At 47.0% G+C, this 576,716-nt stretch overlaps 7 protein-coding genes, 1 long non-coding RNA gene and 2 pseudogenes across 9 annotated transcripts; 5 read left to right on the forward strand and 5 right to left on the reverse strand.

Annotated features, from left to right (window-relative positions):
• Positions 1 to 68,252: 68,252 nt before the first annotated feature.
• Positions 68,253 to 229,599, reverse strand: LOC144104677 (aldehyde dehydrogenase family 16 member A1-like). Its single transcript, XM_077637816.1, is given in 15 exon segments — positions 68,253 to 68,463; positions 68,466 to 68,561; positions 68,564 to 68,696; positions 72,380 to 72,568; positions 78,161 to 78,365; positions 92,242 to 92,412; positions 97,640 to 97,779; positions 140,272 to 140,502; positions 144,272 to 144,373; positions 155,772 to 155,972; positions 175,789 to 176,053; positions 185,807 to 185,966; positions 207,805 to 207,980; positions 220,085 to 220,320; positions 229,441 to 229,599. Coding segments are annotated over 15 exon segments (2,484 nt in total). The 5' UTR covers positions 229,552 to 229,599; the 3' UTR covers positions 68,253 to 68,395.
• On the reverse strand, positions 117,236 to 118,466 carry LOC144105042 (uncharacterized; annotated as a pseudogene).
• Positions 122,085 to 122,703, forward strand: LOC144105043 (uncharacterized). The gene has a single exon (XM_077638256.1). The coding sequence runs from the start codon at positions 122,085 to 122,087 to the stop codon at positions 122,628 to 122,630; it is 546 nt and encodes a 181-aa protein (XP_077494382.1). The 3' UTR covers positions 122,631 to 122,703.
• On the forward strand, positions 201,988 to 203,243 carry LOC144105044 (uncharacterized). The gene has a single exon (XM_077638257.1). The coding sequence runs from the start codon at positions 202,449 to 202,451 to the stop codon at positions 203,241 to 203,243; it is 795 nt and encodes a 264-aa protein (XP_077494383.1). The 5' UTR covers positions 201,988 to 202,448.
• Positions 229,600 to 229,721: 122 nt separating the features above from the next.
• LOC144104679 (PIH1 domain-containing protein 1-like) lies at positions 229,722 to 418,888 on the forward strand. The gene is made up of 8 exons (XM_077637817.1): positions 229,722 to 229,918; positions 236,866 to 237,024; positions 253,774 to 253,891; positions 272,277 to 272,420; positions 285,956 to 286,052; positions 395,859 to 396,030; positions 407,801 to 407,944; positions 418,734 to 418,888. Exons 1-8 carry the CDS (start codon positions 229,850 to 229,852, stop codon positions 418,773 to 418,775), a joined length of 945 nt encoding a protein of 314 aa, XP_077493943.1. The 5' UTR covers positions 229,722 to 229,849; the 3' UTR covers positions 418,776 to 418,888.
• LOC144105045 (uncharacterized) lies at positions 273,881 to 282,094 on the forward strand. Its single transcript, XM_077638258.1, has 2 exons — positions 273,881 to 273,885; positions 280,868 to 282,094. Exons 1-2 carry the CDS (start codon positions 273,881 to 273,883, stop codon positions 282,072 to 282,074), a joined length of 1,212 nt encoding a protein of 403 aa, XP_077494384.1. The 3' UTR covers positions 282,075 to 282,094.
• LOC144104680 (uncharacterized) lies at positions 313,626 to 345,009 on the reverse strand. 2 transcript variants are annotated; one of them, XM_077637819.1, is made up of 4 exons: positions 344,662 to 345,009; positions 322,327 to 322,620; positions 318,279 to 318,582; positions 313,626 to 315,383 (listed from the first exon to the last, which is right to left on the reverse strand). In XM_077637819.1, exons 2-4 carry the CDS (start codon positions 322,605 to 322,607, stop codon positions 315,198 to 315,200), a joined length of 771 nt encoding a protein of 256 aa, XP_077493945.1. In that variant the 5' UTR covers positions 322,608 to 322,620; positions 344,662 to 345,009; the 3' UTR covers positions 313,626 to 315,197. The 2 variants fall into 2 exon arrangements, with proteins under 2 accessions (XP_077493945.1, XP_077493944.1); XM_077637818.1 differs by having other exon boundaries at positions 322,327 to 322,646; positions 344,662 to 344,862.
• LOC144105047 (uncharacterized) lies at positions 386,511 to 391,477 on the forward strand (annotated as a pseudogene).
• Positions 418,889 to 496,648: 77,760 nt separating the features above from the next.
• On the reverse strand, positions 496,649 to 501,423 carry LOC144104358 (uncharacterized). The gene is made up of 2 exons (XR_013308510.1): positions 501,007 to 501,423; positions 496,649 to 498,334 (listed from the first exon to the last, which is right to left on the reverse strand). It is a non-coding gene; the product is annotated as an uncharacterized LOC144104358 (long non-coding RNA).
• Positions 501,424 to 506,430: 5,007 nt separating this feature from the next.
• Positions 506,431 to 512,620, reverse strand: LOC144105168 (uncharacterized). The gene is made up of 4 exons (XM_077638326.1): positions 510,732 to 512,620; positions 510,163 to 510,281; positions 508,367 to 508,579; positions 506,431 to 506,575 (listed from the first exon to the last, which is right to left on the reverse strand). The coding sequence occupies exons 1-4, from the start codon at positions 512,592 to 512,594 to the stop codon at positions 506,431 to 506,433; spliced, it is 2,340 nt and encodes a 779-aa protein (XP_077494452.1). The 5' UTR covers positions 512,595 to 512,620.
• Between the last annotated feature and the right edge of the window lie 64,096 nt (positions 512,621 to 576,716).

Below are 576,716 nucleotides of genomic sequence, written 5' to 3' on the forward strand. Positions count from 1 at the left end.
GAAACAAGCTGTTTTAGACCGAAACGAGCTAAATCACAACACATTGGTATAACAAGTGTTCCACGTGATACTCGTCAAAACGTTTTCTCTTATAACTGCGCGAAAAGCATGTATTCGTGCTTAATACAACGAAACAAGCTGTTTTAGACCGAAACGAGCTAAATCTGAACACTTCGGTTTTACAAGTATCCACGTGATACTCGTCAAAACTTTTTCTCTTATAACTGCGCGAAAAGCATGTATTCTTGCTTAATACAACGAAACAAGCTGTTTTAGACCGAAACGAGCTAAATCACAACACATCGGTTTTAGAAGTGTCTCTCTGATACGCGTCAAAACTTTTTCTTCTATAACTGCGCGTAAAGCATGTATTCTTGCTTAATACAACGAAACAAGCTGTTTTAGACCGAAACGAGCCAAATCACAACACATCGGTATTACAAGTGTTCCACGTGATACTCGTCAAAACTTTTTCTCTTATAACTGCGCGAAAAGCATGTATTCGTGCTTAATACAAAGAAACAAGCTGTTTTAGACCGAAACGAGCTAAATCTGAACACATCGGTTTTACAAGTGTCCCTGTGACACGCGTCAAAACTTTTTCTCTTATAACTGCGCGAAAAGCATGTATTCTTGCTTAATACAACGAAACAAGCTGTTTTAGACCGAAATGAGCTAAATCTCAACACATCGGTTTTACAAGTGTTCCTCCGATACGCGTCAAAACTTTTACTCTTATAACTGCGCGAAAAGCATGTATTCTTGCTTAATACAACGAAACAAGCTGTTTTAGACCGAAACGAGCCAAATCACAACACATCGGTATTACAAGTGTTCCACGTGATACTCGTCAAAACTTTTTCTCTTATGACTGCGCGAAAAGCATGTATTCGTGCTTAATACAACGAAACAAGCTGTTTTAGACCGAAACGAGCTAAATCTGAACACATCGGTTTTTACAAGTGTCCCTGTGACACGCGTCAAAACTTTTTCTCTTATAACTGCGCGAAAAGCATGTATTCTTGCTTAATACAACGAAACAAGCTGTTTTAGACCGAAATGAGCTAAATCTCAACACATCGGTTTTACAAGTGTTCCTCCGATACGCGTCAAAACTTTTACTCTTATAACTGCGCGAAAAGCATGTATTCTTGCTTAATACAACGAAACAAGCTGTTTTAGACCGAAACGAGCCAAATCACAACACATCGGTTTTACAAGTGTTCCTCTGATACGCGTCAAAACTTTTTCTCTTATAACTGCGCGAAAAGCATGTATTCTTGCTTAATACAGCGAATCAAGCTGTTTTAGACCGAAACGAGCTAAATCACAACACATCGGTATTACAAGTGTTCCACGTGATACTCGTCAAAACTTTTTCTCTTATAACTGCGCGAAAAGCATGTATTTCTGCTTAATACAGCGAAACAAGCTGTTTTAGACCGAAACGAGCTAAATCACAACACATTGGTTTTACAATTGTTCCTCTGATACGCGTCTAAACTTTTTCTCTTATAACTGCGCGAAAAGCATGTATTTGTGCTTAATACAGCGAAACAAGCTGTTTTAGACCGAAACGAGCTAAATCTGAACACATCGGTTTTACAAGTATCCACGTGATACTCGTCAAAACTTTTTCTCTTATAACTGCGCGAAAAGCATGTATTCTTGCTTAATACAACGAAACAAGCTGTTTTAGACCGAAACGAGCTAAATCACTACACATCGGTTTTACAAGTGTCTCTCTAATACGCGTCAAAACTTTTTCTCTTATAACTGCGCGAAAAGCATGTGTTCTTGCTTAATACAACGAAACAAGCTGTTTTAGACCGAAACGAGATAAATCTGAACACATCGGTTTTACAAGTATCCACGTGATACTCGTCAAAACTTTTTCTCTTATAACTGCGCGAAAAGCATGTATTCGTGCTTTATACAACGAACAAGCTGTTTTTGACCGAAACGAGCTAAATCTGAACACATCGGTTTTACAAGTATCCACGTGATACTCGTCAAAACTTTTTCTCTTATAACTGCGCGAAAAGCATGTATTCTTGCTTAATACAACGAAACAAGCTGTTTTAGACCGAAACGAGCTAAATCACAACACATCGGTTTTACAAGTGTCTCTCTAATACGCGTCAAAACTTTTTCTCTTATAACTGCGCGAAAAGCATGTATTCTTGCTTAATACAGCGAAACAAGCTGTTTTAGACCGAAATGAGCTAAATCACAACACATCGGTATTACAAGTGTTCCACGTGATACTCGTCAAAACTTTTTCTCTTATAACTGCGCGAAAAGCATGTATTCGTGCTTAATACAAAGAAACAAGCTGTTTTAGACCGAAACGAGCTAAATCTGAACACATCGGTTTTACAAGTGTCCCTGTGACACGCGTCAAAACTTTTTCTCTTATAACTGCGCGAAAAGCATGTATTCCTGCTTAATACAACGAAACAAGCTGTTTTAGACCGAAATGAGCTAAATCTCAACACATCGGTTTTACAAGTGTTCCTCCGATACGCGTCAAAACTTTTACTCTTATAACTGCGCGAAAAGCATGTATTCTTGCTTAATACAACGAAACAAGCTGTTTTAGACCGAAACGAGCCAAATCACAACACATCGGTATTACAAGTGTTCCACGTGATACTCGTCAAAACTTTTTCTCTTATAACTGCGCGAAAAGCATGTATTCGTGCTTAATACAACGAAACAAGCTGTTTTAGACCGAAACGAGCTAAATCTGAACACATCGGTTTTTACAAGTGTCCCTGTGACACGCGTCAAAACTTTTTCTCTTATAACTGCGCGAAAAGCATGTATTCTTGCTTAATACAACGAAACAAGCTGTTTTAGACCGAAATGAGCTAAATCACAACACATCGGTTTTACAAGTGTTCCTCTGATACGCGTCAAAACTTTTTCTCTTATAACTGCGCGAAAAGCATGTATTCTTGCTTAATACAGCGAAACAAGCTGTTTTAGACCGAAACGAGCTAAATCACAACACATTGGTATAACAAGTGTTCCACGTGATACTCGTCAAAACGTTTTCTCTTATAACTGCGCGAAAAGCATGTATTCGTGCTTAATACAACGAAACAAGCTGTTTTAGACCGAAACGAGCTAAATCTGAACACTTCGGTTTTACAAGTATCCACGTGATACTCGTCAAAACTTTTTCTCTTATAACTGCGCGAAAAGCATGTATTCTTGCTTAATACAACGAAACAAGCTGTTTTAGACCGAAACGAGCTAAATCACAACACATCGGTTTTAGAAGTGTCTCTCTGATACGCGTCAAAACTTTTTCTTCTATAACTGCGCGTAAAGCATGTATTCTTGCTTAATACAACGAAACAAGCTGTTTTAGACCGAAACGAGCCAAATCACAACACATCGGTATTACAAGTGTTCCACGTGATACTCGTCAAAACTTTTTCTCTTATAACTGCGCGAAAAGCATGTATTCGTGCTTAATACAAAGAAACAAGCTGTTTTAGACCGAAACGAGCTAAATCTGAACACATCGGTTTTACAAGTGTCCCTGTGACACGCGTCAAAACTTTTTCTCTTATAACTGCGCGAAAAGCATGTATTCTTGCTTAATACAACGAAACAAGCTGTTTTAGACCGAAATGAGCTAAATCTCAACACATCGGTTTTACAAGTTTTCCTCCGATACGCGTCAAAACTTTTACTCTTATAACTGCGCGAAAAGCATGTATTCTTGCTTAATACAACGAAACAAGCTGTTTTAGACCGAAACGAGCCAAATCACAACACATCGGTATTACAAGTGTTCCACGTGATACTCGTCAAAACTTTTTCTCTTATGACTGCGCGAAAAGCATGTATTCGTGCTTAATACAACGAAACAAGCTGTTTTAGACCGAAACGAGCTAAATCTGAACACATCGGTTTTTACAAGTGTCCCTGTGACACGCGTCAAAACTTTTTCTCTTATAACTGCGCGAAAAGCATGTATTCTTGCTTAATACAACGAAACAAGCTGTTTTAGACCGAAATGAGCTAAATCACAACACATCGGTTTTACAAGTGTTCCTCTGATACGCGTCAAAACTTTTTCTCTTATAACTGCGCGAAAAGCATGTATTCTTGCTTAATACAGCGAAACAAGCTGTTTTAGACCGAAACGAGCTAAATCACAACACATTGGTATAACAAGTGTTCCACGTGATACTCGTCAAAACGTTTTCTCTTATAACTGCGCGAAAAGCATGTATTCGTGCTTAATACAACGAAACAAGCTGTTTTAGACCGAAACGAGCTAAATCTGAACACTTCGGTTTTACAAGTATCCACGTGATACTCGTCAAAACTTTTTCTCTTATAACTGCGCGAAAAGCATGTATTCTTGCTTAATACAACGAAACAAGCTGTTTTAGACCGAAACGAGCTAAATCACAACACATCGGTTTTACAAGTGTCTCTCTGATACGCGTCAAAACTTTTTCTTCTATAACTGCGCGTAAAGCATGTATTCTTGCTTAATACAACGAAACAAGCTGTTTTAGACCGAAACGAGCTAAATCTGAACACATCGGTTTTACAAGTATCCACGTGATACTCGTCAAAACTTTCTCTCTTATAACTGCGCGAAAAGCATGTATTCTTGCTTAATACAACGAAACAAGCTGTTTTAGACCGAAACGAGCTAAATCATAACACATCGGTTTTACAAGTGTCTCTCTAATAGGCGTCAAAACTTTTTCTTTTATAACTGCGCGTAAAGCATGTATTCCTGGTTAATACAACGAAACAAGTTGTTTTAGACCGAAACGAGCTAAATCTGAACACATCGGTTTTACAAGTGTCCCTGTGACACGCGTCAAAACTTTTTCTCTCATAACTGCGCGAAAAGCATGTATTCTTGCTTAATACAGCGAAACAAGCTGTTTTAGACCGAAACGAGCTAAATCACAACACAAAGGTTTTACAAGTGTTCCTCTAATACACGTCAAAACTTTTTCTCTTATAACTGCGCGAAAAGCATGTATTCTTGCTTAATACAGCGAAACAAGCTGTTTTAGACCGAAACGAGCTAAATCACAACACATCGGTTTTACAAGTGTTCCTCTGATACGCGTCAAAACTTTTTCTCTTATAACTGCGCGAAAAGCATGTATTCTTGCTTAATACAGCGAAACAAGCTGTTTTAGACCGAAATGAGCTAAATCACAGCACATCGGTTTTACAAGTGTTCCTCTGATACGCGTCAAAACTTTTTCTCTTATAACGGCGCGAAAAGCATGTATTCTTGCTTAATACAGCGAAACAAGCTGTTTTAGACCGAAACGAGCTAAATCACAACACATCGGTATTACAAGTGTTCCACGTGATACTCGTCAAAACTTTTTCTCTTTTAACTGCGCGAAAAGCATGTATTCGTGCTTAATACAACGAAACAAGCTGTTTTAGACCGAAACGAGCTAAATCTGAACACATCGGTTTTACAAGTATCCACGTGATACTCGTCAAAGCTTTTTCTCTTATAACTGCGCGAAAAGCATGTATTCTTGCTTAATACAACGAAACAAGCTGTTTTAGACCGAAACGAGCTAAATCACAACACATCGGTTTTACAAGTGTCTCTGATACGCGTCAAAACTTTTTCTTCTATAACTGCGCGTAAAGCATGTATTCATGCTTAATGCAACGAAACAAGCTGTTTTAGACCGAAACGAGCTAAATATGAACACATCGGTTTTACAAGTGTTCCTCTGATACGCGTCAAAACTTTTTCTCTTATAACTGCGCGAAAAGCATGTATTCTTGCTTAATACAGCGAAACAAGCTGTTTTAGACCGAAACGAGCTAAATCACAACACATCGGTTTTACAAGTGTTCCTCTGATACGCGTCAAAACTTTTTCTCTTATAACTGCGCGAAAAGCATGTATTCTTGCTTAATACAGCGAAACAAGCTGTTTTAGACCGAAACGAGCTAAATCACAACACATCGGTTTTACAAGTGTTCCTCTGATACGCGTCAAAACTTTTTCTCTTATAACTGCGCGAAAAGCATGTATTCTTGCTTAATACAGCGAAACAAGCTGTTTTAGACCGAAATGAGCTAAATCACAACGCATCGGTTTTACAAGTGTTCCTCTGATACGCGTCAAAACTTTTTCTCTTATAACGGCGCGAAAAGCATGTATTCCTTGCTTAATACAGCGAAACAAGCTGTTTTAGACCGAAACGAGCTAAATCACAACACATCGGTATTACAAGTGTTCCACGCGATACTCGTCAAAACTTTTTCTCTTTTAACTGCGCGAAAAGCATGTATTCGTGCTTAATACAACGAAACAAGCTGTTTTAGACCGAAACGAGCTAAATGTGAACACATCGGTTTTACAAGTATCCACGTGATACTCGTCAAAACTTTTTCTCTTATAACTGCGCGAAAAGCATGTATTCTTGCTTAATACAACGAAACAAGCTGTTTTAGACCGAAACGAGCTAAATCACTACACATCGGTTTTACAAGTGTCTCTCTAATACGCGTCAAAACTTTTTCTCTTATAACTGCGCGAAAAGCATGTATTCTTGCTTAATACAGCGAAACAAGCTGTTTTAGACCGAAATGAGCTAAATCACAACACATCGGTTTTGCAAGTGTTCCTCTGATACGCGTCAAAACTTTTTCTGTTATAACTGCGCGAAAAGCATGTATTCTTGCTTAATACAGCGAAACAAGCTGTTTTAGACCGAAATGAGCTAAATCACAACACATCGGTTTTACAAGTGTTCCTCTGATACGCGTCAAAGCTTTTTCTTTTATAACTGCGCGAAAAGCATGTATTCTTGCTTAAAACAGCGAATCAAGTTGTTTTAGACCGAAACGAGCTAAATCACAACACATCGGTATTACAAGTGTTCCACGTGATAGTCGTCAAAACATTTTCTCTTATAACTGCGCGAAAAGCATGTATTCTTGCTTAATACAGCGAAACAAGCTGTTTTAGACCGAAACGAGCTAAATCACAACACATCGGTATTACAAGTGTTCCACGTGATACTCGTCAAAACTTTTTCTCTTTTAACTGCACGAAAAGCATGTATTCGTGCTTAATACAACGAAACAAGCTGTTTTTGACCGAAACGAGCTAAATCTGAATACATCGGTTTTACAAGTATCCACGTGATACTCGTCAAAACTTTTTCTCTTATTACTGCGCGAAAAGCATGTATTCTTGCTTAATACAACGCAACAAACTGTTTTAGACCGAAACGAGCTAAATCACAACACATCGGTTTTACAAGTGTCTCTCTAATACGCGTCAAAACTTTTTCTCTTATAACTGCGCGAAAAGCATGTATTCTTGCTTAATACAACGAAACAAGCTGTTTTAGACCGAAACGAGCTAAATCTGAACACATCGGTTTTACAAGTATCCACGTGATACTCGTCAAAACTTTTTCTCCTATAACTGCGCGAAAAGCATGTATTCTTGCCTAATACAGCGAAACAAGCTGTTTTAGACCGAAATGAGCTAAATCACAACACATCGGTTTTACAAGTGTTCCTCTGATACGCGTCAAAACTTTTTCTTTTATAACTGCGCGAAAAACATGTATTCTTGCTTAATACAGCGAATCAAGCTGTTTTAGACCGAAACGAGCGAAATCACAACACATCGGTATTACAAGTGTTCCACGTGATACTCGTCAAAACTTTTTCTCTTATAACTGCGCGAAAAGCATGTATTCGTGCTTAATACAACGAAACAAGCTGTTTTAGACCGAAACGAGCTAAATCTGAACACATCGGTTTTACAAGTATCCACGTGATACTCGTCAAAACTTTTTCTCTTATAACTGCGCGAAAAGCATGTATTTCTGCTTAATACAGCGAAACAAGCTGTTTTAGACCGAAACGAGCTAAATCACAACACATCGGTTTTACAATTGTTCCTCTGATACGCGTCTAAACTTTTTCTCTTATAACTGCGCGAAAAGCATGTATTTGTGCTTAATACAGCGAAACAAGCTGTTTTAGACCGAAACGAGCTAAATCACAACACATCGGTTTTCCAAGTGTCCATGTGATACGCGTCAAAACTTTTTCCCTTATAACTGCTGCGAAAAGCATGTATTCGTGCTTAATACATCGAAACAAGCTGTTTTAGTCCGAAAAGAGTGAAATCTGAACACATCGGTTTTACAAGTGTTCCTCTGATACGCGTCAAAACTTTTTCTCTTATAACTGCGCGAAAAGCATGTATTCTTGCTTAATACAACGAAACAAGCTGTTTTAGACCGAAACGAGCCAAATCACAACACATCGGTATTACAAGTGTTCCACGTGATACTCGTCAAAACTTTTTCTCTTATAACTGCGCGAAAAGCATGTATTCGTGCTTAATGCAACGAAACAAGCTGTTTTAGACCGTAACGAGCTAAATCTGAACACATCGGTTTTACAAGTATCCACGTGATACTCGTCAAAACTTTTTCTCTTATAACTGCGCGAAAAGCATGTATTCTTGCTTAATACAACGAAACAAGCTGTTTTAGACCGAAACGAGCTAAATCACAACACATCGGTTTTACAAGTGTTCCTCTGATACGCGTCAACTCTTTTTTCTCTTATAGCTGCGCGAAAAGCATGTATTCGTGCTTAGTCCAACGAAACAAGCTGTTTTAGACCGAAACGAGGTAAATCTGAACACATCGGTTTTACAAGTGTCCCTGTGACACGCCTCTAAAGCTTTTTCTCTTATCACTGCGCGAAAAGCATGTATTTCTGCTTAATACAGCGAAACAAGCTGTTTTAGACCGAAACGAGCTAAATCACAACACATCGGTTTTACAATTGTTCCTCTGATACGCGTCTAAACTTTTTCTCTTATAACTACGCGAAAAGCATGTATTCGTGCTTAATACAGCGAAACAAGCTGTTTTAGACCGAAACGAGCTAAATCACAACACATCGGTTTTACAAGTGTTCCTCTGATACGCGTCAAAACTTTTTCTCTTATAACTGCGCGAAAAGCATGTATTCGTGCTTAATACAACGAAACAAACTGTTTTAGACCAAAACGAGCTAAATCTGAACACATCGGTTTTCCAAGTGTCCATGTGATACGCGTCAAAACTTTTTCCCTTATAACTGCGCGAAAAGCATGTATTCGTGCTTAATACAACGAAACAAGCTGTTTTAGTCCGAAAAGAGTTAAATCTGAACACATCGGTTTTACAAGTGTTCCTCCGATACGCGTCAAAACTTTTTCTCTTATAACTGCGCGAAAAGCATGTATTCTTGCTTAATACAACGAAACAAGCTGTTTTAGACCGAAACGAGCCAAATCACAACACATCGGTATTACAAGTGTTCCACGTGATACTCGTCAAAACTTTTTCTCTTATAACTGCGCGAAAAGCATGAATTCGTGCTTAATACAACGAAACAAGCTGTTTTAGACCGAAACGAGCTAAATCTGAACACATCGGTTTTACAAGTGTCCCTGTGACACGCGTCAAAACGTTTTCTCTTATAACTGCGCGAAAAGCATGTATTCTTGCTTAATACAACGAAACAAGCTGTTTTAGACCGAAATGAGCTAAATCACAACACATCGGTTTTACAAGTGTTCCTCTGATACGCGTCAAAACTTTTTCTCTTATAACTGCGCGAAAAAGCATGTATTCGTGCTTAATACAACGAAAAGGGCTGTTTTAGACCAAAACGAGCTAAATCTGAACACATCGGTTTTCCAAGTGTCCATGTGATACGCGTCAAAACTTTTTCCCTTATAACTGCTGCGAAAAGCATGTATTCGTGCTTAATACATCGAAACAAGCTGTTTTAGTCCGAAAAGAGTGAAATCTGAACACATCGGTTTTACAAGTGTTCCTCTGATACGCGTCAAAACTTTTTCTCTTATAACTGCGCGAAAAGCATGTATTCTTGCTTAATACAGCGAAACAAGCTGTTTTAGACCGAAACGAGCTAAATCACAACACAAAGGTTTTACAAGTGTTCCTCTAATACGCGTCAAAACTTTTTCTCTTATAACTGCGCGAAAAGCATGTATTCTTGCTTAATACTACGAAACAAGCTGTTTTACACCGAAACGAGCTAAATCACAACACATCGGTTTTACAAGTGTTCCTCTGATACGCGTCTAAACTTTTTCTCTGATAACTGCGCGAAAAGCATGTATTCGTGCTTAATACAACGAAACAAGCTGTTTTAGACCGAAACGAGCTAAATCTGAACACATCGGTTTTACAAGTGTCCCTGTGACACGCGTCAAAACTTTTTCTCTTATAACTGCGCGAAAAGCATGTATTCTTGCTTAATACAACGAAACAAGCTGTTTTAGACCGAAATGAGCTAAATCACAACACATCGGTTTTACAAGTGTTCCTCTGATACGCGTCAAAACTTTTTCTCTTATATCTGCGCGAAAAGCATGTATTCTTGCTTAATACAGCGAAACAAGCTGTTTTAGACCGAAACGAGCTAAATCACAACACATCGGTATTACAAGTGTTCCACGTGATACTCGTCAAAACTTTTTCTCTTTTAACTGCACGAAAAGCATGTATTCGTGCTTAATACAACGAAACAAGCTGTTTTTGACCGAAACGAGCTAAATCTGAACACATCGGTTTTACAAGTATCCACGTGATACTCGTCAAAACTTTTTCTCTTATTACTGCGCGAAAAGCATGTATTCTTGCTTAATACAACGCAACAAACTGTTTTAGACCGAAACGAGCTAAATCACAACACATCGGTTTTACAAGTGTCTCTCTAATACGCGTCAAAACTTTTTCTCTTATAACTGCGCGAAAAGCATGTATTCTTGCTTAATACAACGAAACAAGCTGTTTTAGACCGAAACGAGCTAAATCTGAACACATCGGTTTTACAAGTATCCACGTGATACTCGTCAAAACTTTTTCTCCTATAACTGCGCGAAAAGCATGTATTCTTGCCTAATACAGCGAAACAAGCTGTTTTAGACCGAAATGAGCTAAATCACAACACATCGGTTTTACAAGTGTTCCTCTGATACGCGTCAAAACTTTTTCTTTTATAACTGCGCGAAAAACATGTATTCTTGCTTAATACAGCGAATCAAGCTGTTTTAGACCGAAACGAGCGAAATCACAACACATCGGTATTACAAGTGTTCCACGTGATACTCGTCAAAACTTTTTCTCTTATAACTGCGAGAAAAGCATGTATTCGTGCTTAATACAACGAAACAAGCTGTTTTAGACCGAAACGAGCTAAATCTGAACACATCGGTTTTACAAGTATCCACGTGATACTCGTCAAAACTTTTTCTCTTATAACTGCGCGAAAAGCATGTATTTCTGCTTAATACAGCGAAACAAGCTGTTTTAGACCGAAACGAGCTAAATCACAACACATCGGTTTTACAATTGTTCCTCTGATACGCGTCTAAACTTTTTCTCTTATAACTGCGCGAAAAGCATGTATTTGTGCTTAATACAGCGAAACAAGCTGTTTTAGACCGAAACGAGCTAAATCACAACACATCGGTTTTCCAAGTGTCCATGTGATACGCGTCAAAACTTTTTCCCTTATAACTGCTGCGAAAAGCATGTATTCGTGCTTAATACATCGAAACAAGCTGTTTTAGTCCGAAAAGAGTGAAATCTGAACACATCGGTTTTACAAGTGTTCCTCTGATACGCGTCAAAACTTTTTCTCTTATAACTGCGCGAAAAGCATGTATTCTTGCTTAATACAACGAAACAAGCTGTTTTAGACCGAAACGAGCCAAATCACAACACATCGGTATTACAAGTGTTCCACGTGATACTCGTCAAAACTTTTTCTCTTATAACTGCGCGAAAAGCATGTATTCGTGCTTAATGCAACGAAACAAGCTGTTTTAGACCGTAACGAGCTAAATCTGAACACATCGGTTTTACAAGTATCCACGTGATACTCGTCAAAACTTTTTCTCTTATAACTGCGCGAAAAGCATGTATTCTTGCTTAATACAACGAAACAAGCTGTTTTAGACCGAAACGAGCTAAATCACAACACATCGGTTTTACAAGTGTTCCTCTGATACGCGTCAACTCTTTTTTCTCTTATAGCTGCGCGAAAAGCATGTATTCGTGCTTAGTCCAACGAAACAAGCTGTTTTAGACCGAAACGAGGTAAATCTGAACACATCGGTTTTACAAGTGTCCCTGTGACACGCCTCTAAAGCTTTTTCTCTTATCACTGCGCGAAAAGCATGTATTTCTGCTTAATACAGCGAAACAAGCTGTTTTAGACCGAAACGAGCTAAATCACAACACATCGGTTTTACAATTGTTCCTCTGATACGCGTCTAAACTTTTTCTCTTATAACTACGCGAAAAGCATGTATTCGTGCTTAATACAGCGAAACAAGCTGTTTTAGACCGAAACGAGCTAAATCACAACACATCGGTTTTACAAGTGTTCCTCTGATACGCGTCAAAACTTTTTCTCTTATAACTGCGCGAAAAGCATGTATTCGTGCTTAATACAACGAAACAAACTGTTTTAGACCAAAACGAGCTAAATCTGAACACATCGGTTTTCCAAGTGTCCATGTGATACGCGTCAAAACTTTTTCCCTTATAACTGCGCGAAAAGCATGTATTCGTGCTTAATACAACGAAACAAGCTGTTTTAGTCCGAAAAGAGTTAAATCTGAACACATCGGTTTTACAAGTGTTCCTCCGATACGCGTCAAAACTTTTTCTCTTATAACTGCGCGAAAAGCATGTATTCTTGCTTAATACAACGAAACAAGCTGTTTTAGACCGAAACGAGCCAAATCACAACACATCGGTATTACAAGTGTTCCACGTGATACTCGTCAAAACTTTTTCTCTTATAACTGCGCGAAAAGCATGAATTCGTGCTTAATACAACGAAACAAGCTGTTTTAGACCGAAACGAGCTAAATCTGAACACATCGGTTTTACAAGTGTCCCTGTGACACGCGTCAAAACTTTTTCTCTTATAACTGCGCGAAAAGCATGTATTCTTGCTTAATACAACGAAACAAGCTGTTTTAGACCGAAATGAGCTAAATCACAACACATCGGTTTTACAAGTGTTCCTCTGATACGCGTCAAAACTTTTTCTCTTATAACTGCGCGAAAAGCATGTATTCGTGCTTAATACAACGAAAAGGGCTGTTTTAGACCAAAACGAGCTAAATCTGAACACATCGGTTTTCCAAGTGTCCATGTGATACGCGTCAAAACTTTTTCCCTTATAACTGCTGCGAAAAGCATGTATTCGTGCTTAATTCATCGAAACAAGCTGTTTTAGTCCGAAAAGAGTGAAATCTGAACACATCGGTTTTACAAGTGTTCCTCTGATACGCGTCAAAACTTTTTCTCTTATAACTGCGCGAAAAGCATGTATTCTTGCTTAATACAGCGAAACAAGCTGTTTTAGACCGAAACGAGCTAAATCACAACACAAAGGTTTTACAAGTGTTCCTCTAATACGCGTCAAAACTTTTTCTCTTATAACTGCGCGAAAAGCATGTATTCTTGCTTAATACTACGAAACAAGCTGTTTTACACCGAAACGAGCTAAATCACAACACATCGGTTTTACAAGTGTTCCTCTGATACGCGTCTAAACTTTTTCTCTGATAACTGCGCGAAAAGCATGTATTCGTGCTTAATACAACGAAACAAGCTGTTTTAGACCGAAACGAGCTAAATCTGAACACATCGGTTTTACAAGTGTCCCTGTGACACGCGTCAAAACTTTTTCTCTTATAACTGCGCGAAAAGCATGTATTCTTGCTTAATACAACGAAACAAGCTGTTTTAGACCGAAATGAGCTAAATCACAACACATCGGTTTTACAAGTGTTCCTCTGATACGCGTCAAAACTTTTTCTCTTATATCTGCGCGAAAAGCATGTATTCTTGCTTAATACAGCGAAACAAGCTGTTTTAGACCGAAACGAGCTAAATCACAACACATCGGTATAACAAGTGTTCCACGTGATACTCGTCAAAACGTTTTCTCTTATAACTGCGCGAAAAGCATGTATTCGTGCTTAATACAACGAAACAAGCTGTTTTAGACCGAAACGAGCTAAATCTGAACATTTCGGTTTTACAAGTATCCACGTGATACTCGTCAAAACTTTTTCTCATAACTGCGCGAAAAGCATGTATTCTTGCTTAATACGCCGAAACAAGCTGTTTTAGACCGAAACGAGCTAAATCTGAACACATCGGTTTTACAAGTATCCACGTGATACTCGTCAAAACTTTCTCTCTTATAACTGCGCGAAAAGCATGTATTCTTGCTTAATACAACGAAACAAGCTGTTTTAGACCGAAACGAGCTAAATCATAACACATCGGTTTTACAAGTGTCTCTCTAATAGGCGTCAAAACTTTTTCTTCTATAACTGCGCGTAAAGCATGTATTCTTGCTTAATACTACGAAACAAGCTGTTTTACACCGAAACGAGCTAAATCACAACACATCGGTTTTACAAATGTTCCTCTGATACGCGTCTAAACTTTTTCTCTGATAACTGCGCGAAAAGCATGTATTCGTGCTTAATACAGCGAAACAAGCTGTTTTAGACCGAAACGAGCTAAATCACAACACATCGGTTTTACAAGTGTTCCTCTGATACGCGTCAAAACTTTTTCTCTTATAACTGCGCGAAAAGCATGTATTCTTGCTTAATACAGCGAAACAAGCTGTTTTAGACCGAAACGAGCTAAATCACAACACATCGGTTTTACAAGTGTTCCTCTGATACGCGTCAAAACTTTTTCTCTTATAACTGCGCGAAAAGCATGTATTCTTGCTTAATACAGCGAAACAAGCTGTTTTAGACCGAAACGAGCTAAATCACAACACATCGGTATAACAAGTGTTCCACGTGATACTCGTCAAAACGTTTTCTCTTATAACTGCGCGAAAAGCATGTATTCGTGCTTAATACAACGAAACAAGCTGTTTTAGACGGAAACGAGCTAAATCTGAACACTTCGGTTTTACAAGTATCCACGTGATACTCGTCAAAACTTTTTCTCATAACTGCGCGAAAAGCATGTATTCTTGCTTAATACAACGAAACAAGCTGTTTTAGACCGAAACGAGCTAAATCTGAACACATCGGTTTTACAAGTATCCACGTGATACTCGTCAAAACTTTCTCTCTTATAACTGCGCGAAAAGCATGTATTCTTGCTTAATACAACGAAACAAGCTGTTTTAGACCGAAACGAGCTAAATCATAACACATCGGTTTTACAAGTGTCTCTCTAATAGGCGTCAAAACTTTTTCTTCTATAACTGCGCGTAAAGCATGTATTCGTGCTTAATACAACGAAACAAGTTGTTTTAGACCGAAACGAGCTAAATCTGAACACATCGGTTTTACAAGTGTCCCTGTGACACGCGTCAAAACTTTTTCTCTTATAACTGCGCGAAAAGCATGTATTCTTGCTTAATACAGCGAAACAAGCTGTTTTAGACCGAAACGAGCTAAATCACAACACAAAGGTTTTACAAGTGTTCCTCTAATACGCGTCAAAACTTTTTCTCTTATAACTGCGCGAAAAGCATGTATTCTTGCTTAATACTACGAAACAAGCTGTTTTACACCGAAACGAGCTAAATCACAACACATCGGTTTTACAAGTGTTCCTCTGATACGCGTCTAAACTTTTTCTCTGATAACTGCGCGAAAAGCATGTATTCGTGCTTAATACAACGAAACAAGCTGTTTTAGACCGAAACGAGCTAAATCTGAACACATCGGTTTTACAAGTGTCCCTGTGACACGCGTCAAAACTTTTTCTCTTATAACTGCGCGAAAAGCATGTATTCTTGCTTAATACAACGAAACAAGCTGTTTTAGACCGAAATGAGCTAAATCACAACACATCGGTTTTACAAGTGTTCCTCTGATACGCGTCAAAACTTTTTCTCTTATATCTGCGCGAAAAGCATGTATTCTTGCTTAATACAGCGAAACAAGCTGTTTTAGACCGAAACGAGCTAAATCACAACACATCGGTATAACAAGTGTTCCACGTGATACTCGTCAAAACGTTTTCTCTTATAACTGCGCGAAAAGCATGTATTCGTGCTTAATACAACGAAACAAGCTGTTTTAGACCGAAACGAGCTAAATCTGAACATTTCGGTTTTACAAGTATCCACGTGATACTCGTCAAAACTTTTTCTCATAACTGCGCGAAAAGCATGTATTCTTGCTTAATACGCCGAAACAAGCTGTTTTAGACCGAAACGAGCTAAATCTGAACACATCGGTTTTACAAGTATCCACGTGATACTCGTCAAAACTTTCTCTCTTATAACTGCGCGAAAAGCATGTATTCTTGCTTAATACAACGAAACAAGCTGTTTTACACCGAAACGAGCTAAATCATAACACATCGGTTTTACAAGTGTCTCTCTAATAGGCGTCAAAACTTTTTCTTCTATAACTGCGCGTAAAGCATGTATTCGTGCTTAATACAACGAAACAAGTTGTTTTAGACCGAAATGAGCTAAATCTGAACACATCGGTTTTACAAGTGTCCCTGTGACACGCGTCAAAACTTTTTCTCTTATAACTGCGCGAAAAGCATGTATTCTTGCTTAATACAGCGAAACAAGCTGTTTTAGACCGAAACGAGCTAAATCACAACACATCGGTTTTACAAGTGTTCCTCTGATACGCGTCAAAACTTTTTCTCTTATAACTGCGCGAAAAGCATGTATTCTTGCTTAATACAGCGAAACAAGCTGTTTTAGACCGAAACGAGCTAAATCACAACACATCGGTTTTACAAGTGTTCCTCTGATACGCGTCAAAACTTTTTCTCTTATAACTGCGCGAAAAGCATGTATTCTTGCTTAATACAGCGAAACAAGCTGTTTTAGACCGAAACGAGCTAAATCACAACACATCGGTTTTACAAGTGTTCCTCTGATACGCGTCAAAACGTTTTCTCTTATAACTGCGCGAAAAGCATGTATTCTTGCTTAATACAGCGAAACAAGCTGTTTTAGACCGAAACGAGCTAAATCACAACACATCGGTATAACAAGTGTTCCACGTGATACTCGTCAAAACGTTTTCTCTTATAACTGCGCGAAAAGCATGTATTCGTGCTTAATACAACGAAACAAGCTGTTTTAGACCGAAACGAGCTAAATCTGAACACTTCGGTTTTACAAGTATTCACGTGATACTCGTCAAAACTTTTTCTCATAACTGCGCGAAAAGCATGTATTCTTGCTTAATACAACGAAACAAGCTGTTTTAGACCGAAACGAGCTAAATCTGAACACATCGGTTTTACAAGTATCCACGTGATACTCGTCAAAACTTTCTCTCTTATAACTGCGCGAAAAGCATGTATTCTTGCTTAATATAACGAAACAAGCTGTTTTAGACCGAAACGAGCTAAATCATAACACATCGGTTTTACAAGTGTCTCTCTAATAGGCGTCAAAACTTTTTCTTCTATAACTGCGCGTAAAGCATGTATTCGTGCTTAATACAACGAAACAAGTTGTTTTAGACCGAAACGAGCTAAATCTGAACACATCGGTTTTACAAGTGTCCCTGTGACACGCGTCAAAACTTTTTCTCTTATAACTGCGCGAAAAGCATGTATTCTTGCTTAATACAGCGAAACAAGCTGTTTTAGACCGAAACGAGCTAAATCACAACACAAAGGTTTTACAAGTGTTCCTCTAATACGCGTCAAAACTTTTTCTCTTATAACTGCGCGAAAAGCATGTATTCTTGCTTAATACTACGAAACAAGCTGTTTTACACCGAAACGAGCTAAATCACAACACATCGGTTTTACAAGTGTTCCTCTGATACGCGTCTAAACTTTTTCTCTGATAACTGCGCGAAAAGCATGTATTCGTGCTTAATACAACGAAACAAGCTGTTTTAGACCGAAACGAGCTAAATCTGAACACATCGGTTTTACAAGTGTCCCTGTGACACGCGTCAAAACTTTTTCTCTTATAACTGCGCGAAAAGCATGTATTCTTGCTTAATACAACGAAACAAGCTGTTTTAGACCGAAATGAGCTAAATCACAACACATCGGTTTTACAAGTGTTCCTCTGATACGCGTCAAAACTTTTTCTCTTATATCTGCGCGAAAAGCATGTATTCTTGCTTAATACAGAGAAACAAGCTGTTTTAGACCGAAACGAGCTAAATCACAACACATCGGTATCACAAGTGTTCCACGTGATACTCGTCAAAACGTTTTCTCTTATAACTGCGCGAAAAGCATGTATTCGTGCTTAATACAACGAAACAAGCTGTTTTAGACCGAAACGAGCTAAATCTGAACATTTCGGTTTTACAAGTATCCACGTGATACTCGTCAAAACTTTTTCTCATAACTGCGCGAAAAGCATGTATTCTTGCTTAATACGCCGAAACAAGCTGTTTTAGACCGAAACGAGCTAAATCTGAACACATCGGTTTTACAAGTATCCACGTGATACTCGTCAAAACTTTCTCTCTTATAACTGCGCGAAAAGCATGTATTCTTGCTTAATACAACGAAACAAGCTGTTTTAGACCGAAACGAGCTAAATCATAACACATCGGTTTTACAAGTGTCTCTCTAATAGGCGTCAAAACTTTTTCTTCTATAACTGCGCGTAAAGCATGTATTCGTGCTTAATACAACGAAACAAGTTGTTTTAGACCGAAACGAGCTAAATCTGAACACATCGGTTTTACAAGTGTCCCTGTGACACGCGTCAAAACTTTTTCTCTTATAACTGCGCGAAAAGCATGTATTCTTGCTTAATACAGCGAAACAAGCTGTTTTAGACCGAAACGAGCTAAATCACAACACATCGGTTTTACAAGTGTTCCTCTGATACGCGTCAAAACTTTTTCTCTTATAACTGCGCGAAAAGCATGTATTCTTGCTTAATACAGCGAAACAAGCTGTTTTAGACCGAAACGAGCTAAATCACAACACATCGGTTTTACAAGTGTTCCTCTGATACGCGTCAAAACTTTTTCTCTTATAACTGCGCGAAAAGCATGTATTCTTGCTTAATACAGCGAAACAAGCTGTTTTAGACCGAAACGAGCCAAATCACAACACATCGGTTTTACAAGTGTTCCTCTGATACGCGTCAAAACTTTTTCTCTTATAACTGCGCGAAAAGCATGTATTCTTGCTTAATACAGCGAATCAAGCTGTTTTAGACCGAAACGAGCTAAATCTGAACACATCGGTTTTACAAGTATCCACGTGATACTCGTCAAAACTTTCTCTCTTATAACTGCGCGAAAAGCATGTATTCTTGCTTAATACAACGAAACAAGCTGTTTTAGACCGAAACGAGCTAAATCATAACACATCGGTTTTACAAGTGTCTCTCTAATAGGCGTCAAAACTTTTTCTTCTATAACTGCGCGTAAAGCATGTATTCGTGCTTAATACAACGAAACAAGTTGTTTTAGACCGAAACGAGCTAAATCTGAACACATCGGTTTTACAAGTGTCCCTGTGACACGCGTCAAAACTTTTTCTCTTATAACTGCGCGAAAAGCATGTATTCTTGCTTAATACAGCGAAACAAGCTGTTTTAGACCGAAACGAGCTAAATCACAACACAAAGGTTTTACAAGTGTTCCTCTAATACGCGTCAAAACTTTTTCTCTTATAACTGCGCGAAAAGCATGTATTCTTGCTTAATACTACGAAACAAGCTGTTTTACACCGAAACGAGCTAAATCACAACACATCGGTTTTACAAGTGTTCCTCTGATACGCGTCTAAACTTTTTCTCTGATAACTGCGCGAAAAGCATGTATTCGTGCTTAATACAACGAAACAAGCTGTTTAATACCCCTGTCACACGGGCACTTTCGATCCTCATTGAGTCAATGCTCATCGAACTCAATGCAGATCGACGGTTGTCACACGGCCACTTTCAAGCGCAATCGAGCTCGATCCTGCTTGACTCGATGCCGATTCCTCAAGAGTGCTTGAGGTTCCAAGCACAATCGAGAACTCTCGCTCTCATGAAGCTATAAAAATAAACACAAGTTAACAAAACCAAACCACAATTGTTGTTGTTGTGATCGATTAAAATGTAATACAGAACATTTTTCAGGTACTACGCCTGCTTATATGCAAACATTTGAAAGTAATCTCGACACCACGCTCCACGCTTCGCCGTCAGTGTAAACAAAGATGGCGTCCTCCTGCTCGTCGGAGCGGAAAGTGTGGAGCGAGCGCGAGACAGCCGCTCTCATCGACTGCTGACAGTACCGCCTAAATGATTTGCGGCGCCAGAAGAGAAACGCCGCAGTCTATGCAGAAATCGCGGAGGCGTTGCGGGCCCTTGGGTTGCATCGCACAGCAGCAGAGGTGCGCCACAAAAACCTGGCGCAGATACGCAATGTACAGATTTGGCTACGGATTTGGCTGCCGCTGCCCCCGACTGCACAGTGTTGCCGGACATCGCCATGTTATGGCTGTCGGCGGAACATTTGGCGCCACCTAACACACATGAGGGAAACTTCTCAATGAGCATTGAAAATGCCCGTGTAGCAACGGATGTTTCGAGCGTGCTCGAAAATCTCGATGCAGATCGAGCTCAATGAGGATCGAAAGTGCCCGTGTGACAGGGGTATAAAGAAAAGAAGTTTACTGAACTCATGGCTATTCTCAACAGCCACTTCAGCCCCGCTCCATCGGAAATAGCCGAAAGTTATCGCTTCCACACCAGAGTACAGCTCGAGAATGAAAGCGTCGCGGTGTTCGTCGCCGAGCTCCGGCAAATGGCGGAACACTGAAACTTCGGTACGGCGCTGAACCGCATGCTGAGAGACAGACTTGTGTGTGGAATTCGTGACAGAGCCGTGCAGCAACGGTTGTTAGTTGAGAAGAGCCTCACCCTAAGCTAAAGCGCTGGAGATTGCTAGAACGGCAGAGGCGGCGGAACTCAACGCAAACGAGCTGCGAAAGGGCCACGCGGACATACCGACTTCCCCGGTTCAAGAAGGCTCAGCGAATTATGTCAAGCACAAGAAAAAGCAGTACCTGCAAGGGCTCGGTGGCCAAAAAGGGCAAGACCCGAAGCCTAAAGGCAAAATCAAAACCGGACGCCAAGAGAAGTCCAGGCCGTGTGTACGCTGCGGATCCCGTGATCACAGGCCCCCGGAATGCAAGCACATCAACACAAGGTGTTACAAGTGCGACAAAGTAGGTCACCTGGCGAACTACTGTTTGTCTGGTGCTGAGAAAGGGAAGAAGTTGAGCGCAACTGCAGTGAATGCAGTACAGTCGACCGAGAAGCCACCTGAGTACTACCTGCATTCTTTGCGTGCACAGTCACCCCTGAAGCCAATCACAGTGACATTCATAGTCAATAGAGTGCCACTGGAAATGGAGTTGGATTCAGGTTCTCCCGTTTCGTTAATCTCAAAAGATACTTACCGGCAGCACCAAGGTGTTTTGCCGCAGCTTTCACGGACAGACATCAAGCTGAACTGCATACGTGGAACAATACCGGTGCAGGGAACGCTGGTGGTTGACGTATGTCTTGGCAAGACTACATGTCAGCAGACACTGCTTGTAGTAGCCTGCAAGAGCCCTAACCTGTGCGGCAGGGATTGGCTTACAGCATTTGACCTGCTACCACGCCAAGTAAATGCGACACAGCTCGAAAGCACCACTGAAGGGAAAGTGAAAGAAATGCTGCAGGAGTTTGAAGAGATCTTCAGACCAGGCTGCGGGACACTGAAAGGACCACAGGTGCATATCAACGTTCGACCGGATGCACAGCCACGATACTTCAGACCTCGCACGGTACCCTACGCACTTCGGGCCAAGGTTGAAAATGAACTTCAGCGTCTAGAACGTGAAAACATCATCACACCAGTGGACCATTCTGAGTGGGCTTCACCGATTGTACCAGTACTCAAAGCAGATGGCCAAAGTGTCAGGATTTGTGGAGACTATAAGATCGGTGTGAATCCAGCAGTGGTAACGACACAGTACCCATTGCCAAAAGTTGAAGACATATTCGCATCCTTGCAAGGCGGAGTCAAGTTTTCCAAGTTGGATTTCCGCGAAGCTTACAATCAGGTGCCTGTTGATGAAGAAACCAGTAAGCTACTGGTCATCAACACACACAAAGGTCTCTTTGCTTACAACCGTCTGGCATTTGGTGTTTCATCAGCACCTGCCCTCTTCCAGAGAAGAATGGAAGAAACCCTTCGTGACATCCCAGGCACATCAGTCTACTTAGACGATGTTTTGGTGACAGGAAGAACTGACGCAGAGCACCTTCAGAATCTGCGCAAAGTTCTGCAACGAGTCAAAGAGTCAGGGTTGAAGCTCAAACAGGAAAAGTGTGAGTTTTTCAAACCATCCCTCATTTACTTGGGCCACGAGATCAATGCCACTGGTCTTCAACCATCAAAGAAAAACACAGAAGCCATCATTGAAGCGCCCGAGCCCAAGGACGTTGGTGAGCTGAGATCCTTCATTGGACTCCTGTCATACTACGGAAAGTTTCTGCCGAACCTGTCCACACTACTAGCACCGTTGTATGCACTGCTTCACAAGAACAGTCACTGGAGGTGGACAGATGAAGATCGAAAAGCTTTTGTCAAAAGCAAGGAAGCCATCATGGAGGCAAAAGTGTTGGCACACTATGACCCATCTAAGGAGCTCGTGCTAGCCTGTGACGCTTCGCCGTATGGTGTAGGTGCGGTGCTTCCACATCGTGATAAAGGGGTTGAATTCCCACTAGCATTCGCATCTCGAACTCTCACACCTGCGGAGCGGAACTACTCACATCTGGAAAAGGAGGCACTAGCCATTATATTTGGTGTCACACGCTTCAGAGACTACTTGCTATGTCGCAGCTTTATCCTCATCACTGATCACAAGCCACTGGTCGGCATCTTCCGTGAAGATAAAGCAATTCCAGCCATGACTGCTTCACGTATCCAGCGTTGGGCACTCACACTTGGTGCCTACACGTATACTATTGAGCACCGACCTGGACGTCTCAATGGAAATGCAGATGCCATGAGCAGGCTACCACTGGCAGTGCTCTTTGCTGATCCACCTGAACCACCAGAGCTGGTGAATTCAGTCTCAAGCATGGAAAAACTGACAGTGTCAGTGAAGCAGCTTCAGCACTACACGAGTTGTGATCAAGCCCTAAGCCAAGTACTGCGGTGGGTCAAGGACGGATGGCCACAAAGCACCCCGGACAAAGCCCTACAGCCATTCTGGCAAAGACGTGATGAGCTGAACATGTACAGAAATCTCTTGTACTGGGGTAACCGAATCGTGGTGCCTACTCCTGCCCAGAAGCATATCTTGGAACTGCTACATGAAACGCACCAGGGAGTGGTTGTCATGAAAGGCATGGCAAGGTCTTTGTTTTGGTGGCCTGGTATGGATGCTGAAATCGAAAAGTGCGCTCGACAGTGTACACAGTGTCTGCAGAATTCTCCACTGCCAGCAAAGTCTGAACCAGTGCCATGGCCTGAGCCGGGTGCATGCTGGGAACGTGTGCACCTGGACTATGCCGGACCATTTGAAGGTAAAATGCTCCTTGTACTTGTAGACGCCAAGTCAAAGTGGCTTGAAGTTATCATCGTGCCAAGTGCAACAGCGGAAAACACTGTAGAGCATTTGAGGGATATTTTTGCACGGTTTGGGCTGGCAAGGTGCATTGTAACAGACAATGGAACCCCATTTACTGGCCAAGCTTTCCAGGCATTCCTTTCGGAAAATGGCATTAAGCACCTACGGACAGCTCCTTTCCATCCAGCATCAAATGGTTTGGCTGAGAGAGCAGTTCGAACTGTAAAGGACGGCCTCAAGAAAACCACGGGTGGAGATCTCAAGCTCCGGCTAGCGAGATGGCTGCTTATGTACCGTAGAGCACCCCGCCCAAATGGAACGTCACCATCTGAGCTGATGTTGGCATACCCAATGAAAGCGAAGCTGGATCTTTGCATTCCTAGAAGGGAGAATGAGAGTGCACCCGAGCAGTTGCTGACAGAATCCAAGAGGCATTGCGGAGAGACGAAAAAGGGACCCAAATACAAGAAAGGTGACAAGGTTGCAGTTCGCAATTTCGGCAGAGGAGCTAAATGGTGGTTGGGCGAAGTTGATGAAACGAACGGAACTTCGATGGTAACGGTTTCAACCCCTCAAGGGAAAGTTCGCCGTCACAACAACCAAGTGAAAAAGCACTTGGCCACTCCAGCACCAAGTACAGCGGGTACACCTGCAAGCACCGAGGAAGACGTAGCCAGCACCGCAAGCACCTGGGAGGCTGCGGCGATGCCATCTGTGAGACGTTCAACTAGAACTGTTCGCAAGCCCCTACGTTACCAATAACCTTCCTAAGGAAGGAGGAGTGCTGTGTATGTGTATTGAGTGTGTGGCAAGAGATGGCGCCACCATCCCAGCACCTGTGTGTGCGTGTATGAGTGCGTGGCACGAGACGGCGCCACCGCCGCAGAGCGCCCCCAGCAAGTGCTGTGTGTGTGTACGGCCAGCGCCGGCCCTGTGTAACGTGTAACCCAGGAGAATAAAGATTGCTGTTACGTTATCCCAAAATACAACATTACCCATGCCTAGTTTCCTCTTCACTGTTTTTAGGCTACCCCCGTTCTTTATAGCATGCTCGATTCTCTCCATATTAAACTTCCTTAAGTCGGCTATCTTGCGCTTATTTATTAACTTTGATAGCTCCGTTAGTTCTATTCTATCGGTAGGGTTAGATGCCCTCATGTTTTGGCACTTCTTAATCAGATCTTTCGTCACCTGAGATAGCTTCCCGGTATCTTTACAAACTGTCCTACCGCCTACTTCTACTGCGCACTCCGTAATTATTGATGTCAGATTATCGTGCATTGAATGAACATCAAGATCATCTTCCTCAGTTAAAGCCGAATATCTGTTTTGCAGCGCTATCCTAAACTCCTGTGCTTTCCCTCTTACGGCTAACTCGTTAATGGTCTTCTTCACTAGCTTCTTCCGTTCCCTCTTCAAGTCTAAGCTAATTCTAGACCTTACCATTCTGTGGTTGCTAAAACGCACCTTTCCGAGGACGGCCACATCCTGAATGATGCCAGGTTTAGCGCATAGTATGAAGTCGATTTCATTTTTAATCTCACCATTGGGGCTCTTCCAGGTCCACTTCCTGTTTTCTCGTTTGCGGAAGAAGGTATTCATGACCCGTAAATTATTTCTATCCGTGAATTCGACTAATAACTCTCCCCTGCTATTTCTAGAGCCTATCCCATAGTCACCTACCGCGGGGTCATCAGCCTGCTTCTTGCCCACCTTCGCATTGAAGTCGCCCATCAGTACAGTGTACTGCGATTTTACTTTATTCATTGCCGATTCTACGTCCTCATAGAAACTTTCAACGGTCTGGTCATCATGGCTTAATACAACGAGACAAGCTGTTTTAGACCGAAACGAGCTAATCAGAACACATCGGTTTTACAAGTGTCGGTGTGATACGTGACGAAACATTTTCTCCCATAACTGTGCGAAAAGGATGTATTCGAGCTTATTAGAACGAGACAAGCTGTTTTAGATCGAAAAAGCTAGATCTGAACACATCGGTTTTACAAGTGTTTGTGTGATACCCATCAGAACTTTTCTCTCAGAACTGCGCGAAATGCATGTATTCGTGCTTAATATGAGTCACGCTGTTTAAGAGCGAAATGCGCTAGATCTGAACACATCGGTTTTACAAGTGTTAGTGTGATGCGCTTCAAAACTTTTATCTCAGAACTACGCGAAGAGCATGCATTCGTGCTTAATACAATGATAGAAGTTGCTTTAGAGCGAAACAGGCTAGATCTGAACACATCGGGTTTACAAGTGTCCGTGTGATACGCGTCAAAACTTTTTCTCTCATAACTACACGAAAAAGATGTATTCGTGCTTAATACAACGAGACAAGCTGCTTTACACCGAAACGAGCTAGATCTGAACACATCGGTTTTAGAAGTTTCTATGTGATACGCGACGAAACATTTTCTCTCAGAACTGCGCGAAAAGCATGTATTCGTACTTAATACAACGAGAAAAGCTGTTTTAGACCGAAACGGGCTAGCACTGAAAACATCGGTTTTACAAGTGTCCGTGATACGCGTCAAAACTTTTTCTCTGATAACTGCGCGAAAAGGATGTATTCGAGCTTAATACAACGAGACAAGCTGTTTTAGACCGAAACGAGCTAGATCTGAACACATCGGTTTTACAAGTGTCCGTGTGATATCCGTCAAAACTTTTCTCTCATAACTGCGCGAAAAGGATGTACGTATTCGTCCTTATTACAACGAGACAAGCTGTTTTAGACCAAAACGAGCTAGATCTGAACACATCCGTTTTTCCAGTGTCGGTGTGATACGCGACGAAACATTTACTCTCAGAACTGCGCGAAAAGCATGTATTCGTGCTTAATACAACGCCACAAGCTGTATTAACTGAAACGAGCTAGATCTGAACACATCTGTTTTACAAATGCCCGTGTGATACGTGTCAAAACTTTTTCTCTCATAACTGCGCGAAAAGCATGTATTCGTGCTTAAATAAAACGAGACAAGCTGTTTTAGAACGAAACGAGCTAAATCTGAACACATCGGTTTAACAAGTGTCCGTGTGATACGCGTCAAAACTTTTTCTGTCAGTACTGCGCGAAAAGCATGTATTCGCGCTTAATACAACGAGGGAAGCTGTTTTAGACCAAAACGAGCTAGATCTGCGCACATCGGTTTTACAAGTGCCCGTGTGATACGCGTCAAAACTTTTTCTCTCAGTACTGCGCGAAAAGCATGTATTTGTGCTTAACACAACGAGAAAAGCTGTTTTAGACAGAAACAAGCTAGATCTGAAGACATCGGTTTTTCAAGTGTCCGTGTGATACGCGTCAAAACTTTTCTCTGATAACTGCGTGAAAAGCATGAATTCGTGCTTAAAACAAGACGAGCTGTTTTAGACCGAAACGAGCTAGATCTGAACACATCGGTTTTACAAGTGTCCGTGTGATACGCGTCAAAACTTTTTCTCTCAGTACTGTGCGAAAAGCATGTATTCGTGCTTAATACGACACAAGCTGTTTTAGAGCGAAACGAGCAAGATCTGAACACATCGGTTTCACATGTGTCCGTGTGATACGCGTCAATACTTTTGCTCACATAACTGCACGAAAAGCATGTATTCATGCTTAATACAACGAGACAAGCTGTTTTAGAGCGAAACGAGCTATGTCTGAACACATCGGTTTTACAAGTGCCCGTGTGATACGCGTCAAAACGTTTTCTCTCATAAGTGCGCGAAAAGCATGTATTCGTGCTTAATAGAACGCGACAAGATGATTTAGGCCGAAACGAGCTAGATCTGAACACATCGGTTTTACTAGTGCCCCTGTGATACGCGTCAAAACTTTTTCTCTCATAACTGCGCGAAAGGCATGTATTCGTGCTTAAAACAATGATACAAGGTGTTTTAGAGCGAAACGAGCTAAATCTGAACACATCGGTCTTACAAGGGTCCGTGTGATACACGTCAAAACTTTTTCTCTCGTAACCTCCCGAAAAGCATGTATTCGTGCTTAATACAACGCCACAAGCTGTTTTAACCGAAACGAGCTAGATCTGAACACATCGGTTTTACAAGTGCCCGTGTGATACGTGTCAAAACTTTTTCTCTCATAACTGCGCGAAAAGCATGTATTCGTGCTTAAATAAAACGAGAGAAGCTGTTTTAGAGCGAAACGAGCTAAATCTGAACATATCGGTCTTACAAGGGTCCGTGTGATACGCGTGAAAACTTTTTCTCTCACTACTGAGCGAAAAGCATGTATTCGTGCTTAATACGAGACAAGCTGTTTTAGATCAAAACGAGCTAGATCTGAACACATCGGTTTTACAAGTGTCCGTGTGATACGCGTCAAAACTTTTCTCTCATAACTGCGTGAAAAGCATGAATTCGTGCTTAAAACGAGACAAGCTGTTTTCGACTGAAATGAGCTAGATCTGAACACATCGGTTTTACAAGTGTCCGTGTGATATGTGTCAAAACTTTTCTCTCATAACTGCGCGAAAAGGATGTACGTATTCGTGCTTAATACAACGAGACAAGCTGTTTTAGACCGAAACGAGCTAGATCTGGTTTTACAACTGTCCGTGTGATACGCGTCAAAACGTTTTCTCTCATAACTGGGCGAAAAGCATGTATTCGTGCTTAATACAACGCCACAAGCTGTTTTAACCGAAACGAGCTAGATCTGAACACATCGGTTTTACAAGTGCCCGTGTGATGCGTGTCAAAACTTTTTCTCTCATAACTGCGCGAAAAGCATGTATTCGTGCTTAAATAAAACGAGACAAGCTGTTTTAGAACGAAATGAGCTAAATCTGAACACATCGGTTTAACAAGTGTCCGTGTGATACGCGTCAAATCTTTTTCTGTCAGTACTGCGCGAAAAGCATGTATTCGCGCTTAATACAACGAGGCAAGCTGTTTTAGACCAAAACGAGCTAGATCTGCGCACATCGGCTTTACAAGTGCCCGTGTGATACGCGTAAAAACTTTTTCTCTCATAAGTGTGCGAAAAGCATGTATTCGTGCTTAATACAACGCGACAAGATGATTTAGGCCGAAACGAGCTAGATCTGAACACATCGGTTTTACTAGTGCCCCTGTGATACGCATCAAAACTTTTTCTCTCATAACTGGGCGAAAAGCATGTATTCGTGCTTAATACAACGCCACAAGCTGTTTTAACCGAAACGAGCTAGATCTGAACACATCGGTTTTACAAGTGCCCGTGTGATGCGTGTCAAAACTTTTTCTCTCATAACTGCGCGAAAAGCATGTATTCGTGCTTAAATAAAACGAGACAAGCTGTTTTACAACGAAACGAGCTAAATCTGAACACATCGGTTTAACAAGTGTCCGTGTGATACGCGTCAAAACTTTTTCTGTCAGTACTGCGCGAAAAGCCTGTATTCGCGCTTAATACAACGAGGCAAGCTGTTTTAGACCAAAACGAGCTAGATCTGCGCACATCGGTTTTACAAGTGCCCGTGTGATACGCGTCTAAACATTTTCTCTCAGAACTGCGCGAAAAGCATGTATTCGTACTTAATACAATGAGAAAAGCTGTTTTAGACCGAAACGAGCTAGATCTGGTTTTACAACTGTCCGTGTGATACGCGTCAAAACGTTTTCTCTCATAACTGGGCGAAAAGCATGTATTCGTGCTCAATACAACGCCACAAGTTGTTTTAACCGAAACGAGCTAGATCTGAACACATCGGTTTTACAAGTGCCCGTGTGATGCGTGTCAAAACTTTTTCTCTCATAACTGCGCGAAAAGCATGTATTCGTGCTTAAATAAAACGAGACAAGCTGTTTTAGAACAAAACGAGCTAAATCTGAACACATCGGTTTAACAAGCGTCCGTGTGATATGCGTCAAAACTTTTTCAGTCAGTACTGCGCGAAAAGCATGTATTCGCGCTTAATACAACGAGTCAAGCTGTTTTAGACCAAAACGAGCTAGATCTGGTTTTACAACTGTCCGTGTGATACGCGTCAGAACGTTTTCTCTCATAACTGGGCGAAAAGCATGTATTCGTGCTTAATACAACGCCACAAGCTGTTTTAACCGAAACGAGCTAGATCTGAACACTTCGGTTTTACAAGTGCCCGTGTGATGCGTGTCAAAACTTTTTCTCTCATAGCTGCACGAAAAGCATGTATTTGTGCTTAAATAAAACGAGACAAGCTGTTTTAGACCAAAACGAGCTAGATCTGTGCACATCGGTTTTACAAGTGCCCGTGTGATACGCGTCAAAACTTTTTCTCTCAGTACTGTGCGAAAAGCATGTATTTGAGCTTAACACAACGAGAAAAGCTGTTTTAGACAGAAACAAGCTAGATCTGAAGACATCGGTTTTTCAAGTGTCCGTGTGATACGCGTCAAAACTTTTCTCTGATAACTGCGTGAAAAGCATGAATTCGTGCTTAAAACAAGACAAGCTGTTTTAGACCGAAACGAGCTAGATCTGAACACATCGGTTTTACAAGTGTCCGTGTGATACGCGTCAAAACTTTTTCTCTCAGTACTGTGCGAAAAGCATGTATTCGTGCTTAATACAACGACACAAGCTGTTTTAGAGCGAAACGAGCAAGATCTGAACACATCGGTTTCACATGTGTCCGTGTGATACGCGTCAATACTTTTGCTCACATAACTGCGCGAAAAGCATGTATTCATGCTTAATACAACGAGACAAGCTGTTTTAGAGCGAAACGAGCTATGTCTGAAAACATCGGTTTTACAAGTGCCCGTGTGATACGCGTCAAAACGTTTTCTCTCATAAGTGCGCGAAAAGCATGTATTCGTGCTTAATACAACGCGAGAAGATGATTTAGGCCGAAACGAGCTAGATCTGAACACATCGGTTTTACTAGTGCCCCTGTGATACGCGTCTAAACATTTTCTCTCAGAACTGCGCGAAAAGCATGTATTCGTACTTAATACAATGAGAAAAGCTGTTTTAGACCGAAACGAGCTAGATCTGAACACATCGGTTTTACAAGTGCCCGTGTAATACGCGTCGAAACTTTTTCTCTCATAACTGCGCGAAAAGGATGTAGTCGAGCTTAATACAACGAGACAAGCTGTTTTAGACCGAAACGAGCTAGATCTGAACACATCGGTTGTACAAGTTTCCGTGTGATACGCGTCAAAACTTTTTCTCTCATCATCATCATCAGCCTTACTACACCCACTCCAGGGCAAAGGCTTCTCCCCTGTCTCTCCAATTAACCCTATCCTTTGCCAGCTGCATACACCGTTTGCCTGCAAACTTCTTAATCTCATCCGCCCACCTAACCTTCTGCCGCCCCCTGCTACGCTTACTTTCTCTTGGAATCCACTCCGTTACCCTTAAGGACCAGCGGTTATGTTGCCTTCGCATTACATGCTTTGCCCAAGCCCATTTCTTTCTCTTGATTTCGACTAGGATGTCATTAACCCGTGTTTGTTCCCTCACCCACTCTGCCCGCTTCCGATCTCTTAACGTTACACCTATCATTTTTCTTTCCATGGCTGGCTGCGTTGTCCTTAACTTAAGCTGAACTCTTTTCGTTAGCCTTCACGTTTCTGCCCCGTAGGTGAGTAGCGGTAAGATTATGCTGTTGTACACTGTCCTCTTGAGGGAAATTGGTAAACTGCCACTCATGATCTGCGATAATTAGCCATATGCGCTCCACCCCATTCTTATCATTCTAGTTATCTCCTTCTCATGATCCGGATCAGCTGTCACTACCTGCCCTAAGTAGACGTACTCCGTCACATTTTCTAGGCTCTCGCTGCCAATTGTGAACTGTTGTTCCCTTGCTAGGCTGCTGAACGTTACCTTGGTTTTCTGCATGTTAATTTTTAGACCCATCGATCTGCTCTGCCTATCTAACTCATTGATCATGATTTGCAGTTGACCTCCCGAGTGACTCAGCAAGGCAATGTCATCAGGAAATTGCAAATTATTTAGGTATTCTCCATTTATTCATATTCCCAACTGTTCCCAATTCAGGCCTCGAAATACCTCCTGTAAACATGCGCTGAACAGCATTGGCGAGATAGTGTCTCCTTGACTGATGCCCTTCCTTATTGGAATTTTATTGCTGAATTTATGGAGGACTATAGTAGCTGCGCAGTTGCTATGTATATCTTCCAGTATTTTGACATAAGGCTCCTCTACCCCGATTACGCAATGCCTGTATGACTGCTGAGGCTTCCACTGAGTCGAATGCTTTCTCGTAATCAATGAAAGCTATATATAGAGGTTGGTTATATTCTGCGCATTTTTCTATCACCTGATTGATAGTGTGAATATGATCTATTGTGGAATATCCTTTACGAAAGCCTGCCTGATCATTTGGTTGATTAAAGTCTAACGTTGCCCTGACTCTATTAGCGATTACCTTAGTAAATACTTTGTAGGCAACAGATAGTAAACTGATCGGCCTGTAATTTTTCAAGTCCTTGGCGTCTCACTTCTTATGAATTAAGATAATGTTTGCATTCTTCCAAGCTTCTGGTACAGTCGAGGTCATAAGGTATTGCGTATACAGGGTGGCTGGTTTTTCTAGCATGACGTCCCCTCCATCCTTCAACAGATCTGCTGTTATCTGATCCTTCCCAGCTGCTTTTCTAATTTTCATTGCTTCTAAGGCTTTCTTTACTTCATCTTTCGTTACTGGCGGGATGACGCATTGCTGTGCACTGCTGTCTTTCTCATTACCGCTCCGATTACATTGGCTACTGTACAGGTCTGTGTAGAACTCTTCGGCTACGTTAACTATCTTATCCATATTGCTAATGACATTGCCCTGCTTGTCTCTTAATGCATACATCTGGTTTTTACCCATGCCTAGTTTCCTCTTCACTGTTTTTAGGCTACCCCCGTTCTATATAGCATGCTCGATTCTCTCCATATTAAACTTCCTTAAGTCGGCTATCTTGCGCTTATTTATTAACTTTGATAGCTCCGTTAGTTCTATTCTATCGGTAGGGTTAGATGCCCTCATGTTTTGGCACTTCTTAATCAGATCTTTCGTCACCTGAGATAGCTTCCCGGTATCTTTACAAACTGTCCTACCGCCTACTTCTACTGCGCACTCTGTAATTATTGATGTCAGATTATCGTGCATTGAATGAACATCAAGATCATCTTCCTCAGTTAAAGCCGAATATCTGTTTTGCAGCGCTATCCTAAACTCCTGTGCTTTCCCTCTTACGGCTAACTCGTTAATGGTCTTCTTCACTAGCTTCTTTCGTTCCCTCTTCAAGTCTAAGCTAATTCTAGACCTTACCATTCTGTGGTTGCTAAAACGCACCTTTCCGAGGACGGCCACATCCTGAATGATGCCAGGTTTAGCGCATAGTATGAAGTCGATTTCATTTTTAATCTCACCATTGGGGCTCTTCCAGGTCCACTTCCTGTTTTCTCGTTTGCGGAAGAAGGTATTCATGACCCGTAAATTATTTCTATCCGTGAATTCGACTAATAACTCTCCCCTGCTATTTCTAGAGCCTATCCCATAGTCACCTACCGCGGGGTCATCAGCCTGCTTCTTGCCCACCTTCGCATTGAAGTCGCCCATCAGTACAGTGTACTGCGATTTTACTTTATTCATTGCCGATTCTACGTCCTCATAGAAACTTTCAACGGTCTGGTCATCATGGCTTAATACAACGAGACAAGCTGTTTTAGACCGAAACGAGCTAATCTGAACACATCGGTTTTACAAGTGTCGGTGTGATACGTGACGAAACATTTTCTCCCATAACTGTGCGAAAAGGATGTATTCGAGCTTAATAGAACGAGACAAGCTGTTTTAGATCGAAAAAGCTAGATCTGAACACATCGGTTTTACAAGTGTTTGTGTAATACCCATCAGAACTTTTCTCTCAGAACTGCGCGAAATGCATGTATTCGTGCTTAATATGAGTCAAGCTGTTTAAGAGCGAAATGCGCTAGATCTGAACACATCGGTTTTACAAGTGTTAGTGTGATGCGCTTCAAAACTTTTTTCTCAGAACTACGCGAAGAGCATGCATTCGTGCTTAATACAATGATAGAAGCTGCTTTAGAGCGAAACAGGCTAGATCTGAACACATCGGTTTTACAAGTGTCCGTGTGATACGCGTCAAAACTTTTTCTCTCATAACTACGCGAAAAAGATGTATTCGTGCTTAATACAATGAGACAAGCTGCTTTACACCGAAACGAGCTAGATCTGAACACATCGGTTTTACAAGTTTCTATGTGATACGCGACGAAACATTTTCTCTCAGAACGGCGCGAAAAGCATGTATTCGTACTTAATACAACAAGAAAAGCTGTTTTAGACCGAAACGAGCTAGATCTGAACACATCGGTTTTACAAGTGCACGTGTGATACGCGTCAAAACTTTTTCTCTGATAACTGCGCGAAAAGGATGTATTCGAGCTTAATACGAGACAAGCTGTTTTAGACCGAAACGAGCTAGATCTGAACACATCGGTTTTACAAGTGTCCGTGTGATATGCGTCAAAACTTTTCTCTCATAACTGCGCGAAAAGGATGTACGTATTCGTCCTTAATGCAACGAGACAAGCTGTTTTAGACCGAAACGAGCTAGATCTGAACACGTCGGTTTTACAAGTGTCGGTGTGATACGCGACGAAACATTTACTCTCAGAACTGCACGAAAAGCATGTATTCGTACTTATTACAACGAGAAAAGCTGTTTAAGACCGAAACGGGCTAGATCTGAACACATCGGTTTTACAAGTGCCCGTGTGATACGCGTCAAAACGTTTTCTCTCATAAGTGCGCGAAAAGCATGTATTCGTGCTTAATAGAACGCGACAAGATGATTTAGGCCGAAACGAGCTAGATCTGAACACATCGGTTTTACTAGTGCCCCTGTGATACGCGTCAAAACTTTTTCTCTCATAACTGCGCGAAAGGCATGTATTCGTGCTTAAAACAATGATACAAGGTGTTTTAGAGCGAAACGAGCTAAATCTGAACACATCGGTCTTACAAGGGTCCGTGTGATACACGTCAAAACTTTTTCTCTCGTAACCTCCCGAAAAGCATGTATTTGTGCTTAATACAACGAGACAAGCTGTTCTAGACCGAAACATGCTAGATCTGAAGACATCGGTTTTTCAAGTGTCCGTGTGATACGCGTCAAAACTTTTCTCTCATAACTGCGTGAAAAGCATGAATTCGTGCTTAAAACGAGACAAGCTGTTTTAGACTGAAACAAGCTAGATCTGAACACATCGGTTTTACAAGTGTTCGTGTGATATGTGTCAAAACTTTTCTGTCATAACTGCGCGAAAAGGATGTACGTATTCGTGCTTAATACAACGAGACAAGCTGTTTTAGACCGAAACGAGCTAGATCTGGTTTTACAACTGTCCGTGTGATACGCGTCAAAACGTTTTCTCTCATAACTGGGCGAAAAGCATGTATTCGTGCTTAATACAACGCCACAAGCTGTTTTAACCGAAACGAGCTAGATCTGAACACATTGGTTTTACAAGTGCCCGTGTGATACGTGTCAAAACTTTTTCTCTCATAACTGCGCGAAAAGCATGTATTCGTGCTTAAATAAAATGAGACAAGCTGTTTTAGAGCGAAACGAGCTAAATCTGAACATATCGGTCTTACAAGGGTCCGTGTGATACGCGTCAAAACTTTTTCTCTCACTACTGCGCGAAAAGCATGTATTCGTGCTTAATACGAGACAAGCTGTTTTAGATCAAAACGAGCTAGATCTGAACACATCGGTTTTACAAGTGTCCGTGTGATTCGCGTCAAAACTTTTCTCTCATAACAGCGTGAAAAGCATGAATTCGTGCTTAAAACGAGACAAGCTGTTTTCGACTGAAATGAGCTAGATCTGAACACATCGGTTTTACAAGTGTCCGTGTGATATGTGTCAAAACTTTTCTCTCATAACTGCGCGAAAAGGATGTACGTATTCGTGCTTAATACGAGACAAGCTGTTTTAGACCGAAACGAGCTAGATCTGGTTTTACAACTGTCCGTGTGATACGAGTCAAAACGTTTTCTCTCATAACTGGGCGAAAAGCATGTATTCGTGCTTAATACAACGCCACAAGCTGTTTTAACCGAAACGAGCTAGATCTGAACACATCGGTTTTACAAGTGCCCGTGTGATGCGTGTCAAAACTTTTTCTCTCATAACTGCGCGAAAAGCATGTATTCGTGCTTAAATAAAACGAGACAAGCTGTTTTAGAACGAAACGAGCTAAATCTGAACACATCGGTTTAACAAGTGTCCGTGTGATACGCGTCAAATCTTTTTCTGTCAGTACTGCGCGAAAAGCATGTATTCGCGCTTAATACAACGAGGCAAGCTGTTTTAGACCAAAACGAGCTAGATCTGCGCACATCGGTTTTACAAGTGTCCGTGTGATACGCGTCAAAACTTTTCTCTCATAACTGCGTGAAAAGCATGAATTCGTGCTTAAAACGAGACAAGCTGTTTTAGACCGAAACGAGCTAAATCTGAACATATCGGTCTTACAAGGGTCCGTGTGATACGCGTCAAAACTTTTTCTCTCACTACTGCGCGAAAAGCATGTATTCGTGCTTAATACGAGACAAGCTGTTTTAGATCAAAACGAGCTAGATCTGAACACATCGGTTTTACAAGTGCACGTGTGATACGCGTCAAAACTTTTTCTCTGATAACTGCGCGAAAAGGATGTATTCGAGCTTAATACGAGACAAGCTGTTTTAGACCGAAACGAGCTAGATCTGAACACATCGGTTTTACAAGTGTCCGTGTGATATGCGTCAAAACTTTTCTCACATAACTGCGCGAAAAGGATGTACGTATTCGTCCTTAATGCAACGAGACAAGCTGTTTTAGACCGAAACGAGCTAGATCTGAACACGTCGGTTTTACAAGTGTCGGTGTGATACGCGACGAAACATTTACTCTCAGAACTGCACGAAAAGCATGTATTCGTACTTATTACAACGAGAAAAGCTGTTTAAGACCGAAACGGGCTAGATCTGAACACATCGGTTTTACAAGTGCCCGTGTGATACGCGTCAAAACGTTTTCTCTCATAAGTGCGCGAAAAGCATGTATTCGTGCTTAATAGAACGCGACAAGATGATTTAGGCCGAAACGAGCTAGATCTGAACACATCGGTTTTACTAGTGCCCCTGTGATACGCGTCAAAACTTTTTCTCTCATAACTGCGCGAAAGGCATGTATTCGTGCTTAAAACAATGATACAAGGTGTTTTAGAGCGAAACGAGCTAAATCTGAACACATCGGTCTTACAAGGGTCCGTGTGATACACGTCAAAACTTTTTCTCTCGTAACCTCCCGAAAAGCATGTATTTGTGCTTAATACAACGAGACAAGCTGTTCTAGACCGAAACATGCTAGATCTGAAGACATCGGTTTTTCAAGTGTCCGTGTGATACGCGTCAAAACTTTTCTCTCATAACTGCGTGAAAAGCATGAATTCGTGCTTAAAACGAGACAAGCTGTTTTAGACTGAAACAAGCTAGATCTGAACACATCGGTTTTACAAGTGTTCGTGTGATATGTGTCAAAACTTTTCTGTCATAACTGCGCGAAAAGGATGTACGTATTCGTGCTTAATACAACGAGACAAGCTGTTTTAGACCGAAACGAGCTAGATCTGGTTTTACAACTGTCCGTGTGATACGCGTCAAAACGTTTTCTCTCATAACTGGGCGAAAAGCATGTATTCGTGCTTAATACAACGCCACAAGCTGTTTTAACCGAAACGAGCTAGATCTGAACACATTGGTTTTACAAGTGCCCGTGTGATACGTGTCAAAACGTTTTCTCTCATAACTGCGCGAAAAGCATGTATTCGTGCTTAAATAAAATGAGACAAGCTGTTTTAGAGCGAAACGAGCTAAATCTGAACATATCGGTCTTACAAGGGTCCGTGTGATACGCGTCAAAACTTTTTCTCTCACTACTGCGCGAAAAGCATGTATTCGTGCTTAATACGAGACAAGCTGTTTTAGATCAAAACGAGCTAGATCTGAACACATCGGTTTTACAAGTGTCCGTGTGATTCGCGTCAAAACTTTTCTCTCATAACAGCGTGAAAAGCATGAATTCGTGCTTAAAACGAGACAAGCTGTTTTCGACTGAAATGAGCTAGATCTGAACACATCGGTTTTACAAGTGTCCGTGTGATATGTGTCAAAACTTTTCTCTCATAACTGCGCGAAAAGGATGTACGTATTCGTGCTTAATACGAGACAAGCTGTTTTAGACCGAAACGAGCTAGATCTGGTTTTACAACTGTCCGTGTGATACGAGTCAAAACGTTTTCTCTCATAACTGGGCGAAAAGCATGTATTCGTGCTTAATACAACGCCACAAGCTGTTTTAACCGAAACGAGCTAGATCTGAACACATCGGTTTTACAAGTGCCCGTGTGATGCGTGTCAAAACTTTTTCTCTCATAACTGCGCGAAAAGCATGTATTCGTGCTTAAATAAAACGAGACAAGCTGTTTTAGAACGAAACGAGCTAAATCTGAACACATCGGTTTAACAAGTGTCCGTGTGATACGCGTCAAATCTTTTTCTGTCAGTACTGCGCGAAAAGCATGTATTCGCGCTTAATACAACGAGGCAAGCTGTTTTAGACCAAAACGAGCTAGATCTGCGCACATCGGTTTTACAAGTGTCCGTGTGATACGCGTCAAAACTTTTCTCTCATAACTGCGTGAAAAGCATGAATTCGTGCTTAAAACGAGACAAGCTGTTTTAGACCGAAACGAGCTAAATCTGAACATATCGGTCTTACAAGGGTCCGTGTGATACGCGTCAAAACTTTTTCTCTCACTACTGCGCGAAAAGCATGTATTCGTGCTTAATACGAGACAAGCTGTTTTAGATCAAAACGAGCTAGATCTGAACACATCGGTTTTACAAGTGTCTGTGTGATACGCGTCAAAACTTTTCTCTCATAACAGCGTGAAAAGCATGAATTCGTGCTTAAAACGAGACAAGCTGTTTTCGACTGAAATGAGCTAGATCTGAACACATCGGTTTTACAAGTGTCCGTGTGATATGTGTCAAAACTTTTCTCTCATAACTGTGCGAAAAGGATGTACGTATTCGTGCTTAATACAACGAGACAAGCTGTTTTAGACCGAAACGAGCTAGATCTGGTTTTACAACTGTCCGTGTGATACGCGTCAAAACGTTTTCTCTCATAACTGGGCGAAAAGCATGTATTCGTGCTTAATACAACGCCACAAGCTGTTTTAACCGAAACGAGCTAGATCTGAACACATCGGTTTTACAAGTGCCCGTGTGATGCGTGTCAAAACTTTTTCTCTCATAACTGCGCGAGAAGCATGTATTCGTGCTTAAATAAAACGAGACAAGCTGTTTTAGAACGAAACGAGCTAAATCTGAACACATCGGTTTAACAAGTGTCCGTGTGATACGCGTCAAATCTTTATCTGTCAGTACTGCGCGAAAAGCATGTATTCGCGCTTAATACAACGAGGCAAGCTGTTTTAGACCAAAACGAGCTAGATCTGCGCACATCGGTTTTACAAGTGTCCGTGTGATACGCGTCAAAACTTTTCTCTCATAACTGCGTGAAAAGCATGAATTCGTGCTTAAAACGAGACAAGCTGTTTTAGACCGAAACGAGCTAGATCTGAACACATCGGTTTTACAAGTGTCCGTGTGATATGTGTCAAAACTTTTCTCTCATAACTGCGCGAAAAGGATGTACGTATTCGTGCTTAATACAACGAGACAAGCTGTTTTAGACCGAAACGAGCTAGATCTGGTTTTACAACTGTCCGTGTGATACGCGTCAAAACGTTTTCTCTCATAACTGGGCGAAAAGCATGTATTCGTGCTTAATACAACGCCACAAGCTGTTTTAACCGAAACGAGCTAGATCTGAACACATCGGTTTTACAAGTGCCCGTGTGATGCGTGTCAAAACTTTTTCTCTCATAACTGCGTGAAAAGCATGTATTCGTGCTTAAATAAAACGAGACAAGCTGTTTTAGAACGAAACGAGCTAAATCTGAACACATCGGTTTAACAAGTGTCCGTGTGATACGCTTCAAAACTTTTTCTGTCAGTACTGCGCGAAAAGCCTGTATTCGCGCTTAATACAACGAGGCAAGCTGTTTTAGACCAAAACGAGCTAGATCTGCGCACATCGGTTTTACAAGTGCCCGTGTGATACGCGTCAAAACTTTTTCTCTCAGTACTGCGCGAAAAGCATGTATTTGCGCTTAACACAACGAGAAAAGCTGTTTTAGACAGAAACAAGCTAGATCTGGAGACATCGGTTTTTCAAGTGTCCGTGTGATACGCGTCAAAACTTTTCTCTGATAACTGCGTGAAAAGCATGAATTCGTGCTTAAAATAAGACGAGCTGTTTTAGATCGAAACGAGCTAGATCTGAACACATCGGTTTTACAAGTGTCCGTGTGATACGCGTCAAAACTTTTTCTCTCAGTACTGTGCGAAAAGCATGTATTCGTGCTTAATACGACACAAGCTGTTTTAGAGCGAAACGAGCAAGATCTGACCACATCGGTTTCACATGTGTCCGTGTGATACGCGTCAATACTTTTGCTCACATAACTGCGCGAAAAGCATGTATTCATGCTTAATACAACGAGACAAGCTGTTTTAGAGCGAAACGAGCTATGTCTGAACACATCGGTTTTACAAGTGCCCGTGTGATACGCGTCAAAACGTTTTCTCTCATAAGTGCGCGAAAAGCATGTATTCGTGCTTAATAGAACGCGACAAGATGATTTAGGCCGAAACGAGCTAGATCTGAACACATCGGTTTTACTAGTGCCCCTGTGATACGCGTCAAAACTTTTTCTCTCATAACTGCGCGAAAGGCATGTATTCGTGCTTAAAACAATGATACAAGGTGTTTTAGAGCGAAACGAGCTAAATCTGAACACATCGGTCTTACAAGGGTCCATGTGATACACGTCAAAACTTTTTCTCTCGTAACCTCCCGAAAAGCATGTATTTGTGCTTAATACAACGAGACAAGCTGTTCTAGACCGAAACATGCTAGATCTGAAGACATCGGTTTTTCAAGTGTCCGTGTGATACGCGTCAAAACTTTTCTCTCATAACTGCGTGAAAAGCATGAATTCGTTCTTAAAACGAGACAAGCTGTTTTAGACTGAAACAAGCTAGATCTGAACACATCGGTTTTACAAGTGTCCGTGTGATATGTGTCAAAACTTTTCTGTCATAACTGCGCGAAAAGGATGTACGTATTCGTGCTTAATACAATGAGACAAGCTGTTTTAGACCGAAACGAGCTAGATCTGGTTTTACAACTGTCCGTGTGATACGCGTCAAAACGTTTTCTCTCATAACTGGGCGAAAAGCATGTATTCGTGCTTAATACAACGCCACAAGATGTTTTAACCGAAACGAGCTAGATCTGAACACATCGGTTTTACAAGTGCCCGTGTGATACGTGTCAAAACTTTTTCTCTCATAACTGCGCGAAAAGCATGTATTCGTGCTTAAATAAAACGAGACAAGCTGTTTTAGAGCGAAACGAGCTAAATCTGAACATATCGGTCTTACAAGGGTCCGTGTGATACGCGTCAAAACTTTTTCTCTCACTACTGCGCGAAAAGCATGTATTCGTGCTTAATACGAGACAAGCTGTTTTAGATCAAAACGAGCTAGATCTGAACACATCGGTTTTACAAGTGTCCGTGTGATACGCGTCAAAACTTTTCTCTCATAACTGCGTGAAAAGCATGAATTCGTGCTTAAAACGAGACAAGCTGTTTTCGACTGAAATGAGCTAGATCTGAACACATCGGTTTTACAAGTGTCCGTGTGATATGTGTCAAAACTTTTCTCTCATAACTGCGCGAAAAGGATGTACGTATTCGTGCTTAATACAACGAGACAAGCTGTTTAGACCGAAACGAGCTAGATCTGGTTTTACAACTGTCCGTGTGATACGCGTCAAAACGTTTTCTCTCATAACTGGGCGAAAAGCATGTATTCGTGCTTAATACAACGCCACGAGCTGTTTTAACCGAAACGAGCTAGATCTGAACACATCGGTTTTACAAGTGCCCGTGTGATGCGTGTCAAAACTTTTTCTCTCATAACTGCGCGAAAAGCATGTATTCGTGCTTAAATAAAACGAGACAAGCTGTTTTAGAACGAAACGAGCTAAATCTGAACACATCGGTTTAACAAGTGTCCGTGTGATACGCGTCAAATCTTTTTCTGTCAGTACTGCGCGAAAAGCATGTATTCGCGCTTAATACAACGAGGCAAGCTGTTTTAGACCAAAACGAGCTAGATCTGCGCACATCGGTTTTACAAGTGTCCGTGTGATACGCGTCAAAACTTTTCTCTCATGACTGCGTGAAAAGCATGAATTCGTGCTTAAAACGAGACAAGCTGTTTTAGACCGAAACGAGCTAGATCTGAACACATCGGTTTTACAAGTGTCCGTGTGATATGTGTCAAAACTTTTCTCTCATAACTGCGCGAAAAGGATGTACGTATTCGTGCTTAAAACAACGAGACAAGCTGTTTTAGACCGAAACGGTCTAGATCTGGTTTTACAACTGTCCGTGTGATACGCGTCAAAACGTTTTCTCTCATAACTGGGCGAAAAGCATGTATTCGTGCTTAATACAACGCCACAAGCTGTTTTAACCGAAACGAGCTAGATCTGAACACATCGGTTTTACAAGTGCCCGTGTGATGCGTGTCAAAACTTTTTCTCTCATAACTGCGCGAAAAGCATGTATTCGTGCTTAAATAAAACGAGACAAGCTGTTTTAGAACGAAACGAGCTAAATCTGAACACATCGGTTTAACAAGTGTCCATGTGATACGCGTCAAATCTTTTTCTGTCAGTACTGCGCGAAAAGCATGTATTCGCGCTTAATACAACGAGGCAAGCTGTTTTAGACCAAAACGAGCTAGATCTGCGCACTTCGGTTTTACAAGTGCCCGTGTGATACGCGTAAAAACTTTTTCTCTCATAAGTGTGCGAAAAGCATGTATTCGTGCTTAATACAATGCGACAAGATGATTTAGGCCGAAACGAGCTAGATCTGAACACATCGGTTTTACTAGTGCCCCTGTGATACGCATCAAAACTTTTTCTCTCATAACGGGGCGAAAAGCATGTATTCGTGCTTAAATAAAACGAGACAAGCTGTTTTAGAACGAAACGAGCTAAATCTGAACACATCGGTTTAACAAGTGTCCGTGTGATACGCGTCAAAACTTTTTCTGTCAGTACTGCGCGAAAAGCCTGTATTCGCGCTTAATACAACGAGGCAAGCTGTTTTAGACCAAAACGAGCTAGATCTGCGCACATCGGTTTTACAAGTGCCCGTGTGATACGCGTCAAAACTTTTTCTCTCAGTACTGCGCGAAAAGCATGTATTTGTGCTTAACACAACGAGAAAAGCTGTTTTAGACAGAAACAAGCTAGATCTGGAGACATCGGTTTTTCAAGTGTCCGTGTGATACGCGTCAAAACTTTTCTCTGATAACTGCGTGAAAAGCATGAATTCGTGCTTAAAACAAGACCAGCTGTTTTAGATCGAAACGAGCTAGATCTGAACACATCGGTTTTACAAGTGTCCGTGTGATACGCGTCAAAACTTTTGCTCACATAACTGCGCGAAAAGCATGTATTCATGCTTAATACAACGAGACAAGCTGTTTTAGAGCGAAACGAGCTATGTCTGAACACATCGGTTTTACAAGTGCCCGTGTGATACGCGTCAAAACGTTTTCTCTCATAAGTGCGCGAAAAGCATGTATTCGTGCTTAATAGAACGCGACAAGATGATTTAGGCCGAAACGAGCTAGATCTGAACACATCGGTTTTACTAGTGCCCCTGTGATACGCGTCAAAACTTTTTCTCTCATAACTGCGCGAAAGGCATGTATTCGTGCTTAAAACGAGACAAGCTGTTTTAGACTGAAACAAGCTAGATCTGAACACATCGGTTTTACAAGTGTCCGTGTGATATGTGTCAAAACTTTTCTGTCATAACTGCGCGAAAAGGATGTACGTATTCGTGCTTAATACAACGAGACAAGCTGTTTTAGACCGAAACGAGCTAGATCTGGTTTTACAACTGTCCGTGTGATACGCGTCAAAACGTTTTCTCTCATAACTGGGCGAAAAGCATGTATTCGTGCTTAATACAACGCCACAAGATGTTTTAACCGAAACGAGCTAGATCTGAACACATCGGTTTTACAAGTGCCCGTGTGATACGTGTCAAAACTTTTTCTCTCATAACTGCGCGAAAAGCATGTATTCGTGCTTAAATAAAACGAGACAAGCTGTTTTAGAGCGAAACGAGCTAAATCTGAACATATCGGTCTTACAAGGGTCCGTGTGATACGCGTCAAAACTTTTTCTCTCACTACTGCGCGAAAAGCATGTATTCGTGCTTAATACGAGACAAGCTGTTTTAGATCAAAACGAGCTAGATCTGAACACATCGGTTTTACAAGTGTCCGTGTGATACGCGTCAAAACTTTTCTCTCATAACTGCGTGAAAAGCATGAATTCGTGCTTAAAACGAGACAAGCTGTTTTCGACTGAAATGAGCTAGATCTGAACACATCGGTTTTACAAGTGTCCGTGTGATATGTGTCAAAACTTTTCTCTCATAACTGCGCGAAAAGGATGTACGTATTCGTGCTTAATACAACGAGACAAGCTGTTTTAGACCGAAACGAGCTAGATCTTGTTTTACAACTGTCCGTGTGATACGCGTCAAAACGTTTTCTCTCATAACTGGGCGAAAAGCATGTATTCGTGCTTAATACAACGCCACGAGCTGTTTTAACCGAAACGAGCTAGATCTGAACACATCGGTTTTACAAGTGCCCGTGTGATGCGTGTCAAAACTTTTTCTCTCATAACTGCGCGAAAAGCATGTATTCGTGCTTAAATAAAACGAGACAAGCTGTTTTAGAACGAAACGAGCTAAATCTGAACACATCGGTTTAACAAGTGTCCGTGTGATACGCGTCAAATCTTTTTCTGTCAGTACTGCGCGAAAAGCATGTATTCGCGCTTAATACAACGAGGCAAGCTGTTTTAGACCAAAACGAGCTAGATCTGCGCACATCGGTTTTACAAGTGTCCGTGTGATACGCGTCAAAACTTTTCTCTCATGACTGCGTGAAAAGCATGAATTCGTGCTTAAAACGAGACAAGCTGTTTTAGACCGAAACGAGCTAGATCTGAACACATCGGTTTTACAAGTGTCCGTGTGATATGTGTCAAAACTTTTCTCTCATAACTGCGCGAAAAGGATGTACGTATTCGTGCTTAATACAACGAGACAAGCTGTTTTAGACCGAAACGGTCTAGATCTGGTTTTACAACTGTCCGTGTGATACGCGTCAAAACGTTTTCTCTCATAACTGGGCGAAAAGCATGTATTCGTGCTTAATACAACGCCACAAGCTGTTTTAACCGAAACGAGCTAGATCTGAACACATCGGTTTTACAAGTGCCCGTGTGATGCGTGTCAAAACTTTTTCTCTCATAACTGCGCGAAAAGCATGTATTCGTGCTTAAATAAAACGAGACAAGCTGTTTTAGAACGAAACGAGCTAAATCTGAACACATCGGTTTAACAAGTGTCCATGTGATACGCGTCAAATCTTTTTCTGTCAGTACTGCGCGAAAAGCATGTATTCGCGCTTAATACAACGAGGCAAGCTGTTTTAGACCAAAACGAGCTAGATCTGCGCACTTCGGTTTTACAAGTGCCCGTGTGATACGCGTAAAAACTTTTTCTCTCATAAGTGTGCGAAAAGCATGTATTCGTGCTTAATACAATGCGACAAGATGATTTAGGCCGAAACGAGCTAGATCTGAACACATCGGTTTTACTAGTGCCCCTGTGATACGCATCAAAACTTTTTCTCTCATAACGGGGCGAAAAGCATGTATTCGTGCTTAAATAAAACGAGACAAGCTGTTTTAGAACGAAACGAGCTAAATCTGAACACATCGGTTTAACAAGTGTCCGTGTGATACGCGTCAAAACTTTTTCTGTCAGTACTGCGCGAAAAGCCTGTATTCGCGCTTAATACAACGAGGCAAGCTGTTTTAGACCAAAACGAGCTAGATCTGCGCACATCGGTTTTACAAGTGCCCGTGTGATACGCGTCAAAACTTTTTCTCTCAGTACTGCGCGAAAAGCATGTATTTGTGCTTAACACAACGAGAAAAGCTGTTTTAGACAGAAACAAGCTAGATCTGAAGACATCGGTTTTTCAAGTGTCCGTGTGATACGCGTCAAAACTTTTCTCTGATAACTGCGTGAAAAGCATGAATTCGTGCTTAAAACAAGACGAGCTGTTTTAGATCGAAACGAGCTAGATCTGAACACATCGGTTTTACAAGTGTCCGTGTGATACGCGTCAAAACTTTTTCTCTCAGTACTGTGCGAAAAGCATGTATTCGTGCTTAATACGACACAAGCTGTTTTAGAGCGAAACGAGCAAGATCTGAACACATCGGTTTCACATGTGTCCGTGTGATACGCGTCAATACTTTTGCTCACATAACTGCGCGAAAAGCATGTATTCATGCTTAATACAACGAGACAAGCTGTTTTAGAGCGAAACGAGCTATGTCTGAACACATCGGTTTTACAAGTGCCCGTGTGATACGCGTCAAAACGTTTTCTCTCATAAGTGCGCGAAAAGCATGTATTCGTGCTTAATAGAACGCGACAAGATGATTTAGGCCGAAACGAGCTAGATCTGAACACATCGGTTTTACTAGTGCCCCTGTGATACGCGTCAAAACTTTTTCTCTCATAACTGCGCGAAAGGCATGTATTCGTGCTTAAAACAATGATACAAGGTGTTTTAGAGCGAAACGAGCTAAATCTGAACACATCGGTCTTACAAGGGTCCGTGTGATACACGTCAAAACTTTTTCTCTCGTAACCTCCCGAAAAGCATGTATTTGTGCTTAATACAACGAGACAAGCTGTTCTAGACCGAAACATGCTAGATCTGAAGACATCGGTTTTTCAAGTGTCCGTGTGATACGCGTCAAAACTTTTCTCTCATAACTGCGTGAAAAGCATGAATTCGTGCTTAAAACGAGACAAGCTGTTTTAGACTGAAACAAGCTAGATCTGAACACATCGGTTTTACAAGTGTCCGTGTGATATGTGTCAAAACTTTTCTGTCATAACTGCGCGAAAAGGATGTACGTATTCGTGCTTAATACAACGAGACAAGCTGTTTTAGACCGAAACGAGCTAGATCTGGTTTTACAACTGTCCGTGTGATACGCGTCAAAACGTTTTCTCTCATAACTGGGCGAAAAGCATGTATTCGTGCTTAATACAACGCCACAAGATGTTTTAACCGAAACGAGCTAGATCTGAACACATCGGTTTTACAAGTGCCCGTGTGATACGTGTCAAAACTTTTTCTCTCATAACTGCGCGAAAAGCATGTATTCGTGCTTAAATAAAACGAGACAAGCTGTTTTAGAGCGAAACGAGCTAAATCTGAACATATCGGTCTTACAAGGGTCCGTGTGATACGCGTCAAAACTTTTTCTCTCACTACTGCGCGAAAAGCATGTATTCGTGCTTAATACGAGACAAGCTGTTTTAGATCAAAACGAGCTAGATCTGAACACATCGGTTTTACAAGTGTCCGTGTGATACGCGTCAAAACTTTTCTCTCATAACTGCGTGAAAAGCATGAATTCGTGCTTAAAACGAGACAAGCTGTTTTCGACTGAAATGAGCTAGATCTGAACACATCGGTTTTACAAGTGTCCGTGTGATATGTGTCAAAACTTTTCTCTCATAACTGCGCGAAAAGGATGTACGTATTCGTGCTTAATACAACGAGACAAGCTGTTTTAGACCGAAACGAGCTAGATCTGGTTTTACAACTGTCCGTGTGATACGCGTCAAAACGTTTTCTCTCATAACTGGGCGAAAAGCATGTATTCGTGCTTAATACAACGCCACGAGCTGTTTTAACCGAAACGAGCTAGATCTGAACACATCGGTTTTACAAGTGCCCGTGTGATGCGTGTCAAAACTTTTTCTCTCATAACTGCGCGAAAAGCATGTATTCGTGCTTAAATAAAACGAGACAAGCTGTTTTAGAACGAAACGAGCTAAATCTGAACACATCGGTTTAACAAGTGTCCGTGTGATACGCGTCAAATCTTTTTCTGTCAGTACTGCGCGAAAAGCATGTATTCGCGCTTAATACAACGAGGCAAGCTGTTTTAGACCAAAACGAGCTAGATCTGCGCACATCGGTTTTACAAGTGTCCGTGTGATACGCGTCAAAACTTTTCTCTCATGACTGCGTGAAAAGCATGAATTCGTGCTTAAAACGAGACAAGCTGTTTTAGACCGAAACGAGCTAGATCTGAACACATCGGTTTTACAAGTGTCCGTGTGATATGTGTCAAAACTTTTCTCTCATAACTGCGCGAAAAGGATGTACGTATTCGTGCTTAAAACAACGAGACAAGCTGTTTTAGACCGAAACGGTCTAGATCTGGTTTTACAACTGTCCGTGTGATACGCGTCAAAACGTTTTCTCTCATAACTGGTCGAAAAGCATGTATTCGTGCTTAATACAACGCCACAAGCTGTTTTAACCGAAACGAGCTAGATCTGAACACATCGGTTTTACAAGTGCCCGTGTGATGCGTGTCAAAACGTTTTCTCTCATAAGTGCGCGAAAAGCATGTATTCGTGCTTAATAGAACGCGACAAGATGATTTAGGCCGAAACGAGCTAGATCTGAACACATCGGTTTTACTAGTGCCCCTGTGATACGCGTCAAAACTTTTTCTCTCATAACTGCGCGAAAGGCATGTATTCGTGCTTAAAACAATGATACAAGGTGTTTTAGAGCGAAACGAGCTAAATCTGAACACATCGGTCTTACAAGGGTCCGTGTGATACACGTCAAAACTTTTTCTCTCGTAACCTCCCGAAAAGCATGTATTTGTGCTTAATACAACGAGACAAGCTGTTCTAGACCGAAACATGCTAGATCTGAAGACATCGGTTTTTCAAGTGTCCGTGTGATACGCGTCAAAACTTTTCTCTCATAACTGCGTGAAAAGCATGAATTCGTGCTTAAAACGAGACAAGCTGTTTTAGACTGAAACAAGCTAGATCTGAACACATCGGTTTTACAAGTGTTCGTGTGATATGTGTCAAAACTTTTCTGTCATAACTGCGCGAAAAGGATGTACGTATTCGTGCTTAATACAACGAGACAAGCTGTTTTAGACCGAAACGAGCTAGATCTGGTTTTACAACTGTCCGTGTGATACGCGTCAAAACGTTTTCTCTCATAACTGGGCGAAAAGCATGTATTCGTGCTTAATACAACGCCACAAGCTGTTTTAACCGAAACGAGCTAGATCTGAACACATTGGTTTTACAAGTGCCCGTGTGATACGTGTCAAAACTTTTTCTCTCATAACTGCGCGAAAAGCATGTATTCGTGCTTAAATAAAATGAGACAAGCTGTTTTAGAGCGAAACGAGCTAAATCTGAACATATCGGTCTTACAAGGGTCCGTGTGATACGCGTCAAAACTTTTTCTCTCACTACTGCGCGAAAAGCATGTATTCGTGCTTAATACGAGACAAGCTGTTTTAGATCAAAACGAGCTAGATCTGAACACATCGGTTTTACAAGTGTCCGTGTGATTCGCGTCAAAACTTTTCTCTCATAACAGCGTGAAAAGCATGAATTCGTGCTTAAAACGAGACAAGCTGTTTTCGACTGAAATGAGCTAGATCTGAACACATCGGTTTTACAAGTGTCCGTGTGATATGTGTCAAAACTTTTCTCTCATAACTGCGCGAAAAGGATGTACGTATTCGTGCTTAATACGAGACAAGCTGTTTTAGACCGAAACGAGCTAGATCTGGTTTTACAACTGTCCGTGTGATACGAGTCAAAACGTTTTCTCTCATAACTGGGCGAAAAGCATGTATTCGTGCTTAATACAACGCCACAAGCTGTTTTAACCGAAACGAGCTAGATCTGAACACATCGGTTTTACAAGTGCCCGTGTGATGCGTGTCAAAACTTTTTCTCTCATAACTGCGCGAAAAGCATGTATTCGTGCTTAAATAAAACGAGACAAGCTGTTTTAGAACGAAACGAGCTAAATCTGAACACATCGGTTTAACAAGTGTCCGTGTGATACGCGTCAAATCTTTTTCTGTCAGTACTGCGCGAAAAGCATGTATTCGCGCTTAATACAACGAGGCAAGCTGTTTTAGACCAAAACGAGCTAGATCTGCGCACATCGGTTTTACAAGTGTCCGTGTGATACGCGTCAAAACTTTTCTCTCATAACTGCGTGAAAAGCATGAATTCGTGCTTAAAACGAGACAAGCTGTTTTAGACCGAAACGAGCTAAATCTGAACATATCGGTCTTACAAGGGTCCGTGTGATACGCGTCAAAACTTTTTCTCTCACTACTGCGCGAAAAGCATGTATTCGTGCTTAATACGAGACAAGCTGTTTTAGATCAAAACGAGCTAGATCTGAACACATCGGTTTTACAAGTGTCCGTGTGATACGCGTCAAAACTTTTCTCTCATAACAGCGTGAAAAGCATGAATTCGTGCTTAAAACGAGACAAGCTGTTTTCGACTGAAATGAGCTAGATCTGAACACATCGGTTTTACAAGTGTCCGTGTGATATGTGTCAAAACTTTTCTCTCATAACTGTGCGAAAAGGATGTACGTATTCGTGCTTAATACAACGAGACAAGCTGTTTTAGACCGAAACGAGCTAGATCTGGTTTTACAACTGTCCGTGTGATACGCGTCAAAACGTTTTCTCTCATAACTGGGCGAAAAGCATGTATTCGTGCTTAATACAACGCCACAAGCTGTTTTAACCGAAACGAGCTAGATCTGAACACATCGGTTTTACAAGTGCCCGTGTGATGCGTGTCAAAACTTTTTCTCTCATAACTGCGCGAGAAGCATGTATTCGTGCTTAAATAAAACGAGACAAGCTGTTTTAGAACGAAACGAGCTAAATCTGAACACATCGGTTTAACAAGTGTCCGTGTGATACGCGTCAAATCTTTATCTGTCAGTACTGCGCGAAAAGCATGTATTCGCGCTTAATACAACGAGGCAAGCTGTTTTAGACCAAAACGAGCTAGATCTGCGCACATCGGTTTTACAAGTGTCCGTGTGATACGCGTCAAAACTTTTCTCTCATAACTGCGTGAAAAGCATGAATTCGTGCTTAAAACGAGACAAGCTGTTTTAGACCGAAACGAGCTAGATCTGAACACATCGGTTTTACAAGTGTCCGTGTGATATGTGTCAAAACTTTTCTCTCATAACTGCGCGAAAAGGATGTACGTATTCGTGCTTAATACAACGAGACAAGCTGTTTTAGACCGAAACGAGCTAGATCTGGTTTTACAACTGTCCGTGTGATACGCGTCAAAACGTTTTCTCTCATAACTGGGCGAAAAGCATGTATTCGTGCTTAATACAACGCCACAAGCTGTTTTAACCGAAACGAGCTAGATCTGAACACATCGGTTTTACAAGTGCCCGTGTGATGCGTGTCAAAACTTTTTCTCTCATAACTGCGCGAAAAGCATGTATTCGTGCTTAAATAAAACGAGACAAGCTGTTTTAGAACGAAACGAGCTAAATCTGAACACATCGGTTTAACAAGTGTCCGTGTGATACGCGTCAAAACTTTTTCTGTCAGTACTGCGCGAAAAGCCTGTATTCGCGCTTAATACAACGAGGCAAGCTGTTTTAGACCAAAACGAGCTAGATCTGCGCACATCGGTTTTACAAGTGCCCGTGTGATACGCGTCAAAACTTTTTCTCTCAGTACTGCGCGAAAAGCATGTATTTGTGCTTAACACAACGAGAAAAGCTGTTTTAGACAGAAACAAGCTAGATCTGGAGACATCGGTTTTTCAAGTGTCCGTGTGATACGCGTCAAAACTTTTCTCTGATAACTGCGTGAAAAGCATGAATTCGTGCTTAAAATAAGACGAGCTGTTTTAGATCGAAACGAGCTAGATCTGAACACATCGGTTTTACAAGTGTCCGTGTGATACGCGTCAAAACTTTTTCTCTCAGTACTGTGCGAAAAGCATGTATTCGTGCTTAATACGACACAAGCTGTTTTAGAGCGAAACGAGCAAGATCTGACCACATCGGTTTCACATGTGTCCGTGTGATACGCGTCAATACTTTTGCTCACATAACTGCGCGAAAAGCATGTATTCATGCTTAATACAACGAGACAAGCTGTTTTAGAGCGAAACGAGCTATGTCTGAACACATCGGTTTTACAAGTGCCCGTGTGATACGCGTCAAAACGTTTTCTCTCATAAGTGCGCGAAAAGCATGTATTCGTGCTTAATAGAACGCGACAAGATGATTTAGGCCGAAACGAGCTAGATCTGAACACATCGGTTTTACTAGTGCCCCTGTGATACGCGTCAAAACTTTTTCTCTCATAACTGCGCGAAAGGCATGTATTCGTGCTTAAAACAATGATACAAGGTGTTTTAGAGCGAAACGAGCTAAATCTGAACACATCGGTCTTACAAGGGTCCATGTGATACACGTCAAAACTTTTTCTCTCGTAACCTCCCGAAAAGCATGTATTTGTGCTTAATACAACGAGACAAGCTGTTCTAGACCGAAACATGCTAGATCTGAAGACATCGGTTTTTCAAGTGTCCGTGTGATACGCGTCAAAACTTTTCTCTCATAACTGCGTGAAAAGCATGAATTCGTTCTTAAAACGAGACAAGCTGTTTTAGACTGAAACAAGCTAGATCTGAACACATCGGTTTTACAAGTGTCCGTGTGATATGTGTCAAAACTTTTCTGTCATAACTGCGCGAAAAGGATGTACGTATTCGTGCTTAATACAATGAGACAAGCTGTTTTAGACCGAAACGAGCTAGATCTGGTTTTACAACTGTCCGTGTGATACGCGTCAAAACGTTTTCTCTCATAACTGGGCGAAAAGCATGTATTCGTGCTTAATACAACGCCACAAGATGTTTTAACCGAAACGAGCTAGATCTGAACACATCGGTTTTACAAGTGCCCGTGTGATACGTGTCAAAACTTTTTCTCTCATAACTGCGCGAAAAGCATGTATTCGTGCTTAAATAAAACGAGACAAGCTGTTTTAGAGCGAAACGAGCTAAATCTGAACATATCGGTCTTACAAGGGTCCGTGTGATACGCGTCAAAACTTTTTCTCTCACTACTGCGCGAAAAGCATGTATTCGTGCTTAATACGAGACAAGCTGTTTTAGATCAAAACGAGCTAGATCTGAACACATCGGTTTTACAAGTGTCCGTGTGATACGCGTCAAAACTTTTCTCTCATAACTGCGTGAAAAGCATGAATTCGTGCTTAAAACGAGACAAGCTGTTTTCGACTGAAATGAGCTAGATCTGAACACATCGGTTTTACAAGTGTCCGTGTGATATGTGTCAAAACTTTTCTCTCATAACTGCGCGAAAAGGATATACGTATTCGTGCTTAATACAACGAGACAAGCTGTTTTAGACCGAAACGAGCTAGATCTGGTTTTACAACTGTCCGTGTGATACGCGTCAAAACGTTTTCTCTCATAACTGGGCGAAAAGCATGTATTCGTGCTTAATACAACGCCACGAGCTGTTTTAACCGAAACGAGCTAGATCTGAACACATCGGTTTTACAAGTGCCCGTGTGATGCGTGTCAAAACTTTTTCTCTCATAACTGCGCGAAAAGCATGTATTCGTGCTTAAATAAAACGAGACAAGCTGTTTTAGAACGAAACGAGCTAAATCTGAACACATCGGTTTAACAAGTGTCCGTGTGATACGCGTCAAATCTTTTTCTGTCAGTACTGCGCGAAAAGCATGTATTCGCGCTTAATACAACGAGGCAAGCTGTTTTAGACCAAAACGAGCTAGATCTGCGCACATCGGTTTTACAAGTGTCCGTGTGATACGCGTCAAAACTTTTCTCTCATGACTGCGTGAAAAGCATGAATTCGTGCTTAAAACGAGACAAGCTGTTTTAGACCGAAACGAGCTAGATCTGAACACATCGGTTTTACAAGTGTCCGTGTGATATGTGTCAAAACTTTTCTCTCATAACTGCGCGAAAAGGATGTACGTATTCGTGCTTAAAACAACGAGACAAGCTGTTTTAGACCGAAACGGTCTAGATCTGGTTTTACAACTGTCCGTGTGATACGCGTCAAAACGTTTTCTCTCATAACTGGGCGAAAAGCATGTATTCGTGCTTAATACAACGCCACAAGCTGTTTTAACCGAAACGAGCTAGATCTGAACACATCGGTTTTACAAGTGCCCGTGTGATGCGTGTCAAAACTTTTTCTCTCATAACTGCGCGAAAAGCATGTATTCGTGCTTAAATAAAACGAGACAAGCTGTTTTAGAACGAAACGAGCTAAATCTGAACACATCGGTTTAACAAGTGTCCATGTGATACGCGTCAAATCTTTTTCTGTCAGTACTGCGCGAAAAGCATGTATTCGCGCTTAATACAACGAGGCAAGCTGTTTTAGACCAAAACGAGCTAGATCTGCGCACTTCGGTTTTACAAGTGCCCGTGTGATACGCGTAAAAACTTTTTCTCTCATAAGTGTGCGAAAAGCATGTATTCGTGCTTAATACAATGCGACAAGATGATTTAGGCTGAAACGAGCTAGATCTGAACACATCGGTTTTACTAGTGCCCCTGTGATACGCATCAAAACTTTTTCTCTCATAACGGGGCGAAAAGCATGTATTCGTGCTTAAATAAAACGAGACAAGCTGTTTTAGAACGAAACGAGCTAAATCTGAACACATCGGTTTAACAAGTGTCCGTGTGATACGCGTCAAAACTTTTTCTGTCAGTACTGCGCGAAAAGCCTGTATTCGCGCTTAATACAACGAGGCAAGCTGTTTTAGACCAAAACGAGCTAGATCTGCGCACATCGGTTTTACAAGTGCCCGTGTGATACGCGTCAAAACTTTTTCTCTCAGTACTGCGCGAAAAGCATGTATTTGTGCTTAACACAACGAGAAAAGCTGTTTTAGACAGAAACAAGCTAGATCTGGAGACATCGGTTTTTCAAGTGTCCGTGTGATACGCGTCAAAACTTTTCTCTGATAACTGCGTGAAAAGCATGAATTCGTGCTTAAAACAAGACCAGCTGTTTTAGATCGAAACGAGCTAGATCTGAACACATCGGTTTTACAAGTGTCCGTGTGATACGCGTCAAAACTTTTTCTCTCAGTACTGTGCGAAAAGCATGTATTCGTGCTTAATACGACACAAGCTGTTTTAGAGCGAAACGAGCAAGATCTGAACACATCGGTTTCACATGTGTCCGTGTGATACGCGTCAATACTTTTGCTCACATAACTGCGCGAAAAGCATGTATTCATGCTTAATACAACGAGACAAGCTGTTTTAGAGCGAAACGAGCTATGTCTGAACACATCGGTTTTACAAGTGCCCGTGTGATACGCGTCAAAACGTTTTCTCTCATAAGTGCGCGAAAAGCATGTATTCGTGCTTAATAGAACGCGACAAGATGATTTAGGCCGAAACGAGCTAGATCTGAACACATCGGTTTTACTAGTGCCCCTGTGATACGCGTCAAAACTTTTTCTCTCATAACTGCGCGAAAGGCATGTATTCGTGCTTAAAACGAGACAAGCTGTTTTAGACTGAAACAAGCTAGATCTGAACACATCGGTTTTACAAGTGTCCGTGTGATATGTGTCAAAACTTTTCTGTCATAACTGCGCGAAAAGGATGTACGTATTCGTGCTTAATACAACGAGACAAGCTGTTTTAGACCGAAACGAGCTAGATCTGGTTTTACAACTGTCCGTGTGATACGCGTCAAAACGTTTTCTCTCATAACTGGGCGAAAAGCATGTATTCGTGCTTAATACAACGCCACAAGATGTTTTAACCGAAACGAGCTAGATCTGAACACATCGGTTTTACAAGTGCCCGTGTGATACGTGTCAAAACTTTTTCTCTCATAACTGCGCGAAAAGCATGTATTCGTGCTTAAATAAAACGAGACAAGCTGTTTTAGAGCGAAACGAGCTAAATCTGAACATATCGGTCTTACAAGGGTCCGTGTGATACGCGTCAAAACTTTTTCTCTCACTACTGCGCGAAAAGCATGTATTCGTGCTTAATACGAGACAAGCTGTTTTAGATCAAAACGAGCTAGATCTGAACACATCGGTTTTACAAGTGTCCGTGTGATACGCGTCAAAACTTTTCTCTCATAACTGCGTGAAAAGCATGAATTCGTGCTTAAAACGAGACAAGCTGTTTTCGACTGAAATGAGCTAGATCTGAACACATCGGTTTTACAAGTGTCCGTGTGATATGTGTCAAAACTTTTCTCTCATAACTGCGCGAAAAGGATGTACGTATTCGTGCTTAATACAACGAGACAAGCTGTTTTAGACCGAAACGAGCTAGATCTGGTTTTACAACTGTCCGTGTGATACGCGTCAAAACGTTTTCTCTCATAACTGGGCGAAAAGCATGTATTCGTGCTTAATACAACGCCACGAGCTGTTTTAACCGAAACGAGCTAGATCTGAACACATCGGTTTTACAAGTGCCCGTGTGATGCGTGTCAAAACTTTTTCTCTCATAACTGCGCGAAAAGCATGTATTCGTGCTTAAATAAAACGAGACAAGCTGTTTTAGAACGAAACGAGCTAAATCTGAACACATCGGTTTAACAAGTGTCCGTGTGATACGCGTCAAATCTTTTTCTGTCAGTACTGCGCGAAAAGCATGTATTCGCGCTTAATACAACGAGGCAAGCTGTTTTAGACCAAAACGAGCTAGATCTGCGCACATCGGTTTTACAAGTGTCCGTGTGATACGCGTCAAAACTTTTCTCTCATGACTGCGTGAAAAGCATGAATTCGTGCTTAAAACGAGACAAGCTGTTTTAGACCGAAACGAGCTAGATCTGAACACATCGGTTTTACAAGTGTCCGTGTGATATGTGTCAAAACTTTTCTCTCATAACTGCGCGAAAAGGATGTACGTATTCGTGCTTAATACAACGAGACAAGCTGTTTTAGACCGAAACGGTCTAGATCTGGTTTTACAACTGTCCGTGTGATACGCGTCAAAACGTTTTCTCTCATAACTGGGCGAAAAGCATGTATTCGTGCTTAATACAACGCCACAAGCTGTTTTAACCGAAACGAGCTAGATCTGAACACATCGGTTTTACAAGTGCCCGTGTGATGCGTGTCAAAACTTTTTCTCTCATAACTGCGCGAAAAGCATGTATTCGTGCTTAAATAAAACGAGACAAGCTGTTTTAGAACGAAACGAGCTAAATCTGAACACATCGGTTTAACAAGTGTCCATGTGATACGCGTCAAATCTTTTTCTGTCAGTACTGCGCGAAAAGCATGTATTCGCGCTTAATACAACGAGGCAAGCTGTTTTAGACCAAAACGAGCTAGATCTGCGCACTTCGGTTTTACAAGTGCCCGTGTGATACGCGTAAAAACTTTTTCTCTCATAAGTGTGCGAAAAGCATGTATTCGTGCTTAATACAATGCGACAAGATGATTTAGGCCGAAACGAGCTAGATCTGAACACATCGGTTTTACTAGTGCCCCTGTGATACGCATCAAAACTTTTTCTCTCATAACGGGGCGAAAAGCATGTATTCGTGCTTAAATAAAACGAGACAAGCTGTTTTAGAACGAAACGAGCTAAATCTGAACACATCGGTTTAACAAGTGTCCGTGTGATACGCGTCAAAACTTTTTCTGTCAGTACTGCGCGAAAAGCCTGTATTCGCGCTTAATACAACGAGGCAAGCTGTTTTAGACCAAAACGAGCTAGATCTGCGCACATCGGTTTTACAAGTGCCCGTGTGATACGCGTCAAAACTTTTTCTCTCAGTACTGCGCGAAAAGCATGTATTTGTGCTTAACACAACGAGAAAAGCTGTTTTAGACAGAAACAAGCTAGATCTGAAGACATCGGTTTTTCAAGTGTCCGTGTGATACGCGTCAAAACTTTTCTCTGATAACTGCGTGAAAAGCATGAATTCGTGCTTAAAACAAGACGAGCTGTTTTAGATCGAAACGAGCTAGATCTGAACACATCGGTTTTACAAGTGTCCGTGTGATACGCGTCAAAACTTTTTCTCTCAGTACTGTGCGAAAAGCATGTATTCGTGCTTAATACGACACAAGCTGTTTTAGAGCGAAACGAGCAAGATCTGAACACATCGGTTTCACATGTGTCCGTGTGATACGCGTCAATACTTTTGCTCACATAACTGCGCGAAAAGCATGTATTCATGCTTAATACAACGAGACAAGCTGTTTTAGAGCGAAACGAGCTATGTCTGAACACATCGGTTTTACAAGTGCCCGTGTGATACGCGTCAAAACGTTTTCTCTCATAAGTGCGCGAAAAGCATGTATTCGTGCTTAATAGAACGCGACAAGATGATTTAGGCCGAAACGAGCTAGATCTGAACACATCGGTTTTACTAGTGCCCCTGTGATACGCGTCAAAACTTTTTCTCTCATAACTGCGCGAAAGGCATGTATTCGTGCTTAAAACAATGATACAAGGTGTTTTAGAGCGAAACGAGCTAAATCTGAACACATCGGTCTTACAAGGGTCCGTGTGATACACGTCAAAACTTTTTCTCTCGTAACCTCCCGAAAAGCATGTATTTGTGCTTAATACAACGAGACAAGCTGTTCTAGACCGAAACATGCTAGATCTGAAGACATCGGTTTTTCAAGTGTCCGTGTGATACGCGTCAAAACTTTTCTCTCATAACTGCGTGAAAAGCATGAATTCGTGCTTAAAACGAGACAAGCTGTTTTAGACTGAAACAAGCTAGATCTGAACACATCGGTTTTACAAGTGTCCGTGTGATATGTGTCAAAACTTTTCTGTCATAACTGCGCGAAAAGGATGTACGTATTCGTGCTTAATACAACGAGACAAGCTGTTTTAGACCGAAACGAGCTAGATCTGGTTTTACAACTGTCCGTGTGATACGCGTCAAAACGTTTTCTCTCATAACTGGGCGAAAAGCATGTATTCGTGCTTAATACAACGCCACAAGATGTTTTAACCGAAACGAGCTAGATCTGAACACATCGGTTTTACAAGTGCCCGTGTGATACGTGTCAAAACTTTTTCTCTCATAACTGCGCGAAAAGCATGTATTCGTGCTTAAATAAAACGAGACAAGCTGTTTTAGAGCGAAACGAGCTAAATCTGAACATATCGGTCTTACAAGGGTCAGTGTGATACGCGTCAAAACTTTTTCTCTCACTACTGCGCGAAAAGCATGTATTCGTGCTTAATACGAGACAAGCTGTTTTAGATCAAAACGAGCTAGATCTGAACACATCGGTTTTACAAGTGTCCGTGTGATACGCGTCAAAACTTTTCTCTCATAACTGCGTGAAAAGCATGAATTCGTGCTTAAAACGAGACAAGCTGTTTTCGACTGAAATGAGCTAGATCTGAACACATCGGTTTTACAAGTGTCCGTGTGATATGTGTCAAAACTTTTCTCTCATAACTGCGCGAAAAGGATGTACGTATTCGTGCTTAATACAACGAGACAAGCTGTTTTAGACCGAAACGAGCTAGATCTGGTTTTACAACTGTCCGTGTGATACGCGTCAAAACGTTTTCTCTCATAACTGGGCGAAAAGCATGTATTCGTGCTTAATACAACGCCACGAGCTGTTTTAACCGAAACGAGCTAGATCTGAACACATCGGTTTTACAAGTGCCCGTGTGATGCGTGTCAAAACTTTTTCTCTCATAACTGCGCGAAAAGCATGTATTCGTGCTTAAATAAAACGAGACAAGCTGTTTTAGAACGAAACGAGCTAAATCTGAACACATCGGTTTAACAAGTGTCCGTGTGATACGCGTCAAATCTTTTTCTGTCAGTACTGCGCGAAAAGCATGTATTCGCGCTTAATACAACGAGGCAAGCTGTTTTAGACCAAAACGAGCTAGATCTGCGCACATCGGTTTTACAAGTGTCCGTGTGATACGCGTCAAAACTTTTCTCTCATGACTGCGTGAAAAGCATGAATTCGTGCTTAAAACGAGACAAGCTGTTTTAGACCGAAACGAGCTAGATCTGAACACATCGGTTTTACAAGTGTCCGTGTGATATGTGTCAAAACTTTTCTCTCATAACTGCGCGAAAAGGATGTACGTATTCGTGCTTAAAACAACGAGACAAGCTGTTTTAGACCGAAACGGTCTAGATCTGGTTTTACAACTGTCCGTGTGATACGCGTCAAAACGTTTTCTCTCATAACTGGGCGAAAAGCATGTATTCGTGCTTAATACAACGCCACAAGCTGTTTTAACCGAAACGAGCTAGATCTGAACACATCGGTTTTACAAGTGCCCGTGTGATGCGTGTCAAAACTTTTTCTCTCATAACTGCGCGAAAAGCATGTATTCGTGCTTAAATAAAACGAGACAAGCTGTTTTAGAACGAAACGAGCTAAATCTGAACACATCGGTTTAACAAGTGTCCATGTGATACGCGTCAAATCTTTTTCTGTCAGTACTGCGCGAAAAGCATGTATTCGCGCTTAATACAAGGAGGCAAGCTGTTTTAGACCAAAACGAGCTAGATCTGCGCACTTCGGTTTTACAAGTGCCCGTGTGATACGCGTAAAAACTTTTTCTCTCATAAGTGTGCGAAAAGCATGTAGTCGTGCTTAATACAACGCGACAAGATGATTTAGGCCGAAACGAGCTAGATCTGAACACATCGGTTTTACAAGTGCCCGTGTGATGCGTGTCAAAACTTTTTTTCTCATAACTGCGCGAAAAGCATGTATTCGTGCTTAAATAAAACGAGACAAGCTGTTTTAGAACGAAACGAGCTAAATCTGAACACATCGGTTTAACAAGTGTCCGTGTGATACGCGTCAAAACTTTTTCTGTCAGTACTGCGCGAAAAGCCTGTATTCGCGCTTAATACAACGAGGCAAGCTGTTTTAGACCAAAACGAGCTAGATCTGCGCACATCGGTTTTACAAGTGCCCGTGTGATACGCGTCTAAACATTTTCTCTCAGAACTGCGCGAAAAGCATGTATTCGTACTTAATACAATGAGAAAAGCTGTTTTAGACCGAAACGAGCTAGATCAGGTTTTACAACTGTCCGTGTGATACGCGTCAAAACGTTTTCTCTCATAACTGGGCGAAAAGCATGTATTCGTGCTCAATACAACGCCACAAGCTGTTTTAACCGAAACGAGCTAGATCTGAACATATCGGTTTTACAAGTGCCCGTGTGATGCGTGTCAAAACTTTTTCTCTCATAACTGCGCGAAAAGCATGTATTCGTGCTTAAATAAAACGAGACAAGCTGTTTTAGAACGAAACGAGCTAAATCTGAACACATCGGTTTAACAAGTGTCCGTGTGATATGCGTCAAAATTTTTTCTGTCAGTACTGCGCGAAAAGCATGTATTCGCGCTTAATACGAGTCAAGCTGTTTTAGACCAAAACGAGCTAGATCTGCGCACATCGGTTTTACAAGTGCCCGTGTGATACGCGTAAAAACTTTTCTCTCATAACTGCGTGAAAAGCATGAATTCGTGCTTAAAACGAGACAAGCTGTTTTAGACCGAAACAAGCTAGATCTGAACACATCGGTTTTACAAGTGTCCGTGTGATATGTGTCAAAACTTTTCTCTCATAACTGCGCGAAAAGGATGTACGTATTCGTGCTTAATACAACGAGACAAGCTGTTTTAGACCGAAACGAGCTAGATCTGGTTTTACAACTGTCCGTGTGATACGCGTCAAAACGTTTTCTCTCATAACTGGGCGAAAAGCATGTATTCGTGGTGAATACAACGCCACAAGCTGTTTTAACCGAAACGAGCTAGATCTGAACACATCGGTTTTACAAGTGCCCGTGTGATGCGTGTCAAAACTTTTTCTCTCATAACTGCACGAAAAGCATGTATTCGTGCTTAAATAAAACGAGACAAGCTGTTTTAGACCAAAACGAGCTAGATCTGCGCACATCGGTTTTACAAGTGCCCGTGTGATACGCGTAAAAACTTTTTCTCTCATAAGTGCGCGAAAAGCATGTATTCGTGCTTAATACAACGCGACAAGATGTTTTAGGCCGAAACGAGCTAGATCAGAACACATCGGTTTTACAAGTGCCCGTGTGATACGCGTCAAAACTTTTTCTCTCATAACTGCGCGAAAGGCATGTATTCGTGCTTAAAACCATGATACAAGCTGTTTTAGAGCGAAACGAGCTAAATCTGAACACATCGGTCTTACAAGGGTCCGTGTGATACGCGTCAGAACTTTTTCTCTCATTACTGCACGAAAAGGATGTATTCGTGCTTAATACAACAAGACAAGCTGTTTTAGAGCGAAACGAGCTAAATCTGAACATATCGGTCTTACAAGTGTTCGTGTGATATGTGTCACTAACGTTCTCTCTCAGAACTTCGCGAAAAGCACGTATTCGTGCTTAATACAACGAGAGAAGCTGTTTTAGGGTGAAACAAGCTAGATCTGGACACATCGGTGCAAGAAAACAGCTGATTCGATGGATAGTTTTATTTTTGTAGCCGCACTAATGTGGTCAAAAACAGTGACTGAGGCCTATTCACTATCATATTCGCAGCGTAGAACCCCTGCGGCTTGTTTGAAGCAGTGCTTCGCGGCTCCCTAATAGCGATGAGTGTGCGATCGACACACCCGACGACGCCGGGGATGCTGCCGCCACGAAAGGTTAAGCGAAGGAAGCCCTTCTTTGCCGCCACCTTCTCGTTGGGTCTCCCCGGAATGCGAACATACCCCTTCTGCGACTCAACGTTGACAATGGTCCTCACAGTCGGTTGGGCTATGCCGACGTTTGCTTCATTTCTTACGGTGGCGAAGAAGTGCAGCGCGAACAGCACCTGCCGCTCCACTGACTGCACACTCACTCACACACCTTCCAGTTCAACAGCGAGTTCTTCGAATAGCCACTCTGCAGTCTCCTTCCTGAGTCGAAGCGTCGAAATAACTTATCCCGCGCATCAAAGTCGTCTTCATGCACCCTCCTACGCCGTTGCTCGCGTGGCCACCCGCATATTAGACGCTGTAAACAGCTGCCATTTTCGCTCACAAGGATTGTGAGCAGTTTTAGAGCTACCTTTTTTGCTCTCAATTTTAAGTCCGCATAATAAGGTGCGCAATGTCATCACTTCAGCAGTGTTCAGTACGTAAATAGCAGCCGCTGGTGACGCAAAAATTGTTGGCCAAGGCCGACCAATAGGAAAGGTGCAATATGGCGGCATTGTGAGCGTTTTAGTCACGTTTTATTATTGAGAGCGGTAAAGAATACGGCCCCTGTACTCCTCATCAAGAGGTGCCGTAGTGGAGGGCTCCAGACTAATTTCGACCACCTGGGGATCTTTAGCCTGCACTGACATCGCATAGCACACGGGCCTCTAGCATTTCGCCTCCATCGGAACGCGGCCACGGCGGCCGGCTTCGAAGCAGGCAACTCCGGATCAGTAGCCGAGTGCCCTAACCACTGAGCCACCGCGGCAGGTCCAGCGGTCGAGCCAAGGTTCGCGTTTTTATCTCATACTCGCCAACGGCGGCACGAAAGATACAGCGGCGCGTGGGTGGTTAGTAGAAGGCTTGCAGTAGCCATCCTGTGCTCACATGCTGTCACAGAGGTGGTGAAAACGGCGACAGCGATTGCTTTGATGTACCGCTTTCCGCACGACACAGCTGTGATGTGGGAAAGCCACCCTAGCTGGCAGCCGACATGCCGCCGTTGCTTGCGCGCTTGTGATACTGTCAGGAGAAGCAAACCTAACTGCCATTCAATTTTTGTGGCGTCCAGAATTGCCACGAGCACCTTCTAAATGTCGCTAAAACCTAGGAGAAGGCCTCTCCGGTGCTCTAGTAAGGACAGTCTGAGTTGCTGTCTCTTCAACGACTAATCTGTGCCTCTATTGCATGTGTTTGTGATGAAACTTTATACAATTGCTCCTCCTTAATATGGACACTTTGGTTCCCAAGCATAATTGTCCATAATGTGAGTTGTTCGTAATAACGAATCATGAAGAGAAAATATTTTAAGAAAACGCTATGTTTAGGGTCTGCTTCTAAGCATAGTAATGATCAATGAAGTAGACACAATTTTGGGAGCCCCTAAGGCTATTATCCTTGACATAGTGTGGCGCAGCTTGACGTGCCAGTAGTGATACGCTTCATGGTGTCTCATGTTTAGATGACACTACTGCTACTATGACAACTCATATCCCACGATGCCATGACTCTGTTGGCTGACAGTTGCTGAATTGGGCTTTTTATGTAGCACAAACTGCCGCAGAGAATGTTGCTTTACAGCCCTTCATGCAATATGGCTCAGTAGCTTTGCACTATAAAGAGTGAAACCCGAAGGGAAGAAGCCATACAGTAAGCCAGTTCAACTTTTTTGCTGCATTCATTTGGTGTCCTGCAATCAAAATTCAGAAAATGAAATGCCTGGTTCAGGCAGTAGAGGTTTTGTTCTTATTAACATAACTGTCCGTAATGACGCGACAAAAATACATGGGCCCCAATGTGCTATGTGCATTTTCACCCTATCTATTGTCCGGACAGCGAGTCTCAATATTAGCGAGTCATAAAACATTGAACAGATTTCGTCCCAAGAAAGACTGTCCTTAATTCGAGTTGTCTAATTTTGAGGGGGCATTACTGTATTATAAATTTTGGCTACATCCAATTATCTTACGATTTTTACCTGTTCGCTATAACCAGGTTTCAGTGTAGTCCCTGGTTTCAGTTAAAAGTTTTCTCTTAAAGCACTGACAACATTCGGAAGTCATTACAACACATTTGCTAGGTAAGTCTTGTTCCAAGAAGCTTCACTAGATGATGCCAGCTGCACCAGTGAAGCAGCTGTGAAGACAGCAGTGTGCCAGGTGCTCCTCTCCGCCCCTGTCAATTGCCAGGAAAAGCTGTTGCTGACTATAGCTTAAGCCCCCCCATCACAACTTTGGAAAAACAGTATCCATAGCCTGATATGAAACGACACCACAATGACACGAGGTATACGCAGCACAAAGGAGCCAGCAGAACAGCACAGAAGAGGCATGAACGAAGAACTAGTTGAGGACTGCGTGCCTCCCCCTTTGATGACCATGAATTATCAAGCATCCATTTGAGCTGTCGGCAGGAAAAGTAAAAAACTGTTCTCCGACAGAAAACAACAAAGGTTTATTCATTTCTTCAAAAATGACAGGTACAGATGACAGACAGGTGTCTGAATTCGTTCCTTTGATATTACAATGCGTTTTGTGCACATAACAAATAACACACGGCTACAGTTGTCCCCATAGACGGCTGTGGCTGTGCATAGGTACAGCTGCTGAGACAACACCTCTCAGAAAACAGTTGCAATACCAGTGGTCATACCAGCTGCGTAACTCCCCATAAGGTTAACAGGCCTCAATACACAGTAGAGAAATAAGGGCTGCTAGGTGGCACTTTGTTTTCTTTTTAATCTGATGGTATGCTCACGAGAGGATTAACATCCCAAAGGAGAGTTCATTCAAGGGCCATTGACCAAGGGTCTGGACATTCTAAACAAACAAGCAGAGTGCATATATGAGGTGTCCAAGATAACCCTTTGCAAAATACTAGAGCCATCGCCGCCCAAAAAGCACTGAAAATTCAATCAAAGTCCGTTCGCTCTTTCCCTCAAGGACCTTCTCATCCTCTACGCTGGGTCATCTTCAAAACCTTCACGAAAGGTATTCCATTGGTGCGTCGTTTTGACTGACGGGCGAAGGGTGGGCACAGATGGTTTTGTCGCGTCGTTTGCGCGTTGCACATACGAGTTCCGTAGCCTTCCATTCTCGCACACGCATACAAGCCCCCCCCCCTTAAAAACAAGCTTTTTAGTTACTCGTTCCAGTTCATGTATGCCCCAGCGTGTTCTGTGCATGTGCCATGCTGTGTGTCACAAAGGCTTCCACTCACTCACACAGTCGACAGCTCTGCACACACACTGCTTCTCGCTCATCCATCTTGTCTACACTGCCACAGTTGTCTACACTGCTACACTGCCACAGTGGTTTTCCTAGGCTCCCATTGAAAGACAGGAACTCAGCAGCGGAGGAAAGACACAAAACACATAGAACACATAAACACACACAGAGAAGTGCGAATGCAAACGTGCATTTCCAAGAAATGCCGGACGGTTACCAGGTCTGTGCTTTGCCGTGCGTTTCGTTTCCAACCAAAGCTACTCCCACCCTCTGGTCGTAAAACGACAAGGAGGCCTTACAAAACAAAACACATGCATGAAAAGGAGGCTCCCTAACTGGGGATGTACTGACAAAAATAAACAGATTATGAAAAAATGCGCTCGTTAAAATGTTCAGGTGGTCGAGTGGATCATGTCTCTCAATCATGCAGTGTGCTGAGAAAATGCAACAGTGTCGCAGGATGTGCACGCAGTGACTGGAGTCAAACCACATTTCAGCACAGATTGCCAGAAGATTATTATTAGAAGATTGAGTCTTGTTTGGCTTCAGCGCATCGGCCTTCCAGAAAGAACGGTCAAGAATGTGGTGGCTTGCAGAAGATGCTCCACTCCGGATGACACGATTGTAAGACGACCTATTTTTAAATTTGAAAATTCGAAGTGGGGGGGGGGGGGGTCGACTTACAATCGAAACAAAAACATCGCACTATGAGTAAAGGCGAGACAAGCGAGATATCGGGCATGCTAAAGCATGGTGGCATTTTTTGCTGCGCGGCTCTATCGCATCGCTCTTGGGGCTGGCTTCGAGCAGCTGCTATGTCAACGCACAAAACTGGCATACCCTCCCAGCGCGCGCGGCGGCCGCCGATGGCAGCTATCGATAAGCAGCAAACTGCCGCCCCACACGTGGCTGCTAACTGCGGTTGCTTGATAAGCGGTGGCAAGCCCGATAACGCAATAGCGTTCTATGGGAAGCTAAGCGTCCAACAAGTTTTCTTTTTACTTTAAAATGCGCGCTCGGCGCTTAAGAAAGCATCATGGTTGATGGAAAGGCCGCTGTTCTAATCGAGGCGGCACCCCCAATCAGAACAGCAGCGGTGCCGGGGAGTGTCAGTAGCCGACGGAAGAGCCGACGCCATTCACCGCTTAGCTTCTTTTGGCTCTAATGCATTTGAGTACTGCCGGTTGCGATTCACAAGTTTTTAATGAAGTGCTTCGTCAGTCATCATTTGTGCTTCAGGTCCGGCAAGTGACCGGCGCTCATTCACGGCTACATCTCACGGCTCCCATTTTTACGCCAAAGAAACGAACAACTACGCGCCGGGTCACAAGTTCGACGTTTCGCACATGGGTGATACAGGTGTGGCAGCTGCAGCTATGCAAAATTTCAGCTGTTCCATGCGATGTCATGATGTGGCTATTTGCGAAGTGCGGGATTTCACTGCACCGACGATGTTAGAATGACGAGCTATAGGACCGCAGCAGCGATCACGACGGTAGCGCTAGTGAGGACGATGGCGCAAGTGTGGACGAGTAGTTCAGTGACTAATACATTTTCGTTTTGGAATGTGCCCACAGGCGCACCCTCGCACGGCAGCGCCCTCGCGTGGCAGCCGATAGCGGCTGGCGATAAATGGCGGCCGCTGGATAATGCTATCGCGTTCAACTATTCAAAGCCAAGCTTTAACAACATCAGAAGTTTTTTTTATTTTCGGAAATGTGATTTGGGGGAGTCGACTTACATTTGAATCAACTTACAATCATGTAAATACAGTACGTCCACGATCCAAGACTACTTCAGGCAATGAAGAGCCTCTTCAGCTGCGGGTGAAGGAGGCTCGGGGAAAAAAAAAAGCTTGTCGGTACACTGCGAGGAGACCCAAGGAGCAAAATAAGAGTGTTGAGAGACCCTGCTTCCCCCCCCCCCCCCCTCATGCAATGTCTCGGGCAGCAAAAAGCAAGAAAAGAATTCTTTTCAAGGCGGAGCCATGACGTAGACATGTGATGTACGCCACCAGACACCACGCCTCCGGCTAACACTGGAGGAGGAAGGGTGAATTTCTATTGTGGAGCCCTACTTGTTTTTGCGGGAAGAGAGAAAATCTCGGGGAAGGAATGGAAGGAGAGCAGCTTGGCAAAGTAGCTTGATTGCGATGCAGTCACTATGTTATTAATGAGTCTTTTCAAAAAATAATTTGCAGGCCGCACCTCGTTGCTAGAGAAGTAGAAAATATTTTCAGACCAGAGGGTGGTCAGTGGTCAACGGCAAAAAGGAAGCCATACCAACCACACCGATTTGCTCACACAGAATGCTACCAATATATTCTAGAAACCAGGGAGGGAAAAGATGCTCCTCATAATTTTGTGCATGTGGCGCCATATGTGTGAAAAGGCTGAGCCAGTGGTCAGGTGGTGCTCTGTCCGCTCCTAGAATCGATGATTTCGTCTGTCCATGCATTGACACACCATCGAGATGCGGTCACTTTCAAAGCAAAGTTTCACAACTGGTATGATCAAAGAGCAAAACTGCTGCTGATCAGTTGCCAAAGGTGTCACCGTAGGGCAGCCAGATGCTCTTGGGCTGGGTAGTGTGCTGACTGACCGCCAGCCCATCCAGTGGTGGTCCTGGTCAGTGCTGTCTTGCACTGGGAACACCCAGGTGCGCTTGTCGCTGTGCGAGGCTGCATACTCTAGGAAGCAGCCGAGCTGTCCACCTGGCCATGGTACCAGATGGCGCTTATGTCATGGTGCTCGGCCAAGGCCCGCAGCAGCACAGGTCGCTCCTTTCCTGACAGGACGTTGACCACACCTGGTGGCACATCAGATGTCTCCAGGATCTGTCAATGAGAGAGTTACTGTATAAGCTTCCTGTGGGTAGTGCAAAGGTCCCGCTACCTTTGTTCTGAGAAAACTATCGTCTCAGCAGTCAATGAGTCAGCAGGCTCCACCAACACCTTTCTCAATTTCTGGAATGCATGCTATAACTGCAGCCCAGTGCTTGAAAACACAACAGTTCTGCGTCCAACACAGCTTAGAAGGGAAATAGTTGAAGGCATCGAAATTGAAAGTGCCGGGATCACGTTTGTCAGAGAACCATCAATATCGCTTGCAGAAAAAGACATCAAGTACCTTAGATATAAGTAAACCACAGTTCACCCAGTTTCATACCTAAGGTGACGAGATAACCAACGCGATATCATAAGCCTTCTAGATGATTTCCTTTTGTTGTTAAGAACGGTCACTGTATAAAAGCAGCATTCTTTCAATAAAAAATTGGAGTTGTTAGTAGCGGTTCAGTCCTGTCCACTTCGTTTCCTTTGTCCTCATCTTTCTGCACTAGAAATAGAAATTCGGCCAAATATGCACCAAACTAGCCTTCTCATACCTACCTTAACAAGTTATCAATGAAAAGCTCCATCTCTTGTAAATGCCATACTTCACCAGCATCCTACCTATGCCATCCCATCTATGCCTAATCACTAAAAACACTTCTAAGTGGTACATAAGAATGGATATGTCTGCCTGTTGCCTCATGTGAACAAGGGAGCCATAGCACTCCCGAAATGGCATCTTTTTTTTTTTTTACCGTGGTGAGTCATCAGAGAAAACTTGATCAATCACCGCAGCCCTTTTTGTTGATGATAAGACAGGGGTCATCATAAAAGTTTGGGATACAAAACCAACTTTTCGGTAAGAATGTGGACACAAAAAAAGCAGACTTCCGGTACCAGTCGAGTGCTGAACAGTGCAAAAAAAGGAAAAACAGCACAGAAACACAGGACGAAGAGAGAATATGACGGCACAACAATGCGTTGACTATCAACTCTTTTTTTATTCCGCCAGAAGCATAATATAGCTGGAAAAACATGTAAACAGCAAAAACACAAAAAATATAAATAACCCCAACACAGAATCACTACAGGTGCTTTGAGCAATTCAAACGGATAGATCACTCATTTTCTTTTCAAGCAGACCAGCAGATGGCTTGCTGACACAACTCTGGCCTCTCCAGAGTGCTTGGAAGATTTCCCTGGCTTTCTTCGGTGTGTATTTCTTAAGGACGCGCGTGCTGTCCACAACAGGGGTGCAGTTTTTTGAAGGGTATTCCTTGCAATGCCTGTGCCGTCCTGTGTTTCTGTACGTTTTTCCTTCTTGAAGATGCCTTAACTCAGTGCAAAAGCTCTGTAATACATGTACAGTAATCCCTTGTTATATAGAAATGCTTTACTCGAAATATCGTTTTATTCGAAATTTCTTCTGGTCCTGACCCAAACGCATGCATTTTAGGCCGCATTACTCGAAGCGCACAAAGAGCTTGACCCGCTTAGAGCGAAGTGGCGAGCGGAGGCATCTCTGCGGTGGCGGTGACCCTTTTGTGCATGCAGTGTCAAATTAATACAGCCGACGAATTAGACTCAGGCAGGCACAGAACAGGCCACAAAAGTACAAAACCTACGACCGATGACCTGCCTAGTAACGAGTAAGCGAGTGCCGAGTGCCCCCAGCTGTTTACAGCGGATGCGAACGTAAGCGCGCCCGAACCGGTCGCAATCGCGTCGCTGGTTTCCCCCATGATAGAATCCAAATGAAAATAAAATTTTCGTGGCGCTTTGCAATGCCAGGAAACCGCGGTCTCTTGGATGTTGAAAAATGGCCAAAAGACCGTGGGCGGACTTGCGACGTAGCATTCTATGGGGTGCACTCGGTGAGCAAAATTTTACCGCTCTAAAGAACATTTCTGGCACTGAAACGTGCCAAAAATCACAAAAGAAGTATCCCTCCGATTACGAGCCCATTCACGCTTGCGAGTAGCGAGCGAGGTGAGCTTTCGGCAATGAACTTAGCTACTCCCTGGCTGTTGTATTCGTTGCTAAGCCTAGCTGTTTCACATCTACCAAAGCAGACGAAACTCTCGAAAGCGCGCGAAAACGTCATTCCCAAGAGTTTTCGCTTCAGACGAGAAGGTGACCCGCAGGTCGCGCTTGCAGGTGTGAACAACGGTGTTGTCGAGCTGCTGCTGCCTGGTCGCAAAGCGACTGCTGGTCGCACACCCTTTGCCGTGTTCGACGCGAGGAGCTACGTTTTAACAAATCGGGAAGACGACTTTGGGGAAGCCAGTCTAGAAATCTACTTGCCGCTCGTCATAATCGGCCTGCATCGCAATAAAAACACCGCCCCTAGCTTGGTTGCACTTTTGACGGTGCAAATAGATTGATAACTTGCCGAAAACACAAAAAAATCCGTGCGTCACCAGCGGCGAGTCAGGCTGTCAACTATGGGGTCACTCTGTGTCCAGCCGGCCGGGAAGGCGAGCTTCTGTGCAAGCTACATGCAGGCGTTATTCAAGTACGCAACACATTTCCCCAACCCGAGGCACAGAGTCGCAGCCACGGCAGGTCCGGACGAAATAGGCAACTGCAGGCACGCTAGGAAATAGTTTATTATCCTAAAACGAGGTAAAGCACACTGCGGAAGAATGTTCTATCCGTAAAATAGATGTTCACTAGCTCACCAGGTCGTTGACGCCGTCTGGCGTTGGTGTTCGGGGGCCTGCGGGCAGCGAAAAGGGTCCGTGGGGCACTTAGGTCAGGTCCGGCAGCGAGTCCCCGCCGCGCGTTCTCCCCTTTTATCCCCTCGGTCATTGCCTCCCTAGCAGCAAATCGTTGCCGTCAAGCTTAGGCATGCTACCCTCTCCGCAGAAGGCAGTGCGCTGCCGTGACGTCACGTCAGTGCTGGGGCAGAAATGAGCAGAGTCGCAGGGGTGCCTTCTCTCCACATTCCTGGTGGCCAGCGCGCCCGTGTAAGTCATGGTCGCCGCTGGCGCGAGGGACGAGGATGGGATACCAGTGTATCCCACACAACATGGCAGGTCAACGCAACCACGGTGTTTCCCCGCCGGTTTTCTCGAGCTGGTCATGCTTGATTCGCGCCATCCGACTAGACAAACGGTCTAAGTGTGTGGTAGGGTCATTGAATTTTGTTTCTAGACATCTGTCAACGGTGCGAACACTGACACTAGAACTGTAGAATTAGCACAATGTCAAGGACAACGATGCACCGAAAAACTCAATTGCAAACTTCACAGCTGTACACATCGGAAAAAAGAAACTGCCCAGTAATCATGCGAAGCCCCTATTGCAAAACCGTTCAGTTTTCACGATCGAGCTGTGTACCTACGATGAGCGGCTAATGCTTTTTTGAGCACAACAAACATAACCTGCCTTTTTTGCACCTGAATAAAGTTTTGCTTCACTGAATACATTGTATTTTGACTTCCTCGCCATTGCGGCGCAATTAAAACTCGACTGCTTTAGATTTTCGCGGGTGGTCGTTTATATCGAATTAGCGCTTATAACAAATTTTTTTGCCGTCCCGCTGACTTCGTTATAACGAGGAATTTTTGTGTGCTTTGGAGCTGCATGACTGTTTCACGAATGCAAAAAAAAAAATGAGCAGCTCTAGAGGCAGAGTCACCCAGCATCCAAAGATGGCTAAGGCCATGGTGCGGACCAGAGCTCACCTGGCAGAAGCGCAGAGCTGGCTGGGGCCACTCTTTGGGGGCAAGCACGACGACAGAGTTTCCGGCTGCGAGGGCTGTGGCCATGGCCGAAACAAAGTTGCTCAGCAGGCAGGAGTCCTCCGCGCAAGCGATGCCAATGACGCCCACTGCTTCATTCACACGCACCACGGTGCCCTTGGTGGCGGTGCTCTGAAAAAGTGACATCTGCTCTGGGCTGACCACAGGGGTGTGCAGCGAGTACTTGAATAGCTTGTGAATAGTATGTTGCACTGCATTGTTCTATGTGCACTGTTTGAACCATTCAGATATTAATGATTCCTGTTCATCTGAGCCAAACACGCACGGCATCCAAACACCACTGGTTCTCGTTAACCAACTCACGCTGCTTGCCTCAGGCAGAACAAGCGCATGCAGCCAATGCACTGATGGAGTTGGGGATGCCAGCCTGTGCAACCACACAGCGCACAAAGGGCTTCAAAGATGCTTGCATGCATAGCCTCAGTGCATGGAATGTAGACGGCGTGGATGTATACCTTTTTCAAACCATATCTGTGCACTCAGCGAGCAGACAACATGCAGACTGCTAGGCATGAACGAACACATTAAACGCGCTCTCTTGATTGGCTGAGGAGGTCTCTGCCTTTGCTAGTGCTGCAAGTTAGTTAAAGGGACAGTGAGGAGAACTCTATCAATTTTTTTTTTGTTAGCAAAATCTGATAGTTCGGCATTTCATGGCTTTGTTGCCGCTTGTCTGGGAGCGAAAGATGCATTTATTTCAAAGAAATTTGGGTAAGAAGTTGAAAAAACTTTTCCTGCCAATCCGATTCAATCTCGGAGCACTCTTATGACGTCATGGCGCCCTCTTATGACGTCATAGAACGGAGTGACATGAAACATGACGTAAACGCAGACTCCGTGATTTCTGGCAGCTAGCTGTGCTGTCTAGAAGCAGCCGAGATGAAAGGTACAGCCGCCGCACGTTGAAGGCATATATCGGGGGTTGCTACCGTCGCTTCGTTTACGTTTGCACCAGTGTCTTGCCAGCGTTACAATGGATCCCGTTCCCGAACACGACGACGAAGTTCTCACAAAAACTCCGGCCTGCATTTCGGCAACATCAGCCCCACAGAGCGTGCGATGCTTCTGAGGGAGCACGGTTAGGTTAGGCACCGGCTGGTCGTTTCTCCCTTGCGCCGTGAGCAGCCGTTGCAAATTAAATATCATAGCCTCATGCGGGGAGTAACGAGGGGCGAGGACAAGGTCGGGGCGTCGCGCCCATCGGAGGCTGGCCGGGGCTTTGGGGCCAATGGATTGTGATTCCTTGAACGGTAATGTTGCATGGCGCAGCAGGAGGCGTCGAGGTCTCCCACGGTTAAAAGGGCCAGGTTATTTATTTATTTTTTTGCCACAAAAAACAGATGGGTGCTCAAAGGCGCTTGCATTTGAAGTTGGCGGCTTGAAAGTAAAGCCGACGCCATGACGCTTCAACGGGTTCCGCGCGTTTCCGGAGGTACGGGGCCCACTGGATCAGGCTCTTTCGCCCCCTTGCATGTACCTTCAGATGTGTACTGTGAATGGATTAAATTAGCTGAGAGCTCGAAAAGAATAGCTCCGCCCAACTGCCGAAGCTAATCAATGGAGCCGCGAATAAATGAGTTGGAGGAGAGTGGAGTCACGGTCTCTCCAGGTTCCAAATCTCTTTTTAAAGCGAACTTGCGATTTTGCCGTGGTGGTGTTCCGAGGAGGCACATAACGTCACAACGCGCGCCTCGCTAAGGAGCCGCACCGGTCTGGCCGGGCCGGCGGCGTACGACGTGACGTCGGCGCGCAGCGCACGTGCCTTAACAGAGCCTGCGCTTAACCGCTAACCGACATATTCGGTGGCGGCACCTAAGGGAGCCACTGAAACCCCATGCACACTCACTGAATAAAAAAAAAAAACCTATGCCGAGGCTCGGAATCTAACCAGGGCCTTTGTCATTTGAGGCGGAGACGCTATTACTCAGCCATGACAGCTCAAGCTTTAACCATGAATAAAGGCGCATCTAGTGAATGCACTCTTCCGATGCAGAAGTCACCGTGCTTTCGCTACGTATATCCTGGCCTAACAGAGCTAGGCCATCAGCAATTTTTCTTAACTGCCTTGGACCTCGTCTCCCGCCCCTAATAAACGATTTCCGTTAAGTAGTCTGAAGTTGACTGGCACAGCCGGGAATGTTTCGCTGGGCGAGCGTACGAAGACCCAAGTGCTCTTTATACTGCTAGCTGCCTTGTATGATCCCCGACCACCGTGCCATGATACTTTTCCTTCAACCGCGGCGATCATCTGGCCAGCCTTAATAGGCACCTTTAAAGGTTAACTAGCACTTGAAGCGGCACTTGGACTTCCTCTGCTGTTTGGCGCATCTAAATCGAGGCGCGTCAAAAACAAAACCACAGGGCACGCAAAGCTCATAGATGCAAAGCACCATAACAAATTGAAACTCTCCTGGCCGCCTGTGGCACCGTAAAGTATTGGTTTTTTTTGCTTCCAACATTCAGGTTGTCTTTTGCCTGTCTTCCTTGTGTGATAAAAGTGCACTATCGGTTTCAAAACAAAACTTACTTCAATATTGAACTGCGCAACCTTCCTTTGTCTGCCTCAGAGACTCGTGGTGTCCATGGAGGAAGGAAAATTCCTCCAAGGTGGCGTCTCTTGTCCTATGATGTCACCACGTTTGTACATGCGAGATTGGCCTGTGTCGGCGATACCTGTATTTTGGTTCTTGCTATTTTCTACCTTACAAGAGCTTTGTTTTCAGTAAGAGTGGCATTTTTGTGATCAGGAGCTGGTATTCTATCGATGCAAGCCAACTTCAATTTCTCCTCAGTGCCCCTTTAAAGGATGCAGTATAATTATGATTCTCTTGTCGTCATGCTACAATTGAAATGCCCACAATGCAGTGGTGGCCACCTGTTAGCTGGCTAGTAGTGTGTTCTGGGCTGAATCCTGCAAGTGGCTTGTTGTGGTGAATCACCAAATTGGAGTTTGTACCAAAACAGGTTTAGTCACTCTCTGGCTCTCGGCAGCGTGACCACTTATGAACGCCCATGTGACATGTTGTCAGCAGTGACAGCATGGCATGAAAATGATTCTAGAAGCAACTGCCCAATCAACTCAGTGCCTAGGCCTAGCTTTGCAGCCATCAAACTAGTTCTTCTCGAACCCTTCAAGCTGGTCCACATAGAAGTCTGGCTTCGAAAATTAAGCTGCAGTCAATGGACTACAAAAAGCTTCTCAAGATCTCCAAGTATGTAAGCCTGTAAGCTTCTTCTTGGGCCTGGATGCTCGCCTACTCCTTGACACGTTTTTGCTCGATGCGGCCTTGTTGGCGCCCTACGACACAGTTGTCAAACGTTTCTCCGAGCACTTTGTGCATCCTGCAAATATAAATCTACGAGTCGTCCAGCAACCTGGTGAGCAGCGTCTACACATCGCACTCCCAACTCAGCAAGTTAGTCAAATGATGCAACGCTTGGTTCGCGACAGGTTCGTTGTCGACGTGCGTGTCTCTTGGAGCAGCTTTGCTGCTCCCTAAGCAAGCCAAGCTAAGCAAGCCAAGCTGAATGCCCTCTGGCTGCACGCTCTGGAATCACCTGCCAAAGCCAAGTTTATGGACGTCACAGTCGACAACTAATCAGCTGAATTCAAAATAGACTCAGGCACTGAGGTCTCTGCTGTCCCAAGTGACTTCCGTGGAGTTCTGACCAAGCTCGACAGTGTTGATGCAGTGTTGGCAGGGCCTGGAGGCCAACCTCTTCATGTGTGAGGCTCGTACCTGGCACGTCTACGTTGGCAAGAGAAGACAAGCTCTCAATGTCTCTACAAGTCCCTCTCTGTACCATTATTTGAAGACAACAAATTACTTGGTGCCGTGAACACTCCTGAGCCAACACTTCCCGCTAAACTGTTACGTGGCCTTGGCACGTTCAGAGATGAGCACACTATTCGCCTAAAGCAAGATACTGTACTGTTCTCACTCAGTGCTCCTTGACGGATTCCAGCCTGCTGCATGAAGTCATTGGTGTCGTATGTTGTATTGATAAACCAACTCCGTGGTGTGCCGGACTTGTGGCGGTGCCTGAGAAGTATGGAAAATGCAAGCCAAGCCAAGTCTAAGCAAGCCAAGCTCAATGCCCTCTGGCTGCACGCTCTGGAATCACCTGCCAAAGCCAAGTTTGTGGACGTCACAGTCATCTGACCTGAGCCGGCTGAACGAGGTGCTTCTTGAGGGAATGCTGAACAAGTTCTTGGTCTCCTCGGTGAGGCTGAATGCGACTGCAAGCTTCCACCAGGTCAAGATGTCTCTCTGGAACTGACAACTTTCATCACCCCTTTTGGTCGCTACTGCTTTTGCTGACTACCCTTCAGCATCACCTCAGCTCTGGTGCATTTTCAAAAACACGTGGCCCGGATCCTCAAAGGTCAGGATGGTGCCGTAAATGTGATTGATGACATCCTTGTCTCCGGACGTACCCAGCAGGAACACGATGCATGACTCAGGCAAGTGTTGACTCGTCTTGCAACTGCAGGCATCACCTTACACCAAGAAAAGCGTTGGCTTGGGGTCTCTGTATCACTGTCTCAGCACAAGGCTTAAAAACAACCATCTAGTGAATGCAGGCCTCAAGGCCTATGACAGCCACAAAACAGAGGTAAAACCAGATGGACAAAGAGGCCTTGGCTGCGGCGCTGGCCATCCAGAGGTTTAACGAGTTCATCAGAGGCATCACCTTCGCTGTGGAAACTGGTCACCTTCCTCATGTCGTTGTTTGGCAAGATGAAACTTGATGTGCTTCCTTCGAGGGTACAACGACTCAGGCTCACGACAACACCCTATAAATTCCAGATGTTGTATGTCCCTGGAAAATTTTCTTGTACCCCTCCCAGGGTGCATTCAGTAGACGGTGTGGAACTTTTTGCTACAGAAGTCATGGCTTCCGCTCCAGAAGTGCTGCCTGCGAACATATAGGACGTCAAGAAAGCCCAAAGTTGTGACGGAGAGTGCAATAAGCTCATCTCTTTTTGACAGCATGGCTTGCCAAAGAAGTAAAACATGCCCCTTTACAAAGTTTGTGTCAATGAAAGGTGAACTTTGTGTTTGTGATAACCGGGAAAGCTTGGAAAATGCTGGTTTTTTTGCTGCATGTTTCCGCAACGAGAATGTTTCCGCATGGTTCTAGAGATTTACTGTTTAAAACGTACATTAGGTCTGTGCTAGAATATGTTTGTATTGTATGGGACCCGCTGACAAAGACCGACAAACAGAAAGTAGAAAGAGTTTGGAACTCAGCGGCCTGCTATTTTTCTGGGAATTATAGCAAGCACATTAGTGTGTCTAGCATAAAACAGGAATTAGAATGGGAACATCTTGAAGTGAGTCTCCTTGCTGTGTGGTGTCCCTCGTTGGCTGCTGTTTTATGTGCATTATTATCAAACTAGCTTAGATTCAGATTATCCTGCTAAGGGTTAAATTTTTTCATAATAGCAATATTACAATGGAATTGCTATTCCTATGAACATTTTCCATCCACATTACAGATTCGAGCCAGTTAATCATACCCACAAAGTTGAGCGAATTCTGGTCAAGAACCAATTTGTTCAAGGATGGAATGCTTTAATGAAGTCTCCTTGTTTTGTACAACCTACCCAACCCCCGCTGTAATGCCACACGTGGCGCTGTGGGTAAGTAAATACCTTGTTTCTTGTGAGCTTGCCCAGTGGTTACAAAGCATACTCACCCTAACTGAGCCGGCATCCTTGTCGCAGGTGGCAGCCCAGTAGAAGAGGCGGCGGATGCAGGCGCTCACTTCTGCCTCGCATGCCGCTTCAGGCTTGTTGTTCATGTTGCGGATAAGAGCCACCATCTCAGCCTTCCGCAACTGCAGGTTCTCTGCCAGGTAGAACAGCACCTGGGCCCGGTTGTGGGCCGACCGGGATGACCACCTGCTCAGGGATGTTGGGTTTAATGGCGCAAAAGCACCTAAGGCTATTATGCATCAAACTCAAGGTATAGAAAAAATTGTTTCCTGTAAAATTTTACAAAATTTTGAATAAACAATGGTAGTGAAAGGGCCTAAAAACTTGGTTCGTATTACCTAGTGATGACTAAGGGCAAAAATTATAGAAAAGAATAATATTAAAAGCATTAAAGAAGGCCGGATAACCTCAGCGACATTCCTTGACTGAGCAAGGATCTTCAGGCTCTCAACAAACCAAATAACGAACTCAGCCTTCATCTCGAGAATGAGAAAGTGGGTCAAGTGTGGTTAAAAGGTCTGGTTTTTGTAATATTGACACGAGGATTGGAAGTAGAAGAAGAGAGAGATCGCAGCCTCTAGAAGTAGACGACGCTGAAGTGTAGGTTCCGTTTCTCTGGTGCCCTCGTTCAGCCGCTGCAGTTCCTTTTCAGTGTAACAACTGTTACAATATATTGACTACAATTTATCAAATCTATAGTTCGTTAAAACATCTGCTGTTTTGAAAACTTAAAAATACATGAGAAGTCAACAAGTGCATCTTCACCCAAGAGCAACATTGGGCGTAAAGGATTGTGTTCAATGTAAAATGGAGCAAAATAATTTTTTCCTTAATGTTTCAAGTTTTGTGCACGAGAATAAAATGTGGCTTACTGTGAGTTCATCTCCATGTTTTTCACATAGGGGTATGTGCGTCCAATGCCAAGACGATGAAACATTCCTGATGCCTGCATGATTTCCATTCTCTCAAGATGAGCTTGACGAAGTGTACTTTGCTGTTTACTTTATTTTCCCAATACGCTTGCCATTTATATCTCAACTCAGTGTGTATAAGCTTCATGCAGTCTTAGGCATAGTAGCAGCGCAAAAAAAACACACACAAAAGAAGAACTAGACACCGAGAGACACGCACAGACACCGAGAGGAACGCATCAGCCTCTGTGCGTGTCTCTCGGTGTCTAGTTCTTCTTTTGTGTTTTTTTTTTTGAGCTGCTACTATGCCTAAGACAAGCAACCAACTCGCCCAAGAGCTCGTTTTCTTAATGCAGTCTCTATGTGCCATATTGACTTTGTGATTACCGCTGCACGCTTGTGAAGCACGTGTCTGCTCTCTCATTTCTCTCTATCCCGACATGGCTTGGCACCCAGCAGAATCTTATCCTATGACCGTGCGTTGTGATTTTTTTAATGTTGTGTATTGTGCTTCTGACTAGAGTTTCAACTGCATTTCTAGAATGGAGTGCATGGAGTAAGTAGGCTGAGTGAATCAGTGTAAATTATGCCATTTCTGATATTGTAATTCATTATTCTGCCCACACCTACACAGATAACATTCAACTGTGAAATTTGATGCACAATTCGGCAGTCTTACTGTTTTTGCCCATTTTCCTTGTATTGCAGCACTCCTGACAAATTATTTTTTTTTGAGCCATCTGTGTAAAATTCTATGTAGTTTGCACATTTTTCATCAAGAGTCAGATATTGCTGCGGTATGTACTCATGTGGCATTTTTTTTTTGCAAAGGTGTGTTAATGTGAAGTCACACACAAAGGGTAGGCTGTACCATGGCAGCAGTGAATTGTGTCTTGGGGCAATTTCATGTAGGGAAATCCTAACTGTTGAACTTTATCTTTGAAGCATAATAACAGGGGTCTTATTGATTAAGGCGTATCACTGAAGAGTGTCTTGACTATGAGATGTTTCTGTAGGGAACTTATTTTGAGCAGGTCGCACATAAGCATTGTTCTCCTATCTGAGAGGGGCACTTCATCTGCTACGACTATTCATGCAGGATGCGCTAGCTGAGAGATGCAAACCTAGGTTTTGCACTTGGTACTGATGGAAGAAATCCAATTGTTGGTTCAATATACCATTCCTCGAGTTCTTCGACCCCTGATTTCTGGTCTGAGAAAAAATTCTGCACAAATTACCTTTCGAAAACAAAAATGTCACAATAATGGAAAATATTAATATCAATATTTCGGACGAGCGTCCCATGCCGAACAATGATTGCATTAGCTGTTTCCGGGCGCTACAGCAGCCTTCTTTGAAGAACGGGAAGCTCAGAGTAAAATACAACACGAAGAACGCCTGAGGAAATTGCATGATAGCAGCTTTCCCAACCAATGGATTGGGCAGGGGGGAGCAACAGCGGGGCCTCCTAGATTTGTCACCACTAGATACGATAAGAACGAAGTTTTCAATACGGAGCCAGCAAACAACAAAGACCTGAAGGAGCGTATTCAACTGAAGGACCGCATTCTACTGTGCATCGCAATGGGTGGTAAGCATTTTGAACACGTGAGGGGAACTGGTTTGTTTTCATCCCAAATACTAGTTCTTTCCTGGAGTGCCCAAGTGGGGCTGCAACCAACTAAATCCATAAATGGTACAAATTTCATTCATTCCTGTTTGTTATACAACTAGAAAGTGCTAAACATCTGGGGACACGGTTTCCTAATTAAGTACTAACACCTTTTAAAGCACGGAACGTGTCTGATGCACCACACAGCAACCATATTGAGCCAGCTGGTACGGAGCACCTAAGTGCCAAAATTGCAATGTTTTCAGTTAGAATCTTTTCATCTACGTAGTCATTCTCATTTATTGTAGCAGTTAAGCCGATACCGCATAAAGGAAATAGACACTTGACAGAAATACTACAATGCATGCCGATATACTGGCACTATTTAACATTAAACAGTAATCTGCACGCTATCAGAGAAGAGTACCTTTATCCTTTTCACGAAGCTAGTGGCTAAAATATAAAAGATTAAAAAACTCTTTCCGGAGTTAACCAGACAAGCAGAGCGCCAGGTGTGCTTACCGGTGTTCCCAAAAGAGACGGCTGCGTAGCAGATGACTACTATAATTTTTCTTACTCTGAGCAACGAAGCAGTCGATAACACCAGCCACGGTCTAAGCTGAGCACCGAGGTTCTCTAGCAAGTAAACTTAGCACACGCATTTCGAATTCATTACGACATGTCACCAGAGGATGCTTCGCTTACGCCATATTTCCGGCGCTCCTCATGCGCTCAGTTTTGGTCGTTGTGCGGGAAAAGCGCTGAAATTCTTTGCGCTGCAGGGCTCTAGAAATTCAGTTTTTCTTCATTTCAAAAACTGATATGACAGTCTTGTTCACGGCATCAAATTTCCCTTTGGGACTAACCACCCAGCTACGATAATTAAAATGTTAATTAGTGGTTTTTAATTATTTAGATAATTAGAAAGGTTTTGCAGCATATTGTTTCTGCCGCGCGGCAGAGAGTGTGATCCTACATTTATTTTTTTTTGCTACACTGCACCGAATATTTTCAGGAATTTTTGCACGCGTTCACTGAATATTGTCACCAACAAACGTAGTATGAAGCTGGAAGCACAGCCGCTTTCTGAGGCGAGGCTCGCTGAACAGCCGCGCTCATTTGAGACAAAGAAAACACTCGGCCACGCGCTAGGAGACAAGGTTTGGCCCCCAGGTGGCACCGGCAGAGCGTCAGCAGTATGGCATTGCCCCTTTCCCTTCCAAGAGGCATCGACTCGATGGCGCACGTGCGGAAAAAAAAAATGTAGGTAAGGCAGCAAGTTAACGGTGCGAGTGTCTTCGGCCCCGGAGGTGGACAGTGGAAAGGGGCTAACAAAAGTAATAGCGACAGGGACTACTTTGGACGTCGGCTGTCAAGAGGACCGGACAGTTCCTTGAGGAAGCACCTCGTAGGTCACCGCGCTATGGCGGCGTAACACCTGTTAAGGGCCTCAGTAATGGCGAAGAAGCTTCTCAAAGCGCCCTCGCAAACAAATCTGGCTCCACAACCTGACTTGGTTGCCGGGCGTGTAAATCCCCTCCCTGTGGCGGAGGTTGTAACGCTCGGCGTCGCGTTTTTGTTGTCGTCGGATTCGCAGTCTAGTAGTGTCCATTCTAGTAAGAAAAACCATTGTCTGCATTTCTTCTACAACAGATTGACAATCATGAGAGGGTCACCTTAAAGGTCAATTTTTTTGGTCAGAGTATTTTGTTATTTGCTGTATACCGAGCACCCAATTCTCACCCCCAATTTATGAATAATTTATGTGAACATATGGCTACTTTTACTCACGACAAAATAATATTGACAGGGGATTTCAACTTGCCCGGCACTAGGTATTCAGAACAAACCACCCCTTGACCGCATGCACAACAGTCATTCTAAGTATATGTTTGACATAATGCTTGCTGAAAACATAATACAAGTAGTCAACGAGCCTACTCGTATTACTGACTCCTCTAGTTCTGTACTGGATCTAGTCTTTGTTAGCCATTCAATTGAAAATATTGATGTGACTGTTGAGCCTGGCATATCTGATCACCAAATAGTGTGTTTTTCGTGTGTTTTCAACGCTTCACGCGACTCCCTGTCCGTACAACCTGAAACTGTGAAAGATTTTTCATGCGCAAGTGATGAAAGTGTGCTGGACTATCTTGATCTTCGACTAAGTGATTTTAATGGGTCTGAACGTCACTGTACTATGGCACCAGTTTAAGAAGATATGCAGTCATTGTCTCGGAAATTTTATCCCAAACAAAATCAGGAAGCGTACAAAACCAACACCTTGGATTACATGATGTATCTTACAAACCAAAAGGAAACTGAAACGTTTGAAACGGAGCGGCGCCTGCCAGCGCATCAATGATCGTACACGGGCCTCACTTACTGAAGCTGTGAGCAGTGCCAAGCGGCACTATTTTCAGGTTACTTTGCCTATCTTTATAAAGAATAAGCCTGATAAATTTTGGAGCCATTTATCCAAAAAGAGAAAGCCCGTAGATCAAATATAGCATGGCGGTGCTATAATTCATGACAAGCAAGTAATCGCGAATCATTTTAAGGAATATTTCAAGAGTGCTTTTTCCATTCCAGTCAGACATGCGCAAAGCAATGTTCTCCAACAACAAAACGACGATGAGGGTGACTTGGTGTCTTTGCCTGGTGTCTGTGCAATGCTTCTGAACTTAATACTACGTTCGTCTCCAGGACCAGATAACATCCCCAATGTTTTCCTTCACTGTTACGCTGAAATGTTATCAAAGTTTTTAGTCATTATTTTCCGAGCGTCGATTTCATCGGCAAACCTTCCTTCTGACTGGAGAGCGGCTCGTATAGTCCCTGTGCTCAAAAAAGGCAACTCCACCCTCCTCCAGAATTATCGCCCCATTTCATGGCTGTAATCATGTTGTAAGATGTTAGAACACATCATTGCCAATTAAGTAACTGAATTTCTAAACAACAAAGGTTTTCTAACTCCACTTCAGCATGGTTTTAGGAAAGGTTACTCAACTGTAACTCAATTAACTTCAGTTGTGCACAGCTTTGCAGAAATCCTCGATAGATCAGGCCAAGTGGATGTAATTTTTTTAGATTTTACGAAAGCGTTTGATCTCGTTTCACATAACAAACTAATTTGTAAACTCAAATTCGCTGGTCTACCTTCTTTTTTAATCAAATGGATTACTGCATACTTCACTGACAGAACCCAATTTGTTTGTGTTGGTGGTCACTCCTCGCGCTCTCTCCCGGTAACATCTGGAGTCCCTAGTGGAAGCGTCCTTAGCCCGTTATTATTTCTTATCTATATAAACGATATTGTTAACGTTATCACAGAACCAGTTCAAATTAGGCTGTTCGCGGATGACTGCATTTTATTCACAGAAATTAAAACTCCGAAGGACCAAGTAGTGCTTAACTCTAACCTCAACAGCATTAACAATTGGTGTTACAGACAGGAGATGAAACTAAATGCCAAAAAAACAGTTTTCATAGAATAACTAACAAAAACCACAGTCTATATTACCAGTACCGCCTATCATCACGGTGCCTATCAGAAGTAACGCAGTACAAGTACCTTGGTGTAACAATAACTAATACCTTAAGTTGGAATGCTCACATTTCTAACATTTGTGCTTCATCCTTCCGTAAACTGTGCTTTCTTAGATATAAATTAAAACGAGCCCCTTCCGCAACTAAGCTTTTACCTTATACATCAATCATTAGACCAAAATTAGAATATGCCTGTACAGTGTGGGATCCTTTCACTAAAACTAATATCCATGAATTAGAAATGATTCAGCGGAAGCAGTTCGTTTTACTTTTTCTAAATTCCGCACTACCGATTCCCCTACAACTTTAATTAATGTCAATGACATAAAGACACTGGAAACTAGAAGAAAGCTTTTGCGGCTAAAATTTCTGTTTTTGTTGAAAAATAACAAGTTATCAATGAGCCCGGACCCTTACTTAAAGCAACTAGTGACGTGATTAATGAGACATCGTCACGCCCAGTCCTTAACCCCTTATTGTGCCAGGACAAACTTGTACAAATATTCTTATTTTCCCCTCACAATAACTGAGTGGAACCAGCTTCCTTTGAGTGGACTAAAAAGCACTGAGATCATTGCCAATTTTTTATAAAGACTTTTGAATGTTGTATGTCCAGTTCTGGTGAAAAAAAAAAAAAATTGTGTTCAAGTTACCTATTTTTTGTTCGAATCACGCATGTGTTGTCTTTGGTTTGTTTATCTTTAATTTGTGTGCTAAATGTTACCATGCCTTGTATCTCTTGTATTGCCCCTCCTGCCCGGGCCTACCAAGGCTGGCAGTATTGAATAAATAAAATAAAAAATAAAGTCAGTGGCAACAGCAATATACTGGTTATTCATGGAGGACGCCGAAAATGGGCCGAGTAAGTCCATGCCAACCTGTTGAAATGGGAGGAGCGGCGGATCGATAGGCTGCTGGAGCCCGGCTGGTTTAGTTGGCGGCATCTTTTGGCACAGACACTCACGGTAGCTTCGTACATATTGTTGGACAACTGCACCAAGCTCGGGCCAGTAGTACTTTTGGCGTATCCGCAACAACATGCGGGAAAACCCGAGGTGGCCTGAAGGAACGTCGTCATGGCACGCACGCAGAACTTTGTCACTTCGTCAGTGTCAGCAGTGTGGCAATATACTATATGGCTGAAAGTGCGACAATAAAGGACACAGTTTGGTTTCGTACGCCTGGTGTGTGCTCGGCTGCGTGAATGCTGCTGCGGGCTGTGCACTGGGCTCGTGGTATGCGACAAACCTAAGAAGTGGCATTTCAAGCGGATGCATTAAGATTATTCCCAAATCTGATGGTAAGAGCGCTGCATGGGACAAGTTCCTCATCGTCGTTGAGTGTACAATGAATTCATCCGTGGGGCATGTACAGTACAGGCTGTTCTTCGCCTATAAGTCTTTTAAAACCGGAATATTGCATCTCCAGAGGCACCGGTGTAAACGTAGCCCAGCCAATGCAAGTACAATAACTTCTTTTCTGAAGCTGCCAAGCTCACAGCTTCCAGCATCTACGAAGGATAATTTAACTGTAGCTTTAGCACATTTCTGTGTGAAAGATATGTACTCATATGACATAGTCATCGGCAGTCGGTTTGCAAAAGTAGCCAAAGAGTTAATCTGCATTGGAGCTCGAAATGGAAATGTTCAGGCTGATGATGTCCCTCCTCATCACACCACTGTTTTGAGAACAGTAGCCGATTTAGCAGTACAAGTTCGGGGAAACTTAATGCCGGATGTTGCCACAGCTATGATCGAGGGGCGCTGTGGGACCACTACGGGCATGTGGACAGATGATTTTCGCAAAGTGGCGTACACGACAGCTACAGCACATTCCATTGACAGTGAGTGGTGCGTGTACTCCCACATTCTTTTTACTTGCAATTTTTTGCAGGACTCGAGAAAACATTCGAAAATAGTTTCAAAACTGTTTTTCTAAACGGGTGATCAGAAGGCTAGGTTCGTGACTGACCAGGGTGCGAACATCATGTCTGCTCTCCAGCCCTACAGCAGAACGAACTGCTGTGCACACCTCCTCAATACTCTTCTTCGGTACACATTCTCTGAAGATTTTCGTCGCCATCATAATAATCATAATCATCAGCCTGACTAGGCCCACTGCAGGGCAAAGGCCTCTCCTATGTCTCTCCAATTAACCCTGCCCTTTGCCAGCTGCGCCCACACTATGCCTGCAAACTTCTTAATCTCATCCGCCCACCTAACCTTCTGCCGACCCCTGCTACGCTTGCCTTCTGTTGGAATCCAGTCCATTACCCCTAAAGGGGTTGAGACATCAAACTTTTAGGCTACAATAAGCTTGTCATGGGCTTCCTCTGCATGTAATGTCACCCACGGTGCAGTATTGGATGCAACAAATGCTTAAATATACTTTAATTCAGCTCCAAAAAGTCCCTAAATGCTCTTTCTCACGATCTAGACATATCGCTAGCGTTATAGTCGGTGACGTAGAACTGTAGAACCATATCAGTGAAAAGCCCACACACAGCCCAGTAACGTGACGTACTAGGAACAGCGATGCACTTCATTGGCGAGGAGCTGCGTCGGCGACTCGGCGGTCAGTGTGCTGATCGGCATACACGTATATGCCGTTGCTGACGCACCAGCAGGCACCATATATTGGCGGCCAAGCAAACGTCGATGAGTATAGTTGATCTTGTTTATACCTTCTCTGTACAACGAATAAGCTAAATGAGCGACTACATTTCATATGTTCACCCTTCGGCTCACCAAGAGCACGAATAGCAATAGCCAGTTCTCTTGGTTCGTATGGTTACGTAGCGGTCAGCCGCAAAAAGAGATGCGATGATCGATGGCAATAAGGTGCTTTTAATGGCCGCTAGCCTAGCGCAAGCGCTCCTGCCTGTGCCATTGCACAGTTCATCGTCTTCTTCGTCACACTACCCGGGGCCACCGAGCAATCGTCCCGATCGGTGACGCGCGAAGTGGTGACGGGTTTAAGAGGATGGTTGGACAGGAACGAGAAAGTGGTGAGGTGCTGGCCGCCACGATGAAAGAGATGGCTGAATGATTCCTGGTCCACGAAGCGTCCGTGCCGCAGGTTGCCAGGAGCTGACGGTCGGGGCCCCAGGACATGCCGAACGGCCTGGGCAGAAGACCGGTGTCTTCAGATGTAAGCGGCATCTCGGGTCGGTAGCTCAGGTCGTTATGTCGTGTTCAGTTTGTCGTGTTAGGTGGTCTCGGCGGGGAATAGGGCAGGGGACTGGGCGGGGGGGAACAATGCAAGGACAGTTCGGGTCTGAAAGGCTGGGGCAAGGCCGAGTGACGCAGGCCAAGAACTCACGGCCGACGCAGGATGCCGAAGCTCCAGGACCAGGCTGCCGATGATACCTCGCATGCTCCATCAAATGTTACGTGGCGGCCAGCCGAAGAAAGAGACGTGACAATCGATGGCAATGAGGCAATGAGGCGATTTAATGGTGGCCGCTAGCCTAGCGCGAGCGCTCCTGCCAGCGCCATTGCACAGTTCGTCACGTGGAACCGGCGTGGAACCGGGGCGACGATGGAAGTGCCACTCACGCATTTTTTGCTGCTTGTGCAGGTTATCACCGATGTGGCTACGAAACAGCATGCCACCCAGCTTAGCATAAACGGAATGTGCACGGCATCGACAGTCTACAGTAAAGCGTCCCAAGGCAATGACACTTGAGTAGGCCCGGCTCATCTCACCCTGAGCCATGTTCTTGGTTTGTGGCCCGGACAGCCCGGCCGTGAACACTCCCTCCTCAGTAGGTGTGTAGCAAGCTAGGGGAGAAAATAAGTGCATGGTTGGAAGCACAGGTAGGTCCCCCCAAAGGAGCTAGGTGATGAGTCGATAGGCTGATGACCTCTATTGGCTGGGTCACACCACACATACTTCCGGTGTCTGAAAAACCGTGAAAAGCACTCGACGGTTAGTAGCTGGCAGGTTGGAAACAAACCCTCAAAGTCGTGGAGGGGCCCGAGGTAGCTGACCCAGGGTTAGGTTCTCCTGTCTCCGGCAGTTGAAGCCCCTAGCGTTTGGTGGGCGGTCAAGAATGCCGTGAGTGGGGCCGCACTATTCGGCAATCTTGACGCCCTCCCTGTCCTGTCCTGGCCAGTCAGGCCAGCAATTCAGTCAAGACATTCGAAGGATCAGCAAAGAACTCACTGTGCCCATTCCCATCCCTATGCCCATAACCCCTTTCCGGTACCATACAACCTATCCATTCCACTCATCCTCTCCGCTACGTCCCAAGGGAGATCAGGGGAGTTTCCCCGGGCCCGCTCCCTCGGCTGCGGGTAGCTATTAAGCTTCCACCCCCCCCCCCCCCCCCTTCATTTTTTGTTCCATTTTCCCCATCTACGGGTGGTAAAATTATACCACTACCCTCGGGCCTTTTTATATTATTTTCAGATTGGATTAAGCCTGTTATATGTCAGTGGTGCAGGCAGGGGCTTATTATTCTTCAATCTTTTTTGGTTTCCCCAACCACCTAATATATGTCCCCCCTATGCACTGAAGCCGACGTATTTGGAGTGGACCGGCTGTTGGCTGAAGGCGTGTTATCACCAGTTCCGAACTCTGAGTGTGCAACACCGGTGGTACCTGTTGTTAAGCGGGATGGTAGGCAGCGATTACGTGGGGATTCCCGTATTACCGTGAATGCTGCGACCGAGACAGAGCAGTACGCACTGCCAAGGGTAGAAGATATTTTCGCAAGTCTCAATGGGGGAGAAGTCTTCATCGTGTTGGACCTTCAGGATGCATATAATTAGCTGCAGTTGGACAAAGATTCCAAGAATCTTACCGGAGTCGACATGCACAAGGGTCTTTACTACTCCAATCGACTTGCTTTCAGCATCTCCTCAGCGACAGAAATTTTTCAATGCCGTATGGAAGCGGTGCTTAATGGCATTTCCGGCGTACAGGTGTACAGGGATGATATTAGTATTGTCGCCGAGAAAGAGGGAGACTACTTGGTGCTGACGCAAGTGCTGCAACAGCTACTGGACACACCCTCCGACTTAATTCGGATGAGTGCAAGTTCCGGGAGGAAAAGGTCCCGTTTCTGGGCCACTGCACTGACAAAAAGGGCCTTTGGCTCAATGAGGACAACAAGGCCACTGTTTTTAATGCACCTAAGCCACCATCGGTGAGTGAACTCAAAGGCTTCTTAGCTCTACTGAGTTATTATGGCATGTTTCAGCACCGAATGTCCACCACATTGGCACCCTTGTACTGGCCAAAGGCATGAAGTGGCAATGGGGAGGGAGGCCAGCAAGAACAAGCCTTTTCGGAAGCGAAGGTTCCTCATACATTTTGATCCAAGTAAGCCGATTCGCCTGGAATGTGGCGCACCATCATTCGGCATGGGAGCAGTGCTCTCCCATAGGATCGGAGGTGTAGACTACCCTATTGGATTGAAATCTCACACGCTGCATAAGGCTGAAAGGAATGACTCGTAACTAGAGAAGGAGGCGCTGGCCTAGGTATATGGCATCACACGGTTTCGGGACTATATGTACAGAAAGCCGTCTGTGCTAGTCATAAACCATGAGCCTTTAAAGGAGCTCTAAAGAGGAATCTGAAATCGTCTTTTTACTGTGGGAACTCGGTCTACACTGTCCGAGCATTCTTAGAAACATCAAATTATTGTCCTGTGCGGCCAATTTCTCTATTAAATCGAATTAAACGACCCGGCTCCCCCCTTTTTTTGAACTCTCCTCTGAAACGAGGAGGAGTCAGCCAATAAGTGGAGTTCCGTTCAGCCAGTCGCGTGGTGGCTTCGCTTCCACTTTTATTTTGTTTTTTAGGTTTCCGTAAATAAATAGTTTTAGTCGCAGACTACATGGCCACAAATTAGGTCCACAGAAATAAAAATATGTGTGGACTATTTGTTTCGCAGATTACTACGTATCACTCCACCAATGACAGAGCGGCAATCCGTCACGTGGCTGGCTGAAAGGCCCTGCATGTGTTGCCGACTCCTCCGCTTTTCGGAGGTGAGTTAAAAAAAAAGAACGGGAACTTGGGCGTTTAATTCGAATTAGTAAGAAAATCGGCCACACAGAACAACAATTCACAGTTTCTAAGACTGCTCGGAGCCCGTAGATCAAGTTCCCGCGGTAAAAAGACGAGCTCAGAATCCTGTTTAGTGCACCTTTAACAGGACTGTTTAGCCCGGATAAAGCAATTCTTCAGATCGCCGCCGCCCGCATCCAGCGATGGGCCCTGCTACTTGGAGACTATAAGTCAAGTATGGCAAAGGCTGTGAGAATGTAAACCGGAAAACGGTCAGAGGGAGTTGCCAGACTATGTTCTCTACATGTTGGTGTTAGAGCATGCGCCTATCAGTGTCCAGGAATTAGCGTCTAGCTCAGAAGGAGTCCTTGTTGCAGCAGGTCAAAAAGTGGACTGTTAAAAGATGGCCCACATATCTGGCAGAAGCGGCTTAGACCGTTGTTCCACAAGCATGATGAGCTGACTAAGTCAAAGTTTGATCTACTGGGGCCACAGCATAGTGGTAGCAAAAGCAGCATAGCAATTTCTTGAAATCTTGCATGAGACTCATCCAGGAACGGCGACAATGAAGAGCTTGGCCAGAAGCATATTTTGGTATCCAGGCATAGACGCAGACATCGAGAACATTGTGTACCATTGTCAAACTTGTTTACAAGCCAGTGTATTGCCCGCAGCCCTACTGCCACTACCCTAGCCAGAACCAAAACGAAAATGGTCTTGGCTGCACCTTGACTATGCAGGGGCTTCTGATGCTTGTGGATACAAAAATTAAGTGGATAGAGGCCATACCTATGAGCAGCGCTACTGCAGAAACAACTGTCGGGCCACTGAGGAAAATTTTTGCCAGGTTCGGTCTACCGCACACACTGCTGTCTGACAATGGACCACAATTCATTTCCGGAAGTTCGTGGCAGTTTGATATGTAGGAGTAGATGACTGTCTCGTGATCCTAAACCTGTCTTCCACTTTTTGTTTGCCCAAATCTGTTAGCAGAATCCTTATTGTTTTTAACTCTCGAGGAAATGGGCTTCACATCAAGCATGAATTGCCTGAAGAAAACCAAATTCAGTTTGCATTTTTTGCCATCGCATGTCTGCTAGACCTACTGTATTTACACGATTGTAAGTCGGCTTATTTTTCAATATTTGAAAATTTTAAGTGGGGGATCGACTTAAAACTAAAATGCATTTTTGCTGAGCTGCTCCGTCGCATCGCTCTTGGTGCTGGCCTTGAGCAGCTGCTATGTCAACGCGCAGAACCGACATCCCCACCCCGCGCGAGGTGGCCGATGGTGGCTGTCAATAAGCAGGAAACTGCAGATTGCGCCGCTGGCCCGATAATGCATTTGAGTTCTACACTTAATAGGCATCGTCCAAGTTTTTTGTAGTGAAAGCTACATTGGCCGCGATCTCGCAGTTTCGCCATGCTCGCATTCCCACCGTGGTCGCACCGCACCACGTGACCAACCACGTAACCAACCGCGTGACTGGCCATGTGACCAACCGCGTGACGAACCACGTGACAACTACCCAGACAACCAGACTAACCTGGACTTGCAATCAAGATTAACCAAGGCTAAACAAGCTATGCCTTAGCTTTTACTATGTATATCCTGGCATAGCCGAGCAAAGCCACTGCCAATTTTTTTGTTTACTTTCAACCATGCACTCTGCACTCAAGGGAGAGTCGATAGTCGATGGGAGGGCCGCTGTTCCAATTGCGGCAGCATCGCCACTTGGGACCGCGGCGGCGTCGGGGAATGTGGGTGCGGGCACTCCCGCGCGCGCAGCCGAGAGCGGCTGGTGATAAGCGAAGGCTGCAGAATAGTGCTATCGCATTCTATTATAAAAGATCAAGTGTAAACGACCTCCAAGTTTTTTTTTTTTTTTTTTTCAAAAATGTGATGGAATATATACTAGGAATATATCAGTGCAGTGCGATAAGTGATGGGCGAAACAGCCTGACTCACGCCTTGAAGCCAGCCAGTGCAGCCTCAACGGCATTCCTGACGTCCTTGCTTCCAGCCTCCGAGAAATAGCCGACCGTCCGCTGGTCGATGGTGGTGGAGCTGTTGGAGACGTTGGACAAGGACCGCTTCTGCTGGCCACCGTAGAACATCTTGTACGTCCCCATGTCACCCCTACAATAGAGAGTTCCTCAATTATTTTCCTTCTTTCTACTACAATGACAAATTGATCGAACAACCAGCAGTGAAATGACACACGAAATGGCTACTCAATGAGTGCAGCAGCCCTGTGCATCACTAGCTGCTTAACTGTCCATTACGCCCTGAAATACAGAGGTTCCTGGAATGTCTCAATCACAGTTCAACCCTGCTATAATACACTTGGATTCAGAAAAGTGAAACTTTGGTCTCATTCCATATTCCATTTTCGTTTAAGTAAATACATTTTTATTAAAGAAATGGTTACAGTACTCGGCATCTCGGCCATGGAAATGTACTTTCCACTCAGTTTCGGATATCTCAGAGCTACAGACTTGGAAGAGCGACGCCAACATTCAGGAGTAAATTGATACCAAAGATGATAAAACAGTGCTCTTTGAGATGGCTCAACCACAATAGCAGTGAAGAGAAGCCAACTTTTCGAAAACCTTGGGGCCGTGAGGCAGGGTGTCAAACCAGAACCGAACCCATATTTTTGGCCGGAACCGGACCAAACTGGAACCATATTTTTTTAACTTTAATTGGAACGATTCCAAGAAACCGTTCCGAACAGGTTTGAGACTTGGTTCAGCTCTACTTTTTTATGCAGCCTGGCACATTTTTCTTTTCATTTTTATACTAAATACGAGATGTGTTAGCGTGTAGAGTTCCCACCGAAAACTGTTTGCATAGGCAGTGCAAAAATGGCACCCTTCTTACAATGCGTCGAAGCTGCCTGCCAACTCGCACGGCTTCGAATTCACGACCAACAGGGCCAAGACGCGCAGCGCTACAACCTACAAAGGCGGCACGTTGATTTCCCCCAGGTGACCTTGTCTGGGGTTGGTCTCTAATAGGACAACGTGGACTGAGTGAAAAGCTCTTGCGTTGCTATTTCAGTCCCTACCGAATTATGTGATGCCTTGGAGCCCTGAATAATGAAGTCATCCCTCATGAGACTCAACAATCCCGATGCCACCACCGGCCCGATAAGGTCCACGTGGTTCACCTGAAGCCCTACTAAGCAAGGACACCCTAACTTTCCTCGAAGCCCCCTGCCTTCGTTTCAGCATTTGGTCGATGCTTTCGGAGGAGGGGGGCTAATGACACCAGCGGTTGTGCAGGAAAATGTGCCAATCAAGAAAACAAAGAAGTGTTGTAGAAGCACTCGCCCAGGTCTACGCCGCTGCCAACTCTCGGCCGCTTAACACCAATGTGACAATATATTCTCACTCTTGTCGATTTTGCCACGCGGTACCCGACGCCGTGGCTCTGCCAAAGATAGATTCAATAACCGTAGCGGAAGGTTTGGTGGAGATGTTTTCACGAATAGGTTTTCCGAGAGAGATCCTCTGTGACCAGGGCTTCTGTTGCACTTCCGAAATGATGAGAGAGCTCAATGATCTCTTGGCGGTGAAACATCTCAGCACGACCTCTTACCATCCAGTGTGCAATGGGATGGTGGATAAATTTAATGGCACACTCAAGCAGATGCTGAGGAAGCTCAGTCAGGAGCAGTCCAAAACATGGGATTATTATATCACTCCGCTTCTGTTCGCATACAGAGAGGTGTCACAGGCGAGTCTGGGGTTTCCTCCGTTTGAGTTGATATTTGTACGACGTGTGCGAGGATCGCTCGCAGTCCTCAGAGAGCTCTAGACCAGGGAAGAGCTGGGAGAAGACACGAAGACGACATATGGTACGTTCTCGATCTAAGAGGGCGTCTCGAGCAAACTGTGAGAGCGACACATCAAAATTTGCTGCGTGCCCAAAAGTCTCAGAAGAAATGCTATGAAAGGAACAGCAAGAAGAGGCACTTAAGGGTTGGAGATCGTGCCCTCATTCTTTTGCCAAGTAGCCACAATAAACTCCTGATGCAGTGGAAAGGTCCATTCGTGGTATCTGGCAAAAAGAACGACGTGGATTATTGGACCGACATGGGCCACACTAAAAAGCTATTCCACATCAATATGCTCAAATGTTAAGAAGAGCGTGCGTCCCAAGAGATTGTGCAGGCATCACCTTTCGTCGTAATCGAAGAAGGTGACTCAGAAGAACAATTGCCCACCCTTAGCACAGACCATGGTAAAGGAATCGAAGCCGTGCAGATCTCCACCAGGCTCGATGACGACAAACAGCAGGTGATTCGGAGCTTACTCGACACATTAGCAGACATCTTTTCTGAGATTCCCGGGAAGACTAGTCTAGTGGAGTGTCAACTCAGGCTCTCGACTTCTGAAGTTGTGAATACCCCGCAATACCCGTAGCCTTTAGCCATGGAGGACATGGTCGAAAATGAGGTAGAAGAGATGACGAAATTAGGGGTCACTGAACGTTCAAAATCTCACTACAATTCCCCTCTGGTTCTGATTAAAAAGAAAGACAACACCTATCAGACTTGCATCGACTTTAGACACATCAATGATGTTCTTGTGTCTGATGCAGAGCCCATTCCAAGAACAGATGGAATATTTACCGAGTTTGGAACCAAAGTGTTCTTTTCAAAATCTGACCTTGCTAAAGGCTACTGGCGAGTACCCTTGGAGGAAGCTTTGAGACCGAGAACAGCGTTCTCTAACCAATCTGGTCACTATCAACTCGTCTATATGACCTTCGACATTAAGACAGCATCGGCTATCTTTACGCGCCTGATGCGCATTCTATTACAAGGCATATACATTGTCGTTCATTACATCGTCTATGTTCTTGTAGCAACCTCTACCTGGAAAGAACATCTTTGGACATTAGACAGGCTATTTAGCAGGGTGCGCGCGGCCGGCCTGACGATCAAGGCACAGAAGAGTGAAATCGGAGAAGGAACCATCCACCCATTGGAAACGGTGGTGGAAAAGCTTGCAAACGTGCCGCTTCTGAAGACCAAGGAGCAAGTACGTTCCTTCTTAGGGCTTGCCGGATACTACCGCGATTTCATCCCTGGCTATGTCGACAAAGTCCAACCGCTCGTGGACAAGACACATAAAAATGAACGCAACCTGGTCTCTTGGACACCACAGCAGCAAGCCACTTTTGACGAGCTCAAGAACGCATTAACCTCCAGGCCCGTATTAAGAGCTCCAATTCTCAGTAAGCAGTTCGTGCCTTGCACAGATGCTTCCGAGGTCAGCATAGGCGTCGTTCTCCTGCAGGAGCATGACGGAATCCTCCACCCGGCATCATATGCGAGTCGACAGTTGTCACCTCGCGAATCATGCTACTCAGCGATTGAATGCGAGTGTTTGGGAATAGTCTGGACAGTTAAAAAATTGCACATATTCTTGTACGGGACGTTCTTCATCATTCAGGCTGACCACCAAGCCTTGCAATAATTAACAAAGGCTAAGCACTTGAACAGCATGGTACTGCGTTAGAGCCTGACATTACAAGAGTATACCTTTCGTGTAGAGTACATCAAGGGCTCCGAAAACGTAGGCGCCGATTGCACGAGTCCTTTATAAATTACCGCAGGGTGATGCCCAATGTACAGTGATACTATCCCGTGTGTTTGCAATGGTTACCTGTGCACATGTAGTCTAGGAGTGTCTAAGAATTGTTTCTTAATTCTATTCGTTTTCCAGTTATGAGTTGTTTAGTGTGTAAAATTTAACCTTTATGGTACAGTCGTGTGCAAAGCATGTGTCTAATGATTTGTAAGGTTTCTATATTTTCTCATGTGCCAAATGTATAATGTTGGCCCCCATGTTCTCTCGGGGTAATAAAAACATAGGGTCACTGACCAAGTCAAAATTTTAAAGAAACGTATCGGGGTGCGCCACTATGTGCCTCCATGTTTCACGGTGTAATGTGCCTTCGGTGACTTCAACGGCGTCTAACTTGTCCGTTTAACACGTGAACATTAGTGTTGTGTGCACCAACAGCAGTTTTTTCTATGTGGAAAAAACTTTTTCGAAGGGGGGGCATAACTGGGGTGCACACAAGATCCTCCGGGGATTTGTGAACGCGGTGTGTCGACAGTGGTGCGTCAGACAGCGGAGCGCTGCAGGTGCCAGCCCATCGTTGCGCGTGTGAAGGGTATGTGCGAGGCGACGACGACAAAGAGCGTGGCAAGCACGAGGAGCGAAGAGCTGACGTGTCAGAAAACCGAGGTGTAAAGGAAGCAAGAGCAGCGGAGATCGGGTCAATCAAGCGTGGAGGTGGCAGCCGTTGGACATTGGGTACGTGCTGCCGTGACCTCCCTTGGATCACCGACTGATCCGACGCAAGCCTATTGCGTTCCTTGCAAGCGTGGAGGTGGCAGCCGATGGATTGGGGGTCTGTGCTGCCTAAAGGCACCCTTGGATAGCCTGCTTTAAGCCTTTGGTATGTTTCGGGACGCAGTCGTCGGGTCTTGGCTACGCTTCTTCTTTCTGCTACTGCCAAGTTCTTCGGGCTGCTGATGGGAGTCCACCGGTGTCTCCCTGTGTTCGTCTCCACTCCTACCAACACCTGGCTCCCTTCCGCCACTTTCTTCCATGCAACGCCAGCGACACTTCGCACTACATCCACCCGCGTTCACCTTGTCTGCAAGGCATCCCCACCTGGGACGCTCAGTGCCTGGTGAACTCTTTCCTTTTATTGCATGTGCATTTCTTATTGGCTCCTTTTCCTTTAAATTATAAATAATACGGCTTCATTTTGTTTTGCTTGATCTCTTTGTTGGAACCTGCACGCGATAGCATTCCCCTTCAGAAAGTCAGGGACGCCCCTACCCTTTTCGTGAAAAACATGTTGTGTTGTTTTACATGGTGAATTATGTGTGCTTTGTTTATTAGTTAGCACTGTTTTCCTTGAAATATTATGTGTTTGTTGTAATACTCATTTATTAATTCTGTATGTAATCTTCTTTTAGTGCTGTATTTGTATTTGCTGCATTTGAATTCCCTAGGTTCAATGTTTGTGTCTTTTGTTCTGAAAAAATGCGCAGTTTCCAAACAATGTAAGGGTTTAGAGACCTAGTCAGGTACACAGCACCTTTTGTCCCTGATCCTTTAGCTTTCTGTACTCAGAAAACTAAGACAAATAAAAATGAAAAATGAAATGAAATTTTCGGTAAACAAACTTGGGCTACACTTAGGCAAAATGGTATTTTGAGAAAAAGTTCCAGGATGTCAACGCCTGTTATAGACTGTTGAGCGCCCTATCCTGTCTTCCTTGTCTTTTACCATGTCATCTCTGTGTGGGCAATAGAGAACTCTGAAAAACACACCCTCGGGAGGTGCTGCTGATGCCGCAGGGCCCAAAGAGCACCGATTCGACCTTGGCACCAAAAGTTTCCAGCTCCATTCTCTCACTGCTGCGTGACAGCTGCACAGGGCTTTCAGCCGGCCGAAGGAATGTCAGAAGCCCCTGCACAAAATGTCTGCTTATTAATGACACGGCTGGCAAGGGACATGTTCTGCTGTTGTGGAACAGAAAGTGAATATCTTTTTGGGTGGAGACCTGAACGTGAACATGCTTATACCTACACCTAACCAAAATGAACTCAGCCTTACTCTTTCTGCATATGGGCTGTCCAATGTTATCACTTATCCAACACGGATTACAGAACAAAGCTCTACTTTATTGGATGTATTTATTACTAATATTAGCACTGACACAATATTCGCTGGAACTACGTATACTAGCATGAGCGACCATCTGGGAATTTTTCTATTGGTAGATAGGCCCTTTCCGATCAAGTGGAATAGAGAGCAAACTACTTATCGCCAAGTAATTAATCCTGCTCGCCTTGAGTCATTCCGGTGCACAGTTGAACAGCAAACATGGAACTCCGTCTACACATGGAGTGATAGTAATACTGCATATTCAAAATTTATAAGCATATTTAAAGATATATACCACCTACATTTTTCGTTAGTGCAAGTGAAGAAACCGAAGAAAGCGCGAAAACCCTGGTTAACGTGAGAGTTGTTGAATATGATTAAGCATAAAAATGCGTTATTTGCCAAATTTGTAAGAACAAAAGACTTAACAATACTTGCACAGTTTAAGACCAATCGAAATAAAGTTACATCTAAACTAAAGCAGGCTAAAGATTCTTTCTTAATAAACATGTTCCGTGATGAATACGCACAACGTCCAGATATTGTATGGCACAATTTGAACTTGTTGCATCCCAGCATTAATGCATCTACATTTGATGCCCTTATGCATGACGGAAAGCTACTCTCCGGTACTTCTTTGGCAGATGCTTTTAACCGTTTCTTTATTCGACAAAGTAGTGTAATTAACCAGAATGTGAGTATCTGCCGAAATTACGCTCAGTACTTACAAGGAAACGATAGTACGTAGTCCCTCTTTTTAGCCCCAACTGATTCAGCCGAAGTTTTCGCTTGCATAAATAACATCAAAAATAGCAAATCACAGGACTCGAATGGTATGCAAATACTGCCTGTCAAGTATGTTCTCGACGTCCTGTGCCCTGTTATTACCTACATATTGAACTTAATTTTATCCACTGGAATTTTCCCTAAGGAAATTCAGATTGCCTGAGTGGTGCCAATATTTAAGCGTGGAGATAAAAATTTACTCAATAACTATCGACCGATTTCCCTACTTCCTGTGCTTTCTAAGGGCATTGAGAAAATAATCCATACCAGAATAACTTCATATTTTGATTACAATCGCTTATTCCTTGACTTTCAGCATGGCTTTAGGAAGCATAGGTCTACTGAAACGGCACTTCTAACACAAAAAGAAATTATAATACAGGCATTTAGAGAAAATAAACTCGCTATTGGTATTTATATCGATTTTACTAAGGCATTTGATCTCATTAATCATGATGTCCTTCTTTTTAAATTAAATAGGTAAGGTGTACGCGGTGTAGCGCTAACTTTATTAGAATCCTACTTATCACACAGAGCTCAGTATGTAGATATAAACACAGCAACTTCTTCTACTCTCCCTATAACATCTGGAGTGCCTCAAGGAAGCATACTTGGGCCATTACTGTTCTTAATTTATATAAATGATATTTGCTACAGCACAAGTAGCGCTCATGTAGTATCATATGCTGATGACACATCTTTCTTTATCACAGGTACTTCCGAAACAGACGTCGAAAAACAAACAAACAATGCACTTATTCAACTCAGTTTATGGGCAGAAGCAAATTATCTGCGAATAAATCCAGTGAAGACTAAAATTATGTTGTTCCGTCCTAAGGGAAAGAAAATACCGCAACCTATCAAAGCCGTATTCAATAGCCAGCCTATAGAGCTCGTTGAGTCCGTAAAAACACTGGGAGTTACCTTTTCAAGCAATTTAACTTGGAATACACATATTGATTACAAACTTTCAAAGGTCGCCTCAGCCCTTGGTATACTTGCGCGGTTTAGGCACATTCTTCCAATAAGGGTAAAGATCATACTTTACAATGCGTTAGTACTTTCTCATTTGCAATATTGTAACATAGTGTGGGGCACAACAGGCATAACAAATCTTAACAAGATACATCTGCTTTAGAAAAAAGCAGTGAGATGTATTGCCAATGTACCACTCTTTTCTCCCCCCAGAAATATTTTTGTAAGGTATGAAATCCTTCCAATATTTGCGTTATATACTTATAGACTACTATCATGTTACAAATCTCACCTAAAACACCCCGACAACCTCATCATTTTGCTTGCACAACTCAGAGAAAACGCCAGCTGCCGTGACACAAGACACAGAGAAATTTGGTTAACCCCAACACCAAGAGCCTATTATGTGAATCAATCCTTATGTTATAACCTTCCAATTCTGCTGAACAGATTAAACGAAGAAAATTTTGACATAACCCGAAAATCAAAACACGAAATTCGGGAATACTGTCGGGAGGATTCTTTTCCTTGAGAATTTCAGATGCAATCTTTCTGATTATTATGCACCATTCTTTGTATGATTATCTACGACCTTTTCATCGCATCGCATTTTATTTTGTCATTTTTGCATGATGTGCATAGGTGGCCTGCGAAGTGTTGATTTATTTACTTTTGCTTTGTATGTATGTATGTTTGTTGTATGTATAGCCGTCGCTTTTCCTCCTGTACTGCCGGGTATGTAAAGGAGCCAGGGCCATTGTCAAGCTGTCGCCACAGCTTTTAGTCCCGGCTCCTCCTTTGTAAGAAAGGAATAAACTTCAACTTCAACCTTCAACTTAGTGCGATAACTTCAACTTGGTAAGAAGGCCCCCCCCCCCCCCCCCCCCCTCCACTTCCCAATGCGTACGTTAAGAGAACAATGGCAAGGCAGAAAAAGACCAGGACAAGCGGATAACACAGAACTATCAACTATATTCAACGGCTGCCAAACAGGACAGCATGCTTCAGGATAAAAAAATTGACCAAGAATGAAAAACGCATGAACAGGGGCACGATCGCAATGACTCAAAACTGGACTACATCCTCATCATCAATGGGCCTGAATACACCTAATGCAGGGAAAAGGCCTCTCCCATGTCTCTCAAATTAACCCTGTCCTTTGCCAACTGCCCCTTCCCTTGGAATCCAGTCTGTCACGATTAAAGTGGTTAAGACATCAAATTATGAGGCTATAGTAAGCTTGTTATGGGCTTCCTCTGTATGTAAGGTCACCCACGGCGAAGTATTAGACGCAACAAGCACTTAAAATATGTATTAATTGAGCGTAATATGAATAAGCGAAACGAGTGACTACATTTCATATGTTCGCCCTTCGGCTCACCTGCAATATGAATAGGCCTAGCGAGTCCGCTGGGTTCGTATGTGCAACGTCGGCGATTGTGGAGAGCGAGTTCACAAGTTTTAGCGGATACATATGGTCATCAAACGTAGTTTGATAGCAGTGACCTTAAATCGAGAATTGTTGACATCTTAGGACGCAAATACAAATACATCAAGCGGGAAGCGCCGCTGGTAGGCGGTCACCCAGTCTGTCGGTCAATGCTGCAGGCGCCCGCGGCGGCAGCTAGCAGTGGTCGGCGTCACTTTAGGGCAACAAATTAAGCTATTTTGTTTATCTCAAATGGGTGCCGAATGTACCTCTAGATAAACCAATTTAAATTCAAGTACTGGACACATCGAAAAAAGCAAAAAAAGCAGTACGAGTCAGAAACGCCGGTCCTATGCGCTGTCAGCAACCTGGCTATGACGCATTCCCCAGGCTGGCGCTCTCATTCTCCGGCGATTCTTGCAAAGTTATCGCACTGCGCAAACAAGTAAACCCGCGACCGGCGCAAAAGAGATGAGCTTGCTTAACCTAAGTGGAATGCAGCTTGCAATTCTTGCCGAACAAACGCGCAATTGCTGCCTGTATACAGATGCAGATATGTAAACAAAAGTAGCGCCGAGACGCAGTCGTCGTCATGGGTGCATCCCTGGAGGAGTTACGTACCCGTGCGGTTAATTCTGAGCCCTGTACAATTGTCTGGAAGCATTCATTTAACGAATACATGGACTGTTTACTAAACTAGCAGCATATACCGTAATCAGCAGCCACTGGACCCTGAGCAGTCTCGCAGCGTGGCTGCGCGAAGTGAAGACAGGGACGGGTATTGGTAGGTAGGATAAGTGAGGCATCGTGTCGCTGTAATGTGACCAGGGTCAGCTATGGGCCACCGACACAGACATCCGCCGAGCATCGGTGTCGGCGTGGCAAAGCGAAATACAATGCAGAAACCGCATTGGCATACACGGTATGGCAACTGAGATCGGCCGAAGCGAGCCGCTTGGTTACCTTGGCTTTTCTCAGCATATCGCAATACCGACCAAGTTGGTTGGCATATGATTTCGAAAGACGCTGCTATGCACAGCATGTGTACGAGAGCAGACGACGCAGCAATACGTGCGTCAACTTTTGGGGGCCATGTGACCAGGGTTGCTGCTCTTCCCTGATCGTGACGTCGCAGCACACCCTGGCGCTCAGAAATGGAAACCAAAATCGCTCAGTATAAATAATGCAATAATAAATTATTCACCGCACTTATATGAATTGCGCAGCGTGTATCATGCGTCCTGGGGCAATACGCAACGTTTTAAATAAAGAACACGCCAAACAAAAATTTAGTGTCTCCACCCCTTTAAGAACCATGGTGAGTGTAGTGCAAAACGGGACAAGGGACAAAGAAAGACGCACACAACGCAGGCGCTAACTTCCGACTGACAGAAACCTAGGCGTTCAAGACGAACGTGACCCGTGAGGACAAAACAGGCGCATGCACCCAGAAAATAAATGGACGACTGAGCAATTGTTTAAGAAGGCCAGCCCTCTTTTGGACAGGGAGATAGATGGCTTACTGACACAATTATCTTTCAAAGTAGTGATTCGCGCTGCTTAAATAATTTCACGTGTTAAATGATCCCGGTGTCTGGACATGATCGAGCACTTATTCAAAATTGGCATACACCCACACTCCTTACAGTGCCAGATTACTGCCAGTAAAACTTTTCAGGTTGTTTTTCTGTTCATGAAGCCTCTCATTCAAGCAACGACTAGATTGACCAACATACTGCTTGCCACAAGAAAGCGGGATGCCATAAAAAATGCCTTCAGTACATTTCACGCAGTACTTATGTGCACAAAACATAAGACGAACCACGTACACGGGAGAAACACAAGGACTGGCGCAACACTAAAAACTATTTTATTCTTCTCAAACCAACGCATATATACATACATTTTTCCACAGTGGGAAAGCATACACGACTCTGGTGGTGCAAGGGACGAAGGTTGTCCCATGCCTGATTTGGCAGCCATGCCTTCCATCACCGCACGTGCGGGAGCACAGCTTCGAAAGCTTGTTTGGCGCAGAAAACACCAGAGGGACTCCATGCTTGTTAGCCACTCGCTTGAGTTCGTGGGAGACCTTATGTTGGTAAGACATCACCACTGGCCTGTAAGTTTCATATTCGGCCGCCCTCTTTTTTGGCGCTCTGGTTTCATGCTTCAAGATAAGGGCCTCAGCCACACAGGGTAACCTGCTGCCAAAAGCCGGCGCACCTGATTATCAAGACTATCGGCGTGCAAATTTTTTTTGGATAGCGCACTTAGTTTTTCAGGGACTGAAAAAAACACACGAACATTCGCTTTCGTCCAAATTTTCTTGAGAGTGTGGGACAGGCAACAAATATAAGGAGCGATGGCAATTTTGCTTCTCTTTCAGTAAGCCTTCAGTGACAGAAACACAGATATCAGCTGGGTAGCCTGCTTCATGGAACCTTGCAAGTTGCTCGTGAAAGCTCTGGCTGATGAGGTGGGGGCATGACTTTTCCAGAGCACTCTTCAAGTATAAATTAATAATGCCCATTTTACAAGTTTGGAATGTGCAAATGTGTAGGGGAGTAGAGGTTTGTTAACGCAAGGTGAATACCTCCACCGCTGCTATTGACTAACGAAACGCCAACTGACAACGAGATCCGTTTTCTTGATATCCGTTTTAAATTCCTGGACAACCACGTGTGTTGGAGCTGTTGTCTCAATGACTGGCTAAGCTAGCACAACAATAATGTCAGAAATTCGTCTGGAAGCAACCTAGCCATTCACTTCAGTAAGTGCCAGAATTGTGCTCCCTTGTTAAATCAGTGCCATATTATCGGACGCAGTCATGAGCAACATACACTAGCATCACTGGGAACCACTTGTGACAGCGCTTCTTCCATTTCATTGTCAGAAAAGAACTCACATTTTTCAGTGTAAGAACATAATGTTGCACATGTTTTCTGGTTTCTGTATATCTCGGCAGCTACACTTTTTCATCACACACGAACAGTCTTCTCCCGTGTCATAGTAGCCTTTGACCACTGTATGAAGCACTTGCGGTTTCATGAAATAAACAGCTGGAAGTAGCGCTCGTCCCTTTCTGTTCCTTCTTTGTCATTATTGTTTTAGCGCTTTCAAAAAACGACAAACGTGCAACAACCAGCCTCTTTTGTTCCGTTTTGAGCTACACTCACTTACCATAAATCACCGTTACCGGCCCTTTCTACCCTTAAGGACCAGAGGTCATCTTGCCTTCGCATCACATGCCCAGCCCAAGCCCATTTCTTCCTCTTGATTTCGACTAGGATGTCATTAACCCACGTTTGTTTCCTCACCCACTCTGCCCGCTTCGGGTCTCTTAACATTACACATATCATTTTTCTTCCCATGGCTTGCTGCGTTGTCCTTAAGCTGAACCCTTTTCGATACCCTCCATGTTTCTGCCCGTAGGTCAGTACCGGTAAGATACAGCTGTTGTACACTTTTCTCTTGAGGGAAATTGGTAAACTGGCATTCATGATCTGAGAGAACCTGCCATATGCGCTCCAGGCCATGCTTACTCTTATAGTTATTTCTCTTTCACGACTCGAATCAGTGCTCACTACCTGCCCTAAGTAGACGCATTCCTTTACCAATAACAGCCCCTTGCTGCCAATTGTGAACTGCTGTTCCCTTGCTAGACTGCAGAACATTACTTTGGTTTCCTGCATGTTAATTTTTAGACCCACCGTTCTGCTCTGCCTGTCTAACTCATTGATCATGATTTGTAGTTCATGTCATGAGTAACTCAGCAAAGCAATGTCATCAGCCAATTACAAATTATTTAGGTATTCTCCATTAACTTTTATCCCCAGCTGTTCCCAGTTCAGGCTTCGGAACAACGGCTGTAAACAGGCGATGAATAGCATTGCCGAGATTGTGTCTCCTTGCCTGATGCCCTTCGTTATTGAAATTTCATTGCGGACTTTATTGAGTGCTATGGTTGCTGTGCAGTTGCTACAGAAATCTTCCAGTATTTTCACATACGCCTGATTTTGCAATGCCTGTATGACTGCTGAGGTTTCCACCGAGTCAAATGCTTTCTCATAATCAATGAAGAATAAATATAGAGGTTGGTTATATTCCGCGCATTTCTCTATCACCTGATTGATAGTGTGAATATGATCTAGTGTGGAACACCCTTTACGAAAGCCTGCCTGATCATTTAGTTGATTAAAGTCTAAGGTTGGCCTGACTGTATTAGTGATTACCTTAGTAAATACCCTGTAGGCAAGGGACCGTAAGCTGATCGGTCTAACTTTTCCAGTCCTTGGCGTCTTCTTTCTTATGAATTAAGATAATGTTTGCATTCTTCCAAGCTTCCTGTACGGTCGAGGTCATAAGGCATTGCGTATACAGGGTGTTATGTCATTTGTGTTAGTTGTGACAGGTTTAAAGATGCGGCGGCACGAAGCCGCGAGTGACAGACTCCACTGAGAGGAACGACTCTGGCGGCCACGACTGGCCTAGCCTTTATTAAAACTGTCGAATGTGTACGGGGTGCCAGAAGATACACAACACGCCCCTTTCTGAGTGACAATTACAACAATAAAACACGCACTTCATAACGTTCAGTTCTGGAATATGGCAGGTGGCCGTATGGCTCTTCCAGCCCTTGTCACGTATGTCGAAGCATGTCTTGCTTCTTCAGGATAGTTGTGAGGTGTAGCATCGTTGGCACTCCTTGGCCCCGATTCGTCCAGGGTGTTGCCTTCTGCTGTTGGAATGGCTTCACGGACCACCTGACTGCGTGGCCTCAGGTGCACACGGTTATGCACATAAAACATAAATTGCTCCACTTGTGGATTGCACTGTATAGCGCCTTGGCTGAGGACCAACCTGTGTGACAACTGCTTTTTTCCAGTCATTTATGTGCCTCACCCATACAGGTTGATGTTTCTTAAGAGGTGCAAGTATGTGAGTGTGGTTGTCTCCATATCTGTGCTGTGCACTCTGTCTGCGTTGCCTCTGCGAGCCTCTGATGTGCATCTGTCCTGTAGTGTGGTTTCAAGTTATGGGGCAAGGTCGGTATGAGCATTCTCAATTTTCTGCCCATTAACAACTCTGCTGGGGAACATGCTCCAATGGAAGGGGTGACGCGGTAGTTGAGGAGAACCAAAGACAGATCTTTGCCACTTGATCAGCATGGACTTAACAGCCTGTACTGTTCTTTCGACCTGCCCATTGGACCTCGGGTAGTGGGGTGATGACGGTTCATGAGCAATATCCCATTCTTGCACGAATGCTCTGAATGCCTGCGAGTCAAACGGTGGTCCCTTATCACAGATAAGCACATTGGGGAGTCCAAAACGTGAAAAGATGTCCTTCAGGACCAAAATCACTGAAGTTGCCGTAGTGGCTTTCATGCATTTGACTTCAACATACTTTGAAAAGTAGTCAACAACAAGGATATATTTATTTATTTATTTATTTCAGTATACTGCAAGCCAGAGTTGGCCCAAGCAGGAGGGGCATACAACTAAAAAAATTTCTAAAAGAGCACCAGCTACAAAACCGCGAGTCAGTAAACAGGACACAAAACCAGAGTCATCAAACAAGATACTGGGAGCCATACAATAAGTTCTTGAGCTCCTTCTCAAAATTCCTAGACTTACATAGACCCGAAGGAAGGCCATTCCACTCCGCGACAGTGTTCGGAAAAAAACTGTTCTTAAACCCACTAGTTCGCGCGAAAATTGGTGCTAATGACTGCTCATGTACATGACGTGTTCTCCTAGTGCTCGCCAGCTTCACACAATCAGGAAGATCTGCCTTCAGATTTCCAGACATGTAATTATGAAGCAGTACTAGACGGGTAACTTTTCTTCTTATTGCCAAGAACTGTAAATTACTCTTTCGAATTAATGCAGTTGGAGAGTCTATCCTTCTATATTTCCCATAAATAAAACGAACTGCTTTTCGCTGAACACGTTCCAGTTGAGCAATGTCTTTCTTGTTATGCGGGTCCCACACTGCTGCCGCATATTCAAGTCGGGACCTAACACAAGCCTTGTATGCAGTGATTCTGGTGCTCACGGGAGAGTTTCTGAGTTTTCTTTTAATAAACCATAATTTCTTTACTGCTGATGAGCAGATGTCAGCGATATGAGTGGACCAAGTAAGGTTGTTCGTGAGGGTTACTCCGAGGTACTTATAGCTTTCAACTTCTAAAATGGGATAATTGTGAAGTATATAACTGTGAAATCTGGGCACTTTTTTCCTTGTGATTCTTAATAGTACGGTTTTGTTTGGGTTATTATCCATGCCCCAGCGCTCACACCAGTCCGCAATTGCTAATACAGTTTTTTGAAGTGACAAGTGGTCAGAATCACCTACTACCTCTTTAAAAACTATACAATCATCGGCAAACAGCCTCACCTCTACATCCTTTTCAACAATATCCACTAGGTCATTTACATAGATTAAAAATAACAGGGGTCCCAAGACACTGCCTTGAGGAACCCCTGAAGTCACATGCAGCATGTTAGAACAAGAGTCCTGGATTGCTACAAATTGCTGCCTATCTGTAAGATAGGCATGCACCCACTGAATTATAAAAGAGGGTAGTCCAATCGATTCAAGTTTAAACAATAATTTTCCGTGAGGCACCTTGTCAAATGCTTTACTAAAGTGAAAAAATAAGACGTCTGTTTGTCCGGAAGCATCCAGCACTCTTGAAAATTCATGCACTACAGATAAAAGTTGGGTAACAGTAGACATACCTCTCCTAAAACCATGTTGGTAAGCTGTTAAAATATTACGGTCCTCTAAAAATTTTACAATATAACAAAAAATAGCATGCTCTAACAACTTACAGCAATTATTCGTCAAAGAAACAGGGCGATAATTGGTAACTAGTTGGCAGTCACCTTTCTTAAGAATAGGGACAACTCGAGCCTTACGCCAATCAGACGGTATAACACCTGTTGTCAAAGACAAGTTAAACATATCAGTTAAGTATTGAGATATTTGTTCCGCGTAGCGTTTAAGAAATGAATTCGGAACACCATCGGGTCCGGAAGATTTTTTTGTGTTAAGTTTAAGTAACATTGCTAAAACTCCTTCGCGACTAATTATCAGTTCGTTACTACAAACAGAAGAATAATCATTACTACAAACGCACTGAGGTTTAAAATCATCTAGCTTCGTGAAAACACTCTGGAAGTAATTGTTAAAATGCGTTGCAATTTCATTAGCGTCTGTTATAGTCACCTCGTCAATTTTTATCTTCGTAATTTCGTTCCTGGAAGGATTCAAATGGCGCCAGAACTTTGATGGGTCCGACCTCATGAACTCTTCAAGCCTGTTTTTGAAAAAGCTATTTCTGGCTTCTCTTACTTTGTCTGCCATCTTGCTTTTTAATGACCCAAACAGTGGAGTTCCTGTCCTGTGCTGTTTCCTAAGTCTTTTAAGGTTCCGTTTAACATGAATTATCTCTCTATTAATCCAAGGATTTTCACTGCGTTTAACGACTTTCTTGAGCGGAACAAATTTGTCAATACAAAACTTAACTGCATTGCAGAATTGTGTCCAACAACCCTCAACATCACTGGTAACAGAGCTAAGGTGACATTCCAAATAATCAAGAATTGCGACATCATCAGCTCTGCTAAAATCTCTGAAGCTGATCACTTTAACGGTTTTGTCGGTCTTATCACCAGTGATTTTCCCGCAAAAGCATATTAATTTGTGGTCGGAGATGCCACGCTCTACGTGAACAGTGCCATTACTGAACGACTCGCTCACAAACAACAGGTCCAAGATCGCTGATCCCCGCGTACAGTCATTCACAATCTGTTCAAGATTGAGCGAGAACATCATATCTAAAATGAAATCATTAGACGAAGAGAGGCCATAGTTCAAGTCATGTATTGCCTTTACAGTGAAAGAAATCAACGGCCAACTTTTCCCATGGTCGAGCTGGCAGATCTCTGTCAAGCAATGGTAGCTGAGGGTTTGCCTTCTGGGTGGATTGGCAGGTGTCACAGCTTGAGACAAGGGTGGCAATGTCCTTGTTGAGTGTGGGCCAATAAACACTCTGGCTTGCTAGTCCTTTACAAGCCGCAATGCCACGATGTGCCTGATGGAGTTTCTCAAGAACATCAGCCTGGAGAACTGCTGGAATGACAAGCCGTTGACAACAGCAAATGAAGCCATTTGTGATATTGCCACGGACCTGGCTCGAGCTACCTGCGCGCTAAGCCGTGACGAGGACGAAGTGGTCGCGTTCGCGTGAGGTGCGCTCGAGCTGGCTCTGTTCTGGGCGATTAAAAACCTCGGCCGTTCTGCGGTCCCCCTCTACGTCTACGACTGTTCTCAGTCTGGCCTGTGACAATATACAGTTCACTCCGTATGTGAAAGTATGGTCTAGCCATAGGACAAACATCACTACAGCGATCAGGCCAACCTTGTTGAATGTACTTCGTTAGTTGCTGCAAGACTGGATCCCGACTTGTTGCTTCTTGGACCTGCTTGAGCTTAGTGAGCGACGCTTGAACCAGACTGGACATCAACAGTCCTGGATCACTGTCTGCAGTTTCCATCTTGGATTCGGGGTTTAAGGATCTCGACAGTGCATCAGCCACAGTCAGCTGTTTCCCCGGTACATACACAAGTTTAGTGCTGTAGCACTGTAGCCGGAGCAAAAGTCTTTGCAGTCTTGGTGACATTTTTGTTAGGTCCTTTGTCTGGAGTCCAACAAGAGGTTTGTGGTCTGTTTCCACTGTTACAGTGCGGCCAAAAGTGTGATAGTGGAACCGCTCACATGCGAACACTACAGCTAAAAGTTGTTTCTCTATTTGTGCATAATGTTGTTGGGGGTGCGTAAGGGCTGCAGAAGCGTATGCGATTGGTCTGCCTTCCTGCAAGAGAACCGATCCCAGGCCGTATGAGCTGGCATCTGTTGAAATTGTGATCGGCTTGGATGGGCCAAAATAACGCAACACAGGTGCTGTTGTGAGCTTCTGTTTGATGAGCTTGAAAGTCTCTGTGTGCTGGCTTGTCCAGTGCCATGCTACATATGCCTTGAGAAGCTCACGCAGAGGACTGGTAGTTGCCAGAAAATTAGGGATGAACTTCGTGAGATATGTCACCATTCCTAAGAATCTTTGCAGTTCTGACTTGTTTGATGGAAGTGACATGGCCTCAATGGATCTGACCTTGTCAGGGTCTGGGGATAGCCAATCTAGGAGAGCTGGTGACCCAGATATTTAATGGCTGAAAGTCCTAACTACAGTTTTGATTTGTTAAGCTTCAGGTTGTTTTGTCTAGCTATGGTTAGAATAGTTCTGAGATGGACTTTGTGTTCTTCCGAAGTCCTTGAGGCAACCAGTATGTCATCAAAATACGGCTTCACAATGGCCTGCCCTCCAAATACCTTGTCAATGGCCTGCTGGAACAGCTCGGGGGCTGTTGCAAGCCCAAACGGAACTCGAATAAAACGGTAACAACCCCATGGCGTTGTGAATGTACAAAGCTGTGAACTTGGTTCATCCAAAGTCAGTCCTCCATGCGCTTCAGCTCTTCTTTCACCTTATCCTCGAGCGCACTTGGTACTCTGCGAGGAGCACGAACTGTCGACACTGCATCTTCGCGCAGCTGGATGCTATAATGTCCCGGAAGCTGGCCAATTCCTTCAAATATGTCAGGGAAATCATTCAGTACCTCCTAAAACTGTTCTTGCAGCACTGTGTCATTTGACTTCGTTGTTGCTTGAAGGGTCTTCACACGGGAAAGCAAGCGCAAGGTTGTGCATGCAGCAGTATTGGCTTGAGTTGCTCCTTCACCAGCAGAAATCTCAGGCAGCACTCCGTGTTCTTCACCACACAAGACAGTTCACATTCACTGTCTATTGGGAGCTGATGGCCACTGTACGTAGTCACTTTAGCTGTGGATGGTTTGGTTGCTGGTCTGCATGGCCACTGCTTGAACATCTGTTCTGGAATTATGTTGACGTCCGAACCGGTGTCTAACTTGAATGTCACCTTGTGTCTATTAACACTGACAGTTTCGTTCCAGTCTGTTGCGTTGGCACTGACACTACACGTAATCAAGCAGCCCAACTACAATTCCTCCTGCGAGTCTTGTTGTGGATGCTTATGAAGCATGTCCGACTTGCAGTCGATGCGCTGCTGTCTGCCGACGTGGCTGCTTGCACAGGTGCACGAAATGGCCAAGCTTGTCGCAGTTGTAACAGTTTTTGCCAAATTCTGGGCACTGTTGTGGCTTTTGTACCATCGAGTTGAACACCGTCGCTGATTGTATGACGTTCTTGTACGGGCAATATAACTCGTCAAACTTGTCAAATATGTATTTCACTGGGTCTGCGTCATCGTTTTCAGCAGCAGGGTGTGGAGGGAACGTCTATGCAATGTGACGAGCATGCGGGCCAAGTACATGAAGCAACAATGCCTTCCGCGCTGATTTAGGCTTAGTGTTGTACTCACAAGCCAGTTCATATATGGTGAATGCTTCCTGCCATTTTTCCCACGCGGTCTGAGGAGTGTCACCAGGTTCGAAGTGAGCCGGAGGCTGGATGAAAACATTGCCCATTCTGTTGATTTCAGGCGTAGGGGGACAATCTGCTTACACTTCTGACACCATGTCTGTCGTTTGTGTCAGTTGCGAAAAGTGTAAAGATGAGGCGGCACGAAGCCGCGAGTGACGGACTCCATTGAGAGGAACGACTCTGGCGGCCACGACTGGCCTAGCCTTTATTAAAACTGTCGAATGTGTAGGGGGTGCCAGAAGATACACAACATAGGGTGGATAGTTTTTCTAGCAGAATGTCCCCTCCGTCCTTCAATAGATCTGCTGTCACCTGATCCTCACCAGCTGCTTTTCCCCGTTGCATTGCTCCTAAGGCTCATCGTATTAAAAACCGCCGCTAAAAAACACAGGCAGAGGACGAGACGAGATACACGGAAGGCGCTTTCGTGTGTCTGGCGCTGGCTTTTAATATGATGGATCACCACCAACTCGCCCAATCCTCAGTTCTTCTACAGTTTTCCTAAGGCTCTCTTTACTTCCTCTTTCGCTACTGGCGGGACGATGCATTGCCGTGCATTACTGGTTCTCTCATTAACGCTCTGATTACATTGGTTGCCGTATAGATTTGTGTAGAACTCCACAGCTAATTTATCTATCTTATCCATATTGCTAATGACATTGCCCTCCTTGTCTCTTAGCCCGTACATCTGGTGTATACCTATACCTAGTTTCCTCTTCACCACATTTAGGCTACCTCCGTTCTTTAGAGCATGCTTGATTCTCTCCATATTGGACTTCCTTATGTTGGCTACCTTGCGCTTATTTATTAACTTCAATAGCTCTGCTAGTTCTATCCTGTCTGAAGGGTTAGACGCTCTCATGATTTGGCGTTTTTTAATCAGATCGTTCGTCTCCTGAGATAGCTTGCCGGTATTCAGTCGAATTGTCCTACCGCCTACTTCTGCTGCACACTCTGTAATGATAGCTGTCAGAATGTCGTTCATTGTATGAATATTAAGATCGTTTTCCTCGTTATTGAAACATTGAATAACTGCGCAAAAAGGGCGGGACAAGAGAGAAGAAACACAGAAACACACGAGACAAGCGCTTTCCTCAGTTAAAGCTGAATACCTGTTCTGCAGCGATATCCAGAATTCTTGTACTTTCCCTCTTACCGCTAACTCATTAATGAAGTCCCTCTTCATGTCTAAGCTAATTCGAGACCTTACCATTCTGTGGTCGCTACAACGCACCTTTCCGAGGCTGTCCATATCCTGAACGATGCCAGGTTGAGCGCATAGTACGAAGTCGATTTCATTTTTTGTCTCACCATTGGAGCTCTTCCAGGTCCACTTGCTGCTCTCTCATTTGCAAAAGAAGGTGTTCATAATCCGTAAGTTATTTCTATCTGCGAACTCTACTAACAGCTCTCCCCTGCTATGCCTAGAACCTATTTCATAGTCGTCTACCGCCTGGTCGCCAGCCTGCTTCTTGCCCACCTTCGCAGAGAAGTCGCCCATCAGTACAGTGTACTGTAATCTTTCTTTGTTCACTGCCGATTCCAAGTCTTCATAGAAGCTTTCAACAGTCCGGCCATCATTACTAGATGTAGGCGCGTAGGCCTGCACCACCTTCAGCGTGTACCTCTTATTTAGCCTAAATACGATAGCTGTCACCCTTTCGTTAATACTGTCACGGCTTGCTTGACGTAGAGGCCGGCGACGAGCACAGCTGATGATAGCCGGAGCACAAGAACACACGAACCAGAACACAGATCCGCCAGCAGCAGCGTCGTCTTCAGCATGCGGCAATCGCACATCAACTTTCTCTTCGCTGCACTACCTCCCCCTATAAAGGAGCATCGTCCCGATGCTAACCCGAGAGCAAAAATCACACGGCGGAAAACCACGCAGGGGCCCAGAAATCTTGCTGGCCGATGTAGAAGGCAGTGGAAAATGCAGGCGATTAGCGCGTGTAATATGGCTTAAGCCGGACAACGTGCACAATTTCAGGGTGGGAGAAATGGCGAGATGATGGCTGCAGTCCTTCGGGCAGCACCTCGCAGTTCAGCTCACCGATGCGGCGAAGAACAGTATACGGGCCAAAGTAGAGCTTCATAAGTTTCTTGGAGAGACCTCGACGCTGTACCGGCGTCCACACCCATACCCTGTCACCAGGGTAAAAATGGACATCACGTCGACGGAGATTGTACTGACGAGCGTCTGTATGCTGTTGGTGCTAGAGGCGGAGTCGAGCGAGTTGTCGAGCTTCCTCCGCGCGCTCGCAGACTAGACGGGTATCATCGACTACGTCGACAGACGGCTCGTGTGGCAACATAGCGTCAAGCATTGTGGTGACCTGTCTACCATGCACCAGCTGGAAAGGGGACATACCTGTTGTCTCCTGGACTGCGGTATTATACGCGAAGGTAACGTAGGGTAGTACCTCGTCCCAACTGCGATGGGCGACGTCCACATACATGGCGATCATGTCAGCCATCGTCTTGTTCAGCCTCTCCGTCAGCCCATTGGTTTGTGGGTAGTACGCTGTAGTTTGGTGGTGGCTGGTGCAGCTGAGACGGAAGAACTTCTGTGTGAGCAGTCAGTGATCAAAACCCCGGTCAGTGATCAAAACGACAGGGGCACCATGACGGAGCACAATGCACTCAATAAAAAACTGGGTGGTTTCAGCAGCCGTCGCAGAAGGAAGTGCTTGGGACTCGGCGTATCGGGTTAGGTAGTCGGTGGCTATGATAATGTACTTGTTACCAGACTTCGACGTTGGAAATGGGCCGAGAAAATCCATTCCGATTGTGTGGAACAGAGCATGCGGTGGTTCTAGCGGCTGGAAAAGACCAGCTGGTCGTGTAGAAGGTCCTTTCCGTCTTTGACACTTTCGACAAGTTTTGACGTAGTGACGGACGTACTTGGGAAGTTGCGGCCAATAATACGTCTCTCGAATACGTACAAGTGTTCGGCTGTAGCCAAGGTGACCAGCAGTAGTATCATCGTGACAAGTTTCAGCCACCTCGTCGCGCAAGTCTTCTGGCACAACAAGGAGCCATGACCTCGGGCTGCTGTCGAAGTTCTGCTTGTACAATACGCCGTGCAGAATCCGGAACGTTGGCAGAATACGCAGGAAAACGCGGGGCACCACGTCTTCGTGGCCTTCCAGGTGTGCAATCAGCTGACGAATCTGAGCATCATTGCGCTGCCGAGCAGCCATACCTGCCGTGTCCAATGCCTCAAGAAAGCCGTCCTCGTCGTCATTATCGGCCCCTGGCGCCGGATTCATGGGGGCTCGAGACAAACAGTCAGCATCATGATGTTTGCGGCCGAATTTGTAGATGATGGTGATGCCGTATTCCTGTAGCCGCAGGCTCCACCGAGCAGGGCGGCCTGCGGGGTCCTTGAGATTGGCGAGCCAGCACAGGGAATGGTGGTCGGTAACGACGCAAAAAGGGCGACTGTACAGGTAGGGCCGGAATTTGGTGATCGCCCAGATGACAACGCGGCACTCTTTTTCAGTTTTCGAGTAATTGCCTTCCGCCTTCGAAAGAGCTCGGCTGGCATAGGCAATAACCCGCTCGGCGCCGTCCTGGATTTGCACAAGCACTGCCCCTGGTCCCTTGTTGCTGGCGTCCGTGAGGAGTTCATTGTCGGCATCTTGATCGAAATGGCCTAGTATAGGAGGCGCTGCAAGGGCGTGCTTTAATTGGCGGAATGCTGATTGCTGCTCCTCGGTCCACTCAAAGGCGACGGTATCCTTTGTAAGACGGTAAAGTGGCACTGCAATCAGGGCGACGTTGCGAACGAAACATCTGAAGTATGCGCAGAGGCCGAGAAAGCTGCGGACAGTCTTCTTGTCGGATGGTGGAGGGAAGGATTCTACGGCAGCCGTTTTCTCTGGATCTGGCTTCACACCCATTTGGCTGACGACATGGCCTAGGAACTTCAGCTCACTGTATGCGAAGCGGCACTTCGAAGGCTTGAGAGTGTGTCCGGCGGTTAGGAGAGCTTGAAGAACCGCTTCAAGGCACACAAGATGGTCAGCGAAAGTGCTGGAGAAGATGACAACGTCATCCAGATACACGAGACAAGTCTGCCACTTCAGTCCGGCGAGCACAGTATCCATGACTCGTTGAAATGTCGCGGGCGCTGTACACAGGCCAAACGGCATGACCTTAAACTCGTAGAGCCCATCCGGTGTTATAAATGCGGCCTTCTCGCGGTCGCGCTCATCCACTTCAATCTGCCAGTATCCACTCTTCAAGTTGATGGACGAAAAATAGCAGGCATGACGGAGACGGTCGAGAGTGTAGTCGATGCGAGGTAGTGGATACACGTCCTTCTTGGTCACATTATTGAGTCGCCTGTAGTCGACACAAAATCGAAGGGTCCCGTCTTTTTTCTTGACCAGTACTACAGGGGCGGCCCACGGACTGTTGGATGGCTGGATGACGTCGTCGTTAATCATTTCGCGCACTTGCTCTTGTATGGTTTCCCTCTCCTTCAAGGAAACGCGGCATGGCGGTTGGCGAATCAGGGGCGTCGCGGTATCGACAATAATTCTATGCTCGGCGACGGGCGTCTGGCGAACTCGGGATGTCATCGTGAAACAGTTGTGGTATCGACGCAAAAGCGAGAGTAGTTCGCGTCTGTGGGAAGGCTCAAGCTTGGGATCGATGTCCAGGGGCAACGTTGTAATGTCACATGACCCGGGCGGGGCCTCCTCCTCAGGCAGCGCAGCAGCTTCGCGAACGTCGCTGATTTGAAGAATCTTGTGACCTAGTTTCATGCTTTTATCATATGTATGGGTTTTATATATTAACGATGATGCAATAAATTTCTTTCAGTTGATAGTCAGCGCCCGTGTGTGTCTTCCTTTTTTGGTCCCGTCTGCTGCGCTGTTTCCATGCAAAGTCGCTAAGTTCGTCCAGTTGGGCTATAACTACCCTTTCGTCAGGTGCTGCGGCTCGTTTCTGAAGTTGGTCACTAAAATGTTGGCACGCCCACGTTGAACATTGGCGATCCCTCGCGCTACCCCAATGCCCCGCGAAAGTAGCATCTGGACACTTCCTTCGAGAACGCCTTCGCCACATGCGGTGGTATCGGCTCGGACCGGCAGGAAAACAGTCGACAACGGCTGCAAGTGAACATGGTCGGCATCAACTTTCATGGCAGCGCAGGGGGGAACTCGAGGAGGTATTGATGACGAGGAACGTGCGCGGAGGGTCAACTTGTTCCGCCCTACGTCGATTACAGCGCCATACTCACGGAGAAAGTCCATGCCAAGAATAACGTCTTTGGAGCAATTCTCCAGGATCATGAATGTGGCTGGGCACATCTCACCTTGAATCTCAACGCGGGCAGTGCACTTGCCAACAGGGTTTACGAGGTGACCTCCCGTGGTACGTATGGGCGTGCCGTCCCACTGGGTGCCACAGAACAGTCGTCGCTTCCAAGGGTGCCATTAGTTGAGCGGGGACATTCCAACGTAGGCGGAGGTTCTTTACTGCGTATAACACCGGCAATGCCACCTCCAGGCGTCGCCGTACTTAGTTTTCCCGATGTGGCGAAAGGCTCTCACGGCGAGATCCGCGAGAAGGGGGTGATGATCGGCGAGGGGGCAGCGACCGGGAGGTGCGAGATGAAGCTGACACTGGCGATTGAGAGCGTCGAAGGTAGTCCTGTATATCACGGGGATGTTCACCGTGGCGGGGGCGCGGATCAGCCCGGTTGAAAAACCTCGAAGGCCGAGTTCGCGGTACGGGCAGTAGCGGTATAAGTGGTCAGGTTCACCGCAGTGAAAACACAGCGGCCTCCAGTCTGCAGTCCTCCAGATGTCGGTTTTTCTGCGGCCCAGTGGTTCCAGGTCCAGGCGTGCATCAGACGGGGGCACAAACTCGTGGCGTCGAGAGCCGGAATCGGCAGCGGCCTGGTACTGACGATGTACGGGAGGTGGACGACGGGCGGCGGCAGCGTAGCTCAGAGATGGTTGGTCGGCTGCAGCTACAATGGATACGTCTTCGGACGCCAGCACGTGTCGCAGTTCGTCCCGAACAGCCGTCGCAATGGAGACTGATGCAGGCTGGTCAGGAGCTGGGAACAGCCTTTTCAGCTCCTCTCAGACGACGTCGCGGATAATTTCGTGAACATCGGCCAGGCCACCACCGCTCAGGCCGGACGAAGCAAGACTTGAGACAACAGGAAGGGCACATAGTCGCCGAAAGTGACTGGTTCTTGTCGCCAACGCGTGCTCGATGTTGGTAGCTTCAGCGACGAATTCGGCTACTGTGGTAGGAGGATTGCGGACGAGGCCTTCAAAGATGTATTCCGGATACCCCTCATCAAGGCCCGCACCTTCTTCTCTTCAGTAGCCCGAGGGTCAGCGCGGGCACTCAGACGCAGTACGTCTTCGACGAAACTTCTCACGCTCTCGGTGGGAGCCTGGATACGAGCGTGGAGCAGATCTTCTTCATGCTGTTGCCGATGCTGGTTTGCAAATGTGCGTACCAGTTCGCTCTTGCATATCTCCCATGATGTTAGCGACGCCTCGTGGTTCTCGAACCAGTATTTCACTGTGGCATCTAAGGAGAAATACAGGTTCTGCAGATATTGGTCGGGTGTCCACCCATTATGTCGAGCTACCCACTCATAGTGCTGGACCCAGTCTTCAACATCATGAAGTCCATCGCCACGGAACGGAGTGACAGATCTTGGGGTGACAAGCACTTAGACGATCCTCGGCGCAATCGCGGGGTCGGTTTGTTGTAACTGGGACGGCATGGTGGCGTTGGTCGTCCTGGATGTCCTCGATCCCGCGGGCAAGAGTCCAAATTCCGGCGCTTGGCCTTGCTGCCGTCGGCTAGTGCGAGTCTCTGTTTCTCCCGAGGGCTCCAGGAAAACCCGACGGATGGGACTTAGTACCGGGCTCGATTTGCGAGGCGGGGTGTGTGGCATGAGATACGTACCCAGCATCTCCACCAAATTTCACGGCTTGCTTGACGTAGAGGCCGGCGGCGAGCCCAGCTGGTGATAGCCGGAGAACAAGAACACACGAACCAGAACACAGGTCCGCCAGCAGCAGCGTCGTCTTCGGCACGCGGCAATCGCACTTCAACTTTCTCTTCGCTACAATACTACAGAAATCCTCTACAGTGAAAGCTCGTTAATTCACAACTCGTTAATTCGAAATTTTGGATAATTCAAAATAGTCATCATGGTCCGGTCCGCAGTGCATAGAAGTCTATGCGCGTAACAGCTCGTTAATGCACTCAAAAATTGGCGCCGCCACCCATAATTCGAACTGCGCGCCGCTGTTGAAAACTATCGTTGGAAGCTTTCACGGCAGAACGATAGATGGCACAACCATCGAGGCACTGCTAGGGTGCTGGAACAAGTACTAACCAGTCTTTCCTGCCGCGACTGCTTCGAGGAACGACGTTTTAGTGTTTTAGCCCTCGTTTTGCACACCGCTTGCTCTGAGCTTGTGTCCGCGAGATATGTTCGCGTGGGAAATACTGCGCCAAGACGGTGAAGGAGAAAGTGGTGATGTTACGCGAGGTGGATGAACGGAAGGCCAGCAAAGTGGAAATCCCGAAAAAGCACGGGATTCCCCCTAGCACGTTGTCGACCTACGTCCGAAATAGGAAGGCCATCGAGGATGCCTACGAAGCCGAAGATTTTGCCAGCAACAGAAAAAGGCTCCGATTAGCCAAGTATCCGGAAATTGAGACCGCTGTGATCACGTGGGTGAAGGAAATGAGAAGCGCAGACATTCCACTGAGCGGCTCAATTATCATGGCGAAGGCGGCCGATTTCGCCCTGCGCATGAATGTGGAAGATTTTGTCGCCTCCGAAGGATGGTTTCACCGCTTTCGAGACAGACATAATCTTGTCTTCCGGGTGTTGTCCGGAGAAGCCAAAGAAGTGGATGCAGAAACTTAAGCCACGTGGCAAAGCGGTGCTCTACAGCAGTACTTGGAAAGCTACTCGGCACAAGATATATTCAATGCTGATGAGACGACTTTGTTTTATAAGCTCCAGCCCGACAGAACAGTAACATTTAAAGGGGACAGCTGCGCTGGCGGCAAACGAAGCAAAGAGCGGATTACTGCTCTGGTCGCCGCTAATACGACCGGGACGGAGGAGGTCCCTCTTTTTGTTGTCAGAAAGGCACAGAAGCCTCGGTGTTTCAAGAACATTAGGACACTGCCGACAGATTACGCCGCCAACAGCAAGGCGTGGATGACGGGCGAATTGTTTAAAAAATGGCTCCTGAAATTCGATCGGAGGATGGAGCTAGGGAAGCGTCAAGTTCTCCTTATTGTAGATAACTGCTCGGCACACAAAGTCGACGCCGAGCTGAAAGCCGCAAGGCTAGTATTTTTGCCCGCCAACACGACTGCGGCCTTGCAGCCAATGGATCAGGGGGTGATCAGAAACATTAAATGTTTCTATAGGCTCCGTGCGCTGCAGTTTGGTGCGTGCGAGTGGCGCCACCTGGTTAACAGCGGTGGCGAAAGGTGGACGCAGCCGACGCAGCTCTCTGGTTCAGTTTGCAGTGAGCGAGGCGAGCGGTGAGGTTTCGTTCGAAGGCGAAAACAAACTTGGATAATTATGGGTGCTCGACCTACTGCTCTGTTTAGCAATGTCACAACAGCTATAAAAACACTGCAGCAAAAGGTACCGAATATATTGTTACGATGAAGTGGCAGTGGAAGACGAAGTGGCCTCTCGCGTGACCCGAACGAAGAAGAGGAGGTTAATGCAGCTCGCGGTTCGTGTTGGTGCTCCCTGCTAGGAACTTTTTATTCTAACCCCCAGCACTTGTAAATAAATGTAAATAGTATTTCCCCGTAACAATATTTTAACAGTTTCTTTGGACATCAGGCATGCTCGCTCACGCACAGAGGGTCTGCTGGAAATGAGTACACTGTGGAATTAAATTGATGAGTGTGAACTGGGAAAGGGTTGACACTGACTAGGGTGTTTTGAACGTGTCATCATTGGTAGGAGTTGCTTTAGGTCTTTATGTAGAGGGAAGGAATTCGCCCAGTCACTCACAGGAAATGGTCTACGATGAAGTTCTTGGAGCTAGCATCTGAAGTTTGAGTCTTCGTTTGTTATGCTCATCTGTGGTTCAGCGAGTCAATTTTGTTTCTAGTTTTTTTTTGTGCTTGTGTGTATGCTGTGGGAGCGACGTCGTACTTCTGAGTATACTTATGTTGTTTTCACATTGTTTCACCTAAGGTTTTGTGTATTTATTTGAATCATTTTATTTCCTACAGTGGTTTAAAATTTTGTATCCTTATTTGTTGCATTTCTGAGATCTCAAATCCTGTTCTGGACGAGGGAAAAGGAAAATAGAGAGCGGTTCAATTTCTGGAATTAATATTTTGATTTTAATGAAGTTTATCGTCCCAATGCAACTCAGACTATAAGAGGCGCAATAGTAGGAGGTTCCAAATTATTTGAACCACTTGGGTTTTTTCAACGTGCACTGACATCGCGGACTACGCGGGCCTCTAGGATTATGCCTTCATCGAAATGCGACCGCCGCAACCAGGATCGAACCCGAGTCATTTAGGTCAGCAGCTGAGCACCATAACCGCTGAGCCACCGCGGCGGCCTTTCTAGAGTTAAGTATTTACCAAAAGAAAAATACGACCGAAATAATTCATGTAATTGGTGCCTTCACGAAATCCCTGAAATGAAATTCCTCTAACTGTGGAAGATACTTAGCAAGAAACCCACCGTATTTTTGTATGCTTAGAGCTATGCTTCTCTGAGGGGAATACACAAAGTAAAGCAGTGACGATCCTGCAGGATGTGGAGCATTATAATCTTATATGCGTAGAAAGTGCGTTTTTCGCAATTCTAGCCGACCATTCACATAGTGGATGTCACAGTGGGTGTAAATTACATAGCTGATTTCATTATCTGAGTCAATCAGAGACTTGTTTCTCAAACTGTAAAGATACTTAATTAATCCCAATAAGGTCAATTGCGCTGCCCGATATTGCAGTGCCGTCGGGACTGCAACACAATCATGGCTGCTCGGCATCGGTGATCAGCACAACCTGAAAGCAATTGAAACTAAACGTAGCAGCGGTGGCGCCAAGGCTTTCAATGCCTTGAAATCAGCAGAGAAGCAGGCGTTGACTTAGAATAGCATCGCGGTCAGTGCTCGTCTGCTATATGCGGCCGGGCTGACGCGAACGCACCGGCATGGAGGAAGACGCAGGCCCACCACGGCCAGCATCGAGGAGAGCGTGGGCTCTCCCCTCGAGAGACCGGCCGTGACTGAGCGTCCGGTTAACGCCGCGAGTGCCGCGAGGCGGCGCTGGCGATGTGATCGCTGCTGGCACCACCATACCAGCGCACGGAGCCCATAGGCGCCACATGATCGAGCGCAAGATTTTGTGCACTGGAAACCAGAAGACCAGCACCATCACATTGCTCATAGCAATGCACATGTTGGTGCGTGCAAGGGAGCAGGTCACGCCGTCCACAATTGCAAACTGCTTCCACCACTGTGGCTTTGCTGCCGGAAGTATGGAAGAAAGTGGCGACGATGGGAGTCCAGAGCCTCTGCCTGCGGCTGTGCGTGCTGTGCTGCAGGACGTTAGTTTTGATGATTACGTTGAAGTAGACAGCGATGCAGCAGTGTGCGGTGCCCGAAGTGATGAGGACATTGTCGCTGAAATTGTTGGGGAGCAATCTGTCACAGAAGAGGCAGAAGACGAGGACGACGAGGAGGAGCAAGAGCCCGTGCGTCCGTCCGCGGCAGAAGTTATGGGAGCGCTGAATGCCGCGTGCCTTTTCTTCAGCTTTGAAGAGGGGGAAGAAGACTCCCTGCGTCGCATTCGCGCGCTAGAAGACCGAGTGACTACGGTAGCCCTCAGAGAGAAGAAGCAGAAGATGATAACAGATTGTTTTGCTAAATAAATGTTTTTCGTGCCCTCCGGGCATCAAACGCGTCCATTTTTGCTCACTTTCATTAGTTCGAATTTTGGTTAATTCGAACTAGCCTGGCGGCCCAGTGGAATTCGAATTAACGAGCTTTTACTGTATATTGTCGCCGACAAACGTAGGGCGGCACGAAAAGGGGCTTTTTTAATCCGAAGGCCAGAAACCCAGCAGCGCGCATTCGAACGGGGACGTCCTCTTCTTCGCTCCCACACGAGCCCAGTAATGCCGCTCGGCCGCATGGCGGCGCTCGCAGAATGTGAGCAGTGTGGCATTGCCCCCCTCCTTTCATGAGGCATCGCCTCGATGCCTCCGGCAAGGGGGATAAAGAGTGTGGAAACACCGAAAGTGCGATGGCGTGTGGTGGCAGCACTGAATGTGAACTCCGGGAGGGGCTAATGGGCGTAATACGGTTTCATGCGGGACACGTGGACGACTTCAGACTTGGGCGGGCGAGAAGACCGGACAACTCCTTGCGGGTACACTTCATAGTTCACATCGCTGAGTTGACGTAGCACCTCGTAGGGGCCGAAGTAGCGCCGCAGAAGCTTTTCAGAGCGACCGCGCACACGTATAGGGCTCCATACCCAGACGTGTTCGCCGGGTTGGTAAATCACCTCCCTGTGGCGGAGGTTGTAACGCCGGGCGTCAGTTGTCTGCTGGTGGCGAATGCGTTGTCGAGCAAGGTGGCGAGCGGCTTCTGCATCGCGAACGAATTGGTCAGCGCCTGGGACAGACGAGGGGGTACAATCCGGGAGCAGCATGGCGTCAAGCATGGTCAGGGCATCTCGGCCATACACCAAACGGAAGGGGGTGAAGCGCGTCGTTTCTTGGAGGGCGGTGTTGTACGCAAACGTGATGTAGGGAAGTATTTCGTCCCAGTTGCGATGGTCAGCGTCGACATACATAGACATCATATCTGTGATGGTCTTGTTCAGCCTCTCAGTAAGTCCATTCGTTTGAGGATGGTAAGCAGTCGTTTTTCTATGACTGGTGCCACTAAGACGGAGGACCTCGTGTGTAAGAGCCGACGTAAACGCAGTTCCCCGGTCAGTTAATACAACCACGGGGGCGCTGTGGCGAAGCACGATGTGGTGAACAAAGAACTGTGCAATTTCAGCCGCGGTGCCACGGGGAAGAGCCTTGGTTTCACAATAGCGGCTTAGGTAGTCCGTGGCAACAACAATATACTGGTTTCCCATGGAGGACACCGGGAATGGGCCCAGTAAGTCCATGCCGACTTGTTGGAATGGGATTTGCGGTGGATCAATTGGCTTCAGAAGGCCGGCCGGTTTTGTCGGTGGTACCTTCCGTCGTTGACACTCACGGCAGGTTCGAACGTAGCGTTGGACGACCGCAGCAAGCCGTGGCCAGTAGTACTTGTGGCGGAGGCGTCCCAATGTTCTGGAAAAACCGAGGTGGCCAGAAGAAAGGTCGTCGTGGCATGCAGCGAGAACTTCCTTACGAAGCACAGTTGGGACAACGAGGAGATACGCAGTGTCGGTCGGACCGTAGTTTTTCTTGTAGAGGACTCCATCTATTAAGCAAAACGACGAAAGTCCGCGCGAGAAGAGTCTGGGCGGAGACGGAGCGATTCCTTCGAGGTACTTGATTAGAGGCAGCAGTTCGCAGTCGGCCCTCTGGTGGTGGGCAAGGTCGGATGTGGTGACAGCGCCGAGGAAAGCAGAATCGTCGTCGGACTCATCTGGTGGGCACGGAAGAGGAGCTCGGGAGAGATAGTCTGCATCGCTATGTTGCCGACCGGACTTATACACGATGGTGACGTCGAACTCTTGCAACCGAAGGCTCCACCGTGCAAGTCACCCCGATGGATCTTTGAGGTTCGCAAGCCAGCACAAGGAGTGATGATCGCTGACGACTCGAAACGGGCGGCCGTACAGGTATGGACGAAATTTTGTGATTGCCCACACAACAGCGAGACACTCCTTTTCCGTTGTGGAATAATTCACTTCGGAACGGGACAAAGTGCGACTTGCGTATGCGATCACGCGTTCCACACCGTCTTGCCACTGCACAATCACCGCACCGAGGCCCACATTGCTGGCATCTGTGTGCAGTTCCGTGTCGGCCTGCTCGTCGAAGTGGGCAAGGATAGGCGTAGATTGGAGGCGGGCCTTAAGCTCTATGAAAGCTTTTTCCTGATCTTGGCCCCAGAAAAAGGGTTCGGAGTCTTTTGTCAGGCGAGTCAGCGGCTCTGCGAGCTTGGAGAAGTTTTGAACGAACCTCCGATAATAGGCGCAAAGCCCCAGGAAACGCCGCAAGCTTCATTTATCTGTTGGCTGGGGAAATGCAGCAACGGCGGCGGTCTTTTCTGGGTCGGGGCTAACGCCCTGAGCGCTCACAATGTGGCCAAGAAACTTGAGCTCCCGAAATGCGAAGTGGCACTTTTCAGGCTTGAGAGACAGACCCTCAGAACGAATTGCTTCGAAGACGGCACGCAAACGTTTCAGGTGCTCCTCGAACGTGTCGGAGAAAATCACGACGTCGTCGAGATAGACAAGGCAGGACTGCCACTTCAGGTCAGTTAGTACGGTGTCCATCATACGTTGGAACGTCGCAGGGGCTGAACACAAGCCGAAAGGAAGCACCTTAAATTCGTACAGTCCGTCAGGAGTAACGAAGGCGGTCTTTTCTCGGTCACGTTCGTCGACCTCGATTTGCCAATAACCGCTACGAAGGTCGAGTGACGAAAAGTAGGTAGCATGGCGGAGGCGGTCTAATGAGTCATCAATGCGTGGCAGTGGATAGACATCTTTTTTGGTAACGTTATTGAGACGTCTATAATCTACACAGAACCGTAGGCTGCCGTCCTTCTTTGCGACGAGAACAACAGGTGACGCCCAGGGGCTCGTCGATGGTTGTATGACGTCGTCGTGGAGCATTTCGGCAACTTGGCGGCGGATAGCATCGTGCTCCTTCGACGAAACACGATAAGGACGCTGACATAGCGGTCTCTGGTCACTGTCGACGATAATACGGTGCTTAGTTATTGGCGACTGGCGAACCTTGGATGTTGATGCAAAACAGTCGCGGAAAGACTGGACTGGACTGTGACAAACTTGCTTGCTCTAGTCGGTATCGTTGTGTGGTCATCAGAGATGCGTAATGGTGCTCTGTGCGGCTCGTGGTCGGTATCAACGGCTCGCTGTGTCGAAAACGATACCAATTGCTCGTGCAGGTTGATGACCGCCCCATACTCTTTAAGGAAGTCCATGCCGAGAATCAGTTCTTTAGAGCACTCTCGTAGCACGGCGAAGGAGCCAGTGAAAGTTGCACCGCGGATCTTTATACGGCTGGTGCAGACGCCAACCGGCGTTACCACATGGCAACCAACTGTGCGTATCTGCGGCCCATGCCAAGGTGTTAGAACCTTTCTGAGGGTTGCGGCTAGGTTACTACTCATGACAGAAAAGTCGGCTCCGGTATCGACGAGTGCAGATACGTCATAGCCATCGGCGGCAACAAGAATTTCGGCGGCGGAAACAATTGTTTGACCATTTGTCGGCGAGGTTTTTGGTGCCGTCGTCGATGGGGTCGTCGCTGAGGTCATCGGTGAGGTCGGCGGTGGGATCGTCTTTAAGGTCAGCGGGTGGGGTCGTCGCATAAAATCGTTGGATGGAGGTTGTTCACTGTCTGCGGCAGCGGCGGTCCTACCCCCAGAGGACACCGTCTTCAGTTTTCCCGGCGGGGAGACGTGCCTCTGAATTGGCCAGATGATGGTGCATGACTGGGTGGAGGAACTCGTCTTGGAGACGGCGACCTAGACTGGCGTCGTGGAGGCGTTGAGGGCAGCACATCATCGGCCAGGTACTGCTCAATGTCTCGCGGTCTCTCAACATAGCGCGGTCGAGGTGCGCTCGGTGGAAATCCTCTTAATCCTATCCGTCGGTAGGGGCAGTTGCGGAGGATATGACCGGGCTCCCCGCAGTGGTAGCATAGTGGCCGGTTGTTGGGTGTGCGCCACACGTCAGCTTTTCGAACAGGGCGCGGGTCACGCAGCTCGGCGGAGGGAAAGTACCCCTGCGTTTGTTCGGCAGCAGGGCGGAACGCATGTGGAACTGGCGCAGGTCTCCGCAGAGCTTCACTGTAGTTCGTGATGTACGACTCCGGCTGTGGTGTCCGTAGGGCTTCGTTGTAGCTGCTGGCGTACGGCTCCGGCTGTGGTGCCGGTGGTGGCTGGACTGCTCGCCGAATTTCCTCGCGGACGGCATCGGCTACTGCTGCAACACTGGCAGGTGGAGCATCTAAGCGGAGGTTGTGCAGTTCTTCGCGAACTACACTCCGCACAAGCTCCCGAAGAGCCTCGTCCCCGGCGACTGGCAGGGACGCACAATAGTTGCTGGCCGCAACACTTCCCGGACGACCGTACTGCGCACTGCGTTCCTGTAAGGAACGTTCCATGCCTGTGGCTTCTTTCGCGAAGTCAGCGACGGTTCTTGGTGGGTCGCGTATGAGGCCAGCGAAGAGCTGCTCCTTCACACCATGCATGAGGTGGCGCACCTTGGTAGCCTCTGGCATGGCAGGGTCAGCCCGATTGAAAAGACGTGCCATGTCTTCAATAAACATAGCGACGCTTTCGTTCGCCTGCTGTGACCTGGTGCGAAGGGCGAGTTCGGCATTTTCCTTGTGTGCGTTTGTGCTGAAGGTAGCCAGCAACTGACGGCGGAACACTTCCCAGTTCGTAAAGGATGCCTCATGGTTCTCGAACCATGTATTCGCAGAGTCTTGGAACGAGAAATAGACGTTTCGTAGTTTTCGGTTGTCCTCCCACTGGTTAAAAGTGGCCACACGGTCAAAGCTGGACAACCAGTACTCGACGTCCTCAAACCGATCGCCGTGAAAGGATGGTGGTGAGCGAGGGGTGAGAACTACAACGGGCGGGACAGTGCCGGAAGGCTGGCCTGTCTGACTGCCTGTAGTAGACGTCATGGTACGCACCGGCCTCGTCAGTGGGTGACACTCAGGTTGCAGGCCTCGCAGGCGGCGGCTCGCTTTGTGGACGGGTGTTGTGTCCAAGCGTCGCTGATCAGCGTCAGAGTTGCCCTCGGGGTGAGCGTTCATGGAACGATACCCAGCACCTCCACCAAAATGTCGCCGACAAACGTAGGGCGGCACGAAAAGGGGCTTTTTTAATCCGAAGGCCAGAAACCCAGCAGCGCGCGTTCGAACGGGGACGTCCTCTTCTTCGCTCCCACACGAGCCCAGTAATGCCGCTCGGCCGCATGGCGGCGCTCGCAGAATGTGAGCAGTGTGGCAATATTCTGATTAATGAGGAATCGCACACCAAGTTCTTCTATATCTGCTAATCCGCGATTTCACATTATGTGCCCGTCCTTTAGTACTGTATATGCCTCACCTGTCCTCCTAACTTCACTAAGCCCTATGACATCTCATTTAATGCCCGCTAGTTCCTCGAACAGCCCTGCTAGGCTAGCCTCACTAGATAAGGTTCTAGCATTAAACGTTGCCAGGTTCAGATTCCAATGGCGGCCTGTCCGGAGCCAGAGATTCTTAGCACCCTCCGCTGCGTCACAGGTTTGACCGCCGCCTTGGTCAGTTGCTCCGCAGCCGCTGGGGACTGAGGGCCGAGAATTAATTGGTTTGTTCATAGAAGATTGTGGCCAAGTACTAGTCTAGGGTGTCTAAATCCTGTTCTGGTGAGGGAGTGCGTTGTCGGTTCTGGTCACCGAGATCAGGCCGCACCCAAGGCCTGCTTATGCAGGCGCATTCCGGCAATGGGAGTGCACACACGCTTGTCGAATAACAACCTGACGGGTGCCGACATTCACGGAAGAATGCCGACATTCACGACATCACACAGCGGAAGGAAGACTCTTATAGAGGAAGGCTATCTCATTTCTCTCCTCGATAAGAGTGTTCCATCCGCTGAGTAATCCTCGATATGTTTGTTTTTCGTTTGTTCTTTTGGTTTAGTGCGTTTTTAACCTTATATATTTTATGTGGTTTTCCAATGAAATTCAGTTGCTAGACAGCGCCCGTGTCGTCTTCTCTTTCCTAGGTCCGTTGGCCGTTTTGCGCTGGTCCACAATATGGATATCCTGGATTGCCTGAGCTAATCCACATTCATTTTTAGGCACGTGGATGACTTTCTTGTTGTTGTCAAATCCCTCGAGCCAGAAGCTGTGCCACATGTTCACGCATGAAGTTCCCCAACACAGCGCACTGCAGTATTTAGACTTGAAGTTCGCCTTTTAAACAAACCGCCTGTGTTGGCAATATTCCCCTCAAAGCGAGAAACCCCTTTTAAACTACAGGTCATGTCGTTTTAAACTTGTGAAAAATGGAACAGTCACTGCTAAGAGAGCAATTACAGAGGCTGGTTGGTGGTTCATCGTGTGGTATCCGTGCTGTACGTAAACAAACAAGACATAGTATAAGGACGACAGACGAAGTGCAAACTTAAAGCTAATTTTATTCCGGATGGGTTACGCTTTTTATGTGAAACAGAGAATGACATGACGATTTTTGTTTACAAAGAAAAAATGAAAACACCACTGGCAAGAACAACCATCATCCTTGCTCATTACTCAGTGTGAAGAACGCAGCCACAAAAATTCGCTGTCTTCAAGAGTTAATGATTTAGCACTCGCACAGTTTTCTGCATTGGCGGTCCTAATCTTGAATGCTTCATTTCCCGTTCTGTTTGTGTTTTTGCGTGGCCTAAGATTGTTGTGTCACCAAAATGTGGCTCACATTTTCTGCAGTCTTTACAATGGTGACAGTGGGAAGCCAGGTTGCCTGGGTGGGTGTTCTGTTGAAACTTGTTGGCATGTTCCATGAGTCTTGAGTTTACGCACCTTCCGGTTTGTCCGATGTATTGTTTCCCACATTTGTTTCCCACGATGTATTGTTTCCCACATACCATGCCTGCTCGCTACCTTTTTTAGGCCATGTGAAATCTTGGGAATGTATGAAATTACGATAGGCCATGTCTTTCTTTCTTGCATAGGTTCATCTTTTTTCATTGTCACCCATTGCAAAGACTGCAGAAAATGCAAGCCACGTTTTGGTGACACAACAATCTTAGGCCACGCAAAAACACAAACAGAATGGGAAATAATCGAAGCATTCAAGATTAGGACCACCAGTGCAGAAAATTGTGTCAGTGCTAAATCATTAACTCTTGAAGATAGCGAATTTTTGTGGCTGGATTCTTCGCACTGAGTAATGAGCACGGGTGATGGTTGTTCTTGCCTGTGGTGCTTACATTTTTTCTCTGTAAACAAAAATCATCATGTCATTCTTTGTTTCACATAAAAAGCGTAACACATCCGGAATAAAATTAGTTGAAAGTTCGCACTTCGTCTGCCGTCCTTATAGTTAATCATGTTTGTTTAAGTACAGTGCAGTTTCCACACGGGATAGTCACTGGCTGCATGAGCACAGCAGTTAAGAAACCTTGTTTTCACAAGATGAGCAATAGCCTCTCAGTCCAGGAACACCGTTGTGGCGAGTCTCGTTTAAAGACCCCGTCCATGTCTCCTGTGCAGGTAAAATCCTCAGGAAATTAAAACCCTCTAAACACGACTCAGAGCATTCCATGAGCCCTGATGAAAGGTGCAAAAAAGTGGCGGTAATGCCATACGTCCATTCCCTCTCACACAGATTGAGGGCCAGATAAGGAATCAGTGTTATGTTCTCAGCTCCTAATAAAGTGGGTAAGGTGGGAGCAGCTGTCCAAAGAGAGAGAGAGAGATGGAATAGGCCGGAAGACCGGATGTAAAATATCCCATGAAAACAAGTTTGTTCCCTGTAAGATTGTGGTTGTGTATCAAATTCCTTTGTCCTGTGGCCGTACATATATATAGTACAGACAGGCCGGTGCATCAAAATAAACCTGTTGGAGCATCTAAATTCCTCGGGAAAAAACTCTATAAACCTGTCAAAGCACCGTTTCGAGTGCCAGTGTATTCCGTTTTTTGTTGACTCTGAAGTCTTGTTTGGTCACACTAGAGAAGTGGCAGAAGCTTTTCATATTTTAAGGAAAGAAACTGGAAGTGGACGTGCCTTGGGTAGCATTTTCACCCAAAAAAATGGGCTTGTTAACCAGGGGTGAACTACAAAAGGAACGGAACTGAACGAGACAACTTTTAGGTGTGACAAGTGCATTTGCCTGTATTTGTTTAAACATATGCATGCGTGCAAGCTTCATGTTTTGCTTGAAAAGCAAGCATGATCTTCCCATTAAAACCAGTTGAAAGTTTTCTTCTCTGTTCTGCGTGCTTAGCTCTGTTTTATGAGTAACGAAGCTCATTTATTGGAATGCCATGGGGCTGACATTGGTTAATTTGGACAAGCAAAAGCAACAAAGGCTATAACGTGCCAAATACAGGGTTAAATTGTCTTGTGTTAAAGGAGATACTGTAGTATGTTTAAAATACTGGCTTCTTTAATAAACTTGAAAATGCTTGAAAAATCAACAAGTGCTTGATCACCTCAAAGCAACATGGGGTGTAATGGGATGTATTCATTGTAGAACATTGTAAAATAGTTTTTTCTTAGTTGTTCAAGTTTTGTACATGAAATTAAAATGTGATTTACTGTGAGTTCACCACCAAAGATTTCACAGAGAGGTTTCTCTTGTTTTGTCAGTAAGAAGTTGTGTGTAAGGTGTGAGTGTACAATGCGTAGACAAAATAATTTCTGTAAAACGCTCCTGATGTCTACATGATTACCATTCTCCTCAAATGGGCTTTGCAGAATGCAGTTTGTTGTTAACCTGCTCTTCCCAAGCAGCCAGCCACTAATTTCTGAATTTACTGAGCATTAACTTCAAACAAGCCCTATCCTGTGCAGTATGTTCACACCTTTTATTTGACCAATTGGTGCCTGTCCAACATGGCTAGGGACCCAGCAAAATTTAATGTTATGTTTTTGTGTCGTGACTTTAACTGCACTATGTATGATGTTTCCTGTTATGGATTCAGCAGCATTTCCAGAGTGCAGTGCTTTGAGCACGCTCAGGGAATCAGTGTAGATGATTCGGTTTCAGATGTTCTCTTTTACTATTTGCTCTACAGCAACAGAGATAGCATAAGAGAGCGGTAAAAACCGATGTGCACTGTGGCAGTCATATTATTTTTCCACTTTTGCCTTGAACCACTGCACTTCCAAAATGCATTTCTACGTTTGAACCGTCAGTATAAAAGTAAGTGTCATACTTTTCTTGCAGTGCAAAGGATTCTTGCAGTACGTGTTCTTGTGGCATTTCCTTTTTGTGTAAATGTGTCAGTGTGAACCCACATACTGCAGGCAGAGTGTACCGTGGCAGCAAATGGTCTTGTCTCGGTGCAATGTTAGGTACAGCATCTGTTGCAGATAACTCGTCGGATTTGTCTTCAAAGCGCAGTATTCAAAGCTGCTCGATCTGCGCCAGAAGAAAGATTGCGCAGAGCGACGGGCGCAACGGACTGACAGAGCCGCCGACTGGACTGTCTACAACCGCCTGGACGCAGCAGCGTGCCGCCACGCCAACAAGCTATACCGCCGACAGTGTGCTTCACTATGCCAAAGGATGTACGAAGATGTCAGCTCATGGAGGCTGTTTGACACCCTGCGGCGCATCACCGAACCACAGGCAAACCGTCAACCGCTGGCCACCCTTGCAATCTCCAGTAGGCTCAGCTTTGAAGAGCTGGCAGAGCGGTTTGCCGACCGGTTCGTGCTGCCCAGCACCGCAAACGCTGCTAACATAGCTGCTCCTGAGAGCCCCAGCAGCGACGACAGTCCCTCTCCCATCGCCTCGGAAGGTCCATGTGATGCCCCATTAACCGCGGCGGAGCTGAACAGTGCGCTGCAGCGCTGCTGCCGCCCCTCGGTGCCTGGACCGGACAGGGTTACATACCAGATGCTGCGAAACCTGGATGTGGAGCAACGACAGATCCTCCTGCAGCAGATCAACCTGGTGTGGGAACGCGGGGAGCCACCGGATGTTTGACGAACCACGGTCGTTTGCCCCAACTGAAAACCAGGGCGCCCACCTACGGAGCTGAGCGGATACCGGCCAGTGGCATTAACATCAGCGGCAGGTAAGCTCATGGAGCATATGGCGTTGCAGCGTCTGAACGAGCGGGCTGCGGAGGCTGATTTGTTTGATGAGCGGCAGATGGGTTTCCGTGGGATGCAGTGCACGGCTGATTCTATATCGGACGTAATTACAGTGCTGGAGCCTGCCAGAGCGGCAGGACAGGTCGCGATGCTGCTGCTACTGGACGTCTCGAGCGCTTTTGACAACGTCCACCGTGCATCAATTCTCGCGGTGCTTGAGGGAGCTGGTGTGAGCGGCCGCCTTTTGCACCATGCGCGTACGAGTAGGGGGAAAATTCTCCGAGCCTCGTCCGGTGGAACTGGGCGTGCTACGGGGCTCTGTCTTATCACCGTTCCTATTTAATGTGGCCATGTCGATGGTGCCGGCCTGCCTCCCCACGAGTGGCCGACACCATGTGTACATGTCCATATACGCGGACGACATAGCTCTGTGGTGCCGGGGGCCACCGGGCGAGGCGCTCCGTGTGCGGGAGTGCCTTCAGGGAGCGCTGCCAGCAACTGACGCCTGCTTGCACGGCCTAGGTCTGTCGCTGAGCGCGGACAATTCGGTGGCCATGGCCTGCATTTCGCGCTCGCGTGTGCACTTTGCGCCACTGTCACTGGACGGGACTTCGATTCCTTGGCGTAAATCGGTGCGGTACCTAGGCCTGGACATCGACTGGTGCCTTTCCTTCCGCCCCGCAGCGACCAAGATCTGCCTGCAGATGACGAGGACCCCCGCCGCCGTGCACAAGCTCACCGCTCAAGGCCACGGCATCTCCCAGCAAGCCGCGCTGCAGCCATACAATGCCTCAGCTTTGGGGGCGGTGCTCTATGCATTGCCGCTCGTCACGATGCACAAGCCATGCTGGAAGGCACCGCAAGTCCCTGCGTGTGTGCCTAGGCCTGCCCAAAAACTCGCAGTGCACCGCAACGTTGGCCAAGGCAGGAGCATAGCCACTTGAGCTCCAAGCAGCGTGCAGGGCACTGAGTCACACCGACCGCCTTCACCGCGCACTGGACGGCGGCTCGCTGCTGCAGTGTATGCGCTCGCACCCGCGCTCACAAATGGGCGCGGCGCTGCTCGAGTATGAGCAATTGACTCAAGGGGCACCCTTCCGACAGCTCCTGAGCACCCTGGCCTGCTGCCTAGGAGGTACAGCGAGAGATCGTCGGCATCGCGAGAAAGCGGAGTACACCCCTCTGTGCTGTGCAGCAGCTGGCCAGAGCAGTCATACACGATGAGCTCCAGGACCATCTCCTCATGTACACCGACGGCTCAGTGGCCCGCGACAGCTGCTCCCTTGCAGCAGTGGCTACCATCCCCGCCCTGCGACTGCACAGCCAGCAACACGCCACCTTCCTGGGCTCCTCCACCACAGCAGAGCTGATGGGGATCCGGCTCGGGCTGGACCTGCTCCTCACCCTCGGCCCTACCCCGCCCAGGAGTGCTCTGCTGTGCGATTCCCGGGCCGCCCTAAGCCGCCTGCAATCCAACGGCCGCGGTGCCCCACTAGTGTGAGACATTCGCTTGCGCATCGAGCGCCTCCCGCAGAGAGGGTGCACCGTGCATGCAGAGTGGGTGCCCGGTCACTGCGGCATCGCCGGCAACGAAGAAGCTGATGACCTCGTGACCGCCGCATATCAACTACCTGCCAGCGATCTGCCCCTTGCGCTTGAGGGCGTGCATGTGGCCATCCATGACCATCTCCGAAAGCAGCACTTCGACCCACGCATCGCAGGAGGTGAGCGCATCGACAGCATCAACGGCTGTCGCGCACTTACGCGGTCGCAAAGTGCAATGATCCTTCGTGTGCGCACTGGCTACGTGTGGCCTGGGGAACGACGGGAGCATCACGGAATCGCGACGAGTAATGTGTGTGACGGATGCAGTGGAGTGGAAACACTAGAGCATTTGCTCCTTCACTATGCCGCGGACGCTGATGCTCGTCGCGATATGCTTGCGGCCCATAAGGCACTGGGCATACTACCAGACTCCCTCAAGACCCTATTATGGCCGCAGGGCAGTGAGCGCACCCGTGAGCGAACCTTGGTGAGCCTCTGTGCATTCCTCAAACACACGGGCTTGATGTACCGTCTGTTCTCCGTCAGGTAGTTACACGCAGTGACCGAGCGCTCCGCGAGTTCTACCTTAGACGATTAACAACTGGAAACCCCACTCCAGTTGTAGCCAACAAAGTGATGTGCGCTCGTGTTTTAATTCCTTCATCATGAACTAATCAAGGCGCACAAGCTGGACACATCTCTATTTGTGTAAAAAGTTTGTGTATATTTCCTCTCCCTCTATCCTCTCTTCCTGTCCCTTCACCTCATTCCTTTCATTTCTCCATTCCGCCTGCTATCCTTTATTTCAGTTGCCCCAGCTCATGTGCCTCAGTATCGATGACAGATGCTGGTGCTAGGAAAAATCTTTTCCTTCCTTTTTATTATTATTTTAATAAAACCACTTACTACTACTAGTGGCCTGATAGATTGTGGTTGGCCATTGAATAACCTTTGTGGAATACACTGGTATCCCTCCTCGTCCCCCGTGCCAGTGGCGATCCCACCGGGAATGTGGAGAGAAGGCACTCCTGCGGCTCTGCTCATTCCCCCAGCCAACACTGATGTGATGTCACGACACGACAGCACGCTGCCTACTTCAGAAAGGGTTGCATGCCCGAGCATGTGAGCAACGTTTTGTTCCTCAGGAGGCAATGCCCGAGGGGATAAAAGGAGGAACTCGCGGCAGGGAATGCTCCCTCTCGCTGCTGGCCCACACTTGACTCCTCCGAGGAACCCTTCATTGCCCGCCGGCCCCTGAACCCAATGCCGGTCAACAACAGCGACTTGATGAGCTGCTGAACATCTACTTTTCAGATAGAACATTCTTCCGCAGTGTGCTATGCCTCACATTAGGATAATAAACTATTTCTTAGCATGCCCTGTCGTTGCCTATTTCGTCCGGACGTGCCGTGGCTGTGACACGGGTTTGGGAAGCGTGACGCGTCTGAGTAATGCCTGCGTGTAGCTGGCACGGAAGCTCGCCTTCCCGGCCGGCTGAACGCAGAGTGACCCCATACTTTTTATATCGGCACTTCATAACAATGGGATGGCAAAGATGTTTCGGGAGAGACCTTTAGGAGAGATCTTTAGGACATGCGTGCATGTCAGAACGATTATTTGATCCTCTAGAGCAAGCTCATTAGCTTCGACGTAAAGGCTGGCTACCGGGGATGTTCTGTATGTTCCAAACGACAGGTGCAGACCAAGATTATGAACAGGGTCTAATCATTTCAAGTAGGATGCTGTTGCTGGACCATATACTATGCACATATAGTCTAGCTTAAAGCGCACCACAGAGCAATAGATTTGCAAAAGGCATGCTCTATCAGACCCCCACCATTTTCCTGACAGCACTAAAGGACATTAAGAGCTTCTTTTAAACAGCGCAAAAGACGCAGACGCAGAAGGAAAACACAGGACTGCGTACCTTCTACGTCCATGTCTTTTGCACTGTTTAAAAGAAGTATGAACCACCAACTAGCCCGCACGTCTACCCTTGTAACCTTCATTAAGAGCTTGTTAAGCTTTATTTTTAATGTTGTCTATATGTGGCAGAAAGGTGAGTTTCTTGTCAAAAGTAATGCCCAAAATTTCATATTCTTGTTTAATTGGTATAGTGTGGTTTGGTTCGAGTATAAATTAGGATTGAACTGCAGGCCCCCTTCGCTGTGAGAACGCAAGAGCTACTGCTTTTTGAGGAGAAAACCTGAATCCATTTATCTATGGCCAAGCAGCCGTTTATTTATGGCCATTTGTATTTGCATGCCATTTGTAGGTCATCAACCTAAACCGAATACATTATGGACATGGTGATTATTTTAGCTAAAGAATTCATTTTTACTATCAAGAGTGTTGTGCTTAGAATATGCCTTTGGGGTATGCCATTCTGCTGGGTAAAAGTTATGGAAAGAGTTGCTCATAGGTGGACTCAGAATGTGTGGTTAGTCATGAAATCCACGTACACCTAGGCCTACTAGGCTGCGGAGGATGCCGAACCTCAACGTGGTATCATAGGCCTTCTCCAGGTCGAAGAAGACCCCGATACAATGCTCGGATCAACGCCTCCCGCATGGTGTTCAGTGGTTGAACATGCCTTTTTAAATCCACACTGATGCATGCCTAACAGGCGACGGGATTCAAGCATGATGGTCAATTTAATGTTGACATTTGCTGTAGTAGGATGGAAAGCTGGGCTACTTGGGTTACGTTCATTTTAAAAGAAAAATACAGTGCGAACAGAGACGATGGACGAAGAAGAGAGATCTCTCCTTCGTCCGTCGTCTCTGTTCGTGTTTTCTTCTAATGCTGACACTTTCGAATGATTTTGCAATACAGCTGGTAAGGGCTATTGGCCTGTTATGGTTAAGGAATTCAGTGCGGCAAAAATGAGGACAAACGAAGAACAGCCAGAACACAAAACACTACACAGAACAGCCAGCGCTGACTTGTTTTTGTAGCGTTGCATTCCTTAACCATGATCACAGACCAACAAGCCGAATCAGCCACTTTATCGGCCTGTAACTGTTAAAGCGTGCTGGTGGTCTTTCCGGGTTTTAGAAAAGAGAATATGACTGCTTTTTTGCACTCTCCAGGTTACCCATATTTTTATTAAAGAATTTCAACAGTGCCTCTATGGCAGCCTCGGCTAGATGGGCAAGCATAGTGCAATTCACACTGTCTGGGCTGTGCATTTCATTAGAGGATAATACACTTTTTAATTCCTGCAGTATGATAAGCTGCCTGTAGTCCTCATGCATGCCAGCTCCAGAGGGAAGTTTTTGTTTTTCTGCTATTGCCTTGTGCTTCTGGAAGGTGCTTGTGTAGTTTGACGAGACTTGAGCAAAATGCACCGCCCAACGTGTTGGCCTATTCTTTTAATGATGTTTGCATGCCGGGTGCTTTCAATAACGGAAATGTGAAAGGAGTATGATCAACAGTGAATTTCCAAACTTGTTCTCACATTTTATTTCAAGGTAATGAACTGTTTACAAAGGACACATATTTCTGCATTTCTTTAGATGCATTGCGCTCTAGCCTTATCGTTCTTAAAGATAAGCAAGTTCTCTGCAGTGGGAAAACGACAAAGCTTTACTTTGCTCTATTTTTGCCAATGTGCATTCTTGTGTCCACCATACTTTTTGTTTCTTCTGTACGAGTCATGCTGTTTGCGGTATAGCTAGTGTTGCAGCTGATATCATGCATGCAGTAAACCTTTCATGAAGCAAAAAAAACAGCGCGAACAAACGGGGACTAGACGAAAAAGCTTAAAGCGCCGACACTGCTGCCGTCTTCACAGAAAGAACAGAAACGGAAAAAGTTCGCAGTCCTTCCCTATGTGCATCGCCTGTCTCATGGTCTTAAAAATGTGGCCCATAGGTATAAAGTTGATGTGGTTTTTTCGGCCCCGAATAAGCTCAGTAAAATTTGTTCAGCAGTAGAAAATAAGTCCCGCAACCCCAAGAAATCTGCAGCGTCCTGTGGTATTAAGCACGCTAAAAGTTTTGTGCCGTGCTCCAAAGGGGTAGTTTATAAAATCCCCCTATCCTGTGGTCAGATATACATTGGGCAAACGGGACGTTGTATTAACACACGACTCGGAGAACATCTCAATTCATTAGAATCTAATCGCTCCACTAATCTAGTTGATCATTGCCGAGAGTGTCAATCATGTTTTCCGTCCTTGCATTTTACTGACATTTTGTACAAACACCCCGACCAGTTGACCAGGGAAATTATCGAGGCATATAACATGACAAAGAAACCAAGATTATGTGTCAGCCAACCATCCCTGCTCCTGCGTGACTGTGAGGTTGCATATCTGGACATCACATAGTAACACATGCGTTCTGATTTTGTGTTTTTTTCGTTTTCTGTTTCCTTTTATAAGTGTGCTTCCTGTGATTAAACTTTAGTTGAGAGTCAGCGCTTGTTCCTGTGTATTCTTCGTCTAGTCCCCGTTTGTTCGCGCTGTTTTTTTTGCATTATGTATCACCAACTCGCCCGCTTATCTATCCTGTTGACTTTCATGAACTTCACCAACAATGAGCCGTTCACAAAATTCTGTTTCCATTTGTTCTAAAAATTGACCAGTCCGCGAGGTGAATTTTCCATCGCCATGGTCTTGTGGGGTAGGTAGGTGTAGAAGATGATAACCTGACGACAGCAGGCAGGTGATCACTTCTCAGGAGGTCATTTAAAACATCCAATCTAAAATCGTTAAAAACAGATGGTGATGTGAAAGCTAGATCAAGGAAGCTCAATTTCTTCTGTAATAAATAAATATTCCGTAATAAATAAACAAATAAATTTTTCATGAGCTTGGGCAGCAATGTGGCCTTTTCGGTATTTAAGAGACATAAATTATTTTTCAAGATAAGATCTTCGATTATTTGGTCGCTAGAGTCATAGCATTCACTTCCCCAAAAAGGGAAGAGGGGGTTAAAATCCCCAACTACCAGATATGGCTCTGGAAGTTTATCGGTCAGGTCTTCTAGATCATGGACTGTTAATATGAGATGTGGAGGAAGAGATAAAGAACAAATTGTCATTGTTTTGCAGCTGTGATGAATGCAACCGCCTCAAGTTTTGTTTTGAGTTTGATTTGTTGAGTAGGGGTGCCGCTTTGAGTTTGAGAGTTGCGACGCTTCCCGAGAGTCTGTTTGCCTGCTCACTATTGCATCTAAAATATTTATAATGTCTTAGGATATTCACATGTCATGGACCAAGACTGGTTTCCTGAAGACATATTGTAACGAATAATACACCAAAAACACTCGGGGACCAAGGAGCTACACAGCCGGTAGAGCGAGCACGAGCAGGAAGAAGATTTTCTTCATCCTCTGCTTCTATCGCCTGAGTTCCCTTCGTCCTCCTCTTCTATCACCTGTGTCATTATAGCTACGGGCAACATTGACCCTAAAATATAAGTTATGTCACTGTAATTCCTCAGCAGTCCTCTACAGTTCCACTGAACTTTTCTAAAAAGTGACATTTATGTCTTGGGGTGGGACTGAAAACGGGTTTACTTCTGTTCTGGGCCCGTTATCAGGGCTCGGCCTTTTTGTCACTCAAGAGCTGTTCCACTGCTGCAAAGCGGGCGAACTGGGAGTTATATCCATCACCTCGCCAGAGGTGATGCGTTTCAGCAGCAAGAAATATAGTCATGCAGTTTTCATTTTAAAAGGAGATAAAAATCGCCCAAGATGCCACTAAATAAATTTAGCTTTCACGCTAAAGGTTTTTGGCATATTGGGGGGAGGCCATTCGATAATTCGATATTTGGATGTTTTTTACACTCCCTTCAGGTCGAAATTAAAGAGGTTTTACTTGGACAGCTTTTAGTGGGTTGGGTAGATGCACAATGAAATCTCGACAAACTGAAGTCACTTGGATCAAAACAAACACTACATAGTAGGCCAGGATCTCTGAGTTAACAGGGAATTAAACTGAAATTATAGGCAGTGGATCAGGCGGACACACTACTCACTCTCTCTCCACAGACGATGCCCAAGCGAGAGCCAAACTCGATGGAGGCATCGCGGAGCCCCTGGCCGTTGACAAAGATGCTCGTCGCCTTGTAGGCGTTGGCCAGTTCCAGGGCTACTGGTAGCCTTTCGGTCCACACGCTCACCTCGGAGTGGTGCAGTGCACTGTTGACCAGTGCCACCGACTCCTTGGCTGTGCGAAACTGGCTCACCAGCACCACTGGCCAGCCCACCTGCCAGCGAAGGAAGCCCAGATTAAAAACCTTGTTTCATTTTCCTTTGCAACTGGTAGAGTCAAATCTGCAACGTCAGTGACTTAAACGGCGTTGTAGCTTAGCCTGTAACTGTCATAATCAAGCATTACTAAGTCTGCTCAGGCATAGGATCAAGAAGTAATTGGCTTTTCAGTAGGGGTGCGAGAATATTGAAATTTTCGAATACGAATCGAATACAAATATGAAGAAAAAATGGCTTCGAAGATCGAATAGCTGTTCAGTACAAAAAAAATTTCAGAAAATGATGAGCAAGCAAACATTGTTGCCATTATTTTTTTCAAAATAGTGTATGGTCTTTGCAACTAAAATAAACAAAACTAGACTGCCTCAGTACCATATAAAAAAACATGATGTGCACAGAAATGTATACTACTTGATTAGACCAGCATAACAGTATTCAAACTATAATGAGGTCATGCAAAACAAAATCCATAAAATGACAAGACTGGCAACAAAAAAATAACATGATGACTATTAACCCTCATTCATTCGGAGTTCAAGGGACCGGAAGAAATGCCCAGTTCATCCGAAAGCCTCTGTTAATAAAATTGCCCGCGCCCCCTCGAAAAAAAAAATGCTGCCGAAAATGCTGAAGATGCAGCAAGGCCTTATGAGGCAGCTCCATTGCGCTAACACCTGTATGCCCGTGACGAGCCACCTTTTTCGGAGTGCTGGAAGAACCACAAATGCAAGCAAGGGGCCAGGAAACACACACTGGCGTCGGAGCGGCGAGGCGGTTTATAAAAAGAAAAAATAAGCCGCGCGGAGCTGGGAATGGACTATCGGCGAATGCGCGGGCCGACATTTGAAGTTGCCGCGGGGCAGCGGTGAACCTCAGAAACCGAAACTACACAGCCAGGCTATTTTTTTGCCCTAGCGACAGAGGCCTTCCAATTATTGCCACGCCTGCAGTTACGCCCGATAAAGAGGTGTGCAGGTTACAATGCACCATGCAATAGGCGAGATTTTAACAGGATCGCTTGCCCTATTGTGACTACTCGACACGCCCCTTCAGGAGTCTCCCGCGGCATTCCTTAAGTAAGCTTTCCCGCATAGTGTGGTTTACAAAACAGGATGGCGGAAGTCACGCTCGGAGAGTTATGAAGGCGACAGGACGCATTCTTCGGATGTGGGCATTAAATATGTAACGTATTACAGAAGCATTAAAAAAAAGTGCGATTTCGCGTTGCGATTGCTCGAAGCGGGCCGTCGACCATCTTGTTCGCAGCACGGGTGATATGTGGAAAAGCCCCCTTGGGGAAATTCTCACGAGATTCACGAGGGGAAATTCTCACGAAATTATCCTGCCTTGCGGCGTCGGCATGCGGTCGGTCCGCGTGATAAACGGCGGAGAAGGAAGCGGATAGGACCTCTGTATTGTTTTCCCGGAATTTTTAACTCGATTATCGGCTAATTTGCCCAGATATTGTGGTTTTGCCACGGTCGAATTTATGAAAGTATGCGCAGTATACGATCGCTGACGAGTATTCGGGAATTTTCGAATATTCGGAAATTCACTGCGCATGATAACTAGCGCTAAAGACAAGGACAGAAAAAAGAAAGACGGACACCACCAACGCTAGCAGTGTTTTTCTGAAAGCCATATGCAAAGCCCCCTCACGGATTATGGCACGCCAGTCTGTGTTTGTGGAGTTTTCACGTCATTGACTTTGAAATCTATACACGTCATTGACTTTGAAATCTATATATTTTTCTAACTTTTTTGACATTTTGCTCGTCTGTGCTGCCAGAATCCTATCGTTATATATGGTGCAAAGGTGTTTATTCGCAGTGCAAGTTGGTGGTCGTAGATCGAAGAACGTCACCCTTCCAGGAGCCACTCAGGATCGCCAACTGCACTCATACAAACAATCATACAACAAAACAAAAAAATGCAAGTGTTGCTATGTGGGTTGATGACTTCCCTATCATGAAGACAGATAGAAGGCTTGCTGATGAAGCACAATCATGGTTTTTTTCTTCATGTGGTAAGCTTCCCTGATCTTCCTTCTTAATCGGCCAGGATGGCTGAACAAAATGTCACTATGATGTAATGAAGGAAAAACAAGGTCAGTTAAATTAGCTGATTCTAATGGATCCTGGTGTTCCTTCAGACGTGTACTAATGCACTGCCCTATCTGTATATCTGTCCACAGGAGCACAGAGGAATCTTATACACTACCCCCGGGAAAAACTTTGTTCTGCGCTTTATCCCACAGCTCACTTGAGGCTGTTTTCCACCATTTCTTCCACAAGTGCACACAACCTGTTCAAGTTATCTTTGTGCAGAAAAAAACACACCCACATCACACCATACCGATTGGCTACATTTTTGAGACCATGTGAAAGGCAGTGTACATAAGGAAGAACTGTCACAGCATTTTTTTCTTTTTTGTGTTGAGTGGACATTGAAGGTGCAGGCCCCTTACTATTGTGTTGCAATCCAAAATGATGACATCATCTATGCATCCTGCACCCCAAAGTCTGCTACCTTGTTTGCAGAAGCTGTGTTCAATTGTACGATGACAGGATTTTGACAAAGCTCAAAACAAAGATGGAATGGCAATTCTGGTTTTTCCAGCCTGGGCGAATACTTCCAACAGGTGTGCTTCGTTTCTACTCTCAAGTCTAAGGACTGTAACAAGTCAAAAACAGCTAGCTCTGCAGTAAACTGCAAACCAATCGTGTTTTATTTGAATACTCTCAGCAGTTCACTCATGCACCTGGAGAAGTGGGTTTTTCAACAAAAATAAAAAAATCAACAAATCGAAAATCTCACACAAGTTGTTTTGGATGCCATGATCAAGAAAGAACAACAGCAAAATGTCACCCAGCACACGTGCCGCTTTGGATCAGAAACGTACGCCTGCTTTTTTTGGGTACATAACCTATTTACATGATTGTAAGTTGACCTATTTTTCAAAAATTTGAAAGTCCGAAGTGGGGGGTCGACTTACAATCGAAACGAAAACACCGCGCCCAACAAGTTTTCTTTTTGCTTTGAAATGCGCGCTCGGCGCTCAAGGGAGCGTTGATGGTTGATGGAAGGGCCGCTGTTCCGCACTATAAGTAAAGGCGAGACGAACGAGATGCATGCTACAGCGTGGTTGCATTTTTGCTACGCAGCTCCATCGCATCGCTCTTGGTGCTAGCCTTGAGCAGTTGCTATGTCAACGCTTAGAACTGGCATACCCTCCTTGTGCGTGTGGGCGGTGGCCGATGGCGGCTATCGATAAACAGCAAACTGGCACCCCACATGTGGCTGCTGATTGCGGTTGGTGATAAGCGACGGCGGCACGATAACGCAATCGCGTTCTACGGGAAACTCAAGCTTACAAGTTTTCTTTTTACTTTCAAATGCGTGCTCGGCGCTCAAGAGAGCATTGATAGTTGATGGAAGGGCCGCTGTTCCGCACTTATAAGTAAAGGCGAGGCAAACAAAATATCGGGCATGCTACAGCATGGTTGCATTGTTGCTGCGTGGCTCCATCGCATCGCTCTTGGTGCTGGCCTTGAGCAGCCTCTATGTCAATGCGCAAAACTGGCATAAGGATAAAGATTTCCCTTACTGCACTTCAGTAAGGGAAATCCTTATCATTGTGAAATCGGTATCAGCAAGATTACATTGCCCATTGCATCCCACTCAGCTCCAGTCCATCCTGCTGAATGCAGCATTTACAAATAAATAAATATGAGCTGCACTGACGAATGAGGCAAAGTGAAGTACCGTGTTGAGCACAACTGGAGATGACGGTGCAACATCCGCAAACAGTGCCGCCCTTGGTGGATGGGGATGCTTCTTCTCATAACCATAAGCACATGACAGGAGCTGAAGAAAAGAAGAAGAGAAAACATGAAGGAGGTTTTCATCATGGCACACTCGTGACTTTTAGGCTAAACCTGAAACACCTTTTTGCAGAATGGTTTTACAAGCAATGTCATCCCAAAACATCTTTCCATGATATTAAGCCCCACACATGAAATTTACTTGGACTGGGACCACTTGCAGAAGGTGTCAGTTTACTAGTGCTCAGAACAAAGAGGCCTACAGTCAGGCAATGCAGTTTATATAGTTGCTATGGCCGTGAAAGGAAGGCTATAGCGGTGGAGGCCGCCTTGCCCTCCGCGCAGCAACTTCATTCCATTGCTACAGCTGTTGGGGCTATCTACTGAAGCAGACGTGACTAGCAAACTTGTCCTGATCAAGAAAACCGCTTTAAAGCATTACCATTAACCATTTGCAGGGCAATGGGACACGTGTGCCCCTCTCGCTTCAGGTGCCCAAAGACAGGAAAAGGTATTGCGTGCTGAATACTGCCAAAATGCTAAAAAACTTAATCAGCATGCTTTTGACTCTCACTGATAGGCCTCCTTGGTGTTGTGTGCTTTTACAAGTGCGAGTGAACAGTTTGACGACATCCATCTTGGTAAGAAAAAAAAGATTTGAAATGAATAATTTAAAATATTTTAAATATCAATACAGCTACTTCAAACTGAAGACAAGTGCTTATTCACAATCATCCGAGATCTGCAGCAATGCACTTACATAAGGGTAGCTCAGATTTGGAGAATGCATCAGACGGCTTCCCTGCATGGTATTGGTACAAGGTAGCAAAGCATCACTAATCCTTTTGAAGGGCAACTGAAGAGATTTTAGAATTCCATCAGTTTAAACAAGCCGAATGTGTGAAATTTGAAGCTAAAGCATTGAAATCTTTTTGAGCTAGTGTTTCAAATGGTGATATAATCATCGAGTAGAGTGGTGTAGGCGTTTAAGCTTCTCTGCAATGCGCAGCAACAGGGAGAGGCCGCAATGATGATGCCATGTAAGGTAGTGCTAAGCTTCCAGCAAAGAAGTTCTTGTTTTAAGGGAAAAAATGAAGGCAGCGGACAACTGACATTTTGGCAACAATGATGTCACCATGACTTTCCCCACACTTCTCTAATGCAATGAGAAGCCAGAAATCGTCACAGTTTTAATCGCTGATTATGCCAACATTTTAAAGGGATTATGCAACGAATAAAAAGTCGCTTGTAAATGCTTTCAATGCTTAGAAATGATGCTAAGAAGCATTCACACTAAGTATGAGTCTTCGGAGCTCAGCCTGCAAATTATGAATTTTTAAAACCATGTTTTTTAAAATTTGCGGGCTGATTGGTGCGCTCGTAGTGACCGATTTTGAAGCTAAAATCGTGAAAAAAGACGTCACTATACCTATGACGTCACCAGGCCACCACATGCTATCATTCGCTGGAGCCACGGCAGCCATGACGTCACGGGCACACTTCCAATAGCCTTGAAAATCGTCTGCTAGTGCTGCCACGCGACCCTCTCGGGCAAGCGCGAGCCAGGGCATTGCCTTCCCGCATATGGTTTCAATTTTCCTCTGCCGCCTCCTTCTGTCTGGGGTTCCAAGCCACTCACAGTGGCTCGCCGAGTCGCTACTGTCATCGCTGGCGTTCAGCTGGTACGACGTGAACGCATAGGGCTCGATGCCCATCGCGGCCGTTAAGAGCGAGCAGTTGCGCCTCGAGGTCCGGGTCCATTACTGCTAACTACAAGAGACGACAAGCAAAGAAACCCGACGTGCGCCGCAATCGCGCCGCCGACGCTGCTGCTGGGGTGCTAGGAGCGACAACCGGAAGCTGCAAAAGGAACGTCAGTTGATGACGTAATCATGGGCGGGGCCCAGTCCCATAGCTGTTTTCTTTATTTTTGTCTGGTGCCCCACGTGTAAGAGTTGAGGGGGGAGAGGAGGAGCATAATTTTTAATCGTCTATATCTTTGTTGTTATTGATGCTAGCTTAAAAATTCTTGAATAATCTCAAATTCTCAAAAAACCATTTCACCTTCACATTAAGATGCTTTGGGTACAAAGCAAACTCACAGCTTCTTCTAAGAGTATGCTGTAAACTCTTCATTCGCCATCACAAGTTTTTTACGCAAAAAAGACGATACATAGACAAGACAATGGATGACAATTCATGCTCATACTTTTGTATTGTTTATGTGTCATCTTTTTTGCGCAAAAAACTTATGACGACTAAAGATTCTGATCAAGTAGACCTACAACAACTCTTGCTAAATGCTGTACATAGCAGCAATTTCTTGTTTCATGGGAATTCAGCACCCTTCATCTTGGAAATAAGTGACCGCAGTAGCATGTTATCAGAAATTCTTATGCGGACAGAATTTGCCACTAGTAATAACACCAATTTTTTCTTCCCAACTCAAAACGTAATGTGCTTCGCCAAAACAGAAATCCATTCGGCGGTCCATCGGATGCTTACGGGTGTTTACTTGACAAGACCTGTATCTCGGAAATAAATGACCGTTGTAGTCGAGGGTTTGACGGCATACCATCTGGTCAGGAACCAAGGTGATGCAGATTGCTGGTCACTGGCCGAAGTGAAAAGATGAAAAGACGTTTCGGGAGCACTACGGCTCCCTTGTTCACTATGAAGCAATCGGCGCACGGATCCGTTCTTTTGTACCAACCAGTAGAGTTTTTAATGATTTAGCATAGATAGGATGTAGAGTTCCGTCGTTACTGTTTAATGAGTTAGACGATGTCTGTATGATAAGGGACTCAAGATTCTGCCGTGCTGATGTGTTCTTTTCTGTTGTCAATATCTTTACTTGATCCCAGTTAATCTCGTGGCCGGATTCTTGCACATGCTCGGCGACGGCGTTCGATGCTGCTTTCTGGTTTCGGACGTCGTTCTGGTGCTCTCTCAGGTGTCTCCTGAAGTCCTTTATTTTACCGATATATATTGATGAGTAATCGGTGCAGTCAATCTCATACACAACACCTGGAAATCTTTCACGAGGGAGATTGTCCTTCACATTCACCAGTTCTGTTCGCACCTTGCCAGCGGGGACGTGCGCGATGTTGACGCCATGCTTGTGGAAAATACGTGCAAGCTCTTCGCTAATTCCCACTACGTATGGGACAGCAGCTCGTTCCTCTTTTGGTCTTTCTTTGCTCTCGCGTTCTTCGGAGGCAGGCTGATTCACTGGCATTATCCTTTCGGTGTTCCTGATGAAGGAAAGAGGGTAGCCGTTTCATCGAAGATCGGACTCTATTCTTTTCATTTCGCTCTTTAGATTGGCATCTTGACTGCAGACCTGTCTGGCACGGTTGATCAGGGAGACAACCACAGACTGTTTGTGAGCGACTGGTGCACAGAACTGAAATGTAAGTATCTTCCAGTGTGCATAGGTTTGCGGTAAACATTAAATACAAGGCCAGTCGGAGTACTGGTTACTGTGGTGTCCAGGAATGGGAGGCAGCCATCGGTTTTCTTCTTCAAAAGTGAACTTGACTCAGGTGGTCCAGAAAAAGGGCCATGTGCTTGCGCACTAGGACATAGAAACAGTCGTCCACGTACCTTAGAAATATTTTTGGTCGCGGCTGGAAAGTGGTTAGGGCTTTGTTTTCGATTACTTCCATCGTGATGTTCGCCGCTGTCACCGAGATTGCTGCTCCCATTGCTGTGCCGAAGGTCTGTTGGTAAAAGGTGCCATTACAAGTAAAATAGGTGTTAGCAAGACAGAAGCGCAATAGCTCGCAAAGCTCTGCTGCGTCGAAAGGGGTCCAATCTTGCCATGAGCCCTCATCGTCGAGACGTTGCCTGCAAGCTTCAACGGCCAGATTGACAGGTACGCTGGTGAACAGTGAGCAGACGTCGAAAGACACAAGCATGTCATTGTCTTCAGGGACAATAGCTTTTACCTTGTCGATGAAATCAGACGAGTTCTTGACGTTTGTTTCTGTCTTTCCAACGAGTGGAGCCAAAACACCGTGAAGGTACTGCGACAGAGAGTGCACAGGAGACCTCCTGAAGTCTACTATTGGGCGTAGAGGGGTGCCTTCTTTATGAACGTGTGGAAGCCCGTATATGGCGGGTGCCGAGCCGTTCGTACAAAGCAGCTGACAGTAGAGGCTGGTGGAAGGTGGATGGATGGTGGAAGGCCCTCGAAGATTTTTGCAAGCATTTTCTGAAGAGACGTCTACACCTTTGACGTGGGGTCTCTTGGTAGTCAGCGATAGGTATTCTCGTCCTGCAGCAAGGCTTCCATTTTTTCTTGGTACGAAGAGCAGTCAAGGATTACCATGACATTGCCTTTATCTGCAGGAAGGATTGCAATTTCATCGTTAGCCTGTAGGCTACAAATTGCCTTGCGTTCGTCTTGAGGCAGGGAGTAGTCTGGTGAAGTCTTCTTCATACGAGACAGCACACCTATCGCCTTCGTCCTTACTTCGTCTTGAACGTCTCGGTCCAGGAGTCGCACCGCTCCTTCGACGGCACAAGCAACCTTTCTTGGATTCGGAACTTTCCCTTGGTAAGTTCAAACCTCGGCTGAGTAGCTTGGCCTCAGCAGGTTTCAGACTGTAGGATGACAGGTTCTTTGTTTCGAAGATCGTTGACCTAGTGCCTGTTTCTTTTTCAGCAAGTAACGCTTGCATCTTCTGTTCTTGTGATTTCGAGTGCTTCTCCACTCTTCTGCGCATTTCCTGGTTGGCGACTAAGTGAACGCTGGCGAGAATTTCCGGAGCGATGAACTCCAGCTGACGTTTTGCGAAGAACAAGTCCGTCTCCAGGCGTTTCTTTGTTAGCTTGCATTCTTCTATCCATGCTTGAAGCAGTTGACGTTCGGCCTTTGCGACGACCTGGAGACCGAAGCGGGTTTTGACGGGTTTCTTCAGACGCAATGATTTCGGTATAACTTGAGAAGACTTCCAATTGAGGTTGAAGTGCAAATGCGTGCAAAATGCAGCGAGGCTGCCGGAGATGCTTACAAAACAACGAATTCCGCTGATGGCCGGTTTAAAACATAGTGACTGGCTAGTTGGTTCTGCATACTGGAAAAATTGCAGCTGCGCTGCAATTTTTCCAGGATGGTTGGTTGTCCAAACTGATGGCGCAGATTGATGTAGTCGAAGGTTTGACGGCATACCGTCTGGTCAGGAATCGACCAGATCAGGCTTTCGACGCAGCAGAGCTTTGCGAGCTATTGCGCTTCTGTCTCGCTAACACCTATTTTACTTATAATGGCACCTTTTACCAACAGGCCTTCGGCAAAGCAATGGGAGCAGCAATCTCGGTGACAGCGGCGAACATCACGATGGAAGTAATCGAAAACAAAGCCCTAACCACTTTCCAGCCGCGACCAAAAATATTTCTAAGGTATGTGAACGACTGTTTTTGTGTCCTAGAGCGCAAGCACATGGCCCTTTTTCTGGACCACCTGAACTCCATTGAACCCTCAATCAAGTTCACTTTTGAGAAAGAAACCGACGGCTGCCTCCCATTCCTGGACACCACGGTAACCCGTACTCCGACTGGCCTTGTATTTAATGTTTAGCGCAAACCTACGCACACTGGAAGATATTTACATTTCAGTTCTGTGCACCCAGTCGCTCACAAACGGTCTGTGGTTGTCTCCCTGATCAACCGTGCCAGACAGGTCTGCAGTCAAGATGCCAATCTAAAGAGCGAAATGAAAAGAATAGAGTCTGATCTTCGAAGAAACGGCTACCCTCTTTCCTTCATCAGGAACACCGAAAGGATAATGCCAGTGAATCAGCCTGCCTCCGAAGAACGCGAGAGCAAAGAAAAACCAAAAGAGGAACGAGCTGCTGTCCCATACGTAGTGGGAATCAGCGAAGTGCTTGCACGTATTTTCAGCAAGCATGGCGTCAACATCGCGCACGTCCCCGCTGGCAAGGTGCGAACAGAACTGGTGAATGTGAAGGACAAGCTCCTTCGTGAAAGATTTCAAGTGTTGTGTACGAGACTGACTGCGCCGATTGCTCACCAATATATATCGGAGAAACAAAGGACTTCAGGAGACGCCTGAGAGAGCACCAGAACGACGTTCGAAACCAGAAAGCAGCATCTAACGCCATCGCCAAGCATGTGCATGAATCCGGCCACGAGATTAACTGGGATCAAGTAAAGATATTGACAAAAGAAAAGAACACATCAGCACGGCAGAATCTTGAGTCCCTTATCATACACGCCTAACACACTAAACAGGAACGACGGAACTCTACATCCTATCTATGCTAAATCATTAAAAACGCTACTGGGTGCTACAAAAGAACGGATCCGTGCGCCGATTGCTTCATAATGAACAAGGGAGCCGTAGTGCTCCCGAAACGTCTTCTCATCTTTTGACTTTGGCCAGTGACCAGCAATCTGCATCACAATAAATGACCGTGGTAGCATGTTGTCAGCGATATTTATGTGGACAGATTTTGCCACCAGTAATATCAACTTTTTCTTCCAAACTTCAAGGGTAATGTGCCTCACCAAAACAAATTCGTTCAGCAGTCCATCGGGTGTTTACATGACAAGACCTGTACCTAGGAAATAAGTGACCGCGGTAGCATGTTGTCAGCAATTTTTAAGTGGACAGATTTCGCCACCAGTAATAAAATTAACTTTTTCTTCCCAACTTCAAGACAGAAACTCGTCCAGCGGTCTATCGGGTGTTTTCTAGACAAGACCTGTCCTTTCGATGTTGCTATTTCCATAAATTACGACACTTTGCACAAAATATTTGTTTTCGATTGAAATGAAAAATGATACCTGAGAGGGTTATAAGAGGCCTTGCGAATATTGCCGTCGATCGACCAACTGAGTTCCCCACCAAGGACAATGCAAATGCGCACTGAATTTTGTGAGCACTATAAAAGGAGCTTTTCAGACCTTGTGCCAACAAGTGCTAATCGAGATTTTTCATGACATAGAAATGTCAATAAATGCCTTAGTACCTCATTCAAGAGTAACACCTTTCAAAATTAGGCAGTTTGAATCACACGTTTTTTTCTTCCTTGAACCTTCAAAACTACAGCAATGAGTTTCACTGTGTGTATCTGAGGAGCAAGGCACTGCTGGCAAAACCCGAGACAGCTCGCAAAAAGAACATGAGAGCAGCAATCTTAGACTGCAACACAACTATCCCTTCCATGCTCGCCCCCTCGCAAACTCTGAAGACGGTTGTGCAATGTCACCCCAACACAGCCCGCTTACCCGCGTGTATCGGAGTGTAAGCGCCGTGAGGCACCCAACAGCTGTCGCAGACCAAAGGGACGAAAAAGAAACCACGACATTGAACACGAGCGCTTTTCTTGTCCTCTGTGGCCTAACATACGCACATTCAAACTGATGAACATCGGGAAGGATCAAAGCGGTCGCTGCGAAACAACGACACCAGCGGCCCCTTTTGCTATCTCCACAAACCATGTCCGAGAACGTAGTGGTCTCAAATGAGAGGACCACTGTCTGTAGCAGTAGCACTTGATGGTCTTCAGTGCATGGCTTTTATTTTATGCGAGGCCTAGGACTGGACTGTCATACGTGTGCTAGAAATTAGTTCTAGAGGAAAGAACAAGCTAATTCGAAGTACAAAGATACTGTGTTGTGTTTGATGGCACAACTAAGGCCATCATGCACCAAGCACAAGGTATATACGAACAGTGTTACGCTGAATTTTATAGTGATGTGAAAAATCATCTGTGGTGTAGAAGGCCTAGGACGTTAGTACTACCTAGTGATCACACAGAAAAGAGATTTTAGAAATTGCCATTAGTAAAACCTTTAAAGAGAGTTGGGTAACCTCAGCAGCTATCCTTCACTAGGTAAGGATGTCGAGGCTCCCAACGAATTAACTAAAGACCTCAGCCTTCTCAGGAATGAGAAAGTGGCTGAGGTCTACCAAAAAAACCAGCAAAGCAGCTGCTCAGGAAGTACTTTGATTTGGGCTAGTTGGTTCATATCTTGAAAGAAGTTAGGACGGCGCTAAAACGACAAAGACAAAGAGGCAAGTTGGCACCCGTCCTGTTGTGTTCGTGCCTCTTTGTCTTTGTCGTTTTAGCGCCGTCCTAACTTCTTTCAACAGCTGCTCAGAACTGACAGTTTTTCGAAAAATCCTGCTTCTATTAAAAAAGTTAAAAACGCAAGACTTCTCAACGATTGCGTTAGTTTCTAAAAGCAGTGTTGGATGAAACGGACTGTATTCGTCATAAAATAGAATAAAGTGTTTTTGGCAGAGTGGGTGAGAGAGCAAACGCAGGTTAACAACATCCTAGTCGAAATCAAGAGGAAGAAATGGGCTCGAGCAGAGCATGTAATGCGAAAGCAAGAAAACCGCTGGTCTTTAAGGGTAACGGAGTGGATTCCAAGAGAAGGCAAGCGTAGCAGGGGGCGGCAAAAGGTTAGGTGGGCGGACGAGATTAAGAAGTTTGCAGGCATACATTGGCCGCAGCTGGCAAAGGACCGGGTTAATTGGAGAGACATGAGAGAGGCCTTTGCCGGCAGTGGGTGCAGTCAGGCTGATGATGATGATCCTTAGTTTTCCACTTTTGTACAAGACAATAAGATGTGGTTAACCCGCATTCTTCGCAAACAGGTTTGCCTTGTTTTGCTAGCAGGAAGTTGAGTGTAAGTTGTGCGTGGCCTATTCGGAGATGGCAGAGAATCACCTTCTTGAAACGTTCCTGGTGCACACACGACTTCCACATTCCTAAAACCGGCTGTAACAAGTGTAGTTTGTTATTTACCTTGTTGTTCCAAGACGACTACTATTTTTTTCTTAATTTACGCGGTACTAATTTCATACAATCCTTAAAAGGTTTATTTACTTTCTTTATTTCCATGCCACGAGCTTCAGCAGCGCACAAAACTGCTCTCTCGTTGCCTTTTATTCCTAGATGACTCGGAACCGAGCAGTTTTATGTTTTGTCCATGAGCTGTGGCTGTTATTTTGTGTATGATGTCACCAAGTATAGCAGTGACTGTGTTTTCAAAGTGCAGAGATGTAAGCACACTTAAGAAGTCTGTGTAAATAATACTGTTCTTGAGGGTACCGTTTACTATTTTACCTACGGCCAGTAAAGATGGATGCGCACTGTGGAAGACGTACTGTTTTCTCTGACTTCCCTCGCACCACAGCACATCCTACGTAAACATCCGATTTTGAACCATCAGTGTTTTTAAAAGTGTGTAAAACTACTATTTTCTTCTTCGAGTGCAAGAAATTCTTGTGTTATATGTTATTAAGGAGTTTGTTTTTTATGAAACTGTGTAAGAGTGAGATCACAGATTGCAGGAAAATTGTGCCATGGCGACAACTGCTTGAGATGCACATTGCGCGATTAGAGACCGCAACATCGGCGATGAGCGGACCGCGGGACGACGACAACTGCTTGAGGTGCGTACTGAGCGATTAGCAACCGTCACGTCGGCGATGAGCGGGCCGCAGCCCGACGACAACTGCTTGAGGTGCGCACCGCGTGATTAGAGACCGCAACGTCGGCGATGAGAGGGTCGCGGAACGACGACAACTGCCTGAAGTGCATACCGCGCGATTAGCGACCGCGACGTCAGCGATGAGTGCGCCGCGGACCACCGCTCATTGCTCACGGTGCGCACCGCGCGACTAGCGACTGCGACATTGGCGATGTGCGGGCCGCGGACCCCCGCTCACTGTTGGCAGCAGTATGTATGGGCAGGGACACTTTCTTTTTCGTTCTTTTTATCAACCCACAGTAATTTTTGTCGGCAGCAGTAGGCGAGCAACAGGATCAAAATGAACAGCCAGAAAGCTATGAACAGAGCTGAAGCAGTTGTGTGGCACAGCTGCGGGGCGGGTGATGTGATGGCAATGGCTGATGGTGGTACGAGCTGGGTTCATGTTTCAAAGGCATCCCAAAATCTCAAATGTCGCCACGGACCTCCATAGACTCGTTAGCAGTTGAGTCGAATGACATTCTTTTTGAAGGCCTGTGTGCATAGAAAACTTCCATCCTTTGCACTACTGAAAACATGTTCTGCACACCTGCACACTTGTCCTCAGCTCGCCTAGGAGGCAGTCTGTGAGTGTCTGGCTGGAAGCCCGTGTAATTTGGCTTCTGGGCGGCAGAGGTGAAATGGTGAGCCAATGTTCTGCACGGGAGATTTCATCCCTTCGCTGATGTTCCACACAATTTTGGTATAAGCTTCATCAGAATGCTTGCAATTTAAGCTGTTCAGCTGGGAGTGGCAGCCTCTGCTGGTGCCACAAGTGGCTGCTCCCCCATGCCACGGGACAGCAGGTTTGCTGTGCTTTCAGTTTTGCTATTTCTCCCACTCTGATCATCTGGACGCAACTTTTATTCAGTCGGAACAATCTGTTAATCAGTATGTAATAAATAATCCTTACATAGTCTGCCAGATAGAAATAGCAAAATATTTTAAATTCCAGAATAGCGACCATGTGATCAATTTTTGATGGTCGTTGCGTATAGTCTCGTGTGCCTTAGCTTCTGTCATGAACCTGCAACACTTGTGCAGCAGTTTTAAAACCAGTGTGACAGTACTTCTAGATGCTAGTGAAGATCGGAAGCGGGCAGAGTGGGTGAGGGAACAAACACGGGTTAATGACATCCTAGTAGAAATCAAGAGAAAGAAATGGGCTTGGGCAGGGCATGTAATGCAAAGGCAAGATAACCGCAGGTCATTAAAGGTAACGGAGTTTATTCCAAGAGAAAGTAAGCGGAGCAGGGGGCGGCAGAAGGTTAGGTGGGCGGATGAGATTAAGAAGTTTGCAGGCAAAGGGTGGATGCAGCTGGCAAAGGATAGGGTTAATTGGAGAGACATGGGAGAGGCCTTTGCCCTGCAGTGGGTGTAGTAAGGCTGATGATGATGATGATGATGATGAATGCACCATCTGTCCAACATTTGTGGACACTTGGAATCAGATGCCAGTGAAAAATTCAGTGCTACAAGGGTTGACAACATGGGTGGCACACACAGGAAGAGGTGGCCTTTTGAGGAAGTCAGCCAGTGACGCTGTCTACAGAATATGCAGTGTCCTGGCCACAGAAAGCTTACAGAAGTGGCTATACCTACTAAGTGCATCGGTTTGTTTTGTGCTTACAGAGAGCAAAAAAAAATATTAATTTCACGAGGCACCTCTTTCCTGCAATGGCTCTGGCACAGCTAGGCTGATGGTTGCTAAAGAGCACTCGCAATCCCATTTAATTTCACATTTTACGAGTACCAAAATACAGTTTTTGTCTAAACAATGGGAGACTATACAGAAAAGACAAATGAGGGTGCTGGGCGTATCACGTGCCAGCATTCAAACTGCGTGTGCCTAAAACCGAAACCACTCCAACCGTCAAGTGGACCCTATGGGAGTATATCTCTCTGCAAGGAAGGAGCAGATTGCCCACCTCAGCGTCGGGCAGCTCTGTGTAGGCGACCTTGGGTGGTGGTGGCGGAGCCTCCAAGTCATGCGGGAAGATGAATGGCATGTCGCTGGTGCGGTCGTTAGCCAAGCCAATCCGCAATCGGTTCAGCTCCTTTCGCAGCAGCCCAATGAACTTACTGTAGATGCTCTCCTGAACGAACACCTGGACTCCGCATGACTCGCCCTGCGGGGCACAAAAAACCCACATTGACTTTGTGGTGAGTCTGCGCCCCCAGAACAGTATTAAGTAACAGATTAACAACCTTAGCCACATTCACATGACCAGCCGAGGGAGTACCCTGGAGAACACTGGCTGCAAACTTCTTAGAGAGACACACACACAAAAAAAACAGGGTGAACGATTTCGCGTGGTTAGGCTAAATGCAAATTTTAGGTGCGCTAGCACTTCGGTTTTGGTTTGAGGCTCATCTTTTCAAGGTGAAGTCGGCTTCAGACATCATCATCATCAGCCTGACTGCACCCACTTCAGGGCAAAGGCCTCACCCATGTTTCTCCAATTAACCCTGTCCTTTGCCAGCTGCGCCCACCCTATTCCTGCAAACTTCCAAACATCATCCGCCTACCTAATCTTCTGCCGCCCCCTACTACACTTGCCTTCTCTTGGAATCCACTCCCATTTTTTCTTGATTTCGACTAGGATGTCATTAACCCGCGTTTGTTCCCTGGCCCACTCTGCCTGTTTCTGGTCTCTTAACGTTACACCTATCATTTTCCTTTCCATGGCACGCTGGGTTGTCCTTAACTTGAGCTCAACCCTTTTCGTTACCTCCACGGTTATGGCCCGTAGTTGAGTACTGGTAAGATACAGCTGTTGTACACTTTTCTCTTGAGGGATATTGCTAACCTGCTATTCATGACCCGAGAGATCATGCCATATGCGCTCCACCCCATTCTTATCCTTCGTTATTTCCCTCTCATGAACCGGATCAGTTGTCACTACCTGCGCTAAATATACGTATTCCTTCACAACTTCCAGGCTCTTGCTGCCAATTGTGAACTGTTGTTCCTTTGCTAGACTGTTGAACATTACCTTGGTTTGCTGCATGTTAATTTTTAGACCCATCGTACTGCTGTGTCTGTCTAACTCTGAACGTAAAAGCGCAAAAAAACACAAGGACACAGACTAAGGCAGACAACACGAGCGCTTACTTCCAACTGATTTTATTTCATGCAAGAAGCGAAATTTATACTCTTGATAAGTGTCTGCACATGCTTACAGGGCAATTACCGCAGAGTTATGACTGATACCAGTTATCATGTAACACATATGAAAGATGTCAGATATGCCATCTGACAGAGATGGCATATCTGACATCTTTCATATGTGTTACATGATAACTGGTATCAGTCATAACTCTGCGGTAATTGCCCTGTAAGCATGTGCAGACACTTATCAAGAGTATAAATTTCGCTTCTTGCATGAAATAAAATCAGTTGGAAGTAAGCGCTCGTGTTGTCTGCCTTAGTCTGTGTCCTTGTGTTTTTTGCGCTTTTACGTTCAGAATGGAAAACCAACTCGCCCAAATGCAGCCATTACTGTCTAACTCATTGATTATGATTTGCAGTTCATCTCCTGATGACTCAGCAAGGCAATGTCATCTGTGAATCGCAGATTATTTTGGTATTCTCCATTTACTCTTATTCCCAACTGTTCCCGAATCATGCCTCGGAATACCTCCTGTAAACAGGCGGTGAATAGCACTGGCCAGATCGTGTCTCCTTATCTGATGCCCTTCCTTATTGGAATTTTATTTCTGACTTTATGGAGGACTATGGTAGCTGTGCAGTTGCTATATATATATATCCTCCAGTATTTGACATAAGGCTCATCTACACACTGATTCTGCAATGCCTGTATGACTGCGAGGGTTTCCACTGAGTCGTATGCTTTCTCGCAATCAATGAAGGCTATATATAGGGGTTGGTTATATTCTGCGTGTTTCTCTATCACCTGGTTGATTGCGTGAATATGATCTATTGTGAAATATCCTTTACTAAAGCCTGCCTGATCATTTATTGATTAAAGTCCAAGGTTGCCATGACTCTACTAGCGATTACCTTAGTAAACACCTTGTAGGCAATGGACAGTAACCTGAAAAGAACGTCTTGCTGGGCAAGTTGGTAACTGTACATCTTTGGTTACAGGCGCGAAAACAGACACCACACAAGGTAGAAAGACGGGATGGAGCGCCACTCACAACTGATTTATTTCAAGGCAACACGGACAAATATATACCATCGTACATGCAAGGAATGCGATCATATTCAAAGTTGATATGATAGCGAACGAGTGAAAAAATTGTTCTCAGCCTTATACAAAGATATGGACGTGTCGCTGATGCACATGCTTCTTTTCTTTAAAAGAAAAAAAAGCTTCGATTAATTCTCTGGCTTTTGTGTCTTTGCTTTTTGATAGAATTTGCGCACCGGAAAAACATGGCTCACAAGAGCGCGATGGGCAGGACCTTATATGCTTAGGCATATTTGGGCCTTCTATATCTTGCTCAAAGTTTCTTCCGTGTTCTTTGATTCGCTCGTTAACGCAGCGCCCAGTTTGCCCTATATAGGAGCGGCTGCAGGAGAGGGGAATTTTGTAGACAACACCTTCGGCGCACTGCACGAACGATCGCCCATGTTTGGTGCCACACCCTCTTTCTTCTTTTCGGTCTCTTTCAATACGAGAGCAAAGGCTTCCGAGCATTTCCAGGGCTGAAAAAAACAAGCCGCACACCATGCCTGCTCGCGACCTTCTTCAAGTTGTGGGCTAGGTTGTGCACATAGGGCACCACCACAGGTCACACCACCTCTTCTCGAGGGGCATCTTCCCCAGCTCTCACAGCCTTTCTCTTCATCTTTTGTAGCAGGCTCTCAGTGACCACCGTTACGAGCGAACCAGGGAACCCAGCTGAAGACAGCCTGGCCCATTGGGTTTTAAAACTTAGTGGCATCTTGTGAGAGCATGATTTTCTGAGGGCAGATTTGAGACAAAGTAAAGCAATCCCCCTTTTTATTAGCTTGGAGTGGGCGGAGTCATATGGCAGAAGCCCCTTTTTTGCGCGCGGAGCATACGCCCAACAAACCTGTTCCTCACAAAACTTAATACCAAGATCTAAACACTGTAAAACATTACCTTCAGGTACTTCACAAGTAAAACTTAAGCCATTTCCATGTTGTCTAAATAAGGACAACACATCGCGCACAGATTCTTCGAAGTTCTAACTTCCGTCTTTAGTAAAAATGATTAAAAAGTCGTCCACATACCTGAACACTTTAAAAACGTTGCTAGCTGTTAAAACCTGGTGCAAAACTTGATCCATTTGGGAAAAAATATTACACAAAACAGGTGCAACACAGGAGCCTATACATATGCAGCTTTCTGCAGAAAACACTGCTCAACAAATGTTACGAAGGTAAATTGTAAATAAAACTTGAAAATGGTTAAAAAAACCTTGATGGATACATCGGCAGTATTCTGAAAAGTAATAGGGTCCTTACTTTCAATGCACACTCTGAATGCAGTGAACAGGGCTTCGTGAGGAACAGAATAAAATAAATCCACAACATCTACCGAAAAGGCGCGTCCAACATCACGATGAGATTCTAGTAATTGACAAACTTCATCAAATTTTTAGGTAAGAAAGGGGTCTTCTACATCAAGCTTACCTAAATTTTCCAACAAGAACCGGCTAAGCGGCCTCTGCCATGACCCCTTTTCAGTAACAATAGTTCTAAAGGGCATTCCTTGATTGTGCGTTTTTACCAAAAAGAACACCTTCAATGCATTATTTTTGCATTTTACAATCTGTTTGCTAAGGCAGACTAGACCTAGCTGCTCACACATTGCAACAGCTCTGTTTTTAACTTTCGTTGTATAAGGCTGAGAACAATTTTTTCACTCGTTTGCTATCATATCAACTTTGAAGATGATAGCATTCCTTGCATGCACGATGGTATATAGTATTTGTCCGTGTTGCCTTCAAATAAATCAGTTGTGAGTGGCGCTCCATCCCGTCTTTCTACCTTGTGTTGTTTGTTTTCACACCTGTAACCAAAGATGGACAGTAAGCTGATCGGTCTGTAATTTTTCAAGTCCTTGGCGTCTCCTTTCTTATGAATTAAGATAATGTTTGCATTCTTCAGAGCTTCCGGTACGGCCAAGGTCATAAGGCACTGCATATACAGGGTGGCTAGATTTTCTAGCAGAATCTCCTCTCCATTTTTGAACAAATCTGCTGTTACCTGATCCTCCCCAGCTGTTTTTCCCCTTCGCATTGCTCCTAAGGCTTTCTTTACTTCATCTTTCGTTACTGGCGGGATGACGCATTGCTGTGCGCTACTGTCTCTATCATTAACGTTCTGATTACACTGGCTACTGTATAGATTTGTGCAGAACTCTTCGGCTACGTTAACTTTCTTATCCATATTGCTAATGACACTGCCCTCCTTGCCTCTGAGCGCATACATCTGGTTTTTACCTATGCCTAGTTTCCTCTTCACCACTTTCAGGCTACCTTCGTTCTTTAGAGCACGCTTGATTCTCTCCATATTGGGCTTCCTTATGTTGGCTACCTTGCGCTTGTTTATTAAAACAACAAGAAAAACAACAAGAGCTAAAAGCGTGTTTAGATTGATAATGATCTTTCCGTTTGGGAAGATAAAAAAATGTACAGCTGGCCGAGAGTCATAGCATCACATGTAATGACAACATGACATCCACAAAATCCAAAAAAACCAAGAAACTTCAAGCTATTTGCTTAGAAAACCATCCACACATAATGGTGATAACAGAAACATGGCTAGATAAGGATGTTGGTAATAATAACTTTCCTGGTTGTAAGCCAGGCCTCCGGCTCCCAAACCGTCGGCGGCTGGAGCTTAAGGCAGAAGACAACGACAAGTGAAAAAACGTTCCGATGCTCGTCCATGTTCCGGACTGACCGCTGCCTCCGGTCTCCCTCCCACCCTAAGTTAAAAAAAAGAAAAACCAACAATTATAAGGTGATTAAGTGTAACAATGGCAGCACTTGAGTTATGGGGAGTAGCACTGTACAGGCCGACGAACCCTGGTGCCCCATCGGGGAGGCGTGGTGACAGGTGTTTGACGAGGGGACGCTGTACCTTCTGCAGCCCTTGGCTGTCTTGGTTCCTCAGTTGATACCCCTGGACAGGAGATTTCAAAACTCTGATCTCTGGATATGTCGGGACTGGGGCCAGGAATGTCACTGTCCGTGACTGTGCTGGACGGTGGGTTATGCTCAACCTGGGGTAGCGGGTTTGCCTGCCGGAGATGATCATGATGGCGCGTCCAACGTCGTCCATCTGCCAGTTTGAGATCCGATGAAAAGGTTCCCTGGGCTGTGACTACAGCCGGCACCCATGCAGGCCCTGGCCGAAAGTTTCTGGCAAATACTGATTCCCAGGCAGTCCCTGAATCCGAGGTTTCGTTCGCTGGTCACCTCTGATCTTCTGCTTGAGCTGTTTTTGCTGTACGGTGGCCTTTAGATCCGGTCGGTGCAGGTCCATTGTAGTCTTCATTTGTCATCCCAGCAGTAGCTCTGCGGGACCGCATCCTGTGACTTCATGTGGTGTCGATCAATAAGTCAGCAAAAACCATGCAATTTGTGCCCGAATGTCCCCACGACCAGCCTTCTGCAACTTTTGCTTTACGGTCTGAACGGCACATTCTGCAGTGCCATTAGACGCTGGATGGTACGGCGGTACCAGCATCCGTCTCACCCCTTCTTCTTCAAGAATGTTACATACAGGTCACAAACGTTGGACCATTGTCGGACACCACAACGTCGGATTACCCCTGATTCGCGAACATGACTCTTAAGCACGCAATGGTGGCTTCTGCAGATGGTGAAGAAACTGGGAACACCTCAATCCATTTAGAAAATGCATCCACTGCAATGAAAAAATAAGTGTTCCGGTATGGCCCAGCATAGTCCACATGAAGTCTTGGCCAGGGTCTGTACGGGAACGGCCAGGGCATGACGGGTACTGGCCGTGATGCTCACTGCTGCTCCTGGCATGTTGGGCACCCCTGGATGGCAGCATTGATATCGTCATCCATTGCAGGCCACCATACATGGCTCTGCGCTACAGCTTTCATCTTGGATATCCCTGGATGGCCCCATGAAGCAGCCTCAGGACATCGCCCTAGAGTGACGCAGGGACCAACACACGGTTGCCCCAGAGCACGCAGTTCGCTTGCACACTCATCTCGGAGAACCGTGTTTCATACGGTTTCCCCTCAGGCCCCATGTCCAGCTGGCGGCCAGTCCACAAGGCTTCCCTCACTCGCGAACCCACTGGATCTTGGGCAGTGGCGCCAGCAACAGCAGCTGACGACAGCATTCGCGGGTATACTCCCGCCAGCATGAAGACGTCAGCAGGGCAGTCCACGGAAAACTCTGTTGTGGGAAGTGGCAGGCGACTAAGTCCATCCGCATGTGCTATGTGGCTACCAGACCTGTAGCTTAGTGTATATCGGTACCCAGACAACAGCACGGCCCATCGTAGCACCCTGGGAGAGCAGGACTCTGGGACACGTCTGTCTGCTGCAAGCAAACCTAGTAGTGGGTTGTGGTCAGTGACGGCTTCGAACGGACGACCCCACAAGCACTGGCTGAACTTTGTGACCTCAAATATGAGCGCTAATGCTTCGTTGTCCAACTGGCTGTAGTTCTTTTCTGCAGCCGCCAGACTTCGAGATGCAGAAGCAATGGGACGCTCTTCCCCCGATGTCTCGCGCTGTGCCAAGACTGCCCCCAGCCCATAAGGTGAGGCATCTGTGATCAGGACAGTCGACCTTGCAGGGTCAAATTGGGCTAAAACTCTAGCGGACGTAAGCAGCTCTTTGCTTTCCCGGAAAGCTTGCTCCTCTTCAGACGTCCAGCACCACCGGGCCCCTGCCCCTAACAAGCGGTTCAAGGGGTGCAACAGGCTAGACAGCTTTGGCATGAACCGTCTATAAAAGTTGATCAGGCCCAAGTAGCTCTGTAGCTTCTTCACATTCCAAGGCACTGGTGCTGCCAGCACGGCTTCGGTCTTGGTTGGGTTCGGTTGAAGACCGGCTGCACTGATGACGTGCCCTAGATACTCCACCTTAGGTACCAGGAACTCGCATTTAGAAAGCTTCAGCCGCAGCCCTGCTCTCCTCAGTCGCTCCGTGACTCGGCACACATTAGCCCAATGGTCGCTGTCGCTGGCACCGGTCACCAGTATATCATCAAAGTATACCGTGACATGGTCAAGACTGTGCAGAAGGTTCTCCATCTTGCGTTGAAATAAAGCTGGGGCTGACGACACCCCAAACGGAAGTCAGGTGAACTGGTACAAGCCCTTCGGGATGTTGATGGTGACAAATTTTTGAGTCTTTGTGCAGCTTAACCAGCTGGTATGCATCTCTCAGGTCGGGCTTCGTAAACTTAGCGCCTCCCCCGTTAGCCTTGCAAACAGCTCCTCGATGCGAGGGATTGGGTATGACTCCAGCACCGTCACTGGGTTGACTGTCATCTTGAAATTGCCGCACAGGCGAACGCGGCCATCCCGCTTTACTACGGGAACGATGGGCACAGCCCATTCGGACGTCTTTACAGGGCGGATGACTCCCTCCCGCTCCATCCTCTGCAACTCCTCGGCAACTCTGTCTCGTAGCGCGAACGGGACGACCCGCGGTTTAGAAAATCTTGGCTTAGCACCCTCTTGCACGGTAATTTGGGCAGTCACGCCGTCAAGGGTGGCCAGTCCCTCTGAGAATACCTCATAAAATTGACTCACTTCTTCCACGGACGTCACCGCATTGAATGTTTCTGGCTTGCCGATTCCGAGCTGAAATTCTTTCATCAAACTCCTTCAGAACAGTGTTGGGCACGGGCCGTTCACGACGAACAAAGGCAGCACACATTCGCTCTCACCGAGCTTCACGGTTGCCACGAACTTGCCTACCACCGGCTTCGTGTCGTCAGAAAATCCTCTGAGCTCCGATGTCTCCAGTCTCGTCTCACCGAGGAAAACAGCTGCGTAAATTTCCTCTCGCTGATAGTTGACACACTGGCGCCAGTGTCAAGCTCCATGTCCAACATCACCCCACTGATGGAAACTTGGCCCGGCTCTGGCCCGGCCGCTTGAAGCGTCCATAGGTCATACGCTCCCTCCTTCTCCGGTCTGTATTCCATCGCCGCCAGCTCGTCGTCCAGGTTGTGCACAGGTTTCGGTCTATTCCGGAACCTCGCTTTCGCAGTCTGTGATGTGCTTTACCGGCATACTCTGGCCAGATGACCTCTCTGCTCGCACTTGAAGCAAACGCTGCTCATGTGACGGCATTGGGGTGCCCGATGATTCCCCCCACAGCGAAAACAAGACCCACTTGGCTGCTGCTTGGTTTTCACAACATTCGCAGACACCTCGGATTGTACTGCCGTCGCTTGGGGTAGCTGAGTACATAATGTACGGGAATCTTTCTGTGCAGCCTCCATGACAATGACGGTATTCTTTGTGGTCTCAAACTCCAAATCTGCTGTTTCCAGCAGCAGAGTCTGCATTGTGACATTATTGATGCCGCTCACGATCTGGTCGCACAGCATCCGCTCTCGAAACGATGCGAACTTGCAGTCATCGGCAAGCTTCTCTAGCGATGCGATGAAGTCGCTAACTGACTCTCCGTCCTGCCGGTGTCGGGAAAAAGCTTGAAACTGGCCACAACCTCCGATACCTTTGGCGAGCGGTGCTTATTCAGGACGTCGAAAATTGCAGCCAAGGTGGTGTCGGCAGGCTTCGTAGGGGCTATCAGGCTCCGCAGCAGCGAGTACGTTTCTGATCCACAGCACGTCAGAAACACAGCAGTCTTCTTCCCTTCAGCGATGTCGTTCGCTGCGAAGTACAGTTCCACCCGTTCACGATACTTGGTCCAATCCGACGTACCCACGTCAAATGGTTCCAGCTTCCCGACAACAGACATGGCCTATACGGGGGGCGGTTAACGCAAACGTGACCGTGGTTTATCGCTCGTTACCAGTTGTGATAATCCGGGCCGGGAACATTTCCCGGCCATGAGTGAAAGACAACACGCCAGTCGAGGGCATACCACGCACTGACTAGCCCAGTCATGCGTGCCTTTTTAATGATCGACGTGGTGGCGCCCTCCAGTGATCAATAACGTCACACTCCAGCTGGGCAGATTTTAAAACCAGCCTCACAGAGGTCTTTGGCCATCCCGCTGCGCATAAGCTTCGTGCCGAGCAACACTGCACAGTCAGGCACAACAAAGCGCGGCGAAAACTTTACAAGCTACACAGGAGAAGTCACCAGCCTATGCAAGTGCATCAACGCTTCCATGAGCGAGGCCGACAAGATCAGAAATATTCTGAAAGGCATTGATGATAATGCCTTCCAGATGCTCGTCGCCAAGAATGCCTTGTCTATGTCTGATGTCATAAGCTACTGCCAAAGCTTCAATGAGCTGCGCAAAGAGCGCCTTTCCACCTGCCATGCTGGCTTTCAAGACGCAACAATTTACAGCTTGGCTCTTCCCAGGGACGGTGCTCCGGGCCACCGATTGCTCCTCCACCACATTCAGCAGTTTGTCCGTGAGGAAGTCGCCCGCCAGCTGTGCTTATCTACCTGCCCATCAACGCCTACACCACCGCTCACACCCAACCTCCAGTATTTCATACACGAGCAGGTCGCCGAGGTAATGCCCCCTCCTCCTCCTCAGCAGTCACTGATCGCTGTTCCTTTAACATACGCTGATGCTGTGGTGCGACCGCAGCCCTCACGTGCTGTTCCAGTCTACAGGCCTTCTCCGCCCTGCTAGAACCCCAGCAGCCTGCAACTCCCGCTTATCGTCGCTTATCTCAGCCGCAGCCTCTCAACCCCTTGCGCACGCAAAACCGGCCTATGTGCTAAGCCTGTGGAGTCGCTAGCCACGTGGCTCATTTGTGCCGCAGTCGCGACCAACGTCAGTACAATTATAGGCGTGAGGCAACGTACGATCTTCCGCCGTCCTCCTCACCTGCGTCACATGAGCTGCCTCCGGATTCCCCTTCTCCTAGTTACCATTTCCGCTCCCACTGTTCGCCGTCTCCTGGCCAATCTTCCCGTTCTCCGATGCTCCGCTGCCAACCCGCCGTGCAAGCAGAAAACTAACGGCCACAGTTCCAGAGGCAAGAACTGCGCCGCCAGCGACTTGCTCAAGACCTGTTTCCGTGATTGCCAACATTACCACTGTGTTCGTTGAGGAAGTAGCTGTCGAAGCACTTGCTGATACTGGCACAGCCATTTCCGTTCTCAGTCACACCCTCTGTTACGGACTCAAAATTTTAAGTGATGATGCCTCTTCCTGCCTTTTCTCCCCACCACCAGCGCTCAGGACATTAGACCATTAGCTGCCTGCACCGCCCGTCTGCTCATCGAGAACGTTCCATACACAATAAAGTTCATCGTCTTCGCCTGCTCATCTCACGACGTCATTTTTTGGTTGGGACTTCCTCTCCACACATCACGCCATTATTGACTGCACGCGTGCTCAGCTTGACTTATTGCCCTTCAGTGACGCTCCCTTGGACGTACCCAGTGCTGCTGCCGCCACTGTGGTCGTCTCAGAGGACACAGACCTTCCGCCTTTTTCTTCAGTGCTGGTGCCTCCTTTTTGTGCTGCTCCCTGACGCAACTGGAATTTATATGCCCTCTTTACGATGCTCTGACCAGAAATCTGTTTTGCTGCCTCATGCCGTGCTGACAATTATTCGTGGCTCAAGCGCTGTGTCCAACCCATCATGGCGGAAATTTGGGCGAGTTGGTAAATGTTGGTAAAGACTGACACAAACAAGCGCTGGCTATCAACTGGTTTTTTATTGAAGTACGAAAGCGTATATATACAGACATTGAACTACTTATCAAGACAACAAAAGTTATCTGGGAGGCACGTGGGAGGTCAGATAACTCAACTCCCTATTGGATAATGCAATGGAAGGGCTGCTGATACACATTGTGGGACAGCAGCCGGCTTTTTCTTCTTTTTGCTTTCTTTCGGCTGAGCCCCATTCTTAAGCTGTCTAAGAAGTTTCTCCGCTGCCGTGGAAATGAGTTGATCAGGGTACCCGTTCACACGTAACCTGCTTGCTTGCGCCAAAATGCTCTCCCCCTCCTTTCATGGCAAGATTTCCTGGGAGCTGATTGCAAGCAATAAATGGCAATGCCCTCCTTTATGAGCTTAGAATGGCCAGACCGGAAGTTTAGCAACGGTTTGGCAGTCCTCAGGCGATACCGCCAGCACAAGTGTTTGTCCTCGTTACACAATGCCAAATCCAAAAATGTAGTTCTCTCTTGCTGGGCACCTCAGTTGTGAACTCTAGCCCATGTCCACATTCCTTAAAAATCTTCAGAACGTCGACCAGACTTGAACAGACAAGCTGCCTGTTCGGGTGAACACCAGGTAGTCGTCGACATACCAAAAAACCCGAATGACTGATTCATCCAATGCCTTTTCAATTGCCCTATCAACCCTGCTTAAAAAGATGTTGGCTAACACAGGTGCCACTCTGGGGCCTATGCAAACCCCCGACACTTGTACAAAAGCCTTTCCCTCCCAATCAACCACTGTTGCAGACAGATAGAAGGACAAAATTTCTAACTGCATCTATCAATAAAAGCACTTTCATCATTGTCCTGTGTTATGCACATCTTTACAGCTTCCATGAGTTCACAATGTGGCAAGGAATAATAAAGGTCCACCACGTCAATGCTGAAAAACATGCAGTTACCGGGGTTATGCGCTTTGAGAAACTCGACTAGCAAGTCCGAATTGGGAAGCACAAATGGGTCTGGCACGCACAAAGAAGCCAGTTACCTCTGCAGATACCCTGAAACGACATGCTGCCAAGTTCCCCTTTCAAAGACGATGGAACGAAAAGGATGGCCTGGCTTGTGCGTCTTAGCGGTGAAGAAGACTTCGAGCTACTGACCCGTCGACTTCTTGGCTGCCTCAGCCAGCTTGTTCAAGCTGTGGCGTCTCAGAAGATTCCCTGCCTGCCCTCTCACCTTCGAAGCCTTGAAGTCAACGCCACAGCTTGAACAAGCTGGCTGAAGCAGCCAACAAGCCTTTCGTTCTTCAATAAAAAAGCAGTTGATAGCCAGCTCTTGTTAGTGTCAGTCTTTCATCTCGTGTCCCGTTCTTGTTGCGCTGTGAGCAAAAAGGAAAATGTTCTCCTGCGCTACCACTTTACTCCATGGCCAATCGCTTGGTAGTGTTGCCTTGCTCGATCCTGCCTCAGCACACCCCCTCATCTACGTTCTTGTCTTGTGGTTTCCATGGTTTGGCGCTAGTTTTTTCTCTAATTCAAGTATACCCCCTTGTCGATAGCATGGCCGGCCTTCACGTCAGCGCTATTACGCCTGTTCCCATTGCCAATCAGTCTTCTCTCGACATTTTTCACCGTTCCATCGACGAAGCCCTGAAGCCCTTCACCTACCCAACGAGCCCAACTTGTCGCCATCCTGCACCGTTTTGAAACTTTGTTTGACTACCAGCAACCTTCCTTGGGCCGCGCAACCACCATTACCCACTGTATTGACACTGGCACCCATGCCGCTTTCCGCCAATGTCCGTACCGCATGTCAGCCGCTGAGCGCAGCATCATTGACGAACAGGTGACCGACATGCTCAAGTGCCCTATGATACAGCTGTCGCACAGCCCGTGGGCACCGCCAGTGGTCCCGGTCAAGAAAAAAGACGGTTCCATTTGGTTCTGCGTCGACTACTGTCATGTGAACAAGATTACACGCAAGGATGCTTACTCTCTCTCGTGTCGATGACGCCCTCTACTGCCTGCAGGGCGCCGAGTTCTTTTCTTCATTGGACTTGTGCGCTCTGGTTACTGGCAGGTGCCAATGGCAGAGGCCGATCGCCTAAAAACTGCGCTCGTCACACCTGACGGGCTCTATGAATTTAATGTCATGCCTTTCGGCCTCTGCAATGCCCCTGCCATATTCGAGCGCATGATGGACAACCTACTCCGAGGGCTCAAATGGCACACATGCCTTTGTTACCTAGACGACGTTGTGATCTTTTCCCCGAATTTTTCCTCTCACCTCCAGCGCCTTGAGACTTTTCTTCACTGCCTGGGCGACACTGGCCTCCAACTGAATTTAAAAAAGTGCCGCTTCGGAGCTCGGCAGCTCACCATTCTCGGACATGTCGTGTCAAAGGATGGAGTTCTCTCTGACCCGGCAAAGTTGCGAGCTGTAGCGGAATTTCCAAAGCTCACTTCCAGAGCTTTGTCGGCCTCTGCTCCTACTTCCACTGCTTTGTCGGCAATTTTGCCACTATCACCGACCCCCTGACCAAGCTCCTTTCCATCCACGAACCTTTTGGCTGGGTCGCCAGACTGCGATGAAGCCTTAACGACACTCCGTTGCCTCCTGACCACTCCGCCAATTCCACGTCATTTCGACCCTCGATCTCCAATGAAACTCCACACCGATGCCAGTGGCGTCGGCCTCGGAGCAGTACTCGCTCAGTGCAAGCCTGGCTTTGATGAATATGTTGTCGTTTATGCCAGCCGGACACTCGCAAAAGCTGAAGCCAACTATTCTATTCTGTCACTGAGAAGGAGTGTTTAGCCATCCTTTTGGCGATCGTCTAATTTCGCCCCTACTTTTACGGGCGCTGTTTCAACGTTGTCGCCGATCACCACGCCCTCTGCTGGTTGTCCTCTTTGAAAGATCCCTCTGGTCGACTGGTGCACCGTGCTCTGCGACTCCAAGAGTACGGCATTCATGTTGTCTATCCCTCCAGCCGTAAACATGCCGATGCTGATGCCCTCTCACGTTCCCCTCTGCCGTCTGAGGAAGTGCCTTGTATATCGCTCTGCATTCCTTGAAATTTGAGTCGCTGATGTGGCTTCTGAGCAACGCAGACACCCATGGATCGCTTGCCTCTTGGATTTCTTATCTGGCCAATCGTCTCGACCTCCTTCCCGTGCTCTCTGTTGTCAGTCCACTATTTCCCCATCAGAGACGAGCTCCTTTGCTGCCGCAACTACCTTCTGGATGGTCGCAAGTGGCTTCTCGTCATTCCAACCCATCTGCGCTCCTTCATTTGCTCTTCCTACCACGATGATCCCCAGTGTGCCCATGCCGGCTTCTTGAAGACCTTCACCCATCTACGACATCGGTACTACTGGCGTGGGATGACATCTGCCATCCCAGCATTCGAGCCACGCAATGCCTCATTACCCGGCGGTACGTCTGGCCGAGTATCAATGCTGATGTTCGCCAGTGGGCCAGCTCATGTCTAGCTTGCCAGACCGCCAAAGTGACCCGCCACACAAAGACTTCCATCTAGTCTTTCCTGTCCCCTGGCTGTCGCTTTGACCATGTCCATCTGGACTCGGTTGGACCGCTTAATCCCTCACGAGTGCTGCTACAATCTGACCACGACTGACTGCTTCACCCATTCCAGACAACACTGCAGAAACCGTTGCCAAAGCATTTGTTTCAACCTGGGTTTCCCGCTTCGGCCGCCCTGACATTGTTACAACGGATCACGGTCGGCAATCTGGCTGTACCCTCTTTACCTCTCTCCACCATCTGCCTGGCACTGCCTTAGCATAGCATACCATCCCTGTGCCAATGGCATGGTTGAGTGGCCGAGAGCACTGGGTCGACCGCCTGCCTATGGTGCTTCTTGGCCTACGTGCTGCCCTTCGTCGTGACCTCAGCTGTTTGGCAGCTGAACTCGTCTTCGGTGCGCTCCTACGGTTTCCAGGACGCTTGTTAGTTCCTTCTGCTCCCTCGCCACCACCTCTGCAGTACCTCCAGCGCTTATAGGACTGCATTCGACACCTGCGCCCAGCCATGCCTCGAATTTCCGATCATCGCATCTTTTTGCACCCAGACCCTGCGTCTTGGATGCATGTTTTTCCGGCGAGACGCTGTAAAAGCGCCTCGTACATCTCTTTAAGATGGTCCATACTGCGTCCTCCACAAGACACCCAAATCCACAACCATTCGCCTGAACAGTCCTGTTGGACCAGCTCAAACCTCTCACGGAGCTCCCCTGTGAAGTGGTTGGCATATATGCCTGTTGCCAAGACAGCCCCATTGTGTACTGCTTGCACACAATATTTCATGCTTAGCAATGCTAAACCGCCAGCCAATTTTTGTTTGTTTGTTTGATGCTTCCACAGTGTTATACCCCTTGCCACACGGGCATTTTGAAGGCCCTCAAACTGATAGACATTTCAAAGCCCACGAACCGATAGTGTATGGACTCAAAGGGAACTGAGCGCTGCTGAACGGCCGGCTCCGAAGGCCATTGCGCCAACAGAACAGAGTGGAACTCTACTGAGATTTCGAGGCCTTTGAGCATTTCCCAAGGTTGCTAGCGTTGCTTCAAGTGGAGCCAACGTGCACTTTCGTGCATGATCTGTTCACGGTGCTACAGCATGAACATAAGTTATTCTCCAAAACGTTAATGCAAGCAGTAAATATTAGCCTGTACAATAATTTAAAAATTGTACCTGTCTGGCTGCACATTAATTTTATACTTTACATAGCAGAAGACTGATACCCAGCAGTATCAGTGTTGCCACATGCCAGAGCGTTGCGAAAATGAGACAGCAAATAGCACAAATGGCAATGTTTTTCAAGACAACACAACTGGCCTTTAATAATAATGTCACTGACAAATGTAGCAGGAAGCGGGAAGTGCAGCCATTTACTGGGGTGAGGATCGCCGAACACCTGCACTCATTTGAGACAAATAAGAAGCTTGGCCATGCACTAGGAGATAAGGTTGCTGCTGCGGATCTGGATGCGGCCGACCAGCATCACTACATGGCCACCAGCAGTGCAGACCATGGGCACAGACCAAGGCGTCAGAACCTTACGGAGAACCGTGGGTAGCTGACTGCTCATCACAGAAAAATCAGCGCCGGTATCGACAAGTGCAGTCACGTAACAATTTCAGCGGCAACCAGTCGTTTGCAGCACACTGGCGAGGTCATCGTCACTCAGACCGTTGCATCAAATCGTCGGGTTGAGGCTGTCGACTCTGTGCAGTAGTGGCAGCCTTGCCCCTGGAGCATGCCGTCTTCAGTTTTCCCGGCGAGGCGACATGCCTCTGAACTGACCAGAGGATGAGGGCCGACTGGGCGAAGCAAAGTGCCTCGAGGATGGTGATAGCAGCTGGCACTGCTGCGAGGTTGGGGGTAGCACGTGAGTGGCCAGGTACTCCTCAATGTTCTGCAGTCTTTAACCACAGCAGGATCGAGGTGCATCCGACGGGAATCCTCTCAAACCCATCCGCCGGTACGGGCAGTTCTGCAGAATATGGCCGGGCTTCCCACAGCGGTAGCAGAGCGGACGATTGTTGAATACGGGCCACACGTGCATTTTGCTGATAGAAGGACACAGGTTTTGCTGCTGCTGCTCGACAGGGTGCAGGTAAAGGGAGGGTGGTTCGGCAATGGGGCGGAACACTTGCGGCACGAGGGCAGGTGAGCGTAGGGCATTGATGTAAGACATGACGTGCAGCCCCAGAAGTGGTGCTGGTGGTGGCTGCACTGCTCGCCAGATTTTGTCATGGACGACGTCCCCTGTAAAAGCTATTCTTGCCGATGGAGCATCCAAGTGGAGGTATTGCAGTTCTCCGTGGACAATGCTCCGCACAAGATCTAACAGTGCCTTGTCCCCGGGTGCTGGCATAGACGCGAAGTAGTGAGTGGCTGCTACACTTGCCTGACAGCCGTATTGGGCACTCCGTTCCTGCAGGGAACGTTCCATGCTCGTAGCTTCCTTGGTGAAGGCGGCGACAGTTCTCGGAGGGTCGCGAATGAGGCCAGCAAAGAGCTGCTCCTTCATCCCACGCATAAGGTGCCGCACCTTTGTAGTCTTGGGCATGGCAGTGACGGCCCGATTGAAGAGACGTGTCGTGTCCTCTAGAAACATGGCCACACTCTCGGTGGACTGCTGTGACCTGGAGCAAAGGGCAATTTCAGCATTTTCTTTTTGCTCGCTTGAGCTGAATGTGGCAAGCAACTCACAGTGGAAAGCTGCCTAGTTGGAGAAGGATGCCTCGTAGTTCTCAAATGACATTTTCACCGAGTCTGGAGGTGCGAAATACACACTCATCAGCTTCCGCTCAATGTCCCATTGGTTGAATGCAGCTATACGGTCAAAACTGGCCAACCAATCTTCTACATCTTCGAACCTTTCACTCCGGAAGGATGGCACCGACCGAGGTGCGAGAAGGACGAACAGCAGGGCATTGCCGGAGTACTGACATGTCTGGGTGCCAGTGGTGGACGTCATAGCTCGCACAGGCATTGTCAGTGGCTCAAACTCAGGTTGCAGGCATAGCAGGCGACGGCTCACTTTGTGGACGGGTGTTGCGTCCGTGTGCTGGGGAGCAATGTCAAGGATATCGTCTGGGTCAGCATACTATCGCGCTCAGTATGAGCTACACCATATGAGCACCCAGGCAGGCGCTAGCGCCAAACAGCAACGCTCATTTGAGACAAAGAAAATGCTTGGCCACATGCTAAGAGATAAACTTCGGCCACGAGGTGGCGCCGGCAGTGTTAGCAGTGTGGCAATAACTAAAAACCTCTTATGACTACAGAAAAGTGCATTTCAACATTTAGTTTCATCATCATCAGCCTGTCTACGTGCACTGTAGGGCAATGACCTCTCCCATGCCCTTCTAATTACCCCGTCCTTTGCCAGCTGCGCCCACCGCTTGCCCGCAAACTTCTTAATCTCATCCGTCTACCTAACTTGCTGCCGCCACCTGCTACACTTGCCTTCTCTTAGAATCCACTCCTTTACCCTTAAAGACCAGCGGTTATCTTGCCTTTGCATTACATGCCCTGCCCCGGCCCATTTCTTCCTCTTGATTTCGACTAGAATGTTATTAACCTGCGTTTGTTCACTCACACACTCTGCCTGCTTGCAGTCTCTTAACGTTAGACCTATCATTTTTCTTTCCATGGCTCGCTGCACTGTCTGTAACTTAAGCTGAACCCTTTTCGTTAGCCTCCATGTTTCTGCCTTGTAGGTGAGTACTGGTAAGATACAGCTGTTGTACACTTTTCTTTTGAGGGATATTGGTAAACTGCCATTCATGATCTGAGAGAACCTGCCATATGTGCTCCACCCCATTCTTATTCTTCTAGTTATTTCCCTTGCATGATCCGGATTAGCGACCACTACTTGCCCTAAGTATTCCTTTGCTACTTCGAGCACCTCGCTGCAAATTGTGAACTGCTGTTCCCTTGCTAGACTGTTGAACATTACTTTGATTTTGTGCATGTTAAGTTTTAGACTTATCACTTCGCTCTCTAACTTATTGATCGCGATTTGGAGTTCATCTCCTGAGTGACTCAGCAAGGCAATGTCATCAGTGAATCACAGCTTATGTAGGTATTCTCCATTAACTTGTGGCAGGTGGTCCACATTTACTGGAGGTCCCGGTAGCCATGGCTGGTGAGCCGGTGGAGCGGGCTGTCGACGTTGCTGGCCAGGCTGGTTGCCGAAAGCGCAACCACTGTTCTGCACAAGCCAGGTCGCACTCCCAACGTCATCTTCTTATCAGCGTTGCTGGCGATACCAGCGCCGCTACAAACTCTTATCCCTTACTGTTCCCAATTCTGGCCTCGGAATACCTTCTGTAAACAGGTGGTGAATAGCATTGGCAAGATCATGTCTCCCTGCCTGATGCCCTTCCTTACTGGAATTAAACAGCGATGGCCTGGAGGTAGAGCATCCACTTTGCATGCATTTTGTTTAGAGTTATAAAAATATTTTGTTATTTATGCCATTGAGATTTGCCATGTACCAGCAACACAACTCCCTCGAGTTCGATAGCGATTGAGAATCTCGAAGGCTCTAGACGCTATGTTGATTGAAACAGGCCGTGTGACAAGTATTAGATACCTGAAGCCCACGACTATGGCGTTCGTTATGTCGCAGTACCAACTCTTAGCGTGAGCTCAGTAACCTCTTTTAGATCATGTGTGAAAAAGCCCACTTGCAATATTTTGCACGAGGCTCCCGAAGGGGCCAGTAGAGGTCCCAATGGGGCCTAAAAAATCCCGCCTATTGCATAGCGCATTGTCACCCCTTCACCTCTGACGTACCTGTAACGGCAGGCATGACGACAACTGGAGAACCCCTGTCACCAAGCCAAAAAATAGCCTAGCCGTGTAGTTTCAATTTCTGACCTTCGCCACTAGCCCGCACTTTTGCTGGTTATCCTAAGCCAGCTGCACGCTGTTTTCGGATGCTCGTTAGCATGTCACTGGTCATTTCCTTTTTCTTTTTAAAAGCAGTCTTGCCATTCCGTCCACCATGCCGACACTGTGCGCACATCACGAGCTTTGCAGTGTGTATGCGACGGAGCTTCTTCATGAGGCTACACTGCATTTTCGTCAGCTTTTTTTTTCAAAGGATGGAGGGGGGGTGAAGGAGGGCAAGGCAGTCTTTAAATTGACCTTCGGATAATTTGTGCGTTTTTTTCTGGCTCCTTCAACTCCAAATTATTTAAATTTTTCTAGCCATCACATTATTTTTAGTTGCCAGTAACGTGTAAATTTCTAAATTTCATTTTGCATGACCACATTACAGGTTGGGTACTGTTATACTGTCTAAGCAAAGAGTATACATTTCTACGCGCATCACACATTTTTTTTAATACGGTGCCGAGTCAGTCTCATTTGGTTTATTTCAGATGCAAAGACCATACACTATTCTGAAAAAAAAAAAAAAGTATAGGCAACCAAATTTGCCTGCTTCATTTTCTTAATTTTTTTTAATACTGAACAGATATCCGATATTCAAACCCATTTTTTTTATTACCTGAGTTCGATCCAAGTTCGAACATTTCCATATTTGCACGCCCCTAAAAAAGAGACAACAGCTTGCTCATAGTGCTTGTGTTGTTCGCGCACACTCGAGTGCCCAACCTCACTTGCCTTGCCACTGCTGTTGGCGAAGCCTTCGCCAATGCCCGCGGCCGCGCCATGCAGGTCAGCCCCCTCCAGCACCACTGCCAGGGGGCGCCCACATCCCGAGTAGCTGGAGAAGGGCACCATGGGTCCAGCCAAGAGGCGGCGAAGCTCCTGGCACCGGCTGTGCTCTGCCACCACGTGCACGTGCGCCACACCCTCCGCCTGGAGGAGCAGCTTCTCCATGCCTTCTGTCGGTGCAGCGAGCACGTTGATCAGCCCTTTGGGAAGCCTGCGTTTCAGTTGGCTGGTCTCTAATAGCGGGCACCCCAAATATTTTTAAAGGGCTTGCAAGTTTCAGAACACAGAAAAATATGTCAATAATTTGCACAATGAAAATACAGCTCGCGACTGCTTATTTCGACTCTAGATACATAACTTAAACATTTGAAAAATCAACGTCACCCAAAAAAAGTCCGTTAGATTGAGAATGCCAGGCTACTGTGATAGCTCCATGCAACTGCATCGCTCTGGACGTTGGGACACATCCTCATTTAGACTAGCTTAGCCTTTGATAGCTGCACTGTTTGGTCCTTCACCAATGGGTGCATGGGATGGGACAAAGCCAAGATGCAAAAGTGAACATGTCACAGCGGGTAAACTTCATAGGGTAAATGTTTCTCCCTGTTGTACAAAGTTGTACAAAGCATGAAGAAATTCCACAAGCTGCCAACCTGTTGCCACGTGTCCGATTTTAAAACCACCGTTCACAACATGAAGGCCACAGCTTCCAACTTCAAGAATACGACGGCAGTAGCTGAATTCACAAAGGTCTTGTTTGATCTCACTGTCACATATAATAAGGAGTCGAAAATAAAATTATGAAGGAAAGAGGTGTGAAGAAGACGACGTAGATTAACCGAAGAATAAAGAAGATGATGGAGAAGCATTTGGTGAGGTGGAGAGAGATGATTGGTGGAGAAGAGAAGGAGAAGACGATGACAAGGCTTACGTGGACTAACGCCAAGGGTGTAAAAGGGCGAGGGAGAGCGAAGCATGGCGGGGAAGAACAGAGAAGCGGAGGCTCCGGCGGGTCAGGGACGCTTCGGCTGGAAGAGAGCGACACCGGCTACTGCTCCGGTAAGCTCACGTTCTATGGCTTCGCATCGTGGACTTCCTGCCGTGCCTGAGCCCGTTCCGGGGAGCCAACGGGGGACACTACCACCTGCTACGGCCAGGGGTGTCTCCAGCGCTGTTGCCACCTATCCGGGTGGTGCCCCCAACACCAACAACACCGGCATCACCTCCACGGGCGCTTGGACCAGGAGCTTATACGACGCAGCCAGCGACGCCAGCCCAAGCACGTCGAAAGCCACCTCGACGCCGGCTACTGGATCCATACAACGCCGCAGCCGCACCGAACCAACCGCGAGCACGAATGCCGACCACTAAAAGTAGAACGCTAGTAGTATACGCTGGTAGCAGTGTTCCCGGGTCGTGTGTATTTATAGCCTTTGTGTGTTGTGTTAGTTCTGTGTGCTAATGTGTGTGTCACGTAGGGTGTATTAAATGTGCGTCTGTGTGGGTACACCTGTCGCCTAGTCCATTCTTTCGGTCCGAGTGTTCTCCGGGGAGATCCGTGACAAAGATAAGTGGCGAGCCTGTGTCAGGATTCATTTCCTTTTTTTCTTTTTGCTTTGTCCCGGATCTTTCCGACTTCTCGACGGCAGAAAAGATGGATTTGGCAAAAACATTAGAACTGGCGCTCAAGCTGAGGTTAAGCGAGGAAGAGGTGATGCGTCTCTATGACGAGGAGGGAAAGAGGCAGAAAGAGGAAAGGGTGCAAGCACGCGCAGACGCTCGCGAAACAGAAGAACAGGAGAAAAGAAGGCTAGAACGGGAGAAGGAGTTTCTTTTGTGGAAACAGGCGCATGTCGCAGAAGTATATGAGGAGATCACGGACAGTGAACAGTGTTCCTTAGCAGTTACAGAATCTCCTAGACCGGCCAGAATTTGTACAAGGAAGCTGATGGCTACCTTCGATGACAAAACAGATGATCTGGACGCATATCTGCAACGATTCGAGCAGATAGCTTTGGGGCAAGGCTGGGAGCGCAGTGAATGGGCCACGGCATTGAGCATGTGTTTAGTCGGAGAGGCACTGAGTGTGTTTGGAAAGATGCCTGCTGCTGATTCCATGGACTGAGAAAGTCAAAAAGGCGCTCCTCCAAAGATTCAGGGTTTTCGTGAGAGATTTCGCATCGCGAAACCTGAGGATTCGGAAACCGCTAAGCAGTTTTCCTGCAGGCTGACATACTATTTTGATAGCTGGCTTGATATGTCAAACACAGAAAAGTTTTGAAGGGGTGCGTTCATTGGAAGAGTTCGCCGACACTGCAGACCAATTCCTCGAGGCTCAAGGGCTAAGAAATTTGAGTAAGGCAAAGGAGGAAGCCCAAAAGATCCTAGAGACAGATGAGGCAAAATCAAGAGCATATGGCGGTGCATCTAAGGTGCCAGTAAGGTGCTTTCTCTGCAGCAAAGTGGGACACCGTGCAGTTGACTGTCGGACTAGTAGCGCTGCCCAAAAAACACAGGTTGTGTGTCAAGGTTGAAAACTAAACATTATGACAGATTTGCCTGTCTGGATGGGTTTGAAGACTTATAATAAACTGCAATCTCCAACCAAAAATTTTAAATTTAACCCAACGTTTCGAAGCCCACTCGGCTCCTTCATCAGGGGTGACTGAGGGCAGTAGCTAGCGTCTTTTAAGTATGGAGGGGAGGGGGCTGGTGAAAAGAACGACAGCTGTGTCGCGAAAGGCGCGGAGGGGGGGGGAGGGGGTTTAGGCTGTTAGTCACGCTGGCGCACTGCAGGGAGGTGCTGAATGGTGACTTTCTTTTTTTCGTTGAGTTGAAGAGCGAAGTCCCTGGGCATATACTGGGGGCAGGTTTCCTCTTGTGCGGTTGATATGGTTCTGGGTGGTTAGGATATGCCAGGATTCCAGAAGGAGTCTTTTGTGGTAATTTCTTTCGGTTTCTTCGAAGTAGATTCTATGGTCGGAGTCCTCGGAATGTTCGGCTACTGGATTGCGCTCTCTTGCGAATTTGCGGACGTCGTTTTTATGTTGTCGAATCCTTTCTTTGAAATTTTTGGTTTCGCCGATGTAGCTTGCATCGCAGTTGGCGCATGGAATTTGGAAGACAATGCCTTGGGCTCTTTCTCTCGGCGGCCGGTCTTTGGGAACAGGTAGGCAAAGCGCAACAGTGTTTGTGGGCTTGTGCGCAACCTGGAGACCAGACTTTTTCAGGATTCGGGCGATGGTTTCGCTGACACCTCCGACATAAGGTAAAACGACGTATTTTGGTGGTGGCGTTGGTCTTTGTGCGTTGATTTCTTGACGAATGTTGTGTTTTTGACGTCGAATGGTTTTTTGAATAAAGTCTTTTGAGTAGCCGTTCATGATGAGTTCTTTGAATATCGTGCGTTGTTCTTTTTTTCTGTCCAGTTCTGTGCTGCAGCGTGTCTCAACTCTTCTGAACAGCGTCTTCACCACTGATGCTTTATGGATTGTCGGGTGGTTCGAAGAGAAGTGGAGATACCGGCCTGAGTGGGTTGGTTTGCGGTATACGGAGAATTGAAGGGTATTGTGGTTTCGGGACACGAGGACGTCCAAAAACGGCAGGGAGTTTTCTTGTTCCACCTTTAGCGTGAACTGAATGTCAGGTTCTACGGAGTTTAAATGAAACTCAAAATATCCTTCATCATTACCCCCCCCCCCGCGCCTTTCGTGACACAGCTGTCGTTCTTTTCACCCCCACCCCCCCCCCCTCCCCTCCATACTTAAAAGACGCTAACTACTGTCCTCAGTAACCCCTGATGAAGGAGCCGAGTGGGCTTCGAAACGTTGGGTTAAAGTTAAAATTTTTGGTTGGAGATTGCAGTTTATTATAATGTGTCAAGGTTGTAAGAGGAGGGGTCATACTCTGGATGAGTGCCGATACAGAACGCAGGGCCGAGCTGCATACGTTGTCGACTTAAGGGTAGAACTTGGCACGCCACCTGAAGTTCCACAGCTGAAAGAAGAGCGAACGCCGCTGGAAAATGAGGCGGTGAGTGGAACACCCAAGTCGAAAGCAGCAATGCCAGTGCTTGGTTGGGCAAATAGGGGACCGTCTTATATTGGTGCTTAGAGACAGCAAAGCCAACATAGTTTTGGTTCGGAGAAGCCTGGTGAAGGACGAGGATCTTACAGGGGAAGCGTCGGCCGTCACTCTTGTAGATACCGCAGTAAGGTAACTTCCTGAAGACAGGATTCTTGTGTCCACGCCATATTATACTAGGCAGGTAGTGGCAAAATGCATAGACCAACCCATCTACGATCTCATCTTGGGAAACATTACGGGTGCAAGGTGTCGAAGACCCTGATCCCGAGTGGAGGATGCCCGACGTTGGATAACATACAAAGGAGGAAAGGCCCGCCACAGCTCAGACGGGTGCAGTCAGTTTCTCGTCGGCAGTGGAGACAAGAGCTCAAGCGACAGCCCGAGCAACGCAGCGTCCGCTCTTTGCTCCTGTTACGATGTGCCTGAGTGTAACACCGGGCGAAATTGCAATTAGGCAAAAAGAAGACCCGAGCTTGAAGGCCTGCTTCGAAAGAGTTGGGGAAAAAGTGAAAAAAAAGAAGAGTCATACGTCATTCGAATATCAATTGGTAAATGGTCTTCTGCACAGGGAATGCATATTTAGTTCAGGAAGGCGGGTCCAACAGCTGGTGTTACCGAGAGATATGCGAGAGACCGTGCTACGCTTAGGACATGACGCCATTATGGCCGGACACCAGGGTGTTAAAAAAACTGTGTCTAGGATCACCGAGGAGTTCTTTTGGCCGGGTGTTCAGAGTGACGTTAAGCGCTTTATTCGCTCATGTGACGTGTGCCAGCGCACAGTTCCAAAGGGAAGAGCTGGTCCCGTAAATTCTGGGTAAGATGCCAGCCATCGACCTACCGTTTCAGCGAGTGGCTATTGACATTGTGGGGCCAATGTCTCCAGTATCCGCCAAAGGCATAGATATGTGCTTAATCTGGTTGACGTGGCCACTCGTTATCCTGACGCTATCCCACTGAGAACTATTGACAGTACCCAAGTGGCGGAGGGTCTTGTGGAAATGTTTTAGCGTTATGGGTTCCCGAGGGAAGTTTTGAGTGACCGGGGCTCGAACTTCACATCGGAACTAATGAAGCAGGTTAACCGCCTTTTGTCAGTAAGGCAGTTACTGACGACGCCTTACTATCCCATGTGTAATGGGCTTGTAGAGCGGTTTAACGGCACCCTCAAAAATATGATCAAGAAAATGTACCAGGAGAGGCCTACTGATTGGGATAGATATCTCCAGCTCTTTTGTTCTCTTACCGCAAAGTACCGCAAACGAGTCTTGGTTTCTCGCCCTTCGAGATGTTGTAAGGGGGAACCGTTAGAAGTCCACTTGCAATACTCAAGGAGCTGTGGGCTAATAAAGAGATTGCATCAGATCTCAAGACAACATAGACGTACGTTCTTGAGTTGCGGGACAAGGTGAAGGAAACATGCAGGCTAGCAAATCAAGGCCTGGAAAAGGCGCATGAACGCCATAAGGGATTATCATGAAAAGAAAGCCATTCACAGGAATCTGAATCCGGGCGACAGGTTTCTTGTCCTGCTACCCACGGATCATAATAAGTTACTGATGCAATGGAAGGGCCCGTACCTTGTGACGTGGAAGAAAAAGGACATGGATTATGAATTATTTATAGGTGACACTAAGAAGGTTTTCCATGTAAATATGTTGAAGAAGTACGAAGAAAGGGGTGCCGTACGGTACGCCCCCAAGGTAGCATGCTCGTTAGTTTCCGAGTAGATAGGTGATGCTGCCGAGGTGCCTGTCACTTTGACCTGTGGAAAGAAGAATGTAGGTCAAAGTGGAAGGTGCTTAAACGAGCACCTTCGTGAACATCGTTACAATGTTAAAGAAAAGAAAGGTGGTTTTTTAGATGCGCACTGCAGAAAATGTGAATCCAAGTGTAAACCTCTTTTTCAAGCATGCACGGTCATTGCCAAAAACGCTTGCAAACTCACGCAAGAAATAATCGAAGCAGAAATGATAGATGGCTTAGGTGATAACTGCATAGCTAAACCCTCTGTTGGGCTATCTTGTAAGAAATTAGATTACCTCAGAAGCCACTAACAATTGACTGTCTGCCGCGCTTGCACAATGTATCGCCATGTCATATATATCTACAGGCTCTCTTCCGCAATAAACTGTTCCAAGTTAGCGCTCGTGTGTGTTCTTTCATGTCCTTGTCTGATGTTACGCTATTTTATACTCCAGATTATCCAAATTCCCTGGGAATTCCCCGTTTTCCCAGTTGGTAGACACCCTAGAGAGTGTCCTCTCTTATTCATTCTTTCTCTGTGAATGCTGGGACAAAATTTGCGGAGAGAAAGAGATGGAAATGTAGCCGTTAAATGCATTCCAGCATTAAAATTAATGGCATGTGAGGAATCATGTTAATTGGTTTGTTCATAGTGGATTCCAATAGAAGGCAAGCATAGCAGGGGGCGGCAGAAAGTTGGGCGGGCAGATGTGATTAAGAAGTTTGCGAGGATAGTGTGGCCGCAGCTGGCAAGGGACAGAGTTAATTGGGGAGAAGGGTTGAAATGCGGGCCAGTTGGTACATTGTAAAATGAAAATAACCGGTCACAAAAGACCAGTCGTTGTCTTTGATGCAAGCTACTGAGCATGCGAAGTATTTGCAGTCGCACGCTACATTAGCTGCTATGAAAATATTCGCATCACTTCGGATTTTTCACACATACAATAGCTCGAATACCATGAACAATGCAAGACCATTTGGTTGGTTTCCCACAGGAATCAATGTGAAAATAAATCCACTTAAAATAGACTGTCTGAGTGTCTTTTGGTTAAGAGTGTTTTTCAATTTCCACGCGATCTATGGATGAATTAAAGGAATCACCATCCAAGTCACCCATCATTAGCGAAGACTTATCAAAGTGCTTCTTCTGCAGGAGAGGGTGCTGGTGCTTTCCTTACTTTTTAACATGTGCACTGCACTGTTGGCAAGGCACTATGTGGGCAGATTTTGTTTCTTTTGTTTGCTTTCTAGCAGTCCACAGTGTATATATATTCTGCTTTTCCTGCAGTAAAACTCTGTTCAAGTCAGCGCTTGCTCCAATGTGTTCTTTTCTGCCATGAATCTATTGAAACTTGCCCCATTGTCTTTGCTAATAGAAATGCAAGTTAGGAAGACCTTGTTACAAACGTAAGTAATATCTGAAGCAAATAATACCAGTTGAATAATGCAACTCAAAACAGTACGTGCAGTATGCGGATTCAAAAACAATTTCAGCCTCACATATATTCCTCGAAAATCCCGTAGAACCTGGAAAGGGTGTCTGTTAACTGTGAGGGGCTTTTCCTTCACTGCCACATTTATGCAATAACTCACATTTTACAGTAAACCAGCATGAGGCCCTCCTCTTCAGATGACAACACGAGATGTCCACACTTCCTCCTTCAGACAGCATAGCAGGCAGACTCAAAGGAAGTTTTCTTGTGGCACACAGAATCACTTTTTATTTATCAACGATGAAGGATTCACACAAGTTCAGCACAGAGAGATCACGGCTCTCAAGAAAGGCCAGGAACTACGACCTCAGTTCAATTTTCTCCACATGATTTACTAGGTCTTGGACACCCATGACTGTTCTCTACCAGGCGCTCAACAACGTTATGAAGCGTCCAATTTCGTCTTTTCGCATAAAAGAGCACAAAGCAAACTGGGGAATATTTTCAAAAACTGCTGAGAATGCCATTTCTACACGAGGCCTTGTCATGAAGACATTTCAGTTGGAGAACACTGGTGTGTGGAATCAGGCACCGGTAGCAGGCCATGCGAGTTTAACGAAAATGAAGGCCTCAGAACATAGCTTGCAGCATCCTCCCAAGGTTCTACAACAAGGTGCTCCTTTGTACTGCACAACACGTACTGTACGCGTTGAGTCGCATATGAACCAAGGCACTCACACGTGGATAATCTAGTCCGGAAAAAATGTTGCTTATTTTGCACGAAACGCGACCACAGAATGAAAAAAGCCAATTCAGCAGCGAGAAGAGGTAATCGATGCGTTGTGGGTGTGAAAAATGAGATCCATACAAGGGGACAGAATGCCGAAAAAAAGTCCAGTCCATAATCAGCGCGGCATTCTTTACGGCTTTCCGCAGCAGCGCTTCGTGGAAAGGCAATGATATGCGATCTCATGTTCCCTTTAACAGTAAACCATACTGTACCAAACCGGTGCAGACCTTCACAAACTTTTTGCCATTTTTTATTGCGGCAGTTCTTCGTTTCTTCGCTCACAATCTGCATCAATCTGTGCAAGCTTTTGTGGAGCTGAAGCCATGTCTATTCGCCATCTTTTTCACATTGTGGGTGATCCTGTGAACACAAAAAACCACTCCTGGTTTCACAGTTTGCTTTCTTTGCTCACGTGGCTTTTGAAACATGGCTCCTTGAATTTTCCACACGAGAGCTTCAACAACAACCAAGCATGCGAACCCTGCCGACATTAACAATTCTACTTGCTCAAAGCTCGCCCGCATGGCATGGTGGCTTGATTTTACAAGAGAAGACTTGAGGCAAAGGCTAGCAAAGGCGTGTTTTACTGTTCTTGATTGAGCCGAGGTATAAGGCAGGAGCTCCTTCTGTGCTCGAGGTGCATACTGCCAACGTACATGATCTTCACCCACGGTAGGTCTAAAAACTGCAAGCACTCCGACAAAAGGAGTTCATGTGTGAAAACCAGCTCTTTCAAGCTGCCTAAAGCAGCGCTCATATTATCTGTGTAGGCGAAGTCATTCCGTTTTTTAAGAACAAAAAAAATCAACATACCTGAACACAATTAGTACTTCCTTCCCTCTATAAACTTAGTTCTAGGATGCAATCAACAAACGCTAAATATATGTCACTAAGCACGGGAGCTACTTAGGATCCGATGCAGATCCCTTCTTTTTAACAATAAAATTCATGCATCCTCATAAAATTACCTACTGGCCCGCCTGAAGAGTTCTGGAACCCTACAGCACCGCTATCTTTATACCAACTGTTACAGAAGCAAAGGAAGCATTATGGGGCACAGAATAAAACAAGTCTACTGATCAATGGAAGCACTTCCCTTGAGAAAGCTAACAGCATCTTCATAGAACTCTTCCTAGAAAAGGATCGTGAACAGGAAGAGAATTAAAGTGCCTCCGCAGGTATTTGCTCAGAACAAGCTGCCATGTACCATCCTCACTGACCGCAGTTCTAAAACGAGGTGATGCGTTAATGACCAGGCAGCTCAACACATGCGGCTGCCAAAAAAAAGTAGAAGGTGCACATCTCTCACAACATTGTACAGAATGCAGTAAGTGTCACTGAGCGACAGAACATTTGTCATGGGAAAAATTCTTGGACTGCAAAAAGCGTGAACCACGGTTTCGGGAGATAGATTCTGGGCTGGAGTAGAGATACCAAGGCCCGCGAGGTTCTGGAAGCTTTTCACATGACAAAGAGAGGAAATGTGGCCCACTTTAAGACCAAGTGGTTTGGTTGATTGTGTATGGCCTTGCTTTCTGCACATGCCTTGGTTTTCCTTATGTTAGCTGGCTTCTCGGTGAGCAAAGTTAGGTTTACGAGAGTTAAATGTCCAGAAGGTGGCTCAGGCTATCAGAGACGCCGTAATGCATAGTTCCGGATAATTTTTACCACCTGGGGTTCCTTAATGTGCACTGACATCACAGGATATATGGGCCTCTAACATTTCACCCCCATCGAAAAGCGACTGCCAGGGCCGAGATTGAACTCGCATCTTTCAGGTCAGCAGACGAGCGGCATAACCACTGTGAACTAAGTTAGATCAAGTGAGCACTGTCCTGCTATTGTTTCCTGGCTCAAGCAATGCCAGATGAGTGTCAACAATGATGAATGCAGACAGAAAGAAGAGTACCCTCCAGAAGCGGCGATCTGGGCAAACTGCATCGGGACCAGGCAGAAGTCGGTCTTGACGACGATAAGCAGGGAGTTGCCTGCAGCCAGCACCTCGCCCACGCGCCACGCCGACACAGGGCAGGTGGCGCTGCTGTCCTCCACCAGCACCAGCACCACACCTGGGTCACACAACCAAAAATAATGGGCAGAGAAGAGAGATAATACGGGCTGGTTGGTACATGCTGACGGAAAAGAAGTTTTTTGAAGATGAGACAGAGAATGAATATGTACCAACTACATATGCATATCTAGAAAATGAATATATACCAACTAGCCCGTCAGAAAGCCTTACTAGAGAACGAGACAAACAGCTGTGCTGATTAGCAATCAAAATGATTTATTCATGGTCACTGATTAAGATAAGCATATTGTTGTGGGAACAATACTATTGACGGGCTACTAATGCATGCATCATTTGTGTTGAAATGAAATGAAATAAAAAGAAATGTGCCTCGAGGTCTCATTTTTATAGTATCTCGAGATGATGGGCACCACCACCCCAACAGTGCTTTTGTGAAAAGGAAAATCAAAATAATAAACTGCCCGCCCTTTCGTCATAGTTTCTTCTTCGTGTTATACCACTGCTGTTGCATAGCTAGGAAATGTGCTGTCTTAACAGCTAGTGGTTCAACAAGCGATGCTGTTGTTATGTGCTTAAGAGGGGATGCTGCTCTTAAAAAACTACATTTTTTAACTTATGGCAGGATTCTTATCAAGATCACTACGTACAGTCCGCATCTGCAATTAAAGTTTGAATAGCACAAATAAGATTTGAGTTATAAGCAATTTCTGTAAGTTCAATCAGGATCCTTGTTACAGGCCACTAGCCAAAAAATATCTTATATGAAATGTTTACAGAACTAAAGCACCCAAGGTGCACTTTAGACGCTGATGCTATTTTTACACTAAAATACAGTGGTAAAAAAACCTATGAATAGAAAGCACAAAAAGTGCAAAACCTGCTGGCGGGTAATTTAGGAAATTAATTAACTAAACTTACTGCACAATGTAAAAGCATGTAAAAAGAGCACCCCCCCCCCCCCCCCGTTGCACAGCTATACTCTCCCCAAATAAATTGATACCAACCTCACTTAAACTGCCAAAGGCAATCCAGAGATAAAGCCCGTAAAACAGGGACTGTACTTGTAAAATCATGAACGGAGATAGCTATGCTTGAAGTTTGTGGGCACTTACTAAGTCGAGAGAAACCGAGAGGTGGGAAAATGCATACAGCTTTGGCAGTGTTGATGTGAGGCCATCTTGAGAAGTGTCAAATGAAAGGGCGTGATACGCAAAAGGCAACGGGACAGATGAACGATGTGCGCAAAACATTCGACGAACCACATACATGGGAGAAACACAAGGAGTGGCACAACACTAACAACTATTTTATTCTTCTCACACCAATGCATAGATATACATTTTTCCACACTTGCGCAATGCGAGATTACTGGCAATGATGCTTAAAATCAGTTGCTGGGCGAGTTGGTACTTCATGCTAACATTCACAGCGCAAGACGAACACGGACACGAGGGGAGACACCACAAAGCGCCGAGAACAAAAACTTCAATTCGGCGGAGTAAAGTGATAAGGAAGTATCGCTAACACATCGTTCAGCCTATTTCTTAATATGGAATGCTTCAAGAGCCAGTCACGCGTGTTCGTTTCTGCTCCTGCCTAGAATCGTCATCTCTCTCGTCCACCCGAGTCCTGACGCTGCCTCTCCTCTTGTGCCTTTGCTTCAGCGCGTCATCCGAGAACAAGTCGCCGAGGCTCTTCCTACCCTGCCTGAAGTTCCTTCGGTCCCTCCTTTGTCGTACGCCAAAGCCGCGGCACGTTATAGCCCCCCCACTCCTGTGGCGGCGCCCTTGACATACGCCGCCGTGGCTGCGTGGCCTCGGCCTGTGGCGTTACCACCCAGTCCGCCTGTCCTGCATCCGGCACCGGTCCCACCATCGGCCCCGCTTCATCCTCCCTCTTCGCCACATTACAACCCTTGGCGCACACTGGACAATCGTCCTATATGCTTTTCGTGCGGTTTCCCCGGCCACGTGGCCTGCCTCTGTTATCGCCGCATGGTCGCCCCTCCAGCGTTTGCGCCTTCTGCTAGTTCACCCCAGCTGCTTCGGGCTGCTCCACCTCCAGAATCATACGCCACCGACCAGCGTCCGTATACGATTCGTCGATCCCCGTCCCCACGTCGCCGCTCACTGTCGCCTATGCGCCGTCGCCCTACATCCGCTGATGAGGGAAACTAAGTTGCGCAGTTCCAGAGGCAAGAACTGCGTGTTCTTCGAACAGTTCAAGGCCTCATCGTTCACTCACGAAGATTCTAGTGGTGTCTGTCGACAGTCTGTCTGTGTCCGCACTTGTCAACAAGGGTGCTGCTGTGTCAGTGATTGATGAGATACTGTGCCGTCGCCTACAGAAAGTGGCGACGTCATTTTCTGGTTTGTCGCTTCGCACAGCAACTGAAGAGAGGATCGCACCTTTGGCCACCTAGGGCCACATGGCCACAGTGATACTTCCTTATCACTTTACTCAGCCGAACTGAAGTTTTTATGCTTACGTCATTGCCAGTAATCTCACTTGACTGGAATTTTTGTTAGCTTGCGCAAGAGTGGAAAATATCTATGCGTTGGTCTGAGCAGAATTGTTAGTGTTGCACCAGTCCTTGTGCTTCTCCCGTGTACGTGGTTCGTGTAATGTTTTGCGCACATGATCATCTGTATTATCACCAAGCTTTTTTTGGTGTCAATATTCGCTTTGCGTGCTTTTGCAAGGAAGGCGTTCCTTTAAAGCTAACAAGCCCTGGACTTGATGGTATTAATCCAACTGATATTGTCACGGGTGGTACAGCTCGGTTGGATACGTCAAAGTAGGTGACTGCAGCGGACGTCAGTAGCAGTCCCAAAAGCGGAGCATTCGCAGCCAGACACTTCGGCTTCTTTTTCTAAGGCCAGCTCGCGCGCGCATTCCGCGCTCTCGTGGTTCTAGTAGAACGACGACGATGAATGGGCGGTGTCATTACTCCCCGGCAAAAAGAAGCATCGTCCCGATGCTGGGAGTGAGTGGAGAGGTCGGAAGGACTGAACGGGGTTAGTGGGCGAGGCTACCGATCGTGATAAGGCTTCAGGCGGACCACGTGAACCACTTCAGGGCACGAGGACCGTCGGGACTTCTGAAATCCATCGGGAATGACCTCGTAGTTGAGGTCGCCCAATGACCTGACCACGCGGTATGGTCCGAAGTAGCGATGGAGGAGTTTTTCGCTCAGTCCTCGTCGCCGAATGGGGAACCACACCCACACACGGTCGCCAGGCGCATAATGGACGTCGTGACGGCGCCGATTGTAGCGATCTGCACCTCGAAGTTGTTGGTTCTGAATTCGAACTTTGGCCAGTTGGCGAGCAGCTTCGGCGCGTTCCAGGAACGTGTAGGTATCAGTGTGAAGGCTAGAGTCGTCCAGATGTGGTAACATTGCGTCGAGCATCGTCGTCACTGCACGGCTGTAGACGAGTTGGAATGGGGACATCTGCGTTGTTTCTTGCATGGCCGTATTGTAGGCGAAGGTGACATAAGGAAGCACTTCGTCCCACGTTTTGTGTTCAATATCGACGTACATGGAAATCATGTCAGAAAGGGTTCGGTTCAGTCTTTCAGTCAACCCGTTCGTTTGAGGGTGGTACGACGTTGTTCTGCGGTGGTCGGTATGACTGTAAACCAAGATATCCTGCAGCAGCTCAGCCATGAACGCAGGGCCTCTGTCAGTGATCAGCACTTCAGGTGCCCCATGGCGGAGTACGATCTGATGCACGAAGAACTTAGCGACTTCTAAAGCGGTGCCGCTGGGTAGAGCTGACGTTTCTGCATAGCGGGTAAGGTAGTCCGTCGCGACAATTATCCATTTGTTGCCAGAGTTCGAACGTGGGAACGGACCCAGCATGTCCATTCCTATTCGTTGGAAGGGCCTTGTGGGTGGTCTAATGGGCATCAAGAACCCAGCTTGTTTGGTTGACGGTACCTTGCGACGCTGACAGGCTCGGCACGTTCTGACGTAGTGAGTGACATCAGCACGGAGACGAGGCCAGTAGTAATTCTCTTGGATTCGGGCTAGCGTACGGGCTATGCCCAAATGTCCAGAAGTGGGTTCGTCATGGGAGGCTTGGAGGATTTCATTAAGCAGGCTAGGCGGTACGATGATTAGGTATTGCGTATTGTTTGGAGCGAAATTTTTCTTGACCAGAAGACCATTGCGGATGCATAAAGATGGCAACACGCGCCAGAAAGCGCGTGGGGCGGTCGTGTTGCTGCCGTTGAGAAATTCCATTACGTCTCGAAGTTAGAGGTCGGCGCATTGTTGGTCAGCGAGGCAGGAGGCGCTGAGAGCAGTCAGTAAGATGTCATCATTACAGGCGTCGGTAGAAGGATCTACTGGGGCGCGGGACAGACAATCGGCGTCAGAGTGTTTGCGACCGGATTTGTACACGACAGTCATGTCGTATTGCTGGAGCCGCAGACTCCATCGGACGAGGCGAGCGGATGGGTCTTTAAGGCTTGCGAGCCAGCATAAGGCATGATGATCGGTCACCACCTTAAAATTTTTGCCGTAAAGGTACGGTCGGAATTTCGAAGTGGCCCATACAATGGCAAGGCATTCTTTCTCGGTAGCGGAATAGTTTGATTCGGCTGGTGACAAACATCGACTTGCGTAAGCGATGACCCGTTCTTGACCTGCTTGGATCTGGACCAGGACAGCACCTAAGCCGATGTTGCTGGCATCAGTATGGAGCTCCGTGTCGGCGTTTACGTTGAAGTGAGCCAGAACGGGAGGCGCCTGCAGGAGGCTTTGAAGGCTGCGGAATGCATTTTCTTGCGCTGCTTCCCATGTGAAAGGTGTGTCCGACCTTGTTAGGCGCGTCAGCGGCTCGGCAATGCGAGCAAAATCTTTCACGAAGCGACGGTAATACCCGCACAATCCAAGAAAACGGCGGACAGCTTTCAGGTCTTGCGGCGGCGGAAAATGGGCAATAGCTGTTGTTTTTTCAGGATCAGGCTGAACACCGGCTTGATTCACAACGTGCCCTAAGAACTTCAGCTCTGTATACGCAAAGTGGCATTTCTCATTTTTGAGCGTGGGTCCAGAAGACCTTATTGCTTGTAGGACCAATTCGAGGCGGTGAAGATGCTCCTGGAAAGTCGGGGCGAAGACGACAACATCGTCAAGATAGACGAGACACGTCTGCCATTTTAAATCGGCAAGGACGGTATCCATGAGGCGTTGGAAAGTTGCCGGTGCAGAGCACAGTCCAAAGGGCATGGCCGTAAATTCATACAGGCCATCTGGAGTAATAAAAGCTGTTTTTTCACGGTCCCGCTCATCGACCTCAATTTGCCAGTAACCTGACTTGAGGTCCATCGAAGAAAAGTATTTAGCGCTACAAAGGCGATCCAGAGCGTCGTCGATCCGGGGGAGAGGATAGACATCCTTTTTGGTGATTTTGTTTAAGCGACGGTAGTCTACACAGAACCGCAATTTTCCATCTTTCTTCTTCACAAGGACGACTGGCGCTGCCCAGGGACTCCGGGAAGGACGAATTACGTCGTCGCGGAGCATTTCCTTGACTTGGCGGCCAATAGCGTCGCATTCAGCGGGAGACACTCGGTAGGGGGACTGTCGGAGAGGGTGCACGTTATCGTCCGTAATAATGCGATGCTTAGCTAGGTGAGTTCGTCCAACACACGATGATACCGAGAAGATGTCGCCGTAGCGCAGAAGAAGATCTTTAACTCGTTGTTGCTGCGTCGGGGAAAGTGCTGGATTGACGTCGAACGTGAAACTAGTGACTGGGCTCTGCTCTTGCGACGACATTGTGGAAATACTGGGTGTGCTGCTGACATGGGCGATGGCATCAACGTGAGCCACAACGGTTCCCACGTTCAGATGTTGGTGTGCACCACCGAAATTGGTTATCAGCACTTCTGTTTCTCCGTCGACGAGATTAACGACTCCTCTGGCGACAGCAAGGCTCCTGGAAAAAAGCAAGATCTGGTTGCCTTCCGCGACGCCTTCGAAATTCCGCACAGTCTTGGCGCCGACAGAAACCATAATACTCGAACGAGGTGGGATGGTGACGTGGTCATCCAGGATGCAAAGTGCAGTCGGATGGTCTGGATCTCTGTGTATTGCGTTCTCTGTGGAGAAACACACGGCCTTTGACTGGAGGTCGATGACCGCTCCATTCTCGGTCAAGAAATCCATCCCGAGAATGACGTCACGTGAACAATGTTCGAGTATAACGAACGTTGCCAGGTAGGTTGCGCCTTGAACTGCTACTCTTGATGTGCAAGTCCCGGTCGGTGTAACTAAGTGACCCCCGGCTGTATGAATCTGTGGGCCCATCCACGGAGTGGTGACCTTTTTCAGAAAGGCGGCGAAATTTCCACTGAGGATAGAGTAATCCGCCCCTGTGTCGACAAGTGCAGTGACGTATGTTCCGTCGAGGGAAATACTCAGGTTTGCTGTCGTAGACGGCGTTTGAGCGGTACGGCGCGGTGTTCGGTCACGGCTGCGGTGCGGCGCGGGTTCATTTCGATACGTCAGGTGGCATTCCCGTCGAGTCGGCGTTTCACGGTGTTGGGCGGCATTCGGTCGTGGCATCGGGTGGCCACCTAGTTGCGGCGTAGGAGGGTCTGTTACATTTCGTCGGTGAGCAACCTCCCCCTCAAAGGTTGCTGCTTTTAGTTTTCCTGGCGGGGGCTTGGCGACCTTCCCCGAGGAAAGTCACCGTAAGACCGACGACGTGGGGATGGCGACCTGCGGGTCCCACCGGCAGATTCGGCCAGATAATCGTTGATTTCTCTGGGTCGCTGCCCAGGCTGCGGACGTGGTGCATCTGCAGGGAACCCCGGCAGGCCCATCTGACAATACCTGCAGTTGCGGTACAGGTGGCCCGGCTCACCGCAGTGATAGCAGAGAGGATGGTAGTTGGGAGTGCGCCAGGTGTCACTTTTACGGGGATACGATGGAGCAGGACGAGCAGGTGGTGGCGGCCGAAAAGAGGCCGGGGTTTCCTGAAGACGAGTCGGCGGCGGTTGTGCGCGACGAGCAACAGCGGCGTATGTCATTTGCGGTGGGGCTGTGGACGGCTGAAAGGGAGCTGGTGTTGTAAGCGCCTGTTGCACCTCTTCCCGAATAACCTCGGATAGAGCAGTAACCGTTGGCGCAGGCGGCGTAGCTGGGAACAGCTTCTGGAGCTCCTCGCGAACGATAGCTCGTACGGTTTCGCGAAGCATGTGGGTGTTACTGATGTCCGTGGTTGCCGCAGTCATGGCCAAAGGTTGACGCTCGTATTGCCGCAACCGCATATCGAGTGTCTTTTCCACGGTGGTTGCCTCCGACAGAAACTCTGCGACCGTGCTTGGTGGATTGCGAACCAGTCCGGCAAAGATTTGCTCCTTGACACCTCGCATAAGGTACCGGAGTTTCTTCTGCTCTGTCATGTCCGGGTCAGCTCGACGAAATAACTTTGCCATCTCTTCGAAGTATACCAGTATGCTTTCATTTGGTAGCTGGGTTCGGGACTGAAGGAGCAGATCGGCCCGTTCTCTTCGAATCACCGTGGTGAAATCCTTCAGGAACTGGTACGTTCCACGTCGTTATGGACGACTCCCGGTTCTCAAACCACGTACGAGCTGCGTCCTCCAGCGAAAAGAACACGTGTTGAAGCTTGGAGTCTTCCGCCCATCTGTGGTACCGGGCCACACGTTCAAATTTCTCCAGCCAGTCTTCCAGGTCTTCGCTTGGAGAACCTTGGAAGATCGGTGGCTCCCGAGGCTGCTGCAGCACAACAGAAGGTGAACTAATCGTCGTCTGCATGCCTATTTCGGGCTGGACGGTCGTCGACGATGGCGCTGAACGAACCGCTTGGGTTCAGCGAGACTCCAGAAGCCCAAACTCGGGTTGAAGGCCTTGGAGCCGGCGGCTGCCGCGGTGTACAGGCGTGACCTCGATGGCAGATGACCCTCGAGGACTTGAATCCCTGCTTGCTGGGGGAGTCCGAGGCATGGAATGCGTTACCCCGCACCTCCACCAGATGTCACGCGTGGTACAGCTCGGTTGGATACGTCAAAGTAGGTGACTGCAGCGGACGTCAGTAGCAGTCCCAAAAGCGGAGCATTCGCAGCCAGACACTTCGGCTTCTTTTTCTAAGGCCAGCTCGCGCGCGCATTCCGCGCTCTCGCGGTTCTAGTAGAACGACGACGATGAATGGGCGGTGTCAATATAAACTAATTGCCCACATTATTTCTCATGCACTTTCTCATACTGTCAACTTAATATATAAAAGTGGCATTTTTACTGAAGAATTAAAATGGGAAACAAAATCCGTTTTCAAGAAAGGCGATCGATCCCTCTTAACAAATTAGCAACCCATCTGCATTCTTCCTTTCTTCAGTAAGGTTACAGAAAAACTAATTGACACCTATTTGACAAAATATACTAACAAATTCAATATCATTTCTTCATGGCAGTTTGGTTTTCACCCAGGGTTTTCCACAGAGCTAGCTAATATTACAGTAACCGTTCAACTAAAGGCTAGCATAGACGAGGTCAAGTTTGCTGGCTCTATTTTTGTCGATTTGTCGAAAGCGTTTGACGCAATTAGTCATGAAATCTTATTTAGTAAATTGCAATAAATAGGTATAACTGGTCTGCCTTTATTACTAATTAAGAGTTATCTAACAGACCACAGATTTTTTTGTTCCTGGTGTTTTTTCTGAAGTTAAGATTTCTAACATAGGTTTGCCACAAGGATTGTGTCTCAGCCCAATATTATTTTTAATTTACGGTATATTAACACTTTACCTAACTGTCGCACATCTTCCGAATGTATACTATATGCTGATGACAGAGCACAGTCCAAAGGGCATGGCCGTAAATTCATACAGGCCATCTGGAGTAATAAAAGCTGTTTTTTCACGGTCCCGCTCATCGACCTCAATTTGCCAGTAACCTGACTTGAGGTCCATCGAAGAAAAGTATTTAGCGCTACAAAGGCGATCCAGAGCGTCGTCGATCCGGGGGAGAGGATAGACATCCTTTTTGGTGATTTTGTTTAAGCGACGGTAGTCTACACAGAACCGCAATTTTCCATCTTTCTTCTTCACAAGGACGACTGGCGCTGCCCAGGGACTCCGGGAAGGACGAATTACGTCGTCGCGGAGCATTTCCTTGACTTGGCGGCCAATAGCGTCGCATTCAGCGGGAGACACTCGGTAGGGGGACTGTCGGAGAGGGTGCACGTTATCGTCCGTAATAATGCGATGCTTAGCTAGGTGAGTTCGTCCAACACACGATGATACCGAGAAGATGTCGCCGTAGCGCAGAAGAAGATCTTTAACTCGTTGTTGCTGCGTCGGGGAAAGTGCTGGATTGACGTCGAACGTGAAACTAGTGACTGGGCTCTGCTCTTGCGACGACATTGTGGAAATACTGGGTGTGCTGCTGACATGGGCGATGGCATCAACGTGAGCCACAACGGTTCCCACGTTCAGATGTTGGTGTGCACCACCGAAATTGGTTATCAGCACTTCTGTTTCTCCGTCGACGAGATTAACGACTCCTCTGGCGACAGCAAGGCTCCTGGAAAAAAGCAAGATCTGGTTGCCTTCCGCGACGCCTTCGAAATTCCGCACAGTCTTGGCGCCGACAGAAACCATAATACTCGAACGAGGTGGGATGGTGACGTGGTCATCCAGGATGCAAAGTGCAGTCGGATGGTCTGGATCTCTGTGTATTGCGTTCTCTGTGGAGAAACACACGGCCTTTGACTGGAGGTCGATGACCGCTCCATTCTCGGTCAAGAAATCCATCCCGAGAATGACGTCACGTGAACAATGTTCGAGTATAACGAACGTTGCCAGGTAGGTTGCGCCTTGAACTGCTACTCTTGATGTGCAAGTCCCGGTCGGTGTAACTAAGTGACCCCCGGCTGTATGAATCTGTGGGCCCATCCACGGAGTGGTGACCTTTTTCAGAAAGGCGGCGAAATTTCCACTGAGGATAGAGTAATCCGCCCCTGTGTCGACAAGTGCAGTGACGTATGTTCCGTCGAGGGAAATACTCAGGTTTGCTGTCGTAGACGGCGTTTGAGCGGTACGGCGCGGTGTTCGGTCACGGCTGCGGTGCGGCGCGGGTTCATTTCGATACGTCAGGTGGCATTCCCGTCGAGTCGGCGTTTCACGGTGTTGGGCGGCATTCGGTCGTGGCATCGGGTGGCCACCTAGTTGCGGCGTAGGAGGGTCTGTTACATTTCGTCGGTGAGCAACCTCCCCCTCAAAGGTTGCTGCTTTTAGTTTTCCTGGCGGGGGCTTGGCGACCTTCCCCGAGGAAAGTCACCGTAAGACCGACGACGTGGGGATGGCGACCTGCGGGTCCCACCGGCAGATTCGGCCAGATAATCGTTGATTTCTCTGGGTCGCTGCCCAGGCTGCGGACGTGGTGCATCTGCAGGGAACCCCGGCAGGCCCATCTGACAATACCTGCAGTTGCGGTACAGGTGGCCCGGCTCACCGCAGTGATAGCAGAGAGGATGGTAGTTGGGAGTGCGCCAGGTGTCACTTTTACGGGGATACGATGGAGCAGGACGAGCAGGTGGTGGCGGCCGAAAAGAGGCCGGGGTTTCCTGAAGACGAGTCGGCGGCGGTTGTGCGCGACGAGCAACAGCGGCGTATGTCATTTGCGGTGGGGCTGTGGACGGCTGAAAGGGAGCTGGTGTTGTAAGTGCCTGTTGCACCTCTTCCCGAATAACCTCGGATAGAGCAGTAACCGTTGGCGCAGGCGGCGTAGCTGGGAACAGCTTCTGGAGCTCCTCGCGAACGATAGCTCGTACGGTTTCGCGAAGCATGTGGGTGTTACTGATGTCCGTGGTTGCCGCAGTCATGGCCAAAGGTTGACGCTCGTATTGCCGCAACCGCATATCGAGTGTCTTTTCCACGGTGGTTGCCTCCGACAGAAACTCTGCGACCGTGCTTGGTGGATTGCGAACCAGTCCGGCAAAGATTTGCTCCTTGACACCTCGCATAAGGTACCGGAGTTTCTTCTGCTCTGTCATGTCCGGGTCAGCTCGACGAAATAACTTTGCCATCTCTTCGAAGTATACCAGTATGCTTTCATTTGGTAGCTGGGTTCGGGACTGAAGGAGCAGATCGGCCCGTTCTCTTCGAATCACCGTGGTGAAATCCTTCAGGAACTGGTACGTTCCACGTCGTTATGGACGACTCCCGGTTCTCAAACCACGTACGAGCTGCGTCCTCCAGCGAAAAGAACACGTGTTGAAGCTTGGAGTCTTCCGCCCATCTGTGGTACCGGGCCACACGTTCAAATTTCTCCAGCCAGTCTTCCAGGTCTTCGCTTGGAGAACCTTGGAAGATCGGTGGCTCCCGAGGCTGCTGCAGCACAACAGAAGGTGAACTAATCGTCGTCTGCATGCCTATTTCGGGCTGGACGGTCGTCGACGATGGCGCTGAACGAACCGCTTGGGTTCAGCGAGACTCCAGAAGCCCAAACTCGGGTTGAAGGCCTTGGAGCCGGCGGCTGCCGCGGTGTACAGGCGTGACCTCGATGGCAGATGACCCTCGAGGACTTGAATCCCTGCTTGCTGGGGGAGTCCGAGGCATGGAATGCGTTACCCCGCACCTCCACCAGATGTCACGCGTGGTACAGCTCGGTTGGATACGTCAAAGTAGGTGACTGCAGCGGACGTCAGTAGCAGTCCCAAAAGCGGAGCATTCGCAGCCAGACACTTCGGCTTCTTTTTCTAAGGCCAGCTCGCGCGCGCATTCCGCGCTCTCGCGGTTCTAGTAGAACGACGACGATGAATGGGCGGTGTCAATATAAACTAATTGCCCACATTATTTCTCATGCACTTTCTCATACTGTCAACTTAATATATAAAAGTGGCATTTTTACTGAAGAATTAAAATGGGAAACAAAATCCGTTTTCAAGAAAGGCGATCGATCCCTCTTAACAAATTAGCAACCCATCTGCATTCTTCCTTTCTTCAGTAAGGTTACAGAAAAACTAATTGACACCTATTTGACAAAATATACTAACAAATTCAATATCATTTCTTCATGGCAGTTTGGTTTTCACCCAGGGTTTTCCACAGAGCTAGCTAATATTACAGTAACCGTTCAACTAAAGGCTAGCATAGACGAGGTCAAGTTTGCTGGCTCTATTTTTGTCGATTTGTCGAAAGCGTTTGACGCAATTAGTCATGAAATCTTATTTAGTAAATTGCAATAAATAGGTATAACTGGTCTGCCTTTATTACTAATTAAGAGTTATCTAACAGACCACAGATTTTTTTGTTCCTGGTGTTTTTTCTGAAGTTAAGATTTCTAACATAGGTTTGCCACAAGGATTGTGTCTCAGCCCAATATTATTTTTAATTTACGGTATATTAACACTTTACCTAACTGTCGCACATCTTCCGAATGTATACTATATGCTGATGACACCATGCTATATAACTCTGATAAAAGCATAACAACCCTACTGTCCAAACTTAATAGCCACTTAGCCAATCTATATACCTGGTGCTCTAAGCACATGTTACAGATCAACACTGATAAAATTAAGTTTGTATTGTTCACTTCTCCCCAAAGCAAATAATATGAGTTCCTTCCATAAAGTTGGACGGCGCAAAGGAACAAGCACAGGAAGACAGAAAGAGCGCCTAATAGCAACTGAGTTTATTGCGGAAAACACCACCAGTACATTATCACCATCAGTACGTTATCGTATCCTGGACAAGCTAACAAAAAAAAATATGTGTGCAGAAAAAGATCATATTTATGCATAAAGCCAGTGAATTGCTACTCACAGAACATGACATGAAAAATATACGAACATGATAAGATAGAATGACATGATTACACACATGACCATCTAAAAAATCCATCGAGCACCGACGCTACTTTATGTGCACTTGGCAGTGGCACAGTCACGTCGCCGCCGTCGGACTTATCACTGTCTGCTGTTCTCACTGCATGTGAGCTCTGCGACGTCTGCTGGGAGCATGCCGCCTCAATTATATCGGCGTCACTCAAGGGCTCCAACGTCTCCATCACGGTGTAAGAATAGAAAGGTGTCTAAACGAGCGCTCGACAGGTGGCGCAGAACCCCTCGCAGTTCTCGGCTCTCTGACAGATGGCGCCACACGGCTGCAGCCCTTTTGAAGTTAGAAACAACAAAGTAAATTGGGCAGGAACACACGTTAGCAAGGAAAGGCTGGAATATTGTGGAAATATACATGGAGAGGCAATGAGAACAACTAGTTTATATACAAAGCTTAGCCAAAACGAGTAAATAACCAAAAAATAAGACGAATATTTTCCGATAATTCTCAGTGTTTACCAGTCGTTCTCGTGACCTTCAGGTCATTTAGCGTGTGCGAAACATTGGGCCAACAATTCGCTCGCCACCAGTCCGATAAAAAGTAGATGATGCCTGTATTGATACGTCGTCCGTATTTCATCAACCCGCCAAACCGAAAAACATTCAGGGAATTTAGTCCAACACGGCGTGCAGAATGAGCATGCATGCAGTGGTGAGCGCGATCTGAGCAGAACCTCATAGCTGCTATTTTCTGTACTACAGACATTAAATGAATGAAACTTGAAATTCTTGGCATAGTGTGAAAATATCGCACGCATGCCAAAAGAACTCAGGCCTGAATGTCAATTAGACCGCACGCTAATGAAACTGCATAATATTGCACTCGATCGTAACCTCATTCAGCATTTATATGCCTAGCTTTATTGTCTAGGAAAGTAAGGCACTCAAAAATCGGTGTCACTCATGAGCAAAAGAGCACATATACGACCTACACGACAAGCAGCACGGAAATTGGACCTCACTTTTCTCGCTAAAACCCCGGCCTTTCCACGCTGCAATCAAGAATATACTTAGGAAAGCTTTGACAGTTTCCTCAGTGTTTGCGTCCTATTACCCATTTCTTTTTTCTTTGCTTTGCAGTACTGAAGCATCCTCATTGACACATAGTAGTGTAAAAGCTGAGCCATAATTGACTCCTTGTGATCAGGGCAGGGGAAGGAAAAATTGTAGCTTTTGTCAGCGCACGACAATGTATCTCCTCCGAAGCAATGTAACTTGCCTTGCCTGGGAGCTACACACAGCTGCTATCGCCACCGATTTCCTGTGGCAGTGAACCTGGGCCACACTACCCAAGGAAAACCGACGTGCACCCACAGAACAGACAGTTCAAGTGGTCAAACATAATTGCGCTTTTAGATTGACGTGGGAGAACACAGGGACGACACAAACACTGGTGCACAAACTATCAAATGAGGTTTATTGCGGTGTGCACACATATATAAGCTTAACATGTCAAAACATAAAAAACACATTTGAACCAGCAATTTTGCTATCGTATCGTCAAGCATCAGAAAGACTTTGTTCCAGCAGATCGGTTTCTGTTTGGTATCTCTTGTCCGAGAATTGCTTTTCCTGTTTGGTAAGCAAAACTGAAGGGTCACTAACACATGTCCCTTCTTTTCACGATTCCAAGCAGTAGGCTTCCCACAGCTCCCTGGTTGTCTTATCTCTGGATTTCAGCAGAACTGTAGTCTGTTGGAAGTGGGGTTTGCAGCTATCACATCTGGCGCAATGTGCCGCCAGATTTCCAGGTGAGTTAATTTGCCGGCAGTTGCGGTTATGCTCTCTGAGGGTTTCATTTAAACATCTGCCCGTCTGGCCCTCATATGCTCGGCCACAAGATAGCGGTATTTGAAAACCACTCCTTCACAGCACTCGACGAACCTGTTTGTGTGCCTGACGCTACAAGGCTCCTCTTTTCGAGGACTGGTTTCTTCATTTACCTTCGCACACACTCCTTTTAGTTTTTTTGGTGCTGAAAAAACTACTTGCACTTCATGCCTTTTGGCAACTTTTTTCAAATTATGAAGTACGGAAAGCTGAGCAAGTTGGTTACTGTTATCCATGGTAAAACAGCGCAGAAAAAACACGAGGACAGAACAAACACGACGACACGAGCACTGTGAGAAATTGTGAGAAAGTGCATAAATGTAAGGTAGAACCACAGGCCTTTTGCTTTCTTGCTTTTTGCCTCGGTCTGTTGCTTTCACAAACCTTTTAAGCACTTTTTCTGCTACTGATGCAAGCAGTGGTTTCGGGTAACCGGCTTTTTCATCTTGTGGCTGCAGGACTTTTTTATGGCCTGCTTGACACAAGACATGGCCATGATTCACTTGATCAGCTATGAGTGGGCCGAGCAATATGGCAGTAGGCCTTTTTCGCTGCGTGTTGCGTACTCCCAGCACAAGTAGGTTTCCAGAGACAAAGCCAGGTTGCCGTTTGTGGGGACTGCCGTTTGTAAGGACTGCAGTTGAGCCTTTTCCCACCACTACAGTAAGCAAACACCGCCTGGATTTACAGAAGCTAACCGGTTTGCTCAAACAAGCGGACCTTAAAGGGGCTGTGAAGGGGACTCTAATAAAGTTGGGGCATGCCTAGGATATTGAAGCACGCCGCTTCACGAAAAGTGTCCAACAAGAATTTTTTAAATGCGCTTTGTAGAAGCTGAGTTATCTGTAGTTAAAATTTGCATTTCAGCGTCTTCGTGCCTTTCCCTCTCCTCTCGTCACTTTTTGCACGCTGGAAGGTAGGCGCTCCTGTGTTTTTGCGGTAATACCTTATGTACATAAGTTATCGCACAACTTGAAAAGGATAGCCGGAAAAGCCGGTGTGCGAATCGTTTTTTCCGCTCCTAATAAATTGCAGCGTCTTTGCAAGGAAGTCAACTGCCGATTGTGAGAAGAATCATGAATTCCATTATGTGCCGTGTCGAAAAAATGTAGTGTACAAAATTGAGCTATCTTGTGGACTATGCTACTTCGGACAAACCGGGAAATGCGTGAATGAACGCTTAAGAGAACATGAACGCTCCTTGGCACCACCCCCCAAAACTAATCTTGCCTTAAACTGGCTTGAGTGCAAATGCACCCCAGCTTTCAGGACGTGAACAATTTCGTGCACGCATAGAGACCAGCACACGCGAGAAATAGTTTAAGCGTTCCTGATTCATGAAAAGCAAGAAAAGTGCGTGAACAAGCCATCTCTTGCACTCACTCAAATAGAAACTGATTATCTTAGCGGCTGAGTGACCAGTGCTCGTTTTACCTCTTTCTTCCTTTCCTCCTGTTTTGTTGACATACTCAATCAGCGATGCAATACCACACATTGATTGTGCTTAGCGTCTCATATTTATTGTGCTATCACAGCAATATAATCATCAGTCTTAAGTCAGCGCCTCCATGCCTGGAAAGAATGCCTTCGAGTCATCGGCACTATATCCGATAAGGCCACTGTAGCATGACTGCGCACCCTAAATGCGCAGATACTCTCGGCGCACGTTCCCGCGTCTATATAATCATATGCTTGAATAAAGCAGTCGTTCTTCTTGTTCTGGCCATCATGCTGTTGCGTCGTCCTTACTAGTTACATGGTGTCAGAAGTGGCCGCCGCCGACCGAAGTCCAGCAGTAACGGCGCGGAATGGACCTACTGAAGGTGCCGGAACCTTTGCGTCTATCGGGCAACCTATCGGAAAATTGGCAGCGCTTCAAGCAAAAGTTTGAGCTGTATCTGCAAGCAACGACAGTAGAGAAGGCCCCGAAAAGTGATGCTTCAAAAGCTGCACACTTGCTGAGCTTCGCAGGAGACGAAGCACTCGACATCTTCAACAATTTCCAGTACGGCCCCGGAGAAAGCAAGGAAAGCTACGGAACTGTGGTGCAGAAGTTCGGCGCTTATTTCTCCGAGGTGAGCAACAAAATTCATGAAAGATATGTATTTTGTACAAGGAGCCAGATGGAGAAGGAACATTTTGAGAAATTTGGGCGCGATTTAAAGAGACAGGCAACCCAGTGCAATTTTGGGGATCAGCACGATTCACTGATTAGAGACCAAATTGTGTTTGGTACAAATAACTCGAAGCTTCGTGAAAGAATGCTCGCCGAGAAAGACCTAACGCTACTAAAAGCTGAAGAATTGTGCAAGGCTGCAGAATTGGCGGCATTAAGGAGCCAAGTTTGGAATAAGTCAGAAGACTGCGTTGACAGTATTTCAAGTCGCACAGTCTCGACGAAAAAACAGCAGCAACGCGATAAAAAGCTGTGTCTCGATAATCAAGAGTACTGCTACAGGAAATGCAACCGTAAACAGAGGCCTAAACAGTGTCCAGCGTTCGGTAAGATATCTCATTCTTCCCGCAAGTTCAACCACTTCGCAAGTTGTTGCCGGAAGTCGACCACCGTCAGTGAAGTCGGTAAAGTCGACGAAAATGACTGAAATTCTTGAAATAACCTCCCAAATGGTCACAGGAAGACTGGACAGTTAAAGCACGTGTAAGTGGCCGTGAAGTTATGTTCAAGGTGGACACTGGTTCGCAGGCAAGCTTGCTACCGTTTTCAATATACCGTAAGCTTCAAACCAAAGAATCATTGCAACCTACCTGCTCAGTGCTGCGAGCATACAACGGGGGTGTAATTTCAAGCTACGGAACAACATCACAGAAAGTGTCCGTGGCAGCCACCGAGATTACCATCAAATTTTTCGTCCTAAAGAATGGGCGTCAAGCCATCCTAGGACTCGATGCTAGTGAGGCGCTCGGGTTGGTTCAACGCTCGGTGCGCACTGTGAATGCCTTCCCTGAGTATGAACTTTTGAAAGATTTTAGGCACGTCTTCCAAGGGTTGGGCTGCTTCAAGATTCCGTACAGCATGGTCCTGGAACCAGGCGCAGTTCCAGTCGTTCAGCCGGCCCGTCAGCCGGCGGGAATCATCGTCAGAGTAAGGGAGCCCACAGACTGGGTAAGCCCTCTGGTCTTAGTAAAGAAAAAAGACGGTGCTTTAAGGGCTTGCATGGACCCCAGAAGAGTAAACATGTACATCAAGAGGCAACACTTCCCCTTACCAAGGCGCGAGGACTTGGAAGCACGACTAACAGGAGCTACCTATTTTAGCTGTCTGGATGCAAACGCTGGATTCCATCAGGTGCCCCTGGACGAGAAAACGTCCAAGATCTGTACGTTCGTGCCACCTTTCGGCAGATACCGCTTCATAAGGCTACCCTTTGGTATCTCGTCAGCTCTTGAGGTGTTTCAGCAGGCGCTTTGTCAGATATTTGATGGTCTACCTGGCGTGCTTATCTATATAGACGATATCCTGGTCTGGGGCTCAACGAAGGAAGAGCACGATAAGCGCCTGGTAGCTGTGTTGAAAGCTGCTGAAACAGCTGGGTTAACGTTTAATCCTCAAAAGTGCAAGTTTGGCTAAGAGAGCTACGTTTTCTGGGTGATATCATAGGCGAGAAAGGCATATCGCCAAACCCAGGCCTCGTTAAAAGTTTGGTTCAAATGTCGGTGCCAACATGCAAGGCCGATGTTCACCGTATGCTTGGTGTGTTGAACTACTTCAGCAAGTTCGTGCCGCAGCTATCTGAAAGAACGGCGCTCTTAAGAGCCCTTATCTAAGCTGGCACGGAGTTTGAGTGGACGGAAAACCACGCCAAAGAGTGGAAAAACGTCACGCAAATTTTGACCACCACGCCCGTGTTAGCGATCTTCGACCCGCGAAGGGAAACAAAGTTATCTTGCGACGCATCGCAGAATGGCGTCGGCGCCGCTCTTTTGCAGTGTCACAACGAGTGGCGGCCCGTAGCTTACACATCCCGAGTCCTTACTGAAGCAGAAAATCGTTATGCTCAGATAGAAAAAGAGGCCCTAGCAATTTGCTTCGGATGCGAAAAATTTCACCAATTCGTCTATGGGCGGAAAGTGACGATCGAAACGGACCACAAGCCACTTTTGGCAATTGCTCAAAAGGAAGTCGGTGACATGCCGCCTCGTCTTCAACGATTCTTTCTGAGATTGCTCAAGTATGATTTTGCCTTGCAGTATATTCCTGGGAAGCACCTTGTGCTTGCTGGCATGCTGTCCCGATCGACTGCAGACAACCAAGACAAGGCTGGTGCCACGGACGACGTCGAAGTTCATGCAGTCCAGCTACTAGGCAGCAGAGTCACAGCAGAAACGCAGAAAGAACTGCAGGAGGCAACTGCTCGTGACTGCAACCAGCAGTCTGTAATCACTAGTTTGTCGTCGGGGCTACCGGTACAAGGTGACCTCAAGCCTTTTGAGCAAGAACTCTCATTTGTCAACGGAATACTTTTAAAGGCATCGAAAATGGTTATCCCGAAAAGCAAGCGTCAAACAATGCTGCAAAGAATTCATGCAGGTCATCTCGGCATGCAAAAATGCAAGGAAAGAGCCAGACGTCTCGTATTTTGGCCAGGGCTCAACGCTGCGATCACTTCTATCGTGCAAATGTGTCCTACATCTCGCAAGTACGCTTACAAACCGCAGGAACCGCTTCAAATGCGACCCATGCCAGATTGTGCATGGTATAGCGTTGGGGCTGACATTTTTTCGTTTGCGGGAGACTCGTACATCGTTGTTTTTGATGCCTTATCAAACTTTCCAGAAGTCCAGAAACTGCCAGACACATTGGCACGATCAACCATTGCAGCCCTCAGTGCTATCTTTGCAAGATTTGGCATGCCAGTTGAAGTATGTACTGATAATGGTCCGCAATTTTCTAGCTATGAATTTGCTGTATTTTCAAGGAAATTTGACTTCACACACATTACATCCAGCCCTCGTTATCCGCAGTCTAACGGGCTGGTCCTGAAGGGTAACAGAGTGAATTCCAAGAGAAGGCAAGCGCAGCAGGAGCAGCAGAAAGTTAGGTGGGAGGATGAGATTAAGAAGTTTGCAGGCATAGGGTGGGCGTAGCTGGCAAAGGAGAGTGTTAATTGGAGAGACATGGGAGAAGCCTTTGCCCTGCAGTGGGTGCAGTCATGCTGATGATGGTGATCTCAGCAGAAAGGGTGGGCGCAGCTGGCAAAGGACAGTGTTAATTGGAGAGACATGGGAGAGGCCTTTGCCCTGCAGAGGGCGTAGCCACGCTGATGAGGGTGATTTCAGAAGAAAGGGTGGGCGCAGCTGGCAAAGGACAGTGTTAATTGGAGAGACATGGGAGAAGCCTTTGCCCTGCAGTGGGCGTAACCACAGTGATGAGGGTGATCTCAGCAGAAAGGGTGGGTGCATCTGGCAAAGGACAGTGTTAATTGGAGAGACATGGGAGAGGCCTTTGCCCTGCAGAGGGCATAGCCACGCTGATGAGGGTGATCTCAGCAGAAAGGGTGGGTGCATCTGGCAAAGGACAGTGTTAATTGGAGAGACATGGGAGAGGCCTTTGCCCTGCAGAGGACATAGCCACGCTGATGAGGGTGATCTCAGTAGAAAGGGTGGGTGCATCTGGTAAAGGACAGTGTTAATTGGAGAGACATGGGAGAGGCCTTTGCCCTGCAGAGGGCATAGCCACGCTGATGAGGGTGATCTCAGTAGAAAGGTTGGGCGCAGCTGGCAAAGGACTGTTAATTGGAGAGACATGAGAGAGGCCTTTGCCCTGCAGAGGGCATAGCCACGCTGATGAGGTTGATCTCAGTAGAAAGGGTGGGCGCAGCTGGCAAAGGACAGTGTTAATTGGAGACATGGGAGAGGCCTTTGCCCTGCAGAGGGCATAGCCACGCTGATGAGGGTGATCTCAGTAGAAAGGGTGGGCGCAGCTGGCAAAGGACAGTGTTAATTGGAGAGACATGGGAGAGGCCTTTGATCTGCAAAGGGCATAGCCACGCTGATGAGGGTGATCTCAGTAGAAAGGGTGGGCGCAGCTGGCTAAGGACAGTGTTAATTGGAGAGACATGGGAGAGGCCTTTGCCCTGCAGTGGGCGTAGCCACGCTGATGAGGGTGATCTCAGCAGAAAGGGTGGGTGCATCTGGCAAAGACCAAGGTTAATTGGAGAGACATGGGAGAGGACTTTGCCCTGCAGATGGCATAGCCACGCTGATGAGGGTGATCTCAGTAGAAAGGGTGGGCGCAGCTGGCAAAGGACAGTGTTAATTGGAGAGACATGGGAGAGGCCTTTGCCCTGCAGAGGGCATAGCCACGCTGATGAGGGTGATCTCAGTAGAAAGGGTGGGTGCAGCTGGCAAAGGACAGTGTTAATTGGAGAGACATGGGAGAGGTCTTTGCCCTGCAGAGGGCTTAGCCACGCTGATGAGGGTGATTTCAGTAGAAAGGGTGGGCGCAGCTGGCAAAGGACAGTGTTAATTGGAGACATGGGAGAGGCCTTTGCTCTGCAGTGGGCGTAGTCACGCTGATGAGGGTGATCTTGGCAGAAAGGGTGGGCGCAGCTGGCAAAGGACAGTGTTAATTAAAGACATGGGAGAGGCCTTTGCCCTGCAGTGGGTGTAGTCACACTGATGATGGTGATCTCAGCAAAAAGGCTGGGTGCAGCTTGCAAAGACCAAGGTTAATTGGAGAGACACGGGAGAGGCCTTTGCCTTGCAGTGGGTGTAGTCATGCTGATGATAATGATCTCAGCAAAAAGTTACATAACACATGATATAAGCGCACAAGGACTTGCGCTACATGAAATTAAATTACATTTTTGGGATCAGCACACAAACTTACATATTCACTGATTTTATCGTAAATGTGACTTCATTAATAAAAATTTTTTCTCTAAGATCAACTTCCCCAGTTAGCAGGGGCCAAACTAATGAGGTTTTACTGTACAAAGAACGAATACATCCACCAGCATTTAAGCTCTGCACAAGCGGTGTGCAGGGACCACCAATTCATCCCGACAATGTTGTCAAATGCCATGCTCAACAAGATTTCAAAGAAAATCATGGAAGTAGCCTTTTGTCTTGCGATTGGCTTAACCTTCCCTGCAGGAATGCTGGACACATGGACAAAAGTTCATACTGGTATGCATGACTTACCCTTGGGCTGGGACGCGGGGAAGCGCTCGCTTAGGGTCATGGCGAAGCCCGCGTAGTGGTAGAGGTAGCGCACCATCTGGGCGGCCTCCAACAGCCCGAAGGGAACAGTCTTTCCTGACTGTAGGCTCTCCATCTCCCCAAAGCTGGTCTGGTGCTTCTGCAGGCTCCGCACCATGCTGGGCACATCAGCGAGAGAGACATTTCCACGAAGCTGGACTTGAATTTCCTTATTTCAGAAACAAAAGTTATGATCTATGGACCACCTTCACCCCGCAACGTCACGAAGATGCGGTGGCACTGACGTTAGCAGCGACTTTCGCATGGTAGGCAAAACAGGTTCCGCTTGCCTGTGCCTGCCGCAGCTGCCGCAGCTACCGGCGGCTGCTTCAAGCCTGTGCACTGCAGAAGCAGCATGTATTGACCAGCTGCGTCACTGCTGGATCCGCGTAGTAGCATAAAAATATTAAATTAGCCTCGATAGGTTTCTCGCGCATAAATGCCGCATTCGGAAACTGGCTAACAGGCATTGGGCCACGGTAGTAAAGCGCGAAGTCTGGGAGTCGATAGGCACTGCCACACAATGCACTTAATAGCATGCAAGTTACTGCGTTCATTCACCTGAACTTCAGGATAGTAGGCTGATAATTGCTCAAGGAAAAAGAAAGACATATGCAGCTGCACACGTACTTATCACCTTGAGCCGGAGTGCACGGGGCGCCGACAGGTTCACTCGGCCCCAAGGAATGCGTTTTTTTGTTAATAGGACACCATGTTTTAATGGCGCGTTTTATGACATTTAATATTTACTTGAAACTGTTTCTTGATATGAAGACGTAATTATTTCATTCGAGTAGTAAGAAGTCTGGTAAGATGTGTCAACCTTGCGCGGTCGCGTTGGTTTGCTTAGAATAGCGTACCTTAAGTGTGCTAAACGCCATATGCTTTTTCATTGCATCATGCATGTGTCATGTTTCATGAGGTTGTACATGATCGCGAAGCTTGTTTGGAAAGAAGCAGCCGCAGTCAAGCTACTAACAGACACGTGGCGAGATTGAGAGGGGACGCGGCAATGAAAAGTGTTTTCGTTATTCATGCATGCGATATGTAAATAAACTTGGTGCAAATATGAAATTCCTGCGCTAGTTTCAGTAATTCCTTTTATTTATAGCTATACCTGGTGCAGTTCTGGGTAATTATAATTAACACCGTCGCCAAGTCCCCCCAAGGTCTCAAATAATTGAGTAGATAGTGCGCAGTTTTTTTTTATGCCAGCATGTACATAAACCCCTGTTCTGTACGATGACGCGATTAGTTCTTTTTCTATATGATCAGTACTTATGCATGCATAGTTACATGAAAACGTTTCTTACAAGAAATAACTAACACAGTACTGCACGTGTAGGGAAAAAAAATCGAGATTTATTACGCTCCTCAACGTCTCAGGAATAGTTTGCGACAAATGGAATCATTTGATTTTCATGCGAATTACGAAGGTGAGTGATCCAGTCGCAGAAAATGTGAGAGGCCACAAAACGAACCTTAAAGTTTATTCCCCCGTTTATGGAATCTTCGCTTTCGCTTTGGTCAAAGAAATGCAGCACTGAAATCAAAGAAATTACCTCACAATTTTTGACGACCACACTTCTAAAAAGCGTAATTTATAAATTTGTATTCAGTATTTTGCTATAATTTTTCGTCACGAAACTAGACTTCAGGGCTAGGAAAGAAAATAATTCTAGAAATCAAAAATTTTCACCAAATCGACCAGCTTAACAAGAGGACAAGTCGGCCTGGCTGGTGCGTGGTCATGCGGCTAAAAACAGCGCTAAGCGAGACAGGAGATCAGGGACACGACGCTGTCCCCGCTTTTCGCACAGCGCGACACGTACGTATGTCAGCAGACGATGAGCGCATGTCTGCTCCGACGAAACAAGGCCAGCACTTCCCCTCACTATTGTCCCGAAGTAAAATCATTCCGGCTAGTGCAGAGTGTCAAAACTTGTTTTATTCAATGCCTAGCACATAAATAAACGGCAGGAACGCTTTCTACATGTTTACTACTAACCATATATACAATACAGTGGCAAACTATTTTTCTTTATAGGCCGCACGTGGCCAACGCGAGCTCGTGTACTTCAACAAATTACTAAATTGGTAGCATCGACCATTGCTATGATTCAAAGAAACTGGAAACGCGCCTAAAAGCCTTGAAAACCCGCGCTCAACACCTATCCGCGACGCCACTCCCCGACCTTTTGCCTACCACGAGCTCGCTAGCGACTGCAGCGCCACCTCGTTTGTTTACAAACATGCAGGAGGTCCATACATTCACAAGACACTGCTAAGACTCTGTCTGTGCAGCACTGAGAGTTCACTTGTAACTTCTAGCAAAAGCCTGATAGGATGATCCCACCTGCTCTGGCAATTACGGTAAGCTTTGATGCCAGCTTGCTTAGCATGATGATGCTGGTTCTTTTTTTGGAGCAAGGACATCTATGACCAAGGAGTTCCATACATAAGGTTTTTGAGACAAGAAACAATAGCACATAAAGTTAGACAAACACAAGTAAGAGATGCAGGACAAGCGCTGCTTCATCTAACCTTATTCGCTGCTAAGCCAGCAAATATAAATAAAATACAAGGCATGCGCAGACAAGACAACAACGCTTGTCTGTGCATGCGTTGTAATTTCTTTATATTTGCTGGCTTGGCAACGAATAAAGTTAGATGAAGTTAGCACTTGTCCTGCATCTGTCTTACTTGTGTTTGTTCACCTTTAGCGCTATTATTTTCCGTCTTAAATAGTATGCACCATCTAGCCCAAATTGATGTTCTTTTAAGGTTTTTGGTCAGCTCAGGCTAAAATATGTGCACATGTTAAAATCAACACAGCGTGCATAGGGCTTTAGAGTAGTGAGTATGTGCACGATTTAGTGTGTCAAGAGGGTGTATAAGTCATGTGGAATAGCATAAAGTGGTGTAGAGCACCTAAAAGTTGTGGTAAGAATATTTTTATATATAAAAGACGAAGCCACGTAGCCTCAACCACAGGCCTCACTTGAGCAAGAGCAAGGCATCTGGCAGCTATGGCTAAGCTCAGCCTTCTCCTCAGCAATGAGGAGGGGCTGAAGTTGCTTGGAATAAAAGATCTGTTGTAAAAAGACTACATGATTTAAAAATTTATCCAATGAAAATATGTGGTCGTCATCTAAATATAAAGAAGGGTGCATTGGTATTTTAAACGTATATTTCTGGGACGTGCTATCGTCTTTCTGTCTCCAATCTCAGGTACATGTTCAATGTGTGCACAACTGAGGTGTAGGCCCTACACCTCGCGCACTGTGGTGCCAGTGTATCCTTGTGAGTGTGTGATGTATGTATGTCATGCCCTCAACCTGCGGAGAGCATATAGTTTACAAGAACTTCTACTTGGGCTAGATGGTACATTGTACTCGACAAAGGAAAACAGTAGCGCAGAAAGAAATCTTATGCGCGATCAACAAAACTGTTCAAGATATGAAATCTCGCCTTTAAAAAGGTTCATATGTATCGCTGACACGCCCTTATCCCCTTTTTCTGATGTGGTACGCCTCTAAAACCTCCCGTGCCTTACTATCGCCGCTCCTGCCCAGAATCTTTTTCTCATCAAGTCGTGGTTCACACTTTTTGCAGTGCTCGCGATTTTTCCCCGCAGTATGTTGCTCGGTGACACACCTTGCCCTCTGCACAGTGTTTAGGGAGATGTGCACCTCCTACTTCTTTGAGCGAGCGGGCGTGCTTTGCTGCGCGGTCATTGATACAACTGCCCGTTTGGCCCACATATGCCTATGATGCTGAAAACTGCTTGCGCTGCTCTAACTTATAGTTTCTCGGACTTCAGGACGAACGCAGCGATAGTTGGGCACAGTCTGAAGCACATATTACCTTCTGCTCCGAACACCAGGACATTACAATTGATAACCAAGACATCGAACAAGCGCATCGACTGGGGCTGTTTCCAAACAGGCAAAACCGCCCAATCATTGTTAAGCTCGCACACTTTAAAAATAAATTAAGAATTCTCGTTGCAGGGCAAAAACTTAAAGAAACCTCATTCTCAGTTCGTGAGGATTATTCAGCGAAAGTTCGACAAGCTAGGAAAAAACTTCTCTTACAGCAAACAAAGCAATGCCTCATTTAAGATCCGCTTCGACAAGTTATTTATCGGCGAAAGCCAGTTCACTTTCAACGCCGGAATGGATTCTGTCATAGAACTAAAACCATAGCGATTAGCCCAGGCGCCATGTGTCCCGTTTTTACTACAGGTCCAACCGTCCAAATGCTTACACCCTACCGTAACTTATCAGAAAGCTTCTGTCCTGATGACAAACGTAGTTACCAGCAAAAAAAAGAAATAGTTGAAGCCATCCTTGAAGATCATAACACTGACATTGCATTATTTACCGAATCTTGGCTAACACCTGATATTCAAGTAGTGGAACTGCTGCACGACAACCAGTCCTTTCATTTCTGCACGCAATAGAATAGGTAGCGGGGGAGGCAGCATTCTTGCTCTTGTCAAATCTAATATTTCATCCACTCTTGTCGTGATTAATAGCCACAGCGAAATACTATGGCTTAAAGTTTGTCTTCCGTCTTGTGCCAACATAGTATTTGCATGCTATCGAGCACCTGAAACAGATCAATCTTTTATTACGGACCTACACTCTCTGCTTCAAGACCTGCACTCTCGACTTCCCCACGCCAATATTATACTTTGTGACGACTTTAACTACTCAGGTATCGAATGGGAAGCTATGACTGCGTCGTCTCACCAACCTAAAAACTTCCTTGAACTGGTTCTTACCTTCAACCTTTTCCAAGCTGTTCATGAGCCAACATGAGGCTCAAACATCCTTGACCTCATTCTTGTCTCCAGTCCAGAATTAATCCAATCTCTTTCATATTCTAGTGAACTCAGTGATCACAGTGTCTTGTTTTTCAACCTAACCATTGAAATCACTGCCCACCAACCATCCGTCAAATATATCCGCGATTATCGTAAAGCTGACTTCGCGAGCCTGAACTTCGACCTCGAACAATTTTTCGCTACCTTTCTCCTATCCATGCCTGCGAGATCGGTCAATGAAAACTAGTGCCATTTTAAACACAAACTCTTATCGCTCACTGATGCTTACGTACCACTTAGGTGCATCTGCGGAGATGCCACTAAGCCATGGTATTCCAATGCATTGTACAAATTATTGCGGAAAAAAAACACCTCTTCCGTAATGCCAAACATCCGGCATCATCTGTGAAATGGTATAAATACTTCGCCAGCCTTCGCGAATACGCTCAGTTATTACAGTCATCTGAAAAGAAAATTCTACAATCATGATCTCGAACACATAATGTGTACTAACTCAAAGAAATTCTGGAATCTGTTAACGCCCAACAAAAACAGTTTGTACACCACATCCTTCAGAAGACATGATGGCACACACGTACCGCTTTCCAAACGCTCTGAGAAAATGAATTCCTACTTCACCTCAGTCTTCGCCCACGAACCACCGGAAAACAGAATTGCCTTACTGCAACTTAATTTTGCTTCAATGCCACCCGTTACCATCAGTTCTGAGGCAATTTCTAAGCTCATCGATAATCTCAAGCCATCTACTTTCCCTGGACCTGACAACAACACTGCCAAAATCCTCAAAGGAACAAAATATTTGTGAACCCAAATCCTACAGCCCATTTTCGACCAGTCTCTCACAACCGGTCAAATTCCGGACGAATGGAAATCAAACAAAGTTGTGCCAGCTTTTAAGACCGGTGACTGCACTGACCCCTCGAATTATCGACTCATTTCATTACCACGCATCTCGTGTAAGCTCTTTGAGCATATAATGTACTCCCAAATTGCAAATCACCACGATCAAAACTCTTTTTTCAAGGCTGGTTTTTCATGTGAAACAATATTTTGAATTCACAAGTGATCTTCATCTAAGTCTAGATTCTTTGTTTCAAACAGACATCATTTACTTAGATTTCTCAAAAGCATTTGATCGCATTATCACCAACGTCTCATCTGTAAACTCGCATGCCTGTCACTCGACCCTCTAGTCTTTTCCTGGATTCGCTGATTTTGACTAATCGCTCACAGTTCTCCGTCATCGCTAGTCACACATCTGAAACTAGTGCAGTTATCTCCGGTGTTCCCCAGGGCTCCGTCCTTGCTCCGCTTCTCTTCCTAATCTTCATCACCTACCTGCCATCTGTCCGCCTTTTTGCAGACGATTGCGCCATTTATCGCCGCATATCTGATAACACTGGCCAGGAATTATTACAGGATGACTTAGATAAAATACAGAAATGTTGCTCCGACTGGCTCATTCAGCTTAATACTTCGAAATGTAAATGCATGCACATATGATGCAAACGTTCATTACTAATTTCCAGTACTCCATGAACGCTGTGGTGCTGTCAATAACGAATTCATACAGGTACCTTGGTGTCGAAATAATGAAGATATTAACATAAACTGACCACATTATCAAACTTTGCACAAGCACTTCCAGAACACTTGGCTTTATCCGAAAATCACTAATGTCCCCTCCGTTCATTAGACAGCAAGCATACGAAACATCCATTTCCGCTAAAATGGAATATGCCTCAGCAATATGGAAGCCTCGCCAGGACTACTTAATACATTTGCTCGAAGCTATCCAGAACCGGGCAGCTCGCTTTGTAACGTCACAGTATTCGTATCAACACAGCGTTACTAAAGTAACACTTGTTGCTGGGCTAGTTGGTGCATAGTTCTATGTACAAATGTTAGCGCAAAATAAGACACATTCACAAGAAAGGTGGACAAGACAACGCACTACTGACAACTGATTTTTATTGAAAGAAACACAATATATAGGCTCACCGTCACAACACCTATCAGCTGCAGCAAACGTCAGAAAGATGAATAGGGCCATAAAAGCGATAAAAGACAAACACTAAAGACATGACTTAGTTAACAACGATAAGATCGGAGAGAGAACAATAAAAGGCATGACACGTGGTGTAAAGGGCCAAAGAAACATGACTGAATGGGATCTGAAAGGATGAAGACAAAACAAAAAGGCATTAAAACCGTAAAAAACCAGAAAAAGCACACAAGACAAGTAAACCATCTAAAAGGCTTAGTGCACTCAACCCTTCAGATTACACTGCAAAGAAAAACCACAGCACCTGTACACGTGCTCGCATCAGGAAAACTTTTCTAAAATGGCTTCTTCGGTTTTGTACAAGAAGATAGAAGCATCGCTAACGGCACTCAGGCCCGTTTTTCTTCTTTTAACTCGCGGGACACTCGATCACCCTCTACCTAAAACTATAGTTCTTTCAAGAATGGGCCCGCAGGTGCTTTGTTCACAGTCCTTACAGTGAAGAGGCAGATTAGAACCTGTTCCCGTCCCCATCAAACGCTCACTGCTCATTGGACAGACGGGGCGTTGCCTAAATGAAAGGTTGAGGGAGCATGAGCGTTCGATGGGGACAGGAACAGGTTCTAATCTTCCTCTTCACTGTAAGGACTATGAACAAAGCACCTGCGGGCCCATTCTTGATAGAACTGTAGTTTTAGGTAGAGGCCGTGATTGGCTGGTGTTAAGATGAAATAGGCCTGAGTACAGCCTGAGTGAAGCGGGCCGTAAATGCAGCTCCACGGTCAGTAATGATAGCTGCAGGAGCGCCATGACGCAGGACGATGTTGTGGACGAAGAAGTCGGCGACTTCAGCAGCAGTACCGTTTGCAAGTGACGTGGTCTCAGCGTATCGGGTCAAATAATCTGTCGCGACCGCAATCCACCGGTTTCCTCTGGTCGACTTCGGAAAAGGGCCGAGGACGTCTATGCCAATTTGCTGAAAAGGGGTATTTGGTGGTGCTATGGGCTGCAGAAAGCCGGCTGGCTTCAGAGGAGGAGATTTGCGCCGTTGGCAATCCCGGCACGTTGTTATGTATCTACGCACGGATGGGAGTAAATTGGGCCAGTAATACTTAAGCCGAATCTTTGCCAGTGTGTGACTAACCCCCAAGTGGCCGGCGGATGGTTCATCATGACAAGCGCTTAAGATTTCGGAGCGTAACTGGGATGGCACAACAAGCAGAAACGTCTCTTTGTTGCTGTCAAAGTTGCGCTTGTAGAGGACTCCACGCCGCAGAATGAAGGTCTGTAGTCCACGGCGAAACACACGAGGTACATGAGAATTCAAACCCTCCAGATACTTAACGAGTGGCGCCAACTCAGAATCTGCTCGTTGAAGCTGCGCCATACGGGAGATGCTAATGGCACAAAGAACAGGGCAATCTTCGGGGATGTCTTGCGTAGCCGGTTCCACGGGCGCTCGTGATAAACAGTCCGCGTCCTGGTGCTGCCGACCCGATTTATAGACGACCGTAACGTCGTACTCCTGTAAACGGAGGCTCCATCTGGCCAACCGGCCTGAAGGGTCTTGAATGCTGGCCAGCCAGCATAGCGAGTGATGATCGCTGACAACACGAAACGGTCGGCCGTAGATGTAAGGTCGAAACTTACTCAGAGCCCAGATGAAGGCAAGGCACTCTTTTTCGGTCGTCGAATAGTTCCGTTCCGATCGAGAAAGTGTGCGGCTCGCGTAGGCGATTACTCGCTCTGCGCCGTCCTGCCACTGTACGAGGATCGCTCCGAGGCCGACATTGCTGGCGTCAGTGTGGACATCAGTCTCTGCATTCTCGTCAAAATGAGCTAGTATTGGTGGACTTTGAAGGCGGCAGCGGAGTTCCTCGAAGGCTGCGTCTTGGGCACTTCCCCATACGAAGGGTGTGTCATCTCGTGTCAAGGCAGTCAATGGCTCAGCTAGGCGAGAAAAATCTTTAACAAAGCGGCGGTAATACGAGCAGAGGCCCAAAAAACGTCGGAGGGCCTTCTTGTCAGTTGGGCGTAGGAAACTGGAGACGGCGGAAGTCTTGTCGGGGTCTGGCAGAACACCTTGTGCGCTGACAACACGTCCTAAGAAACGGAGCTCCTCGAAGGCGAAATGGCCTTTCTCTGGCTTGATCGTTAGTTGTGCAGGCTGAAGAGCTTGAAGGACAATGCGCAATCGCTGCAAGTGTTGTTCGAAGCTAGACGAAAAGATGACCACGTCGTCCAGGTACACAAGGCACGTCTGCCACTTCAAACCAGCTAAAACAGTGTCCATCATGCGTTGAAATGTGGCCGGAGCGGAGCAAAGTCCAAACGGGAGCACCTTAAATTCGTACAGACCGTCGGGTGTCCCGAAAGCCGTTTTCTCGCGGTCTCGCTCGTCAACCTCAATCTGCCAATACCCGCTTTGCAGATCTAAGGAAGAGAAGAACCTGGCGTCCCGGAGTCGGTCAAGGGCATCATCGATCCTCAGGAGTGGGTATACGTCCTTTTTGGTAACATTATTCAGTTTCCTGTAATCAACACAGAATCGCAGTGTTGTCTTTCTTTTTCACCAGGACCACCGGCGACGCCCACGGACTTGTTGACGGCTGTATAACGTCGCCTGCAAGCATTTCATCGACTTGCGTCCTGATAGCTTCGCGCTCTTTAGCGAAACGCGGTATGGACGCTGATAAACTGGTGGCGTGGCCGAATCGGTGACAATGCGATGCTTGGCTACCGGCGTACGTCCGACCTTGGAGCTCGCCGCGAAGCAATCTTTAAAATCAAGTAGCAGCGACGACAGAAGGTTCTTTTGATGAGGTGACAACTCCGGGTTGATTTTAACCTTCTAAAGGGCGTTACTTGGTGCGGCACCGTCGTGAAGATTCACCTGTACGGGGGCACAGATTCGGCAACCTATCCACGTCGTCGAGGAAGGCGACGGCCGTTCCCTTGGCGAGGTGCTGAATTTCGTTCGTGAAATTCGTCAGAAAAACTGTCGCACAGCCGTCATTCAGTTCAACAAGACCGCGCGCAATAGCCACACCCTTCTCGAGCAACAGCGAAGGTTCACTGTCCGCAATACCTTCGTAGTCGTGAAACGAGTCGTTCCTCACTAACACCAGCACACTGGACCGTGGTGGCAGCATTACGTCGTCTTCGACTATACGCAGAGCGTTGACTCCTGGGCCTTCTGTGTTACTGTGCGCCAGGGCTTGCTTCGTCGAAAATGTGACTCGGGCCTCGTGTAGATCGATCACAGCACCGTTTGCCTGTAGAAAGTCGAGGCCCAGGATCAAATCTCTCGAACACTCGCTCAACACGACGAATTCACCCACGTAGACGAAACCGTGGATGCCGACTCGGGCTGTGCACCTTCCGGCCGGGCTAATGAGGTGACCTCCAGCCGTGCGAATGCTAGGGCCCAACTATGGTGTCAAAACTTTGCTCAATTCCTGGGCGAGGGTGTGGCTCATCACGGAACAGTCAGCCCCAGTATCAAGTAAAGCGATGGTGTCAGTTCCGTCAATCGTCACACGCAAATCAGAAGTAGCGCGTCGGATGCTGTTGCTACCCTGCCCCGGTGAGGAATCAGCGTATCGGTATATCGGCGGCGGAGGATCTTCAGTTTTCCCGACAGCAGCGGCCTTGCCTCCGGAGACAGCTGGAATTAGTTTTCCCGGCGTGGACTGGGAGAACGCCGCTCAGGGTAGCCGGCGTCTCGGCGAGGGCTTGGGGAATGGTAACGCAGCGGAGATGACGACCTAGGATCGTAGCGACCGTATGTCCCAGGCCTCTGACGGGCCGACAGATGAGCTTCAATTTCGAATGGTCGTTCGCCAATCCGGAGGCAAGGGTCGTCGGGCGCGAAACCACGCAGACCCACTCGGCGGTACGGGCAGCCCTGTAAAGATGTCCCGCCTCACCACAGTGGTAGCAAAGGGGCCGCCGGTCCGGTGCACGCCACACTTCACACTTCCGTGGCCGCTGATAAGCTGGTCGAGCAGTCACACGGGAAAGACCAGACTGCTGCGCTGCGTGAGTCGCAGAATTCACGTCGTAGCCTGGCGTTGGGGCCCAGTAGAGGACAGATGCATAGGTTGGTCTGACCTCAGTCTGTCTTGGGATCTCAGGCAGTTGTTGCTGCTGTGCTGCTAGGCGCACCTCGTCTTGGACGACTTCAGACAGCGATGTAAGAGACGGCGCGCTGGGAGGCAGCTGGAGGGCTTGTAATTCCTCCCTGACAATCGACCTGATTAGGTCCCGTAAAGCGGCCGCATCACTCCCTAGCGGCATCAAAGAAACAGCGGGCCCAAGCGTGCTTACATCCCGATTGTATTGCCAGGCTCGTTGCAGGAGCGTCGTCTCCATGGTAGTCGCTTCCGTGAGGAATTCGGCAACAGTACGCGGTGGACTGCGCACAAGACCGGCGAAAAGTTCCTGCTTGACCCCGCGCATGAGGTGGCGAAGCTTCGTCTCCTCCGCCATGGATGGGTCAGCACGTTTGAAGAGGCGCGTCATGTCCTCTACATACATGCGGATGCTTTCGTTAGTCCGCTGGTTACGGGAGCGAAGCGCAGCTTCAGCTTTCTCCCGGCGGTCTGCGTTGGGGAATGTAGCTATGAGATTTGGGCGAAATGTCTCCCAGGTGGACAGGTTGCTCTCGTGGTTCTCGTACCATGTCCTAGCGGAGTCCTCGAGCGCAAAATACACATTATGGAGCTTACGGTCGTCGCTCCAGCCGTTGTAGCGGGCGACCCGCTCGAAGGTGTTCAGCCAGTCTTCCGCATCTTCGTACACGTCGCCGTGAAAAGATGGCGGTGTTCGCGGCGTGTGGTAGAGGATGGGCGCCGGGAACCTACTGTCTGTGGCCATTTCCGGTGGGACCGTCGGTCGAGGCTGCGTCTTCCTCGTCGGGTTGTCAAGAGGCCCGAACTCAGGTGTCTCACCGCGGAGGCGGCGGCTTGGGCGCTGATGGACCGGTGTGAGTGCCATCTTTAACTCGTTGGCGTACGCCGGTCGGGAAGCGTACCCGGCACCTCCACCAGATGTGTAACAGTTGTTACACTGAAAAGGAACTGCAGCGGCTTAACGAGGGCACCAGAGAAACGGACCTACACTTCAGCGTCGTCTACTTCTAGAGGCTGCGATCTCTTTCTTCTTCTACTTCCAATCCTCGTGTCAATATAACCAAAATTTGTAATGCAATATTTCACTAAAAACTCATGCAGGAAAAGAGCAATTTAGTCAACAAATGTACAGCAGCTGGAAGATACCTTTCCTAAAGTTTTAGCGCCGTTTCGTACCACAGCGCTGTGAAGAACAGCACAGTCAATGGCACAAGTAGGAAGCAATGCACTCACTTGTACATGTGCATGCAGCGTGCATGGGGGCCCAGCTTTGCCCAGGCTGCCTGTGCGGCCACCGATGACTTGAGGGCGCGATTGAAGAGCTCAACGTCCGCAGGTAGTGCTAGGCCTGCCTCGTCATTGAATGCAGGGCTGTTGACCGAGACCAACTCGACGTCACGCTGTTCCGACCTCTCATATGAACCATCCACAAACCCACGCAACTGGTAGGCCTGGCCCTGCATCCACCTCTGCAAATGCACAGCCACCAGCACTCAAAAAGCAATTTATGCACGCTGCCCTGCCCACTCCGTCAGTTTTGTTTTGGACTTGTCAAAGACATGCAGCGCCATTTTATACCTGTCCCGAAGCACGCTGCACATAAGATATCACATTACATGCCCGTTTCATCATCATATAAGCCCGACTACGCCCACTACAGGGCAAAGGCCTCTCCCATGTCTCGACAATTAACCCTGTCCTTTGCCAGCTGCGTCCACCAAATCCCCGCACTTTCCTAATCTCATCCGCCCACCTAGCTATCACTGCCCCTTGCTGCGCTCAACTTCTCTTGGAATACATTCTATCACCCTTAAGGACCAGTGGTTATCTTTCCCATTTACGACACCTTATTTTTACACCAATAGCTGTGTGGGTGTATACGAGTTCGTGCGCACAGCCACCCCCCTAAACAGCAGTCAATCCGAGTCCCAAGAGCCACCTAAAAGCCTCAACCCCACCACCTGATCCGTTGACTACTTACTGTACATGGTAACCGCACGGGCAGGGACACTTTCTTTTTTGTTCTTTTTATCATCCTAAAATAATTTTTGTACATGGTAACGCAGATACTGTCAACACTAAATTAAAACTCCTTTTTGGACGAGTTGGCGCACAATGATTTAGTAACAAGTTATAGCGCAAGCAGAGAAAAGTGCACACCGACACTAGCAACAGAGACCTTGGCACCGTGTTCATTCAGAAATCAGAACGGCATCTAGCGTGTCATCGCGTACTCGAGTCGGGCATTATCAAAGGCAGAAACAAATTACTCGACAACTGAAAAAGAATGCCTAGCGGTTATTTGGGCAATTACTAAGTTCTGACCGTACTTGTACGGAAGCCCATTTATTGTTGTTACCGACCACCAATTCTAATGTTGGCTCAGCACTCTTAGAGAGACTGCAGGGCAACTTGCATGGTGAGCCGCAAGAGTTCGACGCCACGATAGTGCATAAATCCAGCCGCAGACATACCAACGCCGACTGCCTCTCAAGAGCCTCAGTATATCCTGCACCTACAAGACCAGGACGACGAGAATGAAGATGCCTTTCCAGGAGCACCGAATACGGTAGATATGGCAGAGACTCAACACTGATCTCTGTGAAGTGATCGTCCATTTCAACATGCTCTCTATGCATGTAGATGTTGAGCACAGAACGTGAGACGAAGTTCTGCTGTACATTACTTTTCCTTATAACACCTTCCTTCAAGAGACAACCGCGTTTTTGCCGTTACACCTGGTTCATGGAGAGAAGCAATTACAATGCTTGATGCTATGCTGCCCCATGACCAAGAGGCTTACGCTTACGATGATGCTCAACTCGTTGCCCAGCACGCGGAAGGAGCCCAACAGCTGGCAAGACTACACATCCAAGACTGTCAGCGCATTGATGCGCGCAGGTATAACCTCCGGCGTCGTAAAGTTTATTTCCAACTTGGCGATACAGTGTGAGAGTGGACTCCAGATTTGATGTCGTAGTCTCAACGAGAAGCTCCAGAAACGCTACTTTGGACCGTGCAAGATGGTTCTTTGTACAGGCAATATAAATTACGAGGTGCTACCGATTGTGCAGCAAACATCCTGTTGGCCCCCTCAGTCTGATGTTGTTCACGTGGTGCAACTCAAAGCATACTATGACTGATAATGACACGTCTTTTAACTCTTTTCATTCTGCTTACATTTCATAGTTTCAGTTATGCCTGTATGCCCATCGGGATGATGCGTCTTTAGAAAAGCGTCATGCATGCCACCTGCCCTTCCTGCTGACTGCTCCGGGCAACGAAGTAGAGGATGTGGAGTGAACAAAGTTGCAAGTTGCCCAGCTGCCCCTCTTGCCAAGCCTCTGGTTTATGACGCCCATCTCCTGGTTGCCTTCTTGGGTTGCCGCAACAAGCCGTGGCAATATACTCCGACAGCCGGAACTGATAATATAAAATTTTGCCAAGAATTCTCACAGTGGAAAAAAAGGACAACTGGCAGAGACCTTATGCAAAGTTTTAACACTGTTTCAAAGCCGCCCGGGGCAACTGCGGAGGCTGCAAAAAGCGCCAGCCACTGGATAGGTTGATTTAGCTGCACAGCACCGCCAGCACGCGGTGACCACGGCGGTAGGTTGAAAGCCACCTAAGATAGTTTCCCTGTGCTACAGCAGGGAAACGTCTTGGTGTCCTCGAAACGTCATTTAGTTTTTTGTTGTTGTTTCTGGCTGACATCTACAATTTCATGTTATTACAGTGGTGTCCCCACCTCCATGACAGTTGATGCGAGCACAATGAAACTATTGGAAGTCTACAACCGACAATGCTGCTGGTACCAGGGCACTATTGACATGTGCGAGAGGCACTAACAGATGCCCATCTACCTTGCAGTGAAAAACAGTGCCTACAAGCAACAAAGGAGGGTGAGTAATACTTTTTGGGGGCTAGTGGTGCATGTTTCCAGAAAAGGGTTGTAGCGCCGAAAAAGACAACATATAGCAAGCGAGATGGGAAAGGTGCAAATAATGCCGCTCCCGTCTCTCGCTTGCTATGTGTTGTCTTTTTCGGCGCTACAACCTTTCTTCTGGAAGAGGAGGGTGAGGACACATCATCCCCATCCTCGTGCAAGCGCTGTTTTTCGCTGCAAGATCATGCACCAACCAGCCACACTTCACCTTGCCTAGCTACCAACTGTTCACTCTGTGAAGATCCATAGCGCACAAAGTTCAAGGGACACAACACGAGCGCTAAACTAAACTATCTTTATTTGGCACTGACAGCCTTATAAAGATCCCATATGGCACAGGTATATACTACTCAGAGATGGCACTCACACGATGAAAAGGAATTAAAAAAAGAAAACCTGTTTGAGTCTGCAACTGACTGGTTCGGGTCCTTCCTCCTGACGGCGCTCTGCAATATGATACGATGAGTACGATACTGCTGCCAAAATCCTACTTTTCCCATCCAGGTTTCACCACTGCATAGCACTTTCCTCTGCCTGCCTGAAATGCAACCTACCGATCCAACTTCTTCAAACATACGCACTCTATGCTAAAAAAAATCGGCAGTGGCATAGCTCGGCTATGCCAGAATATACGTAACGAGAGGTAAGCTTCCCTGGCTGAGCTTGTTGTGGTCACTGTATGTTTAGCAATGCGAGACAATGGGCATACACATCTTTTATTTATTTTGCTTGACAGAGACGAAGACTGCCCGATGATCTGCGAAGTGCCATGCAGCGGTTTAAATTTTGTCAATACAGCATTCCGACTTGGTAGAGCCTCTTTAGTATACTAGCTCTTTTGTAGTTCCCCATTGTGTAGTCTGGGCGTCCTGTTTCCTGTTGAAATCACCCAAAGTCACGCACAACTGTGAAACCGTGCCGTAGGCTAGTATACACGTGGCAACCACATCAATCGTCTGCTTGACAGATGTTCCTGGTGCCATGTAGACTCCTTGGATGATAATGCCGCTTTCCAGAAGCCGAACACAGCAGGCTTCACCATTATTCACTGCGATCGAAGGGAGATGTCTGACGGCGGAGATACCTTGTTTCGCGTACACACAGACAACAGCGTTCTTATTTGGTTCAAGCCAACTGCCAGGAGACAACCTCAGGATCGGAACAGTTAATCTTCTCTTGTCTATACTGCCGTTTAGCAGCGGCTGGACTCTCCTTCTCTGCATGCATGTCAAACTTTGTCACACAGATGCCCACTACATATCCGCCTTTTATACGCAATGCTGCGCATGCGACACGGGGTTCGGGTGATAGAGCGGCATGAGGTGAGGCGGCGACAAAGAACGCGGCGCAGCTGTGGGGTCTCCGATTACCATGGTATCAGCACATGCGCACAACTGCTCATCCGCGTGACGTCACACTCGGCTTTGACGGTGGAGCGGGCGCGCGGCTACAGCGGCGGCCAACCGCAAGCCGCACTTTGCTCCTCTTTGGTTGCCGTGGTAACAGCGCATGCTCACAACTGGCCTCTCCCATGTACCGCGAAATGCTCGACTGGTAGCCCAGTGTAGCTCTCACTACAAAAATCGAGTAATTACTTCTTGGTACAGCTCCCGAGCCGACAGTGTTGTGTTGCTATTGCTTCTGAATGTACTCATGTTGTCCGCCTGTTACTAACCTTATCCGGTGATGTAGAAACAAATCCTGGCCCCGCTGACCTAGACACTGTCCTGACCGAATTGCAAAAACTAACCGCAGGCCAAGCACTGCTTGTGGAAGAGATAAAGGACCTGAAAGTACAGCTGACAACAACAGACAAAACAATAAACGACCTTAACAAGCGCATGACTGATCTAGAGGCCCACTATCAGACCCTCATGCCCCTACGGCAAACATAGAAACCCTGCACACGACCTCAACTGAAACAGCTCGCCTTGTTTCAAAGTTAGAGGCTTGCGTTGATGATGCTGAGAACCGGTCACACCGTTGTAATTTGATCTTCTACGGAATCCCTGATGCCACAACTAATGAGACATATGCTCAGTCAGAGGAACTAGTCACCCAGGTTTTTCGTGAAAACTTACAAACTGATATTAGCCCAACAGATATAGAACGGGCGCATGGTTTGGGGAAACACTAAGACGACTGGAATCGCCCAAATATAGTAAAATTCAAGCTCTGAAAAATGAAAGACGCTCTTCTATCAAATGGCCGGATGCTCAAAGGAACAAAATACAGTATTGGCGAAGACTTCACTTGCCCTGTTCAGAAAGCAAGAAAACATCTACTGACCTTCGCTAAATCCAAAGCAGTACCTTATTCTCTGCGAACAAAACCTTGTGCAGCGGCTTAAAACGGTACATTTTTGACGATGTATCTAACTGTGTAACAGAAATTGAATAGCAATCATCTTGCCCTTTAAAAGTAAAGAAAAAACCAAGACCTACTTCCAGATGTGAAGTTCCGTTTTCAGCAATTGACCATTTGCGGAAAAGCGAGCGCCGCCTGTCGTGCAAACAGAGAAGCTCCGCCGGTACCTTTGGTTGGAAAGGGGCTCTCGAGCAAGCATGCGCAAGGCAGCGTTCAGCAGCTCACGTGCACTTGTTTTGTTGTTTTAGTGTTGTTTATTGGCCGGAAACGTGTGTCAGCTAACGAAAGAGTATGATGGAAGAGGAGAACATCCCATTTCCGTTTTTAGAAACAGGGTGTAGCGGATTATTTTCGCGTTGTGGCCTGAAAAACGACCATGTGTGGCAATACCTGCACTCTGCTAACTCAACGGAGCGCCGAATGGCCAAGTGAAAATGTGCGTGAATGTGCGCCTATGCGCGGGCGAGTGTGACAGTATAATATGATGCACTTTCCTAATGCACACAGACGTTTACGTTTGCGCTTCCTTGATAGGGCCGGAGTTTCTGCTAACTTAACACAGCACCTTTTGCCTCAGGGCACACTTAGCTGATTATTAAAGGACCCGTTGTACTATCTCAATCCCGGCTCGTGCTGATACGGCAGAGCGTTGCTTTGCGTGCTAACGGGCCGCGGGAGCGTTAGAATGCGCGGATATCCGCGAGGCTGCGCTCGGCCGTGCTCCCGCTGTTCAGGAAGCACATTGTAGCATTAATGGTGAATGTTCATACTAGCATATATCATTCGGTTTTCCTGCGTCGGTGGCAAAACTCTTCTAGAACGACCGAGCAGTGTGTACTCGGCAGTAAGCGCGAAATAAAGCAGCAACGCCCGTTTCGAAACGTGCTGGATGTGCGCATTACTGGCCCCATCAACGGGTTCGTCTTTTGCGCCTTGTATGTCGTTGCGACCTGTCGTCGCGACAAGTCTCGCTGTTGCAAAACACGTAATTAGCTTAGATAAATCGGGTTGAAGTTACATGTCAGTTACGTGGAAGTTACAGCTCACATCAGTCGTCGCACTACAGCGCAGGAATGCACGGCTGGCTCATGTTTTCCAACCAAAAACCAAACCGCCCAGAGAGGGCGCTGCCTGCGCCTTCACCACGAAGGTTTGGAGGCCAAGCTAGAGGGGAGCGGACTAGGTTTCAACCTATCTTTTTTCAAGCAAGGGGAATTGATTAAACAGACATTACCGGGACTAATATATGCCGATGATATAGTGATAATGGCTGACAACAAGGAAGACCTGCAGAAGTTGTTAGACATATGCAGTACAGAGGGAGATAGATTAGGCTTCAAGTATAGTAAGGAAAAATCTGCAGTCATGACATTTAATGAAGAGGGCGGCGAGCATAGAATACAGGAGTTCGTGCTAAAGGTAGTGAATGAGTACAAGTATCTTGGGGTGTGGATAAATAACAGTGTTGAGTATCTGACAGAGCATGAAAAATATGTAATGAATAAAGCTAGTAGGAATGCAGCTGTCATGAAAAATAGGGCACTGTGGAATTACAATAGGTATGAGGTGGTAAGAGGGATCTGGAAAGGGGTGATGGTCCCTAGCCTGACCTTCGGGAATGCGGTCCTGTGTATGAGGCCAGATGTTCAAGCAAGGCTGGAAATTAGGCAACGGGGAGTAGGGAGGTTAGCTTTGGGAGCACATGGCAATACACCAAATCAGGGGGTACAGGGTGATATGGGATGGGCGTCTTTCGAGAGCAGAGAGGCTAGCAGTAAGATAGCATTTGAGGAACGATTGAGAAGGATGGAGGAAAAGCGGTGGGCTAGGAAAGTTTTCAGATACCTGTATATAAAGAATGTTGACACGAAATGGAGAAAGCGAACTAGAAAATTGACAAGCAAATATCTGGACAGCAGTAAGGGGCCAAATCAGCAATTATCGGTTAAGAAAAAGGTTAAAGGAACAGAGAGAGCTTTGTGGAAAACAGGGATGCTGACGAAATCGGCACTAGAAACATACCGGACCTTTAAACAAGAAATTGTCAAAGAAAATATCTATGATAATTGTAGGGGAAGTTCTTTGTTGTTTGAGGCCAGGACTGGAGTTTTGCGGACTAAGAAGTATAGAGTCAGGTACCAGGAGATAGACACTTTGTGCATTGCGTGCGGAGAGGAGGAGGAAACGGCTGAACACTTGATACTTTTCTGTAAAGGGCTTCACCCTACAGTGGAAGGCAGCGGGGCTGACTTACCCAAGGCATTGGGGTTTAGGGATAGTGAAGGGAAAGTGGATTTTAAGAGGTTAGAAGTAACCAAGCGAAGGTTATCTGATTGGTGGCTAAAAGCAAGACAGGAGTAAAATTTCACAAGACATGGCTAGGTGGCTTGAGCCACCGCCCGATGTAAAGGGTTCAGCCGTATCCATCCATCCATCCATCCATCCATCCATCCATCCATCCACGCATGCGCAGAAACTTCTCCGCAAATGGTCAATTTACACTAACATTCGCAGTTATCTTGCGAAGCAAAGCTCGTGTCTAACATCATGTCATCAACAGGCAGCAACCTGCTCATTTTAACAGAAACTTGGCTACACAAGGACATCACTAAAGATCCCACACATTATCAACACCTAGGAAGTCTGGCAATAAAACTATTTTTTGCTTGCTCTCCACTATGCTGCATTTGCAAAAACAAAGAATGGGGCTCAGCGTTAACAAGAACCAAGGCATGAACTAAGAAATTGAGACACAAGTCCCGCATGAAGGTCTTATCATCTCTTATCAGAGTAATTCAAGCCTGGCCTTCCCCCCCCCCCCTCCAATCCTCTTATCTGAAGTGGGAGTTTTAACAGAATCTGGCACCACATTGGGCACACTGCAAATGCACCCCGATGCTAAAAAACACCAAGGTAATAAATCGGGCCAGAAAAAGGCGGGAACGCGAAATTATGGAAGCTTTCGCTATGCATATTGCTCCAGATAAGCAATGCGTCTGCTCCCCTTTGGTGATGTTAGGGAGAACTGAATTAAACTACCTCAAGAATAGTAATCTTCAGCTGTTGTAAAGGCACATGTTGATCGTTTTTATTTATATATATTCCCTTCATATCGCTCTTGTCAGCGCCGTACACTCTTTCCTCTTCTGTGCATGATTTGACGTTAATATGTGTATATAGTCATGTTTCTTCAGAGAATAAACAGTTGTTAGAATGCGCTTTGTGCTGTGTGTTCATCCCTCTCCGTATTTTGATAGCGCTCACTAATACCTTCAAGTCACCCCAGTTGTAGCTCTTTTGAGCCATGCCTGAATAAATGATGCCATCACTGCACTAAAACATGAAACATTAGGAGACATTAAACTGCCGTTTTATTCCAGTGAAAGGTAAAAATTTCACAAGTGCAAGAGGGTTTAGTGGTGTTATGCGTTACGTCAAAGCCCTAGTCCTGGCAGGCACCAAGATAAAACAGATCCGACACGTGACTTTGTGGGACGACATAGCATTAAAAAGACTTCGTGCTCAGATAGTTCGTTTTTACGTAATGAAAGTATTTTGCAGACGTACTAAACGGTTAAGGACGGCGCTCGTCCAGTCCTTTCATCTATGAGTGGTTTTCGGCTACTCGATAATTACTTCTACTGCAACCAAGTGCGCGCTGACAAGAGAGGCGTCTGCTTGAACAAAATTTTGAGTGATCCGTAAACAGCCGAAACCTTCAGGACACACCACATTTCATACATTTCCAAACATTTTTCACCGGCCAGGAAGATCGAGGTCAAGCGCACGTGACCGATCGGCGAAAACTCACCGAAGCGAGGTTATATAGATATATAGCGCGCTAACCTGCGATACATAATCGATAACCGGCACGAAGAGTTAACCTCGAGCACACATGCGTGGTGTTCAAGGTTTTCGGCAGACAACTGCAGATGCACAGCCAAGATGCTCTCGCAGCTGGCGGTCTTCGTCTTTTGCGCTGGTTTCCTTCTTCAATCATGTACCGACTCGCCCAGCTCTCCACTCTACTAAATCTGTACGGTCAGCAGCGCGAAATATGTACGCCAACATTGTGACATGTTGTAGGCGTTAGCTGTGGCTTTGACTTTGCAACATCAGCCAAGGACTTAGCCGATTCTATGAAATTACAAACGCCACTGCGATTACACGACACACCGCGGCTGATAACACCGCCAACCGGCGGCTCACCGTGCAACCCACTTTACAGCAGAATGGCACGCGTCGATTTCATGCAACGATCACAGAGCTTCATTACCATGCAGTTTGCGTACGAATCCATGACTTCTTCGTAACGCGGATGCTCAAAAACACCTTTCACGGTGACCGGAGGCTGCTTGCGCAAAGAACTCGCAGAGTCGGCGGCCATTTTTTAAATTCTGTGCCTGCGGGTCTGAACGTGAACTTTATAGTAGTTCATAAGGGCTGACATTCAAACCTCAGTGAATCGTATACAAATTTTAATTATTGTTTCATAAACTGCTATTTATCTGCAGTGCTGTTTTTTTTAGTTAAAAAGTTTTGTCGGCTAAATTAGGACCGCAGTAGTTTGTCATGGCGGCCTTCATAAAGTTGTTTTCGGGTGCTGTGTGCGTTTGAAGTCGACAGCCAGCTCCCCCCCTGTTCTCCCGAAGGAGACGGCTCGTGATGCTTTCTGCCGTTTAAAAATGAGCGAGGCAAACTACCTTGAGGTTCCTGAGGACACCGGCGTGCCGTGCGAGTCACTTTTTCGTCAGGTAAAGTGGCGCCTCCGCGTAATTTCCCCATTTTCATTTTTTTTTTTTTCCCAAAGCCGTTCGGTTTCTGTCCGAGGGATTGTGACTGAATACCGTTGTGTTTACTGAGCTCGGGCAACCGTGCCGCGAACGAAAGCTCTTAAGCCAAGAGTGATGGGGTGTCAAGAGTCCACTCCTCTGCTCTAAGAATCGGGAAGGAGAAGCATTACACGTGTGGAATGAAGTGTAATGATCCGTAATGGTCCAGACCAGTAATGATCCGTCAGTCTTAAGAGTGGGCCGGTGGCCTGAACATCGACGGCGTTTTCTCCCTCAGGGGAAAATTTCCAACTGGTTTAAGGAACAATTTCCAATTCCATCTGGAACCCAGATGCAACGGGGGGACCAACTGCGTCCCAGTAACAGACGTCCAAGCACTCGAGCTAGCTCAAATAGGCGAGTGCATGGTCATCACGGGAGCCCAAAACACTGCAGGTGACTTCCGAGTGCGTCAGTGTTTTATGGCGTTTTGCACCTTTTCGCTGAGCATGTTCGTCACGTTTTAGACAGCTGCCGTGGCATCAGTACTCTTCTGCCGAGCCCAACAGGTCAGGGTTGCCGAACAGAACATAATTGTTCATTTTTATAGGCGACAAGAGAACAGTACACAGCAACCACTACAAACAAGCACAGTAGTTTACTTTACCGACGCAAATCTGGGTAACACGGACAATTGAGCTAGTTGGTACATCTTTGAAAACTTTCGAAAGCGCTGCGACAGGGGACACCAAGAGAAAGACACGAAGGACAAGCTTGACATGGTTTACACATGGTTTACAGTACTCTGCTTGCTGTGGCACAAAATGTAAGTCATACCCCTGTCACATGGAATTCCACGAAGGTCTTACCAGCAAAGGCACCTCTTTTCACCAAAGGAGCAGCGATGCAGCTACACGGTGCAGCCCAAAGGTGAAACGGTTGTTGAGGCTTGGCACACGCTGCTGTGCTTGAGGCGGCTGAAATGAGTGTGGAATTCTGTCATTCATTAAGCTCAGACGATTTTTGTTATTCTGGCTGCTTCCTTAAAAAAACTGCAACAGCTGCTATCATCAGCAGCAGCAGGTTTTGTGTGTTGCCTTGGCCACCAGGGGCACTCGGTGTTGCTGCAACACTTTTACTGTCTTGAAATCTGGGCATAAAATATAAACACCCGCTCAAAAAGCAAAGCCAGACACCCCTTTCATATTTTTTAAAGATGTTTCAAACATTAGTAGCTGCATCTTTTTTTTTTTTCATTGCTTTTACTTTTTGATGTGGGACACCACTGTGATCGCAGTTTCTTGAAGGCCACGCCTTTGGGCTCCAAAGGTCTGACAAGCGCGTGCACCGCCAATGCCCTTAACGGCAAAGGCTCAACATTTGTGCTTTGTAGCTGCACTCCTTATGCCGTTGGATTTAAGGACCTGATTCTCAAAGGCCTTTCGGTGCCCATGTGACAGAGTTTAAATAATTTTTTTAATTGTAACATATTATTTTTATCACAGCTGTAATCACTGTGCACAGTTTGCGCTATTATTCATAAAATATGTTACAAACTTCAACCTGATGGTGGCCTAGAGAATGAACCGCGCTATCTGCACTGGTCCGGGGCAGTGGCAACATTTCACGGTCGTCATGGTCTCAGAAATAGAAGTTTGTTTCGGTGGTTGGGCAGTTATAAATAAATATAATGTTACCCTGCCCGAAACGCCTATGTCACAACGGGCTGGCGATAGAAAGAGAGTGGGCTTAATAAAAATTTTAAAAAATATTGCTCCCTGCAGCGCAATGAAACACGCAATGCAGAGTTTTGAGGCAAGCGGTGTTATTTGCCAGGAGAGTGTCTACAGGCATTTTTGCATGCTGCACACACAATGCGATTGGATTGATGTTCATCGATAAGACAGCTCCTATTTAATTTCACAGTACGTTCACTTCTGAGCCTGATGACTAAGATGTGCTGAGCCGCAGCAGCATTTATTTCCTTCTCCACCTCCCTCGAAGCAGTAAAAAAACTTCCCATTTGGTTTTTACCCACGACCAGTTCTACCCAGCCGGCTCTCAGCTGGGAATTTTTGCGTTTCACTTGACCCAAAAATCGAACCAGTTGGACCCCAGTTCCTCCCATTTGGCTGCCGACTGGGAAATGATTTCTCCAAGTTGGTGGCGAACTGGAACCATTTGCCTCCCACTTGGCCCCCAACTGGAACCAGTTGGGTTCTAACTGGGCTTCAAAGTGGAATCAGTTGGCTCCCAACTGGAGCCAGTTACTTGAAGTTGAAACCAGTTGCACCCAGTTCAATTTCCAGTTGAAGATTTTCACCTGGGTGCTCTTCTTTCATGTTTTGACGAGCAGCTGTGATTTCTCAAGCCACTCTTCCATTATTGTTATTTTTTTTTCGTACTGAAGGTCATATTGCAGATCTAAGCAGGAGAGCAACAAGTAAAAAATGGACAACTAAAAGTAAGGATGTAGCATCGCTCTGCTGTCACTGTCTCGACGGATTCCACTGAAGCCCCAAGGAACGGAGACGAGGCTCAACAGCCATTATTTCACGAGGACACACTATTTATACTAACTGTTCACATGACACTTTGTTGCAGGTTACAAAGTACACATCAACAAAGCCGAGGTACAAGGCAATCAACTAAGCTGAAATCAGAACCAAACCGCTTCCTCTTATAGGCAACACATCAGAACAACAGATTGTTGGTGAGTTGGTGCAAGAGAATGGCAGTGCTGCTACAACAGCAACAGAAAGGGGAGGGTGCACTACCAGGTGTTTATTTGACAGAAAGAGGCATATCTGTAACACTGAACTCAGGCCATCGGGGTGGCTCATTGGTTATGGTGCTCGGCTGCTAATCAGAAAGAAGCGGGTTTGATCCTAGCCGCGGTGGTTGCATTTCGATGGAGGCAAAATGTTAGAGGCCTGTGTACTGTGCGATGTGAGTGCAGGTTAAAGAACCCCAGGTGGTTGAAATTAGCTGTATCCCTCTACTATGGTGTCCCTCATAACCCGAGTCTTTTCGGGACATTAAACCCGCATAAACCAAAGCAATAACACTGAACTCAGGCATGTGACCCATTGTACGATCGCTCCAAACATGGCCAGCAACACGAAAGCTTTCAAAGTCATGAATAACCCTTCTTATCTCTTGTGTATAAAGCACTGCTGTCGTTGTCTTAGCGTAAGAGAAAATATTTCTTGACAGTACTTTTGCTTCCAAATATCTTCTCTATCGTTAAGCAGTGCATTATACACAAGGGATAAGAAGGGTTATTCATGGCTTTGAAAGGTTCTGTGTTGCTGGCTGCGTTCAAAGTGATCATGCAATGTGTCACACGCCAGAGTTCAGTGTTATAATAAGTATGCCTCTTTTCTGTAAAATAAATAGTTGGTAGTGCGCCCATGTATCCTTTCCTTTCTGCTGCAGCCGTAGTTGCACACCATCCTCGTGCAAGACATACACAAAACTCACATTAACAGATGATGTAAATAAGTAAGGAGATGGGGAAAGGCAGAGATGGGAACCAGAAAGGCTTCCGGTTGGCTCCCCTGCACTGGGGAAGGGAATGAGGGGATTAAAAAGGGAAGAGAGAAGGACCGGGAAACAGTCGCAATCTGTCAATCAAGGCAGTCCTTTGTAAGAAAACAAAACAGTGCCTTGTAAGCCTTGATGGCAGTTGACTGTTGTGGCCTACGGAGGATCTTCTCTGTGAAAGGGCGAGGAGAAAGCCAGTCCAGAGCACATTGTAGCTTACGCCTTTTTTTCACACAGGAGACGACGGATTGTCTCTTCGCAGACACTTCTTTTTGGATCGGGATGGCTGGCAGCCCTTCTGGTAAAAGCTAATTGATTTGTGAAGGCAACGCCAAGCCATAGATGGCACAGCAATGTTGCTTCGTGACGCGCTATGTCACATGGAAGACAGAGGCGCAGTCCAAATCCACTTTATTTCCAACCTACAAGTTGGGGGTCCCCCAGGCAAAAAGCTGGCTCCAGTGCCCTGAAAACATAATCAGGGTCCAGTGCCCTGAATATGTTTTAATAAACATTGTGGCGAATATCTGAAATCCGGGAATGGAGTCCGTGGTCATTCCGTTGAAAAATAAAAGCTTGCCTGACTTTCTTTGGAAAAGATAGTTTCAGCAGAGCCATGGTGTCTTCTACTGTAGAGCTGCAAGAACTGGATGTAGAGCGTCCAGTACTTGCAATGCGTTGTGTGCCTTTGGCCCAGATCAGTCGTAGGTGTTGCAGATATGGGTGCAGCAACGTACCTGACGCAGTGTTCGCTCTAGGCTTTGGTTTTGATGGCCACGTTGTATCTGAGGCAGCAGGTCGTGTGTCACCAGACGCTGGGCTTTCCTGATTTAGTGAGGTTGTTGGTGGAGGCGAACGAACTGCGGTGCCGCTTGGAGTCTTCTTTTCAAAGGTGATTGCTTTCTGGAACGACCTTCGGCAGCGCGAAAGACATTGTTGCACCTTTGCAGCGGCTCCTCTGTGGATGGAATGGTCTCGCACCATTTGCTTCAGTACCGCCCTCTCAGTCTTTCGGCGAGGGCAGCCCTTCGAGGAAGAGTCGTGAGGGCCACGACAGTTGGCGCACTTCAAGGCAGTCGCACGGCAACTGTCGCCGCTGTGTGGCTCGGAGCATCTTGGGCACAAGATGGAGTTGTGACAGACGCCGCTCATGTGACCAATCCTCATGCATTTTGTGCTCTGTAGCGGCCTAGGTACGAATGGATGAACTAGGGGTCGAAAGTGCCCCACCTTCACGTATGATGGAATGCCCTTGAAGGTCAGCATGTAGACCTTCCAAGGCGCTGAACTTGTATTCTGGAAAAGCTGTTGGTTGCCAGCTTGATTAAGATGGGCAAGTCGGCATTAGAGATGGCGATGTTGTAAATTACGCCAGTCGTGGTTCCGCTGTCTTGGAGAGTAAAAGGGTGTACGCTGATATTGCTTAGTTTGGTGATGGCGGCCAAACTGTCTAGTGCACTTCGCTTCATGACATCAGTGGCAATGATGTTTTTGTGGGGAGTTACTCTGTCTTTAATCCCACTTGGTACGAGGCTTTCAAGATACACGGAGATGTCTTGCCTGTTCAGGCGGTTCAAGCTGTCCGTTGGTTTCGATGGCGCAAACGAAGCTGTATGTGCCTCGGCACTTCGTGCCGTGATAATCGTGTCCGTCCTTGAGGACATCGTTGACGTCGACTCAGCTTGTCTGCACAGTCTGCGCTTGGCCTTCTCACTATCGACGGGTACAAACCCATCGTCGGTCGAAGGGTCATCACTTGGTGCAGAGTACACAACAGTGTCCTGGCTGCTTGAGTCACTCAGGGTGTACAGGTGTTTCCTCTGGGTGGCCGCTGCCGACCCACTGGGTTCCACAGGAGGCGCAGCAGCCTCCACTTCCATCGCCGTGACACAAAGGGAGCGCGGCGCCTCCCTAATTATGACACAACTTATCAAAAAACTGCGGAGACGTGAAGGCAGTGCTCTGACACAGAACAACTTCGTTCTACTCCTTTCATGAACAGATGACATAGATAAGTATATGAGATTCATACAAGGACGCACTCATACCAAAGCACTTGAAAACACATACATGAGATTAACCTTGTCCACACATCTCTATAGAGTGCTCGAGTGGCATGCTCTGTTGTGCATTTATGGCTATCACTGCAGCCTTGCTGGCAAAATATAGCATTTAAAGACATAAGGAGTTAAACACAATCTATGTAGCCGTCGCGGTGGCTGAGTGGTTATGGCGCTCGGCTCCTGACCCGAAAGACGCAGGCTCGATCCCGGCTGCGGCGGTCGAATTTCGATGGAGGCGAAATTCTAGAGGCCCGTGTACTGTGCGATGTCAGTGCACGTTAAAGAACCCCAGGTGGTCGAAATTTCCGGAGCCCTTCACTACGGCTTCCCTCATAGCCTGAGTTGCTTTGGGACGTTAAACCCCCATAAAAAAAAAAAACACAATCTATGTGAAGGTGCATGCACAATAAGGTCTCATTTCAAGCCTTAGGCCACTCATAAATGACGCCAGTACACCGCTCGCGCACTCTAGACAGGTGTGTGAACAGCTGTACACAGTCATTTCACCATCACTGCACAGGAAGTACATACATGCCATACATGCAGCTGAACACACTCAGTTGATCAAAGTGATCAGTCATCAAATCACACCTTGTGGCCAATGAACAAATTGTGCAATGCAGGAGAACATTGAAAAATAATGCGACTGTGCCTCTGCACTCCTCTCGTAGTCGTGTATAGTGCCACAGGTTTCCTTGAGGAATCTCTGCACCTCAAACGAGCAGACACACTCTCCACCGCCCCCATCCCTCTCCACCCCAGGGAATCCCCAGAACAGCCGTGGGATCACCTGCACCTTTTTCGTTCAGGTAGGCATGACTGAGTTTAAATGCCCTGCCGCAAGTGGTGCATCAGTAAGTCGTACTGTGATGGTATACGCGTGCCATCATCCTAAGAACGCACCAAATCTTAGTCGTTGCAAAATTCAGACAACGGAAACGAGGTCAGTTTTGCCAAGACTGGCTCTGCAGAATGGTTTTCTTTAGGACAAGGTGTGGACAAAAACTATGTAAGGTGTCACAAAAGGCATCTGGATTGAGGACTCAGCAACACTTCAGGTTATAGGTCTCAACCAACAAGTGGTAGTTATGAATGAGCTTATAAGTTATCTAATAATGACATGAAAAAAAATGGGCTTGACGGTTCACTCATGATAAGTTGCTGGCCCCTAGACAGTGGCTTAGACATTCAGCAGGAGTGGAAAGTGAAGCAAAGTTTCAAGAGCATCGTAGCTCTGTACTAACATTCACAAAACAGTTGAATCCTGGTAATGATCCAAAATAATTGTAGAGCTTGGACATCTCCTGTTCCCGATTGCAGGCCAATGACGAGTTCAGGAATCTTGTCCAGTCTCTGTCCGACGGGTCTAAGCCGAAGATCAAGACGAAGCCAATCAAGCCCGAGCCAGGGTTCTGCGTCAAGCTCAAGGACACTTCAACATGCACCAAGCTTTTCATCAATGTCTGCCACACACCAGAGGTATTCACACAACCTTGGTAGAGTTTGCTTTGGCACTTGAAAATAGTGTTTGCCGTTTGCTTAAAATGCCCACATGCAGTGTATTTGTTTCCTCAAAGGCCCCAGGTATAGATGGTTTCAATGGCCGCCAGAGTGCTCCAGCAGTTGGAAACAGCTGAACTCCACGAGTGATAAGACTTGTCTAGAACAGAGGTTTATAGCTACAGATCAAGCTATTCGGCTAGAAGTGGATGAGGCAATGGAATATATAGAAACAGTGGGGACAGAAAAATATAAAAACAAATAAATGTTGCATGTACTTTATTACACTAGGATAGACCATTTACTCCAGCGGTTTCGCTTGGATGAAGAGAGTGGGAAGAAGGTTCCCAGTAGCACGTCGACAGTACCGACGGTATTCGAGTTATGTTAATATAAGTCTGGATGTAACGAACCTCCATGTAGCGAATTGCTCGATATAACCAAGTTTTTAATTCCCCAACCTCGCCCCCATTGAATTGCATGTATTTAAGACCTCCATGTAATGAACGTGTTATGGCAGTTGACCTTGATATAACGAACTCGCTAAGCTGACTATCGGTCAGCTTGTGCTGAGGTACGAAATTTGACAGAAGAGTTTCATGACTATAAAGCATGAAATGACATGAGAGGAACGTCAACGATCGCAACGAACGACCGCAATTGAGACAATGCGTTGTGCTCCAGCGCCGTCAGTGCATTTTCGTTGCTTTCACTTCTGGAACACAATACCACATGGTACTACATTTCATGCTCAGAAGGAGCAAAAGTGATAGGGCATAGCAATAAGGAAACGGCACAAGCAGTGTGCGCCCATCGCCACCATGTGGTTGCTCGCGTGCTTCCGGCACAGATAGCATCTCGTGTTTTAGGAGCGGGGACGGCAGAGAGCGCGAGCAATGCACGGCGAACAGTCCGTTTCCTGAAGCAACAGTGGCAGCCAGAGCGAGAGAGGGAACATGCAGGAAGAAGCATGAGCCTCTGCGGCCAGTGGACTACAGCGGCAGAGGCGGCATCCCCACCATGTGCACTCGACCATGGTGCCCCTGCCTCTCCCACTCTCCCCACCCCGGTCGTAGTGGAGTTGCACAAGCCGTGGCAGAGACGGCAGCGGCGGCTGCTGCGGCAGTTGCGCTATCAGCGCGATTGTGGCTTCTAGTAATGGGGCATTCTGTAAACATTTTCACCTACATTTATTTATTTTTGTTTCCTTTTCTGCACTGCCCTTTCGGGCCCTCTCACGAAAACTGCAGTAACGAAAACCTGGATGTAACGAGAATCTCGGACTTTCTTCAGTTTCGTTGTATCTAGGTTTAACTTAAAGAAATTGTAACCAAAATGTAAGAAAACATTAAAAGAAGTAGTGAGGAAAATGGTAATGGTTGGAAAAGCCCCCAGTGGATGGCGAGTAAGCAGGATATATGAGGGAAAGGGGGACAAAGCTGGCATCAAGAACTACCATCCCATAACAGCGACATTAGTGTTTTAAAAGGTGGCGGTGCAAATGATAAAGGACAGACCGCAAGCTTGGGTGGATAACGAGGAGGTGCTAGGGGAGCTACAAAATGGGTTCCGGAAGCGAAGGAGGTTGGAGCACAATGTGTTCTCATTAAGGCAATGTGTCGAAAAAGAGAAAGAAAGAACGGGAAGGCAGGGAGGTTAACTAGGGGAGGCCCAGTATGGTACCCTTTGCATGGGGAAGGGGAATGGAGGGAGAGAAAGGGGCACACAGGGGACACACTGAAAATTCATAACCTTGAACTCAACCCTGAGGGCTTTAAGAACTTCAAAAGCGCCTTCACAGCTGTCCTCTGTGATGCAAGTTTAGTGCAAGGACTCAGAATCTTGGTTTCTTTAAGGAGACGAGGATCCAAACGGCTGAGCGTTGCAGCCAGGAGGACACACTCACGCTCAAACCAAGGGCAGTCGCAAAGAAGGTGCTCAATTGTCTCATCGCACCCATAGTTCTCACACGTAGGAGGCTGCCAGTGCGATCACGTAGGAGTAGGCATTTGAAAATGTCACTCTCAGCCACAGTCGAATAAATTTTACCAGCCGAAAAAAAACGAGGGACAAGAGGAGCACTACACATGACAAGTCTGGGGTGTAGTTCTCCTCTTGTCCCTCGCCTTTTTTCGGCTGGTAAAATTTATTCTTCGACATGTCGTACCAACTGGCCCGCCATTCTTCACTTCACTTCATTTCCTTAAATACCCTCGTGTGAGGGTATTATATAAGGGGTGGGACACATAGATTAACAATAGAAGTACACAAAAAATTGAACAAGTTATACAAAGAAAAATGATTATTGTGATGCACGCATATAAGTTAATAACAGAATAAACACAGAAAAAATTTGGTTAAGAAACAAGTAATTTGGTTAAGAAACATAGTTTGGCATGTGATGGCAGCAAGTTCTTGGGGAAGGCCGTTCCAGTCGCTAGCAGTCCGGGGAAAGAATGATGAAGATAAAGTTGTTGTGCGTGCTCGTGGTCGAGATACCTGCTGCTGATGTCCGGTGCAAACAGAGAAGCGTGGGGGGAGGGCAGATATAGGATTCTTGTGATAGCTCGGAATAAAATAATTTATGAAATAAGCATAAACTAGCAATGTGGCGACGAAGTGCAAGAGTAGGTAGATTGGACTGTGATTTCAGAGCTGATATGCTGATATCAAAAGAGTATGAGGAATGAATGAATCTAGTTGCCCTATTTTGAACTGAATCAAGTGAGTTAGTAGGGTAAACTTGTTTTGGAGACCAGATGGGCGATGCGTATTCTAATTTTGACTGAACTAGTGATTTGTATGCAAGTAGCTTAACATGCTGGGGATGACGAGTGGAGATGACGATTTAAGAAGCCAAGCGTTTTGTTAGCAGATGAAATAATGTTCGCGATATGGCTATTCCACGTGAGGTCATGACTAACATGAACACCGAGATATTTATATGATTGGTCAGGGTCGATAGGAACGTTAGAGATAGTGTAGGGAAACAGGAGAGGATTACTGCGATGGTGGAAAGATATATACTTGCATTACAGCCTTGTCTCAGCCACAGGCAACACAAAAGCGTAGCATCACAGCGGGAGAGGCTGGATGGTAGAATGAGTTGATGTAAGGGCTCAAGGCGGTGCAAATGGCGTGCCGAGATTTCAGGGTAGATTATAAATCACTAAAGTCATGTTTTGGCCAAGCACTCGCATACGTCTTGCTGTGTGAGCTCTTGTTGGCACAAAGTTGGACAAAGTTGGCACTGCCATGGGCTGAGCAACCTGCATCGTCAGCTAAATTATTTCCGACGATATCACTCCGTCCTGGTAGCCACTTGAAGATGATGTCATGACCGTCATCCAGTGCCCGGTATTGTATAGATGTCTTATCGCTGCTACTAGTTGCTCGTGGTCACCATGGCGCAAGGCTGAATTGAGACATTGTAGGGGAGCTTTAGAATCACAGAACACAGCCCATTTATGAGGCGTTTGCGAATCGATATACTGCACAGCCGCATGAAAAGCGGCCAGTTCTGCACTGTGGCACGTTGTCTGATGAAAAATAAATTAGTTAATGCTGGCCTGTCTCGCAGGAATTACCGCGGTGCTACCTGGACTAATAGATGAGACCGAATCATCCGTAAATACAATATTGTGCATCTTTATTGTGAAGACTTCAAAAAAATTTTCTCGCCTCAACCGCTGGCTTGTTAGCGGTAAAACTGTAGTAGAACTTTCTGACGGGCTAGTTGGTACATCTCTATTAAACACCGTGGGCTAACAGGACGTACACAGGAAACTTGGAGACAGAGGAAAGAAGCGCTTCTTTCCTCTGTCTCCAAGTTTCCTGTGTACGTCCTGTTAGCGCACGTTGTTTAATAGAACGGTAAAACTGAGCACAGAACTTGCGTATTGTGGTAACTTTTGTCTCGTAGCAAGTTTTAACATGATACTTACCTGATTCAACCGCGAATGATGCAACTCTCTAATCGTCTGCGCCGAGATCGATAAACTGAAAGCAGCCAGACTGCCGCGAAAGGCGCCAGTGGCACCATCAAAGGATCTGCGCAGCTTGTAATGCTGACCTCAGCGCCCTTCGCGTCGTGGCGCTCTCAAGGCTCTTCGATTTCAAGGCAGACGATTACGTGTTTCCATGATGCACGGCTGAACCAGTTAAGTACCGTTGTCAAACTTACGAGACAAAAGTTACCACAATACCCAAGTTCTGTGCATAGTTTCAGCGTAAAAAAGCCAACGGTTGAGGGGAGAAAATTTTTAATAGTCTTCACGATAAGGATGCACAATACTGTACATGACTGCGGTCCCTATATACGGCATGAAGTAAGGACAGTGTCGACAGCTGAAGGGCCGCCTTCTTCGGTATCCCCTTAATTCTAAGGCGCACATGTCTCCCGCAGACACCACAATGCTGAGTAAGGTCATGCCGCCGATGTAAGCTGCGTTGAGATTCCTTAAAAGGAACACAGGCCCCTATGGCTAGCATTGCTGGATATCAAGCGAGCCTGCAACAGTAATTCATGAGGATTTGCGGGACATACTAGGCACATTGGATGTGGAAGATGGAGTATTAATCTTTTAAAAGATATTGTGACCAAAAGCCGGCAGAAAGGGCAGAAGGGCACGCCAGGTCTAGCCAGGCAGACACACTCGGAGAACGAACGCACGAGCCAGGGAAGACAAGGAAGACCAGCGGGTGCTGTCCCACCGCATGGCGGCGCCAGTAAATAGCTAATACTGTGGCATTGCCCCTTCTCTTGCAAAGGGCATCACCCCGATGCCGCTGAATCACGGAAATCCGGAATAAAGTCTGTGGCGCCGGACTTGGCAGAATAAGTCCTAGTGGTCATGGTAGAACTTCATCCTGGCAACGTGGATGATTTCGGATGCCGGCTTCCGCCTGGAGGAGCGAACAGACTCGCGGGAGCACTTCGTAGTTAACGTCACTAAGTTTGCGCAGTACCTCGTAGGGGCCGAAGTAGCGGCGCAGAAGTTTTTCGGAGCGACCCCGTAGACGGATTGGGGTCCAAGCCCAAACTTGATCGCCAGGGTGGTAAAGCACTGCCCAGTGATGAAGGTTGTAACGTTGAGCGTGGCTTTCCTGCTGGGTACGGGTTCGCTGTCTAGCTAACTGGCGGGTGGCTTCTGCGTGCCGAACAAACTCTTCAGCGCCAGTGACAGACGGACGTGCAACATCTGGCAGTAACGTTGCGTCCAGCATTGTCATGGCTTCGCGACCGTGCACCAAACAGAACGGTGCAAAGCGCATCGTCTCTTGAAAAGCAGTGTTGTATGCGAATGTGACGTAAGGCAAAATCTGGTCTCAGTTCTTATGGTCGGTGTCAACGTACATGGAAAGCATGTCGGCAATGGTCTTATTGAGCCGCTCAGTCAGTCCATTTGTTTGAGGATGGTAGGCAGTGGTTCGACGATGACTGGTGCCACTGAGACTCATAACTTCCTGAGTAAGGGCTGATGTAAAAGCCGTGCCTCTATCAGTTAAAACTACCGCAGGGGCACCTTGACGGAGGACAATGTTAAAAGATGAAAAAGTTCGCTATTTCGGCAGTGGTGCCGCAGGGAAGGGCTTTCGTCTCACAATACCAGGTGAGGTAGTCGGTGGCAACTATAATGTACCTGTTGCCCAATGACGATGTCGGAAATGGTCCCAGCAAGTCCATGCCGACCTGGTGGAAAGGGTTTCGAGGCGGATCAATAAGTTTCAATAGGCCCGCCGGCTTCACAGGTGGTGCCACCTGACGTTGGTACTCGCGGCAAGACTTAACGTAGTGCTGGACAACTGTAGCAAGCCGGGGCCAGTAATACTTGTGCCGTATCCGCGCCAATGTGCGAGAAAAGTCGAGGTGGCTGGAAGAAAGGTCGTCGTGGCATGAGTGCAGAACTTCGTCTCGAAGCACCGTTGGAACCACGAGCAGGTGCGGAGTGTCCATGGGACCGTAGTTTCTCTTGTAGAGGATGCCACCCCGCAAGCAGAACGACGATAGTCCGCGTGTGAAGAAGCAAGGCGGCGACGAGGTGCGGCCTTCGAGGTACTCTATGAGGGGTCGTAGTTTGGCGTCATCTCGCTGTTGTTGAGCAAGGATGGACGTTGTTAAAGCGCCAAGAAAAGCGGGATCATCTTCCGTGTCAGTAGTGGTGTGCGGGAGAGGAGCACGGGACAGGCAGTCTGCGTCGCTGTGTTTGCTGCCAGACTTGCACACAATGGTAACATCGAATGCTTGCAAGCGGAGACTCCAACGCGCTAGCCTCCCCGATGGGTGTTTAAGGTTTGCAAGCCAACAAAGCGAGTGGTGATCGCTCACGACTCGAAATGGGCGACCATACAAGTATAGGCGAAATTTAGTTACCGCCCAAACGACCGCAAGACACTCCTTTTCCGTGGTAGAATAATTCGCTTCAGATCGCGACAGAGTGCGGCTTGCATAAGCAATCACACGCTCAACACCATCTTGCCGCTGAACGAGGACGGCCCCCAGACCAACGTTGCTGGCATCTGTGTGTAGTTCCGTGTCTGCCTCCTCGTGAAAGTGGCCAAGAATGGGTGTAGTTTGGAGGCGGTTCTTGAGGTCGTCGAAGGCCGTCTGCTGTTCTTGGGCCCAGATGAAAGGTTGGTCGTCCTTTGTCAAGCGAGTTAGAGGCTCGGCAAGTCGGGAGAAGTCTCGCACAAAACGTCGGTAATAGACGCAGAGACCCAAAAACAGCGCACAGTACGCTTATCAGTGGGGTCGGAAACGCAGAGACGGCAGCCGTTTTGTCAGGATCAGGGCAAACACCTTCAGCGCTCACGACATGGCCCAGGAACTTCAGCGTTAAAACGCAAAGTGGAATTTCTCCGGTTTGAGCGAGAGGCCATCCGATCATATGGCTTCCAGTACTGTAGCATAGAAGGACTTTGGTGTAAGCCAGTTGGTACGACATCATGAAGAGCAAAACCGCAAAACAGGAGGGGACTGAGGCAGGCGACAACACAGGGCGCTACTGACAACTGAACATTTATTGAAACACACCAGAGCTTATAAGGATCAGTCGCGCGTGTAATCTGGAAAGCAATCATAAATCATAAAAAGAAGATGAAGCATGTAGAAACTGCACTCAAGCGCTTGAGATGCTCGTCGTAGGTGGCAGAAAAAAGGACATCATCAAGGTATACGAGGCAGGACTTCCCTTTGAGGCCAACTAGGACAGCGTCCATCATTCTTTGAAAGGTGGCAGGAGCGGAACACAAGCCGAAGGGGAACACCTTGAACTCGTACAACCCGTCAGGAGTAACGAACGCTGTCTTCTTGCGGTCCCGTTCACCTACCTCAGTCTGCCAGTACCCACTGCAGAGGTAAAGAGAAGAAAAGTAGCGGGCATGACGCAGCCGGTCGAAAGAGTCATCGATTCGCGGTAACAGGTAAATGTCCTTTTTGGTAATTTTGTTAAGTCTTCGATAGTCGACACAAAATCTCAGTGTCCCGTCCTTCTCGGCGACCAGCACAACGGGAAAGCCCATGGGCTTGTTGACGGTTGTATAACATCATCTCGTAGCATTTCGTCCACCTGCAGTCGTATCGCCTCACGTTCTCTCGCTGACACTCAATAGGTCGATAGGGGTGTTGACGAATGGGCCACTCATTGTCATCAACTATTATGCGATGTTTCGTTATGGACGTCTGCCCGTCCATAGAGGTGGTCGCAAAACAGTCATGAAAAGAGTCAAGGATGGTTTGCAAGCGGCGATGCTGATCGGTGTTCAAAGCAGGGTTCACGTCGCAGCCTTAAATGTTCGACTAGGTCCTCCTACAGGGGTGTCCCGGGACGTTGACAACGCGCAGTTGGTGGTGGGCTCGCTGATTTCATCGAAATAGGCGATGGCTATATTTTTCGCCAAGTGGCGGTATTCGGCGCTAAAGTTTGTAACTATAAGCTCAGTTCGCTGGTTCTGCAGGGCAACGACGCCCCGTGCGATGCTGACTTGTTGGCTCAGCAGTTAAGACAAGTTTGCTTCTGCGTTGCCGTTGGACGTGCGGTGGTTGTCGCAGTCCACCGTAACAAATAAGGTGGCACGCGATGGTAGAGTGATGTGGTTGTTGGACACGCAAAAAATAGGTCTGCCTGGCGGAGGATGTCACCATCAGTTTGCGGAGGTCGATGACAGCCCCATTTTCGCAAAGAAAATCGAGACCGAGGATCAGGTCCTTGGAGCACTCAGCAGATCAGCGAAGCAATCAGTGAAGATGATACCGTGAATCTTAATCCTAGCGGTGCAGACGCCGAGCGGCATCACCACATGACCGCCAGCGGTCCGAATTTGTGTTCCGTGCCAAGGTGTCAGCGCTTTTCTCAAGAGGGTAGAAAGACCACGACTCATAACAGAGAAATCTGGGCCGGTATCGACGAGGGCAATCACATGGTGGTTGTCAGCAAGGACCGCTATTTCGGCGGAAACAACCTCATTTTCTGGAGCGCGCGTCGTGGAAGGTTCTGAAGTGGAGGGTCGAGGTGTTCGTAGAAATGGGGCGTCGGAAGGTAGTCGGACCAGGTGGAAGGTCGGGTTGAAGGGTCAAGTTGGCGAGCGGAGGATCTTGTTCGAATTGCCGAGCTGTGGCAGCCCCACCCCCAGAATGCAAAAAAGACGAACTGCGCAACAAGAACATGGACGAAAGGGAGGCAGACACACACTAACGCAGACTTACAACTTTACTAAAGGAAGGAATACAAGGCAAATATATATAGCGATCCCCAATGCACTTCAAATCTGATCAATATGGCACGTGACAATCTGCCCAGGCGATAAACAGACCACACAAGAACCAACCGCTTACAAGATAATCTTATACCGGGCCGGCCCTTTCTATGAAAACAAAAAGCAAAGGAATGCTTAGCGACAGTGCACACTTGAGAATTACGCATTCTGCAAAGTAAGGAAATTCATAACAAAAACCACACCACTGTGGCCATCTGATACCACTGAAGCTCGAACCGCTTACAAGCGCAGGTGCTGACACCAAAACCAAGAGACAAAGCACTCCCCCTTTTGAAAGCAAACAAAACGGGAAACAAAAACAACCACATCGGTCATCGTCAAAAACAAAAAAACAGTGAAAAAAAGGCACCAGGTCAAAAAGTAAAAAAAAACAAAAAACAAAAAAAAAACCATGAATCAGCTCAAGAAGCTACGTCACAAAAACAGTGAAAATAGGCACCGAGTCATTTAAAAAACAAAAAGATGAAAGACGGGACAACAGTTTAAGACAACAACGGTTTTAAAAAAGGGGGGTGAATGAAATCCAAAGCGTAGGAAACATCTCAAACCATGACAGAACCGAAACAAAACTGAGATCGCTAATCAAATGAACAACGAAAGCATCAAACGCAATCAGGAGGCACTGCTCAATCACCAGGGCACAAACAGGCCACTAGGCTACACATGCCCCCGCAAAAACGAAAATTCTTTGGATAATAAGGAAATGGAAGCCTTGCTAACGCAGTTGTCTGTAGTGCCGATGTAAAATGTTTCGACGACGAGACGCTCCCATTTGTCATTCAATCTGGCCAGAAATTCCGTCTTTTCGAACCATGGTACACAGTCCCGTTGCTTCATTTTTGTGCAGTCCGCACAATGCTTAGCCAAAAACCCTCCATCGTTGTTTGCCACGCTCAACCGGTGCTCCCTTGCTCTTTCATTAAAGCATCTGCCGGTTTGGCCTATGTAGACTTTTCTGCAGCTAAGGGGAATGCGGTAAACAACGCCGGAAACGCAATCTTTGAACTTCCTTAGATGTTTGATTTTGCAAGGGGTCTTCTTAGTGTTCTTCATCATCGCGCACACCTTGGACAGTCTGCATGGAGCCGAGAAGACAACGTTGACGCCTCCTTTTCTCGCCACTTTCTTGATGTTGTGCGAGAATTTGTGGATGTATGGAATCACATGGGCCTTCTTTCTTCAGAAGAAACTGCGACAGAACCAACAGGAAAGCTTCGACTAGAGCCAACAAAAACTGCACTTCTGCTGACTACCGCAGGTGACGAAACCATTGAGGTATTTAACACCTTCACCTTCTCCGAAAACGAAAGCAACAGTAACTATGCAACAGTAGTCAAAAAGTTTGATAAGTACTGCAAGGCCCAAAGCAATGAGTTATACGAGCGTTACTTATTCAGGAGGCTAGTGCAGGAACCAGGCGAGCCATTCGAGCACTTCTTGCGGGATTTAAGGACTCAAGCACGGCTGCGTAACTTTGGAGGGTTACTAGGTTCAGTAATCAGGGACCAAATTGTTTTTGGTACAAATGACGACAAAATACGAGAGAAGTTAAGAGATAACAAGCTGACTCTCCAGGCGGCAGAACAGACCTGTAAGGCTGCCGAAGCAACAGCCGCGCATCAAGAAATTTGGGAACGAGACCTCAAGCAAGTAGACCCGGTTCAGAAGATGCGCTCTAGTCCTCGGGAAGAGCAGCAGGCCTGCAACTGTCAAAGGTGCTCACGAACACACGCACCGCGGAGCTATCCTGCATTTAAGCGTACATGTCGCAAATGCCAGCGAAAAAACCACTTTGCCATCTGTTGCAAAGCAAAGCAACAAATCAGCGAGCTCACTGGTGTCGAGGAGGAATTCGATATACTGAACGTGTCTGTGAGGAGCGTGGTCAGGGAATGCGACTGGTTTGTTCAAGCAAACGTTGGCATGCAGTCAGTTCGCCTGAAAGTTGACACCGGTTCCCAAGCCAACATTCTTCCCCTCAGTGTCTTCAACAAGATGCAGCTAAAGGCACCATTGAAGCCCAGCTGCGCGACTTTGCGGTCCTTCAGCGGAAGCAAAATTGATCATTTGGGCACCATTACGTTGGAAGTAGAGCTTAACGGTCACAATGCCACCCTGCGATTCTTTATCGTGAGGAAAGGGCAAGCCATACTAGGACTTGAAGCCTGCGAACGCCTTCGGCTTCTTTCTCGGCAAGTGCACAGCGTGTTGCAAAACTCAACAGAAAGAGTGGTAGATCAATTCCGTCATCTATTCAGCGGCACAGGTTGCGTGAAGCATCACTACCATATGGTTCTCCGCGACGACGCCATGCCGGTCGTACAGCCAGTGCAACGGGTGCCACTAGCCCTTCGCGAGCCGCTGCGGGAAGAGCTACAGCGTATGGAACAGGGCAGAATCATTGCAAAGGTGACCGTGCTGACAGACTGGGTAAGCCCTCTTGTAATTGTGCGCAAAAAGGATGGACGGCTTAAGGTATGCATGGGTCCGAGAAAGATTAATGATTGTATCAAAAGGGAGCACTACCAGATGCCAACGCGAGAAGACATAGAGGCGAAACTGGCAGGAGCAGCAGTTTTCACGCGCCTCGACGGAAACACTGGCTTCCATCAGATACCGTTGGACTAGAGAACCTCAAAAATGTGCACGTTTGCAATGCCTTTTGGGCGGTACCGTTTTTTGAGATTACTACCCTTTGGAATTTCTTCAGCATCCGAAGTTTTTCAAAAAATTCTTAATGAAATCTTTGAGGGTCTCCCTGGCGTGAGAGTGTATGTCGACGACATAATAGTATGGGGCACGTCGACCAAAGAGCACAATGAGCGACTAAAATTAGCGCTAGAGGCGGCGGAACGTGCTGGGTTGACATTCAACGCGGCCAAGTGCACAATTGACGTGAAACAGGTAGAATTCCTAGGCGACATAATCAGTAAGCAGGGTGTAAAACCGTCTTCCTCCCTGATACAATGCGTGATGCAAATGCCAGAGCCGAAGGACAAGCAATCGGTGCAGAGAATGCTCGGAGTAGCGAACTACTTCAGCAAATTTTTGCCATTGTTGGCGCACAGGACAGCATTTCTACGAAGCCTACTAAAGCAGGGCACAATATTTGAATGGACGGCGAATCACGCCAAAGAGTGGAACCAGCTTTGCGAATGCATGAGCAAACAGCCACTACTATCGCTTTTTGACCCTGCGAAAGAAACCAAGATATCATGCGATGCATCACAGAACGGCTTAGGCGCTGCTTTGCTGCAGTGTCACAATAACGAGTGTAAGCCGGTCGCGTATGCGTCTAAAGCTCTCACGGAAGCCCAGCAGTGATATTCGCAAATAGAAAAAGAGGCGCTGGCTATCGTGTATGGCTGTGAAAGATTCAATCATTTCACATATGGACGTAAGGTTATCGTAGAGACTGATCACCGACCTCTGATTGCGATATCCCAGAAAGCAATCGATGACATGCCACCTAGACTGCAACGCTTCTTTCTGCGACTGCTTCGATACGATATCAAATTGGTTTTTGTTCCAGGAAAACTTCTCTTCCTGCCTGACATGCTGTCCCGGGCTTCAGTCAAATCCGTGAAGTTCAACGCCGACAGTGAAGATGCAGAAGTGCACGCCGTGAGTGTGCTCGCGTCTCGCGTGAGCCATAGAACTTTAACGCGACTAGCCGCTGAGACTAGCAAAGACGAATACTTGAGCAGTGTGCCCTCAAGTCTGGGCAGAGGCAAACCAATCGAAGGCCAGTTGAAGCCGTTTACTAGCGAGCTGTTGCAAGTCCAGGGAGTTCTGTTAAAGGGCTGCAAGGTTGTGATTCCCGCCAGCATGAAGTGCGAAATACTGGAAAAAATTTACCAAGGCCACTTGGGTATGAACAAATGCAAATCGAGAGCCCGAGAGGCAGTCTTCTGGCCGGGCATGAATAGCGACATTGAAACCTTCGTTCAGACATGCGCGGTGTGCAGAAAATACTCGTACAGTCAGCCAAGTGAGCCGCTGCAGATGCGCCCAGTGCCTGAGCAACCGTGGCACCGAGTTGGCATCAACATTTTCTACTACGGCGGTAGGCCTTATCTCTCTGTTTACAACGCGCTGTTCAACTTTCCAGAGGTGGAGCTGCTCCAAGATACATCGGCTAGCACGGTAATTCAAGTAACCAGCGCTATATTCACGCAATACTGCATACCTATGGAAGTGTGTTCGGACAACGGACCCCCTTTCTGAAGCAACCAGTTTGCAGCATTTTCAAGGAAATGTGATTTTCTTCATATCACGTCTAGTCCCAGATACCCACAATCGAATGGCTTAGCAGAAAAGGGGGTGCAAGTGGTCAAAAATTAAAGAAAACCGCTGAAACCAATCAAGATTCCTGGCTCGGTTTGCTTGCTTACAGGACAACCCCACTGGAAGGTGCTGCACCACCGGCAACGATCCTTCAGGGCCGAGAGCTACGGACAACGCTGCCAGCTATTCAAGATGGCCCTGGTTTGCATGTTGTCAAGCATCGTCAGACGATGAACAACCGGCAACCATTACCACCTCTTAGCCAAGGTGACGTCGTCTGCGTGAAGAAGATTTTCTGGGACAAAAAAGCAAGGGTCACGCAGCACTCTGCTCAACCCAGGTCCTACAACGTGTTCACAGAAGACGGGAGACTAAGCATTTAATGCCTACGAAAGAAGCATTTCGGCGTGAGCTTGATGACGACAGCGAGGACGCCTCCGGAAACAGTGCATCACCGTAGCAGCAGCAGCGACCAGTGGCGCCTGATGGTGGTGCAGTGCCAAACGCTCCGGTGTTAAGATGATCACAGAGACAACGTGTACCCCCGCGACGTTTGAAATACGGCAGAAACTTTGAGCAAGTCTCTTCAGTTATTGTTTTGTGAATTGAGCTGATGTAATGCTTATAACTTTGCCCTTTGTGCTTTGATTCTTTTCATTCCGAGAGAAGGGAGATGTATCGTATGTGCGACGGGAAGCCTGCGCAGCGCGCCCATAAAATGTATCTGATACGCATGCAAGGACTTCCCCTTGCCCTCTTTTGCTGCTTTCAGTATAAATACGCACTGCTCAATAAAGCTGGGCTTCTTCCCCCGTTTGCTTCGGCGTGCCTGGACTTCGATGCAAAAATAGGATATCTTGCCTCCCACCTGACACAGATGGCATCTTTTCGACTGCTTTTTCAAATATTTGATTGTTGGCTTTCACTGTCCTTCAGTAAACTTCTCTTAACCCCCAGCAGCCTAGCAGTGTATGCACATATTGTAGTCTTTATTGCATCCCAGTTTAGCAAGAACCTATATCAAAGTGTTCCTGTGTTCATAATAAGCTCTGTTTCAATGCAGCTGTAGAGAGGACGACAGGATTCTTGAAAACAGCAAAAGCAAGAAGTTCTTTGGTTCTGTCTTGTGTACACCACATGTAGGTGTATTTCTTCTAATGGCATTATATTTTCTTCCTCAGGCAAGTCGTCCAAACCAGACCATCCTGGTTACATCCCAACCATGTTCCTAGAATGGGCTCAACTCTTTTCCTAAATGATTTTGAGTGTAGCTTTTTGGTTATACTTCCAGGTAAAAAAAAACGGCAGTTGTGTGTGCAGAACATTTAGAAAATCAATTCTATTTATCAGTCAATCAAAATCAATTTAATCAAACATGTACAGCACCCGAATGGCTACTATTGTAGAGGGAAATACAGAAATAACATACTATATTGAGGATGTTATCTGGTCCTGGAGACGAACGTAGTTTTAAGTTCAGAATCATTGCACAGACACCAGGCCCAGACACCAAGTCACACTCATCATTGTTTTGTTGTTGGAGAACATTGCTTTGCGCATGTCTGACTGGAATGGAAAAAACGCTCTGGAAATATTCATTAAAATGATTTGCGATGACTTGCTTGTCATGAATGAAAGCGCCGCCATGCAGTATTTGATCTACGGGCTTCCTTTTTTTGGATAAATGGCTCCAAAATTTATCAGGCTTATTCTTTGTAAAGGTAGGCAAAGTAACCTGAAAATAGTGCTGCTTGGCATCGCTCACAGCTTGAGTAAGTGTGGCTCGTGTACGATCAATGATGCGCTTGCAGGCGCAACTTCGTTTCAAATGCTTCAGTTTCCTTTTTGTTTGTAAGATACATCGTGTAATCCAAGGTATTGGTTTTGTACGCTTCTTGATTTTATTTGGGATAAAACTGTCCAGACAATGATTGCATATCTCCTTAAACTGGTGCCATATTGCAGTGATGTCAGACCCGTGAAAATCACTTAGTTGAAGGTCAATATAGTTTAGCACGCTTTTGTCGCTTGTGCATGAAAAACCTCTCACAATTTCAGGTTGTCGGACTGGAAGTCGCGTGTAGCATTGAAAACACATGAAAAGCACACTATTTGGTGATCAGATATGCCAGGCTCAACAGTCACTGCAAAATTTTCAACTGAGCGGCTGACAACGACTAGATCTAGTACAGAACTAGAAGAGTCAGTAATACAAATAGTCTCGTTGACTACTTGTGTTATGTTTTTAGCAAGCATTATTTCTTGTTACATTATATTTACTTAGAATGACTGCTGTGCATGCTGTCAAGGGGTGGTTTGTCCCAAATAGTGCTAGGAAAGTTGAAATCCCCTGTCAATATTACTTTGTCGTGAGTAAACCTAGCCATATGTTCACACAAATTATTCAAAAATTAAAGGTGAGAATCGGGTGCTCTATATACAGGAATCTACAAAATACTCTGCCCACTAAAATTGACTTTTAAGGTGACGCTGCCTTGATTATTAATCTGTTGTAAAAGAAATGCAGACTATAGTTTTTTTTTTTTTCTAGAACGGCAACTCCATCCCCTCTTGACTCTCGATCGCGGCGAAATACACGAAAAGTACTAGGAAAAATATCATCATCAATATCCTCATGTAACTGTTATTACCACTATATGTGTCCGTTATTACCACTATATGTGGGTTATAGTCCAAGCAAATAGCTTCCAGTTTTTCGTCTTTAAGGTGTTGGTGTGCTGTACTTGAACACAAGGGCTTACAACAAAAAACAGTCTGTCTCGTCTTCCTGTTGTTTGTTGTAAGCCCTTGTGTTTAAGTACAGCGTGCCAACATCTTAAAGGTTAAAACAATAGGCATCCCTGCTGTCAGCTGTATTCATGAGCAAACTGCAATGACATCTGTATTTTTTTGACGAAATTCTCTAAGGGCAGATTGCACTCCCATCGGCATCCATCCAGCAGCTCATAATCCATGGAAAGTGAGAGTAGCGCAAAACGGGACAAAGGGACAGAGAAAGACAGACACAACACAGGCGCTGTGTCGTGTCTGTCTTTCTCTGTCCCTTTGTCCCGTTTTGCGCTACTCTCACTTTCCATGGATCACCGTTACCGACTCGCCCAAATTTCTACCCTTGTGAGCTCATAATTGTCTCAATATTATCAACTTGGCTGCGGGCGCCTCTCCGACTACTCTCCTAGCTGTATTGCTTCGAGAAGAATAGATATTCCTCCATTCATTCAATGTTATTTAGTTTGAATGAAGCTGCAAGAAAAAAATAATTGCATTATCAGCTTCTCGGTAGTGAACAGCTTTTGCTGCTGTACAAACATCTTTAACTGCACGAACAGCCAAATTTTATTGAGAAAGAAAATTCGCTCCTCTCAGTGTCCCTTTAACAAAACTTGATAAGAGATGTGTTAGCACGTGCAAGACACACTGACGTACCTCCGTCTAATCAGTGCAAACTATTAGCCCAAAAGCAAGTTGTTGTTTTTTAGCATGTCAATGAAACGAGAGCTGGACCTTGTTGGTCGACGTTTGATCTAACCAACTAAACACTCAAATGTTGAAAACAATTAAACAAATCACACTCTGAATTTCAAATCCTGTATGTGTTTAGCTCCAGGAGAGGGCACACTATGCAAGAGCCTTTTTGCTGCGCAGCTTCCTGAGCCACTGGACATTGATGACGAAGGACTGATCCACATTTTGGAGTCTGAGGACCCAACGTCATACCGCGTCCCCCTCAGCCTGGGCCTTCCGCACGAGGAGGTGGACAAGAGTGAGTGGGAATCTTCAAGAGCTGACAGAGCTTTGAATTGCTTGCTGCAGACACTGTTCATAGGTCGTGCAATTTCAGGATTCTTGTATTGATTGGTGTTATTTTGCTGCTGCACTTTTATGTTGTTTTGATTGTGTAACCGTAGCTGTGTTCATGATTAACGAGCGCAAAAAAGACGCAGAGACGAAGACAACACGACACAAGCGCTTGTGTCGGGTTGTCTTCTTCTCCTCAGTCTTCGTCTTTTTTCCGGTCATTAGCCTTGAATACGTACCTATTAGCCCAACTTTTCACGTTAACGTTGTCAGCTATGTTGCTGGCTTTCTCATCTGCGTCCTGTGGGGGTTTTCTGACTTTCAGTTACATTGATCTTTTATGTGGCAACCAAGTATTAAATTGGTTGAATAGTTGAATAAACAATAATGACAGTAAACTGGAGGAAACGTGTTAAATTTTAGGAGACGCTCAAAGTGTACAAGGTAGCCTATTGGAGTAGTGTGTTGAGCCGAGAGTGAATGTAATCATGGGAGTTGTGTCACTTTTGCCAGCCCAGTAGCATCCACTGCAAGACAAAGGCCCCTCCCACTCATCCCCTGTTGTACACGGACTAGGGGTACCCTGTCACAGCCACTTTTGTCATAACTCTGCCACAGTGCTGCTTTGTGCGCTGCGTGTCCTGCCAAAGTCACTGTCCTTCTCTTGATTTTACCATCAACCCCCAGCATACTGCTTCTTGCCAAGGTAGGCATATGATCTGGAAATAGCAGGGGAGAAATATTAATAGAGTTCACAGGTCGAGATAATTTACGGATCACAAATGCCCTCCTCTGCATATGGGAGAACAGTGAGTAGACGTGGAAGAGCCCCGGTGCAGAGACTAAAAATGAAATAGACTTTATACTCTGCAATGACCCTGACATCGTGCAAGATGTTGAGGCCCTCAGAAATGTGTGTTGTAGCGACCACAGGATGACAAGACTTGAAGAGGGAATGGAAAAAACTGGTGAGCCTGTTAACGATTTAGCAGTAGAGAAATTTAGGATGTCACTGCAGAACAGATATTCGGCTTTAACAGAGGGTGACAACCACAATGCTTAAGCAGTGAATGATAATCTCACTACAGAGTGCGCAGTACAAGTAGGCTGTGGAGTGGTTTGAAAGGATAACGGCAAACTCTTTCAAGAGACGAAAGATCTGATTAATGATGAAACGACCCTAAAGCATGAAAGCATTTGACCCCACAGACAGATTAGAACTGGCAGAGATATCAAAGTTGATCTATAAGCGGAAGGTAGCTCTCATAAGGAAGTTAAATATGGATAGAATTGAGCATGCTGCAAAGAACGGAGGTAGCTAAAGACTGTGACGAGGAAACTATGCATATGCAGAAACCAGATGTATGCTTTAAGAGACAAAGATGGCAATGTCATTAGCAGTAACCATAAGGTAGGTAAAGTAACCAGAGAGTTCTACAGAGACCTATACAATAGCCAATGTAATGAGGACGTTAATGCAAGAGTTAGCAGTGCACAGCAATGGGACATGCCGCCAGCAATCAACAAAAAGTAAACAGTCTTAGGAGCAGTGCAAAGGGGGAAAGCAGCTGGTAAAGATCAGGTAGCAGCGGATCTGTTGAAGGACGGAGGGGAGATTGTGCTAGAATAACTAGCCACCCTTTATATGCAATGCCTTATGACCTTGAGCATGCCAGAAGCTTGAAAGAACGCTAACACTATCTGAATTCGCAAGGAAGGAGACGCCAAGGGGCATCTCCAGCGCGCAAATGATGGTAAGTTGCAACACCATGAGTTCCTGAGCATCCACAGTGACGTCCCCGCAGGGGGGATGATGGTGTGCAGTGTGTCACCACGAGCTTGAGCACCTGCGCTTAGCCATCAAATCAAATGAAATTGGACAAAAACCCATGCATGAGTTAAGCAAAATCGTTCGAACAGGAAAGCACCAGGCAAAGAAAAAAAAAATCTCAGTGTATGGCATCATTACAGAAACATTTCGCATAGTTCTTTTGGTGATGTACCAGATATGTCAATGTTGGTTTCTTTTAATACGCGATTTAGAAGTGTGGGCAGTAGAAATTTCAGCATTTGATGTGCATAATTGGTTCTGCATTTGGCGACTTACCACGCTTCGGGATGGCAAACATTATAAACAGGGAAGTTTTCCGCTAGCCGTGATAGGCTTGTTATGGCATCATTATTTTTTAGTAAACAGAGTTTATACATACAACATAGCTTGTAGTAATACATTGATGAAACCTGAATTATGTGGTGCTTCTTGAATAAACCTGTAGTGTGAGAGCGATATGGGACTTTACAGGCCAGGTGTAAAGCTCTTTTTTGTAAGACGGAAAGTTTACTAATATTTCCAGCTGTTATTGATCATACAAGAAACGCGTAACTTAATAAAGAAGAAAATAAAGAATTATATCTATCCATCCATCCATCATCAGCCTTACTAAACCCACTGCAGGGCAAAGTACTCTCCCATGTCTCTCTAATAAACCCTGTCCTTTGCCAGCTGCATCCACCCTTTTCCTGCAAAGTTCTTAATCCCATCCGCCCACCTAACCTTCTGCCGCCCCTGCTACGCTTGCCTTCTCTTGGAATCCACTCCGTTACCCTTCAGGACCAGCGGTTATCTTGCCTTCACATTACATGCCCTGCCCAAGCCCATTTCTTCCTCTTAATTTCGACTAGGATGTCATTAAGCCACGTTTGTTCCCTCACCAACTCTGCTCGCTTCCGGTCTCTTAACATTACACCTATCATTTTTCTTTCCATGGCTCGCTACGTTGTTCTTAACTTAAGCTGAACTCTTTTCGTCGGCCTCCATGTTTCTGCCCCGTAGGAAAGTACCGGTAAGATACAGCTGTTGTACACTTTTCTCTTGAGGGATATTGGTAACCTGCTATTCATGATCTGAGAGAACCTGCCATATGCGCTCCACCCCATTCTTATCCTTCTAGTTATTTCCCTCTCGTGATCCAGATCAGCTGTCACTACCTGTCCTAAGTAGACCTTTACCACTTCCAGCCCCTCGGTGCCAATTATGAACTGCTGTTCCCTTGCTAGACTGTTGAACATTACTTTGGTTTTCTGCGTGTTAATTTTTAGACCCAGCATTCTGCTCTGCCTGTCTAACTCATTGATCATGATTTGCAGTTCACCTGCTGAGTGACTCAGCAAGGGAATGTCATCAGTGAATCGCAGTTTAGGTATTCTCCATTTACTCTTATTCCCAACTGTTCCCAATTCAGGCCTCGGAACACCTCCTGTAAACAGGCGGTGAATAGCATTGGCAAGATCGTGTGTCCTTGCCTGACATCCTTCCTTATTGGAATTTTATTGCTGTCTTTATGGAGGACTATGGTAGCTGTACAGTTCCTATATATATCTTCCAGTATTTTGACATATGGCTCATCTACACCCTGATTACGCAATGCCTGTATGACTGCTGAGGTTTCCACTAAGTCGAATGCTTTCTCATAATCAATGAAGGATAAATATAGGGGTTGGTTATATTCTGCGCATTTCTCTATCACCTGATTAATAGTGTGAATATGATCCATTATAGAATATCCTTTGCGAAAACCTTCCTGACAATTTGGTTGATTAAAGTCTAAGGTTGCACTGACTCTATTAGCGATTGCCTTAATAAATACCTTGTAGGCAACGGATAGTAAGCTGATGGGTCTGTAATTTTTGAAGTCCTTGGCTTTGTGTAGAACTCTTCGGCTACATTAACTATCTCATTCATATTGCTAATGACATTGCCCTCTTTGTCTCTTAATGCATACATCTGGTTTTTACCCATGCCTAGTTTCCTCTTCATCGCTTTTAGGCTACCGCCGTTCTTTAGAGCATGCTCGATTCTCTCCATATTAAACTTCCTTATGTCGGCTACCTTGCGCTTATTTATTAACTTCGATAGCTCTGTCAGTTCTATTCTGTCGGCAGGGTTAGACGTCCTCGTGCTTTGGCATTTCTTAATCAGATCTTGCGTCACCTGAGATAGCTTTCCGGTATCCTGTCGAACTGTCCTACTGCCTACTTCTACTGCGCACTCCGTAATCATGGCTGCCAGATTATCGTTGAATGTATGAACAACAAGTTAAAGCCAAATATCTGTTTTTGCAGCGCTATCCTAAATTCCTGTACTTTCCCTCTCATGGCTAACTTGTTAATGGACTTCCTCTTCGCTAGCTTCTTCCGTTCCCTCTTCAAGTCTAAGCTAATTCGAGACCTTAGCATTCTGCGGTCGCTACAACGCACCTTTCTGAGGACCACCACATCCTGCACGACACCAGGTTGAGCACGTAGTGTGAAGTCGATTTCATTTTGAGTCTCACCATTGGGGCTCTTCCAGGTCCACTTCCTGTTTTCTCGTTTTCGGAACAAGGTATTCATGATCCTTAAATTATTTTTATCTGCGAATGCGACTAATAACTCTCCCCTGCTATTCCTAGAACCTGCCCCATTGTTGCCTACCGCGTGGTCGTCAGCCTTCTTCTTGCCCACCTTCGCATTGAAGTCGCCCATCAGTACAGTGTACTGCGATTTTACTTTGTTCATTGCTGATTCTACGTCCTCGTAGAAGCTTTCAACGGTCTGGTAATCATGGCTGGATGTAGGCGCGTAGGCCTGCACCATTTTCAGCTTGTACCTCCTATTCAGCCTAATTACGATAGCTGCTACCCTCTCTTTAATACTATAGAACTCCGATACGTTACCAGCTATATCCTTATTAATGAGGAATCCCACACCTAGTTCTCGTCTATCCTCTAATCCACAATAGCACATTATGTGCCCATCCTTTAGTACTGTATGCGCCTCACCTGTCCTCCTAACTTCGCTAAGCCCTATCACATCCCATTTAATTCCCGCTAGTTCTTCGAACAGCACTGCTAGGCTAGCCTCACTGGGTAAAGTTCTAGCGTTAAACGTTGCCAGGTTCAGATTCCAATAGCGGCCTGTCTGGAGCCAAAAATTCTTAGCACCCTCCACTGCCTCACAGGTCTGACCGCCACCGTGGTCAGTTGCTCCGCAGCCGCTGGGGACTGAGGGCCAAGGGTTAATTGGTTCGTTCATGGAAGGTTGTGGCCAAGTACTGCACTAGGGTGGCCAAATCTTGTTCTGGTAAGGGAGTGTGTTGTCGGTTCTGGTCACTGAGATCAGTGATCTGATCTCAGTGGAGAATTGCGTGGAGATCTGGTGGAGAATTGCGTGGCACCAGGATTTGAATCCCGGTCCTCTTGCACATGAGGCGGACGCTCTGCCTCTACGCCATCGCTGCTACTTATATTATATATGAGTATGCTAACAGACATATGAGCCGCCGCGGTGGCTGAGTAGTTATGGCGCTCGGCTGCTGGCCCGAAAGACGCGGGTTCGATCCCGGCCGCGGCGGTCGAATTTCAATGAAGGCGAAATTCTAGAGGCCCGTGTACTGTGCGATGTCGGCGCACGTTAAAGAACCCCAGGTGGTCGAAATTTCCGGAGCCCTTCACTACGGCGTGTCTCATAGCATGAGTCGCTTTGGGACATTAAACCCCCATAAGCCATAAACCAGCTAACAGACATATAGAAGAAGTAGCAGTGGCGGCGCATAATGCCGGTTGTCCTAGATAGTTTATTAATAACGTAGTTCACGTGATGATCCCATGTCATGTTTTGTGAAAAGTATACGCCCAGTGATTTAAAGTTTTTGTCCAATTCAATTTCAGAGTTACTTAACAAAATAGGAGGCAACTGCACACCTCTATGGCGGCAGTGAAATAAAACAGCCTTCGTTTTAGCCATGCGTGGCTCATCCGTGTCCGGGAAAAGGGGACCTGGTGGTTGAGCCGATGTCTAGCGTTTGGACCTGTTAGGCATCGGCGGAGGCAACACGCCACTTTGGCCCCAGCTTCTGTAGACAGCACTTCCATCCTGATCCGACTGGGAAAAATCGACAGTCGCCTTTTCCTGTCGTCCCGTTAATCTTTCATTTTCCTACCGCTTTCTTACTACTCTCCTGTCTCTTACTCCCTTGGTTTTTTCTTTCTTCCGGGGAGCTGCGGTTAACCTTGTGTGGAGTACCTACCCTGAGTTTCCCCATATTTGGTTATAGTCATGGTGTACACCTGGCATGGGCAGTACTTGCTTGCAAGTTCCTGTCCCATCTCCTCATTAGGCTCCGTGGTGGGTGGCGTGGTGGGTAGCTGGGTGGCGAGAAAAGCTAAAGCAGTGAAGCTTTAATTGCACTGAAACTGCAAGGAAGTCAAAATACAATGTATTAAGTTAAGCAAAACTTTATTCAGGTGCAAAAAAGGCAATGAGCTTTGGCTGTTTTAATTTCTTACTGTGTGTGTGCAACCTCTGCTCTAATCTGACCAAGCATTGCACGAGGCCATGGTTGCCGGCCGTGCATTCAACCTTCGGGGTTTTCGAATGGCGAAGACAGTGGGAGTTTTTTTGGGGGGGTCACAGAAGACCACGAGAGTATCGCGATGAAGAGCGCCGCAAATGCCGTAGCTTGAGTCTGAGGTTGTGTTTGTTGTGCGCAAAAAATGATTATTCACTTATTGTGGGTATGCAGTACAATCGTGAAAACTGAACGATTTTGCAGTAGGGGCTTTGCATGATTACTGGGAAATTTTTTTCTCCAGGTATGCAGGCGTGAAGTTTGCAAAATGAGAGTTTTTCGGCTCACCATTATCGATGGCACTGTGCTGATCTATGATTCGAGTGTCTGTGTTCGCGCAACATCGCGTCCGCGCCGTTGACAAATGTCTAGGAACAAAATTCAATGACCCTACCACGCATTTAGACTGTTTGTCTACTCGGATGGCACGAATCGAGCATGACCGGTTCGAGAAAATCACCGGGGAGGCACCATGGTTGCGTTGACCCGCCATGTTGACAGCCTTACTCGCCGCTGGCGACGCTTGGATTTTTTGTGTTTTCAGCAAGTCATCGGTCAATTTGCACCGTCAAAAGTGCAACGAACCTAGGAGCAGTGCTTTATTGAAGTGCAGGACAATTATGGCGAGTGGCGAGCAAATTCCTAGACTGGCTTTCCCAAATTCATCTTTATGATTTGTTAACGTAGCTCCTCGCGTCATGCATGGCAAGGGGCATGTGACCAGGCAGCAGCTCGACAACACCGTTGTTCACACTTGCAAGCGCGACATGCGGGTCGCCTTCTCGTTTGAAGCAAAAACTCTTGGAATGACGGTGTTCGCTACGCTTACCTGCTACGCTTGCGTTCTCTTTGAATACACTCTGTTACCCTTAAGGACCAGCGGTTATCTTGCCTTTGCATTAAGTGCCCTGCCCAAGCCCATTTCTTATGTCTAGCTTGCTTAACTTTTGTTAACAAATTAATTTTAAGATGGCGAAACTGCTCCGTTTCCGTTTTAGCTTTCTTTCTCAATCGTTTTATTTTGCGCTTACAATGAATTCCTCCCGAGTAATCCATAGTTTTGAATGATATTTGCGAAGTGTTTTTGATGGTATGAAATTGTCAACTCACTATCTGACAGTATCGCGAAACAACTTTATCGCGTTCAACCGAATGCACAGGGCCACAAAGGTAAGTATTGTGGGGTTGACTTGGGGAGATATAAATACGTTCTTCCCACTCAATCGCAGCTGACACGGTTCAAAGCCGCCCGGACCCACCCCATGATCCCGTACTCTATCGAGCGCATGCCGACCACGGCAGGCCTTGCTCTGAGAGAACAAAGGAACGACACATTGGCTGACACAAACAGGCATTTATTGCTACAGCAACAATAACGCCAGCTAGCAACAAGGTACGCTAATGAATCAAGGTCGTCCGACCCACCAGCAAGGTTCCGAGCGAATGTTTGCCCGCGCTAGGGCAAGGGATACTCCGCAGCCTGGACGGGAAGAGATTACGGGAGCGGGTCTCCCCGTTGCTTCCTCGCCCTGCCGGTGAAGAGCGGACGTGTCGCTCGCGCCGACGATCCCCGCCCAAAATCCTCATGCCTCTCTCCCGCGCGCGGGCTTCAAGCAGTCTCACGCGCAGCGACGCTGGCGCCCTCCCCTGATTCTCTCAGATAATGAATGGCAGTTTGCCAATATCCCTCAAGGAAAAAGTGTACAACAGCTGTATCTTACCCCCGCAGGGGGGCGCCTGCAGCTTGCAGGCGTCGCGACGGTGAGTGGCGACACCGCGGGTTCCCGAGCATCTGCAGGGACATCCCCGCAAGGGGATGATGGTGAACTGTGCATCACCACGGACCCGAGCACCCGCGCCTAGCCGTGCGTGGCATTGCCGTGTCCGGGGAAAAGGGGATCCTGGTGGTTGAGCCGATGCCGAGCGTTTGGACCCTTAAGGCCCCTCGGCGGAGGCAACACACCACTTTGGCCCCAGCTTCCTGTAGACGGCACCTCCGGCCTGACCCGACCGGGGGAAATCGGCAGTCGTCTTTTCCTTATCCTCCCCTCCATCTTTTACTTTCCTATCATCTTTCTTACAACTCTCCTGTCTCCTCCTCCTTCCTTGGTTTTTTCCTTTTTCCTGGCGGCTAGGGTTAACCCTGTGTGGCGAACTATCCTGGGTTTCGTCATATTCGGTTATAGCAATGGTGTACAGCTGGCGTGGGCAGGACTTGTTTTCAAGTTCCTGTCCTGTCCCCTAGTTGGGCTCCATGGTGGGCGGCTGGCACCAAGGCCGAAGAACAAAATTTTTTATGGCTTCCTCCCTGCTTAATAATGATCGCCCTCTGAAAAGGGGGCGGACCGATGTCACATCCCAGTTTTTCAACAAAAAGAAGACGACTTTCCCTAAGTACCACATCGTCCACAGTAAAGAAACAGAAAAGCCAGCCAGACAAATATCCCCGTTCCTTGTTTCAAGAGTTCTTACAGAATCCCTGGGCCCTCAGTACAAAGTCACAAAGTTGGCTTGTGGTGACCTCCTCCTCGAACTGCTCGACATAACTCAGATTTCAAAGCTTGCAAACATTGAAACTTTTGGCGATATTCCTGTCTCTGTTACACCGCACAGATCATTGAACACAGTACGTGGTGTCATCTCAGATAATGATTTCCTGCACCTAACAGAGGAAGAGATGCTTGAAGGACTGAACCCTCAGAATGTTACCAACGTCCACAGAATTACAATCCGCAAAGACAACAAAGAGATTCCGACAAAACACCTGGTCCTGACGTTTGCCTCATGCACCCTACCCGAGTCAATCGAGGTAGGCTATGCAAAAATCTCCGTTCGCCCTTATATCCCCAACCCTAGACGCTGTTTCAAATGCCAGAAGTTCGGTCACGGCTCCCAGAGCTGCCGCGGCCGCAACACTTGTGCTAAATGTGCCTCCAATGAGCACCAATCAGACGGCTGCGACGCCGCGCCACGCTGTGCAAACTGCGAAGGCGAGCACGCTGCTTACTCAAGGTCTTGTCCTGCCTGGAAAAAAGAAAAGGAAATCATTACAATAAAGACAAAAGATAATATCACTTTTAAAGAGGCAAGAAAGCGTTATGCGATGTCGCAAGGCACTTTCTCCTTAACACCCCACACAAACTTCGCCGATGTGGTGCGCGGGCGCGGCGCATCACACCGGTCTCAGGCACCTGCCCAGTTCACACCTAGTGAGGCTGAGGCAGGGCCATCCGCGCCCCTGGCAGATGCAGCGAGAGCTGCTATGCCGCCCCCAACAACGGGCCGGCCGTCCTCCAAGTCGGCAGCCCGCAAGGCTTCCCCCGTTCGGGAGAAGTCTACCACCCCCCTGCCCGCGGGTTCCCCGCGGAACTCCAGCGCCTCCATGGAGGCGATGGATACAAGTCAAAGCTCGCCTCGGTCGCAACGGCGACGGGGCTCTCTTGACCGGAAAAAAGATAAAACCACGATAACAGGCCCTCAACAAGGAGGGACCTGAGGTCTCAAAACACTCCTCCTTAAAATAATCATGGCGTTCCTTATCCACTGGAACTGCCGTGGAATTTTAAATAACTACAGCGATGCAACAGATCTCCTACGCTCTATGTCTCCTGTAGCACTGTGCCTTCAGGAGACCAATTTGGGACCTTTACAAAAAAATATTTTTAAGAATTATAAAGTCTTTCGCCGTGACCGTGAGCAGGCAGATAGGCTCTCTGGAGGTGTTGCTGTCGTTGTTAAGAGCGGTGTTGCAACACGTGAAATCCAGCTGCAGACGAATTATGAAGCCATTGCAGTCACCGTCATTAGCTTTAAAACAATTACCTTATGTTCAGTATACCTTCAGCCACACCTCACAGTAACACTTCATGACCTAGAATCACTTTTTAATCAGCTGCCAAAGCCATATCTGGTAGTTGGGGATTTTAATGCACACTCCCCTTTCTGGGGGAGTGAACAGACAGACACTAGGGGCCGTATATTAGAAGATTTTATTCTGTGCAATAATGTTTGCCTACTCAATACAGGCAAACCCACATATTGCTCTCCAGCCTCAGGAAAAATGAGTTGCATAGATTTATCTTTTAGCTCTTCTTCCGTTTTTACCGATTTTAAGTGGGATGTTCTCGATAACCCGTACGGAAGCGATCATCTTCCGGTAGTGATTAACTTTTCATCACCACCATCAGTCATCCCTAGTAAACCACGCCGTTGGAAACTACACCTAGCCGACTGGCAACTATTTAGAGAAAAGGCTAGCCTGGAGAAATTATTTTCAAACAGTCTTAACGTTGACGAACTGAATGAAATTTTTACAAGCTGCATTATTGATGCTGCGTGCCAAGCTATTCCGCAATCGTCAGGAATAGTACGACAAAACAACTAGGTATGGTACACGCAGGAATGCCGGGAAGCAAAAAAGAAGCAAAATAAAGCTTGGGGAGTTTTTCGAAGATACCCAACTCAAGATAACCTCATCAACTTTAAAAAGACGAGAGCAAAAGCTCGGTACATCCGCCGAAATGCCGAAAGAACATCATGGAGAAGCTACGTATCATGCATAAATAGTTCAGTTACGTCCAAAAAAATGTGGGAACAAGTCCACAAGTTTAACAGAAGCTTTTCTCCTTACACAATTCCTTTCTTAACAGCTCCAGGTACACAGACAAATATAGAGGAACAGGCAAACATCTTGGGAGAACATTTCTCAAACATTTCTAGTTCTTCACACTACACAGAAACATTTTTAAAGCATAAACATGCAGTGGAGAAACATAGACTTCCAACAACGGGCTGCACAAAAGAACCGTACAATGGTTTAATAACACTCCAAGAAATAAACGAAGTTCGCTCGGCCGGAAAAAAGACAGCACCTGGCCCTGACAATATACATTACGAAATGCTAGCACATCTTTCCCAGCAATCTGTGGAGGCGCTCTTGAAGTTTTTTAACCAAGTGTGGGTGCTCGGAAGATTGCCGAAAGCCTGGAAGAAAGCAGTTATTGTTCCATTCCTGAAATCTGGAAAACAACCAACATCCCCTACTAGTTACAGGCCGATAGCCCTTACCAGCTGCCTTGCCAAATCATTCGAAAGTGTGCTGAATAAAAGACTAACTTTTCTGATTGAATCTCTTGAGCTTATTGACATCCATCAGTGCGGTTTTAAGAAAGCATGCTCAACAACAGACCACTTAACTCGCCTGGAAAATACTGTCCGAGAGGCTTTTATACACAGACAGCACTGTCTTGCAGTCTTTTTTGACCTCGAGAAAGCATACGACACCACCTGGAGGTTCGGCATCCTTCGTGACTTAGCAGATCTTGGCATCCGTGGCAGGATGTTGAACTGCCTGAAGGACTTTCTTTCCGACCGCTCATTTCAAGTGCGCCTAGGATCAACCGTGTCCAGGGGCTTCGTTCAAGAGAACGGGGTTCCTCAAGGGTGTATTTTGAGCACGACATTGTTTGTTATTAAAGTAAATTCCATAGCCAAAGTAATACCGAAGGCCATTATGTATTCCGTCTATGTTGACGATCTGCAAATAGCCTGCACATCTTCAAACCTGGTAACATGCGAGAGACAAATACAGCTGACAATGGATAAACTGGTGACCTGGGCAGACGAGAACGGTTTCCGGTTTTCCACACAGAAAACCGTGGCCATTCTTTTCTCTATTAAGCGAGGCTTACAGGCTGACCCATTTATACACCTGAACAAAACACAGCTACCGGTGAAAAATGAGCACAAATTCCTAGGTGTAACCTTTGACAAAAAGCTCACTTTCCTGCCTCATATAAATGCACTGAAAAAGAAAGCCTCCCGATCCCTCAACATACTCAAAGTACTGTCACGAAAACATTGGGGTACCGACAGGACATGCCTTCTAAAAATTTACCGCTCTGTAGTACGCTCTACCCTTGATTATGGATGTATAGTGTATGGGTCAGCGAGACCATCATACCTTAAACGACTAGATACAGTGCATAACTTGGGTTTGCGTCTCTCCACTGGTGCTTACAGGACATCACCAATTAACAGTCTTTATGTAGAAACCAACGAACCGTCACTCGAGGACCGAAGAACCATGCTCACGTGCTCGTACGTTTTAAAAATCCGTTCGCTTCCCAAACACCTATGTTACCCCATAGTCACAAAGTGCCCATCAAGAACACTTTTTAACAACAAACCACAAGCTATCAGGCCACTCCTCCTGCGTTTTGAAGAGATGTGTCAAAACCTCGGAGTACTGGACACATTACCTGCCATTGCTCGAAGACGAGCTCCACTGCCTCCATGGCACAATTTTCCGGCAATCTGTGATTTTACCCTTACGCAGTTCCAAAAAAAACAAACTCCAAAACAACATATAGTACAGGAATTCCTTGCACTCGAAGAAAAATACAGTAGTTTTACGGACTTTTACACTGACGGTTCAAAAACGAATGTTTACGTAGGAAGCGCAGTGGTGCGAGGAAATTCGGAGACAGCAATGCGACTTCCACAGTGCGCATCCATCTTCAGCGCAGAATGTTACGCAGTATGTGTGGCAACAAAAAAAATACTAAACGAGAACCTCAAAAACACTATTATTTACACAGACTCTTTAAGTGTACTTACAGCCCTCCACTCTAGAAACGCAACCACTCCCATACTTGGGGACATCATACACAACATTGTAACAGCAACAGCTCGAGGACAGAACATTAAACTCTGCTGGGTCCCGAGCCACGTCGGAATAAAAGGAAATGAGAGAGCAGATTTGTGTGCCGCTCAAGCTCGGGGCAAGGAAATAAAAGAAGTAGATATACCCTTTAATGACTGTATAAAATTAGTTCAACAGAAATTAAGACAAAAATGGCAGTCGCGTTGGAACAGCGAAGTGAATAATAAACTGCACTTTGTAAAACCAGTTTTGGGTGAATTTAAGTCATGTGTGCACCAGGAACGTTTTAAAGAAGTCTTGAACCAACAGCGCGAACAAAGACGAGCACAAAAGACAAGAAAGCGAACGACACGGCGCTTTCTTGTCTTTTGTGCTCGTCTTTGTTCGCGCTGTTTGTTCAAGATGCCTAACCAACTAGCCCGCCAAAACGTGTTAAAGAAGTGGTTTTATGCCGTCTGCGAATTGGCCACACGCATTTCACGCACAACTTCCTGCTAACAAAACAAGATAAACCTGGTTGTGAGGAATGCGGAGAAGAACTTACTGTTAACCACATTTTATTCTCATGTGTGAAACTAGAAAAACTAAGAAAAAAGTACTTCACTCAATTTTATCATGAATACATTCCTTTTCACCCAACATTGCTCTTAGCTGATAATGCCATTGTTAACATACCCTCCGTTTTTAGCTTTTTAAAAGCAGCGGGCGTCCTCGAAAAACTGTAATTTTTGAACCACTGGTTCCCTTTATTACATGATACACCTCAGCCACTTTCTCATTCCTGAGAAGTAGGCTGAGGCTTTTTATTTGATTGGTTGGGAGCCTCAGGATCCTTGCCTAGCCAAGGATAGCCGCTAAGGCTGCCTGACCTTCTTTAACGCTTTTACCATTAGCGATTTCCAAATTTCTTCTCTTCTTTTACTAGGCAGCACAATGTTTTTAGGTCATCTACGCCATCGGCATTTTTTGATATTCGTAAACATTCTACAGAAAGCCAATTCTACACCTTGAGTTTGGCGCATGATGGCCTTAGCTGCCTATGTGCCATAAAACCCAACACCCAACCCAACCAAACCCAGCTGTATCTTACCAGTACTCGCCTACGGGGCAAAAACATGGAGGCTAACGAAAAGGCTTCAGCTTAAGTTAAAGGCAACACAGCGAACTATGAAAAGAAAAATGATAGGTATAACGTTAAGAGCCCGGAAGCGGGCAGTGTGGGTGAGGAAACAAACCCGGGTTAATGTCGTTTTGGTAGAAATCAAGAAGAAGAAATAAGCTTGGGCAGGGCATTTAATTCGAAGGCAAGATAACCGCTGGTCCTTAAGGGTAACAGAGAAGGCAAGCATAGCAGGGGGTGGCAGAAAGTCATTAGTAGGGAGATGAGATTAAGAAGTTTGCGGGCATACGGTTGGTGCAACTGGCAAAGAACAGGGTTAATTGGAGAGACATGGGAAAGGCCTTTGCCCTGGAGTGGGTGTAGTCAGGCTGGTGTTGCTATGTCATATTCGTTGCTGTAGAGCAAATAGTAAAAGAGAACATCAAAAGTAGCATCATCTACACTTATTCCCTGAGTGTGCTCAAAGCACTGCACTCTAGAAATGCTACTGAACCCGCAAATGGAAACATCATACATAGTATAGTTAAAGTCACAACACAAAAACATAACAATAAATTTTGCTGAGTCCCTATCCATGTTGGAATTGTAGGTAATGACAAAGCAGGTGCATGCACAGCACAGGCATAAATTGGTCAAATAAAACGTGAACGTTCTGTACAGGGATTGTTTGAAGTTCATGCATAGTAAACTCGGAAATAAGTGGCAGGCAGCAGAGGAAGAGCAGGTAAACAACAAACTGCATTCTATAAAAGCAATTTTAGGAAGGGTTTTCGGGCAGGCTAGCTGGTGCTTCTCGTTCATGATTAAACTGCGCGAAAGAAGTTTCGTTTTTAGAAAGTGACACTTTAAACCGACCTTTCTAACCCTGCACCTTTACTGTTGTTTCCATCCTTCATAGATTTTAGCCTGATTTTAGCCTTTTTGTTCTCACGTCGCCTTTATCTCTGTTTATTGTTGTCTTCATCTTTCACTCTTGGTGTCACGGTTTTAGCCTCCTTGTTAATCTTGTTTTGTATCATTCGTACGGTTTCGCTTTTATTGCTTTTGTGCTTACTTCTTTTTACTGCTTGCACCTTCATCTTTTACTGTTGTCACTGTTGGTTCAACGTCTCATCCCTTTTGCTGAGCAAGTTTTCGCTCCCAGTACACGGTTCTGTCGTTTCCTCATTCTCTTTGAATTTTTAGTTTCACCGTCAGGCTCTTTACCGTCAGGCTCTTTACCCTCCTCTCTCCTTTTATCTAGGTGTCAAAGGTGTGTAGGCATGCACACACACGTGGGGTTCTTTAGATTTGGCTCTCCAGATTGGCTCAACTGAACTGTTAAACTTATATGCTGTGTTGGATCCTGGCTGTGTCATGTGGTGGTTTGGAGTGTATAAAAAGGAATGCTCGAAGCGTTTTCGAATAAAAGTTGGAAGTCTGCGCTCTGTGTGTGTATGTGTTTCTTGTCCCTGTCCCCGTTCTTTTGCCCAATTTTAGGAGAATGGTAATCATGTTGAAATCAGGAACGTTTTACAGAAGTTATTTTATGTCATCTACACATTGGACACTCACACCTTACACACAACTTCTTATTGACAAAAGAAGACAAACCTCTCTACGAAATATGTGAAAGTGAAATCACAGTAAGCCACTCTTAATTTCGTGTATAAAACTTGAACAGCTAAGAGAAAAGAATTGTACAACGTTCTACTATGAATACATCCTATTACACCCCATGTTGCTTTTAGGTGATCAAGAAGTTGTTGATGTTTCATGTGTTTTGAAATTTCTCAAGGAAGCTAGCTTTTAAACAAACTATAGATATAAAAAATTCACCGTCTACCGACATTCCAACCCTTTGTTTGGTGCACGATAGCCTTATTTGCCGATGCGCCTTTAAACTCCATATAATTAACTAACAGGAGGCATTCAGAGGCCTCGATGGGGAACAGTTGGGATAAGAGTTAATAGTGAATAGCTTAGTAATCCCCCTCCCCCCTAGCGCAGGGCTAATTGGAGAGGTATGGGAGAAGCCTTTACCTTGCAGTGTGCATAGTCGGGCTGATCATGATCATGACCTTAGTAATCTGCCATTCGCTAATGACATTACCTTGCTAAGTCACTCAGGGGATGGGCTGCAAAGCATGGTCTATATTTTAGAGTACAATGGTGTGTCAAAAAATTGTTGCGCAAAAAATCAAAACAATCTTCAACAGTCTCGCAAGGAACAGCATTTTACAATTGGTAGTGAGGCACTAAAAGTGGTAAGGGAATAAGTCTGCTTAGGGCAGGTTGTGACCACTGATCCGGACCATGAGAGGAAAATAACTAGAGGAATAAGAATGCGGTGGAGGGCATATGGCAGTTTCTCTTAGATCATGAATGGCAGTTTACCAATGTCCCTCAAGAAAAAGTATACAACAGCTGTATCTTACCGGTACTTACCTATGGGGCAGAAACAAGGAGGGTAATGAAAAGGGTTAAACTTAAATTGAGGATAACGCAGCATGCTATGAAAAGAAAAATGATAGGTGTAACATTAAGAGACCGGAAGCGGGCAGAATGGGTGAGTTAACAAATGCCTGTTAATGACATCGTGGTCGTAATCAAGAGGAAGAAATGGGCTTCGGTATAGGGCATGTAATGCGAAGGCAAGGTAACCGACGGTCCTTAAGGATAAAAGACTGGATCTCAAGGGAAGGGAAGCATAGCAGGGGGCGGCAGAAAGTTAGGTGGGTGGATGAGATTAATAAGTTTGCGGGGATAGAGGGGCTGCAGCTGGCCCAGGACAGGTTAGGTGGCGAGGTATGGGAGAGTCCTTTATCCTGCAGTAAGCGTAGTCAGGATGATGGCCTTCAACTTTCCTTTCTTTTGCTAAACGATGTTGCTGTTTTGTGTGCATTAACCCTGTGAGGCACTATGTACACAGTTGTGTACATGACATGCTGGCAGCTGTCTCTCAGGGCGTGCTATGGCTAGCAGTGGTTTCATTGTTTCAGGTGTATTTCCCAGCATTCATATCACAGATATGGTGCTGTTTAACGCGAGAGCATTACTCGGCTTATTCTGCAAAAGCCTCGCCATAGCCAGAAAGCCTTGGCAGGCATGTGTGGCAGAAACACACGAGTGGAGTCATCACCATCAATGCGACATTCGCCCTCTGAGAAGGGCAAGTCAACTTGTGCGGTGAATGGAAACAGGTGCCTTTCCTCCTCCCTGGGGCATATGGGGTTGTAATTGAGGAGATAAATACGTTTTCCCCGCTGAACTGTGGCTGACACAGTTCAAACCGCCAGACCTCACCCGTGGCCGCGTACGCTACCGAGCGCACGCCGACCACGCAGGCCTTGCTCTGAGGGACAAAGGAATGACACTCTGGCAGACACAAGCAGGCATTTATTCCTACCACAACAATAACTCCAGCTAGCTACAAACCAACTCACCAGCAAGGTTACGAGCAAATGTTCGCCCACGCTAGGGCAAGGGGAAGCTCCGAAGCTGGACAGGACGCGATACAGGAGCACGTCTCCCCGCCACTTCCTCGCCCCGTTGGCCAAAAGTGGAGCGCGCAGCCGAACAGTCCGTACGCGGTGACGTTCCCCAGCCGCAGAAAATGTCGTCTTCCCCGCACACTCATAGCAGTCACCTCGTCCATGGCGCTCATGGTGCTGCAACGCTGGTGCCCTTCCTTGTTAGTTACGGTAACTAACTAGGGATAGTCACGGAGCGTGCCCCTCCTCGAGGCGAGGCTGCTCCAAGGTGCATCGTGGGAAAGCAAACCAAAGGGGAAGTCAGGGGCAAAGTCCCCACAGGCACTACACAATACCCCGTCGCTCGGATAACAAAGCAGACCAGACTCAAGATGAGAGCAGCTGGACCCGTCTGCCGCATGCACTGGGCGAGATGCCACTGTCCGGTCTGACTTGATGTGTTTCTAACTTTCACCACGATCAAAATACATTCACAGCTGCCAGGATTCGATTTTGTGACCTTGGGATCAGCAGCCAAATGTCAAAGCCACTGAGCTATCGTTGCAGTTTGTCCTCTGTTCCAAGTCTCTCTATTATCCTCTGACTGAGGCTGGTAAAGCACGGTACAGTTTGCTTGTTAAAAGGATTGTGTGGATATCCATTGTTCATGTTGATGTCAAGGATGAGATGGAATGACTATTGTTGCTTTTTTCTTTGTTCTTCCAGGTGGAGCTCGGTGCACTGCTTATGACGTCATCATCAATGAAGCCTTTTTCCGCAAGATCAGCTCTAACGAACTATTCAAGACGTTTCTCATCACGGTCGCGCTCGATGGCATTGAGGACAAGTACGGTGTCCACCCTGACCGAGGTATGGCTTTCAAAGAGCAGTGTGCTGTACTATGGTGAAAACAAGGCAGTCACAATAATGGCATTGATCCCTCGTAATCCCCTTCTACCCTCTTTACACGGGCAGCCCTAACCGTGGTTAAGCTTAACTGCAGCTAAGGCGGTTAACCGCGGTCTGAGTTAACTGCAGTTTGCCGCACTTACACACAGTTTAGCCATCTCGGTTAGTGCGACGAAACAGATCATGTGATACTCGCTGAAGTGAAGTGAAAAAGTCACCTACTGAGGCTACGTTGAAAAGGACACATTAGAGGAAAAACGTTTCTTGTGCTAAGGCCTGCTTAAAAACTTTTTTCTTTGTGCTTGTGGCTGTCGTTAGCCGAAATCTAAAAAGAAGTTTTAAACAATGATCACTCTCAACTTCGTAGCCGACTGCGCGTTCTACTTTGGCTATTTTAGCATCTTTTTTCCCCTGACTGCTCACTGCGACGCATCACTGCTCGCCTGCTCACTGCTTTCGGGGTTTATTTTTCATGGATTTTCTTTCACAGTGAGTGCTTTGCACTGTTAATTTGCTTGTGTAGTTAAAATCCTTCGGACGTATTGTGTGTCAAGCCTATGTTGGCCCTTAACAGTCCTGTCGCGAACGAGGGCGACGCTCAGGTTTGGGCTGCGTTCGTGGCGCAGCAGATGCTGGCGCTGAGCGCTGAAATTGTTATGCCATGAAATTGTCAGAGACATTTTTTTTACAAAATTTGCACTCAAGTGATCATTTCAAAACCCACACTGCCATCTCTTGGCTGTGCAAATATTCAAACGTTGCGAATATTGGAGCAAATCTTTTTTATTTATACATACTATCGGTCCAATACGGACCAAGATGGAAGTGGTTACAAATCTTCAAATTCTGGTAAACGCAGGCCAATACGATAAAGCCGTCAATACAGGTCCTAAAATACGGTTAGTAAGATATGCAATCTAGTATATGCACTACTGCAAGAAAGGTAGCAAAATGCTTCGCAGTTGTGCATTCACAACGTGGTTTGGAAGGCTATTCCAGTTAGATGTAAGACAGGAAAAAAGGAGTAGTATTTCAAACAGTATTTAAAAAAATCTTTCTACCTGGGTGTGTTTATTATGTTTATTACAAGTGACGCATATTTTTGCGTTGGTAATGGGTTGTTCTTTATTCACCTGAACTGAATCATTTATGACACAATAAAACAGAGTTTGTTTTTCTTCTTTGTCTTTGAGAAAGGAGGGGGAAATCTGCTTTGCATAAAGACGAGCCACAGAATTGGGGAAAGAAATAAAGCAAAATGCTTGTACCTGCTCAAGCCTAGAAACAGATGTTTTTGCAGTGTAGATCTCAAGTAGAGGTCATACAAGCATCTTGTACGCTGTCAGTTTTGTTGTTGTGGAAGCCTGCTTTAGGACTCATCTCATTTAGCCTACCCCACAGGGGGCATCTGCTTTTGGCAGATGTGGTGAGTGGCGACACCACGGGTTCCTGAGCATCCGCAGGGACATCCCCGCAGGGGGATGATGGTGAACACTGCATCACCACGGACCCGAGCACTTATGTTTAGCCGTGTGTGGCAGCGTCGTGTCCAAGGAAAAGGGGATCCTGGTGGTTGAGACGATGCTGAGCGTTTGGACCCTTAAAGCCCCTCAGCGGAGGCAACACACCACTTTGGCCCCAGCTTCCTGTAAACGGCACCTCTGGCCTGACCCGACCATGGAAAATCGGCAGTCGCCTTTGCCTATCCTCCCCTTAATCTTTCACTTTCCCATCTTCTTTCTCACAGCTCCTCACTTAATTACTTTTTCCTTCTTTCTGGCAGCGAGGGTTAATCCTGTGTGAGTAACTACCCTGAGTTGCTTCAGATTGGATTATAGCTGTGGTGTACAGCTGGCGGGGGCAGGACTTGCTTCCAACATCCTGTCCTCTCCCCTTGTTGGTCTCCATGGTGGGCAGCTGTCACCGCGGCCGAACAGCAAACACATTTTGTGGCTCTTCCTCATCACAAAATGATCGCCATCCTCAAAAAAAGGGCGGGTCGAAGTGACATCACAATTTCTGAACGAAAAGAAAGAACCTCTTGCCAAATTCTATACATTGCACAGCGAATCAAAAGAAAAAAAACAGCTAGAATGATTTCACCTTTTCTCGTTGAAAAGACATGGAAACTTTGGGCCCTGGCTACAAGGCGACGAAGTTAGTCAGTGGCGACCTGTTACTTGAGATACATGATAAGTCCAACTGCCAAAACTCTCAAACATTACTGCGTTTGGAGAAACCTCTGTCACTGTAACACCTCACAGGTCGCTTAATACTGTGCATGGCGTAATATCAGACAGTGACCTCATCTACCTGACAGAGATAGATGATAGACGTAAGCTACACAAAAGTATCAGTTCGAACATACCTTCCCAACCCCCGCCGCTGGTTCAGGTGCCAACGATTTGGTCATGGCTTGCAGAGCTGCCATGGTCAGGAAAAATGCGCAAAATGCTCCTTGGTCGATCATGTCTCTGGCAAATGCGTTGCTCCACCTCACTGTAGGAACTGTGGCGGGGATCACCCAGCCTACTCACGATCATGCTCACAATGGAAAATAGAAAAGGAAATAATCACTCTCAAAAGAAATTAAAACATCACCTTCAAGGAAGCAAGACAACGCGTCACAGCCAACAAGTTTTTCCTCGCTCCTAACACAAACTTCGCCGATGCAGTGCATTGAGGTGGTGCGCCACACCGGTTTTCAATGCCTGCCCAGGCCTCACCAAGTGGGACCGTGGCAGGGCAATCCGCCCCCCTGGCAAAGGCAACGAAAGCTGCCCCGCCAACTCCGAAAGAGGGCTTGTCGATCTCCGGGTCGGGGACCCACAAGGTCTCTTCCAACAGGGAGAGGCCTACTACTCGTACGCCTGTGCCTTCACGGGATTCCAGTGCCTCCAGGAAGGCGATGGATGCCACCCCCAGCACAGCTGTGTCGGAGGGGTGGCGTAACTCTCATGAAAAAAAAAAAAAAGGGAAAGCACAGAATAATGCCTCCTGAAAACTAACCTTTCCCCCACCACACTAAAAAATGGCATTTCTGGTTCAATGAAACTAAGGAGGGATGATGAGAAAGTACACAGAAATTACAGACATACTTAAATCAATGTCGCCTATAGCTTTCTGCCTTCAGGAGACAAACCTGAGGCGAAAACACACAAATATTGTCACAAAGTGGTGACTGCAGTCCGGAGAGTAGATAGGCTGCGAAAATAATGTCTCAACAAAACTCTTTATTTGGGCTGACTTGCGCCCGCAATGGACTGAATCACTCGGCTGTGGCGTAGCAACAAGCATGCTCGGCGGTTGTCGAACAGAATGCCTGCCACTCGGCCGTGCTCAATGTAAAGCTGATAGCAAACTTCCGACGTAAAGCGTGCAAAGTTACTAAAACATTCTGGAACAACGTAGAATCAGCTCTGCCTGGATGCGGTCAATCGAGATAAATCTGGTCGCGTCTAGCATCCCAAACAAAGTGATAAAGTGACAGGCGGCAGCTTTGAAGAATGAACAAACAAACACTGCAAAGATTTGCAGCATTATCTTGAAAAAATGCCAAATTTTCCGACGAGGCAGACAAGCGAACAGGCTGTCAGGTGGCGTCGCAATTGTAACACAAAGCGCCGTCCCTGCATGGAAAATATTATTAGAAACAAACTTTGAAGCGGTAGCAGTCAGTGTAGTTACACACAAAACGATCACAATATGCTCTGTGTATGTACCATCATACCTCACAGTTACTATCCGCAATTTGGAAAGCCTTTTCCAACAATTGCTTGAACCGTATGTGGTACTAGTTGGGGTTTTTAATGCGCACTTCATCCTTTGGGGCAGCGAGCACGCAGACACCAGAGGCCAAATAATTGAAGATCTTATACTAGCAAATAACATATGCCTAATGAATACAGGACGAACCACATATTGCTGTCCCAGCTTAGGAAAAGTGAGCTGCCTTGATTTAACCCTCGTATCACCATCAGTTTTAATGATTTTGTTTGCTATGTTTTAAATGATCCTCAAGGAAGCGACCATTTACCCACAGTTTTAAAATTATCATCCTCAATTCAAATCATTCTAACACTACGCCAGCACTGGAAACTCCAGCTAGCTGACTGGTCGGTGTTTGCCACAAATGCCACAGTACATAAAGAATTCGATGATATACTTAGCATAGATGAAATAAATGAAAAATTTACCACCTGTGTAATTTCTGCTGCAAAGATAGCGATCCCGGAAACATCAGTAGAAATCAGAATCACAAGGTTTGGTGGACACAGGAGTGCAGACTAGCAAAAAAAGAACAAAACAAAGCATGGGGAATATTACGAAGGTACCCCACAGCAGAGAACCTGTTATTATTTAAAAAGGCCAAGGCCAATGCACATCATATTCGAAGAAATGCCAAAAAAAACGTCCTGGAAGAGATACCTATCTACAATAAATACTTCACTACCGTCCAAGAAATTGTGGGATGAGGTCCGGAAATTCAGTGGCGACTATTCTGCTTACACTTTTCCACTTCTGTCCCCTCCTGGTACACGAACAGGCAAACATATTAGGTGAGCACTTCACTGCTGTTTCCAGTTCTTCGAAATACATACACTGAAGTCGAGAGTTGGACGAAAACTCGTCTGGTCGGGGACAATCATAATAAATCTTAAAAGGAGGACGCCGACCAAAAGTAAAAAACAAAAAAAAACAACAAAATGACGTTTCGGCTCCCGTACGGGAGCCTTGTTCACAGTGAAAAGGATTAGAAAGTGCATCAGGATTATATACGTTTGAAAAGAGGGCGCAGGGAGCGTGCGTATACAGGAGTTAGATTTCCAGTGTTGCGATAGAGGGTACGATTAGTCGTTTGAATGAATGATGATTCGAGGTGAAGGCGACGGTAGAGATTCTTTTCAGTTGCCAGCACGTGTGCCCTACCCCAGTCAATATCGTGGCCAGTTGATACGGAGTGTTCGGCGATAGCATTAGAGTTCACTTTTTTGTTTTTAACATCATTGCAATGTTCTTTTAGGCGTCTATTAAAATCACCAGTCTCGCCGATGTAGACGCTGTCACAATCAGAACACGGGACGCTGTAAACAACGCCAGGGTACTTTTCTTTGGGGAGAACGTCTTTGACTTTAACCAGCGCATGCCGAAGTTTCCTTGTGGGGACATGGGCAACGTGAACTTGGAATGTGCGCAGAATACGCGCCAAGGCTTCGCTTATTCCAGGTGTGTAGGGAACAGCGGCACGTTTCAGAGGGGACAACACTGGATATTCACGTGTCGGGCAAGATAACTGCTTTTCAGCGGATGCCACAAAAGCAGCTGGGTACTCGTTTCGCGCGAGTTCTTGCCGTACAGTACCAAAGTCGACTGCCCGATCTTCAGGAAAACTGCATATGCGTTCTGCGCGTTTGAACAAGGTTGTGGCAACAGATTTCTTTTGATTAGCCGGGTGCACAGATTTGAAGTTAAGGTATCTTCCGGTGTGGGTGGGTTTCCTGTAGACGCTGAATGATAGCTTTCCACTGTTTCGTTTTGCCAATACGTCCAGGAAGGGCAACGCGCCATTAATTTCTTCTTCGACGGTGAAATCAATGGCTTCTTCAATGGAATTTAAATGGGACGAAAAGGCCAGCAAATCATCTTTCCGAATCAGGCAGAAGCAGTCATCTACATATCTAAGAAAAATTCTTGGCGGTGATGGGGATGTTTCAAGGGCACGGCGCTCAACAAATTCCATAGTCAGATTTGCGACAGTTACTGAAGTTGTCGGTAAAAAGAGCCTTGGAAGACGAAACAAGTGTTGTCCAGGCAGAACTGTAAGAGCCTGCGGAGATCTGGAATGTCAATGGGGGTCCTTTGTGGTAAACAATTGTCAGCTTCAAGGGCAGCAGAACGCACTTGTACGGCGAGGTCAATGGGAACGCATGTGAAAATCGACTTTACGTCAAACGAAACCATGTACTCGTCACCGTCCGGTGATACGTCGCTTACCTTCTTGATGAAGTCAGTCGTTGCGTACGTGTGTTGAGACGAGACCGACAAGTGGCCTGAGGATCCGGTGAAGGTAGCTGGATAAACTGTGAAGAGGAGAACGACTGTAGTCTACGATGGGCCGCATCGGCATACCAGGTTTGTGCACCTTTGGAAGCCCGTAGAGAGCGGGGGCGGAACCATTCGTGCACAACAGTTTGAAGTAAAGTGCTTTGTGAGGAGGAGGAACGAATTTGAACACGTCAGAAAGAAGTTTTTGTAAAGCGCGCTGCACCTTTGCGGTCGGGTCCTTGTCGAGATGGGAGTAGGTGGCGTCATCTTGCAGTAGGCTTTGCATTCTGCTTATGTAGTCATTGCGGTCCAGAAGAACTGTCGGGTTTCCTTTGTCTGCTGGAAGTATAACAAGATCCATGTTCTTGCGAAGGCTCCTCACAGCTTCACGCTGCTCAGTGGTCAGTGGGGATGTGTGATGCTGCGGGTGGTACCTGGAGAGGACGCTGACAGCACGAGTCCTTGCTTCATCTCGGCGCGAAGGTTCAACCTGGTTAACCGCGTTTTCCACGGCATTATGGTGTCATTCGACGTGAGGTCCATGTTTACTTGCGTGCCGGTGGACTTCGCAGTAGAGTGTTGCGGGAATGGCCTAAAGATCGACTTGTCTCTGCCAGAACGTACGCCCATAGAGATAGACGACTTGTGCCGACTCTTAAAATTCTGCTTGTCAAACACATACTTTGTGTTCAACAAGACGATGTACAAGCAGATCTTCGGGACAGCAATGGGAGCCTCCATTTCCGTAGTCTGCTCCAGCCTGGCCCTAGAAACGATAGAAAGTTGTGCGCTTGCGTCGTTCAACCCGCCAGCTAGGTTTTTCCTGCAATACTTTGACGACTGTTTCTGCGTCATCCGACGACAGGATGCAGAAAAATTTCTACGGCACCTGAACTCATTTCAAGAGAGCGTTCAGTTCACGATAGAAGAAGAGAGCAATGGGTGCCTCCCTTTCCTCGACGTCCTCATCGAGCGAACAGCAAACGGTACCACGATGAGCGTGTACAGGAAGCCCACCCACACAGGGAAGTACCTGAATTTTCATTCTGCGCACCCAATAGGGCAGAAACGCTCAGTTGCCACGGCGCTTTACAATCGTGCCTTCAAGCTTTGTTCAAGCCCATGCAGAAGAACTCGTGAAGTCCGCCGCATAAGAAAGGAGTTTTCAAAGAACGGATACCCACGTCAAGTGCTACAATCCCAATAACGACACGCTGCGGCCCCTCAAGCTGAAGCAAGAGCAGCCAAAAAGAAAACACGTGCAGCCATCCCATATGCCCCTGGTGTCAGCGAGACGTTATGCCGGATATTGGCTGACTACGATATCCAAGTTGCCCATGTCCCATCCAGCAAGCTCAGAAACCATTTGGTACGAGTAAAGGACCCGCTTGAAAAGACCAGCTACCCTGGTGTAGTTTACAAAATTCCTTGCAAAGAATGCGGTGCAGCCTATATAGGCGAAACAGGGGACTTCAGGAGACGATTCAAAGAACACTAGCGTGACGTCAAAAACAAAAAAGTGACTTCTAACGCTCTCGCCGAACACCTGCAAAACACGGGCCACTTGATTGACTGGGATTCCGCGCGCATACTTGAAAAAGAAAAATCATTATCTACTCGCCTGCTCAAGGAATCCCTTCACATACAAATGACAAGCCAAGCGATTAACAGAACACAGGGCAATCTACCCGAGAAATACATCCGCACGATACGCAACGTTTTCTCTATATAAGCAGAAGCCCGTCTCGTTTTTCATCCCATTGTCAACAAGGCACCCGTAGTGGTGCCGAAACGTCAAATCTCTTACGGTTTTTTTTTCCTTTATGACTTTGGCGAGTGTTCGTTTAAAAAGATATGCTGAATTTCCCTCGCCAGACGGGTTTCCGTCGAACCCTCAATTATCTCTTCAATTAACCCTGTCCTGTGCCAGCTGCGGCCACCCTATCCCCTCCAGTTAGGAAGGGTTAAAGGATTTTTAGGATGAGTAAGGTCATTATTGTGCCCCTAGCGGCGGCAGAGAGCGCCGCTCGAATCGAGTAGACCCTATTGTGTTTTCCGCCAGTGCACAGGTCGTAAGAACGCATGCGCCGCCGCTGCTCAAGTCTGGCTGTGGCCTGCTGTAATTACCATCAGTAATCACACCGTAGTAATCATGCCGTCTTTGGCGCTAGTGTCGCTACGAGGCAGGTGCCCTTCCTTATCATAACTATAAAGGAGGACACCACGACCGCAGAAAAACAAACCCCCAAGAGGGCAGAGTGGGGCAAGTCCCCACAAGTCAAAAAGCACATACACTCTGCGTCCATGCACCTTTTAGTCCGCCTGTGGTAAAGCGCGACACGGAACACATGCACGATTCTGAGGTCTGGCATCTCAGCGCCGCGCAAAGGGGGAGCAAAGGTGTTTGCCTTCACTGTGCAACTGCTTTTCGCCGCTCTACCGTCTGCCTCCTGTTCATCAGTTTTGGCCGCCGCCCCGAAGTTCCTTGAAAAAGGCCTTTTTCATCCACCTGCCCCATCACCGTTGCTGCCCCGTCGCCTACCCTCATCGCCGCCAGAGGACGTCATATTGGTCCATCAGTGGCCAGTCCCATCACCAAGAACATCATCTGATAATTCTATCAGCCATATAAAGCCCTTGCTGTCATCGCCGCCGCTCTGTGGGCTCGGTAGCTGTGCATCAGCGCAGGCTACTAATCCGATACTTTTCACAATGCAGGTTAGTAATAAGTTTTCCCTATTTGCTAAAAAAACCAGTAACTACTTTTTAATGCAGCTGCTGAGCCCTCAGTGCTGCTGTAGTATTGCTGCCGAGTGTTCACGTGTTCTTCGTTTTCTTTTACTATTGTCAGGCGATGTAGAAACTAACCCAGGCCCCGACCGTTACGACAGCATACTTTCCGAGCTCCAGAAACTAACTACCGGACAAGCTACATTAATTTCAGATCTGCAGGACATTAAACACCAACTGAAGACTACCGAAACAACCTTGGCCGACTTAAACAAGCGCATGGAAACTCTAGAATTACACTACGCCACACTTTTTACTCTCCATTCTGAAATCGACGCCCTGAAAACTTTAAACACTGAACTTACCTGCAAGGTCGACAAACTGGAAGCACGTATGGACGATGCAGAAAATCGGTCTCGCCGTAACAATCTCATCTATTACAATATTCCTGACACTAACCCCACTGAAACGTATGCAGACTCGGAAGAAACAATCATTCGCCATTGCTCCACTCAACTAGGTTTTGCCATCGAACCCAATCTAATGGAGCGTGCTCACCGCCTCGGGCGCCGCTCTACTGATCGCACCAGGCCAATCATCGTTAAATTCACGTCATCGAAAACTAAAGAAAGCATCCTTTCCTTAGGCAATAAGCTGAAAGGCACCAACTACAGTATTGGCGAAGACTTCTCCCTTCCCGTCCGTAACGCCCGCAAACATCTTGTTGCCTTCGCCAAATCGGTATCCGATAAGTTCTCGTTGCGCTTCAAAACATTACACATTGGTCCTAAACGCTACATATTCGATGAATCATCACAAAGAGTCAAAGAGGTAATATAGCAACCATCTCAGCTTCTGTCGACAGATCGTTCTAGGCATGTGCACCAAGAAGCCCTTTCATTGTCAGCAGTCTTTACTAACGTGCGAAGTTTCATTTCAAAGCGCGACATTGTTTCCCATATCGTCACTTCATCTGCCAGTAACATACTAGTCTTGACAGAAACGTGGCTTCACAGCGATATTTCCGATAGTGAAGTGCTTGCTGACTTGCCCAATTTCTGTGTTTTTCGCAAAGATCGCCCAGATCGAAGGGGAGGAGGGGTACTGATTGCCACCGCTCGAGACCTATCATGCTCAGCCATTAACCTTTCATCAGATATAGAAATAATATGGGTTTTATGCCACGCTTCACCTAAATCAGTTGTGATCGGCATTTGCTACAGGCCTCCTAACAGCCCAGATTTCCCGCGGAAACTTAATAATGCATTGAATGAAATTAAAGCTAAACACCCTAACACATGCACTCTCCTATTCGGAGACTTCAATTTTCCGAGTATCGATTGGAATAATCTAACCGCTACAGGTAATAAGGATGCTAATGAATTTCTAGACGTTTGCCTTAATTTTAATCTCATTCAAACTGTGTCCGAGCCAACTCGTGTAACCGAAGACTGCGCAAATATTCTAGATCTATTATTAACGGATAACCCTGAATGCGTTCATTCTATCACGTATCTACCAGGCGTCAGCGATCATCACGTCATACATGCTGGCTTCACAATTAAACCATCCTTACGCGCAACAACTAAATGAGCTATCCGATTATACAATAAAGGAAACTGCAGCAATAAATAATGAACTTCACGCTTTTTTGCTAGCATTTCAATTTATCTTTAATCAAAGATCCATTCATGATAACTGGTCCTTGTTTAAGAGGAAAATCGACGATTTGGTCGACAGGTTTGTTCCGAACATAAATATACGAACTAACCCTCAAAACCCATGGTTCACAAATACACTCAGACGCCTTGAAAATAAAAAGAAGCGTCTCTTCTGATCGGCCAAGTTGCTTCCTAGTCAGAACGCTTGGAACAAATATTACGCAGCCGAAAAAATGTACTTATGAAGTATTCGTGAAGCCAAGCGCACCTTTTTCAACTCTGATCTGCCTAAAATGTTGTCAACTAACCCCCGTAGGTTCTGGCAAGTCATTAACCCCCAGCACACACGCACTATTTCCCTCACCGATGGTTCGGGTGAAACTGTATGCGAAACAGAATGCGCCAATATGTTCAACGCAGCCTTTTCTTCCGTGTTTACTAATGAAACAGATCCGACATTTCCCCCAAACGCCCCAGTTATTCAAGATACTATTGTAAGACTGGACAAGGGCTTTAGAATCTACAGAGGCTGGCGCTCAACGAAGAAGACGACGAGAAGCGCCGAACATTGCGAAGCTCGAGCGCCGAACACTCCAAAGCTCGAGCGCCGAACGCTCGGTCACTCGCGCGTGCTCTGGACTGAACGCGGTCTCTGTTCGGTGCCTGGACGGTTCGGCTGGTTGTTCATGATGCTGTGCTTATTACTGTGCTGTGCTCTTATTACTGTGCTGTGCTCTGGTGTGTTGTGTGTGCTGTATTAGTAGTGTGCTGTGTTCTTATTACACTATGCCTTCTCTTACATTTTCTTCAGCAGGAATTTCGTCACTAATTGAAAACATTAAAGTTTCATCCTCTGCAGGATCTGACAATATCAACGCTAAAATACTGATTAATACCAAAGATATATGTTCATCTCTGTTGTGCTTGTTATTCGCTCAGTCACTCTTCACAGGTCAACTGCCCATAGACTGGAAAATTAGGAAGGTCGTTCCAGCCTACAAATCAGGTAACAAGAACTCGCCACTTAATTACCGTCCCATCTCTCTAACTAGTATTCCCTGCAAAATCATGGAACACGTCATCTATACCCATATCATGGCATTCCTTGATTCGAACAACTTTTTTCAACCTGCTCAGCACGGGTTTCGTCGGGGTTATTCCTGCGAGACCCAACTTGCTGCGTTCATTCACGATCTGCATGCTAATCTTGATTGTAATCTACAGACTGACATCGTATTTTTAGATTTTGCAAAAGCCTTTGATAAAGTACTCCATAAACTCCTCCTGATAAAACTTTCCCAATTAAATTTGCACCCCCATATTTTGAAGTGGATTGAAGAGTTTTTAACTAATCGTTCGCAGTTTGTCTCCGTTAACAATAAGAACTCACTCCTAGTAACGTCGGGCGTTCCACAGGGATCTGTGCTTGGCCCACTACTCTTTCTCGTGTACATTAATGATCTGCTTTCAAACATAACATCTAACATATGCATGTTCGCTGACGACTGTGTACTTTATCGTCCTATTCTCACCTCTGCTGACCAGTCTCAATGCTGTTCAGGAGTGGTGTAATAAGTGGCTAATGGAACTTAACCTATGTAAATGTAATCTTTTGTCCATCAGCCGCCGCCGTAATCCTCTAATTTTCTCTTACGAAATATCAGAAGTTCCCGTACAACTAGTTCAGTCATACAAGTACCTAGGCATAACAATTTCTAGCGATCTTTCTTGGAGCTTGCATGTTACTAACATAATATCGTCAGCAAACAAGACGCTAGGTTTCCTCGTGCGCCATCTTCACCATGCTCCAAAACATGTCAAGTTATTAGCTTACAAATCATTCGTCAGGTTCAAACTAAAATATGCATCGCCCATTTGGAATCCTCATCAAGCTTACCTCATCTATGCCCTCGAATCTGTTCAAAATCGCGCTGCTCGCTTCATTCATTCATCGTACTCTTATGACATCAGCGTTTCCTCCTTAAAAACAGCATCCGGATTATCACCCTTATCGCTCCGCCGTCACGTTGCCAGCCTGTCTTTATTTCACAAATTCTTCCACAGCCGTATGCACATCGCACCTTATATTCTTCCCCCAGCACGCATATCTCATCGCACCAGCCATCACCTACAAGTTGCCCGTCCACGCTCACGCACCGTCACTTTTTCTAATTCTTTCTTTCCTCGTGCAGCCGCAGACTGGAACGGCCTTCCAAACAACGTTGCCATCATCACTTGCCCTAGTCTTTTCGCTGAAAATGTAAAAACTTTCCTGTTATTGTGAATCTGTGCTTTTAATTGTTGCCACCCCTTGTGTAGCACCCCTCTTTTGGGGCCTTTAAGGTAATAAAATGAAATGAAATGAAGGTGCCCTGCTTTTTCTGCATCGGCAAGAAAGCTTCGCCGCTATCTTGTCGGGGTGCGTTTTCTTTTGTGCAAAGTTTTTATTTTTTCCTTTCCTCTAAAGTGCCGCGTAGATTCCCCACGAGTGCCGTTGGGCGTGGTACGTCAACGGCGTTCGTGGTCACTGCAAAAGTTTGTCTTAACCAAATCACGCGCGAAATAGTTCATCTTAAGCAGATTTTTTTTTTTTTTTTACATTGAATCCTATGGGGAACCAACCAAATGGTATGAGTTGTTTGTCTTATCTGGAGTCTACTGTATTTTATTGCACATGCTGTTTGCAGCACACATTGGGCTGAAAATGAAGCTTCATTAAAAAAGAAAAAAAAAGCGAGCTCTAATTTGTAGCATATGCCCTTTCCTCTGCCTCAGTCCCGTCCTGTTTTGCGGTTTTGCTCTTCATGATGTCATACCAACTGGCCTACACCAAAGTCCTTCTAATGGGACCCGTGGGGAGTGGCACACGTTATTTGCTTGTTTCTTTTTACACTTAGCTTTCTAAACTGTGTTAATGAGGAAACGAGCTGGTAACAAATTTCTGACTTCAGTGGCATCATAAACAGCGTAGCGATGCAACAACTGGCCTTGTCTTGTTCATATTTATAATCTGCATGATGCCCTTCTGGAGACAAAAGTATGTCGTCTGTATCCTTCCAGAAAACTATGTGGTACTCAAGAACCGGCCCTACATGGGCACCATGCCCGACCACTGCATCCAGGACAGGAAGGGCCCCCTCATCTCAGAACTGCCTACGTGAGCGATTCATTTGTTGTGGTTATTCTCACCTCATGGCTTGTTCCTGTGCAAACCACCTGAGGGCATTACTTATAGTGCATGACTACGTATAGTGCTTTTATAGCACCCCGTTTGCCTCCTGTAGAGCTCTATGTGTACTGTCTTGTGTACAGAAAAGACAGTGCATAGCCATAGAGTTTCTAAATATTACCTAGAGGGAAAGCTGGTGCCACTGTGTATGAGAGTTTCTGAAAGAGCCATGGAGGACCACTTCGTCCACCGTGGGATCGCTGGGAAGACATCAAGGCGCACTTGGCTTGGCCTTAAAACATGACTACGACTGCAGAAATACAGATTTCTGCAAATTATATGTTGCACGAAAGCATTGTTTTGCAATCAGTATGCCCTGTCATAAAATATGGTAACTGTACATTGCAATAAATGAGCAGACAAGCACTGGATTTGCCCATGGCAAGAGAGGGCTTTCTCTCCATGCCTCAGAACATAGCCGATCGTGGAAAATAATTTTTTGCGTTTGACAAGCTTTTTAGAGCGAATACTCTTGCAAAAAAATTGTTCATTCTTAAAATACATTCTTAAAATACTACATTTTAGAAGCTTCTTTTTACGCATTGTGAAAAATGGAAATGTTTCATTGGTGTAGTCTGCTATTGCGGGACGTGCCCTATGTCCGTGCATACGATATGTTCGTGCCGCGAGAAACTTGCCCGATCCTCCGCTTGTCTATGAGGAATTAGTTTGCGCACACTAAGTGCCAGGTCTCTGCATGTCCTGGCACTGCATTTACAAATTTTTCCAAGAAAAACCTCTCCTAACTCAAGTAAGTGACGGTCGTGTCCATGCTGACAAGTGCAACGTGCAGGTATTTGTGTGAATTAGTTCATGCGGTGGAAGTTGTTCGTGCATGCAATGCACGCCATCGCCAGTCTTCGAACACAATCCTCAGCGAGTACGGTTAACATAAGTTGCGCTGGTCGAAGTGCTTAATTTTGCGCATTTAAAGTGTCTCAGAGACTCCTACAAGAAATGTGCAGTGTTCACAGCAGCGGTCTGTTAAGTTCTCAGTTCACAAAAAAAAAAAAAAAAACTTGTTCCCTTCTTTCACATTTCAATGAACAGGTAGCACAGGTTCCCGCTGAGCAAAACCCAGCATGCTGCATAGATCGCTCCCAGTGAGGGGGCAACCGTAATTTAGGCCTAGCAGGCACCAGACACTGGTCAGCTCACTTCGAGTCTATGGAAGTGCCTTTGGATACTTCGGATCTCAAATGAACAATGTGCGTAGCTGCACTACACAACCACAAGGCGCACAAAATATCAGTAAAACCTGCAGTGATAAAAACGAAACTGAACCACCAAAAAAATACAATCTGTAGCACAGTCAACAAGCCACTAGATGTCAATCCAGTTTGTCCCAGCATGGATGGATGGAAAAACTTTATTTTCGTCAGAGAGCATGTGTGGACGATTCCGTGTCAGATGGCCATCAACCCATGGCTGACGGCGACCTGGGTGGCCCACTCCACGGCCCTGGTCTGGACGACCGGGTCTGAGCTGGCCAACACGGCCTCCCACTGCTCGAGGGAAGGATCACGCATAATGTCCGCCGGTGGCGGTGCTATGCTACAGCTCCATAATATGTGGTCATAGGTTGCCAATTCGTGACACCATTTGCACTCCGGCTGAATGTCCGGGTAGATTTTGCTCAATACGTATGGGTTGAAGAAACATCTAGTCTGCAATCGTCGCCAGACGCATTCCTGCGCCTTCACCGATTGCTTGTCCGGGGGTGGATAAATCCTCTGCTCAAGTCTGAAATGATTAGTAATGTCATGAAAGGATACCAGCCCATCTCTCGTGGACCTTCCCGGGACGTCCAGCTCACCTACTCGGCTGACGAAACCTCGAGCATTCATGTGAGCCGTCTCGTTCCCAGGGTTCCCAGAGTGTGCAGGTACCCAGACAATTTCCGTCTCCGTAATCCCTCGCTCCGTGGCCTGATTCAGCAACCGCGCCGCTGCGACAGATATTCTGCCCCTCGCCAAATTTCGGATGGCTGTTTTTGAATCGCTGAAGATCAGGTCAGCATTACTACTAGTCATAGCTAGTGCTATCGCCGCTTCCTCAGCAGTTTCTGGGGGGCGGGTTTTGACTGATCCAGAGGCAATCAAGCGTCCTCGCCCGTCCACCACCGCAATTGCAAATGCATCCTTGTCCTTATACTCGGCGACATCTACATAGACTGCCCCGTTGTACTGCCCGTACTTAGCATGTAAAGCTTTGGCTCTTGCCTTCCTGCGGTCCTCATGATGTATTGGATGCATGTTCTTGGGCAAAGGTTTTATGTACAAGCCCTTGTGCATTTCCCGCCTCATCTGAATTTTCGTGTCACCGGCTGGAACGTCAACTCCAATGCCGATCCTTTCCAATATGTCCCTTCCTGCTTTTGTTTTTGAAAGCCTACCGAGCTGCATCACCAAGTGCACCTCCCATCACCAAGTGCACCTCCCGTAGTTCTTCTAGGGTGTTGTGCACCCCTAATCCCAGCAGCCTTTCGGTAGACGCATTTTGAGGCAACCCAAGGGCCGCTTTATACGCCTGCCTAATCATAGCCTCCACCTTTCCTTTTTCCGCCGCGTCCAACTTCAAATAAGGCGTCGCATACACTATTCTACTGAGCACAAATGCCTGCACTAGCTTACACAAGTCTTTTTCCTTAGCACCTCTCTTACGATTGGCGATTCTCCTGATTAGCCGCACGGTAGCATTGACCGTATTTTTAAGCCTTTGCAAGGACTCGCTATTCTTCCTGTTAGTCTGCAGATACATACCCAGGATCCTGATCATTTGGACCTCAGCGACCGGTACTCCCCCCACTTTCACCTCTAAAGGTGGTGGCAGCGTATAGTGCCTCGCATGTATCCCTCTTGGTTTATCCCTCAGAACAAAAAGCTCGGACTTGGGCTGAGAGCTCCCAGCATGCCTCGGGCACCCATGGTGGATGAAGTGAAAAGCCGCCAGCTTTCTCTCTAGCGTGCAGTAAGAAAATATGTGCGTAGCGGAGCACCTGTAGGAAAGTCAAGGGCTGCTGCTGGCAGTGGTTGGAGCATGTTGGCTGAAAAGAAGAATATGTACAAATATTAGTTTGCTTTCATGCCTTTCAGCTATCTACACATAAAAGCATATTGGCAGGTGTGATAGCAATAGCAACATACCGTATTTACTTGCGTAATTTGCGGGATTTTTTTTTTCAATTAGGTCGTCAAAAACGGGGTGCGCAAATCTCGCAAAAGTTTTGTCAGCACGTCTTTACAAACTCAACAAAGGTCATAACGCGCAGTATATTTCCGCCTACACGTAGACCCGCTTTCGCACCCCTTATGGCCTGCAGATGTTGATTACATAACCGAGAATAGGTTTGGGCATGTTGATGATTCATTCTTCAGCAAGAGGTAATAGCGCACAGAGGACAACCGCTATCCGTTTCCACTCACTCGTCTAGTCTTCCTTTGTGCGCTATTTCTTCTCGCTTAAGAATGACGCATACCCACTACCGCCCCCGCCCCACTCTATGTAGTCCCCCATGGAATGGCATGACAGCACGTGCGCAGCTCAAAGCAATAAACAGGCAACGATTCTGTCGTTTCAGCGACGCCACACAGCCTCTTCCTCGGTGATCGCTCTCCGTGGCACGTGCAATCACAGTGGATAGGAGTGTGAGATACGCGTCAAAAATGAGCATATTCTGTTATCCCATGATATGCGAACATTCAAACTGCAACTACGTATGTTGTTTCTGCCAACGCGTAAAGAGTTCAAGAGGCATTAATTTAGTGCATTCGGCAGGTTGGTAACGCGTTTCAGCTCCATGACCCGTCTGTTCCTAAGCGACGTACTTGGTTGACACCACGACACCGTGTCGTCAATGCATTCCTGTTCGGAGTTTTGTTCATGCGACGAACATAGCGTATTACAGCTGCATGAAAGCAGTGCATTGCCTAAAAACTGAGCTGATGAGAAGTACATTGCTTATATTTTAAGGCGAATGTTTGCAGCAAACAAAGATTTGTCATCAAGCTTCAGTCCATTCTGGTCTAGATTAGGCACGGCTTTCTGGCGACAACGTGATTGCTAAATGGCGATATGAATGGCAAGAACTTCACAATTGTACCTTTATTTCTCGGATATTATGCGCCAAGTGGCTGAATAGCCGCAAACATTTCTTGCCAACTGTCGTCTGCTCACTCAGTCGCAGTGCTTTTCTCCCGCTAGTCAAAAACACATTGATTTCGACTGTAGTGTAAAGCTCTAATGACCCTCTGACTGCCACTTCAGACAACAGTAGACGTTGCCTCTTCTATTACCGCATGTGTGACCAACGTACAATGCAGATGGAGTATAGTCGGATGCAATTCAATCTGCAGTAGAGCTCCGCCGAAACCACCGAACAGAATTCCTCAATGAGAAAATGTAGAGCACTGGTAAAACTTTTATTTTTACCTAAACAAGTAGCTAATCACGAGTCAAAATTGTAGGCTCAAGGATTTTGATGTTTCTGGCTTGCTTGATACAGCCAGACATTAAAAAGTTGATTTTGATCGATGTTTTAATTGGTAAGTGCAGTAGTATAGGACACCACAGACCATGGCCAGAGCTGATTTTTTTTTTCAATCGCATCCTTATAAGATCAGCGTGCAATAAATACACGTACTGTATTTATGTGGGTAAGGGCCGCGCTCGTGTGGGCACGAAAAATAAATAATATCAGACTGGCTGGATCATTAAAGTTGTTCCTTCAGGCACCAGCTGAACACCTGGACGGTTGAATTCGCTTTCGGGTCAGTGCTGAAAATGACTAAAATTGCAAACAAAAAGTGAGGTCCTTACCCGCATATAGACTGCAATCACTGCACAGGAACGCGCCGAAAAAACAAGGAAGTGAAAGCGCGAAATACAGTTAAAAGTGTTTGTCGCACTTTACTGTGCTCAGTTCGCAAGTTCCAATGCCAACAGAGTTTTTGCGGCACTTGTAAACTAACGATTCCATGCTCATATCGATAAAAATTTATTTCAGGCCTGTAATGCAGCCAAACTTAAGCATAGGATCTTATTAATATCAGATAATCACTTACTGCTGCTTGTCTGGACTCCAAATTTCACGCAACTACGGATTCCATGCTTGTATCTATAAAATTTTGTTTCGAGCCTTTAATGCAGCCAAGCTTAAGCATAAGATCTTATTAATAACCTATACTCACTTACTGCTGCTTATCTGGACCCTAAATCTCACGCCAAAGATGCCACAATGTCAAGAAGACGCTTTGCTTCTTACGCACGCTAGGCCACTGGCACCACTACCGCCTTGTACGCCATGTCATACTGCCGCCGCGCCACCTATAGGAGCTGGAATGACCGAATACAATCGAGAAGCCAGCAGTAGGCGATAAAACGACGCCCTAGCTTGCAACCCAGCTGACTAGCGGCAGAGCAAATGGTCCGGTAGTTTCGGATTCGGACGCACGCACAACTGTTTGTCTGGGAAAGCGCATGGTGCACAACTCGGGCTCATGCCACTCGCACCTTTTGCAACCACACTCAGCGATGCCGATCTTCCCAAGTCTGCCTTGCGAGCACCTGAGTAAATTTTTGGACACGAGAGCCCGAGATTTTTTTTTTTTTTTCTTTCAAAAATTCGGGTAAAAAGTTGCGGCTGCGCAAATTATGCGCAGGCTCAAATTATGCAAATCCGGTATAGTACTACACTTGTTTGTCATCAACAGCCTCTGTCTGCTGGAAGGTCTTCTCAGCACAGGTCCCCACACAAGTGGCCCTCGCTCATGCAGGGACCATGGTTGGATGTGATGCGCTTATCACAGCTGCCATGTCAAGGGTATAATATGTACATGATCAATTAAGTTGGTGAATGTTTGCGATGAGAAGTAGCCTATGCCAGCTGTTTTCTCTTTGTGCGGCTTACCGCGTCATGTCAGCATTACGTGGCAACTGCACAAAATCAAAGGCAGGTTGCTTCTTCGCCAGTGGTGCTCAATGAAGTGCTCTTGTTGAAATGTGGGGAATCGTGGTACACTGGGCATCCTCCTCTGGGCAGGACTGTCCTGCGCAAGGTCATGTGATGGCAGCTTTCATTTCCCACTCCAGTTTGTGTCTAATTTCAGGGAGGTGTTTAGCTGGGTACTCATATGGCTCAGTGTTACAGTTTGCGAGCCCGCCCTGTCCTTCCGTTCACTTTTGTGGCGGCCATGGTAGCCAAGGCACCTCTGTTCTTCGGGAACATGCCTGGGCATGGCGGCAACCATTTTGACCTCCCGCGTGTTCCTCTCGCTGGAGGGTCACTCAAGGCCATTCTGCTTCCTCCCAGTATTGTTGTGTGGTTGTGTTGGAAGTGGCCACAGAAGCAATGGTGGCCGCTTCGGGTTGAACGCCAGACTTCGCATGCGCTCCTCGTTAGGATCGGGGCTTTTCTCATGTTCCTTTGCCATTCCTTTGTGCTTTTTTTTTTCTTTCAATATCTGCATCTAGTTTGTGCGCGACGCCAGAAGAGTTTTTTTTTTTGTTTGTTTGCCACGAGGACGTGGTGGCGGCAAAACAACTAGCCGAGCAGGTGGCTTGGAGAAATCTGTGCGTGCGTGAGGTCGGCCAGGGAAGTGGTCGGCAAGCGAGCTTAAGCAGGAGTCTGACGTGTAGAGCGCGATGACGGCAGCACCAAAGACGTGTGTCTTAAGATCACCGGTGTCCTCTACACCACATCGGGCCCGCAGTGAGCATCCGCAGCCCGACACTCCCTGCGAGTGGACCTTACGACTCCGCAGATAAGCCACCATTTCTCCCCACTCTTTCGAACTCTTTTTCTTTGCCTTTTCGCTCACACTAATCTTTTGTATAGTATTTCTTCAATCGCATAGCATTGCTGTATAGTTATTACCCTTGTGTTTCTTTCCTCTTACTAATGCATTTGTTGGAATTGGAGTTGTGTCCTTGTTGATTGTGTCGCGCCTGACCAACTGAAGGTCTTTTGTTAGGCTTGATTCTGTAATATTTTATTTTTGATCTGTCCCAAAGTAAAGTGTTTGTTAAAGAAGTTGTCTATGTCTCATGCCTCCGGATACTGAGACGTAGCCCCTGTCGCCGGTCAGAAGTCCGAATCTGTGCTTTTGCACGTGGCGTGGAAAGGTTCGTCGCTCCGCCCCCTCCAGTCTTACGCAGAGTGCAGCGGTGTGCAGGTTGATTCGATTAATTATAATTTCAGTGCCAACCCATAATCAAGCCGCCCACAATATCTGAACACTCAGTATTTTCCATATCATGCACTTGCATCATCACAAACATTGCTAAATGTGATCTCAGCAATCGGGCCACCTGGTGAACGGGGAATAAGGTCTGAAAAATGACCGCAACAAAACATTGTGGCAGTATTCTAAATGTGCACAGGCATGGTTTTGTGGTCGTAACTGCTTACAAGGGGGGTTATCCCCAGCTCCCATGATCTGTGCTGCAGACAGAGAAGGGCACAGCTGCTCTCATTTTTTGCTCCAGTTCATGGCCCACTTGTTTGAATCAAGATACACAGCTTAGCCTTATTCATGCCCTCAACTGGATTTGAGGAAAGAAAATGCTCACTTGGTGATGCAGATACCCAGACAAGTAACAAGCTGCCTTTTATAAGGTGCAAGCTCTGTAAATGTCTGACATGCATACAAATGGTAAAATTGCACTCAGAATGACTGTAAGAGTTTAATGTCATTTTGCAGCCATTTCAACTACACCATTGTACCAATGAGTTCCTAAAAAGGCCTCCAATGTGTTACAAATCGCCTCAGCCTTTTGGACTTATTAGGCAACTATTTATTTGAAAATTGCTTCAAATAGTAATATGAGGCAATTGACCGATGGGAAAAGCTGAGAAGCTCAATTTTTCAAAAATTCTACCTTCCCGCAAGAGCACCTTGAGTCTCAAGGTGATGGTGCTTGGCACCACCACGGACCCTTAGCCCCCACACCGAAGCTGTCGTCCGCACCATGGCGATAGGTGTTAAGGTGAAGGGTAGAAACCATCAACGGTCGCGATCGGGGCCATGGTCAAGCTCCAGCCGAAGGGCTCCCCATCTGTTTACCAGGTGGGGGGCTCCGGGACCTTCCTGTGAATAAGACAGTAAACCACAGGCGACATTTTAGGAACCGTCAGCATATCAATATCATGTGGGTAATTCTTCTTAAAAACCTGATCGGTCCCTGAAAAGGAACCACACCGATGAAAGTATTGCCAGAACTCGACCAAGCTCTGAACGTTTTCCTCGTTTCCTGATCATCCACTCTCTTGTAGACAATGAATCAATTGCTGCCATGTCTGTTTTTCTCATTCCTAGGACTCTGGATAAAATGATAGGCAAAAACTACAATGCAAAAAAACTGACGTTCTTGTCAAAGTGTCACAGAAAGACCACTCAGACACCCTACTCAACCTACTCAAGCAAAAACTGTTTGCTCACCTCCTGGTAACCATCTCCCCCCACCGCAGCCTAAGCACAGTACAAGGCGTTATATCCGAACGCAACCTTATCCGTGAAACAGACTCGGACCTCCTTGAAGGCTTCCGAGATCAAGGTGTCATTGCCCTTTGTCGCATCACCATAAGGCAGAACGATGAAGAGGTGCTGACACCCCACATCGTCTTGACTTTTGAACGCTCCCGTCTACAAGATGCTGTCAAAGCAGAATTCATCCACTGTAAAGTTCATTCCTATATCCCCAACCAAGGAAGGTGCTTCAACTGCAAAAACTATGGACACAGATGCAAAACATGCCGTGGAAAACTTACATGTGTGAAGTGCGGTGCCCATGAGCACCCAACCGACAACTGCAGTGCCGCTCAAGTGGTCTGTCCAAACTGCCACGTGCCACCTACTCACGAACATGTGAGACATTTCAAAACGAGAAAGAAATAATTCAACTGAAGGTCACCGAAAACATCACATTCTCGGAAGCCCGGAAGAAGCTCTCGCTTCTCTCTAAAAGATCCTACGCTGACGCAGCATGCCAGGGGGCCGGGTGGCGTCTCGTCTCAGAGGGCACGCAATTCAGCTCATGCTTATTCAATAGAAGAGAACCAACACATTTTAACGCAACACGCAGCTCATACACCGCGATAGACCTTGCTATTGGCTCTCCATTGCTCTTGGCAGCTACTGAGTGAGCCGTTATTAATGACCGCTATGGAAGTGACCACTTCCCCATTTCTATAAAATATGTACACTGAAAACATAAATTCAAGGGTAAATAATCCTATGAAGATTAAAGAACAGATTGCTGACTGGAAGTTGTTCCGGGAACTCTCAGCATTGCCCTGTTCATCAATTACTACAAACATAGGTTTAGGTGAATCTCAATCCTTGGTCACATTGCATATTGTGGACGCTGCACAGAAATCCATTCCACAGACATTGGGTAAAATGCAAAACAAACGAAAGCCACGGCGGAATGCACAGTGCAAGAAAGCATGGTCAAAATTCCGCCGTTATCCTGGATATAATAGCCCATTGACATTACAAGAGTTGAAAGTTGCCTTAGCACTTGTGGCAACTCAATAGCAGCAGGCCCTGACAGGGTCACATATGGAGTACTCAGGCACTTGCATGAAGAAACCCTTGAAACTGTCCTGTGCCTGTTTAATAAGATATGGGCTGCTGAACGTCTTCCAAAAGCCTGCAAAGAAGCGATTATTATCCCGGTATTAAATCAAGGCAAAGAAGCCACACTTGCGGCCAGTTATCAGCCAATTGCCCTAACCAGCTGTTTATGTAAACTCTTTGAAAAAATGTTAAATCGTCACCTTGAGCATTTTCTTGAAATCAACGGTCTTCTTGACCAGCACCAAGCTGGATTTAGGGCTAACCGGTCAACCACTGACCAGCTCGTTTCCTTCGAATCTTGCGTAAGGGACGCCTTTGTGCATAAACAGCACTGTTTATCTGTTTTCTTTGATTTAGAGAAAGCTTATGATACCACATGCTGCTGTGGTATTTTCTGTGACCTGTTCATCTTTGGGATCTCGGGGAATAGGCTGACCACCATACAGAGTTATCTGTCTGAACTGAACGGACATTCTAGGTCCGTGTAAGAAACTCCTTACATAAGCAGTTTACGCAAGAGAATGGTGTCCCTCAAGGCGGCGTTCTTAGCTGCATGTTTTTCATAGTCAAAATAAATTGAGTGAAGTGTTGTGCCTAGCTCTATATCCTACTCCGTTTATGTCGACGATGTACAAATAAGTTGCAAGTCATGTAATTTGTCCATCTGTGAGCGGAGAATTCAACTAGGATTAAACAAAGTAGCAAAGTGGGCAGACCAAAACGGATTTACAAAGACTAAGCGTACTCTTCAAAAAAAACGTGGTATTAGGCCTAAACACGACTTCACACTTAACGGGTAGAGTATTGCTGTCTAAAAAGAGCACAAATTCCTTGGCATCGTAGTTGATGAAAAGCTGACATTCATCAAACACATTAAGCAGCTAAGACTTAAATGCATGAAATCAATGAACCTTCTAAAGATCCTGTCCCACCAGTCATGGCGTATAGATCGAGACTGCCTGCTGAGTCTTCTAAATAGTGTAGTTCTATCACGTATAGACTACGGCTCAGTGGTGCACAAGTCAGCACGAAAAAGCACCCTAAAAATACTCTATGCTGGGTCTGTGTACAAGCCCAATTGCCAGTTTGTACGTTGAGGCGGACCGATGATCACTTGAACGGTGACGGAAGTACACAAGTGTAACGTACGCTACTAACGTATTATCATGCAACGCGCTGTTGCGAAACCCAGCCAGTACACTGCTCTTTTCAGACCAACCGTCTGAAACCCCACCTTTACCCATTAGAGTCGCCACATTTGTCCGAGAGATGAACATACCAGTCTCTAACATTCTGGTAACTTCTTCTGAGGACGTAATTGCTCCCTGGGAAGTGTGTCCAGTTGACTGCGGCACATCTTTTCGTGAGGTTGGCAAGAATGTGTGACCAATTGGCATAAAATAAAACAGCATTTCCTGTCCCTACAAGCAAAATATCAGTGCACAGAGTTTTAAACTGATGCCTCAAAGAGAGAGAGAGAGAGAGAAACAACTTTATTGATTCGAGCTCGACGTCTGCTTAGACGCCGTCGATGGGAGTGGTTCCCTCTTCACGGGACCCATATGCTTCCCTAGCCGCCTGGCCCCTGGAGATCAGGACGAGCTGGTCTTCCACGGCGGGGCTGGTTAGCAAGGTCTCCCATCGCTCGGTAAGGGAGGGTGAGGGATGGGTGGGGTAGTGGGGCAGGTAAGAGGTGGGGGGATTTCCTTGTTGAAGTTGCATACTCCAATGACATGTTGGAGTGTGCCTAACTGCGCCTTACAGAAATCACATTCCTTCTCGTACCTTTCCGGGTACATCTTGTTTTGAGGTAAGGGTGCAGGAAGGATCCTGCCTGTATGTGCCTGTAGATTGCTTGCTGTTCTCTGGTAAGCGATTTGTGAGGATCGGTCCGTCTTGTAATAGTTCGTAATGTCCTTATAACTAATAATGGACTGTGGCTCACCTTCCTCTGCCCGGTATTCCATCTCTCGGGCAAACTGGTGGCAAGTTCGTTGCCCTCCAGCCCAGAGTGAGCCGGTGTCCATATCAACTCAACTTTCCTTTCAGGAACGTCGCGTTTACTTTTGAGAATTCCTAGTGCCGCAAGGGACACCCACCCCTTTCTGTAACTGTTATACGCCTTTTGTGAGTCAGTGACAATTCTTCCCACTTCGGGCTGCGCGAGTGCTAGCGCTATCGCGGCCTCTTCTGCCACCTCTGGAAAAGACGTCTCAATAGATGCGCAGGTTACGAGCATATCCCGCGTCGTAACTGCCAGCGTGGCTTTCGATGAAAACTTGGGTAATGAAGCGTCTGTGAAGAGAGTGACGCCCTGTTCTTCTTCTTCTATTTGATCTAATGTCTCCATCAAAGCCGCTATACGAGCCGCTCTGCGGCCGTCGTTACGACCCGGCCTCATGTTTCCAGGCAGCAGTTTGCTGTAGATTTTATGTGCCCACAACGTGGGTAACGGTCCCGTTTCCTTCCGGTCTGCCTCTTGCCAGCCCAACTTGGCAAGAACGCGACGTCCCCGCCGAAGTTTGACTGAGCCGGACTCTTTGATTAGACAGATGAGCTTCTATTAACTCAACATTGTTGTGCTTGGCCATGCCGAGAAGCTTGTCGGTCGAGGAATGCGTCGGTATGCCCAGCGCCATCTTGGTTGTTTTTTGTATAATAACGTTCAACTGGTCCTGGTCTTTCTTGAGTAACTTCAGGTACGGCACCGCGTAAACGATGCGCGACGTCACGAAGGCCTGGACGAGCGTGAGTGCATCGTCCTCCTTGAATCCTCTTTTTCTGTTCGTTACTCTTCTGATCATGTGCGAAATTTGTTCCGTTGAAACCTTGATCTTGCCTATCGACGCCCCCGCCTTGCCGTTGTTCTGGAAGATGACACCCAGAATACGTGCTTGCGTGGTTGGCGTTATGTTCGCCCCATCGATGGTGATGCGGATGTTCTCTTGGTCTCCTTGCTTTCTTCTGGGCTTGATGACGAATAACTCCGACTTCTGGGGCGAGCAACTGAGGCCGCACATTGAGCGAACTCGTGCACGGTCTTTGCCACTCTCTGAAGGGTCTCCTCCATCCAACTCTCCGACCCTGCCCTCGACGTCCACACGGTGATTATCGTCTGCGTAAAGAGCGTGATCTGTGCCCTCTATGTCTTGAAGCAAAGTCGGGAGAGGGAGGAGTGCCAGGTTGAAGAGAAGCGGCGAAAGAACCGACCCTTGCGGGGTGCCTCTGTCTCCCAGGGCTATCGGTTTCGACTTCTCTTCTCCAATTTTGATCGTTGCCGTTCTATTGCTTTAGAAATCCTGCACATACTTGAAGGTGCGCTTCCCGCACCCCGTTTGGCGTAGGTTACAGAGGATACATTCGTGTGTGATGTTATCGAAGGCCCCCTTTAGATCGATCGCCAGGATAGCTCTTGGCACATGAGGCTTCGCTTGCTTGATAACTAGCTCGTGTAGTTGCACCAAGACGTCTTGCGTGCTCAGGTGCCTCCGGAATCCGTACATAGTCGGTGGTAGCTGATCAGTGACATCCAAATGTCTCTGTAGTCTCTTGAAAACCATACGCTCGACCACCTTCCCCACACACGACGTGAGGGAGATGGGGCGCAGGTTGTCGACGTGGGGTGGTTTCCCCGGCTTGGGAATGAAACGCACCTCCGCTTCTTTCCATTCTTTTGGTAACGAACCCTTCTCCCAGGACGCGTTAGCGAGGTTTAGCAGTTCAGCTCGGCTTTTGTCTCTCATATTTTTTTAGCATCTTGTATGTAATGCCGTCAATGCCCGGCGCGCTGCCTTGATTACTTTCATCGATGGCCACAACCAGCTCCAGCTCGGTGAAGGGTTCGTCCATCTCGACGTTGCTTTCCCCTTCATACTCGTGAATCGGGTTACCGCTCTTCTCGGTCTTGAGGTAATTACTTGTGAGTTCACTAATGAGCTTCTCCCCGTCCCCGTCGTAACTGTTGATCGTTCTCGTGAGGTCTCGAGCGCATGCGCTCTTGCTTTTTAACGGATCTAGGAGGTGCCGCAACAGGTTCCAAGTCTTTTTTGTAGACAGTGTGCCTTCCTCAGACATCCTCAGTTTCATGTGCAGTTTGCAGTTGCCAGTTTTCTGAAACGAAAACAATGAATAGTCACACAAGCATATTTAATGCAGAATGCCATGGTATTCTGTTGGCTGTTAGATTCATCCTGGAAAAGAAAGAAGTCCCAAGCTTTGTTATTTACTCAGATTCCTTAAGTGCGATTATGGCCCTGCCTTCTGGGAAACCCTGTAGAAACCCTGTAATGAATTCCCTCTTGAAATGCCTTATGTCTGCACGCACAGTATGCTGGGTACCCGTTCACTGTGGAATAGATGGAAATGAAGAAGCTTGCAGCATCAGGTGCCGAACTGAATAGGATGAATATAAAGCAACTTCCATACCAAGACCTCGGGCCATACGCAAAGAGTAGCTGCAGGATTGGGTTGAACAAACTGCACACAATAAAACCAAGAATTGGGAGGTACGCCGCGAAAAAACAAAACAGATTCAAAGAAGTTGCTCTCTGCAGACTGGGGATAGGACATGCATACATCACACACTCACATCTTTTACAGTATACTCTAGCACCGCAATGTGCGAGATGTGGAGTTTACATCTCAGTTGCCCACACATTAATCATACGCCCCAGACTGGATGCAGAAAGATGACAGCACTTCCCTGAACTTTACACATTTAAAATACCAATGCGCCCTTCATTATTCTTAGGTGATCACCGCATGTTTTCATTGGATAGGGTTTCTAAATTTTTAACTGATGTAGGTTTCTTATGAGAGATTTCATATTCAAAGTAACCTTAGCACCTCCTCATTGCTGCGGAGAGCTTACCCATTGCTGCCAGACGCCTCGCCCCTCTTTTTACTCAAGCAAGGAGTGGGGTTGAGGCTTCCTGGCTTTGTCTTTCATATATAACTCCTCTTAAAACAAGTTTTAGGCGCTGTACATCACTTTAAGCTATTCCACCAGATATTTAGGCACCCTCGTCACACTCCTATAATCTTGCTCATACCCACTACTCTTAGGCCCTATACGTCTGGTGTTGATTTTATCATTTGTATATATTTTAGCCTGAGTCGACCAAAAACCTCGCGTTTGGCGCTCTTTGGCCTTAGGAGCCCTTGCGCCATAAAAACCTAGCATCATCAAAAATTCTTCCTTGCCAAAATGGGTCTTGTAAAACTGTACACCCGTAACAAAATATAAAAACACACTGGATGACTTGTTCGATAGTTCAGTAGTATTTCGAACGCAAAAATATGGTACATAGTTGCATCGTTTCGTGTTTGCTCGCACTTGAAGCAAGTGGGGGGGATGCATGTGTCTCACTGCTGCATAAGTGTTAAGGTTTTTGGTCAGTGCTGGTGCTCTTTTTCGTTATGGTAAAAAGTGTAGGTGTCCACCAACAAGGCGAGCCAGTTATGCCCCCCCCCCCCCCCCCCTTTTTTTTCTCCTCATGTCTAGTGTAGGGTCTAATTTGCTTTGTGCAAGTGTCTGTTGTTTTTTACATGAACAGTGAGCGTTTCTGTGTAGGGTATGGGTGGCTTTATTAGTTTTGGGGCTTTGTGACATTCTGGTACCTGTTTCATAGGGTTGTTCCACAGTATTGAACTGGGAAAGTAATGCTTTAAATAGGCATGCATGGCTGGTTGTGATGTACTGATGCAAATGCTGCAATAAGGTGTAGTTCGATGCATTTGAAAAGCTTGGTCTGAGAGGGGCCTACGACATTGTGGGAGTTGGTGACAATGACCGGTACCTTGACTTTCAATATTTTGTGTGCTTTCAAAGCAAAAGCTCCACTTCTCGCATAAAAACCTTGAAGGTCATGTTATGATGCACATATAACCTTGAAGCGGCTTCAATAAGAAATTGGAGAAAATTCTGCTGTAGGTAGGAATCGAACCCGGGCCTCAGGCATGTGAGACGGGGACGCTTCCACTCCGCCATGACTGTTCGTCTCTTGGTACCGAATGAATGCACAGATGCCTAAGAAACGCATCTTCGAGATATGTGCTAATGTGTGCATGAATAATTTAATTATGAGCATGTAAATTACAAGTATCCAAATTAAGTGAGCCCCGCAGGGGGGCGCCTGCAGCTTGCAGGCGTCGCGACGGTGAGTGGCGACACCGGGGGTTCCCGAGCATCCGCAGGGACATCCCCGCAAGGGGATGATGGTGAACTGTGCATCACCACGGACCCGAGCACCCGCGCCTCGCCGGTGCGTGGCATCGCCATGTCCGGGGAAAAGGGGATCCTGGTGGTTGAGCCGATGCCGAGCGTTTGGACCCTCAAGGCCCCTTGGCGGAGGCAACACACCACTTTGGCCCCAGCTTCCTGCAGACGGCACCTCCGGCTGACCCGACCGGCCTGATCCGACCGGGGGGAATTGGCAGTCGCCTTTTCCTATCCTCCTCTCCATCTTTCACTTTCCTATCTCTGTCTCACAACTCTCCTATATCCTACTCACTTCTTGGTTTTTCCTGTTTTCCTGGCGGTGAGGGTTAACCTTGTGTGACCAACTACCCTGAGTTGAGTCATATTTGGTTATAGTTAAGGTGTACAGCTGGCGTGGGCAGGACTTGCTTTCAAGTTCCTGTCCCGTCCCCTTGTTGGACTCCGTGGTGGGTGGCTGGCACCATGACCGAAAACTAAATTTTTTTATGGCTCCACCCTTATCCAAACCTGATCGCTCTCTAAGAAGAGGGCGGAACGAAGCAGCTGATTTTTTCTCAAAAAAGAGACAAACATTTTCAAAGTTCCACGTAATCACAGTGAAAGTGACGGAATACAGGCAAGAATAATATCCCCATTCCTTGTGTCAAAATGCTTAACCGATACCTTGGCCCTGGCTACAAGGTCTCAAAAATGTCCAGCGGCGACTTACTTCTTGAGCTGCGCGACAGCATCCAGTGTTCAAAACTCTCCAACATTGCGTCTATAGGCGACATCTCTGTCTCAGTAACCCCCCACCGATCTCTAAACACAGTCCGAGGTGTAATCTCGGAATCAGACTTTATCCATATCACAGAAGCTGAAATGCTTGAAGGGCTTACCGACCAGAATGTAATCGACGTTCACCAAATCAAGATCCGCAGGGATAACAAAGAAATAGATACCAAACACATGGTCCTCACATTTAACACCAGTACCTTGCCCGAAACGATCAAAGTTGGATACTTGAAAGTCAACGTCAGACATTATATACCCAATCCCCGCTGATGTTTCAACTGTCAAAAGTTTGGCCACGGCTCACAAAGTTGCCGCGGCCGCAAAACCTGCGCGAAATGCGCTTCGAAAGACCAGCATTCTGAGGAATGTGACGCAGCACTGCGCTGCGCAAACTGCGAAGGAGACCATGCAGCGTACTCCAGGGCATGTCCGTCCTGGAAAAAAGAAAAGGAAATAATTACCATAAAGACAAAAGAAAACATTTCATTCAAAGAAGCAAGGAGGCGTTTTGCGCTTATGAACACATTCTCTTTCACAGCAAAACCCAACTTCGCTGATGTGGTGCGCGGGGGCGTAGCACCACACAGCTCTACTGCACCTGCCGAGGCTGCTTTCACAGAGCCAGTGGCGGGGCCATCCATGCCCCAGGCAGGGACAGCGAAGGCTGCTCTGCCACCCTCAAAGCAGGGAGCGCCGGTCCATGCATCCCGCAGGACCTCCCCCCGTCGGGAGAGGCCTGAAACTAACACAACCGCGGGCCCTCCGCGGTTCTCCAGCACCTCGGTTGAGGTGATGGATACAGCACCCACTCCGCCTCCACTACAGAGGCGGAACAGCTCTCTTGAGCGGAAAAAAGACAGGCCCCTCATAACGGGCCCACCACATAAGTAAATCTCCTTTCATTTTCTCTCAAAAACACAAGCATGGCTTTTTTAATTCAATGGAATTGCAGAGGACTTATGCGGAATTGTAGTGACATAACACATATTTTAGGGTCAATGTTACCCATAGTTTTATGTCTTCAGGAAACCAATTTTGGTCCACAGCATGTACATATCTTGAAACATTATCAAACTTTTAGACGCGATCGCGAGCAGGCAAATCGACTCTCAGGAGGCGTCGCAATTGTCGTCCAAAGCGGCGTCCCTGCTCGAGAAATCAAGCTCAATACAAAACTTGAGGCGGTTGCAGTCAGCATCGTCAGCTATAAAACACTAACAATCTGTTCCGTATACATTCCTCCACATTTTACATTAACAGTCCATGATCTAGAAGAATTGATAGATGAACTTCCAAAGCCATATCTGGTAGTTGGGGATTTTAACGCTCACTCCCCTTTTTGGGGAAGTGAGCGCTGCGACTCTAGGGGGCAAACAAGCAAACAATCGAAGATTTTATCCTCTCAAATAACATCTGTCTTTTAAATACAGGAAAAGCAACTTATTTTTGCCCAAGCTCGGCAAAAATGAGCTTTCTCGATTTAGCTTTCGCATCACCATCGCTTTTTAACGATTTTAAATGGGATGTTTTAAATGACCCTCTGGGAAGTGATCACCTACCTATTATCACCAGCCTCTCATCGTCTACTGCAGTCATCCCCACAAGACCACGGTGCTGGAAACTTCACCTCGCCGACTGGTCACTTTTTACAGCAAGTGCCACACTAGAAAAAGAATTTTGTGAAGATCTCAGCATAGACGAAATTAATGGAAAATTTACTACATGCATAATATCGGCCGCTACACTAGCCATACCACAAACAACAGGACTCATACACAAAAAGCATAAAGTATGGTGGACACAAGAACGCACATTGGCAAAAAACCAACAAAATAAAGCTTGGGGCTCTCTGCGTCGGTATCCCACAGCGGAGAACCTGATTGCCTTTAAGAGGGCCAAGGCCAGAGCGCGATTCGTTCGGAGAAATGCCGAGAAATCCTCGTGGCAGAAATATGTGTCCTCTATAAACAGCTCAATAACCTCAAAAAAAATGTGGGAAAAGGTTCGAAGATTCAGTAGTGACCATACCCCTTTCACACTCCCTCTACTGACTACACCCGGGACACAAACATCATTAGAAGAACAGGCCAACATACTAGGTGAGCATTTTGCTGAAGTTTCCAGTTCGTCCAATTACACAAACACGTTCCAGAAGCACAAAGCAATAACAGAAAAACAAAAACTTCCATTTGCAGCAGGTATGCACGAGGACTACAATCAACCCATCACACTCCAGGAATTGATTAGGGTATTATCTTGTGGTAAAAAGACAGCAACAGGCCCAGATAATGTGCATTACGCTATGCTCGCCCATCTCTCTTAGGCTGCCGTGCAGGCATTGTTGAACTTCTTTAACAAAATATGGACAACTGGGAATATACCTGAGGAGTGGAAGAAAGCAATAATAGTACCTTTTCTGAAACCCGGAAAACAACCAACAAGTCCTAACAATTACAGACCGATAGCCCTCACCAGCTGCATCGCTAAATCTTTCGAAAGCATAATAAACATTAGACTGACCTTCACACTTGAATCTCGTCGACTCTTAGATTTACATCAATGTGGATTTAAGAAAGCATGCTCGACCACTGATCACCTTGTCCGCCTAGAAAACACCATCCGGGAGGCGTTCATCCACAAACAGCACTGTATCGGTGTCTTCTTCGATTTGGAGAAGGCATATGATACCGCTTGGAAGTTCGGCATCCTCCATGACCTAGCAGATCTAGGGATCCGCGGCAGGATGCTGAACTGCTTGAACGACTTCCTGACTAACCGCACATTCAGAGTCCGTCTGGGAGCAACTCTATCAACGACATTCACCCAAGAGAATGGCGTACCCCAGGGATGCATTTTAAGTACGACACTCTTTATAGTAAAAATGAATTCTTTGGCCAAAGTAATACCTAAGTCCGTAATGTATTCAGTTTATGTAGATGACATACAGATAGCATACACTTCTTCCAACATACTGTCCTGCGAGAGACAAATACAAATCACACTAAATAAACTGGCTGCTTGGGCAGAGAAAAATGGATTCAAGTTCTCCCCCCAAAAAACAGTAGCTGTTTTATTCTCATTACGACGAGGCCTACAGGTTGATCCCAATCTGTGCTTGAATCAAACCACACTCCCAGTCAAACAGGAACATAAATTTTTAGGCGTCACTTTTGACAAGAAACTTACATTTCTGTCACACATTAACAACCTGAAAAAGAAAGCATCCCAAGCCCTCAATGTATTAAAGGTACTCTCGCGAAAACGGTGGGGGTCCGATAGAGCATGCCTATTGCAAATATATCGCTCTTTGGTGCGCTCCAAGCTGGACTACGGGTGTGTGGTATATGGTTCGGCAAGAGCATCCTACTTGAAACGACTGGACCCTGTTCATAATCTTGGTTTGCGCCTATCAACTGGAGCATATAGAACATCCCCGGTAAATAGTCTTTACGTTGAAGCTAATGAGCCCACACTAGAGGATAGAAGAGTCGCACTAACATGCACGTACATCCTAAAAACCTGTTCTCTCCCTAAACATCTCTGCTATCCCATTGTTACCAAGTGCCCATCTAGGAGATTATTCAATAATAAACCACATTTTATCAGGCCACTAATAATGCGCTTTGAAGATAAATGTGAGGACTTAGCAGTGCTGGACGCCCTACCTAATATTGCACAAAGACATGAATATCTACCACCATGGTACAGCCTTCCTTCAGTGTGTGACTTGACATTAACACACGTAAACAAAGAGAAAATACCACACGAGCACATACTGCAAGAGTTCTTTGCACTACAAGAAAAATATGACACACTGAATTTTACACTGATGGCTCAAAAACAGAAAGTCATGTCGGAAGTGCAGTAATTCAAGGAATAAATGAAAAAATGATATGATTGCCACAGTATGCATCGGTATTTACTGCGGAGTGTTATGCCATCTTTGTAGCTGTAGAACAAATAGTAAAACAAAACATAAAAAATAGCATCTACACCAATTCACTGAGTATGCTAAAAGCGCTGCATTCTATAAACGCTGCTGAACCCATAATAGGAAAAATCATACATAACATAGTTAAAATTACAAAGCAAAAACATAACATTATATTCTGCTGGGTCCGTAGCCATGTTGGAATTTTAGGTAATGAGAGAGCAGATGCTTGCGCAGCACAAGCTAGAATTGGCCATATAAAACAAGTTAACATACCACAGGGATTTTTCTAAATTACTGCACAGAAAACTCAGGAATAAGTGGCAGATTGCATGGGACGAACAAACAAACAACAAACTACATTCTATAAAACCTGTTTTGGGAGAATGGAGATCATGTACACATCAGGAGCGTTTCATAGAAGTTATTTTGTGTCGACTACGCATTGGACACACACACCTTACTCACAACTTCTTACTGACAAAAAAAGACAAACCTCTCTGCGAAATGTGTGGCGATGAACTCACGGTAAACCACATTTTAATTGTATGCAAAAAACTGGAACAAGTGAGGAAAAAATATTTCACAACATTGTACAATGAATACATCCCACTACACCCCATGTTACTTTTAGGAGATCAAGCACTGGTTGATTTTTCCAGCATTTTTAAATTTCTCAGAGAAGCCAATGTTTTATACAAACTTTAAATATAAAAAGCGTAACCTCTAACAAAAGCTCTAACCGTGTGTTTGGCGCATCATAGCCTCAGTTGCTTTTGCGCCATTAAAATCAATATAACTAACTAACTAACTAACTAACTAACCAAATTAAGTGAGTAGCGAAGTCAGTTTGTGGTGAATATCCTTCATGCATGACGTGCAGTCGTAGCGCCATCACCAACTGAAACCCCAGACGCAATGTACGGCGATGGTAGCAGATGGCGCGTGTCTAGTGAATGCACAGATGTCTTAAAAACATATCTTTGAGTTATGTACTGAGGTGTTCATGAATAATATAATTTTGAGCATGTAAATTGCAAATGTTCCAATTAACCGAGTAGCAAAGTTGTCCGGAACGCACTCAAAGTTACAGACGCCAAGCAGCGTCAGTTGCCCGTTACACCACAGCTTTAGCTCTCTAAGCAGGTTAAACAGTAGTAGCATAGTCCTTCAATGATTTTATGGTCATGAAACTTCTCCGTAACGCTGTGGGAGAGCTTCATATGTTGACCGCACCTTCGACGAGACGGCGCTGGGAGTCCTGTGGGGCAACGACACGGACAAGCAAGCATCTGTAAAGCTGCGAGAATGCAGGCAGAATGCGAGGCCAACCGTGTGGCAGCCACCATTTTCTCTTCCGATTTTGCCTTCATTCACAAACAAGTGCAATGCATGTGATGCACAAACCTGTGATGATGACTGGTTGCTACAAAAGTACATAGGAAAAGACCTCGCTGATCGGTCTTCCGAGCGACGCCGAGCAGTGTAAAACGTGGAAGCGAGCGATACACTACAGGAATGCGGTGGAGTTACCCTTGACTGTGAGAAGCATTTGGCCTCACAAATATAATTCGCCCCGACGTGTTTGTGGTCAATAGAGAAGCAGGGTCGCTGCAGTGCAAGAAGCTGAAACTCAGGCCCATCGCCGTTCCACAGATATTCAAAGGCCTACCAGCGTACTTGAGCAAGAATCTATGATGATGTTGCATTTTAGGCAGCTGTACTCTTTTAGTTACAGTGAAAGCACTACTTCAGAGGCTCAAACCCAACCAAGAACCTTAAGGGTGCAGAAATAAAGTAAATAATGCTGTGACTGGGTTTTGAGCCCGTGGTGGCACAAACAGGTCAGCTTCACTGGCTGCTGCATGAGAGAATCGCCATCAGCCGTGCCACATACGTCATGGACCAACACCACATGAACGTTTAGACCGTGAGTAGGGTCCGTGAGCACTGAGTCAAAAATTTCAAAATTTCTTAGCGCTTGCCAGCTCCTTTGTCTTAAAACGCTGCGTCAACCTATTTTCAGCACCAGTGAGATTGTTATGTCAAGGTAAGCGCCAGCCATAAGCATATGTAACTAGACTTTTGCACTTGGACGAAAACAAGTGCTCAGCGGAGACAGTCGCAACTCAGGCATATGTTATTACGCTACTGGCTGCTAAGCTAGATCTTCCAGAGTGCTATTTCAGTAAAGTGGTAGGGAAAGTAAATGCGCAGGCTGCACCTATATAAAAAACTGTTTTATAAAATGCAACGAGAGAAGGTAAGAGCGTTGTTGGTCAGAAAACAGCCGCTAGCAGGGTTTACTAGCGGCCAGCGTTGATCACACGGGGTTTTTAATGTCTCGATGTTGCAGCCAAGCTTTCAGGCTGTAAAGTAGTGCCCATGCTAAGCCCAAATACCAATCCCCAGAAAGCCTTTTGGCAGGAAAACATTTGCTGTGAACAGGGCTCGCACGGTCATTTGTGTCCCCACTCCAACAGCTGCACCACTAGCGGCACATGCTGTCCCTGTATGAAGCTTTGCCCGGAGTTTTGTGACCAGAAAAAGCATTGAAGGGCTATGACAGTAGTTAAACCACAGCATATGGCCAAATGTTACTGCTTAACAATTCAGCTTGGGCCTAACGAAAGTGAACAGTTGTTTCAGAAGGTGGCACTGTCCATGACATTGTAGACGTCATTGCCACATGCGTCGTGCAAACAGTGTCGGTGGCATTGGCGTTGGTCCCTCGTTGGAGGCTGAGGACGACCAAGTGTGGGTAGGTGCACACTGACTACTGCCCATATTTCACTCGTGACAAGATGTCATCATAAAGTTAATACTTGTCATTATTTTGCTTACTCCTCAGGTTATAACATGAGACAAAGGCATGCACTAACAATAACCCCTTTGAACGCTCGAAATAACTGCTTTAGATATCCTTTTTTTTTCCGAAGACAATTAGTGAATGGAACAAACTTAATAGCGAGACTGTTAATCATAATTCTTTACTGTTGTTTGAAAAGTGCGTGCAAATGTTATGAATTTGAGTGTTTATATGCTTGTATTTTGTTTGTTTTTTTCTCACCCTGCTATGATCTGTACTAGATCGCAGTATCCATAAATAAAATAAATAAGTAAAAATTGATTGCTTGCAATAAAACCAGTAGTAGTGGTTGATCCTGACTGGGCCTGCAGGGCACGAACCCACTGCAGCTGTAAGTGAAGGCTTGACTGGAGCAAAAAATACAGCCGGAAGATAGCCTCCAATTGTGCAGAGCTGTGAACTGCATCTTCCCCAGTATGTAGAGTGCAAGGCATCCACTGTCAGGAGAAGAGCTGCAAAATGTGCAGCTAGCTCGTACTCTATAAATTTTATCCATTGAGTAGCTAATCTCATGTAATGCACAGAGCCTGTGGAAAGGAAGCTCCTTCCTGATGAGGCATGTAGGTTACTTTATTCTATCAGGACAAAAATGCTGGTGCTAGGCTTGGTCTTTGACTCTCATAGCATCTCGTAGTAAAGCGTGAATTTTCAGGATGTTTAAGGCGGGAGTCCCACTTCAGCTGAGCGAATGTTCCATTCTAGGTCACGTTTGCGCTTGTTCCTGTGTATTCTTCGTCTAGTCCCCGTTTGTTTGCGCTGTTTTTTTTGCATTATGTATCACCAACTCGCCCGCTTATCTATCCTGTTTGCACAAGCATTCTGCGCGTTTTTCTTGTTCAAATAGCACAATGTAGGCATCATTTAAAAGCTGAATCGATGCACACCATTTTGGTGTAGCAGAAGCTTGGTTTGTGCTAGTTGGTACAAAGTTCTTGTATACATTGCCTTACTGAAATAAAGTTCAAGTTAGCGCCTGTTCAGTGGATTCTGTGTCGCCCTTGTCTGTCTAGCGCTATGCATACAAGAATTATAGTGTAGCCACATTATCAAGTGCACAGGAGGTGGTATTACAGATGACGAAGTCAGCAGTTTTGTTGATATTGTTACGAAAACGAAGAAGAGGGCAGTGGCGCGGGACGGAGCACTTGCGCTAGGCCCTGAGCCATTAAATCATATTTTCATCTGCCATCATGTCGTCCTGTTCCTTGGCTTGCCACCTCGTATCAATTTGACCTACTTCAGAGAAAAGTTCGGAAGAAACTACTTCACTTAAGACAGTTTCGTTTGGAATAGATGGTTAGAATAGATGTTTATCTAGTATCATATGGTCTCAGAATGTGCATTTGTTGAATTGTATTTGATTGGCAGGCTTTTAAATGCTGTAGAATTCGGTCCATTTTTGGCGTCAATACGTCAGCGTTAATCAAGAATCTTCTTCATATGCCAAAGTAAAGAATGGTGTTCCTCAGGGATCTATTCTCGGACGGCTGTTGTTTTTAATCTATGTAAGTAATCTTTGCAGCGTACCAAACTCTCCGAAAATAATTATGTATGCAGATGACACTAACGTTTTTTTCGTGAGTGATTCACTTAATCAACTTCAATATGATGTTAATTATTACGTGAAACTCCTTTCGGGCTGGCTTGACAAGAATAACTTGCAGCTGAATACCAGCAAGACAAAGTATATGATATTCGCACCCATAAATGAACCAATCATCTCTAATATTGAGCTCAATTTTCATGGTGTCAGTCTAGAGCAGGTTAAGGTTCAAAAATTTTTGGGTGTGTGGTTTCAGGACACCTTGTCATGGAATGTTCACGTGTCGAAACTGGCGGCCGAGTTAGGCAAGGCAGTTGGTTGTCTTTATAAACTAAGCCAATTGGTGCCAGAATGGCTTAGAACCTTGTTATATTATATACGCTTTTCTACTCCAGAATGTCTTATTGCTCGCTAATCTGGGGAACAACCACGCAGGGCAGTTTTCATAAGCTTATTACCCTACAGAAGCGAGTCTTGTGCATATTTGAAAAACTACGACGGCTTCCACAATATTTACCGGCAGATCTGTTATTCAGAAAGTATTCCGGTATAAAGGCTAACCTATTATGCTGTTGTAGGCTCTTACAACATGTCCAGAACCAGAAACTTTATAGCACAGCAAACTGCGCTGTAGAGTATTTCTTCCGCACACATAGTAGAAAAATCCCTATAGTCGGTGCGGAAAAAGTGCGAAAAAAACACACGGACGCAAGAAAGATGACGGACAAGTGCTTGCGTGTTTTTTTTCCGTGTCCGTCTGTTTTTTTCGCGCTTTTCGTCTTACAATGCATTACCAACTAGCTCGCACCCACACCTTACCAAGTCAGAACAAACTACGGCAGGCAATACGTACAGTTCCAAATACCGTCTCCACTAAATCGCACTGAAAAACCACTTGATTTCAGCAAGCCGATTCCCAAAAAGTTCCTTAAGAATGTAATACTGCAAGAAAACATTGAAATAATTGAATTAGTTTTCTTGTGCTTTGTTAGCATTTATGGCCTTTCAGTGTTACTTGTTTTATCCCTTTTGTCCCCTAAAAATCAACTGTTCGCATTTGTGGTTTTATATATTTCTGATGCCAGTCTGTTGAACTGCATATGGAGCAGAGGCCTTTGTCAGGCTTCTTGCCTTTTGCCGTTGCTCCGGTTTTTGTAAATGAAAATGAAACAAACTGAAATGAAAAAAAAAAAAGAATACCTCTTGTGCTTTGTGGTGCACAGCATCAATGTTTTTACCACTTGAGGAGTACAGTATAATAGTGCAATGTGTGAAGTTTAATAGTTCGTTTTTAATCCTTTCACTGCCGAGTTTTTTTCTGACTGCTCCTCACTCCCTGCCAGGGTTTTTTTTGCATGTCCCTGAGGATTGAATTCTTTCTTCTAGCAGAAATTACGCTAGTCAGGTTTCCTCTTCTGCTCAAATTATTAGGCGGCAAGGGCTCTTCGTTGCCGTCTCCACTCGGCAAGCCATTTAGTCGGGTTGCTTCATCGTTGTCACTTTCATCTGAGCCAGAATTCATCAACTGGTCACCAACAGTGTCGTCCTGTGCTCCTGTTCTGTGTCTCCGTCCTTTGCGCTGGTTTTCTTTCTACAATCATGTACCAACTCGCCCAGATCTCCACTCTGCTGAATCGCGAGTTCTTGAAATTATTTGTCTTTCATAGCACGGACGCACGTGGCACGCTGACTCGCCTGCGCTGCTGAGATGACGATGAAGCCACACTATAGAAGTGGTGCGGAGGCCACACAAACACATATTTCTATGTGTTTGCATTTCTATGTGTGAAACACATAGTTCGATGTGTTTGTGTGGCCTCTCCATGAATTGCACGACGACCCGCATTATTTGTTTTTATATGAGCAGCATCGAGAGTGGCAGGGAGTATACTCAGCAACACGAGTATACTCGGCAGTAGCAGGGGGTGTGCTTGTGTGGTCTCCCGAGTTATCGCGGGAGTGGCAGTGAAAGGGATAATTGCCTCTTCAATGTGAAGATTTCCATAATACTTCCTCATGATGTTCAAACCGGAACGGTAATTAAAAATAAACTAGTGAAGATAAGTTCATTAAACTTCGCCCACTGCGCTAGTATAGTGTTCGCCCCAGGTGGTAAAAATATTGATGCTGTGCATCCCAGCACTCAGCAGATACTCATTGCCAAAATACCCAAATTTTGCCATATTTAAAAGGCTGCCAATCAAACACAATTGAACAAACGCACATTCCAAGACCATATGAAAATAGATAAACATCTATTCTATGCACAGGCCAAATGAAACTGTCCTAAGTGGAGGAGTCTCTTCATAATTGCTATCTTAAGTAGGTAATATCAATGAAGCTATCGACTTCATCATCTGCCATGCCATCTTTTGTGCAGCTACACTATAGTGGTGCGCATCGATTGATAGCATGTACATTAGACTTGAGTGCTGCCTGTAATGTGCTGTTCGAACAAGAAAAACTCACAGAATGCTTCGCGAACATAGCCTAGATGCAGCATTCGCTCAGCCGGGGTGGACCTTAAACTGGGTATCCACCAATGCTCGGTAGGTTGTGGAGCGAAAAAAGAGGCAGTACACAGTCTGGATCAAATAACAAGGATGACAGTTTAATTAATTGAGCAGACACTGTTGTAATGCCACTGTGTTGAGCTTGACACACTTGCGTCAATGCAGCACATGATGGAAACAAAGAAAAGGAAAGGAGATCAGGACACTAGGCAGCTGCTGATGCAGCAGATGAGGCAGGCACATTGATTTACGATGATAATTAGTGGCACAAATTTCTGATTACAGTATGCTTAGCTAGTTTGGCACCACATATTCGGATCTTTAATGTCGCTGCTACAATTAACGTCAGCAACATTGTGCTGTAAATAGTACTATGTAAGGAGCTTGAGGATGAGTAGAAGGACAAAAACAGCCTGGAAGAAAAGAGATGTAAGGAGAATGGATGTGCAGTATTGTATTGACAGCTAGCACAGTTTGGAAAAGTGGCTTCATGAAAAAATTGTTTGAGCAGTGGTTGCTCTTTGTTGCCGTCCCAAGGATGTGTAGGAAGTTGTGTGAGCAGTATTTGTGTGCCGTGCTGCCATATTTGAATAACCTATGAAAACTTCCTGTGCTGCAGCTTGAGTTTTCTCTTAAAGGAATTATTCAGTGAAGGTTTGGATAGGAGAATACTTTTTTTTTCTTATTTCTTGCATAATACATACCATTTATTTTTTACATTGAGCCGACTGCAGCAAACTTTTGCAGAGAATATGGCATAGTTGTTGCCTTAGTCTAGTGTTAGGTGCTGAAGGGGCTTGATATGAAGGAAATGAACAGCATGTGTGAAATGAGATACTAGTTAGCTCACTCAGTCCTGGGATTTTGATGCCTATTTTATGACTGGTTGCACTGAAGTACAATGGAAGTAAACATTACTCCGTTTGCAGGAACCACACTGAGTAGGATCATCATTCTTATGGTACGAATTGTGCAATAATTTCATGGCAACAGCATTTGAAACCATGTCCGGAAAAAAAATGTGGCTTTAGTCACAGAGTTGGCTGCAGGAAAGCAACATCAGTCCCATTGCCCACACCATTAAAGCGCATTCAGATCTGCCATGACAACAAAGCTGCTTCAGTTCGTTCCTTGCTTCACAGTCATGCTTTCACACTCAAAAACCAAGGTGGGTGTGGTTACACGCTCTTAATTTTTGTAGTAGTAAAGCAGCAAGTTGGTGTCGGCTTATGATGGAAAGAAAGTCAAGGGCAGTCGCACATGTCCTGTCTTTTATCTGGTTGTTTCAGTAATGTTCTTTGCATCATGCTTGTCTGTATATTTAGCTTATTGAACTCTGTAAAGAGCAGGGTTGCCAACAAAACCAAGCTTGTGATGGAGTAAACTTTGCAGGGTGCAATTCCTGCCACACCAACTGCTGGCCTGAGTGTATGGTAGTACATGTCTCTGTCTTTGTACAGCAGCATCTGGAGGCAGCACTGACTGCTTCAGAAAATGTCAAATTAGTTGTAATGAAAACGAAAATGGAAGATGCACGAAGAACCATTGTCTCTGATGTAGCCTGGCTTGGTTTCTTGCACGCATGCACACACACTTTGTGACATTGATTTCACATTTGCTGTCTGGAAAACATCACTTTGGGAAATCACAAGCAGTCCTTGGAGCAGGTGAAGAAGTTCCTCTGGAACTGCACGGTAGAGTTCAGCACCTCCATCCATTCAACGTTGACGTTGTGGAAGAGGCCATTGGGGAACGGGGGCAGCTTGCAGCTGTCCAGCACAAAAAAGTTGATGCGGTAGTGCTGGAATCCCTTGAGGGCATCGCTCAGCACCTGTGTGTTGGCAAAGGGGAAAGTTTTAATGCCGAGTTTTAATGCCCTCGCGGAAATGTTCAGAACACCAAACACGTCAGGTGTTGGCTTCTCCAGGTCATGCACTGGCTAGGGTAGCTTTCCGACATTTGGGCCGCGTCGGATGGTATGTCCCTCATAATAAATTATTACAGAAACTTTATGCCATCGGAATAAATAGTACACTCATTAAATTTATTTGGGCTTATCTAGAAAACCAGTGTCAATATGTTCAAGTTGACAACTTCTGCTCAGAGACCGTGCGAGTAACTTCAGTTGTGCCACAAGGCTCAATATTGGGGCCAATTCTATTTCTTATTTATGTTAATCATATCGTAAACGCTGTATGCAGTGATGTTAAGATAAAGCTTTTTGCAGATGACTGCGTTCTTTACACCTCTTAAATCTAAAACCGACCAAATTAAGCTCAACAAAAGTCTCGAAAAAATTTCGGACTGGTGCACGAAATAAAGCATGTATTTAAATACTGATAAGTGCTTAGTTCTTTGTATATGCAGGACCAAAACAGTTTTGCTGCATTTTTACTCAGTTAATGGTATTTCATTTAAAGAATCACCGGCAGTAAAATATCTAGGCGTTACTGTTGTGTACGGCATGGTTGGGCGTCGCACGGCCGCTCCATCTGCCATGCCCCCTTCGGGCAGACCGAGGAGGTCATTCACCCCGCTGACCACCTGCGACTCGTTAACGTCCACCTCTCTCTTGCTCATCCCCATCTCCCGCTCCCTCCTCCTTGCTCTTGCAATAAACCAGTCTCTACCCAGCAACCGGTTTGAGAGGTTCCTCACTGACGGGGCTCCCATGCACCGAACATAACAGTTACTATTAAAGATCTACGATGAGATACCCATATTAAAAACATCTGCACCAAAGCCTTTAGGTCTCTCTGGTTTATCTGGCGTAAGCTTTCCAAAGCCCCTGTAAATGTCAAATTAGCAGCATATAAAGCGTCAGTGAGACCATGCTTGGAGTATGCTTCCTGTCTGTGGGACCCCTTCACTGACAAAGACATAACTAGGTTAGAAAATGTCCAAAGGGCCGCGGCTAGATTCACTTGTAATAAATATACTAGATCTGACAGCCCGCCGACAGAAATGCTCAGGTATCTCGGCCTTGATGCACTTAAATCAAGACGTAATGAATGTCGATTAAGGTATCTATATCTAATGTACAATAAACAGATCCTAATGAACACTCACAAATTCATTGCAGCTAACACCTCGCGCGCAAGCTCCCGTTTTGATAATGGCAAAATGATTCAAGAGTATGCCCCTCTGAATACCACATTTAAATTTTCATTTTTCTCTCGAACGATCAACGACTGGAATAATTACCAAAACATATTGTCGATAGCCCCAGTATTGATGCATTCATTGCGAATTTGAGGAAAATGCGTTCATGATGTTCTTGCACTCCTGTGTCCGAATCCATTTGTTTAAGTTCATGTCCTGATGTGATGAAGTTGATGCTTATTGTGTGGTGTGGTGTAACTTTTATTGCATGTAATTTTTTGTGCTCACTCCTGCTCGGAGTCATACTACTCTGCAGTATTGTTAATAAATAAAAAAATAAAAAATGTCAGAGTGAAAGCTCACCACGTCAGCTGTGGCAGCCTACATGATGGTTACTGCGAGGCTACAGCCGTCCGCACCGCTGCTGTTGGCGACAGGTGCAAGAGGCGTGGACGCATACTGACCACCTGGCTACTGACACGCTGTACCTTCCGGGGCAGTGTTTGCGAGTGTGAGTTGAGAACACTAACTACTGTGCGATGAAAATGCGAAATTAGGTGCGAGTGCTCGTGCGGCAAAGTATGCTGCCTGCCATCCAAGTGGGCGCAGGCAGCTTGGCGCGGAAAAGTTCGATATATCCCTCTTATGGCCAACCACATTAAGCATAAATTTCATATGTTATTTACGAAAAGCTCAATGTAGCCAATTTTCGCAATATTCATGTCCGTAACATCAAGACTTCTGTGGCTGTTTGTTACATATTATTTTATTCTTCAATGAAAAGCTCATTTCTTGTAGGCACAGCAGCATTCGTTTTTATTTTCTTACATCTATCATAGTGCAATGAGGTGTTAGGATTTTTGGCGGCAGCACTGGTAAAATTTCCTGTGACAATTTTGCTTTTTCAACATTGTTACTATAGTACCCTAAAGAGGTCACTATCACCATCAGCCATGTGGATTCCACTGCTGCCTCTCTTAGTAATCATTCCTCTCGTCCACGAAGAGATTTCCTAACTTCACCCCTGTTCCCTTCGAATTCATTCTTTTACCCCCACATCCCACTGGTTATCTTCTCTGATTTGCCACACAAATTCATTCTCTACTCTTCACTGCTCTCAGTCAGTTTCTCTTCCAGTTCAAGTCTGTCAGGAGACTTTAAGCTGTTCTCAATTGCTCTGTCGTTCGTGATCAACAAAGGGTGCTACGCACATACAAACAAGGATGAGAAGGGTACACATCAAGTGCAGACTCGCTACTGATCTTCAATCGAAAGCTTCAAACAGTCATATCAATGACTGTTTTTGGACTGCCCATAGTCATTGATATGATGGTATGAGGCTAAAAAAGATGCCTCTTCTTCCGAATTTAAAATCAGTGGCAAGTCTTCACTTGTTGTGTACTCTTCTCATTTTTGTACATATGTGCATAGTACCCTTTGTTGATCATAGTTGTCCGACTCATTCAACAACACACACTCTGTCATTCGTGTTAGCTTGTCTTTTACACAGTGCAAATCAACATCATATATCTGCAATGACAGTGCCTACACCTTGTCTCTCTCATTAGATGGTCCAGAAGTGCCATGGGTAAAAATTTGTGTGTGCCTCAATCAACACCCGTACCTGGTGGTTGCGTATGTTCTTGCACGTAGCCACGGTCTCAACGTCCCCAGGTATCCTGCTGGGTATTTCAATGCACTGGCACGGGTGGATGTCCTCGCGGCGGGGGCAGGCCAAGTCGTCCGATTGGGGCCCTTCCGCCAAGAATGTGGTTAGCGGGCTTCCCTTGGGCCTCGCGGCCGGCGCTGGGGCCAGTGTTGGCGGACGCCTCGTCGTAGTAGTCATCGTGGTCGTTGTTATTGGCACCGGCGGCACGGTCACCGTCTTGGGCCTTGTGACGTGGTTTGGCGGAGACGCATTGGAGAGGCTGTACAAGGAAAAAAAGTACAGAATTATGAAATTGCTTCAGAAAAGTGAGCTGTTCGCTAGCATTGAGTAGGAACACCACTGCACTTGTGCTGAGCCACCCGACGACAGCACACTGTAAGCTGCTTTTCCCCGAGGCTGTGCCAAGGGTTGATTTCAGTTTGAAATGGTAGGGTTGTACACTGTAGTAGAGTAGCAGCGTCATGAATTCAATGGAGTTTTCCAGTTGGTTTTCCTGCTTCCAAATTTGGACTGTCCATTTGGTTCTAACATTCCAGTCGGATCACTGAGCTCGTTCCTGAGGTTCCATTTTGTTTCATCACTCCCATTTCATTTCAGTCGCCCATTTGTTTGCCAGGGTGGAATCATTCTTTAAAGTTCCACACCCCATGGCCAGTTTGGAATGGTTAGTTTGGCCTGCCGTGCTCCAAACTGCAGAGTTCATTTGGAGCAAGTTCTTACAAGCTTGTATTGTAAAGCTGTGTTATTTAGTGCGTGCGTGAACCTGTACACTTAGGCTGCTGACTTCAGGAAAGCAGGTGTGTGCATGTCAAAGATGCCATGCTGGCATTGGCAGAGCTCTTACTCAAGCACACTCAGCTGCTGCTGATCCAACAGCAGTCAACTTCTTATACTATGCATAAGCAAAGACCAGACCGCTCGTGAACTTCTGGAAGCATGCCATATAAGAAAAAGGTGCGATAACTGCATAAGCTATGCTTTGATTTTCTTGCATAGATTGGAATACGACCTTTTCTCTGCCAAAGGATAAGATTAGAGGTGGGCGAATATTGGAAAATTTCTAGTATTGAATTGAATATCCTTCTATTCTTTATTCGAAGGAATCAAATAGTGTGTTTTCAAAGTTATTTGAACGAATTGAATATGTTCTCAACTTCTGGATTAGTTTTCATATAATCAGCAGGAGGTTCGAATAAGGCCCTTTGTATTTTTCTTTGACATGTCTGTTCAAAAAACTGCCCACACCGACTTCGCGCACCATCCTTCTGGGAAAAGTGTGAATGGGATGAAGGATTGAGCGACACAACGCGGTTTATTTGTGTGGTGGCGTTCATAATGCTTGTACATGACCTCTAAGACTTCGCGATGTGGTAGGACTCAGGCAGATTCAGGAAAACCCTGCCTTGAAGCTCGATATCTCGGAGGCCATGGCTCATATGTAGGTGCCACAAGTCTCATTTCCTGCGGTGTGGCTCTAGTGCCGACCACTTTTCTAATGGGGTACATGGTTTCGTTTAGCCTAGTGCTCGGCTCTTATGTCTTGAAATGCTTGGGAAAAGGAACTTTGATCAGGCCAGGCGAATGGTAAATTTCCTACACCTATAACTTCACGGTCTTGGAGCTAATATTGTCGCGTAGTGGTGATGGCAGTCTGGCAGTCAAGAAGACAACGAAAAGGGCATTCAAAATAAACTGTTTATTGGGCGGTCCTGTGCCCACAAAGAATTAAGTGCCTCAGCGGCGACAATAGCAACAAGTGGGCTCAACGGTTGTCGAACAGAATGCCTGCCGTTCTCGGCCACGCTCAATTTAAAGCTGGCAAGGTACCATTGAGTTAAGGCGCCATGACAGCTACTAATCTGCAACTATGTGGAAGCAGTTGCATGTGGATGTGACCATTCCAGATAAGTCTGGTTTTATCTCGCGTCACAAACGAAATCATAAAGCTGAGTGCCGGTGGCTCTGAGCATGGACAAACAGTGCAAACATTTGTGGCAATATAAGGTCTCTTCGATCTGCTGCACGTACTGCACCAGTTCAAGGAGTGCAGCACTTTCGCCTTCGTTTTGTCAGTGTAGCATGCGCCTGCTGCACTGCCGTCTTCATTTTGCAAAAGTGCCAGCCTAATGCAGCACGAGCTCTTGGCTGGCTTGCACTCGGAATTGGAAGTGCAGCTGTAGTGCAGCAATTAGGCGCCCCCATCGGAGAAGATTTAACCGTAGTTTAAATGAAGTGGTTCAGTCCAGAAAGGAGGAGGTTGGTAAGTTTGTGGCATCAGAATTATCAACCTAAGCAGTCAAGTCGAGCGCCATGAGCAGCATTTCAGCGCATATTTGTAAGTCATCTATGCACAACTTTTTTCCAGTAAAATGATGATTTCCTGGGACTGGTTCATGGCAACACTTATTGCAATCTGCTGCTTGAAAATTTTTCACATGGTTCGTGATTTTGGCGGCCATTGACGTTGACAGCGTGCAGCTGGCTGTAATTTGGTGGCGAGCCAAGCCTAGTAGACGACTAGGCCTGCACTCGACTACTCGTTTTGGAAGCATCAAGTGACAAGCTGCACTTGAACTGATGCTGCACGCTCGCAGCACCACCGCGGAACTTGGTGGAACTAGTGCAGCCAAGAAGAGGCCTATAGTGACTTCGTGTTGTGAGCAGTTAATATAGATTAGTGTTGCATCTTTTAGCTGCTATAGCTTTAACTTCACAATTTTAAACTTGTAACACCGTACAGCAGTGCCACCACTGGCGCTTCAGTTTTTGACATATTTGTTCATTTTGCAAGAATATTCACACAAGTAGTGAATATTAGTACTGCGATTCGATTCGGGTTGGAAAGAATCTATTCACACACCCCTTGATATGTCTGGTCCAAGTTTGTCATTGGCACGTACCTTTCTTACTTTCTGTGCTCGCATACGAGACGCAGTCTTTATATTCACCACAGAGTAACCAGGAAAGCAACCAACTTGCCCAATAGCTCTCTGCACTCAACTTCAAAGGCACGCTGGTGTGGTTTTACAAGGCAGCCCCAACTGTCATAGAGCTGTTGTTCTCAGGACAATGTTCTCACCACAATAACATTACAGTAATCCGAAAATGGCCAGTAATTGAATTACTCTGAAATATTGCACTTTTAAGAGAAAGGGCTTCCGTAGCTTACAATCTGTACCTTGGTGATACCAGTGATGAACATTTCAGAAGAAAAAAAAATTGTAGAGCTAAGCTTATTGGATTAGCGCATTATTCAGCAAAAGCTTGTTGAATTAGCGGCATTTCCGGCAGGCAAGGTCGGTCTGGTGTATGCATGCAACGAGGACGGTAGCACTGGCACAAGCACTTTACAGTCATTTTATGTATGCAACAAGCCAACCAGGTGGACAAATATCTACTTGGCCTTGCTTTTCTATTTTGCACACGCTTATTTACTGGGCTTCGCCTCTATTATCAAGCATGTTTAGCTACTTGGCTTTGTCCTGTCCGTTTAATGCACGTTTAGGCTTAGGCTCTCTGTTTCCAACTCGTTTAGCCGCTGGGCTTTGTCGATTTATGAGCCAGCAGCACTGCAAGCGGTGCGGTCTTGCACATTCAGCTCGGACACCAGGACGCTCTCGACATTCCCATTGGAGTGAATAATATCCACTTCCGCCAGCATGGTGAATCTACGAGCATCCCATTGCACACACTTTTCGTGAACATCCATCGTGGACTTGTTTTGTTCGCACCTCGTCAAAGCGGCGTTCAATTCCGCAGCTGCATCTTTTGAGGAAAGGGAAGTGGCCCTAAGAGACGGTAAACACATCATTTCTCAACGATAAACACATCATTTGCTGCTGAACTGAGGTCAATGAATGCATGGAGTTGTTCCTTTTCAGTTGTAAATAATCTACCGTGCATAGCCCAATTCCACGTGGCAATCCTTGTCTATTAATGTTTTGCGCACCATTTCAAAGAAGCAACGCATAACAAACACTGGTCTCCATTCTTCTGCACTCACGTGGGTCTAATGGTGGGCGCGACGGTCTCGTACGACGTGGACGACAATGTGTCAACCTCAGCAGAGGGCAGCTCATACGCACTACCGCCACCAACTGGGCCGTCGTCGTACTCCTCCATCAGCTCGGTGGTGGTAGCCTCATGGTCTGAAATGGGCACTGCCAGTCGTGCCGTGACCTCGCGCACAATGTGGGAGGTAGACCGGGCAGCGGCCGTGCTCGCCAGCGTGACCATCCCAAGAGCGGCTAGGAGAGAAACCAGGAGGAGTTGGCACCAAGCCATGACTCTCGTTGGCCTGCAGGAGCGAAGCAGGAAGTGTCACTGCAGATTGGAGGGCGTGTTCAGCAAACCTTCCATTGAACATACCAAGGTTCCTATCTCGTCAATCGATATAGGTTGATTGCCCTTTATAGATTTTACTTGTGTTTTCCAAGGGTTGGGAGCAAATAATTTTGAAACGCCTGACTTCTGTCACTGACTGCTTCAACTTGATAAGTTCCTTGAAGGTATTGGTGAGCGCTACCAAAATACGGAAAGGGACGAACACACAAGACAAGCGTCCCTTTCCGTATTTTGGTAGCGCTCACCAATACCTTCAAGGATGCATTTCCAACTAGCCCCAGTTGTAGCTCTTTTAATAAGTTCCTGGCAGTATGGTTTTTTGCAAATACAAATCTACAAAGCTCGCACTGCTTGCCCAAAAGGAATTCATTTTAGGAAAATTCTAATGCGGAAATGTGGTACCTGGGCTTGTTCTGGGTTTGTCAAAAGCCTTCAACTTAATTAATCATGAACTTCTGCTACAAAGACTATGGCATTGTGAACAAATTAATTACGTCTTACTTGCAATACCATTCTCTATTGCTCATCATTGAAGGAGAACATCCCACGGTAAAATCCATTAAAGCAGGGTGTTCCGCAGGAAGGCATTCTGGGACTGTTTCTGTTCATCCTTATATCAATGAGATAGTTTGCATTGATGAAACAGCCTATAATATAATTGATGCTGGTGACACGAGTTTGTTCTTTCCAGGTATTCAGAATCATGCAGATTTAGGTAGTCAAGCGAATAGCAAATTAATGCATGGGCTGTAATGAACTGCCTAAAACTAAACAAGGCTCAATAAAACTTGTTGCTGGGCTAGTTGGCAACACATGCTTGAATAAAAAGGTAGCGCAAAGAAGACGACCACCCTAGCGTTCGTGCTTGTGGTGTCTTCCTTCTGCTGAACGGTACGGCGAAACATCGCTGATGGACGGGAGACAGACACCAGCGCATGTGTCTGTCTTCTCTTCCGTCCCGTCCATCAGTGTTGTTTCGTCCTGCCGTTCAACATGAACCAACCAACTCGACTCAGCCCTCCTTGGATTCTTCCTTTTTGCGCTACCTTTTATTCAAGTAGACAAGGCTATTTTATTTCACCCCTGCCACACGCATGTACAGTTGCCCTCATTTTGTTAGATAACTCTGAAATTGAAATAGACATTTAAATCAGTGGGCTTATATGTTTCACAAAACATGAAATGGATCATCATGTGAACTACATTTTAATAAACTATCTAGGGCAACCAACATAATGCGCCGCCACTGCTACATCTTCCCCTACTTGTTTTAACATACTCTTCTTCTTTATTAAATCATGTGTTTTTTGTATGGTCAACATCAGCTGAAAATATTAGTACACTTCCTGTCTTACAAAAAAAGAGCTTTACGCCTAGCCTGCAAAGTCACATATCGCTCTCACACTGCAGGGTTATTCAAGAAGCACCACATATTTCTGGTTTCATCAATGTATGAATACAAGCTATGTTCTATGATTACACTCTGTTTACTAAAAAATAATGATGCCATAACAAGCCTAGCACGGCTAGCGGAAAACTTCCGTCTATAGTGTTGGCCATTCTGAAGTGTGGTATGTCGCCAATGGCGAACCAGTTATGGACATCGAATGTTTCCCTGTTCGAGCGATGTTGCATAACTCATATATGTGTTCGTCATAGTGTATTGCACTTCTATGCTGCCCCCGTGTGCTAGGGGGTCAGGGCTCCTCAATCTGTTCTCACAATTTTACCTATCCTCCTCGTAACTTTTCTGTTGCAGAATAAATTTGATTTGATTTGAATTGATGCCTCATTTTGGAGGCCACAGCCTCGTCTGTTGGGTTATGGCGCTATAGTTAGTTCACTTCCGTGGCCATCAGTAGCAATTTTCCTATTTGTATAACATGGGGCTTTTGTGGACATGCGTGTTTCGCAGATGGAAACGAGGTGCTGGTAGTTGCCACTATGCTCGGCTTTTTTTCTTTGCATTTATTTCACGGTGTTGTAAATCAGCCTATAAATTTGCCATTTTCTTTAAATACATTTTTTAACCATGCACTTGTATCACCTCCCTACTTCTGAGCCTCCAATTTTCCAATCGCTTTTTGCTAACTTCTGTCGCAGATTCATTGATATTGCAAGACAGACAATTGGGGTTTGATGCCCCAGCGGCCAGTGCTGCCGAAGGAGGGAAAGCAGACGGAAGACGAAGCTGACGAAGTTCAGTTTGGCACTCACGAACGCTTCACTACTGAGCTGCAGTGTGCTAACGAAGATTGTGGCCGTCCACATTTATTCCTTGACTTGCATCTTTGTTAGTACACTGCAGCTCAGTACTTAGCAGTTAGCACACCCGCAGCCAAACAACTTCGCCAGCTTCGTCTTCCATCTGGTCGCTGGGGCATCAAGCCCCTATTGTCTGTCTTACAATATGATCATAGTTATCCCTGAACAGGAACCCTAGGGTCTCAGGGAGAGCGACTATGCCTGCATGGACACCTGGATGGATAATCCCACATCTAGTGTAAGATGTCCAACTTTTTCTACTCAACAGCAGACTGTGCCTGTTGGTTTTTCACCCTCAAGTAGCAGCGCAGAACGTAGACGGGGAGCACGAGACGGGAAGGCGACACAAGCAGTACTCGTGTCGCCTTCTCATCTCGTGCTCCTGTCCTGCTATGTAAAACCTCATTAACTCGGAAATTCGGTTAACCCGGACTCGCGGCGCGGCCCCCAGCAAAACTGTGTATAGTTCAATGGTGTTGCATGCTCGTTAGCTCGGAGGAATTTAGTCGTACACCCGTTAACTCGGACAACCCTGGAGAGAGCTATCTCAACTCCCAGCTTTGAGCCGCGCGATACTTGGTGAATTGAAGGTGCACCGCCCTTTGCATAAAAGCCGCATCAGGGAGCGCTGGGAATGTGGTGATGATGATAGTGACGCAAAGGAGCAGTGCTAGTCGGTGCACCAGCCATGACATAGTGGATAGACCGGTTTTTCTTTCGCTTGCACAAAGAGAGTGGGGAAGGACAGAGAAGAAGGTTCCTAGTGGCCACGTCAACGGGACCAGATAGGTATTCTGATTACGGTCATAAAGAAGCTAGGACCAAATTCCAAGCAAACATTACGAGAGGTAGTGAGCAAAATGATAGTGAATGGCATAGCCCCCGATGGATAGCGGTTAAGCAGAATGAACGTGGTATATAAGGGAAAGGGGGACAAAGCTGACATAAACAACTACCGTCCCAGGACATCACTGTCCCATAACAATGATGTCCGTGGCTTACACGGTGGTGATGCAGATTATAAAGGACAGACTCCAGGCTTGGGTGCAGAACGAGGGGGCGCTAGGGGAGCTACAAAATGGGTTCTGGAAACAAAGGAGGTTGGAGCACAATCTGTTTTCATTGACGCAGTGTACAAAGTTTGCTGAAAAGGATTGCGGGCCCTATGGCTAGCATTTCTGGATATTAGGAGAGCCTACGACATCATTATTAAAGAGGATTTGTGGGACATACTGGGCACATAGGATGTGGAAGATGGAGTATATAATCTTTTGAAAGATAGATATAAAGGTAATAGGGTGCTTATAAAATGGGGAAAAAATGTATCAGGGCCCGTAGAGATATAGCGGGGGCTTAGGCAGGTATGTCCTCTGTCTCCTTTGCTGTTCATGTTGTACCTACAAGGGTTAGAGAACAAACTAGAGAGGAGCGGACTTTCTTTTTTCAAGCACGGTGAATGGATTAAACAGTCATTACCGGGACTAATGTATGCGGATCATATAGTGCTAATGAGTGACAACAAGGAAGATTTGCAGAAGTTCGTCGACACCTGCAGTACAGAGGGAGACAGATTAGGTTTCAAGTTCACTAAGAAAAAATCTGCAGTCATGATATTTAATGATGAGGGCAGCGAGCATAGAATACAGGAGTTCACGCTAGAAGTAGTGGATGAGTACAAGTATCTTGGGGTGTGGATAAATAACGGTGCTGAATATCTGACAGGGCATGAAAATTATGTAATGAATAAAGCTAGTAGGAATGCAGCTGTCATGAAAAATAGGGCACTTTGGAACTAGATAGGTATGAAGTGGTAAGGGGATTCTGGAAAGGGGTGATGGTTCCTAGCCTGACTTGACTTTCGGCAATGCAGTCCTGTGCATGAGACCAGATGTTCAAGCAAGGTTAGAAATCAAACAACGTGGCGTAGGGAGGCTAGCTTCGGGAGCACATGGCAATACACCAAATCAGGGGGTACAGGGTGATATGGGATGGGCGTCGTTCGAGAGCAGAGACGCTAGCAGTAAGATATCATTTTAGGAGAGATTGAGAAAAATGAGAGAAAAGCAGTGGGCTAGGAGAGTTTTCAAATGCCTGTACATAAGGAATGTTGACACGAAATGGAGAAAGCGAACCAGAAAATTGACAAGCAAATATCTGGACAGCAGTAGAGGGGCAAATCAGCCTCTATCGGTTAAGAAAAAGGTTAAAGAAACAGAGAGAGCTCTGTGGAAAACAAGAATGCTGACAATATCGGCACTGGGAACATACAGGATCTTTAAGCAGGAAATTGCCAAAGAAAATATCTGCAGTAATGGTAGGGCAAGCTCATTGTTGTTCGAGGCTAGGATAGGAGTTTTGCGGACTAAGAGATATTGAGTTAGGTACCATGAGGTAGACATCGTGTGCATTGCGTGCGGAGATAAGGAGGGAATGGCTGAACACTTATACTTTTCTGTAAAGGGCTTCACCCTACAGTGGAAAGCAGTGGTGCTGATTTATCCAAGGCATTGGGGTTTAAGGACAGTGAAGGGACAGTTTTGTTTTACGCTGCCACCGCTTCTACGCTATGGCTGGTTTTTTGTGTTGTGAAAGTGTGCGTAGCGTGTGCTTCCTTCAACTGTGTTTGTGCGTGCGCTGCACCACTGCTATGCCTACGCTGCGGCTGCTTTCTTTTTGTTTACAGCAGGTGCACATTGCGTTCTTCGACTGGTCTTGTGTGTGTTGCCTTTGCCTTTGCGCTCGATAGTGATGGTGACCGCCACTTCATTGAAGCGACCCCAGCAGCCTGCAAATGACTTGGAAAAAAAGGTGAAGATATTGAAAGAGCTTAATGAAAGCGTTTCTTGGGAAGAGATAATGAAAAGGTATGGCGGGGAGAAGAGCATGTTAAGAGATTATGTCAGAAACCAAAAAGAAATTTTTGAATTGTTTAACAGCGGTAGATTCGCCGGGAAAAGAAAAAGGCTGAGGATGGCAGCGCGTCTGAAACTGAAAGATGCACTGCTGCGATGGATAACAGATATGCGTACGCACAGAAAATGAACATTGAATTTTTCAGTGCGTCTGAAGGATGGTTTGCCTGTGTCAAAGAAAGGCAAGGATTGGTCTTTCGGAACGTGTGTGGCGAGAAGGCAGTGGTGGATGAATGTCGCATTGCTGACTGGAAGGCGACTGAGCTTCCCCAGTACCTGGCTCACTATGAAGCTGCCAAAGTCTTCAATGCCAACAAAACGGCACTCTTTTTCAGAGCCTTGCCGGACAAAACAGTCATGTTTAAGTGTGGCCCGTGCGTTGGAGGGAAAAGGAGCAAAGAAAGGATCACTGTGTTTCTCACGTCAGTTATGTTGTGCGCGGAGCGATTGCCACTACTGGTCATCGGAAACGCAAATCGCCCAAAGTGTTTCAAGAAGGTTCACCGTTTGCCTGTTGAGTATCGAGCCAATAGCAATATCGAGCCAATAGCCTGGATGGCCTCCTATATTCTTCAAGCCTGGCTGCGGCAGCCCGACCGCCGCCTCTCGGCTAAAAAGCTCAAGATTTTACTTGTGCTGGACAACTGCTGCGCACACCAGTGTAACGGGGCTGGAGTGCATCGAGCTTGTATTCCTGCCTCCGAACACGACGATGAACGACAAAGAGATGGATGACGGGCGCTTTTAGTTTCTCCTGCGTAGTGGTGTCCAGCTTGCCGACTACTTTGCAATAGATGATCACCTTGGCGTTGCTGGCCTGCTGACTGATGATGAAATATTATCAGAAGTGCTCGACGGGGGATGAAAGTCATTGTTCCGAAGCACAAAACACGACACAAAATACACAACACAAGGCAGAAAGATGGGACAGAGTGCCACTCACAACTGATTTATTCGAAGGCAACACGCACAAATATACACAGTCTTACATGCAAGGAATACTATCATCTTCAAAGTTGATATGACAGCGAATGGGTGAAAAAATTGTTCTCAGCCGTATACAAAGATATGGACGTGTCGCTGATGCACATGCTTCCTTTCTTTGCAATAAAAAAAGCTTCGATTAATTCCCTGGCTTTTGTATCTGCTTTTTGAGAGAATTCGCACACCAGAAAAACATGGCTAACAAGAGCGTGACGAGCAGGACCTTGTATGGTTAGGCATATTTGGTCCTTCTCCATCTTGCTCAACGTTTCTTTCGTGTTCCCTGATTCGCTCGTTAATGCAGCGCCCAGTTTGCCCTATATAGGAGCGGCCGCACGGGAGGGGATTTTCACAGACAACTCCTTTGGCGCACTTCATGAACGATCACCCATGTTTGGTGCCACACCATTTCTCTTTGCGTCCTCTTTCAATACGAGAGCAAAGGCTGCCGAGCTTTTCAAGGGCTGAAAAAACAAGCGGCACACCATGCCTGCTCGCGACCTTTTTCATAACTTGTGCATGTAGGGTACCACCACGCACCACCTTTTCTCGAGGGACATCCAAAGTTTCCTAGTCATTTTCCACCACTGTGAGTCAACACACCTTCTGTATATGTGCTTAAATACCTTAGGTGCTGCCCGCCTGTTGTCATCCAATTTCCTCGGGCGTTCTTCATATATTTTACTCTGGGCTTCCCGTGCTTCCAACAATACCCAGTTCATGTCGCCCTGTACTCCCTCGTTAGTAGTTTTGCCATGGGCACCTAGTGCACTAACACGAATAGTGGCCATTCCCTGCATTCAGCTGTTGTGTGTTTGTCTAAAGCCTATTCATCTAAAGCTCACCTGCCCACCGGGTGGTGGTAAATCTGCCCATATATGTATGTAATATATTTATTTATTTATTATAGATACCTCAAGGGCCCTTGAGGGCTAACAACCTGGAACACAGGAACAGGAACCAATACATATACCTTTTCTCTGCAAGTAGGGCTGCTGATTAAAAACAATAAAAGTGAGCTTAAGATATTGCTCCAATAAATTCAAAAAATTTTTCACAGACATACCTGCAGCATCCCGGAAGGCCAATTCACCTGTCCGTTCAACGCACGACATAACAGACGCCAGCAGCTCAGCGTGTGGGACGGAATAAAACAAATCCTCTATGTCTACTGAAAAAGCAGACCTAATTTTTGGATGTGTTTTAAAATAATTAACAACCTCCAGCGAGTTCTTAACCCGAAAAGGGTCATCCAGTTTAAGAAGGTTAAGCTTCCTTTACAAGAAACGGCTAACATTATGCTGCCAGGAACCATTCTCGCTCACTATAGTACGGAACGGTATGTCAGGTTTGTGGGTTTTTGCAGTAAAGAAAACTGAAAGAGAGCTCCTTTTACTTTTAACTATGTCATTGGCCAGCTTCGGCAGTTGCAGGTCCCTACAAAAGTTAATGAATTTAGTTTTAACTTTCACAGCCCCCTTTTTAATGGCAATAAAATTCTTGTCAACCGCTTGCAATGCTTTTTCATTGAAAAGGCCCTTTTCCATGACCACAAACCTGCCATCTTTGTCCGACTGTTATCGAACGATGGAATTCTTTACCCGGTGATATACGCTCCCTGGAACCAAACCTATTTTTCAATGTTGTTTCAAATCTGTGATTAGTCTGTTGCATTTCTGTTCTGTATTTTAATGGTGTTCACTTCTGAATATGTTGTCCCTCTCTGCCTTTTTTTTTCTCTCCTCTTCCTCCCACTCCTGCAATAGCCCCATCGGGGCTGCAGTATATGTAAATAAATAAATAAATAAACTCATTCCTTTTAAAAAAGGACGTAACATGACTAACATCACGTTCCAGTCTACTGGTCACAGCAGTCGTAACACACTTTTTTAGGCAGTGGCGGAAAATCTTCAAGCGCCGACCAATCGTTAAAAAAAAAAAGGGATGACATCGAACCCTGGATTTTTTAGGCAGTCCACTCCTTCCAACAAACACCGTTCTTGGTTTTCACCCTTTACTTTCGCAGCAATGTTCCTGTTTGTGGCGAGCAGCTCATGGGCAGGCACAACTGGTTGAATGCCGTACTTTGGTCCTCTCTCAAGCACTTCTAACAACCTATCAGGGACCTTTGCGTTCTCTAACACCACCACACGGCTCATCCTGTTATCCTTTTTCTTGTTAGCATCGCAGAGTAGACCTTTTAGAACCTCCCACCACTTGGCCTCTGTGAGCTGGGCGGCTTGCCGCTTGAAGAAAGCAAAGTTCTTCTCTGCAAGCCACTCTGGAAACACTCGATGGCAGACGACATGCAGCCAGTCGTGAAAAAACCGAACCTTACTCCACAGTTCAGATCTAAGTATCTTGCAGATCCGCTTAATGTGTCCCCAAGAGGGCTTGACTGCACCGAGAAGCACGCTTACATCGTGAGGAATGGTTCCTTTCCGAAGGCAAAACGCGTAGCGTCTTGCTTGGCACATAGCATTCACAATGGAGCACACCAAAAACTGTATCACTGGGAGTAGACACACAGAAAGAAGGGCCCGTAGTACTAGAAATATAGCCCAGTAAGGCATGTTGCTGGGCAAGTTGGTTAAGCATCTTTGAAACTTGGAAAGAATCCACCTTGGCGCAAGTAAAACCACACACACAAAGGAAAGACAAGGAGACAACGGACAGGCGGCAACTTCCAACTGTTTATTACTCAAGAAAACCACACAGATAAATAGTCTCAGGATACGCCCACTTTTTTTCACTCCATGTGCCTATCACAGCCATAACCTATGTGAAATTTTTTTAGCTGCTTTGGACCAGGATCTTGCACAGTTGTTTTTAGGAGGACCTGTTTTTAAAACTTAGATATGTTGACGATTTTCTTATCCTTTTATCCACCGGTTTTGACAATTCTTTTGAAGCTATTGTGTCCAGGATTTTAAGTGTTTTTAACCTCAAAGGTCGCGGTCTAGTTTTTACGCATGAAGTCCCAAGTGAGAAAAAACTGCAATTTTTAGATCTAAGCTTAGCGTTCCAGGAGGACCATTTATGCTGGGGTTACCATTCCCGTACTAGCAAGGAACTCCTGCCCTTCAATACGGCGCATTCAAAAATTGTGAAGCGCGCCATCGCCTCTCTCTGCATTGAGAGTCCTCGCTTTCAAAGTCATGTCCGCACCAAATGCACGATAGCTTAAAAAATCAGATTGGCCGCCTGTTGGCTGGTGGCTTCCCCTCGGTGGTGTTGACTGCCGTCGCTGAAACCCTCCTCCAAAAAAACAAAACGCTGTACCAGGCCAAAGAATCCGGAAGAAAGGAGCCCTGCGGTAAAACCTGAAGTTATTCCTTATGTGCACAAAGTGTCACATAATCTGAAGAAGGTGGCTAACAGACACGAAGTACCGCTAGTATTTTCAGCACCAAACAAGCTAAACAAACTTATACCCCAGATTTGTGGCACTGAGCGCCCTGGATGCAATATAAAACATCAGCGTGTCTTCACCCGTTGTATGGAAGGAGTGGTGTACGAGATACCCCTGACCTGTGGAAAGTCCTATATAGGGCAAACGGGGAGGTGCATCAACAAACGCCTTGGGGAACATTGCAAAAAGGTTGAAAACAATAAAGATAAATATGCCAACTTGGTCAACTATGTTAATATGTGCAAGTGCGAACCTCAACTGGAAAAGGCGAGGATTCTTGGCAGGAGCAAGATTAAACAGGCGAGGCTTTTATTGGAAGCGTTTCACATAAAGAAAAAGGCGGCTTTGTGTGTGACACATCAGTGAATTTGTATGCGGCGGAGTACAATTTTCTGTGCAGAAACTGATAATGCAGGGTGATAGGTTATGGCTGTGATAGGCACATGGAGTGAAAAATGTGGGCGTATCCTGAGACTATTGATCTGTGTGGTTTTCTTGAGTAATAAACAGTTGGAAGTTGGCGCCTGTCCGTTGTCTCCTTGTCTTTCCTTTGTGTGTGTGGTTTTACTTGCGCCAAGGTGGATTCTTTCCAAGTTTCAAAGATGCCTAACCAACTTGCCCAGCAACATGCCTTACTGGTTAGAGATATGGGCCGGTAGTTAGTAGAACCTGGCATTGGAACTGGAACAATCTTACCCACCTTCCAATCATGAGGGACGATGCTGGATGACAGTGACTACTGAAAAATGTGCGACAAAATAACACTGGTGATTTCCTTGGTGCTTTTGAGGACTTTGGCATTGATGCCGTCGACGCCAGCTGATGAAGTCAATTTTAAAGTTTCGATTAATTCAAGATTCCTTGGGGTGAAAATGTGATATCTGGCATGATGGGATGGTTATATGAGGAAACATACGGGAGGTTATCATCTGGTTCTCTTGTAAAAATAGAAGAAAGGGTTAGATTGAGTATTTCCGCTACCTCGTCACTGGGGGCAGGCTGTCCTGCTTGATCCATTAATGAAACTGATTTGTCTTTATCTTTGGGATTAATTGCTTTCCAAAATTGTTTTAGGTTAGTTCGAAGTAAGTTAGGCAGGGTGGTTTCATAACAGGAACGTTTAGATTTAGTAATTTCTGAATTATATAATTTGGACGTGGTGCGGTATTCTGCCACGCCTCTGGACTCTTGATAAATTTGGCTGTACGGAATTGGCGATTTTTCTTGTTTTTAAGACGCTTGAGTGCAGGAATAAACCAACGGGAGGAACTACACTCGCTAATGCTTATGGTTGGAATATAGGTAATAATTAGTTCCTGCATTTTAGACTTGAACATTAACCAGTTTTGCTCGACAGATCGCGTCCAGAAATCAACAGATAGGAATTCCCAAAACCTGGTAAGTTCTTCGTTGAAATCTTGATAATTACCCTTTTCATACAAAGTCAGTTTTTTATTGCTTTTGGCTGCGCGGTTCAATCTGGTGAGGAATGTGCCATGGATTACTTTATGATCGCTAATTTCATCTAGGTATGACAGCAAAGGAATTCTATCGGGGTGGGTTGTAAGCACAAGATCCAGGATGTTAGCTGAATGATGGGTATGCCTAGTTGCTGATTCAACCATCTGGGATAGTGAAAATGTTAGGCATGTGTTAACAAAATTGCTTTCAGTATTATTTTTCGAGAGGGAGAGGGCAAGGTCAGACCAAGTAATATCAGGAAAGTTAAAATCACCGAACATAACAATAGGGGCATGTGGGTACAGAGATCTTAAAGAGTTAAGTGCATCATGGAACTGGGGCACGAATGAGCTGTCGGAATCAGGCGGGCGATAGCATGTGCCTAGGATGATATGGGGGTGTGCAGTTCGACAGCATACGAACACGATTTCTAAAGAAGTATGAATGGATACTCTGTGGCAATTCAAATCAGGATGAGTAGCGATGAGAACACCACCGCCGCGTCTGTTGTTGCGGTCGGCACGAAAAACTTGGAAGTCTGGGTGGGAAGGAAAAATCTCTGAATTATCTATAGATGAATTCAGCCATGTCTCGGTTAACGCGATGACATTACAATCTGAAGAATCGATAAGGTTACCAAGGATGTCGCGTTTGGGTAGCACGCTCCTAATATTAGTGGTAAGGAAAGAGGGATTTCTTTGTACAGTCCTGGTTGGCACGCGCCAATTGCTATGTTGCACGAAGAATAACCTGTTTGCTGACCGGATCATAAACGTATGTGTCCTTTCCTGCTTCTAGTCTGTTGTGGCGAAGAGTGCTGCAAAAGCTTTGTTTCTTTTGAAATTCAATTAGGGCTTTCCGGGCTAAACGAGTGGCTGGAGAAACAGCCGGTCCAACCGAAGCATGACGATGTCATGCAACGCCACGATGCTTCGTCTTTCTCAGCCATCTTCCTAGGCGGCATTGGGCGCAGCCGTCATGGTTCGCTACAGTATATAAATACACACCTAGCAACCTGCCCACCTTGTCAGCTCCTCCCTTGTCACCTTGTCAGATTGAGCGGCAGCTCAGTCATAAGAGGTTGCATCACAACCAAACCTAAGCATTCCAAGTCCGACCGATGGCATCACCTGCCATAGAAGGACTGCTCCACCACTGTGCCAGGAGTGGTAGGGAGACTCCAAGGGATCTATGAATGTAGAGAATGACCAATTCCACATATATGCACATTAACCCATCATCGCCCTCCGAACAACTGCCATCCATGAACACTGGCTCTGAACACGGGAGCCGAGACGAAGACCAAACTGCTAGTGCACCTAATTTGCATTTGGACGAGTGATTCGAAGCAACCATTTCTTTTTCCAAACCGAACCGAATCAAATCGGAATAGTTTAGCTGAAAACTGAAATGAATACTAATCGAATAGTGGGATAACCGAATTGACTACGAATGAATGAATGAACTCATAAGTTTAGAAGAACTTTTTGTTGGGCTAGATGGTGCATACTGTAACAGAAGAACTGTAGCGCAACCAAGACGAACACAAGACAGAGGCACACCGGACTAGCGTTAATAACTCATAAGTGAACCTTAGTTCAGGCGCCGTGCTTGAAAATACTTTCATGATGTCATTCACCACTTGAGGGCTGGCCTCCGTCGGTAGTGCCACAAGATAGTCATCCACATATCTAAGGATGCTCGAAGTACAATCACTGAGTTCTTTTTCCAGTGCCCTGTCTACTGCGCTTAAATATATATTGCTCAGAACAGGTGCTACGCTTGAGCCTATGCATATGCCGGACCACTGGACGTATGTGCCACCTCGCCACGCCACCGACGTACTCTGCAGATACACGCTTAACTAAGGTTCACTTATGAAATGCCTTCTGAAGACCGCCTGCAGTTTTTGGACTTGAACTTCAAATTTCAAAGGAACCATGTTTGTTGGCGCTACGCCCCAAGAACGCAAAAGCTGCTTCTCGATTTTGACTCCAATCATTCCAAGCTGGTCAAGAATGGTATCGCCATGGCGTGCCTGGGAGCGGCTATTAGGAAGTCCTGCTTGCATGAACTTGGTGCAAGCTTTGACACACAGTGGTCTCCTTGCAGAGTGGCAGGTTTTTCCGGAAAGTGTACTACTGTCTGCGTGCAACAGGCTACTCCTGAAAATGAAAGCAAAGAAAGAAGAAATAGGAGCTGAAGATCGCAAATGCAGTAAGAACAAAGGGGCGGTGATCCCATATGTTCATCGCCTATCGCACAAATGGAAGAAGAAAGCAGAGAAGTTTGGTGGCAAGATCCTGTTTTCTGCGCCAAACAAATTGAGCAAGGTTCCAGCGTTAGTGAAACACAAGAAAGAAATTGGTAACACCAAAGAAGGATGTGGAGTTCGTCATTGCACTCAGTTTGTGCAGTGCAGCGTTGGAGTGGTTTAAAGAATTCCGTTCTCGTGCGGCCATTTCTATGTGGGCCAAACAGGCAGGTGCCTTAATGATCGCCTGTTGGAACATGCTAATTCTTTGGGAGGCTCTTGTTAATCAAAGTTGGTTGCACATTGCAAATCCTGCCTGTGCATGCCGTACTTTGACAACACTGCGGTGCTGTATCGTCATAAAGAGCAACTTGTACGAGAAGTAGTAGAGGCGTATCATATCTTCACAGAAGATGACTCGTGTGTGAGCAGCACTTCGGTGGCCTTGTCTAAGCGCGAGATATGGCTCCCTCGTTTTTCCATCAGGAAAAACGTGGGAGCCTGTAGGTGCTTACGTTTCAGCAATTGTTATGTTTTTTTCGGTTTAGGTTGTAGTTTGTGATGATGACATGGGGCTCTGACGCGGCGATTAGAGATTATAAATATGTGGTTTTCCGATTAAAACAGACAGTTGTAAGTCAGCGCGTGTCCGTGTATTCTTCTTTTTCTGGTCCTTCGTGTTAGTTGCGCTGTTTCGTACCTTAAGATGCAATACCAACTCGCCCACTTTGCTGTGTTGGTATTAAGCTTTTGAATAGATCAAGATTAAATGTGAATGTGGCTCCCAATTACCTGAAACTCTGTACCTCATCCAAGGCATTCTTACTGATATTATACTGAAACTTCATAGCTATCTGCTTTCTTGTTACATGTGTGTACGTGAATTTTTTGTAATTTCCATGCCCCATTTCAGGGACCATGAAGACACCTATTTATCTTAATCTGATCTTCCGGGCAACCTACAAAAAATAAGTTAAACAATCGTCGACAAAATATTAACAGACGGTTCAACGATAGCAGTAATATTATTTATATACAACAAGAACAAAAGTGGGCCAGAGCCCTGCAGCACCCCTGAAAGCAATTAGCGCTTTTCTGATATGCTCTTTCCTGTTCTGACAACTTGATAGCGATGTTCTAGATATGCCTGAATCCACAGTGAGATAGCCTTACTAATACCAAGTCTGCGCAGATTAAAAAGAAATTTAGTGTGCGGAACTTTATCAAAAGCCTTCGCAAAGTCTACCAGCTTGCATTCATCTACTGCCTTACAAACGCCATGAACAGCTTCGACCAACTGTGTCACTGTCGAAAGGTTGGGCCGGAAAACATTGTGTAATAGACACAACAGATTGTGTTCCAAAAAATGCACAGTGTGCTTTGATGTATGTTCAAAGACCTGGCAACATATGGAAGTCAGTGAAACCGGTCTATAGTTATTTACAAGTAGTCAATTACTGCGTTTAAAAACCAGAATAACAGTAGCACTGCTCCAGTCATGAAGTAAAAAATGATCACACAAAGACTTGAAATAAAACTTGCAAGTAATATGACATGCATGCCGTTGAAGGAAGTCCGTCGGTATTTCATTGGGTCCAAAGTTAGCAGCTGCTGGAAAACGCCCTCCCTGTTGATGTAGAAACTGTAAAGGTAGAAACTATAAATAATCACTCTCATTGCCCATCTTATCCCTGTTGAATAAGGATTAAACAGGTTCGCAATATCGCTTTTTCCAGTCACTGCTTGTTCCCCATCTTTTCTCTGTTCGATTGTGTCCTTATCTGAAGAATGATTTAGCCTACGCTGCCACTTCCAAACGGTGGCCACTGTTTGTTGCAGACGTCACGAGTTTGGTCCGAGTTGCAAGGAAATTTTGAAGTTCAGTTTTCTCAGCAATAGACGTCAACATGTCAGATATTCCTAATGGATGGAGTTGCCAGTAACAAGGGATATACTTATTGGTTTCGCTTGCTGCGTATTGCGGTGCCGCGCTTGATGCTGAAAGCATTGTTGATGAGAGAGTTGCGCCACGGCTGACACTTTTGTAGGGGATGAAATCGTTGCGATGTTTGGAGAATGCTGTTGGGAAACAATGGTGTCCGTAGTGCTCCACCTTTCAAATCGTGCCCCTCTCGTGGCTCTCGCTGCAGCAGGGGCGGTGTGTGGGGGGCTTCTCGTTGTCGACAAACGCATCCGATGCCAACCTTGAGCGTGGGATGCTGGCTGCAATCCGAGCCACGCCACCCGGTGCCGCAGCAGCGATTGTTTCTCCGAGGCGTGGAGACAAGTTCCAATTTGTGCACGTTTACTTGCGCCGGGGCCTGCTGTAAATTTGACGCTATCGCAGCGCAGGAGGAGAGCCGCAGCGGTAGTGGAGAGAAGGCAATTGAGGGGGCGGAGATAAGGCCTTTGTTCAATGATGGCCTTGTTGTGGTGAAAGCGCTTATCTCAATTTTATATATGTATATCTACAGTACTGCCAACTCCCATTAACGGAGTTGTGGCAGAATGGCATTTAAATCGTAGCACACTCACACACAAAGAAACAACAGTTTCAACAGTTGAAAGTTGTGCAACGCCGTGATGATCCTAAGATTAATATAGTTACAAAACAGATTACAACAAATCACGCCACAATCAGCAACAAATTCCTTAAAGTCATTTAGGAAGGCAACAGCTTCATCGATATCATTTCATTCTACCGCAAAGAAGGAATATTTAAACTCATAGTTCTTGGAATGCAATGGATGTTATTCCTATTTCTAGCGGGGTAACTGGTCGAAAACGCAATATTATTGGATGTGTTGCTCTCTATGCGACCATCTAATATTTAGAAATAACATTCGCATATTGAATGATCGGAATTACAAGACCAAAAGCTTTGTGGTACTGGCAGCGTATCGGAAAGTGAAACTTCTAGCCATGGCATTGTTTGTGCTATTGGGAATGCGTGTTGCGCGATACAAAAGATGAGCAGATGAGCGCTCGTCTGTTCTGTCGCGATCTACAGCATCCGCAATGAACGATTGCTTGTCCAATGGCTGAAAGATAAGCAAGTGTTTTGTTAGCCACTTTTTTGTTTCTTTTTGTAATTGACAGACACCGTTCCAGTAGCCTCCCTTTGAATTAATATAAAATAGAGCCTGATTCTGCATTCCAGTTCATCTGTGATATCATTTATAAACAGTAAAAAATGTAAAGGGCTCTGTGAAACATCGGACGCTACCGACATGTCTGAAGGAAATTCGTTGCAGACCACATGCCGATGCCTTGGTGCTAGATGGGACTGTATCCAATCGCAAAGAAGGCTCTTAAGACCCCAAGTTTTATCACTTAGTGAGCGAGGTGTTACCGAACAATTTGGCGAAGTCGAGGAAAATTGCATCAGTTTGGCTTCGGTCATTAATATATCTATAGGGCGAAATTACGCCGTTTCTGCTAGTTCGGTTGTGGTGCCTGAAGCCATGTTGTGCAGGTGACAGAATTGAGTGGCCGTCTAATAAAAATTTGAGATAGGCTTATTAATCAATTGTTTGTGGCAGCCATGGCATTTGTGCATTCAATGTTCGACTGTGCATTGCGAAAGAGTGCACGCTCACGTCGGCCCTCATCCCACTCGCAGTTACGAGGGCCGCAGAGCTGCGCAGTTTTATGCGATAGCACATACAGCTCGTTCGGTCGAAAAGACGTCGGCGTAGTCAGAAATAATCGGCGACTGCATACAAAGAATCATATCATGCCAACCGACTGCCGCAGAATGTTGCAGATGCATGGTGTCATACAATTCAGCGTTTCGTGCAGCATAAAGTTACTAGTTATAAGGGATTAATTACTCATTTGTATCCAACCAAGCACAGCCATATGGCTACAAAGAAAAGCTGTACAGCTTTCTTGAGTTATTGATCAATTCGGTCTCGCCCTACCATAAGGTTGCCGTCCCGGTTTGCTCAGTTGGTAGAGCGACTACTCCGCTGAAGCAGTGGTCCCGGGTTCAAACCATGGACCAGGACGAATTTTTCTTTCGCCGCGAAGTTTATGAAAAAGCTGTACCGCTTTTCTTTGTAGCCGTATGGCTACGATTGGGTGGATGCCAGTGAGTAATTACTCCCTTATTACAATTCTACTCCACCTTGACGATTCCCCTAAACATTTGACCAAAACGTACTAGTTAAGTTCGAGTCTATACTCCATGCCATAACTAACTTGCAGCACTACCAAAGGCAGAGACCTCCTCAGCCAATCAGGAGAGCGCGCTAAGCGTGTTCATCCGCACCTAGTCTGCGTGTCCTCTCCTCGCGGCGTACACATGTATGGTTAAAAGAAGAGTGTAAATCGACCCTGTCTGTGTACCATAAGCGTAAGCACACTTGCCTATAAACGCTAAACGCAAGCACTTTCCGGGGTGTTACGCCATTTGTCACATTCGCACTTTTTGTTATGAGTATGCTAGCGGTGACGAAACTATACGGACGGATGTATGGATGGATAAGGCTGAATCCTTTAAATCAGGCGCTGGTTCAAGCCACCCAGCCATGACTTATGAAATTTTACTCTTGTCTTGATTTTAGCCACCAATCAGATAACCTTCGCTTGGTTACTTCTACCCTCTTAAAATCTACAGTCCTCAAACCCCAATGCCTTGGATAAATCAGCCCCGCTGCTTTCCACTGTAGGGTGAAGTCCTTTACAGAAAAGTATCAAGTGTTCAGCCGTTTCCTCCTCCTCTCCACAAGCAGCGCACAACGTGTCTGTCTCGTGGTACCTGACTCTATTATGTCTTCCACAAAACTCCCGTCCTGGCCTCAAACAGCAAAGAGCTTCCCCTACAATTATCATAGATATTTTCTTTGGCAATTTCCTCCTTAAAGATCCTGTATGTTCCCAGTGCCGATTTCGTCAGCATCCCTGTTTTCCACTGAGCTCTCTCTGTTTCTTTAACCTTTTTCTTGACCGATAATTGCTTATTTGCACCCCGACTGCTGTCCAGATATTTGCTTGTCATTTTTCTATTTCGGTTTCTTCATTTCGTGTCAACATTCCTTATGTACAGGTATCTGAAAACTTTCTTAGCCCACTGCTTTTCCCCCATTTTTCTCAATCACTCCTCAACAAGTTTGGCCTAGTGGCGCCATCTGTTTGTTAGAATGGCAAGCATTTTTGTCAGCAAATTCGACGCTTCTCTTTAGGACTAGAAATGGCAGAGTCGTCACTCTAAATAAAAAATTAATAGAGCGAATTTATAGCTCATACGCTCTGATATATGCGAAATGAGACGAAGCAAAAGCCCGGTACCCTATTTATGGCCAGTGAACGTACTGAAAATAGCACTAACAACAACGAATTCGCTGCGAGGCGAGGGGTCCTGCTTCGAAGGACGCCGTCATTTTGGAAAAGATGTTTTCGAGCACGCAAACGTCGCGCACGATTAACTCGGGAAATAGCACACGAACCGCGAGCATACGTTAAAGTTCAATGTGGAATGGCGTTCAGTGCATGCGAATTTTAAAGCACGCTGTCCCATATGCCCGTATGCCTATTTTATACTGACACTACATTCCACAGCGCCAGAACGGTGCCTGTGCACTCATCGCAGCTTTGGTAGTGCTGCGAGAAACTACTGGGGAAAAAAGTCAGAAGACGCTGTGTTCCGTCTTTTGACTGGCTTTTTTCCTGAACACGTACCAACTGACCCAGATTTCAACCCCACTGAAACTACTGGGATGGGCTCGCGGCAGGGATTCGAACCGGTGACCTATAATCGGGGGCTGCGTAAAAAAAATCGTATTATGGTAATTAGTGGTTCTAGTGATTTATGGTTGATTGGTGTGTGATACGCCATGACGAGTTACAATGAAGTCATTGTAATTAATTCATTAGTTAAAAAATAAAAAATTGAAAAGGGGGTTCAATGGTGTCAAAATTATCAGAATGAAAAGACAATGCTTGATGATGCTAATTAAGAAAATTTAGAGTGTGTGGTTGATCAGTAAATGATGGAAACTATTAAAGGGGCCATGACATGGTCGTTCTTATTGCAGTTTTGTGCTTCAGTAACTAATACAAGAGCTTATGATTCAGTTTCCGAAATTTGGCTGCCCTGGACGCGCTGTATATTCCAAAAAATGGAGATCGAAATTGAGAACGGGAAACTCCTCCCACCGGCAGCGACCGCCATATTGAATGCTGTCGTGACGTCACTAGGGCCTACACAGAGCAACGTCGTCTGTTCTCGTTACTGCAGTGTGCGCAGCGAGGTCTCTTGTCCCCTGTACTTCCGCGGGCGATCGAAGTAGCAGTCGTCCCCCATATATGGGTGACTGGTGCCACAAAAGCGTTAATAATAGTAACGCAGTTATTCTGCTGTATAGGTGTATATATGGTCCGGTTGCACTAGGCCGATGGGACGGCGATCAGCGGTCGGTCGGTATGCAAATGTCATCGCTGACGCCCTGGGCTGTCAAGCTAGGCCGACGACGACGCCAGCACGACCAACGACCCCGTATCGCAGTAGTGTAATGAGTGAACTTAGTGGGAACTGGCAGAGTATGGTGAGGGACTAGTTGGTATGACATTCTATAAACTTAAGAATTTTAAAACTTATTGTACCTCATGCTAGCCACGGCGACATACGCTATGTGCGCGCACCAGCGAAGATGTGCTTTCAATCGGTGCCTGCGCATAGAACCTATCGGCGAGGCAATTGAGCGACACGGGCAGAAAACGGCGCACGCCGCTGTCACCTGGGCTTGTGCGGCCGAGCGAAAGCTTCACGCCCGGTAAATAGACGGGCCGAAAAACTACGCTTGTGTGCCTTATCTTTATCGAAAAAAGTGAAACGAGCGGCAGCATTTCATATATTCACACTTTCTTTCTAATCAGCGGGGAACGCCTGCCAGATGCTTGAATTTCGGCCGACGGTGGACCGCCGGCCCCTTTCGTGACGAGGCCTATCGAGTACACAGGATTCGTGTGTGCGATTTCGGCGATTGCTGAGAGCAAATATGCAAGTTTTAGCGCCTGAAAATAGCTGTCGAGCGTAGTTTTGGCCACAGTGCCCTTAAAGCGACGACTGCCGACATCGCAGGGCGCGAGTACTATAAGGGGGAAGTGCCATATGTGACCCGGTCTGCACAGCATGAGCTGAAGCCAGCCGGCAACAGCCGTCGGCATCGAATGGAGACAACAAATCTAGTCGTTTTCATTAATTCAAGTAATGCCCGAACGTATTTTTAGCTATGCACTTTAAAATCAACCAGTATCGGACGAAGAGCACCGAGCCGCCAGGCCCAGAGGAGTGGGCCGAAAAGGGCTTTAAAAGCTGCCTAACAAAAGAGGGCAAATTTAGTATGGGTGATTAGGCCTCATTTGTAGCCACAGACAGCAGTATACATATATCCGCCGCTGGTAATCTGCGCCACTACCGCAGGCCAGTTTTCCCGTCTGCCCAAGCATCGCCCCTTCGGCCGCCACTAGGTTAGCATGACAACGTGGTTTCCGCTGGGAGCAAAGCTTGCGTTTTCCCGCAGCCGCGGTTGACGCAGCGGCCTTGAGTGTGTTTCCTCTTGCCGATGCATGTGGTGTTTATTCGCCCTCGAGTGTTGGTACGAATGCTTGCCGAAGCTTTGAAGATATGCTACTGGGATTTAGCTGCAGGTTGATGTCCATCAACTGCAGCGCCCTTCATGATGAGCTGAGTGGAAATGCGTCCAAGAGTAGGCAGGAGGTTGCTTCTTCCGAACGGCAGGGTTTAAGCTCCTAGGCGTTCACGAATATGTAAAATCCGTTTCTATACATGAAGTGACATATGTGTTGAACTGCATTTCATACATGCGCCGACCCATTCGATGCCGAAATGGCGGTGATGTGGACCCACTGCAGGTCTCCCGTTAACCCTGGGCGGTGTGAGCCTCTGCTACGCTTGCCTTCTCTTGGAATCCAGTCCGATGACGACCATCAGTTGTCGTGCCTAAGCATTCCATGGCTTGCCTACTTCTTCATCTTGGATACGTCATTAACCCGCGCTTGTTCCCTGGCTCTTAACATTACACCTATCTTTGTTTTTTTCCTGTCCTCAGTGTATCCGCATTTCTGCCCCATAGGTGAGTACCAGTGAGTACAAGTGTAGGGCTGCGCCAACAAGACAGGACACAAACACCACGGGCGCAGTCCTGCCTTTTACTGTCCTCTTGAGGATTGTTGATGTGTAAACTGCATGCTTTTCATCGAAAAACGCCACGAAGATATGCATGGCTTCTGACCGGGTGGAAAATTCGTTAAAAATGTCCAGCATTGGCTGATCCCGAAAAAAAAAAAGGCACGGCTCTGTTCTAGGGTGGATGGCAGCCGATAAGCCCCGTAGTTCGAGCGGCGCGTTATCGCCGCAGATAATCACTGCGTGCCGACGGGAGATTAAGGCTGGCAGCTGTTTGTTTTCGTCGCTTGCTTGGAACGAACGCGCGAAAGAGGTCTGCGTAATTTGCGCCGCTGTGCTCCCGACACGAGTCCCTGATCGTAAACAACAAACTTATTGGAAAAGGTGAGTCCTCGTCCCATCCTGGCCTCAAATTGCAGCTCTAAGAGGCGCTCATCTCTGACGGCGTGGGGTGCAGCTGTCCTACTTACTGCGCAGGCATCCTTGCTTTTACTACACGTGGTATTAACTAGTCTCGAAATATCGTCAGTGCACTGACGAAACTACAAACTCACCTTCGCGAAGCTTGGCTCTTCCGACCGGCTGCTGGGCGAACACACCCGACGGCGCAGGTGGACGGACTCACCTCTTCCCCGAGAAACCACGGGGGAGGAGGGGGGGGGGGGGGAATGAAACGGGAAGCGCGGTCGTACACGCGCACCACGCTAGCAGCAGCAGCCTTGGCACCCGCTCGGTTGGCTGGTCGCCGCAGCACTGACGTGGGCTGGCCGCTGACGCAGCAGAGAGGGACAAACCGGTGTGCCCTTTCTTCGCCGCCCCTCCTCCCCTGCGTGGCCGGCCGAGATATCTGTGCTGCTGCTGTTAGCTCTGGCTTGCGGCGGGTGAACGCAAGTGCCGACTGCGTTGCGTTCACATTTCAGTGCGCGTTTGCCATTTCCGGAGAACGCATCCCGTATTTTACAGGTCAAGGATGACAAAAAAAAACATCGAGACTCATTCATATTTCAGGAATGGCACTCCAGGAGAGTTTGGGAAGTTATTCAGGCGTATTCCGCTTTCGGTTCATACGCAGGAAAACCCTTACGTGCCATTGTGTGGCTCGAAGTGGAGCCATGGATGGATGGATGGATGGATGCATGCATGCTGAACCCTTTGAATTGTGCGGTGTTCAAGCCACCTAGCCATGACTTCTGAGTAGGAGGATGAAAAACATTTATTGTGCTCTAAATTGATGTAATTTTCGCGGTCTTCTGATGGCGTCTTCCGTCTTCTTCAGACGGGGTTGGTTCCCCTAGTCCAGGGCTCCGCTGAGGACTGCTGTCCAGTGAGCTCGCCGGACCAATCCACGGAGAGCATCCCCTCCTACTGTTCTTCCGCACTCGGGTTTTCTACTCTGGATACCTGATCGTTCTTCTGACAGGCCCATGTTGTGTGCAAGAGTGTTGGCTTATCTCCGCACCATGGGCATGTGTCACCGCACTGCGTGGGGTGACACATGCCCATGGAGGGTGTTTAGTTTGGGGAAGGCCTCTGTTTGCAGTATAGTCTCCGCCCTACTGCTTCTTGTCTGCTTAGTTCTTTGCATGGCGTCGGGTATTTCATTCTCGCCCCCTTATGGTAATTTAGGATTTCTGAGTAGCTCAGGGGGACCGGGTTTGGTTGTTCGAGGTCGAGTGAGTCGGACGCACGGTTAGTGTGCCCTCGAGCTATCCTATCGGCCTCTTGGTTCCCTTGAACCCCAGTATGTCCTGGTACCCATACTGTCTGTTGCGGGTCGCTCGAGCAGAGTATGCGGAGTGTTCTGCGACTGATTCTGCCGTTTGTGTAGTTGCGGCATGCTGCTTGCGAGTCGGTTAATATTTTTAGGGACCTGTTGGTTCGGTAGCCCTCCGCTAGAGCTACGGCTGCCCCCTCGGCCTCGACTACCGTGCAGCCCTCGATTGACGCGCTGGTGATTTCTTAGTGACTCGAGTTGATCACCGCTGCTGTCGCTCTGTTTCCTCCTCCTCTCCGCACAACGTGTCTATCTCGTGGTACCTGACTGTGTATGTCCGCAAAACTCCCGTCCTGGCCTCAAACATCCAGCGCGGCTTAATCGAGTAAGGATACCTTCATATGTGTCTGGTTCTACGCACCCGATTGAGTAAGGCTGGGCAAGTTGGTGATTAGATAAAGAGGACATGATAGCAGCGCTAAGCGACAGGGAGCATGCACTGAACGTGCGTCACTGGAGCTTACGCAAGCATGACAGACGGTGTTGCTTCCTGTGCAAGTTTGCACAATCTGCTAACAGAAGCAGCTGCCGTGACCAACCTTAGAATTTTGGCCACTTGGCGATCTTCGACGTGCACTGATAATGTACTACAGCGCATGGGCGGCTTTTCCTTTTTGCTCCTATCACCAGACACCCATGTTCTGTGCCCATTGAAAATCCCCAGGTCCACCCAGAGGACAGGTGGGCGAGCGGGCGGGCGGGCCGAACCCTTTAAATCGGGCGGTGACTCAAGGCACCTATATGCCATGACTTATGAAATTTTACTCTGTCATGCCATGCGCCCGGGCCTCCGAGCGAACAGGCATCTTGTGGCAGCTAGGGGACTTCATCTGAGAGCGGCGCGGGCCGCTATGTACTCGGCTAATATCTTTCACCGTGGCCTGACTACGGCCTCTCCCGTATCTCACCTTTTGTCAGAAAACAATGTTCAGTTTTGAAATAGCGCCGATAAGCGCAGAATCTCTGGGTGCGTAAATTAGCGGAGCAGTGCCTCAGTGCACGTAACTTAATCAAACTCAATAGCCAGCTATAGGGGCAGCGTACTTTTTTCGGTTGAAACTAAATTTAGAAAACTGAAAACCCCACACTTAGTTATGTCTAGCTAGCTACTGAAGCAAAAATGAGCAAAGTACAGGAACGCGTCAGACTCCCCTTTCTCATTCTGAGCACAGCCGCCGCGGTGGCTGAGTGGTTACGGCGCTCGGCTGCTGGCCAGAAAGACGCGGTGTCGATCCCGACCGCGGCGGTCGAATTTCGACAGAGGCGAAATTTCAGAGGCCCGTGTTTGCTGTGCGATGTCAGTGCACGTTAAATAACTCCAGGTGGTCGAAATTTTTGCGGAGCCCTTCACTAGGGCGTCTCTGATAGCCTGAGCATTGATCTCCGCAGGGAGAACCAGGAAATAGAGCCATTCCCCTCCTACAATGAAGCGACCAGGAAGCCTGAGTCGCTTTGGGACGTTAAAGGGTGTTGCAAATGGGTTGCAAGCCCCAAGGGTAGCGTTGGCCTGGCGGCCTGGGGCACAGCTGGAAACATCCGAAGGTCCCGGCAAAGGATGAGTCGACTGGCAACAGAACAACTTGTTTATTCTGGCATCGCAAAAGAGCAGCCGGTCAGGGCGACCACGTTACTCGAAGGAAGAAATCGAAGTCTCCCTTTGGCGTCCGGGGCAGCTGCTTTTATACCCACGGAGTCGAGGGCAAGAAGGAACGGCTCGGGATGAGTCGCACTAGACGGCGACGCACGGACATGTTGAGACGTGAAGTGACGCGTCCGCCGGGCCGGCGCCGGTCAGACCTCCTCGCCTCCCAGTTGGGGAGCTCCTCTCCCCGGCTGCCGCGCTTTGACAAGCGTGGGCACCAGCATGCACACACACGCACACACGACGACACGTGGCATTGAAACCTGCCTGGACGCGCTTGGCGGGAGGCGTTACGGCAGCACTGAACGGGCCCTAAATGACCGCCACTTTGAACGAAGCCCCGGCTTCCGTTGCATCCGCGCCGGCTATACCGCGCGTCGTAGGCGAAACGTAACAGACCGCCCCGCCGGGAGAAGGAGATCCCGATGGTCAGGGGACTGCATCCGCTGTCCGGAGGGATGTCGCTCGATGATGCTCGTAATCGAAACCGGTCGTCCCTCGACGTTGCTTGAGCGCAGCGCACAGAGAAGGCCTCGTTCTCAAGTTCAGGTTCACACAGGACACTGCAAAGTGACTTCGGGAGAGTTGCCATTTTTGTTCTCGTTCCCAGCAAACGTTAGAACTACGCCGAAACGCAACTGCTCAGTCAGCAAGCACGAGACAACCCTCACTAAGCTCTGCCAGGCTCTTTCCCCTTTTATACTACTGCCTAGTTCCTTACAGTAGTCAAGCAGCACTCAGAACGCGTCCACAAATTGGAAAATTGCACTAGAAAGCACATCATCACTTTGAAACACTAAACAAAAGCAATATGTTAAAAATCTTGCCTCAGGAAGAAAACATCAGTAACAAACAACTTTGAGGCGGATTCCCACGTTAGGGGCCTCGACTTAAGCCATCGGCGTTACCGTTGAGACTCCCCTTTTTGTAACGCACCTCAAAGGAATATCGTTGCAAAGCGAGGCTCCAGCGGAGGAGGCGGCCATTTTTGGGAGAGATGGTCTGCAGCCATTGGAGAGGGCAGTGATCCGTCTCAATGATAAACCTCGAGCCGGCTAGGTAACATGACAATTTCTGAACGGCCCACACGAGACACGCACACTCTTTCTCGGTGGCGCTGTACGTCTGCTCACGACAGGTCAGCTTACGACTAGCATAAAGGACGGGGTGTTCCACTTCTCCATTTTCCCGTTGGCACAGTACAACGCCCATGCCTCGCTCACTAGCATCGCACTGAACAACGAACCCTTTTGTGTAGTCTGGCGATCGTAGCACAGGCTGGCTTGTTAGGGCGCTCTTTAGGGCGCTGAAAGCTCTTTCCTTTGTCTCGCCCCAGACGACTGTTTGGGGCTCTGTTTTTCTTAGAGCATCCGTCAGGGGAGCCGCGATATCGGAGTACCTGGGGATGTACCTCTGTTAGTAGCCGGCGACACCTAAGAACGACCGAATATCGGCCTTCGTGCGCGGTTGCGGGAAGTCTCGCACAGCGGCCACCTTTATTTCAGAGGGGCGGCGACGACCCTGTCCAATCACGTGACCGAGGTAGACAACCTCGGCCTGTGCTAATTGGCACTTGGGAGCCTTGACTGTCAAGCCCGCTTCGCGCAGGCGGGTTAGCACTGCCCGCAAGTGTGCCATATGCTCAGACCAGGTTGCGGAGAATATCGCTACGTCGTCTAAATACGGTAAAGCAAATTCTTCCTGTCCCCGCAACACTTTGTCCATGAGGCTTGAAAAGCAGTATGGCGCGTTCTTCAAACCAAAACTCAAAACTTTAGGACGGAATGTTCCCATTGGTGAAATGAACGCCGCATACCTACTAGCCTCTTGTGTAAGTGGAACCTGCCAGTAACCCCTGACAAGATCTAGGGTGGAAATAAACTGAGCGCTACTAACTTTCTCAAGGCGCTCCTCGATGTTAGGGATCGGATAAATTTGATCCTTAGTGATGGAATTAAGCCTGCGGTAGTCGACGCAAGGACGAGGTTCCTTGCCCGGTATCTCAAGTAAAATCAAAGGGGAGGTATAATCACTCTAACCCGCCTCAATAACACCGAGCTGTAGCATTTTCTTTACCTCAGCCTCCGTAATATCGCGCTGGCGGGGTGACACTCGGTACGCCTTGGATCGTACTGGCTCTGGGGAGGTAAGTTCTATTTCATGAGTAAGGACAGAAGTCCTACCAGGCCTCTCAGAGAACTGACCTTGAAACTCTTGTAAGAGTTGGTGTAGTTCGGTTTTCTGCTCAGGCGACAGCGGTGCTTTACTGAGTAAGTCACTAATGACCTGATCGGTGTCTTCCCTGTTCGTCACTGAGCTTAGTCCCGGAAGCTCGACCGGAAGCTCTTCTAGCTTTCCCGTGTCGGGCATTTCCTCTCCAGTACCTGGTGCCTTCAACGCTACAGGCTCAATTTTATTCAGTTCGGACGTGCTCTGAATATCAGCTTGCTGCGCCTCCGACCCTTTCTCATTGTTCGACAACGTCGGCCCCGCAACTACCGCCTTTGCAGCGAGCTCCCGAACTCTCGATCTGGTTAAGGCCTGAACGCTAGCCTCACCAAACAAAAGCCCCTTCTCGCGCAGGAGGTGATCGGACCTGTTCGAAAATAGGTACGGGTACTGGGGGGGCAGCATAGATGACACTACGGCCTCCGTCTCAAGTGCTCCGAAAGGTCCTTCAATAAGCACTTTTGCTACGGGCAGACACACGCTATGAGCTTCTACGGCTTGCTTGATCCATGCGCACTCGCCCGTGAACATATCGGGTTCTACGTAAGAGGGGTGAACTACATCTATTGTAGCTGCGGAATCACGAAGCACTCGGCACTCTTTCCCGTTCACGAGGAAGTCTCGCATGTAAGGCTCGAGAAGCTTCATGTTCTCGTCAGTGCTACATAATGACAAACACACGACTTTTCTTTTTGTTTCTGGACACTGCGCCGAAAAGTGACCCGGCTTCTGGCACGTATAACACACGCGCGCTTGCCTCCTCTCGAACCGCTTTCTGCGTTCGGCTTCGGCTGCCGCCGTCTCCTTACGTTCGGTCGGACTGCTTTCACTCGCATCCGCACTACGTGTGTCCCCCCTTGCTCTCATGGGTGTGAACTTCGGCCTCTCAGACTTGGAGCCAAGTTCACCCTTTTGACCGTCCTTAGCTCCGCGAGCCCGACGCGTCACAAACTCCTCGGCTAGCTCGGCGGCTTTAGCCACTGTACTAACGTCTGGCCTATCCAAGACCCAGTACCGCACGTTCTCAGGTAACCGACTATAAAACTGTTCCAGCCCGAAACACTGCAGAATTTTCTCGTGGTCACCAAACGCTTTCTCTTCTTGAGCCACTCCTGCATGTTTGACATAAGCCTGTAGGCAAACTCTGTATATGACTCACTTCTGCCTTTTTCATTTTCCCGAAACTTCCGACGGAACGCCTCCGCTGACGGCCTGTACTTTTTAGCAGACTCGATTTCACTTGGTCGAAATCCTCTGCCTCCTCTCCAAGCGAGCGACTACGTCGGCCGCCTCGCCGGGTAACAAAGTGAGCAAGCGCTGTGGCCACGTTTCCCGAGAGAACCCCTGCTTTTCGCACGTTCGCTCAAAGTTAACCAGGAACAAACCAATGTCCTCTCCAAGCTTAAACGGCCGCATCAGGTCAGTCATTTTGAACGATACTCGTTCTCCTGCACCGGGTGCCTGACTTCCATTACGAGCGCGTTCCATCTCTACCTCGAGATGCTTCATTTCCAAAGCGTGTTGACGGTCGCGCTCTTCTTTCTCTTTTATCTTTTTGTTCTTTACGTTCGCGCTCGTCTTTCTCTTTTTGCTCTTTACGTTCCCGCTCGTCTTTCTCTTTTTGCTCTTTACGTTCGCGCTCCTCTTTTTCTTTTTGCTCTTTACGTTCGCGCTCGTCTTTCTCTTTTTGCTCCCTCTCCTCAATGGTCTCAAGGCATTCCGACAGCTCGTCATCCTCAGCCTCCAACTCAAGAATAGCCCTTAGCAGTTCTGGTTTTCTGAGTTTGTCTGAGACATCCAGACCCAACTCTCTTGCAAGCTCCAGCAATTTCGGTTTGCGCAACGACTTCAAATCCATGGCTGCTCCGAATGCTGCTTTCTCTACTGCCTACTATTGTCTTGCCGCAAACTAACCCGGCAGCAACGACAACACAATTACCAGCTCTGTTTCTGACACTAACAAAAGCCTGGCAAAACTCAGAAGAAGAAAGTCCCGCACTCACCAAACCTCGCAGCCAAGAATTCAGCGCAGTCGTTCCGCTGCAGGCAACCAGTCATCACACAGGGCTCGTTGCACTGCTCCCGGATGGTCGTTGTGCTGCTCAGCATACAGTTGACCGCATATCTTCTCTGCTGGCCTCCGTTGTCGCGATCCCACCGCTGGCAACCAGTTGTTGCAAATGGGTTGCAAGCCCCAAGGGTAGCGTTGGCCTGGCGGCCTGGGGCACAGCTGGAAACATCCGAAGGTCCCGGCAAAGGATGAGTCGACTGGCAACAGAACAACTTGTTTATTCTGGCATCGCAAAAGAGCAGCCGGTCAGGGCGACCACGTTACTCGAAGGAAGAAATCGAAGTCTCCCTTTGGCGTCCGGGGCAGCTGCTTTTATACCCACGGAGTCGAGGGCAAGAAGGAACGGCTCGGGATGAGTCGCACTAGACGGCGACGCACGGACATTTTGAGACGTGAAGTGACGCGTCCGCCGTGCCGGCGCCGGTCAGACCTCCTCGCCTCCCAGTTGGGGAGCTCCTCTCCCCGGCTGCCGCGCTTTGACAAGCGTGGGCACCAGCATGCACACACACGACGACACGTGGCATTGAAACCTGCCTGGACGCGCTTGGCGGGAGGCGTTACGGCAGCACTGAACGGGCCCAAAATGACCGCCACTTTGAACGAAGCCCCGGCGTCCGTTGCATCCGCGCCGGCTATACCGCGCGTCGTAGGCGAAACGTAACAAGGGGCTGTGAAGGGGCATCTAATAAAGTTGCGGCATGCCTGGACTATTGCAGCACGCCGCTTCACGAATAGTGTCCAGCAAGGATTTTTTGAATGCGCTTTGTAGAAGCTGAGTTACCTGTAGTTAAAATTTGAATTTCAGCGTCCTCGCGCCTTTCCCTCTCCTCTCGTCACTTTTTGCATGCTGGAAGGTTGGCGCTCCTTCGCCGACCCACCTCTGGGAGCGGAGCTTCCCGACCCGCCGGAGATTAGCGGTTTATTGGCCGCGGCCAAGGTAGCTGCCTGACGTCTGCAAGAATCTAGCCAATGGCCACCTCTCACCTTAATTGTCTGCGCAGATGCGGGGGACGGAGGAGGGTGCGAGCGTGAAAAAGTCACAGGGAAGGGCTCGCCAACTTTGACGCCTGATTGTGGATTGTCTGCTGCATGTAGAAGAGTATTATTTGGCTGTCGTTTTCATGGCAACGCAGTGCAGTGATTAAGTGAGTTAATGCGTCCTCCTCGGAAGGCGTTTCAGAGCCCCTTTAAAGGGAAGAGTTGAGTTTCCCCTTCCGGTGGCGATGAGAGGAAACTACTTGATGATGAAATCGGGGTTTCTTGATGACCCGGTGGTTCTACTCGCAAGCATTCACATTACTCAAGGAAAGGAGAAGGTTAACTATTTATTTACAACATAGGTAAAAAACGATAAGAAACAAAGCAAGGAGAAAACTATTTACATGACTAAATCGTGGATCAGACAAATTCAGCCTCCGCTCAACCCAGAGCGCTTGGTTTTAAACCCTCTGTCTCCGCCCTTAGCGGGGACAGCAACCAATAAGATAACAAACGACCCATCTCGCCAATCAGTGGTTAGGGAAAGGAAAACAAGGTCCGCCCACTGATCAGAGATTGGGGAAAAAGTACTGATTAAACATTTGGGAAAGGAGAGGTTGCAATCAAATAGACAAACAACACAAATGCGACTTCCGTTCCCCACGCCACCCACGGCACCACAGACGCTAGAAACATGTGCCGACGAGGCGATGACTCAGGTTGTTGACAGCAACAAAGAGAACACAGTCGTTAAGGGAAGTAGACAGTCGTTACAGGAATAGTGGGTTTCCGGTCACTCGGCTAATACTCAGCCGTATCTCGTGCGCCCCCAAAACCTCGTCAACCCCTTAACAACCACATGTCGTCAGCTGTACTTGGTTCGCGTTTTTCCCGGCGGGTCATCCCCGTGACGGCGCGGCGTAAACGAGGACGTCCGCTGCACAAAGGGGAGGCAGGGACGGGACGGGCCCCTTTGTTGGGGACTTCCGACCCCGCTGGAGCGGCCTTCCTTGCGAACACAGGACCAACGAGTTCGCGGAAAGGTCAGCGAACTCCACACCTCCCAACCAAGAATGTCACGCGGACACTTGCTGTCAGTGTGACATTAAAGTCCGGCCACAAGGTTCCAAGCAGCACTGCGCACACACATGCACAGCCTCAATTCGTTCCGTGCACACAAGGTTAGGACACCAATCTGCACGTTCCAGAACCACCATGTCAGATCGGTGCACCAAATTGGCAGGATGAGTTCTAGCCACCTACATCTCGAAAAAGAAGATGTTTCCTTTTAGCTTTGTCCATAAGATTGGACCAAAATTCCAATTTATCCGGCACGGCGCCGGTTGTGAAGGCTACCGCCGCTATCGGATCTCCCTTGTCGCTTTTCTCAAAATTAATTGAGCTTACAGACTCCCCACGGGCCACGAAGGCTGCTGTTGGTATGGCGTCTGCATCCGCCCTTACTTTGAATTTTAGAATAGGGTTGGGCCTGTCATCGGCAACTTGACCTACACTTTGACATGCAGTTTCCGGCAGTGCTAGCTGTTTCCAGTGTTGACAGCCGGCGTTCTCCTCAAAGAAAAGCATGTGCTCATTCGTTATCGTTTTACGATCACCTTCGCCGCCTTGCTTCCACAGTTCTGCTAATGGGGCAGGTTGCTCCATGTGGAAACCTACAGGAATGGAGGCATTGCCCGCATCCACCAGTTTCCTATGTGCTGCGAAACTCTTTGCAGCTGCCCCTGTCAGCTCCCAATCTGATGCAGAAACATTTGTAGCTTCCGGATTTGCCTGAAGCTCCACTGAAGCCTCGAGTCTGTCTCGAACAGATTCGTGCGAGATTCTGAAATGCTCATCGAAATCTGAGCTCTGATGTTCTTCATCTGGCTGGTCCCTTTCTGGCTGCTCTAGTAGCGAGTGTGTTTCCGATGTTACCAGCTGCCCTACACCTTCAGCTAGATCTGTCAGCGCGCACAGTGTCAGCACCGGCTGGCAAAACAACTCATCTTTGGCGGCTAGCTTACTATCGACTGCAAAGAGCGTTCTCACAATCAGTTCCGCCTTCTCCCCGTCCTCGACCCTTGATGCTGCGTCAGAGTTAACGCACACTGGCTGGGGCGCGATGCTGAACTCTTGTTCGCGAGCAATACACTGAAGTGTCTCCTGGGTCTGGTCTATATTGGGTTGATCTGACAGCATGTTCGTCACAGGAGTGACTAACACTCCTATGCCGATCTCTTCTGGCACGACACACAACGTTAGGCCCTGCTGTCTAACCGCTGCAGCTGTCAAAGCTGTAGTCATCGGCACACACGTCAGATTAGCGTCCGCTACCTGGGGAACCGCACCTTCCTGTTTTGTTTCTTCAGAGCATTCACCCCTAGAAAGTGACTGAATTTGTTCTCCTGGTAACGTTATTTCAGTCCCTGAATCCACACAGGTTTCAGAACTCTGACCTTCGGTATGCAAGTCTCCGCATGCCAGATCCTCTGTCCCATCTGGTTGACTGACCTTATTAACAGTCATCTCCGACTGGGAATGTAGCTTATCAGGCGCCAGTATCTCTACCTGAGCTACTAGTTTGCACACATCTGTCCTCACCGCGGGAACATCTTGTTTTTGCTTTGAATTCGGGCAGTCAATCATCGAGTGTCCAAATTTCATGCAGGTATAACATTGAACTGCTGCGAATAAGACCTCGCTATCAACTTTCGCCCCCTGCCTTAACTTCAATTGCATCTGTGAGAGTTTTTTTCTTTTCTAGTTCAATTTGGAGTTTCAAATTTTCAATTTCACTCAGCTGTTCAGCCTCCTCCTGCTCAACACGTCGCATCCTGCCCTCCTGATCGTACCGTACGGCAGCCATCTCCGTTTTCCGTGCTATCGTTTCTAGCACTAAACACTACACCGACATGGTGAATTCGGAGAAAGCAGAAAGGTCTCCTACCTTACTGGTTGCTCTCTGCCACGGTGATCTCGTCGTCCTCAGTGAAGACGACAGGCTCCTCGATGCGGACGACTTGAGCTCTGGATCTCTCAGCAGCTCGCTGACTTCTGCCTCGTTTGACTTGCTTGACTTGGTCGCCTGGTTACTTTTCAGCAGCTCGCTGACTCGAACCCGTTCGATGTGGACGCCTCGTTCTTTTCAGCAGCTCGCTGACTCGAACCCTCGATGGCTTGTTGTTGCCCGGCTCCTTCAGCTCCTAGCTGACTTGAGCCTCCGACGTCCTCTCGAACTCGACCCGTGATCCCGAAGCTTTCGACGTCAGTCTTGCGATGCAGCTTCACGTTTTCTGCTTTAGGACAAACAGCTTGTCCACCGACTTGTTCTTCTCACCTTCCGTCCAATGCCTTGAGTAGAAAGAAGTTGCGATCCTGTCTCGACTGCGCCAGTTGAGTTTCCCCTTCCGGTGGCGATGAGAGGAAACTACTTGATGATGAAATCGGGGTTTCTTGATGACCCGGTGGTTCTACTCGCAAGCATTCACATTACTCAAGGAAAGGAGAAGGTTAACTATTTATTTACAACATAGGTAAAAAACGAGAAGAAACAAAGCAAGGAGAAAACTATTTACATGACTAAATCGTGGATCAGACGAATTCAGCCCCCGCTCAACCCAGAGCGCTTGGTTTTAAACCCTCTGTCTCCGCCCTTAGCGGGGACAGCAACCAATAAGATAACAAACGACCCATCTCGCCAATCAGTGGTTAGGGAAAGGAAAATAAGGATTTCCGCCAACTAGTCACAGACTGGGGAAAGAGTGCTGATTAAACATTTGGGAAAGGAGAGGTTGCAATCAAATAGACAAACAGCACAAACGCGACCACCCTCTCCCACGGCACCCACGGCCCAGCCGTTCCCACTTTCCTATCGCACACGCGACCAAACGATCCCTAAAGTGTTTACTGAATACACCGCACGAGACGAACACAGTGGTTACGGGAATAGTGGGTTTCCGGTCACTCGGCTAAAGTGTTTACTGAATACACCGCACGAGACGAACACAGTCGTTACGGGAACAGTGGGTTTCCGGTCACTCGGCTAATACTCAGCCGTATCTCGTGCGCCCCCGAAACCTCGTCAGCCCCTTAACAACCACATGTCGACAGCTGTACTTGGTTAGCGTTTTTCCCGGCGGGTCATCCCCGTGACGGCGCGGCGTAAACGAGGACCTCCGCTGCACGAAGGGGAGGCAGGGACAGGACGGGCCCCTTTGTTGGGGACTTCCGACCCCGCTGGAGCGGCCTTCCTTGCGAACACAAGGCCAACGAGTTCGCAGAAAGGTCAGCGAACTCCACAGGAAGCTGAAGCACTTTTCGAAAAAAAAATGAGTTCCCTGCGGCATTTTATAGTTTTCAGTCTGCTGAAAAAGACTATCTCATTCAAAAAGAGCGGAAGTACACGCAGAAAGCTTTTTTTTTTTTAGAAGAAAACGGGCCCCATCGCCTCAGGGCGCCGAGCCATCGCCGCTGTTGCCCGCGATTGGCCGGGTCCGTCGTGACGTCATCCACGGGGATCTCCGGCCAGCACCGACGGCGTTGCACGTTGGTTCAGCTGACTTAACAACTGCGTTTTGGAAATTATGGATAATTCAAGCCGAGTTGAACAGTTTGGACTTTCACCATACATGTTCGAGCCATCAGCTGCATCAGAAAACGGCGGAAACAACGACGGCGCGGTGTCATGCCGCGACATTTGACGTGTTGGAAATTTCGATTTGTTTTGATTTATGGAGATGAACGTTCCAAAGCGACTCAGGTTATGAGGGACGCCGTAGTGAAGGTCTTCGGAATTTTCGACCACCTGGAGTTCTTTAACGTGCACTGACATCGCGCAGTACACAGGCCTCTAGAATTTCGCCTCCATCGAAATTCGACCTCCACGGCCGGTATCGAACCCGCGTCTTTCGCGTCAGCAGACGAGCGCGATGACCGTTGAGTCACTGCAGCGCTCGACTGGTACGCATGTTTTGCATGGGTGCATGCGCGTGCGTATCTTTCGTGTAGGTGCACGTGCCAATGGCAATAAAGAAAACGGAAATTGCGTCGAAACGTTGTTGTGCACCGCTTCTGCATAAAATCCTGGCCACCAACTTCTTTTAACGCCTGTAAACATGGTCGAATTCAGATCACCGGCATGTTTAATTACACAAGTCACGCAAGGTAAAGCATCTGTTTGTTCATTTATTTGTAATGGCGTGCCTAATTAAACCTGTTGGCCTCTTAGAAATGCAGAAGTATGCCAAACTGGATGAGTTGGAGTGGGCTCACTGCTGTACTGCAGCGCGAAGAGAGGAGACGACGGAGGTTCTCGTGTGGTGCTATTCCTTCTGTCGCGTGTTCGGGCTAGGTTTTTTTTTTTCGCATGCTGAATACGCTTTTGAACAATAATTTTGGCTGCGTTTCGGATCTCGCAGTGCTGCTCATCAAAACTAGTGTGCTGCGGGATAAAGTTGCTGCTGTTGCGTATCGAGATAACCAGCAGAATTACTTGTGGCAGATATATGCGCACCGCGGCTCGACGACTTCGCCTTTCTGACTAGAGGACAGATTTGCATGAATTCTGGCGGCATTGTCGATCGTCAGCCACGACCAAGCGTTCATGTTTGCATTACTCAAGGTTGATACAATCGGTTTTTTGTTCAGTTAGGTGCAGCAGCATGTGTTGCGCCTTGATCAAAAATTAAGAGTGTTGCTTGTGCCGCCAGGGGGTGCAACAAAATCAGGGAAAAAGAAAAGAGGCACGCAGTGCGTAACGAGCTCAAAGGAGTTCGAAACTGGGTGCCTCAGTGGGCAGTGCTGGAAGTGGCTTTAGCTCAGCATGGATGTGAACCAGCTGGAAAAGGCAAAAAGTTCACCAACAGGTACGAAAGTAATATAATGAAAAGAGAAATATGAATGCAAACATTTTGTGCAGGCTGTTTCCGTATGCTGTTCGAAAAAAGTGCCATGCCAAAACTGGTTTATATACAGGCTTCAAGCATTACACGGAACGCCCGAACTAGACAAAGCAAACGGCAGTGGCAGAAGGTTACTTTCATCTGTGGTTCACCAAAGCAAGGGCCGCAGCGGAGCAAGCTAGCACAGCCGGACGAAGAAGTTTATTTTCCACCGATGTACGAGGCCCCCTATACTCCCCGCCCCTGGCACGCAGGCTCGAGGGGCGAGGGCCGGGGACTCCGCGACTAAAGACTGGTGAAGTTACACGTATTCTTCGCGGATTCCGTCGCCAGCGGATGACTTGTTGCTGTTCGACGGGGGACTCGCTTCGCAGCATGGCCTCCCAGGCATCTCTACTTTTAATGTTCTTGCTGACGCCTGGGGAGTCAGGACATTGCCAGATTATACGATCAAGAGCGCCCCTTTCTCCGCAGATTTTACATTTATTATCAGGTCCATCTTCGCGTGAGGAACAACCAGGCGATTTGGGAAATTCCCAGCGTGCAGCCGTCGCCTAGCGACAGCCTCTCTGTTGCTTAAAGTTCGGTCCGGTGGTGGCAGAGACCTTCCAATTCTATTGTGCTCGACGATTTCAGTGTACGTTTGCGCGCGCTCATCCAGTCCCCGACAGTCGGGCGACTCGACGGTTACCCGGAAGTAGAGGGCTCGGGCTAACTCGTGTGCTGCCTCATTGCCTGGGAGTGATTCGTGTGCGGGGATCCAGATTATAGTAATTTAACTGTTCAATTCAGAACTTGCTGAAATTTTGCCTCTTTCGAGACCCTTCCAACGCAAGCGAGCGCTGTTGTAACTTCCCCAGCTGTATCTATGTTTCGGCTTCTAATGGATGCGGCAGCGACTGGTACGTCACGGCCGTTGACCACCGTGGAGACTGCCGCCCCCGACTTTCCATTATAGCCGCGTCTACGTAGGCGACCTCCTCAGTTTTCTAATTTTCCGTGCACTTTCGTAACCGCTTCCGCCATTTTTTGTCTCCGTTCCTTGTTATAGGTCGGGTGCGTGTTTTGGGGGAGAGGGGGCACGCGACATTTTAGGGGAATATCTGTTCTGTCGCTCGAACCCCTGCCTGACTGCAGCCCAACCCAACCCAGGATGGTTCTGCCCGTGTTAGTTCGGCTCAATCTTTCTGGCTGAGCCATATGCACTGCTTCCGCCAATTCAGTCCAATTATTATGCACCCCCATTTCGAGGAGGCGGTCCGTTGAGGTCATAATGGGAAGCCCAGCGCCCTCTTTACGCATCGCCTGATAAGTGCGTCTAATCTGTTTTTTTTTAAAATCTGTCCTAATGTTCAGATGTGGAGTGGCATACCATGTGCGGCTGATAATGTAGGCCTCCATCAGTTTCTGGAGGCTACGCTCTTCTATGCCCCGACGCCTGAGCGAGACTGTTCTGAATATCCCAGTTACCTGTGCGGTGTAAGTGTCTAGCTTCTAATCGTTGTGTCATTATATCCGTCAGCTTGTAGGAAAAGTCCTAGGATTCTAACCTGTTCGATATTTGCCACCGTTTTTCCGTCGACTGCGATGCTAAGATTTATTTCACGCTTGCACCTGAGCGCTTTCGGATTGTATATATAAGGAGTTCAGATTTCTGCGGAGAGCATGAGAGGCCCCTCTCGGCCGCACAGGACCCGACAATGTCTGCTGCTGCCTGCAAGAATTCCTCTATGCTCGCGTCGCTGCCCTGGTTGATCCAGAGATTGACGCCGTCCGCGTACATCCTGTATTTCAAATTTTCCACTTCCCTTGAGGCTGCCGGGAGGTCTCGCATGGCTGCGTTGAAACGGAAGGGGGAAAGCACCGATCCCTGCAGCGTACCCCTGTTTCCCAGTCGGACGGCGGGCAATTCAAGGTCCGGAAATTTCATTTTTATTGTTCTGTCTGATAGAAAGACCTTTATGTAGTAATATGTTTTCTTTCCAACACCACTTTCTTGGGGGCCAGTGAGAATCGCTGCGTGTTTTACATTATCGAAGGTCAGATCTAGGCCTAATTTCACCTTTGCATCTTTGGTTCTAGATTCTATGATGTCATGTTTTAGACGGAGCATCACGTCCTCTGTGCACAGGCCGGGCCGAAACCCAACCATTTCGTGCGGCCCTACGACTCTCCGTGAATGGCGTCACTTCGGCCACTTCTCCCTATGCCGTCCCCCCACCCGGCGCTTCCGGAAGCGACGAGGGCCTGTCGGCGGCGGGTTTTTAAAAAGCGTTTGCAGCTCTTTTCGCGGACAGAATCGAGACAAAAATTTACACACATGATTTTCAAAGTACCGTCTTCACAACCACAGCGTTCCACACGATTTGAAAACCGTTTCGGCTTCCCTTTAAACCGTCATAAACCAAACCTTCTGAGCATCGGCAGCAGACGTCTCTCTCTCTCTCTCTGCGGTGGTTCAGTGAACGGGGTTAATCAGGCTGAATGCTTGCCGAGGCCCTGGTTTTTTTTTTTTACATGCGTGGGGAATGAGACAGAGAGGAGGATAAATCGAGTGATGGCGGTCACCCTGGTTGGGAGCTGCCATTGAAGACGCTTTGACGAAGCCGCACTCTTCCAGCAGGGACGCAGCAGAGACATGTGTTTCTCTTCCCTACTTGCTTCCGCTAGTAGGCGAACAGGTTCTTTGCTGCACTCTGTGGGGGAGGGAATTGTGAGTCACTCGATCCGCCGCCAGAGAGTGGAGCCTTAAATTCCCAATCGCGTAGACTGTGCAGAGACATGCGCCCTTTCGTTCTCCCAATGATCTCATTGAGGCGCCGGTGTGGTCTGATGGATGTATAAGGGCGAACACTTTAAATCGGGCGGTGGCGCAAGCCACCTGGCCATGACTCGTAAAATTTTACTCGTCTTGATTTTAGCCACCAATGAGATAACCTTAGTAGATAACCACTCAGCCACCGCGGCGGCTATGTCACGGGAAGGTGAAAACGCCTTTATTGAACTCGACTGTCCCTAGAATGCGCGTTGCTTATTTGGCGTGCAAGTATTTAGCGTCCGGAATATGGAAGGCTACCCAGCACCTCCATCAGATGTCATGATGTGGTGACTGCAGTCTGACGAGCAGAAAGGCTTCGAAAACGGTGTCTAAACAAAACTCTTTATTTGGGCCTACTTGCGCCCACAATGGACTGAATCACTCGTCGATGGCGTAGCAAAATCGTGCTCGGCGGTCTTCGAACGGAAAGCTCGCCGCTGTCGGCTGGTCTCAATTTAAAGCTGATAGCGAGCTTTCGAAATAAAATGTGCGAAGTTACTATAGAACGTTCTGGAACAACGTAGAATCAGCTCTGCCTGGATGCGATCAATCGAGATAAATCTGGTCGCGTCTTGCATCGCAAACAAAGCGATAAAGCAGCGTGGCGGCAGATTTGAAGAATGAACAGACAATCCAAAGATTCGCGGCAGTATGTAAGCCGTTTATCAAAGCTCCTATGTAAACACGGTATGCGCCCCCACGTACACGACCTGACTTCTGCCACCCCCGTTTTCTCAACTCTCTCTGAAGAGTTACCGTTTTGGATTTAGCGATAGCACAGGCAAACTCACGCCCCCGAAAGAGGCAACTGACACGGTCGATCACGCAAAAATTTTATCCGACTACGTCGGCGAAAATGCACTGTGAACGCTCTGTCCATGCGCAAGACCGAATCTCTTCGAAAGCACATTTATCTTTGTGCGATCGCGTTGCACACTCTCTTCCAGACTACCGCAGCGGTGGGCTAGTGGTTGTGCATCTGCCTCGCATGCGGGAGGTGCGGGTGCGGGGTTCGATCCCCAGTGCCGCCGGGTACCCACCGGTGATGCAATGAGTACAAGCTTCCGCTGGCGTGGTGCTCGTCTTAATCAGGGGGATATGCTTGGTAGATGGGTCTTTGACCCCACCTTGAGCAAACGAAAGATACCTTGTGCCATGGCATTCTTTGGCCGCAGATGCCCTTGCGCCATAAAATTCAATATCATCATCACTTTCATCTAGACCTATTTTGCTGCCCCTTCTCGACACAGGTAGCAGCTTGTTCTCAACTGACAACACAACATACCTTCGATTCGACGTGCTTACTGCTGACTGCTACCAAGAAGTTAGCGGCAACAAACGCGGAAGATAAAAATCGCGACGACCGGAGTCGCCTCCGGCGAGCGCAGCTTTGCCGTCCCGCTGAAATAATGCCAAAGAAGGCAAGGTTATTGTCTGTAGTAATGGACAAGCACGGTGCCAACACGCTTGCGTTTTCACAGACAGCGGCGACACATGATCACTTCGCCACAAAATTGGTCTGATAGCATCTGGTGCCCTCAGAGAATGTCAAAATTAAGTACTTAGCGTCAAAGACGTGATTAGCCCCGCACAAAGCAGCGAGAATTTCGCCACAAGCTAGCAACTCCCTGTTAAGAACGGCGACAGCAAGCTTCCTGCTGGGTTCGTGGCTCCGAGCAACTCGATGATGATCGCTCCCATGGAGGACTGCCGCCCATGACCACGCGGTGTCAGCTGGTTCCGAGCTTTGCCCGGTGGGACCCGAGAGAGCGGATGCTGAAAGTTTGACGCCTTTCGTTGCTCTCCCCAACTTTCCGCTTGCGTCTTCTGTGTCAGCAAAGCTAGTACCGGGCCCAGTTGGTTGATCATTATGCGAACGTATGCGCTAAGAGCGACACAAGAAGACAATACACACACGACACAAGCGCAAACTGACAACTGTTTATTCCTTGCGGAAGGTTGCATTTTGTAAAAATTGACGTTGCGTATATAAACGCATCTTCCGCAAGGAATAAACAGTTGTTAGTTCGCGCTTGTGTCGTGTGTGTATTGTCTCCTTGTGTCGCTCTTAGCGCATACGTTCGCATAATTAGTCTTCTATGTGCCACACATTTTCGGCATGATCGCGTCAACTTAGATAGTGAGAAATTGGCACCCCAAGATACTTGAACATTAACCAAATTGTGACCTGTACGTAAAAGAAATTATATTCCCTTTGGTAGTTATATGGGTAAATGTGGTCTTAGTGACGTTAATTTTCATTTCCCATTTCTCACACCAAAGTGGAAAAGCCTGCAGGTTTTGGCTAATGTTAAACTGATCTCCTTCACATGTGATCGATGCACATATGAGGCAGTCATCCGCAAACAGTTCTAATTTAACAATTTCTAACAGCAGCTACTACGTCCTTGATGTAAACTATAGAAACAGCAGTGGCCCTAGCACAGAACCCTGTGGCACTCCAGACTGTACATCCGAACAGCCAGACTCGCAATTGTCAGCACGTATATTGCCTGTTTGCGATTAGCCAAGTACTCTTCAATCCATTTCAGCACATCTCCCTTGATGCCAGCCCTTTGCAATTTTAGGAGTAATTTACCATGAGGAACGTTATCAAAGGCTTTTTCAAAACCTACACAAATAACATCGATCTGCCCCCGGTCGTCTAAAGCTTAAGAAAGGCCATGCATTGTCTCAGTTAACTGTGTCACTGTTGAAAACCCTCGACGGAACCCACGCTGACGTTCAGAAAGTAGACCATTTGTATCTGAATAAAATGACAATATGTGTCGCAAAAACATGTTCCATAACCTTACAGAAGATTGAAGTGACACAGGCCGACAATGACAATGGCAATGACGGCTATGGCAATGGCAGTCTTGAAGCAGAGAATGAGCTACGAGTGATTTTCGGAATATAATTACCAAGTAGGACATCGTTCAACATATCTTTTCAAAAACCATGTAGGTATTCCATCCGGACCGATAGCTTTCTTTTCGTCGAATTGTGCGAGCGGCCGAAACACGCCACTCTGGGTAAAGCGGATAGTATCGGCAGAAGTTTCACAAGATTGTGCTTCGTCGTGCGTGTCGCTTTGGCTCGTGTTTCTTGCGAGTAACGATTGCAAATATTTATTGAAGTGGCCTGCTATGTCCGATTTATCAGTAACAAGTTGGGCGCCCAGCGTCACCTGCTTTACTGCTTCCTTTCTTTTATCAAGATAGCGCCAAAATTTTTCAGCAGAATTTCTCAGAAAATCACTAAGAGAGTGATGTAAAAAATCTTTCTTTTTTGCGGCGGATAGCAACATTTTCATGTTTTGACGTAATGCATGTATGTCGTTTGAGTCGGCTTTCCTTCTACGCAATCTTTTCCACTTGCATTTCGCGTGAATAATATCTCTGGTGACCCATGGGTTGCACTTATTTGTTTTCTTAAGTCTAGTTGGCACGTATACCGGTCGACATAAGTTTTGTTGACAATTTTAAGACACTGCCATAACCATTCAACTGATGGCAACCAGGGATGACAACTACATTTTTAATTAATGGCCAAGAGTTAGCAAAATGCAAATCCAAAGTGCTCTCCGTACAACAATCTCGTCTTGTGCACTTGGATACGACCTGAGTCAGGTGGTTCGTTGTGCTAAACTCTGTAAAAAAAAATCTGGAGATAAGATAGTCAAATCAGCGAACACAGGTTTTCCATTTTTCCAGGAAATGGCAGGCGTATATAAAGTCTCCCCAGTTATATAGTCCTTATTTATGGTAGTTAAAAAGCTTGATAACTCATTAAAAGATTCTGGATTAGTAGACTCGGAATGATTTAAAGAAGTAGGTAGTTCACTACTCTGAAGGCGTTCATTAATGAGGGTAAAAACTCCACCACAATGTGTGTTTCTGTCGGACCGGTAAACATCATAGCCGCACGGAAAGAGTTGGGTATCAGCAACGGATTCATGAAGCCATGACTCATTTCCTATACCAACATGCGGTCTGACAGAGGAAAGCAAAGCAGCAAATTCGTCTACCTTAGTTTCCAAACAGTTAACTTGCAGAATATTGGGTGAAACGTCGCTAAAAGAGTCACACTTTGCACTGGCACACAACTACTTAGGCTTTAAAGAGAGCTTCTCATCTCTACTTCCGTCACGGTGTCTTCTCCGCTATCGTAGAGAAAAATTTTGTTGCAGTTTGTCGAAACGCAGTTTAGAGAAGTTATAATGGTTTATGCGTATTGAACCAGTTTAGAGCGTGCGCGTCTGATAGCAGGACAGAAATCCTCTCCAATTGCATATTACTTAGCTTATATATCCGCAAGACAGGAGTAGTTCTTTGAACCTACATAAATCTACAATAATCAGCCGTTTCTTTTCCTCACGAAACGATCCGAGGCTATGAGCACGTTCAGTGTCATCTGATTTGATAGTTTTGATCAAGCTCAGCTTTGGAAAACGCGATAACGTTTTTCTCAGTTTTTTCAACCTTTGGCGATCTGTTTTTCCATGCTACTGTGCACACTGGGCAAATCGCAGGTTAGTTTTCGGCGTTACGTGTAAAGACTTGCCATCGAGTGCAATTTGTACGCAAATAAAAAAAATCCCAAGCGCTGTACACGGCGAGCCCATGAACGCAGCCCCTGTACGCACGAGCTCGTGCGTACGGGCGGTTTTTCAGGCGCCACTGTTGAGTGGGGAACTAGTGCGCCTCAAGTGAATCGCCTGAATTGACAGGGTAAAAGTATAACTGGACGCCAAGTTTGTTGTGCGCGTCGAGACATATGCACGGCCATTCAAGGGAAGGCGAACCTCCGGCTCGTCTGGCGATTCGTAGGTGTCGTGTCCGCATAATGTCTCCGCTGCATTTTCCAGGGATTTGCATGTGCCGGGGAAAACGCGGACAGTGGTGGCTCCACTGCATCGAACGCCGTTAGGCCGCTTCCGGCGTCCACCTAGCGGGGCTCGGTCATCGTCCCGTCGAGGGCGGCAGAAGTAGAGGAAATGCCCCGGTGGTGACTCACCGCCGGCACGCTCGACTGGTGTCGCTTCGGGGGCCCGTGCAGAAGAAGAAAGCGACGTGTCGGGCCAGGTGTCGGGCGTGTACCTGCGTCGCTTGCTCTCGAAACACATATGCTCTCTGGGCTCTACTAGTGTTCCCACACGGCTCGCGGATTTCTTTTTTTGGCCACCAGAGCCTCCACTCGCCGATATCTATCCGGTCTCTCCGCGACCTTGAAGAGCTGGATGCCCACCGCCTGACCTTATAACGTCATCACTACCTGCCCACCGTTGGTGTTCAGTTAATGATTGGGTCGCCCCACCAGTGGCAGCAAATGCCACCGCAGGGCGCATCGCTTATAACTGCAGCACTACTGCTCCGGGAGTGGTGCGACGACTCGCAGTGATCCGCGAGTTTGAAAATGCAATTCAAAAATAATAAGTTAAGCTAAGCACTTAGAACAAATTTCTCATTTCGCGGAACCAAACTAAATAGTCTAGGCTTCGTTCGATGCCGCCGTTCCTCCCTTACTGTGGGCTGGAATGTGCCAGAACAATGCAGCCGTCCCGCTAAGCGTAGCGTATCCATAAACTATCCAGAGCCCGTGCCGGTCAGTGCTTGAACGAGGCTCAACCCACCGCCACTAGGTTCTGCCTTTCGCTGATAACAGTGCGCAGGGAAACGCTCAGAATAAGTGCCCCAGTGTGCTTTCAACGCACATTTAAACGCACAGCACTGCTTTGGCTGAGAACCGCCACAAGAGTGCGCTCCTCTCTCACACAGGAAAATGGATCCGTGCTGTATAAGCACCCGCCGCGGTGGCTCAGTGGTTAGGGCGCTCGACTACTAATCCGGAGTTCCCGGGTTCGAACCCGACCGCGGCGGCTGCGTTTTTATGGAGGAAAAACGTTAAGGCGCCCGTGTGCTGTGCGATGTCAGTGCACGTTAAAGATCCCCAGGTGGTCGAAATTATTCCGGAGCCCTCCACTACGGCACCCCCTTCTTCTTTCACTCCCTCCCTTGTCCCTTCCCTTACGGCGCGGTTCAGGTGTCCAACGATATATGAGACAGATACTGCGCCATTTCCTTTCCCCAAAAACCAATTATTATTATTATTATTATTATTATTATTATTATTATTATTATTATTATTATTATTATTATTATTACTGTGTAAGCATAGTACTTGTGACGTTTGTTTTCCTTGGTTTGGACGCAGCTGAAAACCCAACCATTGGCGGAGAACAGTGCTATGATAAGTTGTTTGAAGGGCCGCCTTTTCTAGTACTGTCATTGAGTGGCGATCTTCTATGTTGCGTGACAAAACAAACGCTGCCGTGACGTCACAGATGCACAGATTGTGAGCAATGATTGAACGAAAATCACTGGAGCCGACGGCCGCACCTTGAAAAAAAAAATGGTTTTGAGGAAAGGAAATGACGCAGTGCTATGTCTTGTGTTGGTTTTGAGGAAAGGAAATGACGCAGTGCTATGTCTTGTGTGCGTGTTGTCTGTCTTATAGCGCCTGTACGCTTTTTGCGTGAACCATGTCAGGGGGTAACTGTTTCACACATCTCGGTGAACACCCGATTTACGCCGTAAGGGAAGGGATAAAGGAGGAGTGAAAGAAGAAAGAGGTGCCGTAGTGGAGGCCTCCGGAATAATTTCGACCACCTGGGGATCTTCAACGTGCACTGCCATCGCTCAGCACACGGACGCATTTTGCGTTTCGCTTCCATGGAAACGCGGCCGCCGCGGTCTCCATGGTTCGAAGCTGGGTACTCCGACTCAGTAAGTCTTAACCACTGAGCCACCGCGGCGGGTACGGCCGCACCTTAACTGTTTGTTTGAAGAGTTGCGCACTTTCCTAGCCTGTCTATAGATGAGCGAAGCCCCGTTTTTGCGAGAGCGTCCGCATGCACAGGTGGGTGCTTTCGCCATCACATGGTGTGCGTCGTCTCTCTCGGGGATCGCCCAGAGCACCTTGTCAGGAGTATGAGGACGCAAAACTGTCTAGGCCTGTTTTGTGCGGGCTGTGCTTTGAGAAAGGGCGTCTGTTGTAGCTTCTGGACCATTTCTCGAGCTGTTGTAGGCAGACTGGCAAAAACGTCGGGGTGGTAATAGAGGCCACCCCTTACCTCTATAGTGCACATCACCCTGACGTGGCGTTACCTGCGCGTGTGCATGCACTGTCACTGACGGAGGAGACTTGTGTCGCAGGTCTCTAATGTGTGGTATGCGAATGCCCTCGAGTTGAGCTTTCGGCAGTGCTGCATGACGGGACTGTGCATTATGACCTTTGTATAGTCACGGCCAATTGGCGGCGGGTGGCCTTTCGCTGTTCATTCTTCGCCGTCAATAAGCAGGGCCTCGTTTTCGCCGGTCAGGTGACGGCGACAGGCGCATTCGCTTCGCTGCGTGTCTGGAGCCGTATTCCAGCCGCGTGGCTCATTGTTGCACGCGGTGGCGTCACTCCTCTGCTGCGCGCATTGTTTTCATCGCGGCTGGGACCCTGCGGTGTCCGGTTCATATCCGTGTTGTTTGCGTGTCTTGCAAAATGCGCTCAAGGATGGGCACGAAACGGCGTCTTCGATACACTGAAAAACTTTATTTTCGATGCCGATACAAGGTACATGGATTTTTGATACCTTGATTGAACGCGATAATACTGTGAGTTGCTGAGTTAATTTCTCCACGGTTTCTGGAATCTTTAGAGCCTATCTTATCATCATCATCAGCCTAACTGCGTCCACTGCAGGACAAGGCCTCTCCCATACATTTCCTATTAACCCTGTCCTGTGCATAACCCTCTGCCGCCCCCTGCTACGCTTGCCTTCTCTTGGAATCCACTCCGTTACCCTTAAGGACCAGCGGTTACCTTGACTTCGCAGTACATGCCCTGCCCAAGCCCATTTCTTCCTATTGATTTCGACTAGGATGTCACCAACCCGCGTTTGTTCCCTCAGCCACTCCGGCCTCTTTCTGTCCCTTAATCATTTTTTTTGCATAGCTCCCTTCGTTGTCCTCAATTAATCCTCCACGTTTCTCCCCGTAGGTGAGTACCGGTAAGATACAGCTGTTGTACACTTTTCTCATGAGGAATATTGGTAATCTGCTATTCATGATCTGAGAGAAACGGCCAAATGCGCTGCGCACCATTCTTATACTTCTAACTATTTCTCTCATGATCCGGATCTGTGGTCATATACCTGTCCTAAGTAGACGTATTCCTTTACCACTTTGGTGTTAAGCTAATGTAAACTATTTTTCAAGGGCTTAAACTAGCCCGGCCGCAAGGATTTAATTAAGCTAAAATTTCTTCAAGTTGCACCGTCGGCGCCGCTGATTTCGTTAAAACTTCAGCATTGTGTTGACGCCGTATTTAAATGAGCACACAAGGGAAGGAAAGCGAGGAGCCATATCTATAGTGGAGTAGCAAAATTTGTTTTTGAAGCTGATGTTCTTGCCGCGAAGTTGTCTGTGACCGCTTAGCTACAATTGTATAGGCTTTAAAGTGTTTTTGAGGCTCTTCATTCGTTACATGCAGCCTCTGCCTTTGCCCTGTACTGAAAGGTGCCAGTTCCCGCGTTTGGGAAAGCCCTTCATATATAATCGAAGGAAATGAAAAAAAAAACAGCCAGCCTTTGCGCAGGAACAGATGAGCATTGATGAAGGCGCTTTTTACCGACGAATAATAGTGAGGCGCGTGGTCATATGTCCACACGAGGATCGTGGAGGTAGTTAAGAAACTTGGCGCCTCTTGAGAGCTAAGGTATGTTGTTGCAACGCAAACAATACGTCAGCTGATGCATTTGATCCCGCAGCTGAAGATAAACTGATTGACCCGTGTGTGGAATACTGCGTGACCTTAGTCGAGCTGACCTCCGAAGAGAATAAGTCTGCGTATGCTGGTGTTCACACTCAAAAGGAATGTTAGCGCACAGAAGACACGACGAACAGGAAGACGCGGGCAAGCGCTAACTTGCGACTGGGGATTTATTGCATGAGCATATATATATATATATATATATATATATATATATATATATATATATATATATATATATATATATATATATATATATATATATATATACGTGCTACGTCCGCCGCTATGGTCGAGGGTGGCGCTGGTGAACACTCTCAAGGCTCGCTTACACCCAGTAAACATAAATACCCACGAGAGCAGCAGATTGGACAGCCGTCGCCGTAGCTCAGTTGGTAAGAGCACCGGACGCGATATTCGGAGGTCGTGGGTTCGGATCCCACCGGCGGCATGGTTGTTTTTTCTGCTGCTTTATAAGTAATTTTCTTTAAGCGATTTATTAATCTAAGTATTATTATCCCACTGATAAGCATAACACATTAAAAAAAAAATTAACGTTCCCCTATGCACCTTGGTTTCGGTGACTGTTGGCTCCCTTCATAATATATATATATATATACACATACATACTATCAACTGAAGTTTATTGGAAAAAACACACAAGGTTAAATAGCTCACACAAGCCAGCCAGCAGCGCATGCGCCTGCCCCCTGTCGTTTCGTCATTGGGGGTAGGCGCATGCGCTGCTGGCTGGCTTGTGTGAGCTATTTAACCTTGTGTGTTTTTTCCAATAAACTTCAGTTAATAGCAGCGCTTGTCCTTCGTTTTCTTTCTTTCTCCTGGTGTCCCGTCGCAGCGTTTTTGAAAGTGTTAAAATGATGTACCAACTAGCTCAATTATCCGTGTCACTCCAATTATAACCAAAAATGTAGCATATGGACGGGACGAAAAAGGGCGAAGGCAATCGTCTTCTCCCTTCTTCGTCCCGTCCATTTGCTACCTTTTTTTTTATAATATGTCTGACCAACTGGCCCCTCAGTATACTGTGTTAAAATTCATTGTAACACAGTAATCGTATCGCGGGAAGAACGCAGGACAAAGACGAGACGGGACAAGCGCTATGTCCCGTCTCGTCTTTGTCCTGAGTTCTTCCCGCGCTATGATTACTGTGCTACAGTTATGGCACCCACCGGTTAACCTGCTGTCGACCGCCTCGGTGCTACTGCACTAAATTATACTTTCGTTAAGTCGTTTCCTTCTTCATCCAATGTTATCAAACGTCCCGATCTCCATCTGTGCGACCATTTCGCGATGTATCCTACCATGTTCGGCTTGCAAGGCATCATACCAATTGTCGATTTTAAACTAACGTCTTCTAGCGGAATTGATGATATAAGCGGCAGATTTATGCGTAATGCTAAAGAGTGCAGTTCTATCATCACGAAATGCATATTCTCACAGTCGTATCATCATGGTGTACTACTGAAGACTGGAAGACTGCTGTGCATAAAGTGCATACAGTGCTGTGCATACAGTACATAAAACCGGAGATAAACAGAATTCATATTACCCATATCTTTGAGATCAATAGCATGCAGAATAATGTTACATACATCTACGCAACATGTTAATTTCTGGAGGATAAAAATTTCTTCTCTCGAGCAGAGCATATATCTTCCGGAAGTTTCTCTCTTGTGACATTCAACTAATTTGCTTCACTTACGACTTGCACTTTTATTTGGACGCCGCTTTTTCATCTGACTGAATATTTCTTGACTTTGATAAAGCATTCGATAAAGTTAATAACTCACTGCTGTTACATAAACTTAGTGTGCTTAACATTAACCCTGCGGTTCTTAACTGGTTCCGTGGATTTCCTTCTTCTCGTGTTGTCAGCATTAATAACGCTGATTCCTCTACTCTACCACTTGGTTCTGGGTTTCCTCAATGATCAGTACTTGGCCCCCTTACCTTTTTTTTTATCTTCTATATTGCTGTGAATTGCCGTTCCCCTCTGTAAAGTACTCTGTATGCTGAGAGTAAAATAAATAAATCGAAGCTCAGGGGGGCACTTTGTTGACCTAAATTGCGGTGGGGCGAAAGCCTTTAGCGCGGTGTTGCTGCTTGTGTTACTGATGTGTGGCTAAGATGTTGATCAAGTACACAGTTGTTTGTGAATCTTAAATGCTGAAGACACTGGAGGGCGTTTGGGAGGCATCCGTCTGATTCGACGCCTTTCCGCAAACACTGTCCAGCGTCCTTACGGTAGACAAAAATTAATGTGGGACTATAGAAAGAACGAAAAATAAGGTGTCCCTGCCCGTGCCACTATAAAGAGAGCTACATACGCGTTGGCAGGAAGTAGCGTAGTCGTTAGCACGCTCGGCTGCGGAACGGAAGGATGGTGGTTGAAATCCCGCCGTGCACACAGGATTTTTTTTCTTACCGAGTTAATTTAGTCATCGACCGGTGTGACGACTTGAGACCGGACATGACGTGGGACCGTACAAGGTCATGGCCGCAAGTATGAGCCATTAAAGGCTTTCGCCTTAATATCTCTGGCCAAGGAGCATGCCCGAAGGAGGGGGGGGGGGGGGGATGAAAAAGGGAGAAGGTGCGTTAATGACAGCCTGCGCGAGCACCGCCGTTTTCTCGGATCGGCAACAGGTTGTAACGTTGGTATTCACTGCTCCAATTGCGAAGACTGTTATCCACTGCTTAACTGAACACGCATCTTAAAGAAATATCAGGGCCAGTTCGCACGCGAAATTTGAGAAGCCTTCATCATCTACGTAAAAAAACCAAGCCTGTGTCAGCACTCCATCCCTCACCCTGTTCCCTAAGGAAATTGCATTACTCAACAACCATTCCATTGACACGCGCTAAGCCGCACGGTTCTTGTTGTCGATGTTTACAAACCTTTTTTGTTGTCCCTTCCTGATTTTTTCTCGTTTATGCTCTCGTTGTTGCTCCTTCAACCCCCCGGATCTCGTTAGCAGCCGAGCGGAGCGCGTGCCTTCCCTCTCGCCTTCGTATGAAGAGTTGCGCCAGTCATGATTGTCTTTCTCTATCGCTTTTGTCAGCGTCCAATGCCTATATATTCCTGCCTTCTGAAATGAAAACGTCGTTTGATAGTCAGCGGCCGTCCTGTCGTGTTTCTTATGTCCCGTCCTTCGCGCTGTTTCTCAACATGGCCATCAGAGAGGGTGGCCAAACATACAGCATTGTGCATTTTATCGTGAAGACTTTCAAAAATTTTCCAACTTCAACCGCTGGCTCGTTTGGGGTGAACCTGCACACAGAGCTTGCGTATTATGGTAACTTTTGTATCGTAGCAAGTTGACAACGGTACTGCCGCCCTTCAGCGAAAAAACGGCGTTTGCGGGTTTCGGTTCGCCGATCTCGACGCAGGCAATTATGTTTTTGCATCACGCACCGCTCAACTAAGCAAGTACCGTTGTCGACTTGCTGCGATACAAAAGTTACCACAATACGCAAGCTCTGTGTGCAGTTTCACCGCAAACGAGTCAGCTGTTGAGGCAGGAAAATTTTTGAAAGTTTTCTCGATAAAAATGCACAATACTATAGAACGGCAGTAAGGATAAAACGCAATGGGAAGAATAATAAACATCAGGTTTTTAAGTATGACAGCAGCAATTGGCGGAACTTACATGGATCGCGTTCGATGACAATGCATTCGGGTAATGAATTCCATTCTTCAATGGCAGCAGGCAGAAATGACTCGTTAAATGCGTTAGCGGAGCCGTGCGCACGTAGATTAATGCGCATATGAGGTTGCAGAGACGGCGCGATGTTCTGAGGGGCGGAAGCAGAGTGGTGTCCCGAAGTTAACGAAAGCAGTGGTACATACTTTGCGGAATAATGACAAACGGGCAAATTTCTGCCTGTGCACCAGGGGCTCTATATGGAGAGGTATTATATTTGTAACGCTAGAGTGGGTGTGATAGTCGGATGAAATAAAGCGGGCTGCAAGGTTTTCAATAGCTTCTAGGGTGTCAATTAAGTAAGCTTGATGTGGGCTCCAAATAGGGGAGGCATATTATATAGTTTAGCGCGCACGAAAGTATGGCAGGCTAGTTTTCGGACAGAGGGTGGGGAAGAACCGAGGTGCCGTCTGATAAACCCGAGTGATTTCGAAGCATCAGCTGCCAGCTTCGGAATGTGCTCGGACCACGTGATGTTGTTGGTGATATGAATTCCGACATACCGATATGAAACGACTTGGGAAAGGGTGGCTGAGTTTAATGAATACGCGTAGTTGACTTAATTGCGCTTGCGTGTTACCTATATGTATTTACACTTGGAAACGATTACGCTCATTAGCCATGTGTAACACCACTCTTCAATTCTGATTAAGTCATTATGAAGAATTAGCTGGTCTTTTTTTCGTGGTTTTGCGACGGTATAAGACGCAGTTGTCTGCCAAAAAAACGAATGTTCGATGAAATTCGTGCCGGAAGATCATTTGTGAAGATTAAAAATGGAAGTGACCCGAGCACCGAGCCCTGTGGGACGCCGGACAAAACTTCAGTTGCAGGCGACTGATCATTATCGATAATAGTGTATTGACTACGAACAGTTAGAAAACAACGCACCCATGTTAAACCGGAGGACCGAGGCTTAAGCACGAAAGTTTGGCTAGAAGGCGCTCATGGGGACACGATCAAAAGCGTTCGAGAAGTCCAGGTATATGAAATCAGTCTGAAATGACGAATCTAAATTTAGGTCGAGATCGGTAGCGAGATGAAAAAGTTGGGTTTCGCATGAATAACCCGACCTGAAACCGTGCTTATTGGGGAAAAGGAAGCAGTACCTGTAATGCAGATGAGAGGCCACCTGTGAGAATATATAATGTGCTCTAGTAGCTTGCAGGCAATGCATGTTAAAGAAATCGGCCGGTAGTTAGAAGCATCGGACCGGTTTGCAATACCATTGGCAGTGAGAGTAACAGGCGGCCAACTAAGAAAATGGAAGCCTTTGTAAGGGAGGGATATTTAAGGAAGGTTCATTGGGCAAAAACAGAGGAAAAGTGTGAGTTCATTCATTACCACGCTGCATTGGTCTGATAGAACCTCAGAACCATTACCAGCTATTGAGATTATATACGTGATGACCTGTCACCTGTTGTTAGAAGTTTCCAGAATTTTTGGGGGTTGAAGCGAGACAGATCTCGATGACAAAAATTCTCTTTTCATGGTCGTAGAAGTTTCGCGTATTTGCGAAGACGCGAGAAATACCTTTCATACTGTTATGGACTGCCCGAGTGCTTTGCTACACGGAAGGGGCGTTTCTTTTTCCTTGAAAGTTTTCTGAGTGCATTTGAAAACCACGGTCTGCTTGCGTCGCCTCGAATGCATACAAGGGGTACGTGTATATCGATTAGTGATCATAATTTTCATATGAATAACAGCCAGTTATCATTAACTGATCTTGCTGCGGAGCACATACGGAAATTATTGAGGAAGTTGTCTAACTCTGAGGTAATACTTGCTATGTTGGCCTTGTTATAGTCCCGAATATACTTGACTGATGGTAGACGAGTAGCGACGGGCACAGATAGGTTGAACAGTAGGGTGCAATGATCGCTCAAGCCGGCAATGCATGATACCGGCTGGATAGATTCGGGCTTAGAAGCAAAAACCAGGCCAAGAGTATTGTTGTGCCGAGTTGGTATGTCAACTTTTTGAGTAAGGTGGCAAGCACTCGTGTTAAACGTACCTGACGAAAACGGGAAAAACCTTATTAAGTTATTATTTCGCGCACTCTAAATTGGTGAAAAGGAGTTTAGCAAGACAGTTTGGCGCAGTGTCTTAAGAAATCGTATTCTCATCAGGTAGAGCGTAGCATCAAGAGGCAAATTGATAGGGTAAGGATGAGTGGGTACCCTGATGCGCTAATAACGTATGTGGCTGAAAAGAATCTACAAAAGCTACTGGATAGAAAAATACCGCAGAAAAAGCATGCAGAGCAGGGTGCTGGTGTTGTTGTCATTCCTTATGTAAATAATGTTTCGCACGGCTTGAAGAAATTAGCAGACAGATATGATGTTCCCCTGGTGTTTACCACACCCAGGAAATTAGTGAGCCTTTGTCATGAAATGAATAACTGGAAGAAAAAAATAGCTAACACTTGTGGTATTGCACACCAAAAAAAGTTCGTAGAATGCGCCACAGGTATAGTCTACAAAACTCCCTTGTCATGCGGCATGAGCTGCATAGATCAATCAGGCAGATGTCTAAACACCAGGTTGAAAGAGCACAGTAATAACTTAGGAAAAATAACGAATCCTGGAAACCTCGTACCCCATTGCGCAAATCACAAATGTTCACCGTACTTTGATCAGACAACAATTTTAGCTCGGGCAAAGGAAAAGAAAGAAAGGGAAATAAAAGAAGCCTTTGAGATATTGGAGGCTTGGTGAAGACGAGTGCGTAAGCTCACCCTCGGTGTTGTTATCAAGTGAGGAGGCGCATCTAATCAAGAAACGAAGGAGCGTGCGACACAGCCGTTGGCAATGAATTGATAGTTTCAGCATGTTCGTGAAATGTATTTATGTACCCTCGTGCCAGAATAAATGTTAGTTAGTGCGCGCTTGTCCTGTGTCCTCTGTTCCAGTGGTCGTTTTGTTAGTGTGTAGCGCGTTATTATTCAAACCAAATGTACAACCAACTAGCCCACATTGCTGCCTTGCTCGTCTTTATATCTGGAAATGACCAGCCGACGACCCCATAGAACGGGATTTTCTCACGCTTCCCTGGGTGGGGATCACCTTCCCGTAGAAGGGCGCCCGTTGGGGGGAATAAAGGGACGGATCAAGTGATTGCCCGTTTCCGTCAGCAGGTTCACGAAAAAAGAAGGCTACAGCTGTATTGATCTCCTCGTGTGGAAATTGCAAGCCTTCGCTTTCTCTATCTAAAAGTGGAGTAGGCCATCTGCGCAGGTTCCTCTCTTCTGTTGTGGCCTTGATTTGTTAACTGTTTGTTTTTGTTGGTGCCTTTGCTATCTTTCCGTATTTAAGAGATTGTTTCCTTCCCTATAAACTAGTGAAAATGGTGCCTGTCCTGTGGTCTTCTTTCTGTGTAATCGTAACGTTTCCGCCCTCTTATTCATCATAAACACTGCTGATCGAACAACTTGGAAGGATTAACCCTCCTCTTTTCATTATAAATTTGGTTTCTGTTCACCTCACTTACCGAAAGCAGATTGTCAGCGTAATTACTGATCCTGTGCAAGTCAGGCTGTTTACTGATGATTGTGTACTGTCCAGTGAAATTACCGGTCGCGTTGATCAGGTCACCGTCAACTATAACCATCAAAATATTCTTTCCTTCTGCTGTCAATGGAATATAGAACTGAATTCTAACAAAACAGTGTGTATGAATGTAACTAAGAAATAAAAAAAAATCTATCCTTTCCTCGCACCCTCTGGTCTGAACCATTAACTATATGAGGCGATACAAATAGCCTTGGCGTCATGCTAACAGAAACCTTAAACAGGAACATTCAAGTTACTAACGTATGTAACTCAGCCTTTCGTAGACTCTGTCTTCCATGCCATAATCTAAAACCAGCTCCCTTCGAAACTAAACGTTTAGCCTACGCATCATTAATGAGACAAAACTTGAATACGCGTGCATAGTATGGGACCCTCATACCAAAAGCAACATTTACGCACTAGTATGGAGCAGTCAGGTTTACAACTGATTCCTTGACAGCGCTAATAAAACATGGACGCTGGAAATGAGAATAAATATACAGCGACTAAAATTTCTCTTTCTTCTTAACAATAACCTTCTCTGGTTTCACTCCCGAGCTTTGTCACGCTGACCTTCTATTAATCCAGAACTAACTTTTTTAAATATTCTTGGTTTTTCCCTGTGCACGATAACAGTTTGGAACAATTTATCTCAGTCGCTACTAACTAGTATTGATTCCACTAATTGACATCTCTGTCCTCGTGTGAATTATTATTACCCAGTTTTATTTTTGAGTTACTGCTTTTTTATATCGCTCAAGCTGTATTGATGGTTCAGTGCTACATATATTCTTCCCTTAATTTGTTTTGAGCATTTTTTTTTCATTTCTGGAGCGATTGCTTCTTTTCCTTGTTTTGTTATGTGAACTTTATTAATCTATTTTTTCTTTGTTTTGCTTGCGGCTGCTGTTCTAATTATGCTGTGATGATCTTTGCATGCCCCTCCTGCTTGGACCGCACATGGCCCGCGGTATCGTATAAATCAATGCACAAATCCAACGTCAAAGGGTGCAAAGCAGCTGCAGTGCTCTCGACGAAGGGCCCCTCAGGGTTCGCCATTGCTCCACTTGCGCGCGGTATTAACGAGCCCCCTAATTGGCCCAGAGGTCGGCGCACGTAAAGACATGCTGAGTGCGGCCGTGCGTTAGCATTGTGTGTGCCCCAAAAGGGGTAGTCGTCCATATGGCTTAATTCTGGCGGGCACTTGTGTCGCAGAAGAGGCCGTTCAGTATCTTGACGCCTCAACTGTTGTACAGCAATAGCTGTTAAAAACCTCTTTCCGGTTTTTCGCATCGTAGTGGTCGGCGCCGTAACGGGCAGGTGCGTTGCCATGGTAAGCACTGCCGAGGAAGGAGGAGGGTATAACAGCGGAAGAATATGTAACTGTGGGACAAACGCCTCTCCCATGTCCCCTCATAATTAGCCCTGTCCTGTGCCAGCTGCGGCCACCTTCTTTATCTTATCGCCGCCCTCTGTTACGCTTGCCTTGCCTTGGTATCTTGCATACCTTGCCCCTCGCAATACTTCTCGACTTCGACTAGCATGTCATTCACTGGCGTTTGTTCCCTGATCCACGCTGCCCTCTTCCTGCCTCTAAACCTTGCACCTATCATTTTCCTTTTCGTGGTTCGCTGCGTGGACCCCAACTTATAAGCTGAACCATTTTCGTTAGCCTCCACATTTCTGCCCCGTAGGTGAGTACCGGCATCATACAGCTGTTGTATACTTTTCTCTTGAGGGATGTTGGCAAACTGCCATTCATGATTCGAGAGAACGTGCCAAAACCCGACGCGGTGGCTCACTGGTTAGGGCGCTCGGCTACTGGTCCGGAGTTCCCGGGTTCGAACCCGGCCGCGGCGGCTGCGTTTTTATGGAGGCAAAACGCTAAGGCGCCTGTGTGCTGTGCGATGTCAGTGCACGTTAATGATACCCAGGTGGTCGAAATTATTCCGGAGCCCTCCACTACGGGCACCTCTTTCTTCCTTTCCTCTTTCACTCCCTCCTCTATCCCTTCCCTTACTGCGCGCGCGGTTCGGGTGTCCAACAATATGTGAGACAGATACTGCGCCATTTCCTTTCCCCACAAACCAATTAATAATAATAATAAGAAGAAGAACGTGCCAAATGCGGTCCACCCCATTTCTAATGCTTCTAGTTATGCCACCCTCGTGATCCGGATCTGCGCTCACTATCTGCCCTAAGTAGACGCATTCCCGTACCACATTCCAGCGTCTTGCTACAAATCGTAAACTGCTGTTCCCTTCCGAGTCTTTTGAACATTACTTTGGTTTTCTGCATATTAATTCCGATTTTCCTGTATCATTCACCGTGCTTTAAATTCATCCTATGAGTGACAGCAAGGCAATGTCATTAGCAAATCGCTGATATATTTTTAAACTTGGCACCAGCGTAAGTAAAAGACAAACGCACTGAAGAGGCACACGGATAATTCGATGGTCCCGTGTGCCTCTTCTGTGTCTTTGTCTTTTACTTACGCCGGTGCCAAGTTTCATAATGAACCGCCAACAGGCCGATTTCACAAAGCTCACTGCGCATGCGCGTGTTTACCGGAAGTAGCAAAGCGCCATCTTGGCTGCAGTCCGTGGCGTCATCTGCACGAAAGCCCACTTTATTTGCATCTTGATCGGCATTATATATACCTGGTTGCAGCAGCTATCCGCCGTGTCATTTATTGCGTTGAGCTAAAGGCAACAGAGGCGTCACTAACGGAGTTTCGACGGGTGCAGTGCTAATCGCAGCAGACGCAGCGCTGAGATGGTATTCAGCTGCAGCAGGGAGTAGATCGCTTGTTACTGGGACCCTGTAGTTTAAAAATCTTGCAGATGACGATGTAAACGCGCTTGACCGTCACTTTTGCTCAAGCAGAACACTTCTACGCATAGTGATGCACGCCTTCAGAGAGTGTCTACATTTTTTGCCGCGTCACTTCGCCGTGTTAATAATAATTGGTTTTTTGGGGGGAAAGGAAATGGCGCAGTATTTGTCTCATATATCGTTGGACACCTGAACCGCGCCGTAAGGGAAGGGATAAAGGAGGGAGTGAAAGAAGAAAGGAAGAAGAGGTGCCGTAGTGGAGGGCTCCGTGTTAATTTTCGTTGTATTCGTCTTGGCTTTCACTATAGCCGTTTAACAGCACGTTTCCTGTCTCCTTTTTTTTTTAGCGAAAACTTTACTACTCCCCTCCGTAGCTTCTTCGCCGTGTGCGCGAGTTTGACCTTGAACAGAGCAGAAACCACATGACAGCTATGACATCACTCTGCCTCCACCGCCGAAACCGAGCGCTCGCCTGTTTCTATAGCCCTCCTGCATGTTTGTAAACAAACGAGGTGGCGCTGCAGTCGCTAGCGGGCTCGTGGTAGGCAAAAGGCCAAGGAGTGTCGTCGCGGAAAGATGTTGAGCGCGGGTTTGCAGGCGCGTTTTCAGTTTCTGAGAATCACAGCAATGGTTGATGTTTACAGCTTAGTAATTTCTTGAAGTACACGAGCTCGCGTTGGCCACGTGCGGCGTATTCAGAGAAATAGTTCGCCACTGTGTATTGCATATATGGTTAGTAGTAAACAGAAAGCGTTTCTGCCGTTGATTTCTACGCTAGGCATTGAATAAAATAGGAAGTTTTTGGCACTCTGCTCTAGCCAGAATGATTTTGCTTCGGGACAGTAGTGAGAGGATGTGCTGGCGATCTTTCGGCGGAGCAGACGTGCGCTCACCGTCTGCTGACATACGTAGGTGTTGTGCTGTGCGAAAAGTGGGGACTGCAGGAGGTCCATACCTCCTGCATGTTGCCACTCCCCCACCTTTTGCCTACCACAAGCTCGCTAGCGACTGCAGCGCCATCTCGTTTGTTTACAAACATGCAGGAGGATAGATGTTGAGCGCGGGTTTTCAAGGCTTGTAGGCGCGTTTCCAGTTTCTGCGAATCATAGCAATGGTCGATGCTTCCATCTTAGTAATTTGTCGAAGTACACGAGCTCGCGTTGTCCACGTGCGGCCTATAAAGAGAAATAGTTTGCCACTCGGTATTGTATATATGGTTAGTAGTAAACATGTAGAAAGCGTTCCTGCCGTTTATTTATGCGCTAATCATTGAATAAAACAAGTTTTGACACTCTGCACTAACCGGAATGATTTTACTTCGGGACAGTAGTGAGGGGAAGTGCTGGCGTTGTTTCGTCGGAGCAGACATGCGCTCACCGTCTGCTGACATACGCACGTGTCGCGCTGCGCGAAAAGTGGGGACAGCGTCGTGTCCCCGATCTCCTGTCTCGCTTAGCGCTGTTATTAGCCGCATGACCACGCACCAGCCAGGCCGACTTGTCCTCTTGTTAAGCTGGTCAATTTGATGAAAATTTTTGATTTCTAGAATTATTCTCTTTCCTAGCCCTGAAGTCTAGTTTCGTGACGAAAAATTATAGCAAAGTATTGAGTACAAATTTATAAATGACACTTTTTAGAAGTGTGGTCGTCAAAAATTTTGAGGTAATTTCTTTGATTTCAGTGCCGCATTTCTTTGACCAAAGCGAAAGCGAAGATGCATAAACGAGGGAATAAACTTTAAGGTTCGTTTTCTGACCTCTCGCATTTTCTGCGACTGGATCACTCACCTTCGTAATTCGCATGAAAATCAAATGATTCCATTTGTCGCAAACTATTCCTGAGACGTTGAGGAGCATAATAAATCTCGATTTTTTTCCCTACACGTGCAGTATTGTGTTAGTTATTTTTTGTAAGAAACGTTTTCATGTAACTATGCATGCATAAGTACTGATCATATAGAAAAAGAACTAATCGCGTCATCATACAGAACAGGGCTTTATGCACATGCTGGCATAAAAAAACTGCGCACTATCTACTCAATTATTTGAGACCTAGCTTGGGGGGACTTGACGACGGTGTTAATTATAATTACCCAGAACTCCACCAGGTATAGCTATAAATAAAAGGAATGACTGAAACTAGCGTAGGAATTTCATATTTGCACCAAGTTTAGTTACATATCGCATGCATGAATAACGAAAACACTTTTCATGCCGCGTCCCCTCTCAATCTCGCCACGTGTCTGTTAGTAGCACGCCTGCGGCTGCTTCTTTCCAAACAAGCTTCGCGATCATGTATTACCTCATGAAACATGACACATGCATGATGCAATGAAAAAGCATATGGCGTTTAGCACACTTAAGGTACGCTATTCTAAGCACACCAACGCGACCGCGCAAGATTGACACAACGTACCAGACTTGTTTCTGCTCGAATGAAATAATTACGTCGTCATATCAAGAAACAGTTTCAAGTAAATATTAAATGTCACAAAACGCGCCATTTAAACATGGTGTACTATTAACAAAAAAAACGCATTCCTTGGGGGCGAGTGAACCTGTCCGCGCCCCGTGCACTCCGGCTCAAGGTGATAAGTACGTGTGCAGCTACATGTCTTTTTTTTTTTACTTGAGAAATTATCAGCCTACTATCCTGAAGTTCAGGTGAATGAACGCAGTAACTTGCATGCTATTAAGTGCATTGAGTGGCAGTGCCTATCGACTCCCAGACTTCGCGCTTTACTACCGTGGCCCAATGCCTGTTAGCCAGTTTCCGAATGCGGCATTTGTGCGCGAGAAACCTATCGAGGCTAATTTAATATTTTTATGCTACTACGCGGATCCAGCAGTGACGCAGCTGGTCAATACACGCTGCTTCTGCAGTGCACAGGCTTGAAGCAGCCGCCGGTAACTGCGGCAGCTGCGGTAGGCACTGGCAAGCGGAACCTGTTTTGCCTACCATGCGAAAGTCGCTGCTAACATCAGCGCCACCGCATCTTCGTGACGTCGCGGGGTGAAGGAGGTCCATACACCTCCTTCACACCGCGGCGTCACTAAAATGTGGTGGTGCTGATGTCAGCAGCGACTTTCGCACGGTAGGCAAAACAGGTTCTGCCTGCCCGTGCCTAGCGTAGCGGCAGCAGCTACCGGTGGCTGCATCATGTCTGCGCACTACGGAAGCAGCGTGTATTGACCAGCTGCGTCACAGTTGGACCCGCGTAGTAGCATAAAAGGAAATTTAAATTAGCCTCAATAGGTTTCTCGCAGGTAAATACCGCATTACGAAACTGGTTTCGATTTCTGAGGGTTTAACGTCCCAAAGCGACTTAGGCTATGAGGGACGCCGTAGTAAAGGGCTCCGGAAATTTCGACCACCTGGGGTTATTTAGCGTGCACTGAAGTCGCACTGTACACGGGCCTCTAGAATTTCGCCTCCATCGAAATTCCACCACCGCGGCCGGGATCGAACCCGCGTCTTTCGCATTAATAATGGAGACAGGTTTCGCAGCATGAATAAAACGCACACAGAAGGCAAGGAACAAACAAGACAGGACTGTGCTGCAACTTTTTGTTTGTTCTTTGTCTTCTGTGTGCGTTTTATTCATGCTGCGAAACTTGTCTCTATTATGAATAGCAACCAACTAGCCCAAACCATCGTGTTACTTTCGCATTAAGAAACTGGCTAATAGGGAATGGGCCGCGGTAGTAAAACGCGAAGTCTGGGAGTCGGTCGGTCCTGCCACTCAATGTACTTAATAGCATGTAAGTTACTGCGTTCATTCACCTGAACATCAGCATAGGACGCCTATAACTGCACAAGGAAAAAAAAGCACATATTTAGCATCACACGTCTTCATCACCGTGAGCCGGTGTGCATGGGGTGCCGGCAGGTTCACTCGCCCCCAAGGAATGCATTCTTTTGTTTATAGAACAGCATGTTTTAATGGCGCGTTTTATGGCATATAATATTTTCTTGAAACTGTTTCTTGATATGACCGACGTAAATAGTTAATTCGAGTAGAAAGAAGTTTCGTAAGTTGTGTCAATCTTGCGTGGTCACGTTTGCGTGCTTAGAATAGCGTACCTTAAGTGTGCTAAAAGCCACATCCTCTTTCATCGCATCATGGATATGTCATGTTTCATGAGGTACTACATGATCGCGAAGCTTGTTTGGAAAGAAGCAGACCTGCTACTAACAGACACGTGGCGAGATAGAGAGGGGACGCGGCAATGAAAAGTGTTTTCGTTATTTATGCATGCGATATCTAACTAAATTTGGTGCAAATATGAAACCGCTGTGCTAGTTTCAGTAATACGTTTTATTTTTAGCTATACCTGGTGCAGTTCTTGGGTAATTATAATTAACAGCATCGTCAAGTCGCCCCAAGGTCTTAAATATGAGTATAAAGTGCACAATTTTTTTATGCCAGTATGTTCACAAAGCCCTTTTCTGTATGACGACGCTATTAGTTTTTCAGATGATTAGTACTTATTCATGCATAGTTACATGAAAACGTTTCTTACAAAAATAGCAGTACTGCACGTGCACATGTAGGGAAAAAAATCGACAGATTTATTACACTCTTCAATGTCTCAGGAATCGTTTGCAGCAAGAAGAATCATTCTATTTTCATTCGTTACGAAATTACGGAGAGGGCAGTGATGCCAATCGCAGAAAATGGGAAAGGTCAGAAAACGAACCTTAAAGTTTATTCCCTCGTTTATGGTCTTCGCTTTCGCTTTCGCCAAAGAAATGCGGCGCTAAAATCAAAGAAAACCTAAAAAATTCAAAGAAATTACCTCACAATTTTCGACGACCACACATCTAAAAGCGTGGATTATAAATTTCTACTGAATTTTTCGTCACGAAACAAAAGACTTCAGGGCTAGCAACGAAAATTATTCCATAAGTAAAAAATATTAACCAAATCGTCGTTTTTTTTTTCAAGCGGTGTATTGCCTCAGGGCATAAAGGTTATGAAATGAGAGATGAGCAAGATGCTTAAATAAATGCTTACATTTGATCAAATCGTCCAGTTTCACAAGGGGAGAAGTCGGCCTGGCTGATGCGTAATCTTGCGGCTAAGAACAGCGCTTATGCGAGACAGAGGAGATCGAAGACACTTTTCGCACAGCGCGACATGTGTGCCAACTGAGGTGAGCGCACGTCTGCTCCGCCGAAACAACGCCAGCGCTTCCCCTCACTACTGTACCGAACTGAAATCATTCGGGCAAGTGCAAAGTGTCAAAAACATTAATGATTCGCGAATGCAAAATCAAATGAAGAGCGTTAGCTAAGTTGTTTTCAGCTATATTTTCGTCAAATTCGGATATTAAAGTGTACATCACGAAACGATGATTCGCTTGGTACCACCCGCATCCCTCGGCGACCACTGGTTCGCACGCCACGGCCCTCCGAAGGTCGCCCCCAATACGGTTTCGAGGACCAAAGGTCGTCGGTACAAATCCCTCACACACACCAGGCTTCAACTCGACAAACAACTTTGTGCTCAGAATCATGCCGATTCGTTTGCCACCATTCCGAACCCTCTGCGCCAAACGGATGGGACGCAATTTTGTCACTAATGCCGACCCCAAGTGGCACCAGTTTCGGCACCCACGCACGGTACATATACAGGGTGTGCAGGCTAACTTTCGACAGGGGTAAAAAAAAATAAAATATTTGAGGCCAGGGAAACCACTTACATACACCTACCAACCGGCTTGCGCATCAGAGGCAATTTTTTGATTTGCAATTAATTCGCAATTATGAATTTATGATGGTTTTTTCTAAATGCGGAAATATTGAGTTTAGGCAGGAAATGTGAGTAGCAAAGTTCGAGAGCACCTTCAGAAACACCCATTACATTTATTTGCGATAAAGGAAGCCTCACCTGTATCTTTTTTCCGAGCTCCAAAGAAAGCCCGCGAAATACAAAAAAAAGTCACGCGACTAGTCTATTTGCGCGCCACGATTGTGCTGCTCTCAATGCTGGCTTGAATGAACGAAATCAGCTGCTGGCATGGCGCGACGACCCCATTGCTCCGGCAGGCCGGTATGTCGACGGTGGTTGCGACGCCCGTGCGAGCCATCTGCAAGCGTGATGGTGCAACCACCGTCGATATATCGGCCTGCCTGAGCAATAAGGTCGTCGTGCCATGCCAGCAGCAGATTTCGTTCACTCAAGCCAGGATTGAGAGCAGCACAATCGTGGCGTTCGAATGCGCTAGTCACGTTATTTTTGTATTTCGCGGGCTCTCTTTGGAGCTCCAAAAAAAGACTCACGTGAGTCTTTCTTTATCGCAAATAAATGGAATAGGGGTTTCTTGAAGGTGCTTCCAACTTTGCTATTCACGTTTGCTGTCTTAAGTCAACATTTATGCATTAGAAAAATTATCTTAATTGCTAATTAATTAATGACAAAGCAAAAAATTGCCTATAATGCACAAGCCGGTTGGTAGGTGTATATAAGTGGTTTCCCTGGCCTACCTCAAATATCTTATTTTTTAACACTTGGTTTAAGTTATTAGCCTGGACACCCTGTATAGCGGAACGCCACCAAATGGGGTAAACCGGCCGCCGTGCTGGCCCAACAACTGCGCACGTTCACGTGATAGGGGTCACATTTTGCTGACCTGAGGGGTGGAAAGGATGGGAGGGCACAACCAATTTTAATGGCCGCCATCTTGGATTTGAGAAACCAAAACTATGCCGCCATTTAGTCCCGTGACATCATACGAGCATAGTTCCACTTTATCCACCATATTTGACCATGATGTCTTCACTGGCACGCGGTGGCAGCAGGTGGTTGTTTCTACAATGCTATTGTAGATGGTGCTACAAGTCTCAATGCGAGATGTGCTTTCTTCTAGTTGTTGCCACAGATGGCACTGTGATCTCAGGCAGGCAGCAGACCCCACGAAATATCAAAACGTGATGAGTAGTTGCTGCCACAGGTGGTGCTGTGATCTCAGGGTGCTAGCAGCCCCCACGAAATCTCGAAACGTAATGAGTAAGAGGTGGCGCTCTTAAAACTTGTTATTTTATTCAATGCCTAGCGTAGAAATCAATGGCAGAAATCCTTTCTGTTTACTACTAACCATATATACAATACACAGTGGCGAAATATTTCTCTGAATACGCTGCACGTGGCCAAAGCGAGCTCGTGTACTTCGAGAAATTACTAACTTGAAAGCATCAACCATTGCCATGATTCGCAGAAACTGAAAATTCGCCTACAAGCCTTGAAAAACCACGCTCAACACCTCTCCGCGACGCCACTCACTGGCATTTTGCCAGCCGCGAGCCCGCTAGCGACTGCACCACCACCTGGTTTGTTTACAAACATGCATGAGATCTATGGACCTCCTTCACCCCGCGACGTCACGAAGATGCGGTGGCGCTGATGTCAGCAGCGACTTTCGCATGGTAGGCAAAACAGCTACCGCCAGCCGGTGCCTACCGCAGCTGCTGCAGCTACCGGCGGCTGCATCATGCCTGCGCACTGCAGAAGCAGCATGTATTGATCAGCTGCGTCACTGCTCGATCCACGTAGTAGCATAAAAGGAAATTTAAATTAGCCCTGATAGGCTTCTAGCGATAAATACCGCATTAGTAAACTGGCTAACGGGGAATGGGCCGCGGTACTAAAGCGCGAAGTCTGGGAGTCGATCGGCACTGCCACTCAATGCACTTAATAGCATGCAATTTACTGCGTTCATTCACCTGAACATCAGCATAGTACGCTTATAACTGCGCAAGGAAAAAAAAAGTGCACGTATGTAGCTGCGCACGTATTTATGACCTTGAGCCGGTGTGCACGGGGCCCCCGCCGGCAGGTTCACTCGCCCCCAAGGAACGCGTTCGTTTGTTAATAGCACAGCATGTTTTAATGGCACGTTTTATGGCATTTGATATTTACTTGAAAGTGTTTCTTAATATGACAGACGTAATTATTTCATTCGAGTAGAAAGAAGTCTGGTAAGTTCATGCGCGGTCACGTTGGCGTGCTTAGAATAGCGTACCTTAACTGTACTAAAAGCCACATGCTTTTTCATTGCATCATGCATGCGTCATGTTTCATGATGCAGTCCATGACCGCGAAGGTTGTTTGGAAAGAAGCAGCCGCAGGCGTGCTACTAACAGACGTGTCGAGATTTAGAGGGGGCGCGGCAATGAAAAGTGTTTTCGTTATTTATGCACGCGATATGAAACTAAATTTGGTGAAAATATGAAATTGCTACCCTAGTTTCTGTAGTGCCTTTTATTTTCAGCTATACCTGGTGCAGTTCTTGGGTAATTATAATTAACACCCTCGTCAAGTCATCTCAAGGTCTTAAATAATTGAGTAGAAAGTGCGGAAATTTTTTATGCCAGCATGTTCACAAAGCCCTGTTCTGCATATGACGCTATTAATTCTTTTTTAGATGGTCATGTACTTATGCATGCATAGTTACGTGAAAACGTTTCTTACAAAAATAACGAACATAATACTGCACGTGTAGGAAAAAAAATCGAGAGATAAATTACACTCCTCAACGTCTCAGGATTCGTTTGCGACAAATAAAATCATTCTATTTTCATGCGCTACGAAATTACGAAGGTGTGAGTGATGCCAATCGCAGAAAATGTGAAAGGTCAGAAAACGAACCTTAACGTTTACTTCCTCGTTTTTGGCCTCTTCGCTTGCGCTTTGGTCAAAGAAATGCGGCCCTGAACTCAAAGAAAGCCTCAAAGAAATTACCTCACAATTTTCGACGACCACGCATTTCGAAAGCGTACTTAATAAATTTCTACTGAATATTAAGCTATAATTTTTCGTGATGAAACAAAACACCCCAGGGCTAAGAAAGAAAATATTTCCTGAAATCAAAAATTTTCACCAAATCGACCAGTTTAACAATGGGAGAAGTCGGCCTGGCTGGTGAGTGATCCTGCGGATAAAAACACCGCTTAAGCGGGACAGCTAGAGGCGAATAAGGACACGACGCTGTCCCCACTTTTCGCACAGCACGACACCTACATATGTCAGCAGACGGTGAGCGCACGTCTGCTCCGCCGAAAGAACGCCAGCACTTCCCCTCACTACTATCCCGAAGTAATATTATTCTGGCTAGAGCAGAGTGTCAAAAACTTCCTATTTTATTCAATATGCCTAGCGTAGAAATCAACGCCAGAAACGCTTTCTGTATACAATACACAGTGGCGAACTATTTCTCTGAATACGCCGCACGTGGCCAACGCGAGCTGGTGTGCTTCAAGAAATTACTAAGCTGCAAACATCAATCATTGCTGTGATTCGCAGAAACTGAAAACGCGCCTACAAGCCTTGAAAACCCGCGCTCAACGCCTCTCCGCAACGACACTCCCTGGCCTTTTGCCTACCACGAGCCCGCTAGCGACTGCAGCGCCATCTAGTTTGTTTACAAACATGCAGGAGGTCTATAGGCAGTTTACAGACAGCAGTTCGCTCGGTCCACGACAGGTGGCGCCACTATGACGGCTTTTCGCTCGTGACGCCATCGGAGGAGGACGCTTTTTTCGGACCTCCAGCAAATTCGTCCGAAGCTGAGTGCTTTTTGGTATTTGCTTTTGTACATGCAGTAGGGGTGGTAGTTTTAAACCGTGTTAGGAATAAGAAGGCTAGCGGAGGTGTGTGTGCCGTAGGTCTATGTGTAGGAATTTTGGCGGGCTTTTACGTTACATATAGTCGGCCGGACGACGGGTCGGCAAGCTAGGAAATTCAAGGTGGACGGGGAGCTAGTGCAGTGCCAGAAGTGCGGCCGTTGGTGTTATTTAGACGAGACGGAGTTTGGGAGCTTCGCTGATGTAGAGGGGGGCTAGCTTTGCGTGCAGGATGTGTAAGCGTTTTGAGGAGGCCGTTCGGACGATGAAAGGGGAATGGGCAGCTAGGATTAAGGAACTCAAAGAGAAACTGAACTTGGAACGAGAGGAATGGATTAAGCTAGAAGCTCAGGTCGCCGAGTCGCTTAAGAGGGAGGTGGCTAAGGCTGACCTGTTGGAGCGAATTGTGGGCCAGCTGAAAGAAGAGCGTTAAAAGCGGGCCCAGCTAGAAGAGCAGGTAGAAGCACTCAAGTCGCGGCCGGCAGGTCACACCGGTTCGGAGCAGTAGTGTCAGGTGGTGGACAAAGACAGCGGGGAAACCTAAAGGAGGCTCATCGATCCTACAGCGCTGTAGCGCAGCAGGCTTTGAGTGGGGAAGACAGAACGGTAAAAACGGGCACGGTGACGCGTGACAGTAGCATATGGCGGCGGAACAGACAGCTAGCGCAATCCGGAGGGCAACAGTCGCAGTCAGGAAGCGAACAGTAAGAGCGCAGAAGTGTTCTGGTAGTAGGTGACTCGAACGTAGCGAGGGTTGAGGAAGGTGTTTTGACGACAGTGAAGGTGGACAGGTGGGTGCAGGTGGAGGCCCAGTTAGGGAAGTGCATGGTAGATGCAATGACCAAAGCCCAGGAGGTGGTAGGGGACAACATGGATAGCGAACACCTTGTCGTTATACATGCTGGTCTCAACGATATGCTGAAGGGCAGGAGCCAGAACCTTGAGAAACAGAAGTGGGTATGCGTAGGCTTAGAGAGGCCTCTGAGAGTGTGCATGCGACCATATGCACAATCCGAGAGGTCTATAGGCAGATTAGCAGAACGGAAAGGAGGGTCATTGAGGCTAACCGTGTATTTAGGTTAATCAGTCGACAACTAGGATATGGGGTAATGGAAGTTAGCAGGGACGTGTACGAGGTCAGCTCCCACCCTTTTGCACAGGATGGCATTCACTACGATGGTGCCACTGGCAAGAGGGTAGGGAGTAGGATAGGTTGCCAGGCAACAGCTTTTTTGGGGGGACCCAGAGCTCTGAGGGAACCAGTGTAGACAAGGAAGAAACAAGGTCAAAGAAACGATGGAACCATATGAGAAGAAATAGGCACAAGCGCCAGGGCCAAGTTAATTCAGATATAGGTTACATTAACATGCAAGGTGGCAAGATTGGGCTGAAATGGGAGGAAATAGAACAGTTAAGGCAGGAGGAATTATTGGTATATGGTTTAGTGGAAACACATCTTAGCGACATGGAGCAACCACCCTGTAACCCAGAATGCGCAGAATATGCATTCATTCATAAAAGTATGAATTTTGAAAAGAAGGTTTAACTGGAGTGCAAGAAATGGCTAAAAGGAAAAGTGGCCTGGGAGCAAACACTCCTTGGCTTTGTATACCTGTGGACAGGAGCTAATGCCAAAGAGCAAAACAGGAAAATGGTAGAATGTATCGCAAGCAACATTGATGAGCTAGGAGGACAGGGCGAGATAATTATATGAGGCGGCATGAATGCCCACATAGAAGATGGATGGATACACAGACTCATCAGGAAGCATGCTGCTGGATATGTGTGACAGGCATGATTTAGTTCTATGCAACTGTACCGAGAGGTGTGAAGGGCTCATAACATGGGAGGCACTCGACGATAGATTATGCACTTATGTTATGTAGGATGTATAATAGATTAGGGGTAATGAGCATAGTTGAACATGGCAATACCCTGTATTGCCTGATCCGGGGGTGCAATGTAGCCGCAGACTTCGATTTTCTTGGCTCGGAGAGTCACCTGTCTTATCTGTTAGTACTTGGCCACCCTCTTCTGCCGTTCTGTAGGAAAAACAGCACAAAAAACACACAGGTCTAAGAAAGACAGACAGACTCAAGCGCTGACTAACAACAGAGTGTATTTAGTTGGAGAGTGAAATAAATAGCATGCCATTGACATTGTGAGGATGTTCGTCAATAGATTGATGCGTGTGAGGCCACCCATTGGTGTTGGACTCTGCAAAGCCGCTGCTCTCAGCAATGCCACCCACACTTCTCGCTGTGTGAATTCTGCCATGTTGACTCCAGCGTTTGTTTGATAAACAACCTTGAAGTCATCCGCCGGCAACTGCGGCATCGGTCCTCGCCTAAGGCGCATTGTAGATGTTGTGGTAAGTGTCGGTTCCGCCGATGTGTCCGTTCTGCCTTGTTTCTTGACTCCCACATACATTCGCGTCCCCCTCCTGGGAATGCTATTGGCCTTGTATTTCTGGTCATGGTGCTGTTTGCTGTTTTCTTGCGTCGATACGGATACCATTCATACGGATTAAATGCGGTGGTTGGAAGCAGTGTACCTGCGACTGCGTCCTTCATGGTGGTGTTGGACTGTGGTGGAGAACGCGTTTCGTTCGTTGGCACTGCCGGCATTAGGGTTAGCAGGGTCGGCGCCTGCTCTTCACAGTCGTCATCATCATCAGCCTGACTATGCCCACTACAGGGCAAAGGCCTCTCCCATGTCTCATCAGTTAACCCTGTCGTTTGCCAGCTGTGCCCACCATATGCCCACAAACTTCCTAATCTCATCCACCCTCCTAACTTTCTGCCGCCCCATGCTACGCTTTCCTTCTCTTGGAATCCACTCAGTTACCCTTGAGGACCAGCAGCTTTTTTCAGACGTACCGCTTACATATGCTAAATACACACTTTCCGGCCTCACAGAATGAGGCCGATTAAATTTCTCTGGATGTCTGGCTGAGCTCCGGTACTCACAGGTAGGGCCGTCAATGAGACTTTTCATTTCAACACCAAATCTGAAGCAAAAGAGCACTGCAGAGACTATATTGGAAAAATGCGAAAGCATGCACGTTTGCTGCGACGTTGGTTGCTCCTAGTGGACTTTGGTAACTGTTTAGTGCTTTTTATTAGCTATTAGTAGACTTTAGTAACTCATTATTGCTCTTTAATAGCTCCTAATCGACTTTGGTGGCTTCTTAGTCCTCTTTGGTAGCTCCTAGTCAAGCTTGATGACTCCTTAGATGACTTTGGCAGCTGTTAATCTACACATTTCTACACTACACTACTTGCGATCTAAACGCCAATCTTGGACCTCCGATGCTACCACTTGATGCTGCAGCGTTCATTGGCTGACCAACCTGTGTGCGATCAACCATTAATTTAACTGCCAACTACCAGGGTGGCAGGGTGGGAGCGCTGCCTATCCAGTGTGCGGAACGCGCTCAACGTTACAGATGCCAAGCCTCGTCTGTGGGGACCGTGAGCGTCCTTGCTGCGCTTCTGCCATGGCGCCATAGCAACACGCGTTCCGCACACTAGATAGGCAGCGCTCCCACCCTGCCGCCCTATTAAGTGGCACTTAACGGTTGATTGCGAGAGGTTGGTCAGCCAATGAATGCTGCAGCCTAATGTTGTCAGCGCTAACGAATGCAGACCACACCTTTCTCACCACCGCCACCTACCTGAAAGTCGGATTGAGGCGTCCACTCACCCATGGATGGATGGATGGATGGATGGATGGATGGATGGATGGATGGATGGATGGATGATGGATGGATGGATGGATGGATGGATGGATGGATGGATGGATGGATGGGTGGGTGGGTGGGTGGGTGGATGGATGGATGGATGGGTGGGTGGGTGGGTGGGTGGGTGGGCGGATGGGTGGGTGGGTGGGTGGGTGGGTGGGTGGGTGGATGGATGGATGGATGGATCCTTCAAATCGGGCGATGGCTCAAGCCACCTAGCCATGACTTATGAAATTTTACTCTGGTCTTGACTTTAGCCACCAATCAGATAACCTTCGCTTGGTTACTTCCATTCTCTTAAAATCTACTTTCCCTTCACTGTCCTTAAACCCCAATGCCTTGGATAAATCAGCCCTGCTACTTTCCACTGTAGGGTGAAGCCCTTTACAGAAAAGTACCGAGTATTCAGCCATTTCCTCCTCGTCTCCGCACGCAACGCAAAACGTGTCTATCTCGTGGCACCTGACTCTGTATGTCTTAGTCCGCAAAACTCCCGTCCTGGCCTCAAACAACAAAGAGCTTTGCCAAAGATATTTTCTGTGGCAATTTCCTGCTTAAAAATCCTGTATGTTCCCAGTGGCGATTTCGCCAGCATCTCTGTTTTCTATAGAGCTCTCTGTTATCTTTAACCTTTTTCTTAGGGGTGAATGGGTGGGTGGACGGACGAGCAGGCGGGCGGGCGGACGGACGGACGGATGGATGGATGGATGGATGGATAGATACGGCTGAACCCGAAGGGAGACAATTATACCAATGCCACCTAGAGGAAATTTGGTTATGCGCCCTCCCTTTCCTCAAAATCATCGGAGTATAGAACGTTCTCAACGCTAGTGGCAATGAACGCCGACAGCTTTCGTTTTGTATATCCTAAACTAGCTGAGGTTTTTTGTGACCCATTGTATGACCCATGACTCAGCACTTTTCGTGAGCTATTTTGTAACCCATGACAGCACTTTTTATGACCCATGACAGCACATTTTTGTGATCTTTACTGACTTATATGACCACGACTCAATTTCTTCCTCACACAATGACTGTGGTCATGGCCACATTGATTTTGATTCTGGTTGGGACTTAAGACTCAACTACAATGACTCACATGACCATGGCACAAATTCAACACTACTTATATACCAATTGTCATACTCATTCAATCCTTACTGAGCACTTTTTGTGGCCTATTTTGTGATCATGACTCATGACTTTGATGCCCATGACTCAATTACTTCCTCAGACAATGACTCCGGTCATGACTCATGAGTTTGAACTCATGACTCAATTACAATGAGTGACCATGACAATGATCTGACATTATTTATATACTAATTGTCATATGCATACAGTCATGACTACCGTACATTAGCTGATGACGTGGTGCCGTGCGACACATTATGCTTCCAAATTTTGCATCCTCTTTTTGTGGACGCGTCACCTGCCGATAGCCTAGGAATGCTTTCGCATTAGTAAAATGGTCTTGAACACTCAAAGAGCTTGTTGTTATTGGAGCCCATGTGAGGCGCTTCGGCCTTGCTGGGCCCCCAGCAGCAGAAAATCTTAGCATACTGGGATCAGTATCTCCGGAGCAGGCTGTCGAAGCTGCTGCCAAGGCCATTTGCCGAATCAGTTCTTTTCTGCATGAGTGAGGTCGCACTCAAAGCTTCATCTTTGTAATCAGTGCCGCTGTCAGTACCAGCGCCACTACAAGCTAATCAGAAGAAAACATTCTATAAGCTCTAGTATTTTGATACATGGCTTGTTTAAGAAAGTCAAGCATTAAAATACTCATGTCGTTTACTGTTGTGATTGGCTAGCCGAATAATACCGGACGCTGGGGCCCAGTGTTGGCATCTGCTGCTTTCTTAGAGTATGTGTGGAAAACTAAAACGTGCACTCTAGAACTATAGCGATATGCAATATGAAAAGGTGGGCAAAGTTGGTTTAAATCTGCCATACTCTATCAGCGCTGTTGCCTTCAAAACTGCCGCTGAATCTAGTGCCACACAGTAGTAACCGTTACTTTTTTTCTCGCTTTCATCCAGGAGTGAGAGCGAATCAACAGCTGGTTATGACGGTGCAGCTTCCAACCAAGGCGCTGGTGCCAGCGACCGCAGCCCAGCGGCATGGCGTGGATCAGCCAAGATGGACCTGACACGCCACAGTCTGCCAGGACAGCGCGACACGCTTGTTGCGCGCTTCTCTCTTCCTGGCGTGGTAGGCACTACACTTCTGGTGGCTCGTTCACACTTCCCGATGTGTTCCTCCACGGCTTCTCGTCTGCTTTTGGCGTACAGATATGATTAGAAAGAACTGCAAATAGACGTACCGCTTACGTATGCTAAATGCACACTTTTTGCTGCATGTCGCACCGTTTGTCACATGAGACGTTTTTAGAATACCGGTGATTAGTGCAGATGACTTCTGGTAAACCGGCATATGTCTCAGCTAATGCGTCTCGGGTATGCCGGAAATGTCTCTTTGCGCTATTAGTTTAGCGTATTGTTCGGTATGAGGTTTCTTTGGGTTGCCTGGCTCGTTCAAGCCCGCAGATCCTGGCTTGGAACGATGGTGCTTAACTCCGTTACGAAGGAAGCTGTACAGTAGATTTATTTTACAGTTGAGACTGGAATACCTCAGTAACAGACCATCATTCATTTAAATGCAGTTGGTATTCCCTAGGCCCCTAGCCTTAATAAAGTTCTGTGAATGATGTCCAATCAGGTGGGCAGTTGTGGACACTTGGAGTACCGCCCACGGCAGGAGGCGGTGGCAAGGGGGAAAGTAATCCAACACTACTGTGTCGATTTTGCCACTGCGGCAAGTCTTCTGTACGGAGCCCCTTGGGAACGGAATTTCAAGCTGTCCCCTAGCAGGTGAATAAGAGTCATTGGCTTGTCCCGCAGGAGATCTCTGTTGAGGTAGCAGCTGCCTCTCCGTTAACACCAGCACCATCCCACTCTGTCCTGCGAACTGAGGGTGACTCATTCGCCTTCACCTTGGCCAGCTGGGAATTTTCCCAGTTCACTTATCTTAAGTATGCAGAGATGCAACGACAGGATGGATGAACGCATGCATGCATACATCCTGAAAATGGGCGGCGGCTCATGCCACTATGCCGTGACTCGCAAGATTTCACTATTGGCTTGATTTTAGTCACCTATCAGAAAATGTTCGCTTGGTTATTTCTACTCGTTTAAAATCTCCTTTTCCTCCAGTATTCCTTAACTCTTTCCTGCCCACGCCTATGCCCATCGATAGCCCGCTATCGATGGTTGCAAGTTCGTATTTACGCGCTTTCGAAGCGTTTACGGACATGCTGCGCCATCTAGTAAGTAATAAAGGAACTATTCTTTCAGTTTCGGTTTTTTGTTTCACGTTTTCGCCGCGCGGGGGTTTTAAACGACACTTCGAAGTTAGGTGACGCTCCCTCGTTGTGTCCGTGATGGCGTCGACATCGCGCGCTTCTGCTCCGCGCAAACGTCGCGCTTCCATCGATCCCGATGCATCTGCGAGCGATGTTTTTGAAGATGAAAGCAGCAGCGACTCGGAGGACAACTTCGGTTCGTCGGATTTTAGTACTGAAAGCGAAAGTGCGTTGATCCAGCCCGGAACGGCCGCAGGCATCCGTCGGTAAGTTTCGGTTTCTCTGAATCGTTTCGCTGCGCTCCCACGCTGATCTGTAGATATCCTCCGTGTGCTGAAGGTCAGATTTCTTATCTGCAGGGTGGCAACGTCTTTCGGGAGGGACCATTTGCCGGCGGCTGCGCAGGGTGTCGTGTTTTCTCCTGCACGACGGCCAGGCCTCGACCTCGGCATCGCGCTCCGGAGTGGCACTAGGCGGTTCTCCAGAGCCGTTGATTTCTTTTTTCTTTTTTTCACTGGTGAAATCATCCGAGAGATATGCGACAATACAAATAAATATGCCTGGATGCATATTCTTGAAAAACCAACTTACGGTGAGAGAGATGGGTCCTGGAGAGAAGTGACACCGGATGAAATGCAGAAATTCATCGGACTGCTAATCTACATGGGTATCGTGCAAGTCCCACGTCTGCACTCATATTGGAACACGGGGAGATTGTTCGCAGGCCTTGTACCACCGAAAGTGATGCCGAGAAGGCGATTCAAGGCATTACTGGCATTCTTGAGTGTGACGGACCCAGAGAAGACCACTGCCGCAACCCACGGGAAGCTTCACCGCGTATCTTCTCTGCTAAAACACATGAACGTTTCGTCTCCGCAGTTCTTTCAGCCGCATCGGTACCTGTCCGTTGACGAGAGGATGGTGAAGTCGAAAGGTCGTTCTGGAATTCGGCAGTATATGAGGGATAAAGTAATAAAATGGGGGTATAAATTGTGGGTTCTGGCTGATTCAAAAACTGGCTACACGGTTCAATTCAATGTGTATACCGGAAAGCGAGAAGCGCCCAGTGCACGTGGTTTGGCATTTGATGTTGTGACGCGGCTGTGTGAGAACTACCTTGATCAGGGATACTTAATTTTTTTGGACAACTTTTACACATCAACATCTTTGTTCATCCATCTACTGGAATTCAAGACACTAGCTTGCGGAACGACCCGAAAAGACCGCCGCGGTTTTCCCAGCGAACTAAAGGACACAAAATGGGAAAAAAAAGCAGGAAGAGGAGATGTTCGATGGCTGCGGGACAAGGACGTATTGTATCTGCAATGGAAGGATAAGCGGGTTGTCCACATGATGTCGACAGCCCACACCGCTAACGACTATGTTATTGCGAAGCGAAGAAAAAAAGTCGAGAACAAATGGACCGAAGTCTCAATCAGAAAGCCGCAACTCATAGACGACTACAATGTGGGCATGCTGGGAGTCGACAAATCTGACCAGCTTATCGGATCCTACAACGTCCTCATGAAGTGCGTGCGCTGGTGGAAGACCCTGTTCTTCCATTGTATAGACATTGCTGTAGTCAACAGTTTTATACTGTTTGATGAGCACCGCCGACAGCATCCAGAGGTGGCAGAACTGTCAAGAATCTCGCGCTTCGACCAGTTCGCCTTCAGACTAGAACTGACTGAGCAGCTGCTGGGATTTGATGAGCAACCTTCTGTAAACCCCGCCGTTCCTCCAGTTGTTCCACCAGGTGGTGCACCCCAAGGTCTTCAGCACAAGCCAAAAAAAATGGAGCGTTATAGGAACTGTAAGTTGTGCTATGAAGACAGAAAAGTTGAACAGAAAACAAATGTCTTCTGTGAGACCTGTGCTATCAATTTGTGTTTCACTACGTCGAGAAACTGTTTTGCCCGTTGGCATGACACGCACCATGCCTAACGTTTTTTTTTTCCGCCTCAATAAGTTCTGGACATAGAAAGCTGAAATTTTGTGAAACATTGTACAGATGTATCCTCAACAAAATGTATATACTGAAATTTTTTTATATTTTGTGTGTGTAAAAAAATGTTGATGTTTTTGTATATTTTGTCCAGTGTTGTTTGAAATTTTTGTGCAATTTTGTTTTTCAAAATTTTCTCCAATTAACATGTTCATTGAGACTAACACCATTAAAAAGACAATTTCCTCTTCTCAACAATGATACTATTTCCTTGAGTATCAAGCATGTTTTGTTGAAGGAACAAAAATATTTCCTATACCACCCAAAAACCACTACTTTTCCCATGGGCAGGAAAGTGTTAATCCCCACTGCGTTGAATAAATCATCCCCATAGCTTTAATTTGTATGGTGAAGCTCTTTATAGAAAAGTATCAAGTGTTCAGCCATTTCCCCCCTCCCCACATGCACCATGTAAGGTGTATATATCTCGCGGCACCTGACTCTATATGTCTTAGTCTGCTTAGTCTTCGCTGCAAACAACAAAGAGGTTCCTCTACAATTAGCATTAGATGTTTTCTTTAGCAAAAAAAATTTCTTGCTTAAATGTTCTGCATGTTCCGAATTCCTCTGCATCTCTTTTTTCCACAGACCCCTCTCTGTTTCTTTAACCTTTTTCTTAACCGATAATTGCTGATTTGCCCCCCCCCCCCCCCCCCCCCCCCCCCCTTCCCCCACTGCTGCCCAGATATTTGCTTCTCAATTTTCTAGTTCGCTTTCTCCATTTCGTGTCAACATTCCTTATACACAGGTACCTGAAAACTTTCCTAGCCCACTGCTTTTCCCTCATTTTTCTCAATCGCTCCTCAACTGCTATCTTACTGCTGGCTTCTCTGCTCTCGAACGACGCCCATCCCATATCACCCTGTACCCCCTGATTGCCATGTGCTCCCAAAGCTAGCCTCCCTACACCACGTTGTTTGATTTCTAACCTTGCTTGAACATCTGGTCTCATGCACAGGACCGCATTGCCGAAAGTCGGGCTAGGGACCATCACCCCTTTCCAGATCTCTCTTACCACTTCATACCTATTGTAATTCCACAGTGCCCTGTTTTTCATGACAGCTTCATTCCTACTAGCTTTAGTCATTACATATTTGCCAGATGCTCAGTACCATTATTTAGCCATACCCCAAGATACTTGTACTTATCTACTACCTCTAGCGTGATCTCCTATATCTTGTGCTCACTCCCCTTATCATTAAATATCCTTACTGCCATTCTCTTTGTTTGAAGAAAGAAAGGTTGAAGCCAAGTCCTCCCCTCTCTAGTTTGGTCTCTAATCCATATAGGTACAACATCAGCAACAAAGGCGACAAAGGATACCCTTGTCTAAGCCCCGGCTCTATCTCTATAGTTTCTGATACATTTTTTCGCCATTTTATAAGCACTGTTACTTTTTTAGATATCCTTTAAATGATCAATTACTCCATCTTCCATGGCTGGAGGGAGCAGCGCGAAAAGACGGGACAAACACATAGGCTAACAGGACAGGTGCCGAACTACCAACAATTTACTGAGCACAGCAAGCTGTTTTTTTTTTTGGGGGGGGGGGGAGGGGGGGGGGGGGGGTTGTTCGATGCCTATGCTTTTAGCCTCTGTGTTTGTCCTGTTTTTTAGCGCTGCTCGCTCTAGCCATGTAGCACGACCAACATGCCCAAACCACAACTTTAGTACTCCATCTTCCACATCTAATGTGCCCTTTATGTCCCGCAAATCCTCTTGAATTCAAAAGCGTGGCTTTTTGGGCTTGTTGGTGCATCCTCAAGTAAGAGACTAAAGCGCAGAGTAGACAGGACACAGAAGAAACGAACAACACGAGCACTTTTTTTTTTTTACTTCCAACAAATTTTGTTTCACACATGCAACATACATATACATCAAAGACACGTCATCACTTGTGCTAACAGTACCGTTGCCTCAGAAACAAGAGTTCTTTATCACATAAAAAGATAGAGGGAGTGTTTACACATGTCTCGCCCGAAGCATTTATCCTTTCAGCTTCAATTATTAATCGTGTGGTCATGTCGCTACTTTTTGCTAGCACAGCAGTTTTTTCAAACATTGGTTTAATTTACTGGCTTGAATCCAGCAATGCTATTCAATTGGCAATGCTATTCAAATTGGCTTGAATTACTGTTGCAGGCTCGCTTGATATCGAGCTATGCTAGCCATAGAGACCTGTGTTCCTTTTAAGGAATTTCAATGCAGTTCACATCGACGGCATGACCTTACTCTGCATTGTGGTGTCTGCGGGAGACGTGTTCGCCTTAGAATTTCTGGGATACCAAAGAAGGCGGCCCTTCAGCAGTTGACACTGTCCTTACTTCACGCCGAATATAGGGACCGCAGTCATGTACAGTATTGTGCATCTTTATCGTGAAGACTTTTAAAAATTTTCTCCCCTCAACCGCTGGCTTGTTTACGCTGAAACTACGCACAGAACTTGGGTATTGTGGTAACTTTTGTCTCGTAGTAAGATTGACAATGGTACTTACCTGGTTCAGCTGTGCATCATGGAAACACGTAATCGTCTGCCTTGAAATCGAAGAGCCTTGAAAGTGCCACGACGCGAAGGGCGCTGAGGTCAGCATTTCAAGGTGCACAGGTGCCACTGCTGCCCTTCGCGGCAATCTGGCGCTGGCTGCTTTCAGTTCGTCGATCTTGGTGCAGACGATTACAGAATTGAAGAAGCGTAGCTTGTTGGGCCAGTTGGTGCATGGTATGAGGAAAACCAGCGAAAAGGACGCATTCACAAGGAGGAGAAGTACACACAGGACAACGCGTTGTCCTGTGTACTTCTCCTTCTTGTGAATGCGTCCTTTTCGCTGGTTTTCCTCATACGATTACAGAGTTGCATCATTCGCGGCTGAGTCAAGTAAGTATCATTTTAAAACTTGCTACGAGACAAAAGTTACCACGATATGCAAGTTCTGTGCTCAGTTTTATCACAAATAAGCCAGCGGTTGAGGCGAGAAAATTTTTTGAAGTCTTCACAGTAAAGATGCACAATATTGTATTTACGGATGATTCGGTCTCATCTATTAGTTCAGGTCGCGCCGTGGTAATTCCTGCGAGACAGGCCAGCATTAACTAATTTATTTTTCATCGGACGACCTCCCACAGTGCAGAATTGGCCACTTTTCATGCGGCTGTGCAGTACATCGATCAACAAACACCTCATAAATGGGCTGTGTTCTGTGATTCTAAAGCTCCCCTACAATGTCTCAATTCAGCCTTGCGCCATGGCGACCACGAGCAACTAGTAGCAGCGATAAGACATCTATACAACATCGGGCACTTTATGACGGTCATGACATCATCTTCAAGTGGCTACTAGGACGCAGTGATATCGTCAGAAATAATTTTGCTGACGACGCAGCTTGCTCAGCCCACGGTAGCGCCAACTTTGTGTCAACAAGAGCCACACAGCAAGACGCATACGAGTGCTTGGCCAAAACGTGACTTTAGTGACTTATGAAATCTCGGCATGCCATTTGCACCGCCTTGACCCCTTACATCAACTCATTCTACCATCCAGCCTCTCCCGCTGTGATGCTACGCTTTTGTGTTACCTGTGGCTGAGAGTGACATTTTCAAATGCCTACTCCTACGTGATCGCACTGGCAGCCTCCTACGTGTGAGAACTGTGGGTGCGATGAGACAATTGAGCACCTTCTTTGCGACTGCCCTTGGTTTGAGCGTGAGTGTGTCCTCCTGGCTGCAACGCTCAGCCGTTTGGATCCTCGTCTCCTTAAAGAAACCAAGATTCTGAGTCCTTGCACTAAACTTGCATCGCAGAGGACAGCTGTGAAGGCGCTTTTGAAGTTCTTAAAGCCCTCAGGGTTGAGTTCAAGGTTATGAATTTTCAGTGTGTCCCCTTGTGCCCCTTTCTCTCCCTCCATTCCCCTTCCCCATGCAAAGGGTACCATACTGGGCCTCCCCTAGTTAACCTCCCTGCCTTCCCGTTCTTTCTTTCTCTTTTTCGACACATTGCCTTAATGAGAACACATTGTCCTCCAATCTCCTTCGTTTCCGGAACCCATTTTGTAGCTCCCCTAGCACCTCCTCGTTCTCCACCCAAGCCTGCGGTCTGTCCTTTATAATCTGCATCACCACATTGTAAGCCACTCTTATGGAACGGTAGGTGTTTGCATTAGCTTAGTCCCCTTTTCACTTGTATGTCGTGTTCATCCTGCCTAGTCTCCATTCATCAGGGCTTTCCCATCCATTATCATTTTGAACAATACATCTCCGAATGCTTGCTTATATTTTGGCCCAATTTCTTCATTACCATAATTGGAACAGCATCCGGTCGTGGGTCGTGCTGACGTGCTACAAGGTGCTTTCTTTTCAGCCCTTTCCCACTTTCTGTCTAAGCGAAAGCATTGTAGTAACCAGTCTCCTCTTCTCTGATAAATTTTGTTCCACATTTCTTCGTTTTTAAAGTTTTTTAACCATCATTGTTCCTATATGTTCCTATCATTGTTCCTAGCTGAATACCTTGATCTATGACTATAAGCCTCTGCTTTAGAGCTTTAGACTAGTCTCTTTATTAATGGAATTCAGATGTTTTCAAGATTTCTTAGCTGCTTTTTTATTCTTTTTGTTTACTCCTGACAACCATTGGACTTGAATAACACAATCTGCCGGGCTAGTTGGTTGCGATCCATATGTATCAGCAGCGCGAACACAAGACGCAGATAGGACAGAGCGCTACCCTTTGTGCATCTTTTTCCTAATTGTGTTCACGCTGCTGATACATATCAACCACTAGACCAACTGTCTTCTTATTTCTTGATTGATCATATAGGATACTTTCCATGTACACCTTACGAAGATATCTTATTTTCTGTCTACTTCAGCTTCTGGTTCCCCGTTACCTCGGCACCGTTAGTGCTGGCTCAGTCACACTTACGGCCACTCGCACTCACATCCACTCATTCACTCACGGCCACTCACGCTCACAACCACTCACTCACACTCGTGCTTATGTTCATGTCCACCCACATTAACAACCACTCACTCACACTCATAACCACTCGCAGTCACAACCGTTCACTCACGCTCATGTCCCCACAGGGGGGTGTCTGCAGCATGCAGACGTTGGTGAGTGGCGACACCACAGGTTCCTGAGCATTCCCAGGGGCATCCCCGCAGGGGGATGATGGTGAGCACTGCATCACCACGGAGCCGAGCACCTGCGCTTAGCCATGCATGTTATTGCCGTGTCCGGGGAAAAGGGGATCCTGGTGGTTGAGCCGATGCCGAGCGCTTGGACCCTTAAGGCCCCTCGGCGGAGGCAACACACCACTTTGGCCCCAGCTTCTTGTAGACGGCACCTCCGGCCTGACCCGATCGGGGGAAATCGGCAGTCGCCTTTTCCTGTCCTCCCCCCTATCTTCCACTTTCCTACACCTGGAAGATATCTATAGCAACTGCACTGCTACCATAGTCCTCCATAAAGTCAACAATAAAATTCCAATAAGGAAGGGTGTCGGGCACAGAGACACGATATCGCCAATGCTATTCACGGCCTTTTTACAGGAGGTATTTGCTGATGAAATTGCTTTGCTTATGATGAATTGCAGGAGATGAATTGCAAAGCATGATATTAAGTTAGACAGGTAGAGCAGAACAGTAGGGCTAATTTTACAGGCATATTTTTAGCGCAAAGGACGGGACGAGATACAGACAAGACGAGCACGGGCGCGCCCGTGCTCGTATTGTCTGTATCTCGTCCCGTCCTTTGCGCTAAAAATATGCCTGTAAAATCCGAACACCAACTAGCCCAACAACTCACCCTGTTGAAGTAGGGCTAAAGTTTAACATGCAGAAAACCAAAGTAATGTTCAACAGTCTAGTAAGGGAACCGCCTTTCGCAATGTGTAGCAAGGTGCTAGAAGTGGTGAAGGAATGCATATACTTAGGGCAGGTAGTGACAGCTGATCCAGATCCGGAGAGGGAAATAACTAGAAGGATAAGAATGGGGTGGAGTGCATATGACAGGTTCTCTCGGGTCAGGAATACCAATATCCCTCAAAAGAAAAGTATACAACAGGTGTATCTTACTTATACTCACCTACGGCGCAGAAACGTGGAGGCTAACGAAAAGGGTTCAGCTTAAGTTAAGGGCAACGTAGCGAGCCATGGAAAGAAAAATTATAGGTGTAACGTGAAGAGACCGGAAGCGGCCAGAATGTGTGAGAGAACAAACACAGGTTAATGACATCTTAATAAAAATCAAGAGGAAGAAATGGCCTTGGGCAAGGCATGTAAGGCGAAGGCAAGATAACCGCTGGTCCTTAAGAGTAACAGAGTGTACATCAGATCACACCCTAAAGTGCATGTGCAACGGCACCTTCTTGTTCAGGAAATGTATTTCTTTAGATGACAGTGATACCGATTGGTTGCTTACGCAAGGCTGTCGTTCTATGTGAATGAGGAATGCTTCCAGTATTTCGCATTGTTTTTGACCTGAGCTTACAAAAATGACCCTGGTCTGATTAAATATCGGAGAACATTTATCCTTACATCGTTTGCAATGTGCCGCCAAGTGTCCCGGACCTGATAATGCCTCGACAGCCAGCTTGTGCTCCATAAGCCGAACATTGATACAACGGCCAGTTTGACCGATGTAGCAATTCCCGCATGACAGGGGAATTCTGTATACCACATTAGTCCTGAAGGCCACATATGGCCACATAAGCGCCTGCATCCGTGGAGAAAGAAGATGTTGCTCTCCCGCTCGCGCGCTCGGACCTCTGAGGGACCGCCACAGTTTTACGTTTCGTCTCCAGAGGTTCTCTTTCGAATTGCTCGTAACAATATGTTAGATTCCTTTCCCAAGTATATAAGAATTAAGTTCGAACTGTGTGTCCAACCAATCAAAAAGGGTGCGGCCAATTAGGCTGCCACCTCATATCCACTGCCGAAAATTGCCGCAGCGTTTCATCACCATTGGCATGAAGCAATCATTTCTGAGATTAAAACAATAAATACTACCGCTTCGGCTGTCTTCTTGGCATCAAACCATCACCATGTCTGATACTATGCATACAAAAAATAAAAACCACATGCTTGATTTGCTTCGCAGGGCTTCTTCAAGTCCAAGATGTAAATAAGAATCTCTGGCGTTACCAAAATGTGGGCTTGGTTTTCGTCTCATTTCCGGGCTTGAGCCAAGCTCGTGCAGTTGAAGAGCCAGGCCAAGTAGGTCAGGTTCTTTGCGTGAATCCGGCCCAGTAAAAAAAATTATGGCAAGGGCAGAGATCTTGCAATGCACACACCCAGACACAGAAAAACCCACAGCAGTACTCGAGATCCCACATTACGCTAGTTATTGCCGAGAAGCGAGCGGTCGTTGTTTCAGCAGCAAACTCTGCATAAAAGAGCGCGAGCCATGTAGGAGGCGTGACAAGAGACAGCTGCCTTTCTGGCAGTGGGAAATTTGATCAAGTTGATGTCTGGGTTTGTGTTGTGTGCTCTCTCCTGGGCACCGAAACAATGTTTCATAATGCAATTCAGAACCAACTAGCCCAGCTGGTATTGCACTGTAGCCACGCTTAGTGGTATTGCACTGTAGCCGAATATTTGGCCCTGATTGTCGATGCCAGATACATACCTGGGTTCCGAACAAAACAAAGCTAACAGTAGATATTTAAATTTTCATAGAAATTTAGAATGTGGTAACCTTTTTCGATCATATGCATGACGTGCACTGCTTAGGTTCACATGGACAGAGTTAAAGACAACATGAATGGTTGCGCTTAACCTTTCATGTTGTCCTCTCTCTCTGTCCTAGTCAGCCTAAACAGCGCATGTCTTGCACATGGTCGTGTTCCAACTAGCTCAGTCCAAAGCACTTGTTAACCTTTTCTGAGGCAGTTTTCCAGGGACCATCGAATCGCAGACAGCATCTGTATCTTTGCCAAATACACGCTTTTATTTCATTTTATTACCTTAAACGCCCCAAAAGAGGGGTGTTACATAAGGGGTGGCAACAATTAGAAGCGCATATTCACAATAACAGGAAAGTTTTTACATTTCCAGCGAAAAGACTTGAGCAAGTGGTGATGGCAACGTTGTTTGGAAGGTCGTTCCAGTCTGTGGCTGCACGAGGAAAGAAGGAATTAGAAAAAGTGACGGTGTGTGAGCGTGGACGGGCAACTTGTAGGTGATGGCTGGTGCGATGAGATATGCGTGCTGCGGGAAGAATATAAGGTGCGATGTGCATAGGGCTGTGGAAGAATTTTTGAAATAAAGACAGGCTGGCTATGCGACGGCGGAGCGATAAGGGTGATAATCCGTATGCTGTTTTTAAGGAGGAATCGCTGATGTCATAAGAGTACGATGAATGAATGAAGCGAGCAGCGCAATTTTGAACAGATTCGAGGGCATTGATGAGGTAAGCTTGATGAGGATTCCAAATGGGCGATGCAAATTCTTTGCATCGCCTATTTGGAATACATTGCAAGCTTCGTCATTCCAAGAGAAATGGGACATGCAGGTCGAAATTCAAACAGCATTTTTTTTTATCTAACTACAATGGAGCCCCGCACATTGTTAGCATGTCCCACTGTGCTATGAAGAGCATTCTTTGCTTTCTGTTCTCTCAGTACTCAGGTTCTGCTCTGGCCCTTGACATGGGCGAGGACCATGTGCGGTTGGTAAGCGAGCAGCCAAAGTACAGCTTCGACTTCTACCTTCCCTTCCTCATCGACGAGGATTCAGTGGTGGCAGAATTCAATACCAAGCAAGAAGTAAGTGCTGTTTTTTTTTCTTTTCCATTCTTTATGGTCATTCCCAGGGTGCACTTAGAAAAGTGCCCTAATAGACAATAACATACAACTATGTCAGAGCCTTCCTGACAGACACATATACAATGAGGCTCCACCAAATCTAACCCCTTCCATTTAGGCGAAACAGGTGCCCCACATGCGCAGTCCTTGGCCCTCCTTTTCAACGTGACCCCCAATCCGCTGGCTCATAAGCTTGGAGAAATTCTCCACCTGGAACATTGTTTTTGCAGAGACGATATTACCTTCTGGACTGTTACAGAAAATTATGGCCAACTTGAGGAGACACTTCAAACCGCTACAGATGTCCAGGAGCATTGGCTTAACCTGCTGTGCAAGTAAAGGGCATGATACCCCTAGTGATGCCCTTAGGCAAAACGTTGCCTTGGGCTAGTGGTTTCAGGTTCATTGTAAAACAGCGCAAAAGATGACGGAGCAGAGAAAGACACAGGACAAATGCTGGTGCCCATATACCTGAAGTCCATACCATCAGGGTTAGAAGAATGCTCCTATAGAACATCCGGACAGGCCGCCATTGGAATCTGAACCTGGCAACGTTTAACGCTAGAACTTTAGCTAGTGAGGCTAGCCTAGCAGTGCTGTTTGAGGAACTAGCAGGAATTAAATGGGATGTGATAGGGCTTAGCGAAGCTAGGAAGACAGGTGAGGCGTATACAGTACTAAAGGACGGACACATACTGTGCTATCGCGGGTTAGAGGATAGACGAGAACTAGGTGTGGGTTTCCTCATTAATAAGGATATAGCTGGCAACGTAGAGGAGTTCTACAGTATTAACGAGAGGGTAGCAGCTATAGTAATTAGGCTGAATAGGAGGTACAAGCTGAAAGTGGTGCAGGCCTACGCATCCAGCCATGATGACCAGACCGTTGAAAGCCTCTACGAGGACGTAGAATCAGCAATGAATAAAGTAAAATCGCAGTACACTGTACTGTGGGCGACTTCAATGCGAAGGTGGGCAAGAAGCAGGCTGACGACCACGCGGTAGGTGACTATGGGATAGGCTTTAGAAATAGCAGGGGAGAGTTATTAGTCGAATTCGCGGATAGAAATAATTTACGGATCATGAATACCGTCTTCCGCAAACGAGAAAACAGGAAGTGGACCTGGAAGAGCCCCAATGGTGAGATTAAAAATGAAATCGACTTCATACTATGCGCTAAACCTGGCATCATTCAGGATGTGGCCGTCCTCGGAAGGGTGCGTTGCAGCGACCATAGAATGGTAAGGTCTAGAATTAGCTTAGACTTGAAGAGGGAACGGAAGAAGCTAGCGAAGAAGAAGACCATTAACGAGTTCGCCGTAAGAGGGAAAGCACAGGAGTTTAGGATAGCGCTGCAAAACAGATATTCGGCTTTAACTGAGGAAGATGATCTTGATGTTCATTCAATGCACGATAACCTGACATCAATAATTATGGAGTGCACAGTAGAAGTAGGCGGTAGGACAGTTCGAAAAGATACCGGGAAGTTATCTCAGGTGACGAAACATCTGATTAAGAAGCGCCAAAACATGAAGGCATCTAACACTACCGATAGAATAGAACTAACGGAGCTATCAAAGTTAATAAATAAGCGCAAGGTAGCCGACATAAGGAAGTTTAATATGGAGAGAATCGAGCATGCTATAAAGAGCGGAGGTAGCCTAAAAACAGTGAAGAAGAAACTAGGCATAGGTAAAAACCAGATGTATGCATTAAGGGCACAGGGTAAGGTAAAATTAGAAAAAAATCGTTTTTTTTTTCTTTCGGAATTTTAGAAGTTCAATTCTTTCTACACATGTTCCATGATCTCACTTTCCTCAGAAAGCCATATTTACGGCTGAAAAACGCTTTTTCCGAAACCAAGTAGTGAGCGACCACGCCCCCTTTCAGGATTAACGTCAATTTTTTCAACCAAAAAGTCCACCACCTGATTTCAAAACTTGTCTAAAATCAGCTACATATAAAAAATTGTCTGGCAACTATTGTACGGCTCCTCTTTTTTAGCCAAGACAATCCTGAGACGCTTTGCACGTTTTTTCCACGTTTCTGCAACCTTCATGCAGCTGCGTCCGAGTGCTATCCCTTTTGATCAGTATTGTAAATTGTGCCGGTGTTGGTTGCTGCTGATAAGTTGAGATGCCCAGGGCAAAGAAGGCCTTCGTCAGGCGTGAATTTCACGGCAACCGCTACGCTCATCGTGAAAAAGCAAAAGGATGTCCACGACCGAATGAGATCCCGAACGCCGAACGCGCCAGCTCCTCGACATCGAAGCTTTCAAGATTTTCTCTGTGCTTCCAGGAAGAGGATGTGCTACAGAGCAGCAGCCAATATGCCTTAATGGACGGCATTTGTGCCGCAATTACACAGATTTGTGTGTGCAGAGAGTGCGGTGGAAGTGTTGAGCTCATCGAAATTGTGACAAAACGGGTAGGTGTTGCAAGCGTTTACAGTTTGAACTGTGAAGTGTGTAGTGCCGCACAACGATTTGAGACGTCGAAGAAAGCTACTTCTGGCCTCTATGAAGCCAACCTCAGGTTAGTGTATGCCTTGAGGTCCATTGGTAAGGGAATGGCTGCAGGAAATATACTCTGTGCTATGCTAAACCTTCCTAAGCCACCGACAAAGTTTGCGAAATACAATCAAGAGCTTCTAGGTCACATCGAAGCTGCTGCTCAGGAGTCGATGAAAAGGGCAGCTGACGAAGCTGTGCAGCTGAATGAGGGGGATAAAGACATCGCAGTTGCTCTTGATAGAAGCTGGCAGAAGCGAGGCCATACTTCCAATAACGGCATAGTCTCTGCGACCAGTGTAGACTCTCGGAAAGTGCTGGATGTGGAGGTTTTGTCTAAACGTTGTCCAAAGTGCAGCATCAAGGGTACAAACAGTGACCCCCTTCATAGAGAGGTGTGCCAAAGCAACTACCAAGGCACCAGCGGTGGAATGGAAGTCGCAGGAGCACTGAAAATTTTCGGCAGGAGTGAGGAGCTTCACGGCGTTCGATACGTCAAATACCTTGGGGATGGTGACAGCAAGGCTTTTATGGCTGTGAAGACACAAATGCCATATGGTGATTCCGTTGAAATATCCAAGGTTGAGTGCATAGGGCACGTGCAAAAAAGGATGGGCACAAGGTTACGAAGGCTAAAAAAGGAAACAAAGCAGGAAAACTCTCTGACGGAAAGAGCCTCTCGGGCCGAGGCCGACTGACTGATGCAGTAATAGACAAGCTCCAGACGTACTATGGTTTGGCCATCAGAAGAAATGTAGGAAACCTGGATGAAATGCGAAAGGCCGTTTGGGCAACCTTCTTCCACTTATTGGCCACAGACGATGACCCATGCCATGGACTTTGCCCAAAGGGACCTGATACGTGGTGTGCCTTCAACAGAAGTCAGTCAGAGGGCAAGCCATTTTTCCACAAGGAGAGTTTGCCTGCATCTGTCTTGGAGGCTATCAAACCCATTTATAGGGAGCTATCGAAGGCTGAGCTCCTAGAGAAGTGCCTGCATGGGCGAACTCAAAATGCAAATGAGTCGTTCAACCATGTTGTTTGGGAACGCGCGCCAAAGAATGTGTTTGTTAGGCTTCGGACCCTACGGATGGCAACACTGGATGCTGTTCTTTCATTTAATGATGGTAGCATCGCACGGGCCAACGTTTTGAAGGCGTGTGGATTGAACCCAAGGAGCAACACCATCAAGTGGCTGAGGGAAGCTGACCATAAGCGCATGTACTTTGCGGACCGAGCAACACGACAGCTTACAAAAGAGGCCCGACAGTCAAAACGACAAGCCGAAAAGCGAAAAAATGACGGCGACAGTGACTACGAAGCAGGGGGCTATTAAACCAATTACTATGGAGGCGTTTCTGCGAATAAAAAATGGTTTTTCACATCTTTTTTCTCTTTACGCTCTATTATCTCAAAACAGTGTTTTTTCTTACAAAGGTACCATTATTTCCAATGCCTTTCAAGACAGACGGCTGATTTTTTTTTGCAATCATCTACATAAGTGTTGCCAACTACTGAACTAGAATTAAGCAATTTCACTGAGCAGTTATTCTGTTATGAATTTTGAAATGCGCAAAGAAAGGCCAGATTTGTGTACTACCGGAAAAAATTTTATTAAAAATCGAATTTTCAACACATTTCAAATATTCTAGTTCAGTAAAAAGAGCACAAAATTTGGCAAACAATAATATATGTATTATTAGGCTACTGTAGCGCTCGTCCGTGTGGTTTCCTTCTTCTTTGTCTTCCGTCCCCTTCGCGCTGTTTTTTCCACCCAAAATGAACGCATACCAACTCGCCCAACTTTCCATTCTACTACAGTGTTATTAGTTAGTGAGAAACATGTACCTCAACATGGCCTAAAATGCATGGGAAGTATAGGGCTTACCCTGTGCCCTTAAGAGACGAGCAGGGCAATGTCATTAGCAATATGGATAAGATAGTTAACGTAGCCGAAGAGTTCTATACAGACCTGTACAGTAGCCAATGTAATCAGAGCGCTAATGAGAAAGACAGCAGTGCACAGCAATGCGTCATCCCGCCAGTAACGAAAGATGAAGTAAAGAAAGCCTTAGAAGCAATGAAAAGGGGAAAAGCAGCTGGGGAGGATCAGGTAACAGCAGATCTGTTGAAGGATGGAGGGGACATCGTGCTAGAAAAACTAGCCACCCTGTATACGCAATGCCTTATGACCTCGACTGTACCAGAAGCTTGGAAGAATGCAAACATTATCTTAATTCATAAGAAGGGAGACGCCAAGGACTTGAAAAATTACAGGCCGATCAGCTTACTATCCGTTGCCTACAAAGTATTTACTAAGGTAATCGCTAATAGAGTCAGGGCAACGTTAGACTTTAATCAACCAAATGATCAGGCAGGCTTTCGTAAAGGGTATTCCACAATAGATCATATTCACACTATCAATCAGCTTTCATTGATTACGAGAAGGCATTCGACTCAGTGGAAACCTCAGCAGTCATACAGGCATTGCGTAATCAGGGGGTAGAAGAGCTTTATGTCAAAATACTGGAAGATATATATATAGCAACTGCACAGCTACTATAGTCCTCCATAAAGTCAGCAATAAAATTCCAATAAGGAAGGGCGTCAGGCAAGGAGACATGATCTCGCCAATGCTGTTCACCGCATGTTTGCAGGAGGTATTTCGAGGCCTGAATTGGGAACAGTTGGGAATAAGAATAAATGGAGAATACCTAAATAATCTGTGATTTGCTGATGACATTGCCTTGCTGAGTCACTCAGGAGTTGAACTGCAAATCATGATCAACGAGTTAGACAGGCAGAGCAGATCGATGGGTCTAAAAATTAACATGCAGAAAACCAAGGTAATGTTCAACAGCCTAGCAAGGGAACAACAGTTCACAATTGGCAGCGAGAGCCTAGAAATTGTGCCGGAATACGTCTACTTAGGGCAGGTAGTGACAGCTGATCCGGATCATGAGAAGGAGATAACTAGAAGGATAAGAATGGGGTGGAGCGCATATGGCAAATTATCGCAGATCATGAGTGGCAGTTTACCAATTTCCCTCAAGAGGACAGTGTACAACAGCATAATCTTACCGCTACTCACCTATGGGGCAGAAACGTGAAGGCTAACGAAAAGAGTTAGCTTAAGTTAAGGACAACGCAGCCAGCCATGGAAAGAAAAATGATAGGTGTAACGTTAAGAGATCGGAAGCGGGCAGAGTGGGTGAGGGAACAAACACGGGTTAATGACATCCTAGTCGAAATCAAGAGAAAGAAATGGGCTTGGGCAAAGCATGTAATGCGAAGGCAACATAACCGCTGGTCCTTAAGGGTAACGGAGTGGATTCCAAGAGAAAGTAAGCGTAGCAGGGGGCGGCAGAAGGTTAGGTGGGCGGATGAGATTAAGAAGTTTGCAGGCAAACGGTGTATGCAGCTGGCAAAGGATAGGGTTAATTGGAGAGACAGGGGAGAGGCCTTTGCCCTGGAGTGGGTGTAGTAAGGCTGATGATGATGATAGAACAGTGGGAGAAATAACGAGATAAGTGGCCAACCCAAAGGAAGCAACAACAGTGCGTCTCTACTTAAGAGCAGAATTACTAATAATGAGGAAAGCAGACACACGGCGACTAGTGCAGGCCTTCATTCTCAGCCGCGTACTATCCCTTACGTTCTTCTCTTTTGAGCTGAGAAAGAATCCTTAGGCAGAATCATCCACGCCACATAGAAAACAACCCTTCACTTTTGCAAAAATGCCCCCACAGAACTGGCTGAGGCAAACACCTCTCCCACATGACCACAGGAAGAGCTATTTTTAGAAAGCTCCAAATTGGATACACCACCGCGGCTACCCCTGATCTTTCGCTCCCTAATGAAACTGCCAACCGTATATTCATTCCTCCCTTCCCAAAAACATGCACCCAGTGCATGGCCAAGGCGGACATGCTACCAGAGCAAAGGCCCTGCATAAATACTACGCTCAACTGGGGTGACCATGGTGGCAGCGGCGACAGCAGCAGCAACATCGACGGCGTCAAGTGGCCGAGTCTGCCTTCAGGTCGCCGGGTGGAGGATGCTGTTGAAAGGTGATGCTGCGGCCGATGGTAATCGAAAGATGGCTGCGGCCTCGACACAGCTCCCGCATTTCGGACAACAGGCGGGGAATTACAAGGACGTTCATTCACCTGCTGGGAATCGGCTTGTTATTCCTTTCCCACGGGGGCACCGACTGGACTGCAGTGGTGACGTCGACGAAACAGTGTTCGAGGACTCTCCTTTCCATCGATCGGCCGAGCTGTGAGAGAGTAACAGCACCGCTCCTGCGTGGGCCTTACTACCAGTGTCTGCATCCGCTCGCTTGATTGGACTTTGATCCCCAAACTTTATTCTCCAGTCAGGGATCTAGGGAATACGAAAGGTATTTAATGGGCTGCTTGTTTGTTACCGAGAGACACCCATTTGCTAAGAAGCTCTCCTTAACTGAGATGCTTTCTCAGTTGCTCTTACATGACGTACAAGTGTACGTCATGTAAATAGTTGTATAAAGTTTTTCTTTTTTTTTTCTCGTAACCTTGTCTCTGATCTTCCTTGTCCCTTCTCCGGCTCAACCACGTTACCCTGCATCCCAACAACGCTAATAATATCAAGTATATCCTTGGAGCCGTCTATAGACCCCCTAACTCTCCTGTCGCTATCTTGCACCATTTAAAAGAATGCATGCAGTGTCATGTGAAATCAGAAGACAGATTAATTATGACGGGTGATTTCAGTTTTCCGAATAATGATTGGTGCAATTTTTCTACCCAGTCATTTAGTGCTATAGAGGTTGAAATGCTGGATCTTGCCTTTCATTTTGATCTGATACAAGTTGGGAATTAGCCGACAAGAATCCAGCACAATTCATCATCCATCCTAGATCTTTTTTCTGTGTAGCAGTGTTGTGAGCAACTTTTCTTGCGAAGTTGCCACTGGTATCTCTGATGACTAGGCAGTCTTATTGTCATTAGAAGATGTTTTATTAAACCCCTTAATTAAGACTCACTGCTTTCCAAACATTTTCTCGGGCAGATAATCAGTTACTAATATGCTTGACCTTTGTTATGATGATTTCAAAGAAAATCCTTGCAGCATTAATAACTTGTGGCTTGTTTTCAAGGAGGAGGATTGAACATTGCACACAGGACGAGGACACAGGAAGAAATGACAAGGCATGAGTGCTGTGTCTTGTCTTGTCTCGTGCCTTGTCATTTTTTCCTGTGTCCTCGTCCTGTGTGCGATGTTGAGTCCTTCCATGCACCAACTAGCTCAACTCTCCGTGTTTTTACAGTTTTCAAGAACATTGAACATTGTGCATGAGTGTATTCAACTTTTTGTGTCTAATGTATCAAAGAAGTCATGTAGCCGCAATCCCTGGGTTTGTAGAGAGACATTGCATTTGTAGCGTAGGCTAAAATGCCTTAAGAAACAAGCAAAATCAGCCATCCCTTCCACTACTCCAGTTATTGAAGAGGTGACACAAAAGCTAAAACTACAGATTGCACACAACAAAAAGAGGTATTTTGGTACACATCATTCATTAAAATGCCCTTCAAAAATTTTCTAGGACAATTACTCTCTGTTCTCGCAGTAGTGACACGTTTTTATTAGATGGCAAATGTATATGGGTTGACAATGCAACCTGCATTGCCTTTAAAACCACTTCAAAACTGTTTCCACTACAGACAGTGGTCGCCTCCCATCATTCAGCTTGTCTTTTTTCCCATCCCTGATGTAACTATATCTGAAAATGGAGTGTTTAATTTATTGTTAAATTTTGATGTCAAGAAATTGCTCGGTCCAGATGGCATCCCAAATGCTTTTCTGAAACAGTATGCGGAATGATGTACCAAGTACTTGTGTGTGCTGTTTAAAAGATCCTTAGACGAAGGCACTTTACCGGATGAATGGTGGGTTGCCAGGATTAAACCTTTATATAAAGCTGGCGACAAAAAATTTGTGCAAAATTATCGCCCCATATCACTTACTGGTTTGGTTTATTATATGGCGGTTTAGCGTCCCAAAGCGACTCAGGCCATGAGGGATGCCGTAGTGAAGGGCTCCGGAAATTTCGACCACCTGGGGTTCTTTAACGTGCACTGACATCGCACAAAACACGGGCCTCTAGAATTTTGCGTCCATCGAAATTCGACAGCCGCGGCCGGGATCGAACCCGCGTCTTTCCTGTCAGCAGCCGAGCGCCATAGCCACTGAGCCACTGCAGCAGTGCCCCATATCACTTACTGCTACAGCATGCTAAATCCTGGAGCATATTGTTCACAAGCATTTAGCTGCCTTTCTCGATGAACATAGCATATTGTCAAAAGCTCAACATGGAAAAGGTATCCAACATGCACACAGCTAGTTGAGACAATTCATGATTTCTCAAGAACTGTTAACAAAGGGGAACAAATTGATGCAATATTCTTAGATTTTCACAAGGCTTTCAATATTGCTTCACATAGAAAGTTAATTTATAAATTAGGCTCTGTAATAAAAAACAATAAGCTAACCACCTATATCACAGCTTGCCTGTGAAACTGGACTCAGTTTGTTGCCCTGAACCATGTCTTCTCACACAGCATTCCATTTGGGCCTGGAGTCCCCCAAGGACATGATATTGGGGCTGCTTTTGTTTATTGTATTTATGAATGATATTTTCTGCGATCGTGTCAAGTTGTACACTAACAAGTGTGTCCTTTATGAAAAAATTAATTCTATTGAAGATCAAATCAGGCTAAACAATGGATTCCAGAAGGTACAGCATTGGTGTGAGATGTGGCAAATGGTGAAAAATTGTGATAAGACTGTTTAGATGAGAATAACACTTAAAAAAACCTCTCCTCTTCCAATATGGTACTAGAAATACTAGTCCACTTTCTGAGGTAACGTGCTACAAGTATATCAACCTCTGGATTTCCAATAACCTTTCCTGGGGAAACATATTGATAATGTCTCAGCTAATGCTCGTCAGAAACTGTTCTTTTTGAGGCGCTCATTGTGGTTTGCTACACCTGGAGCTTGTTTACTTGCTTATAACCGGCCAGTCATAGAATATGCTGTAATCATCTGGGACCCGTACACTAAGACCAATATTCACAAATTAGAAAGGATTAGAAAAAAAGTAGCGAGATTTATCTATAATTCTTATGGCCGCTTCTCTTTTATTGACCTCTGAAAGAGTGGCTTACCATCCGTTACAGATAGGAATCGTATTTGTTGCTTGAAATTCTTTTTCCAGTTGATCAATTTGCAATACAGTATTGACACCTTGCTAATAATTTGTTATTCTAGTGACTAGGCTACACGCATGCAACATTCCCTTTCAGTAAATCCTTTGTCAGCAAAAACTGCTATAAATATTCCTACCTCTCTAGAACCATTACAGAATGGGACAACCTTGCCGATCATGTAGTTACATTGAATTCGTTATCACTGTTGGAGTCATAGCTACAATAGTTGGTGCTTTATAGAGTGATAACTTACTTGGTGATTTGAACTGGCTTACACAATTGCTTGAACGTTTCTATTATGCGCTTGTGCGGGATGACACCTCGGTGATGTCGTTTTTCTAATGTTTGTATATTACTGTAGTATGGTACACAGTAATTTTGTTGTTGGTGACGCCTTCTGTATATTGTTTAATCTTATTTTGCCCTTTCATGTTACTGTGAAAATGTGTGTATAACCCACCTGCTATTGTCTTATATTTAGGACCGCAGTATATATAAATAAAAAATAAATAAATTATGTTTGGTGCTAAAATCAACAGTAGAGTGAAATTTCACAAGTCGTGGCTTGAGCCATGGCCCGATTTAATGGGTTCAGACTTATCCATCCATCTGTCCGTTCATCCATCTATCCATCTGCCCGTCCGTCCATGTAGTGACATTGGTATTCCCCTTTACTGTCCCTTTAAAAGATTGCACTCTCAAAGCAGCACTGAGAAATATCGCTGAAATACAGAATAGTTTTGTGAATTAGCTCTATGGAACAAGTGTCCAATGCTGCAAAATCAGGTAGGAACTGTTTTACAAAATAAGCCATAGCAGTAGTGATCAGTGTGACTGCATTTTGCACCATGAATCTGCATTAATGTGACGTCATGAATTAGAGACTAAATGATGCATTCTGTGTGTTTTCAATCCATTATTTCCCATTCCCAGCTATCCTGATAGTAGTTGTTATGAAATAGGCATCTGGATTACCTCTCTTTTTGCAGGTGCTGACGGTCATTGTGCCTCTTCAGTCCCCTGAATCTTGACTGCTTCCATGGTTCTGTTCTTGGCTGCTTCTCATACCTGTTTGTTGTATGTTGCCTGCGTGCAGTACAATGACTGTGTACACATGATTTGAATAAACTGTTGTTTACTTTGCTCCCTGTTCCTTCTTAGTTCTTTGGCAGCACGGCTGACAGCTGAGCTTTCAGGAGTAGGGGTAAAGCATACCGGGTGTCCCAAATAAATGCAACCAAGTTCCTAAAAAAAAGATGCAGTGTCTCTGGCGAGAGAAACAAATTCAGTTCTGTTTATTTGTACCTGAAAGGCCTGCAAGGCATTTCATGAGGGTTGGGCTAACATAAGTATTCAAATTTTTGTTTTTGATGATTTGAAGCAGCCAAGGCCAGTATGTAGCGCAGCTTCTGTTGGCAAGTGCCATTCTCTGGCAGCCTGGGTGAAGAATGACTTGAGATGGGCAGAGGTAGATGATGCGGCGTGATTGTCCGTGGGCGACAATGGAAAGGCTGTGGAGAATGGTATTAAAGCAGAGTACCTTTCGGTAGGATTAGCTTGAGATTTTAGTGACTCTACACTGGGGTGGTAAGAATAATCTGAATATCGAAGCGTTCCACGTGATTCTGGACTGATTCCAGGGCTTTGTTAAGCTGACTTCATAAAGTTCCCTGATGGCAGATGCATATTCAAATTTCAGCCTGACAGCAGCTACATTTACTGATGGTGGAGTCAGCTGTATGTTTCGTTTTAGGCCACGGTTAGCATCTTTAGTTATATTCATAATGTAGAAGGTGCGTCAAGCTGATTCCTAGGCGTTTGAATGATGGTGCGTGGGCCACTGCTCCACAGCTTATGTTTTAATTTGCTGGGTGATCAACTGACAACGATGAAATGAGACAGTTGTCTTATTAGCATTCATGAAGAGCATCATTTTTTAATGTGCTAACTAACTTTGCAGATGTGATGAGTCACTGATAGTGATACTTTTCTAGATGACGCAGTGTCAGCGAAAAATCGACATGTAGATCTAAAATAGTAGAGGGCCTAGAACTATACCTTGTGGCACATCACAGGTTGCAGGGCACATTTAACAGAGTATGCGACTCCCAATGTTCGTAGGATGGCAGTGGACACTTGTCAAACTCTGCTGTAGCACATTTTCCGCTGACGAGAAGGTTGAATTGAAGTTCACCCTGGTCGGAATTTGATGATGCTGGTAGCAGAGCGGTTCCTTCGTTGCCGCGGGGAAATGGTGCGTCGGCAATGCCACTGATAACTTGCACAAGCAGAAGAAATTACGTGCACTGCAACGGCATGGCTGCGCCGGTTACACGCCCGAAGTTTACACTGACGGTTCCGCCTTCTTGTAGGCTGCATACATGCCATTGCGGCTCCCAATGTTCGTAGGATGGCAGTGGACACTTGTAAAACACAGCTGTAGCACTTTTTCTGTTGACGAGAACGTTGAAGTTCACCCAAGGCGGATTTAAAGTGGTGGCGAAGGCTGGGCCGAAAAGTGGTTTAGCGCGACTGCAGCATAACCAGAGGATGGGGGGCAAAACACTCATATAAAGAAATGATAAAGCTACAAAATTGGAATGTAATCTGCCAATAGAAAAGAAAAAATATATTAGTAGCTTGTTTTATGAAAGAGGTAAGTCATTTTATTAAAACCTGGCAAATTTTGTATTTTTGCAACACTCTTGACCTGCCCCCTATTCATGAGTGTGCGGTGCATTACAGCGCGTCTTTGCAGGCCTTGTTTCGATACCCGGCTAACCCGGCCATAGTGGCGGGAGCTTACGAAGCCATTTCTTACATGCTTCGCCAGTGTCTGGAAGTGTTGCTGCCTTTCTATGCTGCCCCTCCTTTACCAGTCACTTTCATTGCGTTCCCAATTACACATTAACAAGGCCATAACTAGCAGAAACTCGAGCACATTTGACTGGCAAAGGTTGGGGCGCGCTGAAAGGCAGCAACCTTCGAGAGGTACGGGCTCGAAAACGCGGATTCTACAGAAAGACCGCTTTATAATTCGCGCCAAAAGCATACGTATGCGTGACGTCTTTCAACGTCACGTTTGCGTAGTTTGCCCCCCAAAATCCAGGGGGCGCTGGAGTGCCTACGAGCCGCCATTTTTTGGACTAATGGGCGTCTATGGAGCCTTCGCTACCAGTGTACATCTACCTTGGTTCACCGCCGTCGGGATTCGATGATGCTGGGAGCAGAACGATTCCCTCGTGTTCACCGAGAAGTGGTGCGTCGGCGAAGCTACTGATAACTTGCACACGCAGAAGAAATTCCGTGTAACGCAACGGCATGGCTGCGCCAGTCACACGCTCCAAGTTGACACGGACGGTTCTGCCTTTTTGTAGGCTGCATACGTGCCGATGTGTCTCCCAATGTTCGTAGGATGGCAGTGGACACTTCTCAAACTCTGCTGTAGCAATTTTTCCGTTGACATAAACTTTTAATTCAAGTTCACCGCCGTCGGGAATGGATGCTGCTGATAGCAGAGCGATTCCTTCGTTGTCGATGAGAAGTGGTGCGTCGGCATACCCACTGATAACCTGCACAGGCAGAAAAGATTCCGTGTAACGCAACAGCATGGCTGCGCAGGTTACACGCCCGAAGATGACACTTACGGTCCCGCCTTCTTTTAGGCTGCATACGTGCCATTGCTGCTCTCAATGTTCGCAGGATGCCAGTGGAGGCTTGTAAAACTCTGATGTAGCACTTTTTCCGCTGACGTAAACGTTGAATTGAAGTTCACCGCCCTCGGGATTCGATTATACTGGTAGCAGAGTGATTCCCTCGTCTTCAACGAGAAGTGGTGCGTCAGCAAAGCCACTGATAACCTGCACAAGTAGAAGAAATTCCTTGTAACGCAACGACATGGCTGCGCCGGTTACACGCCCCAAGTTTGAAACTGACGGTCCCGCCTTCTGTAGGCTGCATACGTGGCGATGCGGCTTCGAATGTTCGTTGGATGGCAGTGGACACTTCTCAAAGTCTGCAGTAGTACTTTTTTCGTTGCCAGAAACGTTTATTTCAAGTTCAACGCAGTCTGGAATGAATGATGCTGGTAGCAGAGTGATTCCGTCCTCTTCAACGAGAAATGGTGCGTCGGCAAAGCCACTGATAACCTGCACAAGCAGAAGAAATTCCGTGTAACGCAACGGCATGGCTGCGCCGGTCTCACGCTCCAAGTTGACACGGACGGTTCCGCGCCTTTTTGTAGGCTGCATACGTGCCGATGCGGCTCCCAATGTTCGTAGGATGGCAGTGGACACTAGTAAATCTCTGCTGAAGCACTTTTGCCGCTGACGTAAACGTTGAATTGAAGTTAACGGCCTTCGGGATTCGATTATGCTGGTAGCACAGCGATTCCCTCGTCGTCATCGAGAAGTGGTGCATCGGCGAAGCCACTGATAACCTCTACAAGCACTCCGTGTAACGCGACGGCATGGTTGCGCTGGTTGCATGCCCCAAGTTGACACTGACCGTTCCGCCTTCTTGTAGGCTGCATACGTGCCGATGCGGCTCCCAATGTTCATAGGATGGCAGTGGACACTTGTCAAACTCTGCGGTGACACTTCTTCCGTTGACGTAAACTTAATTCAAGTTCAATGCCGTCGGGAATGGATGATGCCGGTAGCATAGCGATTCCTTCGTTGCCGATGAGAAGTGGTGCGTCTGCAAAGCTACTGATAACTTGCACAAGCAGAAGACATTCCGTGAAACGCAACGGCATGCCTGCGCAGGTTACACGTCCCATGTTTGAAACTGGCGGTTACGCCTTCTTGTAGGCTGCATACGTTGCGATGCGGCTTCCAATGTTCGTTGGATGGCAGTGAAGACTTGTCAAACTCTGCTGTAGCACTTTTTCCGTTGCCGGAAACGTTGAATTCAAGTTCACCGCCTTCGGGAATAGATGATGCTGGTTGCGGAGCAATTCCTTCGTGCTCGACGAGAAGTCGTGCGTCGGCAAAGCCACTGATAACCTGCACAGGCAGAAGAGATTCCGTGTAACGCGACGGCATGGTTGCGCTGGTTGCATGCCCCAAGTTGACACTTACGGTTCCGCCTTCTTGTAGGCTGCATACGTGCCCATGCGGCTCCCAATGTTCGTACGATGGCAGTGGACACGTGTCAAACTAATAATAATAATAATAATTGGTGTTGAGCGGAAAGGAAATGGCGCAGTATCTGTCTCATATATCGTTGGACACCTGAACCGCGCCGTAAGGGAAGGGTAAAGGAGGGAGTGAAAGAAGAAAGGAAGAGAGAGGTGCCGTAGTGGAGAGCTCCGGAATAATTTCGACCACCTGGGGATCTTTAACGTGCACTGACATCGCACAGCACACGGGCGCCTCAGCGTTTTTCCTCCATAAAAACGCAGCCGCCGCGGTCGGGTTCGAGCCCGGGAACTCCGGATCAGTAGTCGAGCGCCCTAACCACTGAGCCACCGCGGCGGGGCAATTCTTGTCTGTAGCACTTTTTCCCTTGACGTAAACGTTGAATTCAGGTTCACCGCCATCGGGATTGGATGATGCTGGTTGCAGAGCGGTTCCTTCGTTGTCGATGAGAAGCGGTGCGTCGGCAATGCCAATGATAAATTGCACAAGCAGAAGAAATTCCGTGCACCGCAACGCAAGGCTGCGGCGGTCACACGATCCAAGTGTACACGGACGGTTCCGCCTTTTTGTAGGCTGCATACTTGCCGATGCGGCTCCCAATGTTCGTAGGATGGCAGTGGACACTTGTAAATCTCTGCTGAAGCACTTTTTCAGCTGACGTAAACGGTGAATTTAAGTTCACCACCGTCGGGATTCGATTATGCTGGTAGCACAGCGATTCCCTCGTCGTAATCGAAAAGTGGGGCGTCGGCAAAGCCACTGATTCTGCACAAGCAGAAGAAATTCCGTGTAACACAACGGCATTGCTACGCCTGTTACACGCCCCAAGTTTGAAACTGACGGCTACGCCCTCTTGTAGGCTGCATACGTTGCGATGTGGCGTCCAATGTTTGTTGGATGGCAGTGGACACTTGTCAAACTCTGCTGTAGCAGTGCTTTCGTTCCCAGAAACGTTGAATTGAAGTTCCCCGCCGTCGTCGGGATTCGATTATGCTGGTAGCATAGCGATTCCTTCGTTGCCGACGAGAAGTGTTGGGTCCTCAAAGCAACTGATAACCTGCACATGTAGAAGAAATTCCGTGTAACGCAACGGCATGGCTGCGCCGTCACACGCTCCAAGTTTACACTGACGGTTCCGCCTTCTTGTAGGCTGCATACGTGCCCATGCGGCTCCCAATGTTCGTACAATGGCAGTGGACACTTGTCAAACTCTGCGTAGCACTTTTTCCGCTGACGAGAACGTTGAATTGAAGTTCACCCCGGTAGGAATTCGAGGATGCTGGTAGCAGAGTGATTCCCTCGTGGTCAACGAGAAGTGGTGCGTCGGCAAAGCCACTGATAACCTGTACAGGCAGAAAAAACTCCGTGTAACTCGACGGCATGGTTGCGCCGGTTAAACGCCCCAAGTTGACACTGACGGTTCCGCTTTCATGTACGCTGCATATGTGTAGCTGCGGCTCCCAATGTTCGTAGGATGGCAGAGGACGCTTATAAAACTCAGCTGTAGCACTTTTTCTGTTGACGATAACACTGAAGTTCACCGCCGTCGGGAATGGATGATACTGGTAGCATTGCGATTCCTTCGTTGCCGATGAGAAGTGTTGCGTCGTCAAAGCCACTGATAAATTGCACAAGCAGAAGAAATTCCGTGTAACGCAACCGCATGGCTGCGCCGGTCACACGCTCCAAGTGTACACTGACGGTTCCGCCTTTTTGTAGGCTGCATACGTGCCGATGTGGCTCCCAATGTTCGTATGATGGCAGTGGACACTTGTGAATCTCTGCTGAAGCACTTTTGCCGCTGACGTAAACGTTGAATTGATGTTAACGGCCTTCGGGATTCGATTATGCTGGTAGCACAGCGATTCCCTCGTCGTCATCGAGAAGTGGTGCATCGGCGAAGCCACTGATAACCTCTACAAGCATTCCGTGTAACGCGACGGCATGGTTTCGCTGGTTGCATGCCCCAAGTTGACACTGACTGTTCCGCCTTCTTGTAGGCTGCATACGTGCCGATGCGGCTCCCAATGTTCGTAGGATGGCAGAGGACACTTGTCAAACACAGCTGTAGCACTTTTTCTGTTGACAAGAACGTTGAAATGCACCGCCGTCGGGATTCGATGATGCTGGGAGCAGAAGGATTCCCTCGTCTTCACCGAGAAGTGTTGCGTCGGCGAAGCCACTGATAACTAGCACAAGCAGAAGAAATTCCGTGTAACACAACGGCATGACTGCGCCGGTTACACGCCCGAAGTTGACACTGATGGTTCCCCTTTCTTCTAGGCTGCATACGCGCCTATGCGGCTCCCAATGTTCGTAGGATGGCAGTGGACACTTGTAAAGCACAGCTGTAACACTTTTTCTGTTGACGAGAACGTTGAAGTTCACCGCCGTCGGGATTCGATGATGCTGGGAGCAGAACGATTCCCTCGTGTTCACCGAGAAGTGGTGCGTCGGCGAAGCTACTGATAACCTGCACAAGCAGAAGACATTCCGTATAACGCAACAGCATGCCTGCGCAGGTTACACGCCCCAAGTTTGAAACTGACGGTTACTCCTTCTTGTAGGCTGCATACGTTGCTATGCGGCTTCTAATGTTCATTGGATGGCACTGAACACTTGTCAAACTCTGCTGTAGCACTTTTTTCGTTGCCAGAAAAGTTTAATTCATGTTCAACGCCGTCGGGAATGGATGGTGCCGGTAGGAGAGTGATTCCATCGCGCTCGACGAGAAGTGTTGGGTCGTCAAAGCCACTGATAACTGCAGAAGCAGAAGAAATTCGCTGTAACGCAACGGCATGGTTGCGCCGGTCACACGCTCTAAGTGCACACTGAGGGTTCCGCCTTTTTGTAGGCTGCATACGTACCGCTGCGGCTCCCAATGTTCGTAGGATGGCAGTGGACGCATGTCAAACTCTGCTGTAGCACCTTTTTCGTTGACGCCAACGTTGAATTGAAGTTCACTGCCGTCGGAATTCGAAAATGCTGGTAGCAGAGCGATTCCCTCGTGGTCAACGACAAGTGGTGCGTCGGCAGAGCCACTGATAACTTGCACAAGCAGAAGAAATTCCGTGCACCGAAACGGCATGGCTGCGCCGGTTATACGCCCCAAGTTGACACTGACGGTTCCGCCTTCTTGTAGGCTACATACGTTGCGATGCGGCTTCCAATGTTCGTTCGATGGCAGTGAACACTTGTCAACCTGTGCTGTAGCACTTTTTTCGTTGCCAGAAACGTTTAATTTAATTTCAACGCCGTCGGGAATGGATGATGCTGGTAGCAGAGTGATTCCTTCGTGCACGAAGAGGCGTTGCGTCGTCTAAGCCACTGATAAATTGCACAAGCAGAAGAAATTCCGTGTAACGCAACGGCATGGTTGCGCCGGTCACACCCTCCAAGTTGACACTGACGGTTCCGCCTTTTTGTAGGCTGAATACGTGCCGATGCGGCTCCCAATGTTCATAGGATGGCAGTGGACACTTCTCAAACTCTGTTGTAGCACTTTTTCCTCTGACGAGAACGTTGAATTGAAATTCACCGCCGTCGGAATTCGATGATGCTGGTAGCAGAGCGATTTCCTCGTGGTCAACGAGAAGTGCATCGGCAATGCCACTGATAACCTCTACAAGCACTCCGTGTAACATGACGGCTTGGTTGCACTGGTTGCACGCCCCAAGATGACACTGACGGTTACGCCTTCTTGTAGGCTGCATACGTTCCGATGCGGCTTCCAATGTTCATTGGATGGCACTGAACACTTGTCAAACTCTGCTGTAGCACTTTTTTTCGTTGCCAGAAACGTTTAATTCAAGTTCACCGCCGTCGGGAATGGATGATGCTGGTAGCAGCGTGATTCCTTCATGCTCGACGAGAAGTGCTGCGGCGGCAAAGCCACTGATAACCTGCACAAGGAGAAGAAATTTCGTGTAACGCAACGGCATGGCTGCGCAGGTTACACGCCCGAAGTTGACACTGACGGTTCCCCTTTCTTCTAGGCTGCGTACGCGCCGATGCGGCTCCCAATGTTCGTAGGATGGCAGTGGATACTTGTCAAACTCTGCTCTAGCACTTTTTTCGTTGCCAGAAACGTTTAATTCAAGTTCAACGCCGTCGGGAATGGATGATGCTGGTAGGAGAGTGAGTCCATCGCGCTCGACGAGAAGTGTTGGGTCGTCAAAGCCACTGATAACCTGCAGAAGCAGAAGAAATTCTGTGTAACGCAAAGGCATGGCTGCGCCGGTCACACGCTCCAAGTGCACACTGACGGTTCCGCCTTTTTGTAGGCTGCATACGTGCCGATGCGGCTCCCAATGTTCGTAGGATGGCAGTGGGCACTTGTGAAACTCTGCTGTAGCACCTTTTACGTTGACGCGAACGTTGATTTGAAGTTCACTGCCGTCGGAATTTGGTGATGCTGGTAGCAGAGCAGTTCCTTCGTTGTCGATGAGAAGTGGTGCGTCGGCATATCCACTAGTAACCTAAACGGGCAGAAGACATTGCGTGTAACGCAACAGCATGGCAGCGCAGGTTACACGCCTGAAGTTGACACTGACGGTCCCGCCTTCTTGTAGGCTGCAAACGTGCCATTGCCGCTCCCGATGTTCGTAGGATGGCAGTGGACACTTGTAAAACTCTGCTGTAGCACTTTTTCCGCCGACGTAAACGTTGAACTGAAGTTCACCGCCGTCGGGATTTGATTATGTTGGTAGCAGTGCGATTCCCTCGTTGTCAACGAGAAGTGCGTCGGCAAAGCCACTGATGATCTGCACAAGCAGAAGAAATTGCGTGTAACGCAACGACATGGCTGCGCCGGTTACACGCCCCAAGTTTGAAACTGACGGTTCCGCATTTTTGTAGGCTGCAGACGTGCCGATGCGACTCCCAATGTTCGTAGGATGGGAGTGGACACTTGTCAAACTCTGTGGTAGCACCTTTTCCGTCGACGCGAACGTTGAATTGAAGTTTACCGCCGTCGGAATTCGAAGATGCTGGTAGCAGAGCGATTTCCTCGTGGTCAACGAGAAGTGCATCGGCAATGCCACTGATAACCTCTACAAGCACTCCGTGTAACATGACGGCTTGGTTGCACTGGTTGCACGCCCCAAGATGACACTGACGGTTACGCCTTCTTGTAGGCTGCATACGTTCCGATGCGGCTTCCAATGTTCATTGGATGGCACTGAACACTTGTCAAACTCTGCTGTAGCACTTTTTTTCGTTGCCAGAAACGTTTAATTCAAGTTCACCGCCGTCGGGAATGGATGATGCTGGTAGCAGCGTGATTCCTTCATGCTCGACGAGAAGTGCTGCGGCGGCAAAGCCACTGATAACCTGCACAAGGAGAAGAAATTTCGTGTAACGCAACGGCATGGCTGCGCAGGTTACACGCCCGAAGTTGACACTGACGGTTCCCCTTTCTTCTAGGCTGCGTACGCGCCGATGCGGCTCCCAATGTTCGTAGGATGGCAGTGGATACTTGTCAAACTCTGCTGTAGCACTTTTTTCGTTGCCGTGAACGTTGAATTGAAGTTAACCGCCGTCGGAATTCGAAGATGCTGGTAGCAGAGCGATTCCCTCGCGGTCAACGAGAAGTGGTACGTCGGCTAAGACACTGCTAACTTCTACAGGCAGAAAAAACTCCGTGTAACGCGACGGCATGGTTGCGCTGGTTACACGCCGCAAGTAGACACTGGCGGTTCCGCCTTCTTGTAGGCTGCATACGTGCCCATGCGGCTCCCAATGTTCGTAGGATGGCAGTGGACACTTGTCAAACTCTGCTGTAGCATTTAGTAAAACGAGCTTTCGGGCAAGTTGGTTACTTTGCTTCCACATAAATGCAGCGTAAAAATATTACGAGCACAAAAAAGGGGAGAAACACATACGACACGGACAAAAGCTGCACTCACAACTGATTTTATTTCGCCAGGAATGGGAAATATAAAGGTTCCGCCGCGGATGCGCGCGCAGCAAGTACACGTACCTCGATCACAAAAACCAAAAAAACCAAATCCAAAAAACTGAAAACAAAACTTTATCAAACCTTGAAACCCATCTTATCGCCTGGCAGAGAAAACGTCATATTCCGCTTTATACAGATGAACAGAAGTATCGCTTACGCAAAAAACGCCCTTTTTCTTTATATGGTAAGCTTCCAGTAGTTCACGTGCAGTTTGAGCTTTGCTTTTGCCTAGAATGCTTGCACCTTCAAAATGCGGCGAACAATCCTGACAAGACCTGCAATGTTTAACTGAATTAACATTTTCATCTCTCTCTAAATTTCTTTCATGCTCCCTCAATCGATCGTTGACACATCTGCCAGACTGGCCGACATAGGCTTTTCCGCATGACAGCGGAATTTCATAGACCACTCCTGCCTGGCACTCTACATGGGGCTTAGTATGCTTTTTCCCGCAGCCAATTTTTGTTGCCTCCTTACCGGAGATGCGAGGGCATAGTTGCCCGAGCTTTCTCGGAGCTGAAAAAACCAGCGGCACCCCAAACCTGTTCGCTACTTTCTTCAAGTTATGCGAGACTGTGTGCAGGTAGGGGGCTACTTCCGGACGCACAGTGCGCTCAACTTCCCTTGTCTTCGAGGACGTCGCCTTCTTCTTCATCTTTTTCAGGAGGGTTTCCGCAACAGCCGTCACGATCGACTGAGGGTAGCCCGAGTCCAATACTCTTGCCAATTGGCCGTCAAAGCTGGTCTGCATTTCATGTTCGCACTATTTATCTAGTGCAGATTCTAGGCATAAGTTCACAATGCTTCTTTTAATTATTTTATAGTGTGCAGAATCATAAGGCAAAAGACGTTTCTGCACACGTGGAGAGTACCGCCAACACACGTGATCCCCCCCGAACTTTAAACGAATATCCAAAAACTGTAGAAAATTATCGTTTGGCACTTCGCAAGTGAAGGTCAGTCCCTTTCCATGGTGTTTAAAAACGTCTAAAATCTTATCAACAATAGTGCAGTACTGTAAAGGGCTCTGCTTGTCCAATAAGATAAAAAAATCGTCAACATATCGGTACACCTTTGTGACCTCGCCGGTTTAAAAACTGTTGCTAACAACTGGTCAATACTAGCTAAAAAAATATCACTTAACACGGGTGCTACGCAGGACCCAATGCATATTCCTTTGGTTTATAAGTAGTGCTGGTTGTTAAAAGCGATAAAAGTTCCTTGAAGGTAAAATTCTAAATGTGTTAGAAAATTGTCAACAGACATACCAGCTGAATTTTGGAAGGGGATGACGCCACTCTTGTCAATGCACTGTTTTAGTGAAGCGAACAATTCCTGGTGGGGTATCGAATTAAACAAATCTTCAACATCCACAGAGAAAGCGAAACACTTTTTCCGCTGACGTGAACGTTGAATTTATGTTCACCCCGGACGGAATTCGACGATGCTGGTAGCAGAGCGATTCCCTCGAGGTCAACGAGAAGTGGTGCATCGGCAAAGCCACTGATAACCTATACAAGCACTCCGTGTAACGCAGTGGCATGGTTGCGCCGATTACACGCCCCAAGTTGACACTGACCGTTCCGCCCTCTTGTAGGCTGCATACGTGCCGATGCGGCTCCCAATGTTCATAGGATGGCAGTGGACACTTGTCAAACTCTGCGGTGACACTTCTTCCGTTGACGTAAACTTAATTCAAGTTCAATGCCTTCGGGAATGGATGATGCTGGTAGCACAGCGATTCCTTCGTTGCCGATGAGAAGTGGTGCGTCTGCAAAGCCACTGATAACTTGCACAAGCAGAAGACATTCCGTGAAACGCAACTTCATGCCTTGTTGTTCTGGTCCTTTGTGTGCAAGCGCTGTGTTCTCAAGATGTACCCCAACCAACTCGCCCAGCAACAAACCTTGCACACGTCCCAAGTTTGAAACTGGCGGTTACGCCTTCTTGTAGGCTGCATACGTTGCGATGCGGCTTCCAATGTTCGTTGGATGGCAGTGAAGACTTGTCAAACTCTGCTGTAGCACTTTTTCCGTTGCCGGAAACGTTGAATTCAAGTTCACCGCCTTCGGGAATAGATGATGCTGGTTGCGGAGCAATTCCTTCGTGCTCGACGAGAAGTCGTGCGTCGGCAAAGCCACTGATAACCTGCACAGGCAGAAGAGATTCCGTGTAACGCGACGGCATGGTTGCGCTGGTTGCATGCCCCAAGTTGACACTGACGATTCCGCCTTCTTGTAGGCTGCATACGTGCCCATGCGGCTCCCAATGTTCGTACGATGGCAGTGGACACGTGTCAAACTCGTCTGTAGCACTTTTTCCCTTGACGTAAACGTTGAATTCAGGTTCACCGCCATCGGGATTGGATGATGCTGGTTGCAGAGCGGTTCCTTCGTTGTCGATGAGAAGCGGTGCGTCGGCAATGCCAATGATAAATTGCACAAGCAGAAGAAATTCCGTGCACCGCAACGAATGGCTGCGGCGGTCACACGATCCAAGTGTACACGGACGGTTCCGCCTTTTTGTAGGCTGCATACTTGCCGATGCGTCTCCCAATGTTCGTACGATGGCAGTGGACACTTGTAAATCTCTGCTGAAGCACTTTTTCAGCTGACGTAAACGTTGAATTTAAGTTCACCGCCGTCGGGATTCGATTATGCTGGTAGCACAGCGATTCCCTCGTCGTCATCGTAAAGTGGGGCGTCGGCAAAGCCACTGATAACCTGCACAAGCAGAAGAAATTCCGTGTAACACAACGGCATTGCTACGCCTGTTACACGCCCCAAGTTTGAAACTGACGGCTACGCCATCTTGTGGGCTGCATACGTTGCGATGTGGCGTCCAATGTTTGTTGGATGGCAGTGGATACTTGTCAAACTCTGCTGTAGCACTGTTTTCGTTGCCAGAAACGTTGAATTGAAGTTCACCGCCGTCGTCGGGATTCGATTATGCTGGTAGCAGAGCGACTAACTCGTCGTCAACGAGAAGTGGTGCGTCGGCAAAGCCACTGATAACCTGCACAAGCAGAAGAAATTCCGTGTAACTCAACCACATGGCTGCGCCGGTTACACGCCCCAAGTTTGAAACTGATGGTTCCGCCTTCTTGTAGGCTGCATTCGTGGCGATGCGGCTTCCAATGTTCGTTGGATGGCAGTGGACACTTGTCAAACTCTGCTGTAGCACTTTTTTCGTTGACAGAAACGTTTAATTCATTTCAACGCCGTCGGAAATGGATGATGCTGGTAGCATAGCGATTCCTTCGTTGCCGACGAGAAGTGTTGGGTCCTCAAAGCAACTGATAACCTGCACATGTGGAAGAAATTCCGTGTAACTCAACCACATGGCTGCGCCGGTTACACGCCCCAAGTTTGAAACTGATGGTTCCGCCTTTTTGTAGGCTGCATACGTGCCGATGCGGATCGCAATGTTCGTAGTATGGCAGTGGACACTTGTAAAATGTCTGTTGTAGCACTTTTTCCGTTGACGCGAACGTTGAATTGAAGTGCACCGCCGACGGAATTCGAATATGCTGGTAGCAGAGCGATTCTCTCGTGGTCAACGAGAAGTGGTGCATTATCAAAGGCACTGATAATCTCTACAAGCACTCCGTGTAACGCGACGGCATGGTTGCGCTGGTTGCACGCCCCAAGTTGACAATGACGGTTCCGCCTTCTTGTAGGCTGCATACGTGCCCATGCGGCTCCCAATGTTCGTACAATGGCAGTGGACACTTGTCAAACTCTGCGTAGCACTTTTTCCGCTGACGAGAACGTTGAATTGAAGTTCACCCCGGTAGGAATTCGAGGATGCTGGTAGCAGAGTGATTCCCTCGTGGTCAACGAGAAGTGGTGCGTCGGCAAAGCCACTGATAACCTGTACAGGCAGAAAAAACTCCGTGTAACTCGACGGCATGGTTGCGCCGGTTAAACGCCCCAAGTTGACACTGACGGTTCCGCTTTCATGTACGCAGCATATGTGTAGCTGCGGCTCCCAATGTTCGTAGGATGGCAGAGGAAGCTTATAAAACTCAGCTGTAGCACTTTTTCTGTTGACGATAACGCTGAAGTTCACCGCCGTCGGGAATGTATGATACTGGTAGCATTGCGATTCCTTCGTTGCCGATCAGAAGTGTTGCGTCGTCAAAGCCACTGATAAATTGCACAAGCAGAAGAAATTCCGTGTAACGCAACCGCATGGCTGCGCCGGTCAAACGCTCCAAGTGTACACTGACGGTTCCGCCTTTTTGTAGGCTGCATACCTGCCGATGCGGCTCCCAATGTTCGTAGGATGGCAGTGGACACTTGTAAATCTCTGCTGAAGCACTTTTGCCGCTGACGTAAACGTTGAATTGAAGTTAACGGCCTTCGGGATTCGATTATGCTGGTAGCACAGCGATTCCCTCGTCGTAATTAAGAAGTTGTTCATCGGCGAAGCCACTGATAACCTCTACAAGCACTCCGTGTAACGCGACGGCATGGTTGCGCTGGTTGCATGCCCCAAGTTGACACTGACGGTTCCGCCTTCTTGTAGGCTGCATACGTGCCGATGCGGCTCCCAATGTTCATAGGATGGCAGAGGACACTTGTCAAACACAGCTGTAGCACTTTTTCTGTTGACAAGAACGTTGAAATGCACCGCCGTCGGGATTCGATGATGCTGGGAGCAGAAGGATTCCCTCGTCTTCACCGAGAAGTGTTGCGTCGTCAAAGCCACTGATAAATTGCACAAGCAGAAGAAATTCCGTGTAACACAACGGCATGACTGCGCCGGTTACACGCCCGAAGTTGACACTGATGGTTCCCCTTTCTTCTAGGCTGCATACGCGCCGATGCGGCTCCCAATGTTCGTAGGATTGCAGTGGACATTTGTCAAACTCTGCTGTAGCACTTTTTCCGCTGACGTAAACGTTTAATTTAATTTCAGCGCCGTCGGGAATGGATGATGCTGGTAGCAGAGTGATTCCTTCGTGTACGACGAGGCGTTGCGTCGTCTAAGCCACTGATAAATTGCACAAGCAGAAGAAATTCCGTGTAACGCAACGGCATGGTTGCGCCGGTCACACCCTCCAAGTTGACACTGACGGTTCCGCCTTTTTGTAGGCTGCATACGTGCCGATGCGGCTCCCAATGTTCGTAGGATGGCAGTGGACACTTCTCAAACTCTGTTGTAGCACTTTTTCCGCTGACGAGAACGTTGAATTGAAATTCACCGCCGTCGGAATTCGAAGATGCTGGTAGCAGAGCGATTTCCTCGTGGTCAACGAGAAGTGGTGCATCGGCAAAGCCACTGATAACCTCTACAAGCACTCCGTGTAACGCGACGGCATGGTTGCGCTGGTTGCACGCCCCAAGCTTACACTGACGGTTCCGCCTTCTTGTAGGCTGCATACGCGCCGATGCGGCTCCCAATGTTCGTAGGATGGCAGTGGACACTTGTCAAACTCTGCTGCAGCACTTTTTCCGCTGACTAAACGTTGAACTGAAGTTCACCGCCGTCGTCGGGATTCGATTATGCTGGTAGCAGAGCGATTCCCTCGTCGTCAACGAGAAGTGGTGCGTCGGCAAAGCTACTGAAAACCTGCACAAGCAGAAGACATTCCGTGTAACGCAACGGCATGCCTGCGCAGGTTACACGCCCCAAGTTTGAAACTGACGGTTACGCCTTCTTGTAGGCTGCATACGTTGCGATGCGGCTTCCAATGTTCGTTGGATGGCAGTGAACACTTGTCAAACTCTGCTGTAGCACTTTTTTCGTTGCCAGAAACGTTTAATTCAAGTTCAACGCCGTCGGGAATGGATGATGCTGGTAGGAGAGTGAGTCCATCGCGCTCGACGAGAAGTGTTGGGTCGTCAAAGCCACTGATAACCTGCAGAAGCAGAAGAAATTCTGTGTAACGCAAAGGCATGGCTGCGCCGGTCACACGCTCCAAGTGCACACTGACTGTTCCGCCTTTTTGTAGGCTGCATACGTGCCGATGCGGCTCCCAATGTTCGTAGGATGGCAGTGGGCGCTTGTGAAACTCTGCTGTAGCACCTTTTACGTTGACGCGAACGTTGAATTGAAGTTCACTGCCGTCGGAATTTGGTGATGCTGGTAGCAGAGCAGTTCCTTCGTTGTCGATGAGAAGTGGTGCGTCGGCATATCCACTTGTAACCTAAACGGGCAGAAGACATTGCGTGTAACGCAACAGCATGGCAGCGCAGGTTACACGCCTGAAGTTGACACTGACGGTCCCGCCTTCTTGTAGGCTGCACACGTGCCATTGCCGCTCCCGATGTTCGTAGGATGGCAGTGGACACTTGTAAAACTCTGCTGTAGCACTTTTTCCGCCGACGTAAACGTTGAACTGAAGTTCACGGCCGTCGGGATTCGATTATGCTGGTAGCAGTGTGATTCCCTCGTTGTCAACGAGATGGGGTGCGTCGGCAAAGCCACTGATAATCTGCACAAGCAGAAGAAATTGCGTGTAACGCAACGACATGGCTGCGCCGGTTACACGCCCCAAGTTTGAAACTGACGGTTCCGCATTTTTGTAGGCTGCAGACGTGCCGATGCGACTCCCAATGTTCGTAGGATGGCAGTGGACACTTGTCAAACTTTGTGGTAGCACCTTTTCCGTCGACGCGAACGTTGAATTGAAGTTAACCGCCGTCGGAATTCGAAGATGCTGGTAGCAGAGCGATTTCCTCGCGGTCAACGAGAAGTGGTGCATCGGCAATGCCACTGATAATCTCTACAAGCACTCCGTGTAACGGGACGGCATGGTTGCGCTGGTTGCACGCCCCAAGTTGACAATGACGGTTCCGCCTTCTTGTAGGCTGCATACGTGCCCATGCGGCTCCCAATGTTCGTACAATGGCAGTGGACACTTGTCAAACTCTGCGTAGCACTTTTTCCGCTGACGAGAACGTTGAATTGAAGTTCACCCCGGTAGGAATTCGAGGATGCTGGTAGCAGAGTGATTCCCTCGTGGTCAACGAGAAGTGGTGCGTCGGCAAAGCCACTGATAACCTGTACAGGCAGAAAAAACTCCGTGTAACTCGACGGCATGGTTGCGCCGGTTAAACGCCCCAAGTTGACACTGACGGTTCCGCTTTCATGTACGCAGCATATGTGTAGCTGCGGCTCCCAATGTTCGTAGGATGGCAGAGGAAGCTTATAAAACTCAGCAGTAGCACTTTTTCTGTTGACGATAACGCTGAAGTTCACCGCCGTCGGGAATGTATGATACTGGTAGCATTGCGATTCCTTCGTTGCCGATGAGAAGTGTTGCGTCGTCAAAGCCACTGATAAATTGCACAAGCAGAAGAAATTCCGTGTAACGCAACCGCATGGCTGCGCCGGTCAAACGCTCCAAGTGTACACTGACGGTTCCGCCTTTTTGTAGGCTGCATACCTGCCGATGCGGCTCCCAATGTTCGTAGGATGGCAGTGGACACTTGTAAATCTCTGCTGAAGCACTTTTGCCGCTGACGTAAACGTTGAATTGAAGTTAACGGCCTTCGGGATAAGATTATGCTGGTAGCACAGCGATTCCCTCGTCGTCATTAAGAAGCTGTTCATCGGCGAAGCCACTGATAACCTCTACAAGCACTCCGTGTAACGCGACGGCATGGTTGCGCTGGTTGCATGCCCCAAGTTGACACTGACGGTTCCGCCTTCTTGTAGGCTGCATACGTGCCGATGCGGCTCCCAATGTTCATAGGATGGCAGAGGACACTTGTCAAACACAGCTGTAGCACTTTTTCTGTTGACAAGAACGTTGAAATGCACCGCCGTCGGGATTCGATGATGCTGGGAGCAGAAGGATTCCCTCGTCTTCACCGAGAAGTGTTGCGTCGGCGAAGCCACTGATAACTAGCACAAGCAGAAGAAATTCCGTGTAACACAACGGCATGACTGCGCCGGTTACACGCCCGAAGTTGACACTGATGGTTCCCCTTTCTTCTAGGCTGCATACGCGCCGATGCGGCTCCCAATGTTCGTAGGATGGCAGTGGACATTTGTCAAACTCTGCTGTAGCACTTTTTCCGCTGACGTAAACGTTTAATTTAATTTCAACGCCGTCGGGAATGGATGATGCTGGTAGCAGAGTGATTCCTTCGTGCACGACGAGGCGTTGCGTCGTCTAAGCCACTGATAAATTGCACAAGCAGAAGAAATTCCGTGTAACGCAACGGCATGGTTGCGCCGGTCACACCCTCCAAGTTGACACTGACGGTTCCGCCTTTTTGTAGGCTGCATACGTGCCGATGCGGCTCCCTATGTTCGTAGGATGGCAGTGGACACTTCTCAAACTCTGTTGTAGCACTTTTTCCGCTGACGAGAACGTTGAATTGAAATTCACCGCCGTCGGAATTCGAAGATGCTGGTAGCAGAGCGATTTCCTCGTGGTCAACGAGAAGTGGTGCATCGGCAAAGCCACTGATAACCTCTACAAGCACTCCGTGTAACGCGACGGCATGGTTGCGCTGGTTGCACGCCCCAAGCTTACACTGACGGTTCCGCCTTCTTGTAGGCTGCATACGCGCCGATGCGGCTCCCAATGTTCGTAGGATGGCAGTGGACACTTGTCAAACTCTGCTGCAGCACTTTTTCCGCTGACTAAACGTTGAACTGAAGTTCACCGCCGTCGTCGGGATTCGATTATGCTGGTAGCAGAGCGATTCCCTCGTCGTCAACGAGAAGTGGTGCGTCAACAAAGCTACTGAAAACCTGCACAAGCAGAAGACATTCCGTGTAACGCAACGGCATGCCTGCGCAGGTTACACGCCCCAAGTTTGAAACTGACGGTTACGCCTTCTTGTAGGCTGCATACGTTGCGATGCGGCTTCCAATGTTCGTTGGATGGCAGTGAACACTTGTCAAACTCTGCTGTAGCACTTTTTTCGTTGCCAGAAACGTTTAATTCAAGTTCAACGCCGTCGGGAATGGATGATGCTGGTAGGAGAGTGAGTCCATCGCGCTCGACGAGAAGTGTTGGGTCGTCAAAGCCACTGATAACCTGCAGAAGCAGAAGAAATTCTGTGTAACGCAAAGGCATGGCTGCGCCCTTCACACGCTCCAAGTGCACACTGACGGTTCCGCCTTTTTGTAGGCTGCATACGTGCCGATGCGGCTCCCAATGTTCGTAGGATGGCAGTGGGCGCTTGTGAAACTCTGCTGTAGCACCTTTTACGTTGACGCGAACGTTGAATTGAAGTTCACTGCCGTCGGAATTTGGTGATGCTGGTAGCAGAGCAGTTCCTTCGTTGTCGATGAGAAGTGGTGCGTCGGCATATCCACTTGTAACCTAAACGGGCAGAAGACATTGCGTGTAACGCAACAGCATGGCAGCGCAGGTTACACGCCTGAAGTTGACTCTGACGGTCCCGCCTTCTTGTAGGCTGCACACGTGCCATTGCCGCTCCCGATGTTCGTAGGATGGCAGTGGACACTTGTAAAACTCTGCTGTAGCACTTTTTCCGCCGACGTAAACGTTGAACTGAAGTTCACGGCCGTCGGGATTCGATTATGCTGGTAGCAGTGCGATTCCCTCGTTGTCAACGAGATGTGGTGCGTCGGCAAAGCCACTGATCATCTGCACAAGCAGAAGAAATTGCGTGTAACGCAACGACATGGCTGCGCCGGTTACACGCCCCAAGTTTGAAACTGACGGTTCCGCATTTTTGTAGGCTGCAGACGTGCCGATGCGACTCCCAATGTTCGTAGGATGGCAGTGGACACTTGTCAAACTTTGTGGTAGCACCTTTTCCGTCGACGCGAACGTTGAATTGAAGTTCACCGCCGTCGGAATTCGAAGATGCTGGTAGCAGAGCGATTTCCTCGCGGTCAACGAGAAGTGGTGCATCGGCAATGCCACTGATAACCTCTACAAGCACTCCGTGTAACATGACGGTTTGGTTGCGCGGGTTGCACGCCCCAAGATGACACTGACGGTTCCGCCTTCTTGTAGGCTGCATACGTGCCGATGCGACTCCCGATGTTCGTTAGATGGCAGTGAACACTTATCAAACTCTGCTGTAGCACTTTTTTCCTTGCCAGAAACGTTTAATTCAAGTTCAACGCCGTCGGAAATGGATGATGCCGGTAGGAGAGTGATTCCATCGCGCTCGACGAGAAGTGTTGGGTCGTCAAAGGCACTGATAACCTGTAGAAGCAGAAGAAATTCCGTGTAACGCAACGGCATGGTTGCGCCGGTCACACACTCTAAGTGCACACTGAGGGTTCCGCCTTTTTGTAGGCTGCATACGTACCGCTGCGGCTCCCAATGTTCGTAGGATGGCAGTGGACGCATGTCAAACTCTGCTGTAGCACCTTTTTCGTTGACGCCAACGTTGAATTGAAGTTCACTGCCGTCGGAATTCGAAAATGCTGGTAGCAGAGCGATTCCCTCGTGGTCAACGACAAGTGGTGCGTCGGCAAAGCCACTGATAACTTGCACAAGCAGAAGAAATTCCGTGCACCGAAACGGCATGGCTGCGCCGGTTATACGCCCCAAGTTGACACTGACGGTTCCGCCTTCTTGTAGGCTACATACGTTGCGATGCGGCTTCCAATGTTCGTTCGATGGCAGTGAACACTTGTCAACCTGTGCTGTAGCACTTTTTTCGTTGCCAGAAACGTTTAATTTAATTTCAACGCCGTCGGGAATGGATGATGCTGGTAGCAGAGTGATTCCTTCGTGCACGACGAGGCGTTGCGTCGTCTAAGCCACTGATAAATTGCACAAGCAGAAGAAATTCCGTGTAACGCAACGGCATGGTTGCGCCGGTCACACCCTCCAAGTTGACACTGACGGTTCCGCCTTTTTGTAGGCTGAATACGTGCCGATGCGGCTCCCAATGTTCGTAGGATGGCAGTGGACACTTCTCAAACTCTGTTGTAGCACTTTTTCCTCTGACGAGAACGTTGAATTGAAATTCACCGCCGTCGGAATTCGAAGATGCTGGTAGCAGAGCGATTTCCTCGTGGTCAACGAGAAGTGGTGCATCGGCAAAGCCACTGATAACCTCTACAAGCACTCCGTGTAACGCGACGGCATGGTTGCGCTGGTTGCACGCCCCAAGCTTACACTGACGGTTCCGCCTTCTTGTAGGCTGCAAACGTGCCATTGCCGCTCCCGATGTTCGTAGGATGGCAGTGGACACTTGTAAAACTCTGCTGTAGCACTTTTTCCGCCGACGTAAACGTTGAACTGAAGTTCACCGCCGTCGGGATTTGATTATGCTGGTAGCAGTGCGATTCCCTCGTTGTCAACGAGAAGTGGTGCGTCGGCAAAGCCACTGATGATCTGCACAAGCAGAAGAAATTGCGTGTAACGCAACGACATGGCTGCGCCGGTTACACGCCCCAAGTTTGAAACTGACGGTTCCGCATTTTTGTAGGCTGCAGACGTGCCGATGCGACTCCCAATGTTCGTAGGATGGCAGTGGACACTTGTCAAACTCTGTGGTAGCACCTTTTCCGTCGACGCGAACGTTGAATTGAAGTTCACCGCCGTCGGAATTCGAAGATGCCGGTAGCAGAGCGATTTCCTCGTGGTCAACGAGAAGTGGTGCATCGGCAATGCCACTGATAACCTCTACAAGCACTCCGTGTAACATGACGGCTTGGTTGCACTGGTTGCACGCCCCAAGATGACACTGACGGTTACGCCTTCTTGTAGGCTGCATACGTCCCGATGCGGCTTCCAATGTTCATTGGATGGCACTGAACACTTGTCAAACTCTGCTGTAGCACTTTTTTTCGTTGCCAGAAACGTTTAATTCAAGTTCACCGCCGTCGGGAATGGATGATGCTGGTAGCAGCGTGATTCCTTCATGCTCGACGAGAAGTGCTGCGGCGGCAAAGCCACTGATAACCTGCACAAGGAGAAGAAATTTCGTGTAACGCAACGGCATGGCTGCGCAGGTTACACGTTCGAAGTTGACACTGACGGTTCCCCTTTCTTCTAGGCTGCATACGCGCCGATGCGGCTCCCAATGTTCGTAGGATGGCAGTGGATACTTGTCAAACTCTGCTGTAGCACTTTTTTCGTTGCCGTGAACGTTGAATTGAAGTTAACCGCCGTCGGAATTCGAAGATGCTGGTAGCAGAGCGATTCCCTCGCGGTCAACGAGAAGTGGTACGTCGGCCAAGACACTGCTAACTTCTACAAGCAGAAAAAACTCCGTGTAACGCGACGGCATGGTTGCGCTGGTTACACGCCGCAAGTAGACACTGGCGGTTCCGCCTTCTTGTAGGCTGCATACGTGCCCATGCGGCTCCCAATGTTCGTAGGATGGCAGTGGACACTTGTCAAACTCTGCTGTAGCATTTAGTAAAACGAGCTTTTGGGCAAGTTGGTTACTTTGCTTCCACATAAATGCAGCGTAAAAATATTACGAGCACAAAAAAGGGTTCCGCCGCGGATGCGCGCGCAGCAAGTACACGTACCTCGATCACAAAAACCAAAAAAACCAAATCCAAAAAACTAAAAACAAAACTTTATCAAACCTTGAAACCCATCTTATCGCCTGGCAGAGAAAAGGTCATATTCCGCTTTATACAGATGAACAGAAGTATCGCTTACGCAAAAAACGCCCTTTTTCTCTATATGGTAAGCTTCCAGTAGTTCACGTGCAGTTTGATCTTTGCTTTTGCCTAGAATGCTTGCACCTTCAAAATGCGGCGAACAATCCTGACAAGACCTGCAATGTTTAACTGAATTAACATTTTCATCTCTCTCTAAATTTCTTTCATGCTCCCTCAATCGATCGTTGACACATCTGCCAGACTGGCCGACATAGGCTTTTCCGCATGACAGCGGAATTTCATAGACCACTCCTGCCTGGCACTCTACATGGGGCTTAGTATGCTTTTTCCCGCAGCCAATTTTTGTTGCCTCCTTACCGGAGATGCGAGGGCATAGTTGCCCGAGCTTTTTCGGAGCTGAAAAAACCAGCGGCACCCCAAACCTGTTCGCTACTTTATTCAAGTTATGCGAGACTGTGTGCAGGTAGGGGGCTACTTCCGGACGCACAGTGCGCTCAACTTCCCTTGTCTTCGAGGACGTCGCCATCTTCTTCACCTTTTTCAGGAGGGTTTCCGCAACAGCCGTCACGATCGACTCAGGGTAGCCCGAGTCCAATACTCTTGCCAATTGGCCGTCAAAGCTGGTCTGCATTTCATGTTCGCACTATTTATCTAGTGCAGATTCTAGGCATAAGTTCACAATGCTTCTTTTAATTATTTTATAGTGTGCAGAATCATAAGGCAAAAGACGTTTCTGCACACGTGGAGAGTACCGCCAACACACGTGATCCCCCCCGAACTTTAAACGAATATCCAAAAACTGTAGAAAATTATCGTTTGGCACTTCGCAAGTGAAGGTCAGTCCCTTTCCATGGTGTTTAAAAACGTCTAAAATCTTATCAACAATAGCGCAGTACTGTAAAGGGCTCTGCTTGTCCAATAAGATAAAAAAATCGTCAACATATCGGTACACCTTTGTGACCTCGTCCGGTTTAAAAACAGTTGCTAACAACTGGTCAATACTAGCTAAAAAAATCACTTAACACGGGTGCTACGCAGGACCCAATGCATATTCCTTTGGTTTATAAGTAGTGCTGGTTGTTAAAAGCGATAAAAGTTCCTTGAAGGTAAAATTCTAAAAGTGTTAGAAAATTGTCAACAGACATACCAGCTGAATTTTGGAAGGGGATGACGCCACTCTTGTCAATGCACTGTTTTAGTGAAGCGAACAATTCCTGGTGGGGTATCGAATTAAACAAATCTTCAACATCCACAGAGAAAGCGAAACACTTTTTCCGCTGACGTGAACGTTGAATTTATGTTCACCCCGGACGGAATTCGACGATGCTGGTAGCAGAGCGATTCCCTCGAGGTCAACGAGAAGTGGTGCATCGGCAAAGCCACTGATAACCTATACAAGCACTCCGTGTAACGCAGTGGCATGGTTGCGCCGATTACACGCCCCAAGTTGACACTGACCGTTCCGCCCACTTGTAGGCTGCATACGTGCCGATGCGGCTCCCAATGTTCACAGGATGGCAGTGGACACTTGTCAAACTCTGCTGTGACACTTCTTCCGTTGACGTAAACTTAATTCAAGTTCAATGCCTTCGGGAATGGATGATGCTGGTAGCACAGCGATTCCTTCGTTGCCGATGAGAAGTGGTGCGTCTGCAAAGCCACTGATAACTTGCACAAGCAGAAGACATTCCGTGAAACGCAACGGCATGCCTGCGCAGGTTACACGTCCCAAGTTTGAAACTGGCGGTTACGCCTTCTTGTAGGCTGCATACGTTGTGATGCGGCTTCCAATGTTCGTTGGATGGCAGTGAAGACTTGTCAAACTCTGCTGTAGCACTTTTTCCGTTGCCGGAAACGTTGAATTCAAGTTCACCGCCTTCGGGAATAGATGATGCTGGTTGCGGAGCAATTCCTTCGTGCTCGACGAGAAGTGGTGCGTCGGCAAAGCCACTTATAACCTGCACAGGCAGAAGAGATTCCGTGTAACGCGACGGCATGGTTGCGCTGGTTGCATGCCCCAAGTTGACACTGACGTTTCCGCCTTCTTGTAGGCTGCATACGTGCCCATGCGGCTCCCAATGTTCGTACGATGGCAGTGGACACGTGTCAAACTCGTCTGTAGCACTTTTTCCCTTGACGTAAACGTTGAATTCAGGTTCACCGCCATCGGGATTGGATGATGCTGGTTGCAGAGCGGTTCCTTCGTTGTCGATGAGAAGCGGTGCGTCGGCAATGCCAATGATAAATTGCACAAGCAGAAGAAATTCCGTGCACCGCAACGCATGGCTGCGGCGGTCACACGCTCCAAGTGTACACGGACGGTTCCGCCTTTTTGTAGGCTGCATACTTGCCGATGCGGCTCCCAATGTTCGTACGATGGCAGTGGACAGTTGTAAATCTCTGCTGAAGCACTTTTTCAGCTGACGTAAACGTTGAATTTAAGTTCACCGCCGTCGGGATTCGATTATGCTGGTAGCACAGCGATTCCCTCGTCGTCATCGAAAAGTGGGGCGTCGGCAAAGCCACTGATAACCTGCACAAGCAGAAGAAATTCCGTGTAACACAACGGCATTGGTACGCCTGTTACACGCCCCAAGTTTGAAACTGACGGCTACGCCATCTTGTGGGCTGCATACGTTGCGATGTGGCGTCCAATGTTTGTTGGATGGCAGTGGACACTTGTCAAACTCTGCTGTAGCACTGTTTTCGTTGCCAGAAACGTTGAATTGAAGTTCACCGCCGTCGTCGGGATTCGATTATGCTGGTAGCAGAGCGACTAACTCGTCGTCAACGAGAAGTGGTGCGTCGGCAAAGCCACTGATAACCTGCACAAGCAGAAGAAATTCCGTGTAACTCAACCACATGGCTGCGCCGGTTACACGCCCCAAGTTTGAAACTGATGGTTCCGCCTTCTTGTAGGCTGCATTCGTGGCGATGCGGCTTCCAATGTTCGTTGGATGGCAGTGGACACTTGTCAAACTCTGCTGTAGCACTTTTTTCGTTGACAGAAACGTTTAATTCATTTCAACGCCGTCGGAAATGGATGATGCTGGTAGCATAGCGATTGCTTCGGTGCCGACGAGAAGTGTTGGGTCCTCAAAGCAACTGATAACCTGCACATGTAGAAGAAATTCCGTGTAACTCAACCACATGGCTGCGCCGGTTACACGCCCCAAGTTTGAAACTGATGGTTCCGCCTTTTTGTAGGCTGCATACGTGCCGATGCGGATCGCAATGTTCGTAGGATGGCAGTGGACACTTGTAAAATGTCTGTTGTAGCACTTTTTCCGTTGACGCGAACGTTGAATTGAAGTGCACCGCCGACGGGATTCGAATATGCTGGTAGCAGAGCGATTCTCTCGTGGTCAACGAGAAGTGGTGCATTATCAAAGCCACTGATAATCTCTACAAGCACTCCGTGTAACGCGACGGCATGGTTGCGCTGGTTGCACGCCCCAAGTTGACAATGACGGTTCCGCCTTCTTGTAGGCTGCATACGTGCCCATGCGGCTCCCAATGTTCGTACAATGGCAGTGGACACTTGTCAAACTCTGCGTAGCACTTTTTCCGCTGACGAGAACGTTGAATTGAAGTTCACCCCGGTAGGAATTCGAGGATGCTGGTAGCAGAGTGATTCCCTCGTGGTCAACGAGAAGTGGTGCGTCGGCAAAGCCACTGATAACCTGTACAGGCAGAAAAAACTCCGTGTAACTCGACGGCATGGTTGCGCCGGTTAAACGCCCCAAGTTGACACTGACGGTTCCGCTTTCATGTACGCAGCATATGTGTAGCTGCGGCTCCCAATGTTCGTAGGATGGCAGAGGAAGCTTATAAAACTCAGCAGTAGCACTTTTTCTGTTGACGATAACGCTGAAGTTCACCGCCGTCGGGAATGGATGATACTGGTAGCATTGCGATTCCTTCGTTGCCGATGAGAAGTGTTGCGTCGTCAAAGCCACTGATAAATTGCACAAGCAGAAGAAATTCCGTGTAACGCAACCGCATGGCTGCGCCGGTCACACGCTCCAAGTGTACACTGACGGTTCCGCCTTTTTGTAGGCTGCATACCTGCCGATGCGGCTCCCAATGTTCGTAGGATGGCAGTGGACACTTGTAAATCTCTGCTGAAGCACTTTTGCCGCTGACGTAAACGTTGAATTGAAGTTAACGGCCTTCTGGATTCGATTATGCTGGTAGCACAGCGATTCCCTCGTCGTCATTAAGAAGTTGTTCATCGGCGAAGCCACTGATAACCTCTACAAGCACTCCGTGTAACGCGACGGCATGGTTGCGCTGGTTGCTTGCCCCAAGTTGACACTGACGGTTCCGCCTTCTTGTAGGCTGCATACGTGCCGATGCGGCTCCCAATGTTCATAGGATGGCAGAGGACACTTGTCAAACACAGCTGTAGCACTTTTTCTGTTGACAAGAACGTTGAAATGCACCGCCGTCGGGATTCGATGATGCTGGGAGCAGAAGGATTCCCTCGTCTTCACCGAGAAGTGTTGCGTCGGCGAAGCCACTGATAACTAGCACAAGCAGAAGAAATTCCGTGTAACACAACGGCATGACTGCGCCGGTTACACGCCCGAAGTTGACACTGATGGTTCCCTTTTCTTCTAGGCTGCATACGCGCCGATGCGGCTCCCAATGTTCGTAGGATGGCAGTGGACATTTGTCAAACTCTGCTGTAGCACTTTTTCCGCTGACGTAAACGTTTACTTTAATTTCAACGCCGTCGGGAATGGATGATGCTGGTAGCAGAGTGATTCCTTCGTGCACGACGAGGCGTTGCGTCGTCTAAGCCACTGATAAATTGCACAAGCAGAAGAAATTCCGTGTAACGCAACGGCATGGTTGCGCCGGTCACACCCTCCAAGTTGACACTGACGGTTCCGCCTTTTTGTAGGCTGCATACGTGCCGATGCGGCTCCCAATGTTCGTAGGATGGCAGTGGACACTTCTCAAACTCTGTTGTAGCACTTTTTCCGCTGACGAGAACGTTGAATTGAAATTCACCGCCGTCGGAATTCGAAGATGCTGGTAGCAGAGCGATTTCCTCGTGGTCAACGAGAAGTGGTGCATCGGCAAAGCCACTGATAACCTCTACAAGCACTCCGTGTAACGCGACGGCATGGTTGCGCTGGTTGCACGCCCCAAGCTTACACTGACGGTTCCGCCTTCTTGTAGGCTGCATACGCGCCGATGCGGCTCCCAATGTTCGTAGGATGGCAGTGGACACTTGTCAAACTCTGCTGCAGCACTTTTTCCGCTGACTAAACGTTGAACTGAAGTTCACCGCCGTCGTCGGGATTCGATTATGCTGGTAGCAGAGCGATTCCCTCGTCGTCAACGAGAAGTGGTGCGTCGGCAATGCTACTGAAAACCTGCACAAGCAGAAGACATTCCGTGTAACGCAACGGCATGCCTGCGCAGGTTACACGCCCCAAGTTTGAAACTGACGGTTACGCCTTCTTGTAGGCTGCATACGTTGCGATGCGGCTTCCAATGTTCGTTGGATGGCAGTGAACACTTGTCAAACTCTGCTGTAGCACTTTTTTCGTTGCCAGAAACGTTTAATTCAAGTTCAACGCCGTCGGGAATGGATGATGCTGGTAGGAGAGTGAGTCCATCGCGCTCGACGAGAAGTGTTGGGTCGTCAAAGCCACTGATAACCTGCAGAAGCAGAAGAAATTCTGTGTAACGCAAAGGCATGGCTGCGCCGGTCACACGCTCCAAGAGCACACTGACGGTTCCGCCTTTTTGTAGGCTGCATACGTGCCGATGCGGCTCCCAATGTTCGTAGGATGGCAGTGGGCGCTTGTGAAACTCTGCTGTAGCACCTTTTACGTTGACGCGAACGTTGAATTGAAGTTCACTGCCGTCGGAATTTGGTGATGCTGGTAGCAGAGCAGTTCCTTCGTTGTCGATGAGAAGTGGTGCGTCGGCATATCCACTTGTAACCTAAACGGGCAGAAGACATTGCGTGTAACGCAACAGCATGGCAGCGCAGGTTACACGCCTGAAGTTGACACTGACGGTCCCGCCTTCTTGTAGGCTGCACACGTGCCATTGCCGCTCCCGATGTTCGTAGGATGGCAGTGGACACTTGTAAAACTCTGCTGTAGCACTTTTTCCGCCGACGTAAACGTTGAACTGAAGTTCAAGGCCGTCGGGATTCGATTATGCTGGTAGCAGTGCGATTCCCTCGTTGTCAACGAGATGTGGTGCGTCGGCAAAGCCACTGATAATCTGCACAAGCAGAAGAAATTGCGTGTAACGCAACGACATGGCTGCGCCGGTTACACGCCCCAAGTTTGAAACTGACGGTTCCGCATTTTTGTAGGCTGCAGACGTGCCGATGCGACTCCCAATGTTCGTAGGATGGCAGTGGACACTTGTCAAACTCTGTGGTAGCACCTTTTCCGTCGACGCGAACGTTGAATTGAAGTTCACCGCCATCGGAATTCGAAGATGCTGGTAGCAGAGCGATTTCCTCGCGGTCAACGAGAAGTGGTGCATCGGCAATGCCACTGATAACCTCTACAAGCACTCCGTGTAACATGACGGCTTGGTTGCGCAGGTTGCACGCCCCAGATGACACTGACGGTTCCGCCTTCTTGTAGGCTGCATACGTGCTGATGAGACTCCCGATGTTCGTTGGATGGCAGTGAACACTTATCAAACTCTGCTGTAGCACTTTTTTCCTTGCCAGAAACGTTTAATTCAAGTTCAACGCCGTCGGAAATGGATGATGCCGGTAGGAGAGTGATTCCATCGCGCTCGACGAGAAGTGTTGGGTCGTCAAAGGCACTGATAACCTGTAGAAGCAGAAGAAATTCCGTGTAACGCAACGGCATGGTTGCGCCGGTCACACACTATAAGTGCACACTGAGGGTTCCGCCTTTTTGTAGGCTGCATACGTGCCGGTGCGGCTCCCAATGTTCGTAGGATGGCAGTGGACGTTTGTCAAACTCTGCTGTAGCACCTTGTTCGTTGACGCGAACGTTGAATTGAAGTTCACTGCCGTCGGAATTCGAAGATGCTGGTAGCAGAGCGATTCCCTCGTGGTCAACGAGAAGTGGTACGTCGGCAAAGCCACTGACAACTTGCACAAGCAGAAGAAATTCCGTGCTCCGCAACGGCATGGCTGCGCCGGTTATAGGCCCCTAGTTGACACTGACGGTTCCGCCTTCTTGTAGGCTGCATACGTGTCGATACGGCGCACAATGTTCGTTGGATGGCAATGGACAATTGTCGAAGCCTGCTATAGAAACTTTTTCCGATGACGAGAACGTTGAATTGAAGTTCACCGCGGTCGGAATTCGGTGATGCTGGTAGCAGCGCAGTTCCTTCGTTGTCAATGAGAAGTGGTGCGTCGGCATATCCACTTGTAACCTGCACGGGCACAAGAGATTGCGTGTAACGCAACAGCATGGCAGCGCAGGTTACACGCCTGAAGTTGACACTGACGGTCCCGCCTTCTTGCAGGCTGCACACGTGCCATTGCCGCTCCCGATGTTCGTAGGATGCCAGTGGACACTTGTAAAACTCTGCTGTAGCACTTTTTCCGCCGACGTAAACGTTGAACTGAAGTTCACCGCCGTCGGGATTCGATTATGCTAGTAGCAGTGCGATTCCCTCGTTGTCAAAGAGAAGTGGTGCGTCGGCAAAGCCACTGATAATCTGCAGAAGCAGAAGAAATTGCGTGTAACGCAACGACATGGCTGCGCCAGTTACACGCCCCAAGTTTGAAACTGACAGTTCCGCCTTCTTGTAGGCTGCATACATGCCATGGCGGCTCCCGATGTTCGTAGGATGGCAGTGGACACTTGTAAAACACAGCTGCAGCACTTTTTCTGTTGACGAGAACGTTGAAGTTCACCGCCGTCGGGATTCTATGATCCTGGGAGGAGAACGATTCTCTCGTGTTCACCGAGAATTGGTGCGTCGGCGAAGCTACTGATAACTTGCACAAGCAGAAGAAATTCCGTGTAACGCAATGGCATGGCTGCGCCGGTTACACGCCCGAAGTTGACACTGACGGTTCCCCTTTCTTCTAGGCTGCATACGCGCCGATGCGGCTCCCAATGTTCGTAGGATGGCAGTGGACACTTGTAAAGCACAGCTGTAGCACTTTTTCTGTTGACAAGAACGTTGAAGTTCACCGCCGTCGGCATTCGATGATGCTGGGAGCAGAACGATTCCCTCGTGTTCACCGAGAAGTGGTGCGTCGGCGAAGCTACTGATAACCTGCACAAGCAGAAGACATTCCGTATAACGCAACGGCATGCCTGCGCAGGTTACACGCCCCAAGTTTGAAACTGACGGTTACGCCTTCTTGTAGGCTGCATACGTTGCTATGCGGCTTCTAATGTTCATTGGATGGCACTGAACACTTGTCAAACTGTGCTGTAGCACTTTTTTTGTTGCCAGAAAAGTTTAATTCAAGTTCAACGCCGTCGGGAATGGATGATGCCGGTAGGAGAGTGATTCCATCGCACTCGACGAGAAGTGTTGGGTCGTCAAAGCCCTGATAACTGCAGAAGCAGAAGAAATTCGGTGTAACGCAACGGCATGGTTGCGCCGGTCACACGCTCTAAATGCACACTGAGGGTTCCGCCTTTTTGTAGGCTGCATACGTACCGGTGCGGCTCCCTATGTTCGTAGGATGGCAGTGGACGCATGTCAAACTCTGCTGTAGCACCTTTTTCGTTGACGCCAACGTTGAATTGAAGTTCACTGCCGTCGGAATTCGAAAATGCTGGTAGCAGAGCGATTCCCTCGTGGTCAACGAGAAGTGGTACGTCGGCAAAGCCACTGACAACTTGCACAAGCAGAAGAAATTCCGTGCTCCGCAACGGCATGGCTGCGCCGGTTATAGGCCCCTAGTTGACACTGACGGTTCCGCCTTCTTGTAGGCTGCATACGTGTCGATACGGCGCACAATGTTCGTTGGATGGCAGTGGACAATTGTCAAACTCTGGTAGAAAAATTTTTTCGTTGCCAGAAACACTTAGTTCAAGTTCAACACCGTCAGGAATGGATGATGCTGGTAGCAGAGTGATTCCTTGGTGCACGGCGAGGTGTTGCGTTGTCAAAGCCACTGATAAATTGCACAAGCAGAAGAAATTCCGTGTAACGCAACGGCATGGCTTCGCCGGTCATACGCTCCAAGTTGACACTGACGGTTCCGCCTTTTTGTAGGCTGCATACGTGCCGATGCGGCTCCCAATGTTCGTAGGATGGCAGTGGACACTTGTCAAACTCTCCTGTAGCACATTTTCCGCTGACGAGAAGGTTGAATTGAAGTTCACCCCGGTCGGAATGTGATGATGCTGGTAGCAGAGCGGTTCCTTCGTTGCCGATGAGAAATGGTGGGTCGCCAATTCCACTGATAACTTGCACAAGCAGAAAAAATTCCGCGCGCCGCAACGGCATGGCTGCGCCAGTTACACGCGCGAAGTTTACACTGACAGTTCCGCCTTCTTGTAGGCTGCATACATGCCATGGCGGCTCCCGATGTTCGTAGGATGGCAGTGGACACTTGTAAAACACAGCTGCAGCACTTTTTCTGTTGACGAGAACGTTGAAGTTCACCGCCGTCGGGATTCTATGATCCTGGGAGGAGAACGATTCTCTCGTGTTCACCGAGAATTGGTGCGTCGGCGAAGCTACTGATAACTTGCACAAGCAGAAGAAATTCCGTGTAACGCAATGGCATGGCTGCGCCGGTTACACGCCCGAAGTTGACACTGACGGTTCCCCTTTCTTCTAGGCTGCATACGCGCCGATGCGGCTCCCAATGTTCGTAGGATGGCAGTGGACACTTGTAAAGCACAGCTGTAGCACTTTTTCTGTTGACAAGAACGTTGAAGTTCACCGCCGTCGGCATTCGATGATGCTGGGAGCAGAACGATTCCCTCGTGTTCACCGAGAAGTGGTGCGTCGGCGAAGCTACTGATAACCTGCACAAGCAGAAGACATTCCGTATAACGCAACGGCATGCCTGCGCAGGTTACACGCTTTAAGTTTGAAACTGACGGTTACGCCTTCTTGTAGGCTGCATACGTTGCTATGCGGCTTCTAATGTTCATTGGATGGCACTGAACACTTGTCAAACTGTGCTGTAGCACTTTTTTTGTTGCCAGAAAAGTTTAATTCAAGTTCAACGCCGTCGGGAATGGATGATGCCGGTAGGAGAGTGATTCCATCGCACTCGACGAGAAGTGTTGGGTCGTCAAAGCCCTGATAACTGCAGAAGCAGAAGAAATTCGGTGTAACGCAACGGCATGGTTGCGCCGGTCACACGCTCTAAATGCACACTGAGGGTTCCGCCTTTTTGTAGGCTGCATACGTACCGGTGCGGCTCCCTATGTTCGTAGGATGGCAGTGGACGCATGTCAAACTCTGCTGTAGCACCTTTTTCGTTGACGCCAACGTTGAATTGAAGTTCACTGCCGTCGGAATTCGAAAATGCTGGTAGCAGAGCGATTCCCTCGTGGTCAACGACAAGTGGTGCGTCGGCAAAGCCACTAATAACTAGCACAAGCAGAAGAAATTCCGTGCACCGAAACGGTATGGCTGCGCCGGTTATACGCCACAAGTTGACACTGACGGTTCCGCCTTCTTGCAGGCTACATACGTTGCGATGCGGCTTCCAATGTTCGTTGGATTGCAGTGAACACTTGTCAAACTGTGCTGTAGCACTTTTTTCGTTGCCAGAAACGTTTAATTTAATTTCAACGCCGTCTGGAATGGATGATGCTGGTAGCAGAGTGATTCCTTCGTGCACGACGAGGCGTTGCGTCGTCAAAGCCACTGATAAATTGCACAAGCAGAAAAAATTCCGTGTAACGCAACGGCATGGTTGCGCCGGTCACACCCTCCAAGTTGACACTGTCGGTTCCGCCTTTTTGTAGGCTGCATACGTGCCGATGCGGCTCCCAATGTTCGTAGGATGGCAGTGGACACTTCTCAAACTCTGTTGTAGCACTTTTTCCGCTGACGAGAACGTTGAATTGAAGTTCACCGCCGTCGGAATTCGAAGATGCTGGTAGCAGAGCGATTTCCTCGTGGTCAACGAGAAGTGGTGCATCGGCAAAGCCACTGATAACCACTACAAGCACTCCGTGTAACGCAACGGCATGGTTGCGCTGGTTGCACGCCCCAAGCTTACACTGACGGTTCCGCCTTCTTGTAGGCTGCATACGCGCCGATGCGGATCCCAATTTTCGTAGGATGGCAGTGGACACTTGTCAAACTCTGCTGTAGCACTTTTTCCGCCGACGTAAACGTTGAACTGAAGTTCACCGCCGTCGGGATTTGATTATGTTGGTAGCAGTGCGATTCCCTCGTTGTCCACGAGAAGTGGTGCGTCGGCAAAGCCACTGATAATCTGCACAAGCAGAAGAAATTGCGTGTAACGCAACGACATGGCTGCGCCGGTTACACGCCCAAGTTTGAAACTGACGGTTCCGCATTTTTGTAGGCTGCAGACGTGCCGATGCGACTCCCAATGTTCCTAGGATGGCAGTGGACACTTGTCAAACTTTGTGGTAGCACCTTTTCCGTCGACGCGAACGTTGAATTGCAGTTCACCGCCGTCGGAATTCGAAGATGCTGGTAGCAGAGCGATTTCCTCGTGGTCAACGAGAAGTGGTGCATCGGCAATGCCACTGATAACCTCTACAAGCACTCCGTGTAACATGACGGTATGGTTGCGCTGGTTGCACGCCCCAAGATGACACTGACGGTTCTGCCTTCTTGTAGGCTGCATACGTGCCGATGCGACTCCCGATGTTCGTTGGATGGCAGTGAACACTTATCAAACTCTGCTGTAGCACTTTTTTTCTTGCCAGAAACGTTTAATTCAAGTTCAACGCCGTCGGAATTCGAAGATGCTGGTAGCAGAGCGATTTCCTCGTGGTCAACGAGAAGTGGTGCATCGGCGATGCCACTGATAACCTCTACAAGCACTCCGTGTAACATGACGGTATGGTTGCGCTGGTTGCACGCCCCAAGATGACACTGACGGTTCTGCCTTCTTGTAGGCTGCATACGTGCCGATGCGACTCCCAATGTTCGTAGGATGGCAGTGGACACTTGTCAAACTCTGTTGTAGCACTTTTTTCGTTGACGTAAACTTTGAATTCAAGTTCACCGCCGTCGGGAATGGATGATGCTGGTAGCATAGCGATTCCTTCGTTGCCGTTGAGAAGTGGTTCGTCTGCAAAGCCACTAATAACCAGCACAAGCAGAAGACATTCCGTATAACGCAACGGCATGCCTGCGCAGGTTAGACGCCCGTAGTTGACACTGACACTTCCGCCTTCTAGTAGGCTGCATACATGCCATTGCGGCTCCCAATGTTCGTAGGTTGGCAGTTGACACTTGTCAAACGCTGCTGTAGCACTTTTTGCCGTTGACGTAAACATTGAATTCAATTTCACCGCCGTCGGGAATGGATGATGCTGGTAGCAGAGCGATTCCTTCGTTGGCGATGAGAAGTGGTGCATCGGCAATGCCACTGATAACCTCTACAAGCACTCCGTGTATCATGACGGCTTGGTTGCACTGGTTGCACGCCCCAAGATGACACTGACGGTTCCACCTTCTTGTAGGCTGCATACGTGCCGATGCGACTCCCAATGTTCGTAGGATGGCAGTGGACGCTTGTCAAACTCTGCTGTAGCACATTTTCCGCTGACGAGAAGGTTGAATTGAAGATCACCCCGGTCGGAATTTGATGATGCTGGTAGCAGAGCGGTTCCTTCGCTGCCGATGAGAAATGGTGCGTCGGCAATGCCACTGATAACTTGCACAAGCAGAATAAATTCCGTGCACCGCAACAGCATGGCTGCGCCGGTTACACGCCCGAAGTTTACACTGACGGTTCCGCCTTCTTGTAGGCTGCATACATGCCATTGCGGCTCCCAATGTTCGTAGGATGGCAGTGGACACTTGTAAAAGACAGCTGTAGCACTTTTTCTGTTGACGAGAACGTTGAAGTTCACCGCCGTCGGGATTCTATGATGCTGGGAGCAGAACGATTCCCTCGTCTTCACCGAGAAGTGGTGCGTCGGCGAAGCTACTGATAACTTGCACAAGCAGAAGAAATTCCGTGTAACGCAACGGCCTGGCTGCGCCGGTTACACGCCCGAAGTTGACACTGACGGTTCCCCTTTCTTCTAGGCTGCATACGCGCCGATGCGGCTCCCAATGTTCGTAGGATGGCAGTGGACACTTGTAAAACACAGCTGTAGCACTTTTTCTGTTGACGAGAACGTTGAAGTTCACCGCCGTCGGGATTCGATGATGCTGGGAGCAGAACAATTCCCTCGTGTTCATCGAGAAGTGGTGCGTCTGCAAAGCCACTGATAACCTGCACAAGCAGAAGACATTCCGTGTAACGCAACGGCATGCCTGCGCAGGTTACACGCCCCAAGTTTGAAACTGACGGTTACGCCTTCTTGTACGCTGCATACGTTGCGATGCGGCTTCCAATGTTCATTGGATGGCACTGAACACTTGTCAAACTGTGCTGTAGCACATTTTTATTTTGCCAGAAAAGTTTAATTCAAGTTCAACGCCGTCGGGAAGGGATGATGCTGGTAACAGAGTGATTCTTTCGTGCTCGACGAGAAGTGTTGCGTCGTCAAAGCTACTGATAAATTGCACAAGCAGAAGAAATTCTGTGTAACGCAACGGCATGGCTGCGCCGGTCACACTCTCCAAGTTGACACTGACGGTTCCGCCTTTTTGTAGGCTGCATACGTGCCGATGCGGCTCCCAATGTTCGTAGGATGGCAGTGGAGACTTGTCAAATGTCTGTTGTAGCACGTTTACCGTTGACGCGAACGTTGAATTGATGTTCACCGCAGTCGGAATTCGAAGATGGTGGTAGCAGAGCGATTCCCTTGTGCTCAATGAGAAGTTGTGCGTCGGCAAAGCCACTGATAACCGCTACAAGCACTCCATGTAACGCGACGGCATGGTTGCGCTGGTTGCATGCCCCAAGTTGACACTGACGGTTCCGCCTTCTTGTAGGCTGCATATTTGCCGATGCGGCTCCCAATGTTCGTAGGAGGCAGTGGACGCTTGTCAAACTCTGCTGTAGCACCTTTTTTGTTGACGCGAACGTTGAATTGAAGTTCACTGCCGTCGGAATTCGAAGATGCTGGTAGCAGAGCGATTCCCTCGTGGTCAACGAGAATTAGTGCGTCGGCAAAGCCACTGATAACTTGCACAAGCAGAAGAAATTCCGTCCATCGCAACGGCATGGCTGCGCCGGTCACACGCTCCAAGTTGACTCTGACGGTCTCGCCTTTTTGTAGGCTACATGCGGGCGGATACGGCTCCCAATGTTTGTAGGATGGCAGTGGACACTTCTCAAACTCTGCTGTAGCAATTTTTCCGTTGACATAAACTTTTAATTCAAGTTCTCCGCCGTCGGGAATGGATGCTCCTGGTAGCAGAGCGATTCCTTCGTTGTCGATGAGAAGTGGTGCGTCGGCATACCCACTGATAACCTGCACAGGCAGAAGAGATTCCGTGTAACGTAACAGCATGGCTGCGCAGGTTACACGCCCGAAGTTGACACTGAGGGTCCCGCCCTTTTTTAGGCTTCATACATGCCATTGCTGCTCTCAATGTTCGTAGGATGCCAGTGGAGACTTGTAAAACAGTGCTGTAGCACTTTTTCCGCTGACATAAACGTTCAATTGAAGTTCACCGCCGTCGGGATTCGATTATGCTGGTAGCAGAGTGATTCCGTCGTCTTCAACGAGAAGTGGTGCGTCGGCAAAGCCACTGATAACCTGCACAAGCAGAAGAAATTCCGTGTAACGCAACGACATGGCTGCGCCGGTTACACGCCCCAAGTTTGAAACTGACGGTTCCGCATTCTTGTAGGCTGCATTCATGGCGATGCGACTTCCAATGTTCGTTGGATGGCAGTGGACACTTGTCAAACTCGGCTGTAGCACTTTTTTCGTTGCCAGAAACGTTTAATTCAAGTTCAACGCCGTCGGGAATGGAGGATACTGGTAGCAGAGTGATTCCTTCGTGCTCGACGAGAAGTGTTGCGTCGTCAACGCCATTGATAAATTGCACATGCAGTAGAAATTCCGTGTAACGCAACGGCATGGCTGCGCCGGTCACACGCTCCAAGTTGACACGGACGGTTCCGCCTTTTTGTAGGCTGCATACGTGCCGATGCGTCTCCCAATGTTCGTAGGATGGCAGTAGACGCTTGCCAAACTCTGTTGTAGCACTTTTTATGTTGAGGCGAACGTTTAATTGAAGTTCACCGCCGTCACAATTCGAAGATGCTGGTAGCAGAGCGATTCCCTCGTGGTCAACGAGAAGTGGTGCATCGGCAAAGCCACTGATAACCTATACAAGCTCTCCGTGTAACGCGACGGCATGATTGCGCTGGTTGCACGCCCCAAGTTGACACTGACGGTTCCACTTTCTTGTAGGCTGCATACGTGCCGATGGGGCTCCCAATGTTCATAGGATGGCAGTGGACACTTGTCAAACTCTGCGGTGGCACTTCTTCCGTTGACGTAAACTTAATTCAAGTTCACCGCCGTCGGGAATGGATGATGCTGGTAGCATAGAGATTCCTTCGTTGCCGATGAGAAGTGGTGCGTCTGCAACGCCACTGATAACCTGCACAAGCAGAAGACATTCCGTTTAACGCAACGGCATGCCTGCGCAGGTTACACGCCCCAAGTTTGAAACTGGCGGTTACGCCTTCTTGTAGGCTGCATACGTTGCGATGCGGCTTCCAATGTTCGTTGGATGGCAGTGAAGACTTGTCAAACTCTCCTGTAGCACTTTTTCCGTTGCCGGAAACGTTGAATTCAAGTTCACTGCTGTCGGGATTCGAAAATGCTGGTAGCAGAGCGATTCCCTCGTGGTCAACGACAAGTGGTGCGTCGGCAAAGCCACTGATAGCTTGCACAAGCAGAAGAAATTCCGTGCACCGAAACGGCATGGCTGCGCCGGTTAAACGCCCCAAGTTGACACTGACGATTCCGCCTTCTTGTAGGCTACATACGTTGCGATGCGGCTTCCAATGTTCGTTGGATGGAAGTGAGCACTTGTCAAACTGTGCTGTAGCACTTTTTGCGTTGCCAGAAACGTTTAATTTAATTTCAACGCCGTCGGGAATGGATGATGCTGGTAGCAGAGTGATTCCTTCGTGCACGACGAGGTGTTGCGTCGTCAAAGCCACTGATAAATTGCACAAGCAGAAGAAATTCCGTGTAACGCAACGGCATGGCTTCGCCGGTCACACCCTCAAAGATGACACTGACGGTTCCGCCTTTTTGTAGGCTGCATACGTGCCGATGCTGCTCCCAATGTTCGTAGGATGGCAGTGGACACTTCTCAAACTCTCCTGTAGAACTTTTTCCGTTGCCGGAAACGTTGAATTCAAGTTCACTGCCGTCGGAATTCGAAAATGCTGGTAGCAGAACGATTCCCTCGTCGTCAACGAGAAGTGGTGCGTCGGCAAAGCTACTGAAAACCTGCACAAGCAGAAGACATTCCGTGTAACGCAACGGCATGCCTGCGCAGGTTACACGCCCCAAGTTTGAAACTGACGGTTACGCCTTCTTGTAGGCTGCATACGTTGCGATGCGGCTTCCAATGTTCATTGGATGGCAGTGAACACTTGTCAAACTCTGCTGTAGCACTGTTTTCTTTGCCAGAAACGTTTAATTAAAGTTCAACGCCGTCGGGAATGGATGATGCTGGTAGGAGAGTGAGTCCATCGCGCTCGACGAGAAGTGTTGGGTCGTCAAAGCCACTGATAACCTGCAGAAGCAGAAGAAATTCTGTGTAACGCAAAGGCATGGCTGCGCCGGTCACACGCTCCAAGTGCACACTGACGGTTCCGCCTTTTTGTAGGCTGCATACGTGCCGATGCGGCTCCCAATGTTCGTAGGATGGCAGTGGGCGCTTGTGAAACTCTCCTGTAGCACCTTTTACGTTGACGCGAACGTTGATTTGAAGTTCACTGCCGTCGGAATTAGAAGATGCTGGTAGCAGAGCGATTCCCTCGTGGTTAACGAGAAGTGGTACGTCGGCAAAGCCACTGACAACTTGCACAAGCAGAAGAAATTCCGTGCTCCGCAACGGCATGGCTGCGCCGGTTATACGCCCCTAGTTGACACTGACGGTTCCGCCTTCTTGTAGGCTGCATACGTGTCGATACGGCTTCCAATGTTCGTTGTATGGCAATGGACAATTGTCGAAGCCTGCTATAGAAACTTTTTCCGATGACGAGAACGTTGAATTGAAGTTCACCGCGGTCGGAATTCGGTGATGCTGGTAGCAGCGCAGTTCCTTCGTTGTCAATGAGAAGTGGTGCGTCGGCATATCCACTTGTAACCTGCACGGGCACAAGAGATTGCGTGTAACGCAACAGCATGGCAGCGCAGGTTACACGCCTGAAGTTGACACTGACGGTCCCGCCTTCTTGCAGGCTGCACACGTGCCATTGCCGCTCCCGATGTTCGTAGGATGCCAGTGGACACTTGTAAAACTCTGCTGTAGCACTTTTTCCGCCGACGTAAACGTTGAACTGAAGTTCACCGCCGTCGGGATTCGATTATGCTAGTAGCAGTGCGATTCCCTCGTTGTCAAAGAGAAGTGGTGCGTCGGCAAAGCCACTGATAATCTGCAGAAGCAGAAGAAATTGCGTGTAACGCAACGACATGGCTGCGCCAGTTACACGCCCCAAGTTTGAAACTGACAGTTCCGCCTTCTTGTAGGCTGCATACATGCCATGGCGGCTCCCGATGTTCGTAGGATGGCAGTGGACACTTGTAAAACACAGCTGCAGCACTTTTTCTGTTGACGAGAACGTTGAAGTTCACCGCCGTCGGGATTCTATGATCCTGGGAGGAGAACGATTCTCTCGTGTTCACCGAGAATTGGTGCGTCGGCGAAGCTACTGATAACTTGCACAAGCAGAAGAAATTCCGTGTAACGCAATGGCATGGCTGCGCCGGTTACACGCCCGAAGTTGACACTGACGGTTCCCCTTTCTTCTAGGCTGCATACGCGCCGATGCGGCTCCCAATGTTCGTAGGATGGCAGTGGACACTTGTAAAGCACAGCTGTAGCACTTTTTCTGTTGACAAGAACGTTGAAGTTCACCGCCGTCGGCATTCGATGATGCTGGGAGCAGAACGATTCCCTCGTGTTCACCGAGAAGTGGTGCGTCGGCGAAGCTACTGATAACCTGCACAAGCAGAAGACATTCCGTATAACGCAACGGCATGCCTGCGCAGGTTACACGCCCCAAGTTTGAAACTGACGGTTACGCCTTCTTGTAGGCTGCATACGTTGCTATGCGGCTTCTAATGTTCATTGGATGGCACTGAACACTTGTCAAACTGTGCTGTAGCACTTTTTTTGTTGCCAGAAAAGTTTAATTCAAGTTCAACGCCGTCGGGAATGGATGATGCCGGTAGGAGAGTGATTCCATCGCACTCGACGAGAAGTGTTGGGTCGTCAAAGCCCTGATAACTGCAGAAGCAGAAGAAATTCGGTGTAACGCAACGGCATGGTTGCGCCGGTCACACGCTCTAAATGCACACTGAGGGTTCCGCCTTTTTGTAGGCTGCATACGTACCGGTGCGGCTCCCTATGTTCGTAGGATGGCAGTGGACGCATGTCAAACTCTGCTGTAGCACCTTTTTCGTTGACGCCAACGTTGAATTGAAGTTCACTGCCGTCGGAATTCGAAAATGCTGGTAGCAGAGCGATTCCCTCGTGGTCAACGAGAAGTGGTACGTCGGCAAAGCCACTGACAACTTGCACAAGCAGAAGAAATTCCGTGCTCCGCAACGGCATGGCTGCGCCGGTTATAGGCCCCTAGTTGACACTGACGGTTCCGCCTTCTTGTAGGCTGCATACGTGTCGATACGGCGCACAATGTTCGTTGGATGGCAGTGGACAATTGTCAAACTCTGGTAGAAAAATTTTTTCGTTGCCAGAAACACTTAGTTCAAGTTCAACACCGTCAGGAATGGATGATGCTGGTAGCAGAGTGATTCCTTGGTGCACGGCGAGGTGTTGCGTTGTCAAAGCCACTGATAAATTGCACAAGCAGAAGAAATTCCGTGTAACGCAACGGCATGGCTTCGCCGGTCATACGCTCCAAGTTGACACTGACGGTTCCGCCTTTTTGTAGGCTGCATACGTGCCGATGCGGCTCCCAATGTTCGTAGGATGGCAGTGGACACTTGTCAAACTCTCCTGTAGCACATTTTCCGCTGACGAGAAGGTTGAATTGAAGTTCACCCCGGTCGGAATGTGATGATGCTGGTAGCAGAGCGGTTCCTTCGTTGCCGATGAGAAATGGTGGGTCGCCAATTCCACTGATAACTTGCACAAGCAGAAAAAATTCCGCGCGCCGCAACGGCATGGCTGCGCCAGTTACACGCGCGAAGTTTACACTGACAGTTCCGCCTTCTTGTAGGCTGCATACATGCCATGGCGGCTCCCGATGTTCGTAGGATGGCAGTGGACACTTGTAAAACACAGCTGCAGCACTTTTTCTGTTGACGAGAACGTTGAAGTTCACCGCCGTCGGGATTCTATGATCCTGGGAGGAGAACGATTCTCTCGTGTTCACCGAGAATTGGTGCGTCGGCGAAGCTACTGATAACTTGCACAAGCAGAAGAAATTCCGTGTAACGCAATGGCATGGCTGCGCCGGTTACACGCCCGAAGTTGACACTGACGGTTCCCCTTTCTTCTAGGCTGCATACGCGCCGATGCGGCTCCCAATGTTCGTAGGATGGCAGTGGACACTTGTAAAGCACAGCTGTAGCACTTTTTCTGTTGACAAGAACGTTGAAGTTCACCGCCGTCGGCATTCGATGATGCTGGGAGCAGAACGATTCCCTCGTGTTCACCGAGAAGTGGTGCGTCGGCGAAGCTACTGATAACCTGCACAAGCAGAAGACATTCCGTATAACGCAACGGCATGCCTGCGCAGGTTACACGCTTTAAGTTTGAAACTGACGGTTACGCCTTCTTGTAGGCTGCATACGTTGCTATGCGGCTTCTAATGTTCATTGGATGGCACTGAACACTTGTCAAACTGTGCTGTAGCACTTTTTTTGTTGCCAGAAAAGTTTAATTCAAGTTCAACGCCGTCGGGAATGGATGATGCCGGTAGGAGAGTGATTCCATCGCACTCGACGAGAAGTGTTGGGTCGTCAAAGCCCTGATAACTGCAGAAGCAGAAGAAATTCGGTGTAACGCAACGGCATGGTTGCGCCGGTCACACGCTCTAAATGCACACTGAGGGTTCCGCCTTTTTGTAGGCTGCATACGTACCGGTGCGGCTCCCTATGTTCGTAGGATGGCAGTGGACGCATGTCAAACTCTGCTGTAGCACCTTTTTCGTTGACGCCAACGTTGAATTGAAGTTCACTGCCGTCGGAATTCGAAAATGCTGGTAGCAGAGCGATTCCCTCGTGGTCAACGACAAGTGGTGCGTCGGCAAAGCCACTAATAACTAGCACAAGCAGAAGAAATTCCGTGCACCGAAACGGTATGGCTGCGCCGGTTATACGCCACAAGTTGACACTGACGGTTCCGCCTTCTTGCAGGCTACATACGTTGCGATGCGGCTTCCAATGTTCGTTGGATTGCAGTGAACACTTGTCAAACTGTGCTGTAGCACTTTTTTCGTTGCCAGAAACGTTTAATTTAATTTCAACGCCGTCTGGAATGGATGATGCTGGTAGCAGAGTGATTCCTTCGTGCACGACGAGGCGTTGCGTCGTCAAAGCCACTGATAAATTGCACAAGCAGAAAAAATTCCGTGTAACGCAACGGCATGGTTGCGCCGGTCACACCCTCCAAGTTGACACTGTCGGTTCCGCCTTTTTGTAGGCTGCATACGTGCCGATGCGGCTCCCAATGTTCGTAGGATGGCAGTGGACACTTCTCAAACTCTGTTGTAGCACTTTTTCCGCTGACGAGAACGTTGAATTGAAGTTCACCGCCGTCGGAATTCGAAGATGCTGGTAGCAGAGCGATTTCCTCGTGGTCAACGAGAAGTGGTGCATCGGCAAAGCCACTGATAACCACTACAAGCACTCCGTGTAACGCAACGGCATGGTTGCGCTGGTTGCACGCCCCAAGCTTACACTGACGGTTCCGCCTTCTTGTAGGCTGCATACGCGCCGATGCGGATCCCAATTTTCGTAGGATGGCAGTGGACACTTGTCAAACTCTGCTGTAGCACTTTTTCCGCCGACGTAAACGTTGAACTGAAGTTCACCGCCGTCGGGATTTGATTATGTTGGTAGCAGTGCGATTCCCTCGTTGTCCACGAGAAGTGGTGCGTCGGCAAAGCCACTGATAATCTGCACAAGCAGAAGAAATTGCGTGTAACGCAACGACATGGCTGCGCCGGTTACACGCCCAAGTTTGAAACTGACGGTTCCGCATTTTTGTAGGCTGCAGACGTGCCGATGCGACTCCCAATGTTCCTAGGATGGCAGTGGACACTTGTCAAACTTTGTGGTAGCACCTTTTCCGTCGACGCGAACGTTGAATTGCAGTTCACCGCCGTCGGAATTCGAAGATGCTGGTAGCAGAGCGATTTCCTCGTGGTCAACGAGAAGTGGTGCATCGGCAATGCCACTGATAACCTCTACAAGCACTCCGTGTAACATGACGGTATGGTTGCGCTGGTTGCACGCCCCAAGATGACACTGACGGTTCTGCCTTCTTGTAGGCTGCATACGTGCCGATGCGACTCCCGATGTTCGTTGGATGGCAGTGAACACTTATCAAACTCTGCTGTAGCACTTTTTTTCTTGCCAGAAACGTTTAATTCAAGTTCAACGCCGTCGGAATTCGAAGATGCTGGTAGCAGAGCGATTTCCTCGTGGTCAACGAGAAGTGGTGCATCGGCGATGCCACTGATAACCTCTACAAGCACTCCGTGTAACATGACGGTATGGTTGCGCTGGTTGCACGCCCCAAGATGACACTGACGGTTCTGCCTTCTTGTAGGCTGCATACGTGCCGATGCGACTCCCAATGTTCGTAGGATGGCAGTGGACACTTGTAAAGCACAGCTGTAGCACTTTTTCTGTTGACAAGAACGTTGAAGTTCACCGCCGTCGGCATTCGATGATGCTGGGAGCAGAACGATTCCCTCGTGTTCACCGAGAAGTGGTGCGTCGGCGAAGCTACTGATAACCTGCACAAGCAGAAGACATTCCGTATAACGCAACGGCATGCCTGCGCAGGTTACACGCTTTAAGTTTGAAACTGACGGTTACGCCTTCTTGTAGGCTGCATACGTTGCTATGCGGCTTCTAATGTTCATTGGATGGCACTGAACACTTGTCAAACTGTGCTGTAGCACTTTTTTTGTTGCCAGAAAAGTTTAATTCAAGTTCAACGCCGTCGGGAATGGATGATGCCGGTAGGAGAGTGATTCCATCGCACTCGACGAGAAGTGTTGGGTCGTCAAAGCCCTGATAACTGCAGAAGCAGAAGAAATTCGGTGTAACGCAACGGCATGGTTGCGCCGGTCACACGCTCTAAATGCACACTGAGGGTTCCGCCTTTTTGTAGGCTGCATACGTACCGGTGCGGCTCCCTATGTTCGTAGGATGGCAGTGGACGCATGTCAAACTCTGCTGTAGCACCTTTTTCGTTGACGCCAACGTTGAATTGAAGTTCACTGCCGTCGGAATTCGAAAATGCTGGTAGCAGAGCGATTCCCTCGTGGTCAACGACAAGTGGTGCGTCGGCAAAGCCACTAATAACTAGCACAAGCAGAAGAAATTCCGTGCACCGAAACGGTATGGCTGCGCCGGTTATACGCCACAAGTTGACACTGACGGTTCCGCCTTCTTGCAGGCTACATACGTTGCGATGCGGCTTCCAATGTTCGTTGGATTGCAGTGAACACTTGTCAAACTGTGCTGTAGCACTTTTTTCGTTGCCAGAAACGTTTAATTTAATTTCAACGCCGTCTCGAATGGATGATGCTGGTAGCAGAGTGATTCCTTCGTGCACGACGAGGCGTTGCGTCGTCAAAGCCACTGATAAATTGCACAAGCAGAAAAAATTCCGTGTAACGCAACGGCATGGTTGCGCCGGTCACACCCTCCAAGTTGACACTGTCGGTTCCGCCTTTTTGTAGGCTGCATACGTGCCGATGCGGCTCCCAATGTTCGTAGGATGGCAGTGGACACTTCTCAAACTCTGTTGTAGCACTTTTTCCGCTGACGAGAACGTTGAATTGAAGTTCACCGCCGTCGGAATTCGAAGATGCTGGTAGCAGAGCGATTTCCTCGTGGTCAACGAGAAGTGGTGCATCGGCAAAGCCACTGATAACCACTACAAGCACTCCGTGTAACGCAACGGCATGGTTGCGCTGGTTGCACGCCCCAAGCTTACACTGACGGTTCCGCCTTCTTGTAGGCTGCATACGCGCCGATGCGGATCCCAATTTTCGTAGGATGGCAGTGGACACTTGTCAAACTCTGCTGTAGCACTTTTTCCGCCGACGTAAACGTTGAACTGAAGTTCACCGCCGTCGGGATTTGATTATGTTGGTAGCAGTGCGATTCCCTCGTTGTCCACGAGAAGTGGTGCGTCGGCAAAGCCACTGATAATCTGCACAAGCAGAAGAAATTGCGTGTAACGCAACGACATGGCTGCGCCGGTTACACGCCCAAGTTTGAAACTGACGGTTCCGCATTTTTGTAGGCTGCAGACGTGCCGATGCGACTCCCAATGTTCCTAGGATGGCAGTGGACACTTGTCAAACTTTGTGGTAGCACCTTTTCCGTCGACGCGAACGTTGAATTGCAGTTCACCGCCGTCGGAATTCGAAGATGCTGGTAGCAGAGCGATTTCCTCGTGGTCAACGAGAAGTGGTGCATCGGCAATGCCACTGATAACCTCTACAAGCACTCCGTGTAACATGACGGTATGGTTGCGCTGGTTGCACGCCCCAAGATGACACTGACGGTTCTGCCTTCTTGTAGGCTGCATACGTGCCGATGCGACTCCCGATGTTCGTTGGATGGCAGTGAACACTTATCAAACTCTGCTGTAGCACTTTTTTTCTTGCCAGAAACGTTTAATTCAAGTTCAACGCCGTCGGAATTCGAAGATGCTGGTAGCAGAGCGATTTCCTCGTGGTCAACGAGAAGTGGTGCATCGGCGATGCCACTGATAACCTCTACAAGCACTCCGTGTAACATGACGGTATGGTTGCGCTGGTTGCACGCCCCAAGATGACACTGACGGTTCTGCCTTCTTGTAGGCTGCATACGTGCCGATGCGACTCCCAATGTTCGTAGGATGGCAGTGGACACTTGTAAAGCACAGCTGTAGCACTTTTTCTGTTGACAAGAACGTTGAAGTTCACCGCCGTCGGCATTCGATGATGCTGGGAGCAGAACGATTCCCTCGTGTTCACCGAGAAGTGGTGCGTCGGCGAAGCTACTGATAACCTGCACAAGCAGAAGACATTCCGTATAACGCAACGGCATGCCTGCGCAGGTTACACGCTTTAAGTTTGAAACTGACGGTTACGCCTTCTTGTAGGCTGCATACGTTGCTATGCGGCTTCTAATGTTCATTGGATGGCACTGAACACTTGTCAAACTGTGCTGTAGCACTTTTTTTGTTGCCAGAAAAGTTTAATTCAAGTTCAACGCCGTCGGGAATGGATGATGCCGGTAGGAGAGTGATTCCATCGCACTCGACGAGAAGTGTTGGGTCGTCAAAGCCCTGATAACTGCAGAAGCAGACGAAATTCGGTGTAACGCAACGGCATGGTTGCGCCGGTCACACGCTCTAAATGCACACTGAGGGTTCCGCCTTTTTGTAGGCTGCATACGTACCGGTGCGGCTCCCTATGTTCGTAGGATGGCAGTGGACGCATGTCAAACTCTGCTGTAGCACCTTTTTCGTTGACGCCAACGTTGAATTGAAGTTCACTGCCGTCGGAATTCGAAAATGCTGGTAGCAGAGCGATTCCCTCGTGGTCAACGACAAGTGGTGCGTCGGCAAAGCCACTAATAACTAGCACAAGCAGAAGAAATTCCGTGCACCGAAACGGTATGGCTGCGCCGGTTATACGCCACAAGTTGACACTGACGGTTCCGCCTTCTTGCAGGCTACATACGTTGCGATGCGGCTTCCAATGTTCGTTGGATTGCAGTGAACACTTGTCAAACTGTGCTGTAGCACTTTTTTCGTTGCCAGAAACGTTTAATTTAATTTCAACGCCGTCTGGAATGGATGATGCTGGTAGCAGAGTGATTCCTTCGTGCACGACGAGGCGTTGCGTCGTCAAAGCCACTGATAAATTGCACAAGCAGAAAAAATTCCGTGTAACGCAACGGCATGGTTGCGCCGGTCACACCCTCCAAGTTGACACTGTCGGTTCCGCCTTTTTGTAGGCTGCATACGTGCCGATGCGGCTCCCAATGTTCGTAGGATGGCAGTGGACACTTCTCAAACTCTGTTGTAGCACTTTTTCCGCTGACGAGAACGTTGAATTGAAGTTCACCGCCGTCGGAATTCGAAGATGCTGGTAGCAGAGCGATTTCCTCGTGGTCAACGAGAAGTGGTGCATCGGCAAAGCCACTGATAACCACTACAAGCACTCCGTGTAACGCAACGGCATGGTTGCGCTGGTTGCACGCCCCAAGCTTACACTGACGGTTCCGCCTTCTTGTAGGCTGCATACGCGCCGATGCGGATCCCAATTTTCGTAGGATGGCAGTGGACACTTGTCAAACTCTGCTGTAGCACTTTTTCCGCCGACGTAAACGTTGAACTGAAGTTCACCGCCGTCGGGATTTGATTATGTTGGTAGCAGTGCGATTCCCTCGTTGTCCACGAGAAGTGGTGCGTCGGCAAAGCCACTGATAATCTGCACAAGCAGAAGAAATTGCGTGTAACGCAACGACATGGCTGCGCCGGTTACACGCCCAAGTTTGAAACTGACGGTTCCGCATTTTTGTAGGCTGCAGACGTGCCGATGCGACTCCCAATGTTCCTAGGATGGCAGTGGACACTTGTCAAACTTTGTGGTAGCACCTTTTCCGTCGACGCGAACGTTGAATTGCAGTTCACCGCCGTCGGAATTCGAAGATGCTGGTAGCAGAGCGATTTCCTCGTGGTCAACGAGAAGTGGTGCATCGGCAATGCCACTGATAACCTCTACAAGCACTCCGTGTAACATGACGGTATGGTTGCGCTGGTTGCACGCCCCAAGATGACACTGACGGTTCTGCCTTCTTGTAGGCTGCATACGTGCCGATGCGACTCCCGATGTTCGTTGGATGGCAGTGAACACTTATCAAACTCTGCTGTAGCACTTTTTTTCTTGCCAGAAACGTTTAATTCAAGTTCAACGCCGTCGGAATTCGAAGATGCTGGTAGCAGAGCGATTTCCTCGTGGTCAACGAAAAGTGGTGCATCGGCGATGCCACTGATAACCTCTACAAGCACTCCGTGTAACATGACGGTATGGTTGCGCTGGTTGCACGCCCCAAGATGACACTGACGGTTCTGCCTTCTTGTAGGCTGCATACGTGCCGATGCGACTCACAATGTTCGTAGGATGGCAGTGGACACTTGTCAAACTCTGTTGTAGCACTTTTTTCGTTGACGTAAACTTTGAATTCAAGTTCACCGCCGTCGGGAATGGATGATGCTGGTAGCATAGCGATTCCTTCGTTGCCGTTGAGAAGTGGTTCGTCTGCAAAGCCACTAATAACCAGCACAAGCAGAAGACATTCCGTATAACGCAACGGCATGCCTGCGCAGGTTAGACGCCCGTAGTTGACACTGACACTTCCGCCTTCTAGTAGGCTGCATACATGCCATTGCGGCTCCCAATGTTCGTAGGTTGGCAGTTGACACTTGTCAAACGCTGCTGTAGCACTTTTTGCCGTTGACGTAAACATTGAATTCAATTTCACCGCCGTCGGGAATGGATGATGCTGGTAGCAGAGCGATTCCTTCGTTGGCGATGAGAAGTGGTGCATCGGCAATGCCACTGATAACCTCTACAAGCACTCCGTGTATCATGACGGCTTGGTTGCACTGGTTGCACGCCCCAAGATGACACTGACGGTTCCACCTTCTTGTAGGCTGCATACGTGCCGATGCGACTCCCAATGTTCGTAGGATGGCAGTGGACGCTTGTCAAACTCTGCTGTAGCACATTTTCCGCTGACGAGAAGGTTGAATTGAAGATCACCCCGGTCGGAATTTGATGATGCTGGTAGCAGAGCGGTTCCTTCGCTGCCGATGAGAAATGGTGCGTCGGCAATGCCACTGATAACTTGCACAAGCAGAATAAATTCCGTGCACCGCAACAGCATGGCTGCGCCGGTTACACGCCCGAAGTTTACACTGACGGTTCCGCCTTCTTGTAGGCTGCATACATGCCATTGCGGCTCCCAATGTTCGTAGGATGGCAGTGGACACTTGTAAAAGACAGCTGTAGCACTTTTTCTGTTGACGAGAACGTTGAAGTTCACCGCCGTCGGGATTCTATGATGCTGGGAGCAGAACGATTCCCTCGTCTTCACCGAGAAGTGGTGCGTCGGCGAAGCTACTGATAACTTGCACAAGCAGAAGAAATTCCGTGTAACGCAACGGCCTGGCTGCGCCGGTTACACGCCCGAAGTTGACACTGACGGTTCCCCTTTCTTCTAGGCTGCATACGCGCCGATGCGGCTCCCAATGTTCGTAGGATGGCAGTGGACACTTGTAAAACACAGCTGTAGCACTTTTTCTGTTGACGAGAACGTTGAAGTTCACCGCCGTCGGGATTCGATGATGCTGGGAGCAGAACAATTCCCTCGTGTTCATCGAGAAGTGGTGCGTCTGCAAAGCCACTGATAACCTGCACAAGCAGAAGACATTCCGTGTAACGCAACGGCATGCCTGCGCAGGTTACACGCCCCAAGTTTGAAACTGACGGTTACGCCTTCTTGTACGCTGCATACGTTGCGATGCGGCTTCCAATGTTCGTTGGATGGCAGTGAAGACTTGTCAAACTCTCCTGTAGCACTTTTTCCGTTGCCGGAAACGTTGAATTCAAGTTCACTGCTGTCGGGATTCGAAAATGCTGGTAGCAGAGCGATTCCCTCGTGGTCAACGACAAGTGGTGCGTCGGCAAAGCCACTGATAGCTTGCACAAGCAGAAGAAATTCCGTGCACCGAAACGGCATGGCTGCGCCGGTTAAACGCCCCAAGTTGACACTGACGGTTCCGCCTTCTTGTAGGCTACATACGTTGCGATGCGGCTTCCAATGTTCGTTGGATGGAAGTGAGCACTTGTCAAACTGTGCTGTAGCACTTTTTGCGTTGCCAGAAACGTTTAATTTAATTTCAACGCCGTCGGGAATGGATGATGCTGGTAGCAGAGTGATTCCTTCGTGCACGACGAGGTGTTGCGTCGTCAAAGCCACTGATAAATTGCACAAGCAGAAGAAATTCCGTGTAACGCAACGGCATGGCTTCGCCGGTCACACCCTCAAAGATGACACTGACGGTTCCGCCTTTTTGTAGGCTGCATACGTGCCGATGCTGCTCCCAATGTTCGTAGGATGGCAGTGGACACTTCTCAAACTCTCCTGTAGAACTTTTTCCGTTGCCGGAAACGTTGAATTCAAGTTCACTGCCGTCGGAATTCGAAAATGCTGGTAGCAGAACGATTCCCTCGTCGTCAACGAGAAGTGGTGCGTCGGCAAAGCTACTGAAAACCTGCACAAGCAGAAGACATTCCGTGTAACGCAACGGCATGCCTGCGCAGGTTACACGCCCCAAGTTTGAAACTGACGGTTACGCCTTCTTGTAGGCTGCATACGTTGCGATGCGGCTTCCAATGTTCATTGGATGGCAGTGAACACTTGTCAAACTCTGCTGTAGCACTGTTTTCTTTGCCAGAAACGTTTAATTAAAGTTCAACGCCGTCGGGAATGGATGATGCTGGTAGGAGAGTGAGTCCATCGCGCTCGACGAGAAGTGTTGGGTCGTCAAAGCCACTGATAACCTGCAGAAGCAGAAGAAATTCTGTGTAACGCAAAGGCATGGCTGCGCCGGTCACACGCTCCAAGTGCACACTGACGGTTCCGCCTTTTTGTAGGCTGCATACGTGCCGATGCGGCTCCCAATGTTCGTAGGATGGCAGTGGGCGCTTGTGAAACTCTCCTGTAGCACCTTTTACGTTGACGCGAACGTTGATTTGAAGTTCACTGCCGTCGGAATTAGAAGATGCTGGTAGCAGAGCGATTCCCTCGTGGTTAACGAGAAGTGGTACGTCGGCAAAGCCACTGACAACTTGCACAAGCAGAAGAAATTCCGTGCTCCGCAACGGCATGGCTGCGCCGGTTATACGCCCCTAGTTGACACTGACGGTTCCGCCTTCTTGTAGGCTGCATACGTGTCGATACGGCTTCCAATGTTCGTTGTATGGCAATGGACAATTGTCGAAGCCTGCTATAGAAACTTTTTCCGATGACGAGAACGTTGAATTGAAGTTCACCGCGGTCGGAATTCGGTGATGCTGGTAGCAGCGCAGTTCCTTCGTTGTCAATGAGAAGTGGTGCGTCGGCATATCCACTTGTAACCTGCACGGGCACAAGAGATTGCGTGTAACGCAACAGCATGGCAGCGCAGGTTACACGCCTGAAGTTGACACTGACGGTCCCGCCTTCTTGCAGGCTGCACACGTGCCATTGCCGCTCCCGATGTTCGTAGGATGCCAGTGGACACTTGTAAAACTCTGCTGTAGCACTTTTTCCGCCGACGTAAACGTTGAACTGAAGTTCACCGCCGTCGGGATTCGATTATGCTAGTAGCAGTGCGATTCCCTCGTTGTCAAAGAGAAGTGGTGCGTCGGCAAAGCCACTGATAATCTGCAGAAGCAGAAGAAATTGCGTGTAACGCAACGACATGGCTGCGCCAGTTACACGCCCCAAGTTTGAAACTGACGGTTCCGCATTTTTGTAGGCTGCAGACGTGCCGATGCGACTCCCAATGTTCGTAGGATGGCAGTGGACACTTGTCAAACTCTGTGGTAGCACCTTTTCCGTCGACGCGAACGTTGAATTGAAGTTCACCGCCGTCGGAATTCGAAGATGCTGGTAGCAGAGCGATTTCTTCGTGGTCAACGAGAAGTGGTGCGAGTGCAAAGCCACTGATAACCTGCACAAGCAGAAGACATTCCGTGTAACGCAACGGCATGCCTGCGCAGGTTACATGCCCCAAGTTTGAAACTGACGGTTACGCCTTCTTGTAGGCTGCATACGTTGCGATGCGGCTTCCAATGTTCATTGGATGGCACTGAGCACTTGTCAAACTGTGCTGTAGCACTTTTTTCGTTGGCAGAAAAGTTTAATTCAAGTTCAACGCCGTCGGGAAGGGATGATGCTGGTAACAGAGTGATTCTTTCGTGCTCGACGAGAAGTGTTGCGTCGTCAAAGCTACTGATAAATTGCACAAGCAGAAGAAATTCCGTGTAACGCAACGGCATGGCTGCGCCTGTCACACCCTCCAAGTTGATACTGACGGTTCCGCCATTTTGTAGGCTGCATACGTGCCGATGCGGCTCCCAATGTTCGTAGGATGGCAGTGGAGACTTGTCAAATATCTGTTGTAGCACTTTTTCCGTTGACGCGAACTTTGAATTGAAGTGCACCGCCGTCGGAATTCGAAGATGCTGGTAGCAGAGCGATTTCCTCGTGGTCAACGAGAAGTGGTGCATCGGCAATGCCACTGATAACCTCTACAAGCACTCCATGTAACGCGACGGCATGGTTGCGCTGGTTGCACGCCCCAAGTTGACACTGACGGTTCCGCCTTCTTGTAGGCTGCATATTTGCCGATGCGGCTCCCAATGTTCGTAGGAGGCAGTGGACGCTTGTCAAACTCTGCTGTAGCACCTTTTTTGTTGACGCGAACTTTGAATTGAAGTTCACTGCCGTCGGAATTCGAAGATGCTGGTTGCAGAGCGATTCCCTCGTGGTCAACGAGAAGTGGTGCGTCGGCAAAGCCACTGATAACTTGCACAAGCAGAAGAAATTCCGTCCACCGCAACGGCATGGCTGTGCCGGTTACACGCCCTAGTTGACACTGAGGGTTCCGCCTTCTTGTAGGCTGCATACGTGTCGATGCGGCTTCCAATGTTCGTTGCATGGCAGTGGACACTTGTCAAACCCTGCTATAGAAATTTTTTCGTTGCCAGAAACGTTTAATTCAACTTCAACGCCGTGGGGGAATAGATGATGCTGGTAGCAGCGTGATTCCTTCGTGCTCGACGAGAAGTACTGCGTCGGCAAAGCCACTGATAACCTGCACAGGCAGAAGAGATTCCGTGTAACGTAACAGCATGGCTGCGCAGGTTACACGCCCGAAGTTGACACTGAGGGTCCCGCCCTTTTTTAGGCTTCATACGTGCCATTGCTGCTCTCAATGTTCGTAGGATGCCAGTGGAGACTTGTAAAACAGTGCTGTAGCACTTTTTCCGCTGACATAAACGTTCAATTGAAGTTCACCGCCGTCGGGATTCGATTATGCTGGTAGCAGAGTGATTCCGTCGTCTTCAACGAGAAGTGGTGCGTCGGCAAAGCCACTGATAACCTGCACAAGCAGAAGAAATTCCGTGTAACGCAACGACATGGCTGCGCCGGTTACACGCCCCAAGTTTGAAACTGACGGTTCCGCATTCTTGTAGGCTACATTCATGGCGATGCGACTTCCAATGTTCGTTGGATGGCAGTGGACACTTGTCAAACTCGGCTGTAGCTCTTTTTTCGTTGCCAGAAACGTTTAATTCAAGTTCAACGCCGTCGGGAATGGAGGATACTGGCAGCAGAGTGATTCCTTCGTGCTCCACGAGAAGTGTTGCGTCGTCAAAGCCATTGATAAATTGCACATGCAGTAGAAATTCCGTGTAACGCAACGGCATGGCTTCGCCGGTCACACCCTCCAAGATGACACTGACGGTTCCGCCTTTTTGTAGGCTGCATACGTGCCGATGCTGCTCCCAATGTTCGTAGGATGGCAGTGGACACTTCTCAAACTCTCCTGTAGCACTTTTTCCGTTGCCGGAAACGTTGAATTCAAGTTCACTGCCGTCGGAGTTCGAAAATGCTGGTAGCAGAGCGATTCCCTCGTCCTCAACGAGAAGTGGTGCGTCGGCAAAGCTACTGAAAACCTGCACAAGCAGAAGACATTCCGTGTAACGCAACGGCATGCCTGCGCAGGTTACACGCCCCAAGTTTGAAACTGACGGTTACGCCTTCTTGTAGGCTGCATACGTTGCGATGCGGCTTCCAATGTTCATTGGATGGCACTGAACACTTGTCAAACTGTGCTGTAGCACTTTTTTCGTTGCCAGAAAAGTTTAATTCAAGTTCAACGCCGTCGGGAATGGATGATGCCGGTAGGAGAGTGATTCTTTCGTGCTCGACGAGAAGTGTTGCGTCGTCAAAGCTACTGATAAATTGCACAAGCAGAAGAAATTCCGTATAACGCAACGGCATGGCTGCGCCGGTCACACCCTTCAAGTTGACACTGACGGTTCCGCCTTTTTGTAGGCTGCATACGTGCCGATGCGGCTCCCAATATTCGTAGGATGGCAGTGGAGACTTGTCAAATGTCTGTTGTAGCACTTTTTCCGTTGACGCGAACGTTGAATTGAAGTGCACCGCCGTCGGAATTCGAAGATGCTGGTAGCAGAGCGATTACCACGTGGTCAGCGAGAAGTGGTGCATTGGCAAAGCCACTGATAACCTCTACAAGCAGTCCGTGTAACGCGACGGCATGGTTGCGCTGGTTGCACGCCCCAAGTTGCCAGTGACGGTTCCGCCTTCTTGTAGGCTGCATATGTGTCGCTGCGGCTTCAAATGTTCGTAGGATGGCAGTGGACACTTGTCAAACTCTGTGATAGCACCTTTTTTGTTGAAGCGAACGTTGAATTGAAGTTCACCGCCGTCGGAATTCGAACATGCTGGTAGCAAAGCGATTTCCTCGTGGTAAACGAGAATTGGTGCATCGGCGAAGCCACTGATAACCTCTACAAGCACTCCGCGTAACGCGACGGCATGGCTGCGCCGGTCACACGCTCCAAGTGCACACTGACGGTTCCGCCTTCTTGTAGGCTGCATACGCGCCGATGCGGCTCCCAATGTTCGTAGGATGGCAGTGGACACTTGTCAAACTCTGGTGCAGCACTTTTTCCGCTGACTAAACGTTGAACTGAAGTTCACCGCCGTCGTCGGGATTCGATTATGCTGGTAGCAGAGCGATTCCCTTGTGGTCAACGAGAAGTGGTACGTCGGCAAAGCCACTGACAACTTGCACAAGCAGAAGAAATTCCGTGTAACGCAACGGCATGTATTCGCCGGTCACACGCTCCAAGTTGACACTGACAGTTCCGCCTTTTTGTAGGCTGCATACGTGCAGATGCGGCTCCCAATGTTCGTAGGATGGCAGTGCACACTTGTCAAACTCTCCTGTAGCACTTTTTCCGATGACGAGAACGTTGAATTGAAGTTCGCCCCGGACGGAATTCGGTGATGCTGGTAGCAGAGCAGTTCCTTCGTTGTCGATGAGAAGTGGTGCGTCGGAATATCCACTTGTACCCTGCACGGGCAGAAGAGATTGCGTGTAACGCAACAGCATGGCAGCGCAGGTTACACGCCTGAAGCTGACACTGACGGTCCCACCTTCTTGCAGGCTGCACACGTGCCATTGCTGCTCCCGATGTTCGTAGGATGGCTGTGGACACTTGTAAAACTCATAAGTAGCACTTTTTCCGCCGACGTAAACGTTGAACTGAAGTTCACCGCCGTCGGGATTCGATTATGCTGGTAGCAGTGCGATTCCCTCTTCGTCAACGAGAAGTGGTGCGTCGGCAAAGCCACAGATAATCTGCACAAGCAGAAGAAATTGCGTGTAACGCAACGACATGGCTGCGCCGGTTACACGCCCCAAGTTTGAAACTGACGGTTCCGCATTTTTGTAGGCTGCAGACGTGCCGATGCGACTCACAATGTTCGTAGGATGGCAGTGGACACTTATTAAACTCTGTGGTAGCACCTTTTCCGTTGACGCGAACGTTGAATTGAAGTTCACCGCCGTCGGAATTCGAAGGTGCTGGTAGCAGAGCGCTTCCCTCGTGGTCAAAGAGAAGTGGTGCATCGGCAATGCCACTGATAAACTCTACAAGCACTCCGTATAACATGACGGCATGGTTGCGCTGGTTGCACACCCCAAGATGACACTGACGGTTCCGCCGTCTTGTAGGCTGCATACGTGCCGATGCGACTCCCAATGTTCGTAGGATGGCAGTGGACGCTTGTCAAACTCTGCTGTAGCACATTTTCCGCTGAAGAGAAGGTTGAATTGAAGTTCACCCCGGTCGGAATTTGATAATGCTGGTAGCAGAGCGGTTCCTTCGTTGCCGATGAGAAATGGTGCGTCGGCAATGCCACTGATAACTTGCACAAGCAGAAGAAATTCCGTGCACCGCAATGGCATGGCTGCGCCGGTTACACGTCCGAAGTTTACACTGACGGTTCCGCCTTCTTGTAGGCTGCATACATGCCACGGCGGCTCCCAATGTTCGTATGATGGCAGTGGACACTTGTAAAACACAGCTGTAGCACTTTTTCTGTTGAAGAGAACGTTGAAGATCACCGCCGTCGGGATTCTATGATGCTGAGAGCAGAACGATTCCCTCGTGTTCACCGAGAAGTGGTGCGTTGGCGACGCTACTGATAACTTGCACAAGCAGAAGAAATTCCGTGTAACGCAACTGCATGGCTGCGCCGGTTACACGCCCGAAGTTGACACTGACGGTTCCCCTTTCTTCTAGGCTGCATACGCGCCGATGCGGCTCCCAATGTTCGTAGGATGGCAGTGGACACTTGTAAAACACAGCTGTAGCACTTTTTCTGTTGACGAGAACGTTGAAGTTCACCGCCGTCGGGATTCGATGATGCTGGGAGCAGAACAATTCCATCGTGTTCATCGAGAAGTAGTGCGTCTGCAAAGCCACTGATAACCTGCACAAGAAGAAGACATTCCGTGTAACGCAACGGCATGCCTGCGCAGCTTACACGCCCCAAGTTGACACTGACGGTTCCGCCTTCTTGTAGGCTGCATACGAGCCGATGCGGCTCCCAATGTTCGTAGGATGGCAGTGGACACTTGTCAAACTCTGCTGCAGCACATTTTCCGCTGACGTAAACTTTGAATTCAAGTTCACCGCCGTCGGGAATGGATGATGCTGCTAGCATAGCGATTCCTTCTTTGAAGATGAGAAGTGGTGCGTCGTCAAAGCCACTGATAACCTGCACAAGCAGAAGACATTCCGTGTAACGTAACGGCATGGCTGCGCCGGTTACACGTCCCAAGTTTGAAACTGATGGTATCGCCTTCTTGTAGGCTGCATACCTGCCGATGCGGCTCTCAATGTTCGTAGGATGGCAGTGGACACTTGTCAATCTCTGCTGTAGCACTTTTTCCGCTGACGTAAACGTTTAATTGAAGTGCACCGCCGTCTGGACTCGATTATGCTGGTAGCAGAGCGATTACCTCGTCGTAAACGAAAAGTGGTGCGTCGGCAAAGCCACTGATAACCTGCACAAGCAGAAGAAATTCCGTGTAACACAACGACATGGCTGCGCCGGTTACACGCCCCAAGTTTGAAACTGACGGTTCCGCATTTTTGTAGGCTGCAGACGTGCCGATGCGGCTCACAATGTTCGTAGGATGGCAGTGGACACTTGTCAAACTCTATGGTAGCACCTTTTCCGTTGACGCGAACGTTGAATTGAAGTCCACCGCCGTCGGAATTCGAAGGTGCTGGTAGCAGAGCGCTTCCCTCGTGGTCAAAGACAAGTGGTGCATCGGCAATGCCACTGATAACCTCTACAAACACTCCGTGTAACATGACGGCATGGTTGCGCTGGTTGCACACCCCAAGATGACACTGACGGTTCCGCCGTCTTGTAGGCTGCATACGTGCCGATGCGACTCCCAATGTTCGTAGGATGGCAGTGGACGCTTGTCAAACTCTGCTGTAGCACATTTTCCGCTGAAGAGAAGGTTGAATTGAAGTTCACCCCGGTCGGAATTTGATAATGCTGGTAGCAGAGCGGTTCCTTCGTTGCCGATGAGAAATGGTGCGTCGGCAATGCCACTGATAACTTGCACAAGCAGAAGAAATTCCGTGCACCGCAATGGCATGGCTGCGCCGGTTACACGTCCGAAGTTTACACTGACGGTTCCGCCTTCTTGTAGGCTGCATACATGCCACGGCGGCTCCCAATGTTCGTATGATGGCAGTGGACACTTGTAAAACACAGCTGTAGCACTTTTTCTGTTGAAGAGAACGTTGAAGATCACCGCCGTCGGGATTCTATGATGCTGAGAGCAGAACGATTCCCTCGTGTTCACCGAGAAGTGGTGCGTTGGCGACGCTACTGATAACTTGCACAAGCAGAAGAAATTCCGTGTAACGCAACTGCATGGCTGCGCCGGTTACACGCCCGAAGTTGACACTGACGGTTCCCCTTTCTTCTAGGCTGCATACGCGCCGATGCGGCTCCCAATGTTCGTAGGATGGCAGTGGACACTTGTAAAACACAGCTGTAGCACTTTTTCTGTTGACGAGAACGTTGAAGTTCACCGCCGTCGGGATTCGATGATGCTGGGAGCAGAACAATTCCATCGTGTTTATCGAGAAGTGGTGCGTCTGCAAAGCCACTGATAACCTGCACAAGAAGAAGACATTCCGTGTAACGCAACGGCATGCCTGCGCAGCTTACACGCCCCAAGTTGACACTGACGGTTCCGCCTTCTTGTAGGCTGCATACGAGCCGATGCGGCTCCCAATGTTCGTAGGATGGCAGTGGACACTTGTCAAACTCTGCTGCAGCACATTTTCCGCTGACATAAACATTGAATTGAAGTTCACCGCCGTCGGGATTCGATTATGCTGATAGCACAGCGATTCCCTCGTCGTCATCGAGAAGTGGTGCGTCGGCAAAGCCACTGATAACCAGCACAAGCAGAAGACATTCCGTGTAACGAAACGGCATGGCTGCGTCGGTCACACACTTCAAGTTGAAACTGACGGTTCCGCCTTTTTGTAGGCTGCATAAGTGCCGATGCGGCTCCCAATATTCGTAGGATGGCAGTGGACACTTGTCAAACTCTGTTGTAGCACGTTTTCCGTTGACGCGAATGTTGAATTGAAGTACATCGCCGTCGGAATTCAAAGCTCCTTGTAGCAGAGCGATTTCCTTGTGGTCAGCGAGAAGTGGTGCATCGGCAAAGCCACAGATAACCTCTACAAGCACTCCGTGTAACGCGAAGGCATGGTTGCACGCCCCAAGTTGACACTGACGGTTCCGCCTTCTTGTAGGCTGCATACGTGCCGGTGCGGCTCCCAATGTTCGTAGGATGGCAGTGGACACTTGTCAAACTCTGCTGTAGCACTTTTCCTGTTGACGTAAACTTCGAATTCAAGTTCACCGCCGTCGGTAATGGATGATGCTGGTAGCATAGCGATTCCTTCGTTGCCGAAGAGAAGTGGTGCGTCTACAAAGCCACTGATAACCAGCACAAGCAGAAGACATTCCCTGTAACGCAACGGCATGCCTGCGCAGGTTACACGCCACAAGTTTGAAACTGACGGTTACGCCTTCTTTTTGTATTCTGCATACGTTGCGATGCGGCGTCCAATGTTTGTTGGATGGCAGTGGACGCTTGTCAAACTCTGCTGTAGCACTTTTTCCGTTGACGTAAACTTTGAATTCAAGTTCACCGCCGTCCGGAATGGATGATGCTGCTAGCATAGCGATTCCTTCGTTGAAGATGAGAAGTGGTGCGTCGTCAAAGCCACTGATAACCTGCACAAGCAGAAGAAATTCCGTGTAACGTAACGGCATGGCTGCGCCGGTTACACGTCCCAAGTTTGAAACTGATGGTGTCGCCTTCTTGTAGGCTGCATACCTGCCGATGCGGCTCTCAATGTTCGTAGGATGGCAGTGGACACTTGTCAATCTCTGCTGTAGCACTTTTTCCGCTGACGTAAACGTTTAATTGAAGTGCACCGCCGTCGGGATTCGATTATGCTGGTAGCAGAGCGATTCCCTCGTCGTAAACGAGAAGTGGTGCGTCGGCAAAGCCACTGATAACCTGCACAAGCAGAAGAAATTCCCTGTAACACGACGACATGGCTCCGCCAGTTACACGCCCCAAATTTGAAACTGACGGTTTCGCCTTCTTGTAGGCTGCATACATGGCGATGTGGCTTCCAATGTTCGTTGGATGGCAGTGTACACTTGTCAAACTCTGCTGTAGCACTTTTTTCGTTGACGTAAACTTTGAATTCAAGTTCACCGCCGTCGGGAATGGACGATGCTGGTAGCATAGCGATTCCTTCGTTGCCGTTGAGAAGTGGTGCGTCTGCAAAGCCACTAATAACCAGCACAAGCAGAAGACATTCCGTGTAACGCAATGGCATGCCTGCGCAGGTTACACGCCCGAAGTTGACACTGACGGTTCCCCTTTCTTCTAGGCTGCATACGTGCCGATGCGGCTCCCAATGTTCGTAGGATGGCAGTGGACACTTGTCAAACTATGTAGCACTTTTTTCGTTGCCGCGAACGTTGAATTGAAGTTCACCGCCGTCGGAATTCGAAGATGCTGGTAGCAGAGTGATTCCCTCGTGGTCAACGAGAAGTGGTAGTCAGCCAAGCAACTTCTCCAAGCAGGAAAAACTCCGTGTAACGCGACGCCATGGTTGCCCTGGTTACACGCCCCAAGTCGACACTAGCGGTTCCGCCTTCTTGTAGGCTGCATACGTGCCGATGCGGCTCCCAATATTCGTACGATGGCAGTCGACACTTCTCAAACGCAGCTGTAGCACTTTTTCTGTTGACGCAAGCGTTGAATTCAAGTTCATAGCCACCGGCAATAAATGATGCTGTAGCAGAGCGCTCCTTCGTGCTCGACGTGAAGTGGTGCGTCGGCAAAGCAACTGATAACCTTCACAAGCAGAAGAAATTCCGTGTAATGCAACGGCATGGCTGCGCCGGTCACAAGCTCCAAGTTGACACTGACGGTTGCGCCTTTTTGCAGGCTACATACGGGCCGATGCGGCTCCCAATGTTCGTAGGATGGCAGTGGACACTTCTTAAACTCTGCTGTAGCAATTTTTCCGTTGACATAAACATTTAATTCAAGTTCACCGCCGTCGGGAATGGATGCTGCTGGTAGCAGAGAGATTCCTTCGTTGTCGATGAGAAGTGGTGCGTCGGCATACCCACTGATAACCTGCACAAGGAGAAGAAATTCCGTGTAACGCAACGATATGGCTGCGCCGGTTACACGCCCCAAGATTGAAACTGACGGTCCCGCCTTCTTGTAGGCTGCATACCTTGCGATGCGGCTTCCAATTTTCGTTGGATGGCAGTGAACACTTGTAAAACTCTGCTGTAGCGCTTTTTTCGTTGCCAGAAACACAGCGCAGAATAACATCAAGGCTTAAATTTCTGTACTTACTTTATTACGGTCATTTGAACATCTCAAGAGAAACATACCTCCAGGAACCATTCCGTCACTCTTCAAGAAATAACCATGAAAAAGCACTTCATCAACCCATAAGCCACATTAATGCTCATAAATATTCTTTATTCCCATCGGCTATTTTTTGCTGGAATAAACTAACACCGGCTGCTGTAAACTGCAACTCAATCGAATCATTCATAGAGCATGTTAACAGAGTTGAATCACTGTCAGTACCACCGTGATGAACCTATGTCGCCCAATTTCCATTTGTATTTTCTTTGCAATTACATGTGTTTCCTTTTCAACCCGCTAGTTTCTTCTCCTGGCTTTGACGTCATTAGTACCCTGTGCCACTATAGCGATGAAATGTTATTTTTGTACCCTTGTACTTTACGTATTCCCTTTGTTTTATATTCCCTCCTTGTAACCACTCCTGCATGGGCCCGAGAAGGGCCTGCAGTATCTGTAAATAAATAAATTCAAGTTCACCGCCGTCGGGAATGGACGATACTGGTAGCAGCGTGATTCCTTCGTGCTCGACGAGAAGTGCTGCGTCGCCAAAGCCACTGATAACCTGCACAAGCAGAAGAAATTTCGTGTAACGCAACGGCATGGCTGCGCAAGTTACACGCCCGAAGTTGACACTGACGGTTCCCCTTTCTTCTAGGCTGCATACGCGCCGATGCGGCTCCCAATGTTCGTAGGATGGCAGTGGACACTTGTCAGACTCTGCTGTAGCACTTTTTCTGTTGACGTAAACTTCGAATTCAAGTTCACCGCCGTCGGGATTCGAAAATACTTGTAGCAGAGCGATTACCTCGTGGTCAACGAGAAGTGGTGCGTCGGCAAAGCCACTGATAACTTGCACGAGCAGAAGAAATTCCGTGCACCGCAACGGCATGGCTGCGCCGGTTATACGCCCCTAGTTGACACTGACAGTTCCGCCTTCTTGTAGGCTGCATACGTTGCGATGCGGCTTCCATTGTTCGTTGGATGGCAGTGAACACTTGTCAAACTGTGCTGTAGCACTTTTTTCGTTGCCAAAAACGTTTAATTCAAGTTCAACGCCGTCGGGAATGGATGATGCTGGTAGCAGAGTGATTCCTTCGTGCGCGACGAGGCGTTGCGTGGTCAAAGCCACTGATAAATTGCACAAGCAGAAGAAATTCCGTGTAACGCAACGGCATGGCTTCGCCGGTCACACGCTCCAAGTTGACACTGACGGTTCCGCCTTTTTGTAGGCTGCATATGTGCCGATGCGGCTCCCAATGTTCGTAGGATGGCAGTGGGCACTTGTAAAACACAGCTGTAGCACATTTTCTGATGACGAGAACGTTGAAGTTCACCGCCGTCGGGATTCGATGATGCTGGGAGCAGAACAATTCCGTCGTGTTCATCGAGAAGTGGTGCGTCTGCAAATCCACTGATAACCTGCAAAAGCAGAAGACATTCCATGTAACGCAACGGCATGCCTGCGCAGGTTACACGCCCCAAGTTTGAAACTGACGGTTACGCCTTCTTGTAGGCTGCATACTTTGCGATGCGGCTTCCAATGTTCATTGGATGGCAGTGAACACTTGTCAAACTGTGCTGTAGCACTTTTTTCGTTGCCAGAAAAGTTTAATTCAAGTTGAACGCCGTCGGGAATGGATGATGCCGGTAGGAGAGTGATTCCATCGCGCTCGACGAGAAGTGTTGGGTCGTCAAAGCCAATGATAACCTGCAGAAGCAGAAGAAATTCCGTGTAACGCAACGGCATGGTTGCGCCGGTCACACGCTCTAAGTGCACACTGAGGGTTTCGCTATTTTGAAGGCTGCATACGTGCCGATGCGGCTCCCATTGTTCGTAGGATGGCTGTGGACGCTTGTCAAACTCTGCTGTATAGCACCTTTTTCGTTGACGCGAACGTTGAATTGAAGTTCACTGCCGTCGGAATTCGAAGATGCTGGTAGCAGAGCGATTCCCTTGTGGTCAACGAGAAGTTTTACGTCGGCAAAGCCACTGACAACTTGCACAAGCAGAAGAAATTCCGTGTAACGCAACGGCATGTATTCGCTGGTCACACGCTCCAAGTTGACACTGACGGTTCCGCCTTTTTGTAGGCTGCATACGTGCAGATGCGGCTCCCAATGTTCGTAGGATGGCAGTGGACACTTGTCAAACTCTCCTGTAGCACTTTTTCCGATGACGAGAACGTTGAATTGAAGTTTGCCCCGGACGGAATTCGGTGATGCTGGTAGCAGAGCAGTTCCTTCGTTGTCGATGAGAAGTGGTGCGTCGGAATATCCACTTGTACCCTGCACGGGCAGAAGAGATTGCGTGTAACGCAAAAGCATGGCAGCGCAGGTTACACGCCTGAAGCTGACACTGACGGTCCCGCCTTCTTGCAGGCTGTACACGTGCCATTGCTGCTCCCGATGTTCGTAGGATGGCTGTGGACACTTGTAAAACTCACAAGTAGCACTTTTTCCGCCGACGTAAACGTTGAACTGAAGTTCACCGCCGGCGGGATTCGATTATGCTGGTAGCAGTGCGATTCCCTCGTCGTCAACGAGAAGTGGTGCGTCGGCAAAGCCACAGATAATCTGCACAAGCAGAAGAAATTGCGTGTAACGCAACGACATGGCTGCGCCGGTTACACGCCCCAAGTTTGAAACTGACGGTTCCGCATTTTTGTAGGCTGCAGACGTGCCGATGCGACTCACAATGTTCGTAGGATGGCAGTGGACACTTGTCAAACTCTGTGGTAGCACCTTTTCCGTTGACGCGAACGTTGAATTGAAGTTCACCGCCGTCGGAATTCGAAGGTGCTGGTAGCAGAGCGCTTCCCTCGTGGTCAAAGAGAAGTGGTGCATCGGCAATGCCACTGATAACCTCTACAAGCACTCCGTGTAACATGACGGCATGGTTGCGCTGGTTGCACACCCCAAGATGACACTGACGGTTCCGCCGTCTTGTAGGCTGCATACGTGCCGATGCGACTCCCAATGTTCGTAGGATGGCAGTGGACGCTTGTCAAACTCTGCTGTAGCACATTTTCCGCTGAAGAGAAGGTTGAATTGAAGTTCACCCCGGTCGGAATTTGATAATGCTGGTAGCAGAGCGGATCCTTCGTTGCCGATGAGAAATGGTGCGTCGGCAATGCCACTGATAACATGCACAAGCACAAGAAATTCCGTGCACCGCAATGGCATGGCTGCGCCGGTTACACGTCCGAAGTTAACACTGACGGTTCCGCCTTCTTGTATGCTGCATACATGCCACGGCGGCTCCCAATGTTCGTATGATGGCAGTGGACACTTGTAAAACACAGCTGTAGCACTTTTTCTGTTGAAGAGAACGTTGAAGATCACCGCCGTCGGGATTCTATGATGCTGAGAGCAGAACGATTCCCTCGTGTTCACCGAGAAGTGGTGCGTCGGCGAAGCTACTGATAACTTGCACAAGCAGAAGAAATTCCGTGTAACGCAACGGCATGGCTGCGCCGGTTACACGCCCGAAGTTGACACTGACGGTTCCCCTTTCTTCTAGGCTGCATACGCGCCGATGCGGCTCCCAATGTTCGTAGGATGGCAGTGGACACTTGTAAAACACAGCTGTAGCACTTTTTCTGTTGACGAGAACGTTGAAGTTCACCGCCGTCGGGATTCGATGATGCTGGGGGCAGAACAATTCCATCGTGTTTATCGAGAAGTGGTGCGTCTGCAAAGCCACTGATAACCTGCACAAGAAGAAGACATTCCGTGTAACGCAACGGCATGCCTGCGCAGGTTACACGCCCCAAGTTTGAAACTGACGGTTACGCCTTCTTGTAGGCTGCATACTTTGCGATGCGGCTTCCAATGTTCATTGGATGGCAGTGAACACTTGTCAAACTCTGCTGCAGCACATTTTCCGCTGACATAAACATTGAATTGAAGTTCACCGCCGTCGGGATTCGATTATGCTGATAGCACAGCGATTCCCTCGTCGTCATCGAGAAATGGTGCGTCGGCAAAGCCACTGATAACCAGCACAAGCAGAAGACATTCCGTGTAACGAAACGGCATGGCTGCGTCGGTCACACGCTTCAAGTTGACACTGACGGTTGCGCCTTTTTGCAGGCTACATACGGGCCGATGCGGCTCCCAATGTTCGTAGGATGGCAGTGGACACTTCTTAAACTCTGCTGTAGCAATTTTTCCGTTGACATAAACATTTAATTCAAGTTCACCGCCGTCGGGAATGGATGCTGCTGGTAGCAGAGAGATTCCTTCGTTGTCGATGAGAAGTGGTGCGTCGGCATACCCACTGATAACCTGCACAAGGAGAAGAAATTCCGTGTAACGCAACGATATGGCTGCGCCGGTTACACGCCCCAAGTTTGAAACTGACGGTCCCGCCTTCTTGTAGGCTGCATACCTTGCGATGCGGCTTCCAATTTTCGTTGGATGGCAGTGAACACTTGTAAAACTCTGCTGTAGCGCTTTTTTCGTTGCCAGAAACGTTTATTTCAAGTTCACCGCCGTCGGGAATGGATGATACTGGTAGCAGCGTGATTCCTTCGTGCTCGACGAGAAGTGCTGCGTCGCCAAAGCCACTGATAACCTGCACAAGCAGAAGAAATTTCGTGTAACGCAACGGCATGGCTGCGCAAGTTACACGCCCGAAGTTGACACTGACGGTTCCCCTTTCTTCTAGGCTGCATACGCGCCGATGCGGCTCCCAATGTTCGTAGGATGGCAGTGGACACTTGTCAAACTCTGCTGTAGCACTTTTTCCATTGACGCAAACTTTGAATTCAAGTTCACCGCCGTCGGGAATGGATGATGCTGGTAGCATAGCGATTCCTTCGTGCTCCACGAGAAGTGGTGCGTCGGCAAAGCCACTGATAACCTGCACAGGCACAAGAGATTCCGTGTAATGAAACGGCATGGCTGCACAGGTTACACGCCCGAAGTTGACACTGACGGTTCCGCCTTCTTGTAGGCTGCATACATGCCATTGCGGCTCCCAATGTTCGTGGGATGGCAGTGGACACTTGTAAAACTCAGCTCTAGCACTTTTTCTGTTGACGAGAACGTTGACGTTCTCCGCCGTCGGGATTCGATGATGCTGCTAGCAGAGCGATTCCCTCGTGCTCACCGAGAAGTGGTGCGTCGGCAAAGCCACTGATAACTTGCACAAACAGAAGAAATTCCGTGTAACGCAACGGCATAGCTGCGCCGGTTACATGCCCCAAGTTCACACTGACAGTTCCGCCTTCTTTTAGGCTGCATACGTGCCATTTCTACTCCCAATGTTCGTAGGATGCCAGTGGACACTTGTCAAACTCTGCTGTAGCGCTTTTTTCGTTGCCGGAAACGTTGAATTCAAATTCACCGCCTTCGGGAATAGATGATGCTGGTAGCAGAGCGATTCCCTCGTCGTCAACGAGCAGTGGTGCGTCGGCAAAGCCACTGATAACCTGCAGAAGCAAAAGAAATTCCGTCTAACGCAACGACATGGCTGCGCAGGTTACACGCCCCAAGTTTGAAACTGACGGTTCCGCCTTTTTGTAGGCTGCATAAGTGCCGATCCGCCTCCCAATGTTCGTAGGATGGCAGTGGACGCTTGTGAAACTCTTAGCACTTTTTAAGTTTACGCGAACGTTCAATTGAAGTTCACCGCCGTCGGAATTCGAAGATGCTGGTAGCAGAGCGATTCACTCGTGGTCAAAGAGAAGTTTTGCGTCGGCAAAGCCACTGATAACCTCTACAAGCAGAAGAAATTCCCTGTAACACGACGACATGGCTCCGCCGGTTACACGCCCCAAATTTGAAACTGACGGTTTCGCCTTCTTGTAGGCTGCATACATGGCGATGTGGCTTCCAATGTTCGTTGGATGGCAGTGTACACTTGTCAAACTCTGCTGTAGCACTTTTTTCGTTGACGTAAACTTTGAATTCAAGTTCACCGCCGTCGGGAATGGACGATGCTGGTAGCATAGCGATTCCTTCGTTGCCGTTGAGAAGTGGTGCGTCTGCAAAGCCACTAATAACCAGCACAAGCAGAAGACATTCCGTGTAACGCGACGGCATGTTTGCGCCGGTTACACGCCCCAAGTTGACACTCACGGATCCGCATTCATGTAGGCTGCATATATGTAGCTGCGGCTTCTAATGTTCGTAGAATGCAGTGGACACCTGTCAAACTCGTCTGTAGCACTTCTTCCGTTGACGTAAGCGTTGAATTCAGGTTCATCGCCGTCGGGATTGGATGATGCTGGTAGCAGAGGGGTTCCTTCGTGCTCACCGAGAAGTGGTGCGTCGGCAAAGCCACTGATAACTTGCACAAGCAGAAGAAATTCCGCGTAACGCAACGGCATGGCTGCGCCGGTTACACGCCCCAAGTTCACACTGACGGTTCCGCCTTTTTGTAGGCTACATACGTGCCGATGCGGATCCCAATGTTCGTAGGATGGCAGTGGACACTTGTCAAACTCTGCTGTAGCAATTTTTCCGTTGACATAAACTTTGAATTCAAATTCACCGCCGTCTGGAATGGATGCTGCTGGTAGCATAGCGATTCCTTCGTTGCCGATGAGATGTGGTGCGTCTGCAAAGCAACTGATAACCTGCACAAGCAGAAGACATTCCGTGTAACGCAACGGCATGCCTGCGCAGGTTACACGCCCCAAGTTTGAAACTGACGGTTACGCCTTCTTGTAGGCTGCATACGTTGCGATGCGGCTTCCAATGTTCGTTGGATGGCAGTGAACACTTGTCAAACTCTGCTGTAGCGCTTTTTTTGTTTCCAGAAACATTCAATTCAAGTTAACCGCCGTCGGGAATTGATGGTGATGGTGAGAGTGATTCCTTCGTGCTCGACGAGAAGTGTTGCGTCGGCAAAGCACAAGCAGAAGAAATTCCGTGTAACGCAACGGCGTGGCTGCGCAAGTTACACGCCCGAAGTTGATACTGACAGTTCCCCTTTCTTCTAGGCTGCATACGCGCAGATGCTGCTTCCAATGTTCGTAGGATGGCAGTGGACACCTGTCAAACTCTGCTGTAGCACTTTTTCCGCTGACGTAAACGTTGAATTGAAGTTCACCGCCGTCGTCGGGATTCGATTATTCTGGTAGCAGAGCCATTCCCTCGTCTTAACGAGAATTGGTGCGTCGGCAAAGCCACTGATAACTTGCACCAGCAGAAGAAATTCCGTGTAACGCAACGACATGGCTGCGCCGGTTACACGCCCCAAGTTTGAAACTGACGGTTCCGCTTTCTTGTAGGCTGCATACATGGCGATGCGGCTTCCAATGTTCGTTGGATAGCAGTGGACACTTGTCTAACTCTGCTGTAGCACATTTTTCGTTGCCAAAAACGTTTAATTCAAGTTCAACGCCGTCGGCAATGGATGATGCTGGTAGCAAAGTGATTCCTTCGTGCTCGGCGAGAAGTGTTGCGTCGTCAAAGCCACTGATAAATTGCACATGCAGTAGAAATTCCATGTAACGCAACGGCATGGCTGCGCCGGTCAGACGCTCCAAGTGGACACTGACGGTTCCGCCGTCTTGTAGGTTGCATACGTGCCGATGCGGCTCGCAGAGTTCGTAGGATGGCAGTTGACACTTGTCAAACGCTGCTGTAGCACTTTTTCTGTTGATGTAAACGTTGAATTCAAGATCACAGCCATCGGCAATGAATGATGCTGGTAGCAGAGCTTTCCTTTGTGCTCGATCTGAAGTGGTGCGTCGGCAAAGCAACTGATAACCTGCACAAGCAGTAGAAATTCCGTGTAACGCAACGGCATGGCTGCGCCGGTCACACGTTCCAAGTTGACACTGACGGTTCCGCCTTTTTGTAGGCTGCATACGTGCCATTTCTGCTCCCAGTGTTCGTAGGATGGCAGTGGACACTTGTGAAACTCTGCTGTAGCAATTTTCTCATTGACATAAACTTTGAATTCAAGTTCACCGCCGTCGGGAATGGATGCTGCTGGTAGCAGACCGATTCCTTCATTTTCGATGAGAAGTGGTGCGTCGGCATATCCACTGATAATCTGCACAGGCAGAAGAGATTCCGTGTAACGCAACAACATGGCTGCGCAGCTTACACGCCCGAAGTTGGCACTGACGGTCCCGGCTTCTTGTAGGCTGCATACGTGCCATTTCTGCTCCCAATGTTCGTAGTATGGCATTGGACACGTGTAAATCTCTGCTCTAGCACTTTTTCCTCTGACGTAAACGTTGGATTGAAGTTCATCGCCGTCGGGGTTCGATCATGCTTGCAGCAGAGCGATTCCCTCGTCGTCAACGAGAAGTGGTGCGTCGGTAAAGCCACTGATAATCTGCACAAGCAGAAGAAATTCCGTGTAACGCGACGCAATGGCTGCGCCGGCTGCGCGCCCCAATTTTGAAAAGGACGGTTCCGACTTCTTGTAGGCTGCATAGATGGCGATGCGGCTTCCAGTGTTCGTTGGATGGCAGTGGACACCTGCCAAACTCTGCTGTAGCACTTTTTTCGTTGCCAGAAACGTTTTATTCAACTTCAACGCCGTCGGGAGTAGATGATGCTAGTACCACAGTGATTCCTTCATGCTCGACGAGAAGTGTTGCGTCGACAAAGCAACTGATAAATTGCACAAGCAGAAGAAATTCCGTGTAACGCAACGTCATGGCTGCGCCGGTCACTCGCTCCAAGTTGACCTGACGGTTCCGCCTTTTTGTAGGCTGCATACGTGCCGATGCGGCTCCCAATGTTCGTAGGATGGCAGTGGACACTTGTCAAACTCTGTTGTAGCACTTTTCCGTTGACGCGAACGTTGAATTGAAGTTCACCGCCGTCGGAATTCGATGATGCTGGTAGCAGAGCGATTTTCTCGTGGTCACCGAGAAGTGGTACGTCGGCAAAGCCACTGATAACCTCTACAAGCAGGAAAAACTCCTTGTAACGCGACGGCATGGTTGCGCCGGTTACACGCCCCAATTTGACACTGACGGTTCCGCCTTCATGTAGGCTGCATATGTGTCGCTGCGGCTTCCAATGTTCGTTGGATGGCAGTGGCCACCTGTCAAACTCGTGTGTAGAACTTTTTCAGCTGACGTAAACGTTGAATTCAGGTTCACCGCCGTGGGATTGGATGATGCTGGTAGCAGAGCGGTTCCTTCGTTGTCGAAGAGAAGTGGAGTGTCGGCAATGCCACTAATAACTTGCACACGCAGAATTAATACCGTGTACCACAACGGCATCGCTGCGCCGGTTACACGACCCTTGTTGACGCTGACGCTTCCGCCTTCATGTAGGCTGCATATGTGTCGCTGCGGCTTCGAATGTTCGTAGGATGGCAGTGGACACCTGTCAAACTCGTGTGTAGCACTTTTTCCGTTGACGTAAACTTTGAATACAAGTTCACCGCCGTCGTGAAGGGATGATGCTTGTAGCATAGCTGTTCCTTCGTTGCCGATGAGAAGTGGTGCGTCTGCAAAGCCACTGATAACCTGCACCAGCAGAAGACATTCCGTGTAACGCAACGGCATGCCTGCGCAGGTTACACGCCCCAAGTTTGAAACTGACGGTTACGCCCTCTTGTAGGCTGCATACGTTGCGATACGGCTTGCAAAGTTCTTTGGATGGCAGTGGACACTTGTCAAACTCTGCTGTAGCACTTTTTTTGTTGCCAGAAACGTTTAATTCAAGTTCACCGCCGTCGGGAATGGATGATGCTGGTAGCAGGGCTATTCCTTCGTGCTCGACGAGAAGTGTTGCTTTGGCAAAGCCACTAATAGCCTGCGCCAACCAGAAGGAATTCCGTGTAACGCAACGGCATGGCTGCGCAAGTTACACGCCCGAAGTTGACACTGACGGTTCCCCTTTCTTCTATGCTGCATACGCGCCGATTCGGCTCCCACTGTTCGTAGGACGGCAGTGGACACTTGTCAAACTCTGCTGCAGGACTTTTTCCGCAGACGTAAAAGGTGAATTGAAGTTCACCGCCGTCGTCGGGATTCGATTATGCTGGTACAAGAGCGATTCCCTCGTCGTCAACGAGAAGTGGTGCGTCGGCAAAGCAACTGATAACCTGCACAAGCTGAAGAAATTCCGTGTAACGCAACAGCGTGGCTGCGCCGGTTACACGCCCAAAGTTTGAAACTGATGGTTCCGCCTTCTTGTAGGCTGCATACGTGGCGATGCGGCTTTGTCTGTCGATTTGTGTGCCTCTCGTCCCGTCTTGTTCGCGCAGTTTATACCCTTTCTGTTCATCATGAACCAACCAGCCCGCCAGAACGTCCTTATTCTAATGTTCGTTCGATGGCAGTGTACACTTGTCAAACTCTGCTGTAGCACTTTTTTCGTTGCCAGAAACGTTTAATTCAAGTTAAACGCCGTCGGGAATGAATGATGCTGGTAGCAGAGTGATTCCTTCGCGCTCGACGAGGTGTTGCGTCGTAAAAGCCGCTGATAACCTGCACAAACAGAAAAAAATGGCCTGGCTTAGCTTATGGTTAAGCCTAGGATGCGAAGCATACGTCGCTTGGCAAGCCGTACTTCTCGTTCTTCTCCCGTTTCCGTGGCTCTTTGTAACTTGCGCTTTGCGGTCTGGCGAGCCGCCCTCTCCCTGGCCGACATCTCGCTGCTCAACTGACTCAACGACTGCGTCGCCTTTTATACAATTGCGTGACGTCAGTATCTCCTAGCGGTAGGAGCGGGAGTTAGGCCGCCGGCGGAGGCTGCGCGTCCGCAAGCGAGCGCACGAGTTGAGCCCCAGCTTTCACAGCTGTTGTGACGTCATATCACGTGGTGCGCCGATGTAGGTCAAGTGGTAGCTACGCGGCCGCGCGCGGCGCAGCAAGGAAGAGCTCGATTGTGCGGCTAGTATGCTTCGCATAAAACTCCGTGTAACGCGACGGCATGGTTGCGCTGGTTAGACGCCCCAAGTCGACACTGACGGTTCCGCCTTCTTGTAGGCTGCATACGTGCCGATGCGGCTCCCAGTGTTCGTAGGATGGCAGTCGACACTTGTCAAACGCTGCTGTAGCACTTTTTCTGTTGACGTAAACGTTGAATTCAAGTTCACAGCCATCGGCAATGAATGATGATGGTAGCAGAGCGTTCCTTCGTGCTCGACGTGAAGTGATGCGTCGGCAAAGCAACTGATAACCTGCACAAGCAGAAGATATTCCGTGTAACGCAACGGCATGGCTGCGCCGGTCACACGCTCCAAGTTGACACTGACGGTTCCGCCTTTTTGTAGGCTACATACGTGCCAATGCGGCTCCCAATGTTCGTAGGATAGTAGTGGACACTTGTCAAACTCTGCTGTAGCAATTTTTCCGTTGACATAAACTTTGAATTGAAGTTCACCGCAGTCGGAATTCGATGATGATGGTAGCAGAGCGATTCCCTCGTGGTCAACGAGAAGTGGTGCGTCGGCAAAGCCACTGATGACCTCTACAAGCAGAAAAAACTCCGTGTAAGGGCCGTTGTACGATCGTTTCGGAGCGCCTTCCGCCTCGTCCGCTTCGGGAGCGGAGCTGGCGGATCCGCCTCGTTCGGCGAACGGATGGAAAGTTGGTGAACTTCAACTTTCTGGCGGACGAGCGCATCCGGCCGGGGACCGGATTGCAGCTATTGGCTGCTTTTCCCGTGACGTCAGTGACGTCCGAGCCCCTCCTCCCTCCGCCTCGGTTCTGCTCTGCCCCGGCCTGCCGGGGCAAGATGGCCATCCGTCGACTGAACTGGGGAGCGCGGCCTGGGCAGTGGCAGCGATGTCGCGAAGCATATTATATTGTACACATCTTGATATTACCAGTGTTCAGAGCGACTGCAAACTTCGCCGCGTTCAGCAGTGGCGAGCGATAGTTCCACTAGTTGAATTCTGTAATCATCTACGTTGACGGAGTTGACAGAGCGCCTCTTCAAACCGATGCAAACCTGTGCAGTGGCGGTGTCACGAAGTGTTTATTTCGAGCTGTTTTTGGTTTTTGCATGCGTTTGTAATTCCTGCTGCGGCTCTGCAAACCGACACAAGACCTGTGCAATGGCGGTGTCACGAAGTGTTTATTTCGAGCTGTTTGTGGTTGTGGCAAGCGTTTTGAATTTCTGCTGCGAGTTATTTTCCTGTGCGTGCGCAAGTTTCACAGCATAGCGACAAGTGTCCGCGTAGTGAAAGTGATTATGGTCGGTGCGAGTGCTTTCCCGTCAAATCAGCGATATGTTCATCTGCGAAAAACTCGCGACGCCCGCCGTTTTCCGAATGTTGAAATGAACTTGGAGCTGTGCAGCTGGTCGCTTCCGTTGCGATGGCTGCAGTGATCGTGACCGAGGCGAGCCCACGACGTTGTTTCTGCTACATAGCAAACTGCTGCGTGTGCGACTTGACACGATCTTGGCTGCACGGCCGTCGCAGTGTTTTCTGCTGCGACAACAGCAGCGTCGCCAGTCTTGTGCGTCTTGGTGCACGATACAGTGGTACGTTTTATGATCATGGGTGCGCAGGTTGAGACAGTGTGCCAGCGGCATTATGTAGCCTGTGTGAAAAAAAATCGGTGCGCAGTGCAAATGTCAGTTCGGGGGCACCGTCATTTTGTACGTGTGTGTGTGTGTGTGTGCCACACGTCAAACAAAGGTACCAAAGTGAATTAAGCTGTCTCTATGCTTTTGTTGGAGGCCTGTTTGCTAACATGATTTTGTCAGTGCCGAGCAGTTGTTGAGCAGCAGCGCTTAATGCTACCAGCTGCATTAGTTTATTTGATGAGGCATTATCGAAGCCTTCAAGAGATGTAATCAATGCACATTTGCATGTTCATATGCTGCCTTCATTTGTTTGTGACTGCCTATGAACAGGATTATTTGCCTGCAGGGTGATGATAACCCTGGTTGGCCTGCAAGAACTTGTGTCGGCAATGTAGTATGTTCCGGGATTTTCTTAGCCCTCCTCGCATTTTCCACGAGCAGAAATTTATTTGCTCATCAGTAAATTCATAATTGAACATTCCTCACTTATATAAGTTGCCTGCAACACTTATCCGATCCCATCTGTTTCATGGTCATGACAGCACTATTCCTGCACATGTTATCAAACAACAGTTACAAGGCTTTTTTAATGCCTTGAAATGTGCTATGCACTGTTGCGTGGCGGTTGGCTGTGCAATACCAGTCTGCACTCATTCCTGCGAGCCCTGCAGTATTGACGCAACTCTGGATCAGTTGAGGCTGACACCAGATATAAATTGAACCCATTTCTTTTTTGCTTGGATCGGCTGAAATGGTTGTGGTCATTAGCATTCACAGATTCTCCACTTTGCACTGGAACAAAGTTCTGTTTCTGCCTAACGTGCATGCCTGAAACCAGAGCATTGCATTTTTCGTCTCGTAGTGCGCAAAATCTCTACACAAGGGTCGCTGACGAGAGCCGCCGACAAAAGCAGGAACTTCAACACGCACACCATGGCGATGCCGAAGCGCAGCCTACTAGGCCTAGGTGCAGGTCGCCGAGGAACGGAAAGAAGTACCACGTGACCACGAAAAGAGGTTATTATTTGGGGGGGGGGGGCGCTCGTACGGGAAGTAGGTAGGGAAGGGGGGGAGCGCAGTGTGCAGGGATATCGGGGTTTGGAGAGGGGGCAGGAAAGGAGGCAAGGGAGAAGGTAGTCGGGCGCATACCGATCTGCCCCTTGGGATGCGGGAGCCCGTTTCGGCGCGTGGAGCGATGCTGGCGGTGCGCTCGCGCCGGCTAGGTTGCCACCAGCCGGAGAAGGCTATTGGACAGACGGATATGCCCGGCGCGCCAATCGGCATGCTGGGACCATCCGCCTCGCTCGCAAGCGCCAAAGTGATCGTACAACACCTTTCCGCCTCACGTCCGCCTGGCGGCCGAAAACTGGCGGACCGCTCCCGAAGCGGACGAGGCGGAAGGCGCTCCGAAACGATCGTACAACGGCCCTAACGCGACGGCATGGTTGCGCCGGTTACACGCCCCAAGTTGACAGTGACGGTTTACACTAAACACAAATCAACCCAGATGGGTGTTTTTGGCTTGTCCTCTAACGTCCTCCCAAATCGAGGTTCGATATACACCGTTAGACTTGGGGTAGATTTCAGCACCAATAAATACGGAGGACTTACGGATGGCGAAGAAAGCAGATTGGGTGTAAATTTTTACTCCAAAAAATACGAAGCACTTGCGGTTGGCAATGGGAGTATATTTGGTGTAGATTTTTACACCAAAAAATACGATGCACTTCCGGTTTGCAATCGGAGGTGTAAACCGCGGCGATACGCTGACCGGTGGCTGTGGTGCCGTGTTTATGCAGGCGCCGATTTTGCAACGCCGGCATCAAGGAGGAGGTGATGACAGCGGTCCGTTTCTCAATATTGCATTTTTGCTCTTTCTTACAGGGCTACTAGAACTACTAACTATATAGGCGGAACGGTGCTAGTTAGTTAATCACAATAATCAGGTTCGAATGCGCTTTGTAATCGTGAACAAAGCCCAATCAAACTTCAATTTTGAGATATAACGAGCCCCGTTTCGTCCAAGCCGTTACGAAGTAGTACTGTAAGGAACAGGGCAAGAACGCTGGATACAAAGTGCATCGGACCGCTGTCTTTATCTCCTCCTGGATGCCTGCGTTGCACGATCGTGGCGCCATGCATACACACGACGTCCCAATCACGTCGCAGCGTACTGCCGTACATCGCGGAAACAAAACGAGACGAGCGGTGGCGGCAAGGAAACGTCTTTAATCTGACTCCGCTGAGTATACGGCACTTCTGTAAAAAGTACACAAACAATGGCTCCGGCGCTAGCCGAAAGTATCTTGACGGGGTGGTTCGCAATGGGCAAGAAAAGCAAAGTTGGGGAGACGACAGGCAATGAAACTGATAACAAGACCGTGATCACGGATCTACGTGCCAAATTCCTGCAACACATTTTTCTTGTCGTAAAAGTATACCATCTCTTCACTGTGGTATAAAAACCGAATCCCTGAAGTTAAAGAACCTGAATGGAGCACAAGCCACTTGCGGGCAGCACCACATTAGACAAATAATGTTTGCCATCTCTCTGCCTTTAGAAGTTTTTAAAAAGAATGCATTTGTATATTGTATCCTTAAAATCCGTTCATTACATTTACTTATTTTTGCAGCCCAAAATGGACCTTTTTAAAAAAAGTTTTGAATTCCGTGCTCCACTCGCGCATTGAAAATATTTTTCGAGCTCTATTTTCATCCAGTCTAAAAATCCTCAGAGTCGATAAAAGCAGGATTCGCACTAAGGATTGCACAAAAACATTGCATATAGCTTGTGCTCCGTGGTTTTATTTTCGAACAAAAATATAATTCTTGTATTTTACCTTCATAGTGCAAGGTAGGTGTGTAAGTTTAACAAACTTTTTTTTTCGAGACTGCAGTTTTAAGCACTTTACAGATCATTGTTACTAGCACGTCCTCAAAACACTGTTCGCAATTTAACTTGCGCATGCGACCTACATTCATTCCATTGGATGTTCGAAAATACTGAATTACGCAGACCGCCTCTACAAATAGCACTGGATTATCACAAATGTCAGTTACTAACCTACACACATATCTCAAATATTAACACCAGCAGCATTAAAAGGCTGCTTAACATGTCAAGCTTATTCAATTGAAAAGAAATTGAAGAGCCTGTGTAAAGTAAAGAAAAGGTCCCAAAGACCTGTAGATTACAATTTTATTTTTTTAAATGGAGGACAATAAACAACATTTGAGACCACAATTCTTGGACAGGTCTTAGAGATATGGACTAACTTGAAATCAGCACCTAAAAGTAATCAAAACGATACAATAGCAAATCTTGAAAAACAATGCAGAGTTGACTTGAAAACTTCTTCGCTACACTTCAGTCTAACTGGTGCTGTCAGATAAGATTAGCTAAAAAAATATTATGCCCCAGACAATTCCCAGTGGCTAATTCCAAGTGGCTAACTTCAAGATGCAGATTACAAACTACAGTAAAAAAAAATACTAAACAGACATCATAAAGCAGCCCACCAAATCTACAGTAAAATATCACAGGTATCCAACCTCTAATGTTTGTTGTTTGTTCTTGCGAAACACATAAGATGAACATAACCTTAGAAAACGTATAAAATACATTAAATTTAACACAATCACATAAAAAGAACACAAAGCAAAAATTTACACTCAATATATGGAGGCCTATGCTCTAGAGAAAGTTTATGTGCCCCGAAAGATATGTTAGCCACCCATTTGAAGGAGCCTGCCGGAAATAAAATGCAGCACTCATAACTTATATGGAAAAAAACAGAAACACATGCACCCATGCTTTTCAATGTAGCTAACAAGTAATGACTAATGCTGAAACACAAGGAATTAGTCAACCTGGTATTACGTGACTGCGCACACTACAAGCAAACCAAAAACACATGGGCTAAGGTCAAAGCGCTCAGGACGCAGGCATTCTCTTTGATCGCGAGAAAGGTATTCATCACCTTCACTGTAGGACGAAGTGAAGAAAAATTTCAGAAAAGTTCCCATGGCAACTGATCAGACTAAGGACTAGTAACTTTGTGATTAAATAAGTAATTGAATTTCTGAAGACCTGTGTCTAAGCACATATTTGCTTGAAAACTTAATTGTTCACCAAATCCATTATCACCATTATTTTTTTCTAATTAAAGGATATGTATAAATGCTAGCAAATGTGTCATGTGGCAGAACGGGAAGCCGAAGTTTAGAGCTTAAGGAATTCGCTTCTGAGCCTTGTTGTGCATCGCTAGCATTCCAGATCTCTTGAAGGTACAGAAAATGTTGCCCTGACCACCGTGAATGTTGGACATCCATGGATGCTCAGAGGCCTTATTACACGGTTTAGAAGCCAAACCCTTTGGCTCTGTACTTTTTGACAAAGGCTATACATCAGTTTTCTCACAGATTCATGCTGATATTGTTTTCCTTTTTCTTCATTCTGGACAACTGTATTACGTTAACACTGATAAGTTGTAGCAGCACAGTTTGTGTTCCACTACCAGTATTCCAAACAGTACTAAAACACTAGACATGTAAAACATGTGCAGGCAGATAGAAGAGGCCGCTGTGAAGGAAACACGAAGTGGTTTTTAAGAACTGATGAGCTCAAAACCATCGAAGCGTGGTTTATATCAAGCCCAATATCTAAACGCGCTCTCAAGAAAAGTCAGCAGACAGAGTGCCTTCTTTAGATTTTCCAAACGGAACATCCAGAAGGCTGCAAACAGCAGAATCCCCACAGAAGCGATGAGGTTTTCACTACAGGGTAATGGCCAATGAACAGGAAAACTGCGCCTTGATAGGTGAGGAGGCATGCTGTGAGTGATTGGTCCTGCAAAATTAAAAACGAAATATCACTGATATTTCTAACACTTGTAGAAGTGAAAAATAATACTCTCGCATTTCAGTATAATGCACATTATGACTACACTATCCTAGGGATGAATTCATGAGGGGGTGGTCTCCCCTCCTCAATGTTAGAAATTTTACATATAAAAACCATGCTCAACCCAATTTTTTCAAGAATAGAGTCAAAGAAATGCGAGGTTCAAACATATCACTGACCGATTTTTAAAGATAATGGTAACCAGGCTAATGTACTTGGAGCTATCAACACTGTCTAGCTTCAACTTCATTGCCCACCACTATGTGCAGGAGACCTTGGTGACAAGTTTTGTTTCAAAACTTTTTCATTCATGATTCGTTAGTATGGATGAATCACTATGCGAGAATTTTGCTCGGAAACCAAAGTGTTCAGGTTACAGAGGTGCAACTGTACATATGATTTGTCCATTAGAGCCATGATCACATTTAGTGGCCACCACAAATATGCAAAAGTTAAACAAAATGCAGAAATGGCCTCCCTGCCAAAGATTTGAAAACCATATTGTAGCTATAAGACAACTGAGCTGCTCAATCTCATTTAATTGCAACCACTGCAGCAACAGCCTAACTGTAATCGAACTAGAGGCTAAAGAAAAATTAGTGAGCCACTGCTCATAAGGGAGCGTGATACAAAGTGCGTATTCGAAAGGTACAGCTGCACACGAAATCTACCACTCTTGCTTTATCCGTGACAATTGATACATATGGCGACTACAGGAATTTTTGCTAAGCATCTAAGAAGCAAATGTTCTCTAGGGAATCACATTTTGAGCACCTATAACAGCCAGGGATGCAACAATCAGTACTCCCCATGAATCATATTTGCGTATGTATAATGAAGACCTAAAAATACAAAACTGGTATGGTGTTGTTCAAAGTGTATATCGCCATTATACACAGCTTGTGAAGTAACACTCCACAATGATTGGATGCCACCGAAGACAACAACACAAAACACTCTTTTCCAACTGAAAAAATAAAAAATAGCTGCACCGTATCCATACCTCATTACCATTTGTCAATAAAATGAAAAAAACCACAGTCGCAAAAGCAAATAATGGTGATCGCCTCTCCATAATTTCGTGCAAGTCTAAAGAAACCACAACTGTCTCAACATTGGATTATTGGTTAGTTGAAAAGAGTGGCAGTAAACACGCGTGAAAATGAGACAGTAGCAGTGCAAATCCTAAAATAGCAGCGTGTCAGTACGCTGTATCTGGTTTAGTCATGAAATTACTCTATTTTCAGAACTGAGCATAGTTGCAGCAGTTACACTGGCTCCTTATTCCTACTATTGTCTTTTTTTTAATTTCACAAGTAACTATGCCTGAATTTTAACGAAAATCCCTTGGCAGTCAGCAGCTCCTTACTGTCACTGTTTGCATCGCGCCTCTTTGCAAGATAACAAAACACCAGGGCTTTGTGCCAGCCCCATTTTAAAATAAATAATCACAAAACCCAAGCTTTGCTAAGGCTCGTGACATTAATGACTAAATGTGAGTAAATTCTGTGCCTAAAAGGTAGTCATCAAATGGTCAGATAAATACTGAGCTGCTATTTTTGTACAAAAATTTCAGTTCCTGCCTATGTCCACCAATAATTTGCACAAAAATACCTACAAGTGTTGCAGGGGGCATCTTTCTTTGCGACTTAACTCTGAACTGTTTCGTACTGCTTGTAGATTAAACTGATGCAACTTTGGAGTTCTTCATAATTAAAACCTGTATAGAACAATGTCCAGTCAGGTTTGATACCAAACAAATCATTATGAATAAAATGTATGTCGTTCGAATTACTGACTACAATAATGATAGGTGAGCAAGGCAATGAAGTATGTGATGCTTTGAAATTAAAACAGCTGTTATATTTTCACAAATAGTGACAGCACGTTTATATTGCACCCATCGAAGTTATGCCGCAACGAACCGCAGAACATAAGGCAAGAACTGACAGCCGTTGCTTTCACTCGTGTTCCAGTGACAAAGAGATTGCGCCATTGACTGAAAGCAACAAATAATAAGATTGGAATTCTAAATGTGGCTGCCTAATCTATGACGGCAGAATACAAGTATGCACTTCAGAAGCTTTGAGCACATTTATAAATTTGGTGCGACGCGCACGATAAGCAAAATTATGTTTTTTGAGGGGAACCATAGCATTTTAGAAAAAGCGACCTGATTTTTTTTTATGATAATAGCGATGCCGCATACCTCGTTCTCCGAACATGCATGAAATTAAGAGTGGCCAAAAATGCTGCACATATCCAAACTAAAGTGACACAAATGCTTCGAAGGAAACTAAAATAACAATGCCGAAAACATACAGCCACTTGCAAGGTGTACTTCAGTGCAGACGCAAGCAGACTTGTACTACAGAGCGCTCGTGCGGTGCTTTGGGGAATGAAGGCGAACTTATAACGCAGGCAGTGGGATTGACTGACAATGCAGGTGCTCAAGCGCTGGCGCATAGTCGTATAAAACAACCCATACACTGGCAGCGCGTCGTTAAGAAAACTGCGCTAATGTTTTGCTCCATTCCGCAGGACAGTGCTTCAGTGCTCCACACAAGCCTGCTCACGTCTTTATCGTACAACGATATTTAAGACGCAAAATCACTTACCATGACGGCGAGACGGATGTGAGACGGCAGGGATTCAAAAATATTTTTCCGGGCAGCAGTGTCGAGGTAGAAATTTCTCTCCCGCTGGCCAAGGGCGCGGCAAAGCCAGCGCTTGTCTCAATTCGCTCACAACGGCGCCATACCGCAATTCGCAAACCAGAGCGAGGGGAAAGCTCAGCCGTCGTTTACGATATCCACTTCGGTGAACTCGGTTAAGCAACCATCTTCCCTTTTTCCGTCGCGCATCGAAAAGCAGCAGCGGCAAACGCACAGTCGCCGCTCCCGATATCCGTTCCAAGAGAGGCTCCAGACAACCCGCCGCGCTCACTTCTGCGACGCAATCCGAGACGGCCCCGCTGGCGCTGCTAGGCCTAGCGCCTACGCCGCTTCGGTCACAGTGTCCGCACTCACGAGTTACGACTCTCTCGCCGTTTTCTGATCCTTTGCGCCGCCTGCTGTCGATTGCATCTCGACCGAAACCAAAACTTGCTGCTTCGTTCCGGAACTAAGCGAAACAGATAGAAGTACAGTTCCACTGGCGCGTTCTTTCGAACAGCAGCAGGAATTCGACCTCGCTCCGTCTCAGGTGCCGTACGGCGTTTTTTTTCTACCTTCTGAACGGCGACAACCACTCCGTTAGAGACGGCTGATGAACGATTGCGGACGTCGTTAGCGCACCGTCAGTTCTAGCTGGTGTTGCTTCGGTGTTTATGATATTATGTGCACCGTTTCACCGGTGTTCTCGTCTGGCGATGCGGTGTTTTAAAGCGGACCAACACGGATAAACCTCCCATCTCGTGTCATTCGTGTTTAGTGTGTTCCGCCTTCTTGTAGGCTGCATACTTGTCGTTGCGGCTTTCAATGTTCGTAGGATGGCAGTGGACACCTGTCAATCTCGTCTGTAGCACTTTTTCCGTTGACGTAAACGTTGAATTCCGGTTCACAGCCGTCGGGATTGGATGATGCTGTGTCACAGACCAGCGGGACGTGGCCCACAATTGGGAGAGAGCAGAGGAGAGGGCGCACGTAGGGCAGTAACTGGGTCGCAGCACGGCTGCTTGCGGGGGATCCGTCGAGGTCTTTCTCGGAGCTCGGCCATCGGCAAACCAGACCAACATTGAGTTCCGAGGAAGCGTGGCGTTTTCAAGGACAGTGCCGCATATGCGCTGGTTGCCGAAACTCGACCGTGCAGGCCCGGCCGACTCGGCGACGGCTGTCACAGAAGGCATAAGTCTTGTGCGCTTTCTTCTGCCCTCCCGAGGGCGCGGCTCTCCGGCGCGCTCCGGGGGTGCTTTGCCGGTTACGACGTCCCCTCTTCCCCGTCGTCCCGCGTGAAAAAACAAAGATTAAGCGTCCCAATGATGGGAGGGAAACTGTCCGTCGGCCGCCGGCCCCGTGCGGGTTGCGGCGAGCTGAGGAGAGGACAGTCGAGGGAAGACAGGCAACGAAAGAGGTTGGGTGGTGTGTGCGCGGCGTTGAAGGCCGAATTACCGCGCCGAGGCACGCGTTCCATTGCACCACGCCCGCCGTCTTCGGGCCATCGCCGCATCGACAGCCACCCGAAACGGAGTCGTCACCTTGGCCCCCGTATGTGCTGTCCGCCGGACTTCTCCTTTTCTTTTCCATGTAATGTTGTATTCTCGACATCTAAGGCATTGTATGCCCCTGTTGTTCGTGTCCTAACTGGACGGATTAACTTTTGTATTGTGTGCCTCCTGCTTGTCGCGTTCCGTGTTTTGTATTGTTCTTCTGACATTTTCAGAAGCGCTAAAACACCGAGGACGCAGAGGGAACAGACAGGGACGAGCGCTACTTCCAACTGTTTATTTCGTAAAACCGCAAGTGCTTTAAACAGTTCTCGAACGCTTTTATGACACGGCAGTAAACTACACGTGCGAGAATACACAGTATAGCTACCGAGACTAAAAGAACCAAGGAGATAAGTGCACGATTACGTTGATACCCTGAGGAAGGCAAGTTCTTTTTTTGACAATGAAATGGACGGTGAGCTTACACAAGTGCTACCCAGTGATGCTATGTTCTGTGCTTCTATAATCTCTCGGGTTAGTTGATCACGACTACGTCCGATGATGTGGCACTGATTTAACAATGGAGCACAATTGCGGCACTTACTGCAGTGAATGGCTAGGTTGCTTCCGAAGGAATTTTTAACATTGTTGTTGTGCTGGCGTAGCCGGTCATTGAGACAACAGCCCGTTTGCCCAACATACTTTTTGCCACAAGATAGAGGGATGCAGTACACAACACAGTCTACACAGTCCACGTACGCTGTTTGGTGTTTGATACCACATAATTGTTTGACAGAAGAGTAGGGTTTCGTCAGCTTGCAAAGCATGTTTAGCTTGTTAGGGGCCGTGAAAACAACTCTAACATCTGCTTTCTGCGCTACCTTTTTTAGGTTGTGTGAAACAGTGTGCACGTAAGGGAGCACAGCAACCTTTTTTCTCTCACTAGACTTATTTGCGATTTCGTCGCGACCGTTCAGGTTCCTAAGGACGCGTTCTGCTACCGAGATCTGAAGTGGAACCGGGTAACCAGCGGCGGATAACCGGTTCACTTGTTTATGAAAACTACGGGGCATGCAGTGGTGGCAAGATTTCGTCAATGCATTCCTGAAACAAAGTGCAATCACTCCTCGCTTAACCAGCTTAGAGTGGGCGGAGCGGAAAGCTAAGAGGGGTTTATTGCCGCGAGGTTCGTAGCTCCAGCAAACGTGGTTGTCGGTGAGTGAGAAGTTTATATCGAGGAAGCGGATTTCCCCGCCAGATGGTAGTTCATGGGTTAGTTTTAGTGGGCTGAGATTATTCTGGAAGGCTACTAAAGTCTGGCTAGCTTCGTGTTGAAGGGATTTCTGGTCACAGTCAATAAAAACTAAAAAATCATCCACAAATCTAAACACCTTAAAAACCTTTGACCCCTCCAGGTACCGCTGGAGGGCTCTGTCATGGTAGCTTAAAAACAGATCGCTGAGCACCGGTGCTATACAGGAGCCTATACATACACCTTCCTTTTGTAGGAAGGGTTGGTTGTTCCAGGAAATAAATGTATTTTTCAGGTAAAACTGCAAAAGTTCAAGAAAGCCACTACATGAAACCCCGGCATCATTTTGGAAGGGGACAACACCGAAGTGGTCGATGCTGTCTTGAACATATTCTAGTAAAGAAGCATGTGGCAGTGAGTAGTAAAAGTCTTTAACATCGATTGAAAAGGCCTGAAGGCTCTTGTCGGGATGGGATGAAACAAAGTCTAATACTTCTTCTGAGTTCTTAACCACAAAGGGGTCGTCAATGCTTAGCAGATTTAGCTTTTCTTGAAGAAACAAGGCCACACACTTCTGCCACGCCCCATTCTCTGAAATAATCACCCTTAAGGGCACGTCAATCTTATGCGTTTTAGCACTGAAAAAAACATCGAGGTGGTTCCGCGGACAATTCTGAATGCCCCTGGTTAGTTTATCTAGGCTGAGCCTGGTGCACAATTTTTTCGCTTCGGTTTTCCGCCTGGAGAGCGAGATCTCACCGTGGGAATTGAAGGTGGCGGAGATAGCCTCCAGCGCTTTCGCGTTGAAACTGTCGTGGGAGAAGACAGCAAAGCCGCCTTCCTTATCTGCCGGTATAACACACATGGACTGTTCCAACAAAAAATTTGCAACGCGTTTCAGGGGAAGTTTGGATGGATTCGGTCTGCTGTGGTTGAGGACGTCAATGCCGTCCAAGGTGCAACGGCAGGCCTCGTCGGAGTCTGGAGCTAACTTGGAAACCCGACGTACCATGGACAGAAGCTCATGACCTGACTTCTTCGTTTCGTAGGCGAACTTGGGGCCAAGGGCCAGGACGTTCTTGATGTCTTCTGGCAAAGCCAATCCCTCGGGGTTATGCAGGGTGCCCTTCGCTTGTGCTCGGGCGGTGACCTGCAACCGTAGAATCTTCAGTTGGTGCTGCCAGATGGCCTCGGTAGCTCGAGAAGCCAGGCGCCGGTATTCCCGTAGAAGGCGAGCAGATTTTGACGAATCCGTTGGGTCAAGCAGCTGCATGGCCAGGTGGCTTCTGTAAAGCCGAGCTTGTCGATGACATTCTGCCCGCAGGATCTTGCATATCCTTCCGGAAGGGTATATCCTTCCGGAAGTTCAGAAGGGTAGCGGATCGGGCTAGTTGGTGCAGATTTGACATTTTCAGAAGCGCTAAAACACCGAGGACGCAGAGGGAACAGACAGGGACGAGCGCTACTTCCAACTGTTTATTTCGTAAAACCGCAAGTGCTTTAAACAGTTCTCGAACGCTTTTATGACACGGCAGTAAACTACACGTGCGAGAATACACAGTATAGCTACCGGGACTAAAAGAACCAAGGAGATAAGTGCACGATTACGTTGATACCCTGAGGAAGGCAAGTTCTTTTTTTGACAATGAAATGGACGGTGAGCTTACACAAGTGCTACCCAGTGATGCTATGTTCTGTGCTTCTATAATCTCTCGGGTTAGTTGATCACGACTACGTCCGATGATGTGGCACTGATTTAACAATGGAGCACAATTGCGGCACTTACTGCAGTGAATGGCTAGGTTGCTTCCGCTTTGCAAGCTGACGAAACCCTACTCTTCTGTCAAACAATTATGTGGTATGAAACACCAAACAGCGTACGTGGACGGTGTAGACTGTGTTGTGTACTGCATCCCTCTATCTTGTGGCAAAAAGTATGTTGGGCAAACGGGCTGTTGTCTCAATGACCGGCTACGCCAGCACAACAACAATGTTAAGAATTCCTTCGGAAGCAACCTAGCCATTCACTGCAGTAAGTGCCGCAATTGTGCTCCATTGTTAAATCAGTGCCACATCATCGGACGTAGTCGTGATCAACTAACCCGATATATTATAGAAGCACAGAACATAGCATCACTGGGTAGCACTTGTGTAAGCTCACCGTCCATTTCATTGTGAAAAAAAGAACTTGCCTTCCTCAGGGTATCAACGTAATCGTGCACTTATCTCCTTGGTTCTTTTAGTCTCGGTAGCTATACTGTGTATTCTCGCACGTGTAGTTTACTGCCGTGTCATAAAAGCGTTCGAGAACTGTTTAAAGCACTTGCGGTTTTACGAAATAAACAGTTGGAAGTAGCGCTCGTCCCTGTCTGTTCCCTCTGCGTCCTCGGTGTTTTAGCGCTTCTGAAAATGTCCAATCTGCACCAACTAGCCCGATCCGCTACCCTTCTGTATTGTTCTTCCTGTCACTCCCCGTGTTCGTTTTTTCCTTTCTGTGTTGTTCTCTGCCGCCAAGTGAAGTGTTTGTTTTAGAAACCTCTACCCATTGAGTTCCTTCTCGATCCCCGACGCTCCGACACACGTGCACCACGCATGGGCTGACCAACCTTTACAAATAAATGTTGTCCAACACCCGCCTTTAGGCTACAAGGAAGCGTAAAGCGGCCCCTGTGCCTCGACGGCTTGCGCTAGGCAGCCGGTCGACGAGCGGTAGTTGTGACATGCTGGTAGCATAGCGATTCCTTCGTTGCCGATGAGAAGTGTTGGGTCCTCAAAGCAACTGGATAACCTGCACATGCAGAAGAACTTTCGTGTAACGCAACGGCATGGCTGCGCCGGTCACACGCTCCAAGTGTACACTGACGGTTCCGCCTTTTTGTAGGCTGCATACGTGCCGATGCGGGTCGCAATGTTCGTAGGATGGCAGTGGACACTTGTAAAATGTCTGTTGTAGCACTTTTTTCGTTGACGCGAACGTTGAATTGAAGTGCACTGCCGTCGGAATTCGAATATGCTGGTAGTAGAGCGATTCCCTCGTGGTCAACGAAACGAGAAGTGGTGCATTGGCAAAGCCACTGATAATCTCTACAAGCACTCCGTGTAACGCGACGGCATGGTTGCGCTGGTTGCACGCCCCAAGTTGACACTGACGGTTCCGCCTTCTTGTAGGCTGCATACGTGCCCATGCGGCTCCGAATGTTCGTACAATGGCAGTGGACACTTGTCAAACTCTGCGTAGCACTTTTTCCGCTGACGAGAACGTTGAATTGAAGTTCACCCCGGTAGGAATTCGAGGATGCTGGTAGCAGAGTGATTCCCTCGTGGTCAACGAGAAGTGGTGCGTCGGCAAAGCCACTGATAACCTGTACAGGCAGAAAAAAACTCCGTGTAACTCGACGGCATGGTTGCGCCGGTTACACGCCCTAAGTTGACACTGACGGTTCCGCTTTCATGTACGCTGCATATGTGTAGCTGCGGCTCCCAATGTTCGTAGGATGGCAGAGGACGCTTATAAAACTCAGCTGTAGCACTTTTTCTGTTGATGATAACGCTGAAGTTCACCGCCGTCGGGAATGGATGATACTGGTAGCATAGCGATTCCTTCGTTGCCGATGAGGAGTGGCGCGTCAGCAAAGCCACAGATAAATTGCACAAGCAGAATTTCCGTGTAACGCAACGGCATGGCTGCGCCGGTTACACGCCCCAAGTTTGAAACAGATGGTTCCGCCTGATTGTAGGCTGCATACGTGGCGATGCTGCTTCCAATGTTCATTGGATGGCAGTGGACACTTGTCAAACTCTGCTGTAGCACTTTTTTCGTTGCCAGAAACGTTTAATTCGTTTCAACGCCGTCGGAAATGGATGATGCTGGTAGCAGAGTGATTCCTTCATGCTCGACGAGAAGTGTTGCGTCGTCAAAGCCACTGATAAATTGCACAAGCAGAAGAAATTCCGTGTAACGCAACCGCATGGCTGCGCCGGTCACACGCTCCAAGTGTACATTGACGGTTCCGCCTTTTTGTAGGCTGCATACGTGCCGATGCGGCTCCCAATGTTCGTATAATGGCAGTGGACACTTGTAAATCTCTGCTGACGCACTTTTTCCGCTGACGTAAACGTTGAATTGAAGTTAACGGCCGTCGGGATTCGATTATGCTGGTAGAACAGCGATTCCCTCGTCGTCATCGAGAAGTGGTGCATCGGCGAAGCCACTGATAACCTCTACAAGCACTCCGTGTAACGCGACGGCATGGCTGCGCTGGATGCATGCCCCAAGTTGACAATGAAGGTTCCGCCTTCTTTTAGGCTGCATACGTGCCGATGCGGCTCCCAATGTTCGTAGGATGGCAGAGGACACTTGTCAAACACAGCTGTAGCACTTTTTCTGTTGACGTAAACGTTGAACTGAAGTTCACCGCCGTCGTCGGGATTCGATTATGCTGGTAGCACAGCGATTCCCTCGTCGTCATCGAGAAGTGGTGCGTCGGCAAAGCCACTGATAACCTGCACAAGCAGAAGAAATTCTGTGTAACACAACGACATTGCTGCGCCTGTTACACGCCCCAAGTTTGAAACTGACGGTTCCGCCTTCATGTAGGCTGCATACATGCCGATGCGGCTCCCAATGTTCGTAGGATGGCAGTCGACACTTGTCAGACGCTGCTGTAGCACTTTTTCTGTTGACTTAAATGTTGAATTCAAGTTCACAGCCATCGGGTTTCTATTATGCTGGTAGCAGAGCGATTCCCTCGTCGTGAACGAGAAGTGGTGCGTCAGCAAAGCCACTGATAACCTGCACAAGCAGAAGAAATTCCGTGTAACACAACGACATGGCTCCGCCGGTTACACCCCCCAAGTTTGAAACTGAAGGTTCCGCCTTCTTGTAGGCTGCATACATGGCGATGCGGCTTCCTGAAATAACTACGACCAGCATCGACGAAGGTCCAGAACTAAAAAAACGTTTATTGCCAAGAGCATGGTGTTCTTATAGTGCGCCGATAGCGTGCCGTGCGCAGCTTATCAGCAGCACGGAATGACGTGTCAGCGGCTCGCTAGGTGCTCACGCTATCACATCTCCTCCCCCCTTAGACAACACGAAGTCATTTCTTGAAGTCTGATGGTCTGAACCAATCCGGGGGCCGGCGCATACGCTGGCTACGGCGAGGAGGCACCACAGCGTCGTCGTCTGCACTTATACCACAGTGCCATCGTCCCAAGAGGTGTCCTGACTACGCACGCACTTCACAAACACCCTTTCCCCCACGGCGAAAGCACGTTCACAGCCCCTGTCCTTGTCTCTTTGCTGCTTAATGCATCGTTGCTTATCAGTCATGTTGCTCAAAACTCGGTTTGAGGAACGACAATTTAACTCGCGGCTGTCGCCTCAGAAACAGCTCGGCTGGGGTCTTCCCAGTTAGAGAATGAGGGTAATTCCTGTACGACATCAAAAAACTGTCTAATCCTTCCTGCAAGGGTTGTTGCTTTCCGTGTTCAGCTAGGAACAACACTTGCTTTAAACGCGCCTTCTTGGTTGTCTGGACTAGCCGCTCGGCTGCTCCGTTAGAGATTGCGTGATATGGTGGAGTCTTAGTATGTCTGATACTGTTACGAGACAAGAATGCTGCGAACTCCTGCGACACAAACTGTGGGCCGTTATCACTGACAATCTCCTCTGGAAAACCATACGCTGCGAAGAGGCTGCGAAGCTTACTAATAGTCTGAGAGGTGGAAGTTGACGTCATAGGCCAAACTTCAACCCATTTAGAGTAGGCGTCCACCAAGACAAGAAAGTTGTGGTTACCTTGTTGCGCATAGTCAACATGTACTCTTTGCCAACACCTTGTTGGGTACGGCCACAACTGGAGAGGTACAGGCTGAGCTGCCGGTAGTACGAGTTGACACACTCTGCACTTCCTTATGTACTCCTCAATAGCCTTGTCCATGTTGGGCCACCACACAAAACTTCTTGCTAACATTTTCATTCGACTAGAGCCAGGGTGGTCTTCATGAAGCAAGGACAGGACTGCGGGCCTCAGATTCTCAGGTATAACTACTCTCGTCCCCCATGTGAGACAATTTTGTTCGACGGAGAGTTCCAGGCGACGGACGTAATAAGGTTGCAATTCGTCCACGACATTTGCTGGCCAACCCGACCGAACATACTCGATTACTTTGCTGAGGGTGCCGTCTCGTGCAGCCTCCTTTGACACATCCCGCGCTGTGAGCGGGGTGCATTCGAAAACAGACAGACATTCCGCAGTTTCTGCTTTAGCAGAACCACAAGTAGGTAATCTTGACAGAGCATCAGCCACCTCAATTTCAGTTCCCTTGCGGTATTTCAGAGTGAACTGGTAAGCAGACATAATTAAAGACCACCTTTGTAGTCTGGCAGCTGCTAATGCTGGCGTGGCTTTGTTGTGACCCAAAATTCCCAATAGTGGCTGATGGTCCGTGTACAAGTCAAATTTCCTGCCATACAAGAACTTGTGGAATTTCTGCAAACCAAAAATAAGAGCTAGAGCCTCTCTTTCACACTGCGCATAGGTCTTTTCTGCAGGTGCCAAGGTACGCGAAGCAAATGCAATTGGACGCTCTTGGCCGTTGGGAAACACATGAAAAATGACCGCTCCAACACCATACGCTGATGCATCACATTGCAACCCCAGCGGTTTGCGTGCATCGTAGTACGTGAGCGCTCGGCTGCTGATAAGGAGCTGTTTCGTGGCCTCAAACGCATCGCTACATTTCTTCGTCCAAACCCAACGCTCTCCCTTTCGAAGTAGCTTGTACAATGGCTCTGCTACAGACGCTAGGCTGTTTAAAAATTTGCCATAGTAGTTCATTAGCCCTAGATAAGCTTTCAGCTCAGTGAAATTCGCCGGCTCAGGAGCATGGGCGATTGCTTTCACTTTGCCTTCAGTGGGATGTATCCCCTCAGAGCTTACCTTGTGCCCGAGGTAACACACTGAACTTATAAAGAACTTGCATTTCTCTGCCTTGACAGTAATGTTGTATTCGTTCAATCGTTGCAAAACTAGCTCAAGTGTTTTTTCGCAGTCATCTATGTCCTGGCCAGCTACAATGACATCGTCAATGTAGCAACCTACATTCTTAATGCCCATCAAGACTTTATCCATTAAAGATTGGAACAAAGCCGGGGCACTCGCTATACCATAGGGAAGTCTGTTGTACCGATAGAGCCCCCGGTGCGTGTTTACTGTAACAATTGCTTTGGATTCCGGGCTTAGCATCACCTGCTGGTATGCTGATGATAAGTCAAGCACACAAAACACTTTTCCCTCACAAACGGCTGTGAACAAATCTTCCGGTAGGGGCAATGGATAGTGATCCGTTTTTAGGACCGGATTGAGCGTGATTTTGAAGTCGCCACACAACCTTAGTTTGTCACCTTCCTTCTTTGGAACCACTACGAGGGGAGTTGCCCACTCACTCTGCGTTACTCGCTCGATTACACCCTTCTTTTCAAGGTCAGACAGTTCTTTTTCTACCGCTTCTCGCAACGCAAAGGGTACTGGCCGGGACTTACAAAACACAGGAGTGCACTTTGGCTGCAGAACCAATTTTGCCTCATAGTTCCTAATCGCTCCCAAAGTGGAAGAAAATACACTAGGGAACTTGGAATGCAACTTCAACACCCTGTCGTCAATGCTCAAGGCGAAAAGAGATTTCCAGTTAAGCTGCAACTTCTCAAGCCAGCTCCTGCCTAAAAGTATAGGCAGATGGCGCTCACCCTCACGCACAACAACAATAGGTAACACGGCGCACTGACCTTCATAGCGAGCAGTGACATTGCATTGACCGATCACATGCATTTTTTCACCTGTATAAGTTTTGAGCCCCAATTTCGTTGGCTCACACTTGACATGCGACAACTTAGCGGCGTACACGCTTTCCGGCACAACAGTCACAGCAGCACCGGTGTCAACCTGCATTGGCAGGTCGTGGCCTTCAACATTCACAGACACAACATAGCTCTTCTTAGAAGGCGTAGCGTCGCAACTGTATAACGTGGACTCCTCTTCCGATGACTCGGATACTAGATGCGCTTTTAGTTCTTCACGGCTTGCCTGGCACATATTTTGAAGATGACCCACTTTCGAGCACCGTCTGCACTTGTACCTCTTGTACCAACAGCTGTCTGAAGTATGCGCCTTGCCACAGCGGCTACACTTCTGTTTTTGACTTTTTCCTCGCGTTGAGTCTTTTGTCCTTCGGTCGCACCTCTCGTGCGTTCCCACCGCGTTGAGTGCCTCACTGCGACCTATTTGTTGCAATAGCGCGGCCTGCTGTGTGGCCAACTCCCTATCCAGCGCAATTTTGCATGCGCCTTGAAATGTTAAGCCTTCCGTGGTGAACAGAGCTCTTTGAGTTTCCTCATTGCGAATGCCTGCTACCAGTCTGTCTCGCAAGGCATCCTGCAGAAAGTCTCCGAAATTGCACTTCCGAGCAAGGTGTTTTAACTCCAGAACGAAATCTTCTACGCTCTCTTGCTCCAGTTGAACTCGGCGGTTAAACCTGCACCTTTCAGCAATGACTGAAGTTTGCGGGCTGTAGTGATTCTTCAGCAGAATCTTGATTTCAGCGAAAGTCTTTTCACCGGGAAGCGCTGGAACTACCAGGTTCTTGAGGACTTCATACGCCTCTGCGCCAAGTACTGTTAGAAAAACTGACAGTTTCTTTGCTTCCGAGACCTCATTGGCGCTGACGAAATGTTCAAACCGTTCCAAGTAAGAATCAAAATTCTGGACCTTGGGGTCGTACTCATCGATTCTGCCAAGACGCGACATCGCTTCGGTGCACAAACGTAACAACGTAAACGTAACAACGCCTCGGTGCAGTTACTTATCGTGTCGATGTCTTGCTTGGTGCGTAGGATCCGTTGTCAGCTGCTTGCCCCTGGACGCCAGCCACTTGCAGTCCGCGTTAGTGGCTTCCGATGTGCGTCGTCCGATCTTGCCCAGACACGCTTGGCAGGCCAGTCCCGACGGATCCCATCCTCGTCGCCAGTGAAATAACTACGACCAGCATCGACGAAGGTCCAGAATTAAAAAACGTTTATTGCCAAGAGCATGGTGCTCTTATAGTGCGCCGATAGCGTGCCGTGCGCAGCTTATCAGCAGCACGGAATGACACGTCAGCGGCTCGCTAGGTGCTCACGCTATCACACTTCCAATGTTCGTTGGATGGCAGTGGACACTTGTTAAACTCTGCTGTAGCACTTTTTTCGCTGCCAGAAACGTTTAATTCAAGTGCAACGCTGTCGGGAAGGGATGATGCTGGTAACAGAGTGATTCTTTCGTGCTCGACGAGAAGTGTTGCGTCGTCAAAGCTACTGATAAATAGCACAAGCAGAAGAAATTCCGTGTAACGCAACGGCATGGCTGCGCCGGACACACGCTCCATGTTGACACTGACGGTTCCGCCTTTTTGTAGGCTGCATACGTGCCGATGCGGCTCCCAATGTTCGTAGGATGGCAGTGGAGACTTGTCAAGTGTCTGTTGTAGCACTTTTTCCGTTGACGCGAACGTTGAATTGAAGTTCACCGCCGTCGGAATTCGAAGATGGTGGTAGCAGAGCGATTGCCTTGTGGTAAACGAGAAGTGGTGCGTCGGCAAAGTCGCTGATAACCGCTACAAGCACTCCATGTAACGCGACGGCATGGTTGCGCTGGTTGCACGCCCCAAGATGACACTGACGGTTCCGCCTTCATGTAGGCTGCATATTTTCCGATGCGGCTCGCAATGTTCGTAGGAAGCAGTGGACGCTTGTCAAACTCTGCTGTAGCACTTTTTTTGTTGACGCGAACGTTGAATTGAAGTTCACTGCCGTCGGAATTCGAAGATGCTGGTAGCAGAGCGATTCCCTCGTGGTCAACGAGAAGTGGTGCGTCGGCAAAGCCACTGATAACTTGCACAAGCAGAAGAAATTCCGTGCACCGCAACGGCATGGCTGCGCCGGTTACACGCCCCTAGTTGACACTGAGGGTTCCGCCTTCTTGTAGGCTGCATACGTGTCGATGCGGCTTCCAATGTTCGTTGGATGGCAGTGGACACTTGTCAAACTCTGCTATAGAAATTTTTTCGTTGCCAGAAACGTTTATTTCAAGTTCAACGCCGTCGGGAATGGATGATGCTGGTAGCAGAGTGATTAATTCGTGCACGACGAGGTGTTGCCTCGTCAAAGCCACTGATAAATTGCACAAGCAGAAGAAATTCCGTGTAACGCAACGGCATGGCTTCGCCGATCACACGCTCCAAGTTTACACTGACGGTTCCGCCTTCTTGTAGGCTGCATACGTGCCGATGCGGCTCCCAGTGTTCGTAGGACGGCAGTGGACACTTGTCAAATGCTGCTGTAGCACTTTTTCTGTTGACGCAAACGTTGAATTAGAGTTCATAGCCACCGGCAATAAATGATGCTGTAGCAGAGCGCTCCTTCGTGCTCGACGTGAAGTGGTGCGTCGGCAAAGCAACTGATAAGCTGCACAAGCAGAAGAAATTCCGTGTAATGCAACGGCATGGCTGCGCCGGTCACACGCTCCAAGTTGACACTGACGGTTTCGCCTTTTTGTAGGCTACATGCGGGCCCATACGGCTCCCAATTTTTGTAGGATGGCAGTGGACACTTCTCAAACTCTGCTGTAGCAATTTTTCCGTTGACATAAACCTTTAATTCACTTCACCGCCGTCGGGAATGGATGCTGCTGGTAGCAGAGCGATTCCTTCGTTGTCGATGAGAAGTGGTGGGTCGGCATACCCACTGATAACCTGCACAGGCAGAAGAGATTCCGTGTAACGCAACAGCATGGCTGCGCAGGTTACACGCCCGAAGTTGACACTGAGGGTACCGCCTTCTTTTAGGCTGCATACGTGCCATTGCTGCTCTCAATGTTCGTAGGATGCCAGTGGAGACTTGTAAAACTCTGCTGTAGCACTTTTTCCGCTGACGTAAACGTTGAATTGAAGTTCACCGCCGTCGGGATTCGATTATGCTGGTAGCAGAGTGATTCCGTCGTCTTCAACGAGAAGTGGTGCGTCGGCAAAGCCACTGATAACCTGCACAAGCAGAAGAAATTCCGTGTACGCAACGACATTGCTGCGCCGGTTAAACGCCCCAAGTTTGAAACTGACGGTCCCGCCTTCTTGTAGGCTGCATACATAGCGATGCGACTTCCAATGTTCTTTGGATGGCAGTGGACACTTGTCAAACTCTGCTGTAGCACTTTTTTAGTTGCCAGAAACGATTAATTCAAGTTCAACGCCGTCGGGAATGGAGGATACTGGTAGCGCAGAGTGATTCCTTCGTGCTCGACGAGAACTGTTGCGTCGTCAAAGCCACTGATAAATCGCACATACAGTAGAAATTCCGTGTAACGCAACGGCATGGCTGCGCCGGTCACACGCTCAAAGTTGACACGGACGGTTCCGCCTTTTTGTAGGCTGCATACGTGCCGATGCGTCTCCCAATGTTCGTAGGATGGCAGTGGACGCTTGCAAAACTCTGTTGTAGCACTTTTTATGTTGAGGCGAACGTTGAATTGAAGTTCACCGCCGTCGCAATTCGAAGATGCTGGTAGCAGAGCGATTCCCTCGTGGTCAACGAGAAGTGGTGCATCGGCAAAGCCACTGATAACCTATACAAGCACTCCGTGTAACGCGACGGCATGATTGCGCTGGTTGCACGCCCCAAGTTGACACTGACGGTTCCGCCTTCTTGTAGGCTGCATACGTGCCGATGCGGCTCCCAATGTTCATAGGATGTCAGTGGACCCTTGTCAAACTCTGCGGTGGCACTTCGTCCGTTGACGTAAACTTAATTCAAGTTCACCGCCGTCGGGAATGGATGATGCTGGTAGCATAGCGATTCCTTCGTTGTCGATGAGAAGTGGTGCGTCGGCAATTCCACTGATAACCTGCACAAGCAGAAGACATTCCGTTTAACGCAACGGCATGCCTGCGCAGGTTACACGCCCCAAGTTTGAAACTGGCGCTTACGCCTTCTTGTAGGCTGCATACGTTGCGATGCGGCTTCCAATGTTCGTTGGATGGCAGTGAGACTTGTCAAACTCTGCTGTAGCACTTTTTCCGTTGCCGGAAACATTGAATTCAAGTTCACCGCCTTCGGGAATAGATGATGCTGGTAGCGGAGCAATTCCTTCGTGCTCTACGAGAAGTGGTGCGTCGGCAAAGCCACTGATAACCTGCACAGGCAGAAGAGATTTCGTGTAACGAAACGGCATGGCTGCACAGGTTACACGCCCGAAGTTGACACTGGCGGTTCCGCCTTCTTGTAGGCTGCATACATGCCATTGCGGCTCCCAATGTTCGTAGAATGGCAGTGGACACTTGTAAAACTCAGCTGTAGCACTTTTTCTGTTAACGAGAACGTTGAAGTCCACCGCCGTCGGGATTCGATGATGCTGGTAGCAGAGCGATTCTCTCGTGCTCACCGAGAAGTTGTGCGTTCGCAAAGCCACTGATAACTTGCACAAGCAGAAGAAATTGCGTGTAACGCGACGGCATGGTTGCGCTGGTTGCATGCACCAAGTTAACACTGACGGTTCCGCCTTCTTGTAGGCTGCATACGTGCCCATGTGGCTCCCAATGTTCGTACGATGGCAGTGGACACGTGTCAAACTCGTCTGTAGCACTTTTTCCGTTGACGTAAACGTTGAATTCAGGTTCACCGCCATCGGGATTGGATGATGCTGGTAGCAGAGCGGTTCCTTCGTTTTCGATGAGAAGTGGTGCGTCGACAATGCCAATGATAAATTGCACAAGCAGAAGAAATTCCGTGCACCGCAACGGCATGGTTGCGCTGGTTGCACGCCCCAAGTTGACAGTGACGGTTCCGCCTTCTTGTAGGCTGCATATGTGTCGCGGCGGCTTCATATGTTCGTAGGATGGCAGTGGACACGTGTCAAACTCGTCTGTAGCACTTTTTCCGTTGATGTAAACGTTGAATTCAGGTTCACCGCCTTCGGGATTAGGTGATGCTGGTAGCGGAGCAATTCCTTCGTATTGGACAAGAAGTGGTGCGTCTGCAAAGCCACTGATAACCTGCACAGGCAGAAGAATTCCGTGTAACGAAACGGCATGGCTGCGCAGGTTACACGCCCCTAGTTGACACTGACGGTTCCGCCTCCTTGTGGGCCGCATACGTGCCGATGCGGCTACCAATGTTCGTTGGATGGCAGTGGACAATTGTCAAAGTCTGCTATAGAAATTTTTTCGTTGCAAGAAACGTTTAATTCAAGTGCAACGCCATCGGGAATGGATGATGCTGGCCGCAGAGTGATTCCTTCGTGCACGACGAGGTGTTGCGTCGTCAAAGCCACTGATAAATTGCACTAGCAGAAGAAATTCCGTGTAACGCAACGGCATAGCTTCGCCGGTCACGCGCTCCAAGTTGACATTGACGGTTCCGCCTTTTTGTAGGCTGCATACGTGGCGATGCGGCTCCCAATGTTCGTAGTATGACAGTAGACACTTGTCAAACCTCTGCTGTAGCACTTTTTCCGCTGACGAGAACGTTGAATTGAAGTTCACCCCGGTCGGAATTCGATGATGCTGGTAGCAAAGCGATTTCCTCGTGGTCAACGAGAATTGGTGCATCGGCGAAGCCACTGATAACCTCTACAAGCACTCCGCGTAACGCGACGGCATGGTTGCGCTTGTTGAATGCCCCAAGTTGACACTGACGGTTCCGCCTTCTTGTAGGCTGCATGCGTGCCGATGCGGCTCCCAATGTTCGTAGGATGCAAGTGGACACTTGTCAAACTCTGCTGTAGGACATTTTCCGCTGACGAGAAGGTTGAATTGAAGTTCACCCCGGTCGGAATTTGATGATGAAGGTAGCAGAGCGGTTCCTTCGTTGCCGATGAGAAATGGTGCGTTGGCAATGCCACTGATAACTTGCACAAGCAGAAGAAATTCCGTGCACCGCAACGGCATGGCTGCGCCGGTTACACGCCCGAAGTTTACACTGACGGTTCCGCCTTCTTGTAGGCTGCATACATGCCATTGCGGCTCCCAATGTTCGTAGGATGGCAGTGAACACTTGTAAAACACAGCTGTAGCACTTTTTCTGTTGACGTAAACGTTGAACTGAAGTTCACCGCCGTCGGGATTCGATGATGCTGGGAGCAGAACAATTCCCTCGTGTTCACCGAGAAGTGGTGCGTCGGCGAAGCCACTGATAACTTGCACAAGCAGAAGAAATTCCGTGTAACGCAACGGCATGGCTGCGCCGGTTACACGCCCGAAGTTGACACTCACGGTTCCCCTTTCTTCTAGGCTGCATACGCGCTGATGCGGCTCCCAATGTTCGTAGGATGGCAGTGGACACTTGTCAAACTCTGCTGCAGCACTTTTTCCGCTGACTAAACGTTGAACTGAAGTTCACCGCCGTCGTCGGGATTTGATTATGCTGGTAGCAGAGCGATTCCCTCGTCGTCAACGAGAAGTGGTGCGTCGGCAAATCCACTGAAAACCTGCACAAGCAGAAGACATTCCGTGTAACGCAACGGCATGCCTGCGCAGGTTACACGCCCCAAGTTTGAAACTGACGGTTACGCCTTCTTGTAGGCTGCATACGTTGCGATGCGGCTTCCAATGTTCGTTGGATGGCAGTGAACACTTGTCAACCTCTGCTGTAGCACTTTTTTCGTTGCCAGAAACGTTTAATTCAAATTCAACGCCGTCGGGAATGGATGATGTTGGTAGGAGAGTGAGTCCATCGCGCTCGACGAGAAGTGTTGGGTCGTCAAAGCCACTGATAACCTGCAGAAGCAGAAGAAATTCTGTGTAACGCAAAGGCATGGCGGCGCCGGTCACACGCTCCAAGTGCAGACTTACAGTTCCGCCTTTTTGTAGGCTGCATACGTGCCGATGCGGCTCCCAATGTTCGTAGGATGGCAGTGGACGCTTGTCAAACTCTGCTGTAGCACCTTTTTCGTTGACGCGAACGTTGAATTGAAGTTCACTGCCGTCGGAATTCGAAGATGCTAGTAGCAGAGCGATTCCCTTGTGATCAATGAGAAGTGGTACGTCGGCAAAGCCACTGACAACTTGCACAAGCAGAAGAAATTCCGTGCTCCGCAACGGCATGGCTGCGCCGGTTATATGCCCCTAGTTGACACTGACGGTCCCGCCTTCTTGTAGGCTGCATACGTGTCGATACGGCTTCCAATGTTCGTTGGATGGCAGTGGACAATTGTCAAACTCTGCTGTAGAAATTTCTTCGTTGCCAGAAACGCTTAGTTCAAGATCAACGCCGTCAGGAATGGATGATGCTGGTAGCAGAGTGATTCCTTGGTGCACGGCGAGGTGTTGCGTCGTCAAAGCCACTGATAAATTGCACAAGCAGAAGACATTCCGTGTAACGCAACGGCATGGCTTCGCCGGTCATACGCTCCAAGTTGACACTGACGGTTCCGCCTTTTTGTAGGCTGCATACGTGCCGATGCGGCTCTCAATGTTCGCAGGATGGCAGTGGACACTTGTCAAACTCTCCTGTAGCACATTTTCCGCTGACGAGAAGGTTGAATTGAAGTTCACCCCGGTCGGAATTTTATGATGCTGGTAGCAGTGCGGTTCCTTCGTTGCCGATGAGAAATGGTGCGTCGGCAATGCCACTGATGACTTGCACAAGCAGAAGAAATTCCATGCACCGCAACGGCATGGCTGCGCCGGTTACACGCCCGAAGTTTACACTGACGGTTCCGCCTTCTTGTAGGCTGCATACATGCCATTGCGGCTCCCAATGTTTGTAGGATGGCAGTGGACACTTGTAAAACACAGCTGTAGCACTTTTTCTGTTGACGAGAACGTTGAAGTTCACCGCCGTCGGGATTCTATGATGCTGGGAGCAGAACGATTCCCTCGAGTTCACCGAGAAGTGGTGCGTCGGCGAAGCTACTGATAACTTGCACAAGCAGAAAAAATTCCGTGTAACGCAACGGCATGCCTGCGCAGGTTACACTCCCCAAGTTTGAAACTGACGGTTACGCCTTCTTGTAGACTGCATACGTTGCGATGCGGCTTCCAATGCTCATTGGATGGCACTAAACACTTGTCAAACTGTGCTGTAGCACTCTTTTCGTTGCCAGAAAAGTTTAATTCAAGTTCAACACCGTCGGGAATGGATGATGCCGGTAGAAGAGCGATTCCATCGCGCTCGACGAGAAGTGTTGGGTCGTCAAAGCCACTGATAACCTGCAGAAGGAGAAGAAATTCCGTGTAACGCAACGGCATGGTTGCGCCGGTCACACGCTCTAAGTGCACACTGAGGGTTTTTTTTAGGCTTCATACGTGCCGGTGCGGCTCCCAATGTTCGTAGGATGGCAGTGGACGCGTGTCAAACTCTGCTGTAGCACCTTTTTCCTTGACGCCAACGTTGAATTGAAGTTCACTGCCGTCGGAATTCGAAAATGCTGGTAGCAGAGCGATTCCCTCGTGGTAAACGAGAAGTGGTACGTCGGCAAAGCCACTGACAACTTGCACAAGCAGAAGAAATTCCGTGTAACGCAACGGCATGCCTGCGCAGGTTACACTCCCCAAGTTTGAAACTGACGGTTCCGCCTTCTTGTAGGCTGCATGCGTTGCGATGCGGCTTCCAATGTTCGTTGGATGGCAGTGAACACTTGTCAAACTGTGCTGTAGCACTTTTTTCGTTGCCAGAAACGTTTAATTCAAGTTCATCGCCGTCGGGAATGGATGATGCTGGTAGCAGAGTGATTCCTTCGTGCGCGACGAGGTGTTGCGTGGTCAAAGCCACTGATAAATTGCACAAGCAGAAGAAATTCCGTGTAACGCAACGGCATGGCTTCACCGGTTACACGCTCCAAGTTGACACTGACGGTTCCGCCTTTTTGTAAGCTGAATACGTGCCGATGCGGCTCCCAATGTTCGTAGGATGGCAGTGGACACTTGTCAAACTCTCGTGTAGCACTTTTTCCGATGACGAGAACGTTGAATTGAAGTTCACCGCGGTCGGAATTCGGTGATGCTGGTAGCAGAGCAGTTCCTTCGTTGTCGATGAGAGGTGGTGCGTCGGCATATCCACTTGTAACCTGCACGGGCAGAAGAGATTGCGTGTAACGCAACAGCATGGCAGCGCAGGTTACACGCCTGAAGTTGACACTGACGGTCCCGCCTTCTTGTATTCTGCACACGTGCCATTGCTGCTCCCGATGTTCGTAGGATGGCAGTGGGCACTTGTTAAACTCTGCTGTAGCACTTTTTCCGCCGACGTAAACGTTGAACTGAACTTCACCGCCGTCGGGATTCGATTATGCTGGTAGCAGTGCGATTCCCTCGTCGTCAACGAGAAGTTGTGACGATTCGTGCACATGCACCGGTGCCACGGCGAGCCGGTCAGTGACTTTTCCTGGAGACGGTTGGCCGCGCCGTCCTGGCGTCGGGTCGCAGCGGAGAGACATGACCATATTTGGTTGTGGCGGAGAAACATGACCATATATGGTAACCGTCGACGGCCCTGTCGAACGACGCTTGAGTGTCCCCGTCATTATGCACCCCTCGAGAGCCACGGGGGAGTGGACAAAGGCGCGGCCACGGCTGAAGAATGAAGCAAAGGCTTTAAAAGCGGAAGCCGACGGGAGGAAGGGGGAGAGCGATCGGGGCGAGTGGACGAGAGGGCCGGAAACGGAGCGAGGCAGAAGATTGGGGCTGCGCATTGACCTGAGCCCGGGGTCTAGCCGTCGCTAACGTTCGACCTTCGCCAACGCGCCTCCACGCCTGGCAGCTCATCCAATGACCAGCCGAGAACGAGGGCAGCACAGCCACGAGGAACTCCCAGCCCGGCCGCTGCAGACAACCAGCCATTCATCGAGCCCGTGCCACACCACGCTGACTCAGCCCCGGCGACGACGAGCCCAGCTTCTGTCCCGTGAGCGGCATCGAGCCAGATGCTTTAATTAAATCACTTCAAAATCATTTTGGAGTCTGTGCATCAATCTCCTCATGCCCAGTGTGGACTCAGGGCCATTTTAAGAAATTGGTTCATCACAAAGTGGTGCGTCGGCAAAGCCACTGATAATCTGCACAAGCAGAAGAAATTGCGTGTAACGCAACGACATGGATGCGCCGGTTACACGCCCCAAGTTTGAATCTGACGGTTCCGCATTTTTATAGACTGCAGACGGGCCGATGCGACTCCCAATGTTCGTAGGATGGTAGTGGACACTTGTCAAACTCTGTGGTAGCACCTTTTCCGTTGAGGCGAACGTTGAATTGAAGTTCACCGCCGTCAGAATTCGAAGATGCCGGCCCCGTGCGGGTTGCGGCGAGCTGAGGAGAGGACAGTCGAGGGAAGACAGGCAACGAAAGAGGTTGGGTGGTGTGTGCGCGGCGTTGAGGGCCGAATTACCGCGCCGAGGCACGCGTTCCATCGCACCACGCCCGCCGCCTTCGGGCCATCGCCGCATCGACAGCCACCCGAAACGGAGTCGTCACCTTGGCCCCCGTATGTGAACTGTCCGCCGGACTTCTCCGTTTCTTTTCCATGTAATGTTGTATTTTCGACATCTAAGGCATTATATGCCCCTGTGTTTCGTGTCCTAACTGGACGGATTAACTTTTGTATTGTGTGCCTCCTGCTTGTCGCGTTCCGTGTTTTGTATTGTTCTTCCTGTCACTCCCTGTGTTCGTTTTTTCCTTTTTGTGTTGTTCCCTGCCGCCAAGTAAAGTGTTTGTTTTAGAAACCTATACCCATTGAGTTCCTTCTCGATCCCCGACGCACCGACACACGTGCACCACGCATGGGCTGACCAACCTTTACAAATAAATGTTGTCCAACACCCGCCTTTAGGCTACAAGGAAGCGTAAAGCGGCCCCTGTGCCTCGACGGCTTGCGCTAGGCAGCCGGTCGACGAGCGGTAGTTGTGACATGCTGGTAGCAGAGCGGTTCCTTCGTTGTCGATGAGATGTGTTGCGTCGGCAATGCCACTGATAACTTGCACAAGCCGAAGAAATTCCGTGCAACGCAACGGCATGGCTGCGCCGGTTACACGCCCCAACTTGACACTGACGGTCCCGCCTTTTTGTAGGCTGCATAAGTGCCGATGCGACTCCCAATGTTCGTAGGATGGCAGTGGACACTTGTCAAACTCTGCTGTAGCACTTCTTCCGTTGACATAAACTTTGAATTCAAGTTCTCCGCCGTCGGGAATGGATGATGCTAGTACCATAACAATTCCTGCGTGCTCGACGAGAAGTGGTGCGTCGGCAAAGCCACTGATAACCTGCACAAGCAGAAGAGATTCCGTGTAACGCAACGGCATGGCTGCACAGGTTACACGCCCGAAGTTTACACTGACGATTCCGCCTTCTTGTAGGCTGCATACGTGCCATTGCTGCTTCCAGTGTTCGTAGGATGGCAGTGGACACTTGTCAAATTCAGCTGTAGCACTTTTTCTGTTGACGTAAACGTTGAATTGAAGTTCACCGCCGTCGTAAATGGATGATGGTAGTAGCAGAGCGATTCCTTAATTGTCGACGAGAAGTGGTCCGTCGGCAAAGCCACTGATAACCTGCACAAGCATAATAAATTCCGTGTAATGCAGCGGCATGGCTGCGCCGGTTACAGTATACACAAATATCTCCCGGGTGTCGCCCGTTTTCCCCTTTCGCCACTTATTTTTCAGTTTCTCCTATCATTTCTACAGCCTGAGCCGTTTCCGCGGGTCTGCGTTTTGGTATGAATTGACTTGATTTTATATAATCTCCCATTCTTTTCTTTTTCTTGCGACCAACACGGCATCCGTTTTCTTGTTTTCTAGCACAGCCTTGTGTTTTAAACGAGGTCGAGAAGAATTGCTCGCTCCACTTCGGAGAAGTTTATGTTGTACTTCTCCGGTTTCTCCATCACGCACGCGTCGCAACACAGCACCAAAGACTGACACAGTACCGAAAACAAAACGCACTACAAATGGCTACACACTATCAATAAATATATAACCAACAATACATACAATACAAGCAATGAATTTACAAAAAAATGCGCGATAACATTATAAAGCAGAGAAAAAGAGCTGGCGATCCTTGCGATGATGCAAACGTCAGACGCGCGCGAGCGGGAAGACTGCAACGTGAACAGAAGCAGTCCTACGCGCTCGACTATAGTGACGTCTGTGTTTGTGGCCAGACAAATAATATTAGTTCCAAAGCAAGCCAAAATGCGTTTTGTTGTTGGTAAAATGTTACTGGACTTGAACTGTGTATTAGAATTGCTGCTTTGGCGCTTCTGTTCTTTATTTCTTCATGAGTTTATTAGATATGCAGAAATCTGATTTCCCTCGTTTCTATGGTGCCCACTTACATCTAAAAGCGCTACTTTCATAAGTGGGGCTTAAATGCCGTTTTTGAAACTTCCTTCGCCACTTATAATTTTCTGCCACTTAAAAATATAAACTTAAGTCAGAAGTTAAGTTTCGTTCTTGAATATGACGGTAAGACAGCGTTTGCTTTCATCACAAGAGGAAACAAAGCATTGTGCTGCATAGTGCTCCTCCTTGTCTGTCTTCCTTCGCCCAGTTTGAAATCACGCTGTATTACGCAATAGATTACCAACTCGCTCAAGCTTCAGTTCTAGCCTGAGCTGCACGCTTATGCAGTGAAGCGCTAGCGAGGTAACCTTAAGTGAGTGGCTGGTCACTTTTTTTACATTGTGAAGTAGCCAATGACCTATCACAAAGAAAATGCACGATCAGGAGGATTGCGCGTCGCGATCACCATCATCATGAGCTGACGACTTTATTGCACTGCAGGGAAAAGGCCTCTCCCAAAAGGATATCCATTTACTGACGCTTTAGCCATTCGAGTCCGATTTCTTCCATTCAACTTGCTGAGCTATTCGCGCTGTGCATCTTGCACGAATGCGCTGTCATCATCATCGTCATCAGCCTGACTGCACCCACTGCAGGGCAAAGGCCTCTCCCATGTCTCGGCAATAAACCCTCTCTTTTGCCTGCTGCCCCCCCCCCCCCCCCCTATGCCTGCAAACTTCCTAATATTATCCGCCCACCTAACCTTCTGCCGCCTTCTGCTACGCTTGCCTTCTCTTGGAATCCACTCCGTTACCCTTAAGGACAAGCGGTTATATTGCCTTCGCAGTATTAGCACTACTCAAGCCATCTCTTCCTCTTGATTTCGTCCGGGATGTCATTTACACACGTTTGTTCCCCCACTAACTTGGCCCGCTTCCGGTCTCTTAACGTTACGCCTATAATTTTCCTTTCCATGGTTCGCTGTGTTGTCCTTAACTTAAGCTGAACCCTTTTCGTTAGCCTTCACGTATCTGCCCCGTAGGTGATTACCGGTAAGATGCAGCTGTTGTACAGTTTTCTCTTTAGGGTTATTGGTACCCTGCTATTCATGATCAGAGAGAACCTGCCATATGCGCTCCACCCCACTCTTACCCTTCTAGTCATTTGCCTGTCATGATCCGGATCAGCTGTCACTACCTGCCCTAAGTAGACGAATTCCTTAACCCCTTCGAGCGCCTCATTGCCAATTGTGAACTGCTGTTTCCTTGCTAGACTTTTGAACATTAATTTAGTTTTCTGCATGTTAATTTTCAGACCCATCGTACTGCTCTGTCTGTCCAGTTCATTGATCATTATTTGCAGTTCATGTACTGAGTGACTCAGCAAGGCAATATCATCAGCGAATCGCAGATTATTTAGGTATTCTCCATTAACTCTTATCCTGAACTGTTCCCAATTCTGGCCTCGGAATACCTCCTGTAAACAGGCGGTGAATAGCATTGGCGAGATCGTGTCGCTTCGCCTGACACCTTTCACTATTGGAATTTTATTGCTGACTTTATGGGGGACTATGGTAGCCGCAGAGTTCCTATATATATCTTCCAGGATATTGACATAAGATTCATCTATGCCCTTATTCCGCAATGCCTCTATGACTGCTGAGGTTTCCACTGAGTCAAATGCTTTCTCATAATCATTGAAGGCTATATATTGGGGTTGGTTATATTCTGCGCATCTCTCCATCATCAGATTGATAGAGTGAATATGATCCATTTTGGAATATCCTTTACGGAAGCCTGCCTGATCATTTTTTTTATTAAAGTCTAAGGTTTCCCTGATTCTATTAGCGATTATCTTAGTAAATACCTTGTAGGCAACGAACAGTAGGCTGATCAGTATGTAATTTTTCAAGCCTTTGGCGTCACCTTTTTTATGAATTAACATTATATTTGCGTTCTTCCAAGCTTCTGGTACGGCGGAGGTCATAAGGTATTGCGTATACTGGGTGGCTAGTTTTTCTAGCAGAATCTCCCCTCCGTCTTGCAACAGATATGCTGTTACCTGATCCTCACCAGCTGCTTTTCCCCTTTGCATTACTCCTAAGCCTTTCTTTATTTCCTTTTTTGTTACTGCCCATGACGCATTGCTGTGCGACGCTCTCTCCATCATTAACGTTCTGATTGCATTGGCTACTGTATAGATTTGTATAGAACTCTTCGGCTACTTTAACTACCTTATCCATATTGCTAATAACATTGCCCTCCTTGCCTCTTAACGCATATATCCGGATTTTACCTATGCCTAGTTTCCTCTTCATCATTTTATGCTATATTCGTTCTTTAGAGCTTGCTCGATTCTCTGCATTTTAATTTTCCTTATGGCGGCTACCTTGCGCTTATTTGTCAACTTCGATAGCTCTGCTAGTTCTATTCTGTGTCTATGGTCAGACGCCCTCATGCTTTGGCGTTTCATTATCAGATCTTTCGTCTCCTGAGATAGCTTGCCGGTATCCTGTCGAACCGTCCTACCGCCTACTTGTACTGCGCGCTCCGTAGTGACAGCTGTCAGATTATCGTTCATTGTATCAACATTAAGATCGTGTTCCTCAGTTAAAGAAGAATATCTGTTATCCAGCTATATCCTGAATTCCTCTGTTTTCCTTCTTACCGCTATAGCTCGTGAATGGACTTCCGTTTCCTCTTCAAGTCTATGTTAATTCAGGACCTTACCATTCTGTGGTCACTACAACGCACCTTTCCGAGGGCCTCCACATCCTGCACGATACCAAGGTGAGCGCAGACTATGAAGTCAATTTCATTTTTAGCCTCATCATTAGGGCTCTTCCAGGTCCACTTCCTGTTCTCTTGTTTGCGGAAGAAGGTATTCATGATGCGTAAGTTATTTCTATCTGCGAACTCTACTAATAGCTCTCCCCTGCTATTCCTAGAACCTATCCCATAGTCGCCTACCTCCTGGTTGCCAGCCTGCTTCTTGCCCACTTTCGCATTGATGTCGCCCATCAGCACATTGTACTGTGTTTATCTTTGTACATTGTCTATTCCACCTCTTCATAGAAGCTTTCAACAGGCCTGCACAACCTTCAGCTTGTACCTCTTATTAAGCCTAGTTACGACAGCTGCCACCCTTTCGTTAATGCTATAGAACTCCTCTACGTTGCCAGCTATATCCCGATTAAAGAGGAATCTCACACCTAGTTCTCGTCTATCCGCTATCCCGCGATAGCACAGTATGTGCCCGTCCTTTAGTACTGTATACGCCTCACCTGTCCTCCTAACTTCACTAAGCCCTATGACATCCCATTTAATGCACGCTAGTTCCTCTAACAGCACTACTATGCTAGCATCACTAGATAGATTATAACTTTAAACGCCCGGAGCCAGAAAATATTAGCACCCTCCGCTGTGTCACAGGTCTGACCGCCACCTTGGTCAGTTGCTTCGTAGCCGCTGGGGACTGATGACAAAGGGATCATTGTTTTGTTCATGAAAGGTTGTGGCCAAGTACTGCACCAGGGTGGTAAAATCTTGTTCTGATGAGGGAGTGTGTTGTCGGCTCTGGTCACGGAGATCAGGCTGCAACCCAGGCCTGCTTAAAGAATTCCATCTTCATCAAGGAAGACATAGATTAGCACGCTTTTTCCACATAGAACAAATTGTTAAGTTTCAGATTACATCTTTTATTGCGGCAGTGCATAAGGACCAGGATAGATGGAGAGAGACGGACACAGCTCTGTTTTGAGCTCTTGAGGCCTTGTTATTGTGCGGTAATAGAACAAAAGCGAAAACGATCATCATTTCAGGTCGTACCTCCAAACGCTTAATAGGAACAGCAAAACGCCACGAATGGCTTAGTGTATGATGCAGATGTGAAAACACGCATTCAAATTTTTCTCCCACTTACACGCGGTGTCTTCCACACCGTGCACGCTAGCGTGCTGTCTGAATATGCCTAAGCTTACCTGTGAGTGGTCAGGGAATGTGGTGCTGCTTGCATGGAAGGACAAAGCTATCCTTGCACAGAAACACGAACAAAAGAATTACTACGATAAAATAAAAACCAAAAGGGCTATTGCTATGCGCATATCTCATACAACCTAAGGGGTTACTGGCAGCGCGTTATCAGCCTCGATGTTGGCACCATGAATTATTTAAACGGAAAGGGAAAGCAGTGTGAATGTGTCCCGGACCACATGGCCGCCATTCTCAGCACATCTGCGTGAATTCATACGCGAGACACCTTTTTCAAACCGGTTTCGAGAACGTGAAGGAAAAGCAGAAGAAAAAATAGCAAATAAAGCTCAGCAGAGACAAAAAAAGCTCTGAGCGAACAAGCAAGCATTCAGTTGTTCGAGTCGGAGGCTTTTTTTTAAGATACACACCCCGTATTCATCCCCGTTTGTAGCGGATGCACACAGTTACACACTCGCGCATTTATGACACTCGCGGGAAGTGACCATAAAGATTGGTGCAAATGCACAGAGGGAGCTGAGTCTTTCTCTGTTTCCTTTTCGGAAGATGGCACTGAAAAGGCACCCACAGGAAGTGCCCATCGGCGCACTTCTTGGTAAGGGGATGTCCCGGTTAGGGCGCCCTCCTCCCCTCCGTAGGTTCAATGGAACACCAAGGCACAGAACCGGGCGGAGCGGAAATGTAACCCATAAATACACTTCGTAACAGTTGTTGCCCCCTCGGTTCGCCTTTGAGCATGCCGTCCTTAATAAAGAGTGCAGTCTTGCTCATGTACTGTTTTGATTTTTTTCTTAGAGTCAGTTGAACCCATGAGCACAGCTTAAGCTGTCTGCGTACCGGGTGATATATTAAAGTAACCACACCAAAACGGGGAGTAAGCTTCGCCCTCCTTTCTCACACCCCCCTCGCCTTTCCGCACATACCTCACCATTCCCCCGTGTTGCTTGGTTTTCCTCGGGGACTTTTCACCCGCGCGTAGGTTTCCCCAACGCTAAACAAATCCTGCCAAAAGCGCTTTCGCTGTCTGTCAAGGCACTCCCGGTGACATCATCTCCGTACCTTTTTTCTAACCAACATTCCCGCTTTGTGTGGCCGCTTCTGGGGTTCAAGTGACACTTAGGAAAGGTAGAATGTTTATTCTGCCTTAGCTGCTGTTCTAATAAAAATCGACCTACTGCAGTGCACAAGTACCATCCAGCTTGAGAAGACAGTAATTGTTTCTAAAGTCTTCGTAGAACCGGAAAATAAAACTTAGCACGAAAATTATTCTGCTACCCTAAAAATTGCGACATTGACACGACGGCATGAACGCGTCGTTATCCGCAGAGTGCACACTGAGGCTGATACAAGTGGTCCTCACCCGCACCACTGATATATCGCGAGTTGGATTTAGTCACATTTTACTGTGCATTCAAAGAAAGTGGGCCTTTCCAGTACCAGCATTCTATCACTCAAGGTAGGAAGGTTAGTTGTATCGGGCGTAAGAAGAAAGTTCCTGCCTGTACCACTAAAGTACGCGACTAGGCTTTGTAAGTCTAGGCGTGATGAATCAATAAAAAATTAGCCTCTACCCACTCATGTAATATATTGCCAGTCCTACACGGGTACAGATGGTTGAGGCCAGTGCAAGACCTCAGTGTAGAACATTTGTACACACACCGAAACAAAATGCTTATTCAGTGACAGTTCTGTAGCCTGTATGCAGAAATATTCTACACAGAGCTCAATAGAAGACAGTGTAGAACCTTTGTGCACACAAGCTACAGAACTGTCACCGAAGAAGAATTCTGTTTCGGTGTCCAACTCAACGCGTGGAGGTTTGTTCGGCCGTGACAGAAGTCTTGTGCTTATAGTTCTCACAGAAGGCCTGACAGGAAACGTCTTGAATCCCCGTAAACAACTGGGTGAAAATTGCTTCTATGCATTCACGCAAGCGTGTGTACACGTGCTTGCGAAAGAAAGCTGCGCTTATCCCTGGCACATTTGCAGCTACAAAAAGCTGATAAAGTTAAGAACAGCACGCGAGCTCAGCTTGTCGCGGACAGTGATATTAATATACTGAAATTCTGACGACAGCCAAGCATACTAGAAAAGGAACAGAATTCTCCATTCTTGTTTATCTTCATGCCTGATAAAGGATCTCGTTTTTTTGTCTTAACAGAAGTTCCGTGGAATCCACTTGATGCGTTTGCATTTCAGCGTTACTCGCAAAATGTACTTCAGTAAAACTTGTAGAGACCGACTTAGGCTCATTGAAGTACCTTTCGATGGAGACACTTTTGTTCGGCCTGAGTCTCTTAGGCAGAAGGCAGGAAAAGAGAAACACGCCATGTAGTTTTTGTGCCCCAAATTGCCTCCTTCGTGGTCATTCTTCATGACTTTCAGAAACGCCCCAGAGATATAAAAAGAAATATTTAGGGGTATTCAACGGCAATGCGCGTTTACAACGTGATCCGGTCGGCTAGCTTCTCCCTCCTTCTTCAATCAATCAATCAATCAACTTTATTCAGCATTTTTTGTCCTGAAGAACAGAAAAAAATGCTAGGGTAGGAGCAAAAAGCCACAAACTCAGTAGCTTGACGAGGCTGCCACCCCTAATATACAAGGCCAACAGACTGTCACGTTATTACATATATATATACACACACATACACACACACACACACACACACACACACACACACACACACATATATATATATATATATATATATATATATATATATATATATATATATATATATATATATATATATATATATATATATATATATATACATAAATATACATGCAGGACTTAGAAACAGCGAAAAAAAAAAGTATGCAATGGAATGTGCAGTAAGACAGGTGCTATATCTGAAATAGTTTTGATGTGAGAAATGAACATGTATCTGTGTTAGCTCGTCGCAGACTATTTATACATATGAAGATTACAATTCAACGCACAGAAAATGAAAGAAACATATCTAGCAGGAAAACAAAAAAAAATCGCGTCAACAGCTCCAAAGGGTCAAATATAATCGGGTGTACACAAGTTCACATAATAGAAGCAGGAAAATAGACGATGATAAAAAGATACAATACATCCGCAATACAAAAGCAGTTTGTGTCGGAGAAACATAATTAAACTCATATGTCTTCAAGAATAAGGTATTTCTGCCACTTGTATTTGCTAAGGTTATGTATATCTATATTTTTATTTTGTAGGAAATTCAAATATGTAGGCATGTGGTACTGCAGCATGTGCCGACCCTGATTAGTGCGGGAAGAAGGTATAGACCAGTGTTCTCTGTTTCTGAATATGTAGGGCACTTCTAAAGGTCGATGTAAATTACATAAGTTGAGGAAAGTTTCGTTGTTAGTTTGAACACTGTGTTTGTACTTCATAATGAGGTTAAGTTTATGTATGTGGTGTATGGGGAGTACATTAAACGAAGCAAAAAGTTCTCTTGTATGGGCGTCATATGAGGCATTTGCTACATGACGAATTGCTTTCTTTTGTAATAGCATCAATTTGGTAAGGTTGGATTGAGTTGTGTCCGTCCATAGAAGACTGCAGTAGTTTATATGGGGAGCGAAAATTGAATTATAAAGGATTAACTTAATTTTAGTCGGAAGCATCGTTCTAAACTTACACAGTACGCCACAAGCTCTTGCCAGGTTTCCCGCCACGCGTTCCACGTGGGCATTCCAGTTTAGATGTTGATTGAACGTCACACCCAATGTTTTTATTTCTTTAACGACTTTTATTTGTTCGGAACCGAGTTTTATGTCGATATCCCGACTGATAACCTTTTGTACAGGAGTAAATAATATGGCTCTTGTTTTAGCAACGTTAATTTGTAAACTATTTATTTGAGTCCATTGAGAGAATTTTTCAAGTGTAACATTTGCGAAATCAGTGAGTTCTTCAATACTGGCTGACTGGAAAAAAATGCTTGTGTCGTCTGCATAAATGATGTAAGATGCAAGTGTGCTGGTGTTTACTATATCATTTATGTAAATATTAAATAAAACCGGTCCGAGTATACTGCCTTGCGGCACACCTGAAGTGACATTTAATAGGGAAGAGTGAGCTTTGTTAATCACGACGCATTGTTTACGGTGGTTTAAATATGACTTGAGAAGGTTACCAGAAACTCCTCGAAATCCATAATGCTCTAACTTTGTAGATAAAATTTTGTGGTCAATTCTGTCAAATGCTTTCGAGAAATCGATCAGAATACCTAGGGTCATTTTGTTACTTTCAAACCCTCTAAGTATTAATTCCTTCTGCGTCAACAAAGCTAATTCAGTGGACATACCTCGACGGAACCCGAATTGCTGTGGAGATAAAAGCTTGTGCTTATCACAGAAACTGGTGACTCGCTTGCATATTATTTTTTCTAGACCTTTGGAAAAAACGGGTAACACTGAGATCGGTCGATAATTTGAAAAGTTATTTTGATCGCCTGATTTATATATCACTCCTACTCTTGCACACTGCATAATATCTGGAAAGGTACCAGTATGTAAACACGTATTGTAAATGTGACAAAGAGCTGGAGTCAGCAGGTCTAAGACGTATTTAACAGGTTTAATTTCAAGATCATCAATGTCCCGGGCTTTACTATTCTTTAAGGACATAAAGGTAGAGTAAATTTCTTCATCAGTAGTCGGTTCAAAAAAGGCAGATTTAGGATTGGGTGCACCTAAATATTTTTTAATTTCAGCGCTGTCTTGTATAAGTGTTCCCGAGGAAAGATTTGTAAAGTATTTGTTAAACTCGTCCGCTAGGTCCTGCCCTTCTAGTGTTTTAGCATTTACTGTTAGTTGAAGTACTTGATTGTTGCGTGTGCCAGTATTCAATATTTTGTTAAGTTCGCGCCATAGAACATCAGTCTGACTAGTTGAATTGTTAAATAAGTTTTCAAAATACGCATTTTTCGTTTTACGCAAAGTGGTTGTGACAGAATTTCTGTATTTTTTGAAAGCTGAGAGGTCATCTAAGCTCCTTGTCTTCACGAACATTGCGTATAGTTGTTCCTTTCTCTTAATCATTTTAAAGCACTCATCTGTCATCCAAGGCTTGCGAAGCTTTTTAGATTTGTTTACAGTTTTCAGCCTAAAACATGTGTGATAGCATGACTTAAATAATGAGAGAAATATTTCATATGCTTGCTGAGCATTTTGGCACGCAAAAACCGGACTCCATTTTATACTGCTTATTTCATTCCTAAACACCTCTAGGGTCCTGGAACTTATATCTCTGACAGTGTACGAATCGGAGTGGCTAATCTTTCTCTTAAGAAATGTATTACATTTGTAGATCATGTATATAGGAAAGTGATCACTTAGTCCCGTAATTATTCGGCCCGACTTAACACAGTCACTCATATTATTAGTCACAAATACATCTAAAAGGCTCTCTGAATGATCGGTGATTCGTGTTGGCTCTGTTATGACATTGCCACAAGATAAAGAAGTAAGCAAAATTTGAAATTCACGCGAGGCAGCAGTGTTACCCAACAGATTAATGTTACAGTCACCACCTATAATGATTTGCAGCTTATTTGCAATTGTGAAATTCAAGAGCGTTTCTAAAAACTTAAAAAAGCGGTTTATGTTCCCATTAGGTGGTCGGTAAATGACAGCAAACAACTTATTTTCACTTTGAGTTGTTATAACCTCGTAATCAGCATTAATTTCAGAAAAGTCTGGCTGTACAACACATGCGAACTGTTTTGATACGAGCTGTAGTACACCGCCACCACGTCGGTGGGACCTATTCAGAAAAAAACTCTCGTATCCCGGGAGATTCAAAACATCAGCTGTAGAAGAATACCACGTTTCGGTAACCATAATAACTTGAAACTTGAAACGGAATTCGGCAAGAAAAATAACCAGTTCGTCGTTTTTCTTTCGCGCACTTTGGGCGTTGCAATGCAGAACACTGATATAACTGTTGCCAGAAGGGCAGGTAACATCGTTAGGAGCAGCCATCAAAAATAATCAGACAAGTACAAAAAGAGCAGGCCGTAGGCACTCAGGGAGAGGCGGTTGCATTGGGAGAGGCGGTTGCGCTGCGCATCTTATCCAGGTCGGACTCACAATCAATTCGGATAACTCGGGACGTTTCCGTTTTCCGTGCGTAAACCCTGCCGTTCTTTACACATGCGTAACGCCAGCCCACCTCCCGTTTCCTGCCAATTGTCATCCCAAGCAACTTTTTCATTTTTGGGCACAGATGCTCATTAACAAAGACAGACTGTTTCTCTGAGAAACCTAGTTCATCTGCACCGAACCGAATTCTCCGTGCTTTCTGAAGAATGGCATCGCGCTTAGCGCGGTTGTGAATGCTACTACACTGTTGTTTCTATTCGTGTTTTGCTGCGGCCTTTCTTCGACAGTATCGTCGTCGCCGTCTTTCTGGTCAGCGGCAGTGCTTCGCACAGGTACCCGGTGGCAGATTTCAACATCTTCTTGCGTTATAGATTCGCCAAGTGCGTCACCAAGCCTGCCAAGAACATCAATCAAACTTTCGTTTTTGTTCTCAGGAATGCCTTTAATCTCAAGGTTTTTTTTCCTCGAGTACTGATCCTGTGCGGTGATCCGCACCGAGTTTTCATTTGCCATCTTTTTTAGTTGTTCAAGTTCTTTGATCAGCTCCTCATTTGTCACTTTCAGAGCGGCATTCTCTTTTTTCAGATCAGCACAGTCTCTACGAAAGTCCTCGACATCTTTGTTCATGTGCTCTAGACTAGCCTTCAGTTCCCTTATTTCTTTGCGCATTTCACGCTTGAAATCAGCTATCTCAGTTCCCATGATGAACCACAAACACGTTTACACTGGTCGTAGGTAATAGCAACTGGCAATAGCAACTGGCAGCAGAAGCAACGGGAAAGACTTAGAAATAGTAATGCAACAAAGTTGCGAGAATTCCAACCTGCGAAACAAGCAGAAAATGAGCGTGTGCTCGGTCCGCTGCGTCCGCTGCCAAGTGTTTCTCGAAGCCGCTGCGTCGTCCTTTTCACAGCCTCGGGTGAAGACGATGGTCACGTGGTCAGACGTAGGGGGCGTCTCCGGCGTCCAGCACAGTCGCACTAGTTCGTCAGTATCAGCTGTTTTGTTTCCCGCTGGCTTGCACTTGATATGAGGCGTATGTGTTCACGTGCGCCTGCGAAACAAGCAGAAAATGAGCGTGTGCTCGGTCCGCTGCGTCCGCTGCCAAGTTGCTAGCGCTTCATTGTTGCTAGCCGCATGCGCTGAGTCTGCGCCCCCGCGGATTCCCCATATTCAGCGACATACTTCCGTTGTCGGCCTCTCAGCTTACGGGGATTTCTCACTACAGTAGACACACGCGGTGTTGATTCTGGTTGGATCCCAATCCAACTCGGAGCTGTCTAGGCACATCTGCACACAACCCCCCGACACCCCGACCCCGAGGCTGCCACCACACTCTGCCATGTCACGTGGTCATATCTCCTATCAACTGCCCAGCACCTCCAACTAAGTGATCTCAGGCCCACTCTTGACGTCACCCACCCCGTCTACGATTAAGATAATTTTATGACTCATAATAGATACTAAAGGGCAAAAAGACGGGCACACGGAAGAAAGGCCAACACGAGAAGCGTTTACTAGATACAAAAGCGTTTTATTTACAAGCTCAGAATGAAGAGTCGTCAGGAAAAAAAAACACAGAACAAGGTTTAGGTTTATGAAGGTTTAACGTCCCAAAGCGACTGAGGCTATGGGGGACGCACACAGAAAAACAGAGAAAAGAAATCAAAGGGAAAGGAAATAAAAACGCCAAGGGAGGAACACAACAGTGACGCATGTGGCAAGAATCATGTACACCACGTTTTGAGTGCAGGCGACGGACAGATTTGCATGTCTAATGTTACACATCTTGCGTACACCAGCGTCTTGTTGTGTGGCCTTATCCTCTACGGCGCGACAAACACTGCTGACCTTTTTTGGCGCTGTAAAAACAACGTCCACGTTATAACGTGCAGTGAGCTTCTTAAGCCCATGAAGCGAGGGATGAATATAAGAAAGCCAAGCAGAATTTTTCGCCCAGTAGAGGATAAGGCCAAACAACAAAACGATGGTGCGTGCAAGCATTGTGACATTAGACATGCAAATCCGTTAATCGCCTGCAATCCAAACGAGGCGCACATTATTCCTGCTACATGCGGGGCTGTAAATATCGGTCAGACAAGTTTCTGCAGCAACACGTTTCTTGCAGAACATTGCGGAACATTACAAAATGGCACAGGCACGCACCTTGCACGTCATGAACAGAAACATCGTGAACAAGACAAATCCTGCCATGCTCAACTGGAGCGAATTACGATAATCTGTGTGCATCGCGGTCAGAGACTAAGAGAGGTTGTGGAGGCGTATCATACTGCCAAGACACGAGGCTGGGTCATGCGAACTGTCTGCTGTGCTATCGGGGAAAGAACTTGACAGTTTGATAGTAATGGCTAAACATCTTTTTTTTCTCTCTTGTTCCTTGGCGTTTTCTTTTCTTTCTTTTTTTCCTGACTCCCATTTATTCTGACCGTGGAAACAAAACGCTTTGGTTGCTAGTAAGCGCTTCTCGTGAGTGGCCTTCCATGTGCTCTTCTACTTGCGCTTTAATATTCATTATACTAACATGCATAACTTATTTTCCTCTTTAAGTTTATGACAGACGATGCTGGACGTTGTCGGACGCCGCCGGGTTTCTTTCCATAATGAAGCGTTTAATGATGTCGCAATGAAAATATCATCACGCTCGGTCGATCCCTAAGCCGCGAATCCGACGAAAGAAGCACGGCCGCTGACCGGGCCAACGCGAGCGGACTCCGTTCACTTCGATGGGCTGCACGATGATTAGGGGACAAAAAATTGCTGTCATGCTAATTGATTGTATTTAAACAAACTTCTGCTAAATTCAAAGAAAGCAAAATGTATTCTTTTCTGTGGCAAAATAAGCCGACTGATTATTATATCACTCTGTTCTACGTGTCGACTACACTAGAACAGTCGGCAGCCATTCATTTCTTGGCGTTACTTTTCACATCAATTTAAGCTAGGCTGATCATATAAACAGTGTTCATGTAAAACGAGCATGGTATATAGGCTTCATATATAGACTTCGTTATCTTCTATCCACCTGGTTCAAGAAAAAATGCATTTTTCACTTGTTCCTCCATACTTAACTGACTGTTTGGAGCATCTGTGTTCAAACTGACATGAAGAATTTTTTAACGCTCCAACCTAAAGCGGTTCGATTATTGATGCCTTCCAGAACCTACATCAGCGCAGGTGAACTAATTAAGGAGCTTGCTATACCACTTGTTATAATCTCCTACCTAATCGGGTTATGCCCTCTGGTATACACATAAATATTACATAACTACAATATATTCTATAATCAATACTCTAGCAGAGACGCGAGTTACTTTTTTCGGAAAACTTCAGATGTAATAGAGCGTCCACGTTCCAAATATGGAAAGGAAAATGTGGAATATCAAATCATGCTCATCTGTTATGCTCACCATAAATTAAGTGATATCGCAAAGAAATGTAAAACGACTCGGAAATTTAAGCATCAATGCTAGAATTTCATATCACTGTCTGCATGATTTTGTGATGCGCGGTGTTGCGATCTTCATAGTTTTTCCTTCTTCTTCTTACTGCCACCTGAAAAAGAGCATTCTCGTCAGTGTTTTTTTTTAAATTTATTGACGAAGTTTTTTTTTTTTTACTTTCCTTTGAAGTTTGCGCACCACTGTTACATTATGTTTTATTACGTGCATGATTAAAAGGTAAACGAGCCGCGACTTCAGGACAGGACTTAAGACGAGGTGGACAGGACAAGCGGTAACTAGCAACTGAAGTTTATTATGCAAAAAACACATAAAAGCAAAACATTGCGTCTGCGCGTGCAATCACATTAAATAATAAAAAACACAAGAATAACACGTGGTAAAATCACAGAAGATGACAATGGAAAAAAGGCTGGAAAGGGGTGACACAGCTATCACTTGTTAATCAGAAAACGGGTCTCTTTATCTAGGAGTGCCAGAAAAGGCTTACTTACAAAGGTGTCAAGTCCAAGTTTCCGCATGTGTGCTGCTTCTAAAATCTCCCGCTCAATTCTAGCCTTTCCCCTTCCTACCATAATTGTTTGATTAAGCTTAAGGTAACAACCATTGCATTCCATGCAATGTCCGGAGAGATTAGCGCCAATTTCACCTTTCAGAGAGCGGAAATGCTGCCGCAGTCTATCATTCATACATTGGCCAGTTTGGCCAACGTAAACTCTGCCACAGTGCAGCGGAAACTGGTACACCACATCAGTGGATCAATGCACTTACTGGTACTCGGGCTTAGTGGTGTGAGCGGCGCTGCACGAACCATCCGCCACACGCCTGCAAAGTAGAGACAACTTGCAGGGGGCGGATAACACAAGACAGATGCACTGCTTAGCAGCCGCCTTCTTGAGGTTATGTGCCATTTTATGCACATAGCGCATAACCTCTAGCTGGACTTTGTCCAGGCTTCCGCCCGCGCGTCTTGTCCCGCAGCTTCCACATCAGCGATTCACCCACTGCCTGGAGAAGGGGTGGTGGAAAGCCAGATTGCTTCAACTTGCTAACCTGCGCCTGAAAGGTTTCCGCAGTTTGGTGTTGGCACGACTTTAACACATAACCTGAAGAAGGTGGCTGCCAAGCAGGGAATCTGTCTTGTGTTCTCCGTCCCCTGCAAGTTGTCTAAGCTTTGCAGGTCTGTGGCGGATGGTTCGTGCAGCGCCGCTTGCACCACTAAGCTCGAAGGAGCATAAAGTGCACTGCTCCACTCATGTAGTGCACCAGTTTCGCTGCAGTGTAGCAGACTTTACGTTGGCCAAGCTGGCCCTTGTATGAATGATAGACTACGGCAGCATTTCCGCTCTCTGAAGGGTGGAATTGGCGCTAATCTCCCCAGACATTGCAGGGAATGCAATGGTTGTTACCCCAGGCTTAATAAAACAATTATCGTACGAAGGGGAAAGTCTAAATTTGAGCGGGAGATTTTTGAAGCAGCACACAAGCGCAAACTTGCTCTTGACACCTGTGCAAGTGAGCCTTCTCTGGCACTCCTAGATAAAGAGACCCTGTTTTTTTATTAACAAATGATAGCTGTATCACCCCCCTGCAGTCGTTTCTCCATTGTCATCTTCTGTGATTTTACCACGCGTTTTTCTTGTGTTTGTTATTATTTCACGGCATTCCACGCGCAGACGCAATGTTTTGCTGCTATGTGTTTCTTCATATTAAACGCCAGTTGCTAGTTACCGCTGCTCCGGTCCACATCGTCTTACGACCTGTCCTGAAGTCATGGTTCTTTTACCTTTTTAACATGTCAGACAAACTGGCCCTAAGTTTTTCCTTGTTGAATCATATGTACATTTAGTTATAGTAAAATATTCTGGATAATGTTGCTAGTTCTTATGTAACTGTGATTGCGGTGAGTGACTGCTGACGCGCCACTGTTGCTGCACCGACGGCGCCCTCCGAGGCCAGGGCGTAGTCAGGAGGACGCGCTTCCTCATGCCCTGCTTCAAGGGCAAGAACATTGTATTACCTCAATAAGCAATATAAACAATATACCTTACGTTTGATGCAACGAGAGCGAATAACAGCAGGGGGCAAATAAACGCCACGGTGTCTTCTACATGGTACACGCAGAAACTGGGAAGTGCCAAAAGACCTCCTGCATGTTTTTGCAAACAAACTAGGTGGCGCTGCAGTCGCTAGCGGGCTCACGGTAGGCAAAAGGCCAGGGAGTGGCGTCGCGGAGAGGTGTTGAGCGCTGGTTTTCAAGGCTTGTAGGCGCGTTTCCAGTTTCTGCGAATCACAGCAGAGGTTTATGCTTTCAACTTAGTAATTTCTCGAAGTACACGAGCTCGCTTTGGCCACGTGCGGCGTACTCAGAGAAATAGTTTGCTACTGTGAGTTGTATATATGGTTAGCAGTAAACACATAGAAAGTGTTTCTGCCGTTGATTTATACGCTAAGCATTGAATAAAATAAGTTTTGACACTCTGCACTAGCCGGAATGATTCTACTTCAGGACAGTAGTGAGGGGAAGTACTGGCGTTGTTTCGGCGGAGCAGACGTGCGCTCACCTTCTGTTGACGTAGGTGTTGCGCTGTGCGAAAATTGGAGAAAGCGTCGTGACCCCGATCTCGCTGTTTTTAGGCGCATGATCACGCACCAGCCAGGCCGACTTCTCCCCTTGTCAAACTGATCGATTTGGTGAAAATTTTTGATTTCTGGAATTATTTTCTTTCCTAGCCCTGGAGTCTTGTTTCGTGACGAGAACTCATAGCAAAATATTCAGTACAAATTTATAAGTTATGCCTTTTAGATGTGTGGTCGTCGAAAGTTGTAAGGTAATTTCCTTGATTTTAGTGCCGCTTTTATTTGACCAAAGCGAAAGTGAAGACGCAATAAACGAGTGAATAAACTTTAAGGTTCCTTTTCTGACCTCACATTTTCTGCGACTGGCATCACTCACACCTTCGAAATTCCGTAAAACATGAAAATAAAATAATTCCATTTGTAGCAGACTTTTCCTGAGACGTTGAGGAGAGTAATAAATCTCTCGAATTTTTTTCCTACACGTGCAGTACCATGATAGTTATTTTTGTAAGAAACGTTTTCATGCAACTATGCATGCATAAGTACTGATCATCTGAAAGAAAAAGTAATCGCGCCATCATACATAACATGGCTTTGTGTACATGTTGGCATAAAAAATTTGCGCGCTTTCTATTCAGTCAATTCAGACCTTGAGGCGACTTGACGAGGGGGTTAATTATAATTACCCAAAAGTGAACCAGGTATAGCTAGAATGAAAGGCATTACTGAAACTAGCGTAGCAATTACATATTTGCACCAAGTTTAGTTACATATCGCATGCATAAATAACGAAAACACTTTTCATTGCCGCGTCCCTTTTCAATCTCGCCACGTGTCTGTTAGTAGCACGCCTGCGGCTGCTTTTTTCCAAACAAGTTTCGCGATCATGTACTTCCTCATGAAACATGACACTTGCATGATACAATGAAAAAGCATGTGGCGTTTAGCACACTTAAGGTACGCTATTCTAAGCACTCCAACGCGACCGCGCAAGATTGACACAACTTACTTGACTTCTTTCTACCCGAGTCAAATAATTCTGTCGGTTACATTAAGAAACAGTTTCAAGCAAATATTAAATTCCATAAAACGCGCCATTAAAACATGCTGTGCTATTAACGAAAGAACGCATCTTTGGGGACGAGTGAACATGCCGGCGCCCCGTGCTCACCGGCTCAAGGTGATAAATACGTGTGCAGCTACATATGTGCTTTTTTTTTCCTGGCGCAATTATCAGCCTACTCTCCTGATGTTCCGGTGAATGAACGCAGTAACTTGCATGCTATTAAGTGCATTGAGTGGCCGTGCCGATCGGCTCCCAGACTTCGCTCTTTACTATCGTGGCCCATTGCCTATTAGCCAGTTTCCTAATGCGGTATTTATTTGCGAGAAACCTATCGAGGCTAATTTAAATTTTCTTTTATGCTACTACGCGGATCCAGCAGTGACGCAGCTGGTCGATACATGCTGTTTCTTCAGTACACAGGCATGATGCAGCCGCCGGTAGCTGCGGCAGTTGCGGCAGGCACTGGCAGGCGGAACCTGTTCTGCCTACCATGCGAAAGTCGCTGCTGACATCAGCGCCACCGCATCTTCGTGACGTCCGGGGTGAAGGAAGTCTATATTCCGGTATACAGCTTAAGAACGCAGCTGCTTTTCCCCGCCAAAATACCCCCTTCCAATCAATAGCGTCGGCGATTTCTCCTTGCTCTACTAGCGTGACAATGCAGAAAGCTGCGCCACAATGAAGAGGAGGGGACTATCCCCTTTAATCTACAAATGCCTGTTTTTTCACACTAGCAGGGGCATGAGAATCTGCCGAAGCCTTTGGCTGGAAGTGAGTCCTTTGACAGAGAAGTTTCGCTCCGTTCCTGCTTGAACATATGCTTTATTTGTATTAATGGCTCATCTAAACAGCAATAGACTGCTTATTGATGATCAGGGTGACTTTAGGCAAAAGAAGTTTTTTAAACACAGTTATTCCAGCTCAAAACAGATCTTCATGGATCGATACACGAATTAATGCACGCTGACGCCATATTTATAAATTTTTAAACAGCTTTTAATAGCGTTCCCTATAAGAGAATAATGTACAAAGTTAACAACCTCAAGCTTCAGCACGACATCACCCGTTAGATCGAAGAATTTTAAGTAATCACGCCAAAATTTAGGAGTATTCTTGTAGCAGCTCGTGTCATATCAGGAGTTCCACAGGGATCTGTCTCAACTACTTTACTACATTTAATTTATATCAGTGACATAGCATTTCAGATATCATGTAACCTACGACTCTTCGCTGACGATTGTGTAATGTAGCTGGCCCACTGATAATAGCTGCCCCCTTAACGTAGTTCTTCTGCAGTCCGACTTAATGCATGAAAATGAGCGGTGTTATTTATGGCAGATAGAGATTGCCATGAAAGAAACAAAGCTAATGACCTTTTCCACGCGCAGTAATACGCTTTCAAATGTGCACACAATTAAGAACAAAATAATTGACAGAACGGATTCTTTCAAATACCTTGGGGTCTATTTCAGTGAGGATTTAACTGGAGCGCCCACATAGATCACAACCCTACCAAAGCGATTCAGAAACTAAGACTCATTAAACTTTGTTTATATCTTGCCAGCTCCGAGACAAACCAACACGCATATACTGCTATCATAAGGTCAGCTTTAGAATATACTTCTATAATATCGAATCGTAGTAGCGTTTCATTAGTTAAACGTCGTTAGTCCGTCCAAAACAAAGCTGCCAGGATCATCCTTTCGTCATTCTCACCGTATCAAATTGTGTCATTGCTAAATCAACCTCTCAGTATTCCGGGCCTTCGACGCAAGTTCTCTCGTTTATCACTCTTTCATTCTTTATACTATAGTGACTCCTCACTTACATGAAATCGCATCGCTCCTACCCATCATATCTAATCTCGGAGGTATAATCCCAGTAATGTACAACCCATTTTCGCACGAATGCTAAAATATCAAACCTGACCCTGATAACTATCTATTTATTTATTGATTTATTCCTTACTTCTGATACCTAAACCGCTCATTGGGGGCAATATTATGGCGGGGGGGGGGGGGGGGGCGGCTACAAGGGGAAAAATAAAATTCATAGACAAGACGCACTATGTAGGGAAAGAACACAGCAACTAAAAATAATCATGATTTGAACAGCGCGAACTACAAGGGACAAGAAAAAAAGGGAAACAGGACAAGCGCTGACTCGCAACTAAAAGGTTTATTCAATGAAACCTTCTTATATGAAGAAACAATCAAAGGGAAAAAAAACAACACAAAAAACTAAAAACCATGAAACGCAACATTCGTCAGGTGCTCCCGAGATAATTCATCTCCCTATCGCAAAGGAACACAGAAGGTTTGCTGACGCACTTCAGTTGATCCCCTGCGATGTGAAAAGCCTCGACAACTTCTCGTGTCGTCTGATCACTGTGGGTGTATAGCACACGGGTTTGATTGAATAATGCAGTGCATTTTTTCTTTTTCTTTTTCATGACTTTACATTCTAGACAATGTTTGACCAAATGCGAAAGGTCATCACCATTGTTTAAGTTGTTCCTGTGCTCTTGTAGGCGCTTGTTAAGGCAACGCCCTGTCTGACCAATGTAACGCGCTCCACAGGAAAGGGGTACACTGTATACGACACATGTTTTACAGGCCACAAACTTATCCCTGTGCGTAACGCCACATACTTCTTTTTTCTCCTTGGCCTCTTTCTTTCTTTCAATGGCAGGGCAAATCTGTTTGAGCTTGACGGGGGCTGTAAGGAACACGCCAACTTCGTACCTACTTGCTACGTTCTTTAGTCCGTGGGAGACGCGGTGAACATATGGCAAAACGGCAAATTTCTTCTTTTCAGGCTGGACGTCTGTCGTAAGCGGAGTGGCCAGACGCTTTAATGACTGAATTAAACGAGAACACGCCCCTGCTATCATCTGGTCTTGATATCCAGCACACTTAACCCTAGACAACTGGGTCTGGAAGCTATCTTGAATGGTGTGATGACAGGACTTGGTCAAAGCACTTCGCAAGCAGGAACTGATAATGCTATTTTTTACCAATTTGGAATGACCGGAGTGAGAATTAAGAAGTGTCTTTGACGACCTCGGGTTATACTTCCAGCAAACATGGTTCTGCTCGAAATGCAGCCGCACGTCTAAAAACTGCAGTTCGTCGTTAACTGGTGCCTCAAACGTGAACTGTAACCCCGACCCACACTCCCTGAACACATTTAGAATGTCAACCATTCGAGCCGGAAAACGCCCACGTTCTACAAAAATAAGATAGTCATCGACATATCTGACAGTCTTGAGATGTAGGCCAGACAGGTTCTTTTCCAGATCCCTTGTCAACGTACAACAGAAAAATTGTCACTTAAGACAGGGGGCGACGCTGGACCCGATGCACACTCCTGATTTCTTGCGCAAAATAGCTTGCTCTTGCCATCCTATGAAAGTGGAAATGCAAATAAAACCGTACCAATTCAAGGAAGTTTTTCCACAGACATCCCGCATCGTGTTACGAACGCCATTTCGTCATTATCATCTGTAATGTATCCTTTTCACACGCTTTAACAGGCAGTCATGTGGAAGGCTATAATAAGGGTCTGTGACATCGATACTGAAGGCTGCACAGGCACTCGGGTTGTTCTCCTTCAAGGAAGGAAACGAGGGCGTCGGAGAGTTGGGGATCTTGAGATGGTCGAATGCATCCAAGGACGAAAGATTGCCGTTGCAAAAATTTTGACACGTGGTGTTGCCATGTGCTCCTTTCCGATACAATCGCTCTGAAGGGTACATCAACTTTATGCGTCTTCGCGGTGTGAAAAAATATGTCCAGGTGCAATTTCTTGCACTGCCCAACCTGCTTGGCCAAGCGTTCGAGTGCCGAGAGTGTTCAGAAGGGAGACGCCTTGCTCCTTGACCTTGGCCTCTTTCAGCGGAGACAACTCGAAGTTCTTCATGACCGCGGCCAGGGCTTTTTTCTTGGAATTGGCTTTCAGAAAAGATGGTAAAACAGCCTTCCTTGTCAGACAACAGGACCCTTAGGTCCTTTGAACACACTCCACTTCGCTATGGTGCCGACTGGATTGCGTTTGGCTGCTTTTGTCATGGTGCGCTCTAGGAATTCGACGCACTCTGTAAATGCAACGGGGCCTATCATTTTCTTCCACCTTTTATGGCTATTGACCTTGATAGGGTGAGCTTTTCCGCCTTGTCTAGTGTGGGTTCAAAGGCATGCTTCGTGGCCTAGCTTGAGTACGCTGCTGATGCTCTCGGGAATCTGTTGGTCAACAAAAGAGAAAACCTTGCCTTCTTGTAAGCGGCTCTTCTTATTCTTGGTCGGTAGTCGAGGACGAACATTGTTCCAGAGGAACTCGGTGAGACGATCAGATGTGGCACACCAACCACGGTAGGCACGGCCCATGCGCTGACTACCGTAGATGCGCCCGCAGGAAACAATCAGACAGTCCTTGAAGTGACGGACTTGTTTCCACGACTCCGAGGCCAGGATGCGGCACAACCTTCGGCTGTGTCCTGAGGACGGCTGAAGGAACCCAAAGGTAACCACGAGTTCTGGAGGTGTTGAGCCGAGTCTCGCATACCCACGATGCTCTTCCTTGCTTGGCATACACAAATGGCTATGAGCGGCGCGAGCACCGCGGGGTTGTAGAAGGAAATGTTAGGACAGTGAAAAGAGCCCGTTGCATAAGAAATATGGTTATAGCAAAACATTCATTTGGGGCGAGTTGGTAGATATTCATGATTTGAACAGCGCGAACTACAAGGGACAAGAAAAGAAGGGAAACAGGAACAAGCGCTGACTCGCAACTAAAAGGTTTATTTCAATGAAACCTTCTTATATGAAGAAACAATCAAAGGGAAAAAAACAACACAAAAACTAAAAACCATGAAACGCAACATTCGTCAGGTGCTCCCGAGATAATTCATCCCTATCGCAAAGGAACACAGAAGGTTTGCTGACGCACTTCAGTTGATCCCCTGCGATGTGAAAAGCCTCGACAACTTCTCGTGTCGTCTGATCACTGTGGGTTGTATTGCACACGGGTTTGATTGAATCATGCAGTGCATTTTTTCTTTTTTCTTTTCATGACTTTACATTCTAGACAATGTTTGACCAAATGCGAAAGGTCATCACCATTGTTTAAGTTGTTCCTGTGCTCTTGTAGGCGCTTGTTAAGGCAACGCCCTGTCTGACCAATGTAACGCGCTCCACAGGAAAGGGGTACACTGTATACGACACATGTTTTACAGGCCACAAACTTATCCCTGTGCGCAACGCACATCCTTCTTTTTTCTCCTTGGCCTCTTTCTTTCTTTCAATGGCAGGGGCAAATCTGTTTGAGCTTGACGGGGGCTGTAAGGAACACGCCAACTTTGTACCTACTTGCTACGTTCTTTAGTCCGTGGGAGACGCGGTGAACATATGGCAAAAACGGCAAATTTCTTCTTTTCAGGCTGGGACGTCTGTCGTAAGCGGAGTGGCCAGACGCTTTAATGACTGAATTAAACGAGAACACGCCCCTGCTATCAGACAGTGCGTTGCCAGGGCGTTGTCAGACAGAGGCGTTGCCTTAACAAGCGCCTACAAGAGCACAGGAACAACTTAAACAATGGTGATGACCTTTCGCATTTGGTCAAACATTGTCTAGAATGTAAAGTCATGAAAAAGAAAAAGAAAAAATGCACTGCATTATTCAATCAAACCCGTGTGCTATACACCCACAAGTGATCAGACGACACGAGAAGTTGTCGAGGCTTTTCACATCGCAGGGGATCAACTGAAGTGCGTCAGTCAAACCTTCTGTGTTCCTTTGCGATAGGGAGATGAATTATCTCGGGAGCACCTGACGAATGTTGCGTTTCATGGTTTTTAGTTTTTTTGTGTTCTTTTTTTCCCTTTGATTGTTTCTTCATATAAGCAGGTTTCATTGAATAAACCTTTAGTTGCGAGTCAGCGCTTGTCCTGTTTCCCTTCTTTTCTTGTCCCTTGTAGTTCGCGCTGTTCAAATCATGAATATCTACCAACTCGCCAAATGAATGTTTTGCTAACACCATATTTCTTATGCAACGGGCTCTTTTCACTGTTCCTAACATTTCCTTCTACAACCCCGCGTTGCTCGCGCCGCTCATAGCATTTGTTTATGCCAAGCAAGGAAGGCATCGTGGTATGCGAGACTCGGCCTCAACACCTCCAGAAACTCGTGGTTACCTTTGGGTTCCTTCAGCCGTCCTCAGGACACAGACCGAAGGTTTGTGCCGCATCCTGGCCTCGGAGTCGTGGAGACAAGTCCGTCACTTCAAGGACTGTCTGATTGTTTCCTGCGGGCGCATCTACGGTAGTCAGCGCATGGGCCGTGCCTACCGTGGTTGGTGTGCCACATCTGATCGTCTCACCGAGTTCCTCTGGAACAATGTTCGTCCTCGACTACCGACCAAGAATAGAGAAGAGCGGCTTACAAGAAGGCAAGGTTTTCTCTTTTGTTGACCAACAGATTCCCGAGAGCATCAGCAGCGTACTCAAGCTAGGCCCGAAGCATGCCTTTTGAACCCACACTAGACAAGGCGGAAAAGCTCACCCTATCAGGTCAATAGCCAAAAAGGTGGAAGAAAATGATAGGCCCCGTTGCATTACAGAGTGCGTCGAATGTCCTAGAGCGCACCATGACAAAAGCAGCCAAACGCAATCCAGTCGGCACCATAGCGAAGTGGATGTGTTCAAAGGACCTAAGGGTCCTGTTGTCTGACAAGGAAGTCTGTTTTACCATCTTTTCTGAAAGCCAATTCCAAGAAAAAGCCCTGGCCGCGGTCATGAAGAACTTCGAGTTGTCTCCGCTGAAAGAGGCCAAGGTCAAGGAGCAAGGCGTCTCTCCTTCTGAACACTCCTCGGCCTCGAACGCTTGGCCAAGCAGGTTGGGCAGTGCAAGAAATTGCACCTGGGACATATTTTTTCACCGCGAAGACGCATAAAGTTGATGTACCCTTCAGAGCGATTGTATCGGAAAGGAGCACATGGCAACACCACGTGTCAAAATTTTTTGCAACGGCATCTTTCGTCCTTGGATGCATTCGACCCTCTCAAGATCCCCAACTCCGACGCCTCGTTTCTTCTTGAAGGAGAACAACCCGAGTGCCTGTGCAGCCTTCAGTATCGATGTCACAGACCCTTATTATAGCCTTCCACATGACTGCCTGTTAAAGCGTGTGAAAAGGTACATTACAGATGATAATGACGAAATGGCGTTCGTAAACACGATGCGGGATGTCTGTGGAAAACTTCCTTGAATTGGTACGGTTTTATTTGCATTCCACTTTCATAGGATGGCAAGGCAAGCTATTTGCGCAGAAATCAGGAGGTGTGCATCGGGTCCAGCGTCGCCCCTGTCTTAAGTGACATTTTTCTGTTGTACGTTGACAGGGATCTGGAAAAAGAACCTGTCTGACCTACATCTCAAGACTGTCAGATATGTCGATGACTATCTTATTTTTGTTAGAACGTGGGCGTTTTTCCGGCTCGAATGGTTGACATCCTAAAGTGTTCAGGGAATGTGGGTCGGGGTTTACAGTTCACGTTTGTGGCACCAGTTAACGACGAACTGCAGTTTTTTAGACGTGCGGCTGCATTTCGAGCAGAACCATGTTTGCTGGAAGTATAACCCGAGGTCGTCAAAGACACTTCTTAATTCTCACTCCGGTCATTCCAAATTGGTAAAAAATAGCATTATCAGTTCCTGCTTGCGAAGTGCTTTGACCAAGTCCTGTCATCACACCATTCAAGATAGCTTCCAGACCCAGTTGTCTAGGGTTAAGTGTGCTGGATATCAAGACCAGATGATAGCAGGGGCGTGTTCTCGTTTAATTCAGTCATTAAAGCGTCTGGCCACTCTGCTTACGACAGACGTCCAAGCCTGAAAAGAAGAAATTTGCCGTTTTGCCATATGTTCACCGCGTCTCCCACGGACTAAAGAACGTAGCAAGTAGGTACGAAGTTGGCGTGTTCCTTACAGCCCCCGTCAAGCTCAACAGATTTGCCCTGCCATTGAAAGAAAAGAAAGAGGCCAAGGAGAAAAAAAGAAGGATGTGGCCGTTGCGCACAGGGATAAGTTTGTGGCCTGTAAAACATGTGTCGTATACAGTGTACCCCTTTCCTGTGGAGCGCGTTACATTGGTCAGACAGGGCGTTGCCTTAACAAGCGCCTACAAGAGCACAGGAACAACTTAAACAATGGTGATGACCTTTTCGCATTTGGTCAAACATTGTCTAGAATGTAAAGTCATGAAAAAGAAAAAGAAAAAATGCACTGCATGATTCAATCAAACCCGTGTGCTATACACCCACAGTGATCAGACGACACGAGAAAGTTGTCGAGGCTTTTCACATCGCAGGGGATCAACTGAAGTGCGTCAGCAAACCTTCTGTGTTCCTTTGCGATAGGGAGATGAATTATCTCGGGAGCACCTGACGAATGTTGCGTTTCATGGTTTTTAGTTTTTGTGTTGTTTTTTTTCCTTTGATTGTTTCTTCATATAAGAAGGTTTCATTGAATAAACCTTTTAGTTGCGAGTCAGCGCTTGTCCTGTTTCCCTTCTGCTTGTCCCTTGTAGTTCGCGCTGTTCAAATCATGAATATCTACACAACTCGCCCAAATGAATGTTTTGCTAAACTAACAATACAATAGCAATGTGAAAGTTGGGCTGGTTGGGTGAATGAATCTTGTGGCAGAACAACGCAGCACGAGACAAAGCAGGGACAGGCGTGACAACGTCGAGTCCCTCCTGTCCTATCTTTGTCTCGTGCTGCGTTGTTCCTGCCACAATAACAATACGAACAGGGTAAGTAGCTGGGTGAGTTGGTTTCGATATACCCTTGACTACAGAACAACGAATGGGACGTAAAAAAAAGGACGCAGCCAGAGACACAACACAGCGCTGGCTCAACAGCTGAAATCTTTATCAGCTGCCTGCCGGAATAAGTACCGAACTGGCGGCCAGAAATGGAAAGCAATGCATACAAGTCGCAAATATATAAAAGAACTCGATATAAAGCACACGCGTGTCAGCATTCGCAGTCGAGGTCGCGTTTTTCTTTTTCTGACAGCTATACAGAGGGTGCGCTTATACATTCTTCCGGGAGCCTTGCTATCATATGTGCTTCTATAATTTCCCTTGTCAGCTAGTCGCGGTTCCTACCTATCACAACGCACTCGTTGTACAATGGCTTGCAGGTATCGATGCCATCTTCGTCACCACTCTCATCACTTTTTGCAGTTTCTGCAGTGTTTGGCTACGTGGCTTACGATGGGGCCAAGTGTGACCTTATAATCATGCTCCTTTAATCTTTCGTTTGATACATCGGCCGGTTTTGGCCGATATATTGCTTCTAACATGATAGCGGCAAAGAGTAGATAACTTCCTTAGATGACTACGTCCCGTTCGTTGCGCTGTAGTTGTGGAATACCGAAACCATCTCAGCCCAGAATCTTACCTTGTCGATCTTCATTTCTCGTACATGGGGATTTTTAAATGTGACTTTTATCTACTTCAGTTCGTGCCAGTCGTCGCCGCTGCGTCTTGCAATGGGCAGCGACAAACAGGGAAACACCTCAAGCTTCGGGTGCAACTCTCTGCGGGACCGGTTCACCCATGGAAACAATGGCATCAGGTGTCACAATGCATAGACCGCACCACAGATTTTCCTATGTCAGCAAACTCTTCCAAGTCTTCGTGCGCTTCTGCCAAAGAAGAGCCGACGAACCGGAAAAGAAATACACTGCTGATTACATTTCTTTTCCTTGGGAATGTCAAACAAGTCCTGAGCCTGGAGACGAAGTTTGCGGTTGAGCTGAAAAAATCCAGAGCGGAGTTCTTGGCCATAGTGGGGCAGGTCTCTCGGCCGGCCGAAAAAACCGAGGCGGTACGGTGCATATCTGAAGGTGTAGACGTACTAACTAGGTACAGGCGTTCCGGGAAGAAGCTATCTTTGCAGAAGATGGTTAACTGGCTGAAAAATAATAGCTATTAATTGTTACCTGCTGATAAAGATGGCGGCTGGGTTGTTTTGGACAAAAATGCGGTGATGTCGAAAGCATCAGAATGCTGTTAATGCCGTGTTTGACAAATGCAACAATGTGTCAATGGCTAAGGTGATGACTAAGATTAAAAGTCTTCTGAATTGGCTATATTTGGCCAAGCTAGCAAGTGTGATAGATAGTAGCCACAGTGTTTGCCTGCAAATGTTTTTCAGAGCAAGAACCCACAAGCCGGAGTAGGCGTTCGTGTGATAATTTCTGAAACTGGAACTGAGCAGAAACTTGTCGCGAAAGTTTTGCAAGAAAAAACTGAAGGTTTTAAACATTTGGCGACCTTTTCAGAGCAAAAAAGTTCAGACGAAGTAATAGCGTTTCTTAAATGCAATTACAATTAAAAACTTTGGGGATTTTTCAACTGATTTTTAAAGAACTTTACTGCACTAGTCCTCAGACTGGAAACTATGTCTTCTGTTAGTCATCTCTTGACCAGTATGGAACCGTTTGCATTCCAGAATGAGTGCGGGATTTCCACAGGCAGCTTTCTCAAATTGCTTTTTTGTTATCCACAGTCTACTTTTGCTGAATGGAATGGTGATGCATACATTCAAAAAGATAGAATCTGTATTTTGTCCATGCCTTGCACCATCGTTGGTAAGATGCTCATGGCTTTTGCACGATCAAATATTGAATGAGCGGTTGGAAGGGTCCCGCGTTTGTGCATTTTCAGGTTTGTAAAACGACTACTTCCTGTTTTTAAAATGTGACACACCTCGAATTCGAGCAACAGTTCCTTCATGTTTCTTCGGTATTCTCTGAGTGCCTGAAACCGATGATTTAAACACACGAGAACCACTTATTGATTTTATCAGGTTTTTAGATCTCTCACTTCAATTCACTTCATCCCATTTATGTTGGACTTTTGCGCCCTGTGGTCAAAAACACGTCCTGCCATATTCATCAGCCCATTCGAAGCTCGTGAAAAGAGCAATTGTGCATTCAGTTTTTGACAATGTTGTAAAGAAATGATGTGAGCACAGGTTGGAGCGAAGCTTCCAAAAACAAGTAGATCTTTACCCTTCAGAAGTTTTTGGTTTCAGTGGCAGAAAAACTGCAGCAAAAGTTGAGGTCTGATGTCAATAGCAAAATTAAGAAGGATAAAAAGAAAATAGTTGCCGATTGTGTCATATCTAAATCAGGTCTCGCACAACCTGAAGAGAATTGGAAAGCGTAAGGGGTTGACGTTGTGTTTTTCGGCACCTATTCGATTGTCTAGCGTGGTGGAGAAAGTTAATTCGGCCAACAGTGAACCACGCGGCTGCTTGAAAAGGCATACAGAAAATTTGTTCCATGCCTGGAGGGAGTCAGCTACTCTTTGCCGCTATCGTGTGGAAAGCAATATGTCAGCCAAAAGCGGCCGATGTATCCAAGAAAGGTTAAAGGAGCATGATTGTAATGTTACACTTGGACCCATCGTAGGCCACGTAGCCAAACGCTGCAGAAATTGCAAAGGTGTGATGATGATGACGAAGATGAGATCGATGCCTGCATACTATTGTACGACGAGTGTGTTGTGGTAGGTAAGAAACCGCGACTCGCTGACAAGGGAAATTATAGAAGCACACATGATAGCAAGGCTCCCGGAAGAATGTACAAAGCGCACACTCTGTATCGCTTGTCAGAACAAGAAAAAACGCTACCTCGACAGCGAATGCTGACACGCGTGTGCTTTCTTTCGAGTTTTATTATATATTTGGGACTTGTATGCATTTCTGTCTACTTCTAGCCGCCATCAGGGGTACTCATTCCGGCTGGCAGCTGATAAAAATTTCAATTTACAATGCACCGTTCTAACTATTCGCGTTCCTTGCTTCTCTTTATGTTCCTATATTGCATTGTTATATTTTTGTGACCTTTGTTTTTGTTTTTCCACATCAACCTTGTATACGCTCCCCCTTATGTAATACCCCGACAGGGGGCCTTTAAGGGACAATAAATGATGATGATGATGAATTGTGAGTCAAGGCTGTGTTGTGTCCTGCCTGTGTCCTTCTTCTACGTCCCGTTCGTTGCGCCGTAGTCATGGACTACAAACAAAAATAGAATACAACTCATCCTAATCTAATACCAAACGAGTAATAAGAGAGAGTAAAAAAAACAACAGGAAGGCAAAGGCAAAAATGACATCGTCATACAGCCAGCGCACTGTATTAAAACTCAAACATAGCACAGACTTATCCGAAAACAGACTACTAGAAATGGGACCGTACTATGTCTCTCGTGGATGAAAACTGTGTTTAGAAAGTTCACAATAAGGAATAATGCATAGCAGTGACAGAAATGCCATTTTAACAAAAGACACGTCACAGTATTACCAAAAGAAGATGGCGGGCTGACACAGTCTCCTCCGGCAATTCATTCCTATCATGGACTGTTTTGGTAAAATGAGTTTTCAAATATATTTACACGGCACATGCACTCTAACTTTTCTAGTGTGTGTCTAAACGGGAGGACGCATAGCTGGAATTTTTAAAATGACGCATCTTTTTCTCAAACTTGTTACACCTATAGAGGTATACTGTGGAACATCTTCAGCCGTAGATACTTCTGTATCTGTTGTAATAGAGGCCAAACCAGATTTCTGCATATCTCAGATGAGCTTTGGGTTAAAACGGTAGTTTGCGGATACAAATCATGCCACACGTTTCTGGATCCATTCAAGTGCGCTGATAAGCGTTTTTTATTTCAGGATCCCGAGTCGCACAGCTATATTCTAATGGGACGAACACTCGCCGAAAAAGGGCGTCTCTTTCAATTTAGAGAGAGCCTGCCTGAAAGTGCGCTTTAAAAAAATTTAGTAGGCGACTAGTTTTAGCAGCGATGTGTTCAACGTGGTCTCTCGAGGAAGGATTTCTAGCGAAGGTTACTCCTAAGTACTTGAAGTTTTTAACAACTGAGATGTTTTTGTTACGAAGAAAATATTGAACACGATAGCAAGGCGGCCGAGTTGGTGATACATATTTAAAGATAACAGCTTGTCCTGTGTTTTCTACCCTTCAAGTCCCCGTGTTCCGCGCTGTTATTTTTAAATAAAAAAAATATTGGGGTAGCTCTAGGTTGCCTTTTGTTAATAAATTTAACAACATTGCATTTTGAAAAGTTTAGTGCGATGTTCCATGCATTGCACCATGCTAAGACAGAGTTGAGGTCACATTGCAACTGATGGAAGCCGTTGACACAAGTGAAGTCACGGTAGATGCGACAGTTGTCAGAATACAGTCGCACACGACTAGAAAGCTGATCAGCTATATCATTTATAAATATCAGAAAGAGAAGAGGTCCCAAAGCTGATCACTGGGAGCATTCGATGAGACTGCAAACGTCCGATGAATTTACTCCTTCTATAATGACACGTTGCTTTCTCCCGACAGCATATGCTTCAAACCATTTCAGCAGGACACTTGGAACTTTGAGTGTAGACAACTTCAGTAACAATAAATTGTGTGCGACCGAATCAAAAACTTTTTCAAAATAAAAAAAAGTAAACACGATTACCATTGTTATTTGACACGGCAACTTCATGTGTAAATTCTAATTGTGTATCGCAAGAAAATTCCTTTCTAAAACCATGCGGCGTGAGGAAAGAAATTTATATCGAAGGAGGTTGATTAAATTAACGTAAATAATTTGTTCTAACGATTTACATATTACGCTTGTAAGAGAGATTGGTCGGTAGTTCACGGTTTCTGCTTTCTTGCCACTTTTATAAATAGAGACTACATTGGCGTTTCTCCAATCATCAGGTAAGGCGCCGGTATTTATTGATATTTGAAGAGCGTTACTCAAAAAGGCGATACAGAAGCAGCACAGTTCTTTAGAATGTAATTTGGTGTATGATCTGGCCCAGGTGACGAGCTCACCTTGAGTTTCTTTAATAGCAACACTATTCCATGTTCTGAATAATTGATGTCACTGATTGCCGTAAACTCATTTACTGCTTGTAAGCCGATAGCAGGGCCAGTCGAGAGAGAGAAAATTGATTAAAAATACAGAATACATGTTTCAGCTTTGCCTTCCAAATGAGTGCCACAGTCGACGCCATCTATAATATCGGGAATGGCGCCTTTTACCTGATGCTTGTTCTTTACATACTTGCATAATTCTTTAGGGTTATTTTCACTCTTTTCGCCAAGGATGCCAAGATACGCACTTTCTACCCTCCGAATCTTTCGCGTTGAGATCTTCTTCAGCCATTTCACTTTACAGTGCAGAGAAGGCTCAGACGATTGACAGTACATGTGACATAAAGCGGCGTCTTTTGTTGATCAAAGTTAGAATGGCTTTGTTCTTGCAAGACTTATCCGTTCGAAGTTTCGACGAAATGACACGTGATGAAACACCCGTCTGTAGAAAGGACAGTAGTTTTCTTCTTAACAGATGCCATACGGAATGCACATCAATATTGTAAACAGGTCGATGCTCAGTTTTTCAACGCAGGAAGTCGCAATTTGCGCCTCGGACTGACAAAATTTCACTCTATATAAGATTGGAATTCATTGCCGGCTGGCATATTTACTGAAACATATCTATCCCATTTTCAAACAAAAAAACTTTCAGCGCACCTTGGTTGCTATGTCACCGTAATATTGTTTTCACTGTTGTCTTTTTAATACTTCTGTGCTATGTAATCAACCTATGTGTCCCTTAGCGAATCCAGTGCTGCGTACTTACCATTTGTATGTATAGTTCTTTATTGCATTTGTTAAGTAACGTATTTCAAGATTATGTATTGCGCTGTTTTTATGCCAACTTGGGTCCTTACAGTATTTCGATAAACAAAATAAACAAATAAGTTACATCCGCCTATAGTTCACTTCAGGCATGTAGCCAGGATTTTTTTTTCGAGGTGAAAAGAGGAGGACCAACCAAAAGTAATTTTTTTAATTGGGCAGCGGAGAGGAGAAGGTTGTGCATATGTTAGGTACGTTGTTAAATTAATATTAACGGCGGCACATAAAAAAAACAACTGCTCGCGTTTGAAAGATGACGCGTAAAAGGGGGGGTTCATTAATAAAAGGTATGTTCAGCCTTGTATCATTAGAAATGCTGTGTCTTTCAGCAATACAATGTTTTTAGCGTTTTACAATGTTTTTATTGTTCAATGTTTTTAATCTTTAAAATCTTTAACTAAATGTGGACCTTCAAACATACAAAACTTAACTGCCGACATGCCTTGTGAGACAAATTTTAGAAAAAAAAATTATATATCTGAAATCGTTTATAATAGCTGGGCGCACTCTGCAAAATTTCTCAAGCGCTACACAATTTTCTGACACCTTACTGCAATACATTTAAAGCTATCCATAAGTTCATAACCAAATTGTGCGAAAATAGCAGTTAAAAATCGTTCATTGCCACGGCCGAGCTCGAGTAGCGGCGGTGGCGCATCGTTGCCAGGGCCGTGTCATTGCTTTCGACGTACTCGGAAGCTCTAAAAGGAAACTGGAACCCCCGAGCGGGGCTAGAGGCTCCAACCGGGAGGGCAAACAAAATTTGTGACACTATCAAAGAGTTTTTTCAGCAGCGCAGGGGACAAAGGACGTGACAAGTGCACAGACACGGCGCTGAACTACGCCGTGTCTGTGCACTTGTCACGTCCTTTGTCCCCTGCGCTGCTGAAAAAACTATGTCACACCAACTTGCCCAAGCTTCCACAGTATTAAAGAGTTGTTGGAGAAGCAGAACCCGTGCGAACAGAAATTGCTCTTCTTGCCAGCCAAAGTTCAAAAATATTTCATGGAATGAACAATTTAAGTCCGGAAATTCTCTCGGCTGCCAGAAGTATAGGTAATGTCATACTTCTTCATCCGTAAAAGACATGTCAGTAGATGAGTCAGTACATCAGTTTCCGCGTAAAACAGCGTTATATGTTTGCGGTTATACATTGTTTTTTAAGATAAAACCCGAGTAAAAAATATTCCTATGTGCCATGTTTCCAAAATTTAAAAACCAAATCATTTTAAGAATTTAGATTCCCCACACATACTTTGCAATATAATTATATGTTCTCTCTCTTCAAATGCAAGTGCATATTTCCGGAAACTGCTTTAAGTTATTGGCAAGTGAAGACGGCAGAAATAGCAGTACGCCTATGCACTGGAGAATCTTTCTGACGAATTTTTTGCGCCCCCCATCTTTTTCTAAAAAAAAAATTTAATGCAGATATGAGATTCCTAGGTATGAAGCAATGATACAAAGATGCTAGATAAATGGTAATTGTCATACGCCCACGCTTTGCTGATATTACATACAAACATCTTCACCGCCAAATATTCAGAGCTTCTCCACCATGCCAATACTACTTCTGCTCTAATAAACCAGCGTCAGAGCTTACCTTTGGCACATAAATTTGTTTTTCCCAGGGATATGCCTTGAGGCTTCCTGCAGCCGTCGAACGGTGGGTTTTGCTTTCTTTGCCCACAGTGGCGGCTCGAGATGCAAGGCGGATTTCCCCGCAGGAACGAGGACGATGATGCAAGATAGCGTTTGATTGGGAGAAAGGAAAGTCAGAGTATATCAATAACAGTTTGACTTTGGCAACGATAGAATAAATATAAAGGATTTGTCGCCAACTCCATTGGAAGACCTCGAACAAGAGGGGTTTATTAGCCCCTCCTGGTGCACTCGAACGGTTTTTCTCGGGTTTTCTGGACGCTGACGTCCAGTCTTTTCCTGGTGCTGACTGGTCCACTCAACACTGAATAGCCGTGCAGACGAACGGCTGCCTCCCACCTGGCCACATTCATCGGCAGCTTTGAGGTCAGCGCTGGATCCTGGCAGGAACGCGATGTAGCCTAAGAAATTCCTGCCCGCTTGCTGCACAATACATTTTTTTTACTGCATAAAATACTCAAACCTGTCGGGTGACTGTGTGATGTGTATTTCCGCGCCTGGATAATGGGCCACAGGCTGGCAATCTCTGTACCGACAAAGCGGCGCCGGTTGACGAGAAAGCAGCACTGCTTATAAGAAAACCAGGCGGAGCGCACTGTGAGCTCGGGCTCAGTGGAGGCTACGGATGGGCCACCAACACAAGGCGCAGGCGACAGTATTCAGTTGGCTGAACCACGTTTTCGAAGGAACCACGCCGCCAGTGCCAGAAATGTCTGTGTCTTCGGGCAGCGACACGGTGCGAACCCAGTAGCTTGTTACAGTCGTCGCTGCAGACTTTTAGCAAGAGGGAAGACGGAAAACTTGGAAGCATTCTCGGGAAATGGTCTTCCACTGCAACCAAGGCTAAGCGCTGGCCGAGTCGCCTCGACCTCGTCGGTGCTGAGCTCCGAAAAATTTCCTTCCACAAAGAGCTACTTCAGTTTAATGACGGTCTCGGTCGTTTGTTACCCATCGTCACGACCAGCCCACCAGTCACAAGGTTTTGTATTCATGCACTCGCTGCAACTACTCGCCTGTCAAGAGAGGAATGCACACCTCCGGCCATGGACAAAACAAAACGGCGCTGCTATCGCAGTAGCGGAATAAGTGTTGAGTCGTTCGCGTTGACACCAAAGAGCTGCCGCGTGGAGTTTCTTCTGAAGGCCAGAGGCCGCTGAACTCAACGTACCGCGTAATCGCCTCTAAGCACTGTCTCCGTGAAAGCCACTGCAAGCCGCTTTTCGCCGCTTATTGGCCTTTAACGTTTCTCGAAACACGACAGACAAGAAGCGCGCAAAAATCAGGAAACGAAAGAGGTGAATACACAGGCCGCTGATTGACAACTGAAATATGAGAGGCAAAGTGGGTGACGAGGGATGGAAAAGAAAAATTGAGGAAAAAAAAAAGCAAAGTGGTCAGTGACGCAAGGCGCCACCCGAACCGACGGGCTACACAGAGGCGCCAAAGGCAGAAAGGTCATAACGGAGAGGCTATGGAAATGGGGCGAAGTAATTAAGAGCCACTACTTGAAATTTCTCAGACAGCGACCGGCTGCGCGAAGGGGAAAGCGAGGAAAGGAAGGGCTGTTATAAAAGGGGCCGGGAAAGGTTGTGCAACTCTCCCTCTCGAGTATTGCCAGCAGACGGGATGCAGGAAAGAAACCGAGGAAGTAGAAAAGAAAACGGAAACAGAAAACAACGAAGACAAGAAAAGGACAGAGATAGTGATGAGATAGTGATTGACAAAAGCGATGCTGACAGAGAGGCTCTTATTTTCTTTCACCCAGGACGCCTAAAGAAGTAACCTCGCCGCGCGGTCTCTGTAGCGCCTGCAGATGAAAACGTTCTGGAACAAAGGGGCACACCCAAATGATACATGTGAAGCCTGCTCCACCTAACCTCATCGAGGGTAGTGCTTGCGCCACCAGCACACCAATTGAATGAGCATTTAAATAGCTTTGATCAAATTTAGGCTCAGTCGTTGTTACCCGAGATAGGTCAAACCGATGCAATTCATACAACACCGCAAGTGCAAGAATTGCATGCACTAGAATTGTAATTAGTGTTTAAAGCAGACAGCTGGGCTAGTTGGTGATCTTTAGATTCAATGCACATGGTAACCGCGCTAGAGACACGGACAAATATAGAAGGACACCACGAACGCTAACATCAACTGGCTTTATTCCAGACAGGCACATGAATATATAGGCAAACGTGTACATCAGATCACACCCTAAATCGCATGTGCAACGGCACCTACTTGTTCAGGAAATGTATTTCTTTAGATGACCGTGATACCGATTGGTTGCTTACGCAAGGCTGTCGTTCTATGTGAATGAGGAATGCTTCCAGTATTTGGCGTTTTTTTTTTATCTGAGCTTACAAAAATGATCCTGGTCTGATTAAATATCGGAGAAAATTTATCGGAGAACATTGTCACCGAAACAGGATCTTGGCAGGCTCTTCTTTTCCGCTTCATCCGAAAGCGGTTGAAGCTTCTTCCTGTTAATGATCCGTTCAGAGTGGCCAAGTCCAAAGATGTAATTGATTTTTTCTTAAAAGAGGATTTGTCTTCGGGGGCTAACTTTGCCTTCTCGATTGACATCGAAAACATGTTTTATTCAATCCCTCAAAGTGAAATTTTAATGACAGTGAAAGAGAGCATTGAATCCTTAGGAACTGGGGACTTTCAAAATGATGCCGGTATTTCTTTGGTGAATTTTATAACTCTTTTAGAGTTTTACCTTTCCAGCACATTTGTAAATTTTGATGGCGGGATGTACGTTCAGCGCGATGGTGTGTGCATCGGATCTTGTGTCGCCCCCGCGCTAAGTGAATTGTTTTTAGCCAGTTTGGACAGACGCATTGAAGCGTGTCTTGACAACAGGATTTTAAAGATATTTAGATATGTCGATGACTTTTTGGTAGTTGCAAAAACTACTCAGGATGACAAAAAGGATGTTCTAGTCGAACGAACCTTGCAAGTATTTAAGTCTTCTGCCTATGGTCTTAATTTCACTCATGAGCTTTCTAAAGAGGGCAGCCTACAGTTCCTAGATGTTAGGTTTTTTTTGACCGACGCACGAGTTTGCTATATGTACCAGCCAAGGTTCAAAAAAGAACTTTTGAATTTTGATTCGGCTCATTCAAAATTAGTAAAGAGAGGTATAGCCAAGACATGCCTTAGTGCTGCCATAGACAAGTCCTGCTCACACAAGGTGATGGAGAGTGTGCACCTGCAGGCGGATCGCTTGACGAAAGCAGGCTTCCCTAGGGAACTCCTGACATCTGTCGCTGAAGGCCTGCAAAAAATGGTAACTGGTAAGAAACCGGCAATGGCGACTGAGCTACAAGCTCATGAGTGGGTTAGATACGTGGCACTGCCCTACATCCATCAGCTGACACACCGCCTAAAGAAGGTGGCGCAGAAAGGCAAGGTCCGAGTTGTGCTGACTGCACCCAATAAACTCGGAAAATTGTGTAAAGCTGTTAATGTTGCCTCAATTCTGAAGAAGCCCCGTTGCCCGATAAAACATCAAAAGCCATATGTGGCCTGCAGGACTAATGTGGTATACAGAATTCCCCTGTCATGCGGGAATTGCTACATCGTCCAAACTGGCCGTTGTATCAATGTTCGGCTTATGGAGCACAAGCTGGCTGTCGAGGCATTATCAGGTCCGGGACACTTGGCGGCACATTGCAAACGATGTAAGGATAAATGTTCTCCGATATTTAATCAGACCAGGGTCATTTTTGTAAGCTCAGATCAAAAACAACGCGAAATACTGGAAGCATTCCTCGTTCACACAGAACGACAGCCTTGCGTAAGCAACCAATCGGTATCACTGTCATCTAATGAAATTCATTTCCTGAACAAGAAGGTGCCGTTGCACATGCGCTTTAGGGTGTGATCTGATGTACACGTTTGCCTATATATTCATGTGCCTGTCTGGAATAAAGCCAGTTGATGTTAGCGTTCGTGGTGTCCTATCTTTGTCCGTGTCTCTAGCGCAGTTACCATGTGCATTGAATTGTAATTAGTGAGTGCACAAATCTTTGGCCATGACAATTAACTAAGAGTAGAAGTTTTCATTCATCGGTAACCTGTGGTGGCCAGAGATGTCGCGGGTGCAGCACACCTTAGGATTGCATGCGAACATTACGAGGCGCACAACTTTGAAATTCTTGTAGTTTGGAATGTGAAACGTAGATAGTTGAAAATATCTCCGTGAGGCCTTTCCAACGGCGACGCCTTGAGATTTCAAAACAAATTTTGAAAGAAGAGACTTGCAAATAATGAGAAAGGCAAAAAACGTCCCCGTTGATGGAGCCTAAACGCAAATGACGCCCGTGCGCTGTACGATGTCTATGCACGTTAAAGATCCCCAGGTGGCCAAAATTACTCCGGACACATACACTACGGCACCTCTTTTTTACTTTGTTCTTTCACTCTCTCCTTTATTCCTTCCCTTAGGGCATGGTTCAGGTGTCCCCCGAGATAAGTTATGGAGTTACTGCGTAATTTGCTTTCCTCAAAAACAAATTTTCATTTTTTTCAAAAATATTCCGTCACTTTCTTTTTGCTCATAGAGTCCCCGTGGGTTTCACGCCCTGAGTTCGGTGTCCTTGCCTTTAAAACCCACGTTTTTGTCTCGGCCCATTTCATCCCGCAGCTCTGACCTCTGCTAAGGAACATTGGTGACCCGAATAGAGATCACTTCCAAGCCTCGGCTATAACAATACTGTAAGAGCAGCCCAGCGTTCACTGGAGAATATCTGTCAAGTCTCAGGATTACTGTGGCGGGGCTCCACTTAATAGGCGTGTGTGTGTGTGTGGGGGAGGGGGCTCCTTACCTTACCTGCATGCTTGAAGTTCTACAGGCTTGCTTCTTTCGTGCAAGCGACTTTTCGGCTAGGGAAGATAAAGACTCCAAAGAGCTGCGATTCAGTCTGAAGATTAGAGTGAGGACTGGACTAATGATCAAGAAGAACAGCGCGAAAAGACAAGGACCACAGGAAGATACACAAAGACAAGCGCTGACTTTCAACTAAAGATTTATTGCTCGGAACGTGGTAATAAATACATCAGGCTCTAAGCAACAAAAAGAACACATAGGAGTGATACACACTTGTCCACGCACACAAAAAATACCAAACAGATACAGCAGCATTACTTCCTTGCAGATAGAAATTCTAATTCTTTCTTTGACAAAGATATGGAGGGACAACTGATACATGCGTCATTTAGCCGGGCGATTTCAGCAGCTTCAATGATTTCTCGAGTCAGCGTATTGGGGTGTCTACTTAGCACTTTTGTTTGTTGGAAGAATGGTTGGCACGTTTTGCTTTTGCAGTCTCGGCAGTGGATGCCGAGGTGCCCTTTAACAGTATTATAAACAGTGATATTATGTTCTCTTAGGCGCTCGTTCACACATCTGCCCGTCTGGCCAACATACTGTTTCCCGCACGAAAGTGGAATAGAATAAATGACACCTTCTTGGCATGCAACAAACTTATTTTCATGCTTTATGGAACACTTTTTTGGCGTGGACAAGTGTGTATCACTCCTATGTGTTCTTTTTGTTGCTTAGAGCCTGATGTATTTATTACCACGTTCCGAGCAATAAATCTTTAGTTGAAAGTCAGCGCTTGTCTTTGTGTATCTTCCTGTGGTCCTTGTCTTTTCGCGCTGTTCTTCTTGAACATGGCATACCAACTCGCCCAAGCATCAGTCCTAATGGACTAATGAGTTTTGTGCAAGCGGGCCCTGGCCTGACCAGACTATATAGTGCGGGGCATATACAGCGCGAGCATATACAGGAACACTAGACCCAGCTGTAGGAGATCGGCAGTCGCCTTTTCCGGTTTTCCTCTCCATCTTTCACTTTCCTTCGTTCTTTATCACGACTTTTCTGCCTCCTCCTATTTTCTTTGCTTTTTTTTCCTTTTTCCTGGCGGTGAGAGTTAACCTTGTGTGGCCAACTGCCCTCATGGTTTTAGTTTATGGGAGTTTAACGTCCCTAAGCAACTCAGGCTATGAGGAACGCCGTATAGTGAAGGGCTCCGGAGATTTCGTCCACCTGGGGTTCTTTAACGTGCACTGACATCGCACATTAGAAGGGCCCCTAGAATTTCGCCTCCATCAAGATTCGACCGCAGCGGCCGGGACCGAACCCACGTTTTCGGGTCAGCAGCCAAGCGCCATAACCACTCAGCCACCGCGGCGGCACCAACTGATCTGAGTTGCGTCATATTTCGTTATAGTATTAGTTGGGGTGTACAGCTGGCGTCGGCAGGACTTGCAAGTTCCTGTCCTGTAGCTTAATTAATGATTAAACTTAAATAAAAATATAAAAAAAAAAACTTTTTATGACTCCCTCATTCCAAACATGCTCAATTTCTCAAAGATGGCAGAACGATGCAGAACACTTTTTTTCAGAAAAGAAAGGTATCATTCTCAAAATGCCATGTTGTCCACAGCAAAGCAGAAGAAAAACAAGCAAGACTGATATCCCCGTTCCTGGTAGTAAAGTGCTTGACAGATACCTTGGGCCTTGGGTCATCATCATCACCATCAGCATCAGCATGACTACGCCCACAGCAGGACAAAGGCCTCTCCTATGTCTCTCTATTTAACCCTGCCCTTTGCCACCTGCGGCCACTGTATCCCCGCAAAGTTCTTAATCTCATCAACCTACCTAACTTCCTGCCGCCCCCCTCCTACGCTTGTTTTCTTTCGGAATCAGCTCCGTTACCCTTAAAGACTGGCGGTTATCTTGCCTTTGCATTACGTGCACTACCCGAGGCCATTTCTTCCTTTTGATTTAGACAAGGATGTCATTAAACACGTGTTTTTTCCCACACCCACTCTGCCCCCTTCTGCTGCCTTAACGCTACATCTATCATCATTCTCTCCGTAGCTCTCTGTGTTGTCCTTAATTTCAGCTGAACCCTTTACATTAACATCCACGTTTCTACCCCGTAGGTGGGTACCGGTAAGATACAGCTGTTGTATACTTTTTCTCTTGAGGGACATCGGTAAACTGCCATTCAATATCTGAGAGAACCTGCCGTATGCGCTCCACCTCATTTTTACTTTTTTAGTTATTTCGCCCACATGATCCCCATCAGCGGCCACTACCTGCCCTAAGTATATACGTATTCCCTTACCACTTCCATCACCTCATTAACAGTTATGAACTGCTGTTCTCTTGCTTGCGAGACTGTAGAACAATGCGCTGGTTTTGTTTAGGTTAATTTTAAGACCTACTGTTCTGCTATGCCTGTATAACTCATTTATCATGCTTTGCAGCTCATCTCCTGAGTGGCTTAACAAGGCAACGACATCAGCGAATCAGAAATTACTTAAGTATTCTTCATTAACTATTATCCTCAACAGTTCCGAACCCGGGCCTCAGAACACCTCCTGTAAACAGGCGGTGAAGATTATTGGCGAGATCTGGTCTCCCTTCCTTACAGCCTTCTTTATTCGAATTCATTGCTGACTTTATGAAGGACTATGGTAGCTGGCAGTCGTTATAGATATCTTCCTTTATTTTAACACTCTTATTCTCAAATTCCCGCATCACTACCGAGGTTTCCACTGAGCCAAATACTTTCTCGTAATCATCATCACCATCATCATCATCATCATCATCAACCTAACTACGCCCACTGTAGGGCAAAGGCCTCTCCCATGTCTCCCCCAATTAACGTTGTCATATATATAGGAGATGGTTATATTCTGCGCATATCTCTATCACTTGATTGACATCTGAATAAATATCGAGTATCCTTTACAAAAGCCTTCCTGTTCATTTGGTTGATTGAAGGATAAGGTTGCCTTAATTCTTTTTGAGATTACCTTAGTAAATACCTTGTAGGCAACGGACAGTAAGCAGATCAGGCTGCAATTTTTTCAAGTCCTTGGCGCCTCCTTAATTTCTTGTAAATTGAGATAATGATCTTCCAAACTTCTGGTACGGTCGAGGTCATAAGGAATTACATACACAGGGTGGCTAGTTTTTCTTGCTTAAAATCCCCCCCTCTCCGTCTTTCAACGGATGCGCTGTTACCTGATCCTCACCAGCTGCTTTTCCCATTTGCATTGATCCTAAAGCTTTCTTTACTTACTCTCTCATTACCGTATGGATGTACCATTGCTGTGCTATACTGCCTCTCTCATAAACCTTCGATTACTTTGGCTATTGTGTAGATTCGTGTAGAACTCTTCGGATATTTTAACTATCTTATTCATATTGCAAATGACATTTCGCTCTTTGTTCATTAGCGCATACATATGGATGGAATGTTGTAATAACTGAGCAATAGAAGCTACTGACTTATTAGAAACATTTTTTGGCATTGCCTATTCTCCCGACCGCTTGGAGAGTTCAAGGGCTAGAATTGTTCTGACAGGCACCTACGACTGGCTGAGGAAACCATCGTTGAAAATAACTCCCGCCTTTGCAACGGTCTTGTTTTAGGAATGAGAGCGCCTTCCAGCTTTTCGAGCCACACCGCCGCGTTAAAAATTATCATGTAAGAAATTTGGTTGTTTATTGAGCTGCATGCGACTGCAAGGCAGCGATGCAGCGATGGCGTAGAGGTAGAACATCCGCCTCGCGTGCGAGAGGACCGGGGTTCAAATCCTGGTGCCGCGCAATTCTCCACCGGGTTTAAAAAAAAATATCCGCGTGTCGATGGAATTGCATAACCAGGCCTGGAGTGCGGCCTGATCTCGGTGACCAGAACCGACAACGCACTCTCTCACCAGAGCAGGATTTGGCCACCCTGGTGTAGTACTTGGCCACAACCTTCTATGATCAAACCAATTAACCCTCGGCCCTCAGTCCCCAGCGGCTGCGGAGAAACTGACCACGGCGGCGGTCAGACCTGTGACGCAGCGGAGGGTGCTAAGAATCTCTGGCTCCGGACAGGCCGCCATTGGAGTCTAAACCTGGCAACGTTTAACGCTAGAACTTTAGCTAGTGAGGCTAGCCTAGCAGTGCTGTTTGAGGAACTAGCGGGAATTAAATGGGATGTGATAGGGCTTAGCGAAGTTAGGAGGACAGGTGAGGCGTATGCAGTACTAAAGGAAGGACACATACTGTGCTATCGCGGGCTAGAGGATAGACGAGAACTAGGTGTAAGATTCCTCATTAATAAGGATATAGCTGGCAACGTAGAGGAGCTCTACAGTATTAACGAGAGGGTAGCAGCTATAGAAATTAGGCTGAATAGGAGGTACACGCTGAAAGTGGTGCAGGCCTACGCACCCACATCCAGCCATGATGACCAGACCGTTGAAAGTTTCTATAAGGACGTAGAATCAGCAATGAATAAAGCAAAATCGCAGTACACTGTACTGATGGGTGACTTCAATGCGAAGGTGGGCAAGAAGCAGGCTGACGACCACGCGGTAGGTGACTATGGGATAGGCTCTAGAAATAGCAGGGGAGAGTTATTAGTCGAATCCGCGGATAGAAATAATTTATGGATTATGATTACCTTCTTCCGCAAACGAGAAAACAGGAAGTGGACCCGGAAGAGCCCCAATGGTGATATTAAAAATGAAGTCGACTTCATACTATGCGCTAAACCTGGCATCATTCAGGATGTGGCCGTCCTCGGAAAGGTGCGTTGCAGCGACCACAGAATGGTAAGGTCTAGACTTAGCTTAGACTTGAAGAGGGAACGGAAGAAGCTAGTGAAGAAGACCATTAACGAGTTAGCCATAAGACGGAAAGCACAGGAGTTTAGGATAGCGCTGCAAAACAGATATTCGGCTTAACTGAGGAAGATGATCTTGATGTTCATTCAATGCACGATAATCTGACATAAATAATTACGGAGTGCGCTGTAGAAGTAGGCGGTAGGACAGTTCGAAAGGATACGGGAAGCTATCTCAGGTGACGAAAGATCTGATTAAGAAGCGCCAAAACATGAGGGCATCTAACCCTACCGATAGAATAGAACTAACGGAGCTATCAAAGTTAATAAATAAGCGCAAGGTAGCCGACATAAGGAAGTTTAATATGGAGAGAATCGAGCATGCTATAAAGAACGGAGGTAGCCTAAAAACAGTGAAGAGGAAACTAGGCATAGGTACAAACCAGATGTATGCATTAAGAGACAAGCAGGGCAATGTGATTAGCAATATGGATAACATAGTTAACGTAGCCCGAAGAGTTCTACACAGACCTGCACAGTAGCCAATGTAATCAGAGCGTTAATGAGAAAGACAACAGTGCACGGCAATGCGTCATCCCGCCAGTAACGAAACATGAAGTAAAGAAAGCCTTAGAAACAATGAAAAGGGGAAAAGCAGCTGGGGAGGATCAGGTATCAGCAGATCTGTTGAAGGATGGAGGGGACATCGTGATAGAAAAACTAGCCACCCTGTATACGCAATGCCTTATGACCTCGACTGTACCAGAAGCTTGGAAGAATGCAAACATTATCTTAATTCATAAGAAGGGAGACGCCAAGGACTTGAAAAATTGCAGGCCGATCAGCTTACTATCCGTTGCCTACAAAGATATTTACTAAGGTAATCGCTAATAGAGTCCGGGCAACGTTAGACTTTAATCAACGAAATGATCAGGCAGGCTTTCGTAAAGGATATTCCACAATAGATCATATTCACACTATCAATCAGGTGATAGAGAAATGCGCAGAATATAACCAACCTCTAAATATAGCTTTCATTGATTACGAGAAAGCATTCGACTCAGTGGAAACCTCAGCAGTCATACAGGCATTGCGTAATCAGGGGGTAGAAGAGCCTTATGTCAAAATACTGGAAGATATATATATATTTATTTATATATATATATATATATATATATATATATATATATATATATATATATATATATATATATATATATATATATATATATAGCAACTGCACAGCTACTATAGTCCTCTATAAAGTTAGCAATAAAATTCCAATAAGAAAGGGCGTCAGGCAAGGAGACACTATCTCGCCAATGCTGTTCACCGCATGTTTACAGGAGGTATTTCGAGGCCTGAATTGGGAACAGTTGGGAATACGAATAAATGGAGAATACCTAAATATTCTGCGATTTGCTGATGACATTGCCTTGCTGAGTCACTCAGGAGGTGAACTGCAAATCATGATCAATGAGTTAGACGGGCAGAGCAGATCGATGGGTCTAAAAATTAACATGCAGAAAACCAAGGTAATGTTCAACAGCCTAGCAAGGGAACAACAGTTCACAATCGGCAGCGAGAGCCTAGAAATTGTGACGGAATACGTCCTACTTAGGGCAGGTAGTGACAGCTGATCCGTATCATGAGAGGGAGATAACTAGAAGGATAAGAATGGGGTGGAGCGCATATGGAAAATTCTCGCAGATCATGAGTGGCAGTTTACCAATTTCCCTCAAGAGGAAAGTGTACAACAGCATAATCTTACCGGTACTCACCTACGGGGCAGAAACGTGGAGGCTAACAAAAAGAGTTCAGCTTAAGTTAAGGACAACGCAGCGAGCCATGGAAAGAAAAATGATAGGTGTAACGTTAAGAGATCGGAAGCGGGCAGAGTGGGTGAGGGAACAAACAAGGGTTAATGACATCCTAGTCGAAATCAAGAGAAAGAAATGGGCTTGGGCAGGGCATGTAATGCGAAGGCAAGATAAACCGCTGGTCCTTAAGTGTAACGGAGTGGATTCCAAGAGAAAGTAAGCGGAGCAGAGGGCGGCAGAAGGTTAGGTAGGCGGATGAGATTAAGAAGTTTGCAGGCAAAGGGTGGATGCAGCTGGCAAAGTATAGGGTTAATTGGCGAGACATGGGAGAGGCCTTTACCCTGCAGTGGGTGTAGTAAGGATGATGATGATGATGATGATATTTGTGTATCTTCTATGACAATAGCCTTCAACTTTCCTCACCTTGTTTTCTTTCGCAAGTACTTTGGTTTGTCTATTTCATAAAGTTTACAATAACACCACCTTAACCGCCATTTGCTTGTTTCTACAATCTACTTGTCATCACGCATCGATGATCAGTTTAAGGCAAGGGCTCCGATATGCCCCACGGACACTCCGTTGAATTCGTTTATTCCGGGGATCTGCAGCGACTAAAACCAACTCCATGCCTTCATAGCCACCATAGCCAATGCTAACACCATTAAGAATTGCGAATACCAATATGTCCTTCCACTTGCGAAAACGGGCATACATATATAAATAAAGCCGGACATATGTGAGCCAAAATTTGACGTAGTATTCATCGAACCAATGAAAAAGGGAATAGTGGCGACAAAATCGCGTCTAAAATTTCCGCATATTGAATATTGAACACAATGCGGTCCACAGGGGGCGTTCTCCCGACAAGCATGTCGTAATGACACAGGAAAACACTAAAGAGATCGAGAATCTACGCACACAGTAGGGGGTTTCACTTACGCTGGAGACATGCGGCCCGTGAACCACTACGGAGTTTAGCTTGCCTCTTGCTCAGCTCGGCAAAAACCATCATCCATTGCCTTCGGCTGTGTAAAGCTACGTGGACGGAGCGAGTTGAGTTTTGGACTCATATGTTCGCAGTATCCAAGATGTACAAAAATGGAAAAGTAATGGTACTCTAAGTCTGTACTACTGTAATAACTACCCAGTCAGTGTGGCAGTTATCGCAGCTGCGGCTAAGCTAATTAGCACCAGAAGAATAAAGAGTCATGAAGAAAGCGAAACAATAGTTGCCATAGGTAGCCAATACGTGGTAAGTGCCTGAAGAATTTGTGTGGAAAGTGTTTTGGGCGTCGCCGAACTACACAGCGCCTTCTTTTGTGACAGAGAGCTAAGTGAAAGATGCAGTGTATTTTTACCGTTTATTTTCACCAGCTGTTGAATTATGCGCACATTTCATCGGCGTTAAAGATCATAAGGCGAGCCACTTGGAGCCAGGCCTTCTCACGACGTCTCCAATAGCGTTCACGAGCGAAACATCCAGAGATGTGAGAGGAACTGACCGCACGGTTGCGACATTTTGCAAGCAAGAATGCAGCGTGGATTTGCGAGCACAGGAAAGCGCTTTGACCAGGGGAACAAAGCGCAGGCCTGTAGAGTAGTGAGCGAAAGAAAAAAATTGCGTTGCAAAAGAGCGGCTCAGAACCGTGAATTGCCGTAAGAGTTGGTTCATGCTTTGGCAAAAAAAAAGGCGAAAAAGAAGTGATACAGGGCTAGAAGAAAGCAGACCCGCAATTAGCTGCGTGTACATATTCATTCGGGGCGCCCGTCCGAACTGTGTGCCCAGAGACAGCGCTGTCGCGAGCACAACCTCCGAGAGAAGCCATCACAATGGCGAGGCCCTTTCTTCGAACCGAACAGGATTATGTGGTTGCCAGAGACACCGCCCTTCGGGGAGCCGCTTGGCTTCCCTGTGAGGCATCTGCAGAAGAAAGGAAGAGGGGGAAGCGCTGTTTGTCACCGGCGGATTAGTGTCAGCGCGCACTGGGGTCCTTGTTGCGGTTTTTGGCACGCACTAATCCTCCCGCGTGTATCGCTGGAGCGGTTTGCCGCGGCGCTTTCCTCACCTCTTCGGCGGCCTTTGTGGAACATGTCGCAGCGTTTCCAACGAGTCATTTGTTATGGCCCATTGTGCGCGCTCGGCCGCGGGAGCGGGCTGGGGAGAGGCACACACTTCGCTTTTAAGAAACGCTGCTTTTCTCGCTTATTTCAAACCACTTTCTTCCCGCTGTGAGGTGGCCGGCTTCCGAAGTTGTTGACTGAACGTGACTACCAAGCTTTTAAATTAACCAAACCCTTGCTCTCCACCACAGGCAGCGAACAATGGAGCGTCAACAGTTGATTTCGCACCAAAGTGCTGACTCCTGCGTTGACAACGCTGTCTGCGGTTTGGCTGAGATTGACACGTCGCGGATGAACGCTTAAGTCGCCTTTCGCCTATGTCGGCACTGTACGCCCTTGTCTCCTGCAGCGCTTTGCGCAAGACTACGTGGATGCTTCTGCAGGGCTAGCGATATCGGTTGCTACAGATTAAACATCAGACAATTACTCCTGAAACTTGTACAAACATCATCGCTAACTAGTTTCCAAACATCACACAACTATATCAGATTACAATGTCATTACTCCTATCAAGGAGTAATCGAAGTCTATTAAAATTATTCCTAATAAGTAATGCAAATAGATAAGAATTATTTTTTTTCATATCTGAAGCACGCAAAATACGCTGGTCTCAGGTCTCACTAAAGAATTGACGTTTCTTTATGCCTTGCGTCATAGGAGGAGGAGAGCTCCAAACTTGCCTTGAAAATTTTCCCGCATTGCCCACACAGTAATAAAAGGCTTGCAGGGGAAAGAACACTTGTCTGTTTTATAATGTACTTTGCAAAGAAACAATTAGTATTGCTGCGAAATTGCAGAACTGAATCCAATTCACTACACCAATTTTACTAGACCAGAAAATCAATTAAGCTTTGGACCCAAAAATTTGGAACGTGGCATTTATATTACCTTAATATTATCACACTATTCTAATTACTATAGCGTCTCCTCGAAATTTGTGCTGACTCAGTGAAGGTAACTACAACGCTCCTATGTCGCATGTCACGAAAGCAGAGAGCATGGGCATATTTTGTCACGTGACATTTCCTCTATCGGCGCCCTTCGACCTTTGCTGCATGGCTCTGTTGTAACTTTTGGATGTGGATAACAAGCTTGCGGACGGCGCAGTAATTTCATTGGAAGGAATTACAGCATCTAGCCAGTGCCGTTAGTCCTAGAGGATTTCAACGCTTCAGTGGCACCCGCTCAGTCATCCTCTTCCTTCCTTAATTACGTCGTGGAAAACGTCTATTTTTGAAGATTGAGCCCTTTACGCCGCTTGCTGGAAGCCAAGGGAATCAGATTCACTTCTCCTCATTACCTTAATTACAATAAACTAAATACAGGGTACCGGAAACTTTCTTCTGGGAACAGGAGGACCGAAGGTGCACTGCAAAAGCCCAAATCCAGAGACTAAATATGAGTGTTCAAACATTTCGCGCATCCTGGCGTCGCGAAATCTGTGAATGTGCTCATCAAGATCAATTTACTTGATTTATGGGTTTTAACTTCCCAGAGCTACTCAGGCTATGAGGGACACTGCGTGCAGTGGCCCCGCCTGGGCGCCACCCATGTCACTGCGCACGCGCGGCCGGCGTCCTGTAAACCAGTGTACGTCAACGATAGTGCTGTACAACATGAACTGGTGGGCGAGTTGGTCAGACATGGTTCTTGTAAACCAGCGCAACGGCTCGAAGCCAACGGCTCGAAGTCACCGCTGTGTTTTGTCCCTTTCTGTTTGGCTTCGAGCTGTTGCGCTTGTTTACAAGAACGATAGTGCGTCTCAGGTATGCTAAATCTCTCTAATTTTGACCACTTGGCGTTATTTAACGTGCACTGACATCAAACAGTACATGGGCCTCTAGCATTTAGCCTCCGTCGAAATGTGATCGCCGCGGCCAGGATCGAGCCTGCATCTCTTGGGTCAGCAATCGAGCACCATAACCACTTAGCCACCGCTGCGGCCAGAACCAATTTATTCACACAATAGTCGGTGTGAATTATATTCTACGACTTTATTTTAGGACCGAAGGAACGGCTGACAACCAGATATTAACTAGCCTGCATTGGCAGTAAAAAGGTAGGAAAGGCCGGCTTTTACCACCTACCTCGAAGAAGATAGTAAATATTTCGTAAAGAAGTATTAAAACGCACTATGAGTAAGCAAGTGCGGCTTTAATCACTACTCTACAACCCTTTTTCAAGAGGGTAGCTGAATTATAAAATAATTTGGAGGACGCTTAATCTACCTCTTTAAGAGTGAGACGCGACAGCGTGTTGCAGCGTTGCCAAGGAGTGCATGCAACGCCGTCGCCCGTCCGGCGCGACGCGTAGCATGGGACAATTTAAGGAAAAGACGCCTGTCTCACATATCTCGGTGGACACCCGAACCGGGCCGTAGGGGAAGGAAAAGGAAATTAAAACTGGTTTTAAGGAAACGAAATGACGCCTGTCTCACAATTATCGCTCGACACCCGTACCGCGCCTTAACGGAAGGAAAATCCCTTCCCTTACGGCGTGGTTCAGGTGTCCACCGAAATGCGCCATTTCTCGCTCATGGGCAACGCCGCCGACGCCAACGACACCGGCTTTTCTGCGACATGGGCTTCTTAATGCTGTCGCGTTAATAAAGACCGAAAAAAGTAGAGGTCAGCACCTGAAACCACCACGTGTCACTGGAAACCTGGGCCACCAGTGGCAGGTAGAAAATAAAACGCTGGATGAGCATAATGAATAAGCGTAAAGAAATACATGAAAATAAATAGAATAAAACAGAGTGCATGGAAGACAGTCAGGTGCCGTAATATTCGCTTGGTTTACTTTTCCTTTTCCCTTCCTTTTGCTTTTCCAGCTCTAAGTTCCAAATCTCGCGAGACTATGACGACGACAAACTCTACTTCGTCAGGCTTAAGAACTGAAAAATCGCCCTTTTATCTGAAAAACAAAAGCCATTTGTTACTTCAAATTTTATGTGAGGATAAATGGGCAAACTGTAGGCGAATTGGCTAAGATATGTCTATTTGCATAACCATGGAAGTAAAGCCCGATGCTGGCCCGTCGTTATCATCGATCACCTGTCGCCTCCGGCAGTACTCCAGCGACATAACCCATCAAGAATATAAAAGCTTGGTGGCCGCGGCAACGACATAATGCTTAGCTGATGCTTGTTTCTTTTAAGCAGGCGTGTTATCTTCCTCATGGCCATTGTGTGCGATCTGACAATCGGTTCCTGCTGCCGTTGCCTTGCTTCCCTCTCTTTATTTATTTATTTATTTATTCAGCATACCCGAAAAGGCCCTCCTTTTAGGTTATTACACGGAGGGGGGTATAAAAACATGTGCAAGGAACATCATTAACAAGCAAAGAAACAATAACGTGGAGAAAATAATTAAGCACCAGAGACTAAATAATAAAGGAGGCGATAAAAAACAATATACTAGAAGTTATAGGTTTAAAGAAAAACATTAGGCAAAACGAAAATGAAAGATACTACAGCGTACGTGTTAGGCACGAAAAGAACAGAAGTAATCGCAAAAGTACAGCAACTGGAAAAAGAAAACATTGAAATATTTCAAGCATTTCAAATGCCAATGTCGCTCCGGATGAGAGCAAGGAATCTGGAGGCGTTAGATTCGATGGCTATGTGTCCTTGTAAATTGTTCCATTCTATGATAGTGCGTGGTATAAATGATTTCACAAATGGCGATGAACGACACGCGATGCGTTAAACTTTTGTGCGGATGGTCGAGCCGCGGAAAGAAGGTTGATGGGGATTGGAAAAAATCGTGGTGAATCGAAGGATGATGATAGTTTATGGAAAAGTGCTAGTCGTGAGAGTTTTCGGTGTTAAGACAAGTCGTATAATTCGGCGCGATTTTTTAATGCAGTGACGCTGGTAGTACGTGAGTAGTCTGAAAAAATAAACCACGCAGCATGGTTCTGCAAGGACTCAAAGTTAACTGTAGCCCTGTCTACATGAACCCGACAGGACCGTGTAGAGTCAGCGTCGGGCTAGGTGACTCGCCTCTGACTCGCCCCGTTTGCTGTCTACATGAACTCTGTTCAGGCGCGTAAGCATCGCAGCATGACGAATTTTCAAACTTGACATTCTTGTGTGCTAGGACCTCTCCCAAGATATGCTTATCATGATTGACTAACATGGCATCCATTTGTTTGTACTGTAGTGCATGTATCTTATTCTATTGAAACTGTGGGACATCCATAAGTAATATATTTCCCTTTAAAATCTCGCAACCTACTTTCAGCACACTTCCCACAGAGCAATCTAGTGGTGTTGTACAGTTTGCTTGTGAACTATTTCTTTTAAACCTGTACTAACTTTTGGCACCCAAATCGAAACAAGCTATATGAATGCAACACATGGATAATTTGCAATTAGGATCATAGCTATAGCAAAAAAATATATATAAAGATGGCAGAAAGGAGCTCAACACAGCTCCAGTGGCAGATTTCGTGGCAGTGATGCCACAAAGTTTTTAGAATGCAATTGGGAGTGGTCTGCAGTTTGTTTTTGCTTTTTCAAGATATTTTGTAATTACTTCTATTTCCTTGTTGACATTGTTTTGCTGGCTAGTTTTCCTTCCCTTTGGTGCAATTGAAATACAAACTTATTGCTTTTATTTTGCACCAGTGCTCTAGCATCTAATAGATGGTGTAAATGATAGCCTTCAAACGCTTCTTTGTCTTGATGTGCATCCCATTTTTTCTGCATTAAGGTTTCGCAGCATTTCATGCCTTGCGCCAGGCAGTGCGCATGACTCGATAGCATTTAAGATGTAGAAACTCTACAAGAACAGCTACCAACTGTTGCCAAAGGGCAGCCAGCTCTTTGAGGGGAAGCTTCTTCCCTGCATGCTTCTCGCTGACCCTGTGTATCCCCCACTGCTCTGGATCTTGAAAGGTTACACAGGGAGGCTATTCAAAGAAGCAGAGTCCTTCAACGTGTACCACAGCACTGGGAGGAATGTTTTAGAACAGGCATTTGGCAGGTTAAAGGGGCGTTGGCGCGTTTTACTTAAGCGCACAGACATAAATTATAAGTTTGTGCCTACCGTTGCCCTCACAGCATGCGTGCTTCACAACTTTTATGAGCAGCATTCAGAAACCTATGATGACTCATGAGGTGCAATTGTTTCAGCTACTGAATCGGAAGACTTTCCGCAGTCCGTCAGCAGGCCTTATGCAGGACACCAACAGTCGGATGTAAGGGACTGCCTGAGAAATTATTTAGCCCATAACTTCCCGATTCGCACAAGTAGCTTTCGCTAAAGTGAAAATGAAAATTGGTATTGGGGGAAACGAAATTGTACAGTATCTGTCTCACAATCGGTGGACCACCTGAACTGTGCGTAAGGGAAG

The sequence above is a fragment of the Amblyomma americanum genome, chromosome 9 (genome assembly GCF_052857255.1).
Source record: "Amblyomma americanum isolate KBUSLIRL-KWMA chromosome 9, ASM5285725v1, whole genome shotgun sequence".
NCBI lineage: Eukaryota > Metazoa > Arthropoda > Arachnida > Ixodida > Ixodidae > Amblyomma > Amblyomma americanum.

Bases quoted from the DNA above. Each gene is read 5' to 3' on its own strand.
- LOC144105043 (XM_077638256.1), top strand. From the start codon at position 122,085: ATGATCGAGCGCAAGATTTTGTGCACTGGAAACCAGAAGACCAGCACC.
- LOC144104679 (XM_077637817.1), top strand. From the start codon at position 229,850: ATGAGCGAGGCAAACTACCTTGAGGTTCCTGAGGACACCGGCGTGCCG. The intron at 237,025-253,773 runs GTATTCACACAA...TTTGCTGCGCAG, and splicing joins ATGTCTGCCACACACCAGAG to CTTCCTGAGCCACTGGACAT. The intron at 286,053-395,858 runs GTGAGCGATTCA...GCTTTCATCCAG, and splicing joins CTCATCTCAGAACTGCCTAC to GAGTGAGAGCGAATCAACAG.
- LOC144105168 (XM_077638326.1), bottom strand. From the start codon at position 512,594: ATGTCGCGTCTTGGCAGAATCGATGAGTACGACCCCAAGGTCCAGAAT. The intron at 510,282-510,731 runs GTAAGCTCTGAG...TTTGGTTTGCAG, and splicing joins TGTGTTACCTCGGGCACAAG to AAATTCCACAAGTTCTTGTA. The intron at 506,576-508,366 runs GTCAGTTTCAAA...CTGCATGTGCAG, and splicing joins GCCTACATGAAGGCGGAACC to GTTATCCAGTTGCTTTGAGG.
- LOC144105044 (XM_077638257.1), top strand. From the start codon at position 202,449: ATGGACCTACTGAAGGTGCCGGAACCTTTGCGTCTATCGGGCAACCTA.
- LOC144104680 (XM_077637819.1), bottom strand. From the start codon at position 322,607: ATGGCTTGGTGCCAACTCCTCCTGGTTTCTCTCCTAGCCGCTCTTGGG. The intron at 318,583-322,326 runs GTGAGTGCAGAA...TTCCTTGTACAG, and splicing joins GCGCCCACCATTAGACCCAC to CCTCTCCAATGCGTCTCCGC. The intron at 315,384-318,278 runs GTACGGGTGTTG...GCCAACACACAG, and splicing joins AGAACATACGCAACCACCAG to GTGCTGAGCGATGCCCTCAA.